The 576,716-nt window shown below is 46.9% G+C and overlaps 7 protein-coding genes across 9 annotated transcripts in view; 4 read left to right on the top strand and 3 right to left on the bottom strand.

The window, feature by feature from the left end:
• Positions 1–3,430, top strand: part of LOC140262379 (1-acyl-sn-glycerol-3-phosphate acyltransferase alpha-like) — a 3,917-nt gene extending 487 nt beyond the window's left edge. The window contains exons 1-6 of the mRNA XM_072356688.1: positions 1–418; positions 1,856–1,989; positions 2,159–2,334; positions 2,447–2,542; positions 2,757–2,829; positions 2,990–3,430. The exon at positions 1–418 is cut by the window's left edge and continues 487 nt beyond it. Coding sequence (XP_072212789.1) covers positions 237–418; positions 1,856–1,989; positions 2,159–2,334; positions 2,447–2,542; positions 2,757–2,829; positions 2,990–3,222 — 894 coding nt within the window. The 5' untranslated portion in view covers positions 1–236 and the 3' untranslated portion in view covers positions 3,223–3,430. The remainder of the gene's footprint in view (positions 419–1,855; positions 1,990–2,158; positions 2,335–2,446; positions 2,543–2,756; positions 2,830–2,989) is intronic.
• A 9,724-nt stretch (positions 3,431–13,154) lies between these two features.
• LOC140262253 (alpha-2-macroglobulin-like protein 1) lies at positions 13,155–23,186 on the top strand. The gene is made up of 36 exons (XM_072356482.1): positions 13,155–13,228; positions 13,665–13,854; positions 14,000–14,159; positions 14,267–14,319; positions 15,078–15,098; positions 15,185–15,338; positions 15,456–15,540; positions 15,617–15,740; positions 15,821–15,935; positions 16,134–16,243; positions 16,330–16,485; positions 16,601–16,825; positions 17,081–17,138; positions 17,214–17,359; positions 17,532–17,681; positions 17,833–18,027; positions 18,167–18,260; positions 18,740–18,914; positions 19,029–19,254; positions 19,323–19,449; positions 19,669–19,790; positions 19,959–20,010; positions 20,210–20,284; positions 20,397–20,573; positions 20,706–20,787; positions 20,904–21,060; positions 21,145–21,219; positions 21,381–21,537; positions 21,648–21,862; positions 21,951–22,166; positions 22,240–22,364; positions 22,449–22,539; positions 22,636–22,704; positions 22,792–22,894; positions 22,990–23,031; positions 23,155–23,186. Exons 1-36 carry the CDS (start codon positions 13,155–13,157, stop codon positions 23,184–23,186), a joined length of 4,428 nt encoding a protein of 1,475 aa, XP_072212583.1.
• Positions 23,187–23,815: 629 nt separating this feature from the next.
• Positions 23,816–30,573, bottom strand: FTSJ3 (FtsJ RNA 2'-O-methyltransferase 3). The gene is made up of 21 exons (XM_072356536.1): positions 30,403–30,573; positions 30,223–30,328; positions 29,783–29,829; positions 29,616–29,695; positions 29,288–29,387; positions 28,968–29,162; positions 28,761–28,876; positions 27,903–28,007; positions 27,638–27,738; positions 27,475–27,555; positions 27,258–27,401; positions 26,849–26,984; positions 26,554–26,759; positions 26,338–26,461; positions 26,166–26,259; positions 25,769–25,919; positions 25,603–25,679; positions 25,355–25,457; positions 24,816–24,999; positions 24,639–24,733; positions 23,816–24,431 (listed from the first exon to the last, which is right to left on the bottom strand). Exons 1-21 carry the CDS (start codon positions 30,467–30,469, stop codon positions 24,245–24,247), a joined length of 2,499 nt encoding a protein of 832 aa, XP_072212637.1. The 5' UTR covers positions 30,470–30,573; the 3' UTR covers positions 23,816–24,244.
• A 359-nt stretch (positions 30,574–30,932) lies between these two features.
• PSMC5 (proteasome 26S subunit, ATPase 5) lies at positions 30,933–34,424 on the top strand. The gene is made up of 12 exons (XM_072356566.1): positions 30,933–31,069; positions 31,294–31,365; positions 31,857–31,926; positions 32,083–32,180; positions 32,440–32,496; positions 32,630–32,860; positions 32,938–33,064; positions 33,218–33,408; positions 33,527–33,625; positions 33,780–33,890; positions 33,979–34,065; positions 34,323–34,424. The coding sequence occupies exons 1-12, from the start codon at positions 31,031–31,033 to the stop codon at positions 34,374–34,376; spliced, it is 1,236 nt and encodes a 411-aa protein (XP_072212667.1). The 5' UTR covers positions 30,933–31,030; the 3' UTR covers positions 34,377–34,424.
• A 722-nt stretch (positions 34,425–35,146) lies between these two features.
• Positions 35,147–46,552, bottom strand: SMARCD2 (SWI/SNF related BAF chromatin remodeling complex subunit D2). The gene is made up of 13 exons (XM_072356565.1): positions 46,246–46,552; positions 40,725–40,909; positions 39,355–39,397; positions 38,828–38,950; positions 38,594–38,713; positions 38,306–38,401; positions 37,488–37,589; positions 37,081–37,242; positions 36,699–36,796; positions 36,321–36,456; positions 36,056–36,178; positions 35,857–35,958; positions 35,147–35,697 (listed from the first exon to the last, which is right to left on the bottom strand). The coding sequence occupies exons 1-13, from the start codon at positions 46,411–46,413 to the stop codon at positions 35,644–35,646; spliced, it is 1,512 nt and encodes a 503-aa protein (XP_072212666.1). The 5' UTR covers positions 46,414–46,552; the 3' UTR covers positions 35,147–35,643.
• A 44,797-nt stretch (positions 46,553–91,349) lies between these two features.
• On the bottom strand, positions 91,350–492,935 carry ASIC2 (acid sensing ion channel subunit 2). Of its 2 annotated transcripts, none has more exons than XM_072356425.1 (11): positions 491,993–492,935; positions 128,100–128,250; positions 106,859–106,986; positions 97,705–97,855; positions 97,198–97,254; positions 96,342–96,495; positions 95,754–95,845; positions 95,044–95,123; positions 92,662–92,730; positions 92,344–92,518; positions 91,350–91,923 (listed from the first exon to the last, which is right to left on the bottom strand). In XM_072356425.1, the coding sequence occupies exons 1-10, from the start codon at positions 492,554–492,556 to the stop codon at positions 92,417–92,419; spliced, it is 1,548 nt and encodes a 515-aa protein (XP_072212526.1). In that variant the 5' UTR covers positions 492,557–492,935; the 3' UTR covers positions 91,350–91,923; positions 92,344–92,416. The 2 variants fall into 2 exon arrangements, with proteins under 2 accessions (XP_072212526.1, XP_072212527.1); XM_072356426.1 differs by lacking the exon at positions 491,993–492,935 and adding an exon at positions 164,635–165,193.
• A 47,184-nt stretch (positions 492,936–540,119) lies between these two features.
• Positions 540,120–565,936, top strand: LOC140262355 (corticotropin-releasing factor receptor 1). Of its 2 annotated transcripts, XM_072356650.1 has the most exons (13): positions 540,120–540,377; positions 546,934–547,018; positions 555,027–555,146; positions 556,339–556,424; positions 557,423–557,529; positions 557,914–558,034; positions 558,291–558,444; positions 558,750–558,810; positions 559,670–559,742; positions 560,828–560,913; positions 561,812–561,947; positions 562,138–562,179; positions 563,566–565,936. In XM_072356650.1, exons 1-13 carry the CDS (start codon positions 540,330–540,332, stop codon positions 563,704–563,706), a joined length of 1,260 nt encoding a protein of 419 aa, XP_072212751.1. In that variant the 5' UTR covers positions 540,120–540,329; the 3' UTR covers positions 563,707–565,936. The 2 variants fall into 2 exon arrangements, with proteins under 2 accessions (XP_072212751.1, XP_072212753.1); XM_072356652.1 differs by lacking the exons at positions 540,120–540,377; positions 546,934–547,018; positions 555,027–555,146; positions 556,339–556,424 and adding an exon at positions 557,134–557,269 and having other exon boundaries at positions 563,566–565,649.
• Positions 565,937–576,716: the final 10,780 nt, after the last annotated feature.

Below are 576,716 nucleotides of genomic sequence, written 5' to 3'. Positions count from 1 at the left end.
CCAGGGTCTCTGGCATTGACTCACCCCTTCTCTCCACCCTCACCTGCTGTGCCTGCCTGCCAGCCCTACAAGCCTCTGTATGGGGCAGCTCCTTCCCTGGACCAGCCCCAAACACCCACACATCACTCTGCTGATCCACCGGCTTCGCCTGCCCTGCTCCCAGCATCTCTACTCTCCACCCCAGCTCTGGGGACGCAGGCTGAGCTCCCCAGCATCCCCACACCCCAAGTGGCACAATGGACGTGGCCCTTCTCCACGGGCTGCTGCTCCTCCTCATCCTCCCCGTGCTGCTTTACCGACACAGTGCCACCTTCCACTACTTCTGCAAAGTGACCTTCTTCAACATCTGGGTCTTGGCTATGGCGACTCTCCTCTCCCCCTTTGCTGCAATTCGAGGACGCTGCGTGGAGAACATGAAGTGAGTATGGCTTAGGGGTTGTGCTTCCAGCATGGAGGCATCTGGGGCTCGGTGGTGATGGGGTTTTGTGGTTGTATCCACAGCCAGGACTGCAGGCTGAGCCCTGGAGCTGCCATGAGTGCTGTGGTCATGTCCATGTGGTGCATCTGCATGCTGTGGTGGGATGTAGTGGTGATGTCCGTGGTTAGCAATGGGCACACCATGGTGGGGCAGCCAGTTGGGTCTGGGCTAGCTGGTCCCCATTGGATCAAGTACCATAAAGGGGAAAACTGACCGCTGCATCATTGGGTACAATGAGGGACTGGAAGGGTTTGCAGCACTCAATAGCAGGATACACGTGCATTCCCACACCTCTGTCAGTGCATTCCACTTTGAGAACAGGCCTCCAGGATTTCCTGATACCATCAGCTCGGCGTCCCAGAGAGGATGCCCCAGTGCTGCCCCATCGCTCAGCCAAGCTGGGGGTGGTGATGGCCATGATAGCATCTCTGAGCAACACGAGTTGCTTCCAGGGCTGACGCAACCCTGGTGCCGAATTCCTGGCTGTGATAGCATAGTGTAGGGATGTAATTGTGTCAGGATGAAAGATGAGCCTGTGGAATTTCCAAGCTCAAGCCATCACATGTCAATGTGTCAATGCAGGCAGATCCGGTGCTCTTGGCGGGATTGCAATCAGAGGTTTGGTGTTATCAGTCCCCTCGTGCAGCCATTCTCCCTCATTTTCTCTGTGCAGGAATGATGCACACACACGTGCATTCCCTCTTGCTTTGAGCCCTGCTGCAAACGCTTCCGGCTCAGTGGAAATCCCTGTCGTGACGCAGCTGTGACTCACAGTGCCTTGTCTCATCCCACCAGCACACCCAGCTCCATCTCCTCCTCCTCAGACTCCAAATCACAACGCCTCCGGCTTGGAGCTGGTTCCTGCCATTAGTCCTGGCTTTGGGGCATGCCACAAACCTCTTCTCTTCCCCATCTGGTGCTGAGCTCTTCCTGACCATCCTTTCCACATTAGGTTTGAAGTATTCACTGCTGGATGTGAGACCCTTGGCATAGGTGCTCTCCATTGCCATGAGTTGGAAAGTGCCCCATTTCAACGTCAAAAGCGTATTTATCTCCCACATGGGTGCTGCAATCCCCGTTGCTCCATCCTCCCTCCATTCCTCTCGTTATTTTCATACTGAGCGTCACCCTTCATCAGCTCTGCTGTCCTGGTGTCACGCTTCCTGTCCAAGCCTTTCTGGATGGTGACACGGCTCTTCCTCGTTCCCCATCCAGCTGATAAAACCTCCATCTCTTGATGAATTTAGGCCAAGTGAAGCAATTCTGAGTTGCTCTGATGAGCAAAGATGAGCTGGTTCTTGCCTCCCCTGCTCTTGTCATGACCCCCTCCCACCTCTCTGTGTCAATCTGCTCCCCACACGTGTCCCTCTGCCCTAGGCTCCTCTGTGCTGCGATCCGGCCCCTCAAGCACTTGTATGGCATCAAGATAGAGGTGTTGGGTGCCGAGCACCTGAATCTCAAGGAGCCCTATGTGATAGTTTGCAACCACCAGGCTTCCCTTGACCTCATGGGTATGTGCAGGGGAGGGGAGGGGTTCATCACCATGTGGGCAGCCTTTGGGGTCGAGCAGAGCTCAGGGCTATGGGTGCACTGCAGGGAAAGGGTTGGGACTCCGTGATGTGGTTGGTGATGAGAATCATGAGGGACGGGCTGATCCTTTCCTTCCCATCCATCCTCCAGGCATGGTGGAGGTCATCCCCAAGCGCTGTGTGCCCATAGCCAAGAAGGAACTCCTGTATATGGGCACTGTGGGCTGGGCCTGCTGGCTCAGTGGCATGATCTTCATCGACCGCCAAAGGACAGGAGATGCCATTGATGTCATCTCCCAGACGGCCGAGACCATACGGCGTGAAAACGTGAGCAGGAGAAACTGGGCTGGGGGTAGACAGGGCTCAGGGAGAACCATAGGTGTCACGGTGGGGAGGTGGTCCTGGGGTCAGTGCTTGCATCTCACCCTGTCCTGTGCAGCTCCGAGTGTGGATTTTCCCAGAAGGCACCAGGAACCAGAGCAGATCCATGCTGCCCTTCAAGCGTGGGGCGTTCCACCTGGCTGTGCAGGCTCAGGTAAGGCATCAAGTTGGGGTGGTTATCTCCCATGGCATCCCCCGCTCGTAGAACGTTCTCCATCATCTGCCCTTGACAAAGAGGATGGGGGGCATTGGAGTCTTCTGAGATCTGCAGGCCCCAGGGAGGTGACAGGGACCTGGGGCATGGCAGGAGCTGGAGTCCTACTGGTGTTAACTGGGGAGGGGTCTGCATGACCCTCCATCTCCTGCAGGTTCCCATTTTCCCCATTGTGATTTCTCCATACTGGGACTTCTTCAGCTCCAAGGAGAAGAAATTCACCTCTGGTAAGTGGAGGACAAGAAACCCCTTTGCAGAGGCGGTGGGGATGGAGCAAGTGAGGGCTGGAGGTCTTTATGAAGGACACTGATGTGCATGGAGGCATCCAGTGGTGGAGGATGCTGGTGGGATGACCTGGCCTCCCTGGCTTCTTCTCTCCATTTCCAGGGACATTCACCATCCGAGTTCTCCCCAGGATAGAAACCCGTGGCTTGAGCCCAAAGGATGTCCCGGAGCTGACAGAAACTGTCCGTAAAATCATGGTTGATGTTTTCTCTGAGATGTCTGCAAATCCCTGCAGGGAATGGCCTGCGGAGCTTCCTTTGCTCCCAAGCACTGGGGCCACCAAGGGGACCGACAACATGTGGCACAACGAGGACGCAACTGGGACCAGTGATTAGGCAGAGCTCAAGGGGACATCAGAGAGGTTGGGTATCTGGTGACAGGTAGAACTTGCTGCACCCTTCTCCATCTCTTGTGGTGTGGTTCACCCATGGGCTCGTTGCACAAGGTCCTACCGATCGTGCTGTCCTCATGCATCCAGCCATGAGGAGGGGTCCGGAATGTGTGGTGAGCCTGTGGAGACTGGAGGGATGTGGGGAGGGGAAAAGTTCCACATTAGAAGAGCTTCCTCAATGCAGAGCGATGAGATGAAGGTGGAAAATAAAAGACTTCACAGCTGGTGTTTGTGCATGGTGCCATGCCTGAGCCTGGGGGGGATGAGGGCAGGTGGGGATGGCCATGCTGCATGTGGAGCAGCTCTGAAGATAATGGGCAAACCATGGGCAAGAAGATGCACGGTGCTTTGGCTCATCATTGCTGTTTGTCAGAAATGCCTGGAAGAAATTCTGCAAAGCAGTGGAAATCGTCTGTCCATGTAGATGGATGATGGACAGTTGCTGGGTAACACTATTAGCAATGGTGAGCTGGAGCTCTCCAGGTCAGGAACCGTCACATGGGGATGGTCGGTGGCAGAGGGCACATGGAGGACCTGATTTTTCAGGGCTGCTGCATGCCTTCTGCCATGGGTTGTGTTTGGCTGCCTGGAGCCTTGAACCCATCGGGGTGTGGACTGGGTGGTTAAACATTGTCCCAGCTGGAGACCTCAGCTGCAGCAGGGAGGCAAGGGTGAACGGGAGAAGAGGAAGACTAAACTGAGGGCTCGGAGTTCACCTTGCCTCTGTGTTCTTCCCTTGAGTATGGGGTCCAGAGCAGCCCTGACCTGCCTGCTTCTCTGTGTCCTGCATCTCATTGCTGGAGCAGCTGAACTGCCGTAAGCTCTGTCCATGTCAGTCTGTCCATCCTGGGTGGGATGGTGGGCGGTCTTAGCTCGCTGCTGGTGCTCAGGGTCATTCCTCATCATAAGGGTGGTTGCTCAGTTGGGGTGGAGGTGCTTGGGGTGCTGTGTTGTCCCTGTGAGGACAGAGGGATCAGTGCCTGTGGCTGCAGGGCACTGGGATTTGGTGGAGGTCCCTGCCCACCTCCACTGTGGAGGTGTCCTCTGCCTAGGAGATTTATGGTGACATTCCCCTACGTGATCTACTACCCGCATGGGGGCAAGGTGCACATCCATCTTGTGGACCTGGATGAGCCAGCGCGTGTCACCCTCAGCCTGAGGAGCAGCCATAGCATCCCTGACGTCACCCTGGAGGAGATGGGTAACAAGAGCCTCCAGTTGGACTGGCCTCTCTTCCCCAACGTGAGTGACCCCAGAAGGAGATGTCCTGTCCACACCTTAGGTCCCTCCATGGGGAGGGGACACAGGCTGTCCTGGGTGGGCAATGACCTGAAAAGCAATGGGACAAGGGTATATACAAAGAGCCTGTGAACTCCCATCATCTTCCAATCATCTTCCCATGCACACCAGTCCCTGATGCAGTGATAATGGTACCCAGTCCCACCATAACATCTTTGTACCCATTTCTTTGATTTCCCTGAGACAGATCACTACCCCAACTGAGGAGGCTGCATATGTGCAGGTCACCATCCAAGCAGGTTCCCTGCAGGTCTCCAGGTCTAGGGAGGTCCTCCTGAAAACCCCAGGTCTGTGGACCACAATACAGACAGACAGGACTGCCTACAAGCCTGGACAAACCGGTAAAGATCAGGAGCTGTTGGAAGAGCTTGTGGACTCTTTGCATGGGATTTCCAGTTGGATTCCCAGGTTGGGTCCCAGCCCCACAGCACTCACTCCTGCTCTGGGATTTGCTCTTTCCAGTGAAGTTTCGAATTCTCCGTTTGGATGAAGACTTCATGCCCAGTGACAGAAAGGTGAGATGGGATGGGGGTGCAGGGGATGTGGAGGCAATAGGATCTCCATGCACTGAACATGTGGGGTCCCAACTGTAGTGTCATCATGATTGTGAAGGGGATGGGTGCAGGGAGATGGGCAGCCATGGGTTGGACTTCTCACGCTTTGGTGCTGAATGACAAAGTCTTCCTTTCTGCTTTTCAGCTTCCCTCAGTGACTGTGCATGTGAGTGAGTCCTCACCCTGTGCCATTCCATGTGTGTGTGCTGCTGGAGACCATGTGCAGGAACAGGAAAGACATCCCTGCTTCAGGGAAGTCACAAGGAGAGGCAAAAAGGGCATGGACTCCCCATTCACACCCCATCACCAGTCCCTCCATGGGCTCACATTGCCTGTCCCTGTGTGCAGGATCCCAGAGGGAACAGCATCGTGCAGTGGCAGGATGTGACCCCACAGCAGGGCATCGTGGACCTGTCCCTCCTTTTGGCCAGGGACGCGGCCCTGGGCATCTACACCATTGAGGCAGAGGAGAAGAATCACACCTTTGAGGTGAAGAGACTCTGTGAGTTGAGGAGGAAAGCTTCTAGGAGCCATCATGGAGGATGGCAAGAAATGGGCATGGTTCCATTCTTGGTCACTCTTTACCAGGGAATCCCCGCTTCAAAGTGCTGCTCCAGCTGCCCTCCTTTGTGATGGAGATGGATGAGAAGATCCCACTGCATGTCTGTGGGAGGTGAGTTGGGGAGCAGCTGAGGGATTGCTTGATCCCATAGAGATACCCTCATCTGTTCCATCCCCACAGGTACTCATCAGGGAAACTTTTCCAGGGCAAAGCTAAGGCCACCCTGTGCCATTTCCACAAGTATTATCTTAGATCCTCGAATGAATCTTCAAGATGTGTGATGCTTGAAGGACAGGTGAGGGCAGCAAGTGGAGACCCCGGGCTGTAGGTTGGGATGGAGGGGAACAGCAGCACCCAAGAGCTCTGTTTTACCTCACTCCCACTGATGACACCCAATGGCCACGGGGAGCTGCTAACAAAGGGCAAACTCTCCTTCAGGTGAAGAGGAATGGATGCTTCTCCACCCAGGTGTCCACAGCTTCGTTCAACCTGACCAGCTCTGACCATGTGAGGCGGCTCTTTGCCAACGCATCTCTGACGGATGAGGACACTGGTAAGCAAAGCTGGGGCGCACCTGGGCTGTCTGTCCTTCTGTCCCTCTTCCTCCACTCCCAATTATGGAGCATTTCTTCAGGTTCTGAAGAAGGATCAGGAGTTTCTTCTCCGTCCAAGTTCCTACTTCAGATCTTCCTCCATCTTTCACTTTCCATTCCCTACTCTGCCTCTCCGAGACAGGTTAGCATCCTTTATCAGTGCCTGGAAAGCTGTTAGGATGATGATCTTTTTCTTAATCAGGTCTTTCTGACTTAGGTCCAGTTGCTATCTGCCTAGGTAGGGTTGTTCTGCACTTCTGATAGGATTGGGTAAAGATCCCAAGTTCATCACAGCACAGATGGCAGAACTGCAGCCCTTCCTATTGGCTTTCAGCCATTAAGAGGGACGTTTTTGGGTAAGGCTGTGTATTTCAGTTGTGCCCAAGTCCTGGCTTTCACTGGTTCTGTTCACACTACGTCTCCTGTCACCCCTCTTGACAATTTCTTGTGCTCGTTACTTAAGAAGTGTGGTTTTGCTCTGCACAGATCTTACCATAGATCTTACCAACATAGAACAATGCAATAGAATCAAAGAATCATAAAGGTTGGAAAAAAACCCTCCAAGATCATCCAGTCCTATTAATATTTTCCCACTACGCCATGTCCCCATCATCTAAATGTTTCTTGACCTCCATGGGCAGACACACAACCGTCTCCCTGGGCAGACCTTTCTATTGCCTGACCACTCTTTTGGAGAAGAAATTTTTCCTAATATCCAAACTGAAACCCTCTGGTGCAACTCGAGGCCATTCCCTCTCATCCTATCACCGTAACCAGGAGCAGAGGACAACCCTCACTCCCCACAAATGAGTACAGAGAGACGATCACCTTCTGCTCCTTCTGGCTGCGCTATTCTTGATAGAAGCCAGGATGCTGTTGGCCTTCTTGGCAGCCTGGACACCCTGCTGGCTCATGTTCAGCTGGGCAACAATCAACATCCCCAGGTCTACTTCCTCCACAGCCTTCCAGCCATTCTGCCCCACACCTGTAGTGCTGTATGGGGTCGTAGTACCAAAGTGTAGGACACCGTGCTTGGTCTTATTGAAGCGTATCCCATTGGCCTCAGTCCAGCCATCCAGGCTGTCCAGATCCCTCTGTTCCTACTCTCAAGCAGATCAATACCTCTTCCCAACTTGGTATCATCTGCAAACTTATTGAGGCTGCGCTCAATCCCCACATCCAGGTCATCAATAAAGATATTTAACACGTCTGTCCCCAGTACTGACCCCTGGGGAACAGCACTCATGACTGGTCACCAACTGGATGTAACTCTACTCACCACCACTCACTGGGTCCAGCCCTCCAGCCAACTCTACTGAGAAAGGAGTGTACCTATCCAAGTCACAGGCTTTCAGCTTCCAGTGTGGAACCTGTGCAGCAGCAAGTTCTGGTTGTACTGGTTAGAGTGGGGACTGGAGAGCAGGCACTGGACCGGCAGTCTGGTCCAGTCTGGAGGGAGTCACCAGGACAAATTGCTGGGTGTCATTTCCAGCCTCCTGCACCTCTCAGTGCGGCTCTTCAGCTGTAGGCGTGAGCATGGAAAGCCATTGGGTCTTTTTATTTAGCTCAGGGTGACCCAGTGGGACCATCTCCATCAGTTCATGAAGGCATCTACTGGAGGACCAACACATCTTTTATTCTACTCATTTCCTTGAGGATGATCACAAAGACACGGGGGGGAGGGCACACATGGGGGAAAGCAGAGATGGAAAACATGTCACCCAGAGCATCTCTTTTCTTTTTGTCCTTCTTTTTTTCTGCAGGGAAAACAAAAAGCATTACTAAAAGCTGTAAGATTTTTCCTGAAATGCCCCTAAATGCCTCCAAGCACACCAATGGATTCAATGAAAGTGGGACGCCCTATGATGGAATGGTAATGGGGGCTCCTCATGCCCCAAAGCCCCACTTTTCCACCCCTGCCCCATGGCTCCAGCTCAGCCTGGGTATCTCACTTTGCTCTTAGTGCAGATGCTGCTGAAGGGAGCCAATGGGATCCCTTCTACCTTCACCATCCCAGAAGAAGACCAAATAGCTCTAGGGTTCTTGTTCCCTTCCTACCTTCTTGCCATCCACTCCATCCCTTTGAGCTTCCTTTCAACCAGCCTATGATGGCACACAGCTCTTTTTTGGGGTCTGGGCAGAGCTGGATCATGTTTCATTCAGGAATGCTCCTGTAGGGATGCTAAGCTGCCTTTACCTTTGAGATCTCTGATTTCCATTCCTTGGGATGAGCTCAAGGATGAGTCTCCGTCCTTGTAGCCCAAAAGCCAAAACGACAATCACATCCCAGATCCCTCCTATCAGAACAGCATAAGTTTCTTGAGGATCCGCAAGATGAAGGTGATTCCGCCCTGCAGCCAGCCCCTGCAGATCCAGGTGGATTACAGCTTCAATGACGAGTTTCTGCAGATCGAGCGTGGAAGTAGCGTGGAAGTGTTCTTCCTGGTGAGTCTTCATCTGAAATAAGAATGTAATCTGAAATGAGAATAAAGCCGCTGGGCTTGCCAGGATGAAGCCATTTCCAGCAAGCCCTTGGGATGCACTGTTGGCTTCAGGGCTTGGGCTTGGTCTTCAACTGTTGAGTCTTGGAGTACCATTTCCATTCATCCTGCAGCACTGGTTAAACCATTCCCACCTCCTCTTTTGCAGATCCTGGTCAAAGAGACCCTTGTGACCATCCTCAGGAAGGAGCTGATTGTGGATGCAGGTGGGTCCCGCAGCAGGATGGGCAGTGCAGGGCTTTGCTGCCCACATCTGGACCTGATTTCCCTCTCTGTCTCAGCACTAAGTGGTTCCTTCTCCATCGAACTGCCCGCTAGCCACAAGTTGGTGCCCACAGCTACAGTGTTGTGCTACACGATTCTACCTGGAGGCCTGTCTTTGGTTGACTGGACTCTGCTGCATGTTGCCATGTGCTTCCCCAACCAGGTGTGTGGGGGCCTGCAACCCATCTCCTGAATTCCACCTCAGCCCTTGCTATTCCCTCTCAGCCAATTTTTGGAGCATGGAGAGAAAGCTCTTGCTGGGAGTCTCTCCCCTTACCCAAGCCTTCTTTCTCCCTAGGTAAAGCTGTCCTTCCCAGAACAAAAGGTTCTGGCAGGCTCTCAGACCCAACTGAAGGTTCAGGCTGCTCCGGGGTCCTTGTGTGCCATCCACATCACAGATGAGCACACGTGGTATGCTGGTCTCAAGGCCACCACCAGATCCAACACAGTGAGTATGGAGCAGCCTCTGTATTGGGCTGATGCATTTCCTTGGGGACTTCACTGGCTGGGGCTGGCAGCATCACTGCCATGCCCAGGGAGGTGCAGGAGCAATGGGACAAGGCAAGAAGCAATGGAGCTGAGCCTTGAGTACTCCATGTATTCCTCAGCTGTAGCTCATGTTCTTTGGTTTAGGTCTCCAGCTTGCACCTATATTCTGAAGACAGCTTTTACTCTGAAGATGAAGGCCGGAAAGTTATTGACTGTCCCTTTGGTAACCGGCCAATGTGTTCTATACCACTTAACCCCTACGACGTGCCTATGGAGTTCTTCACCATTAGACCTAAACCCAAACGCCGTAGGATTAGGGCGGAACCATCATACATTGACTATGGGGGATTTTGTGATCCAGACATGGTACGAGCCCCCAGTCCTGCCTTGTGCTCCTCTTCCTCCCAGGGTGGGTCTGCCCCATACCCATGAACCATCCTCTTACATCCCCCACATGAGATGCACTGAACCCCACTACTTCAGCCTGAGACAGGCACATGAAATGCATCTGTCAGTCCAAGTACTGCAGCATTCGATGAGGATGGGGATAAGATCTGCTCCTCCACCTCAAACCTGGGCTTGGAGCAGATAGAGAGGGGTGGGAAGGACTTTGGGTACCTCTGGGCCTTCAGCGTGGGGTGATTCTCTCTTGTCTATTATCATTCAGTATGCAGCCTTGAAAAGTGTCACCAACACCCATCTGGATTTGTGCTCATCTGAGCTCTTCCAAACACCAGGTGAGCAGAGAGGGTGTGCAGCAGCCTCCATGCTGCCCTGATCTTCCTTTTGGGCAGTGCCTTCATGTTGTGTCCACTAGGAAAGGCAGAGGAGAATGAAAGGGCAGCTGTGGCAGAGCACAGAATCTGGCTGGGTCTAGCACAGCAGATGGAATTTCTGGGGACATGGCTGTGGAAATTGGTCCCTGTGGGGTGAGTATGGAGCCCTTATCACTTTATCTTCCCTGCTGAGTGCAACACCCAGGGCTCTGTTGTCCACGTATCCACTAAGACACATCCAGCCCCTTCCCTCCCACTCCAGCACCAGCCCCACAGACAGCCCATGGCAAAGTCCTCTGGGCAGGAGGTGCCATGGGAGATATGGGACATAACCACCCCCAACCTCACAATGACAGCTGGCCCCAAAGTCCAGCCCAGATGCCACCAGCAGCAGGCCACCCTTGATGGCCTCTGGATGCTCTGTCCCATCACTTGCAGGGAGGAGGGCTCTGCAGAGGTAACGGTGACGGTGCCTGATGCCATCAAGGAGTGGAAGGCTGGGATGTTCTGCACTGCGCCCACAGGCTTGGGGGTGGCCCCCACTGCCACCCTCATGACTTACAAGCCCTTCTTGGTGGAGCTGGCACTGCCCTATGCTGTCACCAGTGGCAAAAGCTTTGCTGTGGCTGCCACCATCTTCAACCACCTGCAGCGCTGCCTATGGGTGAGCAGGGTGGGCTGGGGACCGTGGGTTCAGGGGCTACGACCTGATGGAGGGTTGATATTGTTGGTGTCTGCAGGTTCAGGTGATGCTGGAGGACTCAGAAAATCTGGAGCTGTTGGAGAGGGCAGATGATGCAGATGGTGGCTGTGTGTGTGGGTACGAAGCCAGGACCTTCCAGTGGGATGTGCGAGCCATCAGTCCGAGTATGAGTGCATTTGCTGCTGGGTGCGGGGCTGGGGTCTTGGGGCTGTATCAAAGCTCTGTCCTTGTCTGTACCTGCAGGGAAGGTGAATGTCACCATCAGCGCCCAGGCCCTGCGCACAGAGGAGCTGTGTGGATCTGAGGTGCCCGTGGTGCCAGCACAGAGGGATGTGGACACTGTGACAAAACTGCTGTTTGTGAAGGTGAAGCTGGATGGTGCTCAGTTTGCTCCTCTTGTCACACCATGCATGGGGCTTCTCCAAGGACAGCCCAGCTCTCCCCATGTGGTCCTGAGCTCTCCTGGACAGGGAGACAGTGGGGATGGGGTCCAAGTGGGCTCTGCTTTGGGTCCTGACCTCTCCTGGCACATCAGTGGCTGAGAGGGCAGTGAGGATGTGACCCAGACAGGTTGACTGTGTGTTAGAAGGAGGAGAGTTGTTTCTGGGATGGAGGTCAGGCTCACTCTGATCCTGGCCTCATACCTGCTGTATTTTAGCCTTCAGAGCATTGAAGATTGACGTGAATGGAAACTGCAGCCTCCTGGCCGTTCTGCTCCTGACTGCATCCAGGCAGGTCTCGAGCCTCTGCCCATTCCTGCTGCTTCACCCCCTTTGCCTGACCAGGGCCTTCAACAATGTGGTTGAGATGGGGACTCCAAAAGCCACTTGAAGTCCCAGTTCCTACCTGGCAGTTCCATCACCCTGTGTACATCAGGGACTGATAGGGGACGTCTGTCTGCATTGCTGCCCACCAGGGTCACATGGCTGCCCTTGAGCTGACAGCAGTGTAATTCCTGGAAAAGGGAAAAAAAAAGGGCAAAAAAAAAAAAGCCCTGGGGATCAATGCAAGTTGATATGAGCCAGGAGCAATGGCTGGACATGGGGAGGATGGTCCGGGCTGCTGCTGTATGAGCCAGGCTGGAAAATTAAGACAAATGCAAGAGAAGAAATAGAAGCAGCAAAAGGCTTTTTCCAGCAAGAAAGCTCCTTGTCTTCAGGCTCTTTCTCAGAATCCCTGGCCGCAGCCACCCCCAAGGGCTGCCACTTTGTGCTTTGGGTTGCGGTGTTCCTGTCCCGTTGAACGGTACATTCGAGGGGCTGTGGTTTGTTTGCATTCACTGTCTGCTTTGTTTTGCCAAATAAAAAGCTGGAACTAGAACCGGAAGAGTGTTTGTTGCGTGGGTGGCAACACCTGAATCCCCAGGTGACAAAACCTCCCTGTAATACTTCCCCAGCAGGGACAGATGAGAGAAACAAAGGGTCTCGTATTGATCTCCCCATGACCTTGCTGCCTACAGTCCCCTCCTTTATCCCACCCCCATGTCCCAGACAGCTTATGGGGTGGCCCTGAGCTTGCTGTCAGATCGTGCTGTGCTGGGTGCACCCGGCAGGACACTGACCCACACCCCCATCTGGGGGTGGATGGATGGGCTGGGGGCCAGTTTGCAGCCACACTCCCCCTTTGTTTCTGCAAGGACAGTGGGGAACCCATGGAAAATGGCTCATCTCCATCCTGGCTTCCAGTGCTCCTGCCTGTTTGGATGAGATTGGAGGAAGTTTGGCAGAAAAAGCAGCTCAGATTCTATTGTTTGGGAAAACTGGAAAGATCTGGAAACTAAACCCTTCTGAGAAATTGCCACCTGCTCACACAGTGTCATTTGGGGAACGTGGCTCTGCTCCCTCCTATCATCACTTCCCAGCAAAGCAGTGTAGGAAGGTCCTGCCCCCTGCTTCGGATCCTCTCCAGCCTACGGGGACATCTCAGATTGCAAAAACCCATCATGGCCTTGAACCCAGGATGGCAAACATTGCTTTGGTTATATCTGCAGTTCTACATTGGCTGCTCACCCCAAGCCTTGTTTGCTCGACTGGGAAAAGTGAAGCTCTCATTTCAGAGCCTGCAGCAAAACAGACACGGGTCTACAGCTACTTAACAGCTACAGAAGGCTTCACCCAGCCCAGACATTCATCAGCATGAAGTCGCCAGCAGCCCCGACTTGGCTGCTCCTTCTCATCCTCCACCTCACAACTGGAGCATCTGGATCACTGTAAGCCCTTTTCGTGTCCATCTGTCTGTCTGTACCTGTTGGGAGGGCATTTAGTCTTGGCTCCTTGGCTGTTCAGAGTGGGAATGCTTGGGGCAGCGGGTTGTCCCTGCCCACGAGCATCAAGAACATGACTCCTAGAAGTTTTTGGGGCTGGTGGCTCTGGTTTATTGCTGGTGTCAGCCCATGAGGACTCATTATGTGCTCCTGGCTGCCACACATGGGACATGAGGACATACTTAGGGACGTGGTTTAGTTTAGAGGGCAATATTGGGGGTAGTTGGCAGATGGTTAGACCAGATGATCTAAGATATCACTTCCAACACTGTTGATTCTGGGATTCTATGAGTGGACATGGTGAGGAGGGGTTGGGACTTGATGATCTTAGAGGTTTCTTCCCAACATTAATGATTCTGTGACTCACTCTTCTCCTTTCCAGGTATTACGTGGTGACGTCCCCACCTGTGTTCTACTATCCATACTCAGCAACACTGTGGGTCCATCTCAGAAATGTCCACCAGCCCACCCAGGTGACCATCCAGCTGCAGAGAGCAGATGGGGCTGGAAACATCACCCTGCTGGAGAGGAAGGTTGAGGAGCCTCAGCTGCTTTTGAACGTCACCTTCCCTGTGAGTGTCACCCCAGGATTCCCTGTGCATCCCATTGCCTCCAGCTCCACTGAGGAATGGATGGGAGCTGGGCTGATTCCCTCAGCTTTTGGTAGGGGAAAACATCTGTGCACCTTGACAGTCTTTTGGCATTTCCCCCCATTAGACTCCAGCACCCTCCAAGGGGAAGGAGGAAATTGCTCATCTGCACGTCTCAATCGAAGGAGATTCCTTGAATACCACCAAGAAGAGCGTGATGCTGAGAACCCTGGAGCCTGGGATCTTCATACAGACAGACAAGGCTGTCTACAAGCCCGGACAGCAAGGTGAGGGGTGGGATGGAATCCAGCCCCACTGCAGGGCTCGGGGTGGTTTTCCATCCATCTTCCTTTGGCGATGAATCCACCGCTCACTCCTGCATTGTTCTTTCCAGTGAAATTTCGGGTAGTCTCTTTGGATAAAGACCTCGTTGCCAGTGACAAGAAGGTGAGAGAAGGGGTTGAGGACAGGGGGAGGTGACCTTGTCCTTCTGTCTGTGTGGGGATCAGCCAGTGGGAATCCTGTCCCAGCCAACTGAGCTGCTGAGTACCCTGAGCTAGGAATGTGTTGTGTCATCCATCAAGGCAAGAAGGGAGGAAGCAGAACTGCACACGTGATGTGGCAATGTTCCCAATTTCATTGAGAGATGTAAGAGCAGTGAGTAGGAAGCAGGGAAAGTGCTATTGATATCGATGTGATCACAGGATGCCAGAATTACAGGTTAGTTCAGTCAGGTGCTCCTGAGCAATCAATCATGTCAATGGAAGGGCAAAAGGTTCCCAGATGATATGTCAAAGGCAAAGGCACTGGGAGATGCCACCTCCCCATATTGTGCTGGCAGTGCTCAGCCCATCTCAAGCCATCCACAGGCTCATCATCAACCCCAACACACAGCGTAAGGATGGAATTTTACAGCCTACCAAAAAATAGAAGCATAGAACTTGGAAAAGACCTCTTAGATCTAAGCCAACCTGTCTGCCCACCAGCCGTGTCACTCAGCGCCATGTTTCTTGAGCACCTCCAGGGACAGTGAATCCATAACTTCCTTAGCAGCTTCAATCCCTGACCACACTGTTGGAGAAGAAATCTTTTCTAGTACTGAACCTAAATAGCTCTCACAGTGCTTTGATGTGGCTTCAAAGACGTCCCCATCTTGCTGAGACCCATTAAATTTCCCCTCTAACCATCTCCTCTTTGCCTTCCAGCTGCCCCTCGTCTTCATGAAGGTCAGTGTGGGAGAGCTCCAGGGTGGGCATGGGAAGGGGGCACAGCTGGGAGAGGAGAAAGCTAAACTTTGTGTCACCACGCACAGGATCCCAGAGGGAACCGCATTGCACAGTGGCGAGATGTGAGCCCACGGCAGGGCATCGTGGACCTGTCCCTCCCATTGGCTGCAGAGCCAGCGTTGGGCACATATACCATTCATGTGGAGAGGAAGACTCACTCCTTTGTTGTGGAGGAATATGGTGTGTGGGGAGGGAGGTGCATGGGGGGTGGGAGCCCCATCTTGGTGTGTCCCCATGGCCACCCTCTGTCCTTGTGCTGGGAGTGACAACCCCACTCTCGCTTCTCTTCTCCACCAGTGCTGCCCAAATTTGAGGTGAACATTGATCTTCCCCCCACTGTGTGGGAAAAGGAGGAGATGTTCCAGGTGCAGATCTGTGGACGGTGAGCCCAAGTCATGGGAATGTGGAGGGGATGGATAGAGAGCACTTCAACACCCTCACCGCCCTCTGCCCCATAGATACACCTATGGGAAGCCTGTCCAGGGGAAGGTCCATGCTAGCTTGTGCCAGCCCTGGGCCTTCAGAAGGTACCCAATTGCTCTTGAAGAAAACAAGGATGTCTGCACAGAGGTTGACGGGCAGGTGAGCAAAGCTGGGAGCATGGGTGAGACTGGGACAGCCCATCTCAGTGCTGGTGAATGAGGCTGACTCCTTCCCTCCAGACCAAGAAGAACGGCTGCTTTTCAACAGAGGTTTTGATGTCTTCCTTCGACCCAAACAACTACAGTCTGAGGAGGGAAGTCCAAGTGAAGGCATCGCTGGTGGAGGAGGGGACAGGTAGGGGTGCTGGTGGGAGTGTTTTTGCATTCATCCCTGTGTGTACCCAAATGCACACAGTATGGAGGTATCGGTCTTCCCAGGGAAGCCTGCGAGCAATGCTGTGATTTAGAGGTACAGGTGTGCAGGTATCAGGCTCAGGCTAATCTGTTCCCTGTGTCCCCAAGACACACTCTCCTCCCTGCTCCTTTTCCACAGGGGTGGAGATGAACAACACCAAGTCCTGCAGATTTGTGGCGAGTATCTTCACCGTCACATTTGAAGACGCTGATGAATCCTACAAGCGTGGACTGCCCTACACTGGGACGGTAATGGGGGTTCCTGGCAGCCCCACTCCCCACCCCTGTCCTGCTGCTCCAGCCCAATGAATGCCCTTCACCTTTCCTCTCTGCAGATGCAGCTGAAGAAAGCAGATGGCTCTGCCCCGGCCGGGCAGCAGCTTGTGGTCCTTGTTAACAATAAGGAAAGACACAGCTTCCTGACAGATGAATCTGGGAGAGCCTCCTTTGAGCTGGACACCTCTGATTGGACCAATAGAGTCAACCTGGTTGTAAGCAACTTGGATCACCCTTTGAGGCTTCTCACATGGCTTTTCCCATTTTTACGAGGCTGGGAGCCTTGTCCAAGCCAAGCCCACGGCTTATATCAGTTCCCTCATCACTCAGGGTGAAGTCAACATGTCGACTTACAGCCAGAATGGTTCCTCATCTCTCACCATCAACAGAGCTTATTTGAACCTCAGTCCCTTCTTCTCCAAGAGCCAGAGCTTTCTGCACATCCGCCGGCTGGAGGGCAAGTTGTCTTGCAGCCAGCCCCAGCAGCTCCAGGTGGATTATATCCTCAACAAGGAGGCCCTGGGGAGCGAGCAGAGCCTGGATGTGGTCTTCCTGGTGAGCCTTCACCTGGAGAGAAAAGGGCAGCAGGTGTAAGGGCATGGATTCCTTATCTACACACAAGTGGCTGCATCCCTGAGGGCCAGGCTATGGTTGTTCTCCCCTGGCCAATGTATGTCCACTTGCAAATAGGAGTCTTTGTTGGGGCTAAAGACTGGACAACCTCAAAACCAACCCAACACTCTAGTCCTTAGATCCATCCTCCAACAGGGTCTGGCTCTGACTTGTCCATTCCCACCTCTTCTTTTGCAGGTCCTGGCCAAGGGGACCATCGCCAACATCCTCAGGAAGGAGCTGCCTTTGGATGCAGGTGGGTCCTGCAGATGAATGAGCTGTGTAGGGCTTTGAGGCCTGTGCCTGGAACTGATTTCCCTCTTTGTTCCAGGATTGAAAGGCTCCTTCTCCATGGAGCTGCCCACCAGCCCTGAGCTGGCACCCACGGCCACAGTGCTGTGCTACGCAGTGCTCCCCAATGGCGAGATGCTGGCTGACAGCATCAATCTTGACGTGCTCAACTGCCTCCCCAACAAGGTGAGTTATGAAATCACTCCACGATCCCGTTGCTTCTCCCTAATCACAGTGTCACAGTCTTTCCAACCCACACCCCAACCCCCCAAACCTTCAGCTTGATTTTACCCATGCCATGTTGCTCCAGACCTCCACATCCATAGATCTTTGTCCTTCCTCTGTCCCCCCCCTCCAGGTGAAAATGGCCTTTTCCAAGGAGCGGGCACTGCCTGGCTCAGCACTGAGGATGGAGCTGGAGGCAGCCCCAGGCTCCCTATGTGCCATCCGTGCTGTGGATCGCAGTGTGCTGCTCCTGAAGCCTGAGGCTAAGCTCACCACGGCAGAGGTAGGCAGTCCCAAGGTGACTTTTTCCCCTGTAACAGCACCATGGATGGGGCAGGATGGAAGAGGAGGTGATAATGGAGTAAATCATTCCACCCCCTAGTGGGGTGTGATGGTGGCATGGTTTTGTGCCTAATCTATATCTTTATTCCCAGATCTACAAAGTGCTCCCCAGGTTTGATTACCCTGGAAGCATTCGAGAACCACCACCCTGTACCATGTGGTACCATCGCCACTTCTTCTTCACCGATGTTCTCATGAGAGGTCCTGAAGGTGCTCGCCTTTCAAAGAGATCCATTATAGGACCTTACTGGGGCGATTTAGAGATAAACCCCTATGTGTTATTTGAGGTAAAGCCTTGAGCCTTATGGCTGTGTTTTGTGCAGGGTGCCTGGAAAGCTCAGCAGTGCCCCATGACCATCCATTGCTCAGGTGGGAATCATCATCCCACCGGTTTTGGAGATGGCCAACCTCTTTTCTTTTTCACAGGATGCAGCACTGAAGCTTCTCACCAATGCAAAGACAATGGATGATTGTAAAAAGTTTTACAAGCCTTACTTGCATGGTATGATGGGTCCTGCAGGTCAGCATCCTGCCAGCATGCCTTGAAGACATTCAAAGCCAGGCTGTATGGGGCCCTGGGCAGCCTGATCTGGTGGGGGCTGGTGGGCCTTTGAGTCCCTTCCAACTCAGCCATGCTATGATTCCATGGCTCTATGATATTTAAGATCCCTTCCAATCCAACCATGTCATGATTCCATGGTTCTTATGATGTTTAAGGTTCCTTCCAGCCCAATCACATTGTCATTCTACTTTAAGGTCCCTTCCAACCTAAGCCATCCTATGATTCTATGATCTTCAATAAGCACTTCGTACAGGAGGGGCTGGGCTTGTATCCCCACTCTTGGTGGGATGGGGAATGCTGCCTGACAAGGCTTCCATGCTGGCTCAGTTCTTGGTTGAGGGGATTTTGGCTGCATTTGTCTGTCTTCTGTGGATGTCCAGCCCTGGGCTAGGCAGCAGAAACTCATGGAAACCTCATTTCTGTTCTATTATTTCTAGGCGGAGTCAGGACCCGTGTCTCAGAAGATATAGTGGATATGCCCATGCTGGAAAACAGGGTACAAATAATGCCAGCATTAGCTTCTGCGCCAGCTGCTCCCAGAAATGAGGAAGAGCCACCAGCTCCCCGGACTCATTTCCCAGAGACATGGCTGTGGGACCTGGTGCCTGTGGGGTGAGTGGAAATGGGGAGAGACTCCAGGATGGCTCTGTCTCCTCAACGGAGAGAACCAGCCCAAATACCACCAGTAGGTGACACTTGGCAGCCTCTGGATGCTCTGTCCTGCAGGGAGGAAGGCACTGCGGAGATGGCGATGACGGCGCCCGATGCCATCACAGAATGGAAAGCTGAGATGTTCTGCACAGCACCCGTGGGATTGGGGCTGGCTCCTGCCACCACCCTCACAGTCTTCAAGCCCTTCTTTGTGGACCTGGCGCTGCCCTACGCTGTGATCCGTGGTGAAGCCTTCTCGCTGGTTGCCACCGTCTTCAATTACCTGCGGCAGTGCCTACGGGTGAGTGCGGTGGGCAGGGGGCTGGGGGCTGTGCCCTGGTAGGTGGCTGATGTTGTAGGGGTCTGCAGGTCCAGGTGACGCTGGCGGACTCGGCGGAGCTGGAGGTGTCAGCTGTTGAAGGTGTGATGTACAGCAGCTGCGTCTGCGCGGATGAAGCCAAGACGTTCCGGTGGGATGTGAAGGCTACCAACCTGGGTATGGGTGCATGGATCCCCTGCCCTGCCACCTGACACAGAGGGGTGGACAAGGGAGGGTGACAGCACACATGATGCCATCTGCAGTGCTCTTCTCTGCTCCATTCATCCCTTCTCCGTCACCTCCCATCCCAACCCAGCCAGCCCCATTCAAAGCCCATGGGGCTGCAGTGCAAACTGGGGGGCTCTATGGTGACTGGATGTCCCATTGGCATTGCAGGGGAGGTGAACATCACCGTCAGCACCGAGGCCATAAGCTCTGAGGAGCTCTGTGGCAATGAGCAGCCTGTGGTTCCAGCCCAGGGCCGTGTGGACACTGTGATAAAGCCATTACTGGTGCAGGTCAGACAGATTATGAGGGATGAAAGAGGGATGGGGGCTGAGCAGACCTGGGGGTGCAATGGGAAGATCCCATCCTGTCATGGGAGTGGGATAGCACCAAGTGTCACTGCAGGGATGGCCCTGGGACACATGGAGGTCACAGGATTGACCATGTGTTGCTTCCTACAGCCCGGTGGGATCCTGGTGGAGAAGGCACACAGCTCCCTGCTCTGCCAGGAAGGTAGGAGCATCTGGTACCACTGTGGGGACATGGGGCTGCTGGCCATGATGGCCAGCAAGCTGGAGGAGCCATGGACATGAGACTCCTGGCCCAAGCCTGTGGAGTCCATAGAGGGTTGGAGCATCAAGGGGTGGGTGAGGGTGCTGTGGGGCCATGTCCTCTGCCACCCCCCCATTACCATCAGCCTCCATCCTCACAGCCTCTGAAGAAGTGTCCCTGGAGCTTCCTGCCAACATCTTGGAGGGCTCCCAGCGAGCTCACGTCCTTGTGATGGGTAAGGGATGGAAACGAGGTGCAGAGGTCTCAGCTGGGGGTGGGATGCCCCAACGTTGTTGGGATGGGCTGTGGGGGTGCAGGCTGGTGACGACGATCCTCACCTGGTGCAGGTGACATCATGGGCAACGCGCTGCAGAACGTGGACCGCCTCCTGGCCATGCCTTACGGCTGCGGGGAGCAGAACATGGTGCGCTTCGCCCCCAACATCTACATCCAGCAGTACCTGGAGAAGAGCGGGCAGATGAACCCCGACATCCGCGCCAAGGCGCAGAGCTTCCTGCAGAGCGGTCAGCGTCCTCCTCCTGCCCTCCCTGCAACCCCTGCCTCCCTCCCCATTTCATACCTGCACCCAGGGGTGGGCATCCTCTAGGGTCCCCCCAGAGACAGATGTGACAGTGGCCATCCCCATCCCCATGCAGGTTACCAACGAGAGCTGCTCTACAAACACAACGACGGATCCTACAGTGCTTTTGGGGAGAGCGATGAAAGCGGCAACACCTGGTGAGGGGCCACATGGCACGGGGCAGTGAGATGCCATCCCCATCACCTTCTCTTGTCACTAAATGCACTCCATCCCCATTTGCCCCTCATGCTCCCCCCCCTCTGACGCCTTGCAGGTTGACAGCATTTGTCCTCAAGTCCTTTGGGCAAGCAAGAGCCTTCGTGGCCATCGAGGACCGGCACATCATGGATGCACTGCAGTGGTTGCAGAAGCAGCAGCAGGAGTCAGGATGTTTCCGTAGCGTGGGCAAGCTCTTCAATAATGCCCTGCAGGTGGGGATGGGGTGGGATGGGGTGACATGGGGACAACGTGGCTGGAGGTGGCATGGACAAAGCTGACTTGCTGTCTCTTGGCAGGGTGGTGTATCGGATGAGCTCTCCCTGTCGGCTTACGTCGCAGCTGCGCTGCTGGAGCTGGGGGTGCCCCCAACGGTGAGGATAACCCTGTGGGGTTGGGGACAGGAGATGGGACATAGGATCAGCCCAGCACTGAGGTCTCAATGGAGGAGTCCATGCTGCTGTAACCGGACAGAAGTTCTCCTCTGGGTTATGTCCACATCCCTGACTGCACAGTGTCCCCTTTTCCACTGCAGGACCCAACGGTGATCTCAGCCCTGAAGTGCTTGGAAGCATCAAGCACTGACAACCTCTACACAGAAGCACTGATGGCTTATGTTTATGGGTTGGCAAAGCGTGAGGAGCAGCAGCAAGCCCGGCTGCAGAGCCTGCTGCAGCGTGGTACCAGTACAGGTACTTCTGAACCATCCCATCCCATCTGGGGCCCCCAAACTGGGATCTTGGGGCTGCCCACCTACCCTGAGCTGGGAACTGGGGACTTCTTTTCTCCCCTTTCTTCCCAGAGGGGCTGCTCTTCTGGAAGAGGAAGGACAAAGCTCTATCCGCTGAGTCTCTCTGGGCCGAGGCTGCACCAGCAGAGGTGGAGATGACAGCCTATGTTCTCCTGGCATACCTGACCCAACCCCAAGTGTCCCAAGCTGACATGGCTAGAGCTGCTCAGATCGTCCGCTGGCTCAGCAAACAGCAAAACCCCTACGGAGGCTTTGCTTCCACCCAGGTACCACCGTGGGGTCTCCCAGCATGAGGCTGGGATGCCAACCAAGCTATAACTTGTGGTGACCCCCAACTCGTTGCTTCTTGCCCAGGACACCGTGGTGGCCCTGCAAGCTTTGGCCAAGTATGCCACCCTGACATATAGCAACAATGGGGACTTAGCAGTGACGGTGACAGCCCCGACAGGCTCCAAGCAGGACTTCGTGCTGGATGCCAGCAACCGATTGGTGCTGCAGCAGGCAGCCCTGCATGAGCTACCAGGGCAGTACGGGGTGAAAACCCAGGGGCAGGGCTGTGCTCTGGTGCAGGTGGGTACAGCACAGGGTCCCTATACACACGTATCACCTTCCAGGTTGACCTTAACCCCACATTTCACTCCAGGTGACGCTGCGCTACAACATGCCACCACCTCCCAGTGCAGGGACGTTCAACCTCAGTGTAGAAACAGAGCCCAAAACGTGCACGAGTGATGCCAGCACCCACTTCCGCCTCCTCCTCCGGGCACGGTATGGTTTGGGGTCACCCCCAAGGGGTTTGGTGAGGGCCTGACAGCATCCAGCCTCAACATGAGGCTCTGCTTTTCCTTGCAGGTACACTGGAAAGCGTGCTGCCACCAACATGGTTGTCATCGAGGCCAAGATGCCATCAGGCTACATCCCAGACAAGAGCTCGGTGGTAGAGGTGAGGGGTCCCTGCTGTCCCTCTGCACGCTGGGCCCCAACATGGGGATAGAGGGGCACACACGTGGTGCTGAGCCCTGCGCTCTCTCTTCTGCAGCTGAAGAGGCAGAAACTGGTGAAGAAGGTGGAGGTGCAGAGCGACCAGGTGACCATTTACCTGGACCAGGTGAGATGGGTGACGATAGCTGTGAGCACAGGGATGACATTGGGGTGCTGGGATGTGGCTGTGCCTCACCCTCGGGTCATTCCCCAGCTGACAAAGGAGGAGGAGACCTTCAGCTTTGCAGCCACGCAGGACTTCCCAGTGAGGAACCTCCAACCTGCTACTGTGACCCTGTATGACTACTACGAGACGGGTGAGCTGCCCCAAACCAGATACTGTTTGCACTGACGAGCTTCGTCTCGTTAATGGGAGCAGCTCATTGAGCCCATGTCCTTGTTCCTGCTGCAGGTGACCGCACAGATGCTGCCTACAGCGCTCCTTGTGGCTCAGGTAGGGGCTGAGGGGTCACCCCTTCATTGGGACCCCCAGCATGAGGGGATACAGGGACAGCAGCTGGGAGGATGGGAGCAGAGGGGCTCTCCTTTCACACCAAATCTCTGTTTTGTTTTGAAGATGCTGACAGACAAGCAAAGGAGAATTTCTAGAGAAGCCCCACGTGTAGCAGGTGATCCCCATCTTGATTCCCTCAGCCAAGAACCAGGACAGCCCGAAGTCTCTGCTCCCACCGACCCTACAGGGGGCAGCTCCACCAGCATCACGGCAGCCTCTCCCCCCCCCCAGTCCAGCTCCTGCCTTGCCATTATCCAGCACAGTCACAGCTGAGGCACACTGGGGATGGGGACTCATTGCTCTGCACCCCCCTGCCCCAATTTTATGGGGACAGCGTGGTGCACCTCCCCATGGGAGCAGTACACAGAGCCCCTGGCCCCCTCCTTCCACTAACAGTGCAGGTGCCTGAGGATAACCCCACAACACATCTGAACACTGATCAATGGAGAAGAGAGGCCGCAGTCCCTCCAGCCACTGCCCTGGGTCTAAATAAAGAGAATTAATCTTAAGTGCATCTTTTCTGTCTTTCTTCTCCTAAATGTGCTGCGTTTTCCCCCTGGAGAGGATGATGGGGTTGTATGGGTGAATGGTGTATGGGCTGTATGGTGAATCAGCACAGGTTCAGCCTCTGGCTCAGAGGTTAATTGAGATAAATTGAGATGTACTGAGGTGACAAAAGGAAGGCAGCACCTCTTCAACTTGCCAAAATGCAGAACACAGCCCAGAGCATCCTCAGAACAGTTTATTTCTGTCATAAACAATGAGTTCTCTCTGAAGGCCAAAGACTGCTCAGCATCTACAGCCCCACATAAGCTCTGGGACTTTAGTCATGGCCATTTTGTCACCAGCATGGGGACAGCAAGGGTTGGAAGGTTGCCTGTGCCATCTCTGCAGTGAGCAGCATCCCAACAGAACCAGCACAAGTGACAAACCTGGAGGTGCAGCCTCGCATCACGGGCAGTGGATCAACCTCTCTGTGCCCCACAGCAGGACAGGAGGTGATGTCACATGAAGGCACTAACAGGAGCGTGGTGCTCAGCCCTTCTCCCACCCTGGGGAAGCAGCAGGTTGAGCAGGGAGGTGGAGGTGGGAGGGCAGGAGCCAGCTCTGCCCTGTGCCCCAAACCAGGTCCCTCATTGGAGCCAGTCCCACATCACTTGCGGCGTTTCCTCTGCTCTTTGCGTTTCTGAGCCCTCACGTCCTTCTTCAGGCGGCTGTCGACGACCTTGAACTGCCCCTTGACACCAGGGGGGCGGCGCACCCGGGGTCCTACCCCCTTCTTAGCCACCAGGTAGGTGACCTGCCGTTTCTCCTTGCCCAGCCCGGCCTTCTTGTAGATGCTGCAGGAGGAAGGGAAAAAAATAGGACTGAGATCCTCAGAGGGGGACCTGCTCCAGGAATTGCCTTTGGCACACATCTATGGGCCAGTATCAGGTCCCCAAGATGGGGCTCTCCCACCCCATACCCTGCCCCAGCTGGTTACACATCCCCTGCGGGGATGGAGCTTTGTGACCATGAAGGACCTGGGTCCCAACTTCACCACTCACCGCCGCAGCTGGGCCACTTTCTCCCTCTCCGAGATGTCCACCGTGCTCACCACGGCCTCCGCTCTCTTCTTCATCTGCTCCATTTTCTTTAACATCTGTGGGGACAGCCAAGGGTCAGTGATACCAGGGAGCAGAATGGGGAGCCAAGCACCCAGCCAGGAGCACAGCCCCACTCACCCTCCTCTTCTTTCGAGCTTTGGCTTCTGCCACCTTCTTGATGGGGCGGGCGTTGATTTGACGCCAGCGCTGCCGATATTCCTCCACTGTCTGCTTGTCCAGGGGGATCTGTTTGCACCGGTGTTGTTTCTCCTCCTCTGTGAACCACTCCGGCAGCTCTCCCTCCTCCTCATTGAAGGAATACCTGCAAGAAAAGGGAACCAGATGAACTGTGGGTTCCCATCCAGGTCCCTTGACGCATCTGCCATGCCATAATCATAGAATCATAGCATGGTTTGGGTTGGAAGGGACCCTAAAGATCATGTAGTTCCAACCCCCTGCTGTAGGCAGGTACGCCTTCCTTTACACCAGGTTGCTCACAGCCCCATCCAGCCTGGCCTTGAATGCTTCCAGTAAAGGACATCCATAACCTTAATGGGAAACCTGTTTCAGTGTCCCACCACCCTCACAGTAAAGCATTTCTTCCTACTATGTAGACTAAACCTAGGCTCAGGAGGAGAATGAATTGTTTCCCCTCCAGCATCCACAGCTGCACCGACCTGTTGAAGGAATCATCAATCAAGTCCCGTTTGGCCTTTTTGGAGGTGGCAATGATGGAGCCAAGCGCCAGACCCTCTGCATCCAGGACACGTGCTTTCTTCACTGCAGCACACAGAGAGATTAAAGCTCAGTCAACAGCCCCAAACCCAGAGAGCAACAAGCAGCCCTCCCACCCCACTGAAGGGTCTGACCCTCCTGTCACCCAAGAGATCCACATCACCTGGAAAACACAGCGCTCCCCACTCACCTGGGTCCTCAATGGGCACCACCTCGAAGCCACACGGCTCTACCAGCCCCCGCTTTCTCTGCACTGGTTTTGGTGGCCTGCAAGGAGGACAGAAGAGCAGTCAGTGTCCTCACCTCCCCACCTCTCCATGACTGCGGGGCTGCACCACATCCAGTCTGCCTCTCACCCCTCCTCGTCGCTGCTGCTGTCATCATCGCTGCTCTGCTCAGCCTCTGCTTCAGCAGCGTCAGCTCCTCTGTGTGCTGCAGCCTGGGGCTCAGCCGCAGCATCCTCCTGGGGTACCTTCTTCTTCTTCTGCTCCTTCTTCTTTGTTTTGCCTGGGGAAAAGGAACCAGTGGGTGAAAGAGGCAGGCCCTGCTGCAAGCCTATCTCGTAAGAGCTGCAGCTTGTTCATGCTGCACTAGTTCTAACTCATTCGTTTGCAATGACATAGAAGGGAAAGCAACTTCTGAACACCTCTGTCCTGCTCAGAGCAGTGTCCACATCTCAGTTTGACCCAATGCCCCACAAAGGGACACGGGACTGTTCCTCTGTGTCCCCACAGCAGTGCGGCCCCCACTAACCTGTCTGGGACTCATGCTGTCTTTCAGCCAACATCTGTGACTGCCCCAGCTCCAGGTCCTCATCTGCATCATCCTCAATGCCAGCAAAAGCGTCCTGGGGACGGGGAGCAGTAGGTAAGGGGACACAGGGGGAACTGCCCCAGCATTTCATTTCTGACACGTTGAAACTCACCTTCCCAAACCACAGGCTGGTCTGCCTCTCCTGCAGCACTGACTTCTCCTCCAGGGGCACCAGTAGGGGATTCTCCTCCCCCTCCTCCTCCTCTTCCTCCTCTTCTTCCTCCATAGGCTTCCCCCTGTGACAGCAGCAGAATTAGTACCAAAGGCCAGTCTCTATATTTGCTCTTAAGGGAGCTCCTGCCTCAGGACAGCCCAGCCCAGCTCTCACCTCTTCACACGCTGCTCTCGTCTCTCCCGCTCCAATCGGCGCTGACGGGCCTCTATCTCAACCAGCTCCTCTGGGTCCAGGTCGCTGGCCAAGGAAATGTCATCCTCATCATCTGCATCTGAGACACAGATGTCATCATCCCCAGGTCTCATTTCCAGCAGGGCATCCGCCGACGCCATATCTCCCCGGGTCATCTCATTCAGCAGCTGCAATGCAAGGGATACCGGAGTCAGGAGCTCGAGCTTGTGCCTACATCTGTCCCATTGCTGTGGCTCTGGGAGCCCCAGGCACACACCTGGGTCCTTTGGATGGTCTGAAGGGAGAACATGCTGGTATCGCCATCGTCGGCGATGGAGACGCCAGGGAGGTCCATCTTCAGCTCCACGCGCTCACGCTGCTTCCGCTGTTCCTTCAGGATCTTCTTCTTCTTTCTGGAAGATGAAAAAACAAAAGGCCAAGGAAATCCAATGTCACAACTCACACCTTATCTCTCTGAGGATGGAGAGCACAGCAGGAGTCACTCCACTGTGAGAGAGTCCAAGCTTCATGGCAAAGCGAGCCCATGTCAGCTTGGAGAAGCAGAGGACCCCAAGAACCCCAGACCCAACCCCCTATATGCAGAGAGACAGACCCCGACACCACTGCCCAGAGCCCTCACACTAATACAATGATCCCTCAACTCTCCTTGGCTGAACTGCTTTTACCTTTTTAGCTCTGCCAGCTCCTTGGCCTTCATCTCCGCTAACGCCAGCTCCACCTCCTCTTCCTCTTTCACCATCTCATCAGCTGCAGCTTTTGGTGTCTTCTCCTCCTCCTCCCGACCTTCCTCCTCTTCCCCAGAGCTCAGGCTGCCAAAAGGAAGGAGGTCAGAGAACCTTTCCTGGTGGCAGCTCCTTCCTACACCAGCTCTGTTGCTCTTACTTGATATCCAGCTCCTTTGCCTGTTCTTTCAGCTTTTTGGTCAAGAATCGCCTCAGTTTTGTCCTCCAGTTCAACAAGGCTCTATGCGGGGAAAAAGCCTGTTAGAAACTCCCCAATAGGCCCAGCGTGATGCCTTGTCTCTATCCCAGTCCCCCCCCAGTACCTGAGCTCCTTGCGTCCCAGCACACGGATGTCCTTGCAGCACTGACGCAGCTCCTCCGTGGTGGAACTGTGATTCTCCAGCTCTCCATCCCCCAGCGTGATCTGCATGAAGAGTGATGAGGCCGTGACTTCTGAGACCCAGCTTTCATCCTGCCTCCCATCCACAGGGACAGGGACCCGGGACACCCAGCTGCCCCTCCTGACGCCTCTGTGCTCGTGCAGATCTGTCTCTGGGGCCACCAAAGTCTCTCTCACAGGCAACTCACCTCGTTGGCCTTAGAGAGGAAATCCACAGGGTTGGGAGCCTTGAGGAAGTCCATCAGGGTGAAGCGGTGGTAGAGAGTGGTGTCACCATCTGCATAGCCTTCTGCCTACGGGAGGAAGGCACTGTTTAAGCTACAGCAAGGCACCAGACAGCTTCAGCCATCTCCTAGATGTTAACAATTCAATGTAATCCATGCGTTGTTGCAGCAGCCTACATAAACGTGCCTATGCAATCCAGGAACAAGGACAGCCCTACCTGCCTGCTGAGGATGGGGACAGCACTAGGATGCCTCCTACAGCCTCACCTAACACAGAGGTGATAACATAAGGCTTTGTGAAGCTCCATGTCCAGCTGAGGCTGCTTGGCAGAGTTTTCAGTGTTCTGTGTCCTAAAAGCACCTCAAGGACTCACAAACCTACTGGTCAGCTATTGCAAAAGAGAGTTTTACTGACCCATTCTCAGCCTCGCAACTTCTTTGTCATTTCTCCAGCCCTGCACCACCATCTAAATGCATAAACCCCCCTAACACTGGTTATTCCAGCACTTTATACCCCACACCTTTCTATTACACTCTCTTTAGCCCCAAGCCCTATCTCCTTTCATTTATTTGGCCACAAACATCAGGTTGCCTACCCAGCACTCTGCTACCACCTTCATGCAGCTTTTCACCTGCCAGCAGGCCTGTTATTAACCATCCACCTCTGCTTTCCACAGACTTAGCTGCTAAAACCAAGCTTCTTCACCCACCTATCCCATAAAGATCAGATTGCTTGCCAGGATAAGCAATACTAGGGAAAAACATAGAGCCAGAGGCTGTCTCATGCTTGGCTCTTAGCATGGGGCAGCACTCCCCATATACCTTTGGCTTTTTCTTGCTGATGAGCTCACTAACAGACTTAGCGTGAACCTCCACCTCCTTGAAGGCGTATTTCGGGTCAAAGAACTTGCTGTCAATTTTGTCTGGAGCCTGATAACCTGGAGTGAGAGAAATTAAAAGACCAGTGGGTTTCTCCAAGCCTCCATTCAATACAACGAGAAGCAACAAGAAGTCTGCAAAGCAACTCACCCTGGCACACCACAAAGATCTCAGCGGACTCATTGCGTGAGGCTTGTGGTTTGGTAGCCTGGACTTTGTGGAAGAACTGTTGGAAGATCCAGAGGAGAGGCTGGTAGTCCCGGGAACGAAAAACCTTGGTGATAAACCATCCACCTTTGCAGAGGAACTCACAGGCCAGTTTTAGAGCCATGAGAGTCAGGTTGGCTGCAGCGGAAGAGAAAAGCAGTCAGCAGAGTTACTGCCGTCCCCACCAGCCTGCTCCATGTCTCACACTGCACACTGATATGGAACTTGCACCAAGCCATGCACCAGCTCTGGGTGACCCCCACCTTGAGAATAGGCATCGTGCACCCAGCTGGCCCCCACGTTGGGTGCTCCATCATTCAGCACCACGTCCACCTTCCACGTCTGCAGCTCCTTGCGCAGAGCCTGAAGGGACAGAACTCATGTTAGTTCTGCTCGAGCCAACAAGTTACTCTCTTGTTTTGCATAAGCCAGCAAGCAACTACCCCAGCCTGCATCCATACCTCCCCACCCAGTGATCTGCTCAGCCCTGGTGCTGGTTTCACCCCCCATTGAGTCCCATTCATGCAGAGTGATACCCCCATCCCTTACAGAGCTACAGTGACACTCAGTGCAGGAGATCCCAGTCCTCACCTGGCGGCATTTCTCAGTGGTGATGTCCTCCTGCAGCGTCACAACGTTGGGAATGGGCTTGATAGGAACCAGATCCACCCCTTGACGTAAAGGAGTGAACAACACAGATCAGCACTACGCTCCAACCCATCCCAAGGCACCTCCCAACCCACCGCCTCAATACTCACCAATGACCAAGCTGGAGACTGGCATGAACTTGGAAGCCACCTGCAGCCTGGAAGGAACAGAGAAGCACTGTGAGATCCCAGAAGAGCCTTCAACCCCAATCAGTGCTGCCACAGCAGCAAGCAAAGGGGCTGCTTGGCATTGCTTTGCATTGCTTGGCATTGCTTGGTATTGCTTTGCATTGCTTTGCATTGCTTGGTATTGCTTGGCATTGCTTTGCATTGCTTGGTATTGCTTGGCATTGCTTGGCATTGCTTGGCATTGCTTTGGCATTGCTTGGCATGGCTTTGCATTGCTTGGCATTGCTTTGCATTGCTTTGCATTGCTTTGGCATTGCTTGGCATTGCTTGGCATTGCTTGGTATTGCTTTGCATTGCTTGGCATTGCTTGGCATTGCTTGGCATTGCTTTGCAGGGCAGCAATGCATCCCAATGGCACTCACCACCCCCCAGGGGCAGCACACAGGTCCAGCAGCGCTCGAGCCTTCTGCAAGAACTGGAACTTCCTATTGAGCTGCAGCAGTTTGAAGGCGGATCGGGATCGGAACCCTGCGGGAGGGAGCGATGGGGGTCAGGAGCTGCCATAGCGCTGCCCAGCCGGGCCCGTAGGAAGCGATGCTCACCCGTCTCCTTGGCCAGGTGGTAGAACTTGTCCCTGCGGCTCTTCCCCGCTTTGCTTTTCTTGCCCATGTCGGGCCTTTCTCTCCCTTAATGGCACCGAACCGCGGGCAGCCAAAGAGGGAAACGAGCCCCACTTACCCCTCGTGCTCACACCACCTGTACCGTCGTGCCCCGCGCCGCACGCTTCACTTCCGCTTCCGTTCAGCTCTCGCCGCCATCTTGGGAGTGGAGCCCTGCACTGTTTTACAAGCAGCCGCGGCCAGGAGAGCGAACACAGGTGTGTGAGTAGAGCGGAATGGCGGACTGTGTTCCATAGGAGTTGTTGTGTTCGGCTTTCGGCCCTTCTGAGCACCATGAAATGAAGACTCTAGCACTGACCTTACCAATATGGCGGGCACGCTGACATAGCTGCTTCGTACTGCGCATGCGCATTGTGAACTAGCGCGTTGACCACAGGCATCGCGGGATCAGACTACGCATGCGCAATCTGGTAGGCGTCACAGTACGCATGCGCTGTCTACTCTCTCATGCACAGGAAGTGACGCTATCGCGTCTTGCGCGCGGGGGGGCGGGCGGCGGAAGTGGAGCGGTGGCCATCTTTAGTGCCGGCAATAGCGGCGCCGGGATTCGATGCCGGCGGAGAAGATGGCGGTGGACGGACCCGAGCAGGTACAGCCGGTCTGGCGGTGCTCACGGCCGGCCGGGGGTGCAAGGATTAGGCCCCTCTGGTTATGGCCGCGGAGCTGTGTGGAGATCGGGCCGATCGCGGCCTAGTGGGCGCCGTGACTCGGCGGGGGGGGGGGGGCGGTTATAGGAGGGGATGTGGGGATACGGGACTGAGGGGGGGGGGAGCGGATGGGGCTGAGCCGGCCTGACTGAGCGCTGTTCTGCAGATGGAGATGGACGAAGGGAAGGGCGGCACCGGGCTGCGGCAGTATTACCTGTCCAAGATCGAGGAGCTGCAGGTGAGCCGCAATACGGCTGTATTGGGAGCTTCTGCTATGGGCTGGGTGCCCTTACCGGCTTCTGGCCTTGGGTAGCTCCAGGAATGGGCCGTCTGCTGCCTCATGGCTTTGACTGGGAGGAGATTGTTTCTTCATTACAACTGATCTGAGTTTTCCTCCTTGTAGTTTAAGGTTCTTGTTCCTTGTTGTGTTACTATTAGACACCCCAAAGTCAGCCCATCTCCTGCTTGTGAGCTCCTTCCACACAGTGAAAGGTTCTCCCCACACCAAGGTGTTGTCCAGCTGTTGTCAGTGGGGTTTGGCTGAGCACCTTGTGCTGGGAAGGGCTGTATTTCTTGCTTGTCCCAGCACAATAACTGCCTTTGTTTCTCATGCTGGAGCTGCTCATGGCTGCTGTGTGTGTGTGTGTGTGTGTGTGTGTGTGTGTGCTCTGTTGGATTGAGAGCTCTGTAGGATGCTGAGAACTTATCAGAGCTTCTTTCTTCACGCAGCTCATAGTGAATGAGAAGAGCCAGAACCTGCGGCGCTTGCAAGCGCAAAGAAATGAGTTGAACGCTAAAGGTAAAGCTCACTTCCTCTCAGCATCCTCAACCTGAGGTTCTATGGACAGCCCTGATGTGGGACAGGAGGCTCCTGGCCTGGCTGGGGGTGCTGCCCCCTCAGTTGGGGGGCTTTGGGTGTCCCCATTTGTCTGCTGATGTCCCATTCTCTCCACAGTGCGGCTGTTGCGGGAGGAGCTGCAGCTGCTGCAGGAGCAGGGCTCTTATGTGGGCGAAGTGGTGAGAGCTATGGACAAGAAGAAGGTGCTTGTGAAGGTATGGAACTGAGTTACTCTGGGGCTGGCTGGAGCAGGATAGACTGTCCCTTCGTCCCTGCAATAGCACGAGCTCTGCAGAGGGTTTAGCAAGTAGAAAAACATGAAGTGAGAGGTCTTTCTACTGAGGATAGGGAAGGCTGTCAGGTGTTTTGGGTGGTTGGCTGAGCTTTAGGGCCCCTTTCTGGTGTGAGTGGGATGTGCAGCCAGGATTCTTGAAGGGTAAAGTAAGTTTTGTGGTGTTAATTGCTGTGTTCCAGGTGCACCCAGAAGGGAAATTCGTTGTGGATGTTGACAAGAACATTGACATTAATGATGTGAGTGTTTAGGGGCCGTGGGAGGGGCATCACAGCTCTCTCCACATTGATTTTACCCTTCTCTGGTGTGGGGCCACTTGGAAGGGCCCTGAAGTGGCCCAACACTGAGCTCTCCCCTCTGCTCTCAGCGCAGGTGACCCCAAACTGCCGCGTGGCCCTACGCAACGACAGCTACACGCTGCACAAGATCCTGCCCAACAAAGTGGACCCTCTGGTGTCTCTGATGATGGTGGAGAAGGTCCCGGATTCCACTTATGAGATGATCGGAGGTTTGGACAAGCAGATAAAGGAGATCAAAGAAGTGATTGAGCTGCCAGTCAAGCACCCTGAGCTCTTTGAGGCGCTGGGAATTGCTCAGCCCAAGGTAAGTCCTATCTGGAGTTCCCTGGGTATGGTTGCTTACCCAACAGTGGTGCTGAGCTCACCCCTTGGTGCTTTCAGGGTGTGCTGCTCTACGGACCCCCTGGCACTGGCAAGACCTTGCTGGCCAGAGCTGTGGCCCACCACACCGACTGCACCTTCATCCGCGTGTCAGGCTCCGAGCTGGTGCAGAAATTCATTGGTGAAGGTAAAGCAGAGTGGCATGAAGCTGCTTCTTGTGCCCATCAGGGCTCTGATGGTGCTGGGTGGCCTTGGGACTGGCCTGTAGGGGATGAGAGCCTTCTGCATGGGGTGCTGGGCAGGCTGAGGGTGCACAGTGTTGAGGCTTTGCTTCCTGCAGGTGCCCGCATGGTGCGGGAGCTGTTTGTGATGGCCCGGGAACACGCTCCCTCCATCATCTTCATGGATGAGATCGACTCCATCGGCTCCTCCCGCCTGGAAGGTGGCTCTGGTGGGGACAGCGAGGTGCAGCGCACGATGCTGGAGCTCCTCAACCAGCTCGATGGTTTTGAGGCCACCAAGAACATCAAGGTAGGGGGGCACTGGGGGGTCTGGTTGAAGCCTGAGCTGTCTGGGGATGGGGCAGTGCCCTGCTTGGCCCCATGATGATAGCAGGGTGACTATCGTGGTGACAATGGCTGTTCTGCAGGTGATCATGGCCACCAACCGGATCGACATCCTGGACTCAGCTCTGCTGCGCCCTGGCCGCATCGACAGGAAGATCGAGTTCCCCCCTCCCAATGAGGAGGTTGGTGGGTGGCCCCACAGTTGGCTTGGGGTCTCTTTTGGTCCCCTGCTGTCCTGATCCTCTCCCTAGGGCTACCACATTGTCCCTAGCCCTGTCAGGGTACGATTCCTGCGGCTTCCCCCCTTGTTTCAATGCTGTTGTTTCCCCCCCCCAGGCCCGCTTGGATATCCTCAAAATCCACTCTAGGAAAATGAACCTGACGCGTGGCATCAACCTGCGGAAGATTGCAGAGCTGATGCCAGGGGCTTCGGGTGCAGAAGTGAAGGTGAGCTGGGTCCTGTGGGCCCCACGGTGCTCTTTGTCCTCACTTGTTGGGAGCTCTGGGGTCATCTGAACCACCCCTGTCCTTACAGGGGGTGTGCACAGAAGCTGGCATGTATGCACTGAGGGAGAGGCGGGTGCACGTCACACAGGAGGACTTTGAAATGGCTGTTGCTAAGGTAAGTGCTGCAGAGCAGCTGCTGGCTGCTTCCTCTCAGCTCTAGGAGGCAGAAACTCCTGGGCAGCGTTTGGCAGGATCTGGGGCTAAACAGCAGTGCTATGGGATGCTCTGGGCAGGAGGTTGGGGTGGCCTTGAAGAGCTCTAGAACCTTCCCTATGCAGGGCTGAAGGTTGCTTTAAAGGGCAGTTTGTGGAGTTACTTGAAGGGAAAAAGGAGCTGTGTGTTGGGCACCAACTGTCCCTTGTTTATACCCAGGTGATGCAGAAGGACAGCGAGAAGAACATGTCCATCAAGAAGCTGTGGAAATAAGGGTGAGCCGGGGGTTGTGTTGTCTCTAATAAAGTGCTGCTGTGCCCACGTCTATGCACTGATTTGGGTACAGGGGCTGCAGCACTGCATTGCTGGAAGGAACCCCACCACACACACACACACAGAACTGCTGCTAACTGGTTTTATTAGAAAATAATCCAAAACAGACAAAACGCTTACGCAAGAGGCAGAGCAGGCACCCCTGAGCCATAACACCCTAGGAATATGTAAACACCCCCCCACCCCCCTCTGCCTGCAATAGCCCAGTGGAAGCTGGGCTGCCCTACAAAGAAAACATAGGCATGGGGCCAGCAGGGTAAGGCACTTCAGTGGGGCTGGTGGGTGGTGCACTGTCCCCTCATCCCCAGTGCAGTGGCCCCACACTCCAGCCCCTTGCCCCAAGCATCTCCAGTTCTCAGAGCCCTGGGGGGGAGGGGGGGGAAAGCTGCTGCCTGCAGGCTGCTGGGGACAGAGCTACCCCCCCATACCTCGTCTCAAGCACAGGATAAGTGTGTAAAACAACGGGGGGGGGGGTGGAGTAATCAACTGATTGTCAAGAACCCAACACTAAAAACTCAGTTACATACAAAAAAGAACAGCTTGGGCTGAACGAGCCCACTGACAACACCACGAGTCACTGCATAGTTTTGAGGTGATTGAGTGCAGGAAGAGGAACTCGAATATATTAATCAAATACAAACCCACTGTACAAAAAGTTTTTTTTTTTTTGTTTTTGTTTTTCTTTTTCTGTTTTTCTTTTTTTTTTTCTTATAAAACCTGTTCACAAAAAATAGTGCAAAAAACATCGGGCACCAGCAGCGGGGCTGGCATTTGGAATGACAAACTTTGGTTGAAGAAGGGGGGCAGGGCTGAGCCTGCCCTCACGGTGGTAGGGAGGGCTGGCAGGGCAGGCAGCAATGCCAGGAGGGGCTTTGGCCAGAGGCAGGGCAAGGAGGGAATGGGGGCAGAGAGCGTGCTGGCAGAGGGCTGCATCCATTGCTACAGGGAGAGGCAAACTGCAAGATGCAAAAGCAAGGACGTGTTAATGCAGCAGGACTTGGGGTAGGGAGAATCAGGGACCCTCTGCTGCTCTGCCTGTGGCGAGAGCTTCCTGGCTGAGGGGAGCCCAGGGGTATGAGAGGCTCCAAATCCCTCCAGGCACATAGGGTTTGTGCAAGTGCTGTATTTGATTCCAGTAAGAAGTACCGTCAGGCTCAGGCAGCAGGGAGAGGAAGAGGAGGAGGAGCTCCTGAGCCCTGCTGGCCTCTTAAGTGAGGCGGATCCCAAGCACTTGTTCCAGTTCCTGCCGACGCTGCTGGACCTGGAGGAGGCGAGGGAGGTCAGGCAGGGCTCGGGGCAGGCCCTGTCCCTCACTGAGGACCAGCTCCTTCTGTGCAAGCAGTCCCTGCTCCCTGGTTTCAGCCTCCCTGCTGCCATCTCAGCCCAGAGGAGCACCCCGCCAGCACAGCACGGAACCCACCTTGGCAAAGATGTGTCTGCCCACAGCCTCCTGGGCCCAGGGCTGTTGGTAAAACTCAGCTCGTCGCTCCTCCTCAGGGTTCCCAATCACATCCGTTATGATCTGAGCAAAGCAAAGCATAAGGGAGAAGGTGAGCACTACGGCCAGCCCCTGCTCAGCCTCCCTCCCTCTCGCCCTGCCCTACCCTTGACATTTTTACCTTGAGGTCCCTCCTCTGTGATTTGATCCACTCCTGGATGAAATCCTGCGGGTTGTTGCTGAAGCTCAGCATGAAATCACGCTGTGTCTTCAGCTGGTTGATGGATTCGATGGTCTCATGGATCTGCAGAGATGAAGGTGAGAGGCAGTTGGAACAACTACGTGGGAACTGGAGTTCATGTCAAGCCCCCAAACCAAGACACAGCTGGCACCAAACCCCCCTAGTTCAGATAGGGGGAAGCTCTGGAGGGAGAGGAGCCCCTCACCTTGGCATCCAGTGAGGCGATCTCCTGCTGGTTGGTGGTGGAAGCCAAGAAGTTGCTCATCTGAGCTTTTAGGGGATCATCCACCTCCACATCGATGTCGTAGCAGGCCGTCTTCTTCTGGTCATTGGGGTCCACGCTGGGAGGAGGCAGAGTGTTAAGGAGGAGGAAGATCAACCACTCTCAAAAGCAATACAAGCATCCCAACCACTGCCCCAAGGAGCTTCCCACGTTATTGGGCTGATTCTTCCCAACAACCTGTGCTCACTGCTGTACTGAGCTGGACACCTCGCAGCACCTGCATCCTCATCAAAGAGTTACCCATTGCTCCAGGCAGCCCACCCCCCCCAGGGGTATTGCCCAGCACTCCTCCACCCCTACCTGATGGTGTGGTTGATGATGATGGGATCCGGGTGCTGCAGGAGCCCTGCTAACTTCATGGGGATCTCAGAGAAGCGCATACGGACACAGTTGAAGATCTGGAGGAGTAAAAGCAGAGCGTTTAGCTGCCAATATAAGGGGATCCTTCCACCCACCACAGAAAAGATTAGGCAGGAACAAGGTTTTACTCAGCCTTGCTTTGTGCGTGCCAAGCTGATAGCTGCACAACAGAGCATGGGGAGGGGGACAGTGACCACTCCAAGCCAGGAACAAATGCTTTTCTTGGCTTTGAAGGGTGGGAATGGTGCTCTCCTCCCCAGCAGGGACCCACACAGCCAACAAGGGCAGCCCAGAGGCAGGTGAAGGAGAGCTGTGGACTCACCTGTCGGAAGTAGCGGTTGCAGTTGATGTACTCCTTCTCATGGCTGTCCTGCAGCTTGTTGTGCTTGATGTACAGCCAGAGCGCCTGCATGATGCTGGCACGGGTCTGGGTGTGCACCCCCAGCAGGCGAGCCAGGCGAGGGTCCAGTTTGTATTGTGGTGGCTGCAGGGACATGCAGGATTAAGGGCATGTTTGGCACGTGGCCCTTCAGTGGGCACAGTGTCCTACACAGCCCTCGTGCTGCTGCAGACTGAGGGCCATTCCTAGAGCTCCTCTCCACTGCTTTCTGTATCATAGCACATTACCCAACAGCCTCCCTCATGTAAGACCTTGCCCCAGCCCAGGCTCGTTTCAGCCCACACAGCTGAGCTGTGCTGGAGGGCAGCATGGCACTGGTAACACCTTACCTGGTGATCCAGCATCAGCAGCAGGGTGCACTTCACATTGACATCGCCAGGACGCTTCACTTGGAAGCCATCAGTCTCCTGGGTCGTGGGCAGACGGTGCCACTAGGAGAGTAAAGGGACACTGTTTAACTTGGTCTAACCAACACTGATGAGCTCCAGCCCAGCTGTAGGCAGTTCAGGTGGACTATGGGAGCACTGGATTGGGCTGAATGCTTGATTCCAATTGCAAACAGCTCCCATAGTCTCTGTGGGATCACAGTCCCTGCTTCACCCACTAGAGGGGCTTGATGCCACAGCAGCTCTCACAAACCATTCCACCTAATGGGGATTGACCTCCAACAAGGGGGTATCGCCACAGGAATCAGTATTTGCCATAAGTAGAGTCACAAATTTGAAGGAGCTTGGGGCTGCCCAAGACATCCATCAGAGCCACATCTGTGCTACAGCCTGACGCCTCCCAGCTCCACCCATGGACACGAGGGAGTTAAGAACCAACCCTGGGGCTGTATGGAGCAAGCAGCCTGCTGTTGGGAGCCATCCAGGTGAGAGGGGCCGGGCTGGCCTCATCGGGCTGCCAGCCAGCACCACTGAGCTGCAAACTGCAGCCTAGAAAGTACAGCAACGTGATCCTCAGGGATGGCTCAGCACTGCTTTGCTGAATACAGATGCCTCTCCACCCTGAAGCACCCAGCGAGGGTTGCTGGTGCTGGACTGGGGAGCTGAGCACCTGCAGGGTAAGCAGGGCTACCTCCCATTGCACTGAACAGCTCTCATCCCTCCTGGTGTGCAGCCCTGCAGTGCAGCCAAGCACATCTCACCTCCACCAAATGGTTGTCTGGCCCGTACAGCTCTTTGTCCAGCTCGATGACGAGGCTCTTGAAAAAGGAGGAGAACTTCCTCTTCTGTTTGCTTGGCTGCAAAACATCGCGTGCGAAACTTGGCCTTGATGCTGCCAACACCACGGAGGGCCCCAGCCCAAAACACCACCTCCAGCAGCCAGGGAGAGAAAGACTGCATCTATCCCAGCCAGGCTCTCAGTGCAGAGCACCAGACAAGCAGCACAGCCCTCCTCCCACCGCCACATTTATCCCTGCCCAGATCCTTACGTCCTCCAGCAGTTTGCCTTCCACGCGTAGCTCCCAAGAGGCCACACGCTCACCACCCTCTCCTTCTTCTTTGGCCGGGGTGAAAGTGTTGGAGATGTAAATCCTCAGCTTCCGCTTTTGCTGTGGAATAGGAAAACAAAGAGTGGGGATGTTTGGAATGAGAGGATGGCTGGCAGCACCCATCTCCTACCTCTACCCTCACCCAGCTGCTTGCCCTCCTGGCCAGCTACGCACCGTCAATGGTTTCTTGATGGCCTCTTGAATCTCCATCCTCTTCCGAGCGATGGTTTGGTCCAGCTTGCGCTCAAAGGCCAGGAGGTCCATGTAGGCCTGGGATTCTGGGACAAGCTCCCGGATCTATCAAATGATAACAGTCAGTCCCTCACGTGCTGCAGTGGTGCTGCATCCCACTCCAAGTCCAGCACCTTTACCAGTCCACAAAGCTGCACTGATTGGAGCTTGTCACTGTACCTAACATCCTGCCCCACGTCACAGGCAGGGACCGTAACCCTGCATTGTCAAGAGGAACCCCAAGAGAGAAGCTTGGGAATGACCAGAGGTCTGCATCCCAAGCCACTGCTTGCTCCTTGCTTGCCCAAAGCCTTGCTTGCTTTAACTGTGCACATCCCTCTAACCGAAATGTTCCAGGCCATTTGGGGATGAAGCAGAAACATTCATCATGCAGCACGAGGTTCAATGAGATCGTCCTACCATGGGGAGTTTCATCATCAACTCCTTCCATGCACCAAAGTGACACTCACCCTCTGTGGCAGGACCTTGTCAGCCATCTTCCTCCTCTTCACCCTGCAAGAAGAATGAAGTAAAAGAAATGATCCTGCAGCAATCTCAGGACGCTGCAGATCTTGTTGGCTGCCTGTCTTGGGGGACACAGCATGGTGGCTCTTTTGGCCCCACGCAGGCCATGCATGGGACCAGGCTTTGGGGAGTGCTGTGATGCCATGGGGATGGATCAGTTCAAGCCAGGTTCCAAGATCCTACTGCAGCAAACAGCTTGATCCAAGGGGAAATGCCCCCATCAGCTACAGGACAGACATTTCAGAACCGCAGGAAGGGAATGAAGAAAGGCTGTAAAAGCATCTAATAGCAGAAGCCTTGGAAGCAAGTGGATAAGAAACTGTACCCCAGGAACAGAGAGAAATAACATGGGAAAATGCTCTCTTTCTCACTCAGTTACGTTATAGCCCAGCATGCACAGGAGAGTTCCTTTTCCTGGACAGCAACAGGGCATCAAATGTGGCACTACTGCTGCCATCCTGAGCATTTGGCCACTAAAGGCTGGTGCTGCCCCCCATTCCTCCCTTTCTTCCACAGCCAGCCAGGAGCAGGGAAGCTCAGCAGAGCTCTGTGCACAGCCCTGAGCTCCCCAGCACAGCTGATCCCACGCAGCCACAGCTTTATCCAGCTGCTGACGTCCCTGTTCAGTGGGCGAGGACGTCTCAGCCTCGTGTCCTTAATCCCCAGCTTGCTCTGGAGCACAGAATGGATGCACAGCCCTGGCATAGAGACACTGGTCACTCCCTGCAAAGGGATCATTAAGCCATCAGCCCCACTGTGCAGCAAGGGCAGGGAATGGGACCAGAACATCCATTAGGACTGAGGGACCCTGAGGAATAACCACCAGTAATCTAGAAGCCCTCATGGAAACAGGAACAGGGCAGAGGGATTAACAGCATCATAAACAAGCGAGGAGCTGCTGGCAAAACCACATGGCTCACAGAGACCATCCCAAGTAAACAGCCACAGATCTGGGGAGGATCCCTGCCATGTGCCAGAAGCTTCTGCAGCTCTGCCTGCCTCCTGTCAAGGCTGGGAATTGAGTGTCCATCTATCTCTGTGCCTGCCCAGGCCAGCACTAAGCCCCTGGGAACAGGGAAAGGTTCTGACAAGCTGGTGCTTAAACTAAAGCATACAGCTTTTTGGTTACCACTGGGGAGATCAGAGCATGGGGAAGCTGCAAGCCAAGTGATGTGCCCCAGCCTTATGATGTGCCAACAACGGGGCCATGCTGTAGGTTTTAGTGGAGAAATGCAACCAGAAGGCAGCAATCAGATTCAGAGAGTGAACCCCTCCGCTCCAGACTGGCTGAGGGTGCTCCTGTGTCACCCCTTACCCTCTCCTCTGGGTGGCCATGGGTGGCTGGGACTGGGGAGCCAGCAGACGCTTCCTGAAGGGGTCCATCATGGACTGTGGCAGGCCGGGTCGCAGTGGGGATGCTGCTCCATATGGGGGTGCTCCTGGAGGTCCCACCTGCAGCCCTGCCATGGGCATGCGGCTGCCTGGAGGCATCCCGGGGCGCTGACAGGGGAGAGAGAGAGAAGAGGGGGGTGTTAAACATGGGCCCCCTAAGCAGGGGAAGGACATCAGGAGGGTGGCCTTCATTCCTGGTGGATGTAGTGCTGAATCCTCTCCCTTCCAGGCACCTACACAGGGCATTTACAGCCTCCTCCCCCGTGGGATGTTTAACCACTGTTGCATGAATCCCAGCCTGGAGCATTTCTTGTGGTCTCTATCTCCTGCAGCAGAGCAGTTTGGCCAGCACCAGCAGCTGACACTGGGTCTGCACTATGCACAGCCCTTGGGTGCTCAACACAAGCTCCCAGCACCCCGCTGCTGCTCATCCCTACTTGCTCCAGCACGCTTTGCCTGCACTCTGGGATCCTCTGATCCTCCAGCTCCCCCCTGGCAAGGAACTGGTGAGGCTGGGAAAGCCACCAAGCCAGCAGAACAGCATTTCTTCCCCTTCACAGGTTACCTGACATGCCAAGACAGCTCCTGCAGCTCCCCTCCTGCCTTCTGACCCACATCCTGCAGACAGAGACAGAGCTTTGGTGCACAGGAGCTCGCAAAGCCAACTCATTATCTCAAAGGGGCCAAGAGTCCAGCAAGGAGAGCTCAGCCGCAGGCAATGCTGCAGGCTGACGAGCTTATCTGCATGTAGGCATTAATTCCAGTGCAAATCCCACATAAGATCACCACCAGCAGCAGCCTGCCTGGCCTCAGCAACTTTTAGAGGCAGGCTCAGAGCCACGGTGTGGGTGCTTGGAGCCAAAACCCACTCACCTCCTCATTGGAATAGCCCAAAAGCCTTTAAACGCAAACAACAGAAGAGCTGAGGCTGCTGGACAACATATGAACAGCTCTTGCTCCAGAGCCCATAGCCACGGGCATCCCAACCCAGCAGGAAATCCCCAAAATACACCAGCTTCAGCATGGAGGAGCATTCCACAGCTGGGAAGTCAAAGAGCAGCAGCCCAGGAGGTGGCAGGATGGGGACTGCAGGAGGGATTCATAAAGCACACGCACACGAAGCCCGTTGCACAACCATCTGCTGCTTTCACCTTTGCTTGGCTCGCCTTTGAAGCTGCTCGCCAACCTGCCTGAGCTACGAGGCAAAAAGCTTTTCCTAACAGCCCCCAGATGTTTTGCTCCCTTTGATCAGCCCCGTTTTGGCGATGCCTCGCTGCAAACAGGACTGCACAGGCTTTGTCTGCAGGGTTCTGCTGGCTGCAAGGCACTGCCTGGGGCTGTGCATGGGTACAGCACGGCTACAGGAGGATGGGAGCTCCAGGAACCGTGCTGATTTGCCTGCAAGGGCTAATGGAGAACAAACAGGCAAGAAATGAGGCTGCGACACTTGTGATTAACAGCAAAGAAACATGGAAACCCTCAGAACTCAGTCGTTTCGCAGCCTTTTTTCCCCCTCCCCTAGGAAAAAAGGGAAGGGGGAATCCTCCACGCGCATTTCTTTCTCAGTTTACCCTCAAGATTCGCAATGAGCAGATGGAAAAGTGTCTGAGCAAAGCAAGGCAGCCTTTGCTGTGGCCACGCAGTCCTGCTAAGGGCAAACAGCCCCCTCGCATGAAGGCTGCAGGCTCTGGGCACGCAAACACAGCACAGCCATAAATCCCTAGCTAAGCCATTAAGCAGCATTACAGCCCCAGCGGGGTGAAGCCTCCAGCACCCTCCAGCCCTGCAAATTGAGCAGGATGCAAAGAGGGCTTAAATTCAGGATATTTTATTAGAGCACCTCTAACGGTGACCTTCCTTATATCCTTCCTGCCTAACAGATATCCTCTCCCCTTCATCTAGGGCAGCACCACGGTCCTACCCCTATCACATGCCTCTTCATCCTCCCCTTTCTGCCCCACGGCCTCCTCCTCTTCTTCCTCCTCCCACCACCAGCAGGGCGGACAAAGGGCAAAAATCTCGCTCCAAGGAACGAGCTGGATGGCATCCAGCCCTCCCCACAGAGAAATGAGTAGAGCCATTTGGAAATGGGACAAAAAACAGCTTGTTTCTGTTCCCTGCCAAAGCTGGAAGAACGAATCGGGCTGGCCGAGGAGCAGAGGTTCATCCCAGGTCAGTGCACAGGCCTCTTGCATTTGGGGAGCTCTGTTTAGAGTCAGCTTCAATCGGAGCAAGCGGGGGCTGGAATGCTTCTTGATGGACACTCAGCAGCATGACAGGAGCCTCGTTGCTTGCCAAAGGCCTCTTCTTGAGGAAGGGCAGGCCAGAAAGAAGATGCTGGTAGCAGAAAGGGGGGGGAAAAAAAAGGAGGGGGGAAGCAGCAATAACATTGAAGGCTAGATCTGCAGGAAGGGTACAGATTACACTGGAGGAAAAGCAGTAACTCAGAAATCAGCCTCTCTCCATCTTCTCTCCAGAACCCAGCAGTGAGGGGGTGCTGCACAAACAAAAGGACCCCCCTGCACTGAGCTCACCCCTCCTATTGTGGCAATGCCAGGACCACGAGCAGGGTGTGCACTCCACAGGGCCATGAGCATGCAAGAAGGCTGCAATGCACCGAGCACCAGCAGCTCCGTGCTGACTCCCCAAGCAGAGCCTTAAGGCTCGTAAAACCCCTGATGCAATGCCCCATTTCCACTCAGTTTGCTCTTGTCACCCACTAGATATCTGGGGAATGAAAACCCATCTGTATCCTCACCCAAAAGGTTCCAGGGGGCAGCTCTTCCTGCCAGCCCCCCCCCCATGCATCCCACATCACTTCCTTTTGTAATGTGGGCAAAAGCAAACCCTGCCCAAACAGGAACCCAGCTCTGCACTGGGAGAAGAGACAAAGTGAACATCAGCAGGACAGTGCTGCTGTTGGTGAGGTGTCACCCTTGGCTGCAAGCTCCTGGATGTAGGCAGGCTGCTGCAATGCTCAGGTGAGCTGCAATGCAATGCTTCAGCAGCAGGAGCCTCAGCTAAAAAACCGTCAGTGAGGAAGCAGTAAATTCAAGAGTGGACAGCAAAGCAACAGGCAGCAAAGCCGAGCAGACTTGAGGACACGTGCTGGCAACATGTCAAGCACCAGCTGTGATATCTGGGTTCAGGCAAACTTGCCCACGTGTTGCTTTGCAGCTGCAGATGATCCAGGTCACGGGCTCCAAGCAGTGCAGGCTGCAGTGCTCACACCAGGAGCCACCAGGCATGCTGACACTCGGGGGGGGAAAGGCCACAATAGTGAAGACTTCTAAGCATGCTTCCACACCGCAGGGACTTGGCAAGAGAACAGAAGGGATGCACGAGTTACAGCCTGGGACTTTCACCTCATGCTGATGGCCGTGAAGAGCACAGGATAAGGGGGAGCAACCTGAGGAACAGAGGCTGCAGCAGGCAGAGAAAGGAGAACTCAGGGGGGATTTATGCCCTAAACACAGGTGTTAACACAAGCAGGAACAAGGAAGAAAGGTGCATGAGTCTGCAGGAGAAGCAAAGCGTGCTCTGAGCTCTGCTGCTGCCTGCTTCCCTCCAGCACCAAGAGGAGAGCAATTCTCTGCTTTGTGTCACGGCTTCAATCTGCTGGATGCTCTGATGAAACCTGCCTTGGAAACAGTTCCCCCCTGGGAAGGAAGGGTGGGTCACGCAGCAATGCAAGCCTTTCCTAATGGGATCCAGCAGGTCCGTTTGGGAGCAGAAAGCTCCAAGTCCTTCCTCGGCCACGCACAGCCACGCTTCCTCCCATATCACTTTGTTAGCAGTTGTTTGGCTTGCAACAGCCCTTCCGTCCCACGGAAATGGGATTCCTGCTTGTCAGCAAGTGCCAATGAAATGCTTTGAACGGGGCACTTCATTAACTCCACTTCTACGGGGCAACCTCAAGGCCAGAGCACCGTTCTGCACAACCCCCTCCTCCAACTGCATCACAGAGCCGAGCCCATTCCCTACCACAGCATCAACCTGATTAACTCGGGAAGGATCTCCCAAGCCTGAAACCTGCAATACAACAAACAGAAGGAACTCCTGATGGATTTATGCTAACCTGAGCCTTGGGATGGGGGTGAACACACCAATGTGCAGCTGATCGCCCTGAACACACTCCTGAAACAACCACTCCTTTCTGCTCTGCAAACATCAGTGCCATCAGTTATCCTCCCCACTTTCCTTCTTGAGCTGCTGGTGAATAGCCAGCCAGGCAGGGATGTCAAAGGATTAGCATACATTTAATAATCCACTGATTAAAGAGCCCCCTAAGCACCCGTTGGCATAGATGAGGGCTGCCATGTTCTCTAGCGAGCCTAATGCAGCAGAAGGAGCCTGACTCACTGGTTACCCCCTGAGAAGTCCTTGCGGGCACCGCAGTGTTGACCACTCGGTGGGGAGGAGCTGCTTTTGAACAGGCCTGCAAATTGCAAAACAAAAGACAGACCGGATCGATCGGCCCCAATCCCCTCCCGCTGCAGGGCTGGCTGTGCCAGCAAGCTGCCGGCCAGACACAACGACGACGACGACTTGCATTACCCAAACACTGCAGCACGCTGCCATATGCTCCCAGTCTCACCCTACCCCATCCATACGCTCCCAACACCTGCCACAAGTGCAGCACTGTGGCCATGGATAAGGGAGGGGGGGGTGAAAGCAAGCATATGTGCCCCTGTTTACCCACAACAGAGCGATGCCCGCTGGGTTCTGCAACCTGCTGCCGTGCAGGGAAGGTCGGGATGAAGCCTCCCTATAGCTCTGAGTCACATTACAGCCAATGCAGGGCCGGATTGGCCTAGCTAAAGCCATCTCAGTTTTCACTTTGGGGTTTTTTTCAGCTTCACGGGTTGTTTCTCTTCCTTTTGTCCAGCAAAGTTGGAAACTCCCCCCATCTGGATGGATGGATTGCTTCGGTCGGAACTCAGAATGCATTAGAGAACGAGGCTCCTCCATAAACAACCCCACAACACGTGGGGGGCCGAACCAACAGAAAAGGCAGCAAGAAAGAGAGCAGAGTCCACGGCTTCCAGCACTGCTGCGGGTCACATTTACTCCCCTTATTCCCATTCCTTCCCCTTAACGTTCATCATCACCGTTCCATCTCCGGAGCTGGAGGTGAACAAGGACGGCTGGGATGGACCCTCCCGGGCCCGGCAGCGCCCCACAACACGGCCTGGTGGGGGGAGGACGGGACTCCCCCCCATAGAGCTGAACGCTTCCCCGTTAACTTTTTAATAGGGGGGGAGGAAAGGGGGACCAGGACAGCCGCCCCCACTATGGAGCTCCCTTCCCCCCCGCACCGCCGGGGCCCCACGCTCAGGAAGCAGCACCGCTTCCTCCGGGCCCAAAAGGCCTCTGAACCCCCACGGCCCCTCCGGAGGCCTCTGAGTAACCCCCCCATAGAGCCGCCCCCCGCCCGCCCTCACCTGGTACTGCGCTCCCGTAGGCCCCATCGGACGATACCCCGGAGCGGCAGCGGAGGCCGGAGCCGGGCTGGGGCCTCTCATCATACCGGGTCCGGGTCCAGGAGGTGGAGGAGCTGCGGAGCCGGAAGGAGGCAGAGGGCTGAGAGGGAACGCTCCGCGGGCGGCCATGGCGGAACCGAACCGGGCCGGGCCTAAGGGTGGGGGGGGGGGGGGCGGCCCGGCGCTGTTTACTCGGAAGCGGCGGCGCCCGGAGCTGAGGCAGAGCGCGGCATTAGAAGCCACGCCTCTTCCACTAAGCCACGCCTCCTCCACTAAGCCACGCCCCCTGTCCAAGCCACGCCCATCCACTAAGCCACGCCCCCTTGAGCGGGGCACGCCCCAGAGCAAAGCCACGCCCTTCTAACGTAGCCCCGCCTCCTCTCCGTGGCCACGCCCCCAACACAAACCCCGCCCACCCTTGTGGCCCCGCCCCCTGGGGCACGTATGTGTATAGATGTGCATAGCTTGCACGTGTGTTCATACGTGTGTGTGTGGGTGTAGATGGATCTGCATGTGTACACCTGTGTGCATGTATGTACCTCTGTGTGCATGTATGTATCTCCATGTGCATGTATGTACTCATGTGTATGTGTGCACATGTGTATTCACATGCTTGCATGTGCCTACATGTGCACATGTATGTACACACATGTCCATGTGTTTTGATGTGTACTTGTGTGTGCATGCACGTGCAGCTGTGCACGCACCCATGTGTGCATGCATGTGTGTTTACACAGCTGTGCACGTGTCCATGTGTGTGCACATGCTTGCATATGTGCCCACGTGTGCACATGCATTTGCACGTGTGTCCGCGTGTGCATGCTCGTGTGCACCGTGCACGTGCAGCCATGTTGCTTTGCACTTGGGGTGTGCAAGTGTGTTGTGTTTGCAGCCGTGCAGCTGGGTTGTGCGTGTCCACGCTCACAATGGGGGCAGCTTGTTGCCTCCCAGCCCTGCACTCATTGCTCCCATTGCTCTCATTCCAGCTCCTTGTGATGTTTTGCTGGGGTTCCTCTTCTCCGCTCTCCCATCAGGTGCCACATCGTTTGCACAGGGTCAGAACGCAGAGCATTCTGATTAAAGAACCTTTATGGAGGAAAGATAATGATCTCTTCTCCCTCCCACGTAGCTGATACCTAATTAGGGAGACCCCTATTGGTGAGCATTGCACTGTTTGCACCCAACATGGAAACTTCCTTCCATTGCTTTGCTTCCTTGCATTGCTTTTCTCACCTGCCAGTGGTTCCCCAGCTCCTATTGCATGGAAAGGCCTGAGGTGGGAGTTGCAGCATTTCCTGGCCTGCAGGGATGTTTGCTTGGGGAAGCAGCAAGCTTTGCACAAAGCTCTGGGCAGATCTTTGTTGCTTGGGTGCTGAACAGGTCCCATCCCTCCCAAACCTGACCAAGCAATACAGAGATCCATCCAGCCCATCCCTGTGGGTCGGATTCCACATCTCCCACTCTATAGGTGTGTGCAAGAAGCCAAGTGTGCAATGAGGCTGTAAGTTATCAGCCAGAAACCTTCTTTACCTATGCAAGGAAGGTTTCCCCATTAGCTGTGATGAGGTTTGTTGTCTCATTGCACCATCGCTCGGTTGGTTGTAGGCTTTCAGGTTGGCTCTGGAGCCTCCATCCCTGTGAGAAGGGGTTGTGATGGGCTCAGGATGGGTCGTGCTGCCTGGAGCCTGGGGATGGTCCCCTTCTGTCCTTCCCATCCCCATGGGTTGGGGTGTAAAGGCTGTTGGTACCTCAGGACAGAGCTGGCTTCCAGCACACCTCAGCCAAGATGCTCTGAGAGCATCAGTTTAAGGTGCTGCTTGGTGCTGAGCACCCCGGGTACAGAGAACCTCAGTGGCAAGGTCCCTTGGCCCTCAGCATCCTTTCCAGCCCCATCCCAGGCACTGAGCTGCCCTATGGTGCTCCATAATCACTTGCCTTCCCAGGCACTCGGTATTTAACGGGATTGCGACCCCTCCATAAACCGGCCGTGTTTGGGCACAAGAGGGCACTGGAACACCGCTGTGATGGTTTGTGGCTGCAAAGTCCCTCCGCACCTTTCCTATCCAGAGGACATCCTGCACCCTGCTGCACGCCTTTCCATTATAATCCCACCTCTCTGGGACTCAGCAATTCCTCCTGCACGAGCAGAGCTGCGTTCCTTGCTGCATCCTGGGATGTCCATCCAAGTGAGAGCAACAAAATCCCTCCTGCTGCAAGTCCAACACATGTGAAAGCAAAGAGAACCTTCGTCTGCTGGGGCTGGAGAGGGTGGAAATCACCCCTCTGAGCTCTGCTTAATTGCTATTAATCTAATCAATGCAAATCGTATTAGCTCTCCTGGAAACACTGGGCATTCACCAATAGCAGCGCTGTATACATCAGGTTTAGCAGCCCATAAACATCAGTACATCCCACAGACACAGTCACCCTCATAAAGGCATCAATTGCTGTCTGACTGTATTGGAGGAAATAAATCACAGGAGTTTATCTCCCTGCCACGCTGATGGGTGAAACCACATAAAAGAGGCACTTGGATGGAGCTTTTGAGTCGATTGTTACAGAAGCTGCCTTGAATTGCGTCTCATTAAGGGATCGGAAAGAGATTTGATGAGTAAATGATAACAGTGCCCCTCTGTGAATCCTGGAGCACCTGTGTGAGCAGTTCTGTGCAGGCAAATGGGATCAGACCGACTCCTTCCACACCTGGCAGTGGGAGGGAGGTGCAGGATGGGCTCCTTTACGCTGCTCCTGCAGTGAGGGATGAGCAGGAGAAAGCGTCTGATGGAGGGGAAGAAAGAGACTGTGCTATTCAGCCCCTCAGAAAGAAGGCTGCCAGGTGGTTTGATTGCAGCGTGAGCATCTCTGGAGGAGCAAATCACTCAGGAGATGGGTGAGAAATGAGGCTTTAGACTGTCAGGGTGTGTGGATCTATTAGGGAAGAGATGGGTTTTCCTGGAGCCTCGAGGTGGTGGTACCCAGGCTGCATTAAGGTGCTCTCCTTGGGGACACTGCCTCCCTAATGCTTGCTGCTTTGGAGCCATGCTGGGATGCCCTGTGTCTGTCTGTCTGTCTGTTTGTCCCTTCTGAGCTCCTAGCAGAGCTCTCCCATCCCATCAGCTTTATCTCACCTACCAGTCTATCTGATAGCATGATGCCTGCTCCTAGACAGTAAGGACTAGGATAAGCCTCCTGTTCTCTGCACCTCTCCACCCTTTTTTATGGAGGTCTATGGATAACTCCTGGTCTGTCTCAGGTATGTGGCAGTCTCGTTACCATAGTAATATACCTCACCATCTTCAGTGCTCCTTGCAGAGTGGCACTGCTGGCCCCACAATGCTTACAAGGGAAGAAGGAGAAGGATGGGGGCCACGAAGTGCCTGGGAGCCTCATGAACCTGCTGTGTGCAGCAAGGTGGTGGGCAGGGTCTGTAGGAGACCATCCCTGGTGGCTCAGCTTCACCCTATCTCAGCCCCACAAGCATCATTCTTTGGCTGTCCCTGATGCTCCGACCCTTGTCCCTTCTCTCTGTGCTTGGTGACAAGAAGTGATTAAGGGCTTTAATAATTCGGATTTATTCTTTGCTTCTGTCCAAGGCTGCTCAATGAACAACAGAGAGATGCTAGGTTAGACTAAACAGCTGGGGATGATCTCTTTGGGCAGCTCATCATTTGCTGTGTTAAGTCATTTGCTGTGTTAAGAACTGTGGGGGCTCCTCCTGGGCACATAGAAAGCCTGCACAGCCACTTCCAGAGTATTTGGGACGTGGTTTCCTTTGGGTGAATGCACAGGAGGTTCTTGTGTCTGCCAGCTGTGCTCTGGAGCTGTTGGTGCTCTGCAGGTTGCTTGGTGGCAGGGTGTTTTGTGCAGGAGCCTCCAGCATGGATTCCCCTGGAGCTGCACCCAAACCTGTAGTCAGCCTGTTAAAGCTGGTTCCTCTCTCCAGCTTTCTCCAGGATGAGATAAATCCCCCCCCAACATGCAGCAGAGATGAGTGCTAGAGTCTATGTGCTGTAGCAGTATGCTCCAGGCTCCTGTCTATGTCCAGCAGATACCCCCCCCCAGCTGAGCCCCTCTCCATCACTCAATGGCAATGGGATGCTTCTGGGTTCTTTATCCCATTGCCAGCATCCCCCCAGAGCACCAAGAGCCCCTCCACCTGCTTCAGTCTAGCGCTGTGTAATGACAGCTGGGGTAGCTGGGAACAGACTAAATCCTGCTGCATGTGGGCTTTATGGGCAGATGGGCCCAAGCAGGAGGCAGCCAGCACTGGAAATGTGAGCTGCCCATCAGCTCCCCTTTGCAGACAGGCACTGCTTTTAACATCCTGTCATACCTAATTGACCTACTGCTTGTCTTCACAAATCTCCCTCTTAACGACAGTTGCAACTCCAGCCTGTGCAAACGACCCTGCTAATGACAGATGCACTTTTGCTTATTCATAGAGAGGCAGGAAATCGCTGCAAGCCAAAAGGTTGGGAAGAAGAACAGGATGGGATGCCACTGTCTGCCTGGCAGCTGCTCCAGGAGTCTGTCCCCAGTGTCCCACTGTCACTGTGCCTGCATTGCTGGTGCTCATCCCATTGAGTGGGTCATGATAAGCAACTAATAGCTGCACCAGAGCAGCTTAAAGCCACTCCTTGATGGCATGCCAGTGTTTTGGCAAGCCTTGGGACATCGAGCACGAGGACAGTGGTGTCTCATCTTCAGCTGGTTGAAGTTCAATGGGGAGAAAAGGGATCCCTGTGCTCCCCACTACACCTGGGATGCTCAGGTTGGGAGTTCAAGCACTTGGCTTGCTTTCTGGCTCCAGGATTTATTATTTACTCTGAAGGTTAACAGTTTTACCAGGAGTGACACAATAAGATCCCATGGTTTTGTGCTTGAGGTCTTTGCAAGCAATGGGCTGAAAGCACCAAGGCAGAAGGAGCAGTGAAAACCCATTCCCTCTCATGCTACGGTGGGACCCCTTGGATGGTGTGCAACTTCTCCTCATTAATCCCCATCCAAGTGTAGAGTGGACCAAGGGCTGATGGAGACCCTACAGCTTCTGCAGAGGTTTGCTGGTAGAGAATAGCAACCCAGATTAAAGCCTGATCCAAGGGGAACATGGGCTGCTGTTGGATGTTGGGTGCTGAGGTTGGGATCAGCCCAATGGCCAACGAGAAGGATGGTGATGCCTTCCAGAGGACACAGGGAGGAGCGGATATCACTGCGGGGTGTGCAGATTTAAGGGGCTGAATGCACTAACCCACATCAGGCTGCTGACAACCAGTTCCGGCTCTTTATTTTTCCACTCCCTCGGAAACAAGTCTGGATTTTCTTATCTGCCTAAAATGACAACCGCTTTGAAATGCTGCCTGATGATCTATGATGGCAATGAGTTCCGGAGGCCAAGTGTGTCACGCCAGTCTGAGCTTCTAGGGAGTTTTATGCAGCTGCCTCAATCCCTTGCTCTTGCTATGGAGCTTCAGAAGAGCACGATCCTTTCTATTCTATAGAGAACCAAGAAGAACAGAGATGGGGCTGCCATCTCTGCTTGAGTCCTTCTTCACCCATTGACACGTCTTCAGCCATAGCATTCGAGCATCCATAATTAACGCCTCCTCTAAAGACAAACAGCGTTCGGGAAGATTTATCATTCCTTCTCTTGTAATTACCTGTCAAAATTAAAATAATGGCCTTTTAGATGGAACCGAGAGAGGGGTTTTTTTTGCCTTGTAATTAATTAAGTATGCAGCTTGTCATGCAAAATCAAGGTCACCAAGAGAGAGATGGAGCCGACTGCCCTGCCAGCGCTGCTCTTCTTGCAGTGGGGAAGAGAGCTGAGAACAGTGGGGTGGGATTGCTCAAGCATTTAGCTCCTCCTTAAGCTGCAATATTACTTTCTATACATAGATATGCCCTGTGCTGGAGGCCCATCAGCCTGTGCATGCTAGAGAAGATGCTTGGAGGGCTCTGCCTTGGAGAAGGCTATGCAGACAGACCAAGACAAGGCAAACTACCCCCAAGCTGGTGGATGTGGCATTGAGGGATGAAATCAGTGGGCATGGTGGGGATGGGCTGGAGGTCGGGCTTGATGATCTTAGAGGGAAATAAATAGATACAGCCTTAATGACTCTATGGTGCAATGGTTCTTTAGGTCCTGGTGTCACCACCCAGCAGGCACCCCACAGATGGGGGTCACTGCAGGCAGCCAGGTGGTGTCTGACATTTTAGGCACCCTTGATGCCCCAGGAACAACCAGGTTCAGCTGTCCTAAGCATCCTTCATCCCTGCAGCACGAGGACCAGCTCCCCCTGGATCAGCAAGGCTGGAGCATCCCAAAAGTGTGAAACAATTTCCAGTTGCAGATGCTCCCAGCTGAGCCCAGTGCAGCACGAGGGAAATGGAGAGATGCTGTTAGCACAGGAAGGATGCTGCTTGATGATCAAGACCTCTGGATCCCTGTGCTGCGAGATGCTCTTCTCTGGGGAGGCAGTGAGTGGCTGTGCAGGCTTCCTTCCCTCTGATAACAGACTCTATTAGCGTGAGGTATTGCTTTCAGTGCACTGGTGAGAAATGTTAGCTTTCTTCATGAGTGGTATCTACTGGGTTAGGATTACATTGCCCATAAATAACGGAGACAGGCTCGATTCCAGGTGCTTTCCCAGCTCATAATTGGAACACCATTACAAATTATAAACATCTACTTGGTACGAGGAACGCACCTTTAAATGCAGCTGAGTGGGGAACAGGATGCAGGGGGCTGCCAGGAATCAGTGGAGCAGATTCCCCTGGGACAGGTGAAGGGAAGGGGGACGGCAGGGGATTGTTGGGTCCTGGGGGCAAAATGTGGGGATGGCCACAGCTCTGCCCCATGGATGAGCTCACAGGGCTGCAAGTTTTCTTGGTGGAGAGGTATCCTCGCTCTTATAGCTTAGCCTTGAAGCTTGGCTCTGTGCGTTGCCCATCCATGCCTACCTCATATCTGAACCCACAGCGAGCACCAAGAGAGCAACTAACAGAATATAACCAAGATTTATGGCATTTCTGAACAAAGCAAGGACCTCCTCCTGTAATTTGTTGTCATTTTTGCCTTTTGGTTTTGGCTCTTTTCATCTCCTCTCACAACACGCGGGTCACCCAATATTGACATTAATTAGAACGTATGAAGGAACTAATGGTTTTCATTAACCAGAGCCTTTTGCCCAGCCATGCACTTGGTTAGAAATCAATTTCTAAAGGAACCAATGACCTTCTGCAGCTCCAAAGATGCTCGTGGGGGCTTCCAGGCATGCAGGGATGCTGTGATCTGCATGGTGGTGCAGGAGGAGATGGATGAGCTCAGGGCATGGGATCCCAGCACACAGAGCAGGGCAGTGGCAGAATTAATGAGTTCACAAAGTCCCCTTTTCTTCCTCTTGCGTGTTGCTATTGCTTATTAATTAGATAATATACACGAGTTTATATAAATCTCGTTTCAAATCCCAGCAAATTTGCTGGGCAAATATTAACCGCTATAAACACCAGGAGGATAGAAGTACCACGAGAAGCTCAGGTTTATTAAGAACAAATCACGCCAGACAAACTTAATTACATTTTTGATGGAACCGCTAAATTAGAAGACAAAGAGAAGGCGGCCGACATCCGTATATCTCTGTGCTGCTAAAAGCACAGAGCCTGAACACAGATCCTGCCCCCAGGAGGGAGATTGCTGGGGCTGCGTTGCAGGTTTGCAGTCTGGCCAAGAGTTTATTTCCCTCAAGCTTGCTTTGATGCATGCAGGGGGTGATGCCAGTTGATGCTCATGAGGATGCAGTGCTGTGCTGGCAGCAGGCTTGCTGTTTTGCTTACCCTGTGCATGGGCTGCTTGCTGCAGTTGGGATTGGTGTGTGGCAGAGCTTTGCCATTAGCAGGAGGGACTGGAGCTCAATGCATCCCCTAGGACTGCTATTGCTGCTGTGGGGGATAGTGCTGTAGTGTTAATATCAGTGTAATTCCATGGCAGCTCTATCAGCACAGCTGCTACAAAGAGAATAGGAGATACAACCTTCATGAAGCCCCTAATCCCAGCTCTTTTTCTTTTCTTCCCAGTAATCAGTTCAGATGTCAGTGTGATCAGTCATTGGGCTTCTGCATTGATTTTCTTCCACTCTGAGCTCAGCTCAGCTCAGTGATCCTCAAGCAGGGTTCAGGAAGGGCTCCCTGACTTGGGCTCATATCCAGAGGGTCAGTCCCATTTAGATGGAGCAGCTGCACTGCAGCACCCCCAGCCCTGGATGGCATGGTGCAGCCAGGCGATACACTGGTGGAACAGCAGATGGAGATGAACCACCAAAGCCTGCTCCAGGCACCTGGTGTGAGAGCAGCACCCTTCTGCAGCAGGATGCTTTGGGGGTATTTCCATGCTAGCAAAAGCCTTGCAACGATAGTATTACTTTGCATGGCCTGGACCAGCTAGAAGTGGACAAACTATTTCCCCACATCTGGACCATGCTTTGGAATTTCCAAAGCTGGTCTCTGCTCTCCTCCCATCATCACAAGGATCCTGGGAATGCCCTGGAAATGGGGCAAAATCATCAGCTTTTGGCTCAGTCTTGTATAGATCTCCCTTTCTTGGTTTTATCCATCAACATGAGCCACGTGGTTGTGCCTAAACATCTGCAGCTCAATTGTGCACTTGGATATCTTAGGATATGTGAATTGTTTTGGTTGTATGTTGAGCTGGTAATAGCCCTGAGTGTGAATTGGGTCAGAGCAAAGGGACAGGTCACAGAACCATAGAAACGTGAAGTTATGGAAGCGTGGAACCCTAGGACTGTGGAACCATAGAAGCACAGAACCACAGAACCATAGAGTCATAGAACAACAGAATCATAGATCCATAGATTCATATGATCCATAGATTCTATGATCTATAGATTCATAGATCTATAGATCATAGAACCAGGGAACCATAGAATCATAGAATCCCATAACGATGAAATAATAGACCTGTAGGACCACAGAATCATAGAACCACAGAATGGTAGAACCATAGAATAACAGAACCATAGAACCATAGAACCATGGGTCAACCTAGTCTGAAGCTCTCCCACATGAAGGCAAACAGCATATCCTGCAGAGAGCACACATATCCCCCCAAGGTGTACAGCAGCTCTGTGTGGTCTCAGCCATTCCCAACAGCAGATGCTAAAGGCACAGGGGAAAGCTGATCAGCAAACAGGGGTTTTAGCATCTGAGAGAGGTTGCTTGCGAAATAAATGGGTGTGAAGGGGCCTGGTGACGTGATGAGAGACAGGCAGCTCTGCACCATCTGCCCCTGCAGCAGTCAGGTTTTGCACTGCTGCTCCTTTCTTTGTTGGAGCTGAACGTAACCCAGGTAAAATCAATTCACTGCCTGGAGCTTTGTAACGAAAATGAATGTCGTGCAGAGCTATTGTCTTCAGGGTGCTTGCAAACAAACAGCTCAAAAACTATAGCGTGGTGTAAAATCAGGGTTACGAATGCTTTGGATGCTTTCTTTCTTTCTTCCTCTTTTTTTTTAATTGTCTTGATTTATGAAGTGTTTCTTTACCAAATTTCCCTCATATCCATCATGATCACCGCAGCTTTGCTGAGCATCTGGATGAAGTTCATCCAGGAAAGAGAATATTTAGCTGGTTTTGGCCAGTTTGACCTTGCTTTTGTGGGCACTGAGACACTGTGGGTCAGTGGGGTGGGATCACAGGGTGGGGGGCATAGCTCTGTCTTCTGCTGGTTGCATGTGTGTCCATAGGGGAGGACATTTCTATGCCTATGGACATGAGAAAGAACATTTCTTACACCATGTAAGAGGTGTTGGGTCTACCATCTGATAAAGCAGCAGGTGAGGACCATTCTGTATCTTGAGTAGCATCAACCAAAGCATCACATCTGGCCACATCTGGATACAAAATGTCACAGATATCATCGAGGAAACACCATTTCCACAGGCAGATAGAATGGTGACGGGCCAAAAGCTTGGAGGAGCCATCAGAGATGCTTCTACTGGTAGTTGGGTGCCCTCAGAGCAGCTCAAACAGCGATGGGATGGCACTGAGCACCAACCCAGGAAAGGAGTGTGCCAAGTGTTTTAACACCATTATGGGTTGGCACGTGTCATACGATTGAAGATCAGCTGTTCATCTCCCAAAGGCCTGTGAATGGGTCTCCTAACTGCTGGTTGAGTTGTACAGATCCAACTGGAGAGGTCTGATCTCAGGGGACAGTTTGTGCATGAGATCTCCCCAGTGATTGTGTTCCCATCTGCAATGAACCCTTTTTGATAAAGATGTATATAATAATGAAGCTATCTATGACCAGACTCAACTCTTCTGGGAGATTCGTGCTTCGTGTGAGGATGTGAAGACTCCCATTGGGATGGGAAAGCAATGCAATGTGTGCTGACCTTTAGCACAGAGGGCTGGCTGTGTAGATCATATCAAAAAGGTGATGATTTCTTTCGGAAGATGACAGAAAATGGTTAAACTTCGCATTTACTAAAATACACCTAAATCCCACAGCTTTTTTCACCCCCAGATTTGTGCATCCCAACCCTTGATGGAGCTTCTCCATGACACTAAGGCACCAGCCATGGTTGTGGATGACAAAGTTGGCTGGCATCAAGAGGAAATCCATCTTGAATGTAGGGCTAATGTTATTTTTTCCTTCTTTTTGTGGCCACAAACTCTTGTTCTCCCACTTCCCTTTCTCCTTAATGTCTACTCCCACCTTCCTGCCACTTTTCCCTGTGCTTTTTCTACCTCCCCAGCTATCTGTGACACCACACAGACCACGTCTGAGCCTTCAGCTTCACCATCCCATACTGGGAGAGCCTCAGAACGTCCCTCTCAATGCTGGGCACCTTCTGACTTCCCACAGTCTGCTGTTGTTTATATTTCAGTCCCCCCATGCTCTGTTAGCTCTGCTGTTCCCTCTTGCTGGAAACCATAAACAAGCACATTGTTGTGTGAGAACAATGGTTTTTCTGGCCGAAACATCAGGGGGAATAGAAAGAAATATCTCTGGTTGAATCTCAGCGAGAACGTGCTTGTTTATTGTATTGTATCCTCCCCCCTACTGAGAGGAATTGATTATTTGGGGCATTCTTGGTTTCTAGCTGGGATTTGGGAGGCGTGAGGTCTTTGCGGGAGGTCCGGGCTCTAACACAGTTGCGTTGTGGGATTTGCATGAAGCTTTCCCACCACCTTCGGGCCATACAGCCTTGAGCTCTCAGGCTGCGTAAGGATCAGCGCTGCTCAATTCCATCTGTTTCCAATTAGTCCAATTCCTGCCCAGATCTTTCTGGTCGTTCCCCAAAGAGTGTTCAAGCCTTGAGGCGGCTCCATTTGGGGCTTTGCTGAGTGGCTGCCCAGTATCTGGGTTCACAGCAAAGCGTGGATGACCCCAAACTCTCTTCCTTTTCAGTTCATAAACTATCCCTGGGTCATTCTCTGAGGCTTTTATTTGTCTTTCTGGGATTTCTATCTGTCGGCATATACACATTACTTTTCCTGGCACTATAATCATCTCCCCCAGAAGCTATTTGTAGGTTATGTGGTCTGTTTTTATTGCTACATCTCAAGGCATTCTGGTTTTTATTAAAGAGCCTTGTAAAACCTGTATTCACAGGACTGGCTTGCTTTTAAATCTCTTACAAACTCCTTCTCTGCCTCTCCCTCCATCTGTTCTTCTTTGCAAGTAAAACCTTCTTAGGGAACATAGCTATCCTCAAATCTTCCATTATTTCTTCAGCTCTTTCTCCTACACCAGCAGCTTCCATGTCCACCATGCCCAGCTCTGTCCATACCCTTTGCCCAGCTCTATCCATGCCCGTTGTGCCCAACTCACTCTGTGCCCACTGTGTTGTGCCCAGCTCTGTCCTTACCCACTGTTCCCAGCTTTGTCTGTGCTTATTGTGCCCTTCTCACTCCATACCCTGTGCCCAGCTCTGTCCATGCCCACTGTGCTATGCCAACTCTGTCTGTGCCTATTGTGCCCAGCTCTGTCCATGTCTATTATGCCTAGCTCCCTCCATAACCACTGTGCTGTGCCCAGCTCTGTCCCTACCCACTGTTCCCAGCTTTATCTGTGCCTACTGTGCCCTTCTCACTCCATACCCTTGTGCCCAGCTCCATCCATGACCACTATGCCCACTTCTGTCCACACTCACTGTGCCCAGCTATGTCCATGCCCATAGTGCTGTGCCCAGCTCTGTCCCTACCCACCATACCCAGCTTTGTGCTTTTTTTGCCCATCTCTGCCCATGCTCACTGTACTGTGCCCATCTCTGCCCATGCTCACTGAGCTGTGCTTAGCCCCCTCCATGCCCATTGCTCCCAGCTCTGTCTGTACCCATTGAGCTGAGCCCATCTTTGCAAGGTTGCAGTGCAATCTCTGCACCAACTCCTGGAGGAATTTGCTTTGTGGATGCATTGGAGGAGTCCCTTTGCAGCACTTTGATCATCTGGCCGTGGCAATAGCAGAGAAAGGCACTGAGATGCCAGCGTTGCTTGCCCAGTGCTGCAGCATCTTTGTGCAAAGCAACTGCTTTCTTCTTCCTCGCTGTAAATACAAATCAGAGCATCTAATTAAAAACAGCCCCATTCCATTGGAGTTTCTGCTCAGGGACTTTGCATAGCTCAGCTGCTCAACCCTTGGTATTCACAAAGTGACACGTACTTTTGTCGTGTTAATCTTCCTTTAGCCTTGGACTCATTTATACCAACTGAACCCAAGACAGCTTTGCTGGCTCTTGGGGTTAGCTTGATTAAAAAAGTAGTCAGACAAACGCACAGGCTGAATGTCTTGTTTGGTAACAGCAAAATTAATACAGCTCAGCCGTGTTATTATTACTTTTTCCCCCCCCTCCCAAGGAAATAAAGTGAAGGAAAATAAAGGTGCAGAAAGATTGTGAAAGGAGCCTTTGCTGCAGCCCAGGAGGCACGTCAAGATTCATCAGGAGCTCGGGGTTTTCACCTAATGGCTGCAACAACCTTCCTGGTGGAGGAGGCGGTAATGAAGTGTGTGTTGTTCCAGCATTGCAGATAGAAGTCTCAGAGTGAATCCCTTCCAATAGGAAATATTTAGCTGCCAGCTGAAATCCTCTGAATGAATACGTGGCCAGGCTTCCACCAAACACCCCACTGTGAAAAGCCTCGATTCTCCCTTAGTTTTGCTACCACAAGGGCATGGTGAGCCCTTCCTCCAAAGAGCCAGTGCTATACGCAGCGACTGACTGTTGGTTATGGCAAGGAGATGGTGACGCTGAGCACATCCAGCTGAGCAAGGGTTGGTTTACAGGGCACTTCTTGTAGAGGAAACAAACAAGATCTCAGGTCAGGGCTGTGGGGAGATGCTGGGGAGAGGTTTTGTTAAAAAGCATGGCTTTCTGCACAGGAGATCTTGACATTTCGACTGGAAAAACAGAATGTGAGTCATTGAGACACAGAATGGGTTGGGTTGGAAGGGACCTCAAGGATCACCAAGTTCCATTCCCAGTGCTACATAGCGGGTTGCCAACCAGTAGATGAAACACTAGATCAGATTGCCCCATCAAACTGCCCTTAAACACCCCCAGGGATGAGGTTTCCACAACCCCTTGGGCAATGGGAAAACCTACAAGTGGATAGTCAGGGGAAACCCTACCTGAACTCTCCTGGGCCTCTTAAGAGAATAGAAAGGTGCAAAAACCCAAACAGCATCCCAGGAATGGCTGTCACCCCATGGCCATATGGGGCTGGTGGGCTTTCACCATCCTTATATGGGACCCCAAGCCCATAGCATGGCCCCAGTGGAATATCTAACACTCGTTGCAGCTTGGGCATGGTACTTTGCCTGGGCAGGGGCCAGCAGGCATGGTGCAGATCCTTGAGGAGGATTGGAGCACTGCTGTGAGAGGCACGGACCCAGGGGTGCTTACGGCATCCATCCATAAAAAGATGAGGATTAATCCAAGGCTGGTGTGGTTGCAAGTAAGGGAGGAGGCTTTGTGGTGCCATAATGCAAGGAAGCATTGCAGGTGATATGCACAGCACTGAGCCCTGAGGAGGGTGGGTGTAGAGCTGAAGTCTGCAAGAAGGAGGTGAGGAATGCAACCCAGGATGAGGCATCCTGACCCTTCTTGGTGACCCCAACCCTGACCAAGGGCATTCATTAAGCTTCCCCACGATAGGGGTGTCAGCAAACACAGCATTTGTGCACCAGGTTTGCTTTGTGAACTGGAAAATCTGCCTCAAACTGGGAGACAGACCAGCTTGTGAGCCTGGCTGCTGCTCTGGGTTTTTCCCTTCTTTCCTCCTTGCTATAGCAAAATAAACCCCACAAACAAACCCATTTTCACAGCGCTGCATACTGCTGGCCCAATTTGGGGGGATAAATACCATCCTGCTCACCAGCTCAGCATGCCCTGCATAGCTTGGCTTTGGTCTCTGCGTTTTTGTCACCAGCCCCAGGTGGCCTGTGGCATTGTGTAGTAATTAGGGCTGTTTGCTAATAGCTCTCTGCACATAGCTGTACACCTGGAAGCTCATCAGCAGCCATGTGCTGTGAGATGGGCCCTGCAGAAGGATGGGGCTGAGCCAACCTGTGGGGAATGAATGTGGCTGTAGGGGAATCTCTTCCCCATATGGAAGGGTTGGGGCTGCGATGGTCGGAGCTGGTGGTGCAGAGCGTTGCAATTGGGGAGCCAGGTTGTAACAGTGGGGAGCAAAACTCCACCTCACCTGGAGGTGAGCTGCTGCAGAAACGCCCGCAGCTTCTGCTTGGTTCAAATGGAGACTTTTAATGGAGAAAGTTTTCCCCAAAGGCACTTCTCTGGCACTTTTACTGGCAGCCAATAAGCGAAGGTGAGAGAAGTGGTGGAGGCAGTAAAAAAAAATAAGTGGGAATGGAGCAGTTTAGGCAGATTGAAGCTGGAGATGGGTCTTCGTTTAAGCAAGAAAACGGGTGAAGTGAAATTTAAGCTGTGCTTTATGGCAAAAGCAGTAGCAAATAAACTCTGCAGAGCATCTTATTTCGTTTACTGCTTCCCCTGCCAGCCGTGCTGGCTGCTCATAGGAGTGGGACAGCTGCAGGGCTTTAAAGCTTCAGGGGAAGCTGTGGGGGTCGGTGGGTTTTTGCCCTAAAGAACTGCTCCTCTCCCCTTTGGGACACAGGGAGAGCTCTCGGTGCTCACAGCTCTTTGTAGCATCACCCTGGCTGGCTGGCATAGAGGATACTGCTAATATGCTCAGCTAATTGCCTTCTCCAACAAGAGCCATTGATTTCTGCCCCCACTGGCTTTGGAAGTTAGTGCATTGTGTGGCATGGCTGTGACAAGGGGGCATCACACAGGGAGCTGATGGGGACTGAGGGCAAAACACTGCTCTGCTGCACAGCGGGGGCAAGTTGCATTTCAGTGTGGTGTGTGGGTTAACTTCTAGCTCTAATGCTACAGCTCCTGAGCTGGTTTGAGCAGCACGGCATCCTCCATCACACGTGGGTCCTGATGAGCAAGTGCCATAGCTACAAACTCAACAGCATGCAAATGGAATTGCATGCAAACGCTACGGCGTGCAAATGTCACAACGTGCAAATGCAACTGCATTCAAATGTCATGGTGTGCAAATGCCACAGCGTGCAAATGCCACAGTATGCAAATGTCATGGCATGCAAGTACCACAGTGTGCAAATGCACCTGCAAGTAAATGTATTTGCATGTAATGCCATAGCATGCAAATGCAATGACATGCAAATGTTATGCCGTGCAAATACCATGGTGTGTAAATGCCACAGTGTGCAAATGCATGCAAATGTCACAGTGTGCAAACGCCACAGCGTGCAAATGCACCTGCAAGCAAATGCCATGGTGTGCAAATGCTACAGCACGCAAATGCTACAGTGTTCAAATGCAACCTGCTGTCGTTGCTGGCTGATGGTTTGCCCATTATTGCCTTGTTTTGCATCTCTTCAAACCCAGAGTTATTACGGCTCACAGTGTTGGACTATTTGGGGGCAGGAGATTCAGAGCTGTTTGTGGAGGAAATGAAGCGTTCTGTCCTTAATCAGATTCAAACAGAAGCAAGTAGCAGCTCTTCCCATCGCTTAGGCAGCGTGCGGATGGCTTTGCTTTGCTTTGCAGAAGCACTGCACATGGGATGGATCACAGATCTGCAAAGTGCTGCTGGGCCCACTTGGGTGTGAGACAGCACCTAAATGGGAGAGCACTGCAAGGGCTGATTGCTTGGGGGTGGAGGGGTATAAACATCCGCCATTCTCAGAGAGAAACCCCAAAGATCCTGAGTCATAATGTATGCTGTGGGAATGGGGGTGGGAGGAAGGGGGACATAATCCAAACCTCTATCAGCATCATGCTCCCGTCATTCAGGGAGAAGCGATGGCTCTGCTTGTTGCTTTCCCCCCCACCCCCCTCATTGTGTTCAGTCATTTGTTTTTGGGGAGGAAGGGATCTGACATGTTGCTGGAGCATCACTGCATGGGCTCTGAACTGCTTCTGGGGAGCACAGTTATCTGCTTCTCTCTCATAGCTCCCCCCTCCAAATACCATTTTGTCCCCACATCTGATGTCTTGCATCCCCCTGCAGTCTCCTACTGCGGTGGCCCATCGGGGCAGCTCTGCCCTCTGACTTTGGTCTGGCTTTCCCCTGAGTTTTGGGGATTGCAGCTCATGGGAGCGCATGGCATCGCCCACATGGGCAGCTCAGAGCTGTGTCACCATTCCTGGGCCACTGTCAGCTCCGAATGGGTCAAGTTCAGGCCTTTTAGGTGCTTTTGCAAGCCCTGTCTGGGCAAGCAGAACCATGGAGCAGCATTGGCTCCCACCCGCTGCATGTTGCTGGAGTGATGCTCCATTATTTACTTCCTTTGTTTTCAGCCTTTCCTCCTTCCCGATGAAAAATGCAGACCTCTTCCCAAAGCTGATTCCCTCACATCTGCGGGGATCCAGGAGCTGAAGCATGAAGGGAAACCTCTCTTGCTGCAAAAACCCTTCTGCAATCACGCCAGGGCTGGCTTTGGTTTCCCTCTCTGCCTTCAGTTTCCCTTTTAGCAGAGCAGCCTCCCTCCATCTGCTCATCCCAACAGCCCCGACCCTCTCCATCAGCCCCCTCGTTTCAATGGTGCTCCCATTCTTTTCCTCTCAGCAAATCACCACGTAGCAAATGACCCCATGGGGTATGAAGGAACATCAACATTTTTACATCTTTTTACAGCCAGCAAAGAGTCGTAGATAATTTTTTTCTTGCATTTAAACTTCCCAGCCCATTGGCCCCTCTTCAATAATTCATATTACATCCCCATTTAAGCCTGCATGGCATTGCTTTGAGTTGATTATGGCGTGTCATAAAACTTTGCTGGGGATGGTGATGTTAACACAAGTTATTGGTTTAACAGAGTGACTGCAGAGTTGGTGCTGCCTTGGGGATGTATTATTATCCATTATTATTATCCATATTATATATCCATATATATCCATATTATTATCCATCCCTGGGTTGGGCAAGCAGGGTCTGACCCAGCCATGAGGATCCAGAATGGGCATCTCTAAAATGGGAACTGAGGGAATTTGCAGCATATCTGAGCATGTATCTCCCTAGCAAAGCTTGGGAAGGTTTCTTGGTCCCAGCTGGTGCCACAGCCCAGTCGCAGTAATAGAAGCTGATTGCCCACAAGCTCCTTGTTGCACTGGGTTGGCACTCACATTCATTTTCCTGCACACACCTCCTGAGCTGCCTTCATGTTTAATGGATGAAAGGCTTTTCCCTCCTCTCCTGCCACAGATGGCGAATGGAGAGCTCTGCTCTGGCAGCCAAACCTTCCCAAGGCAGATGGAAATCTTGTCGGAGCCATAAAGTTGTCTTGGTGGTGTCAAGTTGGCCATAGAAAACTAAAATATTGACCCTCTCTTTCCCACAAAACACAACTAATGAGCTACAACAAGTGGCTGGTGCTTCTGTGAGCTTTGAGCACACTGCTGGGAAGGCATTTGCTTCTGTGTATTATCCAGAGGGAAGAGTGGTTTTAGGAAACAGGGGCCAGCAGAGCTGCTTGGGGTTGGATGCCATGACTTGAGTTCTCTTTGGGAACCCACAGCTTGAAGTGCCCCCATCTGAATGGTTTTTTTGCCCAGGTTTTTGAAGTCTTTTGTTGCCATGTAGAGAGATGCAGGATGGCTTTGGTTGTGGTAAGCAGGGCAGGCAGAGCTGAGACTCAAGCCAAGAAAGCTGCTTGGTCCCTCTTCATGTGAGCAGTGATGAAAGCAATGCCTTGCACTCAGCTGGGAATCAGGCTGGTGGGTCCCCAGCTGCTTTCCTCTCTGGATTTAGATTTAGTGCCCCATTTGGAGCCAAATCCTGTTCCAGGATGCCAGACAAGAGATGCATGCAGGGAATGTTTGCCTCTCTGATGCAGTGGGGTTTGTGCAGTGAATGCCCCAAACCATTGCCCTCAGCTCCAGCATGAGTTGCAGCTCCAGCTCTCCTCCTTTAGGGTAGAGGCTGCTGTGAGCTTTCCTATAGCAGTCCCTGCTGGTGCTCCTATTTCCTTGGATGCTGCAGACCGAAGAACATTCCTTCTCCTTTTGTAGCTTCCTGCATAAGTTTGATTAGCAAACAATAATAAGGTTGAAGCTTGATTTTCTTGGTCTTTTTATGCTTTTGAAGTTCCAGGCCAAACAGTCCTTGGGGAGATCCTGTGCCTGGTCTCTGGGAATGGATTTATGGCCATTCCTGTGCCCATGCTGTGTTTCCATTGGCATCCATCACCCTACAGCTGCTGCAGCCTCACTGACCCCAAAAAGGGACTGAAGTGAAAGCAGTGAGGACCGCTGTCAACACTTCCTACCCCAAGTTTCTCTCGGAGGGCTCACCATCTCTTACAGCACAAATCCATACCTCCCACAGGGAGCTGAAGCCTCTTGGTGAGACACGTCTTAAACAAAACACATCTCATTCTGTTTTTGCTAGGTAAATTTCCAGCTTGGGCTTGGGCTCAGCGCTGTTGCAGGGTTGTGACTGTGCTGTTATCCCTGGGATTTCCCATAGGGAAAAAGTGTGTGTGAGCAGCATTGTTCATCCATGCAATGGATGCAGCAACATCCAGCCCAGCAGCTTGCACTGTAGCCCTGCATTGCTGCAGGCTTGGAGCCCCTTGCCCACGAGGGATGGGAGGAGCAGTGCTGATTACAGGACTTAATGAGCTGTGTTTTCCCAGTGAGAACAGATCTCTGCTATCACAGATGATGAGGATGTGCACCCTTCCCATGCTGTGATTTTCTCCTCTTCCTGACTCAGCAGAGACCTGGGCCATTGGTTTGGACATAGAGTCAAGAAATGAGATATACTCCCAGTGATTCCCTTCTGCTCTTGCACCAATCCCAATACACAGAGATGTTTTGTGCCATCCCTGTTGTTGAGCTCATGGCTCAGTGAAGGGACTGCATGGATTTTGGGGTGGTGTGTGTGGGGGTCCGTGTTCTCTTTTGCTCTCCTTTATCAAACATAGCAAGCCCTGTGACTGTGCTTGCACTGAGTCCCATAGCAGAGCTCCAACAGCTCTGTGCTGCAGTGGGCTCAGAGCACCCGGGGGTTGCAGGTGCTGGGTTCGGTCACTAGAGGGAAGGATGCACGCACAGGAGGATTTGCCGGCGGAGCTGGGCGGCCTCACGGGGCGCGTCTTTAGCACGCCAACAACATACTTGGCATCTTTGGCCCCCTATTCCCCCTCCCGGAGCTGCTGTCACCAACTATTGGCCGACAATGAGAGCAAGCAACCCCCTCCTGCTCCACCACCACGGTGCTGAATGCTGAGCTCCAGCACATCCCAACCAGACCCATTTCAAGCCACGACCCTTAAATCACTCAGGGTTACTCCAAATGTCATCGCTAAGCACCACTCCGCCTGCTGGTATTTATTTGCTGATCAATACAATGTGCTCCGGTTGGTTTTAAGAGCAAGCCAAACTTCACATGGAGCTTTAATGGTGTTATTGCTGATTGGGTGCAGCGAGGAGGGATGGAAAAACCCAATTCTGGCTGCTCCCCATAAGAAAAAAAGGGTTTATTACTACTCTTGTTCTTGCAAGGTTTTCCTTATGTTGGGCCTTGCTCATGAAGGAGGGATGCAGTGCAGGCATGGGGGCATCTTTGGGGTGAAGTCTCATCCCAGCAGCCCCCAGGCACCACCAGTGGTCACCCAGGCAGCAGTGTTTCCTTATGCACATCCCTACAGAGATGAAGAATCACTGGGAGAGGTCTGTGGTCCCTTCCTTTCCAGCTGTGGGGCTGTAGCTGTGGGGCTGGCAGCATCCCTTCTTAGTTCCACACTCATCAGCTTTCACATCTCTTGCCCGCTGAGGTTTGTGCCCCTGCATGAAACTCGATTTCTACAAATGTTTGTGTAAAATCTGCAGATAGAAAAAGCCTTTTCCCTTGGGAACCCCCTGCGTTGGGGTGGGGGATGCTGGGGGTCTTGGCAGCCCCAGCCCCAATGTTGCCTTCTGCAGGTGCCCTCTGTGGTGGTTGGGGCAGGGAAATGGGTTTGCATACTGGGGTTGAGATTTAAAGATCCTGAGCTCCTTCACTATGAGCCTATGCTCTGTACAGAGACCTCAGTGCAGCCCCAATGGGATGGAGAGACGCAGGCATGGCCCAAGGGCACAGTGGGTACTGGCAGAGCTGCATGGGGCAGAGCAGGAGCACTGACTGCCCTCTGCTGTGAGTACTCTCAGTCTTTGTGGTGCAAGCAGAGACCTCCTGCCCCCACCCAGCACAAGCAGCTCACCCTCCTTCAGCACGGTGCTCCCTCCAGCAGCAGGCAGTGAAGACTGACCTCCGAGCTTGCTCCGGTGCTGTCGATCACTCGGACCCAGAGCTGCAGCATATGGTGGTAAAGGGGAAAAGTCCTCCCGTTGCTGCTGCAGAAGGCTGGGCAGGGGTCAGCCTGGGGAGCCAATGTGGAATGAGAAGGAGGAGTGCTGGGAGGAGGCAGAGGGCAGAGTTGGGCTCACCGTGTGCTCTCTGCAAGGCTTCCCTCTCCGCTGCCGTCCAAGAAGTTAATTAATTTCCTCTGATCAGCAGCCATTGTGCCAGCAAGCTGAGTCTGATGGAGACAGGAAAGCACTGCTGATTTGCAGCAGCAGCTCCCCAAAGCAACCCCCCCCCCCCCCCCCACCAAGCTACAATGATAGTTACTTTGTCTTAGCAAAAATGAAATGTCAAGAGGAGACAGAGAAAAATATTCTTTTAATGCTGAGCAGTAACTGGGTTTCCAGCTCTGGGTAATGGGGGAAGCTGGGAACGAAGCAGCTGGGACAGCAGAAGATTAATTCAGGCTCCAAATGAGGCTTCACACATGGTGTGTTGCACCATATATCACCGTCACATGGACAGTGGGCCGTAGGGCTCCGAGTTCACTTGTTGGCTCCAGGATGTGCTTCCCCCACACTGGACATGGGGATGGGTTGATCCTCAATGGCTTATTTGCAAGGGCTAACTCAGACAGCCTGGCTGTTATTTTCCCTTCCAAGTCATCAGACAAGCTTTGTAAGTGCCGTACTTTCATTAAAGTTTAATTTCCCTGATGAGTGAAATATTAATGGGAATAGGCTTAATACTGTCAATAGGAAACAGACCCAAACAGATAATTTGCTAATATAATGACTTGGGATTTTATCTCTTTCCAGCTGCACGATTGCTCCTCTGCTATGATCTGGCGCAGGTAATAACTGTTGTCATCTCTGCTCAGTGAGAAAACGTAATGAGTTCAGAGCTCAGTCTTCATTCTGTGACGTACCCACACTTCTCTCCTGTACTCTGCACGCTCCATCTCGCACCCTTGGGTGGGTTATGGAGGGTACCAACCCTGCTCTAATGCAGATGGGAGAGAAGCTGAGGCTGAGATCCAGGACTTTGGGTCAACCGAAGCACCATCCCAAGTGGGTCCCCAAATACCATTCAGGCTCTTCATTGTAGACATTCCCACCTCAGTGCCCTTGCAGACCTCTGGGAACCCAAATCTTCCCCCATTCCCCACCATGTTACGATGCACCAAGGAGCACATCTGCTCCATTGCACTCCACCATTTGCTTTCAACCCAAATACCAAGTTGAAAGAGCTGCATTTCTTCATTCATCTCAACTGGTAAGGAAACCAAAGGCAGTGAATCACCCAGTACAGTTCCTTGGCGGGCAGGACGTGCTGTAACTGAGAGGTGCACAGGAGGTACATGGCAGAGTGGATGGGGAGAGGGGCTGGGATATGTCTGTGGGACAGCCCAAGCTGCTTGGATCACCGCGGGCATCTTCCCAGCACTTTGGGAGGTGTGTAATGATCTTAGAGCAAGCAGTGATGCTTTTCTGATATACTTTCCAGCTTGCAACACAAATGCTTTTCAGGACAAGCCTGTTCTCTTTGCATTTGGATTTGTACAGTGGATATTTTTTTTTTCCCCATGAATTTATCCATCACTTCTTGAGGTTACACATCTTGCAGCACTGGGCACTACAGGCATGGTGTGAACACCTTCCCTTGGTGCAATTGAAGCCATTTCCTCTGGCACTAAGATATTTGCACCCATCTGCAACAAGTTTGTGCATTCAACTCTCTGAAACTTGCCTATGATGGAGATTCTCTGCGTAGCTCACCCAGCTGTCCCCTAGTAAACAAAACACCGTTTGTGGCTTTTGGAAGTGAATGCAGATCGAGCTGCTTGTGGAGCCGGGCATATGGGCTGTGTTTGAGTGCTGGGAATGTGTTTGCTTGTGATTTAATAATACTGTGAGTCATGCCTGTACCTTCTCCCAATTACTGCCCTTGCATCTCTATATTGTTGAGTGCATGTTCTGGAAACTCTGTTTTGCTTGTAAAATCAATTACAATCCAGCCGTTATTATCTGCCAGGTCTCACGCCATCCTTGCTTGCCAAGAAAACCTCCACAGCAGCTGGGGTGTGACTGGTGATGGTGATGCTCCAGCAGCCCGTTCAGCGGCAGGGAACCAGGTTGGTCACCACTCAGCTCAGGCAAGTGCAAATCCCATTGCAGCTGAGCATGGGGCTGTCTGACCCCAGAGCAAAGCCCTTTGCAGAACCTCTTTAGCTCAAGGAAGGAAGGTTTAGATTGGATGTCAGGGAAGTTCATCACAGAGAGGGTGGTGAGGTGCTGGAACAGCTGCCCAGAGAGGCTGTGGATGCCCCATCCTTGGAGGTGTTCAGGACCAGGTTGGATGGGGCCCTGGGCAGCCTGGTCTAGTAGCAGATCTGGAGGTCGGTGGCCCTGCTTGACAATCCTTGGGGTCCCTTCCAACCCGAGTCATTCTATGTTTCTATGGGATGGATGAGGATGAAGGGTCCTCTGGCTCCAGTAGGGCCAGTCAGAGCTGGTGCCCAAGGCCAACTTCAGTTGGGGTTTGAGGATCTCCGAGGAGGAGACCTCAGACATCACTGGAACGAGTGATTGCTGATGTTCAGAGCTTGTGTTCCAGGTTTCACCCATTCCCTTTGGTGCTGGCTCTGGACACCACTATTCCATCCCCCGGGAACTCCCTGCAGGGATTTATGGCCACAGATGGGACCCTTCATCTCCAGGCCAAGCAGCCCCAGCTCTCAGCCTTTCCTGTCCCTGTAGCTCCACATCCCTCTTGTACTGAGGGTTCCAAAGCTGCCCAGACGGTTGGCAGATCACATTCCCAATCCCCACTGATGGATGCTCCATAGCCCTGCACGGCTGTCACCCAAACCACCAGCAAATCCTGGTTGTGTGTATGCCCACATTAAGCATTGATTCTTCACTACAGCAGAACATGATTCTTCCTGAAATGAAGTCAGATCCTCCGAGACTTCGATAAACCTTTAAAGGAGTTTAATTAAAAAAGCATAAAGCTCGGGAGGATCAATGCAGTGCTAATGACCTGCGATGGAGCCACGTGTAGCTTGTTCTCATTGACCTGTGAGGTAGCAAGGAACAAGCATGCAGCCCAGGGGCTCTCAATCAGCATCCCTGGGCTCTCCCAGCCTGCAGGAGGATGGAGGGAGCTGCCTGCTCTTGTTTTCACCCAAATTAAACCTTGTAAAGCACTGGAATACCAATGGCTTTGAGGTCAGCAAGAGGTGCGTGGCTGCCACAGAGAGATATCAGCTGGCTTCACAGCATGATATCTGGGTGGAGAGCTTGGAATAAGCTTATTTCATTCTTTCAATGGAGATGGGGTGGAGAAGGAGATAGCTGCCATCACCCAACAGCACTGCAAAAAGCCGCTGTTTCTTGGGAGGAATGTGTTCAGAAAACAAGGAAGTGGAAAAGAAATGGCTCTTTTATCTCCTTCCAAGCCCAACCCTTTGGTCTTGTGTTAGTAGGAAGCATGGTTTTGTGTCCTGGAAGATGCAAGAGATGTTTGTGGGTATGTTGGAAGAGGAAAACCCCATCCAGCTGGGAAGGGAGCTGGGGCAAACCTGGGCCTTAGGGGTCAGAGGGGGATGTGGGTGAGGGCAGAGCTGCAAAGCACATCCTTCAGTGAGAGAAAAGAGCACATTCTGACCACAGCACCATAAGGGCCAATGGGAATGATGGTCTCGCAGTGCAGTGTGTCAGAGAAGAGCGGATATTTGGGGCCGACGTCTTCATGTCATCAAACCCTTCATTTGTTAATTGAAAATGCAACCTATCACTGCTCAGAAAGTGTATTTTTAAAGCTGTACATTGTGATTTTTTCCATGTTTCTAGGGGTATTTTTACACACCCAGCCTATCCCTTGTTTGCTCTCTAGGAAGGGCAGCACACACAGACTGCTGTATCCTCAGTGATGGCCTTCAGGCTGTGAATGGGTTTTGCATGGCTTTGCATTGCCCTGGGGCACTTTGCACCATGGGGGTATTTTGCTCTGCAGCCTTTGGCTTTCTGCTCTGTTTCATTTAGCAGTTTCCAAGCCTGAGATAAAACACGTCCTTCCTGTCTGTTAAAGGGTAAATTATTGACATTTCTAATAAGCGTAACTTATCATTAACCATAATTCATGCCAGTGACAGCAACACAGCTGTTCCTGGAAAGCAGATTTCTATGGACTGTGCTCCTGCTGCAGCTCTGGAGCAGTGACATGGATGGCACTGCACCTGTCCCTTGCCCTAGCACTGGCCTTGCATGGCACTCAAGAGCAGATAATGCAATTAAATCAGGAGCACTTGCAGAGCTGGCAGGGGCCAGCGTGTCTCCACAGTGCTCAGCTGCAGCCCATGCTGCTCCTGCTATCCATGCCCAAATCCTGGCAGGGCGTCAGCAGCCAGCATGAATTCTTCCTCCTTTAGCTTCTGTCCCACCTTCATTCTGGTCCCTGATGTGATCAGGATAGAGATGTTCTCACAGTCGACATTGCTTGCTTGAAATTTGATACTTAGGAATGAGAAACTTTACAGGGTTAGGGGTGTAGGATGGGGTCTGCCCTCTGGTTTCGCTGCTGTTTGTTTGGTGGAGGGTTCTGAGCTGGTCTCCCATTCTGTGGACAGAAAGGCTGCTTCCAAGTAGGAAGAAGGGAGTTTTCTGGTCCTCACTGAACAAAAAGCTAAGATTGATCTGGACCCACATGAGGGAAGGGTGGGCTGGTAGAACCAACCAATCCTGCTCTTCATAATCCCATGGTCCTGGGATAACAAAGTCTGATTTAAAGGGGCTATGATCTGCCCTAGCTTGGCCATGGCCAGAAGAACCACACCACCCTCAGGGAGTCCTTCCCGTGGCTCTGCAGATGATGCCCTGCAGCAAGATCACACATACTCTGCAGCAGACAGCCCTCAGGCAACCCTGTGCTACCAGGGCAAAATGGTGATGGACCAACATAACCTGGAAATAAGGTCAAGGAGGAGCTGGAAAGTGGGATTTGTCTATGACCGTGGCCTGGGCTGCAGGTCTTCCTCACCAGCAACACAGAACTGTGAGCATCTCTTCTCCAACATCACCTTCTTTTTGGGGGGAGCAAATCAAAGGGCCCCTTCCAGTATCTCCCATCTGTGTGGCTGGTGATGTGCCACTGCTGGAGCTCGGTGAGGGAGTATTAGTCACGCCTTATTGCCTTTAAATCCTACAGTAGCAGAAGCGTCTTCCATTTACTGTTTTAAATAAGAATCAGGCTGATGGAGTGTTCCTTGCAGAGTGTATTGGCTTCCCTGCTACCCAGCTTGCCTTTAAAGGATTAAGCTTTCATCTCACCTCTTTCCCTGCAGTTTGTAACCAGCAGCTCTGCCTCCCTGCATCCCCTGTTTATAGAGCACCGTGTGCATGAAGGCCCCCCTGCAGACAGGTGAATGGTGAGAGCAAGGCTTCCTCCCTCCCCACGTCCCCTCATCCTCCTCTGTGCAGGAGAAAGGCCCCGAGGATGGTGCATGCTTGGTGCTGTGCCCGCAGCTCTTACATCTTCATCCCTTCCCCTGTCAGCTCGGTCGTGTGTGGGCTGGTGATGCGCAGGCAAGGAAGAGAGAGCAAGAAAACACACAATTATAGCCGAGGAGGATGAGCAGATGCAGGTGAGGTCTCGTGTGCAGGAGAAAAGGCTTCAGCCTCTGGGTTTACACCATCCCACACGAACTGGGGTGTCCTCAGTGCATTTCCCCAGCTTGCAGACCCTTCAGCATCCAGGAAACTTTCCTCCGGGGCTCTTCCACATTTTCCAGTATCGTCTTCTGAGCTCTCAGAAGCTGGTGGGGCTTTTGCACGCTTAAATGCACTGCTCTCATTCCTGCTTCCCTACTTAAATTATTGATGGAGATCTACAGCCTCCATTCTAGCTTAACAACTTCTTTTTTTTGCTGCTGTTTATTACCGGGATCAATCAAATCAGACCCTGATGGCTTAAAAATGTTCTTCCTTCTCCTTCTCATTGTTATTTGCTTGTTTATTATTAGGAAAGACAAGTTTTGGCTCCGGGAGTTTTAGCAAGCAGTAAACAATGTCATTAAAAGCAAATCAGAAGATCCCGCTTTGCTCAGAGCCGACCTCTGTGGGGTGATGGGGAGAGTCCTGTCTGTGGATCCCCTGCACGCCACCATCGTGGCTGTCACAGCGTGGGGACGGGTCATGGCTGAGCATGGCCAAAGGCTCTCCTACAACCAATCCTTTCTGGTTTTCCCCACATTTGTGACCCCTGTTCCTGTCCTCACTGCCATAGAGGGGCTTCTCCACCCTGGCTATGGGGTGCTGTGGGGTCAGGAGGTGGGTTGTGGTTTTGGGAGGTGGCCACTGTGTGAGTCTTAGGAGGCTTTGGGGCCATCCTTTCTCCTGCTTGCAGAAGGATTGAGGCTTCTCATGCTCTGTGGATATGAGCTGTCACCTTGAGGCTTGATCCCCTGTCCCACAGCTCAGGAGGAGGTGGAACACCATTCATTTGAGCTTATAGGGGGGATTGTAAGGATACCAGGACTAATGGGGATGGCGGGGTGATCTCTGGAGGTCCCTTCCAACCTGAGCTGCTCTGGGATTCTACCATCCTATGATGAGTTTGTGAAGCACCACCTCTTCACACCTTTTCATAACCACTCTCTCATCCTGCTCCTGTATCCAAGGCACCGGAGAAATGCTTGTGCTCTCCGTAACTGCCCGCTCTGCTTGCAGGGAAGGAATTGAAGAGTGATGGGGAAGATAAATTGCTTGTTGTTTTTTAATGCATGCAGTGAAGGAGTTTATTTTTAAACCCGTCTGTGAGTGATGCCTGGTTTGATCTTCTAAATGAATCTGATTTATTCTATTTGCACTGGGGCTTGGGAGAAGAGGGACAGAGCTGGGTTTAATTTATATATTTAACTTGCCTTGGCAGGACTGTGGCAACAGAGGAAGAATCCAAGCTGAGAAGCTCCCTCCAGTGATCCCAATGATGTAAAATGATTCCCTTGGCTTTATCAAATGATCTCTAGCCACTGGTCCCAGGTTGATATCTGGGGCAGGTCTTGGCATGGTGCTGTGTGCCACCAACTGAGTCAGAACTGGGCAGGTTAATGGGCACCTTCTTCCCCTATCTGACCTTGTGATGCGGTCTCTTCTTCTTCATAGACCTGATTTCCCATCTGACCACACTCACTTTACCCACCTCTGCCTCACAGCACGTCCTTCTACATAGGTCAGGGTAGGACACAAGGACCAGCCCTATGGTTTCACTGGGAAGTCAATGTGTGGAGAGGATTCACGACCTTATGGGGCTTTCCCACATTCCTCTCCCTGTTAGACACAAGAGTTTGTCCCTGAGGCAAACTAAGGAAGACAAATGGCTTCTGCTGTAGATTGACGACCTTCACTGCTCTGTGAGCACCTCAGCTCTTTGTGGGGCAGTTAGGGAAATCCTCATGGCCTCCTAATACACCAGACGCTGCCATAAGCCACGATGAATGGAAGCCATAAAAGCCTGAATTACTCTCCAAAAATTCTCCCTTAAAAATGATGTGAGCATAAAAACGAGTCTTAAAGCAGGCGAAATGATGAAGTCACTGGTGCGGAGGGGAGCAATCATTCAACACCGCTAAGCCGTGCATCACACGGGGTAATTATCAATTATTGTAAACAGAGCAACTCCCCTCCAGATGCTAATGAAATTTCACATGGTGCAGACTCTGAGAGATGGATCACATCGGCCCGGACAAGATTCATCTTCACTAATGTGCTGCTTATTCTTGTTTATGCATCTTAAAGCTTGGAGTGCAAAGTTTTTCTGCCTCTGCAGCCTTTGAGATGGGCTCTGTGGCAGAACAGCTGGTGTGCTCTGGTTCTCTTTCCACATTGCCTTGTCCTCTTCCTCTCTAGGTCCCACTTTCTGAGCATCACTTGCCCTGCAGCCCCTCTGCAGCCCTGCATAGACATCCCTGCCATAAGTGCCATAAGTGCCAATGTTTCACGTCTCACTTAGCTCCAAGCTGGGTGCCATCATGAGATTTTAATGCTTCTTCCAGGTCCCATCACAGCATTTCTAAACTTGAAGGCAAGGTGGAAGGCCAGAAATCCCATCCAGGCGAAAAGGCAGTTATCTTGCTTCTAAATATTTAATCTGTGACCCACGTGACAAAGTCAAATACAGCTATTATGCCTTATTCTCTTATGCATAACTGAATTGCTGGATTGGCAAGCAGAAAACAAACACATAGATTACAGGGATGGCTTCCCCTGGATCCATCCAGGCCCCATAGCTTCTTCTCTCCCCACAGGTGGGTAATGGTGGAGTCCCCATTGAGAAGTCCCCATAGGAGCCATCTGTTGATGCTCCCCACCAGGCTCTGCCCTTCCTGCTCCAATTCCTCTCAGCTTCTGCCTCCCACATCCACTCACCAAGGTCTGGAGCTGCTCTCTTGCTTTTAGTTTTTGCAAATGAAAATGACTGCACTAAGAATAGACCCAGCTCACAGCTCTGTGCCTGAGTTTGCAACCAAGGCAACCCCACTGCCCGTGGCACTTCACTTCTCTGAGCTTCGGGCTGCTGCCCCATCCCCTATCTGTTGTTTCACCATAGAAATGAGATCCAGCACTCCTCCACTCAAGTCTGAAGGACACCTTGGCATCCTCAGTGCATTCTGAGGCCAGTGGTGGCCTTTGAGTTTGCTTCACCTTTTGGCAGCCCAGTCTTTTGTTCATTAATGAGCCAGAGGAGGTGAGCAGGAAGGTGGAAAGCTCCATATCTGCTATCACAGATTTACATGAATCATGACTGAAACAGGCTCTGGGGAGCTTGGGAAGTGCTTTCTCAAGGCAAGTGGATGGAAAAGGAGAAGGGAAATGAAATTCGTGCTTGTCAGGTGAAAATAGAGTGTGTTGGAAGGAATACTTTTAATTACACTCATGAGTTATCAGGGTCTGGGTTGGAAGTACACCATGCTCGGGTGGAGTGCCTGAAGTCTCAGTGCCCTGGGGAGGCTCAGAGGTATATCCCAGGTCTTTGTAGAGGTTTGGAGGAGAGCAATAACCACAGGTGTGCAGAGGTATGTCATTCAGGCACTGTGACAAGGCTGTTAATCACTCTGATGAAAAGAAATCCACCTAGGGGCCCATCAGGGAGGCTCACCAAAGCACAGAGAAGCCTTTGGGTGACCATTGGTGTCCTCCATCTCTGCAGCAGCATCATGGCAATCAACCTGCACCTGCCAAGTCCCAGCCCTGCAAATGGGATAAGACATTGGCCAAGGAGAGAGATCTCCCAGTGCTGGTGTTTGTATGAACCTCTCATGAAAGCACTTTTGCTTTTGCCAATGGGAAGAGTAGAGGAGCCAAGGCTGGCATCCACGTCCCCTTCTCACCACCCCACAGAGCCCAAGCATCAGTTTGTACCCGCTTGCATGCATGTAGCAGCCCAGATTCTTCTTCCATCAGCTCCATCCATCCTGCCTTGTTCATTTGGTAAGTCCAGGTCTTGCAGCACAGCTCTCCCTGGTGTGACACACTCTGTGTCCCTTGCTTTAATGGGCACGGATTGGTGCCTTGCAGTGGGTTTTCTGCCAGCCACGCTGCGTGAGCCCATCACATCTGAGTGCTTCAAACATCCTATTTGACTGATGGTCTGACAGATCCCAGCTGGGGAGATTGCCATGTGGGACTGACCTGCTCTGCTATGCTGGGTGGGTGAGCTTGGGCATGGCAAATGCTGCCCAGGACCAGTTGGCAACCACATGTATTTGCACACTGGTTGTGTTCCAGTTTGCTCTTCTGGGGTGTTTTCCTGGGGGACTTTAGTAGGAGAGAGGCTCCTACAAGACAGAAAGCCTCTCTGCTTTGGTTGTGTTTCTTCTGCTCTTTGCATAGTCCCTGGAGTGACACAGCCACCAGCACTGGGGGTCTCCAGTGTAGGATGTGGACCCTTGATACAGAAGAGCAGAAGCTGAGCAATCCCTGCTGGTGTTTGCAGTGGGAAATCCCATTCCCCCTGCCAGATGGTGATGTGTGGTGCCATGGCTGGGTGTCCCTCTGCTGGCACTTGTGGTCCCACTGGGGTCTGGGGAAGCCCCTGGTCCAGCTGCTCTGGCTGTATTGTGGAAGGCCCAGCAGGGACCGAGCATCTGCAGTGCTTTGGGGACAAAACAGTGTCAAACCACAGCTGCTGTGGTCTCTGGAAGAGCAAAGGAAGAGAAGAAAAGCAGTGTCTTGCCAGAGTTGTTCTTCCCTGTACAGAACCCAGCACCACCGCTTAGCCCACAAAAACCCAGAGGGCTCTTCCCAAACACCACTTTGATGCTATGACCCTTTAGGGACAATCAGATTATGGAGCTGTAGCAATGCTAAAACCTCTCTGCAATGTTTTCAAGTGCAGTGCAGTGGTGCTGACCAGCTTAGGGCCATGGAAAACACGGAGTGTGTGCTCACCACATCTTGGTGGCAACTCACTGCTTCTTGGCTTGGGGAAGAGCAGGAGCATTGCACAGCATCAATATCTATTTGTTTTTTTTTATTGAAGAAGGGTGAGACATATTTCTAAATCTGGAATAATAATGCAGAGGCAGAGAGGCAGGAAAACACAAACACACACAGAGGGGGAGTGGGAAAACAGCAGCTTCTGATAGAGAAAAACCTCAAGTCAAACGTGAAACACATTAATATTCATGCTCAGATCAGCAAAAAGAAGCAACAAGGCTGTTCTCCAGCAATGCTGACAGCCACTGTGGGGAGAAGAAAGCAATGGAACCTTAAAAAAGCCACCAGGCTGCGGGAGAAGCAGCAAAAAAATCATTTCCCATATGGCTGGAATTAGGCATTGGCTCTTTCTGTCCAGCCAAACACAAAAGAAGGACAATCCTTCTGCTAAAAACATCAGTCTAATTGCTTCTAATTGATCTCCTTGCTGGCAGTTGCTGGAGGGAGGTTCATGTTGAATGGACCATGAATGCGTTCTTCATAGTCTGTGATTCTCAGGAGGGATAAAATGTTGGTTCTCAGCTCACTGATGGGGCAGAGGAGCTTTGAGCATGCTGGAAACCCAACCCGTGTAGGGCAGAGGTGGGTTTCTCCCTGTTTTGGGCTTGGGTAGGTGGATGACCTTGGGTGAGTGGCTGTCAAATGGAGGTGACAACAATCCTCCCCGTGGGCTTTGAGAACTGTTCGCCTTGGATGCCAATTCCAACTTTGCTTTCTGAGCCTTTGCCTTGAGGATGGCTTCACTGAGCCCCCAAAAGTGCCAACCCCTATGTCAGACCCATTGAACTTCAGTTGTCCCCAGCTCTTGCATGGGAGTTCCATCTCCCACAACCCTGCTTGCTAAGAGGAGCCTGTCATTCCTGACAAGATCTCAGGTGCCTCAGGAGCCATTGCTTTGCAGAGCTGCTTGGCAGGGTCTCCTCACTTTGCTCTCCCTGGGGCGTCTCCTATGTAGCCTCACAAACTAGAAGAAAAGAATTACACATGCAAGCTTAGCACTGAGCTCGTGAGCAAAGGCTGTCACCTTCTGAAAGCTTCTTTTTGAGTGGAAACTGGACAGGCAGCTCCTCATTTGAAATGTAGAGCACAGAGCCTGCATAATTTATCAAGGACAGCAAGAGACCTGGGACAGCCCTGCAGACAAAATGCTTGCTGCTGTTCCTCTCTATTTCCTCCAGCGTCTCCTTCAGACACAAAATATGGAGGAAGAAAACAAAACCTCGATGCTGACTCACCTGATCTGTCGAAGAAGACCTACATAGAATCAGGGCTATGCAAGACTGTGCTGAAGGGGCTGCAGGAAACTGTGATTAATGCGCCGTTGAAGGATGAGAGTCCACACTCCATCCTTCATTTTGATAGATGGATTCTCATTTTGGATGGAGACATTTGCCATTTCTTGAGTGTGTTGTCTTTGCCACCCAGAAGCTCCCTCACAGGCAGCGTCTCAGTCTGCAGGAGCTGAGGATGAGATTGTTGGGATGAAAGCAGGCTTTTGACCCAAGTTTGATGATGGTACAGAGCTGGGAGGGGTGGCTGACATAGCAGAAGGCTGAGCTGCCATTCAGCCAAACCTGGACAGGCTGAGAGTCAGGCACAGGCTTCTGATGAGGAATCCTTATGAGGTTGAGCAAAGGCAAGTATAGGGTCCTCCACGTGGAGGAGAGATAACCACACACATCTGTATGGACAATGAGCTGACCGGCTGGAAAGCTCAGTAGAGACAGGCCTGGTTGTCCTGGCAGCCAACATGTTGGCTGTGAGACAGCACATTTCTCACTGCTTTCTACTGTGAGAGAACTGATCAGCGTCCAACAGATCCATCCCAGGCATTGCATCTTGATGATGAGCTCAGCTGGGGCAAGAAGGAGATGGCGGATGGAAGAAGCCCATCTGTGTGGCTCATCACTGCTGTTTAGATGGAAGGCTTTGGTTTGGTTGGCACTGCTGCTTACCGGCTTTGATGGGCACTTGTGTCAAGGTGAACTGCTAGGGCATGTTCTTTGGCCAATGGTTTTCCCTTAAGCACTGTACTACAGAAGGTGGAATTGCCTCTGTGGTTTGAGAACTTGGACATGAGCCACAGATGAGGCCTCATTAGACCTAGAGCTGGATGACTGCTGTATTGAGCTCTGTTCAAGGCAGAGCCAGTTGAGTGTGAGGTGGTGGGTCTCCCTATGATGCACTCTCTGTCTTTCATTTGGTTCTGGTTGTTGGCTCAAAAAATAAAAAGAAAAAAGAAAAATAAAAGCAGAGAATTTAATTTTTCTGTCTTCAGGGTAAGCCAAGCCATTCCTAGCAGTAATTACACCTGCTACAAGCCAATAATTTCATTTTTCAGTTCAGGTCTTGCAGAGATGCCATCGCACCTGGCTTATGAAGAGCAGTGCTTCGAATAGTCATTTGGTCCAACTGCTCATTAGTCACCTTGTTAGAAAATGGCACCATCCCTGGAGACAATCAAGGCCAGGTTGGATGGGGCTCTGAGCACCTGATGGAGCTGTGGGTGTCCCTGTTTGCTGCAGGGGAGTTGGACTAGATGGCCTTTAAGGGTCCCTTCCAGTTCCAACTATTCTATGATTCTATTCTATGATTCTACCAATGAATCTTCATAGATATATTTCTGGACCAGATATATTCTGGAAGGAGGATATGGGAACTGATAAGTGTTGGTGGGATAAATGGCCATTTCCAATTCCTGATATCCATCTATTTATTTAATGTGTGGATGAACATGGTGGTTATGGTGGATAACGTGTGTTGGAGCTGCTGCCTTCTGCATTAATGTGCCAGTAACAGCATTTTATGGTAGGAACGTGGCTGTGTAACATTAGCAAAGAGAGCCTGGAGCGAGCTGGGCAGTGCAAACTGCTCACACTGCACTGCAGCAGAGCATCAGGACCTGGCAGGGCCTTGTGTGAGCGTGGGTGAGGTGACCTGGATGGACCTGGGCATGTGCCACCCCCCTGCCTGCTCCACGCCATCTGTGCAAGCACCAACACCAGACGTTGCTCGGAGATCACACTGCCAAATGCCACATGCACAGAGGACAGCAGAGAGATGCTGCCTGTGTGAGCGTCTGCACTGGGATATTTGCTGAGCAGGGTGATGGAGTATGGAGCAGAGTTGTGTGCTGGAGCCACTGCTCCTTAGTCTTTATGCACCAGCCCTTCCATCCTCATGGTGGAACATCATCTGGGCCTCGGGGTCTGGCTGCTACAAGCACACACATCAGCTCCTCCAGGACCCACCAGCAACATTTCCCAGCCCATCCTTTCTCAGGGAGCAAACACAGCACAGCAAAACCTTCACCGGGGAAAACGTCAGATGTGCATTTAGCATCGGGGGCTCCTGAGAAGCTGGCAGCCGCCTGTCAGCCCCCACGCCAAGCAGTGCTTGAAGTTAATGCCTCCCGACGCGAAGACGAGAAGAACTCTGAAAGCACAAATTAATAAAAGCAATGTGCCAGGAGGAAGCGCGAGAGCCACGGTGACAAGGAAGGGGCTTTTTGATGCTATCGAAGCAGAAGGAGTGACAGCAGCAGCAGAGGATATTAAAAAGATGAGAGGAGAGCTGGATTTGACTGGATGGGTCTGATGGGGATCAAAATGAATGAAGACTTTACAACATGAGGAAAAAAAAAAAAAGAAGTTTCAGCAAGTGAAATTAGTGGGAGGAAATCTTGGGCTTCCTGTAGACAAGCTGGTTGTGTGAGATAGGGAGAGAATTCACCCCTCCTGGAAAATCAGTCGCCGTTTTGGCGGGTGCTACAAAAGCATTGCTGACAAGAGGGATGGGATGGGAGCGCCTGCAGGGCTGGCAGTTGGAGGGAGGGAGATAAAATGCTCCCCGAAGGTTTGCTGGAGATAAATGGTGTAGGAAGTGCCTGGTGGGTTCTTCTTGAGACAGAACAGTGTAGTTTCCAGGAAAAAGAGGCAGTTTGAATGATGGATCTTAGCAAATATAGAATCACTGAATCCCAAAGTGGTTTAGGATGAAGACGAACTTAAAGATCACCCAGTTCTGAGCCAATTGCCATGGGGAGGGTTGCCACCCACCAAGTCCTTCTGGATGGTGTCCCTTCCTTCTGCTGGGTCAGCTGCACCACTCAGCGTGGTGCAAACTGCTGACGGTGCTCATGATGCCACCATCTACGTTGTTGATAAAGATGTTGAAGAGCACCGGTGCCAAGATGGATCCCAGGAGGTCATTGAATGTCACCATGGTTTTTCTGGACTTAACTCCTTTGAATGGCCACAAAAGAGGGACTCCAATGCGGAGCCCATTTTGATTTGGTGCATCCAGAACCTCCCAGTGCTGCCGTGAATCAGAGAAGGGAAAACCGACAGGGAACAACAAACCTGAGCACGTTATCACAGCTATCTGGATCTGGGTGCCACCACTATTATTATGCTGAGCTCTGCCTTGTGCACAGACACCGGAGGGAAAGATACGACAGCTGCATGCTTGTGCATGTGCTTTTGAATTTTTCAGGACTTGCCAGCTTTGAAGGGAAGGTTGGGAGATGTAACAGCTTCGTCGTGTTCCTTTATCAAACCCACAGCAGTGAGCCCCTCTTTTAATTACATCAGACAAACAGAGCGTCCCCACCACACGCTGTGTCCCAAGAGGGGCTGGCTCTGCTTCATGCAGTGGAGAAGGCTGCGTGTGAGCAAACAGGCTGGCTGCAGAAGGGACATCCCCTGGGAGGTGTACTGCTGGAAGACGTGCTGGGGATGGCAAAGCTGAGATTTGAAGGTGAGACCCATGGGTGTGCCTTCCTGTGCTGGTGCAGAGGCTTTCTGATGGGCTGCCATCGCATTACAGCAATGGTATGCGTTAGGATGAGCAGCTCAGCACACTAATGACATCCACCTCTTCCTCTTGCTGGAGAGGAAGCCATGCAGGGAGGGTTCTTTTTCATTATTGTTGCAGCACCACGGTTATAAAAGGGAATGGGAAATCCTTCCCCATCCTGGCGCTTTCAGGGTATTTGCAGATCGCAGCTGGGTGCAACTTCACTGCGCCATTCTACGGCTCAATTTATGTCCTCCTCTCTTTGTTTTTCAGCAGTTCTTCATCTCTTGTTCCCTCTCCTCCCACTGTCGTGGGGAGCTGCAGCAGCATCCCCTGCTGCCAGCAAACAGCTGGATCAGGGCATTGCAGGGCGCAGCTCTCAGCCACGAGATCTGCACTTGTTAGTTTTGATCCTGATGGGAAAGGACAGAGGGTTTTTTAAGTTCTTGTTTGCATTCTTGCAAGGACCATGCAAAAAGCAATGCATCCTCTACTAGGGGGCAAATCAGCCCCCCTTATCCCTCCAGCACCATTCAAAAGCCCCAAGAAATGCTATCATAAGAATAGTGCATGATTCCTCTTTTCAGAGCTCTCAGTGCAGCCCCGAAGGTTTCGTGCTGGTTGATCCCATTGGTTTAAGCCTTGTTATCGCTGCTGGTGCACTGCTGTGTGCTGTGCTTTGCACCCTTGTGTCCTTGTGACACGTCCAAACCCAGCAATCCTCAGGCATTCACAACCTGACCTCCCTGGCCATGGGATGAGCCAAGTAGAAAGCAATTTTTGTGTTTGAATTCCTACCCTTAGAGCTTTTCTTCCAGCGATTCCAAGCTCCGGGCATTTCTCAATAACAAATTCCTCCTGGTAAGCACTGAGACTGCCTGCAGCCTGCACACTGTACCTTTGTTTCTGCTGCTGTAAGGCAAGAAGAAAGATCTTTGCTTGCTCTGTGGAAAGCAGCCCTTGTGTGAGCAGCTGGATGCACAAAGCTCAGCCCTGCTGGGCTGCAAACTCTGGTGTCTACCCAGGGTGTTTGCTCTGATTGCCCCAGCTGGGCCATTTGGGGCATTTCCTTCTTATTTTTTCTTCAATTATGGCCTTTTTTTTCCCCTGCATCCTTTCACTCATTGTGGGAATAATGAGGATTTATCATCTCTGCTTTCATAATTCTGCAGAAAGGCACCCAGGAAAGGACTGCACAGGGACTGCAAGAACATCAACTGCCTTGTTGTCTCATAGGGCATGCATCAGGTCCTGACCCTATGGAGCTGTGACCATACAAAAGCCCTAAATCATCTTTTCACTGTCTGATACCATCCAGAAGGAGCTGGGCAAACACTTTTAGGGAAGGTAGCTCTTTTTCGCAGCTCTGGTCACCACCAGGAGTTAAAGTGACTCAGGTTGATAGGATAAATGCTGCCTCCAAACATGGGCTGCACTGAAAGGCAAGCCTTGCATAGAGACACAGCTCTCCTGCACTGCAGAGGTAGCTTGGACCAGGCTTCTGGCAGAAACTGTTCTCTGCACGAAGCATGAAACCTGCCTTCCTAAAAGTTTAATGCCTCCTGGGCCTTCCCTGAGTACTGAACAGGCTAGGATGTTGATAGGGAAAAAAATATCCCATCCAAGTCAAATTAGGAAAGCAGCTCTTCCTTCCTTCCTTCCTTCCTTCCTTCCTTCCTTCCTTCCTTCCTTCCTTCCTTCCTTCCTTCCTTCCTTCCTTCCTTCCTTCCTTCCTTCCTTCCTTCCTTCCTTCCTTCCTTCCTTCCTTCCTTCCTTCCTTCCTTCCTTCCTTCCTTCCTTCCTTCCTTCCTTCCTTCCTTCCTTCCTTCCTTCCTTCCTTCCTTCCTTCCTTCCTTCCTTCCTTCCTTCCTTCCTTCCTTCCTTCCTTCCTTCCTTCCTTCCTTCCTTCCTTCCTTCCTTCCTTCCTTCCTTCCTTCCTTCCTTCCTTCCTTCCTTCCTTCCTTCCTTCCTTCCTTCCTTCCTTCCTTCCTTCCTTCCTTCCTTCCTTCCTTCCTTCCTTCCTTCCTTCCTTCCTTCCTTCCACATTTACTTCTTCATATCTAACTTGGGATGTGGAAATGTCATTGCTCTTCTTTTCTTCAGCCCGTGAGGCCTCATTCTGGTGACTTTGGGAGTGTGTTTTAATTTAGTGTTCTTTGAATTGTGCACTGAAAATCCTGCTCTTTTCCCTTTTTACATGTGATCCTACCACTTACTTTGGGCCCTTGAGGGACCCTTGGCATTTATTCAGATGCTCACAGTGGAGGTGGGAGCTTGGTGAGCCATTCCGAGTCCTCCAGATGCATTTCCAGGTGGTTTTCAAAGCCTTCTTCAGGGCTGATGGAGAACTTTACAAAGTCTACACCCAATCATCTGTGAGACCATTGCATTGTAGGGTGGGTTGTAAGGAGTCTGGGCCTGGTCCAAACTGCCTTTCCATAACCCAGCCTCTCAATGACTTCAGTCTCCTCTCTTCCATGCAAAGCCAACAGGTGAGAAGAGCCCATAGAAAACGGTGCTGATGGAACCAGCTCAGGAAGAAGCAGAGCCAGAAAATGTTACTAAATCCCCACGTTCCTCAAACCAAAACTGGGTCCAGGCAGCGGGAAGCTGGTGCCCACAGACTTTCCCAATGGAGGTTTTTCTACGCTGTAGCAACTATTAATAAATAATCAGGAAAGCTGTTTTTCAGTGAAAGGATAAGACTGCCAAAAAAAAGGCACAGCCACCCAGAATAGAAGTCTGCAGGATTACTGCATGCATGGAGCTGCTGCATGTGTCCAGCACTCCTGGCCCTGCTCTGCAGTCAGCGTGCACATTGTCTTGCACTGCAAGCAGACAGTGGGACCACGTCTTTTACATCCCTTTTCTTTCCTCTTATTGAAATGTGCTCCAAGCCAGCACAGGGATAATTTACAGCAAATCATTTACCAAGTGCTTAGAGCTGCCTGTTCTGCTTGGCAGATCTTCTTGCACTTCCAGCATTGCTGCTGTCGGAGCTGCTGTCTGAGCTTGCTTGTTTCATTCCTTTCCTCAAGTAATCCCCATTGCTTGTCCCATTTTCTAATCACCTGTGAGCCCCATATAATGGGAGATTTGCACTGGCACTGAGACCTCTCCCCTAGTCCTTTCTCCAGGGACATCATTGAACACTCAGCTGGCTCATTGAGCTGATTGTGTGAAGCTGGTCTTCTACTGAGAGATGCTACTTGGTCTCTGGACCCAGGGATAAAGACACTACCAATGTCCTTGTTAAGGGAGGGCTTGGCTTGCTGGTTGCTTTATTCTTCCATTACTCTTTTGAGTCATTTCTAAATGATCAGTGCAGGATAAGGTGGAATGATCTGCTGGTGTAGCAGTGCTTCAAAACTCCCTGCCCCATCTGCATGGAGTTTCACAAAGCTGCTCTCCCCAGCTGTTGAAACCTGCCTCTAGATGGGAAATAACTGCTCCTTGAGCAGCATTAATGAAAGGAACCTGCTATTTTGTAGATCCCTGCCCTCAAGTACCCCTGACCCCCTTTGCCTCTAGCAACACACGACCATCTGCAGTGTCCTACACTGAGCTCTCAGGCATAAGTAAGGGCTGCTTGGAGCCATGTGAACTGTCCTCCAGCCCTGCTGGTTTGCTTGCCTTTATCCCAGCACAGCCTCAAACTTGGTTTCTTCTCCTCTGTTCAATGGCAGCACCTGTGCAATGATCCGAGTTCTTTCTGAGAGCCCACTGCTCAATTCTCTTGGAAGCAGCTCATGAATCTGAGAGCTGCCAGAGGTGATGCACGAGCTCTCACAACTCATCTTTCCTCCAGAGAGAGGGTCAAAGTCCTGATTTTCTATTGCATCTTAATAATAGTGCAGCAATGATTCCCAGTTTCCTCACTCCATCTGGGTGCAGCACATCTGTGTGTGCCATACCTGCTTGCAGAGCTCAGTGGGGATGAGTTAGGGCTAGCGGAGAGCAAGAGCCTAGTTATTGGGTTTAGAGCATCCTCCAGTGGGGATCCCCTCCTGGGTCTTTTGAAGTGATGGGACCATGGTAGCAGCTCCAGTGAGCAGATCCCATGTCTCTCCATCTCCTTGCCATGCAGGTGGTGGGAGCAGATTTGTGTGAGAATCGCAGTTTTCTTTGCACGTTTCCAGGCTTCTTCCTGAGCGTTTGAAGCTGTGAAGCGAATGTCACCTTCCTTGCTTGGGAGGTGGGAGGAACAGGAGGAGCCCAGTATGGAGGGCTATGTCAGAAGGAAAAAGCTGGTGATTGTTAAAGGCAATCTTGTGTTTTTGGGGAAGCTTTTTGCTGGGGTACAGAACAGTGATGAGCATGGAAGAATGCTCTGGTGTTGAGCAGCTGGGGAAAAACCTTGGCTTGGTATGTCTGGGAGTAGGTGGATGATGTGCCAGCATCTCCCTCATGGAAAGCATTATCAAGTTGGGGGGCTGGGCAGGTCAGACCCTACCTGGCACAGCAGCACCCAAAGCAAATCCTGGGGAGGGTATTGGATTCCTTCTGAGAGCTCTCCCATGGAAGTGTTTGAGCTCTCATGGGATGATGCACCTCGTCATGGAGTTCCTCTCCTGTCACTTGATTTGGGATTTCAAAGCCTGCTTAAAGAATCACTGGGAAGCCAGGAGAGGGGACATGGGTGAGAGTGTCAGGATGTCAGGGAGAGCATCAGAAGGGTGAGAGCAACAGGAGGTGATTTACAGATCAAGGAGGTGGTTGGTAGAATTAGGAGGTGGGTGAGAGCATCAGGAGAATGGTGAAAGCATCAGGGTGAAGCTGAGAGCATCATTCTGTGTCCCAGCCTTCTGCAGCAGATGGACCAATGCAATGTCCACTCTGCTGAGGACAAATAGGTATCCTCAGCCACTTGACCTTGCTTGTGGGGCAGGGATGGTGATCTTGGTCCTAAATAGGAATGACTGGTGGAACTGGGAGAGCTAATGGTGGATTTATCACCTGGAGAACAACCAGGGAAGCAGCAGGACACGACTCTACCATCTGCTGAGGAGAATCCAGAGGAACAAACCTGCTCTTGTATTTCCCAATGGCATCAATGTATGACAGACTGGATGTTGTCCCAGGAGAAAAATGACTGTGAAGAGAAAGGAAGAGGATGGGAAGAGCAAAGAGAGGGCAATGAGTACTTCCTGTATGACGCCAGCAGCCAGTCTGAGATTTTAAGGCAGGACTGAAGTTAATTTTCCCTTGGGCTGCACCCAAGTCCCACAGGTCCTGAGTCACCTCCTTCAGCAGCTCCCATTGGAAGCTTCAGCACAGGGGTGGATTCCTGTTTTACAGCTTGGATGAGAGCTGTGGGTGGATGGGCATCACTCACAAACCCCCATGGGATCCTGCAGCAATGCCAGGAGCAGGTCAAGCCAGCACAGCCCTGCTGCCATTGAGATGCCACTGAGCACAGCATCACCTAAAAGCTCAGCTCTTTATTAGTGCTTAATAATACTGTAGAGAGCAGGCAGTTATGTCCTCAGCCACCCCAGGACATGGCAGAACGTTCTCTTTCTTCCAATATGAATTTGGCTTTGCAGCTGATAGATAAGACCGTCGGAGTCAACACAATGTGCATTGCCTTTAATCAATTGACATGCTAGATCCTTGACAGAAAAACACTTTGTACCCAGTGGTATTTATTTGTTCCCCGCCTGTCTTGGAGATCACAGGACTTTCAGTGTGATAAACAGATGAAATATGGGACTTTTTTTTTTTATGAGCTATCTCTCAGTGGATGAAAGTCGAAGCCATCAAACAGCTGTAAGTGGAGGATTGACACTGCTGCAAAGACCTGGCCAAAATCTGGTGTGAATACCCTGGAGGTGAAAAGGGCTTGTAGGTGTAAAGGGTGGGAGAACTGGCTACCAATCCAGCTTGCCAGGAGGGGTGGGGTGACATCAGCAAGGTGTGGGGGTCTTCACATCTAAGTGAGAGTGCTCCATGACTGTTTGCATGGTCTGCTCCATCAGCCAGCCCTGAGTGCTGCAGGGATGGGGCAGTGCTCTGGGAATGTTGTACTGGGAAAGGATTGAAAAAGACTGGAAGGGCTGAGGGAGCATCCTCACTCCCCAGCAGTCACTTATTCGATTGCATTTAGCTTCCCCTCTGCCACGACCTCCTGTTGTGGCTTTGTCTGCCAAATTAAAGAACCTTTTATTAGAAATCTCACTACGGTGGAATTTATGGACTCGAGGGAGCCACCTCTTCACCTTCCCTCTGTTAAATGAAATGACTTGAACTTCTGCGTCCTGGCAGGCGGCTTGCCAAGGCTCAGCCTTCCCCCTGAAGCTCTCAGACCAAGGCTTTGCAATTCACAGACCTTCCTCCCTATGAGCTGCTGCCTGCCCAAGGTTTCTTGTGTAGGATTGCTGCATGCTGCAGGAACCTCACACAGCACGAGGCTCTTCAGTTTGGGATATATATATATTGACCACCAGTGAGATGCTGCGTTTGGACTCCTCCAGACCATCAGCACCACCAATGAAGAAATCTTGGTTGTGGTTTGGGGCAAAGCTCATGATGGGAGATGGGAACTGGGACAACTTATGGGAAACCCATCAGTCCAGCAGTGTTCAGACTGCTGTGGGTTGAGATACAGCCTCAGTAATCAAACACATCTTTTAGGAAATGGCAGAAATAGACAGTTTGTCGACTGGATCCCACTGGCATCATCTCACTCCACCCCCTCTGGGTGCCACTCTGTGAGCTGCCTTTGCATCTGGGGTCCAGATCCTATAATGTTCCCATTTATCCTGTGGGCACCAAACCAAAGCAGGAGATGCCTCTGGTCCTTCAAGCACAGAGACACAGTGCAAAGGGCCACCATGGATATAAGGCCACCATGGTTTTAAGACCACCATGATTCTAAGGCCACCATAGATGTAAGGCCACCAAGGATGTAAGACCACTATGCTTGTATGGCCAACCCTCTTAATTAATGAATTTAAGGGATAGAAAGACCAGTTCATACAAGGATCCCAGACCAGACTGGGCTATAATGGCTGCTTCAACCCTATGTACGTATAAGGGCCTAGAGATGTTGCAATGAGTCTCCTTGACCCAGGGTAGCACAGATTTCCTCCACTGGCCTGGAAGGGACCATAGGGGATTTTGCAACAGGAGATGGAGCTTAGCATCTCTGCAGCTTCACAGCTGTGCTGTTGTTGAGCATTTGTTAGCAGCTAATGGCTGCTGGGCATCCCATGGTTAATGACCATATGGCCTGAGTCCAAGTCTCAGGAGATAATGAAACTGATAAGACCAAATGGGCTCTTCAGCAAACCCCTTGGAGGCTGTGCTCTCTGGGAGCAATCAGCTGCTGTTCCACACCAGCCTGCCCATTCGAGTAGCTTTCCTCTCCAGGGTGTAACAGCAAAACTCTTCAACAGCACCTCTGGGCAGCCTTGTGGTGTCCACCTCATCAAGCTTCAGTAATGATTTCCAATGGCTCTTTACCAGAAACTCTTATAAGAGATTAAATTGCCAAGTGGGGATATTTATATCCATCCAAATGACTCCAGGAGTCACTGTTGCCATTAACCCTTAGGAGGCAATATTTTCTGAATGCTTGCCTGGCAGGCTGGAGGAGAGAGAATTGAAATCTCCAGGTCTGAAAGGACTTTGCCTGCCCCTTTTCACGGTGATGTTTTTAGTGGTGCTGAGGCTCACAAGCTGGATATTTTGTTGGGAGCTGTTTTTTGTGTATGGAAGCAAAATATTGAGGGGACTGGTGCCTACGTTTGGCAAGAGAAGGCGAAGGATAATTCAACCCAAACACGTGCAGGATGTAATTATAAGGGTCCTGGTGTTACCATCTGGTGAGTAGGGTGAGGGGCTGGGCTGCAGTTCTGTCCCTGTTCTCACCCAAGCAAAACTCCTCTTTACCATCCAACTGGCCAAAGCCACACTGAAATCAGGGAGAGGAGTCAAAGTGGTGCCAAGCGTGGTAGGATGTGATGGGGGAATGTGGTTTGGGGTTTGCAGAGTCAGAGCATGGCTATCCTGAGTCATTGCACTGAGGTCAGTGCCACCAGAGGGATTGGGGACCTGGGCTGGGCACCAGCTGCCTTCATTCCCCATCAGCTGTACACTCGTCATAGCAGATTTTAGAGACAACATGGAGGGTTTTGTGTCTCCTGTGGCCTTGCAATGGCAGTCACCATCAGCTAAGAGAGCTGCCCAAGTGTAAGCACAACCCCTGTGTCAGAAGCTCTTCATGTTGGTCCCACAAGGCCAGGAGAGATGATGGGGCTGGAAGAAGGGGGTAATTATCCCCAAAACAGACCCACCTTGAGCACCCTTGGTTGGTTTCTTGCTTGTTTGCAAGGTGGTTGGACCTTAGGAACTATTTCTTCTCTCTAAAAGCGGTGATGCATTGGCACAGGCTGCCCAGGGAGTGGAGGAGTCACCATCCCTGGTGGTATTCATGGAACGTGGAGATGTGGCCCTTGGGAACACAGTCTGTGGGCATGGTGGGATGGGGGCTGAACTTGGGGAACTGACAGGTCCTTTTCAGCCTTTGTGACTCTTCGATAGCTCTGCCCTTTTTCCATGGCAAAGCGATGCTGTCAGTCCCACAGCCAGCTGCAGACCCCAACCACACCTCCAGGCTACGAAACCAGCAGGGTTGGGAGCTCACTGAAATTTGCTTTCTCTCTTTTTTGAGGGGAGAAAGACATTGTTTTGACCCAGTTCCCTTCCACCTCTTGGCCAGCGATACACAAGACTCCAAGAGGCACAGCCAGTGCAGATGGGGATGTAGCATGGAACAAGAGGGCTGTCCCACTGTGCCCACCATGTACTAAGATGGAGAGGGAAGGGGTGAGGGAGCGCCTGCCCCTCATCCAGACTGCACTGGGAGCTTCAGCTTAGGGTGAGGGCAAGGCAGAAATGACACAGCCCGGCCATTTCCACAAGACCAGCTTTAATATCAGTCATGAGAACGAAGAGAAAGCACAGAATCCAGTAACAGAAATGAAACCAAAAGAAAACAAAATTAAAATAATAATAATAATAATAAAAATAAAAATAAAATTAAACACGCACACGCACACAAAAATTTAAAAAAAAAAAAAAAAAAAAATCAAAAAGAAAACTTCAGAAAACCCACCACCCTGTGCCCACCCCTATCTCCCCTCCCCACCCCCCCTCATCCACCATGGACTGTCCAGGCACTGCAGATGGAGGAGCACAACACAGCAGCCGGGTGGGGATGATCCACCGAGAGCCACCCGGTCCGGCCCCTCCGCAGGGATGCTCACCTGGGGGTGTTGGGCAGCGCTGAGGTGGCCCGGCCTCGGTGGACCTGGCTTAGCTTAAGATTCATCACAGACTGACAACGAAGGACAAGAACGTAAGAAGAATCCAAGAGCTGCGACTTTTTGTTTCTTTATTCTAATTCAGCCTACGACGTTAGTAATGGTGATTTCAGGGGATGGCTGGGCCCGCGAGTTCCTTCTTGTAGTGAAAATCAGAGACTGTAAAGAGGAACAGAGCTTATAAAGACAGCTAGGGAGATATCGCCGTAAAAAGAACTGGCATGCAAGTGCTTTGTACATTTGGCAGTATGTGAGGTGGCGGGGCTTCTCTGTGTTTGTGATGCTGGTCTCTGTGTTTTGCACAGTTCAAAAAGGAGCTGCTGCCTTCACAGCTTGGAGACAAACCTCCCCCCCCAAGAGGAAAGGACAACACAACTCAAGTCCAAGGCGCCTTTCGCTTGGTTTTGGCAAGAGTATATATATAATATATATATATATTTATTATTATTTTTTTAATGCATAGCGATTTTCTTCCTGTTTTTTTTTTTTATTTTTTATTTTTAATTTTTATTTTTAAATTTTTATTTTTTAAATTTATTTTTTTATTATTATTATTTTTTTTTTGCCCCCGTTGCAAACCTGAGCTCGGTCCCTGCTTTCCCGTGCAGTTTCCCTTCCTTAGGTGTTGGCACTGTGCAGAGGTCGGGCGGTGTCAGCAGGCGATCTCCTCCAGTGTTCCCAGGGTAGCCTGCAGTGGCACGTTCACAGTGTGGCTGATGGTTTCCGAATGGTTTGGCATGGGGTCACAAGTGCTCTACGATGGAGAAACGGGACGGGGTTAACCCCGGGGGGGCTGCTTTCTCCACCCCACTGCCTCTCCTGGTTGGCACCGCTAATTCCTTTGCTATGGAAGCACGATCAATCCTTGGGAAATAACGCAGTGATGGGGCTCCTTACCACGTTTTCATCATGGCTCCCTTCCTCTTCCTCCTTCCCAAGTAGGTCTAATAATTTCTCCTTGATCAGCTGCAAAAGAGGGAGGGTTGGTTAATCATAGAATTCTGTGATTCTATGATTCTAAGCTGGGCAGGAGGAGGTGAGCATGGTGCCTTCTGACATCGGCAAGGCATGGGATCATAGAATCACCAAGGCTGGAAAAGACCTCCATGACCATCCAGTCCATCCATCCACCCATCACCAACGGACCATGCTCTAAAATACATCTAAACATATCCCGATCACCTCTAGGGGCAGTGACTCCACCTCACTGGGCTGGCCAACCCTCCCTTGAGCTGATCAACCCCTTGTCACCATAGAATCACCACGGTTGGAAAAGACTTCCAAGAACATCCAGTCCAACCATCCACCTACCACCAATATTCCCCCACTAAACCATATTCAGTACAATACCTAAAAGCATGGTGCAAGCTGTGGCCACCTCCAGAGCTGGAAGGGATGCTGGGCTTGGAAGACCCAAACTCAATGGGAAGGAAGGAGAAAATCTCTCAGAGAAAACCAACCCATATGTCAAACCTGAATTTTTTTTTTAGCAAGTGAAACAACAAAATGCTCCCAAACCTCCATTGAGAAATACTTATTTGGGAGCTTATTGAAAATGTCAGCTACGCGAACACAGCTTCCCCTTGCAGCCAATGGCTCCTCAGGAGCTGCTGCTGAAAAGCTGATTTGATTTTCAAGGCAAATCCCACAAAAGATGAGAAGGGAGTGCACTTTTTTTACTGAAGACCTTCCATGGGGAGGGAAAAAAAAACCCAACAACCCAAAGGAGTGAGCTAAAAGTGTGAGCAATTGGGTCAGTTCCTAAGGAAGCATGGCTGATACCAGCAGGAGATGCTTGGTGGGATGCAGGACTGGCTGCACATTCTACCCTGGTCCAGGGCTGAGAAGTGTGACCGATGTGAAAAGTCATTTCTAAGTTCAACATTTCCTTTCAATTTTGGGTAAGCTAATAGAAAACAACAGGCTCATCCGTTTGCTGGCAATCTCAGAGAGTCTGCAAATGCTTTGGTTGAGAATGCAATGAGTTTAAGGTGCTTTGAGCCCTGCCTTGCTGAAGTTGATTAGAGCTATTCAAAGCATTTTATTCCTGCTCTCCCCGCCCAGAGTGGGTCAAAGATCCATCACGACCATGGAGGTGAACTCTCTGTGCAACCCAGCAGGAGATGGGGTACTCTAATAAGCCACTTTTGCCCCCCAGAAAAAGAATGAACGAAGGGAAAAGAAAAACTACAGCATGAGGAATCTATTAGACAAGCCCTATGAGCAGATATCAAACAAAGCAAAGAAAAAGAGAAGAAAAAAAAAAATCCAGACTTGGCAAGGTTTCTTATTACCTTCTTATGAAAGGAGCCCAAGATAGCTGAGAATAGGAGATTTTTAATGAAATACGGTGTGAATTCAAACTGAGATATAAACCAAGGCACCCGGCTCTGTTTGCACACCCAAGCCATTATTAGCTTTATGCTTGTAATTTTCAGTCTATTTGACTGCAGGACAATGCCACCATGTGCTAACAGCCACCCAGAAGGAGCTGTGATGGGGAAGGAATGCCTTAAAATGCAAAGCCAGCATCTAGACCTTAATAAAATTGAAGAGGTTTCTTTAAGGATGTTCCAACAAGACTGAAGCAGCCAACATCCCCGTGCACCCAGCTGGCTCATCACACACTGATGCAACTCCCACAAACAACCTCTAAATACAAAATCCCATAGGATTTAAAATGCCTGGTGCCATCATGACAAGGAGCTGGATGACGGAGGTCCAAGTTATTGCAGATTTGGGTGCAGGGAGGCTAAAAATACAGCATGTAAACCTTGGGATGGGAAGTGACGGATCTGCTGGGAACTGCCTCTCCCCATAGGTGTCACATCCCACTTGTAACTATACCATAAACTCATTCTTTCCTGCTATAAAATGGGGCCTGCATGTTTGGGTTCTTGGGGTCATCTCATTGCAAACAGGGAGCTAAATCCCAGAGGTTTGCTGCAACCACAACCCCTACTGCTGCTCAGTTTCCCCTTTCACAATCAAAAGCCATGAACCTGACCCCCCAACATTAACCCATGGTGAAAAAGAGTGGGAAATGAGATCCTGGAGGAGAGGATGATCCAGGAAGGGTTTGTTTGGCTTGAGGTCAACTGGAGTTGAATTATATGGTGTAATTAGTTTATAATTCATATATTATAGTCACTTATAATTAATTATAGCATTAGTTGAGCACGTTGGGCATGCAGGGTTGTGATCTGCAATGGTCCCAGCTGGCATCAAGGCTTTCAAGCCCACCCCCTGCCAGGAATGAGGCAAAGACAAGGCACTTACCTCGTATATATAATCAAAGAGCTCTAGTATAGTGAGGATACTAGCACCAATAAATAGCCCCATCTGGCCTCCAATGTCACCTAGGAGAGAGAACAACACGCCAATGGTTTTATCAGAGCAGCCTCATCACCAGCCTCTTCCTCAACCCAACACCTCTACTGCCTGCCCAACCTGATGGGTTTCAAGCACTTAAATCTTTAGCCATCACCCACAAACCTTGAACCAATTTGACGCTCAGCCCCTTGACCTTCCCCATTGAGCTGCAGGGCAGCACCCAAAGGCAAAGAGCTTGGGGTACTGGCTGGCTCTGTTGGAGATTAAGATGGATTTGGAACAGGTAAGAGGTGATGGGTATAAGGTTTTAAGAGATGACTTTCTCCATACACTGCCTTCTAGCATGAGGAGCACCACTGAGAGCATCCATTGCTTGCTCAACCCAAATATCAGGGCTCTGGTATCCAGCAAAGACAGAGAAGCTCACATTAACCTCTTATGGGTGATACAGGGATTAGCTGTGGTCCCTCTGATCTTGGCCCCTGGGTCACTCCCCAGCTTGGTGTCAGAAGGAAAAGAAGAGAAGGGGTTGAAAGTGTGGTGGCCAGAAATGTGGTTGGATTTTGCTGGGATTTCACAGGATGCACTCACTTGTGGCATCTGCCTGTCCCATAAATAAACCCAGCTCACGCAGACCTGATAATACACCTCCTTACCAAGTAAGGCTGCCACTTCATAGGCTTTCTTCTGCTCAATCGTCTCATAGTTGAGTGCTTCAAAAAATATGTCCAAGACAAGAATATTTTCTCTGCAGAAAGAGGACAACAGCACCAGCCCATCAGCCACCACAAGGAGACAAGGAAAAGATAAGGGGATTTGGGGGCTTTCCCCCCCCCCATTCTGGTGACCTATAGACACGTGGAGGCCAAGGCCACATTATGGGAGCCTCAGCACAAGCTGGAGAACTTCTCTCCAAGATCTCTGCTCAGGATGTGAGTTCTGGATCTCACTTTTATGGTAAGAGCAGAAGTCTGAATGATGATTAATAAGGAATAAATCTTGCTGTCTCCATATGGACAACAACGTGACCCAGGGCTGGAAGATGACCAAGCTGTCTTGAAAAAGCCCTCCTGGGATGAAAGCCAACCCACACCTCATCTCTTAGAGGGCTCACCCTAATCCCCCATGGAGGACATATGCTCATATTGGCAAGGTCTAAGCGCTGGTGGTTTAAATGGCCAACAGATCTTTACTTTTCATTCCCCCCTTCCAAATGGAGGAGATTTGTTTTCTGCAACACTCACGAGATATATTTTTCTGATTTGTTGAACTTCTTCTCCAGGTACTTGGCCGAAGTCTTGCTGGGGATCTTGACCATAGAGAGCTCTTTGTTGTACCTGGTCAGGTTACAGGGTGTCCTGCAGATGCAGTAATTGCTGTCTTTTTCAGCAAGCAAACCTGGAGAAGGTGACAAAGTTTGATCTCAAGAGTTGGAGACACGCAGCAGATGTGGATCCAGAGGTCACACAGCCCAGAGAAGAGCCAAGCAGTCAGATCTCAAATGAGAAGAGCTGCAAGAAATGCAGTCCTGGCCATTTCTCTTCCATGTTATTACATGGCCATTCGTAGCATTGAAGACAGGCTCTTCGCTGGAGGCCATGCTCTGTTACCAGCATCTGCCTGGGGTTGTAACTCATTTGATGCTGGTAACATGCCAACCCTTTGCATGCATCTGATCCTGCCAACAGCACTCAAACTTGGAGTCTCCTAAATCCCAAACTAGAACGGGTTGCTCCCTCTCAACTTCAAACTCAACTTCAAATCCAAACTCAAACCCAAACCCAAATGCAAATCCAATCCCACACCCAAATCCAAACTCAAATCCAACTCCAAATCCAAGCCCAAACCTAGAGGTGAACCCCTCTTACATATCTTAGGGAACTTGTTATCCTGACTTTTGCTGCCTGGATGGAACCATGTACCCACCATAGGACAGAGGAACCTTTATCCTAGGGAATATCCTGCCCTCCCCAACATTCAGGTCTTATCAAAAGCCATTGCTGAGCTGCAGCTGCTCCTAATGACCCCATCCAGAAGGACACAGGAAGTCCCTTCACCACGAAACACCCGTGACACCCAGAGACATCTGCTGGTACTCACCAAGCGCAGGCTCTGCACATTCCTTGTACTGCTCCGGGGTACAGAAGGGAGCATCCCCTGCAGGGAAAGCACATATCCACCATTGTTGCTAGGGACTGGTGAGATGGAAGTTTTTTAGCCCTGTCCTGTCCCCATTTTCAGTCCCAGAATGAGCTGAGAGCAGTATGGGGATGTGAATGTCACCACTTACTTGACATCTGCAAACAAAGCCAAGGATGGTACGGGCAGTGGAGAGATTGCAGCACCCATCCCCCCATCCCACCTCTGCTGGCTCTGGGGGCCTTTTCTTCCAAATCAGAGAATCACATCAAACATCACCCAAGGGTGCTAACCCAGGGACAAAGAGGTGTTACCAGAACCATGTCCCTCTGCCAGTCCTGCCCCTATTTCAGGGCATTTTGCAACCGTTTGTAGCATCCTCCTCCCTTTAGGACAAGATAATCCCAGCTCCTCTAGTCCCAGGTCCCTTGGCTGGTGTAGGCTGGGTGGAGGGAGGGGAGCACTGACCTGGCATGTGAACCATTTTGCAGTTGCAGTTTTCCACGATATACCGCGTCTCGCAGTCGATCCTGCAAGCTGTGATGCTGTAAACGGGAAAGAAGTCTAAGCCCATGTCTGACGAACGACATTCACCCCACGGCGGAGGCAGGTAGGTCAGCTGCAAGAGAGGGAGGAGGGGGTGTCAGGGGATGCAACATCTCCTCCCCATCACTGATAGGAAGGAAAAGGGCCACGCTGGTTGGGGAAGGGAGCAACTAGTCCAGCCCAACCCCAAAAACTCCAACACGAGTCACTCCCAAATCCAGTTCCCAAGCCTGCTCAGGTGATGCCTAGTGGTCCAACCCTATTATAATCTTGGAAATTACATTAAGCAATTGCACTAAGCCATTTCTTATACCCATCCTCACTCTTTTTACTATAAAACAAGCCCTTGTGCTGCAGAGCTCCCCTTCAGCTCAACAGCAGAGCCCAGCAGAATAGTGCACACCCAGCAGGATAGTGCACAGGGGATGTGCAGCACCAGGCATTCTGCAGGACTAACTTTAAAGGAGCACTGGGTCCTTTCTCTTGCACCGTAGGGAAAATGCTGCTCGTGCAGGGACTGCTGGGGAGGCTGTTACTTGCAAATTGGCTCCAATTTGGTGAGAACAAACACAGGGTAATCAGCACCGGTGTGTGACAGCTCCTGGCTCAGCCTTATGCTGATCTCATGGGGACAATGCAGACAGTGCTGGTGACATTAAGGAGCAGATAAAGAAACAGCAAAATTCCAGCAAAGGAAACGTGGCTGTTGTGGCGTGAGCAAACCTGAGTCTGCACTGCTCCCTTCCTCACATAGGCTCTTCTCCCACTGACTCAAAATGCCCTTGGACAGCAGCACCAGCTTCGAGAAGGGGACAAGTCAGTGGTGCCCTTTCCAAACACCTCTGCAGCAAGATACAGTGACCTCAGCCACCAAATTCCCTTGCACCCATGCTGCAGACGACCCATCTTTGCACATCACCTTGCACGAAGTAACCGGGGCTGCTCAGCAGTAGTGCAGTGCAAACCCTCCTGTTGTTACCACTTTATTTAGCATAAATGCAAAGATAAGAAAAGCAGAATGCCTCAATCCACCACAGAAACCTTAATTGCAAGCCTAGAACATGCTGGAGGAAAAACAGTCACTCTCTGGCCCCCACGGCCAAATCTACCTTGTTTGCCTTCTGTCTGAAGCTTGGCAGGCTTTCCTTTTTATCTTCACTAAATGCTCTGCAAGAGTTTTTTGCTAGAGAGCAGAAAATAGCACTTCCCTAACCCCTCCTTCTCTGTGTTTTAAAGCAGCATCCAAATTGCCATGCTTTGCTTGAAACACTGAACGCATTGTGCTGGCAGAGCACGTTGGCTGAAGAGAAACATTCGTTTAAATATGTAGTAACATTAATCATGCTCTAAAATAAACACGTAAACATATGGTGATGGACTATGAGCCGAGGACCCAGGGGCTGAGTGTGAGGTGCTTCCTTTGGGGTTATCTGGGGGTCTTCTGGAGATGTAGGAGAAAGAGAGAAGAATCACAGAATGGTTTGGGTTGGAAGGGAGCTCAAAGGCCACAGGACTGTGAAATCCTGGCATAGTTGGGTTGGAAGGGATCTTAAAGATGGCAGAATCATGGGATCGTTGAACCCAGAGTGGCTGTATTGGAAGAGACCACAGGATTGCAGAACCATGGAATCATTGCATGGTTGGGTTAGAAGAGATCTTAAAACCCATCTAGTCCCACACTCTGCCATGGGCTGGGTGCCCCCCCACCAGCTCAGGCTGCCCAGGACCCCACTTGTGGCCTTGGGACCTCCAGTTTCAGTCTCTAACCTGCTGCAGGTTTGCAGGACCAGCAGAAACTGTGCTCAAGGTAGCTCTGCAGCACATCCATCTCCCAGTCAAGCCAAGGGTCCCAGCCATGATAAAATGGCAGTTCTAGGTCTTTCTTTGCATGGGACCAAGGAGAGACCCTAGAAAAGCTCAGAATGAAGGTGAAGGGGTTGGTGTAACGGAGAACCCTTTTAGGCTCTGGCTGCCAGGCCAGCACAGAGTCACCAGCTCCCTTCCCCTGCTCCTGTGAGCATTGATGCTGCTATTCAAGTGCTGCTGAAAAAACAAACAACTTTGCAGCATGGGCTCCCCAAATCATCCACCCGAATCCACATTGCTGCTCACTTCAGGGCAACAGCAGTGAGAGCAGCTCAGCACAACAACCCTGCAGGTCCCATCTGAGCCCCCAGACAGCTCCCAGGTGCAAAGGTGCAGCTGGTGAAGGCTGTTCCCATCTGTGGAACCAGCAGAAGAACTGAGAATAAAAGCAGCTCCCAGGCATTGCAGCATCTCCAAGAAGCAAGGCTGGCTCTGAACTGGGTGGTGTTGGAAGTCTGCAAAGCAACAACACCTTTGAATGAAAATACTGAGAAGCGTCTCTGCAACAATAGCAAAGTGTTGTTTGAAGAGGATCTTTTCTCATTTGCTTTACACTTGCAGCATAATAGAGTACCAGATGCCATCATTTAGTCATCCGCGGCGGAGAAAGGGGCCCATATGTTGCACGTTGTATGATAAAGGAGAATAAATAATCACAGGCTCAGATGGAATCAGCTCTCTTCCGAGCACCGCTCTACACAAATCTTTTAAGCCCTTTTAAATTTTACTCTGAAAATGTAGGTGACAGGAGCAGGAGATGATGGAGTCACCAGCAGACACCGAGCTTACACAGCGTTTGCTCAGCCAGCGTTGGATGTGAGCCACGGTGTTTGTGAACCAGCACTGCGTCTGCAGGAGGTGCACGGGCTGAATGCTTAATTAAAGCCAGCTTCATTAACAGAGTTAGGTCTTGTTCCAGAGCCAGGACCACGAGCACTACCCACCCATGACCTGCATTAGCACAGACCCCATGCAGTGAAGCAAAGCCGGCTTGCTTCTCCCTCCAGTCACAGGGTTCCATTTGCTTTGCCCAACAGTTCACTCCTTTCAGGCTTCCCAACACACAGAACCACGTGCCACCATACCTTCAATTTTTTGCTCTCAGTGTTAAGACTCCCCTCCCTTGTGCAAGTCAATGAACTTTTCCCTCTCAGAGGGACTCATCAAAGACTATTAGTGGAGCTTCCATTGTAATTACAGCTTCAGATGCACGTTGCTTCCCTTGTGCTCTGTAATTTGTAATCAGAAGTGAATCCTTGACTGATCAGCACTGCACGTGGGTGTGGGACCTCTCTGGAGGGGGCAGGAGCATCCCTAGGGAACTCAACTCTCTGCTGCTCCCAGGCAGGGTCCATCCTCAGAAATGTTCCCTGTGATCCTTAGAGAGGGGCTCACTCTGCCCCACAGCCATGCTGTGCTTTTGCAAAGGAAGGCTTGGAGCAAGGGGGCAAACACTTGTGCAGCCCACAGCTGGATCCCTGTACCAAAAAGCAATGGAGCAAAAACTGGAGTTTCTCCCATTGCATGGCCCCATCCGTGCTCCCGTGAGCACTGCAAGCCCTGGGGATAGTGCAAACTCTGAGGTTAATGCACTGGTGAATCTGTCTGCAAAAGCATCCTTCCCTGCAAGCCCCTGTAACCCTCTCATTGATGCAATTAGTGCATTCGCAGGGCTGCAAACTCATGCAAAGCCTTCGTATGCACTGGGAGCTGCCCGCGTTGTGTACTGCAGAAACCTGGATCTCCAGCCCATAGAGCTAATGAAGATAATGAGGCCATCACATCACCCTGCCTTCACTGTCTGCCTTGCTTTCCCCTCTTTTTGACAACGCTGATTTTTGCCCCATCTGCAGCAAGCAGTGGGATTTGGTGCTGGATCAGAAGCTGCCCGAGGGTGCTGAGCTGCTCCCCACCACCAGCAATGAGCGACGTCCCCTGGAAGGTGAATGGTAACCATGAATAAAGCAAAGCAGGGACAGTTCCTGCCCTCGGTTCAGTGGCACTGATCCACCAATTGCTCCACTTTCCCAACAGCCGAAGTTCAGCGTCGGCCCCTAATCGAGGCCGACAAACGCGCATCCCCTCGCGTTCACTCTCATTAATACTTAATTAATTAATTAAGTGCTCGTTAAATTGCCTCAATTCCTGCTGTTAGGGGATTACGACAAGCGGATGCAATGTGGGAACGTGGTGAAGCTGCTTCCAGCCCCGTTTGCAGCTCTGCTCTGCCATTCATCTGCTTTGGCTCAGCACCACGCGATGTCACCGCGCTCCAGACACATCCAGAGCCACCAACCCACCACTGGAGCTCACAGCCTCAAGCCAAGGTGCGTCTGCTTTTGCTGCAAATGAAATACTAACCAGAAACCTACGTTCTTTAATGAGACATCAAATGGCATCAACTTAATAGATTTTCAATCCCAGACAGCTTTAGCACTTGTAAAATACTTCTAAAGCTCGGCGTACACGCTGCTTGTGGTTCCTGTCTCCATCTCCCAGTTAATGATGCTGGAATTTCTCTATTTATCGCCTCTCTGCACAGGCGGGGTGTGCTGTGTGCCATGCAGCTGTTCTTTCCCATTTGCACCAATAAAATCGTCTTGACTGACAAGAGCTTAACCCTTCCAGCAGCCTGTGGTGCTTGGCAAGGTTACTCAGCCCTGCGTTTGAATGGTCAGCGGGAGAAAACATTCATTTGGGCACGCTGTGATTTGTGAGCCCCTCCAGGTGCCCTTTTCCCTGGGAATGATTTTGCAAAGCCAAAGTCATTGGTTGGCTGCTCCAAGCGTTTTTCTGCCGTGCTCAATGAGCTGTGCCTTCTGCTTGTGTTTTAAATCACAGTATCATCAAATGGTTTAGTTGGAAGTGACCTTAAAGACCATCAAGACCCAACCCCATGCGGTAGGATGGTTGTCCCCCACCAGGTCAGGCTGCCCAGGATTCCATCCAGCCTTGAAACCCTCCAGGGATGGGATGGCAATTAACTCTTCAATCAAATGGCAGTTAGCTCTGTCTCTTCCCCCTTGGCTACCTCCTCAGCCCCACATTCTGCTGGTCAATGTGGGCTCTACTTGTTGGACCACATTGGCCAACCTCACATAAGTGCCCCAGCTGGGGGGTGTGTTGGGGGTAGCTGAATTTTCTGGAGCTATTCTAACTTCAGAAAGTGACTTTCCAACCTTTAAAATAAAATCCTGTTCTCTCTGTCACAAAGCAAAGAGTTAACAGAACACCCTGACCACTGTCCCATACGAACTCATGATGTGCTCAGAGAGTTTCTCTTACCAACCTCCTTCCCAAAGGAGTCCTTTCCCATCTCTCCCCATCCCCATTGCTCCTCAGTTGGACTCATTCCCATTGCTTACTCCAAGCCCATTTCCCCTTGTATTTTTTTAGGCTGACTCCAAATGCCATTTTTCCAAGCAAAACCACACTGTTGCCCAACAAGACCATCCTTGTAATGGCTTCCATTCATCCCCCTTGAGCCCGTGTGCTGATGTTTTTGCCACCGTTGGCTGCTGGCTGTCTTCTTGCTGCTTAATTAATTAGAGCCCAATGACAGACCGGAGGAAATCAATAGGGAGGGTGTGTGGGATCAAGGGAAACAGAGAGTGAACATTTCCAGGAGGCGGTGTAAGACTGTAGGTAGAAAATGCTCTGAATGAGAGTTGGCAAAGTGGGGAAACGTCACTTAATTGCTCCCGATTTTCAAACGCAGCTGCCTACGCCCTGTTTGAAAATAGGAGTGATCACTGCCAGACCCTGAGCCCCATTTCCCTGGCTCTGTAATTACACCTCGTGGTCTTGCAGTTCTTGGTAGCTGATGCTCTCTGTCCCGTGCAAACGTTACAAGGGGATGAGTCTCCAAGGCGCACTAGAGCCCTATAAAACAATATTGCTCTGTCTTCGAACCTGTTGCTTAATTGAAGCCTCTTAAATTTTTATTGCCAAGTTGGCAGGAATTGCCATTTTAGTGCGCATTTCATCTTCCCTAACGCACGGTGCCGGTGGCGTGGCAGGGAGCAGCAGTTACCCATCCCATCCACCGTGGGTGATGCAGCCGTGATGCCATAAAGCACAGCTGGGAAATTGGGATGAAAAGATGGCGAATCCAGGAGGAATCTGTCTTTTTGAGTGGATGAGCCTTCCAAAATACGGATGCCAATGTGTGCTGCAGCCTCTCCAATGGTACTTCAGATATTATTGGGGGTAGGTGGATGATTGAACCACATGGTATTAGTCTTTTCCAAACTTAATGAATCCTTGATCCTATGGTACGCACAATGCAAGGTTTTTCTGCAGCACCAGGCTCATCCATAAGGGCTGGGAAAGGGCAAAATTGGGGAAGCACCCCCACAAAACCAGCAGCAGAGACTTGGAGGGCACAGCCCTGTGCAGGGTGCTCCTGCCTTGCTCAGGACCAGCCTGCCTCTGCCTGCAGCCAGCTCCTGTGCTGCTGCTCCTCATTTGTCTCATTGATGAGAAAACAAACCTTACTCATTAGGCTCACTGATTGCCATAGAAACGGCTCTCCTGCATGGCCGGAGCATCTCTGCCCCAGCTCTTCCAGCTCCCCTCCTCGTGTAACACTGTGTGAGACCCCCAGAAAACAGCAGTCAGCCTCACGTCTCCATGTGAACAGCTCCAGCTCCCTTCCTAAATCACTCAGAGAGGAATTTTGACGTCCTCCATCAAACCACTCCCATTTTAATTGTGTCTGCACTGCCTCCAGCAGTGCCTGAGCCTTGGGGAGCTCTGTCCCAGCTCCTAAATTCCAACTAATTACAGCAAATTGCTTCAGTCTGTGATGTCCAAAGCAGAAAAACAGCTTTTATGGAGAACCCCCTGCTTGCATTGCTTTTGCTTTTGCTGACTCAGCAAGCACAGCTTGCTTGCAAAGTCCCCATCTGCAGTGCTACCTGGGTGCTTCCGACACTACTACTGCATTAACACCACCAACCTGGCAAATGCTTCTTAAAAGTCACTCTGCTGGAGGGCTCAGCTGCTGCAGAAGGAGGAGAAGAAGTGATTATTTTTGTTGCTTCTTTTGACTGACAGCTCATCTTCAAGCAACGTTTAAGGAGATCGCACCGTCATGGTTTGCTTTCGATCATGGTGATATAAAACATGCAGTTGAGGACCTCAATAATGGGCTGGACTCAGTCCTCTGGGTGATGTTCATGGGGTTTTCCTCCTTATGGATGGAATAGCCCATGCCCACCCCAGCTGTGAGGATGAGGTATTAAGACTCAATCTGGGCCCTGAATCAGAGATATGTATTTGGGGTGGGAGGAGGTGGGTGTGCCCTGTGGGGTAATTACACATGGCAGTAGCATGCCTGTGCTGTAGTGGTTGTAATTAGTGGCCATAATTAGGCTGTAAAGTGACTTTATTGTGTCTCATGGGCCAAGGCTTTGTGGTACAATCTTATACCTGCTCCAGAATGGCTGGTACTGAGCAGCAATGTGCCCTGCCCTCTGCCAGCACTGAAACTGGGGCAAAGCCCACAGAAGGAGAGACATGCTCCAGCAGAGAGCCTCCCAAATTCTGCTTCACTGTCATCTTCCTTCCTGAAGGAGGGATCTGGGGAGGGAGGGTTTTTATTTCATTTCTCTTTCTCAACCAGTTGTCTTCCTAACACAGTCCCTTGCGATTGCTTTTTATAATAGGAAGAATGAAAACTAATTAAGGTTGGCAGTACGAAGGGAAGCATTAGGTTAGATTTAGAGCAAGTCTCAGCATTTATGCTTCTTCCTACCCAAAATAAAGTCCTCGAGGTCCTTGCTGCAGGCTGTGAGTGGGCTCGCCCAACCAACTGGCTGCTGGCTGTAACCCAACGGGTCCTCTGGGGCAGCACAAAGCGGCTGCCAACAGATATATGGAAGGGGATGGGATGAAGAATGCCCCTCAGGGGATTCCAAGGCCACTTCCTGCAATAGCTGATGTACCCAAACCCACCAGCAAGGTGTGCCCAGATCACGCAGCATCTCAAGAGTGAGTCTGGGGAGGTTGAGCAGCACGAGGACAGGGCTTGGCCAGTGGTTGGGACATAGATGGGGCAGGAGCTATTCTGGACTTCAGCAGGTGCTCATTGTGCCCCTGAAGATCCCTTTGCCTTCACTGTCACCGAGGTGTTACAATCCAAGCGAGTGCTAATAGAGCTGCTCATTTTCTCCAGCCCACCAGTGTCTTCTCACAAGACACGTATCGACAACAGCAAAACATTGCTCTGCTTTAATTGAGAAGTCTCCACCTGGCGCCCGCCCACCAGGAACCCACACCCTTCGTTATCTCTGGGATGAGCACACACAAGCACATTGTAATGAATGAGCCTCACTGAAATGCTGCAGCCTCCACGTGTATTTTGGTACCCGGGGCCATGGAGAAATGCCTTGGCTTAAAGATATATTTGGTGGTGACTTTGCTTGAGCTGCTCCGAGCTGAAGTTCTGCAGCCCTGATCTCTGCTGAGGTTTTGATCACAGCAAACCCTCCACCCTCGCTTTCCCCACTTTGATTCATAGGATCCAAGGATGTTGGAAAAGAGCACTGAGATCATCCACCCCAGCCATTGACCCACCACGCTGCATTGAGAGTAGGCACGAGAACAGGGAAGAAAAAGAGAGGCAATGAGGCAGTAAGGTCAGAAGCAAAGGCACCGCGGCCAAAAACAGTGGGGAGAAAATTAATCTGCTCCCCCAGCATTTCCAAATGCCTACCCAGGATTTGGGTCTAATGACGCCGTGTCACATCGCATCCATCTGCACTGTGATGTGTCACTGTTGGGATGCAGGGGTGTGATGCACCCTGGGCCACGAGCTTCCCACCACTGGTCAGCATTAAGTAATGTGACTACTTTGGTGCTACCCTGAAAGGATTCATGCTGTGCTGCTTTATGAAACTCACTCCTCTGGTCTCATTTATTTGCCTTGGAGAGTGAGAGTATCACAGTGGGTTGGGTGGGAATCAGCAGATTTAGAGACTGCCATAGGTGAATCACAATCAGGGATATTACCAGGGACAGAATCCCTTCAGTGACCCAAACTGTGAGGGTAGTGGGTAATATATTGGAAACAACAAAGAGCTGTCCTCTTCCCAACCAATTTGGAACAAAGAGTGGAAAAAAAACCACATCGCTTATCAAGAAGCATCAGTGCATAGATGGGACCCACTGGGGGCACCTCGGTTTGCAAATGAAATGTGGGACTTACCCTTTGCTCTTGGGTGGCCACAAAGGTCTGGAATCCAGGGGCCACCCCAAAGCCCAGCTCCTGGACAAACGGCGGCTCCGACTGGCTGTGGATCTGAACTTTGACTCCTGCCTCGAACGTCGTCTCTTCTGGAAGAAGAAGGCAAGGGGTTAAGCTGAGATTGGTGGGATGGTGTCCATTGGGGACCTCTGTCTGGTCAAAAGGAGACCTGATGAGGGGCTGGGCATGATGGAGGGAAGCCCAGCACCAAGGGATGCTTCACCTTGTTGGGATCAAGAGCATCTGCTGGCTCCTGCTCCTCCACTGCTTTCTATCCCAAAGGCTTGATGTCAGCATATATCAGAGGGCTGTGATTTCTCCATACTTTCAAGACAGAATACAGGAGGAGACATCCATTTTCTGGCTGCTTTGTTGCATAAAGCTTTCATTCGACTAAAACAAATACACTTCTCCTTCCCAAAAAGTCAGTTCTAGTATCTGTACGGTCTCTGATACAAAAAGAATGGGTGCACCCACCTCTGCTGCCCTGCATCCTCATCTCTGACAATGACACACCTGAAGCCTCTTGGAACACGATATGGGCAATGCAGTAATGATACAAGTGTAAAATCCCAGACTTTGGTTGCTCCAAGCACAAAGGTCCTTTGCAACTCACGGGCTCAATCTCATGACCCTGTTATGGGTTTCCTCACTTTGGCTTATGTGACATCCTCACATCTTCAGCTCCTCTTCCACTAAACTGATAAGAGGCTTTTTGAAGCTGAGTTAATGGATCCGAGTCAGACCTGACTTCTATCCCAGCACTTTGGGCTCCTCTATCACACAGACATCTCCCCCCACAGGAGCACAGAACGTTTCTCTCTTCAGCTTTGCTGCTACAGCCTCACATCCAAACCAACTACAGGGAGCATATGGGTTTAAAGGGTGGGGGCTCACTGGCAAAGGAACTCATTAGCTATGCACAGTATGGTCTAAACACATAACAACCCACTAATACGAATCCATGCCTAGGGCCAACAAACGCCGCCTAAACATCTGAAGAACTTCTGTTTGGAGATGAGTCACTCTTCGTTTTCTTTGCTTACTATTTCTCGGTATTTTTCTACTATTTTATTCTGCTTTTCAACATTATTTTTTTTTACCAGCACTGTATTTGATCCAAAACACTGCCAGAAAACCACAAGGAAGGAACGTCAGCCCCAGACCTCTTTGATAGCAGTCTATCCCTCATGGTTTCAGCACTCAGCTACACAAAGCCATGGCCAATTTGACCCAGGAAGCCCCTCCTGTGCCATCGAACCCCCCAACACAAACAAAAACTAAAACACACACTTCATTCACCTTTTGGGAACGATAAGCATCAAAAAGCCCCGCTGTGACCATGAGGTTGCTTTACCCATTGGCCACTTGATACTTCACACTCTGTGCCCACAGCATCCAGTGCTGCTCTCTGGCATTTTATCTCAGCATCCTTTACCGACTGAGCAGCTGGAGCAGGCTATTAGTATTTATTAGCATTTAACCTTTTTAAAGCTCAGCTTTCCTACCTCCAAAACCATTTAGAGATAAATAGGATTTATTCAATCAGTTACCTCCCCAGGTCTCGCATGCTCCTGCTAAACCCAGGTGGTCAGCCTGGCTCCAACCATTTGAAGCTGGACTCTGAACCAGCTGGAGGTTTATTATCTGCACCACTCACTCTTAAACACATGCTCCCATTGATCAACACCTCCAGCACTTGTGCTAATCCTGGCATTGGCTTTGCAATACTCCTTTGCAAGGTAACTGTGTATTGCCATTTCCATGTGACAGTGTCATGACTGGGGCATCGCAGCCATTGCACACTGTGGTGGATGAGCAGGCTGCACTTGTTTCCCATGTAAAATGGCATGTCAGTGCAACAGTGGCATAGAAAGGATGAGTTTGTTTTGGATATTGCTGAACTGGAGTCTCATGGAGCAAGACTGGAAGTAACCAGGATTTTCTCCACTTTTGCTCAAGACACATATCTGAATTGATCTCTGCCATCCTCTTGTGATGGGTGTTGTTTCAAACAACACAACACATTACCAAGACAAGGTAAGGATAGGATGAGAGAGGATAAAGGAGAATGGTTTTAAACTAAAAGGGAGGAGAGTTAGGAGGAAATTCTTTACTCAGAGGGTGCTGATGCCCTGGCACTGCTGCCCAGAGCTGTGGGTGCCCCATCCCTGGAGGTTCCCATGGCCATAGTTGGGACCCTGGGAAGCCTGAGCTGGTGGGAGGCAGCCAGTCCACGTCAGGGGTGAAACTGTGGGGGGCTTTAAGGTCCCTTCCAACCCAACCCAACCCAACCATGCCGTGGTTCTATGAAGCCTATTACCAGGAACCACAATAAAAACCTGTTGTATTTGCCTTTGCCTTGTTTACCCACAATTTGGCTCCTCTCCCTCCAAGAGACACTGGGTGGATGTTGGCATGCGCAGGCTCCCTGTCTGGTCCTCACTGATGATCTCCTTCCCACCACCACCTCCTCAGCAGCAGCTCCTCAAAACAGTGAGATGAAAGCAGCATTCCCACTGAACCTTTGGGAACACCCAGCATCCTCATCCACCCCATCACTGCCAAGACCACAGGGTTCCATCCCCTTCCCATCACCGCCTCCCGCTCCTCCACATCCCATTATTTCCACGTGACGCCCACTCACCCAACCCTCCCCAGCTTTGTCTGGTGTTGATCCCCTTCCAACACTTCCAGGCGATGCCATATGCTTCCTTCACTAATTACCTGACAAGTTGGAGGAGGAAGCTTGTATTTAGCCATGCTTGTTGGGCAACGGGAGCTGTTTTGTCGGAACACTTTCGGTCCAAAATCTTTCTGCCCATTTCTGCATCTGCCTCACATTTACCCTGGGTCAGCCTTGACTTCAGCCCATGCATTTCCCCAAGTGCTCTGCACTGCTCTGTAAACCACTGTGAGTTCGGAACATGAGCAAGCAAACAAGATACGGCCTGCAAGTATCTGCCAAGGACTTATATGTGATGGGCTTTGCAATTTTATATAGAAAATCCTGGCTGGAAACCATGTTCCATCAAGCACGGGGAAGGGAATGGATTTACTACATTGCAGAACAAAGTCTGGTATTAAAACAAACAGTTATTAATTTTGGTCGCTGATAAAAACAAGAAGAGCAAAATAAACAGCGCTGTTTAGAAAGGCTGCTGGAAACAGGGGAGCATTCATAGAATCATAACATCATAACAGCACCAAGGTTGGAAAAGACCTCCAAGATCACCCAAGCTATTCCCTTAGCACCAATATTTCCCCACCAATCCACGTCCCTTCATTGCTCCTTCTGCAGCAAACACGGCTGAGATGAAACTGCTGAAAACCTTTGGCTGGTTCAAGTGCCAGACTGATTTTAAGGATAAATTCAGGGGAATAAGGGTTTGTACCATATCGTTTTCAGACCAATTTCATGGCTTTGGGAAGCCCAAGCACAGACCTCCACTCAGTCTCTGATCCCGCTTTTCACAGACCAGCATGTATACATTTAACTCTTTGTACAGCTCATATGGGGAGTAGAGAAAATCCCCTTAACGGCTGCCTTTTAAAATACATAAATATCCATTACTGTACACAGGGCAGTGCTTCCAAATGAATCCTGAGCTGCTCTTTTTTGCTGAAGCTTCCCCATCTGTAGAATGGATGCAGTGCTGCTACTGAAGTCACAGTGACAGAATCACAGGGGCTGGAAGGGACCTCAAGAGATCACTGAGTCCACCCATCCTGTTATAGTAGGTTCCTTACAATAGGTCACCCCAGGCTGGCATCCAGAGGGGTCTTAACTATCTTCATAGGAGGGGATTCCACCACCTTTCTGTGCAGCCTGTTCCTGTGTTCCATCACCTTTACCATAAAGAAGTTCCTCTGCATGTTAGTATGGAGCTTCCTATGCACAAGTCTGAGGCCATTACTCCTTGTCCTGTCTCTACACACCACCAAGAAGAGCCTGGGCTCATTCATTTGCCTCCCACCTCCCATCAGATATTTATAAACCCATCCTCTTAGACATCTTTTCTCCAGGCTGGCCAGATCCAGGTCACTCAGCCTCTCCCCATACAGATGATGCTCCAGGCCCTTTGCCATCTCTGTCCCTCCATTGGACTCCTAGGAGATCCCTGTCATTTTGGAACTGAAGGAGCCCCAAACTGGACACAGTTCACTCAATGTGGCCTCACCAGGGCAGAGCAGAGGGGAAGGATCACCTCCCTCAACCTCCTGACCACACTCTTTTCAATGCACCCCAGGATCTATTGGCCCTCTTGGCCACCAGGGCATACTGCTGCCTCATGGCAAACCTGTTGTCCACCAGGACCTCCAGAACTCCCTTCTTCAGGTCACCCCCTAAACTGCACTGATGTATGCAGTTATCCCTCCCCAGGTACAAGGCTCTGCACTTGCTTTGGTTAAACCTTTGTCAGACAAGGCTGGGATGGGTCGGAGCAAAGATGCTGATTACTTGTGGAAGCATTGGGTTGTTGTATTTGTGGTTGGGGTGGTGGCACAGTGGTGGCATAAAGGTGAAGTGCCAAATGCATCTGGGAGGCTCAGGGACTCTGGCTGAACATACTGGGCTCATTACACCCATGGAGCAGCTTGTAGAGGTTTTGCTACCACAACCACATTGTGCCTGTGCACAAAGCTCCAGCACATGTGTAATGCTCTCACTACTTCTGCTAGAGAAATAGTGTATTGATTACATGTACTTAAAGTCATGGGAAGGTAAGTACTGGAAAGCTGTACAGCTGAGCTCAACAGGAAAAAATATGGAATTACACCGAGACCCATTTAAGTACAGCAAAAACCCAGCCCTGATCCCTTGTGCATGCTCTCGTTCCTGTAGACGTGTTGTGTTTTGCTGCAGTTAAAGTTGCTTGGTAACAGGATGAAGTGAGGCTGAAAGAAGAGTATTTGCAGTAGAGTTTTTTGGGGGGGGGTTTGGGGAGGGGATATTGATAACATCCGCCTGACAGGCGATGGAGCCAACACAACTTTCCCACTGCAAACAGTCTCTAAACATTTGTCCTGCATGTTTTGCTATCCTGGGCTCTGCTTTGGCTGCTGTCTTGGGAGGAGCTGGGGATGAGTTATTTCCCTGGGGTGACCCAGGGACAAAGGGCCCATTGGGGTTTGTCTAATGGGGCTGGGTGGGAAGGGGGAGATAATGGAGAAGAGAAAAATGTCCCTGTGAGGGCTGGAGGAGGGGGGGGGAACCCAACCACCTTTGTGTGGCCTTAAGGGGAACATGATGGTGTTGCATTCAGTGGGTCCTATAGAGAGGAAGAGCACTATAGATGAAGACCACTCAACCCTTTGGTTATTGCGACAGGTTCCCTAACCTTGTTCCTTCTGCTGGGACAAAGACATCACCTCCAGCTTTACCCCCTGCTCCCTCCCATGCATCTCCTTGAGAAGTGGGGCTCTCTCCTCTGTTTTCTATGCTTGCAGGCATGGCAGGGGGCTGTGCTGCTGCTGCACAGATCAGGGCTCGATTTGTGCCCTGCTGAATCTCCCTCCATTGCAGGAGTGAAGTGACAGCCCCAGTGTGATTCATCCCATCCCAGAGCAATGCCTACAACAGGATGAGTCACGGCCAACGCACTGCAGCTTCCCACAGCCCACTGAGCCAGGCAACTCCTTCATCCCCACCAGAAGCTACGATGCGATCTGATACACACTACAGAAACCCAATGGGAAATTCAGGTGCTCCCTTCCAGAGCTGAGGAACCAACAGGGATACAGCATCTCTATTAAATCATTCCCCCCCCAACTAAGAAATCAAACCTTTGGTGAATATGTTCAGAAATCATCTTGCATCTGGAAGGTTCCTGGGGCTGTGATGGGAGCACAGAGGACTCACTGTCCTCAATGGCTTTGTGGAAGGGACAGGAGCATCGATGCAATCCAGATATTCATCAGCATGAGATGACACCTGGTTGGTGCTGCTCTTGGCTTCAGCAAGCAGGGGTTTGCACAGAGAGAGGCCAAAGTAATCACAGAATCATTGGAAGGGGCCTTTAGATGTGATGGGAAGGGAATGGGAAAATGAAAGAAAAAAGGGAAAGGGAAAAGGGAAAGGGAAATGAAAAGACAAATGAAAAAGGAAGGGGAGGAGAGGGAAGAGGAAGGGGAATGGAAAGGGGAAGGGAAGGGAAAGGGGGAAGGGGAAAGGAAAAAGGGAAGGGGAAAGGGAAAAAGAAAGGGAAAGGGAAAAAGAAAGGGAAGGGAAGGGAAGGGAAGGGAAGGGAAGGGAAGGGAAGGGAAGGGAAGGGAAGGGAAGGGAAGGGAAGGGAAGGGAAGGGAAGGGAAGGGAAGGGAAGGGAAGGGAAGGGAAGGGAAGGGAAGGGAAGGGAAGAGAAGGGAAGGGAAGGGAAGGGAAGGGAAGGGAAGGGAAGGGAAGGGAAGGGAAGGGAAGGGAAGGGAAGGGAAGGGAAGGGAAGGGAAGGGAAGGGAAGGGAAGGGAAGGGAAGGGAAGGGAAGGGAAGGGAAGGGAAGGGAAGGGAAGGGAAGGGAAGGGAAGGGAAGGGAAGGGAAGGGAAGGGAAGGGAAGGGAAGGGAAGGGAAGGGAAGGGAAGGGAAGGGAAGGGAAGGGAAGGGAAGGGAAGGGAAGGGAAGGGAAGGGAAGGGAAGGGAAGGGAAGGGAAGGGAAGGGAAGGGAAGGGAAGGGAAGGGAAGGGAAGGGAAGGGAAGGGAAGGGAAGGGAAGGAGCCCTGTGTCTGTGAGCTGGGTACTGCATCTCATATGAGACTGCTCAAAACCAACACTGTGGTGGGATTTGGTCACTGCATGACTCCTATGTGATAAACTGGGTTAAGAATTCATGCAGGATATATACTCCAAAACGTGAGGTAACGCTCCGGGATATAAGGCAATATTCTATCTTGGTGGGATGCAAAACTTTTCCTACCGTTCCTTACCTTACCCTCCAGTGAACACTTACTGGGGTGAGTTTTGCTCTGTGACTGGTGTCTGTGGTGGGGGGAGGGCAGGAGCTCAGGGCTGGGGGCTGCTCCCTGCTCCCTCCATTACGAGCTCCACACTGCGCAGCCGTGCTCCATTACTCACCAAGTAACAGAAGGTGTTATAATAAACTACATTAAGCACAGCAGCTATTTTTAGTTAAGCATATTGCATTTGCATACTAAATCTGAGGGGCCATATGTCTCAAAGTATATTATTAAAAAGCCTCTTACATAATATAAGGAGCAAGCCGAGACCGGGGATGTTAAAGTGGTTTCAGTGGACGGCGTGGAACCCACAGTGAATATTTCAGTTCCTTGTTTCAAGCCCTGTTAGGTTTAACAAACAAATGAAACATCTCCTAACCTGTATCCTCACTGCAGGGTCACAGCAGGACACAGAGGGTCGGTCCTGATGGGTGACGCTGCCCTTAGGACCATTTTTTGGGGGGAGAAAGGGACAAAAACTCCCTTCCCATCTCCACATTCTATAGGATTGACATGTTACAGGAAGGAGAACTGAAAATGGGATGGGGTCCCCAGGGCTGAAATGCTGCCTGAAAAGTAAAGTGAGGAAGGGAGAACTGCTCCCTCCAGCTGCTGCCTGCATCCCACACAGAGGGGGCTCCTCCAAGGCTTCCCATCTGCCAGCTGCACCTCAGCTATATAACAGTAATAATAATGACAAAGGTCAAATTTTAAAGGCACAGAAGCAATTCTTGCACATCCCCCCTCCCTGGGAGCCTCCACTGCTTCACCCAGAACATCTTGAAATATTAAACAGTCAGAAAGCTGCTGCTAATTTCAGCTCATGGGGAGCCAGATGGAAGCAGATCTCCCAGCGCCCAGGCTGGGTCCTGGCAATGCTGCTGTCCTTGAGCACATGGGGTGGAGATGCCATTCCAGCTGCATTGGGCAGAGCTGTTGCAAGATAGGGTTTAGCACGCTGAAGGTTCTGGGAGGTGCTGGGGAGATCTGCCAGCCTTGAGCATCACTGGTCCATAGGGAACCCCTCTACATCCCAATCGGGGTGGGGACACCTCCCTGAGAGTGTGGTCCCATGGGAGGGTGCAACAAAGAATAAGAAGAAATAGGGAAATGGGGGTGGATGTAAGAATGGGACAACTTCATCTGCAACGAGGATCTACAAGGTGTGTGACAGCATGGATACAGAGGTTGCTGGACCGATGCATAGCATCAATGCTGAATCTTCCATGCCAAGGGATGCTTTAGGTTGGCACCTGAGGCACCCAGCTGGGATTTAATCCCGCTGCTCCTTCATCCTGCAGGGATGTCATTTCCCTCTCAGGCCGAGCATGAACCTCCCCAGCACCTGCCTGATTTTATCACTTTGCAGCCACTCTGATGAGTAATAACTGCTTGCAACTGCTTGTTTTCTACCAGCTCCTCTCAGGGAAGAAACTCCCCACCATCACCCTGCGGCCATATCCCCACTTGGGGGACAGTTCTATTCATTTTATATCCTTTTGGAGAGAAGCAATTTCTCAAGACTGAGCCAGGCTGGATGGGAAGGCTCCAGAATTAGAGAGGAATTCAATAAAACCACCAGTGGAGCAAGGACATTTGAATAAAGGCAGGGGCAGAACGGGTCTCACCACCTGGAGAAACCTTGACTTGGCACACTCTGACATCCCTGGTTATGTCTATTTAATTTGCATTGCCTATAAATGTCAGTGTTTTGAGTGATGTAATTTCCAAGCACTTCAGTGAACCTGGTGACTAAGTAAACACTTCTTTTAATGGAAAAGGATGCACATCAGATGTGTTTTTTGATTATAAAATGCCAGAAAAGAGATACTCTATCAGCCCGAGTGGGGAAAAAATAACCAGAGCAACCACGTATTTAAGGTACATCAGGGAGGGAAATGCTTCTCTTGCTCATGCATTTGTGTGAGTGTTGGCCATGAAGGACCCAAAGTCAATATGATTTTTTCAGAGGTGAGGAAAGGGCAGAAAAATAAGAAAAGAACCCCCAAATCCCTGCTTGAAGACTGGGAGAAAAGCAGGGAAACACAGACCTCACATCTAAAGCAATGCTTCAATTGCAGGACATGCTGGAGAGATTTAGGATTTGGCTTTTCAACCCTACAGCCACTCTCCTTCACACATTCTCACGCTGAGTTCTGGTTCCTCCCCATTTCCTTAGAACATTCCCCACTCATTAATCTTCACCCCAACACTTTGTGGTCCTTCAATCTCAGCTCCCCACTCGCACACATTCCCCACCCCCATCATTGAGACTCCACTGAGCCCTTGCTGTCCAGACAATGATTCTTCCTTACTCCTGCACAGTCCCATCTTGCAGACAAAGCGCTGCTGCTTCCTTTCAACATCAGCACCTCCAGCCCCCAAACTGCCATACCCCTGCTGTCCCCCAGCCCTCTCCTCTCGCACCGCAGCATATGGAGGATGCTATATATAAAAATATTTGCATTGTGTTGCTGCCCACGGTGAGGCCAGCAGGGCACGGACGGATCTCGTATGGCAGCAGGCAAGTCTAATATTTCCTTCTGATAAAAATAACCTGTGAAAATCACATCTAGTGAAGCACTGCTGGGGAAGCGGGGCAGCCCACAGAGCTGCCAGCAATTTTGCTGGAGGGGGTGGAAAAAGAAAATCCAGCACTGCTAACCTGAAGGTTTAAGTTGACATACGGTGGGTTGATGTCAGAGGTTACTTCTGAGCTTTTACAAGGCACGGTGAGGAAGGGGTAGCAGGAGATGTGAATTAGAGAAGCTGGATGGAACATGAAATGTGGCTTGAATCAGATTTGGGGTAGGTGAAGTGGGGTTTGCAAAGAGGCAGAGCAAGGAAGGTGCTTGGCTCTGGTTTTTGGCCATCTCAGAGCTGACCACGGTCACTGGTGTCCATAAAATCATCGAATTACAGCACGGTTGGGTTGGAATGGACCTTAAAGCACAGGGACTTGGCAGGTCTGCATGAAGAATGCAACAGATGACTTCAAAGGCCTTGTCCAACCAAAACAATCTAAGAGAGCTTGGATAGAGAAAGTACATCGGAAATACCATCATGGGCTCTGCCTGCAGTAACTTGATGGATGGGGTGAGGAGACGAGCACACTAAAGAAGCTGGGATGGGCAGAGCCTGGGCTTTGGGAGGAATTCAGCACAGGTTGGGTTGTGCAGTGTCTGGTGAGATGAAGGCTGAACGCAGATTGGAGTCCTCTCTATAAATACACCCAAGGCGAACACCGGAAGGGAGCATTTCCATCAACAGGAAAATGTTTGCAAGAAATTAATAAATAAAAATAAAATAAAATAAAACCCAAGCTAGATAAACTGATGGTGAAGAAGCTCAGTATGGAAATCAAATGGGTCTGGAGGCAACAGGGTTTTGTGGGTCCAGAGGGGCAGCTCCTCATATTCCAAGTCAGGTGGTCGAGAAGACCCAGAAGCTGCCTTCCACATCCCCAAGTCCCTCCTGACCCCAATGATCTGCACCATGACAATGTCTTACAGACCTCAATTCCATCCCCAAGGGAAAATTTTGACCCTGGAAAACTCAGTTCAGGCCCCATACTGGGGTGCAGAAGGAGAATCCCTGCACTCATGTTCACTATTCCTACATCAGTGGCTCACATGGGATCCTGCACATCCACATCCCATTGTGAGGCAGCAAAATAGCCAAACTCAGCCCCCAGCACATTGGTCCCCTCCCTTGGCCTCAATGGGATGGGTTATAGCCAGGAGCCAGAGGTGAGAGGGATCCTGCTTACGAGCTTGTGGCTTTCATAAGTTCATTATGAACTTGTACCGCTGCAATAATGCTTAATTATTGTTTTTACTATTGCAATATTTATGGCAGCTCACAGAACATCCATACTAACAAGCCCATGAGGCCATTGCTATCTACGGAAATAAGTATCTGCACTGGAGGGCATGAGTATGAGACACTGAAGATAAATTGCTGCTGGCTCCTGGGACAGAGTATAACAAACTGCTGTGTATCCTTAAAATGTGTCAATTTTTCCCTTGGGAACATGCTCAGATAAGAGCTCGCAGCATGACAAATGCATCTCCATCAGGGTATCACTGAAATAAACAGCATTTTTTTGCCATCTTCTCTCTTCCAGAATTGGCTCTGATATTGCTCACGCTGGGGCTGCAATGTGGAGCTGGTTTAGTTCTACACCTGAGTTACATCGGAGTAAGACCTATGTGACCTGGATGCCCTGGAGGATGAAAAAGTGATGGAGAGAGATCCCTGGCTTTGAGGAAACTGGAGACTACAGAAAAGCAAGGAGCACTGCACTCAATCTGGAGCCTCTGGGAAGACTCAGAGGGTGGTGACGCACTGGAATAGGTTGCCCAAGGAGGCTGTGGATGCCCCATCCCTGCAGGCATTCAAGGCCAGGCTGGATGTGGCTCTGGGCAGCCTGGGCTTGGTTGGTGACCCTGCCCATAGCAGGGGGCTGGAACTGGATGAGCACTGTGGTCCTTTGCAAACCATTCCATGATTCTATGGTTCTATGACAACCCCTTAGAGTGAACCACAGCAGTGCACGAGGCCAATCCCGGATGAACTGCTGCCTGGCTTTTCTCATGCTGACCTTGCATTGGAAAAGGAAGAGAGGCTTTCCCATTGGTACACACACATCTGACAGAAGGCAATGGCAATCGCTTCCCTTCTCCGCTGTTCACACTCTCCAAAATATTTGAGTAACGACATCATGTAATATCATTTGTCACTCGGCCAAGTTGCGCAGATGGCATTTCCCTTTCTAATCTTTATGAGCTTCCACTTAAATAGTAGTAGTGGAAGTAATAACTACAACAAAAATATTAAATCGGATAAAACAAAACACAGTCGCAGCCCTCTCTCCATAAAGCTCCCCAGTTTTTCAGTGTATTTGGTAGCAAACTATACGTCGCAGTGGCTGCGTGCCAAAAACTGCCCTAAATAGCCCCCAAATGTTTTGTATTTTTGTTTTTTTGGGTTTTTTTTTGTTGTTTTTTTTTTCCCCCCACAGGTAGTGATGGCTCAGCATGTCACACAGCTCTCTCACAGCTCACTTGTATTGCTACACGGCTTCACAATCTCATTCTGCTCTCCACTGAGCAGGAAAGTCACCCAGCCCCATCACAGGTGGGGACATCTCACATGGGAGACCCAAACCCACTCCTGCCCCAGGGTTGCAACAAGCCATTGCCAAACCAGGCAGGACTGTCATCCCCCCTGTCCCTAACTCAACAGTAGAGATGGGTTTGGTTTCCCTCACTCCTTCACAGACACAAGGGACAACAGGAGGAGAAGACATCTAGCAGAAGATCCCACATGGCACAAAGGGGCAATAGCTGTGCCATTGTGAGTGCTGGAGCTCCAACCAAAGCCTCCCAAGACCCATCTGAGTGAATGCAGACCTCACAGCACTCAAGATTTTCTCTCCCCTTCCATCATCCCTCAGCACATTTGACCATTAGGGATCCATGAAAGCAGAGCTACAAATGATGCCCTGCCAGCTGACGAGCAATCAGCTCTGACTCTCTCTGCCCTCCTTTTAACCTCTATAAAAGCTGAATAATTGACCACGCTTTCTTCTTTCACTCTTCTGTTCTGCTCAATCTCTGCCTGCTCTCCAGCCATCCAGCATGGCACGCTGGATGCTCTTTGCCATCCGTGACTCCTCCAGGCACTTTGTATTCATGCAGACAGAGCTGTGCTCTTGGAGATGCTCAGCGTGGACCACTGGCTTTTTTGTCTTGCAAATGAGCACAAAAGGAGCCATCACTTGAAAGCCTATGAGAATTTGGTGATGCTGGACAATGAAAATGTGGTGATGGTGAAATGAAGAGTTCGGTATGGACACCAAAAATGGGAGGAAATCCTTAGAATGAGAGAAATGCTTCTACAGGAGGGGAAAAACCCTCCCACTGTTATCCACCTCCACCATGCAGAGACTGCTAAAATTGCTCTCAGGAAGTGCCTGGGAGGTCTCAAACGTTGACAGAGCTCCTGCTGCTATGGGACAGACAAAGTCAGAGCAAGAGGATGATCCCTGCACCAAAGAGATTAATGAAATAAAATTTAATTAGCACTTGCAAGAGATTTTTATCTTCAAAGTGCTTCATAGCCACAAAATCTCCTGGTGCTTCCATGAGATTGATTAACATGGGCTGAGCTTTTCATCTTCCAAGAGGGAAACAAAGATACTCAGGCAATGCTAAAGCCCAAAGAGGTGGTAATTGCCCAGAGGTAACAACATGGATTACCCTCACCTAAAACCAGTGCACGCCAAGGAGCATCCCCAAACCTCACCAGAGTTGCTGATATCACAGGGCCAGAGCACAGAGAACAATAATAACAATAAAATAGATGCTGGCAGGCACATCTGTGGCTGCTGGGGCTCAGCCTGCATGCAGCAGCCCCTGAACCTCACTGCCTTGGTGGGAACTATGGGCATTGCCCCACAGCGCTGCATGTTCCCAGCCCCTCTCCTGTTTCCTCACCCCCCCCACTAACAAATTCCTGTTATTCTGAGCATCTCTCTGGGCTAAGGACACTTCACACGCCAGCCACAAAGGCTCACATGAGAGCAGCAGCATGAAATGGGTGTTTAATTGTAATGCTGCATGACACTGCTTTGTAACAGAGCTGCAATTCAAGGTGCGTTATCTCTGCTTTGCCAGACTTCCCAAAGCCAGCTTCTAGTCTTTATTCCTCCGGCTTTGACTTAAATGAACACTTCTGGACTTCGGGGTGTTTCCTTGGTTCCTTTTAAGAGAAGCTTTTGAAGGTCCTACAACCTTTGAAGGATTTCCTTATTAAGTCACTGAGACACGTTTACAACCTCCATGATGTGACTGGGGATGCCTGGGTGTGCTCACAGACTCCAGTCTGGCTGAGGACAAACCTTTCTCCTCTTTTTAAGCAGCAGAACAGCAACAGCAGCAGCTTTCCCAACCACATCCGAACCCTGCATGTACACATCTGTATGGGGGATGTGGTGCTGGGTAAGGAAGGGATGCAATACCTGCAGCAAATATGAACTTTTGCCTTGCACTGTGATTTTATATTTGCAATTCTGGGGGGGGTCTCAGGATAACCCCAACTGCCACACCAGCACAAACTGGACCTTGAGAACACTGTGTGATGTGCTGACTGCACTGGGGAGGGCTAAAACCACACTCATGAGCCAGGACTACAGCAACAGGCTCACAGTGAGGACCAGAGGGACAGATGGATGAAGCACAGGGATGCTCCGCATTCTCTGGTGCTGCCCAGTGAGAAAATCCTTTACAAACAGCCCACACATTTCAAGCTCACGCTTGCTCACTGGCAGCCAAAGCAGCTAAGATGTTCTTGACAGGTGCAGAGACTGGTTTTGGCTCCACTGGCTACCCACAAACACTTCTCCCAACTGTCAATCCCAATGAGCATTTGATTTTAACATCAAGTCAAAATCTCTCCTCCCCAAAATAGTTTCCTCTCTCCTCTAGCAATGCTGAATGGCCGGCATCAGACCTTGAGGCAAGCTGAGGTGGATCAACCCCTGGATGACCTGCTGGGAAACAGCAGAACCTGCTCCACTGCATGAGATTAACAAACAGCATTTGCACCAGCTGCGATTGATCTCTCCAGCACCACAATGAGAGGTCCCAAAGAGCAGCTCACAACAAACTGGAGCACGCTGTGGACTCGACAGCTTTAATGACACCATTGGACACGAGAACCCAAGCAACCTTTGAGCTTCCCCTCTCTGCACTATTGATAAGGGTGCTCAGGCAAACGTCATTAATTTTTAGTGGCAGCCTAATTTTGTGGATGCTCTGGTTGTCAGGGGGCTGGCGCAGATGGAAATAACACTGACCTTTTCTCCCTGGGAAACCTGGCTAATTGAATGAATTCTCACTCTCATTAGCAAAAGGTCCCAGGATGCAGCCAAACACAGCACATTTACAACACCCTCCAGGTGACACCAACTGCCTCCTAAAGGTCAAGCTGCCTCTTGATGAGCTGATGTAAGATTGGATGTGAGCTTGTTTCCCACTGCAGCAAGTCCTGGCCCGAAACCTCAGTGTTCTTTACACTAAAGGCTATTCCTACTTATAGGTACCATTTATTTCTTCTGGGAGGTGGGAGTCACCATCTCCAGGGGTGTTCAAAGAACAGTGGAGATGTGGCACTGACAGACATGGTCAGTGGGCATGGTGGGGTGGGTTGGGGTTGGACTTGGGGATCTGAGAGGTCTTTTCCAACCTTCCTCCTTTTATGATTCTATGTTTGAATCCTCAAACAGAGGATGAACCAAACTTGTGCCAATGGGGTTTGGGGTGCTCTTCTATTGCCTTGGCTCTATATTGCTACCTGGTGCAGCCAAACCCGTATCTCAGCAGCAGCATTTAATCGATCACATGAAGCAAGGTGAGATTTGTGTGCTTTAGCTCATGTAGCAGGAAGGCTTGGGAGCAGCTGGGACAACTCAGCTCCTTAAGGATCTGCTGTCACACAACCAATGACCATCCCAGCTCAGGCAGGAGGCGCTCCCTCTCTCTTGTCTTCCCCACTGCTTTTACATCCTTTCACTGCAGGTCGTAATCTGAAGTACTTCTGGCACAGAGACGTGTCTGTTAGGCTCTGAACAGACCTAGCAGGAGCTGTCAATCCCACTTGCTCCATAGGGAGCCGATACACAAGCTTCTCCCTCAGTTATGGGCAGATGTCAACCTTGCAGCTTGTGCCCCATTTGTAGCAGCACCCATCTTTTGAATCTGTGCCTTTCTTGTGCTCAATGCTCTCGCATTAAGAACAAGGCTCTCCTCTCTGCAAGGATGCAGAGGAAAAGCCACAATCAGGAGCAGCAGCACGAGCACCTCGGTGCTGCAATGTGCACTCCTGATGTGCCAGATGCCAGAAGTTCCTATTGCATGTCTCAAACAAAGCTGCCCCAGGGCATGACTGCTCACAGCCCCCTGTGATAGAAAGGAAATTAGGAAGGCTTTGGGAAGTCCCGTGGTCAGCACTAACCACACAGGCTTTGAGGAAGAGCATCCCTGTTTTAAAATACACCAAAGCTTTGGCATGCACGTGCCTACTCGATAGCCCTGTGCAATGCTGCCCATGCAGTACCAGAGCATTCCGTCCTCCCACAGTGCACACCTGCTGCTACCATCACTTCCCCCATTGCTGGGCCGTCTCCTACTCATTCTGTACTTACAGATCTGCTCTCTATTGCTAATAACCACTCCAATTCAAGCTCTGAATGATGCACAAAACCCTTTGCCTCCTCCCTTCCCCCAAACCCTGCGGTGCACGCTGCTGGCTCAGAGCCTGCAGACGATTCCCCACAGTGTAAATCCATGATAATGCAGTCTGTGGCGTGACCTGGGGCTGCATGGGCTGCCTCCTCCTACAGCATGCCTGGCTTCAGACATCTTACAAGCAAAGCAGGCTGAATTTACCAGGAAGCATTGCTGACCATATTAATATGCAGAAGTAAATAACAGTGATTGCTTTGTGCCTCTGCACAGCTGGCAAATGAAGCACTGCAGGGCTCGGGCTCGCTGATGCACCATGCACAGAGTTTGCGTGGTTGGAGGCCGAGCATCAGGGGTTGGAGGCTTTGGGGAAAGGGCAGAGGGACGTCCAATCCTAGAAGTGTGTTGCCAGCTTCCCCTCCTTGCTGCAGGACACCTTGCAGTGCAGCAGCAGCAGCAGCTCTCCACAGGCTTCTCTCTACAGCACGGAGCTGCTGCTTAAATCTGAGGTGCCTGGCAGGAAATCCGGAGGGGCAGAGAAATCAAAGAAACCATGGAAACGCTCTCCAGTTGTGCCAGCTTTGGTGAACTTTGCAAGAGGAATTTTTCAGGGTTGGCAGCAGCGGCCTTCAGAACCCGGGGCTGCCCTCAACCCACCTGCAGCAGGACGATGCATGAAGGATCAGGGCTTCTGTGAGCTGAGAGCGGGGCCAAAAGCATCACTGTGATGCTGCTTGAAAGGAAGAAATGTGAATAATTTCTGCTGGGCATCCCAGTGGGTGGATGCCTGGAGCATCCCAAACCACTGGCAGGTCCTGCATATGCCACAGGAAGGTGGGTGCTGCTGCTTGTCACAGCATGGAATGATTTTCCCATCCTATTTCCCTCACTTTAACAACTCCATGGGGACCACAGCAGCTCTTCTGAGAGCAGCCAGTGGCAGAAAATGTACCCGAGCCACCTCCTAAAGCATCAGGGCTTGCGTGGAGACCTCAGTTCAAAATTACAGCCATGCTACATTAATTTATTGAAATTCAATTGGGAAGCGGAAAAGAGATCTGCTGAATTAAGGTGGTTTTAATGAGCAGCAAAGCAGAAGCATGGAAATTTGATGCCACTGAAATCACCTGCACCTCTGGTTGTCCTGGATGGATCTCAGTGCACTGCACAGAGTGAGCATCCAATACAGTGCTTCCATCCATCCCTGGGTGGAAACTAGGCATCCTCTGGTCCTTAACAGCAATAAAAGACCCCCATTGAGAAGCCAAAAACTGCATTGCAATGCTGTTGGATGTGCAGGGAAACAGGCTTGAGATCTTTCCTCTGCATGACCTAGATGCAAAGTCTCGCCTGTAGCCTGTGTTTTATACTGAATTGAATAACAGCAGCCCATAACACAACGTGTACATCTCCTAAGTGGATTGAAGCCTCAAGCTTTATAGATTTCATGCTTCTTTTTAGTGCAATTTTATAGTGCATTTCTCATCGCTCTTCTTTTTTATTATTTATTCAGCACGTTGCTTGATTAATTGCTATGAAATGTTCGTCGTTATCCGACAATTCCTGAAACACAAATGCAGAACCCTCTGATTGTATTTCTTATTTACAGCCCCGTAGCCCGAGTGATTTCCAATTTACTGCGCCGTTATATTAGGTCAATACATAATACCTTGGGCCACTCCAGAAAGATTAACCACAAGTGGATTCCCTTTCCAATCAAATGGTCCCTGCTGTAAATTACAGTTTCCTTTACTACGTTTGAGTGCATCTCTGCCACTTCTCTCACCAAGTGCAATAAAACAAACAGCCCCTGCATCCCTGACACTCTGCGTTGTGACAAAGATGGGTAACCGCAGAACCTGGGGGACCTGGTGTCATTTTGCTCCCTACAGCTGCCTGAAGGGAGGTTGTGCTGAGGTGGGGGTGGGTCTCTTCACCCAGATAACAGCAAAAGGATGAGAGGGAATGGCCTTAAGTTGCACCAGGGGAGGGTCAGGTTGGATATTAGGTAAGAACTCTATAAAAGAATGGTCAAGCTTTGGCACAGGCTGAAGGAGGTATTCAAGGAGAGTGGAGATGTGGCACTGACATGGTCAATGGTCATGGTGGGACCTGGGGAACTCCTCCATGCCACCTGCAGCCCACGGCTTGCTGTTTCCCCATTGGTTACTGGAATGAGTTTTCTCTGGTTAACATCCTTCCATCTCATGTAGCACAGCCATGCAAGCTGTTCTGTTGTGGGTCTTAATTCCCATGCAGATATTGTGGAACCTGAAACTTTTAAAGCCTTTTGCAAAGCACACGGGTGACGTGAAGGCTTCAGACACGCATTATTTTCCTACTCTTTTCACGATTAAATTAAAATGCTAGAAAATATAAATCCCAGAGGTGAAAAACTCAGAAGACGAGGATTTCCAGCTCTCTTGTTTTTCCAGCTCTTTTTCCTTTCTATTGTCATTTTTTTCCCACCTATACCATGGTTTTGACAGTCCTGACACAGTATTTTGCACCCCCAAAACTGCTTGATGCCATGGCACCCAAGCAGTCAAAATACCCTTTCTTTGCACTGGAAAATCAAGACTGAAGCAGTCTGTGCCTTCACTATTCCAAAATTAGACTGCATATAAATTTAACATGCTCAAATAATGGGCTTGCATACGCACACAGTCGAGCAAAAGGTGTATTATTCCAATGCAAGGAACTTGTTAGGCAGGATATTTCAGCTTCCCAAGATATTAATGGATACTCAGAAAAGGTCTTTTTAGAATGATAATACACTTCAATTTGTTTGCTGAGTTGGTAACAATTAAATCACTTTTTGGATTACAAAGTGCGTGCCAACGTGACATGGCAGCAGCAGCTCCCAGAGCAGCAGTATCTCAAGCTATAAAGCAATGTTTTCCATCTTAATTTCTTATTTGAATTGCAAAGAATGATGGTTATGGGTGTTTTTTTTGGGTTGTTTTTTCTTTTTCTTGGAAAAAACAGAGATTCCAAGGGGCTGTGACAAAGAATGCATTCTTTATGGAGCAAAAACCAGAGGGGCTCCCAGGACCAAATATAGAATGAGACACCACTGTCAGCAGTTGGCTGTGATAGAGATCAGTTCAGCATCCAAGAGAATCCAAACTCTGTATCAATGAGGGTCTGAGGCACCTGAGGTGCATGGGAAAGGTCCTGCAGGGTGCTCTGGCCATGGCTTGGCTGAACTGGGGCTCTTCTGGGTGGCAGTTTTCTATGTGGAAGACAATCACAAGATGCACAAACCAAGGCTACCATGACAGGCAAGACAACCACATCTTTTTCAAGGCAGATATCTCTCTGATGTGATGGAAGATGGTCAACCTTCAGCATTCACAAAGCCCTTCAAGAAATACCAACTCCACAGCTGGGACAAGGAACAGCTCAGGAAGCTACAAGTGCTGTTGGCTCTGGGTTTGAGCAGCTCCACTGAAGGGATTCTGCAGAAGCTGGAGATAAAATGTTGAGCATCTCAGTCTCACAAAAATCAATGCCCAAGAGGCAACAAAAAGAGCAGCTGCTGAACACAGGAGGGGCTATGGGGGAAATGGAGCAACAAAACCAGACTGTGAAGAGTTGAACATAAGGATACAGTAGGAAAGTCTAGGTTATAACAGAGATAATAACTCACTGGGAAGAAGAAACTCAGCTCCTTCAATCCCAGAAGCATCCTCATCCCTACCTATGGATATGGCACTGCAGTGCAAAGATTCCACTCCACGTCCACCCTTATCCCTCTCCTTGGTAAGGGCTGAAGCCCACTGCCATGAGCTGAGTGTCCTTGACAATGCTTCCCACTGGAAAGCCAACCTCGTACGGTCCCAGTGGTAGCAGCTGAAGAGATTTAATTCCAAACACATTTACATTATTATGCAAATATTTGGAAATCATCAACTCTTTCACTTACCTGCTAAGAGCTGAGTTAAGTGTTTCCATGGGAACAGCAACTATTAACCACTAAAGTTAATATTTTTATTCTGGTAGTGTCCAGAGAGCCCAATAAAGATTGAAGACAGCTTGTACAAGGTGCTGTATGAATGCGGAGGATGAAAAAGTCCCTTGTTGCAAGGCAAAGATTATGTTTTAGGAGCTTCAATGACAAGCACCAGCTCTACCTGGACCTGTAACAACTTGGCCAAATGGGTTTGCAACAAGTCCAGCAGCTCCGCCCACATCATTTAATTAAACAAAGAGCCCTATTCCTATTGTTTTGAATCCTACTATCACCTCTCCCAACCTCAGGATGATGGAGATGCTCACAGATTGTGGAAGAATCAGGCTGGAAACAACCCTACCACAACAGGCTCTCTTGTGGGCTTCCCTCATTCCTTTGTCCTTCGGTTTCTTTTACCACTTGTATTTCTCTTTCTTTTCTATACCTTCTGTGTACTAACAGCCTGCTCTACCCAGCTGGGACTAAGCTACCTTTCCCATCTCTGCAGCATTAGGATAGCACAGCAGCTATCAAAAGCAACCCTAACACAAGGACAGGGTTTGTGTCACCTTGCTAACTTCAAAGGGGTCCAAAAACCCAACAAAGCTAAACACAGAGAGCTCGTGGAGTGCTTCTCCAAGCCTGCCACATCCATGAGCTATTAATGCTGTTGTCTCTTGCCCCAAGGCAGTCAGACTGCGAGCAACAAAGTGTCATGAGTGGGAGATGCACTTCATCTTCCCATTTTCTATGAACCTGTTTTGCCTTCAAAAGGACAAGCCTCCACATCACCATCTCCACCTGGAGCAGAGAAAACTGCTCAGGAGGAGACCTGCGAGAGCAGCAGTAACCAACACAAAAGGCAACAAACGTCCTTAAATGTCAAAGAGGAAACCACAAAGAGGTCCACATTGGATGGGGCTGTCCAATAACACCTTTCTAGGCACGAGGGACATCAGTTGAGGAGGAAGGGATGGGATGATCTTTCAAAAAAGAAAACCAAGAAAACATTACATTCATATCTGCAGGAAGAAAAAGGCCTTTCTTACCTGTTTCTCCCCATATTGGTAAATATTCATCCTGCTGGATGTCTAGCATGATTTCCAGTCCATTGCCTGTCCCACCCTTAACTGTGGTAAGAAGAGGCCGTCCTTCTTCTCCTGAGTTAAACATGTAGCATTTCCCATATTTTGTAAACACCTGCGAGGAGAAAAGAGAGAAAGTGCCATGTAACAAATGCTTCTTTGCACCTGAACAGAGGCAGAGTGATGAGAAACACCCATGTTTTGCAGCTCGAAGGGAAACGTCCGCAGATACATCTAATCTGGTTTAATAATTCAGCATACCGTGTTCTCCTTACAGGAAATAAAAGACAGAGAAAAGGGAAGGAAAGGTGTTTCAGAGCAGTGAACAAATGTCTTTAGCAGCTCGTCTGATCCGCTTTCCAAGAAACACAGGTACAGGCTGTACTCGAGCTTGTACTGAAATTCAGTGCAATGCTCTCACTGTGCGTTGGCACTGGAGCTCACTTTAAAGTCATAGAATCATAGAACTTCAGCATGGTTGGGCTGGACGGGATCTTAAAGATTGTAGAACCGTGAAATGACAGCACGTTTGGGTTGGAAAGGACCTTGATATTCATAGAACCATGGAATCACAGCATGGTTGGGTTGGAAGGGACCTCAAAGATAGTAGAACCATACAGTCACAGCGTGGTTGGGTTGGAAGGGATCTTTATGATTGCAGAACCATGGAATCACAGCACAGCTGGGATGGAAGGGAGCTTAATGCTCATCTAGTTCATGAGTTGGATGTCATGGGTTGGATGCCCCCCACCTGCTCAGACTGGCCTATTCACAGCCTTGGGCACCTCTAGGGATGGGGCACAACTTCAAACAGCAAATATCTACCAGGATAGAATCACAAACTCTTGCCTTTCTGGATCTATTCATCTCCAAGAGCTCATTCCTGGCTTGTCTAGAGTTGCAGTGGACATCCCCACTGCTGAGTTGTGCTCTGATTGTGACTTTAAGGTACTTTACAACCCAACCATTCTATGTCTCCATGATTCTGACAGGGAGCACGAAGCGCCTCGAGTCGCTCTTTGTGGTCACAGAGAATCCATCCTGGCAATCATTAAGCAACTGGCAAACAGCACTAATGAATATTCAGAGCGAAGGGAGCAGAAGAGCTGGCTGCAATCCCACCAGCAGCCTCGGCACAAATCGCCAGGCGCTAACACGTTGGCTGAGATCACACGACCCTGAGATGATTCATAAAGCAACACAAAAGCCAGAGTCATCATCAATATATTCCCGTCAAATATTGACATATATTATAAAGCACAGCATCAGGGAACCAGGTGAATACACACATATATATATATGTATGTATGTATGTATATATATATATATATATATATATATATATATATATAAGAACATTCCCAGGCAGGAAATCATATTTGAGTTACGAACCTCCAGTGGGTGCAAAAGGGATGCAGAGCATACAAAGCAATTGCAGGAAAAACCATGTCCTTTTAAAAAAAGATTTTATCCAAGTGAAAATCCCTTTTTAATACTTGACTGACCTATTAAACCATTCAGGCTGGAAAGATAATCTGAACAACAGTAAGCCTGTGTTAGCAGCCAGAGCCCGTAGATGGGTCTTCCAGATAGGCTTTGAAGGGAGAAGTCAAAAATGTCTAATTAGGATAGTTTAAAATGTGGCAAGAAGAGAACCTACATGACTGAAAATCACAGGAAAACGAGTAAGCTTATATATAAAGCAACAGCACTCTGTAAATGCCAAATAAGGATTTAGATGCTGACGCACCCAGTGTAGCCTTTAGCCAAGTAAATCCAGGCAATTTTATAGGGCTTTTTATACTGCCCTTTGCAGCTGTAAAACTTCTTCATGTGTAAAACCTCCACTTAGGACCTTTTTACCCTTTAAACAAGTGACGGGGGTCTGAAGCTCACTTTGAGTGCTCTTCTGGGACCCCCACCACAATAAAGTCGGTGAGCTGCAAAGGGAGGGACCTCCTCTCCACACTCAGCAAGGGAGCACCAAAGGCTGATGGCAATGGCCACCAGTCTGCCTACCGCAGCCTTAGGGGATATTTTCTTGCAGAGCAGATGATGAGAAACAGCAAGCCCAGGGGACAACCTTACCTCCATCAGCTGTGTCTCCCCTGGGACTCTGCAAGGAAACGTTTTCCTGGGAAGCCCCATTATTTTCTGCTGCCAGCAATGAGCATCAAACCTCATGAAGCATCCTGGTGTGCATCTGCCCCCTCACCTCTGCTTATCAGGCAGTTACGTGTGGTTTTGTATAGCCAAAGAGTTCACCAGGGACGTGACTGTAATATGGAGAACCCACCCCAATGAGGAATCACACATCTCTGCTGAAGCCCTAGAATGGAAAAACCTCAGGGTCACCACCAGGATTAGAAGCTAAGCAAAGAACTGGTGCTCAAGAAGACACCAACAGAGAACGGAGAACTGAGAGCCTTCCCTGCAGGTTAAGTCACCCAAAGGGAAAGTCAGCCCAAAGCTGTGGTTGACCAGCCCAAGCACAGGCACTGAGTTGAACCTCAGCTTGAACACATTAGCACTGGTTTCTGAGCAATGAAGGCCTTGAGGCCAACAGCTCTCCTTGGGAGGGAACTGTGGAGAGCAGCATTAAACAGAGCCTCCAAAGGGTTTGTATTTTCCTCTGTGGTACAGCTCTGATTGATGCCCATACCCCACTGCTGGCTCCTGCTTTCCACCACCCGTACCACAAGGCCTTCCATCTTTCCCTAAGCAGCTATAAAACTCTTATTGGTAACAGCGTTTTAAAAAGCATTGCCAAGTTCTAAAACCACGCACATTCATTTCAATTCGCATTCAACGGGGCTGCGCTGATCCCGACCTTCTCACTTCTGCTATGAATGATTGTTCAGGAAGATAAAGCTTTTTTCAGTACATTTCCTCAGTTTCAGGATCTTTTGGGCTCCCTGATAACAGGGCAAAGGTTTGGGAGGAATCAGACTGTGATCAAATCATCAAGATAAAAGGATGGAGCTGTTTGGAAAGGGTAACAGCAGTGCTTACCAGCTGCTTTGGTACATCTGAGGTGGTAAACACGAGGCAAACCATAATGATTTAACCTCAGCTGAATGGAAAGGAAGCTTGGTACAAAACAGGACAGAAACACAGTCCTATGCTTTGAGAACACCGAATTTCCCCTTTATGGATTGCTTTGACTCTTGCCTCAGCACCCATTAAGTGCAAAGGTAAACACATTGAAAAACATACAACACTATCTGAGTGCCATAAGGATCCCTTCCTCGTGCTGACACATCACCAAGGAGAAAAGCTCATCTCTCCTGGACTTAAAAGGCAAAGCATGGACAACTCAAACTCACTCCATGTACAAAAATGAAGACACAATCAAGAGCTCAGAGGCAGAAATGTATATCCTGCTGCGTGTCAAACCAACAGCCTGAATAGGACTCATATCCAAAATGCAAGCAAGCCTGACCGGAGTAATAGAGAAAAAAGTATTTCACAGTTTATAATCAGGACAGACAGGACAAGCACATCTGCTGATAAATTATCCTTTCAATATGGAGCAAAATGATGGTAAAAGCAAGTAATTTGAAGTCTGTAAATTACTTTTCTACATCAGAGACGCAGCCGAAAGCTCAGTGACGAGGCAAGATGTTATTTGTTAGATTAGGGCACTAAGCACTGAAAGGAGGGCAAATTAGCATCCTTCACAACCATTTTCCCCTGCAATTGTGGGACACAAAGATTTAGAGACGTATCTTCTCCAGTCACATTTCACAGCATAACAGAAAACAGAGAGGAAAGAAGAAATCAAGGGACTTTCCATACAGGTCCAAGAGAACAGGAGCATCAAACAGAAAGGGGAGCACAGGGATGGGTTTGGGCAGGAACCTATAGGAGATGGTGGAAAAGATCATGTTTAGGAGGAAAGATGAGTTTATTTCTGGGCTTTTGGTCCATGCACACAGCACATCTCTCCTGTGGCACCTACTGAGCCACATCAGCTTGTCACCGGAGGTGTGAGGAATGGCCTGGACCGGTTGGCTCAGTGAAGGTGCCTTGCAATGCTCCATTTGTTCACACTCTGACAGCAGGCTGCGATACATCATTTAAAATGAACCCATGTGGCCACAAATTGCAAGGAATGCCTCCATTAAACAGGCTTCTGAAGCGTCGCATCCCAAGGGGACCTCCTTCCAAAAGAATGCAGGGATGGCTTGGTATGGAGGTAACTCCCACCTAGTGGACAGAAAAGACTTCATCTCCCTTCCAGACTTAAGTGCAGAAGGACTGAAAGAATCAAATCCTCATCCTGAGCAGAGACAACATTTCTGGTAGGAAAAAAAAACAACACAATATGGACCTTAAAACTGCTCTAAATTTCACTTGGAAGGTGAAAAAATAGCAAGTACTGATAGAAGAAGCACACGGATAGGTGATATGGGCAAATTTGGTCCACTGTGTGCGGATGTCACTCAACAAACAGATGAAAGCCACAGGGATGAGGCAACATCCAGCCTCAGCATCCACCTGGCCCAGTGCCCCTTCCCAGAGCAGGACACACAACCTGTGTGAGTTCTATTGGGTTTCATCCAACTCCCTGCTCATGCAGGGTGACATGGAGCAGGTTGTCCAGGATCATATTCAGGTGGTTTGTGTATCTCTCTAAGGACAGAAACAGGAGGAGAGAACCTCACCATCACAGAGTGGGAAAAGAGAGGTGTTGTGCCTGGCCAAGAGGCCAAAACCCATCTCAGAAAGCATCTTCAGGTTTCAAATGATGAGCTGCATGTACTTTTGGGGAACCATGGGCTCCTCTGTGCTCCATCAACGGGTTGGAAAAGACCACTAAAATCATACAGTCCAATTCCAACCCACCCCACCATGTCCACTAACCATATCCTTCAGTGTCACATCTCTATATTCCTCGACAGTGACCAGGGACAGTGACCCCCCCACCTCCCTGGGCAGCCTGTGCTAATGCATCACCACTGTTTAGAAGATTCTTTTCCTAATATTCAACATGACCCTCGCCTGGCACTGTAAGACGTAATGGTGTTGTCTTGTCCTTGGTAGTGTCACTTCAACTTGGTTCTTCAGGACACTTCAACTTGCATGTCCAAAGCACAGCCCTACAGCTGGGCACAAAAATGGGACACAGCAGGAAGACACAAACTTGCACCATTCCAGCCCCCCAAACAAACTGTGCTTCACAGCAATGTCTCTCACTGCATCTCAGAGACCTGCAGTGAAACCTTCAGCTCCTGAAGATGGGCAGGGGACACAGGAGGCTCATTTCAGCTGGAGACACATTTAAGCACTCTCTTCACTGGGGGCGGGGGGGGAAATGATGCATCTCAGGCTTATAAAAACTCCAGGAGAATACAAAAAAACCCAACATAGAACCATAGAACCCAACACAGAATCAGAATTAGTTGTTCAACCACAAGGTGCAGCTCAAAGATTAACATAAACTCAGAGAGGGAGGGGGGGGGGGTTAATAATTAATTTCTTCCTCTTCTCCTGTTCTAAGAGCAGACGTGGATTTCTCTTTAAATCTGTGTTTGTTTTGTATTATCAGAAAGCTGGCAGGGAAGTATGTCAGACAAGCAAAAAATATCATCCATCCTTCGCGGTGTCAGGTTTAATCTCGCAGCAGCCAAGAGTGATGGGGACGGAGCTCTGGGAAGCAGCACCATAGAAGTTGTCAGAGACGTGTTTACAAGGACAAGGGTTTTCCTTTCGGCCTTCAAGACTGCGACATCCCAGTGGGGCTGTCAAACAGCTCTTGCCAAGGGAGGCAGGGAGATGCGTTGTGGAAATGGGTTCGATGTCTGCCCACACCCCTCTGGGCTCTGTTCCCATCCAGCTGTACAGGAGCAGCAGGGATGTCAGCTCTGCTCTTCAACAAGGCTGCTGTTTTTAAAGAAGAAGTTATTGAAGTCCTAGATACTGCCTGAGGCTACGATGGTCTTGTGTGAGCATTAGTGCTATTCCTTTTACAAACTAGGAGCCGCTAACCCAAATGTAATAGTTGCTGACAAGCCACTATACAATATATAACACTCCTAATGCAAAGATCTCTGCTTTCAAAACCAGCTTTTGCTATTGGGAAGGACCAGTTCCTTTTAAAATTTATTTTATAGGATGGCATGACATGATACCCAGCGGATAGCAGCTCATACCCCCATATTCTACCCTTCAGGAACAGTTAAACAGAGGCATGGCAGGCTGGCATATTGCATTCACTTAGAGATATTGCCATTTCCTTCGTATTTGTGCAATCAGCCTCTCCCCGTAATGGCATATTGGTGCAAGCATTTGTTTGAATGGTGAGTACTTATGGAGGGTCCTTATGGCTGGCATAAATCACCTCCACAGCAATCACTGCAATTTAGCACTAGTTGAGTGGATATTTAAAAAGAAATATAGCGCTGTAATAAACTATAATGGTGAAGCTCCAAATATTTGAGAATTACGCCGGTCCATAAACTGAGGAAACTGTTACCCTCTCTCTGATCCCCATCAAGACCTGATTACTTCCACCCTAACAAACCAAAGCACAATAATACGAGAGGAGCTATGTCCCACCGGACCATAATACGTCAGCACTAGAGAACAACACTTGCTTCCAGAAAGGCTCATCTCCCACATGAGCACCAATCAGACAACAAATCTCTCTTAAATGCCACCTTCTAAGACCCATTTTGCAGCATAATATCCAGAGGTCCTTCCTGCACTGCTCTTCAGCTCTGTTTTAAAAGACCACGGGATTACTCCATTTCTACTTAAAAAAAAAAACACAAATTTTTCACGTCTTATGAAAATCAATGCCCCAGCAGAACCACGGGGCCATCAGTGTGCAGGAATGTGTGGGTGAATCGAGGTCAGCAGCCTGAGACATGCCAGACTGGGATGATGATAGCGTTGGATATGGGTTGAGTGAGGTCAGACAACAGGAAAAACTTGGCCATTGCCCTCGGGAAGCAGCAGATGGTGTAGAAAGAGGAGAAAAGTGGATGCCTCGGTGCGCCCGCTCCTCCTTGGGAGCACCATCTCAGCAGTGCTGTCCATTCCTGCACCAGCAGCTCAGTACTGGGAGCCCCAGGGTCTTTCGGCAGGTGCCAGCAGATGGCTTGAAGGCCAGGATTCATTTGGATAATAATTGCAATCTGTCTTCCTAATTTCTCCCCACTGATTCATTTAATGAATTGTTCTTCATTACCCTTGCTGAACTCCCCTCCTGAGCTGCAGCACAACTCAGTCCTCAGTATGGAAGTAGCTGCAGCTCTAGGATTGAAGTGCAGATATCACTGACAGTAATCACAGAAGCACAGCATGGTTGAGTTGGGAGTGACCTTAAAGATTAGAACCATGGCATAGTTGAGTTGGAAGGGACCTTAAGGATTGCAGGGCCATAGAATCACAGAATGGTTGGGTTGGAAGGGATTTTAAGGATCACAGAACCATGGAACCATGGCATGGTTGAGTTGGAAGGGACCTTAAGGATTGCAAGACCATAGAATCATAGAATGGTTGGGTTAGAAGGGATTTTAAGGATCACAGAACCATGGAATCATGGCATGGTTGGATTGGAAGAGACCTTAATAATAGTAGAACCATGAAATGGTTGGGATGGAAGAGACTTTAAGGATCACAGAACCAAGGAATCAAGGCATGGTTGGGTTGGAAGGGACCACAAAGATCATAGAACTACGGAATCATGGCATGGTTGGGTTGGAAGGGACCTTAATAATAGTAGGACCATGAAATCATGAACTGGTTGGGTTGGAAGGGACTTTAAAGATAATAGAATCATGGAATCATGGCATGGTTGGGTTGGAAGGGACTTTAAGGATCACAGAACCATGGAATCATGGCATGGTTGGGTTGAAAGGGAACTTAAGGATCACCCAGTTATAACTGCTGTCTGCAAACTGCATGGAAGGGAAGCGCCAGCCACATGAAACGGACACAAAGCTTCAAATGCTGCCAGTGGGACTGCTTCATATCATGCTGCTTCTGAAGAAAAAGCAAAAACCACTCCCTCATCCCCAGGCAAAGGAGATAAGCACTAAACACCGGACTGAAAACAGCATTTCTCTGTACCAGTGAAGCTTAAAGCCCCGGGAGGCATCTACCACTTAGAGCCCTGAGTATTTACAACTTCTGCCTGAAGTGAAGTATTTGGGGCATGAGGAAAAGGAAAGTATCCCCATCCTGAGCTGAAACAAGGATAAAAACCTTCCATGGCTGCATGGCTCTATGCCCTACATCACTTGATGCTCACCAGGCACCAAGGGATCTGCACTGCAGTTTTTCCCCTGCCATGCAATCAAGCTGTAATTCAGAACACGACTGTTCAGGATCTCAAATGTCCTCTACAGTCAATTGAGAAAGATGTTTTCGCCATGCAATCTCAAGCACTTCAGTTAGCAATACCCAAAAGTTAGCACAAGTGCTCTTTTTGGTTCCCTTGTGATGGTTGCATTATTCAGAAGAGCAAACTTTGGAGCAGCTGTGTGTGTGGTGTGTGCTTTTTTTCACACACATTGGCTACATGCAGACCTACTGGCAATGCCCTAGTGCTCTCCAGTGCAGATAAACACAGTGAGCAAAGTCATTCTCCATCACTCATGCATGCAAAACTACTCCCTATTACCAACAGCAGCAAAGCAGATCCCATTGCTCACGTATAGTGATGAGAAGGATGGGCAGTCCCTGTTTCTTGCCTCCCATGGGAAAACATAGAATGTGGATTGGTAAAAAAGGGTTATGGGAGTGAAATGAATTGGAACAGTAATTAGGCAAAATGTGATTGCTTCCAAAGTGCAATCAACGCAAGTACAACCTCCATGGCCATCGCCACATCTTCTAAAGCAAATGACACAGGTATCGGTGTAGACAGACATGGGGTGAGATTAAGTTGGTTTCAAGTCTACAGTTGTACAAGGGCAAGATTTATTGTGCCCAAACACCCATTTCATAGAGATGGGTCTGTCCATCTAAACTGCATGGGACACTGCAGAGAAGCACAGCACTGCACAGCCACTTGTTGCTAGAAAGATATACAAAATCCAATGCTTGAAACCCAGAGCAAAAGTCATCGTAAGAAGAAAAATTAGCAACCATTGCTCCTCTTTGCTGTCTGTAAGAAGTCAAATCTTTCTGCTCTTCCTAGAAGAAGTCAAACCTTTCTTCTCTGAGGTTCTAAGGAGGCTGACAGAGTCAACACAACCAATGATGCAACCACGTTTCTGCGTTAGCATCACTGCTTAACAAACTCAACAGCAAATAAATTCTTTGCTATTCTGTATCCTCCACCCTCACCCAACATCCACAGTGCAGGCACTCTGTCAGCATCCTTTGGCACGAGGATTAACCTCATTTAGGCCATTAATTTAAATTACTGCTGAAACAGCTGATTCAGCGAGAGGTTTGATGGCTGCTATTTGTTATTTGCCCAAGCACAGCACTGTGTGGGGCCATGAGATCTCTGGTAAGCACAGCCAAGGGAATCGATCAAATCCCCCATATCATGTGCATGCATATGGGGAATATTAAAGGAAAAAAAAAACACAATAATAATGCCAGTGAAGATGCAAAATGGAAAACAAAACCAAATGAAAACCAAGCAATGTGATGCCTTAGAAGCCAAGGAAAGTGGCTGCAACTGAATTGCAACTGCAGTAATGGAGAATTCAAAAGCACTGTTCCAGAGTCATCCAGCTCCGTCACTGCAGCAAGGCAGGAGGGAGGCAGGGAGACCACTTGATTACAGCCAACACACTGTGTGACAGGGCACAAGGGACCAGGCAACTCTCTCTGCATCCATCCTTAACAACAACACACAGATATTTATGGCACAGCCCTCCAAGGAGTCTATTTACGATCACTTGCTATCAAAATGCTTCGGTGTCCGACAGCTAATTCTTTATGGTTTTACAGCAAATAGAGAGGGACTCAAAGCTCTTTATGGGTACACACTATTTCCCAGTCCAAAGAATGGGAGCAGCAGCACCCAGATACACATCTTCCAGCCCATAGTGCTGGGATGCCCCAAGGATCCCCTGGCTCCATGCTGGTTATCATGCACAACAATTTGTTGTGCTCTGACTTTTCAATTGCAGTTTGGGAGTCCAACATAAATATCCCAGAACAAGCACCTGGGTGGGTTTTGTCCTCAATTACTTCCAAGATGATGGATGGGATCAAACAATCATAGAATTCCCCAAGTTGGAAAAGACCTTTGAGCTGTCCAACTGCAACCAAACCATACTACCCTAATTCTAAGAACCCATCACTGAATTGGACGATCTTTTACATTTAAAAGCAGGGCTTTTATTTCTTTAATTAATGTAAGATCTATTCCAATTATGCCCCACTGACTCTGTGAATCATTTGAGACACAAACCTGACAGCATGAACCAGAGACAGACCGGAACCATAGGAGGTTAAGAACAAATGGGACATAGTGGGCATGGAGTGATGGGTCAGCGGTTGCACTGGGTGGTCTTACAGGTCCTTTCCAGCCTTAATGGCTCCATGATTCTATTTCTAATCTTATTTGATTCGAACTTACCAGTCATTAATTTCATCAAATGCTGCAGTGTTATCCACGGCAAAAACCCACCAGCCCACAGAGCCAGAATACTACAGGAAAACTAGAAGAAGAACAGCCCTCTCAGTGCGCACGACGCCTGGAATTACAGATATCATGACTCCCTTAACAACTTTCCCCTGGTCTTATTTTATGGTTCGCTTCGCAGGAGTGAGCCTACAGTAATCGGGAACAAAATTCAGCTCTAAAAATGTAAAAACCAGCTGTTCTGAAATGTAAAGGCTTTACTTCGCAATTAATTTGACACTAACTACTAAAAGGCCTGAATCTTTAGCACTCATGGGATAAAGATTTTCCTTCTCGCCATTCCAAGGAACTTATCCAAAGCACTTTGCATTCCCAACGGCATCCTGCACATCCAGCACATAAATGCAGGCAGGTCTATTTCCTTAGTGGTATCAATAAGAAAGGCTATTTCACAGCTATTTTCAGTAGGCTTTTGAGGTATTTTTACATCAGACCCACCGAAAAGGGGATCTGGAGCTGAGAAAGCATCGGGCTGATAGCTGCAAGAAGCAATGTGCCACAGGGTTTGCAATACTGTTGCAGGTCAGCACGCTGCAAGGCTTGAATTTGCAGCGTCTTGCACTCCTGGGTTGCAAAGCTGCTGCAGTGAGGGGTTTCTTGCAGAAGGAGGTTCTTCCATCCCAAACCACTTGTTGCTATCACCCCATGTATTCACAGCCACCTGCAGAACTTCACTGCAAGCCAAGACAAGGAGATAAGGATGTGGTGCGTGACCATGCCAAAGGTCTTGCAGACATCCAGTCAGATGACATCAGTTCTTCTTCTTCTACCAATGCTGCTGCTCCATCACAGAAGGCCATCAGATTGGTCAGGCATACTCTGCCCTTGGTGAAGCTGTGCTGGCTGTCTCAGATCACCTCCTCATCTCAGATGTGCCTGAACATCTCTTCCAGGAAGAACTCAGCAGCTTTGTGGGTCTTGGTCAACATGTCAGCAAACCATGATGGTTGGAAAAGGCTCCCAAAATCACCAACCCTAACCCCAACCATTATACCCACCTACTATGTCCCTCAGTGCCACATCTCCATTTCCTTCAACACCTCCAGGGATGGAGACCCCCTCCAACCCACTGAGCCACTGTGCCAATGCATCACCACCCTCTCAGAGAAGAAATTGGTCCTACTCCCTCTGAGCAGGTCCAGCACCAGCCAGGTGCCACTAGGAGGTGAGCTGCCCCAAGTAACACTCAGACACATCAACACACTGCAAACACAACAGGGGGGGCTGAAAGAACAATGAGAAGGGACTGGCTCCAGGGCACAGAGCGTCCTGCTCATCAACAACAGTGTGAGCCAAAAGCGATGCAGGGAAGAGGGATTCTTGGAGATGAAACCAAATGGGAACTCCTCATAGTACTTAAGCATAGAGATATGTCATGTATCTCCAACTCATAGCCAGCTTCAGGGATTGGTAATTATTAGCCAATTAGAAGTAAGGCAGCACGAGCTCAGAGCAACCATAGCCATTCCAAATGCTAAAACAATAAACTTCCCCAGAGAAATAGCTCAGGTCACAATTCCCTCCACACCTTGTAATTCTGTTAGGCATCGCATCGGGTTATTTCCCAGACTGTGTGGCCGCCCTGCAAGGCTGCCTTATTTGCAACGTATTTTATTACCAGCAAAGCAGAGGCTGACAGCTTGAAAGCTTATTGTTGGTAACGTGATAACAGAGCCAGCACTGAAGCAAATTACAAATTGCAGAGGCAGCCAGCCGAGCCCACACGAGTAAACCTGGACTGGAAAGCAAGCAGAGCTGAGCCTCTGCCTGCTGGGACATGTGGTGAATGCAACTCAAGCAGGAGGGTGAAGGATGGGTTTCTCTCATGAAATCAGTGCATGAAGGTGACTATCCAGAGCATAAAGTGAAAATTGACAACGCTGGGAGATGGACGTGATGCACAGCAGCTCCAAACCTGTCCCAATCAAGCAGCTGAACTGACTGATGCTTGGAAGTGAAGCATGCAATTTAAATTAACAAAGGACACGATAATGATGTTTGCTTCTCCTTTATTTCTGTCCTTCTTTTGTTTTCCTACACTGCTTTTTAACTAAGGATGGGGAAATTAACACTAAGACCTCAGCTCAGGAGGACTCAGGCTCCAGTTTCTGCATGATGCAATGCAATCTACACACAAGCAGAGAACAACACACACAGCTCCACATGGAGAGAATCATTCAGACAATGAACAGATCAGAGCAAATGGGGACGGCGAGGGGACATCGGACATCACCCTTTGTGGTGCAACCTGCATAAAACTGCCATATGCTATAAGAGCAATATGATTTCTCAAGCTTTGCTTTCCAAGAGCCTTTTGGGCTGGTTGGGAGCTGTATTTTATCCCTCTGCCTTGTCAGTCTGGGCTGTAGTGATGATTTGATTGGTCCAGAAAACATACATCCCATCCCATTGCTGGGGTTACTGATGGGTTCATCAGTGCTCTGTGACTGTCTGCCTTCCAGAAGGCTGCAGGATGATGGCAACACAGGCTGAGATGTTTCAGCAGCCACAGCAGCTGAGATGGGGCTCACAGGGGCTCCCTGTTGAAGAAATCTCTGCTTTTTTGCATTTATTTTACTTGCTTTTTCAGCGTGGAAATCTCGTGAGACTTCAAGCAAGCGCTCCAAGTGTGAAATCCTGCACCTTCATCTCATGCCAAGTTCTGTGATCAATGCCACTCGGCGCTGCATCATCCCTGAGGAAGAATGCCAAGTTGTAGGGAGAGGAGATATTTCAACATACAACGAGGGAACAGAGGCCTACCAATGCTAATGATGCTATGTTTTTTAAACTTCTCTTCCCCAAATGCTCCATTTCTGTGGTCAGGGATGTGCAAGCCTCCAGCTCCTGTAGCAGTTCCCCTCTCTAAAGCTGGCCAACAGTCCCATTCTTAAACCCACAGCCCTCTGCAGAGATGATCCTATAGGTTGTGTCCTCAACACAACACAGCCATCCCATAGGAAAGGATCCCCCAAACCATGAAAACCCCCTGAAAACCCCAGTTCTCCTGCAGGGTTGGAATCAGACTCCATGAGGTTGATAGAATTTGCAATTGCCTTCAAGGCTTTTTGCTGCCCTTTGTGGATGAAGCAATCCCTTACAACTTGGTGCCCTGCTATTGCATTTCACTTCAATTCTTCCACAGTTGGTTAAAAATAAGCATCTTAATTATCATTCACCTATTGATAACAGTTATAATTACAAATAAGGCTACTATTTAGGAGACCTTCAGTCCAGAAAGTTTGACTTGGTGTTCTCATCTTAGTAATGGGATGCTTGCTGCCAGAGGGTCCCCATGCACTGCTCCTTGTCATTATGACCACACTGCTCATCCTTTGTGACACTGCTGAGCTCAGACAGATCCCATTAGCTAATCAGTGTTAATGACCACTTTATCCGGGTCAGTGGATTTTGAGATAAGCACACTGATGTCTAAGGATCTTTTGATAATCCTCATGTGCATGCACTGGGTAGGTATGGGATAGATTCAATGTATTATTGTATTACAACCAAGAACCACAAACCCTGAGCACTTGTTGCCCTATAGGTCCTCCATGGCCACCACTCTGCCCTCTAGTTGTGGGATACAGACATGAGCATCTTCATCCAGACATGAGCAAGAAAACCATAGAATCATAGAATCATTCACATTGGAGATCTCTAAGATCACCAAGTCCAAACCCAACCCATCCCCACCATACCCATTCTCTGCTTCTATTCCCATTGCCCCTGGTTTGAACAAAGGCCCAACATTGAGACATGGGGTGGAGACCTCAGAGATGGACCCTCTGACAAGGCAATGCCTGGCTTTTATCAGCCAAATTATTTCCAGAAGCACTGGGAATGAGTCAACCTGCTTTAGAACACAACTCTCAGCTACTGTGCTAACCCCACACACCAGTGAGTTAATGCAGAAAGATAACTAAGAGCACTGGCACGCCAGCCTCTTGCTTGTTATTCACTTAGGAAGTGATTTTGCACACTGTGGCCTTGCAAGCACCCCGGCAGCAATTCCTGGGCACGGAGGAAACATCCAGATTACTTTTCCTTCTCAGCACAGGGAGTTTATTGTCCACACAAGCAAAGCTGGGCTGTAACCATGCTCCAAAATTCAGTGTATCTGGGCCTTTCTTTGAGGGGTAGAAAAACTTTGCTTACACCCTAATAAAAACCTAATAAAATATAAATGATATAATACAATTTATAATGTAAAACCCTAAGAAATCTGAAAGCTTTTATAGGGGATACGTGAAGCTTTTTCATTTTATCCACCCCAATGGCACCCCTGGGCTTCTACGTGCCCCATCCCTCTTACCATCATCTATTAATCCACATTTATCCTCATTTTGGATGAGATCTGCTGCAGGAAGGTCTGTGGAACCAAACCACCCAGCCTAAAGCACAGCTGGAGATGGACAGGACCCTAAAAGGGCACCAACACCACTGTCTATGTAGGTCTTGACAGTGACTCAAGTCCAAGAACTGATGTTCCCCTTTGCAGGTGAGCACATGGCTCCTCTCCACGGTTGCTCAGCCTGCTGACAAATCGTCCCTTCAGGCACAGCTGTGATTAATGCTCCAAACCAGTAGCTTTCTTGCTTTTTCCCATTCCTCACCTGAGACTCCTCTAAAAGCAAGGTGACAAGCAGGGCTGCCCATGTTTCATATGCATACTGCTGGGAAACAGTGCCAAAACAAAGCCCCAAAGCTCAGGACCATGGGACACACAGAGCCCTCCTGCTGTCCCACCACCTACATGCCAGCAGGAGCCTCTCAGAAGCTCTCTGGTCTGCTCCTCTGAAGGCAGGTCTCTTAGGGATGCATCATTTTCCTTCCATTATTTTCCTTGCCAAATTTCAGATACTCATTTCAGCCTCTTAAGAGTAGACTCAAGCCCTGATCTTCTTTCCCTATGGACAAAAAGAAGCCGTTTTGCTTCTTTGTGAATTCTTTCCCCTCCTTCAAACGTAGGAGTGAACCTACTGCCAGCTTCCCCTTTGGGGCAGTGGCCAGGCAGAGAGTCCATTCAAAGTAACCTTGGAAGTTGAACCCAACTGACAAAAAGACACCTGATGTCACCCTAATCCACCTGAACACGGGCTTAAAAGACACCAGACTGTCACCTACTTCCATTTCTGCCTCCCCATGACCTCAGCCACGTCACTCATCTCATGTGATCCCATCCCCACAGTGACCTTCTGCTGCAGCTCCTGTCACCCCCATCTGCTGCTGCCCGGGTGCCCACAGAACAAGGCTCCTAATCCCAAATCCCTTTTCAATATATACTAAAAATACAGCAACTGCAATCACTGCCCAAATCTGCTTATACATTTACACCAGTTATGCTCCTGGAAGCACAACTGATGCCCAGTGGTGCAGCCCCTGGGTAGTACTGGGGATGTACCACCACTCAACAGCAAAGCCATCTCTGTAAATAATAATTCCATGATGGAAAGTGGTCTTGTGAGTGTGGGTACAAGCGCTTGGATGGGACCAATGGCTGCCTCCAAGGATGCAGGATCATTGCTGTTCTTCACGTAGGATTTGTAGGGTCTTTAAAGGGTCTTTAAAGGGTTGGTAGGGGAAGAAATGCTGAAGATAAAAGCAGGCCACAACCACAAAATGAGAAGCAACAGAGCTCATGACATTGCCTGGGGTGGTGATTTAGGTTTCAAAGAGACTGTAGGGTGGAGGCAGAACACAGGATACAAGTACAGGATGGCTGAACTCCTCCAAGCAGCTCTTGGTCCCATCCCTATTGCCAGCATCCCACTGCTCCATCATGCACAGCTCCATCAGCCAGCAAAGCAGTGACGGGGATTTAGAGCGAACTGATAAAGTACATTAACCTCAAAGTGAACCATCCCTTCCAGTCCGTCAACGGCCACCCTTGGCTCTGAATTTTAACTAAACAAGGTTAAAGCCTCTAATTCTGGAGAACCGTCTCACTGAGAGCTTTAATGCGCTCTAATGAGCTTCTCTGAATCCTAACATAATTCTCCACTTGCGGCATAAACTCAAACACTGAAATCATAATAATGCATGAAATTGCCCTGTGGATGGGTGAGAATATGGTACAAAAACGAAGCTTATTATTATTATCTTGAGTTGTCAACAGTCCTGGCAAAACACCCGCCAGAAGCAGCCAAAATTCCCACCCCAGGCTGGGCACGCATCAGGTCGGGTCTGCCACATCTCTACATTTAATCTGCAGTTTAAAAGCACGATCTGGGCAAGAGGCAGAGCAAATTCATTTCCCTACATGAGATCCACGAAGTCTGCCGAGATATATTAACACCCCAGCTTTTTTCTTCGGGGTGATTGAAAGCTGCACGGCAAGCCGTGGTGGGAAAACAGGGTGATAGATTTTTGCATGAGTGAAAGATGAGTTTAGGGGGAAAAAAAAGAAAGGAAGAAAAAACAGCACTAAAACTCACTGAGCAAGCAACAGCTTCCCACGGGAGAGGGTGAAGAGGGGAGAAGCAAGAGCGGTGGGGGATAAGCAATTTTCCTCCTGGCATCTGAGCTCCAAGTTGCAGGAGGAGCGCGTTTTGCCCCCAGCTTCAGGACACTGTGGCTGAAGGAAAGCCATATTCCCACCGAGGAACAGGTTGGGATTTATAGGTCTTATAGGACAGGGTGCTGTTCCCTAAAGCAGCAAGTCTGAGAGGTGGGTGAGGGCATTGGGGATTTCTCATTGGTGGTTGCTCTCCAAGGAGAGACCTCAAGGACAGTCTGAGATCAATGGCCCGGTTGTGCCCACAGCCCTGAAGCAGTCTGCATTGGGCTGTGGAACCCCCTGAATGCCAGCAGCTCTCTCATTTCCCTCCTGAAGCCAAACCTTGGGCATGGATGTACTGAGAAATGTCACTTCGACCCAAATCCAGATATCATCACATCTAGCTGTGCTTCACTTCCCACCCTTGCTCTTTGCCGTGCTGCCTTCAAGACCATTTGTCAGTTGGGAGTCCACTGAGAAGGAGTTGAACTCAATGACACTTACAGGACCCTTCCAACTTGGGATGTTCCATGGCTCTATGACAATCCTCTCTCTATACCCTTCCAACTTGGGATGTTCCACGGCTCTATCACAGTCCTCTCTCTATACCTGAGCTGCTTTCCTTCAGCCCCTCAAGCTCTCTGCTTTACAAACCCTTTCCATTCAGCTCCTTCATCTCTCTTAGTGAAGGCAGTATTCCAGTTGACCCCCAAGCCATCACAAACCACTGCACTTCTGCACCTAGTCCCAAAGCCAGCTTTCATTTCCCAACCTGACATTGTCATTGCCCTACAACAGTGGCTCAGCAGCAAATGTGGAACAGGCACGGTTGGTCAAAGCATACAGGTTCCTCCCACTAAGGAAAGTCTGATGCCATCCTGAAAAGAGGCCTTCAGAAGTAAATAGCCCCAATTTTGTGCTACAAACCTGCTCCCCTTCCTCTATTCAGTATTGTAGCTGCCAGTTCCCTCAGCACTGAGTTTAAATCAGAATTCAAAGGAGAACACCAGAGATGATTAAAGTGTCAGTTTCCAAATGCAAACAACCTCTGGCATCTGCAGCTTGCTGCATCCTCCTCTCTAAAGCCTGAAATCTTTCCCAGCATTGCTTGAAAATGAAGGGATTGATTTTACCCAACCAACTCATGCACCTGCAGCACCTGCAGCTGCAGCACCTGCTGGATTCACACTTTCTTGCTGTTAATTTTCTCTCTGTCTTGCAGCATCGCCGACACTTCAGACAGATATTTGGTGCCTCGAACCTCCTGTATGAAAGGGAGCCTCTTACAAACCCCTCACTGGAAATTATCAAGGGTCCAAAGAGGGTTTTTCCTCAAACCTCACATTTATTTCTAATGGCAATGCTGGAGTGTTGTTACAGCCCCAGTTTCTGGACAAAATCCCAAAGAGGTGGTGACTTGGAAAGTAATGAATGAGTGATGCGTGCTTTTTCCTTTTCTTTTTTTGCAGCATGTAATGTAACCGAAAGGTAGTGATGAAGGCAAAATAATAATAATAAAAACAAACTTAACAAGAGTTACTCAGTAAGGTGCAAATTGTTTGAATGGGGTTTTGGAGCCCTGAGCAAACCAGAGTATCTCAGAGCATCCCAGGAGGTGTCTGCTCCGGATTCTTCCAAATGCAAACCCCAAGGTTTGCAATGACCTGGCTTAGGGTTGCAGGATGGTCTAAGGCAGCTGGGCTGCAAATCTGGGAATGAGAGGCCAAAGAAAGGGAAACTTCTCCCAATACAGTGAGATTAAGGCAAATTTCATATTAAAGAAGTTCCTGGGCTCTGTGTGAAGGAAGCATTGCAGGTTCCCAGAGGAGGACATTCCCAGCATTCCCATTAATCACCTTTTAATGGAACCCAGATGAAATTCTCATCTAATGAGGAGGCCAGAATGATGATTCACCCCCAGGGACAGGGGGGTAATCTTGCAAAAGCAACCAGGATGCCCTATAGCTCAATGCTTACTGCTGCTGTCGATGGCACAAAATGAAATGCGGATGCCTTTGTGCTTTGCACTGCAAAGATTCACCCTTGTAACATCAATGCTTGGGGCTTCAGTGGCTGTTCTCATGCACAACAAGATGTCATGCCAGCCAGATTCAGCACAATGAGAAAGAAATGCAATGCAAAGAACTGCACAGATCAAAAGTTTCCCTGCAGCTCCATAAAGCCTTACTCTGCCCCAGACTGAGCACGTGTTATCAAGAACAGACCCACAGGACTGCTCTTCAGCCCCTCTGCAACATGCAAAGCCCTGCAGGGAAAGGATGGCTTTTGGATGGAGCCAGGTCTTTCTGTGCCTTTGCCATACAGGAGAGTCTCCATATTGTTGAACACTACAGCAATTTCTGCAGCAATCCTCCTATAACTCAGGAGAGCATGAGCAGATTCCCATTCCTGTCTTCTATTTGTAACGATGCCTCCCTTTTTGCTTCCTCCCACACTTTGAGGCATTTTTTGCCTGCACCTCCCCATGCAACCACAGCCATCAAACAAGACGCACCCAACTATGCAGCAACTCAGGGTGAGACATTTGTACAGTGCTGGGGTACACCAGAGCCTGCAGTTGGTGGGAACTTCCATATTCCTCTTTTTCCTGTGTGTGTTGCTTCTTTTTAAACACACTTCCAAGCTCTTGCAATGCAAAGAGTGAATTCCACTACCTTGCAGCTCAAAGTTCACTTCTCCATCGCATCCCTGTTTTGAGCATCCCCTTCCAACCCAATTGTTCTATGGTTCTATGATTCTGTGACCACAGAGGCTAACGAGCTCTATCAGCATCCTTAGGACACAAACCTCCTCTATTCAACCCAATCTTCAACAAGTCTCTGTCCGAAAATTGCCTTGAAATAAATGTATTTTTTAATGCAGGTGAAGAAAACCATGTTGGTAAACCACAGCTGGACAGGAACCCCATGATTAATTAGTCACTTAGCCACATCCGTGTCTGTGTTTGCTGTTTTAAGTACTGATGATTATACGATGCACAAGCAAATGAAAATTAATAAGTACACTCTAACCTACACAGATGCTCTGGGAAAAAAAAAAAAAGGCAGAACGGAGCTGCAGCCTTTTGGATGGGACCAAGTTCCTTTAGTATAAAACAGAGCTGTTTTTCAACGTTGTTCAACATGATTTCATTGGAAATCACACCTTTGGTAAAGGTCAATAAGCTCAAAGCAGCGTCATTTGCTCCTTCCGCACTGAAACCTGCAGTGCAGGGCTGGGCTGCTCCTTCTTGCCCATCCCCAACCCTGTGGTGGGATGAGTGTGTTTGCAGAACATCAAATTACCACCGGATGTGATTAATGGGCAATCAGCACCAAGCAGCAGCTCAGCTGCCCTGGTAAGAAATTACGTTGTGAAAGCAAATGCGGCTCAATGTTTGCCACCTGGCCCAGAATACAAAACAACCATCATCGTGTACATGTATTTAGGGCAATGCCCTGAAATCACCTTACATTTAGGATCATGTATGATGGCTCAGAGACCAGCCCAGCATAGAGCTGCTGTCCATGGTCTGATGGAGATGGGAAGACCATACCTGGTGATCCAACCTTTGGTGTCATGCCCATGACATTCCCATGCCCAAACTCCATAAACTCCCATGCCCAAGCAACACCTTTAGCTCAGTCTGTAATTACAAAAGCCTCTCCTAGACTGAAGCCACATTATTTTCCCACTTTGCCCTCTCTCTCTGATATTCTGCTCTGCACAAATGCGAATCCCATCTCCATTAACCCCAGAGATTTGCATCCCATTCTCCTGGTCACTCCCTATTGTTCCAAAGAGAGCTTTTCTGCATCCCTGTGATGATATCTGAAAATGGAAATGACTTTCCAGAAGAGCCAGAAATGATGGGAATCAAATCCTCTGCTCTCGCAGCACGTGGGCTCTGTACGAGTCACAGAGCTCAGTCACCCACCTGGGTTAAACTCAGCCACAGAGCAGGCAGAAAAGAAGCCGAAAAGAAAAAGAGAACAAACAAATGGGAGGAATATCCTCCCTTATCACTGCAGCCTGTTATTAAGGCAGGTTAAGCCATGACACAGTCACAATTTGCAGGAGATTTCTGGCGTCTGCGAGGACTGATAAAGACTGTGTGGTTGTTAGTTTTACTTTTTACAGTAGCCAAAATAATTTAAGCTAAGTGCACAAAGCTCAGACAGCAGCTGAGGTCCGGGATGTTCTTTTGTCCATGGATTCATCTGATGCTCCTGGCAAACCACACCTTGTGGCATATTGATGCTACAGGTACCAGCCATGCGCAGACCCAACAGAAAGGAAATCAATACTCCAGAAAGAGAAAACGTACATCTATTCTGTTACACAAAAAGGGGTAAAGTTTGGACCCTGTCCACATTGGCCCTGCCAGCCCTGACACCTCATCCTGTCTGAGCAGAGAACCACAGAATCATTAAGGTTGAAAAAGACCATTAAGATCCCCAAGTCCCACCCCAAACCATCCTCATTGCGCCCAGATACCACATCCCTTAAGCTGGATCTGGCCCTGACTCCGCATTTCCCTCCGGCCAGCAGGAGCTGGAGGCACAGCCAGCACTACAGCAGACTCAGCTCTGTATTTCTACAGCTCAGATACGTGCTCACTGCTGTGCTTTTTAATCAGCCAAATAAATTGCACTGAGACCTCACAGCAGTTGGAAAGAAGGCATCCAGCTGTGGCTGGTGGCATCAGAGGTGGGCGGGCGATGCTCTGTGTGGCCCCTCACCATGTCCCCAACCCCCAGCATTGCCACCCATCACCTGGAGCTGCCTCCCATTGCTCCCATGCAGCATCTTGCAGAGCTCCTGGTGCTGCCATAAATCCAGCCCGCAGCAGCACCGCAGTGTATGGAGCCAAAAGCAGCTCCGTCCTGGCTGCAAGGGCAAGAGGAAGGCTTTGGGGACTCAAAGCAGCAGCTCTCAGCCTGCTGTTATTAAAAGCCGTGAATTCCCAGCTGCACACAGCACAGGGTGAACTCACAGAGGTATCAAACAACAGCACAGGTGAGCTATTAGCAAACAAGTCAAAACCTCCCTTGCAAATCTATTAGTCTGGCAGCTCGTTGGAGCACCATTACATCTGGGGCTTATCACAAATACACACAGAAATAGGTCAGGAGGAAACATGGCTGAGCAGCACAAACAGGGCTGCAGGCTGAGGGCTGCAGCACAGCTCCGGGCTCTGCGGGGAGGCAGCTTGCACCCTCACACTGCAAAAGACTGAAGTAATGCCACTATTTATAAATGGCCCTTTAAAAATAGAAATGTCACTCTTCCTTGCTAGGAAACTGATTTCTTTCATATTTTTTTTTTTCCTTCTTGTAGACAGGTGAGAGAAGCGAGGGGGAAACAAAAAGTGATGTATTATGTTTATTATACGTGGGAAAGAGCATTTTGATTTGGCTTCTTGCAGCTACATCATCGCCGCATTGTTGTGGGGTGATGAAGTAATGGTGCAACATCCCCAGAGCTGTGTGTGCTCATGGGGCTCTGCACAGCCTGCAGCCCCCTCCCGGCCCCTAGGCTTAAGGGTCCTCCATCAGTGCAGCTCCCAGGTCAGGGCAGGGGGAGAAACAGTGGGGAAAGAGGGTAGGGGTTGTAGGGATAGAGGGGAGGATGGGGAGAGAGGACTGGGATGGTAAGGATGGAGACAGCAAGAGCTGATGGGAATGGGGTCAGTGAAAAGAGGAGGGGGCCAGAAGGGACAGCAGAGAGAGGATGAGGATAATGGGAATGGCAGAGAGGTTGGGGACAGTGGAGAGAAGATGGGGACTATCAGAACAGTAAAGAGAGATAATGGGTGCTGGTGGAGAGAGGATGGGGACAGCAAGGACAGTGGAGAGAGGATGGAGGTGATGGGAATGGTACAGAGAGGACGAGGATAATAGGGACAGCAGAGAGAGGAAGGGGACAGTGGGGAGAAGATGGAGACTACTGGGACACTGGAGAGAGAGTGGTGCCAGTGGAAAGAGGTGGGGGCCTGCAGGAATACTGGAGAGAGGATGAGGATGATGGGAATGACAGAGAGCAGATGAAGACAGCGGGGAGAGCAGAGAGAGGATGGGGACAATGGGGACAGTAAGAGAGGATGGGGACAGTGGAGAAAGCAGAGAGGATGGAGCCAGTCTGTGGCTCTGGCACTCAGCATCAGTGAGAGCTGGTGCACAAGGCGGCACGCGTAGGAGTTTGCTTGGAAAGGCAAATGCTGCACAGCCTTGTGTTAACAGCAAAATAGCGGCCGACCTCAAGGCAACCAGGGAGCAGATGCACAGGTGTTTTGTTTGATTGCTGCTAGATTAAATCCCCACTCACTTTAGCGCGTTGGATAAGGAGTCTGCAAGGCCGGGTTATAACAACATCCCAGCGCTACAGAAAGAGCTATGTAAACCAGAGGGCTTGTTTAAAGGATTGAAGGATGTGAATGTGCAAAGTAGATGTAAGAGCAGATCAAATGACACACTTAAGTGGAAGAACTTGGAGCTGTTTCCCCAGAGACGGTGTTTTCTGTTCCTGTTACTCACCAGGCACAGAGGGGCTGAGAGCTTTTGCTTTGCACAGGCAGCAGCAAGAAAAGCCCCTCATAGACCTTATAAACCCTCAGCTACAAAGAGCCTGCAGGAAAACCCAACCCTGGTCCAAATGCTCTGCTTCTGTGACATGCAGCGAGCACATCTCAGTGGGTTTCCCATTGCACTCTTTTGCATGCAGGCTCAGATGTCAGTACAGCCTCCAGCTTCATTTGGTGCCTATTAGCCACCAAGGAAAGCAAACAGCAATTCCTTGCCTCAAATGGAGATAGTGGCAAAGAAGCCAGACCTGCACGTGTGTGACACATGTCAAATGCAAGTCTGGATGGAGGAAGGATGTGGGAGTGCCCTGTTTGTAGGGCTGCAGATGGGAGCTCACCATCTTCCCCCCCAGCTCTGCAAAGGCAGGGCAGCTAGCAAAAACGAGCTTCCTCTACTCCTCAGTTTGTCCTTTCCTTAGGACATTCATAAAAGCCAATTCCCCCCCCCCCTCCCCTTTTTTTTTTTTTCCAATTATTATTATTATTTTTCACTTGTGGGCTTTCCAAGGATTAATTAGTGTGGAGTATTTGAGTCATTCATTTGGTGGCTTCTGGAAAGGAAGAGGATTGATACACACAGGGGGGGGAGGGAGTGACAGAAACTCTGTGCAAAAGCACAGACCCTTCTCCCAGAGACCCATTTTAGAAGGGCTGCCAGCAACACAGCTCAGCTCCAAAGTGTGCTGTTTGGCCAAGTAATAGGTTATTTAAAAGGTTATTTAAGCACAGATGCCCAAAGTTGCCTGCAGAGAAATTGGGTCTTCCTCAGCTGAATTGTGAGGGTTCAAATCCCACAGCTCTGCTTATTAATCTCTCTAAGTAAAATGGAGCGAGGAGCCCAAGTGCAGGGATGCCAGCACCCACCTGAGAGGCAAAACCATCAAAAACATCAGCAACAACGCAAGGCCAATCTTCTGCAAGCTAGAAAAGGAGATGCATGAACTCCAAGACCCCCCAGATGAGCCCTTCAGCCCATCTGCAGGCTGAGATCCATGAGACGGCAGCCGAAATCTGCAGCCTGAGGCTCCGTTCCCACCCTCTGGGCTGGCAGAGATTCAGGCTCTGAGTCAACGACTGGGAAAAGCTCCGTGCTGCGGGCACCCTCCTGCTCCCACAGGGCTCAGCTGCATCTCTGCCAAAGCCAAAGGCTGCCTTGGACCCTGCACAGCCCACTCTGCCCAGGACATGCTGTGCCATCCACATTTCCTTGCTGGTGAGGGCAGGGATGATTGATAGGAAATGATAAAAAAAAAAGGTTTTAGAGAGAGTTTCTCCCCCTGCTAAGAGAGAAGGGAAAATTCCTATGCTCTAAGTGTTATTTCTTTAATATTATGTATAACAATAATTATCCCTAACTCGGCTAAGTTATCCACAAAGCAACAAGGACAAACTGCGCCAATGCACCCAGCCCTTCAGCCTTGAATCCATTTATCCCAGCCCCCTTTTCCACCCCATTCCTACCTCAAAGCCACTCTCCAGGTGCTGAGCTCATTGCGCTGCCTCTCCACACACGGCAGCCTGCTCCAACAGCAACTAATTGCTAACAAGCTCATTACAAGAAGAAAGCAGCAGGAACGCAAGGCCGGATTTTTTTCTGCCTGTCTGCAAAGCAAACAGCTGGCCACCAAACTTAGAAGACTAATCTAATTAAACAGTAGCAAAATAAAAGCCCTGATATCAATGGTGGAAAACCACCACGCCGATGCAAAGCATTTATCAGAACCTTTGGCCATTCTGAAGGCATCTCCAAGCATTGCACTCAGGGAGGAGTGGGGGATGTAGGATGGGAGCTCAGCTCTGCACTGCACACAAATGAGGTGAGGGCTGGGGGACAGCAGATACCGCCAAGGTAACTATACTGTAAGGACAAGGAGATGGGGTGGGTTGGTGTGAAATGCTGCTTTGGATGAAGGTTGCCAGAAAATATAGGGACTGCACAACGCTAGTTGGTGTTTGAAATACAGCTCCTTCTGTTTGCAAGCCCTCTTGCTCAGTCTTTGCCATTTATACGCTGTTTGCTTTGCTGTGTCGTAATCATAGAATCACAGAATGGCCTGGGTTGAAAGGCCCACAGTGCTCACCCAGTTCCAACCCCCTGCTATGTGCAGGGTCACCAACTACCAGCCCAGGCTGCCCAAAGCCACATCCAGCCTGGCCTTGAATGCCTGCATGAATGGGGCACCCACAGCCTCCTTGGGCAACCTGTTCCAGTGCATCACCACCCTCTGGGTGAAAAACTTCCTCCTAAGATCCAACCTGAACCTCCCCTGTCTCAGTTTAAAGGTCCCTGTGTGCAGAGTGAGGACCCTTCAGTCCTGTCCCACCCCCCCTCCTGCAGCTCATCTCTGTGCTGCAGGATAGATGCACACAGAGTGAGAAGGAGCAGGAAAGCAGCTCCTCCATCTCCAGGTGTGAAAAGCAAATAGGGGCAGAGACAACACAAGAAAACCATGGATGAATCTACAGCTCATCAACCTGAGCAGAGCTGGGCCTCTATGCAACCCCACCACCTGCAGTACCCAAGAGAGAGCTTTGCTGCCTCCCTGATCCCTCATTACAGTTCATGAGCAGCCAAGAATTCGCCTGTTTTATCACAATGCAAGCAATTTGTTTTGCAAAGTTTACGAGCGTTCCTTCCCTCCAGGGCCGGGTTTTACAACGTTTGTTTAACCGGGATTTTGCAGGCTGCAGTGCTGCCAGCTTGCAGCTGGCTTTTGCTCAGCTTCTGTACCCCTCAAACAGCTCCCCACGCCCTTCTCATCCATGCAAAGGGATAACGGAGCACCCTGCTTCACACCAGCGTTGCGTACGAGCTCTCCATCCACCCATTATTCAGTTGCTGTTGCTTTGTACATATGTAAAAGACCAGCAATTAGCGGCAGAGTGACGTGCATAATGCAATCAGCCTGCAGCAGGAGGGCTGCATCCCCCTTGCTCCTGCTCAGCATAGAGCCTGGAGCCTATTTTCCTGACATCTAACATCAAAGAAGGGCATCGCATTCACAAACCTGGAGGAGAGCAAGATGAAAAGCCAGCAAGTGTCAGCTTCATGCTAACAAGCCCCGATGTCTCAGGAACCACTTCTAAAACAAACAGGTTGCCAGATAGCAAGTGTTTGGTCTGTGTTTTGTCTCTCTCTCTCTCCTGTCTAGTTGCTGGGAAACCACCTCTGCGAGGCAGCTCACGCTCCTTACACTTGTTGAGTGCTCCCCAACTGAGGTCGGAGCGCTGGACTCGCATCCCCCCAGCAGTGAGCAGGAGAGAAACCTAAGCACCCCATCGGTGCTTTAAAAGACCCAACGTCGGCGGCCCCACTAATAACCTGCCTGAACACAGGGCTCACGCGTGGTACTGGAGGTTAAATCATCATCTCCTCCAGAGCCCATCTCTAATGAGGCAGGAAAGTAACGGAGGGCAAAAAGGCAGGAAAGGCTTGGAAAAAAGTGCAAGTAAACCCAAACAAAAGGCAAGATGTCCCATGGAAGGAGCTTGCATCAGCTCAGGAAGGCTGATACCTCCACCCTCTGTTGAGGATTTCTGCTTTATTTATTCAGTCTTTCCCCATATCTTCACATGACCCATCTGGTAGCTCCATTCCTGCCCTGGAGCATCCCTTGTGGCAGCACTGCAGCCACTAATAACGGGTTTAAGAGACAGAAGAGCTGTCTTTGAGCTTTTTATTTTACCTCCTCAAAACCCTCCTCCTGAAAATGACATATTAAGTGTTTCGGGTTAGCAGGGCACAAAACCTCCATGCACTTCTATCATACTGATGGAAAACATTTCAGCTCCTTCCCTACCCTTCGCACAACCTATCCAGAGTCACTCCAGGACATGTGCATGTTGCAAAGTTATTCTCTTGCTTTCTCTCTCTCTTTTTTTCCCTTCCCTGTATTCACTCTTTGTCCCCAATCCACCCCTTTTTAACATTGTCCTGGGAGATTCAGCCTGGTGCTGAGCTCTGTCAGCTAGTGGGGATGGAGCACCTCCAAAAGTCAATGCAGATGTCTGCCTTGAACCAGCAGGAGTTTTGATAAAGCAAACATCTGCATTAATCCTATGCAACTATCAGCTCTGCACCCAGTTCCTCATAGGGGGTCATTTTCCATTTCTCCTATATATATATATAATATATATATATATATATAATATATATATATAGGAGAAATGGAAATATATATATATATATATATAAATATATATATATTAGTTGTTATGATGTGTAGGATGCTGGACAGAAAAATCCCTCCCTTCCCCAAGCCTCCTTTCCATTGCTGGATCCAGGAGTGCAGGGACTGGGGCATCATCCCCACAACTCCATCGCCACCCAAAAGTGAGGAAGGCAATGAGGAAACCCCCCAAACCAGCAGTGCCTGTGATGCTATTAGAAAGACAGACTGATGACTCAGGGAAAGGAACACAAAGAGGATGCATCGTGTGCTATATTTAATGCCTGGATAGCACAAGTCCCACCGCCTACGTCTCCATGGGCACCTACCATGAACTCATAGGCATCTGAGTTGGCATCTTTCACTTGGCATCTTTCTGTCTGCCCATCTGCAAACCTCATCAAGTGTTTCCAGAACTGGGAGAGACGTCCCAAAAGATCAAACCATCAGATGATAAGAGAAAGATAAATAGATTGCCTGTAACTTCTTATTAACACCTATACTTCTCATACTCAACCTTGAAATCAGTGGGTTTCCTTAGGTGACCGCATCATTAACAACACATTCAGACATCATAAAATCACCCTGAGCCAAACCCTTGTCCTGTGCCATCTTATGGTACTTGATGTTTAAAGGCAAGCACTAAAGACACCCTACGCAAACCCTAGTTCTGGGTTTCCTTCAATCAGAGTGCTTAATCCTTACGATCACAAAAGCAAGCTTGGGAATCTCATCTCTAGTACTGCCCAAGCCAGAAGGCAAAGCACAAAAACACAGCAAAACTTCAACCCTCTTAAAATGGTATTTTTTCTTTACTAACCTGCAGCCAAGTATTGGGATGCTTTCCTGCTAAACCCTTTGGTGCACTGACATGTGTAGCAATGCCCTCCCCTGTGCTGATGCATAACAACTGCGACTGAATTGCTTCTATGGGATATGCAAGCCTGCACAATACCACCAAACCTGCAATTAAGCGTTTTCATTCAACACAAGCAATAGGGAGTTGCCCATCAATTGAGAAATCAAAGGCAAAGGACACCAATGGAAACAGGAGGAGGGACAGCACCTGCAGCCACGCAGAGCACTGCAGAACCTCCTCCAGCCCTGGGTGTATGTGGGGCTGGGAGCTCAAGAGGGAGCAATAAAGCCAGTGAGCCCTGTGCCCTCCAGCACCCCATGAACACGATTGGAGAGTCAAGATCATACTTCTAATGCTTGGGAATAGCACTTTAATTACTTGATGAAAGGGAAGCAAGCAGAAACCATGGCAGGTAAACGGCTTCCTGCAGCCACAAAGCCACCCCAGAAGGCATGGGGCCATCATCTTATCAAAAGGTCGTGGATGTTTGTCTTCCCAGACCCAGCACTGAGCTGGAAAGAGCAGATGAGAGTAGAGAGGGCAATGGGGAATCAATTCCAACTGCATCTGGAGATCGATAAACCTAGACGGAGGGAGAATATAAGCAAATCTAAGTGAAATCAGTGCAGCGAAGAAGACGCAAAGCTTGCAAAGACAAAAAGTAATTGCATTTTTCAGAAGAGAACCATCAGCTTTGCACACATGGCTCATGCCAGCCCAACCGTCCCTCCTCAGCTGGCTGCAAGCTGTAACCTGCTGCTGGATGCAAGTCTTGGTAAAGCACCCAATCCAGGGTGCAGTAAGTCACCCAAGACCTGTAGGAGGCTTTGACAGAGGGACGGATAGGGATGCAAGCATCAGTAGAAACAGAATGATGGATGTGTCTGATATCACAGTGCGTGCTGATTGCAGGGTGGTTGAGGTATCTGGCACTGTGTGCACGCAACGCCTGGATTTGTCAGAGTACACAGTAAATATTTTAAGTGTTGTTTTGCAGTGAATGCCTCAAGGCAGAGTAATACCTTATGCTGAAAATATATCTTCCTAGAAGGAAGAATGACACATTAAGTTGAACATCAGCCTGTTTAAGCCACCTCAGTGGCTCCTCTGGAACCATCACTGTTCCCAGGACAGGCACAGAGATGAAGACCCAAAACCCACCCCACACGTCCATGCATTGTGCCAATGGATGAAAACAAGATGGGAAAAGCAAATAGGGCACAGATTGCTTCATCCCTTAGAAAAATCCCATTGTGAGTGGTAACTTCTCATTACAGCACAATGAGAACCTGAAAGATCCCAGAGAAGGGGATGAGGGAGCAGCATGGAACTTTGGAGGTCTCAAAGGATGGAACATCTCTGGAAGAGTGCTGGCTGACACAAGAGGAGATGGGGCTCTATTGACTCATCCTTTGACTGGCATCCCCCAGTGAAGTGCAGTTCTGCATTAATCAGCTTCAGGTATTATCTCAGGTATTGCCCAAAGAACCTCTCATTGGTTCTGCTAAGGAAATAAACAGGGTCACAACAGTGTGAGGCACCCGGATTTAGAATAAAAACATCTGTTGTTTCCTCCCCTTTCAAAGCATTGCTTGCACCTCCATGATTTCATCCCTGCCCTCCTGATCAAGATTCATCCTCTGCATAAAGGGATGCTTCCCTCTCAGCACATCAAGAAAGCACCGGTGAGAAACGTCCATTTCTATTTTACTTGATAATTTCATAAGGGATTTCAGCCCTGTTTTTTCTGGTATCGGGGTCACCCCAGGTAGCTCCATCTCTTCCCTTTGCCTTATTGCAGGACAGAAGGAGGGATGGAAGGGTTCTCCCCTCACATGCAGCAAGGAAATTTACAGCCACCTCACCTGAAAACAAAAGATGCAGAACAGTGAGGATGTGTTTGAAGCGTCTCTCATTGACGTTGCCACCTGGATGGAGAAATCTGAAGAATTCTTGTTGGAACAAAAAGACTTGAAAGAGCCAAAACCCCACTCAGAGCCCAGAGAACCTCATGCTGCTCCTGACTTAGGATGAAACCTGAAGCATCCTCCCACCAGAAACACAGCATAGAATTCACTGCCCTGAGCAACACCCATATGAGACCCCAAAACCCAAACCCAGTGCAGATACACAGTACTGCCATGGAGATGCTCCCAGCATGCATCCTCAACCCAACTTCTCCACCGCTCCAAATGCTTGCAAGAAAACATAATTAAACATCAAATTAAAGATCAGTTTTTAGAGAGGTTTGTAGCCATGGGAGTCCAGCTCTACGGTGAAGTTGCTGTTGCTTTTGCCCCTGCCCAGTGCTCAGACAGATTGAGGTCCTTCTGCAAGAGTGGGCTGGGAAGCACTGATGCATTAAGCCTAATAAAGCCACAGGATGAGGTTATTTATTTCTGTCGGGAACATATGTTGGGAGCATATGAAGATTTACATGCCCACAATGAGACACTTTTGCTCATTACATAAATTTATTACAAAATCCATTGTGAGTTCCCTAGAGCAGCTTCTCTATTCCAGCTCCCAAAAGGCAAAAAGGGAACAAAAAAACCCCCCCAAAACATGAAGGTTTGAATCTTTTCCAACTGTATTATGCAATTTCCACACTCCTCCCCCCCCCCCCCCAACATTGGCAACAGTAATTCCTGCTTGTGAATCACAGCTAATTATATTATAATAGGCCATTCTTCTTGATTTAATACCACCATATGAAAATCTGTATGCGAGCGAGTGTGGTCATCAGATTAGTAACAGCTCCAGTTCTTAATTTATGTTTTCATTTTATTAATGAAAAAAAATAATAATAATTAAATCTCAAGGGTTCTGATGGGGACGTTTTTGCTGGAGTTTGTTTGATTTCAGAGGTAAATCACAGCACTGGATGAGAGTGATGGGGAACAAATGGCAAATACCTGCTCCCATTGAAATTACAGCACTCGGGGTGATGGTAAAACATGGGGATGAAATCCCACAGCCGAATGGGAGGAATGAGTGGCAGAGAGAGAAAAACAGGGGGGGGGGGTGGGGAAATAAAGGAAATGAGGGTTAAACAAGTTGTGAAAACTGCAAAGATGAAGCAAAGCAGAAACGCAAGGGGAAATAAAGGACTGCTTTCAAGCAAATGGGCAGAGGAAGGCAAAGCATGCAGAGGTGTTCCACTGCTCACCCCCCCCTCTGTGGTTTTAAGCTATGCAATCCATCACAGGCAGGATTTCCCAGCCCCATGTGCAGCCATGGCAATCTCTGTCCTTGCAATAAGAAAGGAGACCCCTGAATCCCCTCTGCCCTGCAGACAGCATCGGCGTAGAGCCCTGACCTGCTGCCTCTGGGAATGGAAAAGGTGACCTCAGACAGAGCCAAGACCCAAACTCATGGACAGGTGATGATGCTGGTGACAGCCCCACACACAGCCCTATATATATGAATAGGTTATGAATAGGATATATGCAATTTGGCAGTACCTTGCTATAGAGCAGCACTATCCTCCCAGCTCCGGAGCAAGCTTCAGCATCCCTGACTTATTCCCCTCCTGGATTCCCACTGGATTTATCCCACCTCCCCACCCCATTCGGTTCCACGCCTACATAACAACACCAGGATTGTTATTCTTTGCCTTCTGTATACATTAGTAGATGGTTGGAGGATCCTGAAGCAATTTGCAAATATTAATTAAGCCTTTGCAGAATTCCTGAGCGGTAGGTAACCAAAATTATGCCCCTAATTATATTAATTCTGCTGTAGGGCAGCAGGCAATTAGCTGGGATCTGTTACATAAGGAAAACAAACCTATGTTGATGATTATACATCTAGCATGCAACTAACTGGTATTCCATCTCCTTACTGGTGGCCTTGGCATAAGCAAAAAGAGCATCTTGGGGGAGAAAAGAGTGCAAGAAAGCCCTGCCCAAAGCTCTTCTCCATCACAGAATGATCATAGGATCGTTTGAGTTGGAAGGGACCCCTTGAAGGCCGTCCAGTCCAACTTCACAGCAATGAATGGAGATACCTACAGCTCCTCCTGCAGATTCCCCTCTGCACTTGCCCCTCCTCTTGAGGAACCCCACATCTGCACATCCAAAGCACGGAGCATTGGACATGGGATGAAATAAGACCAGGAGAAGCTCAGGAGTCGCATGGTGGTAGTGGGAAGACCTTGGCTGACTCATTGATTTCCCCCCAAGTGCTCATCACGTTAAAACCCGCTGTGTCCCCTTGCCTGGCAATCAGCCCATACAGCCATGCCCAGCAAGGAGCTCCAACACCAGGGATGCCTCCTGTTGTAGGGCTTCTGTTCTCACACCTAAAGAAACAGCAACCCAAATGCAAGCTGACCCCGGAATGACAAACAGCCTCCAGAGACACCATCTATAGTAAGGTCTCATGGGCCAGCACTATGCAGAAAAATCAACAGGGAGGTGATAAAAGCATTAATTATCACCAATTTCTCATTTTTCAATAAATTAACTGTAGAATGGAGTGACTGGGCTGCCCTGAACCCCACATCCTACACTGCCTGAATCTCCTGCAGCACCCAATAAAGCCAAACCAAACCAGGCAACCAAAACACACACACTCCAAACCAATAGTAGTAAAAGGGGCAGGGTTCCTACATTCCAGCCCTGTTTCACAGTCTAAAAATCAAACTTCTGTGATAATGAAAAGCCCTGCAGAGCTGCTGTCTGCCTCTGGAGGAGCTCCACAGCTCCTGATGGATGCTGCCAAAGGAGGGAGCAAGTCCATCTTCACCGCAAGTTTCATTGCTTGTTGTACTCAGGCAGCACCTAGCACAGCCCAAATCTGATGCTAACTAACACACAATTAGTGATATTACTTAATGCCACTGCAGCTTGGCGATGAGAGCATGGGATTTAATGAGTGAGACCGAATCCAGCTGGCTCCGCTCATCGGCCCTTCCATGGCACTCGTACAAACTGGGAACTTTAAATCTTCAGCCCCATATTCAGTATAATGAACCCAACCTGTTCCCCTTCCAAAAGGACAGCAGCAGCAAGCAGATCTACAGTATGATAAAAGAGAAATATATGTATATATATATGCATAGAGCAGAAGAGCAGTCTGAAAGGGGAATGGCAGTACAGAGAGCAAAACCCCATATAGGGATAAAGAAGAAATGATTCAACACAAAACATTAAGCACACAAAAGCACTCAGGGATATGGACAAGGAGACTCCAGAACAGCCCCTAAATCAGAGCCTCCCTCTGCTGCCTCTCCCCACTGCAACAGGCAGGGTTTTATTGGGTTCTTTTAACCACGATGAGGTCACCAGCCCTTAATCCCAGCCCGTGAGGGTGTGTTAAGAACGTTCATGTTAAAATACAAGCATATAAATAAATAGATTTTAGTCCATATGTAGAAGAAAAGGCGACCAAGGCAAATTTGGGAGACAAAGGAAGTCACTGAAATAAATCAACACCCAAACTGAAGTAATGCAGAGCAAAGGGATTGTCTGCTCAATCCTGATGATCACTTACAAAGAGAGGAGCCCCTTTCCTGCAAGGCAGAGCAAACACTGCCTTAAATCACCACACTGCCCAGTTCTGACAGTTCCGTGTTACAGCTCAGAAGGTGCTTCTGAAGGACACCAACTGCTCAACAGCTGCTTCCCTTGGAGCTCTGCATCAGGGCCAGCACAGGCATTGCCATCACTGTGTATTATGGCTGGGCTTCCAAGTCCGGCTCGTGGAAATAGGAGAACTGAACACCCTGACCCCAAGGCATGAGATCCCAGCTCACCTTACACATACTGATGCCTTTAAACACTCCGCATGGGTGACAAAAGCCAACAGGTAGAACAAAAACCAAGCACTCACATACAGCCTCAGCGTGACCAACTAAATGATTTTAACCATCAATAAACTCAATTTGCCCAACTCAACTGTTCTTCTCACCCGTCCCATAGCAGTGAGTTCCACAAATCACTGCAACCCACACCACAGGAGCATATATTGGGGGAAAAAAAGAAGTGCCATCATGGCTACACACAGTGCTTTTGCTGCACTCATCCTCAATGCAATCCTTTCCTTTTAGTGCTGTAGAAGCTCAGTCGCCACAGCACTCCAGCATCACACCAAGTGAGGTTTGAAAGGAGAGGTGGTGACCTCGTGTGTGAGACGTACAGAGCTGGAAAGGAAAGAGAAGCAGCTCTCATGCAGAGCTTGCTTCCTTCTGCTTCGGATCTAAGGGAAGATCTTTTTGTTCCAAACCACCTTGGTTTGGGGCTTTGGGGTTTTTTACCCAGTGAAAGTCACACCTGGAGCTCCCACATCACCCCTTGCTGCATGACTTTTGCAGCAGCATCTGCTAACAGCAGCCCTGTGTCCTCCATCCCAGAGGATTATCTGTCCTCCCTCCACATCTCAGCAGCCTCCAGGTTGTTGGGGCAGCTCCAAAGGGACCTCTTTGATTTGGTGTGCTGTGTCTCACAGAGTGGGAATTCAGCTCCTCTCCTGGGTGAGGAGCAGCAGCAGCAGCTCAGAACTCCTCTCCCTGCTGACAGCAGCCTCACTACCAGCAGCAAGCACAGCACATCTCCCACTCTCCCGTCTATCTACAGAGACAGGAAGAAGAGAATAACCCAGCACTACATTCCAACACAATAAACATCCAGCTGCCACCAACGGAGCTCATTTAAGACTCCACTCTGAGCTCTCATTTAGACCTACTGCAACCCTCCACCTCCTCTAACTGCACTCTATCTAGCAAAGGGTCCAACAGGGGTTATTTAAGCAGGGATACACCGGTGATGGCTTGCAAAGCACACCCTTAACTTCAGGGGCTTGACTCCACAGCAGAGCCCACATGCAGACTCCTGCTACAGCAGCTCATTATTTGCAAAGCAAAGCACACTGTGCAACAGCATGCAGCTGCAGGGTGCAGTTCTGCTGACCCAGAAGGGATTCATTTGGCACCCAGCAGGCAAAGGCTGCTCTGGATGGAGGGGGAACAACCTACCAGCTCTCCTCACATCAGGGAGCTCAACTGATCCTCAGCCTGCAGAGTTCACCTGAGGAAACTCTGCTTTGCAGCTGGGGATGGAAAGAATCGAGATGCCACAATGCTGGAAGCAACAGGGGAAAACATCACAAAGTCCCTCAAATGGCAGCAATGTTGGTTTGTTCGGTTTTTGGTGTCTTATTTTCTTCTTCTTTTTTTTTCCCCCCCAATTAAAAATAGCAGCAGCGAGTGTGAGCCACCACTTCCCACTGCTGATGGCCTGAGGTAGCCTTTAGAACAGAAAGCATCAGTTCTGCTCCGGAGAAGAGAGAGAGAAGCATTGAGGGAAACGGTTGTCATCTGCTGGGGAGAAAACTGAGTGCTCTGCAATGGGAACTTCGTGGCCACCGCTGCCATTTGGCGTTTGAAACGCTGCCCTCCAACACTGAGAACCGCCGTCCCACCCACCCCACTCACAGCTCGTGTCCCACGCTGCTGCAATGCCCGCAAATGGTGTCTGTGACCTCCACGCACCCCCCCCCTCCAAAACGGACCAGCCGCGACGTGCAAAGTACGGGAAAAAAAAACGCACACATCGTGAGGAAAACACGCAGATAGGAGGGAAAACACTCAGATAGGAGGGAAAAAAACACACACAAGGTGTGGGGAAGAGACGCACATCGTGAGAAAAACACGCAAAGCGTGCAGGAAACGCGGATACCGCGGGATAAAGACGCGCACGTGGATGAAGCGCTCCCCATGGAGCGCAGGGATGGGGGCTGAGGGGATGGAGGGGTCCCGGGACTCACTCACCGCGGAGAAGTTGTGGGGCCCGCAGAGCTCGCCGCGGTACTTGCAGGAGAGCAGCATGTCCTCCAGCTGATGGCCCAGGCGGTCCATGAAGTCGGCGCTGATGCCCTCGTAGTGACGGGGCGGCAGGAAGAGACGGAAATCGGCCAGCTTGGCGAACCACCGCAACCGCGCCTCGTCGCCGCGCAGCAGCTCGGTGAGCAACGGCCGGGCGGTTCGGTTGGGCAGCAGCAACCCCAACCAATGCCCCGCGTAGTACAAATCCCCCTTGGAGAGGCGGGGGAAACGCAGCGGGTTGTTGTTACACAGGGTAACGGCGGGGAAAGCCAACTGCCGGCTCCACTCGGTGCGCACCTGCGTGTGCGAAGGGAAGGAGAGCCAGTGCAGCAGGCGGTTGGAGGACCAGGAGAGCAGCAGACCCAGCGCCGTGCAAAAGGCGAGCACCCACAGCGCCCGCCGCGGCAGCGCCGCCCGCCGCGAGCACATGTGCCGCAGCCCGTGCAGCCGCGTGCGCAGCGCCGGCACCCGGCGGCCCCGCGCCATGGGCGCTCCCCGCCGCTCCCCTCCAACGCCGCCGCCGCGGGCTCAATGCGAGCAGCCCCGCGCCATGCCCGGCCCCCGCGCCGCGGCCCGCAGCGGCCCCGAGCGGCGGGGGGAGCCGCAGCGGTCGGCCCGCCGCACCGGCCCCGAGCTCGCGGTGCTCGGGGAGAGCTGCATGCCGGGCCCCGCCGCCGCTGCTGGTGCTGCCGGTGGTGATGCCGCCGCCGCCGCCTCCTCCCCGCCGCGACCGCACCCCCGCGGCTCGGCGAGGCTGCCGCTCGGCCGGGGGAGCCGCTCACACGCGGCGGTGCCGAGCCGGCATGGCCCGCTGCTGGCTGCGCTCCTGCTGCCGCTCCGCCCGCGGGACCTCCGAGCTCCGCGATCAGCTCCGCGATCGGCTCCGCTCTCCGGCACCTCCCAGCTCCGCGTTCCGTGACCGGCCGCGGCTCCGAGCCTCGGGGAGAGCGCTGCCGCTACCGCTCCCTCCGGTCCCGATCCCGGTCCCAGCCCCGCTCCGTGCTCAATGCCGACCCCACGCCGTTCTCATGCCCGTTCTCCCAGGGAAAAGCCGTCCGCGCTCCGCTGGGCGGATGATGAAGAGGGAGGGAGAGAGAGAAAGGCGACGCTTCCCCGCGGTTCGTGTCCCGGCTGCGGTGGCGGCAGCCGCGCCGCTCGGCGCCAGCCGCGCTGGGGAGGCGGAGGGAGGGGGGGGAGGGACGGAGCACCGCTCGGCCCCGCCACCCGCCGGAGCCCCCTCCTCCTCCCCGGCTTTATTCACGGCCGAGCGGGGGGAGCGCGACTCCACCGGCAGCTCTCGGGACCCGCCGGGCTCTGCGCGTGGAGGTGGGATTGCGGGGTACCTCCCTCCCTCCCTCCTCTTTCAACCGGAGTTTGTTTTTCTGGTTTTCAGCTGCCCCGGGGGAAAACACGATCGTACCGACACCGGTACAGCCTTTGGAAGCGCAGGCGAAGCTCGCAGCTTTGTAGCCAAGTGCTGTCTGTTCCACCAATACATGGAAAAACGCAGCCCCAAAGCATCCCCTCCCCATCACCTCCTCGAGCCCCGGTACTCGTTTACAAGAGCTGTGTGGGGGACAGCGGGCTCTTTTCGCACCGCATCTTGCCCGGACACACACGCAAAACCGCTTTCCCCGATACCCTGGGGAGAAAGAAATACTTGTGATACACATTGGCACCTCAGTAGGTTTGCTTAGCTCGGATCTCTGAATAGCAGCTCAGTGTTACCTTCATTTTGATTTAGAATAGTACTAAGAAGCGTTCCTATCATTGTGTCCAATTAAGCTCTAAGTGGCGATAACTGCTTCGAATCCCCTCTGATATTTCTGCTTTCCATTCATTTGCCATGTGCGTTTTGATCTGCTGTGCATTTTTACCCGATAGATGGTGCCGTTAGAGCCTGGCTGCCTCCAGCCTCTCTCGCAGAGTTTCTTCCCTCTGTGGCAAGAGCTGCAAACCCTCTCCTCCCCTTACCCCAAAGAAAACCCGGCTTTCAGCTCTAAGACCATGGAGGGAAACCGTTTTGGGGAGACCCCACGCTGGGGTTGCTGCAGCAAGGATTTGCACAAGTATGCAACCACAGGCTCAGTTTTCCAGCCGGAGTGGTTTGCGGTGCCTCAGTTCACACTGTGCTCCTGTCCACGCTTTACAGTTTTTACCTTCTTATTTTTTTCACTTAACCACTTCCCATCAATCCGAAATCCCTTTCAGACCTGGGAAGGTGGCCGTGACCTTTCTTAAACGAAATGAAACAAGGCCAGCAGTTAGCACGTTTGTAATAACGTGCTATCGAGTGGCTCCCGTTAAGCATCTCAGCCCGCATCTCAGCTTTCCCCCCCACCCCCGCCTGTTGGAATCAGTGGGAGTTCTTCCCCTTGGCTCACTCACAGGGTAATAACGATCCGAATAGCTTTGCTATGAGGCAGCCTGAGATTGTTATTTCCATGATATATTGACACAAACCTAAGGAGAAAGAAAAAAAAAGTGCTGGGTTATAAACATCATCAAATGACCCCTCCTGCTCCAGCATTGCTGTTATCCTGCAGTTGTTCTCCTCGTGAAAACTTTCTCAAGTCAAAACCTGACCACAAAAGGCAAAGCCTCCATCAGCTGCCATGGCACAGCATTCCCTCCTCTTCAATGCCCATCCACTGGAAATCGTTTCCATTTATTTTCCCATTCCCAAGTCACTCCTGTGTGAGTCTTGGCTCTTGACTCCTCCAGAGCGGCTTCAAAAGCCCATTGGGCTCCATGCATGGAAGGAGAGAATCATAGCATCACTAAGGTTAGAAAAGACATCCGCTGGAAACCACAGTTTGGGTGGAAGCAAAATGACATTGAAGGAATTCAAACATCCATTTCAGGTGAATCCCATCATTCTCCCTTGGGACATAAGTTGCGTGTCCTCAGAAGATACACAACAGACGAATAGTCTGACATTTTTTGGAACTGAAAGCATTTCCTTCTTTTGAAACTTCATTTTCATTTCAAACATCAACTCGAGTTAAGACAAAAAAAAGATTAAAGAAAAGCTTGAAGAGCCCCTGAAAAGTAAATCTCAATGCTTTCTTCCACCTGAACTTTCTGAGTGTTGTGATTTCATTTAATCTCATATGGGAGCAAAAGGAAGGAAAGCTCCAGCCCAAATGCTTTGCCCTGGCAAAAGGGAAAACCAACAAAACCATACCCAGAGCCCTGCAGCCCCCAGGGAGAATGAGGCTGGGCACAGCTGGGCACAGCTGGATGGAAGAAGCTGTGCACATCTGGGCACTACTGGGTGGAAGAAGCTGTGCCCAGATATATACAGTGAGATGGAAGACATTGAGCACATCTGGGGATCACTGGATGAAAGAGGCCATGCACAGCTGGGCACAGCTGGGTGGGAGAAGCTGTGCACATCTGGGCACCACTGGATGGGAAAGGCCAAGCACAGCTGCACACATCTGCACACAGCTGGATGGAAGGGGCCGAGCACAGCTGGCCTGATGGATGCAAGAGGCTGGGCACATCTTGGCACAGCTGGATGGAACAGACTGCACACAGCTGGGCACCACTGAGTGTGGAACAGGCCAAGCACAGCTGGGCACCATGGGGCAGGTTTGATGGACCGGCTTGGTGTGTCAAAATAAGATCATGCTCTTATGTTCCTTAAGCACAGAATAATGTGCTGCTTTGCCTAACTGCTGCTGCTGCAGCAAAAAAATTTCCTGCTGAAGCCACCACGTTATGAGAAAGCCATAAAACACTTGGAAATAGGGGTTTCCATGGAAGCTGCCATCTCTGAGTTAATTCTATTACTGCTGCCTCAAATCCCGTAGCATACAACAAACCCAATCCAGTGCTATCTGAGACCAGCACAGCTCTGGGAAGCCACCATCATGGTGCCACCAACCCCAAAACTGTTGTTCTCATTTCCAACTGGTTTCATTTTCTTTGGTATGATGTTTTGTTTTCTTGCTTTGCAAGCAAATCATTGAGCTGCCAGCTATGAGATTCTCTGTATTAATTGAGGATGCTCAGAGCAGAACTAGGTGAAGCCCTAGGTTTGCTGTAGGGGTTCTGGGGGGCTTTGCAGTGTTATGGGTCTGGGCATGGTTTAATCAGGGGGAGGTAAGATATTTGATCCATAATAAAACATCGAAGGCACATAAATAGGACGTCAGTAAGCTCTTTCTTCATCCGCATTATGGCACGAGTAGAGTAGTAAAACTGCTTGAATTTACAACTGCTTTCAGATTCAGAAATATGGAAATACTCTGATATCTCATTTTCTACGCCTTCTGTGCGTACATAATAATAATCTAAAAACCCTAAAAACAAAAAGGCACCAAACTCAAAACCCACGAGAAATGAATTAATTGCCCAAGAGAGCAATGATGCTGCATTTCTTTCAGGGATTATGCTGTCAAAAAAAGTAGATAGAAGTGGGATTTTCTAGATGACGGGAAGCTGCTAAGGATTAATTAGAAAGACTTTAGGAGGTGGCACAGACCTGCTGGCATGGGGACATAACTGGGTCTGCCCTACAGAGGTGTCACATTGGCCTTACAGCAGCTGGTGCAATGGAAGGATGTACTGAGCTCCTTCTGCCCATGTTTTTGGAGGGGATGCTGAGCCCCACAGCTGGCGATGGGCTTCAAATCCATTTGGAAATGCATTTCCAAAGGTCCTGCACAATGCCATGCGTTATAGGGCTGTCCTGTGTTCTCCAAGTTAAATGGGCACTTCCAACACAACTGTTATTCATGGAAGTTAATTCATGTAAGTAGCAGAACAGGAAGAATGTAAACCCTGTGTCTGTGTGTACACGTGCAGATTTCTTCTGCAGGTGGAAAGAAGGAATGATTTTAATCTGTCTAAACTCCTCAGCTGGCATCCTCCCAGCTATCTCACATTCCCCCCCCCCCCCCCCCCCCCCTCTGTTTTCCACTTCACTACTGAAGAAAAGAGGGAGTGAAACAAATGGAAATACCTCTGGCTTCCTTCAGAACTAATTATAACACGAATCCTTCTGAGCAAATCCCATATCCAAGATCTCACAGCCTCTGAACACCAACGGGCTCCTTTTCTTTTTGTTGGCGCTAAGAAAAGTGCCGTCGGCGTTGGGCACTCATCCTGCTGCAGTGCCCTCTGTGCATTTTGGTGGCCCTGTGGTCACTTCCCAGCTGACCAGGGACAAACAGGAGCCTCCCCCTCCACCTCTGGGTTGCAAAGTTTCAGCCCAACCACTGCAAAACACTGAGAAATGGACATGGGCATCCAATGCTTGAGTGTCTGGGATGCTTCCCCACATCCCTGCTGGATGTATTTCGGGGTCCATTCGATGCAACACGAAACACAGAGAGGAGAGAGCAGAAAGCGACGCCTTCACCAGGAAGCCCTGCAGGGCTGCAGGAGGAGGAAGATGCATGAGATGCATTCGGGAGGATGCAAAAGAAAATGGAATATTATCTCCTTTCTGGAAAGAGGGAGCTTGTGTCCCTGAACTTTGAGCCTTGGGGATGCTTTTTCACACAGCAGTGTGTATTTCTGTTGACTTTTCTTTTTCTCCATTCTATTTTATTATTATTATTATTATTATTATTATTTTCTTGGTCTATAAAGGGCTGGAGTTTCCTTGGAGCCGATTTGCTGGGCGAGCTCCTGCTACGGAGCTGCCGTCTTTGTTCCTGATGGGCTGTGAAGCACAGGAGCGTCGCCGTTGCCGCTTTGCTCGGGTGTTTAATCACAGCTTTTCAGTGCTCCATGAGCACCGCCGCAGGAGAGGCTTAATTAAAGAAGAATCGAGGGAGGGGGGGAAGGACAGGAAAAAAAAAACCCAAGCACGAAGCTTGACTTGCTACTGAAATCTGCTTTGGTGTGGAGCTGTGAGTGATGAGAGGATCCGTGTGGATTTCAGCCTTCAGATGTGGCAGAGGGATGTTATAGGGCTGTACATGGGAGGGACATCTCAGCTCCAATGTATTGGGGTGGTAGCCCTGGCCACGAGCCTGGAGTGCCAGAAGTGATTGTGGAGTCCATCCTTGAGGTTCGTCTGCCATCAGCTCCTACCCCAAGCACCTGGAGGAATGCAGCCTGGGGCCTCCAGTGGAAATGGGCTGAACGGAGGCATTGCAGAGCCTGATCCAGGGCAGGGATGGGCTCACTGAAAGATCATGGTGAATATTTCATGTCACCCCTTCAGTCTGGAGAGAAAACCTGCTGCTGCCTTCTCTCCACCCTCTTCCCCCCCCTCCACTGAACCCCTTTTGCTCAGGTTAAATGCACAGGATCTAGCAAACACACAGAGAGCTGCTCTGTGTTTAGATGCTGAAGGGGACTGAAAATTATATCTCTCCCAGGGAGTTTTGCTTCTGTATCAATTCCAGGGAGCAATTTCTTAAGTTAATATTTATTCTTTGTCTTGCTGATGTGTTTGAAGACTCTTCTGGGAGCCAGGCTGGAAGTAGCTCTTCTTCCCCTTAAACCTGTTGATGCTGTTCCAAACCCTAAGCCAAGGCCAAAGGGATGTCAAAGCCTTATGGCATCAGTAAGGGAAGGGGGGAAAAGACATTGCAACAGGAGCAGATCTTCAGAGACCAGCCCCAAGCGTACAGTCACCTCTTGCAAGGAGCAGCACAGCCATTCCTCCTGCTTTGGCATCTGCTCTATTTGCTGCAATTTTCCACTGGAAAACTAAGCAGTTTGATCTTGGACTGGTCACACAGCTGGGATCCGAGTCCCTAAGAGTCTCCAGATCTCTTTGCTTGCCTTGGGGACCAGGAAGGAGTGCTCGTGGCTGGTGCCTGTGTTCTGGGAATGCATGTAAACCCTCCCTGTGTGCTTCTAGCTGAGAGCAGGGGTCACATTGGAAGAAATCAATACAAGCAATTATTACAAAATATGTTGCTCTACCTGAGGGATGCATCTGGAAGCTGCAGAGGGCAAAGCTCCAGCAGCTCAGCTGTGACCTGGCTGTTCCTGAAGCACTGGAGTCAATCCAATCCCAGGGTGCGGCAGCTGGCATGGCAGAAAAGCCACCCGGTGTCAACAGGTATCAGGGGGCATTTCCCCAAGAAAATGACCCCTTTCTATAGGATGAAAAGCTTCCCATTGCTGCACCTGAACACGAAAACTGAATTCCCATTCAGAAACATTTTGATGGCCCTGAAGCTGCTCCAACTCCTTGCAAACTCAGCAGGAATTTCAGTGCAGTGACTCCCCAGAGGAGGAAACCACAGCTGCCTGCAAACTCTCCCGACTGCAAACTGCTGTTCCTGTATTGCTTTTGTACACCTGGGCTCTCAGTTCTTTGCTATGCTTTGGCCATGATGATCCCAACAGTGTCCTCCATCCTTTCCCTGGGGGACAGGTGAGCGCTACCTGCACAGCTCCAGGCAGAAGGGATCCATGCGACGTCTCTCTGGCAGCTAATGGGTGACAGCAGTTGCGTGGGCAGACTAATGGAGAAAAGGTTTGATAAAATAGAAGAGCCATCTCTGAGGTTATTTTATTTTATCTTATTTTATTTCCCCGGTGATGCTTTTTTTGCAGTTATATAATTTTGTGATGACTTTGATTTAAGTGGAAAAAAAAGAAAAGGCACTGCTGGGAAACTTTGAAGTCTGTGTTCACTCTGAAGTTTGAGTTCCCACCCTTGCACTGAGCTGGAGGGATGGGGGTGAATGGGAGATGGGAGCTTCCAACAGCCCTGCTGTGCTCTCAGGGCTCTGAGCATTGAGCTGCACTCCAGCACCCAGTTCTGTGCTGTTCATACCTCCTTCTTTTCTTCTTCAATAGAGTCCCACAGGATGCTAAACCAAAGGGAGCTCTATGACAGGAGAAGCCCCAAAGACATAAAACCACAGCAGAAAGTTCCTCCCGGGGCTGATTCTGCCTTGACATGAAAAGACATTGTCAGAATTCACTTCACATAAAGAAACAGCTTCAGTGCTTTTTCTGGGTCAGTTTTCTTACCCCTCCAAGATGAACCCTTTTTGCTCCAGGAATTCACAAAGGTGAAGATTCCTGGTTTTGGTTTTCCTTTTTTCCCCCCCCTCTGTATGGCAATCTCCTTTAATGTCGCACACATTTGTGTTCCTGAAACTTGTCCTGAAGCCATCAGATGGGGCTGGGCGAGCGTGGTTTGGTGGATCATGGTTTGGATTGGAAAGGAACTTACCAAACACGTCCAGAAGAAAACACAGAGCTGCTGTGTGTCCTCCTCTGGAGCAGTCAGTGAATTCCTCCTGAGCTGCGTGAACTGCTTTAATTTCACCATCCATCTCATAAACAAGACTGTCCTAGGAAGCAATTTCTCTTCTGCCAATGGACCTGGCTTTAAAATCCCAGCCCCCATCTTCCTTTTTCCCTCCTCCAGGATTGACATTTTGGTGCAAGGAAAAGTGATGGCAGCAAAGCAGGAAGAAACTGCTGGAATCTTCCAGCTTACAAAGCAAGATCCAAACCTTCCAGAGGAAGAGCAGGAGGGCTGAATGTCCTCACCATCCCTAAGTGCTGATGCAGCATCCTCACGCATTCCATGTTCAGCCCATGCAGATGGAGATGTGAAGCTCCAAAAGGGATGGGAAGGGATTGAGATGAGACATTTTCATGTGGCTGCTAAGACTCCTCGAGCGTCTTCCTTTGAGTGGTTTCTTTTTTCATGGCAACGGGTTATTTTTTTTGTCAGGTTCATTGACATTGCATTATACAGTGAGTCCCCAGGGCACCGTTCCCAGAATAATTGCGCAAAGCAAATAATCACTATTTCCATTTCATTTTCTTTTTATCCTGCTCTTCTGGATGAAGCTTTGCGGTGCTGCTCTGTGATGATGGCAAACGCCTGATGCTGACCTTTGGAAAAGGCTGATAATACTGAAGTTGGAGCCAACTGAGGGGGAGAATGGGCATCCTGTGCTTGGAGAGCTCAACCTGGGGTGGAGGCAGAGTAACACTGTGCTACTGGGGAAAAATGGTTATTAATATTGAATACCACCTCTGCCTTCAATAGACTGATGGAGATGAGCAGAGTCTTTGGGGAAGCAGTGTTCTGCCCTCCCCCTGTTCTTATCCTTCTCCCTAGGAGCATGTTGTGACTACAGATAGGATATTGGAAAGGGTGAAGCCATCCCACTCCCTGCTTCTGCCCTTACAGAACAACATTACGCTGCTTATCCAAGTGGGGCATCCCTGAGCCAAGCAGCAGCAAAAGCAAACCTGGCTTGGTGGTAATACAGGAAACACAATGCACACTGCACTTCTTTGTACTGCACAGCTTTCCCTGAGGGCTGCTCAGGTTGTGGCACAGCACATATGGACATGCATGAGGGCCCCTTCCAACCCAACTCAATCCATGAAGCTATGATCCTGTGATCCATATGCCACGATGCTATGACTTTATGATTCCATGAGTCCAGGATTCTGTGATGTCACGATCAGTGTGATTTCAGTCACCTCCTAGGAGTGAACACAGCTGTCTCCACGCTCACAATTCATGTTGCACAGTTTGGCAAAGGATTCACAGGCACAACTGCAAATGGAGAGCTTATGAATAACCCAGTATCAGCTACACTGTGCAAGCATTATAAAGACCTGTGTCCTTTAAAGTTGATATTATATAAGGGTACATAGCAATGAATTTCTGGGAAATGCCAAGGAGCTGCTTACTCAGAACTCAGCCAGCATCCAGAGCAATCCCAAAGCTTTCAGCCATATTGAATCTGCTGCAAGCAGAGCAGGTCATGCTGCAGCAGTGCCCACAGGTGACCCCTTAGGGGCCTGCACCCACACTGCTGCAGAAATGCAGCTGAGCACATGGCTTGGAGCTGCTATGGTGAGTAACAGCTTTGTGCATCCAGAAAGGATGGAACCAACTACCAGAATAACTTGGAGCTTCCCTATCCAGGCAGATACATCCTATACCTCCCCAGATCCACCAGGAGCTCTATGTACACACTCTGTGCTTGCTTTTGTAATTGTAATCCCTTGCTATGTCACAAACATTGGTCACCTTAAGGGTGATACCCTGAGCAAATTCCCTTGTTTGTTAAGAAAACAATGCAAGCTCAGGCTGCAATTCACCTACTGCTAAACCAGATAAATCTGCAGCTTTCAAGGGTGTTCTACAGATGCTAAACCAGTCAGATGAGCGATATGAAGAAAGGCTGGGCAAGTCACAATGCATTTTTAATCATTTTCCAGGATGAACCCGAAAGCAGAACCTTGCCAGAAGGAGATGAGGTTGTCTGGGAATTAACAACTTGCTGCCTACCATGCTGTGCTGGATGGCTGAGGCAATCTGGGACAAGAGAGGCTGTGAGGCCTGCAGAGCAATGTGGAAATGCAAGTGCTGAAATCATCCAAAGGGGTTTTTGGTCTCATTTCCAATTGCATGATGCAGGGGGGACCACCTGATTTCTGCTTCTGAGCAGTAGTAGGAATCTAACCCTATTAAAAGTCAGACATCAAATCACAGCTCAACCCAAGCCTAAGCACCCCAAGACCCCAAGGGTGGACTGGACATTCTGCAGCCCAGAGCTCCATCCTCACATTGGGCATCAACAAGAAGTCTGGCACTGCTGAGGGAGGAGGAGAACAGGCAGGGCTGGACAGGAAAGCACTGTTCCATGCTGGAATTACTGTTAGAAACACTTGGCTTTGGGATCAGTGTGTCTGCAGGCACCAATGCAATGGCAGCAGCATTGCTTCGGGCTCTTGTGAGCTGGATGCACTGAGCGCATCCAGGAGCTGTCAGCTGCAGGAGGTGGGAACGAGATGCATGGAAATCAAAGATTTCCTCTGCTTCCAACTCTTTGTCATTTTCTTGTTTGCCTGATGTTTCCTGTGTTTGGTTAGAGTCCCTCAGTGTTTGAAGAAGGGACGACACGTGGTCATAAATAATCATTATCTCCCCAAGTACTTCCTACTTGAAACGTCTTAAATAAATAGATGGAAGTCTCCTAAAACGTGAGCTTTTATATAACTATCGTGTTTGCACGCATGCTGCTTTCAATGAGAAACCCCTGCTGAGAACTGTGACTGGCATGGGCTAGATTGGTACTTCCTGGTCCACAATGGGAAGAGAAGGCAGTGCTGCTACCAGGAAACGAGACAGCAAGATCAAACACTGCAAGGTTCTGTCTGTCTTGAAAGCGAGCTGCTTCCCACCGTGCACTGATTTTGCTGCTGATAAAATTGGCTGCGGACTCGCAGTTGCATCATTTTACATGGGGTTGTGCTGTCAAAGAAAGAAGGGCTGGTTTGGGCAGGGAATGGGGATGGCGTGCAAGGTATTGAGCCTGGGACAGTGGTGAGATGTGGGTTTGCCACGGCATGGCTCAAGTTGGACCTCCTTGCAGCTTTGCTGGTGCTGGTTAAGGGGGAACTGTAGCTCAGAGAGCAGAGTGTTCTGGCCCTGGTTCTGCAGGGAGTGCCCAGAGCAGAGCATGGATCACCAATGGCTTTGAATAATGGCACTGAGCACACTGCTTTCCCAATTACATTGGGGTGAGAAGCTCAGGGATGCTGAAGCCAAGTGGTTTACACCATGCACAAAGCACTGCCTCCACAGCACGGCCAAGCAGGAGCTCAGAGTGACGTCAGAGCAGACCCAATTATCCAAGAAAAGTGCGTGCAATTAGCAGGGCACTGCTGGGTCGTTCTGGTTGAGCTGTTAAACAACCGCAGCAAAGCCCTCTGACAAGGCAGCAAGGTTAAACCTGGCGCAAAAGAAAAGAAGTAAAAAAAAAGGATGCTTGTATGCATGTAGGAAAAGCATCAAGGAACCAAAAAATATGGAAGAATGTGGCTGGTGGTGATGCAATGATGGTGGAGAGCTGGCAGAGAGCAGGCAATGCTCTCAAATGCCACCCATGTCCCCAGAGCTCTTTGCTATCAGCTTCTCCAGGGACTGGCAAAGGGCAGCAGCCAGGGGGATGCTCAGCACGTGTGCCCAAAGCTGTCACGTATCTTAGCAGCTGGAGGGGTAAGATCCAGCTGGGAGTTGTAGAGCAGTGCCTCGTAGCACTTGGTGAAGAGCAGCTTGGGAATTGTAGCAAGAAAAAAAAGCAGTTGCAATAACATGAAGCAAAGTGCTGCCCTGCTGTGATGTGCCCTACAAGGCAAAACCCTCTTTGCTTGGGAAACAAGCCAGTGTCACCGAAAGAAGTGAGGGACAGGCTCAGACAGAGGAGTGTCTCAGGACACTCCATGCTTTATCAACACAACAGAGGCTTTCAGGGGGCATCAGGGAAGCAGCCCTTTCCTTCAGCATCTGAATCTAATGGACTCCCAGAGCAAAGCACTGGGAACGGCCCCAAGAAACTCCACATCAACACAATAAAAACGTCGTGCCCTATAGAAATATGGTGACAAAGCAATCCCTGCAGGAACGGAGCTCAGCCTCTCAGACACTTGGTAAGGGCTCGTTCAATTTAGTGCACTGTGGCTGAATTGAATATTTCTTGGGCTTATTAAAATAAGGATTTACTCCCCATTCTATTATTCATAGGGCTGGGCAATAATTGCCAGCGAGTTGGAGCTTAATTAGCAAGGAATTATTTACAGAGATAAGGAGCTGTTACTAAACCCAAACAGACAGTGTGTCTGTGTTGTCTCAGTGCTGGGATTCAGGGTGGCACGAGCTATGGGCAGCATCCCTGTGCACAGGAGCACATGAGGCATGGGAGCAGTACACAGGAATAGCAAACATGCAAACTGCCAGCGTGATTCACTGAGTAATTGCAGAGTAATACCAGGCGAACTATTAGGAGATAGTAACAATAAGTCAGGATTGACTCGTCTTGTTTAGAACTCCTTGCTGCGTCTAAGTTATTTGTTACCGTTGTGAGCTGCTGCAGAAATGCTTGTGGGTGGTGTAGAGAGGCAGGACTTGGAAAGAAGAAAGCAAAAACTCAATTAATTAATAAATTAATAAAGGAGTGCACAAAGTCTCTCACTGCTTGGCAGATCAGGCCACAACAAGACCCACTACTTGCTTGGGTCTGCCAAGCAAAAAAATAGCAGGCAGTTTAAGGAGATAATCTGGATATGTTGGGTACCACATGGACGCAGTGGGTACCCCATGGACCTGTTGCATCCTTCATGGACATGTGGGGAACTCCTTGGACACACTGGGTACACCATCAGCATTTTGGGTACCCTACAGATGTATTGGGTACCACTTGAGTACACCATGGACCTGCTGGGTACCACATTGAGATGTGGGGTACCCCATGGACACATTGGGTACCCCATGCATACCATGGACATTTTGGGTACCCTATGGATGTGCTGCGTACCACATGGTCGTATTGGGTATACCATGGACCTGTTGGTTACTGCACAGACATGTGGGGTAGTCTCCATGGACACACTGAGTACCCCGTGGACATGTTGGGTATCACATGGACATTCTGGGTACCCCATGAACACATTGGGTACCCCATCAACATGTTGGGTACCACAGTGACACATCAAGTACATCCCCTTAGGTTGGGGCTCTGCCCAGAGAAGCCTTGGGCTGCCACAGGATTCATGAGCAATGTGGCATCACTTTGTTGGAGAACCCAGTGCCAACACTCAATCCATCAGTCACGTTTCTTTATCAGGGCAGGAGAACAAATGAAGGCATAGCTGTGCTCTGCCATCGATCAGAAGGAAGCACAGCAGGAGCAGATGCCCATCATCTTGAAACTCTGTTATTCTGACTGCAGCTCTCCCCCACAAAGCAGTAATCAACTCCTTAGGCACTACATCATGCTTTCACTGGTTATCGTCTTCTGTCCTGCACTCTACTGACAGTTCATTACTTATGCACACCACAAGGCAGATTTTCTTCCCCTCGATGGGACCTGTCGTGCTCCTGATTGATGCCAAACCCTTTTCCGGTGCTAAAGGGCAGCCTATGGTGGCCACAGCATGAGAGAGATGCGGTGCTTTGGGAGCAGAGCAAGAGGAGGCCCTAAGGATGATCAGAGACTGAGGCACCTCCGCTATGGAGACCTGCTGAGAACTTTGAGGTGTTCAGCATGGGGAGCAGAAGGCTCTATGGAGATCTCATTGCGACCTTCGAGTACTCACAGGAAGACTGTAGAAAGGATGGAGAGTGACTTTTTGCTCCGGTGGGGGGCAATCAGCTCACAGCAGTAGCGGAGCTGGGGGCTTTAGTGCACCTTCTTACCCAACCATGCTGTGTTTCTATGGGCAGAGAAGCCACCTGTGGTGCAAAGAGATGGAAAGAAGGTTGCAGCACATCCCTAGGAGATACCCTGCAACTTCTGGTTGTAAAAACCTGTGGGGTTTGAGATCCAGATGTTAAGACTTTGCTCTGCACTTAGCAGCAGTTCTGCTATAGAGAAAAGCTAGAGAAAATGGCCCAATCATTTTTTTTTTCACTCCATAATGAAATTTCCAGGAATATGACTCCAGGCAAGTTTGCTGCTTGTATTCACAGTTGAATTCTTTGGTGGCAATGAGCAATGATTTTTGTTCTCTGGGTTTCAATACTCATAACATTTCCATTTTTATGGCGTTTGATTACGTATTAGACATTTAAGACGTATTTATAATATTAACCTCTCAGAAGAGGCCACTCCTAAAGCAGCTCTGTTTGCCTTGTTAAAATGCAATGCTTGCCGCTGTCTGTACTTCGAGTGGTCTGAGTCGATGAATCAAAGATCTGAAACACTAAAGCAAAATATATATAAATAACAACAAGAAAAAAAACAACAACACGGGAGGGAGGAAGTGGGGATTGACACCTTTCCTAACAAATGACCTGTGCTGAAATGTCAGCCACTTTTAGTCATTTGTCAAAGCGATCAGCGGCACCGAAAGTGGTAATTTGCAAATCTGAATGAGGGGTGATGCTTTGTCATCTGGGGCTGCTGTGGCAGGGGAAAGGAGCAGCTCTCCTTGCTGCTTTCCCCACCTCTCCCATTGCAGTGGGGTCGTGTTGCTGAGAGGGATCCAGGTGATCACACACAGGTCTGGGGAGAGGAAAGGGGTTTGCAAGGGAAGGTGAGCACCAAGCAGGTTTGGTTTCTTTTCCAACTGGAAGGTCTTGAAAGAGGCAAAGGGGGTTTGCTCAAGTTCCTAACTGAGGTTCAACCCAATGCAAAGCCTGGAGCAGCACCAGAGGTTTCTTTCCACCCATGAGACAGTTTGCAGAAACATAGAATGTCTTGGGTTGGAAGGGACCTTAAAGATCATCTAGTTCCAATCCCCTGTCATGGACAGGGTTGCCAACCACTACATCTGGCACAAGGTTGGGCTGCGCAGGCCTCCATCCAACTCAGCCTTTCCTCTGGCCTTTGCTCACACTGACCCCTTCCAGCCCTTCTTGTTTGAGTCATTGCTCCATCTTTGTAAGTGATTTTGTTTGTGCTGCAGATGTAGCTCAGGATCCTCAAGACTGAAGAACACAGATCTCTCCTGACAGGACAGGGATGCAGCAAGCAAGAGGCTGAGACAAACACAAGGGAGGGTGAGCATCCATCACACAACACAACACAACACAGCGCAACACAATGCAACGCAATGCAACGCAACGCAATGCAACACAACACAACGCAACGCAACACAATGCAATGCAACGCAATGCAACGCAACACAACACAATGCAACACAAAACCACCCCCAGAATCAGAAGGTGGCCATCTCAGGTGGCTCCAAACTGCTCTCTGCCTCCAGCTCTTATCTCCTACAGTCCTACAGGGATAATGATGTCACCTCATTGCACACTATGTCCCCATGTTTGTGAAATGCTGGACATGAGGCTGGTGAGAACTGTAAGAACAATTCAGAGGGTTGCAGTCTCTTTCCTGCCCCTCAAGGCGCATCTGAGGGCTGGGGAGCAGCACTGAGCCTAATAGCAGAGCCAAAGCAATAAGTATAATAACTACTCTCCCCTTGGATGAGCTGTGTCCATCCTTGAGCAGTGCAGACAGAAGAACTCCTGAAAGCAGTGTGAAATCATGAAATTAAAGACAGCATCGTCACTCACATGAGAAGTGAAGAGTGGAAATGATGAATGAAGAGTGCTGAGCCAAAGCATATCTTATGTTCCTCATACCCCAAACGCTGTCACTTTGCAGCTTTAATAAAATCCCTCTTTTTTTTTTCTCTCCTTTTTTTTTTCACAGCTTTGTACTATGGATGCACACCACGCTTTGGTTTCTATTTAACAGTACAAGCAGCAACCACGATCAGATGCACAACCATGCAACAGCAGCAGAGCTGCCAGAGGAATCTCGTGCCCTGCTGGTTGCACTGGTACACACGGGCTGGAGGCACTGCAGTTAGCTCAGTACACATGCATTATTTTGCTAGGCAGCGTGGGATCTCAATATATGTACACTATAATTACGTTTAGTCGCTCCCTTCTCTTTTCTTGCAATTTGCTTTTTAATTATCGTTAAAGAATCTTAACTCAGTTGTTCCCATTAATCATAAATTAATTATAAGGTAGTCCGTATTAATTTAACACCGGGGTGTTTTATTTTTTTCTTCTTTTAATTACATGTTTTTGGGCTTGTTGCTAATGTGCTAAAAACACCTGGATTGGAAGAGTAACCCTGTCCCAAAAAGTGATGGTGTAGAAAAGACGGCTGCAATTCAAGGGGCTTTCTGCTTCTATTCCATAAGCTTCCTTGATGCAAGAAACAGGGATTGGCTATGAATTCCTACAGAGTTCCTACAAAGCCCTGAAAGGAGGCTGTGATGAGGTGGGGGTCAGTCTCTTCTCCCATGAAACAGAGATAGGATGAGAGGTGATGGCCGTATGTTGCGCCAGGGGAGGTTCATGTTGGATATTAGAATAGCTTTGTTTTCTTCAAGAGTGGTGATGCATTGGCACAGGTTGCCCAGGTAGGTGGGGGTGTCTGTTCTGTAGGGATGATGTATAAGATGTAGTGTTCTGTTCACTGGGGGACGTGGTTGATGGGCATAGTGGGGTGGGTTGGGGTTGTGCTTGGGGATCTGAGAGGTCTTTTCCAACTTTAATGACCCCGTGATGCCTCCTCTGTTCCACCTCCAGGTGCTGCAGCCCCTTTGGAATCAAGCACTGCTATATGTTTGCTGAAAACATTGGTGACATCAGTAGAGTCCTGTATAAAAGTCTATTCCAAAGCACCTGCAACTGCCTTTGTAACACAGCATTGCCAGACAAATATGGACAAATTCTGCTGTCCCTCATATGATGGCTGTTTTTTAGCACCTGCACCTTAAGCACTTGCTGGGTGCTCCCCAAATACCAAAATCCAGCCAGGGCTGAGCCAAGAATCTCCAGTGAGCATCAGGTAGAAAATAACAACTACTTGCTGTCAGCTGAAGAGAGAAGCTAATAAACAGCAAAGCAGAACTGATCTATATTACATATAAAACCATGGGATGCCCAAGGCTTAAATAATATTGACTTATTTGTAGGCTAAGTGGGAAATAAGAAAGGATTGAGGGGAGGTTGAGGTGCTGGCAGTGGGATTCAATTAAATACTTTCTAAGGCCATGATTAATTTCTTTTTATCTGCTAATATATTTATTATTATTATTATTACTATTATTAACAACTTAATTCTGTTTTACTGACCTATGAACACACTTCCCTGGCACTGCATGTCCATCCCTGACCATACACAGCTTCCCCCCAAGGCCATATGAGGAGCAGAGGGACCACACCATGGCAGCTCCGGTGCAGTTTGTTATGAGGTCTGAACACTTCCCTCTTCAAATCTCCTCCAGCAAAATGTTTTATTATGAAGATCCTCCAGCAACAAATACAGCAGGCAACCGTGTTTCCTCCTCAGTTCTTCTGGGTGATATAAATATCTCAGAGGAAACAACATACACATCATCTGCAGTATTTTTATCCTGTTCTCTGGAGCCCTTAGCATACCCTGCTAAGGGCAAATCCACTATGGCCCTGCACCATTGGGGCCATAAGGGATTTGCTGTAGTCACTGATTTCTCAGTGTCCTCCACTGAAGTGCCCTCTTGTTGGGAAGTTTGCAATGGGACATAGAAGGGTTTGACATAAGCCTGGCTTACAGAAGTATTTGTCTATGCACCTTGGGGACATGGCCTTGCTCCATGCTTCTGTCTGCCTGTAAATGTAGGGATGTTTGCCTTTCTCCTTAGCAGGGCCACCAACTCCTGCTGCACATGCAAAGCATGCACATGGGCTGCAACCCCCAATGGGTTAACAAAACCCAGAGCAGCCCCTAAAATCCTCCCCAGCTGCCAATGCACGGTATGCAAAGCAGTACAAGCACAGGCTGAAGGCTGCCGGTGCCATTCACTGCTGGCTCTGGAAACTCCCAGTCAGCCTCACTGTGAGTTCAGATGCTTAGAAAGATATAAAGGGTAAATAAAATAGATGTCAGCCACTTGCTAAACTGTGCTGATGGGGGAAGGAAAGAGGCAGGGGAGGAGTGAGTTTAGGGAAGGTGATTTCAGAGCCCATTTGAGGACCTTTGCCCCCCATTCACACCACATTCCCAAGCATCACTTCCTTCCAGCCCACCTCCCTTAGAGTCTGCATCCTGCACCAACAAAGATCCAACTCTTTTTGCATCCAAACTTGTTGTGGCATTAGGCAGCAAGTTCTTCAGGGCTATGAGGTTGAGCTTCCCAACCCTAAACCCAGCATTTCATCCCCCGTTTTAGTCCTTGCTCTTCAATCCCACTCTCACCAGTGTACATCTCTCAGCCTCCAAAACCCTGTGCCCACACCTGTTCCCATCCTCATGTTGTGCTGCACTGGGTTTGGCTCAGGAGGTGTCTCTGGGTACTATTCTAAAGCATGTAATAATAAGTCCACATCAAGCTGTGCTAACTGGGGAGCATGGCTGGCAGCAGATTAGACACCCTCATTTCAAGATAGCCCGAGATGAGGGAATTCCACAGCTCACATCTATAATGGAAATCCACCAGGCCAGGAATATGGACTAAAAATAACCACCATAATCAAGAACAGAATGGGAGGCACAAGCTGAGGTATCACAGGCAGATGCATCTCCTTGTAAATACAGTATTTAACCATCCAACAAGCATGCAGAGTATCGCCAAGAAAAGAAGGTCAGTCCTCCTTCCATCAGCCATGCAGAGAAAGAGAATGCATTTGATTTGTTTGATAGATGGCAGATCGTTAATGGGACTTCCTTTTACTTGTACTATTCCTAATAGAGAGGCTGGCTTGGGGGTGCTGGCAGTGAGTCTGCGGACCCCTACATCTTTACCTAGGGACTAGGAAGAAGTGCAGGCTGCATATCCAACAGGTAAATTCTCCTCTCCACCAGGCCAGAGACCTGCAAACACACAACCAGCCTGTGCACAGCAATGGGAGTGCAGCACAAAAGAGTCTGGAAACGATGAGGAGTGAGGTGGGAGAGATCCAAGCAGGGAGACTTCTAGTAAATATTACCCTGAATCTCAGCACTTGGCTCCATTCTCCTGTCCTGCCTTGGTGTACAAGCCTGGGGCACAGCGCCTGTATTGGATGTGTTATCGGCTCCAACTGGAGCTGCTTGCTCGTGTGGGATGCACAACTGGGGAGCACCAGCTGTTGGGAGGGCACAGGGCTGCTTTGCTTTCCAGCATCCTCCCATTTCTCTGCTGACACTCTCAGCTTGGGTTCCCCAGCTCTGCTAAAACTCATTAACAATGAGCTCAGGGTAGATTTGGGTCTCACTGATCTCTGAAGCCAACAGAGTCACACTGCACTGAGCGCTGCTGATCGCAGCCCACTGTGCCCATGGTTACACATCTTCATCAAAGTGACACTTCTTGCTGCTCGTGGGGGGATTGGCCATTATCTCCCTGTCTGCTGCTAATGAACTTCACCGCAGTGAGCGAAGCCCTTTGGTGGGCATGACTGGCACTGCTCGTTCCAATTAAAACTGCACAGTTAACATCTTGTGTTAACCTGTTCTGCTGGCTGTTGGGGGGTGGCCCTTGGGCTGTCACTTGTCCCCACACCTGGCACTTGAGGTAGTTTGGCTCAAGGTAGACATGGCTTCCCAAAAAGCATAGATAGGGATTGTTGGGTGATGCTTCTGAGATGGGACAGCATCACAGATGGGGTCTGAAGTGGACCCTGGATATCCAAAATGACAGCAAGGTCTATAGAATCCCATCCCAGCTGATATAGGAACATAAAAACATCTCAGGAATGATACAGGAGCAGGAAATCTCTGCTAGGTGCACGTTAAGAATTGCTATTTCCTCTTGAGTCTCTCTCATCCAGAACAAAACAAGGATAGGATCCAGCACTGCTCCAGCAGCAGGAGGAGGAGGAAGGCTCTGGACGTGGTTGGATTGCTATTGCTGAAGTCCAAGAACTAAAAAGCTTCTGAGAATCAGACCCAGAACTGCAGACAAATGAATAATGGATCAAGAGATAAAGAGGGGACAGGAGCTGTGATGTGGAGGGAATCAAGAGATAAAGAGGAGAGGGGGGCTGTGACGTGGAGGGAACACGCACCTGTGCAGGGAACAAAGGTTCAGAAATCAGAGTGCTTGAGGAATGTGTTTTCTTTGTAAAACCAGGCATGGGAGACTGCAGCAGCTGTTTCAATCTCTATGTAACCCAATATAAAACGACCTGCTCCATGTCGCCTTAAATACAATCAGATGCAGATGTGTGCGTGTCTGTGTGCCCTGAGAGGCAGAACAGGAACAAGGGATGGGTGGGGAGAAGGCAATGACTTTTCTGCAGATACTCATTCATCTTTTCAGGTGAATTTGCTTTGTCTGGGCAAGGGTCCATTTTGGAGGTACATTCTCTAGCTATTCTAACAAAAGAATTTTAACAGCTCGGCAGCTCTTTATAAGGGAAAGTTTATGTAAAATTCATGGAAGGAATCTGTGATGCATTCAGTTAGTTTGCCTTATAGATAAAATTCAGCAAACATTTCCAGGCAGGGCTGCAGCTACTTAAAACTGCATCCACAGATCCTCCTCCAGCCTGGCTCCATCCTGCAGGCAGGGTCTCTGCAGTCATCCCAGCACATCCCTAACCCAGAGCTAAGCATACAGCCAGTCAGAAGAGAACTCAATTTGCTGTTGCAGTTCTTAACTTGAAACACCCTAGCTGAAATCAGAGGGCTGGAACACTGCTCCTATGAAGAAATGTTGAGGGAACTGGGCTTGTTTAGCTTGGAGAAGAGAAGGCTCTGGGGAGACCTCATTGTGGTCTTCAGTACTTGAAGGGAGCGTATAAACAAGAGGGTGAATGGCTGTTTATGAGAGTGGGCAGTGATAGGACAGGGGGGAATGGTTTTAAACTGAGACAGGGGAGGTTTAGGTTGGATGTTTGGAAGAAGTTTTTCACTCAGAGGGTGGTGATGCACTGGAACAGGTTGGCCAAGGAGGCTGTGGATGCCCCATCCCTGCAGGCATTCAAAGCCAGGCTGGATGTGGCTCTGGGCAGCCTGGGCTGGTGGTTGGTGACCCTGCACATAGCAGGGGGTTGGAACCGGATGAAAATACCCTCTGATTGAATCCGAACAAATTGATCCCAACAGCATTCAGCCTATCTGACTCATACTGGGGCAATGAAACCCTCAAAGTCCCCCAGTTTTTATGCAGAGAAAGTCCTGTGGGTCTGATACACCTCTCTTTTAAAGGCATGTAGAACCATGGAAATCTTTGGAATTGGGAAAAATCTCAACCCAGAGAGCAACTGAATCATGAGGGCTTATGAAGCCCCTTAGGCACAACCCTTGGAGCAGATTCTGCTGCTGGTAGTCATGATGCAGTCAGAGCAAGCCCTGACCCCACATGCAGGTGAAGGGATCACCTTTCCATATCCTCCTAAGAGCCTGAAGATGCAGCTGCAGAGACAATTCTTGTCTGATATATTAAGGCAGACTTTTTGAGCTCAAAGGGAGAAAAAGAAGTGAAAGGAGTATTTCCTTGGGAAATCCTGTATGTTACTACGTGCCATTCCTTGAGGGCTGAAAACACGAAGTAGATCTTCATCAGCAGCGTGCAAGGTCTTCCAAAAGGTGTAAGACCTTCCCTGCTGCTCCTTTTGTTTTCTCACACTGGGCCTCAAGGAATACAGCAAGGTGAGTGAGTGCCACAAGGAAGGAGCTTCCTTCACCCCTCATTTGCACAGGTATACACAGACAGAGCTCTTTCTTCCACCTCTCACAGGCACTCCATGATTTATTCATTCCTAAATACTCATGTGGGATGTTTCAGGGGAAGGTTTAGTTCAGTGCTTCGGCAGCTTTAAGCAGAAAAGTGAATTTCTTCAGGCTGATAAACTGCAACTAAACATTCACCCTGTGCTCCAGGTCCCTTAACACAATTTATGTCTTTAAGGAAATGGTGCTGAGGAAGCCCATAAGGAGAGGTTTCTGAGTAGTGAGTGAAGTTAATTGGCTCAGCATCAGGTAGAGGCTGTGCCAGCAGGATGGGAACACACTGCCCACCCACCTGAGCCCTGTGTGATGTGGGGACAGGCCCCACGATCCTCCCAGGGTGGGATCTCAGGGTGCATTGAGCACGTGATGGTGGATGCCAATGGTCTGTAGCTCTGTGTACATCACCAGACACCTTCAGACAGCAGTGCTATGGATCTCTCTATATCCAAGAAGAGGAATGTATAAAAACACACCAACAGATCTCATTGCTATCATCATGGGAGGTGGAAGGAAATAGAGAAGGGCAGTCACAGGATGTCTCCAAATCACACCCTTATCCTTTCCAAGGGGACAGGATGCTCTTGTCGTTCTTTACTCCTACCAAGAGGTGGCAATAGGCAATTTGTATTTGCCTCAGCAATAAGAAACCTTGAATTTTAACATCCACCAGTCAGTGACACGCATTGTGTCTCCACTGGGTATAGCATGAGTAGAGTTACTGGAATGGAAGAGGGAAAGGGAGGGGTGCTGCAATAGAAGCGAAAAGGGACACTTGCAAAGCAAAAAATGACATTGATTTAAAGAGCAAGAGCAAAACTGCCATTTGCAAAGAACAAAGCATCTCCAGGGAAAAGTGGGGAACATTATCAATAGAGAGATAATTTGGAAGGAGCGCAAAATGAGGAGACTGTTAAATAATGAGGGAAGGAACGCTCAATTAGAAGACTCTTTAAAAGCCTCCCATAAGCAATTGCAGATGATCCATGCATGGCAAAGCCAAACACATGAGTTAGAAGGTGGTGAGTCAGCTCCCTTTGACTTGCGGGTAGTGATACTGGCCAAACGTTACAATGCTATCATCAGATGGGCATATAAATATGCATAAACATTCACTTCTTTTTCATCTGGCTTCTGAGCCTTGGAGGATGCACAGAGGCCACGTCCACACAATCCAGAGGATCAGGAGCTTAATGCAGAAGAAAAGAGGAAAATGAGAGGTCCTGCCCTGTGGCTCCAGAGGCAGGGATGGATAAGCTAACACATTCTGAGAGAGGCGCAATGACACGGAGAAGGGCAAGGAGTGCTGGAGAAGTTCCAGATGCTCTCATTGCATTGCTTGCTCAATCTCTGCCCTTTCCAACCATCTGAGGCTGTTTCTGTGGATCCATGGATTTTATCAAAGCGGATGCTGTACTGCTGTTGTCCCCAGAGCAGCAGCACTCATCTCCTAGCAGAAAACCTACAGGCAGACTGAAAGGGGTGGACTCCATTGGCACATGGGTGCTCAAGGCAAGGTGCTTTTCCTCTGTGCTTGATGTCAGCCTAGAGGGTGCCTCAGAGAAGAGAACTCTTCCCCTCTCCAGTGCTGAGCCTTCACTCTACAGCTTCACGTTTTAGGAAGAGATTCCCAGTCTCCAGGAGGTGATGCCAACACACCAGACAGCTTTATGAAGCCTTTGTGAGGACCAGTTCCCCATCCTGCTGCAGAAAAGCTCCCATGTTGTGGACTCTCCCCAGCTCTCCTGTGCTGCCCTTTATGTCCCATCAGTTCTCCCCAGAGCTCACAGCCACTCCACGTGCACACACTGAAGTGCCTGGAGCTCGAGGGGGAAACATAAAGGCAATTTCTATCTTCCCGTAGCTCCAAGGTGTTATGGAAATAATATGACATGAAATAACATCTCCTCGAGGCCCAACTGCAGCTGAGAGTAACAGAAGGATGGGCCATCCAAAGGGACGGCCACACACAAATGCGGATTAGGAAAGCAAAGGGTATTTGTTGAGCTTCAAGGTGTCCTCAGGGGGCAACTGCATGTTGGAAGTTATTGGAGAGAAATGAGAGAAATGGCTTTGGCTGTTGGTTACAGAATCACAGAATGGTTTGGGTTGGAAAGGACTTTACAGCTGATCCAGTTCCAAACTCTATCTTGCCAGAGACACCTCCCATCACACCAGGTTACCCCAAGGGGTCGTTTTTTGCATACCAGCACCCTAACTGCATAGACATCACCTCTGCTACCGGGCAGCTAAGGTATACAACATTTGTGTTCTAGTACACTGCGTAACGTAAGAAATGACTCTCCCACTTTGCTTTTCATTGCTCTCAGTTATGGGAAGCCACATGCACTGCTAAAAGAGATGTATGCATTTTCCCAATGCATTTCAGCACAGAATCAACAGATTAATTAAATCTCTGCAGATGGTGATCAAAGACAGCCTACTTTATTTTGCACTGACCTCCACAACCTCTATCACCTTTCGCACAGAACATCTTCAAGCTGCATCGTGCCCAGGGAGGAAAATATTAGCATTTTTATACACCTGACCTGTGCTTAAACATCCTTTACCATCCACTGCCAGAGAAGGGATCCAGGTTATCCAGACACACAAAGCTTGCTACAGTTGGACTGAATCTAACTTTTTTACATCTGAACCTAAAGCCAAGAGAGCTACAGCACCACAACAGGGAATGGTGACCCTTTGGTGGTCTCATGCTGAACAACTGTGACGTGTCCTTCCCTCAACCCCACCATGACTCCCTTTTTGCAGCATAGCTTTGCATTACCTGGCAGGAGCCAGTCAAGCAAATACAAACAAACAAGAAAACAAACCATTGCTTGGGGTCAACTTGAAATTCACATCCGTGATATATTTTATTTTGGTCCATCAGAAAACTGGAAAAACATATATATATATAAAGTTGGGGCTAAGTGGAACATTTTGTTTGCCCTGCTATAAAGTGCTTCATTTTGAAGTCAAGAGTTTTCTTAAATCACTCTGCAAATACATGCTATGGAGGTTTTGAACCAAAGAGTTGTCTTTATTACGTTTTGATATATATGTATTTTGATCTTTTGTGTGTTTCTCACGGGCAGTTTTGTAAGGCTGAAAGTCATCTGTGGAACAGCTTGCTTTTGTGAGTCAACAAGATCTGGTAAACCCTTTCACTCAGGTGAAGTCCTCTTGAAAAACCTTTTCTTTTATGTACTTCAATTGCCTTTTACCCCATGGGGTTGGGACACATTCAAATGTTTGTTTTACCTGGGAGCAAAGTAAGTGAAGCCTACCCTGGGCAGGAAGCCAGGGCAGGAGATCTCTGGGGATAAGCTGGGATAAAAGTAATGGGAAACTTCATTTTCCTCTTGTCAGGAAGGCCTTAGAGTGTGATACGGAGATTTTGAGCAGCTTTAGCTTCCCAAATAGAACTCCTGAAGGTCCCAAATTGAATGATTTACCCAACAACACTGTAAAATTGAAGATAATACCCAGTTTCTTATGATCAATTTTGTGCCTGTCACTCAGTTTTTGGGGCAGAAAGAGCAACTTATGCAAGGACCGTGCTGTTATTTGCACACCTTCCCCAAACCTCGGGATGCTGACATACAGCTCTGGTGCTGGCCTCATTGCTCACACAAAGAGCTGCTGATGGAGTTGATAATGGAGCCCATGAGCCCCGACTGGTTATATTTTTCTTAGAAATACAATTTTCCCTTGTTACGGTGATATCTGAACGCAATTACATCAGCCTTTGTTTCTGAGCACTAGATATAAATCTTCTCCATGGGGAAAAATAGCGGAGATTAGAAGCAACAGAAAATTCAGATGTAGGAGAGCAGCTGGCAGTTTCAAATGAACAAAATCCCCATTCTTGCCGTGTTTGTATCAATGCAAACCGAGTCTGTGTAAGCCCTAAATGAGAAGATTCTATCAAAGCATTCAGAGATACCTCACCCTATGCTACGTGAGCAGCAGAGTCACCACCAGCAAACCCCCTTTTGAACTCCGTGTAGCAGCAGCCTGACTAATTGCATCTCAGATTAATGAGCCCTCGACTGAAGTCCTAATGGTGTAATGAGAACCTTATAGTTCACTTTTAACCACTGAACCGTCTCTGAATTAACCAGGCGATGCACACGCTCCTGGTGCAACCTCTAGTTCAGCTCATTTGCATATGATAATTACAAGTGTTTTGCTTGGTAAGTGGCTCCCGGCTTCCTCTTACTGAGCATTTGTTTCTGCTCCAGTGAGTTGTGTTCTTGGGCATACGTATTACGGCTGAGCTGTGAGTGGCAAAAAGGATGTGAGCGTTGATGGGAGCTACCTCTAAGCTAGAGCGCACAGCTCTCATTGTGCTGTAATTGTTCTCTGCCAGCTGTCTGTGTGGGATGAGACCACACTCCCTTCTTGCTTATTTAAAGGCAGCAAGTCCCATTCTCCAGGCTGGAAAGGCTTCTGCTTTACTCTCAGCTCACTGAAGGTTCAATGATCCCACCCAAGGTTGGATCCAGGTTCCTGGAGGAGTTGGTTAAGTACGGGATAAGCGAAACCCATCTCAGTAAGGGATGTATGGCCCCCACCTCACATCATATACATCCTTCATACACTTGTGATAGCTCAGGAAAGAGAGAGCAAGAAGAAGATGATGTGGCACCTCTTGCCTATTCCTGACCATGCCCCAGCCACCACTCCTTCCCATTAATTGGGAAAAGCAGCAAGCGTGAGGTGCTGGTGTTCTGAGCACAGCAAAACAAGCATTTCAGCTCAAAACGTGCGGTTGTTTTTCAAGTCAGTTTGTATTTGCTTTCAGCAGTGAATGATGTATTGACAAAATTCTTGCTATGACAACAGCGCTTTCCTGTGACAACTTGGTTTTTCAAGGTTGGAAAAGCCACGTTTCTAAAGGGGAATATTTCAAGATTTCTGCATTTTGTTGTAACAGTAGACGTTTATGGAGAACATGGCCCAGCTTCTCTACCCTCTAACTCAGACAGCTTGTTACCAATTCCAGGCACTATCTGCCATCCTGCAAAGCGCTGTGCACTGAGATCCACCCTGAGAGCTCAATCTTCTCTCCCACCAGCAACACAGAGACCCATTTCCATGCAACACTGCACTCACTCACTCTTCATTCAATGGAAAGTCCTGATGCAAGACAAGAACCCAAACGTTTTTCTTGGGGTTATGGTTGAGCCTTCATTTCCATAGGCATTACTTGGTTAACAAGAAATCCAAACCACAACATCCCCTTGTGTTCTCCTGAATTCAGCCCAGCTGGCAGCAGAGCACAGTTTCTCTCAGACTTATTCTTCAATATCCAGGCCTTTGCTCCATTCCAGAATAATTATTTTGCTTGTCTCAGCTGCTCCTCTCCCTTGCCTGGTGATTGATTGCTGTTTTTCTCTCGGTCTGAACTCCTGTCTTGTCAATATGGGGGAGTCAATTTATGTCAAAGATGAAGAGCTCAGGTTTGTTCCCTATACTGTTGTCTAGGCTATAGCAGGAAGGGCTCCATGCTTTAAGAAGAAACAAACAAATCATGAATCTTTTTATAGACACTGCAACAACACATGGCCTTGCAGGTACTTCTCTTCCTCCTTTACGCACCAGTCTCTGGTCCTGCTCCTGTAACAGTTTCTCATCTTCTTTCATACCACATTTTCCTGCCTTTGTAGAATTGTTAAGGTTGGGAAAGACCTCTAAGATCACCAATGCAACCATCAACCCATCCTCACCGTGCCCATTGAGCCATGTCCCTCCTCAGAGCTTTCTGTTCCAGGTAGGGAATGAACAGCAGGAGTCCAACGTGTGAGTCCAGCAGATCAGACTCAAGAATTAAGACAGTGATGGGTCTCAATCTGTAGGTAATGGCATGTCTTACTGCTCTGATGCCCATTGCAAAGCAGCACTTCCACCCACAGAATCACAGAACAGAATCATAGAAGTGCTCAGGTTGGAAAACACCTTAAAGATCGTCAAGTCCAATCACAACCAAACCACACTACACTCCCATCAAATAATGTAGAAGTTAACCCTGGAATTAAATGCTGGTTGGTCTTTGTCCATCTGCATTAAAACTCAGGCTGAAGGGGCTCTCTTGAATCAATGTTGCTCCTTCTCTCATTTCCTTTCTCTTCTCACCCTATTGCCAGTCCAGTGTGAGAAGGGACATAGTGTCCTAGGGGCACTGAGCCAACCTAGAGCAGTCCTCATGTCCCTTATCATGTCCTCTCTGTGGTGCAAACCACTCAGACTCCTTTTAGAAAGGGCTATGGGTTTTTGAGGGTACAGTTTTCTCCTGAGATGCTCAGGGACACGTTGTGCCAGCACATAAATGACTGTACCACTCCTAACACACATTATAGCAATGATAAATGATGTTTGAATGCAAGATACTAGAGAAAGGTGGGTTTTATTACTAAGAACTACTGTTGAAGAGTGACATTCCTGGACAATAGCACATTAAACACTGGGAAGCGGCGTATTACAGCCTTCCACATCCATGCTGTATAGACAGGACAAAGACTCTTGTTTGTATTTAGCATAAAGAAATTAGAGTCCATTTCCCATGGCCAGACAGGCATCCAACTGAGCTCCGTTTCTGCTGCTTGGGATTGCAGGAATTCTTTGTTACTCATTAGCATGAAGGGTTTCCTGCAGATCATATGACACAAACAGACACTCATTGATGCTGCTGCTTTGGAGGCTAAACAAACACATATCAAATGCTGCACATAGAATCCCATTTTGGGTATTCAGGTTTTGTTTTGTATTTGGTAATGATGGGCTTTGCCTTACTTAGGAGTCCTTTGTCATCTTCTTTCCTTGACAAAGCAAGGAGTGTGAATAATTTTGCACCCTGTGCATGAAGCCCATAGTCACAGACACAAAACCAGCTGTATTGGACACAGGTTTCTTTCCCCCTCTTCTAATGGTACAGGAGACACATTCCTACTCCAGCTCCTGCCACTGAGGATTAAGACAGATTGCATGGCAGCAAAGACAAAGAAACCTCAACCTGTTCACCGTACTTCCAAATTGGAGTATGGATTTCGTTGTATGTACATTTTTGGATGCCTCTGTTTGTGCATGATCACCACTGTGCGTGCACAGAGAGCTCTCATTAGACCTTACAGCTCAGCCTAATCAAGATGAATCTCTGCACTAAGCAGCAGCCAGTGAGGAAGGAAAAAAAAACAGGAGAGCTGCTCAGGGAAACAGGAGTTTGGAGCAGAGCAAAGCCCTGCAGGGACTTGCTGCTGCCCACACATCCCAAATAGCCTTTTCTTTACCCTGGAGATGTGGCTGATGCTGATGATGACTGGCTTTACTACAGCCACTATGGGTATGAAGAAAGAGTTTCTCATGCCCAGGGTCAAATTGCTCAGCCTCTGGATATAGAATTTGGTAGGCAGGGATCCAAACACAACACTGCAAGCCCTTCTTGTTACCTCTCAATCCAACTGTCTCTTGCTCTGTCCCAAAAGAGGATTTCCACCTCCTCCTACGCAAGCTCCTGCAATACCACAAAGAATAAAGCCTCTCATTTATTCTATACAATCACAGCTTGGTGCTCGTTTCCCATGGAACGTGTATTTGGTTTTGTATAAATGGAGACAAAATTTCAGCGGGTGGAAAATCTGTATTTTGTTTGCTTTGTGAGAACGCCGATCAGAATTGAATGCATCTCCATTCAAGGAGGACGTTACAGCACGACAGCCTCCTGGTGAAGAATGCACTCACCCTGCAGAGAGTAATTGTTATTTACAGACCTCGCAGCCATCAAACAGGGGTGGATTTGCTTTTTATCAGCTCTGTCTGATGTCAAAACTTCCCAGCAGGTTGGGGAAACTGAGTCACGGCACTACAGTAGCCCAGAGGACATCAAAAAGGACAGGATGACCCTGGTGAAGAGCTGGCAATGGGAGTTCCTCCAGCCCAACCACACAGCATCCAACCTTCTTGGAGTCAGTGCTTTCAACCTATCCTCCAGGATTGGCTATTTTGCCTCAAGATCTTTGAATGTGGTTTCTTCATTCTTTTTAGAAGCAAATGTCGAGACAAACTCCTGCTTTTTTTTCACCCAGCCTTACTGCAGATTTTGGGCAGCTTTTGTTACACTTCAAGAAAACCAGCTCAGGGGTGAAAGAATAAAACTCCACTTTCTGCAAGAGTGAGCACAGACTTCTGGGGGACCTTTGCTCTCTCCTATTGACTCTTCCTTCCATAAAGTATGTGCTGCCTTAGGCACAGGAACCCAAGCATCGCACATTGTCTTACACCTCCCACCCTGGATCAGCTCCTGGTTTCTGTTTGGGGACAGTGACATCCCACAGTGGATGCCCCTGACATTGCCACCATGGGAAAGGTTCCCCTGGAAAGACAGAAAAGCTGCTGAGAGGTTGCAAGGAGAATGATGGCATCGAGCCATGTCACATCAACATGGCCTGAGAAATGCTTTGCTTAGCCCTCACCCGAAGCTGGACTTTGGGAACACTGCATGGTGCTGGAAAGCTTTCCAGCTACTGACCCATCTCTTTGTTCCTGTTCAGCCATCTGCATGCACTGGATAAACTTGCAAAGCCTCTGTCTCACAGACCAACCTCTCCTGCACCCTGCAGCATGAAGGCTGCAAGACAAGCAGCTCCCAGCAAGGTATTTCTGTATGTTTATCATTACCAGTGTATATATCTATCCTGCTTGACAGGTACATCAGTAACTTCCCAAACCTCCCAGCCCATGCATGTCTCTTTTGCACCAGCAAAAATTGGGTCAAAGCTGCCTGCACAGCAAGATGAGAATCCCAAACCCATCTCCCATGCACAACCACAACCCGTTACACCGGGCTCTTAAACACGTACTTCTATTCTTGCCCAGCACTACAGCATTCCTTTCATTGCAGATTCTCTGTGCAGTGCTGTCAAAAGTGGATCCGCTTCTCAGAGCGCTTTGTCCCATTGTCACAGCCTCCTCAGGCACTCCTGAAGAGTTGCCTTCAGCCTCACACCGTCCTTCGGATCTCAGGCAAGAGAGTTTGTAAATGCAACAAACATCCCCTAAATTGAATCACGTTGCTTTTTGTCCGCTCTTCACAATTAGAAGCTTTGAATACACGAGCACGTAGCGCTTTGCTTGCTGTGCTTGCTAGGGGGACATTCATTATTCAAAGATATTTGTTAGATAATTGACTGCACAAATGACATTCTAACAAGAGATGGAAGGGTACAAGCATCTTGGGATTCTAAGGACAGCTTTTAAACCAGATGAATTTCCCTGCAAAGGCTGCAACACCCCTGGTTTGCTGCTGCACGTCAACAGTGGTAGTGGAGTTTTACTAAGTGCAGCAGCGAGGAAAACAAACACTTCAGTAATCCCACAATTGTCTTAGAAATCAGCACACCAGCTTGTATCTGGTCTGCTCCCTTGCACTGGGATGAATTGCCAACGGGTGATAGAAATACAGTTTGCTCTTTGCATTGAAGGTGCATCTGTCAAGCATCTCAGAGGAGCACAGACTCAGCAACATGGGATTGCTCAGTGCTGCATCTCACAGTGAGGCTGTGCAAAAAGTTGCAGTGGAATTGGGAAAACAAAAACAAAAGAAACAAACTGGAAAACGTGGCTGTTTCCAGCCTTCTTGGCAGAGAATGTGATACGAGCTTTTCCTTGCAGTTGGAAGATGCTTTAGCAGCAGCTGTTGGAGTTGGAAGCATTGCTTCCAGCAAAATCACTCTTGCTTTTTTAATAGCCACAGGTGATGGCGTTTTAATAGCATATTGGAGTCCTGTCATGGATTGAGATCTCATTGTAGAAGTTACTATGCAAGTGCCAAAAGACAACTGCAAGAAAGATGAAGTCCTGTAATTAATCTGTGCTTAAATCAAGCCATTATTCAGTGCTAAGTGATTAAGTACTTCTTTAAAAAGACTCTCGGGGTTGGGGTTTTTTCCTCCTCACTGGATTTCACAAGGCTTTGGATCAGAGGAGACAGACCAGGATAATCCCTCTAATCCACACATTGATTGGACCTGCAGTGCAAATAGGAAAGAAGTTGAAATCCACCCAATCCCTGCAGCTGTGAGCGTGTGGGGTCTGCACGGGGCTGCAGCTGCATGGATCCTTGCTCTGCTTCAGCTCCATCCCAAAGATGAGATCATAGTATTATTTAGGTTGGAAAAGGCTTCTCAGATCCAAACCTGACCCACCCTAATGTGTCCACTGACCACGTCCCTCAGTGCTATATCTGAACAGTTCATGAACACCTCCATGGACACTGACCCTACCGCTTCTATGGACAGCCCGTGCCAACAGATTGCCACTCTTTCTGGTAAGAAATTTCTTCCTAATATCCAACCAACTGATGCTGATCTAAATGATGGAATGCTGGTGCAAACCCAAGCTGGCTACACACACCCCGGACAGAGGAATGCCTGAATTATCATCTAAGCAAAGCACAGCAGTGTGAGCTGAACCATCTGAGCTCCCCAATGCACATTTCCTAGGGGGAGATTGGTGACCTCTGTGCACAACCTTCCTTCGGCAGAAGACATTTATCCTGGGGGTCAGAGCAGCCAAAGCCTTCACCTGGGTGTAGCCAGGAGTTTGAAATGGCCCAAGAACAAAGAGAGAAAAGGGGCTGCCTGCCAAATTTCATCTTGGGAACAGCGCTCAGGTGTTTGAATTGCTTATCTGCTATTCATGGGGCTTTGTTGGTACCTAGGGCTTCCTTCAGCCCCCTCAGTGCTCCTGGGAGGTCAAAACATGGAGTGGGATGCTTTGGATGTTTGGAGTCTTGCTTGAGAAGTTTTAGCTCAGGTGCCGCAAAAACTCAATGCAAAGCTCCTACAAAACAACACTTGACCAGAAAACAGCCAGCTGGAGAGTGCCCAGCTCTCTAGTAAATAAGAGATAGTAAATAAATCTGCTGCTGGGTCTGTAGCACATCACTCGAAACTCACAGAGATTGATTGCCTGAAAGATCCATGTTTGTGTAACACCGGGAAGCGCAGATTTAAGGTGGAACAAAGCACATGGTGCTACAATCCAGCACTAAGAAACAAACCCTTTGGTACCACTGTGAGTACTCCACAGCTCCTGGGCTGCAATAAAGAACTGAAAACAGTATCACTTCTTTCCCTGCTCACCCACTGCTCCCATATGGTGCTTTCCCTCCTCTGGGCTTCCAGCTCTGTGCTTGGCACCATCTGTCCTGCCAGTGCCTTCCCTATGAGCACCTCCTGCCTGGCACTGGTCCCTCCTCAACAACTTGTGCTACCCTGAGCTCTGTGCTGGTTTTGTGCCTTCCCTGCTCAGCTGGAGATTTGCATCCCATCTCCCCAAAGCTCGGTGCCTTGCAATAATCTCGACAAGGAAAAATAAGATTCAAGTTCTTTCCATTTCCACCGTGTGTTATCAATGTTCCCTTCCTGACCTCTCCCCTCAAAGCAGGTTCTGGGAGTGCTCAAAGCACATCAATGCCATAGCAGCTTTCTGCAGCATTGAGCAGTGGGGGGATAGGAAAGAAGAATCAAATTCTACTATGGAAAAGTGATTGATATATATATATATTTGTATTCACTCACTCTTTCCCTTGATAGGAGCTTCAGCTCACAAAACCAGAGGAAGGCATGGAAACAGGGATCATTTAATCCATCTTTTCATGTGGTCTGTTTCCTCTCCCTCTCTCAGGAAGACCTGGAGTGAAAATCCCAAGGGAAGAAAGGCAGAGCTTGGTGGAGCCTGTTCTTCAGGAAACACTCTGTCCTCTTTGCTAATTAAACTCTTAATGGAGGGAGGAGGCACATGAGGAAGTGAACCGCTGTGATTTGTGCCCCTTGTCCATTGCTGAGCCCTCCACACCACCCCTGTATGCTGTGTGGCCTGGCTGCAGATCGTTAACCCAGGCTGATGGTTTCCATACGGCCAAGCTGCTGTATGATCTTAATCCTGAGCTGTGGGGTGGATGCTGGATGCCATCAAAAGGCAACAGCCCTGCTGGAAATTGGCAGGAACTCCTCTGCACTGGCAAGGAGACACAGTGGGTTTTAATGTGATGGTGCGAGTACCTGGCGGGGGGGGGGGGGGGGGGGAATCACTGGGGACTTATTTCATGCAGGAAGGAAAGAAACATGCTCCATGTGTCAGCCAAGGTCTTCCCACTACCACCAAGCAACTTCTGAGCTTCTCCTGGTCCTATTTCATCCCATGTCCAATGCGCCGTGCTTTGGATGTACAGATGTGGTGCTCCTCAAGAGGTGGGACAAGTGGAGAGGGGAGTCTGCAGGAGAAGCTGTAGGTATCTCCATTCATTGCAGTGGAGTTGGACTGGATGGCCTTCAAGAGTCCCTTCCAACTCAGACAATCCTATGATGAGAGTGCATCGTATGAAAAAATGGCTGGGAGCTGCAGACAACTTTCAACATCCTAAATATTGATGTTTTTGCTTTAGAGGGACTGTTGGTCCAAATGAGACCATGCCATAGGTTGCGTCCCTGAACACACAAAATATCTGCTTTGATAATTTCCTGCCAAGTCACACTCAAAACCAATTTATTTCACGTTGAAAGGAAAAATAAAGGGGAAGTTCTTGCATTTGGCAAATCAACATTTCCCATTACTGCCCCAATCCCAACCCCAGGCAGCACCAGCCAGAGCTGGGGCTGCAGCAATGAGCTCAGCACAGGGCAGTTTGCTCAGCCTCAGCTCATTCTCAGTGAGTCAAGTAATGGAGTTTTTATGGTTTCCCATGAGCAATTAATTTATGGAAATACAGTTCACTGCTAAGCAGTTCTCCCTGGTGCTCTGGGTAGATGCTCCTTTTCTTAACATTACTGCATTATCCCTAGTTAGAGCTGCTGGAATTAGCTTTCCTTTCCCTTCTTGCAGCTCGCATACTTTGCATACTTATTAAAAAATTAGTATTGTAATTTAGTCATAACTGAACATGTCCCTTAAGCATCAGACTCCATTTCTCTGTTTTCTGGTTTGTTGTTTTTTTTTCTCCTTCAAATTAATCAGCACTTACTGTGATTCCTTGGACTGCAAACATTGGGTTACACTGTTATAGCAAACAGTATTCCTGCAGAGATATTTCATGGGTCAGTTCCAATCATTTCTATTACCCTGACATAATACTGTGTAGGCCTGAAGGAATGAGGCTTGCCCAACCTGCTCAGTTTTATGCAGGGGTTAATAGCCACAGGGCACTCCATGGCACCATGAGCACCAGCATCACTTTGGATAGTGATAGGACAAGGGGGAATGGTTTTAAACTGAGACAGGGGAGGTTTAGGTTGGATATTAGGAGGAAGTTTTTCACCCAGAGGGTGGTGATGCACTGGAACAGGTTGCCCAAGGAGGCTGTGGATGCCCCATCCCTGCAGGCATTCAAGGCCAGGCTGGATGTGGCTCTGGGCAGCCTGGTCTGCTGGTTGGTGACCCTGCACATAGCAGGGGGTTGGAACTGGATGAGCACTGAGGGCCTTTGCAACCCAGGCCATTTTATGATTCCATGATTCCATCACCTCCTTTCAGTTCTCATCTCTAGAACTAAACTAAACTAAAACCAGCTGAAACTGCCATTGTGCTTATTGCCATTTAAAAATAATACAAAATAATGTGATGCCAGTACAGCCCTACTTAAAGAAAAGAGTTAATAATGACTATGACTGTGTTTTTTAGGGCTGAAAATATGTCACATTTCAGAACTGATACCCATTTGAACCCTCAGAAACATTGGAAACGCCCTGAGGGGAACCCAGTCTGTTGTGCACATACTATTCAAATGTATTTTTATAAGAGCAGATTGTGGTTTTGTTTATTTAGAGCTTTTTCTCCTTGCATATGCTTTACTATTTTGGGTTAGTCGATGAAATATTACTGCCTGTAGCCTACTGTACCGTTGTTAGTTCCCCTGGATGCTTTGTTTCTGGAGCACTGGGAAATAGCTGCTCATCTGGATCAGGAGGAAGAAGAGCCCTTTATCACATCTTTCAGTGCTGGGATGAGAGGTGATGGCCTCAAGTTGCTCCAAGGGCAGGTTGGGTTGGATATTAGGAAATATTTCTTCTCCAAAATGGCAGTGATGCATTGGGACAGGGGGTGGAGGAGTCACCATCTCTGGAGGTGCTCCAGAACAGTGGAGATGTGGTGCTGAAGGACAAGGTCTGTGGGTGGGCTGGGATTGGATTTGGGAATCTGAGACATCATTTTCAACCTTCATGATTCTATGACTCAGAACCATGTCAGCATATAGGGATGGAGATCAGCATCCGTAGGTCTAATTTCTTATATGTCAGACATAAGTATTTAAGGTCTCTTCCAACCCAACCAGTCAATGATTTTAAGATTCACGTGGACAGTTTTGGGAAGTTCTGTGTGTGACCAAATTCTGTCTAGGTTTACTTGGATGAAAGAAAACTCTGTTGAGTTATGTTGAAGGAAATCAAATGACTGCTACTAACATGGTGATAACCATGCAGTTAGTCTCCAGGGACTCTCTGGAACAAATAATCCCAATAAAACAACAAATGATCTTACAGAAGGAGGGAAGAAAATGAATTAAGGGAAGAAAACAAGCTAAAATATAAACAGGACGTTACTTGGTTTCAAAACTTTGCCAAAGTAGATCCTAATTTAATCCTGATTAAATCCAACACACCCGTATCCAAAACATAACTCTTCCTATTACCCATCTACCTACATAAGAAATAGCGTTATGAAAGTCTGTGCTTGCACAACACTTAAAAAGACTCTGCTGGATTTTGAGAAGTGGTTGAAAGCAAACAACAAAACCATCCCCAGCACATGACGATAATCAGTAACAAAGCCCTTGTCTGAGTGATCAACACGAGCAGCTGCTGCTAACTTGTCTAATTACCACTTCCACAAACCATATCCTATTTTTAATGAGAAAGCAGAAGGTTGGAGGGAAGCTTTCATGTTCAGGGCTGTTTCAACCCAGAGGAGATGATGGTGCTGCCTTAAAGCCAAAATCACCTCCTTCGAAATGACTTCAGAAATCCATGGGACTTAGCATTTGTGCAGCTACTCCCAAAGGTTTCGTAGATGTAGCTGTCACTGAGTTTCATAGAAAGGAAGAAAAATCAGCTTTATTTATTTTCCTTTAATAGAAAATTTGGAGACTTATCCTCGTTCCTTGTGGCTCATGATGGTTCAAAGTCTCTGCTGTCATCTTGGTCAAGGAATCAAGCTCAGTCTGATTAACCTCAGCTCTACAGAAACGTGGGGCTGGGCTCTACCCACACAGCCCTACAGATGAACATGAGCACATGGCCCCAGCCAACAGCTCCCTGAGCTCAGAAGGAAAGAGATTTGCTGCTAAGAGAGGATTAATTTTATGAGTCATCAAAATCTCAATTGAGTTGCAGGGAAAAGAACTGAAGACAGAACATGGCAGTGAAATAGATAAGGAGGGGAATCTATCATCAGCTCCCTCAAAGGTAGGGAGTGCTTTCTTAATTCTTATTTAATGGCACTGTTCCTCATATCAATAGCTCAGTTACAGGGAAATTAGAGGCTCTGTCCATCTGCACGCTGGAAGAGAAGCTGGAAATGCTCTTTTAGAGTAACTCAGAGGCAGAAAGGAACAACCCTATGTTTAATGCAGCTATTTCACTAGAAGAAACCATGCCCTACTCTTTGAAGAACTCTGCGGGTAGCTACTTGCTGTCTGCAAAATAACCCAGCCCAATTTCTCTGGGAAAACCTTCTGAAGCAGACGTGCATTCGGCACAGCACAATATACCTTAGAGGTATGGAAAAGGGCTCAGCCACCATGTCACACCAGGCCTGAATCACAATAAGTGCTTCCATTTTTCAAGTCAGACACTCTTGGAAGCATTGTGTTCCCCAACAAACACAGTTGGGGGTCTCAGCGTGAACTCCAGAACTGCCTGATTTAAGCTTTGTAGGAGCAGACTGCTTGTGAAAGACACTTCATCACCATGTCCCCAAGCTGCCTTCTCAGTGTGCCTACACTGAAGGCTTCACCTGTGTGCACACATGCTTTATCACTTCCCTTCTTCCTCTGCCAGCCCTCCACCACCAGGCTGTGCTTTGAAGTTGAGTCTGACTATGAGCTCTAGGGCATGGAGGGAACCCGAGAAAAAAACATGCTAATTTGGGGTAAGGTCACCTCAAGGTCCTTGCATTACACTTATGAAGTTTTGATACCATTGGGAAAGAACCCAGAACATCCCATCTCACAACAGCAGAGGGAATTTTTGGGCATAAGACAGCAAGAAACTTCAGCAGAGATCTCCAACCCCAAGTAACTACCAAGTGTGGATAAATTCAAGTCCCAGATAAAAAAAATCTATATGTTAGTGATGGAATGGACCCGAATGTCACATTAATTGGTGGAGTTAATCTGATTTCAATCTTCTCTTAAGCCTCCCACACCTTCTGGAGATGCTCTATTCTGGAGGTCATTGCTGCTGGATGGAGGGTATCCCACATGGGGTGCTAAACCTTGATGTCTCCAAGCTGAAACCATGGAATATCTATTGGCCAAGTTGCTGGACACTCAAAAACTCCAAAACCACTTTTTTTTTGACTGGCATTTAAAGTGATCCCAAAGAGGGTGAAAGTCCAGAACAAAGCAGTTGAGTGATCTGTTCTAGAAGCAACTTCAAACCTCTTGGACACTCACAGTCTACCAGGTAATAGAGCCAAACCCATCTCTTAGTGCCTGGGCTGAGCACAGCTAGAGTGTTGGACACACCTGGAGTGGGATGATGACCCAACATGTGACAAAGCCAATGTTTTTGAGGGCAGATATTGGAGTGGAGATGTCATTTCTGCAGCACTCGAGATAAATCCACCCCCAGAACTAAATAAGTGGGAGAACTGGTAGGAAATAGACAAGCTGAGTGTTTATCTGTTGCAAACTGAATTTCACTGAAATGCTTTGGGGAAAGGTATCATTATATACTATCTGTTGGGGTTTTTAGAGAGGAAGGCAGAGCACTTTGATGATGTCGAAACATTATGACAAGATCATAATGGAACATTTCAATTTCTCATTTTGAAATACTCTTATTTTGCTAAGCCATTTTACAAATACATACACTAAAAGAATGATTAACAGTAAATATGAGCAGGCAATTTTTAGGGTTTTTTGTTTGTTTGTTTTTTTTTAATTTATAGAAGAGATCTGTATAGATTAATCCTACTATGGAGCTGTCATCAAAACTGATATTTTCTGAAAATGGCCTTTGTTTTGCAACTGTTCTGAGTTTCAGGGGTTTTTTTCTTGCATGCTTATAGGAAACAAAGCTACCTTGGCTTTGACCTGCACTGAGTGCTTTGATTCATACAGTCCTCCCCCTACCCTAAGACTCCCATTTCTCCACAAGCTTCTGCCCAAGGAGGTGGAGAAGTCAATGGAGATGATCAAGAACCAAAGAGGTGTAGCACTGAGGGATGTGGTCAGTGGGCACAGTGGAGTGGGTTGGACTTCGGGATCTGAAGGACCTTTCTCAGCCTTCATGGTTCTGTGATTCTATATGTAAGTGCAGGCCTTTATTTCTTTGCCATTGGATGGAGAACCTGCGTGGAGCAACCATTTCTCCTCTCACATTCCTGCCCTCAGAGCAGCCCAGGCTTCCTACAAGAAGCTGTTTTCAAGACTGGTTTGTGCCACACATAATTTCTGAGCTGCCATAGGGTCCTCATTTCCAAAACAATCCCGTCATACCTGACTAAAGTGTTCTAAAATACAAGAAACAGCTCAACAAGCAGAGATAACTGGACTACATGCAGCCATTGACGTCACTTCTTCCTGCTGCAAAAACACCAAAATGAATGTTCTGGATACTTGTACTTCTCATGTGCTGCTGCTCTCAGTATTTAATCTGTGCTTGTCACAAGGACTGCCTCTTTTTTCCCTTTGCAGCAGCAGCAGAGTCACTCACGGGCTGTTCTCTGATCTCCACTTGATGGATGGAAAATATAAAAGCAAAAAGTTTCTTAATATGAGAGCCAACTACTCATGCATTTGCACCTTGGGATGAATCTAGACATTTCAGTATTGGGTTTGTCCCAAACGGTGAGATGGGGAATTGAATTTGTAACACTTTATTTTCCCTTCGTGGAACAGAGTACCGAAAAACAATTTCAGTTTGGAAATGTCAAATGTCAGGTGAAATATTTTCCAACTTCCAATGCCAACAAGGAGGGATCTTGTTCTCAACCATCTCCATCTTGTCCTCAGGCTTGTATAATGTATACCACAACTCCTGGAAGGAATTTCAGGTCCCTGTAGCACACAGGATTTCACTGCCCCAGCAACATCCAGCACTAAATCATACCAGACAAAGAAAAGAATTCCATGCTACTGGTGGCCTGGATTTGCAGACTCTGTTTCTGATAATCAGATAAAATAACAGGAGCCCCCAGAGCAGGCTTCTCAGCAATAGGGTTGCCTGGGGGCTGATAGCACCTTTTATGTTCAGGAGCATCTGAATCTCACTCCTGTTATCTAAAAGGGGATTATAATGGCAATGATTATGTCCAACTGAGACCAGGGAAACAAAGTGATTTTGCAGCACTATTAGTAGCAGGATACAGAGGAATTGCTATCCCTTTCTAATGTGTTTTTTCCACCAAAAGCTCTTACAGCTGTTTATACTCATTACATAAGAACACCTCCAAGCCCTCCTGTGAAAAGGAAATTAAACTGTTTTACTTTTTTTTGTACTATAGAAGTGGGCCTGAGAAGAATAGGGATCAGCAACCCTGAGGTCATCACGACATGGAACTCACATAAGGAAATTAGTCCTGAATTTCTCACTCAGACGGTGGGGACTCACTGGAACAGGTTGCCCAAGGAGGCTGTGGATGCCCCATCCCTGCAGGCATTCAAGGCCAGTCTGGATGTGGCTCTGGGCAGCCTGGTCTGCTGGTTGGTGACCCTGCACATAGCAGGGGGTTGGAACTGGATGATCATTTCAATCCTTTTCAACCCAAGCCATTCTATGATCCTATTATTCTCCCTCAACATGTCCAGTCATTTTTAGCAATTGTAACCCCAGTCCTGACTGAGGCTGCTCCTAACATTTTATTCTTCCATGCTATGAGCCCTCCCAGTACAGGAGCACCGGATGAGCACTGAGAATGGAGAACTGGCAAAGAACACCTCTCCCATCTTCTAGAAGGCTGAAAGAAGTACAAGCATGTGAATGGTGATGGGTATCTGCAGAGCACAGGGATGACAGAAGTGTTGCTGTTTGGAAGAGCTGATAATTTTCTAACTATAGAGTAAAATACACCCAAGTACCCCCCAAGTACTCTGTTCTGGGAGGCTATGGTTGCGTGTGGGCATGTGGCTTTGGGATGGCCTATGTGTCAATCACCACAGCAGAGAAAACCCAGAAAGAAAACCAAACAAACCCATCCTCCTGCAGGGCTGTGTGCTCACAGCTGTGCCCATTTCCATGCCAGCTCCAACCCAAACTAAACTCACTTATTTCTGTACTTGCACTGAAAAAAATAATAATGTATCAAGGCAAGACCAAATTCTTCAGGAAACTTTGCAAGTTTCTTCCCACCTTTGTTAAGCTAAATGATTTATGCCTTGTAATAACCACAAATGGTCAAGAATCTTTCTGTCTTATTAGCAATTCTAAGTATACCAGAATTTTTAAATCCTAAGCAAAAGTAACGACCATAAAGTCCGTATTCACCTCCCAAGAGACAGCTGTGTTTCAATATGACAGCTTAATCAAAAACTCAGCAAATTGGCTGCAACCATTTTTAATGAACAGTCTTTGTAGCTAACATATGGGGGAGATGGGTTCAGTGCAGAAGTGGTTGGAGGTCCCCATCCTTTGGTGACCCTGTGGACAAAAGGAACCTGGGGCCAGAAGAACCCTTTTCTGTTTGTTTTCTTAGGGACAGTGACACATCCAGAAGCCTCTCAGTCATCCTCAGTAACGTCAAGTCCCTTCTCAGCATCAGAATGCAGAAGTAAAACATTTGGATTTGAAACCACCTTCTGTTTTCTTTATTTTGAAACAAAATAGCCCTTGGCCACTCAAATGAAATGTTTCATTTCTTCTGAAATGCGACACTTGGTTCAACCCCAAATGACTTTTCTTTACAATCCAAAAAGAGCTGGTGAACCAAAAAATTGGCTATTCCCTCACCTCTCCCTGTTCCCCATCCCTTAAGCCAATGGCCCTTTTACAATCTGATCCAAAAATCACATTCCCATCCCCTTTCCCATGCACTGAGTGTGCACACCCAGGTCACAGTGCATGAGCTGCTTTGTTTTCCATCCCTACCACAGCACCAAACCTTCTGCCAGTCATTTGGCCATTGGATTTTTACCTTCCCTTTGTGTGGGATCACAGGAGGAGATCGGGGAGCTCAGAGATACATCAGGGCTGCTCCTTCCCCATGGCATTAAGGGACTCACTGCAGTCCCAGGGCTCGAGTCCTTTGTCCAGGTCCCAGTTTAAAGCTCCCCAAGCCCAGGGCTGGGGCAGTCCCTGTGCAGCAACACTGTCCTCTCCCCAACACACCAGGGAGGTCAGGAAACCGTGCTAAGGCGCTTTCTGTGAGCCAGCTCCAGCCCATTGCCTTTGATCCATCTCTTCTATCTTCCCTCCCCCTCCCCTTCTGCTCTTTTGAGCAGCCCTCGGATCACAAGTCCTCAAAAAAATGAAAGACAGAACCATTTTCAAATCTCTTTTATAGAAGATGCCACTCTTCCCAAAGCACTGCTGAGAAATCAAACTGGGGTGAATGGCTTCCAAACCTCCTGAACTCTTTACACTCTCCAAAGCTGCAGAAAGCCACTTTTCCATCCATCCCAATTCCATTCAGACTGAAATGTGTGAAGTTTACACATTTTCCACCTGTTTATACCTGAAGAATCAGGAAAACCTGTGGTCACATTGCATATAAATGAACCAGCTGTATTACTCACATCTTTACTCATGGGAGAAGGCACTTGATGGCTCATTCATAGAAGCATCAGTCACCAACAATTAAATTTAAAGCAGGACATCACCCACAGCACTGCAATGCTACTACAAGCCAGAAAACCTATTAATCTCCTATTCAAGCCCAGTGCTATGGAGCAGCATACATTCATGGGGCCACATAGTGAATCCAAGCTACCAGTCACCCCCAGACCTACTGTAGAGCCTCCCATGTAACTTAGGCTGCAGAACGCCTTCCTGTAATGCATCCACCACCAGCGAATATGAAGATGAAGTTTCTTGCAAAAGCTGATTCTCTGGAAAGCAGTTATTCAGCAAAGATTTATGAATTGCAGACAATGCCATCAGGACCAACTTGCAATTGATTTACTAAACAGAAACAGGGCCGAGTTCCTAATGGATGTTACTCCAAACAGCAAGTTTGACTGGCGCTATATATTTCATCTATTGGACATAAAAAGGCATTTTGCTGTAGTACAGGGAAATACAAGCGTTCAAGATACTTTCTCTTTTTCCACAGATGCACTTGTGCTTAAGAATTCTTCTCAGCTGCTGGGACTGAGATTGATAGCAGCCTTGCTGACAGCTTCACTAACACCAATTCAGTGTCGGGCAAATTTGCTTTGGAGTACGCTCGTCTTGAACAAATACAGTTTGGGGCCCATTAGAACTGTTAGCGAATTTGAGTTTGAAGCCTTCAGTCATTTCAGCAACTCCAGAGCTTTTGGAAAGATCGTTTCCAGCATCTGCTGGTTCACAGCTCCTGTGTCACCAACTGCTGGGAGTGGGCAGATAACTGGGAAGAGGATTTCACCCTGCTGGTGACCAGCGCTGGAGACAGGGTGCCAAACCTGCATAGCTGAATCCTACAGCTCTGTTCTTATATTGAAGAGAACAGACTCTGCCTCAAGCATCTCACTACTCAATGCAAGCCCACTCCAAACCCAGTCTACAACAGCCCTATCCCTCCCCAGAGGTTGGCAGGTTCTTTCTTCTTTTCTTATGCCACTCAAATACCCACGTGGGCATATCACAGACTGTCCATTATTGCTGTTTTAAATATTTTGTTGGTGAGATGATGCTTTATTTACAGATGTCTTGTACTCAGCTCTGTGTTTCAGACAGTCTCAGCCTCTTGGGGGAATATGAAAAGGAATGCTGAACCTCTGAAGCTGTGGACATAACTATTATTTATCAACCTTGTACAAACAAAACTGTACCAGGAAAACGATGGGCTGCTTAAATGACACCTGGGATGGCTGTACACTTGCCTGCTCACACCCAGCTGACATTTACTGCCTTGTCATGGAAGGAAATGGCATTTTCAACAGCCATGCACAATATCACATCTCCAGGTTTGGCCCCCAACCTGGAAAGTGAAAAAAAGGAGGCAGTTCTGCATGAGAATGAGACACTAATCAGCTAATCATTTCCAATTGCCAAAGGAAAGTGAATATCACTAGCTGTCATTACATTGAGTTTGAAAGCCCTTCTTTAGTGTATAAAGCACGTTAAAATGACTTCATGATCCATCATGCCATATGGTTTCCATGGCATAAAAGAGGAATTATCGACAATCACGAAGCACACAATGACCATCACTTAGCCCTGTCATTAGCTGCAGCACTTAGCGAAGCAAACTGTGGCTGCAAACAAAGAACAGCTTGCTCTTATTTTCAGTCTCCAGCAGTCGGCCACATCGCCCAGCAACCTCCCATGGCATCTGACAGGAGAACTCAGCTCTGTCCCTGGACACTTCACTGCCTTTCTACCTTGCAAAGTGCCCACAGGCAGACGCACTGCCCACAGCCTGCTGCCCATCTGTATGATACCAGAGCAAACCTAAATGCTTCCCAGTCCCTTCTGCTGGGGTAGAGCCAGCACTCTCCTGCAAGGAAAGAAATCTGAGTCCTTCACTCTGCAGCCTTTCAGTGCTGCTCCTGCCAGACAGCCACACACAAGGCACCCGAGCAGTCTGCATCCGTGCTCATGAAGCAGCTGACAGTGTGCCAAGCTTTGGAGCTTACTGTCTTCAATAACACAGGGCCAAGAACCATCAATGACAGAGTTTCTTTTGGGATTGTGAATACAAAATTACACATACATATATATATATATATATATACACACACACCAGTGCAATGGGCAAGAAACAAAGGATAAACAAGGATAAACAAGAAGGAAAAAAAAAAAAAAAGAAAGGTCAATATTGCCTGCAAAAAGCCTTCAGGCAATGCAGGTCCCCTCTGCTTCCAACACCAGCTGCAAGCTGACATTCAGAAGGGCCAAAGCAGCAGAAGATCCCTTTACAAACAGCAGACAGCTTGAACAAATCACAGCTTCCACAGAACCCCGTGCAAGCAGAGCCAGCGAGCAGCCCCACACCCAGGCACAAAACAGCTGGGAGCTGAGTGCTGCTTTTGCAGCTGAACAAGACAGTAATTCACCTTGTTAACTCAGGTTCTTGGTTCAAAGAGAATTCTTGCTCTCCTTTGCACAAGCACTGGTGGTCAGTGCAGCTGTTGGCTCCTTCAGGTTGGTGAATGATGCTGAGGTCTCAGTAGAAGTAAAGCTACAGTGACCCAGGGGCGATGGACAGGATGGGAACACTGCTCCCATAGGCACAGCTAAGAGGCTAATTTAGTGATAAGCCCTGAAGTGAGAGATAAGCCCTCAGCTTGTGGAACAACCACGGACCAACTTGGCCCACCCTCTCAATAACTTGTGCTGCTGAGAGACCTAGGAGGAGTACTGCAAACATCTCAAGGCCAGCAATGCTCTTCTGCAGCCCTGTTTTTCTTTTACCTCATCTTCTAGCCCTATTAAAACGTACAAGGAGGTATTTACAGAGGAACTAGAGAAATACAAAGTTCTGCCTTTTTCAATTACTGGACCTCTAATGACTCCTGAGGAGTTAGCACCAAGGAAGCTAGTGCACTGATCCTTCACAAAGGAAGCAAACCCAAAGCCATCATTATGCAAATCAAAGAGGAAAAAGAGCAATTTATCTTCCTTAAAGAGAAATCAGCCTTACACAGTATGCCTTGGAGGATGGACAAGGAGCTAGAGAACCTGCACCTTCACAGCCCTATGCTGCTTTGGGTCCCATTAAATAGGGGAGGGCTGCAGCCGGGGTAAGCATGGGGATATTGTTCAGGTGCTGACCCTGGCTGGCAAAGGTAATAACATCTGGTCAGCTCTGCATCATGCTGGCAGGGATGAAACTTCTCTTTTTGGATCTTGCAGTTGCCAAATAAAGGCATGACTGCAGATCAGTTGAAAAGTCTGCATCCAGTTTTCTCTATGTCCTTCTCTGCAAACCTCCAAAGGAAAGTCCCCACATCTCCCAGCTGAAGCACCGTTTTTCTGTGCTAACAATTGATTTAATTAGGCACAGAGCCTGTTGTTACCCCACAAGGGAGGAATTTGCTAATGAGGAATTTGCATGGAATCACAGAATGGTTTGGGCTGGAGGAGACCTATGGAAGTCATCACTTTGTGTCCTGTGAGCGTACGGAACCTATGGGGATGCTGGAAACAGACCCTCTGCTGGCACAGAGTGATTTGTGCTTCCACAGAACCATTAAGGCTGGAAAAGATCACTAAGATCAAGTCCAGCCCCACCCCACCACTGTATTTGCTGCACTCTTCTGAGTGAATGAACTGGAGGGAGGAAGAGGCAGGGGGTAGGGCTGGGCAGCGGAGTGATGCTATTTGAAGGCTGGATCCCAAAGGTAAAACACAACTGTAGGCTCTGCATAGGGCTGCGGTTAGTGGGCATGATGGGGTGGCTTGGGGTTGGACCTGGTGATCTTAGAGGTCTTTTCCAACATTAACTATGTTATGATTCTACGAAATGTCTAGTGAGGAATCATAGAATCAGCAAGGTTGGAAAAGACCAACAGGATCATCCAGTCCAACCATTAAGAAGGAAGAACATGTGTGATCACTGGATGCAGCTGTGTTTTAACAGATTTCTATCAACCACAGTTTTTGCATGGAGCTGACAGATTTGTTTTTGTCAGACACAGGAACAACAAAGCAGGACTGGGAGCAGCCCCAGCTCCAGGCATTGCTGCCCTCTGGATCACACCGCTGACCCCAGGAGCACCTCTGATGTTTCAGCCTCAGTGGTGATGCCTGTGAGGTACAGCAAAACTGCCAATATGGTTTTGCCTTTTCACCAAATAAGAATATCTATATTTCTTCATAATAACTTCAGTTTTCTGTTAGCGTATATGTAACAGGCACCTGCCTGGAAGAGCCTGATATGGGTTCCACTCTTCCTCCTCCTCTCCTCTTCCCAAGATGCAGTTGGATATATTTTGGTTACGACCACTTCAATTTTGCTTCCATTCAAACCAGATGAATACCCATCCCTAGAGGCTACTGGCAAGGGTAGAAATGGGATCTGCTAACAATTACATGGCATTTCTCAGCTAGCGGTTCCCATTTGCAGCACAGCCAACAAGCTCAGTGCTCGGGATGCTGCCTGGGCTGGGCAGTTGCCATCCCAAGCCTGGCTCTTCTCTCTCTTGCAGTGGTTTGTTTGTTTGTTGAATGCTCATTGGATATGAACTCCGGGGATGAGCTCGGGTTTTTGCTTGTTTGTGCTGGGAGGTTGTTTCCTTTCCTTTTCTCTCTTCTTTTTTTTTTTCCCCCAGATTTCATCTCTAGGATTCAGTGTTTTCCCAAATGACAGCTCGCTTGTACATCAAAAGAGATTTCTGATGTAAAAAATCTCCACTCTGCCACTCTGAATTTATATAAATTCAGTCTTTGGACTCAATACACCCAAACCAGTGAGCTCATCCTAAATATCTTTCACCCTTTCCTCTTGCTGAGCATGGGAGAGGGAAAGAGCAATCAAATATTTATTTAGAAACCACTGATCTAACACAGGCTCCTCTGGTTTACCGGGGGCTCTCAAAGCTCTTCTAAATAAACTCCCAGCCATTTTCTTTCTTTCTTCTCTTCCCTTTTGTTTGGGAAAAAAAAACCAACAAAACCACAGCTCTTTTACCACTGGCACTTCCCAGGCTGTTTTTGTCTGTTTACTCCCCCTATAAAGTTCCTCAGCAATGAGGGCATTATAAAGCCTCCCTCCATCACTGCCCCCCACCCCATCTCACCTTCCCTTCACTTGCAGATGCCTCTGAACAAACCATCCATCATGCAGTTAGAGGCTCTGGCTTGTTAAAACCCAGATCTGGGATTAGTGCAGTGGGAACTGAGAGCTTTCAACGCCACTCCAGAACGGGTTTTTATGGGTAATTGATGGGAAACCACAGACGGCTGGTGACAGCGTGGAGAGATTAAGCAGTTTAGTGCAGGGGAAGCCTGGGCCAGTGCATCCACGCTGCTTCAGTGGCCAGTCTCTAAAGGAATAAATGATGCTCACAAACACATCGTTTTTCACCAAATCATTATGCACTTCCTTGCTCCTTTGTGGTCTGCACACAGAGCCTGATCCAACACCCGCAGAACCCATGGGAGTCATTCATGCCAAACTGGAATTTACAGCCAGAATTCCTGATGAGTGTACAGGCCTGGGGAGAAGCTCAGTGACAGGTAGACCTGCAAAAGCAAACCTGCCATTATAAAATGCCAGGTGTTCAGCTCAACCCTCAGTGTGCTTGACCATGTTGTTCGCTGGGCAGCCAAAGTTGTGCCTCAGTGCTCCAGCATTAGCTCAGAGATCACTTCAGCCCTTTCTTAGTAGAGATAGGAAAACAAAGCTGGAGGGACAGCTGTCCTCTTTTTCCAGGGTACCTACAGCTATGAACAGCAGAATCAAACCCAAGACCATTTCAGTGAAATTCCTACTGTATTTCTGACCGTAGATGTTTTCCTACATTCCCTTTTGCTGGAGCAATGCTGTTCTGTAGAAACAGAATACAGTAGAAGGAAGGGATGTCATCCAAAGGACAGGCTTGAAAAGTGGGTCCAACAAGAATGGGTCTGCAATAGAGTCCAACCTAATGAGGTTCCACAAGGACAGGTGCAAGGTGTTGGGTTGGTGAAATCCCATATTCAAGTGTGTAATGGGGGAAGAACTGACTGGTGTTTTGGTGGGTGAAAAGCTTGACATGAGCCTGTCTTATCCATGTGTGGGGCTCCTCGAGGACTTCCAAAAGTTGGGCCCAAAAAGCAGTTTAATAAACAAAGGTGACAAATTCAGTCTCTCCTATCCATTTTTGTCCTCTGATAAGGACAGAAAAAAGGAAGGAAAAATATTGCCCTTGAATTTCATGCTCTGCACTCCACCAGAAAGAAGCTAATGATCCAAGATATAAACATTTTACTGCTCATCTCCAAAGCTTGAACGTAACTTTAACCCTTGCAAATCAAGCTTCAGCAGCTGGCAAGAAAGCTTTTATGGGCTCAAGGGCAAAGTGTTGGCCCCATTAAAGACAATGGAACTTTTGTCATTAGCTTGGGATATCTGGGATATAAGCTCTCCTTGGCCTTGGCCAGAAACCCCAGCTCTCAGTGGAGCCCCACAGGGTTCTGCTCTCACCCCTCCCCAGGCTTTTGAGGATTCTCAGCATGTTGGAGGTCTCAGGAGCTCTCTGTGTGCACATCACATGCTCCACCTGCCATTATGTTATAGGAAAAGTCTGAGAGGGCAGGGGATGAAAAATGAGCAGCCACACACATATTAATTCACTCCCAATCATCATTAATAAAAGAAGGGCTGAGGGAATGCCCTTGTATAATTTAAGCAACTGTTTGCTTAATGTCTCTGGTCATGACATGAAAGCACACAATTGATAATTCTTACTAGGGGCAGGATTATTTTTGACCTGCTTATTTTACAGTCTCTGTTATTGTCCTGCTTATTGTAAAGTCTTTGAAGCACTGTGTCCTCCCCTGCACGTCTTATCTGGGTTCCTTGAAAAGAGGCAGCCCAAGCCATGATTGAACAGCAATTTGTTTTTGTTTACTTGGCCAATTAAGGTCAAGTTAATGAAGCATCGGGTGGAAAATAACAGCTCTTGTTATGTTGCCTCAGCAGCAATTACAGTTCTCTGGAAAGAAGGTTAAGGAATTAATTGCAGTGGTTCTCTAGATATAAAAAATTAGCAGGGGGTCTGTCTGAGCTGGTTTGAGGAACTGAGTGACCCATCTGTTTCTGTGTGCAACGTTTACTGGCAATGCAGAGGAGTTAGCTCACTCTTGATTCATTCAGGCTCTGCAGTGTTTGAGGGTGGATATGTGCTGGGAAAGTAGCAGCCCCAAATAAGACAAATCTAACAGCACTGAAACAGTGATGGATGAGCTTGGGGAGATGTTGGCCCTCAGCTGCCCAAAGCTCAGCAAGACGGATGGTGTGCTGAGTAAGGGACAAGCTGAACCATTTCAGGACCAAACCTGGGACAGTCGTGTCCTTGCCCTTCAGAGATGGTCAACTGCTCAAGTGGAGCAAATGGAGGTAGAGCAACCAGGGAGAGCTTAGCTCTGTCCTTCTCTACCCTCCTTTAAATCTCAGACAGCTGCTGTTGCCTCACAGGAATTGTCACTGCAGGAGCCTGGCATGCAGGGTTGTGATGTCTTGAGGAAGGAGCCCAGTTGTGCCATAGGAGATTCCCTACAACTTACTGCAAGCCCAAGAACGAGTAGTGTGAGGTTGTCCTGGCCCCAGACCCATCCACTCACCTGCTGCTGCGGTGCTTGTGTGTGTGTGGGGGGGTGTTTTGCAACCAGCAACAAAAAATCTTGAGGAGAATCCCCCCAAATGCTGAGTGAGGCAGCGAGAGGATCAAACCACCTCATTTCAAACATTAAAAGCTCATTGCCTAACCTGGACACTTTGCAAAACTCTTTGTAGTGATTGGCACCAGAAAATTTTAGCCTGCAGGTAGCTTAAGAAAGATGAAAAAGCCATGCTGTCAGCCCAAACTGATGGTTTTCTTTTTCCATCAGCGAAGTCCCACGACAGCAGTTTTCCAGGGCCACTTAAAGCAAGCTGGATGCTTTTATTACAGAGAAAACTCGACAAAAAGAGCTTGGTTTGGTTTCAGATTTCTTTGCTCCGGATGAAGTCAGCTGCGGAAAGATAGAAAGGACTTTTCTACATGGAAAGAGCAAAGGATTCTTATGAATCCTACCTTAGGAGTTGTCCTTTTAAATGTAGATGCTCCAAACTGCTAACCTGGTAGCTACATGATAAACCCCAGCATTGTTGCAAAGGCTGAGCTGCAGTCCAAAGAAAGCTCTTTAATGGGCCATGCTACCATCACAGCAATGGATATAAGTGTCCCTTTGTCCTGTGAAGCATCTTCCTAAATACCTTCATACTCTTATAAGGTCCCTCCTCAGGCTCTTCTTCCTGCAGCCCAAATTCCAGTCTGCATTTCTTTCACTCAGCACAATATCCTGTGTTACTATAACAAAACAAATGAAGCAAATGAAGAGCCATTGGGTCCGGTGACTTCATCCGAGGCCCTCTGCACCTATTGCAGCAGACAGTCATTAATTATATCATCATTTGCTATTTTTTCCTCGCATACTCTGACTCAGTGCACAAGATGAGCCCTGGGCAGTGGCGGAGGCTGCTGCCCGCAGGATTCTCTTGCATTAAAAGGAAAAAAAAAAGGAAGAAAAAAAGAAGTAAAAAAGGTACATTTGAAATGGAGGAGATATTTTTGAACAAGTGCAGACAGTGTTCTCCCTTGCTTCCTCTTGCCACTCTGTGCATGATAAATGTGCTTCCTCCGCCAAATGGGTGGTGAAAGCAGAGCGAGTCCTGCTGAAACTAATGGCTGTGTGCTTTACCTTTTGTTTTTCAGACGGAGGCGGAAAGCAATCTATTTTTATATTAAATAGATAAAACGACATCACTGAATTGGGATCAAATGCTGTGAAAAGAAGAGTCGCACAGCATGGCCACCAAGCTGACCCTCGTCATTTCTTACATCCACTCCATTTGGTTTTGATCTGACTTTGAGTGTGTTAAGCATCTCCAGGCATGTCTGCATGGCCGGAGATGTGTCAGTCACCTCCCAGCTTGCAGCCTTCCTCCCCTCTCCACAAGGAATAAATCTCCTCAGTAATTTATTGATCTTGATGAATTTCTTGGGGAGTGTCACATTTCTTAAACCAAATATACGTTTTTTTTGTTCCCGCTGTTCATTTTTCAAGATGAAACTGAAAGAAAATCTTCCTAGGGATGGAATCTCTGAGCTAGCTCCATGTGCAGACATTGCTCATTCAGGTATCGTGGAAGTAGCCCCTAACAACCAGCTCCAAGTCTGATCATAGAATCATAGAACCGTAATAAAATGACTTGGGTTGAAAGGGTCCTTGTCATTGGTATTACCGATGAAAAACCATAAAACCATGACAGTCCTTGAAACCCACCCAGCTCCTGATTGAATCCCTTGGAGACCACGATCTTATCCCATAACCAGTCCACTGCAGAAGATGTGGAGGTGCTGTAGCTCTGCACCAGTGGGGCTCAGGAGCTGGAATCTCACACAGAGGGTTCTGATCCCACCAGGAGCGTGGTAGGAATGACTGAGAAGAGGGGGATGCATGGCAGAGGAATATGAGGAGTCCTAGCATGCAGTTTGAGGCTCCAAGGGAGGAGTAAAGGGATGACTGCATCTCAGATCTGTGTGCAGCTTGCATAAACATACACCTGGGACTTGGATGTGTCAGCTCTCAGTACACATCTCCCAGGCCCCTCTAATAGGATCATGGAACTCCGAGTGCCTGAGCTGTCCTACAGATCTCACCTCTCTCTCACAAGTGAAAGCAGCCTCCTTTTCCCCACTGGAACATACATCCCTGAAAGCACTTGGGGACCAGGAGTCTAGAGGTACCCACAAATAACACAGCCCCAGGTCTATTAGGGACTCAGTGTTCCTGCCATTAGAGGCAGAAATGGCTCTGAGTGCTGCCAAGAAGAGCCCCAGGGTGCACAAATCTACCCAGGGATGCATCATCCCCAAACTTTTGCTGAGCAGGGACTGTGGAGCTGGGTTAAACAAACTGCAGGATGGTAAAAGGCAGAGATGGAAGGAGAAAATTTGAGTACATCTCCCCAGAGCATCTGGAACAGATCAGAATAACACCACAAAGTGCAATTTGCCTTGCAGGAATGACTCCTTGTGCAATCCACAGGAGCATTCTTGTGCCAAAATACCCTGGTGCACAGTTTAGAGCGCCGCTGTTTTTCAGGGCAAGCAGCATCATCTTCCTGAGCTGCAGAGACAGGACCATGACAGCTTTTGACCTTCCAAATAATGATATAATACAGGCAAAACATATTTCTTATGATGGAAGCATTTCTCACTGCCATCCCTTCCCATAAGCCAGGTATTCCCACTGGACGGTGTAGATATCCACTCCGTGTAGGTTTAGTAGAAGTGGTCAATTTACCAGGAAAAAAGAATATTCAATCTTTTCTTTTAAAACAAGTCTGAGAAACCAAAAGATCAGCTGAAAGCACAAGAAAAGGAAACAAAAATGTAGTGGGGCTCGTTCTCTCTCTCTCTCTCTTTTTTTTTTCTAAGAGGAGATGTTAAAATACACAGAATTCTGGGAATGAAATGATTGGCATTTATAGGAACCTGGGTAAAGTCTCCAGAAATACTGTTTTAGCAGAGCTCATACAATAATTAGGGCAAGAATATTATTCAGACAATTGGAAAACACAAATAATTTCCCTCTGAAATGTTTCCTGTTGTTTTTCCTATAGAAAAGTGTTGTCATTTTGTCTCTTTTCCCACTAAATGCTCTCTTGTTGGGCTGGTAACCTCCCTAGGGAGAAATCCCCTTCTGATGAGGTTGCACCCTGTTTTTGCCTCTGCCCTGGGCATGTGGCCCAATGGTCCTGGCAGATGGAGGCAACAGATATCAGGGCTGCAGTGGTGTGGAGTTGGTGAAGAGAATGAGTGTGCTTTCTATTCTACAACAACACTGCTCTGCTCTACCCTACTCCAGTCTACCATACTCCATCCCACCCTACTTTACTCTACCCAAGCCTGCTCTGACCTACCCCTACCCTACCCTACCCTACCCTACCCTACCCTACCCTACCCTACCCTACCCTACCCTACCCTCTTCCACTGTAATCTACTCTACTTTCCCCTACCCAACTATACAGTACTCTACTTTCCCCTACCCAACTATACAGTACTCTACTCTCCCCTACCCTACCCTACTATTCCATTCCAGTCTATCCTATCCTAGAAGTCCTATTCCATTCTACTCTGTTCTACTCCATTGTAGAAGTTCTATTCCATAAGAAAAGGAACAGGAAATTACCCAAATCTAACTTCAGTGTAACACAGCAGTGCACTCAGGTTGCTGAAATTCAGCATTTCAGTTCAGGTTTGGTGTCCCAGGTCTTCCATTGCTGGGGAGAAGTGAGATGGTTTGGCAGGAAACATCCTTCCCTTCCTCCTTCATGCTTGGAGGGTTCCTTTACCTTCTTTCCTTACTGACCTGTCCCTTTCAGGGATGCGGGTCATAGGATTATATAGACACCCTTTCAGCCTCTCTTGGTTTCTTTTTTCCCCTTGCAACCCATTTCCTTTCATTAGGCTGCAGGCAAGAATTTAATACACTGACATTTTCCTGTTTGTTTGAGCTTACTGCTCCAATCTGTTTGCACATCTCATTGTACCTAATGGCGTAGGAGATTAGGAGAGGAGTTGATCAGACTTAGGTCCTCCCAAAATCTGCTGAAATGCTCTGGTGAATTCGGGGCGTTTGAAGTATGGATTTTAAAGGGCCATGCTAAGCAGTCTGCTTCAAATGTGTTTGCAATGCTGAGTTTACTTCAAAGAGAGCACGTCTGGAATTGCTGGATGCACGCAGCAGGGGACATGTGAAACCAGTGGGGAGCTGATGATCAACAGAGCCAGCCACAGCCACGCCTGCAGGCTAGCTGGGCAGGTTCAGATGTCCTCATCAAACACAGAACAGACTTGGGGGTGTAAAAGTGAGCATGGAAGCAGCCAGGATCTGAGAAAGGAGAGAGGTTGTAACATCAGCTCTATGGCGTTACAGGGAGATGTAACACAATACATGATCATAACTCAGAGATTGCATGGGAAAGTAATAAAAGCATCAACATTTCTCACCCTGTAGGTTAGTCCATACCTGAAGAGCACTGACTTCCATGGTCTACTCCAAAATAAGCAGTTTTCACTAGGAGACAGCCTGACACTTGGACGCTTTAATCAAGTGCTTCACGTCACTCCCACACTGCTTAGCTTTCTCTAAAAAAGCTTGTTTGCTTTACAGGCTCCTTCTGCAGACCTTTTTTCTTGGCTTGGAGAAATGTGCTACAACAGTGAGTGGAAAAGCGAGCATTTACAAACTCTTCACGTCTTTGAGCAGAGAGACAGTAGCAGGGGATGGCCAAAAAGCAAGTTTGTAAGAAATTCCTCTCTTTTTTTTTTTCTTCTTTTCTTTTCCACTCTTTTGCTTGTTGATCTTGGTCCAAATTGAACTGAAACCAATGCTATTTTTTTAATATATCACTGAGTAGAAACTCCCACAGTTTTGAAGCCGTTCCTGTGAAGCCGCCGTCCCTGTTGGTAGAAGTGGGGATGGCACTGGAACACAGTGGGAAAGGTCCTACATGCCACTGCCAGCCCCAAATCCCATCTCCACCTGGCTCCAGCTTTCACAGAACCTGGTCTTGGGCTTGGCCAAACCAAACTGAAGCTCAGAAGTGCTAAGTGAGGTAATTAGTGCTGCATGAAGTAGGGATTTTCATAAGGATGCTTGGTTCTGCTGGAGAGTTTTTGACTGGTCCTACTGTGGACAGCTGTGATGAGACTAAACTGGGCTTTGACAAGCTGCTCAAAGCACCTCATTACCAGAAAGATTGGAGCGAGTTCAGAAAAAGAGGAAGGAAAAAAATAATTAAAGTAATGGTGGGAGTGAGTTAGGAGGGAAGATTAAAAGAGTGGAAAATCTATAGCACGCTTAAGCAACACAGCATGGAAAGGTGAGGAAAGAGGAATCTTTGTGTGCATTTGAAGGCTGCATGTACTCAGAGGGAAGATTTATTTGGGTTGGGAGAGGAGGAAAAGGGGTGAATGATGTAAGGGATCCTTGCTGACAACGGGTGCTGTCTGAGTCAAACAACAGCAATCACACAGCGACAGACCACGGTAGTTGTTGCCTCTTGTTAAGGTCTGCAGGATGCACCAGGTCCCAGGGATATGTGGGAGAAAGGATTTGGGGTCAGTTCATCAGCAGCACAGGAGAAAAGAGCCAAAACCTTTCTGCTTCTGTCCGTAGGTGCCAGCACTCATGCAGGAAGCTTCCAGCACTGCTGCGGCTCTCTTGCTCATTAAAGTGCCATAGATTCAAACACAAAGAGAGTGTGAGCATCATTAGCGCTAAATATGTTTTCTTCCTTGGTTTTGTTTTCTAAGGGATATGTTTGTGGGCTTGTATAATGAGGTGCTCGCTGGCAGGGCAGGTAGAGAAAGGCAATGAGGCAAAGAGGCATAAAAAAAGAATGGATCAATGAGCAGCATCCTCGCTGGACAGGAACACAGCAATGTCCCCTCATAACTGTACCCCTAACAGTGACAGTCACAGGAGGTCACACCAATCTGCTACACCTCGAAGGCCCCATTTCTATGATGCCTGAGCATCTCCTGATCCCTAATGAACTCACCAGGGGCCTCGGTGCAATTAACCAGAGCCAAAGTAGAGCTGCAGAACAAAGGTCTGCAGAACAGCGACACATCTTTCCGTCTTAAGCAATGGCAAAAACGTGAATTAAATAAAATGCAAAACTCCTGATGTGGTGTAGGGACACACCACCATTAAAAGGTTTCGACTTCTGCTTTTGCCTTGCCTAAATAAACTGAGATACTGGACCAGAAAGCTTCCAATTAATCACCCAGAGAATCCTCATTTGCGAGATGAAGTGCTTGGAGTACGTCAGTGTTTTTCTCAAGCTAGGTTTCAAGTGATACAAGGATCCAGATCTCCCTGTCTGGGGTGTGCAAGCTGCCATTTGTCAGTGTGGACCAAACAAACAAAGGGAAGTTCACTGAAAATTTCCTGCTGGCCACTGCCCTCATTTCCACATGGCCACTCCATTTCCAGCCCCCGACTACTGAACATCCTGCCATCTAAATGACTAAAGGAATGCTAAACATAGATAAAAATGCCCTTATCCTTCCATTTCCTCCTGATACCCTGCTTCAGGCTATGAGATGCCTTTGGTCATTCACAGCTAGAAGTCCCATTCAGAGAGACTGGAGATGATGCGTGACCACCAGGAGCGATGTCAGCACTTCTGAGAGCCAAGCTCTGCACCAGGTGCAAGTAGAAGTGTGCAGAACAAACAGTGAGAGCAAAAAACTCAGTCGAGGCATCGCACTGTAAAACTTAATCTCCCATATAGAGACTTAGTCTATCATAAAAGAAACAGTGCTGGGGGATGTAAGGAAACACGAGACCCTTGGGATGATTTAATGTCCTAAAGACATAAAGACATAATCCGCAGAGGTGCAGAAATGAGCTCAGTAACACGGAGGCTGTTAGATTTCAATTGGTTATGCGTACTCTACATAAAACACAATCAAAATACTTGTTTTTAAAGGATGTAAATGCCCTTCTCAGGCTGAGCAGGAGCATCATTACAGATCTGGAATCTTAAATATCCTTTTTGGCTTTAAACTTGAGTGATTCTTCTCCATTTGACCAAACTGTCCAGCATTTCCAACACCTCTTGCTGAACGCATTGAGAACTATCACTACAGCACGGAGGGATGTGTCATGAAACAGGAAAAGAAGCTTCTTTTTCCAGAATGGGGAGACTGAATGGGAACAGGGAACACTTGGAAATGGGAATATTCTGAAGTCAAAATGTGGTGTTTAATTTCCAGTTTCCAGACTCAACTCTGGCTTTACCTCATTGTTTTAATGTAGCGCAGAGAAGTGTAATAAGAATTTAAATTTTATAGAATGTGATCAATTTTTTATGGGTTTTTAATATTTATATATTACATTTGCTTTTTTTTTCTTCCTTTTTTTTCCCCCCAAATAATCCTGCTTTACTATGAACGAAATGAAGCACTTCCAGAAGGAGGTTCTGACATTTCCAAAATGAAATTTCCGCTTGGTGAAATATTTCTAACTTCTGCCTTTCATTCAGATGTGAAGGGAAAATGAATTGCAGCACCCTGAGCTTCCCCAAAGACACAAGGATGATTTTCTCTCTTTTTTTTAACTGTCACCTTTCCCTTTCAGGCTGTGCTCTGCATGATCAGGGTGTCACAAACACCTCTGGAAGGCTGAGGCAGAAGGTAGTTAATTTACCCTTTAGACGTCAGGTTTGTATTTCAGCTCCTCTGCTTTCCAATATGAAGAAACTCAGCAATGCTTTGGGGCAACGCTAGCACAGGGCAATGACACGAGGGCTGTGCTGGCCCTATTGGCCCCCAGGGTTCGTGCTGTGTAGCTGCAGGAAGCAGGAAGGTTTGCAGCCCCTCAGCACAGAGCTCTGCCATCCTCTGCTGGGAACCAGGTCACAGCCAGGGTCTGGCCCCCTTGGGCTTTTTGAGCATCCCCCTCTCCCTACAAGCTGCTGTCATTAAGGTGAAACCCTCCCTTTGTGTTGCCTTACCACTGCAGTATGAGTTTGGGATTTGGGGTTGCTTCATGCTACAGCTGCATGGTGGAATCACTGTGTCATTAAGGCTGGGAAAAGACCTCTCAGATCTCCAAGTCCAGCCCCAACTCACCCCCAACATGCCCACTGATAGTGCCCCAAGTGCCACATCTCCACAGCTCTGGAACTACTCCAAAGATGGTGACCCCATCATCCACCTGGGCAGCTGTGCCAATGCCTGACCACTCTCTCTGAGAAGAAATTGATCCTAATATCCAACCTGAAGGCTAATCCCACACCCTGAGCACTGTCCCATAGGCAGCCCAGATGCCCTGGCTTTTGGATCATAGTTCAGGAGGATGTGGATGAAGTGCAACATCCCACCATTGAAAAAGCAGATATGTGAGGCTGCGCATCACAGATGGCACCCAAATACCCTGAACTCTGCCCCACAGCAGCAGCAGCTCCTTCACAGCCCCTGGCCTGGCTGACCCTTCCAGAACTGTAAATCACAGAATCTCAGCATGGTTTAGTTGGAAGAGCCTTCTGTACAACAAACACCTGAATGTGCATTCTTAAGACACCACAAGCTCCAGGGAGGTTGGGATCCTCTCCATGCATGGCCTCAAAGGACTCCCCTAGCAGCTAGCAATAGTAAGTTGATTTATGCAGAAAAATGAATAATGTACAGGAATTAGTTGAATCTGGAGTCCAGCAATGGAGATGTCTGTAACAGAGGATGCTTAGAGATGCTTTACAATTCTTCTTGAAGAAATAGGTTACTTCCATGGCTGGAATTACACATCTGTTTGGAGGCATTGCATGCTCCACTTTGCCATACACATCTCATGGTCTCCGGAAGTAAATGCTCTTTAAAAGTCTTTTATCCCGATTTACATCAGGCAAATATTTGATTTCTTTCTTTTGAGAGGCAACAAAATACATTAGCACATGTGGGAGAAGATAGGGGAGGACCACAATGGAGCAGTAAATCGATGGGCGTGCTCGGAGAATGGGAATGACAAAACTGCATTTAGGAGCTGATACAGATCCCGGTTGTGCTGGAGGAGAGCTCATTTGTGTTTATCTATTTTTTTTGAATGTTTTGTGGTATTTTGAAGAGTTTTATATTCATTGGTTTCCAGGCAAGTGAGAGATATGAATAAAGGGAGGATAACGTCAATCATGAATTTGGGATTTCAGCTTCTCATTTTTCTTAGTGCAGAAAGTAGAAACCAATCCTTCCCTTTTCAAGCCTCAAGACACGCTTTAGGATATTCTCTATGGCTTTTCTTGATAGAAAAGGGATGTTTCAGCATTTCTGGACCAAGGAATCTGCTGCTGAATATAGCCAGCCCAGGGCTTCCCATCTGCCTACAACTAGCCATGATCAACATCAGCTCCTTTCCTGTGCTTTGATTTTCTTTTCTTTTATTATTTCCCCCTAGATGAAAGCAGGAAAATGAATTGGTTGTCTTGTTATTAATCATGTTCATTTTGAGAATGCCTAAGGATCAATCAGGGTTATGCTTTCCTGTTGCACTCAGTGCTATACGAGCACAGAGGTGCAAGAATGGTCGCTGCAGCAATACATCATGCATTCCTAGTAGCCCAAGCTGCATGAAAGAGCTTCAAGGTAGGACAAGAAGCACTTGGCCTTTATTTCTAACAAGAGAGATCTTGGTTAGGCATTGGAGAAAACTGTTTTGCTAATGAGGCCAATTAAATGCCAAAATGAATTGCCTGGAAAGGTGCAGCATTGCCATTGATGGAGATGGGTGGAATGGATTAGACATGCTTCCAGCCTGGATGATCCATCTTTTGGCAAAGCAGTGACCACCTGGAGGCCCTTGCAGCCAAGGCTTTCTAAGAGTTCTGTGACAGGAGCAACCAATGCTTCTGCCCTCATCCTGCACTGACTTCCTGACAATGAGAAGCAGGCAGTCTCAGCAGAGCCATCTCCAGCCTTCTCTGTGGGTCTCCCCATGGAGCAATCCAGCACAAACCTCATAGCTTTGCTGCCTCTGCATTGTATTAAGCAGATCCTGGTACGTACTTTCTTATACCAATGTCCCAGGATAAAAACTCTCCAGCCCTGGCTGCTCACTGGATGTCTGTGGACAAACCCATCAATGTTTAGGGGCAAAGGACCTGGTGGCACAACACACATCTCCACCTGAGCTCCAGTCTGAGCTCCTCTTGTTTGTGTTCCTGTGCTGGGATGCTCTGTTCCTCTCACCACAGCCTTAAGAAAAGTATTAACACTCCAGCATTGCAATAAGCACCAGTGTGGCATTAAAATCCTTTCTCTCTTTTCTTTTTTTCCTGATCTTGAGTCAAAGAAATGAGGTTGTAGAAGAAACTACCAGGTCAGAATTAATGACAGTTAATGGGCCAATGAATTTGCAGGATTGCTGAACATCTGGATTCAGCAAGTGCCTAATGCCAAGCCAATAAAAGTGATCCCTGAGGAGCACGAACCTGCAGACCACGTCAGCCTGTCCATTCAAAGGCACTGACCTTGCGTGTTTCATAGCATGGATGAGAGCAATTTCTGCACCAGCAGCTGTGCAAAATTGCACAGAAAGAAAAGGCAGAGATCCTACCTGCAAACACAGCTGGTGCAATGCTCTGGGCCAGGCAGGTGTGTCCTACAGACATCCGTGGGGCTGTGCTTGCCAGACGGGCTGGGCTGTTTGCATCATGGCTCTGCCAAAGCCTCTGTTCTGCTCCCAAGAGGCTGTTATTGAAATCCAAAAGGAGAAAAATCTGTATTTCAGCCCTGAGATGCAGAATGTGGAGAAGTAAGTGGCCTCCTGTGGCTCAGCTCTCAGAACCTCAGCTCTGCTCTCCTGGCTATAGCAAATGCTGCATTTGTTATTGCAAAGAGTTTAACCTCTCCCTGGCTTCCCTGTGCACAAAGCACATGGAAAAACAGAGAGAACTTGGTCCAAGAGGGAAAAGCTGTCTGTGGGAAGGAGCAGTCATCTTTGCACTGATTCAAACAGCCTCGGATCTTGTATATATAACTGTGGGGATACCCCCAAATCCCAGAACTGCAGCATGACTGGGTAGGGCATGAGCACATGGAGAAACACTTTATGCAGAAGGCCAAAAAGGCCATTTTCAAAGGCATCAAACCAAGTGTAACCATCTATTTTAGGATGAGATGACTTACACGCATAGCACACTGGTAACCTAAGGGACAGCAACAGACCAAGGACGAAAATGCAGAGTAGAAAATAAAGGAAAAAAACAATGAGAGTAGAAACAAAGCATCACCTCCCTCCACACCTTAACCAGAAACAGCCAATTGAGTGTCTTCCCTGCATTCAAACCCTGCTTTATTTAGGTCTTGACTGCACGGCTCTATCAGTAAATCCAAACGCTTCCAGTGACTGCCATGTGTAGAGACATGGGCTCAGTTTGCAGCTGCCCAGCGGAAGCAAAGCCTCTACCACTCATAGGATCATAGGATGGATTGGGTTGGCAGGAACCTCAAGGATCATGAAGCTCCAACACTCCCACTGCATGCTGGGCCTCCAAGCTCCACATTTAATACCAGCCCAGGCTGCCCCCAACCTGACCTTGAACACCTCCAGGGATGGACAGGGCATCCATAGCCTCTCTGGGCAGCTGTTCCATCACCTCACCCCTCTGATAGCAAAGAACTTCCCCCTGACATTCAACCTAAATCTTCCCTCCTTCAACTTAAAACCATTTCCCCTTGTCCTGCTGATACCTACCCTTTCAGAGAGTTGACTCCCCTCCTGTTTATAGGCTCCCTTTAGGTACTGCAAGGCTGCAATGAGGTCACCTGCAGCTTCTCTTCTCCAGGCTGAACAAGCCCAGCTCCCTCAGCCTGTCTTCATAAGGGAGGTGCTCCAGCCCTCTGATCATCTTTGTGGCCTCCTCTGGACCCTCTCCAGCAGCTCCCTGACCTGGTTTCACTGCCCTTTTCTTTTTGGCAAAGCCAGTGTAGTTATGAGGAGTGGCAACATAAGATGATGCATTTCAAAGAGAAAGAAAGAAATGGTTTAAAAGAGCATTTTTGAATGAAAAATCTTTTTTCTTTTATTCCAAAATACTCAGTGCTGTGGGCTCATGAGCCTCTGCAAAGGGTTCTCTTGGATGACAAGCTAGAATGTGGCTTTCTGATGCATTCCCATTGTCTATCCAGGAGAGCAGGCTACAGACCTCACTGAGATCTCCAGACCTAAAAATCCATTGTCTAGATAAATCTATTATCTCTCTTTCTACCTTTTCAGGTAGGGAAATGCATGTGTCCAAACGGCTGCCAGCCATGGAAAATCAACTCTCTACCTCTTGTCTTTTCATACTCCTACTGGGACTTGGTGAGACAGCGCTTCTGCTCCGAACCTTCATTGTCACTTTCTTAAAACAGTTACACCAGAACTACCTTTATTGGTTTGACATTTCTCAGATGTTTGCTGCTCTTCGGGAGAACTTAATCAGCTCTTCTTGAGTTATGTGATCATAAAAAAAGATTATCGACAGCTTTTAACTCTTTGGGGTATCTTTTTTTGTGATCGAGTAGCTAAAAAGTTCTTTGTTTTTGGTAGTGCTGCTGGTAAGATGCTCCCATTCCTGTCCCTTCTTTTCACTGTAGAATTCTGCCTTTCTGTTAAGAGTTATTTGGTTTCTGAATTCTGGGCTTTCTGATGAATACTGAGTGGTGTAAGAGAAGCAGGAAAAATCCCAAATTTGCTTTTGCATTTAAAAAGTTCTGATTTTAATGGGGTTTGGGTATTTTTTTGGTCTATCTTGCTTTTGAACTCAAACTCCCTTTAGACCCTGCTGACATTTCAGCCTATAAATCACTTCTAAATGCCTGTTTCATCCCCATAAACTGAAACAAAGCCTTTCCTTCTCATGCAAAATCAGTCTTCTGTCTGTTGCAGATTGCACAAATGGAATGGTAGCCTGAAAATAGATAAGACTTCCTACAAGAAGGACCATGTGCTGAAGAGTACATTTTCTTGCCCTGTGAACAACAGGGCCACATCACCATGCTGGGATGCTGCTATGGGATGTCAGTCCCATGTCACCTCCACTTGATGTTGCCCAATGGTGTCACGGTAGTGATGGCACCATTGTGGGGATGGGCATGGTTTGGTACCATGAACATTCCCTGGCATGGTGTTATTTACCAATACAGATTTAGTCAAAGAAACTACGTGATTTTCTATAAATTCCCCTAGTTACTATGGCTACACGGATGCTGTAAGTACATCATAGAGAGAGAGATGATATCCTCAACAGAAAACCTACAAGACAATCACTTCAGTTCTTACTGGTTTACAATTAATTAATCTCTTGTAGCACGAGGCCTGCAGGGCAGATCTTAGCAAGCTGAGCCCAAAGCAAGGGGCTCCATGAGCACTCCCATGGGACAGTGCTGGCTTTGGTGGTCTCCTCCAAGCACCATGTGTTGAAACTAAGGAGCTTTGATTTGGTTGCAGCCACTGAGCAGCAGGGAGGATGGGGATGGAGCAGAGCGTGGCTGGGGTTGCTCCACAGCAAAGCCCAGTGTCGGTCATGTGCCAGCCTGATGGATATGAGAAGTGTCTCTCCTTTAAAGAAATGTAAAAAAAAAAAGAGGAGAAAAAAGAAGAAAAAATACCAAGTTCTCCAGTGCTTCATATCCCCCGCCAGAAGCTGTAGAGTAGTCATATGCTGTTTGGGGACTTTCATGATCAAAGAGCTCTTCTCTGCCTCTTTCTTCTGCTATCACAAAGTCATGCCCTCTAAAAAGACTGACAATATGCAGACCTCGAAACTGAGATACAAAAAGATACAGCCAGGATTATGCATTTGATTAATCTTTACATTATAAACATAAAGGGTAGGATATGCTGTTTCTCCCCGCCTGGAAAGCGCTGGCTATCGTGGTTCCTGAAAGCTATAGATTTTTCCACTTGTTCAATCCCCATTAATAACAAAGTACAGTAGACTGCAAACATCTCTGCTTCGTATGCGCTCAGTCTCCCTGTGTGACTGCTTCAATATCCCCTGACTGTGGCAGCGCTACCCAGCGCGCTGCCTGTACCAAATGGAAGACCAAGCTCAGAACAAGAAAGAGATAGTTGGGTTTCTGGCGGCCCTTTTGCTCCGTATCACACATATGCTGGTCATGTAAAATCATCTTCCTGGCAAACAAGAGCAGCATATAAAATAACCCCAGGTTCAGTTTCAGATTTGAAGACTCTTCAGCCCAGAGTCTCCTTGTGTGACAGCTCCAGGTGATGGATGGACTCAGACCAAGCTGAGCAGCACTGAACCAGCTCGGTCTCATTTAGTTACCTCCCATTAGGACAGGCTAAATCCAAGCTTAAAACTAAACTGAAGAAAAGCTTTCAGCGATCTAAGCACAAATTCCACCTCTTGGGCCACTGGTCTCAAATTCAGTAGAATAAACTCTGTTGTTTGTTTTGTTTTGTTTTGTTCTGATTATTTATTTATTTATTTATTTATTTATTTTTGCTGACTTAACAAGAAAGTCCAGTTTGGTTTTAAGAGCGTCTGCAGGGAAATGTTTGAAAAATGAGCCCCCATCTACCTTGCCAGCACCTTTGGAAAGCCATGAGGCCAACCGATGTGAGCAAGCAGAGTTTTATTTCCCCTGTCCTGTCCGAACTCCCATTCAGTTTCCCTCAGGCAATATTCATAAGCACAGTAATACCCTTAAGGAGTGGCTGCATCTCAGGTTCACCAGCTGAGCTCTGTAGAATTTCTGAGTCAGGATCCTCATATCTGAACCCATACAAATGCAGAGTATTAAAGCAGCACTCTTGAATTTTTCAGCCAACAGTTCCGAGCCTTCATCCTAAATCCCATTGATTTCTATTGTTATGGAGGAGCTCAGATTTCTTTAAGAGTCCTCCCCGCTGAACTCTATTAAACCATGGCTCCAACCATGAACATCTATCTGCCTCGAAAAAAGGCAGTGCTGCTCCCACCTCCCCTCTGTTCTCAGGCTTTTTGTTACTGGGTTATTTTTCTGCCCATTCATGGATGTGAGTCAAATACCCAAAGGATAAGCATTTGAGGGAACAGAACCACATCTTTGTGCAGCAACAGGATGGAAGATTTTTTTCAACCTAACTTAGAGAATCTCATTCTTTAGTGCCAGTGTCCCACCCGTATGTTTCCCATTATGAGCCTAACTGTATTGATCTGAAACAATAATTGGGATGGGGAGGATTTGCAGGAAAAAAAACACCCTACAGGATGTTCAATAAAATCTTTGCAAACAACAGTTCTTGCCTTTGCCTCATCTGTCATCTGCCCCTCCCGTGGTTCACTCACTATTCATTATCTTACACTTCTTAAGAGGAGGCAAACAATCAAAAAGAAAAGGCTTTTTCAGTTCTTCTCCAAATCCAACCAAAATTCAGCTGCATTTACTTATATTGATTGTGATGGTATTTACTTCAAGCACTGAACAAATGTTCCTGCAAACATCAGCGTTGGTATCAGACTCATAAATGTCATCTATATTTCATAATGAGAGAAGCAATGACTTTTGGGAATGCTCAGTCCCCTCATTCATTCCATCTTATTTATTTTTTCTTCCCTTCACTGGAAGGAGGCTGCGGGGCTGAGATAAATTTAGTCCCATCCTTTGGAGTTTGCTGCCACGGCTGCTTGTGAATGTAGATTTAACCAGTTGGATCAACCCTGAGCAGAATCCATTTCAGGAAATGGTGATTTAAAAGATATCAATGCAGTTGCACTTGGCATTAGGTGGTAGCCCATGGAGGAGCTGTGAGAGCAGTCCTGACACTGGGTGCTTGCTAAACCTTGGTTTTGGGATGATGCTGGGACATCTTTGCTCCAGTAACTGGAAGCAAGGGGCAAGTAAGATCTTACACATCATTCCAATTCAAATCGAGGCTCTAATATATATATGGCTTTATTTGTGATCAAGAAATTAAGTATGTCCATCACCAGTTTCTCTCCAAGATCCCCTTACTTTTTCTCCAAAATACCCTATTCCTAGGGAATACTTAGGATCACAGATCCGTAGAATCATCGAATCAGCAAGGTTGGAAAAGATTTCCAAGATCCAGTCCATTTACCACCAATATTTCCCCACTAACCTATGTCCCTTTCTACACCTTAATTGTCTTTTGAACGGGGATGGTGACCCAACACCTCCCTTGGCAGTCCATTCCAGTGCCTGACCACTCTTTCAGAGAATACATTTTTCCTGATATCCAGCCTGAATCTCTCCTGGCACAACTTGAGGCCATTCCCTCTCATCCTATCACTGTCACCTGGGAGAAGAGGCTGTTCCTCACCTCACCACAACCTCCTTTCAGGTAGAGCAGAAGCCCTGCCTTAAACCTCACCTTGCTGTGCCAACCAGCATCACTCATCAGTGCTGGAGCTGGGAGGAAGAGCTCCCCTACTCCCCTCAGAAGCTGTCAGTTAGAAATGAAGAAGTTTATCATACCTTTTCTTGGCCACAGAACAATCTTCTAGGCCATGAAAGGAAACAAATATGTTAATTCAAGGGAAAAAATAAAAAAGAGGACACTGGTTTATTTCTTGCACTGCCTCGAGAGAGAAATGCCATCTTTCATCTTCTTTTTCTCTTTCTTTCCTTGACACTTCTTTGCCCTCCTTTCCTCCAACTTTCTGAAGAATTAGGAACAGCCAAGCAAGAACCCACCTAGCTGTGATGTATCCCAAGGGAACAGAGGTGACATGTGGCCACCCACTCCTGGGTTGCAGAGGCCACATCAGGCCATGAGCAGAGGTAATCTGCCCTGGGAGGACATCATAGAACCACACAACCACAGCATGGTTGGGTTGGAAGGGACCTCAAAGATCATTTGGTTTCACCTCCTGTCCTAAGCAATCAGCACCAGCTCCACTTGCAGTCTCCAAGAGATGAGAATGGGGAATTAGAGCAGCTGTCCCCCAGCAGAAGGTCCCACAGAGCTCAGGGCGGCAGGAAGTGCAGCTCCAGTCAGACCATTGCCTTGCAAGGGGAGAAAGTAAAAGATGTGGCTGAGATCATCTCAAGCAGTCACCAATCAGGGTGGGCTGGCAAGGTGCATGTGATGTCTGCAAAGGTCTTTGAAATCCCCAGATGAAAGCGGGTTGGGAATTGCAAAGTATTATTTGGATGCAGTGTTTCAGCAGTGAGCATTAAGCTTGCAAATTGGTCTGGCCATCCTCCAGCAGCACCACATACACACATCTGTACTACAGCTCACACTGAGTTCTTTCTTGGGCACAAGGATGTCTCAGGACTCTGGAATGTTGTGATAGAGAGAGGAAGGCCATGGAAAAAAATGTGGGAAGCCAAGTGCCTCACTTTCCCTACAATAAAATGAAGAGAATACCATCTTCAAGTGTAACCTACTTTAAATTCCAGCCAAGATTTTTTTAAGCCCAGTGATTACATGATTACACCGTCTCATCTCATCACTTCACTCCACTGTATGAGCATACCAGGAAACCTAACTTACTGCATACTCCTCATACAGTGGGAGAATGACAGCATTCTGAGGCTACGCTACAGTCCTTACATTCCTTACACTCCTATAAATTCTTTTTAAAAGGAGCAGATCAAATGATCACCCAACAAAACTCGCTATTATTGAATAGAACTGTACTTGGTATTTGGAAAAGAACTTAATGTTGGCGGAAATGCACCATTTGGGACTTTAGGAGAAGGAGTTTCACAGGGATCTGTCAGTAGTTGCGTTCCTATGAAAGTTTCAAGACCCAAAGGTATGAGATGAGATTCAGCTTTCAGTTCAGTAACCTCCAGAGCTGCTGATAAAAACCAGTGACTGAAAAATAACACTTCCCTTCCAGCTTTAGATACCACAGGATAAGATAAAACATGAGAACCTGGCACATTTTCCATTTAAAAGTCATATGCAACAAGGACAATCTCCAGATTTTTCTTAGGATGCTGCTTGTGAAGAAGTGGAGGTTGTAGTATCTGGCAGGTGGCTTTCCAATGGGTAATTTTGGGCCATACAGGTTTGTCTACCTGTATGTTTGCAGAAACCTGATGGGTTCTCCTTCTCATGCTCCCATCAAGCCTGGATCCTGTCCCTGAATGCAGGCACACATCCACCAGCAGGGTTGGAACTCACTAATCTTTGAGGTCCTTTCCATCCCAAGCCATTCTATGATCCACACGTTTCCACTGCACGAGCAGACAATGGTGGGAGGACAAAGGGACAAACCAGAGTTCCTCTCCCTAGAGAAGAGAGGTGCTCAAGACCAGGTTGGATGGAGCTCTGGGCTATGTGGTCCAGTCCCAGATCTGGAGGTTGGCGGCCCTGCCTGTGGCAGGGGGTTTGGAACTTGATGATCATTAGGGTTCCTTCCAACCCAAGGCATTCTGTGATTCTGTGATCCTAAGGGCGTGCTTTGTCCTGAGCAGGGATGAGCAATGTTCAGCTCCTCACTAATAAAATAAAACAGAATGAAAAACCCAAAGCCCTGCATGTCATTAGGCTGCGATTCAAAACCCAAACACAAATAAAACAATTTCCATGTTAACTGAAGCTTGCAGAACGAGAGTCCTGGAAAGGTTTGTGCACACTGTGACTTCAAACAACAAAGACAAAAGTGAAATCCTCCTTCCAAATGCTTCTGAAGCAATTTTTCTTTGTCATTTCTGTAATTTACATAGCAACAGAAGGTGCAGAGAGGTCAGCATAAACTGCAGTCCAAAGGGCAAGGCTGGTTAATGTCAGGGCACTTCATAGCCCCAAAGGCAGTTTCTTTTAGCCCTGCAAGTCTGCCTGGTTGGACTGTGTGCCCTGTGCAGGGGGACAGCAGGGAGACTGCAGGGAGGATGCTGGAGGGGATGTCACCATGCAGCAGCTGCTGGGCTGGGGGCACCAGGAATGGAGGATGATATTTAGCACTGTTTTGTTCAGGATAACAGCAGTATTTCAAATCTAACCATCCCTCTTATAATTATAACTGCAGAGGTCTAACCTTTCTTTCTAAATAAAATAACAATAATATTAACACCCGATTTCTGTAACTAACAACGGGCCTGGACCTCTGTTAGGGATCTTGTTAGCTTTAAACTAGAAAAAAATGGCAGCCCCCACTTCCAGGACAGAGCTCTCCCTTTGTGAGGAAACTCAGAAAGTATCACTTTTGCAAGGTAAGAAAATTCAGGGTTTTTCAAAGCTCTGCATGGAAGGCTTCGGCAGCTTTGGAACATAACTGGGAGAACTCTGCATCATGCAGGAAAGGTCTGCAAGAACAACCAATCCATCCTGGTTCTGATCCTCTAAGTCATTCTTTGGGTCCTACTGGGAGAAAGAAGTGCTGATCATGCATGGTGTTTCTGTGCAAACATGGGACCTGAAGTACAGCGAGACTTGTACAAACTCCTGGGTGCTGGAAGGCTTTCAGTCAATGCAACAGAGGAGGCGGAGGAGGGAGCTGCCAGATAAATTGTCATTGGGAAGTGGTTGGCGCAGCTCTGCTCCTTGCAGCACGCATTTCTCTCCGTTCCTACTCACACGTGCAGCTTAAAAATAGCAGAGTGTGTCCCTGGCAAAGAGGTGTTCCCTTGGGTGCTAGATTCACCCAACAGCACAGACTCTTCCCAAGGAAAAAGCACTCCTGGTGTGATTTTTGGGTCCAGAATCAGCGTGACAGGATGGATGAAAGATGGAGCACTGGGCTGGAGAGATGCTGGTTCTGTTGCTCTGCTGTTGGCTGAGGATGTGACAGTGTCATGTCAAGGGTGTCATGCAATGAGCAGAGCTTGAAGGAAAGCTTGGCTGGCTCTAAGAGGAGAATCTGATGGGGAGAATGAAAAAAGATATCAGGTTTTAGTGCAGGTTAATTAACCTGTGAGGTCATCAGTACCTCGGCTGAGCGGTTGAAAACAGCTCATTAGGAGGTTTTTGGACAAATTGATTCTTTCTTTCTCCTTTCCTTCCTCTCAGAAAGGAGCCCACAGCTCCTACCCAGGGCAGGGGATGTGCACAGAGGTGTGGGTCTACCCCAAAGGCTAGGCAGATAAGGGCAACCTGCATACAGCAAGCCTGCCTAGCAGCAGCAGCAGTGAAAGGCAGCATTCTGCCCTGATGAAAGGGCTCTTCGTTAGCAGCTCTGCTTCTAGACAAAGGAACTCTGACATTGCACACTGGCAGCCTCTCCTTGTGACTTTTGCAGCATGCCCAAGCTCTCAGGCTGGTTGCATTGGGAGAGCTGGGAGGATGAGCTGGAGCCGATCCCTCCTCACCTCGGGGCTGCACCAAACTTCCTTTGATTTTCTGCCCACCGCTGAAGCTCAGGTTGGCACCATGGTCATCCTCAGCAGGACAGGAGCCCACCTTCAGCCTCTTTGCCCACACTAGTTGGCACAGCCCTGCTTAGATGTCTCAGCAGGCACAACGCCAGCTTCCTTTATGTATCTTTGATGTGCGGCTATGTGATTTTTTTTTCTGCCTTTAATCTCCATAATTAAGGCCCACAGCTGCCACAGCTATAGAAGCAATACAAGTAACAGCATTCCAATAATCCTCCCTAATTCATGCACCACTGCCTTCTCCCCCTGGGGATCTCAGGTGCAGCATTCCACCTGGCTGCTGGCACATAAGAGATGTGGTGGCATGGCCAGGAAAGTCACCCACACGGTGGGGAAACTCACTGAGCTGCGAGAGAGGAGATCTAAAGGCAGAGTCACTTCTTTTCCATTGCTGATGAACTCATTTGTGCCAGGAAATATCCCATCACCAACAGTAAAAATCCTTTCTTTCTCCTATCCTCGTCAACAGCAACACAGTGAGGAAAAGTGAGGAAGAACTGAAATAAGGCTGACACAGGAGGCAGCAATTAATGGAACTGGTTTGTGTGGCTTCAGAGCCCTTCACATTCTGCTGTTCCAAATGAGACCTCTCTCTTCTGTCCTCTTACTTCTCAATGAACTCAGTGTTAATCAGTGCAGTGATGTGCTGGGAACACTGCTCAGGTTCGCTGTTTAGAAGCTATTTAACTTGCAGTAGGGACTGCAAGAGTTGGAGTATGGACCACAGGGACTGGAATAAGCAATGGCCAGCAGCAGAAAATAGTCTAGAGCCTTGAATTTGGATCTGGGAAAGCTGCTAAGGATTCAACCCTTTCCAGGGGGTGTCATGTGAGCAGCTCAAAAGTGGTTTCCACTCAGAGCCATTGCACACCAGGTCAAGTGAGCTCATATCTGTCAGGGAATCTGGGGAAGACCAGTTCTAAATCTGTTCCCATACTGCTGGTGTTTTCAATAGGGACACACAACACACTTGTCTCAGGGCTGTGGGGCATGCTCTTGGAAAGCAGATGGAAGGGTGGAAAGGAAGCCCATGGTGCCCTGCTAGCTGTGCTGTTCCCTTTGTTAGGAAGAAGCTTATCTACAGGAAGAAAATAAGGCAGATTTGATGAAAAACACTGTGAGGGATTTTCAGTGAGACCTGCAAAGTGCTGTCAGTGGGGAACTGGAACATCACAAAGCTTTATGTGCTGCTGATTTGCTCACGGGGAGCTCGAACATCTTCAGGTGGTATTTATGAGCAGAGGAGCTGCAGTGATAGAACAAAATTTGGACTGTTTTCTGCTCAGCTTCCACTTGTCAGAGAGCAAGAGCCTTGTATTCTGCTATAAGGGTCTGTCCCCTTGAACACCATTTTATAGATATCCTGCTAAGATGTTGGGAGATGGCTCAGCATCACCTGCAGCTGAGCCGTTCCTGCTATTATAGCAGCACATAAGGATGGACACAGGTGTGAGAGAGAAACATACCTGGAGATTACACACACACCCCACCCCCCAATTAGCTTTGATTGAGCCTTAAAACTCAAACAGCACAAATATTTCTTCCTCCTGCTCAGCTCCAAACCTCCGTGCTGATGTCTACTCCAATCTGAAGCCCCAGCCACCACCTGAAGAAGCCCTTCCTCTCGTGCCATTTATCATCTCTGCTTATTGTTCTTCTCATCTTTTTATTACAACATATGGCTCTGCAGATTACACGGAGATGTGATAGGAAATGTGGCACAAGGGAGATGAATGTTGCTGCATCCAGGAGCAGCTCAGGCAGCAGGAAAGGGATGATTACGTTTGGCTGCTAGAAGAAACTTCAGTGTTTTTCCTTCCTGGAGAGAAGCATCACTGCAATTATCACGAGGTTTGACATAAATACGCACTGTCACATGTGTGACTGGCTGAAGTCTTGCAGCTTTATTTACAGAAATGATCTTATTTCAAGCTCAGACAGGGTTTCCTTCGGGGGAGAAAAAAAATCAAACAGAAACGTTTCTATTTTTTAGCTACAGCAACCACCAGATAAATAAGTAAACCACCGAGTCTTCATTCCAACCTCTTTATTTTCAGACCTCTCGAAGCATTCCTTAAGTTTGCACTTCATTCAACTCCTATTTCCTTGTGGGCACAGCAATTTCACATTTCTAAATCAGATCATCTTCATAAAAGCAGCAATATTCTCCTCTCTGGTAGTGCCTTTTTATTTAAGTAACATAACTTCCAACTGACTTAATTGAATGTGTAATGAGCAAAATAATGGTGCCAAACTATGCATGCTAGTGATAAACTATACATGCGTCATATGACATTTCCAAATACTTTTCAAGTCCCTTAAAAGCATTATCAGCCACCAGCATTCAAAACGTGTGCTGAGACCTGTCAGGACACAGCTAACAACTTAGGAGTGCTGACTGCATGAAACCAATCAACACATTAACCATGGCCCCAACCATCCCAATACATCAGTGAGCATGGGAAAAGATGGCACTTCGGGTTTGCCTGCAGCCCTGCTGGGGATGGGATGTGGCAGTGGGGCAGGTTGATGGGTCAGTGTCCCAAAAAAGGGACTGAAAACTGCATCACAGTGGCTGCTGGCATGGAATGCTTCCCTGAGCTCCATACGTGGATGGAGACATTTCTTCTCATCTCAGCCCCAACACACGTGGTCTTTTGTTCATATCATCCAATACTGGTTTCTTCCACCAGCCCTTTCTCCCCATTCATCCTCTCTGAACTACTATTTCCACCCCAAACTCCAGACATCCAATAGAGCCTTGCGCTATCCAAATGGAGAAGGAACAAGAGCAGTGTTTCAAACTCCAAACAGGGCATCAAAATGCTTAAAAGGAGCCAGGATAAATGTCAAGAGCATCCAATGCACCCAATGCTCTGGTGCATCAAGTCTCCCAGTTATTTTTCAATACAGGTTTCTGTGAGCTGCAAAGTACTTTATAAATAGGAACGTCTTTACAGCATCAAAAATGAGTGAAATGCTAGGAGGAAAGAAAACCATCACCTCAACAGAGCTTTCTCAGTGCTGTCTTTATGCCTTTAAATCTTATATATCTTAATTCACTGCCACTAAAAGCCTTTTAGGAAATAAAGTCGTTCCAGTCCCTTTGTCTATTTTTGATAATTGTAAGAGTCCATACATTAGCAAAGTTACCAAGAAACCATGCACTTTAAAATTATTTTAATTAAAATGTGATTGCACCATTGTTTAAAGAGATAAAAATAATTCATTCATTTTAATTAGTTTTCATCTTTGCATGCCTGGAGCATCTTCTCCTATGATGGGCCCTTGAAAACTCGTCCAGCTCTTCCTGCCTTTCCCCTTCATGTGGGGCAAGAATGGGACTGGGAGCATGAAGGATATACACAGCACAGAAAGAGGACTTCTGTGCCCCAGAATGGAACTGCTTAGCCTTTCAGCCACATGTACACCACGTGAGGATGGCTGCAGGTCCTGTGCTGCAGCAAAAAGCAGGAGGATGGGTGCTGCATGACTGAATATGGAGAGGTACACTGCTGCCTGTGGGAGCCAAGGAGCTGAGCAACTCCACATCTTTTGTAGGCAAGAACTTAGGGTATGGAAGAGGATGCTTTGTGGGAGCTGCTCTTTTATACACAGCCTTGCCGAGGTTGTGCTTGGGGCTCTCTCTATCCAGAATGGGATGGCTGCAAAGGAGGAGGATGGAGCCTCAGAGTATCAGAGTGTGTCAGAGGGGAACTGACTGTTCAGCTCTTGTGGGGTTTGGAGAACACCCTTGAGAGAGGCTGAGGGCAGTGCCCATTTTGCTCAGGTCTCAAGGCTCCTATCCCTGGGCCAGGAAGTGCAGCCCCATTGGGGCATAAGGAGCTGGACCCTAATAGTGAAGCACTGAGCATCCTCATCCAAAGGCTCCAACCCACTTAGATCCAAGGCAGAACGCACTGCTACAGGCCACAGTCTTTGATTAAAGGCACAGAAGGTGCCAAACATGCACACGCACAAAGCACAGCATCAAGGCTTCATTATGAACAATAACCCCTAACACGTCTTCCTTTCACAGCAGAGTTTTTAAGATAAAAAAGCATTCAGGTTTCAGTCTGTTAGCTGAGATGAGCAATTACTGCTCGTTTTCCTGGACAAAACAAGACAGCTAAGATAGCTGTCAGCTGCTGTCTGCTGTTATTAAAATCCACTGCTGCTTCATAGGAACCATCACAGATCCCCCTGCCAAAGGGGTGCTCCCTGAGCCCCTTTTCCATCAGATCCCCAGTGCACAAAGCAAACTGGACGCAAAGCAGCACAGCTTAATGCCTTGTTCAGCTCTGTCCTCATAGGACCTTTAGAACACAAGAATCCAGGATCACCACTTACAGCATTCAGCACCAAAACCTTATGGGGATAAATTGGGTTTTACAAATAATGTCTTCCCAGTTCCTCTCTATGGTTGGGGATCAAAGACAGACAATCCTGGTCAAATCTGTGGCTCCTGTTTCCTATTCCCAGTGGGAACATTCCAAGCCAACGAAGCAATTGCTTTCTCTCGAGGTGCTTTCCTGATGGCATCAGCAGAACAGCAGAGCAGGGTCCTCCTCCTACTCAGATTTAATTTCTCAAATCATTCTCTCCATTGAAAACATTGTCTGCTTTGTAACAGCTGAGGTTTGAAAACAATGCTGTGTGCATGGAGAGAGCTTCTTTCTCTTGTTTGCTTTTATTCCACCGGAGAAAACAGAACAGATTCATTTATTCATTGCATGTAAATTAACCAACTGTTTGACTCTTCTTTTTTTTAATTATTGTGTCGCAAACAATTCATGGTTTGATTCTTACAAGTTCTCTCATTACTTGTTAACCGGGCCACACGAGCACTACAGCGCTCTTCACTTAATTTCTAATCATTAATCTTCACTGCGATTTGTCATCCATTTCCTCTGGTATTATTCCCGCTTCTCTATTTGATTTCTCCAACTTCAAGAGGAGGACAGATCGTTAGTGGTAAATAATAAGCCATTAAAGATAATTATGCTCATTTTCAAAAGTGACTTTTGTCGGTTCGGCGCAGTCTTTACACCAACAGTGCTCTTCCCTCCATACAAACCCTCCTTTCTGCACTTGGCTCTGCTGGGGTGACTCTCCCATGTCCCCTGTGTTCCCAGCCTCATCCAGGGACCCCTCTGCATACCAGGTGAGTTGTGAGCATCACCTCAGCCTTTTATTGAACTGGGATCCAACAGGAAGCTGCGTTGGAAGACTCAGAGCAGTGAAGGAAATCAGCAGGGACTAAGTGCTGGCCCTGAGCACAGTGTGTCCTCCAGGACCTCCAGTGGGACCAGGAGATGGGCTCTGGAGGCAGCTGAGCACTAACAGCATTTCTTGTCAGTTTCTCCATAGCTCTTGTGCATCAAAAGTGAGTGGGGTCCCTCCTATGGGGTGTGTTGGCAGCAGCCATAGAAGTATTCACTGATCATATAGAAAGGACTTGGGGATCATTGGCCACATAGGCTGCTTAGGAAAGCCAAAAGGCTCCAAGCATGGACCCCATCACAACCCTATCCTTCACAAGGCAGGGAGCAGCACAAGCCTCTTGCACAAGGTAACAGTGTGAGCAAAGAAAACAACTCCTGAGTTGTGCATCCATCCGGTTCATCCAGGGCTACGGGCAATCTCCTCTTCCCTTTCTCATCCCAAAGTTGCTAATGGTCACAGAGAAGAAAAAAGTGCTCTCAGTGAGAAACTCCCACCCTTTCTACAATGCCAGCTCCCTGCTCCTCAGCAGCAAGGAGCATTCAGAACCCCCAGAGCTGCAATTCCCCTGCTGACCCCTCCTTTCAGCTGCCCCATTGCTCATTGTCATCCAGCACAGTTAGCAAAGCCCAGGCACAGGCACTTGAGGCTGCAGGTTTTCATCACAGAGATGAAAGTAGCAAATGATTGGCACGGATGTCACCCTGTGCTGGAGTGATGAGAGAGAAGACAGCCATCACAGGGTGCCTCCCCACTGTGCCACGATCATTAATGGGTCCTTCCTTGCCAGAAAGACCAACTCATCATCCCTCCAACAAAGCACAAATGCATTGCTGTGGCTATTACAGAGATTATTCTGGGTGTTTTGAAGTCCCCATCTCTATGGGAACAATAACTGTGACCAGGTTCACTTCAGACAGAAGCCCTGAAAATCTCCTAGGAGTGCTGCATTAAGCAAAAGGCAAAAGGATGGATGCCCATTAGAGTTTGTAACAAGGAATCAGCTCTGGCATCAGCAGTAGGGTTTGCACAGCACAAAGTTTTAACACATAAGGGTGTTCCTGTTTGATTTCCACTGAGATGGGCTTTGGGGGGAACTGGGAGCCAACCAGTGAAACTGCAGGCAGGGCTAAGAGGTTCCATGAAGTAGGAGCTGGCTGTGCAGCAGATGCCCACATCTGGTCTGGCAAATCCTACCTTGCCACTGAGTCACCCTGGATGTTGCCATTGCACACAGAGGTGACATCAGTGGGGCTGGGAATGAGGAAGCAGTTGGCTGAACAGAGTTCCCAATTCAGACACATAGCAAGGAGGATTCCAGAGGTTACAACCTGCCTGTAAGTACAATGAGTTAGGGCAGCAGCTTGTATGCAAGGTAACACTGAGCTCATCATTGAGCAGGGAAGTTAAGTGATGTTTGAGTTGTGCATCATTTCCTAATGACAGTAATAAAAACATGTTAAGCAAGAACTAGCTGTACACCATGAAGTTAAACGTTGAACCATGGCATGGCTGTGTTGGAAGCTTACAGCCCACCCTGACCCACACCTGCCATGGGCTGTTTGCCCCCCACTGGAGGAAGGTAAATGGGATGTGATTGCTGATCTCCAGTGCACAAAGATACGTTCAGTTTAAAGCTGTGGGTCACTCCCAGGTATGTTCTGGGGGAAAAGAGAGAAGAGCAAGGGCAGAAAGGTAAAACTGAGACAATTCACATCTGCTCTGAGCTTGCATTCCATTTGTGATGATGTCCTACCTCTGGGGTGTGCAGTGAATTCAGTCTGGAAGGTAAAGCACACTGGTAGCATCACCACTGCTCAGCTGGCATCAGAAAAAGGGGGCAGGTTAAGACTTAAGGTCTTATAGAGTGTCACAGCTTGACCCTGAGTGGCTGCAGGGACTTTGAGCACACAGCCAGCCGTGCCCACCCCACACCAATGCTTAGCAGCAGCATTAAACCCAAAGGGTTAACCTCAGCCAAGCATGGCACATTTGGCAGCATCTCCCTGATCCCCCTGGGTTCATTGTGAGCACAGCTGATATCTCTCTTGGAAAGTTGCTTAGCAGGGAAGTAAGGCACACGCCACTCACCTCCCCTGCTGGAACATGTATTGAAATGTTTCTCCAATCTGTCAAATGATTCAGTGCTTGTTAATTAGACATGGTGGAGTTTGCTCTCCATCACATACTCCGGCCACTGAGATGAAAAGAGCGACCCTGTCAGGGTTGGGACTAATGAAGTCTTTAAACCTTGCCTGCCCACATCTTTTGTCAGGAGATAATTCACCTTCATACTTTGACTAATTACAGATGTTCAGAATGGCTGCACTGGCTCAAACCCAGGGCTGCTCCACACAGTCAGTGCTGGGCAGTGACAGGCTTCAGAGAAAGACCCCAGCCCCACAGTGGGGAGGTCCATGGGAGAGAGACCATTTTTGGGGTCACTGCTGTGTCTGACACTGGGCAGAGAGGGCACCTTCCAGGCCGTGTCCAATCAGAACTGAACTAATCACTAAAGCCATAAAGGATGTGTTCATCTTACTCTATTTTTCAGGCTCTCCAACAGTAAGTGCTACTGGGGGATGGGGCTCCTTTCTCCCATTGACTAACACAGGTCCCAGCTGTGAGCTGCAGAGAGCCCCAGCCATGGGACAGGAGCCAGGACAAGGCTCCGTGAGAGCTGTGAGTCCACCAGCTGGTGGTTTCACTGATGTGAGCAGCACTTCATATGTAAAATGTTAGTGAGGGCAGCCAGAGTCTCTGCAGGAAAGTGAACTTGGTTCTGGAACTGCCTTCCCACCTCTTTCTAGGATTTAAGATCTGACAAAGTACGTGTGCACCCCAGTGGTTTTCAACTAAGAATGTGAAAACAAAGAGCAGGCAGCTTGTAAATAAACATTTACCTTTGGTTACGAATCACTTAAGCATAGAAAAACACGGCTTAAATCAAAATCACTATTTTACCCAGCTCAGTAGCCAGCCTATTCATCTTCACTGTCTATATACTCTTGTACAGGAGCTTGCCAGTCACTGGGGAGAAACAATCTCACATTGATTCGAGAGATCGATCAAACCATGGGAACTATAGAGAGATGAGCGGGGAGAACTGGAAGCCACCAGAAAGGAACCAAAAGGAAATGCACAAACTGAAAGGCACAACCTGAAATGCATTGCCATCAGCCACACTTCAAAATAACAGCAGCTCGCGAGCGAGTCGCTGAAAGGAGAAGTCATTTGCTGTGCTCAGAGAAAGTGGCAGAAAGGACTCAATAAGCACTTTGCTTCAACGAGCTCACCTCACTCTCTTAAGGAGAGAAAACAATTTATAGCATCACTTTCCATCCTTGGCCTCCTGCCTGAATGCTGAATACTCCCTCCAGCAGCTAGACTGACCTGGGAGAAGCAGAGCTGTGCTGCTCCATGCTCTGCAGTTGGCCAAGGAGAGCCCCTGCATCTCTGCATGGGACAACCACTGCTGCAAAGCAGCCAGAGGGAAATTCAGCCCCATGTTCTACTCCTTTATGTATAAGATTGTAAGCAAGCAACAAACTGGTATTAACGAGTTACCACTTACAGCTGAACTGCTGGGAGTGCTCACATTCATGTGAGTGGTTTCCTTGCAAAACCTTCATCCAGCCTGAAGGGAGAAAAGCTCCTGGCTGCTGCCTGGCCTGCAAGTTGTCAAGAGTTGTATTCAAGGAATCGGAACCTCCTGTGGTTGAGGTTGGCATTGAACTCATCTCTGTGCATTTTCATTTGTTGAACCTTGCACAAAGTTCAGTATCAGGGAGATGAGCTCCATTCTCCAGCCCATGACCCTGCAGGCTCATAGCAAAGCTGCCAGTTCCAATCAACTGTTTCCCATTTTAAGCACCAGCAAAGGGAGCTGCCCAGCTCAATGGATGCGGTTCGGGAAATGCTGTGATCCAGCTCAGCATCTGGGAGAAGCTAAGAGCAACACGTGCCCTTCTGCTGGCACACTCCTGTTTCCTTGGCAAAGGCTGCTGGGAGGGATTCTGCTGGCTCATGCACGTATTTCACCTCCAACATCCCTGGTAATGTGGGCTTTGATGGGTAGCAATGGGAACACAGGGACCTGTGCCCCCTGAGCCTCACAGGACTTGCAGGAGGAGGAAGGTACTTTCTTTAGTAAGGAGCCATGATAAATGGCCCCGGCTCTGCAGCTCGATTATTGCAGTGACAGTGATTTGTCATCGCAGGGTGCCAGGTGCTGCTTCTGTGCTGGCATACAGAAGTGTGCAAGCCTGATGGGCAGAGCTTGCCCCACATCCCTCACCAGCACGGGCTCCGCCACTACCTAAGGATGTGCACTCTCATGAATGGCGAGGAGACAGCACCTGCTTTTGTGGAAGCAAAAAGCCCTAATAAATCCTCTTGTGGTTGCTGAGGTGGTTCTGCTTCCGGAGAGCCCAGTGAGGAATAGGGCAACCTTGGCATACGACATCAGGGCACCAACAGTGATTCTGGCCCCAATTCCTCATAGATCTTCCAGATTTCCAACACACTGCTCTGTGCCTCAGTTTCCCCACCTGTGAGCCCAGGCTTGGTGCCATTGTTTAACCCATTCCCATTGCTCTTGCTTCACTGACTGGGCCAAAGGGTTCAGTGCTGCTGGAAACCAACAGCGCACTTCAAATCTTTGCAAGCAAATATTCCCTCTGCGAGTGGATAATGTGCACCGCCAGGCACGGATTGGCAATGATACCCTGGGCTTATCAGAGCAATCACAGCTCAGAGGCAAAGCTTGGGTTTTGAATATTGCAGACTGCAAACACGATTCAAACGCAAGGAAGGCATGAACTGGAAGAAATTGTGGTCCGGAGCAAATTTCAGCTACCAGAGAAATCATTGCTGTGAGTTATGCACCATCCCTGGGGCTAACAGATGCACAGAGCCCTGAGTGTTCCGTGCTCGCTGGGGAGAAAGCACTTGAGCAATATTTCCCCACTGCATTCAGTACATTTGGCTCTCCCTTCCTGGTTTTCTTACCTGCCAGCTAAATTACTGCAAAGAAAGGTTTCAGTGCCCCAACTTCAGTTGAGGGTCATGGACCTTTTAGATGACATCTGCGCACTGTGAGCCCCGGAGCGCAGCCAGCTGCAGACCCTCCTTGGCAAACCCTTCTGCTCTTTGTCCCTCAGGCCTGAGAGTTCAGCTGCCACTTCAGTAAGAAACATGTCTTAACAGGACACATGGCTTTGTTGGTTTGTCATATTTTTGACGGAATTAAATAGGAAAACAACAACAAAGAAAAGCAAATATGTTCATATGTTCCCAAATAATGCAGTCCTTCCTCAGACCAGTGGGAATTTCTTCCTGATGGAAAATTGACTTCTCCCATTCACCACTGAAATCATTTATTTTCAATAGCCCAATGCATAACTTGTTTTGGTGTGGGTATTTTTTTTAGCCAGGTGAGGGTAGAGGCTGGATTTCTCAATGCTCAAGGAAATAATGTGAAGCAGGGAGTGGGGAAGGGCTGTGGGGCTCCTATTGCACTACTATTTTGCAATACTTGGGTACACTCAAATCTTCTCTGGTTCCTGAGCTGCTCCCTGATGCAATTCAGAGTGCTGGCATCCACTCAGCACAGAGCACAGGGGATGGGTCTCTGCTCAGCTCTCAGCCACTTGTGCCGTCAACATATTGATTTTCTTGGTTTGACAGCATAGGTGAAATTCTGCACTGAATCAAGGGCTCTGTACTTTACCCACCTATTTAGACTCAGGCAAGTCCCCCTGACAGGCTCAAGATTCACACTCCACAGGGAAATTTTCCCTGAATAAATACCCTGGCTTTGGAGCTTGTAGCACTCTGGAGCATTCATTACCTCTGCAGCTTTGGCTGGGCTGTATGGAACCAATTGGGGATTGTTGTTGGATAGAGACAGCCGCCACGCTGGATTTTGTGCAGGCAATGGGCAGAACAGTGGTAGGACATTTTGCTACATGAGTTTTTCTGGTGCTTTCCTCCAGCAGCTGGGGACTGCTCCCTCCCTCCTGCTCATCCATCTTTGCCCTCCTTGCACACCTTGACCTCTCAGACCCCCAAAGCCAACCCCAACCCATCCCACCATGCCCACCAAACACATCCCCCAGTGCCACATCTCCACTGTTCCCTCCCCAGGGAGTGGTTTCAGGACCAGCCATATCCTCTTAATCTGCAAACAGTACATCTGCACGGACGTTTCCCTGTCTCAATATCAATAGCTCACAATACTCCGATAATGAGATCCAGATGAATAAGCCCAAAGCACGTGCCAGTAATTATCCTATTTTCCCAGCTATACATTGCCTCAACCCTTCTTTGTCTCTGTAAGGGTGACATGCGAGACACCGCACATTGTGTCCTACGAGACGAAAGGCTTGTCAGCCTTAACCTACTGCACTTTAAAAATGGTACTGAATTAATTTCCCGTCGGTCGGCTCGGTGCAGTGCAAGCCTGTCTGGAATGCAAAGCAGCCCCGAGTTTTGTGGAGAACTAAGAAGTCTGGGCAGAAAGTGATGATCAATTGAATTTCCTCCTAAATCAGATTGAAAAAATATTATGCACCGCAGAGTGATCATTAGCTTGAGTGATCAGGGAGAGCGGTGCAAGCAGCCAATTTTCCATGCCCAAGACACACACTGTTATGTTAAGCTTTCCCTAGTGGAAAAAAAAGTGGGTACAGCGAGTACATCAAGAAGGGAAAGAGAGTGAAGTTGAAGACTGCAGCTTGGCTCCTTTTCCAGAGCCCATGCAAACGTGATGGGAATAATTGGACATCCTACTGGATCCTTGAGCTCCTCACCTGCCCTGCTGCTCACTGATGGCCCCAGGAGCACGCAGCCAATTCCCCTTTGCTTTTCCTCAATGGCTATGTGAAATCTTGCCTTCCACAACCTGGGAGGAAGGTCTCTGGTGGCCGTGGTTTGCAATATCTGATTGGCATTATTCAGCCCTGTTTAGCGACATATTTAAGATCCCATTATTGTTATTTATTACTGGATCTTGCAAACACTCCCTGCACGCTGCTGCTGCTTTATGTGCCGAGGATCGGGGGTGAGTACTCACTTTCCAATGGTGCATGCATTCTATGTCCAAATCTTGCAGAATATGAGATATTGGACCTGAACATTGCATTATAATGTGACAGCAACCTTAGATCACTTTTAATTCTCTGCATTCATCACTTCCATTTTCCTCCCTTCTCCACAGACCCTCTGAGTTTTGCTCAGCCCTTGCTTAGCTTGCAGGAAGGTAAAACGTGGTCCTATTAAAAAGAATAACCCCCAAAGTCCCAACAACCCTAAGACAGATGATGGATTTCCTACATTATTTCAAGAAAGTAGGTGATGTAAATAAGAGAGGAGACTGGGATGAGTCTATTACCTCTGCCAGGATTTCAGCGAGCAGCACTGTGGTTGAGGTGCTGCAAGGAGGGATCCCAAAGGGAACAAAGCATCCCAGCATCCCATCAGCACATCCCCACTGCTCCAGGAAGTTGTGGGAAGCCAAAGGGACACTGATCCTTACAGGAGAAGTAGGAATAACCAGAAAGGTAACAGTTAGTGGTTAAAAAGGAGAGATCAGAAGGCCATTTTCCTTTTCCTGCTCTAGAAATCATGCTGAGCAATGGATGAAATGAAGAAATTGGTAACGCTGAACTTAGCAGAGCATCAGCATTCCCTTACAGCTAAACATAGAATGGCGGGTTGGAAATTAGGGGCTTTCACTAAATGCCATGGAAAGCAACTTGCAAGTGTTGACCTGTGGCTTGGAGCATTGCAGCACTGCAATGTAATGCAGATTTCTGTTAAAAAAGAACAAAACCAACACAGGCACAGGAAGAAGTGGTAGCTAAAAGCTGAATGACTGAGCAATATATGAGCATAATTAGCAGCTAGGAACCAGTATGTAGTTTATGAAAACGCAATACTGCCACCAGCTCTGCACCTGGGAAGAAGGAACAGGAGGATTTGATGCTGGGATTTCAACAAGGAATCACCAAAAGCGCTACTTCAAAAAAAAAAAAGAAATTCATTTTCTTCTGTTATGAATAAGTCATTGGCATAATGTGCAACTTAATTTCCCCAGAGAGAAAGGAAAAAGAAGTCTTAGAAACACTTCTGTTCTTTTTAAGCTTTAAAATACGAACTGGATCCTGTTGGAATTGCTCTTCGTTCCATGGCTTCCCATCATAGTCACAAACATCTGTGCAGTCTCCAACCATAGCACTTGTTCCTGCGTGACTTAAACCCTGCCCTTCAGAAAATCACCATCCTCACTACTTGTATTTGCTGTAACTCCTCACTGTACCATTTAAAATCTGATTAACAGGCTTTCTTCCAATGGGATCTATCGAATACTCTAATTAGAAAAGAAATTGCTATCCCAGGAGCTCCCTCTCCATCAATTGCCCTTGGTTATGCTCGTTACTATTGCTCCAACCGAAACAAAAAGAAAGAAAGACCAACAATCTCATTATTGTAAGATAAATAGGGGCAGCTGGGAGATGCAGAAAGTTCAGCTGAACTCTTGTAAGAGCTTTAAAGAGCCAGGAGTGTGTGATGCAGTGAGAGTAATATCCCAGCAGTCCTGATCTGAGAATGGTGCATCTTCCTCTAAAACATCCCTCTGCTCTCAGGGTCTCTCAGCTCTGTGTGGATCTGGGTCTGTGCTCAAGTGTCAGAACACTGATATGCTGACTCACATCATCAAATCATAAGGTCCAGTGTGGGGTTCCCCTGAGCTGCGCTTTAGAACCTAGCCATTAGTCTCCAGTGTCCTTAAAGAGCCCCCACGAAGGAAAGAGCATCCTCAGGGCTGAAAGTTGCCCATGTTGTGTCTGCATGAGCTTGTGGAAGGCTGAAAGCCACAGCCTGAAACAGACCCAGAGTTTAACTGGATGCAACATCCATCCAGGAGAGGCAGACAACAGAATGGCCCAGATGCTTTGACTTACTTGACTAATTTTCCCTTATGAGCCCACACTGGATTCGATCGCAGTGACATTGTGTGGGGGGATCTGCTCTCACCCCATCAATCAAATCCTGTGTTCCTACAGAGGCAAACGAGAGCAGGTCACAGGAGGACGCAGACACAGCTCAGGGCAGGGAGGCTGTGCTGGCGCAGGTCTCAGGTGATGCAGTGGAACCAGGCACTGCCTCGCTTATTAGGATTTTTTTGAAGGGCGTCACGCTTATCTTCCTATAATCCCTTGCAAAGAACTTCTTTGCTTTGGGATTTTTGCTGAAATCTGTTAACTCAAGCTTTCGTGTGCTTTGCTGCAGTCAGGGCTATTTGGAAACACCAGGAGGGGAAGAAAAGGAGGTAGGCTGGGTAACATCAGCATTCAGCAGCCGCACCTGAGAGCATCCTCAGACAGCAGCTGCTCCCACAGTGCATGGGGCTGGGATGAAAACTTCAGTTCTCCTCTAAGAGGTGCAGCTGCACAGGGACTGACACAAAACCTATTACAGCACTGCATCTCAGCTCCCAGCTGTGAGAACCCTCTGACTCCATAGAGTTTCTGCAGAGCACGGGGGTCAGAATTAAGCTGGGATCCCACTCCTCAGCCCCAGTTCCACCACCAGCAGCAGCAGCTCTTTCCATCTGTCCATGACACAGTGTGTTCAAGGCTTTGTGCCTGTTGGGTGAGACTGAGTGCTGATCTTTCTCTTCTGTGGCAGAGTGCAGACATGCCTTTGCATCAGGCTGAGATGCTCACATGTAGATGCTCTCATAGACATGCCATCACCTCCAGTCTGTAAGGCCCTGATTCCTTTTCTTGTGCACTCTCTGACTTCACTGCCGTCGCTGCTGATTTATACCACGGTGAACAGAAACAGACTGGGGCTCAAGACGCAGTAAATATTCATGTCTCTGGAAAGTCTGGAGACCAATTAACTCTTGGAAGCAAAATCACTTTTGGAAATGAACCTAACAGCCTCCAGCCTTGAGAGGAATGGGTTTTTCAAAAGATCTCTCTTTCTTAATTTTTTGCTATAGCATCCAGGGAATCAGAGCTTCCGATAAAACACTCCGCGTTATTCGGCCCTCAATCGATTCGGAATTCACCATTCTAAGCGCTATTTAGACTTAATTAAATTGTGCTGCTTTCTGAAATAAGGGAGAATTGACTCTTCAGCGTGCTTCCCTGATTCATTTCTTTCTAATCAGGCAACAAATACATGGAGTGCTCATCTGTTCCTTCTTCATTAGCGGAGTTACCGGGAATCTCCCCCCACCCTCGTGGGCTGTTTAGCTGGAGCAAACGCAGAGGTTCCTGCACCAGGATGGCTCTGGGAGCAGCCTCCATTCCTCACCAGAGATCATTTATTGAGCAGTTCTCCAGAGAGCTGCTTCTGTACCAATTCCCAGCTCACTGGAAATGGTGCACACTGGGAACGTCTCTGTTCCCACTGGGATCTTCTCTATTATAACCATGCAGTATCTGCTGTCATGGAGAGAGGATGCAGAGCTTTTTACCGAAACCCTTCCTCGTTGAAAAGTTAACAAAAGAAAAGGCTGTGATCCGGACCAAGAATAGAAAAGAGGATTTTCAGAGTCTTTGAGTGCATCTGCAGGGTATGGCTGAGTAAGGCATCTTCTCGAGCTGCCTCTGTCCTTCAACACTGTGTAAAACCCTGGTCAGCATGGTGCTTTATTCTCAGCAGGGAGCACCAACTGCTCCACACCCCCATATTTAGGCAGCCAGGCAGCTGCCAGTTGGGCAGTGCAGGGGGTGGGCAGGAGAACATCAGTTCCATCCACGGCTGCAGAGATGGGGGAGGTTTGAGGGCTGTAAGGAGCAGCTGAAGGCTGTTGAAAGGCATGGAACAGGCTGCCCAGGGCAGTGGGCATGGCCCAGAGCTGCCGGAGCTCAGGGGGCATTGGGATATCGCTCTCAACTGTTGGGTTTGGGTGGTGCTTTTTGGAATTGTGGGTTGGACTTGGTGGTTCTTGTGGGTCCCTTCCAACTCAGGATGCTCCTCAGTTCTATGACCCATCCACCCTTGGGTATCCCTGGCTGCACAACACAGCAGTGCCTGGCAAGGTGGGGACACTCAGGTGGAGAGAGCTCTGCATGGGGAAATGGGAGCAGCTCAAGCGGCCATGTGCAGCCCTGCTGCTAAGCACCCCTGTCTGCAAGCACAACCTGCATCTTCTTTTGATCCTTCCCTGACCTCACGCCAAAATGAAGGTTGCATTCACACCTCTGCTTCCAGCAAAAAGCAAGATCCTGTTAACACGACATGAGCCCTTTGGGAAAACCCATCCTTGTCTTACTCTTTTCTTGTCCTTGGAAACCTTTCTCAGGCCCATGCTGAGATCAAAGCCAATTGTAGATACCTGCTTTTGGTTGTTTGTATTGCTTGTTTAATTGTAAGAGAAGGTCAAGTTCACCCCAAAACGCTGTGTGCTCCATTGTGGGACAGCTTGGATATCAGCAGAGCACAACCCTTCCAGATTTAGGCCAGTGGCGTAGGAAGGATCAAGAATTTTCCACTGGATGGTGTTATGATTGGATAGTGCCCATTTCTGGCAATCAATGTTTTCCATGGATGCTTCTCGGAGGAGGTTTCAAGGAGATGTGACACTGGGGAAAGTTTCTGGAAAACAGGAGAGAATTATTTCTCAGCTGGAAGGAAAAAAAGAAACCAGACAAAAATCCAGGGAATCAAAATGGCTTAATTTTTAATGATCTCCTTCCTCAAGGGCACGTTAATGAATTTGCTTCGTGTGTTACAGAAACATGCTGAGTAAAACTCAACCGTTCAGCCCTGTTTCCGAGACAAAATAAGAGGAAGACACAAGGGCACCTGAAATATCTGATCTGAAAGAAGACAGAATCCAAATGGAGCTGCTTGCTTCCAACAGCAAGACTTCCCTGAAAAGAGGAAACAATTGGACTGGGTTTACTTCCAGGAGCTGTGTAGCTCTGTAAGAGGTGGAATCATCCCCTGGATATCAATTTCCCCTCCTTCAGGTACAACCAGTCTCATCCCCTTGACTGTGTCAGACTTGCACAAGGGCACTAGATAAAATGCTTATCATTTCTCTTCTACACCCAGGTTTTGGTGCGTGGTATTTCTCCATCCTGCTTTCCATTTGCACTTCTTCATTTGCTCATCTTTCCAAACTCAGCAAAAAGCCATTCGAGGCAGAGAGGATCCTCCTGCCTTTTTGTGGGTGGTGGGGGAAGTGAGCATTAGCCACGAGAAAGAAAACAAAACTGACACTGGGCTCATGTTCCTCTGCAAAATGCTTGGTGGTATTTCCAGGCTGCAAATGGACATCAGCTGATGATGGAATATTTTTAACCGTGGACTTAAACACCAAGGAAGTCACTGCTGTGGCTGGGAATCAAGGCTCACAGTAAATTAGACCATGGATTAAATTTAAATCTTGCTTTGGAAGCCGTCGTGATCTTAGCAGCATATTGCAGTTCTATCACATACTCGTTGCAAGCTTGTTATGCAAAGAGTCAGGGGCTGTGAAAATAAACCACACAGAACCTTAAAGGAAAAGCAAAGAAACATGCCTCCCCATTAAAATCCAACAATACAAAAATAAAACCTCACATAAAAAACGGAAGGAAAATGATAAAAATCTCTGCTTGTTAAAAGTTTCCCCTTGTTGAAAAAGTTGTGAATAAAAAAAACAACACAGAAATAAAGGTCCTTTGATGCACAGTGTCTGAGATCTGCCACTTCCACACGTTGAAATTAACACTTGGTACTTTGGATGCCAAACATTAAATAGTGTTTTGAGTTCTAGAAAATGCAACGCTTTGGATCAGAAGCTGTTTGTGTGCCAAACCTTCCTGAATCTGCATTACTTTATAGGGATGCTCTGAACCCCTCCTCGGTTACTTGGAGACTTACATATAAATATGGGTTATAATTTTTGTTTAGACTCGTGCCATGGGGATTTGGGAATGGCAATAGTGAGGATTCAGTCAAAGCAGGAATTAGGGCTGACCTGCTGCAAGGAAGTCACACAGAGATACCAGGATTATCATTGTGAGGTTTTAGAAGCGGAGACATCTCTTATGCCACACTTCTAAAGCCTGCTGCAATGGGAACCAAGCTTGATTAGTGCTTCTTTAGCAGGATGGATTATGACTATTAACTGCATTTCACAGTGATGTTTTCCCTACTATTATGTCACTTACAATATTTACTTTGCTTAGAGAAAATTAATGGCATATGAGATCCTGACAACTAAGTAAGACCAACATATTTCAAGCTGCTTCTTAGTACAGAACGTGTTGTCATCGTCTCTTACTGCAACTCATCTCCCCTCCCAGCAATACAGTCACCTCCTTCCACAAAGGGAGCTCAGACCATTTCCCTCAGACAGCTTCAGCAGTGATTTACAAAATCTAGATTAAATTCTTCTAGCTTTTTTAATGACCAGAAGTAATGGCGGCAGGTGTCCAGACAGAGCTTTGCAACAGCTGCTGAAAATCTCCAGATTCCATCTCAGGGTGCTTTGATAGCATGGGAACAACAGCTTTAGACACACCCTGCATGTTCTTCCTGGTCCAAAGATGCTATTCTGCTAAGATGAAGGGTGAAGACATTGTCTGGATGGGAGAGATCGATTTTACTATGATATAAATTAAATATCGATGTCGCCACATCTCACTACACAGTTTTCACACCACTATTGTTGACATCTCTGGCACCATTTGTATGCTGACATCCCATTTGTGCACGACTCACAGAAGGATGAAATGTTGCTCCTGACAGCATCCAAAGGGCTAAAATGAGGAGTCTTCAACGCAGGGGCAGAAACTTTAGGAACAACATAATGAGAAAGCTGCTGCTCCAATGCAATGTCCTGCAGTCAGCACTGACTCCTGTCTGCTTCTCCCAGCACAAATTCTGCATAACTTGCTGCAGTTCTGCTAGCACCTGCCCTCATTGCTGAGTCCAAGCACTCCTGTCCTGCTGCCTTCAGCAACGCAACCAACATCTGTCTGCAAATGAGCAGACATGTGGCCTTGAAGTGCTCTGTGTTGGTGAATACCAAATACCTCCGTCTCTTACCACTTGGGAACATGGGGAAAAAAGGAGATGAGTTTAACATAAGATCTGTGAAAGACTCTAAAAGCCTGGTGAAGAGCTCTGAAAACTGCAGATCAGAATGTGACCAATGCCCACACTGTGTTTGCTGGGATGAAGCATGCCCAGGAAATCCCACAATCTCCCTTTGCTTTCTTCAAGACAGGAGGCAGTGATGTGTTAAGGGAGAAGTGGGATACAGAGGCAAAGGGATGAATGTGGCACTGTGGCTACAGCAAACTGGCAATCAGCAAAGCTGGCAAGAGGGCAGTTAATGGGCTATTCCCGAAAGGTGGGGTAAACCTGGTCCCTCGATAATTCCCAAAGAAACTTTGCTCATTTTCTCCATCACCTGCAAGCAGCTGGTTGGGAATGTGGGTTTTCTGCTCACACCAGTGGAACTTCCAGCTCCCCTCCAGATTCCCAGACAGCAGCTTTAGAAGAGCCTGACTGCAAGCAGGCTGCTGGCAGCAAACTGCACAGAGAGCTGACTCTCGTGGATCATCAGTGATGGATATGGGGACTGACGGTAGCATCGTCACGAAGGCACAGACTGTGAAATGACAACTGCTGCCCTGCACCATAAATCTCCCCGATGTATTTCACCCAGAGCCAGGCTTGCTTTTGCCATCATAACCAGTTGCAATTTCCCTGATAGACAGCAAGGCCATACAGCGTCTACAAACCTCCCAACAAAGCAACCAGAGCTAATTAACACCTCTTCCCATCGGCTCAGCATCCCAAATCTGGAGGTAACCTTGTGCAAGGAGCACGTTCAGTCCCAGCTGCTCAGCAAAGGTTGCAAAGTGGGGGGAAATGCTGGGATTTATTTCTTTACGTGCACGCCGTGCTGAAACCACACTGCAGAGAGACCTTTAAGCGGGGAGCCAACGTGCTACGGGATGTTTTAGCAAATGTAATTAAGAGAGACTAGCGCTGCAGAAGACGATCTCTGGAAGGCTAATTAAAATATTGCTGGCCCCTGCTTAACTTGCTCAGCTTTCTTGTAAGAGCTAATGAAATGCAAAGTATTGTTCCCTGTTTTCATCCGTAAGAGAGTTCATTACTGCACCTTTTTGCGCTGGATTAAGCCAAGTGTTCAGAGAGAGAATAAATTGAATCTCAGTAACTGAAGGCAAACATTTTTTGGCTGCAATCCGATTTTGGAAATGAAATCCTAAAGAAATGGAAAGATTTGGGGTCCACATGTAAGGAAAATATACTGTGGTTTTAGTTCATGGGGAAAAAAAATAATCTGAGCATTTCTGAGGTGATCCCACATTTCTGTCAAATTCTATCTGAGAAACTAAGGGAACTTTAATGCAAAAAACAATCTTTGGGCCAGTCCTTCATCAGCCACATCGGGTGAAGAAAACCCCTGGAAAAATAAAAGATTTTCTTAGTTATGCTTCACCTTTTATTCCAAAGATATATAATCTCATGCACTGCAGGAGCGGATGCTCACTGAGCAGAACATTAATTCTTATGCTAAAAATACAAGCTATTAATATAAGCAGGTAGTGGTTTCTAGGAAGATGCTACACCCTTCAAGACTTCAGATCTAAAAGCGGGTCTTGCCTTTGATTAGAAAGCAATGAGTTCCTAAAGCAACAGAATAAAGCTTGGTTTTCAAAGGCACTTCTTGTGAGGGCTCTCTGATGTCTTGGAGGAGGTGAGCTTGGGGTATTTTTAACTCTGTGACTGCATGAACAGACCCATCCACTTCAATATTGCTTCCACTAAACCATAGTAGCACTGAGTCCTCAACCACAAGGTCAAAATACCCCAGAACCGGTCAACACAATCAGCAACAACAAGCAGAATGGCCAGGCACACACACACACCTCCATCCTTCTTTGGAAGTCGGGCTGCAAAACCAACCCTACCAAAATCCGGCTTCATCTGAGCGGATGAAAAACTTCCTGAAACTGGCAGAAGATTCCAAAAAAGCTCTCGATATTCAAGCAGCCATCTGTAAAAGCCTAGGTCTTTCATGGTTGGTGGAAGTTGGATGTGTTAATATATGCACAGGCGGTATACATGTCCACGCCTCTGCTGTGCCACTTCTTGGCACAAACAAAGAGATTTTGCTCTTATTAGAAGCATCTTATATCACAATCTGAGCTTCTGTTGCAGTTTGAGGAGCTTTATGTTTTTTCCCCCCTTCATTATTTTCTCTATAAGGCCACAGTCTGCAACTGATAGCACAGATTTTTGCAATGATTCCAATTAATGACAAACAGAACCAGCCAAAGAGCTCCCAGCCAGCTCTGGAGTTTGTGGATTAAGCCTTTTTTCCTAGGGAAAGTGGCCATGAAATGAAACAAATACTAAAATCCCGAAATTCGCAGCTCAAAACTCGTGTTGCTCAACAAATATTTCAGTTTTAGTCTAACTCTTGAACTGGGCACCAAACATTCTCATTATTCACAAGGCAGTACTTCTCCCCATAGTCATCTGCTGTTATTTTTCTCTCTCATTGTGCGGTCTTGCCAGACTTCAGAATACACGGAAATCTGAATGCAATTGCACTAGAGGAACAAATGTGGGAAGTCTGAAAACTGATGGATTTTCAAGGGCAGAAAAAGGTTGTAGAAGGTCTTAAATTTGATTCCCATATATTCAGACTGTTAGCTTTCTTGTAGACCTAAGCACACTCTGAATTTCCTGGAGCAGCGTGTGTTAGCTCCATTCATCCCCTCAGTGTTCTTCCCCAACGCTTTCTGAGTAGGTTATTGCATTTTGCATTCAACCTCGCTTCCAATTCAATAATTTTACTCTTGTTTTGGATGGGGACTTGAAAAGATTTTCAGCCTAATTTTATTTCTAGCTAAAACAAATCTCATTTTGTGATGAAATGAAGCTTGTCTCACAGGCTGTAGGTCACATCCTGCAAAAACCACCAACCAGAAAAAACATCCACCACTGCCAGCGCTTCTGCAAGGCTGAATTAAGAGATCCTGCAGAGGTAGCTCAGCACAACACAGCCTGGGAATCACCGAGGTATTTACAAACCACTTTTCCATTGTGCAGGAAGTGTTAACTGAGATAAATAATGTATATGATCAACATGATGCTCGGGTCATTCCTGCAAGCCAGCCTACCCCACAGCACCTGGCTGCCTTTGGCTTTCCTCACCCACCTACTGAAGTGGGAAACTCTGAGGCAGAGCTCTTAGGAGATTACAACAGGTTGGGGCTGGAGAGTTGGGATGGTATTTGTATCGTTCTGACATGCAAAGCCCTGGGCACACTGCATGTCTGTCCTGCTCCTTTTTGTGCACACCAGTAGCGAGCAATCCTGTACTAAAGAGGCAATGGCATTTGCTGGCACCCTCCAACTTAGAGGGGAGGAAGCATTTTGGAGCTTGGAGGAATCAGGGAGCAAAGGATCCTCTGTCACAGATCTCTGTCCCCATAGCGAGCTGGCACGAGGCAGTGCATTACGAACGAGGGCAATTAGTCAGACAGGCTGCCGTTTGCTCTGCATCCCTGTTCTCTTGTGCACATCTCTCTCTGCCAAGCACAGCCAGGCTCATGAAAGCAAATGAAAGTGAAGATGAGACCAAGTTCCTCTGATGGATTCCTCTCCCTTTCTCTAAATACTACCCAAGTCATTTTTCAGCCATCGGAATGGATCGTGCTGACAACATCTCCTTTAAATCACCAGTACTAATGATTTCTAGCCTGAATGGGAAGCTTGTAATTGCTGGCAAGGGCAGACAAGGGAAGGAACACACTCTGCTGAGCAATGTCCCAGTACAGGTCCTGGAAATGATTTCCATGGAGTGCAGTGGGCATCAAAGCCTCTACATGTTACTTGGTAGTTCAGCTTTCCCTGCCTGCCTGAGCAGGAAATCTCTGCACATTTAAGTGCCTCAGAACCAGCAACAAGGCTCCTGCCTCCCTGCCTTTTTATTGGCATCCAGCATTCACCAAGAGCAGAAGAGGAGCTGTTTCAGTGCCTGACAGTGGTCTTCCGCATACTTGGGATGCTTTAATGCTGGCAAAGGTTTGTTCTTCTCCGCGGGGTATCTGCTGAAGTTCAATTTATTCCTCCAGCCATATGGCGATCAAGCATCTCTCAGCGCCTGCAGTGCTTTCAAGAGCTTGGCTTTATACTGTGACTGGTGCTGGCCAGCTCTGCCTCAACACTTCTGCACGGGTGCCCAGCTGGCTCCTGCAGATGGTGTGACACCTCCTGGCTCATGGAATCACGTCACACAACAGGCTTCCACCCCTGGGACATACACTGGGCTGCCGTAGGCCTCTGAGTCTGTGCTGTCACCATGTCATTGTCCATGCGGTGCTCCCTCCCACTGTGCCAGTGTTACTGCAGAAAGGCACCCATTTGTAAAGCTGAGCCTGACCTTCCCTTGCCTCTAAGGTGCTTCCAAGCTCTGTCTTCAGCTCTGCTGATTCCTCCAGCAGTTGCATTTCCAGAGGCGTTCACTTTTGCTTCTGTCTTTCAACACAGCTGTCACTGCTGTCAGCTCTTCTCCAAGCTCTGGCTTTTCCTTGCAGCAGGAGCAATCCCCTGGAATCACAGAGCCAATGAGGATCTTCTTGCCCCAGGACACCCATCCAGGATTACAGAGCACCAGCCCTGCACCCCAAGATGGGAGCAGAGGGGTCTTCACCTCCTGCCACTGCCTCTCTCTATGTATTTCTGCTGGAGGGATCTGGTCACTTCAGGACAGTGGTCAGAGTCTGTGATCAGTTCTTTATTACAAGAGCAGTGAGAGACTGGCACAGTAAAGTGGTGGAAGCCCCATCCTTGGAGACATCCAAGGTCAGCCTGGATGGGGCTCTGAGCAGTGATGGAGCTGTGGGTATCCCTGTTCATTTTAGGGGAGTTGGACTTAAATGGTCTTTAAGGATCCCTTCCAACTCGAATGATTCTGTTATTGCTCTGATCACATATTCTCCCTGCTCCACCAACAGGGTAAATCCCTGCACTCAGTCTCTGCAATACAGACCCGCTAAATGACCAAACACTGGCAAAGTACAGTAGAAAGAGACGGCTGTAAGAGACGGCTGTAATGCACAACTGGGGTTTGATGGCTCTCAGCATTCTCGTAAAATCATTTTAGAGGTCCATTTATTCATATGTGTGTATATATATATGCACACTTAAGTGTGTTTGGGGGGTGTGAATATGTGTGTACAGTCCAGAAAATGAACAAGTGCATTGAATAATGCATGAGAGAAATGGCAGATTACAATGGTTTTTCTAAAATAACTAATAGCAGCAATAAAGCAAATGCTTGAGAGAGCTGTCATCCCATTTGTCAGCCTTGAGACAGATTTTTCAGACCTGTATCTGAAGCTCCCTCGTTGCATCCCACAAATAAATCAGTGCCTTGCCTTGTCTCCCCACTTCTGCCCATTCTGCTGGTTGAGGGGTATTCTGCACCCTGTAACCCTGTGCTGCATGCACAGAGCAGGGTTTCTGCCCACAGCTTTGCTGTGAATGGGAGGTTTGGACATAGCACTGATTTCTCCTGCATCACTTTGTGCTCTGTGCACCAAACACGCTCTCTTTTTGCAGATCTGCTTACAAGCATGGATCCGCAGCACAAAGCATGGAAATGGCTGGGGGTGGTTGGAAACCAGGGGTGGTGAGCTTAATCACACTGTAAGATGGGAAAGAAAACAGAGAACCAAGAGACAGGCACAACACGGAGAGACCGCAGCAGGCCAGTGTGAAGAGCAGAGCTGGAAAGATCAGGACCTGAGCATGATAAAAGATGAGTTCAATAGATCATAGAATCATTAAGGTCATATGTCCAACTTGAACCCACTCCTGCCATGCCCACTAACCATGTCCCTTAGAGCCACATCCACACATTTCTTGAACACCTCCAGGTGACTCCATAGCTTGAGAGGCAAATGTGGAGCAGAATGGGAAGAGCCAGGGGCTCCAGGTGATACATGCTAATAGGGCAGATCCATAGACAGAAAGATAGATAGGAAATAGCCCAGAGTATAAATTAGGATGCTGCTCACGCATGTTTTGTAATATATATATATATATATAATAATTACTGATTACTGATAAAGCAGCAGTCATATTTTGGGAAATGTCATCACCATTGGGTTAGCGTTCCTGCCGTTCCTCTACAGACTCTTTCACACCGATAACATAGAGCAGTTGTGCTCCATTTCTCTGAAGGAGCTTTTGCACATCTTCTGTGGAGCGCCTGATTAAGGTTTTCAGGTAATCAGGTTTTCCCCTGATTAAGAAAGTGGGCAGGAGAGGTGGAAAACCGGCATGGCTCAGTAAGGACCTGCTGAGAGAACTGAGGGTGAAGAAAGGGGTGTACAAGCTCTGGAAACAAGGCTGTGTCACCCGGGAAGAATACAGGGATGCCGTCCGGATTTGCAGACGTGGGATCAGGAAAGCCAAGGCGCAGGTAGAACTGAACTTGGCGAGGGACGTGAAAAACAATAAGAAAACCTTCTACAGGTACATTGGCCAGAAGAGACAGGCCAAAACGGACATACCTACTTTGGTAAATTTAAAAGGAGAAATGGCTTCAACAGATGAAGAGAAAGCTGAGGTGCTGAATGAGTTCTTCACCTCGGTCTTTACTGGTGGCCAGGATTCTAGTCTTTTTCACGTCCCTAAGTCTTGCACCCCCATACCTCTATGTGGGGACCAAGGAGGTAAATCCCTCCCCACTGTAAGGGTAGAGCAAGTCCGAGATTGCCTCCTTAGACTGAATGAGTATAAGTCTATGGGGCCAGATGGCGTGCATCCCAGAGTCCTGAAGGAGCTGGCTGAGGTGGTTGCTGAGCCGCTCTCCATCATATTTGAGAAGTCGTGGCTGTCAGGTGAGGTCCCGGATGACTGGAGGAAGGGTCACGTCACTCCCATTTACAAGAAGGGGAGCAGGGAGGACCCGGGCAACTACAGGCCGGTGAGTCTCACCTCCGTGCCTGGGAAGATTATGGAACAGATCCTCCTGGACAACATGCTTGATCACATAAAGAACGAGCATGTGATCCTAGACAGCCAGCATGGCTTTACCAGGGGAAGGTCATGCTTAACTAATCTTGTGGCCTTCTATGATGGAGTGACGGCGTCGGTGGACGAAGGGAAGGCGACCGATGTCATTTACCTGGACCTGAGCAAGGCCTTTGACATGGTCCCCCATCACATCCTCATCTCCAAATTGGAGGGAACTGGATTTGATGGGTGGACAACTAGATGGATAAGCAATTGGTTGAAAGGCCGCAGACAGAGGGTGGTGGTCAATGGCTCTATGTCCAGGTGGAGGCCGGTAACGAGCGGTGTCCCTCAAGGGTCTGTCTTGGGACCGGTGCTCTTTAACATCTTTATTAATGACATCGATGAGGGAATGGAGTGCACCCTCAGCAAGTTTGCTGATGACACCAAGCTGAGTGGTGCGGTCGATACGGTGGAGGGAACGGATGCCATTCAGAGGGACCTTGACAGGCTGGAAAGCTGGGCTCGGGTGAACCTAATGAGGTTCAACACGGCAAAGTGCAAGGTTTTGCACTTGGGCCGGAAGAACCCCAGGCACTTGTACAGACTGGGAGGAGTTGTCCTTGAGAGCAGCTCGGCAGAGAAAGACCTAGGGGTCCTAATAGATGAGAAACTTAACATGAGCCAGCAGTGCGCTCTGGCAGCCCGGAAGGCAAATGGGATCCTGGGCTCCATCAGGAGAGGGGTGGTCAGCAGGGATAGGGAGGTGATTGTCCCTCTCTACTCTGCTCTTGTGAGGCCCCATCTGGAGTACTGTGTCCAGGTGTGGAGCCCTCAGTACAAAAAAGATATGGAGATTTTGGAAAGGGTCCAGAGGAGGGCCACGAAGATGATCAGGGGGCTGGAGCACCTCCCCTATGAGGACAGGCTGAGGGAGTTGGGTTTGTTCAGCCTGGAGAAGAGAAGGTTGCGGGGTGACCTCATTGCAGCCTTTCAATACCTGAAGGGAACTTACTCCCAGGAGGGGAGCAAACTCTTCGAAAGGGCTGATAATAGCAGGACTAGGGGAAATGGTTTTAAGTTAAAAGAGGGAAGATTTAGGTTGGATGTTAGGGGGAAGTTCTTTACTAGGAGAGTGGTTAGGTCCTGGAACAGGCTGCCCAGGGAGGTTGTGGATGCCCCGTCCTTGGAGGTGTTCAAGACCAGGTTGGACGGGGCTCTGGGCAACCTGATCTAGTAAAGGCGTATGTTTGGTGGCCCTGCTAGGCAGGGGGGTTGGAACTACATGATCCTTGAGGTCCCTTCCAACCCGGGTCATTCTGTGATTCTGTGATTCTGTGATTCTGTGATATTTTGGAGGAAATGTGTCAGTAATTCATTTGTGTCAACAGATGGAGCCTGGGAAAGTGAGAAGAAGATGTATTCTGGCATGCAGACAGCATTCCTGTGCACATCAGTGCCCAGGTCTGCACTGAGGCGAGGGGAGATGGATGGGAAGCACCAACCGTTGGTGGAAATCAGCAACCTGGCAATGAGAGGTCACCATGTAAATCATAGAATCATAGAATTACTCAGGTTGGAAAAGACCTTGAAGATCATCAAGTCCAACCGCAGCCTAACCAGTAGCCTATCTCTTAAAAAACAACCACAAAACAATACCACAACAACAAACCTCTTCTAAGTCATATCCCTGAGTACCACATCCAAGCGGCTCTTAAACACATCCAGGGATGGCGATTCAACCACCTCCTTGGGGAGCCCATTCCAGTACCTAACCACCCTTTCTGTAAAGAAGTTCTTTCTAATATCCAACCTAAACTTGCCCTGGCGCAACTTGAGGCCATTTCCCCTCGTCCTGTCACAAGTCAGTAGTGAGAATAGACCTGCCCCACTCTCACTGTAAGAACCTTTCAGGTACTGGAAGACAGCAATAAGGTCTCCCCTCAGCCTCCTCTTCCTCAGACTAAACAGCCCCAGCTTCCTTAGTCTCTCCTCATAGGGCTGATTCTCCAAGCCCTTCACGAGCCTCGTTGCCCTTCTCTGGACCTGCTCCAGTACCTCCATGTCCTTCTTGTGCTGAGGTGCCCAAAACTGGACACAGTACTCGAGGTGAGGCCTCACCAATGCTGAGTACAGGGGCAGGATGACTTCCTTAGTCCTGCTCACCACACCATTCCTGATACAAGCCAGGATGCCATTGGCCTTCTTGGCCACCTGGGCACACTGCTGGCTCATATTCAGCCGACTGTCCATCAGCACACCAAGGTCCCTTTCCGTCTGGGAGCTTTCCAGCCACACCTCCCCAAGCCTGTAGGATTGCCTGGGGTTGTTATGACCAAAATGCAGGACCCGACACTTGGCCCTGTTGAAACTCATTCCATTAACCTTGGCCCATCGATCAAGTCTATCCAGGTCTCTCTGTAGTGCCCTTCTCCCCTCAGGCAGATCAACACTCCCTCCCAGCTTAGTGTCGTCTGCGAACTTACTGAGGGTGCACTCAATCCCCTCATCCAAATCATCAATGAAGATGTTAAACAGAAGCGGCCCAAGCACCGAGCCCTGGGGGACGCCACTTGTGACCGGCCGCCAACTGGATTCCACTCCATTGACCACAACTCTCTGGGCCCGGCCATCCAACCAGTTCTTCACCCAGCGGAGCGTGCACCCATCCAAACCACGGGCAGCCAGCTTCTCTACCAGAATGTTATGGGGGACAGTGTCAAAGGCCTTACTGAAGTCCAGGTAGACCACGTCGACAGCCTTTCCCTCATCTACTAAGCGGGTCACCTTGTCATAGAATGAAATCAGGTTAGTCAGGCAGGATCTACCATTCATAAACCCATGCTGACTAGGCCCGATCCCATGGCTGACCTTTAGTTCGTCCATGATGATACCTGAGATTATCCTTTCCATAACCTTCCCAGGCACCGAGGTGAGACTGATGGGCCTGTAGCTGCCAGGATCATCTTTCCGGCCCTTTTTGAAGATAGGCGTCACATTTGCCAGTCTCCAATCCACCGGGACATCCCCAGTCAGCCAAGACTGCTGAAAAATTATGGATAGTGGTTTGGCAACCACATCCGCCAACTCCCTCAGAACTCTAGGGTGCAACCCATCCGGCCCCATGGATTTATAAACATTCAGCTTTCTAAGTAGATCCAGGACCATCTCATCACGGATCACGCAAGGCTCTTTTGGTTCCCCCTTCCCGTCTACCAGTGTAGGGGGCTGCGTTCCCAGGGAGTTACAAGCATAACTATTGAAGACCGAGGCAAAGAAGGTATTAAGTACCTCAGCCTTGTCCCGATCCTCAGTGACCAAGTTGCCCTCAGAATCCAACAAGGGATGGGGATTTTCCTTAGCCTTCCTCTTGGTATTGATGTGTTTATAAAAACATTTACTATTCTCCTTAACCTTAGAAGCCAAGCTCAGTTCTAGCTGCGCCTTGGCCTTCCTAATTTTCTCCCTGCACAGCCTCACTACAAACCTGTAATCCTCATAAGTAGCTCCCCCATTCTTCCAGAGACCGTAAACTCTCTTTTTGTTCTTTAGATCAAGCCAAAGGTCTCTGGTCAGCCAGCCCGGCCTCCTCACCCGTCGGCTCATCTTTCGCGATTTTGGGACAGTCAGCTCCTGCGCCTTTAGGACAATTTCCTTAAAGTATTCCCAACCTTCCTGGGCTCCCACACTCTCCAAAGATACTCCCCAGGGGGCCCTCTCAACCATAGTCCTGAGGAGGTTGAAGTCCGCCCTCCGGAAGTCCAAGGTGGCAGTTCTGCTGACTCCCCTCCGCGGTTCGACAAGGATCGAGAAATCTAGCATTTCATGATCACTTTGTCCCAGACGGCCTCCAACCTTTACATCCCTCACCAGACCATCTCTGTTAACAAACAGCAGGTCCAGAGTTTTGTTTCCCCTCGTCGGCTCCTTCACCAACTGTGTCAGGAAGTTATCTCCCACACACTCTAGGAACCTCCGAGACTGTTCCCTGTCTGCTGTATTGTAATCCCAGCAGATGTCTGGGAAGTTGAAATCCCCCACCAGAACGAGGGGGAGTGACCTTGAGACCTCCCCCAATTGCCTATAAAGCATCTCATCCACCTCATCATCCTGGGTAGGTGGCCTGTAGCAAACTCCCACAATAACATCGGTATTGTTGGCCTTGGTTTTTATTCTGATCCATAAGCTTTCAACCCTGTCATCATCATTATTGATTTCCACGCATTCACAATCTTTTTTAACATAGAGAGCTACACCACCACCTTTCCTACCTAGCCTATTTTTTTTAAAAAGTTGGTAGCCCTCAATCACTGCACTCCATGTGTGGGAGTCATTCCACCACGTTTCAGTGACGGCAACTATATCAAAATTTTCTGAACAAACAATGGCCTCCAGCTCCTCTTGTTTATTACCCATGCTGCGTGCATTAGCATAAAGGCACCTGAGCTTGGCCTCCTTGCGATCAGCAGCAGCCCTAATAGCCTTGTGACTACTATTAGGCGTTTCCACAGCCACCAGCTTAACACCAGCCCTCGTGTTTTTCCTACAAGGAGGCAAGTCATCCTCCTCCTTCACCAAGGGCCAAGACCTTAGGGGTTTAGAAGCATACCCCTCTCCTGCAAGCACAGGGACATTGCATGCAGTTTCCATTTTGGTGACCCCAGCTACTGCCCCACCCCCCTTCATAACTAGTTTAAAGCCTTCTGGATGAACCTACCCAATTCTCTCCTTAAGATCCCTTTTGACCGGTGGAACCCAAGGTCAAAAAACCCAAACCCCTGCCGGGCACACCAAGCTCGGAGCCAGGTATTGATCTGTTGGCCCATTATATTGAATCCCTCATTCTTCCCTGAAGCAGGTGGGATAGAGTTGAACACAACTTGTGCTCCCGAACCCTTTACCTGTCGCCCCAAAGCTCTGAAATCCTTTTTCAGAGTCCTCATGGAAGTTCTGCCTACCTCATCACTACCAACTTGGAACATTAATAGGGGATAGTAGTCAGAGGGGTGGACTAGAGAAGGAAGCTTCATCCTTACATCCTTAACCCGGGCACCCGGGAGGCAGCAGACCTCTCTATGTAGAGGGTCTGGCCGACATATTGGCCCTTCTGCTCCCTTCAGCGCAGAGTCACCAATAACGATGACCCGTCGTTTTTTCTTTGATGGTGATGTTCTAATGGTGGGTGAGGAATGGATGGACTTGGGGGGCACCACCAACTGAGGAGTACTACCATCATCACCATCCGAGGACCTACTCAGCTTAGGGGGTTCCCTTTTAGGTAGTTCCTCCACCCTCTCTCCACTCACCTCCTGATTGATTTCCAGTGCCTGAAACCTATTGCTCAGGGAGAGTGGTGGACACGGGGCAGGCAGGCAGGGGGGATACCCACGACGGCGAGTTGGAATTCTCTGCCAGCCCTCCTCAGTGGTAGGGATTGTCCTCCTGTGGTAGGGCAGGGGGTCCACCACCTTCCTGGTGTTTTTTCCATACTCCTCACCCTGCTTCTTACTCCCACGTTCTCTGGTGGCCCTTAGCCGCTGCACTTCCTCCCTGAGTTCCACCACCAGGCTTAGCAGCTCGTCCACCTGCTCACATCTCACGCAGGTGGGGGCCCTGCCACCCTCCCCAGGCAGCAACAACTCCAGGCACTCCACACAGCCAGAAACCTGAACTGCGGCATTCCTGGCCTGGCCCTCTGTCTGAGTTGCCACAGTTTTGGAGGAGTAGGATCTCTTCCTGGTGGAGACCATGATTATACTGTAATCCCAAGAACAGCAAGAAGAGCGTAGGAAAAACTAAAGGCTAATACTTACAGCCCCTGCTACTTCAGCCACTACCTATAAGCACAGCTTACTATGAGCAGAGATAGTGACTACCACGCTGGTGTAAGCTGTGGGCGGAAGCTAGCTTCCGCCCTCCTTGAGGCTCTTTAAAGCTTGTTGTCAGGTGCTGACGTTAATGACCAGCAACAACAACACGTTTGCAGGCTGTTTACAGGCTGTTTAAACTGCCCGGCAGTGTCAGCTCCACCCCGATGACTCAGGAGCCTGCCTACAGCTGACAGCTCCCCAGCACAGGCAAAGCAAGGCACTGCTACTGCCTTCACAGAAGCCTTAAACAGAGTTTTTCTTGAGGAAGAAGAACTTACTTTTGGTTTTTTCTACTCCAGATCCCTTCTACTCCAGATCCCTTGCCCAGTGCAGTCTTACCTGCTCTGTAGCTAGTCTCCGCAGAAAGTGATCAGTGGCTAGCTTCTGCTCTCCTTGAGGCTCTTTAAAGCTTGTTGTCAGGTGCTGACGTTAATGACCAGCAACAACAACACGTTTGCAGGCTGTTTACAGGCTGTTTAAACTGCCCGGCAGTGTCAGCTCCACCCCGATGACTCAGGAGCCTGCCTACAGCTGACAGCTCCCCAGCACAGGCAAAGCAAGGCACTGCTACTGCCTTCACAGAAGCCTTAAACAGAGTTTTTCTTGAGGAAGAAGAACTTACTTTTGGTTTTTTCTACTCCAGATCCCTTCTACTCCAGATCCCTTGCCCAGTGCAGTCTTACCTGCTCTGTAGCTAGTCTCCGCAGAAAGTGATCAATGGCATTAACCCAGTGCTCCCTGCCCAGATGATGAAGGGTTCATGGCAGAGGCTGTGCTCCCATACCCCTGGGCCACTTGACCTCTCTATGTCTCTGTCTGGTGGATCAGCTACATGAAGTTGTTCCTTCTGCCTTTCTTTCTTACAAAATGGCTCTTCCTCAGACAATTTCACTTTGCCAAAGCCAAAAATATCTGTGAAAAGACTCAGTTTGATGAATCTCCTCCTGAAGGAAAAGCAATTGTTGAAAAACTGCTGAAAGCCCATTTTGCCATTTGTGACAACAGTATTTTTTGTTTGGCATAACTTTTAGCTTATAAATGTAACTTAGTTTATGCTACGAGTGTTTTTTAAAGGTCAGATGGAAATAAACAGCTTGAAGAACCCAATGTTTTGACTGGCTCAAGTTTTTCATTCCTCAGTAAGTGATAAAAGACCTGAGACTTTTGATTCTTGCTTCCAGTTTGAAATGGGAGAACTATATAAAGATTCTCTGAAGATGAAAAGACAGCTCCTATGCAGCCCAAATCCCACCTGAATTTTATTATAGGGCAAAGCAAAGCATAAAGAAAGAAAGATGGTGATCATTCACTGGTGGTCTGCTGAGAAATATGGTGCTGCAGGGTTTTGTGCAAGGGTTGAGTGCTACAACATCACTGGGGATCACATGTGTCTGGGGAATGGCTCTGCTTCCTCTATATCTTCCTGCACATGTACGCATGTATTTCACACACGTAGGCATGTATATTTTCATACATGTTTGAGGGGTTTTTTTACTATCTTCATGTCAGATTTTCCCCCTGGATATTTCCCACAAGCCACAGGGGATGCAGAACTGCAGCTTTGGGGGTCAGGGTCACAGGAATGTTCTGGACCTCAGGGTCAGCATTCTTGTGCTCTGGGCTCCTTTCCTCCAGGTGAGGTGCTGGCTTCTCCCCTCCAAAGAGCATTGCCTGGGAGACATCCCTTTAACAAAGCACAATGCCTTTTTTCCAAGAGCATTGCTAGGGAGACACAGCCTTTCCAGAGGAATATGTCAAACACTGTTTGGAAGACATTATCTCTCCAGTCCACAGGGCTGGTGGAACATTTTCCAAACCCCCTGGAGAGAACAAGGCCTCCTAGAAACTGCAGTTTTCTCTCCTATGAACAGGCATGCACATATCCTGAATGGGAAGCTGGAAGAATGGCAACAAATCACCAACCAAGAGAGAAATGTTTCCTGGGCTCCCAGCTCACTTGACCATGGCACGAGGAACAAAACCACAGCCCCAGACTGAAGCATTCCCTGCCCACATTGCCTGGAGCCCTCAATTAGAGTAATTCTGCTTAACACACTGAGAGCTTCTTAACCAGTATCTTTTATTTCCTTTTTCCCCTTTCAATCAGCCAATTCTTCCACAAGTCTGCCCATGGGGAAATATTTCTGTCCTCGGTATGGGAGAATTCAGCTTGATCTCTGTGAGCATTCCCTTTATGATGGCAAAAAGCTATGCAGAGAAGAAAAGGCACTTTAAATATTCATAACAAGAAAACAAATGGACATTCATTAAATGGTGCCATGGTGAGGTCCTGGCTACAAAGCTCTGCAATAATTAGCCATCAGGAGGTGGAGCTACAGCTGTTTAGGATTTCTCCTAACCACTTGCAGAGCACTTCTCTTCCATGTTCCCAGTGCTGCAGGCCTCGAGCTAAGGACGTGTCTCCTCATCCTTGGTGGGTGACACTGGCCCTGAGTAGATTGTTGAACTGAACACAGCTCAGCCACCTCCACATTCTCTCCCTACTTTGCTATTGCGTTTTTTTTTTTCTTCTCCAGATGATGTCTTGTTAAAGGAAACCCAGGAGGTTTGTGTGGGTTTCCCAGGGGTGGCTGTGTTCCCCCCACAAAGACTCCAATAATTTCCTTCTTGTGTGAAGTTGCTGCTCACTTTCTTCTGCTTCAAGAGGCCCTTTGTACCCACAGCCCCAAGCAGAAGATAATCCAAAGGAGTTTGCTTCCACCCTGCCTGGAATAGAAATGTATTACTGGCATACTGGAATAGGAATGTATTACTGGCATACCATGTTGCTGCATCTTTCCTTTAGGAGAACGAAAATCTTTGCCAGGCAGCCTATAATAGCCAAAGATACAATGGGAAGGAGCCCGCTTCCCTGGAGGGAGTTCAGGAGCTTACTCCATGCTGAGTGGGAACCTGTTGAACGGTTATGTAGTATTCACAAGGGTACTACCAAAGTCCATGTCTTTAAAATGTCATTCTATGTAGTTTTGGTTTTGTTTTGTTTTGTTTTGTTTTGTTTTTTCTATTTAGAAATAGGAGATTTTTGACATTTCAGTGGACAGAAAAAGAAATATCTGAAAAGCAACAGTGGAAAAAGTGCAACAGGAGATAAAACTGCAAAGGTTTTGTTTTAGCTGTTTGAAACCTACACCTCTGTCTGGGTGAGAATGGAGTTTTTTCATCTCAGATTTCAGTGGAAATATTTTCATCTGAAAAGAGCGGCACAGAAAAGTCTGTTTTCTCCTGAAAGGTCTTCACTAGTGGAGAAAAAATGAACTTCACTGTGATGAAAGGCAAACTGTGGGCAAGTATAAAGTAACTACAGACCATGGGCTTACAGCATGAGGTCGGAAAGGGATCCCAAGATCTCCTGTTCTCCACTGCAATGGGATCTGGGCTGAAATTCCCCTTCCAGATTGCTCTAGATTCCAGTCTTGCACCAGTCAGTAGAACTGGGAGGTTGTGGCAGCTGGAAGCAGTTAATTGGCTTCACAGATAGCTGGGGAGAAGGAATTATCTTCCTTACCCTCTTGTCCCTTCCAGAACAAGTCTGAGAGTGGCACCAGCATGTGACTGGGAACTGTGGGTCTGAGCATCACCTCAGGCCTTGGGAGTGCAAAGTAACCACCTTAGGGGTCAGCTATCTCTGACTAATGGAGGCAAGTTTAAGCAGCCAACAAACTGATAGAAACACGAGATGAAAATACAGATTGCTGCATCCACAACAGTTCCAGGACTTTTGTTTTTTAAACAAGCACAAAAGATTCACAGTTTTGTTTGCTTGCTGAAAAACAGCAGAGAAAGATCTTTGCCTCGATGTACTCTATTTGCTGCTAGGCTCTGCTATTTGGATAGAGAATCTAATTCATTTGTTTGCCTGGAGAGAAATTCAATAGAGAAGAGAGGTGGGATCAATACCCAAGCAGCGTCAGACCCACACGCTGCAGACAGGCTGTGCTCAAAAAGAATGAGGCCCAAAGCAGCAGAACTTGAAGCTTTCAGAGAGCCAGAAGGAGCAGCTTTCAGTTGGTACCATAGTTATTACAATTCTTGTTATTTATATGATCAAGGCCTGTGAGCCCCGGGCCGGACTGTGACAGCTGTGGTAGAAACTATAGAATGAAGATAGAGGGATGGAGGCTTTGCAGAGCAGGGATGTCTGAAGAGGAGAGAGGATGGTAAAGATCCCCAGGTGGGTGTCGGAAGCCTGCAAAGCCCAAACAAGTACTGCATGCTTAGGATGGGAGGAGGAGCACATACATGGGAGAGAACAAAGGCCAGGACAGCCTAGACATAAATGAGATGGCAAAACTCATTTTTACTCCAGTATCCATGACAAGAGTTACCTCCCTAACCACAGTACAACATCCTCAGTCCCAGCAGAGTCCATTGTTTCTTCCTCAGCCAAGCACAGATCAGATTGGATTCCATATTTACGGTTTTACAGCAACAAAGCAGCACAGCCCTGGGTTTAATGCTGGTTTTGAGCCCCAGACAGAGCTTTGCCAAGCAAACAGCTCGAGTAGCAAGTGCAGCTGGTGGGAGAGTTTGCTTGAAGAGAAGAGTTAAGCCATGATAACCTCGGTTAGGATGAATAGGCTGAGTAAACCTGCATAGTAGTTTACATCACAGAAACTCAGTGACAAGAAAAGGAGGACTTCTCTCTGTACCCACTTTCCCAGTTGCCTCTCCTGTGCTCACTCTGTTTGCAGATGATTTTATTCATCTAAAGCTGCAAACCTGTGGGCATGTCAGTCTTTCAGTACAAATGTATTAATACATAAATATATCCCCTGGATTTGTTTATTATTTTCTTTTTAATCTGAGAAGATGCTTCTTCCCTCCTTCCCTCCCAAAGCCTTCAAGTACAGGCAAATAAAAAACCCACAAACCCAGCACAAGAAAAAAATCCATACATCCCTTGAAGAAATGACTTTGCTCATACACAGAACAGAAGGTAATAAATACATAAATTCCAGGCAGAGGAACAGATTTTGCAGAAATGCTGGTAACAAAGTCTCCAGGTGGTACCCAGTACTGGTAGCTGTGTGGAGGTGCAGCTGTGAGTAGTGGCAGCCACCTGGGGCACACCAGAGATTTCTGCAAGTGTGTGGCTGATGCAAGGAAATCAAGTTGTGTTTATGGTGGAATCCTCCATTTCCTAAGGTCAGCTCTTAATGACATCTTCAGAAAGGGAAGGAGGGAGAGGATGTGCTCTAAGCCATAGGAAGGTACTGCCTGTTCTGCCTTCTGTATTTACGTGCAGTATAGATGAATGTATCAACTGCTTTCTGCAGCAATTTGAAACTGAAAACAATTTGCACGTGCAGAAACCTTTTCTGATATGAGGAGAGAGTGAGCAGAGCTTGCAAGCAAAGAGCAGAGATGCCCCTGATATTCACATATATGGACATTCCCCTTGGGCTGCAGCTGGTGGCACACACAGGGTGAGCCCAGCTGTGCTGCCCCTCCCCTCCCTCCTCCCCCGTTGATGTTTTGCCATAGTAGCAGACCTGGTGTGGAACAGTAATCAAGCATATCCTGATTCGGTGTTGTGCAGCTCTGTGCTTCTGGGTATGAAACCACAGGCTCATTCACCATCTTTATTTCATGTCTTCTTTTCCTTAAATACCAATCAAGGTGCTGCAGAGAGCTTTGGGCATTATTCCACTGAAAAGAATATTCTCCTTCTCCTTCTTGGTTTCTTCCTCCTGATTGCAGTTCTTCTTGCTAGCTGTATTTGCATGAAAATAAGGTTTTATTGCTTATGTCCCCAGCGTGGTATTGCATTTAGAAGGTACAATTACTACAGGTGAGGAAGATGCTTCCGGAACAGATGTCCATAGTAATTAAAAAATGTGGGAATATTTTTGTCTGTTAAATATAGCGCAACGGACAGCACTGCTTCTAAGCAGAACCTTTCCCCATGAGCAGCTCACAGCCACCACATCCCCTCACAGAGCTGCAGTTTCTCATGGAAGTAAAACCGGCCTGGAAATAGTACTGCAGAGCAGGATCCTCTTATTTCAGATCCCGCTGGTTTCTGTCAGCTTCCCAGGAGCTCGGAAACCGTTTATGAACACACACAGTTGCAGCGCGGGGATGGCTGCGCACGGGGCTCCCATGTTCAGCACCTCAAGCTGCGGACAGCTCCACTTCCGCGCCGCTCCGCCCGTCCCCGCAGCAGCACCGCAGCTCCCTGCTGGCTTTTCCCACCTTCCTCGTGGCACCTTTTTGCTGAGCATCAGCCTGGGAAGGCCTCGTCTGTTAAATCCTAATGCCTGGGATGAAAGGGCTTGTGATCTCACCTGTAAAACACGTAGTCGGGCTGTAAAATGTACATACTTAGCAAGCACCGCGTCCTAATGCACGTGAATGCTGTGACTGGGAAGCACAGAAGGGATTGAGGGAGCCCCGAGGCAGAGCCGTGGTGTGATTAATGGCACTTTCCTCGTTGCCTTTCCCTTCTGGTGATGAGCATATTGGAAATGCCTTGATCAATGTAGATTACGGGATCAAGTCTTCATCTCCTTTCAAATCTAGGCTGTAATGTGTTTCCTTTACTTTTGCTGAGCCTTTAAATGCCTGCCTTTTTCCTTCTGTTTTAATTATTTACTACGCTAACATCATTAGCTCCCAAGCATGATTTGGATGGCATTCATTTGTGTTTCAAAACACGGATCAAACCAGGATTGATTTTGAATGTTTCGTCTTCATTTGGAAGCAACTGAAGGTAAGTTACCCACTGTAAAAGGTACAGGATTTGACTGATTCCTGAACACAGGCATAACTTTTCCATGCTTCTGTACTGGTGGCTTTGCTGGAAGGGGAGCTGCCATATGAAACTTTAGTTCCACTTCTCTACTTGAGGCCCTTCACATGCTCTACTCTGAGACAAAACCAAGAGAAGCATTGGCTGTGGGACCTATTAGCACTAATTGCCTCCCAGGGTAACATCAAGCATCCAGAACACTATAATGTTCCACTCTATTTTCATAATAGCCATTTAGTTCTATGGGCAGAAGTGTGGGGGACTTTTCCAGGGAAAGGTAATACATGTAAGTTGAAAATGTAATGGGATATTGGGACACATTATGCCCAGCAGGTCTGCCAGATGTGATTAAATTCAGTTCCTTTATAAAATGATAACAGGGTTCATTGCAGCTCAGCAAAATAAAATCCTCAGTTCTTCTTACATTGGCATTAACCCAACCCAGTGTGGTGGTAATGTCCAAACCAAAATCAGCTTTGTCTATCTCCTGTTTCTAGAGTGCAAAGATACGATGCTTGTAGTTTCAGACATCAAAGTGGAACGTGATTGCTGAGGGTTTCCAATGATCAGTCCAGACAGAAAGCCTTATTTGTATTTGCTTTTGATTTATTCCAGATATTCGATAACTGTCATCTAAAATCAGCTGCTTACACTGGCTCTAATCACACAGAAAACTTCTGGGCAAGTGCTGGATTGCAGCTAGGCTGGATCCAGACCACCATAATGCTGAGAAATGTTACTGAACCCTATGGAGAGAGAGAGGGTGTGATGGCCCTGAGAGTGGAGGGGGAAGCAACCAAGCACCTTATCCTTCCATCTTTCCCTATTCCCCATAAGCTTAGCCTTATCCAATTTTATGCTGTGGACATGTGTGCTAAATACAGCTGGATTCAGTCCTGCTGATGAAACCAATGTTTCCCACTTAGCTGTGTTTAAACCTTGCTCTAAGCACAACACACAAATAATAAAACCAGGAACATCACTTGAAGACTCTCAGAGCCCCTGTGGACCAATTTCCTCCTGTTTTGTTTCCTTTGCACAGTCTGGTTAGAGCAATCAAACAATCTGGGGCTTGCTAATGACCCAACCTAATTGCTCCTACCAATGCTACAGGCATAAAGTATCACGTTTTGTGATTCAGGCCAAATCTCCTTGGCTTCGTAGCCTTATCCTCTCTCTTCTAGGCTGACTACAAAGCCAGTGGCAGGGAGCTGGGTGTCTCTGGCTCTGGGTAGTCACCCCAGACAAAGAGCACTGTGATGCAGAGACCTTAGGGAAGGTATCAGACTGCTCATTCCATTGGTATTAAGGGAAACAGAAGAGGAAAGGACCATGTTGGTAAGAAGGCAAGAAATATTTGTATTTATAGGAGCACCCCAAACTGGGTACACAGCACCCTGTGGGAATTTAAGGGATATCTTCAAATGCAGATGCTTTGGGAAGGAGAAGGAAGGAGAGGTTTTTTGCCCCAGATTAGGAACAATTTAATAAAGGATTGTAGGGCTATTGCCTCCTGTTTTACATTAAGAGCTTTCATGCTTACAGAATGGGCAAATTTAATTAACAGGTCCTGAGAAGGGCAGTATCTCCAAAGAATTTTCATGCCTCAAACATTAACCACATTTTGCGCTCGGGCCAGGAGAAGTGGCTGCTTAAGGGAACTCTCTATCTAAGCAGCAGTGCTTGCTCTGGAGGTGGTAATCACATGTGAAATTCAGAGCCCTGCAAGGCTCCAGCCCATCTGATAACACATTTCAGGCTGGAAAAGATGAGGGGAGAGAAATCAAGAGCAGGAAGCAAGCATTTCTAGGGATATTTGAACAGTGTGAAGTTTAATTTCTGATGATGAGACAATCCCTTTTAACTGTCTCTTTTTATGGCAGACAGGGAACTAGGGAGCAAAGTCAAATTAAGGCCAAGGTGATACGTGTCTCTTCCAAAATGATCTGTGTGATCTGCAATGTCCACCAGCCTATGAATATAACTAACTAAGAAAACAAACCACAAGAAGGCAACAGATCTGGAGCTTTTAAAACATCAGTTTTCAGTTTCAGCCCAGATTTCCCAAACAGAGATGGCCAAGAAATGAATGGTGGATCACCACAAGATGGCAGCTCATTCTTCACAGTTCATGCAAAAGTGGAGGCAATGACTGGGAGAAAAGCAGTTCTAGGAACACATCGGTCTGGCTTTGAGTATTCCCAAATATCAGGCCAGAAAAATGGAGCAGATGTTGAAAAAGAAAGCCATAGGCACATTTAAAGATGCATTGAAAACCCAGTGCAGCACAGGATGAGACCTCCAGACCTTCTCAGTCCTTGCAGCTTTGAAGTGGAAGCTCCAGCTGGACAGTCACCAGAATAGCTTAATCCTGCAAGATAGGCTGACAACCTCTTCCAGCACAGGCCTAAAGGAAGCACAAGCTGCTCTACAAACACTCTGCTCTTTCCTCATCACTGCAGGATCCCAGCAGCTCTCAGCAGCGCATTAAACAGCGTGCTAACCATTTATCATGTGACATTTTTCCTGTAGCTGGAGGGAGAAGTTGTATCTGCCAGAAAATGCCCTTTCGCTAAGTGGTATTTTTCTTCTCAATATACAGCTACATCTTTTGCAGTTTGAACAGGAGTTGAGAGATCTTACACTCTGGGGGACACCCCATGTGCATCGTGCTCCTGATGATGCTTCCAGCTGTGGCTGACCCTGTGCTTGTAGCTGTAAATGGGGCAACCTACGCTGTTTTCACAGGATGCTTGTAAAAGACACCAGAATATACTGACTGAGCCCATGCTGGGGCTCAACACCCAGCCTGTGTTTCTGAGCATCATTCTTGGGGCTGGGGCTTCACAGCCAGGCTTCCTGGTGTGGTGGAAATAGAAGGATTTGGGGGAAACCTTTCATTTGTTGCTTGCTCAAGGATGACAGCAGGCAGGCAGGCAGGGAGCATGTGTGTTCTGCGCCCTAAAGCTATTGCTTTGTTACTCCAGGCAGAAAAAGAGTTCTCAGGAGAGAAGAATAGCAACCAGAGGCTGAGGCTGACCTTCAGGCTATGTAGGTTTGTCACATCTGTTGTTCTCTTTCCAAAGCAAGACTCCTGGGGAGAGCTAATGCCCTTTATCAGACCAGCAACTCTCTTTTCAGTTGTGGACAATGGGACCAGTGCAGCGCCTGGTGCAGAGCTCTTCCCTCTGCATCCACCTTCTTTCTAAGAGCAAAAACTCTGAATGCAATCAGAATAAAAGTGAAAGGAAACAAGATAAACTGTGTAATCCCACTTCAAAGGCTCCTTGGGTTAGGTGGCTCTGAATGTCCCCTCTTTCCACATGTACCTGCTGTGTGCAGGGCTGGGCAGATGGGGTGTGGGGAGCAGAGGCTGCCACGTGTTCCTGCTTCCAAAGTCCTCTCATGACAGCATTTTGTCTTCTTTTTCTGCCTGCATGCTGCAGATGTAATCTTTAGCTGTCTGCTGAAAGCAACATCCTCAGTCTGGCCCAGAACCTCCAGACTGTTGTTGGTGTGAATATGGAATCATGTGTAATGCCAGAGATGGCAGCCTCCTAGGTGACCACAGCGTCACACACAGGGAGGGTGGGAGACAGGGCAAAGCAAGGGCTGGGGGCTGGAGATGACTCATGTCTGCTATTGACTTCAGCCTCATTTCTCCACGTCTCACTTTCTTTATCTACAAAATGGGAACGGTGTTCCATTTCACTCTGGGAGATATAAGTGAAGAAGGCTAGGCAGGAATTAACAGCTTTTCCAAATACGGTGTTGCTAAAAGCTTTTGAAGAGACATAGAAAAAGATTTATATTTCAGTGTCTGACAAACAGAAGAAAGGATGTGTCTGTTTGATCTGTGCTTCTGCCATGCCTTCATTAAAGATGTGAGACCAATAAATGGTGCTTTCCAAAGACCCCGAAGAAAAAATAGGAGCCAAAGGAGGAGGTTAGGAACAACAAGCTCGGTGGTCAAAGTTTATCCATCAAAATGATTTTTTTTTGCATATAAGCAGAGCTTTTTAGTCGAAGAAAAATGTTCACAAAACACAAGTTCTACCCGAGAAAAGGTTCTGTTGGAAAATGAAAAGTCATTTCTTGGCTAAAAAGTAGTTTCAGAACCAAAGAGGTGTTTACCTCTTGATGATGTATCAACATTTTTGATGAATGAAGCATTCCACCACCACCAAAGCCATCAGATTTTACGATACAGAAACAACTGATAGGGGGAAAATCCAAAGAAAAGGCAAATATCCTCAAATTTGAGATATGTCTTTTCCACAAAGAACTAATTTACCAGAAAGCAGCATTACAAACCAGCATGGAAAAGGCAGCAACACAACGTGTGCTCCCATCCATGCTAACCCAACACCCTCTCTGCTCTCACCTTTTCACCTCTCATCTAGTAAGGTGGCAGCGGGGATGGAAGGCTGGCTCATAGCTTGGTGGCAGGGATTGCCACCAGGAGCTGTTGTCATAGAATGATGGAATATTTTGAGTTGAAAGGGACCTTGAAAGGCCATCTAGTCCAAATCCCCTGCAGTGCTTCAGGTGAGGTCTCATAGATGCAGACCAGAGGGGCAAAATCCCATCCTGTATGTACCCTGCTGTCCATGCTGCTTTGGATGCAGCTCAGGGTACAGTTGGAATTCTCAGCTGAGGGCATATTGTTGGCTGATGTCTAACTTGCCAACCATCAGTACCCCCAAGTTCTTTTCAGCAAGGCTATGTATCCTTTTGTTCTGCATCCTCTTGCATCGCTATCTTAAGCAAAACTGTGCTATGTCTGATGTGTCAGTTTTTCCCCTGTGATGCAAAACTGAAATAGCCTAAAGGAAATTTTGCTGAATATGATGGAAACTAATTCTCCAAGCTTGCTGATCAGGACTGCAGTGACAATCACCAGGAACCACAATACAGCAGGTAAAACACTTACGGAGAAATGGCAGCTAACCAACAGAGAGGCAGCCAAGGTTGCTTGCTATTAATTTTCACTTGTATTGCAGCACCACCTACATGCTCCTGACACAGATCACAGCCCTGTGGCATCAGGCCCCTGAAGGACTACAAAATACATAGGGCATTTGGGGTGTGCTTCTTTTTAAGATTACACCACTGAAATGCAACTGTCTGAATTGCTGAGCTGGGGCACTATTCTGGGTATGATCAGCATCCCTCCCACTCATATTCCTCTTCCCCAGCTCTTAGGGCCCAACTGGCAGCATCATGCAGATGTTTTGGTCTCAAATGGCACTAAAAGGGCAACCCAACCATGTCCTGGGTTTCATTGGGCCCAATGTTAGCTGAGCCACCTCACATGTGGTCAGTGTGCATTTGGGTGTCATCTCCTGAGGGCTGAACCCACTTATTCAACACCAAAGAATTTCTAAAATACACATGAAGAGACCTTCTCATTTAGAACAGCACTGGGGATCATCTGAATGAACGTCAGACACAACGAGGAGTGCATTTCATCTCTTTCTACCTACACTAAGGTAGATGGATCTTGTGCTGATCTCCATTTCATGAATTTTGTGACAATCAGGGAACCCAGGACAACTCAGTTGGAGACAACGCTCAGTTGGAGACACACTGATATTCCCTGAGATGAATTCCATCATTTATGAATTCAGAGAGAGCAAAGGAAAGAATCAAGGCCTAAAGGAAACCACACTGTCAGCTTAGTTCAAGTGGTCCTGGGCATCCATATTTCTTTCCATTATGATTTTCTATCTGCTCCAATGAAGTACTGAGGTTGGGACTTTTTATGCTGTATATATTTATTTATGAGACAGAGCTGAACATATAGATCAACCCAAAAGATCTGGATCAATTCATTAAAACAAGGAGAAAATGAGTCCATTCAGTCAGTTTTCCATAATGTAAAGGAAACTTAGAAAATTAAGTATTATCCTTAATCATGATGTTCTAAGCCTTATGCTGGAAATGCCATTAATTGTAATTCAATTACTCTAGCGTTGGGTGGCAGCCAGTGTTGTAATGGATTGTCAAGACAAAGCAGCTGCTATTCTGTGTAAAGCAATGTTGGTGATGCAAATTGCCCTGACAGCATAATGGCAAACTGGGATGCTGGAAAGCTCAGAGAATGATTTCACCCCTATGGGTTGCATGGGACAGAAGATGCTTCAACTGAGGCAGCTTTGAAAGATACTCATGAGAGAAAGGAGAGAGATAGGAGACTGCTTTGCAGTATGAATACCAAGGCAGAGAAGCAAAGATGCTTCCAAGCACATGGTCTGTTTTTTTGCACAGTCCTCCCAGATTCACCAGTTTTCCCATTCAGGAAGAGCAGTAACACAAGAAACACTCATGGGCAATCTTCTCCAGGTTTCCAAGCATGGGAGGGTCCAAGAACATGCTACAGGTGGAGATGTGCCTGTATGAGGGAGGAGAAACCTGAGTGCATGAGTGGAGATAATATGTTGGTCCCATTCCACTTAAGTAGAAACATATTTTAGGTGGATAAGGCATCTAGTATCGCTTCATAGCAGCCATTCTTTTGTTCTTTGCAAGATAAAGACCTTAAGAGCTGGAGATGGAACACATTGTTCTCAGAAGGCAACTATTATTAAATGTGGGCCACATTGTGGCTCAGAACAGAAGTTTCTATGTCTGGGAAGCACTTGGCTTTAGCCAATGTGCTATTTGCAAAATATGAGAAACAATGGCAAAAATGCAAAAAATGAATGGCCTCAAGCTACAGCCCGTGGTGAGAACTCCTGTATCTGCACTGCCAGACTATAAAAGACAGATTGAAACTTATAAGATCGCTATAAACTCAAAGCATCAGCCTCCAAGTTGGCTCTTCACACAACCTGCCAGTTAAAAGCTTTTTTTTTCCCTTACTTTTCTTTTCTTTTTACGGCTTTTGCTTGATCTGCACCTCAGCTGCGCTCCGAGTTTTTTCATTACTTGGGATTACTTATTAAATTCTTTGTGTGAGCATAATTCTGAGCGGAACTGAATTGTGATTCTCCGACTGCTGGGTGTAGGGTTTGGTAATAAATTGTAAGAGGAGGCACATTGAAGAAATGGCTGCAGTTCGGAAATTCTAAGAATGGGAAGGAGGAACTCAGAGCAAAGCAGACCTATGAGATGTGATAATCTTTTTTCTTTTTCAAGGCTTTTCTAGTATCTCCATGAAGAGAGAATAGAGTTAGGACATGAAAGTCCTAAATCTCTGCTCTGTCCTGGAAAGAACAAGGACTTGAACCAAACTCTGTCATTACAGGCAAAAGGTAAATCACTGAAGTGTTATCTCACTTTCTTAATCACCAGAGAGGTGCTATTCCAAGCAAAAATCCATCGAGACCCATTAACTATGAGACTCCAAGGTCACTGGTCTCAAATATTCTATCACATGCTCCCTTAAAAGCCATGAAGATGCCAATGATGCCAATTCAAAATCTCCCAGACTCCCTACAACTGATTTTACCATCAATTTGACCACGACTTAAGAAGAACACACTGCATTTTTTTAACTGAGTATACAATATACCATAGTGCTATTCCCTCCACACAGTGCAGAGTAGCTGATTCCAGGATAGATGCCTTATTTCCTTTGGGTAAAAGATGTTCATATTCCTGGAGGCGTTTGAGGCCAGTTGGATGGAGCCCTGGGCAATCTGATCTAGTACTTGGTCTAATGGCTGGCAGTCCTTAATGTGGTAGAGGGGTTGGAACTTGGCAATTCTTTACTCCATTCCATCCCAAAGCATTCTATGATTCTGTGATTCTACTGTATTTTTATCACTAGGACCCCAGTAGAATGCAGGTCTTGATGGGTTCTGGAGTGATCAGGGAAATCTTACTTTCTTAGAGAGGACAGCAAAGCAATATAGCTATTTATAAATACATACATATATTTAAATACATATTAACACGTACAGATAGATAGAAATAAAAGAAAACCAAAGCATGCAAATATACAGATTTATCAGACACACAATTTGATCATCTCTGATGATTAGTTTTTTCTCTGGGAGTCAGAGAACTCCTGCTCACCTCAGCAGGGCAAGAGGCAGGGAACTGCTCTTATCCTTACCTGACCCATTTTGTAAGCTACCTGCTGATCTTGATATTTCTGTTAAGCCAGAAGGATTCCAGAAAGAGAAGGGTTTGTTTCCTTTTCCCCGCTGAGAAATAGTTTTGTTGTATTGGGTGGAGAATGGCTTAAAAGCAGCTCTGAGAAGAAGGATTTGGGGGTACTGGTTGATGAAAGATTCAGTGCAAGCTGGGAATGTGTGCTCGCAGCCCAGTAGGCCAACCATGTAGCATGTAGCAACAGGACAAGGGGAAATGGTTTTCAACTGGGATATGGGACATTTAGACTAGATATCAGGAAGAAATTCTTTATTGTGAGGGTGGTGAGACACTGGAACAGGTTGTCCAGTGAGGTTGAGGATGCCCCTCCCTGGAGGTGTTCAAGGCCAGGATGAGCAACCTGGCATAGAGCAACCTGGCATAGAGGGAGGTGTCCCTGCCTATAACAGGAGGTTGGAACTACATGATCTTAAAGGTCCCTTCCAAAGCAAACCATTCTATGATTCTATGATTTATCACCAGTTTGTTTTGGCCCAGAGTCAGCCCAAGAAGACGCGAAGTGGTGGAAGAAGTTGTGAGCTCAGACGTGACTAAAACATCACAGGACAGAGATCTTCACTGCCACAGACAGGCTGGGAGAAGCGAGATGAAATTCTTCCTTAACTTTTATGTGAGTAATCTAAAATTACGTTGCTGAAGAGTCTGATTTATGTGTCTACAAAGGAACATGATCATTATTTTCCAGCACCTTTCAGAAGCACCTGAGATGAAGCACGAACCAAACAACGCTGTTACATCAGAAGAATTAAATTGTCCCTTTATTTTAAGGCATCACAGTAAAATTAGCAGACTTTGAAATTTCACTGCTGCAAAGAGATTCTTTCTTTACATTTCCCCAAGATAATCTGGATAATACATTTTTTAAGGATACAGAGTTGTTGAGTTTCCTTTCCTACTCACTGTGGGAAAAAAATACATTTTTAAATGGAAAATTACCCATTTTAAGTGGAATCTGGGTATAAAGGACAGTTAAGATCCTTTGGAAATAATCAAACCCATATTATTGTCAACTCCCTTAAACAGACACATTTCTACAATAATTTCTAACTGATAACGCTTTATCTCCTTCTCGTTGTGAAGCCTTTCTTTCTATTGCTAAAAACCATGATTTCTGTGAGTTATGATGGCTCTTTGCTGGATGTTTTATGAGATAAACGCACTGTCCTATGGATGCTGCAACATTTCAGTTGAATAATTTCTGTACAGACAGCATATTCAACACCGTGTAATGCCTTTCGAACCAACCTCATACTGACAAAGCTGTCATAAATCATGGTTTCTAAGGCAGTTCAACCACTTCACAAGACACGGAGCCTACAAAGCAGCCTTAACTCTTTTTCTCTGCTTTCAAAGGCACTCCTTTCCCATAGCACTTCATAGTAAAGTGTAGTAGAGACATTTGAGCTGCTCATGGATGTGGCATGATTGAGGAACAAGGCAAGCATAAGGCAATTTTCCAACTCAGAGGAAATTCAGGCTGTGGAGGGTCTAACATCCAGAAAGTTCAATGTGATCCTGAAATCTCAGTCCCACAGCCCAGTAGTAAAAGATAGGATAGGAAGGAAGAGTCCTCCAAAACCATCCTCAACCTCTCCATACTCCCTATAACCCCCACTGGAAAGCTTTTGTTTTCCATGAGCAACTGTATTATGGATAGTGGTAAGTGAAGGTGAACTCACTTGGACAAAATGAGGACAGCTGCCCACTAGTCTGAGCCACATGTTTTCTTCTAGAGTGAAAAATTCTTCATTTTTATTCTTTTATTATTATTATTATTATTGGTATTATTACTGCTGTATCTCTATTAATTCTGCTTGAAAGAGTGGAAATCTGCTGCAAACACAAAGTGCTTCAGAATGATCTGGGAACAGAGAACAGATTTCCTCCTACCACCTTGTTTCCCAGGAGAGCACAAGTACCAAAGTCTTTCTGAGGATGAGGGAGAGATCTCACCCTCCTCATAAGACAGTGCACACCAATACAGAGGAAAAACTGTCTCAATCTGCACATCCCACCAGGGACCTTCATCTACAGCCATGGCAGGAGTGCCAAGGCAACACCTGCTGTCCCTGTGCCACATGGGGACACAAGTGATCTTCCACCTCCACTGAATGCCACTTAGCATGGGATCTGCTGGGCCAAGGAACGGGAAGAAAAAAGGGCAATTTTGCTCCACTTCCTGAATTGACCCAATTACAGCCTGGATCTGAATGCCTTTATTCTGTGTTAAATACACCCTAAGAAACTGCTGGGATGGAGCAATGCCTTCCATAGGACGTACAGCACCTGAATGGGAAATGAACTGAGATGGTTTCTAATCAGTGACCATTACACTACCTTGATTACCCATGGCTAAACCCTGCTCAGTCCCTGCCCACCAACCTGAAAGAAAAGGCAGAGATGACCTTTAAAAGCTGAGCCAAGATTACAGTAATTGGGCAATAATATGAAGCCGCAAATACGAGTCAAAATGATCCCTTTGACTTGGGTGAGAGGAGCAGCTAATGCATCCGGGAGTGGGCTCATTATTTCCACTTGGCATCAAGATTTTAACTACATCTGCTCAACACCTTGAGCTGTTAAGTGGATTGTTCTTTCATCCAAGGGGGTAACATCACCTGTGAAAGAGCGGATCGCTGTGATTGAGGCAACCAGATGTCTGCAGCGCCGTGATTAGAGCTGCATAAATAACTGATATTTCAGTTCACTGAACAAAACTCCCGAAATGGGGAAAAAATGTTCAAATATTTTTTCTTTTTTTTCCTTTCCTTTTCTTTTTTCTTCTTCTTTTTTTCTTCTTTTTTTTGGTGGGATGATAAGTACTTCAACAAGCATTTCTTTGAAGTCGGATTAAATGTTCTGTATTGTCTGCGATGAATTATTTCATTTGGCTTTCAAATTGCAGTTTCATTGCCTGCTTTTTGTTTTCTCATATATGAATGGGAGCATCTTGGACACCACCCACTCAAAACGCTGTTTAGAAAAGGCAGAAATGAAAAGCTTCTACTTTTAATTCTCTTTTCGCTGAGATGGCCATGATAAATTTAACAGCAACCTGCAAATATACTTAATCATTCCAATTCCTGAACAGTTAACATATAAAACCTTTGAGCCTTGCATTCAGCTTTGCTCTCTGCCTTCATTTCCTTCTGATCTCTGCTGAACTTCTGGATTATATATATTTCCAGATGAAGAATTTCACCTCAGGACACACTGCCTGTCTGGAACACAGACCTCTTTCCTTCCTCTCTACCTGTTCTACTGCTTAACCCCACTGAACAGCCTCTGGGTTACACTCTTCCACCACTGACCCAGGCATCCCTTGCCCTTGTGGGGTAGCTGGAACACTCAAAGTACCAACAGGCTGCTCAGGGAGGTGGGGGAGTCACTGCCTTTGGAGGAGTTCCAGAACTATGGAGATGTGGAACTGAAGGACGTCAGTAGTCATGGTAGGATGGGATGGGGCTGGGTTTGGGTATCTCAGTTCCTTCCTGGTGGTTGTTGTGAGATACACAGTTAGCAGCAGTAATAGCTTCAGATCCAGCCTTGGTGAGGAGCATTCAGGATCAGCATGTGAGCCGGACTTCTGTTTCCTTGAAATATTCATAGGCTTCAAACATACTCGATCCTGAAAATTCTTGTCTTTGAATATAGATGGACCCTTTGTTTTGCTTTTTGTACCTTAAACCAACAATGGAGTGTGAGTTCTCAATGCCAATTCAGCTCGTACTATTTCTCTTGGTCATTTAAGGCCACTTATCATTCAAACAAGATTTACAACTGTGGATGTGCAAATATGTAACCTAACCCCATCACCATCTACCTTTAATCTCCAGTAACTTCATTCCTTGGGTTCTGAGCAGATACTGCTACTGAAGGTGTTGCTGAGTTTCTCCTTGTACTGAGCTGATATTGTTCCAGTCAAGGACCGCTGTGTTTTATTACCATGACAGTGCCTGGTTCGTTGGGTGACCTTAAACAAATCATTTAACTTCTTATGTCTTTGTGAGCCCAGCTGGAAAACTTTGCAAAACCATCCAGCAGGCAACTTAGAGCAAGCCACATGCCGTGCCTGTATTTGAGCTTTCCTCGGGGAAATAAAGCGCAAATGAAAATTGCAAACCATCATCAACCCATAATAAATGTTTAAAGCACATGCCGGAGTCAGGAGAAAAAGATTGAAATTTAAGCATGAAGCAAGGCAGATTATCAGTTGTCTTTTTAAATGGTTTTTGTTTTCCTCTGTAATTTAAGCCTGCCTCACTTTTCTCAGCCTCAGTTTCTGCAGGCATGCTCGGTATCCCTTATGTCATGACCATATGGGTTGCATGAACTAATTGATAAGCTGACAGCAACCTGCAATATACTCCCCATCTTAATGAATTTACCTTGATCTGTCACCTTGAAGCTTACCCAACCCCACTCAGCCCTTGCTTTTAAGCCAGCACACACCTTTGTGCTCACTGCCCTGCACTCAGCCCTGGTGCTGCAGGGGGGTAGCGGGTACCTGCTTGGTTTAGCTCAGTGTTTTGGAGACAGCCTGGAATATACAATAGAGACATGAGCATAGGATGGCAAATTTCCTGAAGGATATCCAGTCCTGCCTGACTACACTCAGTCTTTAGTGCTGTGTTGTATGGCAGAACTCAAGACAACACTAGAGCAGGCAACTCAATAGGTTTCACAGAGAGAAGCAAGCCTAAGGTCCACACAAGGGCAGGTAAGGACCACTTGATAGTACTCAAATGCCAAAGAGCTGGGAGTTATCCCATCAGTGGACACCTGACAGTCCTCATCAGCTCCATCAGTAGACATCTGATGTATGTGAGAGCTGTGTGCTGAAGTCTGACGCAGAGGACTTGTAGTCATGGTGCAGTTTAATGAAAGTCTGGGATACAAACAAAGACACAGCAGAAGAAAAAGCTACCTTTATGGTCGGAGATGAAGTTAAGTACTAGGAACAGTCTGCAAACAGATGTTAAAGGATGTCAAGCTGGGGAAAGTGCTCTTAAAGGTAATGAGAAAAACAAGCAGAAATTGAAAACTAATAATGATATGTTCTCTACCTACACCCATCCTGATGAAGAGCTGCATTAGTGGAACTGTATTCAGTGTTCCAGGGATGAGCCCAGAATCAGGGTCGGGTTCAGGGCAGACAGAGAGGTACCATGGAGAAGAATTCATCAGGGAGCTCAGCTTCAAGGGAGGCAGATTATCCTCTGAGGAGGCAACAGAAGAGGAATCAGAGAACAAAAGGTGAGGGGACTTGTTAAAAATCAGGCAGAATGTGATGAATAAAAAAACATCAGCAAAATATATGCTATTCTCATTATGCTGGGGAGGAGAGAAGCCAGTAACCTAGCAGTCATTTTTAATTCAGCAACAGATACCAAATAGTGCTAAAAAATGCATCAGAACTCTTTGAATTTTTACAGCAAAGCCAGAAGCTTGGTGCACAAAGAAAGCAAGCCTAATGTGAAGCAAACAGCTAATGGCCTGCAAGTGCCATATGCAAACAGATATTCCTTTAGATGGGAGAGGTTTGCTTCAATCACATCCGAAGCTTTTCTCTCCATATTACTCCTAGGATTGGGTGGATAGGAGCTCACAGCTCAGAGCAGTGCGTGCCTCAGCCATGAGCTCCATGAGCATCTCCTACAAAGGAAAACTTTCTTCACATATCATAGCGTGGCACACAGATACGTTCCTTCTATCCTTACTGAGGAGCATTAGCAACAATCGCTGCGTGATAGTTTGAACATCTGAGAGTTCGTATGAAACATTTTGGAGGATTTGAGGATATGTCACTCTTTTCTAGAGACAGTCCATCAATCCCCGTTCCCAAAATAAGTGCTGCCGAGGCACAGGCGGTGGGAAGGTTATTGTCTTACTGGAAAGCTGATAAACGAAGAGGTGTGGTTGTTAAACTGCAGGGAGAAAACAGTACTTAAGGCAGCATGAAGGCAGCAGTGAAATGTTTCTTGCAAAGCAGCAACACAAAATAAAGCAGGACACCAGCCTGTGAATAAACCAAATGATACGCTGTGTAGAAACTGGGGCTCTTCTTTCTCCAAACCATCTGAAGGACAAAGAAATGAAGTCCCTAGCCCCTAGCAGCAGGAGGAAACATGATCACACAAGAAATCAAATGGAAATACTGCTTTACAGCAAGCCCGTCCTCATAGTAATGCTTCTGTGTCACCCAGGATGAGCTATGTCCATATTTCTCCCAGGCCATGCTGTCGCCTGTCTTGGCTCTGTACATCCATACCACCTCCCTTCTCTTTTAAGGATGAACTAACTGATACATCTCTAATTAAACTCCCAGCAATCATCCTCTACTTGCATTTAGCTTTCAAATCTGATAGTTCTATTTCAGGCCTGAAGAATGGCAAGCATGCTTGAAAGATTCTCTGCTTTATCCAAGGACTCTCAGTCTAATAAAAGACAATACTTCCACCTGAAAGCCTGTAGAAAATCAGACCCTTCACAAAAAGCATTCTATTTGTCCCGATGGCTTTAGCTAGAATGCTTGTATCTATTAAAAACCATATGGCAATGGGACAGCAGCTTTGACACTGAAGGTATAAGGAGGGGGTGCAGCACCTCTCCATGCACCCAGGTTCACCATGGGTCAGCAACACTCCTGCATCTTCTGTTACACCTGGTGTAATTGCTCTCTCCGTGAAGTTATTTTCCTTGCAATTATACTCCATAAAGTTTCTCCTGTTAGTCTTTCTTGTCTCACTTCAATCAGCGACTCCTCCACCCCTCTGCACTCAGTGTATCACCCTTTGAATATAAGGAATGCCCTGTGAAACATAATGAGATTGTTATTCCCACGCACTCCATAGCAGGGCTATCATCTTCATTCAAACTCTATTAGCCACTTACAATTGCTCTCTGAAGGTTTTCTGTAATGAATTCACCCACCTATTGAGAAAGATTTCTGCAGAACTCAATTTCCTCTCATGTACCTTCCACCAGCCTATGGGTTCCTCTCCCTGTTTCTGCACTGCCTCAGCCCTTTCCACAGGAGAGCATTAGGGAACCCTGCAACAAAGCTGCATGGATCAAAGGATTTGCAGCCTTTCCCTGTGCTCAGCTCATTGGTGAAGGATTGCATGGACTCCACTGAGCCCTGGATCTGCTGCTGCCTGTTCAGCATCATCTTGTGATCTCTGCATCCTGCATGCACAGGGGCTGGACCCAATATCCTTGCCTCAAGCCTTGCAGGCTCTGCTGATTGTATTCATTTCCTTTAAAGCACAGTGATTTCACCTGATATCTTTTAGGGCAAACAATCTGAAGTTTTGTTCCTAATAAGAAGCCAATCACTGTCTGCAGCCTGGGCTCTGGGCTAACAGCGCAATCACATCAGGCACAGCTCATCATTCAGGGCAGGAACACAGCTACAGGAAGGGCCGCTGGGAAGCCAGATATGGTGATGCACCGTTATGGGGTGAAAATGGAGTCAGCACACATAAATCCCAATGTCAGCTCTTTCTGACAGATGAAGAACATACCAAACTGACACAATTCATTCAGTGTGGGTTCACCTCCTTTTTATTTCTTACCCCAATTCAAAACTAATTTGTTTGAATGGATTTGATTACAGGCACAAAGACAAGAGCACAGCTGTAGACAAACAGCTGCTCCAGGGGAATTCTCCCTTCCATGCAAGAAGGGGAACTGGGATCTCACAGGGCCGGGTCCTCCATGGCCCAGCATCTCACATGTCTTTTAACATGTGCTGCTTCTCCCCACTTCTCTGCTCCTGCTGCTTATTCCAAGCTCAATGGGCATCACTGGCTCCTTTTATAGAAGGGGAAGGAGGGACCTGCCTGGGGCAAAGATCATTGATGGACAGCGGACAGAAGCCAGCTCTCCTGGATTTAACTATCGGAAATTGCTTTCTTGTTGCTAACATTTCTGATTAATTGCACGGTGCCACGGAAGATGGAAAGGGGGCCCATCCCAGATGCCTGCAGCAGTTTATGTACTGAAGCATGAGATTTGATTGTCTTTAGCTCAGCTACCAATTCGAATAATGAGAAAATCCAAGGGCTATATTTAACACACCGCCTCTGGTGAAACTTGTCGCAGCTCCCTCCTTTTTTGCTGCATTCCTTTTTGCTTCATTCTTGTGTTCAGCATTATTCTTCGCATTTAGTCTCTCCATTTCCTCCATGCTCTGTGCCTGCCCTCTCCTATGCTGGCTGCAGCCAATGCTGCTCAGCTGTGCTTTTACCCCAAGGGTTCACCTTGCCATCAGATCACCAACAAGTGACCATGAATCACCGCTATCACTCTGAAGTAAATGTTCCCTATGAAAAATGGTGTGCTTGCAGCGAGAGGATGCCTGTGTAATTAAGAAAAAGCAGTTTGCTTAATGTGCTGCGAGGAAAATTCAGAATCTACCTGAACCTTGGGAGCGTTCCAAGGAAATGTTTTATGACAGGTTTTGCATTTTTATAGGGCGAAGGTGTTGGAAGAGCAGGAGTTGCTCTCGGTGAGGTCACATGAATGCTCCTCTTATGCAGCCTTGCTCTGCCAGAGCAGCAGACCCACTTGAGGATGAGGTCTCAGGAGACGAAAGCATCTAGAGTGCATTCAGCTCCTCTTTACGAGCATTGCTCTTTTATGTTTGTTTCCAGATGTTTCCTGATGTATCACCATTAACAACAAAGATGCTTTGGAAAGATCCCTTGTGAGAACACCACATTGCTCTGATGCTGCTTAGCTGCTAAGGGTACCGTGCTGACAGGCACAGCCACCCCAACCCCACAGCAATCAAACAAGCAAACCCCAAGGGCATATGCCATCAGAAAAGCACTCAGGGAGGAAGGAAGGAAGAGCAGCTGTACTTGCATGCATCCCTGTCACTCATCCCAAAGCCACGCCAGCCTCAGAGCTGCTCTCTGGCTGCAAGGAGCAGCATCAGAAGGAGAAGGTTTGGAGGCAGATACGAGTGCATCCCATCCTTGAACAAGCCTTAATCTCACACCTGTAGGCACTGAGAAATGGATTAGTCGTCCCTAAAAATCAGACTACTGTTTGTTCAGAGATGCGAGGAATGGTTCCTCTCCAGCAGCTCACGGTCTCCTCTGTGTTCCACCCCACCTTATTTATTTTGTTAAATCTCTAAGTGAGCCACTAAACCAACCAGAGCTGAACAACCAATTAAAGCAGCTGCTCCAGGCCCCGAGCAGCTTCCCAATTAGTTGTTTGTTCACCCCCCCCCCCTTCCCCTGCCCCTCTGGTATTGTTTTATAACGGATAATTTGTTGCAAACAACCTCCCAGACTTCAAATCCTTAGCAGCAAGTCGGCTGGAAAAGAAGAACGTCCCCCAGCAGCTGCTGCTGCACCTCCAGCACTGCAAGGGCTGCACTGGTGCAGCGTGCTGAGTGTTGCACTCATGGCTCAAGGACATGGGGAGCAGTGGGGCCATCCCTCAATATCTGGTTTTTGCTTTGCTTGTGTTTAATGAGTGTTGTTACAGCCCTATTGCTACTTCATTTTCTGGGTAAGACAGGACCCTTGGTGTTGGGTGGCTGCTGGATAATTTTGGTTGCCATACAGCCCCTGATGGGTCCCATCCAAAGGACTGCGCCCTCAGCACACTGCAGGCAATGGTCATGTCAGCTCACAAAGGTGACATTTCCACACTGGGATGAAGCCAACAGTGTTTATGTTAAGTCTTAACTCAGGAATATATTATGCTTAACATACTGTGACCACAGAACGTAGATTTATCATAGAATCTTAGAATGGCCTGGGTTGCAAAGGACCACAATGCTCATCCAGTTCCAACCCCCTGCTATGTGTAGGGTCGCCAACCACCAGCCCAGGCTGCCCAGAGCCACATCCAGCCTGGCCTTGAATGCCTGCAGGGATGGGGCATCCACAGCCTCCTTGGGCAACCTGTTCCAGTGTGTCACCACCCTCTGGATGAAAAACTTCCTCCTAATATCCAACCTAAATCTCCCTTGTCTCAGTTTAAAACCATTCCCCCTAGTCCTATCACTACCTATCCCCTCCTGTTTATACTCTCCCTTCAAAAACCAGAAGGCTTTGTATATGCTATATTATTTATTTGATTATTTAATTTAATTTGTCAACCTGTTGTGGCCATACAACCATTGCTTTGCAGTCGCAGGAAGCCCAGCGAAGCCAACACAGGGATGCAGAGCACTGCCTGCCTACCACGATCCATCATTTGGGGAATTAGGGGAGGAAGCTGTCTAAGTCTGAAAAACAGTTTAAATTAGCAGCAGTTTAAACGTTACCCTGTTGAGGGCTCACTGGCAGCAAAATGTGATCATGCATTTTGGGTACTCTGATCAATTGGCCGATGCTCCCATTTTTAAATCGTTTGTTCTGTGAAGCTAATTTAGTGCTGACGTTCCCATGAAGAAGGGCTGGCAGGGATGCTCTCCTGTGAGCAAAGCCAAAGGACTCCCAGCTCAGCCTTGGGATCATTCATGTGCTACGATGGCTGCCTTTTTTGTTTCCTTTTCTTGTTTTCTCCCTTCTGACACTTTAATCCATGTGTTCAAACAAAAAGTTTGAACCGGTCCTAGCTGATGAGGTTGGAGATCAGCAGATCAAAGCTCCTTTCTCACAATATCTCAAGATTCTTCCAGTGGTTTGGAGTTGTAACTAGCTAATTACTGCCAGGGACTTTGGCAGGAATGCCCTGTTCAGGTTTCAGGAGCTTCTGTGATTCCATTAATGGCTTTTTTTTTTTTGTATGGGACATTAACTCATTTGGAATATTGTTCAAGGAAAAAGAGAAAAGAGAAGAAGACAAAGAAGCATTTCAAATGCTGCATCACGAGCTGATTGGGTCATTATTTCTTTTTAAAGTTATAGCCCGAGCACTTTGGAAATTACTCATGAAATACCACTTTTCACTTCAACTATTTCTAAATTCTCCCCTGATTTAACCATATGACTTCAAAGCATTTTTACACTAACTGTGAATTTGGCCATGCAAGAAAATGAAGGGAAAAAAAAAAACAACAACCCAACATTCTCTGTTGTGGGCATTTTGCTGTATTATTTACCCTTGGGAATCACATCCCTTGCATACAGCAGGTTGCAAAACTCCACTAGAAAATGTTCCTAGAATCAATTTCTGAAATGCCTTCCCACCTCTCAGAAGCAAAATACAGAAAGTGGAGCAGGACAAACCAAAGTAGAAGGGTGATAACTCACATTTAAGCCACAGTTTTCAATGACAGTTTCCAAATGGAAGGATGCATCAACTGTGTTCTCCCAGCTGCTACTTGCACTTACACCCAGGTCCCTACCCTTGTGTCAGCTGGAGAGGATCCAGAAGAGCACTGCATGAGTTATCGAGACTCTAGAAACCAATCTACAAGATAAAAAAAAAGAAGGAATGAGATTGTCTAATGTAATAAAAAGAGAAGGGCAGAGCTAATAACATTTGACAAATATATAGGGAGCTGCTGCAGAGAGGACAGGAGCAAGCTGCTGTGTGGCCAGCTATCAGGAGGAAGAGCTGCAGCTAGAAATATGAAGTTAAACATGAGGAAAGCATTAAATCATTGCATCAGAAGGCGCTGGAGTAGATTGCCTGGGGAGATGGTTAGTGTCCATAAGCATGGACAATACAAACACGTAATGATTCACCACAGCCAGTCTTGTGTGAGGTAGGAAAAAGAACTACACAACCTCCATGGGTTCCCTGCAAATCTTTGACTGAACAGCCATAATTTTCCATTTTCCTCATGCTGTCTTATCCTCTCAACACTTTCCATGTACCATAAATCTGTTATTTTCATGGGCAGGTATCTAACAGCCTAATATTTTCAGGGGGCTCTGCATAAAAAGCTGGATACAGGCATCTCACATTTAGTTCAGGTAATGAGGGAGTGGGTCAAAACACCTGAAGTGAAATATTTATGCTATGCAAAACACAGGCAAATTAGGCTGCAGCAACAGATTAAGCACATCCACCTTTGAAACACTTCTAAAGACATTAACATGGCAATCAGGAGTCACTTTAAAGACCAGTCAGCAGAGCAAGAGCTGGAGTAAATTAAGCATGTTCCACATCACAGCTGCTTTGAAACTCCCTGTAGCTATGAGTGCAAGAGGAAAACAGGGCACAGAGAGCCCACTGCATGGCTACTCCACCTCAGGATGAAGGGTGTTTTGATCGAGATACATCCTGCAGAGAATTAGGCCATTAACTGAAGTGTATAAATGAGAAGCCTTGTTCAGACTTGGTGCCTGGGCTGTAGCAATAGATGGTAGAGTGAGGTCCTTCAGAAGAGCCACGCTCCTTCCCTGGGTTGTGCGGTGATTTGTGGCTCCTTATCTTCACCAGGCTTCTGCCTGATGGGTTTCAGTTGAGGGCATTCATTGAGGTGTTCAGACCTTTGTGACTCCTCCTTGGCTCAGAGCCTGGAGTTTCGAAGACGATGACATTATTCTAGCACAGTAAAAAATAATAACAAAACCACCTGTTCTAGGGACCATCTGTCTCAGGGGAGCAGTACAAAAGATGATTAATGCAGGACTGGGAAGGACATTCTGGCTGAGTGCCCCCCTGAGAACCATTAATACCATTTATGAGTCTCCCAAAATTCATTTAAAAATGAGACTATTTCTTAAGCCCTACTGCTTTGGTCGGGTCCCACACCTCCCCCTCATTTCCCACTCTATTTGTCTGTCCGTCCATCACTACAGGACTTTTCTGCCCTCCTGGGGCCAGTCCTGAGTTCATCTCATCTTCTTCAGCTGGAAGCAGCTGGCCTCAGCCTTGCTTCTTCCTGCTGTGGGCTTTAAGGCAGAAGAGAGATGCTGGGCAGGTTGGGAGTGTTTATCTCCTTGCGTGGTCTATGGTTGTTGTTAAAGAGCCAAGCAAAGAAAGCAGCACAAAGCCCTGATTTCTCCATGGAGCATTTCTCACCAGGACCAGGTGGCATTTTGCAGCACTGAATCTCTGTCATCCCCATTATTTTGTCTCTACTTAAGGAGCCTCTATTAAATGCAAAAGTCAGGCAGGGTAAGGCCACACCACACTGCAAGTTGTCTCTCTTTTTTTTTTAGCTTGCTCTTTTGCTGACCTGCCATTAATTGATTGCCAGTTAATTTGCAAACCTGGTCATTTCCCGTACAATAGTATCATTGTATAATTGCACACGTTGCCCTGCACGGAGACACAAATGTTCCCTGCTTGGACAAAAAAGTGAGAGGGAGGGCTGTGATCAAACTAACCTCTGTAAACCCATGACTGACCATCTTCAGTTAATTGGTTACAAATTAACTCAAGGCCACAGCCTGGCACCTGCAGTGCCAGCAACAATGTCTTTATTCTCAGCTGCTGGAGGAGAAGGAAGATGAAACATATTGTTGCCATCATTCTATGCACAACCTGGCTGGGCTGGTGTAGGAACAAGCATGGAAATCTCTCCAGGCTGCCACAGAATCCAGCTTCTGGTGTTGCTCTATGTACCCAAAGGGCTGTGCCTTCCTGGGCTGTATCCCACTGCCGTGCTGTGGCTGCTGCAAACTGCAGGTATGAGCACACTTGAAGAAAGCCCAAGGAAACAGATGGGATTCAGAAGTGCCAAAGAAATGTCCAAACTTAAACAATATCTCAGTAAAGCAGTGTGTTCTCTGGCCGATGGGACCCTGGGGTGCATCACAGAGCGTGGCCAAGTTGACAGCAACCAGTGTGCCACGAGTTAAAGAAGTTTCCTTTCCATCACCAACAACATCACAGGTGGAGGGACAAGTAGAGAACAGATTTGTGTGTAACACATTTGGCAAGCAGACGAGACATGCTTTGGCTGAGCTGAACAGCGGCTGCTATTTGACCACTGGTAGGACTGAAAACAACTTCAGCATTACTGTTTGAACAAAAACATCTAAATGGTTCCAATAATGTATCAAAAAGATAGCAGAAAGGGGCCAAGTCTTTTCAGGAGAGACAACAGTGCCTTGTTGAAAATGAAACCAAATAAAATTAGCTGATAACATAATGGGAAATGGGAAAGCTCAGGTTTTCTATTGCTTCGTGCTACTACAAGCCAAGTCCAGAAGCACTGCTGTTCTCCATAAGCCATGCCCATCCCCAGCTGGATGGGAGACAACATGGGTTTAGATGGGTTACAACTGCACGACTTCCAGCTGCACCACCAGTGGCCTTACTGCAAGAGTCAGGGATTCTGCAGGATGACCAATGCCATGGGAAGAAGCAGATCCCCTCCACATCACCCCCAATGACCCCAGGAGCTGCTCTGTGCTCCAATAAGACTTGTAGGGCAAACGGAGGCAACTTGCTGTAATGCACTGTTCAGCCATGCAACTTGTATTAGAGGGCTTTCAGAGGGAGAAAGGAAGCAGGGGAGAATGGCTCAGCAGAAGGGACATAAATCTGCACAACCCTCAGTGGTGTTGTTGATGGTTCCTTCAACAAAGAGCTATTCTTGTAAAGGGATGGCTGAATTTACAGATGCAACCCATTCTGAAGAAGCCATTGGGTCAAGCATTTAAACAAAGCCAGATTAACACCTGCTTTGTTTTGGGTTGTTTTTCTTCCCACAAGAAAAGCAGATGTAAAATTGCTGTATGTGGGTGGGGGACATCATTAACAATTGGAACTTACCTTCCCAAGTTCCTGGCAAAACCAGTATAGAAAAATAAAACACAACAGGAAAAAAAAAGCACAAAAATGAAGCATTCAGTTTCACATCGTCCAAAATGAAATGTTTCATTTCAGGTTTCAGCTTTTCAATATATATATATATTAAAGTCTATTCTGAATAGGAATGGAAAAATTGAAACTTCTTGCTTTTCAAATGTCAACACAAAAATATTGGATCTTCAGTCCTTCCTATTTCATTGTTGGGGTTCTTTTTTTTTTAACTGGGTGATTCATTACTGACTTTTTAGCTGACAGTATTTTTTTTTTACAGTGCTTTACTTAACCTAAAAACGGAGGGAGAAAAAATATATATCTATAAATATCACCCAATTCTAAAAATAAAGCCAGGTCTCATTCTTCCCTCTACTTAACACATCAGCTTCCCAGCATCTGGCTTTGGGTACTGTGCTCCCCACTCTGGGTCCATTGGATACAGCAGGGCCCATTCCAGCAGCTTTGAGATGCTAGAACTTGGCATTTCCAGCCCTGCACAAGGAGCAGTTGTGCTGGTGGGGCACCGGTCACTTCACATTTGGGATTCAAAGAGCAGATGTCCTTGGCTGTCACTGCCAACTCTTCACGCCCAGCAGAACAAAACAAGCAGAATTCATTAAACTGGAAGAGGGTAGACTTAGATAAGATATTAGGAAGGCGTTTTTTACTGTGAGGTTGGTGAGACACTGGAATGGGTTGTCCAGTGAGGCTGTGGATACCCTCCCCTTGAAGCACTCAAGACCAAATAGGATGGGGCTGTGAGCAACCTGGGCTACAGGGATGTGTCCCTGCCTATAGCAGAGGGTTGAACTAGGTGATCTTAAATATCTCTTCCAACCCAAACCACTCTATGATTCTATGATCTGAGCTCACATCCATCTGACCACACGGATGCGACACCTGGAAACCTCGTGGCACCATGCGCTACATGGAGAAGAAGGTCCACAGGCTTTAAGTAAATGGAATAAAAAATTTAAAAATCTTAAAATCTCCATCTCCCACCTCTTCCTCCTTCTCTTTCACATCCTTGACATAATAAATTGCCATCTCCAGAGGATGTGGAGTTAAAGATCTTGGAGAACAGTGATTCTGACATATAGTGAATGTTAATCTGTTCCTTTCCTAACACGCCAGTGTCTGTGAATTTTAAATGAACTGTATTAAATATTGATTTCCTATAGCTCTAATTGAGCCTGAAGGTGGATATGTCCCGAGGTGATTCACAATGTGACAGCATGTTTCTCATACACCTTCCCCACGCTCCTGGTACCATATCCCTACCAAGTGTAGGGCTGAGAGCATGGCACAGCAATGGAAGGGTTCCCTGGGAAATTTGAAGTTCCCAGCCCATAATTGCCACCACTTGAAGCAGTCCATCTCACTCATCTGTTTCACAAATGACTTCCATCTGTACATTGGGATTAGAAATAATCAATTAGACACAGCGCTCCGGTTTGTTGCCGGCCCCACCAGCAAAGGCCAGTTAATATCATTCTTTCATTTCAGCTGTGAGCAGAATGTTTTTTCTAGAATTAACTCCTGAGCAGCCAATATGTAGGAAGGGCATCTATTGCAGGCCATCCTCTGGCACAGCATGCAGCTCAGGTGCCCCACATAGCCCAGGAGGGGGCAGCCCCCCATCTGCTATCCACAGTCACTGCTACATCCTGAGAAGATGGTCTCAAAGTGTATGTAATCTAATGGAAGTGAAAGAAGGATGGAAACCTGTGCTTTATTTATTGACTAATTTCAGCCTTTTTCTGTGATCATTACCTGAACTGTTCCTTCCTTTAAATCAATTGAAATAACTCTCTCATTGTGCCAACAGGAACCAACACAGTTCACTCTTTCTATTCATCTAGTTTTCAAGACCCCAAAAATAAAAGATCTGGGAAGAAATGGTAAGGGATTTATCTGTGCATAAACTGGAGTTGATCTGCCTTTGCTTTAACCCGAGAGTCACTGTGCTGTGTGCAGAGCTGGCAGCTACCTCTGGCTCCTGCAGCAGCTCCTGCAGCAAACAGGCAGCATGCTGTGCATGTAGTTCAATTCCAGCCTTCCAGGGGAAGAGAAGTGCAGCAGGTCTGTGTGCAGAGAGGTCAGGAGAGCTGCTCTGGCTGGAAAGGCACCTCCCACTTGTTCTCTCTTACATGAAAGCTAAAATGGAAAGAAGATACCTTAGGAAGAAGTTCTGCTGCAGGATTCCCAGTCCTGCTGAACTGCTCAGCCAGCTGCTAGGACACGGCCTGAGATCCCTGCCTTGTGTTCATGTTGGTGGCTGAGATCTGTGTGTGACATGAGCAAGGAGCTGCTGCAGTGCACACACGTAGTGTTGTTAGGAAGCTTTACCCAGATTTACAGCAGTGCGTTCTCTGCTTTCCTTGGGTGCTCAGCACGGAGTGCTTTGCACTTTATCATGGGTCAGTGCAGCAACACCTCCACCATGAGAGACAGGAGAAAACATTCCAGCACCTGGATGTATTGAAGTGCAGCAGAACTTCCCACCCCTTCCAGGCATCACCACAGAGCATGGTGCAGCTCCCAATGAACTGCATTCAGAATATACCAAAGTACCAAAGTACTCTCAGCATTCAGGGCAGGCAAGATGTTGTCCATCCTTCTGCATGATGTTAGAAGGCCTGCAAGGCAGGAGTGAGGCTTGTAGCCAGCTGGGCACAGCACTACTTTCTGAATCAAAACACTTCTCCATCCCCCACCCTTCTGGTGTTTCCATCAATTAGCTCAAATTCCCTTACAGATCTGAGAAAAACATTTCCATACGTTATTTGCTGTTAGAACAGGAAAGGCAGAGGCAGAAGGGAAACATCGTGGATTGTTTCTTATTCATTCAGTATAGTATAAATTAGAAAAAAAAAAAAAAATTAATTTCTCCATTTTCTTTACAAACCAACAAGAAAACCCCACATCAGCTAAAGGTAATTATTCTGAATTTTTATTCAAAACTCCTCATTTTAGCTTGCCTCTAAAACAAATCATGTGTTCAATCCTGTCAGGCTGCCAGGGCTAAATTAGCTGATGCATTCAGTGCAATTGCAAGCTAATAGGCAGTCAGGTCTTCTGCTGAACCTATGCAATCTTTTAAATGTTTAATCAAGATCAAACTTAGGATGTAAAAATCCACTGCTTCCAGCATTGTTTTTTCTTCTAAGTAAGGAAAATGTTAAGGACCCCTCTGCCAGGGTTGTACTTTCTGAGATGCTGAAGGCATCTTCCATTGGCCAGCAGGGATATGGTGATGGAGAATCACACAGCAAGACAGAGCGCAAAGGCTGAAAGCCTTGTTCCCAAGGCAGATCTTCATGAGCCTGTGAGATCTGACCTAAATTCCATCCTGGGTATGAAGGACCTCCAGGATCAGAGCTGGATTAACTCCAGAGATGCAAAGCCTGCATGGATGCACTCCCAGCCCCAGGTCCCTGAATGACACAGCCCAAGAAGAGGTTTCTCCATGCATCATTTTCAGTTTTTCCCACTCACACATCACAACAAAAGTCCTGCCTTCTCCAGTAGCAATATAACAAAGCAATAACATAGCTAATATTATACCCTCGGTCCTCCTCCACCTCATTCCAAATATTTGGTGAAGCCCACGGGAAGCTTTGTCTTTTTAGAACACATATTAACTGCATGTAAACCTGGGTACATCCTGAGTGGATTCCTACAGAGAGGCATAAATGCTTCTCAGTCATCTTTCAAACAGAAAACACAGTGCCATCTCCCAGTAAAACCAGAAGCACAGTAACAATTAAATATCCAATAAACTGCATTTGGACCACTGTGGGTAATGTGTGAGGAAGGGTCAGCATGGAGGAAGGCTGCAGGGTCTCCAGCAGTGTTCCTGCTTTGCTGTTAGAGGAGCAGTGTTAGAGCATATGGGCTTGGATGGGAAAGTCGTGTGGATTTTCCCTCTCCAAGACCAGTGTATGGGGTCTTCTGAGTGGGAAGTTCCTGGAGCTCTCACTTGGTACAAAGTTGGTTTTAAAGAAGAAGAGGAAAGTAAACTCTGACAACTGCTTGAATTTTCTGTGATGGCTGAGTTCAAAACAGGATTGAGTTCAAACCAAGTAAAGAAAACTATCCCTTAAAAACTCTGGATTCTTTCACCTTTCCTTACTACTCTGTATGAAGGAGACAACAAAAGAGAATCGCTTTGGTATCCAAAGCTGATTTGATAGGACCTCCTGCCCTGGCTAACAGGACACTGGCAAAGGTGGATCCTCACTGTTATTTTGCTTTTTAAGCTGACAAGTGAAAGGAAATGTGTCAATACAAACCTGCCACGGTTAGCAGTAACAGTGGGATAAAAACCACACACTGTCAATCCAGGGAAATCCTTTTTTATTTTACCAGGGCAGACTCGAGTATTACATGTCATCCCAATAGCATTGCAGAGGTTGTATAATGGCTATAATTCTACAGAAAACACAGCTAATAGTCAAAGGTGTTGTTTCATGCCAGAAGGCAAATAGATTCGCAAAGTCTTCCAGCAATTCTCCACGGTTCTCAGTATCTTGTGTTAGACAGCAATCCTGTCTGAAGCACAAATCATAAAGGCCCTGCATGTCTTTGCTTTATTCAGGTTTCCTCTGGGTTCTCCCAGGCATTGGATATCCCAAGCATTGCAGCTTTCCCAACTAGATGCAATCCTTGTTACATTGCTGATGCAGATAAATCCCTGTTCCTCAAAGCGGAGAGTTGGGTCCCCAGGTCACACAGTGCTGCTATGACACTGGGGCACAGTGGAGGATGGTTGAGAGACAAGCCAGGATGGTAGGGATTTACTCCAGACATCTGAAGACTTAAAGTTCCACCTTGAAGTAAAAAAAAAAACACCTTGAAGCTATGGGTCAAGCATCATGCAAGTCACACCAGGTGGGTTTTTGTAAGAAACTCAAAGTTTCTGAGAGCTTATTCCTGCCTTTTGGGTGATGGCATGCAGACACAAAAAGTGAGATTCACCCCAGTAAACTCTGACATTGTTAAATGTCTGCATCTGTGCCAGCCAGCCCTTCTCCAGACCCCACCTTAGTACGGAGCTGGGAGTCCCAGAGGGCAGCTCATCTCCAGGTGTCTCAGATGTCTGTCTTGTGCCAGGCTGGGCCACCCCTGGGCACACTTGTCTCTCACAACTAACAAGGAGCTGATATTCCTGCCTGAGACATCTTCCCAGCACCTACACTGAGGTAACTCCAGCCTGGAGAGCGCTGCTCCTGGCCTGGTTGGAACCCATGTTTGTGCCATCTGTCTGGCATGCCATGCCCTAAATGGGGCAGCGTTGCTCCTCAGCAGCCAGTGAGGAACCTGTTTGCTGCTGGTCTCTGTGACTCAGCAGAGGGGAAGTGCCAAACCACCTCCAAAGGTCACTGAGTTCCTCTGCCAGGGCTGAAAGCAGCAGCTTGGCCCTTTCATCTGTCAGCTCTGGTTTATATCAGCTGTCAATTGCTGGCATCCTGTCCTAAAATAACTCACTTCACCTCTGCTTGCAGCCTTGCAGCCCATCCGGCTGTTCCTGCCCTGTCACCTCCTATTCCCCTGTGTCACATCATGGGCTCGCTGCAACATGACAGCGCTGAGCCAGGGATGCTGTAATCACGGTGCAACGGAGGGAAAGAGAGAGGATGGGATGGGTCAGAAGTGCAACTCAACAGACAACGTTTGATCAGTTCTCTGTACTCACAATAGATGTTTGGTTTTTTTTTTTCCTTTCAGCCTTGGGCAAATTATTTTACAATATTTTCTCTCTGAACCACGCTAGTTTGTTACAACTCCCATATGCACCTTGTTCTGTTGTTGCATTGATCATTAGAAGTCAGAGAGAACAGATTCCCTCTGCAGGTCCATGCAGAGCTGCCAGGAGCAGGATCTGTGCAGCAGCCCTCTGCTATGTCTGCATCACCAGGGGGACCTCCAAAGTGAATAGAAGTCTTTATACCTTAACGACTTTCTTTGTGCCTGATTAGAATGATGAAGCAGACTGAACACTCCAGTCTCTGGGAGCACTGACGGTGTCCTGAGGCACTGGCTTAACTCCTTCCATAAGAAGAGGAGAGTGGGGCAGAGGTAAAATAGGGGGTGACAGTCTTGAGCTGACCCACCTGGCTCCATTACAGGATGACCAAGAAACCTCAGGTCTGATGCTAAATCCCAGTGCAGACAGAGCCAAAAGGCACCCAGCTCCCTTCCCCCTCCCCCCCCCCCCCTTCCAGAGGCATGCTGCCAGCCTTCACTGCAGGGCGTTAATAATTATTAGTAGCTATGGCAATATCCTCTGTAGGTAGAAGTCCAACAGCTCATAAATTTCAGCTCTGAGCTCCGGAACGGTAGATGAAATTTTTGGATGCAGTTGGACAGTAACATTTACATTGATGCACTGAGCCTGAAAGAGAACTGTCTGTGACTTGCTTTGCAGACCTATTACATGGGCAGGTATAATGTCAATTCTCAGTGCATATGAGGCTGATGCCTCAAAGCCTGGTGATGAGCTGTACATCAGGGTCCAGGTGAAGGATATACTGTGCCCTTCAGCTTCCTGCCCAGCAATAAGCTTTGGTCAGTGTGCAGCTCCCCATCACTATGTGGCACATAAGGGGTTTTCCCATCTCTTCTATTCCAGCTGAAGGTTCACACCATGGGGCCTCTGCCATGGCATTGTGTTCAGCACAGCATGTGTTGCCTCATTTACCCACTGTGATGCAGGACTGACAGCACTGCTCAGCTTCACAGGGCTGCTGTGAGCACAGCACTATGGAGATGAAGGTGATGGAGGCCTTACAGGAACAGCAGGTAGGCAGAGTGCTCTCCTCCAAGCCTCATGTTACTGAAATAGCCAGTCCTGTGCTGTGCAATCTTGTTTCCCTTCTACATGATTAGAGACTGCAGCCAGGACATGTCTGTACCACTTGTCATCTGTCCTTATGGACTTCAGCAGGAAGAGAACATCAATCTGTTTCTTCAGGTTAATGGCTTTGCCTGCCCTACCTTATCAGGTGTCCCCTACCACCTTCTGGAATGGATGATGGATTTCAGGCCAATGCTCACTTGTTAATGAGACCAAAGACTGAAGGGAAGCATTCATGTCCCGCATGCAGCCTCCTGCTCCTGCAGGCAATGTGCCATATCAGCCCATTTATCACACCCAAGCTTCAATATTTGGCTTCCAGACTCGCTCATGCTGTGCCAAGAGCCATACCCTGCAGTCCATCAGCTGCTTGGAGTTGTTTTTGAAGGGCCATTGATTTCAGAGCTGCAGCTGCCCATGAACCACAGCACCCCTGTGCCAAGCCTTGCAGGAGGAAGGCAGCTCATGGAACATGGCTGAGGTCTGCTCTCACTGCCTCAAGGGTTACGGGGAGCACTCAGCAGCCAGGTCTGCTTATGTCTGAGCCTGAGCACTCCTTGCAGGCACACGTCTTTCTATCCACAGCTGCTCTTGGTTTCTGGATGTAAGCAGCATTGCACAGAACAAACCCGGGGTCTGGGTGGCAGGGGGGAGTGGGATGAAGTGGAGTCCAGGCTTACAGAGGTGATGACAAAAGGCACAGAGTTGCTGCGTCCCTGAGCTGGCACCAGGGAAGTGGAATAGATTAAGCTATGCATGAGGTAAGGGATGATGGTGTGAGGAGGGTGCCCAGAGGAATCAAGGGGATTCTGATGGAAAGGAGCAGCTCCAGAGTGCCTCTTACCTCCCCACTGGCTCTTTCATTCAGTGGTTTGGAGCAATCATTGTTATTAGCTAAGTATGGCTTCTAATTTTGGACTCTGCTTCATCTCATAAAAAAATGCTTTAAAAACATCCGAACGGAAGCAATTACCTGAAATAAAAAGCTACTAAATAACAGGGCAGCGTTTAGGAAGGAGAGTTTGATATGCAGAATGCCCATGCCTGCCAGCAGCTGTTTGTGAGCACAGTGCTCCCGTGAGGAGCAGCACCTCAGTGCCAGCACACAGATCTGCTGAGAGCTGAGAAATCCCCCTCCAGCCAACACTGATGTCTGCCCCATCCCTTTCTGAATTCATTAATGCAACACCTGTAGCTGGATGACCACATCTCAGCAGGGTATATAGCAAGGAGCATGCTATGGAGTGTGTCCAATACAGGCGGCACCTTTCAACTATTTAATTTCTTTATGTCAGCTTGAGATAGAGCAAATTCCCCGTCTCCTGCAGGGCAGAGCAGCCAGTTCTGTGTGCTTTTTCTTTGAGAACATTGCTCTGAAGCTCAGAGTCTCACAGCTGTTTCCATACATTCCCTTGGATGCAGTGCAGCAGCAGAACTGAGCTGCCTTGTTGGGACCCCACCACATGTGACGGCTGCACACCAAATGTTTGCTATGTCAAGTAGGAATAAAACACCTCCTTGGACCCGCTGGCAATGCTCTTTGTAATGAAGCCAAGATACTGTTGGTCTTCTTTGCTGCAAGGACACAAACTGGTCCATGTTCACTCATTGCCTTCCAGAGCCCTTTGCACAGAACACCTGGGCAAATGCCCCGTGCCCATGTCTCAGCAATACAACTTCGATGCCACTGCTGCATTTACACTTCAATAAGCACACACTCAGCACAGTACAAAAGGGTGTAATTACCATTTCAGGAAAAAATTAATGTTAATTTGACGTTACCTGTTATGGTTCTGACAGCTCCAAGGCTCTCCTGAAATAAGTGTCAAGGAGACACTGCAAGCAAATACAAAGTGTTTGTTTTTCCTCTTCTTACACCGAATAGAAGGGTAGGGACCGAGCTGAAGCAACGAGTGGGAAAATCTGCTGTTCAAGGAGGGAGCAAAATTCATCACAATGCAGTTTGTGATTTTGAGAGCAGGAAAGTGTGGGAACAGCTTTTGTTTTGCAGGCAAATGGCAGCAAAGCCCACACAGAACAAAAGTGGTCACACCTGCACAGACAAGACACTCCTAAGGACCTTCTAAACCTAAAACCTGAGTTATGTTTGACCATTTCTTACCATAAAAACTCCTATTTGTTTGCTTTTACCCACCCAATCCAACAGTCTGCAGCCCCCAAAAAAACCAAAGTTTGGCATTTTCAGCAAAATGATAAACAGAAAAGTCCATAAATCCCTGGGTTTTCCCAACCATACCTCCCTCCTGGGGAAGAAAGAGCGTGGCATAAAGAGCAAACACATTTGTTTTGCTGCTAAGGGCACTCTGACTTGTGTCTAAACATTTCGGATTGAATCAGTTCCAGTGGGTCCAGTAGCAGACAGAATGGAAAATGAGCCCTGCAACACAAGAGCAAGCAGAAGTGTCAATAAATATTTCAGTTCTGCATTTGGAAAAGAAATCCTGTGATGTATTCATATCCTACACGGGTAATGAAATACTTCGCTTTCCAATGGCCCTAAGCGATGTTTGATTGCACAGAAAGAGTTCAATGTAATTAAAGAGGATGTTAAACAACAGCTACTCAAGTCAAACATTTAAATACCTGCAGCTCCAGATCATCTACATACAGCAGTATTAAGCAAAGCACCTTCGGAACACTCCAGAACTTGCTACAATTGTTGAGAAACTGTATATGCCAGAGATGTGATTCAGCCACAAGACACATTTAAAGCTGAATTTTCAGCCTCCTGAGGGAATGCCCTAATCAGCAGATGCTTGGCTCTCCTGATGTGATGCTGACACAGTCTTTCTGCTTGGTATCACTCTATCTTTTTTTTTCCCCCTCCTCCTTTCTTCATCACCTGAATAGATTTTTAAAGGACTGGGCTATGTCTCAGACAGAACAGATCATTTCATTGGCCGTGCCTTTGCAGCAACTGAGCATCCTCCAGGGATGAGCCGAGGATGCTGAGAACAGGGGCTCAATGAACAAGAGTGGGAGGAAACCTGCAAAGCAGCCTGGGCTGAGCTGTTCCTTCCCACCTCACACCAGGGGGATGCTGGAAGGGCACAACACACCCACATCCAGCCGCTGAGAACACCAAGGACAGATTGTTTCTGGAGGAAGGCATGTCCAGATGGAGAAGCACTACAACCCCACTACCTCAGCATTGCCTTTGCCAGCCTAGCCTAGGGAAAGCGAGGTCTCTTCCTCAACACCACAGCAACACTTGGCTCATCCAGATTTCCTCCAGGTTAATGAATGTCTTGACTCTGCTCCAGTTCTGCACTCGCAGCTGACCCAGAACACATCCATTTCAGCACTTACAGCTAAATGCTGAGGTTTCTGCCAAAAGCCATTAGGAACCTGAAGTGCCAGCATGTACTCCCTTTTCAACAATAACTCCACTTCTAAGAACATGTTTCCAGGAGAAAACTGACGATTTCTACCAGCCCCAGTGGTCACAAAGCCTAATTCACAAATATCCAGAGACGTTCTAGTGCTCTCACTCTGCTCAAGGGCTCACTGGGCTGTCGTGCTGCTCCTGTGTCCTTCCCCACACTCTGCCACATACCTCCAGGCTCCCCACCATCCCATCCCACCTCTCCCATGTCCTCCCAACCTCTCCTTATCTGCTGCATTGAATCTTTTCTTGTTTGGCTATCAGTATATTCAAATAATCTCATACCTTTGCTCAATTCAGGCCCTGAGTGAGTGATTTATTAAACAACAGAGAGACAGTTCAGGTGACCTAGATAAACTTCATTAACACAGCACAAATAATTGAAGATTTCTAACAGAAGAAGGAAGTCTTGGACACACCTGATTCTTTAAGGCACAGATTGCTTGGATAGAATACAGACAGAAGATAGACAGCTCATGCCCAGCATGAAGGACTCATGACAGATAAGGTTCCAACCAAGGGATAAAGAACGAGGGAGCCCATGTGTTACAGATGGATGCTGGCACCAATGGGTGAGCCCATGATGACAGAAGGACTTTGGTCCTTCAACAGTGCTCACAGCTGATTGATAAGTAATTGGAATGATTCAGTGAATTCACTACAGAGCAACTGATAAAATGAATTAAAAAATAAATGCACAAATCCCATAGGACAGTTTAACCCTTGTTGGCTCCCGCACTCCCAACCTGCTTGCTTTTTCAAGTCTCTGTAGCATCTCATAAGAACTTCTCCACTGCAGCTGTGAATACAGACAGCACCTCCAGCACTGAGATACCATGAAAGCTTGACAGAAGCATTTCTTCCAGTCCTCATTCAGAGAATTATTTAAGATGAGATGATCATTCCTCTGTACTCAGCTCTGGTGAGGCTGCACCTCAGTGCTGTGTTCAGCTCTGGGCCCCTCTCTACAAGAAAGACACTGAGGCCCTGGAGTGTGTGCAAGAAGGGGAGTGGAGCTGCACGGGATGTGAGCACAAATCTTATGGGGAGCAGATAAGGGAACTGGGATTGTTCAGCCTGGAGGAGGCTCAGGGGAGACCTCCAACAAAGGAGGTTGTGTTGAGATGGGGTCAGCCTCTTCTCCCAGATAACAGTGATAGGATGAGAGGGAATGGCTTCTTGTTGAGCCAGGGGAAGTTCAGGTTGGATACCAGGACAAACTTGTTCAAAAGAGTGGTCAAGCACTGGAATGGGCTGTCCATGGAGATGGTGGAGTCACTGCCCCTGGGGGTGTTCAAGAAATATGCAGATGTGGTACTAATGGACATGGCTAGTGGGCAGTATTGGTGGTAGATGAACGGTTGGACTAATGATCTTAGGGGTCTTTTCCAATCTAAATCATTCGGTGAGTCGGTGATTCTATAACCAAGGATCTTGAAAAGCTCCGTTTCACTTCTGAGCACTCTGAAAGCTTTTGCCTATTTATGCACGTCAAAGCAAAAAATATATTGTTTGAATGGAAAATGTGAATTTTGTTTTTAAGAACATTATAGGGCATTTTTTTTCCCCCCACTTTACTTTCTCACAAAAGAGAGAGAAAATAAAAGATATTTTTTTCCTTTGGAAAGCATTAATTGTGAACCACTTTTATTGTCAGCGCACAGAGTCCTAACAGAGAAACTTCAGGGCACACTGACTACATCTGCCTTGTTAATTTGTTCCATCTAGGTTAATATGCCTGACTTTTAGAAACGTGTGACTTTATTCTGTTAGGACTCTGACTCTAAGTAAGCTAATGAGGATATCACACACCAAATTGCATGAGGGAAAGGTGATGTTCTCTGACACCAAATCCAGCACGTGTAACACATTCTCTTTTCCACTGACCTAGAAGGTCAGAAATGCAAAAGACTGAAAAAATGGAAACACTGGAAATGGCCAGGAACAGCTGCTGGAAGAAATGTGCTGTGTGTAGACTGGGATAGGATGATAGGTGTTGTAGTAATGACTATCTGAATATCTCCTCTGATCTGCAGTGGTACTCAATGGCTTCCAAAGCTCCATCTGAGCCTCATTAATGTATCTCATTAGCTCTTTTCTCTGGTTTCAAACAGCTGTCCAGCAGCAGCACATCTGGTCTGGCTTGCTGTAAAACAGGACTTCTGCAGTTTGTTTTTCCCCCAGAGACAAACTTCAATGCATATTTGAAACAATGATCTTTAAACATTTATTTTGAACATTTTCCATTCTCTTTGCAGGCAAAACCTCTGTTTTAATTCTCTTTATTGTGAGGTTTTGTCTGTGCTGCTGAAGGAGGAATATGTAACCTTATGGTACTTTGGAAACCTAATTTAAGCTTCCAAAGTGAGTCAGATGATTGTCTTTACTGCCTCTTTGTCCATCTCTCTCTACTTCCCAAAGGCAGCTATACTCATAAATACTCCTGCAATTCAGAGCTACAGAAGCAGGTTCCAAGTGTTACTTCTATTAGACTCACGTTAATGATTCACTGAGCTTTATATCCACCGGCATTAGGTAAGTATTTTTGATCCACTTTAAAAATAGATCTTTTTGAGAAGCCATTATGTAGAAACCAAACTTCCATTGGCTTTTATTTTTTTTCTTAGAAAAAACTTTCTCGAGCTCCATATGGAATTCTTGGTTGAAATTCTTAGAAGGAGCAGCACTGAGCAGACAATAAGAAATCTCAGTCTGTTCTCACTGGGGACGAGTCTGTCCATGGTAGACTTGTGTTAATTTACTCTTAACATTCTCCTGGAGATGTGAGCTTTTTAGGAGTGAGATCCATCTGACCTGGTGCTATGGCGGTTCATGATGCTGCCCCAGAGCTGGCTGTCTATGTAACACCTTCTACTATTCCAGCAACCTTGGGTCTCTCTCATGTCACAGAAGCCCTTTGGCTGAACATTTGCAGATCACTGCCTCGATGCAGCTCTACAATCCAACAAGGCCAGCTAGAGCTGTCTGTACCATCCGCCAACAGAGGACCAGGAGCCTCTCTTTGTTTCCCTGCACTCTGCATGCAGCATAACTATTCCTTGGGGAAGAAAGTGCAACTTTAGTCAGGATGCAAAAGCCACTTCTCACCTGATGGCTGCAATTCTTTCTCCATGGTTCACCCCAGGTGACTGAGGACACCCGGTGACAGCTCACATCAGCCAGAAAGGTGAAGGTCTCTTCCTCTGAAAGGATTCTGTCTCAGATGCAGATCGTTGTCTTTAAACTCAAGCAAAAATTAGGTAACGTGTAAACCGCACAAATTAATTCAATAATTCCCCCTAACATTTCCCTTTGGAGGAAGGTTGGAATATAATCAGAAATATGTTAATGTGCCATTTGCTAATTTCTCTCTTATTCCATCTGGGGACAGTAAGATCTTCTCTTCTGATATATTTTCAATGTACTTGTCAGAATTATTAGATCTTGAAGAAGAAACAAAGTTTCCTGCAAGTAGTTCTTCATTCTTGTCCCTAAGTCCTCACATGAGGCAAATCAAGATAAACTGCTTTTCCCCAAGTAAGCCAAGCCTGTTCCAGCTGCTCTTCATGCTCTATCTTCTCCAGATATCAGGAGTGAATTCTCATTGTTTTTTTTCTTTCAAGATCTTTTTCTTCATCATAATTGAATTCTAAAATTAGCCTGAGAAAGGGACAAATTCAGTTCGAGGACTTTATAGATTGCTCTTTCCAGCCATAGGTTGCCCAATGGCTGCTCACAGAACAGTGTCAAACCATTATCCTACAAGCAAAGAAAGATCCTGATCTCTCTCTGCTCAGTCCCTTCTACTGCTCAGACAAAGAGAAGCAAATGCTTCCAGGATAGATTCAGGGCTTGCATCCTGCCAGGTCTATACAACACAAAGCCCTTAACCAGAAAAGAAACCCCCTGTCTCCTGCAGAGCTGGCACTGGTCCTGGCGGAGCACAGCAGCCCAGCTGCCAATGGAAGCAAGTGGTTTTTCCCCCATTCCTTCCATGGTCACTTAATGGAGAGAGGCTCATGGTGCAGGACAGGCTGCTTCTCCTGGGCTGCATATAAAGGCAGTGAGTGAAGTCAGCTGGCAAAGCTTCCACAGCCTCCCACGCTGCTTCACTATCAGCTACTATTCAACTGGTGCTCACCATCAGAGATTGTCAAAGTCCCCAAATTTGGGCTGTGTGTCTGTCACAATGTTTGCAGGGATTTGCATATGCCTCTGGCTCCTGTCCTCCAGGCAAGAAAATTACTTTGATACATTTGCATGTATTAAACCACAGCCCAGGCCAGGCTTCCCTTTGCAAACAACACAGAGTAGCTAATTAATTGCTCTAAATCACTGGAGATCTCCTTGGCTTCAGACAGAGATGACTGAGAGGTGCTTTTTACTATGAATTTTCCCTTTTTCTCTGACAGTTAGACACGTGGAGGGTTGTCCCCATTTCTAACCTGCTCCTGTTTGTAAATGAAGCATGCAGGACCTGTTGTATGGGACAGTGGATGGAGACTCAGCTGTCAGTGCAACCACTGACACTGGGAAAAATCAAGCCCATTTCTGGTCCCCATCTTTAAACCAGGGCTGGTGCTATCATTCTCCATTTAAAGCACCTGGCAGCTGTGGAAGTGACATTTTCTTCTTATTTGTATACTTCAGGATATGTTTATTTTCCTATTTTTGCTCTGTTCACACTATATTTTCAAGCTCGCTATCAGCAGAGATATACAGGCTTAGATTTCAGAGGGAATTGATAGTGATGGGAGCCCTGTTACGATTTGTTAGGTTTTATGTTCCACTTAATATATATATATATAAATTGATTGATGTGTTCCAAATTGGTGGAGTTATTTTTTGAAGGCTTAGAGCTTAAATTATGCTTTGGCCTTGTTCTACTCAGGAACGGATTTCACCTGGGGTGAAACAGAATGCCCTGGTTAGGGAGGATATAGATTTCAAATAGTAACTCCTACTGTTTAATGATCACTTAAACTTGTGCTATCATAATACATAATGGCTATTTCCCTTGGAGGTTTCCAACACGGGATTCAGCTCACCAATTGCATGACTGGGAAGGAACACAGGCACTGCGAGTGTTTAAAGGTAGAAAGGATATTGGCACACCCCCCCTGCCACATTCAGGTATATGGGGAGCACATCCAAGCGTGAGCCGCTGCTGTGCAGATTGCTGCCCCAACAGAAGGGCTAATTAGAGCCACAAGCATCGCTCTGTCCGATGTCATTCTTCTCTGTAGACAAAGGAGATTTCTCTTATCCCACAGTCTTACAGAATTAGAATGGGCCGGGAGGAACAGGCTGCTGCTTCAAAGGGAGTGAGGCTGGCCCTCCCTTTTCTCTCCAAATTGCAACAATCTCAATATCAAACTTCCTAATGGACTAAAAAATGATTGCTTTCCTATCCATTAAACTCCCTGTTCTTTTACATCTTTATTTGATCCGCTGCGTTAAGAGAAGGGAGGAAGGGAGGGAGGGGCACAAATAGATCAATAAAACCAGAATAAAGAGAACAGCTTTGTGTGTTGCCAAAAATCAAAACATTATTTTTCGTTCCGATGACCAAATCAATAACCACGAGCAATGTGAAATTGCTTCAAAGAAACTTTTAGCTGGCAGACGGGTCTTGCCCACGTGCATTCCTGGAAGGGAGCCTTGCAAGGCAGATCTCAGCCTTTCTGTCCTTCCTGTCACTTTCGTCACCATCAAATTTAAGGGAGTAACTCCCTCTTGCAGCTATCAGTTCCCCTGGGTGACTGCAGAGAGCCAGGACAGCCCATGTATGCTCAAGCAAAGCCCATTCAGGGCTCAGTTCAGGCTGTAAGCAGACCTCAGTGCTAACAGCGATAATCAATCACGCTCCTCTACAGGAGGCTTCAGGCAGGGAGCCAAAGAGAATCACACCAGTTTGCTTTGGAGAAGGGAGGATATGGGGCTGAACAAGGAGGAGGTGGGAAGCAGCAGTACAGAACTCAGGGCTGTTTGTACACAGTACATGGGGATGGAGCAGTCCCACAGAGCTGCTGAGCTGAAGTAGGGAATTCTGATTCCTACTGGTTGAAATCATGAAGGATGTGTATTTGGGGACTAGGAAATTCTCTCTTTTCCTTTTAAGGCAGTTCTATTTTTTTTCCCAACTTATTTTTGGGTGTGCCTGGAAATATTTACTTAGAAGTGCTTAAAAGAAAATCTTTGCAAAGTGTGTCTGCTTCCCACATGAAATTTTGCTGTCTTTCTTTCTCCTGCCCTTTGCTGCCAAAAAGCAGTTCTCAGCACAGCTATGTACTCTCCGAAATAATCTGAGAATGAAATGGAATCCTCCTAATGAAAATGCATGGCTTTGCTATAGGGAAGGTGCACCTTCTGCATGAGGTTATGTCCACCCTCCTGCTGTGTGCCCCCCTTCCCACTCAGCATGGCAGGAGTTGGCCGGTTGTTTCCATGGATAACCAACCCTGCTGTCCAAATAGCTCCAGCAGTTTGAGCAGTGTGACCCAGAACTGCCTGCTCACAGCAGCCCACCCCGGACGGGACATTGAAACCACCAGTGACTTTGTCCGGTGTCTTGATTCTCAGCATTATTTTCTGCAGTGTATTTTAAGTTTGGCATTTGTTGGTTAAACTCCTCTCATTCCAATCAATACAAATACATCCTAAGACTCAGACAACCTGCTGGGACTCGGGGGCAAAGCCATTGTGATGGGAGGAATTGAACAATTTCTGTGTCCTGTGTGTCTCTGCAAAGTGTCTTGATGGCCACTAGAGAAGGCGAGGAAAAACATACTTCAAGTGCTGCTTCGTTCTCCTCCGGGATTGAAAGGATCAATAAAAAGCACTGAGGACAAAAGAATTAAAGAGGGGAAGGAAGCCGAGATGAAAAGGTAAGAGGCTCGTTTTGATTCCTTAACAGAATAAATAGCCCACGTGTCTGCTGCTCCCAAATGCTTCAAACAAAATGCTCCACGGTTCTTACCCAGAATACAAAGAATGGTTTAAATGAAACTCTCTTCTATTAAATCATTATTTACTTTGAATTTCAGCCTCAGAATGAGGGCACACCGACGGCAGAGACACGAGCTCTGTGCTCCATGCTCCTGTCTTGGCAAGATGTACCATCCTGTGATTGTGAGGCTGCCCCTTGAGAATACTGCTGTCAGCACTGCTGTTTGCTTGGTTATTGTGCCTCTTAAGGGAAGGAACATCGCCTGAGACCTTTTCTTCTTCTCATTCTTGCTCCTTTGTCCTTCCTGCCAATGCTTGAGTTAAACTACACAGCTAATTTTTGGCTATTATTTGAGATAATTGAAAAATCTCTAGGAAAAGCTAAATTTGCAGACAAGAGGAATTCAAAATGCTTCAATATGAAAACAGCAAAACAAAACAATTTCAGCTTCTCAAAAAGAAGCTGTATTCCTGTACATTCTTCCAGCGGTCAGAAATATTTCTCAGCCTGGAGGTGCACTCTTCATTGATTCCTGAGCAATACACAGATGTGTTTGCTTACAAATGGCAAACCTGGCAGGTGAGAGGAGAAAAAGACATAGGGATTAATCATGAATAATCATCCTCTCCCTGCACTAAATCAAATCGATACTCTATACCCTGACCGTGACCTTTCACAAGCGAAGCCACCTCTTGAGAGGGAAAAGAGCAATGAGATGAGCAGGAATTTGTGCAAGAAGTGAGAAACCACAGCCCACACGACCCACAGTGTCCCACTCCTATCTCAGCCCTGCACTTGAGTTTATCATATCTTTAAACTACAGGATGCCATAACACTCCTGGCTCAGAGCACACTCAGCTGGCAATGATATTTACTTAGCTGGTATGAAAGTTTATTTTACTTCTTTTGCCTGTAACAGATTGATGCTCAGATATGATAACATAGAAGCCTTTAAGTGCAGGTAGACATACAGGAAAAAAAACAACCCAGGATGAGATAGACTGAGAGATGTTCAGTTATAAAATAAAACAAGATGTAGATTCCTATTAACCCGGAGAAGAAATAAAAGCAGGCTCTTCCCTTGTCAGCAGCAGTGAGCCTCCGACAAGGAGCTGCAAGGTCAAATCTGCTGATAGATGAGCAGCGGAGGAAGATGGAGATAAAAGAAGCAAAGCTTGCTCAGATCATCAGCTCGAGCTCTTGGGAGTGCTGGTGGCTAAAAAAAGCCCCAGGTTGCATGCAGCCAGATGTCACCTTCTCTTTGCAGGAGTGGCTGTGGCTGACCCACTGCTGTTGCTGATGAATGCCCATAGGAAAGAAGTGAGGCCACTTATTTTGATGTATTTTCTCCCTATTAAAAAATCCTGCTTAGGTAATAAGCTCCAGAAAGGGGAAAAATGTCCCATTAATGAGGAGCCAAAGCACCTGACAGAGCTAAGGCTATAAATTCTCTGAATTAACTTGAGTAGAGTTATGGATGCAAATAAGAACACGGCCAGTAACGAATTAGAAGAATTCAGCCTCAAATTCATCAGCATCCCAGTTCATATTATAGCTTCTCAGTGGTCCAGAAACGATGAGGGAGGGAACAGAGCTGACCTGGTAACAAGGCTGCTGAATGCTCTTTGTGAGCCCTGCTGGCAAGAAGCTCTGGTAGATGTGCAATAGCTTAGAGTGCTCTACCTGAGCACCAGCAGTCGCTGCAAGCTGTGTCTGTCTGTCCTACCCAGTGTGTTGCTCCTCACCACCCTGTGGGCTCTGCTGAATGATGCTGAGCAAAAGCAGGTCCGGGGCTACTCTGTGTAGAGCCCAGGGGATGGGTATGAGAGGCAAGGACAACGTGGCAGACTGCTGGAGAAGCTGTGTTTGAGTGTTTGTTTTTATCCATGGGAGAACAGGAGGATGGCTGTAAAACAATAACAGAGACATTTCAGAAAGGGCTATTTACAGGAAAGGAAAACATTCTGCAGTAAAGGTTCAAGGCTTTTTGCTTACAGCCCAAGCAAGTTAATTATCCCAGCGCAGAAGTGCTTGACTCTATTAGTGAAGTAATGCTTCAGCCAGGTGGACTGAAATCTTTCACTTCCATTTTCCTTCATGATAAAAGATCCTCCACGATTGTGACTTACATTTATTTTAAATGCAAGCCCATGGTAACGCACCCAGGTTTTAACAGTGTTTTAACCAGTCTTTGTTAAAAATGCAAGGCATATTTTCTGTACTTATTCACATATGAAAAAAAATCCAGATTAGGGACATTCCTTACGGGTCAGTGTCATAAGAATTCCTTGTTGTGGTGAACCAAAAATGTAAATGCTCTCTTCTGAACTAATTATCTCTGCTCCCCTGAAAGAGACGAGCAGCTCTAAAGCATGATTTACTCCACACATTCAGACAGTGACCCCAAGAGAGGAAAGCAGACGTGTCTATTTCTCCCTTTCAGCTTTCAACTAAGTCCAGACAATTGCTTCAGACTCAACTCCCACACTATAGATATCTAAACTTAGATTCAATGACTCCCCTCTCTTGAGACTGTAGCTGATCTTTGCAGGTTACAGGGCTCCAGGTACAGAAAGGGGGAAAAAAAGAAAGCAAACTCATTGCTTTTTATTCACACAAATGTTCTCAGCTCTGGCACTGGACAAGTCAAGCAGCCCTAATGAACACCTGCCTGTTTGTCTCAGAGACAGCATGCTGAGGTGTAATATGCAGCTCTGTAATTCATTCCGAGCATTTGAAAGAAAATAATTCCCCTTCTTTTTTTTCTTCCCCAAGTGTTAATAAGAGGCTCATCTACTTTCAAAGCACACCTGAAATTAAGGGTAGCAGGTGTGGAGGTGGAAGGGAGAAATCAGCTCCTGCCCTTACTTTTGTTACAAAGAAGTTGCTATCTTAATTAAAGCTGTGGCTGAGCAGTGTCCCAGTGACAATTCTGCTCATGTCTGAGTGATTCATGGATGCAGTGAGGGATTCATCCATCCCCAGTGCTGCATCCACCCCCTGGTAGCAGAGGTCAGAAGGTACCGAGGAGTATCCACATGCTCCAAGATGCTTTGCTCTTTGGGCCTGGGATGGCTTCCAAGTATTCATCCGTGCTACCAATGCTGACGTTTTACAGGCAGAGATCAGTTCTGAAGAGCTTAAATAGCTGTTGATGATACCAATTTCTTTTCCAAGCTGCGTTTCACCCAGCATGCAGAACTAGAGCCACAGTAAACACACCCTGACTGTCAATAACAGGCTGAGGTACCAAGAAGGGGACTTTGGTTCTGCCTGAACAAGTCCAAATAGCACAGTGGGGAGCCACTTGCCATCAGCATTTGCCAAAGGCTGGCTGTGCTGTCATTTGTTCCCCCCTGTATGCCACTTCACATCTCATTTCCATCAATACAGAATTCTTGGTGCCTTTCCATGTGATTGAAAGCAAGCTGCTGTTGGTGGGGATGCAGGCAGAGCACCCATGGCTCATCATCTTTGCTTTCTAGTGGCTGTGAAGGCAGTCTGGGCTTCTGCATGGATGCTTCAGACAGCAGATATATGGTGAGATGGACCCTACACCTCTATCTCCCAGGTTCTTTGCTTAGCAGAATGGGTTTGGATGCTACAGACACTGTATCAGATGACACTGTGCACTGCTAAAGGAGAAGTCCTGATATAGGAAGGGGATACTTGCTGTGGGTTCAGATTAGCACTGGGAGATCCAGGCTCTGCTGTATGCTGGGACCCATGCAAGTTTCCAGAGCACGCAACTCTGTTTTCCTGTGCATCACCCATATAACTGCATACAAACAGCTCTCCACTCTTTCCCACAGACCATCCCTTAGTTTCCGGTCATGTATCATTTTCTTCTTCTCTTTGGTTTCCCATTCTAATCAGTGATGACTCCCTGATAGGTCTAGCAGCAAAACAATAAGGTGATGCTGATGTCAGTAATGATGTATAATGTTGGCTCTTCTGCTCTAAGATCCAGCTTTATCTACCTGCTTCTCCACTCCAAAGAATTATCTACCTAACATCCTCAAATATGTTTTGTTTTCTGTCTGCTCTTGATAATGCTGACAATGACAGACAACGCAATTTGCTTCTGCAGGCTTCAAACACAGACTCACCAGAGCTGGCACCCGGCAGCTGTCCAAGCAGATGACTTGTCAGAGCTTCGCTGCAGGAGCAACAAATTGTTTCTCATTGATTTCAGTTCCTTGCCCAGCTGGGGATTTGAAATTGGAGGAGGCTAGAGCTAGGAAACATGTTCCTCAGCCTCCAAAGGACAATTACCACTTGGTGGCCGGATCCTGAGGAGCAAATACACACTCTGAGACTTCAGAGGTAAATAAGAGATAAGTACCCTGGCACACAGATTAGATTATACCAGAAAATGCTGTTGTGGATGGGTCTGTTTAAGAACTACCACTGTCAAGCATAAATACATGGAATAAAACACCAGGCAAGCTCTTCCCCAGCAACCAGGATATTTCCAGAAAAAAAAATCATGTGGATTTTGGGGATATTTAATAACACGTCTGGGGCTCCACTTATTTGCTGTCTGCTTTCTGGCCATTTAGAGGATGTGTATTTCACCATGTCAAAGCTTTTTTCCACTACCATATAGAAATGTATGGATGGGAAGAGTCTCCCAGCATGCTTCAGCTCATTGAGATGACCTTCTCTCGCACACACAGGCACTGGGTGTCTCACAGATGGCTTTTTCTATCCCTTCTTTTTTTCTCTCCACGAGTGCCTCAAAGCTGAGGGGATGTCAAGGGCCATAGAAACTTATCTGAAACCCTGCCTGTTTCTCCTGTAATCCTGTCTCTGTGACCTCCTTGTTCACAGCATCAAGAGGAATGCTTCCAGCTCACTCTTCTAAGTGTTCATTTCATAATAATCTCAAACAAAGGATCCAAGAAGGAGAATCCCAGACAGACTGAAAAGCACAACAGACAGGATAAAACTGCCACAGTACAGTTCTCCATCCTGCACCGAATCCCTGAAAGAAAAGGAAAATAAATGCTTTGTATTCTTTTTGGTTTGGTTTGGTTTGGTTTGTTTTTTTTTTGCACTAAGCATCTTCTTGGTGATTGATGTTGCTGGCAGTCCTGGGGACAAGAGCTCCTTCATCTGCAGCACAAACAAGAAGGTGATGTACTTCATTGGATCTTCTGTGACTGGAATAAAGGAGGAGTGGACAGCCCAGGCAAGAAAGCATCTTTCCCTGAGCATCTCCCTCCAGCTCCAAATCTGCAGAGGTCTGTGGCCCTGAAGGAGCTCAAGGTGCCACCCTGCTATGTGGCTTTCTTGGTGCTAACAGCAGAGACACAAGAGACTCTTGGCACAGACCCTGAGGTTTCAAGGGGAGCAGTAATTCCCTAGAACTGTTTGGAAAATGGAGACTAGTAAGTGACAGAGAAACCCTCCGTCCCTCATCCTCTGGAAGACAAGGAGGGACAAAATAAGCTGGAGATGCAGTAGTATTCTACACTGAATGAAGTGGATTTGCTTTGTGTAGGGATGAGGGGAGCGAGGGACACCGGTAACTGCACACCTGTTTTTCAACACCAGCACCTGCTGAACAGATCCTGCTGCTACTCTCCTCTCCATTTCCAAACCAAAACATGCATACATACATTCAAGTTTATGTATATTAATGCCAGATAGGGCCGCAGCTCTGCTAACAAAAGCACAATCTATGCATTCCTGATTCACAACAAGCAGTCACAAGGCAATACTGAAAAGAGCCACTTCCCCACCTCTCAACCTCTCCCACTGGATCACCCCTCCTCCAGCATCCAGAGCATCAATGATGGCCCTGCTGTGCAGTGAGCTGGGACTGCTCCTATTGCTGCTGAAGTGTGACATTTTTGCCTGTGTCCATTTTACACGCTGTCCCACATCACCTCTGTGCTTGGCCTGTTCCTCTTGTTTAATTAACACCGTGTCTCTCAGCTTGCTCTCTAAACACCAAAACTCCAGCTTCGCTCTAGGAACAGGCTTTGGGATGCCTGGCAAAGGAGAAGAAGATTGAGAGATGGCCTGCTTTTCTCCTTCAGCAGCCCTGTAGGATGTGCACTTGAACCTCAGAAAAATTGCTGAGGCACAGGGAAGTCCTGACAGCAAAGTGCTGAGATGTGTTAAACCTGAACGTGGCTCTCCTTCAGGCTGAATTGTCCAGGCAGCACAAAGCTGAAATTGAAGCCTTGAACTGAGAAATTCTTAACTGCTCCTTGAATTAATGGCCATGAGAATTCCTTCCTGGTTCCATCTGTGGATCCAGCTGCAGGACTATGGGAAATGTTCCTTTAGACCATGTAACAAATGACAAAAGAAAAACAAGATAAATTTTCCTGGATGTCTAAATTCTAGGAGATGGAAGGTTTACCCAACCAAGAGATCAGCCTGAAAGCACCTTTGGACCTACTGCCCTCCTTTAGGTATGTCCCTGAGAGCAGAACTGAGCCAGGCTCTAGTTCTGCCCTCAGGCTGCCCTGTGACTGCTGCATGACAGGCTGCAAGACTCTAACTCCCCAAGGTTATTTCCCTTCTAAACTAAAGGTACGTTACAAGAGCCTTCAGACAGAGGCCATCGGGGGAAGATGAGGAGGGACAGAGGGTATGAAAGGTTTTTATACAAGGAGAATGTTCCAGTACACTGTAGGATCACCATGGACCAGGATCCTGTGGATGCTCATCCACACCAACAGAGCTTGGAGGTCCTGGCAGAAGAGGAGGAAGGGAAGATAGGAGGGAAGATGGGGCCTCTGCTATTTCTCAAGACTTGAGGCATTTCTCCCAGCCAAAATGAAGGTGATCATTACCCTGGGGAAGTGGGACACAATCTGCTGCCTAGCAGCAATAATGGGGCATTTTCCAGCACAGGAGCCAGCTGGGTGTCTGGCCAGGAGTCCAGAAGGAGCCACAGGTGACAGAACAGCTAATCACTAGATGGCCAAGCCCGTGGAAGAGGCTATAAATTCCTGTCTTCAGAAGCAATTTGCACTCATCATCAGGTACTGAATTCAGCACACAGATGTCCTGTGCCTTTGACACAAGGTACAAAGCAGCATCTTATCTCCACCGTGGGAACTAGCACTGGCAACGTTTTCAGTGGAAAGAAATGGAATTATCACACCTCTTATTTCCTTTCTCTATTTTAGTATTTTACACTTCTTTTCTTCATATTCTTTCTTTCTAGCTGTCTCTCCTTCATCTCATATTTCCACTTCCTCTATTTTTCATAAGGAAAAAGAATAAGTGATAAGTAATAGGAGAGATGAGAGTTAATCCCATCCCACACCTTTACTATGGGGATCAGAAGTCGTCATTTCTTTTTGTTTTTCCTCACTTATTTTCCTCTTTTCTGGTTCTGCCCCCAGAGTGCAATTCAAAGGCTGCTTGCTAATGTGGCATAAAGATATGTGTGCCAAGGAGCTGACAGTGTTGGTGTTCACAGAAGCCTTGGCTCCTAGTTTGGCCATGGGAATTTAAAGAGCATACAACTGATCTTGCAAGGGTCTTAAAATTGAGGGTAAAACTCAAACTTGCACTGAGATCACCCTCTGGAAATGGACACTCTTTGAGTCCATCAAACACTCTCTCATTAAATAATGGTGAGCCTTGGATGAACACATCAAGCTCAGTTAGCATCTTGACTTCCATGGGGCCAACACAAACTTATTTCTTAGCTCCTTAGGTATCATATAGACATTTCAGGGCTTGGGGGGTGGAGGGTAGCTGTGAATTCCCTTTCCATTTATGAAGTTAATTTTCTTTCAGTCTCCTTATACCATCTAGTGGGAGATCTGGGTAAGACAAGATGAGTGTCTAAAAACACCTGGTAGTGTTAGAGCTCAGGAATGCTTGTACACATCTAATTAAATGCAATGGTGATTAAGGTGAAAAGTAAAAATCTCTCAGGTCATACATCAGATAATCACCTTCATCTGGAGGTGAAAACTGAGAGGGTTTATTCTTGAACTGCAATAGGAAATGCAGAAACAGAATGTAAAATGAACTGGAGGCTGGAAACAAAATACAAGGATGGAAGCAATTTTGGAAGCATGGTCTGGAAATCATGTGAACTGTTACAAAAAGGGAGTTTGAGCCCTGAGATAAAACTGCATTTTCACTCCCTACGCAGACTGGAATCTCATTTAAAGAGCAATGTAAGTACCCTGTGAGAGACCACATGCTTCTTCAGAAATCACAGAATCACAGAATCACAGAATGACCCGGGTTGGAAGGGACCTCAAGGATCATGTAGTTCCAACCCCCCTGCCTAGCAGGGCCACCAAACATACGCCTTTACTAGATCAGGTTGCCCAGAGCCCTGTCCAACCTGGTCTTGAACACCTCCAAGGACGGGGCATCCACAACCTCCCTGGGCAGCCTGTTCCAGGACCTAACCACTCTCCTAGTAAAGAACTTCCCCCTAACATCCAACCTAAATCTTCCCTCTTTTAACTTAAAACCATTTCCCCTAGTCCTTCTATTATCAACCCTTTCGAAGAGTTTACTCCCCTCCTGGGAGTAAGTTCCCTTCAGGTATTGAAAGGCTGCAATGAGGTCAAATCCTCACCATAGACAGAGAGGAAATGAACAGTTCTATCTTAAAGGCAGGAATGAAAGTTGAGGCACAACAGAAAGTGCCAGAAAGCTCCAATTCATGTAGAAATCCATACTAAGTTGGAACGTGGAACTTCTGAGTGCTACTTTCACCACCAACTTCCACTGCCTGTTTATTTCCTGCCCATCTAGTAGCTTGAAAAGCAATCCAATCATGGCTTTGCGTGGCCATATAAAAAACCCCATGCAAGACTTCCCAAAGAGTCAGATCCATTCTGAGGTTTTACAAGCTTGTGTTTTGGTGGTTTGAGTGCTGCTCTCCATAGAGGGCTGCTTAGCTATGAACAACACAGGGAAAGCAGTAGATATGATGGAAATCTTTTGACAAGTTTACACGACAAAACATACAATATTGTCAAAACGGCTATTGCCTATGAGAAAACTCTAAGCTAGAGCTTCTGAATCAACGTTTTGCAATTTCAATCTGTCGAAAATGACATTTCTCGTAAACTTGGTATCTGTTTTGCTCAAAACAGACAACATTTCTCAGGTTGATGTTTCCAAACCAACATTTTCCTGAATGTTTAATGCTGCTGAAATGGTGGTATGTTGGTTTTTCATCCAGGCAGCAGACAAAAATGAATGTGGAAAGAAAGGAACTCCTGGTTAGATACTGAAGGAGCTGCCAGCCTGAGGACCAATTTCCATGGTGGTGGCCAAAGCTCTGAGGAAGGTCCTACAGCAACTGGGTTGCAGATGTAAAACAAAATGAAACACAAATGCCAAAGGCCATAGATGGAAGCAAGCTCAGCTCCATCTTGATGTGTTATATGAGCAGAGAACTGGATGCTTCCTTTCTCCGTGCTTGCAGACTCAATGGAGAGACTGGGAGCTTCCAGTGTAGCCACTATATTAGTACACACAAGGATTGCAGCCAAAGACCTCCAGAGAGAAATGTGTCCAGAGCAGATGTGGCAACTTGATTTTTGAAGCCCCATTACTGTTTTCAGGTCTATGAGAACTTTATAAAAGCAGCCCTTGGCTTCACTTCCACCCTACACAGCAGGAACCCTGTTTGGCCCACCAGAGCTGCTCAATACGTTGCCACCACAACTTTCCTCCAGCTGCACAAAGCCATGTTTACCAGCCCAAGGGAAGCATCCCCAGGAGTCCCTCATTGGCCCCATGGCTCCAGATGTCATGAGTGCTCAGGGAGGCTGAGCTGGGTCCCTGAATCCAGCTGTGCAGTGACTGCAGTATGTGGCTGATGAGCTCCTACAGTTCTACTGTATCTCCCATCTCAGAGCAGAGCTTCCACCAGGAGTATGTCTGTCCACTACAGGCCTTGCTGTTCTTAGCCCGATGTATTCACTTAAACTGCTGAAGAAAGGGAGTTCATGCAAATATTTCAGACAGTTAAAGCAGTGTCATTCCTGCCAGCTCTGTGATGAAGATAAGAGCACAGTGATCTTTGCCTTGGATGTGCAACATACAGTGGTGGAAAGAAAGATCTCAGCTGATCACTTTGAAGATGCCAATCAGCAACATGCATCCTGAAACCATTACAGGAGAAACACAAGAGTCTAATCCACCCTGCAAATGAAGCTTGGACTGCTCAGTCAGTGCTGAGGCTGTTACTCCCAACCCTAAACCCTTCAGACATTACAAGGTAAACCTGGCATAAGGGCAAGCACCAGTCAGCATGGGAACAGGAACAAAGCACAGCCATTGAGCTTCATTCAGTCTGGAGCAGTGAGGTACAAGCCAGTCGTATGCCAACCCACTACTCTGGTGATAGAGGAAGTTGTCTGAAAATAAATTGCATCTCAATGACCCCTTTCGAAGAGGAACCAAAAATCAAGAGCAATCACAGTTCTATAAAACAGTTTTTACAAGTGTCTCTTAAAAGTCCTTTTTAAATCTTAACTCACCTAGCTCACACAGGCATGCTAGAGGCCTTGCAGTGCTGAGAACAGCAGAAATTCTCTTTATAAGAAAGAAACCTTTATTGCAAAGTCTGTTACTAAAATGTTCTCTGGGGCCCTTCCTCAGATCTAAACAGGACCAGAATTTCCAGGCAAAATCTTCCTCTATGTTGCCATAACGGAGTTATTTCAGCAAGATCAAAGATGATTTTGCTCTTTACTACAATTTATTCACTTGAGCCAGGTTGCCCACTGCCTCCCAAGATCATAGAATCTTAGAATCATAGAATTACTCTGGTTGGAAAAGACCTCAAAGATCATCAAGTCCAACCACAGCCTAACCATAGTAAGTAGTAACTCTAACAACCCTCTGCTAAATCATATCTCCAAGCACTGCATCCAAATAGCTCTTAAACACATCTAGGGATGGTGACTCAACCATGTCCCTGGGGAGACCATTCCAGTGTTTAACTACCCTTTCTGTAAAGAACTGTTTCCTAATGTCCAACCTAAACTTACCTTGGTGCAACTTGAGGCCATTTCACCTCATCCTGTTACCAGTGAGAAGAAACCAGCCCTGCTCTCATTGTAAGCACCCTTCAGATACTGGAAGAGAGCAGCAAGGTCTCCCCTCGGCCTCCTTTTCCCTAGACTGAACAGCCCCAGCTCCCTCAGCCTCTCCTCATAGGGCTGATTTTCCAAGCCCTTTACAAACCTCATTGCCCTTCTCTGGATCTGCTCCATTACCTCCATGTCCTTTTTGTACTGAGGTGCCCCAAACTGAACACAGCACTTGAGGTGAGGCCTCAGCAGTGCTGAATACAGAAGGATGACTTCCCTTGTCCTGCTCACCACACTATTCCTGATACAAGCCAGGATGCCATTGGCCTTCTTGGTCACCTTGGGCACACTGCTGACTCATATTCAGCCGACTGTCCATCAGCACACCAAGGTCCCTTTCCATCAGATCTCACTTGTTCACTCCCCAGCCACCTGTTGTGCCCATGTTGCTTTGTTGAGGCAGTTCCCTTTCCAGAACAAAGCTATATGGGAGGCATCAGCTGTGATTTCAGAAGGGAGGAATGCCACCAATCCATCCCTACTAGAAACAAGGTGGTTCAGCCTGTCTTGGCCCTCCAACCCCTCCTGCACAAAGCATCCAGCCAAAGATAAGTTCAGCTCCCAGCAGCCCTTGACAGCACTGAAGAAGTTTGGCACCTAAATGCTTTTAAAGGCACTTTCCTACCTGCATGTGCACTTAAGAAGACTTCTGTAGAAAGATGGTGGTTAAAAGCAACATTAACGAGAGCTGATCAAAGCGAGGGATGAACATGTGGCACTTTAAGGTCTCTGGGAGCATCACTGGCTTTGAGATGCGGAATCACTTCTGTTCATTGGTTTCTCAAATGCATCTTGACATTTATTTATGGTGTTGTGGAAATGAATGGGATTTATTCAGTGCCTTCAGAAGCGCTATATAGAGACTGAATTCTAACAGGGCTTTGTACATTACAAGCACACAGCTCCTGAACCACCATTCGGCCCTCCTGCATTCCAGGCTGGGAGAAGAAAGTGTGTTTTTCAATTTAGTAAGTGCAAGTGACTGTTCTGGCTCATAGCAGGAAACACAGGACACTGGGGGCTTGGAGTCACTGCAGAGAGCATCATTCACTGCACTGAGAGACACACTTAATTTGTATCTGTAGGGTACCAGAGTAAAGCACTTACATAGCAGCAGGTCATGTAGATACATACATCTTGCTGCAAAGCAGCCAGCTCATTAATGCTATACACGAATGCGTTTGCTGACAGGAATGTCTGTGCTCAGGCAGTGTTGTAGAACAAAGTGGGACAGAAAATTCCCATACAAACTGGTTTTTATTAGGAATCCCAGTTTTTAACTGAAGAAATCTTCCAGCCAAAAGTTCCGGTGCTTTTTAGGAAATTAAAACCAAAATAACTATGCTATTTAACATACATGTTCAAAGACTCCCATCTGATCACAAGGATGTGTTCCTCTTTTGCATCTTTATTCTTCTTATAGCCTGTTTAGAAATTATGTGGTTCAGTCGAGGGGGAATATTTACTCATCTTGAGGATAACACAAGGGGATGCAGAGCCATGCATAACTTTGAGCACGAGCACTACTTATACTTGCTTAAAGAGATGGGTAAATGAGCCTCTGAGCGTACCATCTCTCCATGAAAACACAGACAGCCACTTCTTAAGACGTCTGCATCACAGCAGATCCCTCAGGAAGCATTACACAGGGATTCTTTTCCTGACTGCAAGGCACAAAGAAGATAAACACAGCAATGCGAAGGAGCTCCATTCCCCATATTCAATTCTTTACTGCTAGGAAAATTAAAGGCAGACTGGGAAGTCGGCCCAGATGAGCCAGGTCCCTGCAGGGAGCTCTGCAGAAGTGAATGGAAAGGAGCCCTGCCGGCCCCTGGATGGTGCTATTGTTTAGCAGCTGGGTTTACTGCTAGGTAAGCACTTCAGGCTTTGTACTCGGGTGTGAAACAAAACAAAACAAAACAAAACAAAACAAAACTGAAAAGAGCTGGGAAAGCATCAGAAGAGGTGAGGCTGGAAGACAGCAAACTGTCCGGGTGCTGAGATTTATGGGTCAGGCAGCTCAGCACCTGATTTCTCACTGTGGGGGTTTTGTCTTACTAGAAATAGGAATTGCTGGGTCACTGGGCAGGATGAGCTGAGAGCTGAGGACTTCCAGTGCCATACTGTCTGTCAGGAAGGAGTTATCCAAGAGAAAGGCTTGAGGGCCTGCCAGGAGGTCTTTTCTCACTTCTATAAGAAAGGAGCAGTAAGTGGAGCTGGGCAAGAAGCACAGCAATTGAGTGGGCAGTAAGCAGAGCTGGAGTTCTCACCCCAGGAAAAGATATAAAGATCAAAACAAAATCCTTCCAGAAAACTCGATTGTACACCTGAGCAAAGCAGACTTGGAAATACTTTCCTGCAAAAGGAAAGAAAAGCCAGCAAACAGAAAACAGCAGTTTGGTAAACACAAATCTGCTCCGTTTCAGTTTTGCATTCAAAGTACCGTGCAGCCAAGAGAAAAGACAGGGCCCTATATTCAGTTCGGAGTGTCTTTCTACGTGGTGCACTGCAGCACTGATCCCGTATTCCCCACCGCATTGCACTCCCTGCCACCTTCAGTTCTCCTTTCCAGGACAAAAAGCATTGCCTGCACCCCGGGTTCCCCCTTTGGCCATGGATCCCCAGGCAGAGGCAGTGGTTGAGCCTGCAACATCCATGACATTTAGCTAAGGCAGATGCATAGAAACTGTCTGCAAAGGCTCCCATTTCCCCCCCCCCCCCCCCCCCCATTTTTCACACAAAAGAAAAGAGACATAGGATAAGGATAATTATAAACTCATCCCATTGCTTGGCTATAGTCTGTCAGTTCTACCTGGCCTGAGGTTTGCAGCACTTTGAGGAACGGATGTTTTGATGCAAATTATGCAATAAAGTAATTTTTCCTGCTGCAAATCACCTCCATTAGAATCTGCCTTTAAAGGAAATCAACAAGTTACGAATCAAAGACTCCTGCTGATGAGAGAAACCTGGTGTACACGGAGTAGCAGATGGAGTGGGACTGTTCTTTGCTCTGCATAGTGGCTGCTCTGCCCCAGGCCACTTCACCTCTCTCCAAAGTTCAAGCAGTTCTGCAAAGCCAAGAAGTAAGAGGCAAGTTAAGCTCATTTCATGGAAGAAACAGCATATCCATGAAAGGCTGCCAAGCTCACGTACTACCAGCTAGCAAATAGGGGTATTTACTGCATGGTCTGGAGCATCTCAGGACAGACCTGGGCCCCACTTTCACACCTCACATTACAGAACTCCTCTGAGGGCACCTTATGCTGGGACATGCATGATGGGCAGAGCAACCTGGGAGGACAATCACATCAAGAGGCAGGGATTCCTGGCATAAAAAGCCTGCATTTTAGCTCCAAAGAGGATGCAGTCAGAAACAATATCCTTTCATGGTAGCTTGACAAAGACATATGTGCAACACAGAGTGATTTCCATTATCCACAAAGTCTTTTAATCTGCTGCTCTGTATTAAAGGTCATGCACCTGCTGCACGGTAACAGATCAATTCCCAGACCCCCAAGGGCTGCAGGAAGAGCAAACACCAATCAGACAGCATCACACTGAGGAGGTGCCAGGCAGCACTGCTTGCTGGAACTGATGGGTCATCTTGTGCAAAACAGATTGTTGGGCCCTGCAGTCCAGTGGGAGAAGCAGTGTCAAATTCAGGAGCATCTCAGTTTATTTTGAGCTCGGAGACTGTGGCTTTTCCTGGTTATTTATTACCAAAATGCAGAGAACAGCCTTTGCTAGGGCTATAACAATGTTACAGAGATTGCAACTGTCCTTGACCAAGGGACAGGTGGTTAGACCTATTCATTTGCTTTTCTACTTCTGTTCAATGCTGACTTTGAACCCCAAATCCACTGATATTTGTACACTTTCCATCACAAAAATGCCAGTTTTCCAAGCAGATCAGAATTTCCTTGGCAAGAACAAAAATGTCCTGCATCACCACAGCCTGGTTTCCCCTGCTTTGTGGTTCTTTGAGTTCTTCATCAAACAATGGAGAGCTGCAATCAGTGCTTTCTCTTCCATGTTCCCTGTACCAAATAGGGGTTAGATTCCATGTTCTCATAGGAAACAAACAGAGTGGTTCTTCCCAAAGCTACAACAAGTACAAGGTCTCTGCCTCTTGCTCAGCCACTCATTTCCCCAGCTGCAGCAATATAATTACCTTTACACCTCTCTTCTGCAGTAGTATTCACCTGAGATGGCCCATTTGCTGCAAAGATGGCAGTGAGAGCAGAAAGGAAAGCAAAAAAAGAGACAAATATCCCCAAAACACAACCCTGTCTGTACATCTCCATCCAACTGCTGAACAGATCAGTCCACGTGTGCTCTGGGATCCCCATAGCTCCCAGTGTGCTCACTTACTGCAGCCCTTCTGCAATTTGTGTCCGCATGACAGATGCTCATCACTTGCCAGCAGTCCTGCACAGTGGGAGAGACAGAAAGCTCAGGGCGTGCTGTTAAGCTTACTAAACTCTTAGATCACAGCTAATGAACTTGGTGGATGTGTGTTGGGGTTGGGGGAAGGGTGTTCTTCTTTCTGATACAATGAATAATTTGTACACGATTGAAAAGAAAGAATGAAGACCCAATCTGCTCATTGCAAAGAACCGGCTGTGGGGTTCTTTAGCTTAGCACTGCTCCTGTGTGTTCAGCAGCTGAGCACAGGAAAGAAATCTGGGTGCTTTCTCTCCATCCATCTATGCACATCCTGCTTCTCTTAGCCCTTCCATCAAGGCTGGGAGTCCCATACTTGTCATAGAGGAGCATCTCCAAGCTGAGCCCATCCCAAGAGATGTGTTTAAAAATGATTTCAAGAGCTCTGCAAGAAATGTGCCACTGCTTTGCTCTTCTATGGTCTTTTGACAGGAAACTGCAAAATGGAGTTAACATCGATTCAGGTTAATGATCCTTTTAGCACATCCAAGGACAAACATGGCCTATTTATTTGCCTCTGCTCTTTTTAACCAGGCAGCTGCTTCACTGGTTTGGAGTTTATTTTCCTGGCCTTCTGGTCCATTGCCCTCCTGTATAGAATCATAGAATGGTTTGGGTTCGAAGGTACCTTTAAGATCATTTATTTCCAATCCTTTCTATAGGCAGGGACTGCTCACACCAGACCAGGTTTCTCACAGCCCCATTCAGCCTGGCCTTGAGTGCTTCCAGGGAGCTTTGTTAGGAAATTCACATAGCAGGAATTTGGCTCTACCAGATTCAGCTCCCTCCCTCATACTACCAATACCACTTGTAGAAAACAATCTGCAGTAGGAAAGCAAGAAGATGAGCACTGGATTAATCTCACATGATTTGATCAGAGAGACCCAAGCACTGCAGGTATTGAGAATCAGCCGAAGTTTCATCTCAGAGGCAATGGAGGGAGACAAGACAGACAAATTGCTTAATTCAGACAATTTGGAATGGAGAAAACTTGCTATAAAAATACCCATTTCTCTCTGTTGCCCATGTAAATAGACACTGAAAGGCTCCATCACTCCTTTTCCTCTCTAATAAAAGAAATATTTTCATTCTACACCAAGCTCTGAAGCAGGGAGGACAAAGTTCAGCCGGGACAGGGATCTCAGGAGAACATCCTCACACCTCAACTTACCAGGAAAGTGACCCCTCAATGAGGATCAGCTCACCAAAGTGATGCTTTGCCACCACTTCTGAGATGGTGAAAGGCTTCCCAAGTTGGAAATCCAATATATTTCTGGTTAGGTTGTGGACTACAGGAAGCAGATTAAATCCTTGCTTTAACAAATGTTTAATCAGTTCCACGTGCAAGTGAAAAAGCAGCTGTCAATCCCAGAGCCGGTACTCTTCCCCAGGGACATGGGGGGACACAGCCCTAACCAAGATAGCAACAGGGCCCTAAAAGGTGCAGATTGTACAGCTACTAAGAGTTACACAAAGCTCTTGGAAAGGAAGAAAAGAAAGAAAAAGGAAAAAAGCAGGTGGAAGTGATGTCTCACTTTGTGTCTGAACCCTCTCCTACAGAGTTCAGCTCTGTGACCTCAGTGCACTTGGGACCGCTGGACTCCCGTTTCCCTCTGGCTCAAAGCAGGGAAGGATGGGATGTGTCTGGGAGAGTCGGTGGCTGCCAGCTCAGCTTAGATCAGTTCCCATCAACCTTGCCTGAGGACGAGACAGCCTGCCAGAATGACAGGAGATGCTCCAACGGGAGTCTGCTGATTAATCAAAAAATCTCATTCCAACATAAGCACCAGCCAGGAAGCTTTCTCACCAAGCACCGACAGATTCAGTCCCTGCCTCTTGCTGCAGTATGTAAGGGAAGGAGTAATGAGGCATACGCAAGGAAGGAGGGCCAAACTGAATGTACTCTCAGCAAGATGCTTGGTACTCTATCACATGTCTGGCAGTGCACGAGGGCTTTGCTGATATGGGTAGACCAGTGCCTTGGAAGGAGTGCATTGGATTAGAAAGACTAAAGGAGAACATGCAGAGGCAAATAAGGCAGTGCTGCACAGGTGAGCACTGGTGAAATCATTACAGAGAGCCCGAATAGCACTGTAATACTCTGGTTCCCAATTTGCCCTGAGGTTATTGCATTCAGAGCTGCTTGTCCTTGAATCTCCAGATGCAACTGACTGCATTAAGCTCCTCCAGTCTCCACTTTTCACCAAAAAGATTTCTTGTATCCTTTTCTCTCCTCCAAAATGAGCAGTGGAGGAGTAGAGCTCTGCAGTTCTCTTGCTAGCCCTAGATGGTGCAATTCAGTTAGAAAGCCTCAAAAGGCAAAGAAACCCAGATTATTAGAATTACAAAGGCTTACTTGCAAGTCAGGTGGGACTTGTGAGGAGGTGACAGCAAAAATAAAGTGGACAGCCCACATCAGGTGCAAGAAGTCACAGAATAATCAATACATTTGCCAGTATGTCCAACTGCTTTACACTGCCTTACACTGGCTGTGCCTGCTCTTCCTCTTGAGTCCATGTCAGATGTGGAGGTTCAGCTGCACTGTGGGCAGCAACTGAGGCTCTGACCCTCCATGCTGGAGGAAGGTCTGCACAGGTCAGCTTCTCAGCCCAGATTTGTGTTATGGGTTGGAAATCCCCATGCTGGTTAAGGTCTAAACCTACAGTTTTGAACAGAAAAGGGTCCAAAAGAAATTGCTCATTAGGAGTCAGTGTTGTGCCAGTGGGAATTCTTAAACAAAAACAAACAAAAGAACTTCCGCCAAAGTTAGTGCACACCGAGCATGGCAAGAATAGCAAAGTGAAATAAGAGTATGAGCATTACAAGAAGCTGAAATCACCTGTCTAAGAATCTTTCTGTCCTACTCAGTGTCTCCAAAGCCCTTGCTCTGTGACCTCTCCTGTGTTTACTGTGTTTCTGACTAGGAAACACAAAGAGGTGCAGGCAAAATGAATTCATTCCTTTTCCCGGTGGAAACATTGTTCCAGAGGTCAAATTGTTCCTCTAGTTTGCATTGTGAGGGATCCCTGGGGGTATGTTCACAGCCTGTCAGCAGGGAACCGGTGCTATAGACACCATCTGACTGTTAACACAGACAACCACTGCATCCCATCTAAGGTCATTTCAATAACTAAATATCAATTATTATCCTTAATTGCTTCAATAAATCCTCACAGGGGAAGCATGCATGCTTATCTTTCACCTTTATCCACCTCCAGTACAGCAGGAGAATGGTGCTGAAGGGTTGTGGATCCAGTAATGCTGCTCCCTGCAAGCAGGACCCTCCTCCTGTGTCAGCTGTCTACAGGACCTGAATTCCTCAAAGAGGCAAAGCAGAGCTCTGCAAAGGTTTAGCAGAATCTCTGGTGCTCCCTTCCCAAGTGTTAGCAAAGACTGGTCTGACATAAGGAGGTTTAGCTTCAACTGAATTAAACTTTGGATCCAGTGCTAAGGATAGGGCAGCACCAGCATATGACTCTGGGAGAATTTAACCATATAGACATGCTTTGGGTAAAAATGATTTGAATTTAGAGCAGAATGGATTAATTGACTTCCTGAGATCTCTTCCAGGTCTGTCTTCTTGCAAGTTTTAGATGAGTGACAACAACGAAACACTATCAGAGTTTAATTCATTGGTCTAAGCTTGCTTTGGATCTACCAAAGAAACAACCTGATGGAAAGTTTGGGAAATGCCACCATTTCTAGGTTTTCCTTAAATGAAAACACCCTCACACCTCATAGCCCAGACAACTGCATGGAAAGGTGAGGATCTGTGGCCACAATTAATGGTCACCATAACCAAGGCCAACAAATGCTAACAAGAAGCCATGGAGAGTTGTGAGCAGCCAGCACAGAACACACAGCTCTTTGTCTCTAACACATTCCTAGTGCAGCCACCATCTACAATGAAGAATAACCACAGGAATAGCATCAGACACTCAGATGTAAAAGCATTTAATGCTTCCAATAACATACCGCAGTAAATAATTTAATAATAATAAATAGTTAATTACAAGAGCTATTTAAAATCACTTTTCCTAAGATGAGATATGACATCTTATATAGACAGGAATACATCATTTTAAATGCTTATTCAAAGCCTATTTCAAGATACTTGTAAAACGGAGAGCATAACATTAATTTTATGGATTTCTATAAATATTTTGCCTTTTTTTCCCAGTCATTCATACACTCAAATTACTGCCGTATCCAAGTCATTAAAATTAACATCAAAATAAAACATAACTCCACATTATTATTAGCATAATTGCTCCACTATACAAACAACAGACCCTCTTAGCATGAATGGCTGTTTCAAAAATAGATGGAAACAAGTAACAAAAGTAGTCTCCAGCAGAGAGAGCAGTGTATGTTTACAACTTCTGACAGCCTGTGCTGAACTGGAAGCCAGCTGCCTGTCTGCAGAGAGGCATTAAGGACAAAACCAATTCACCGTTCTTATGATGAGAAAATTCGTCAAGTAATCCATTTCAGCACATCACCACTCCTAGCATTAGAAAGATTTCACTCCTGTTTAAGCTGAATGTTGCTGCAATTTTGTTTCATTACAGTTTATCCAGGGGCACGGAGAAGAGATTTGTTTCATGTGAAGACCACACGAAGGCTATAGAAATCTTTTTGCATTAGTTAGGCTGGAATACACACCAAAAATTATACATAAGGGATGTAAAATAAGGAAGGTGATTTATGCAAGCAGATGTTTGAAGCTGAACTTCTGACACAGAGCAGTTTGATCTCCATTAACAACAAGACATGCAATTAGGTGGCTAGAAGGCAATAAAACTGGAGCCTGGGCAGGCACTGCAGCTGATGTATCGCTTGCTAAACTGGCATTTCTGCAGCTGCAATCAGCAGTCAAATGCCATTAGTCTCTGCCTAGAGATGCTGTCGCTCTGACAGCTTCTCTTGGTACTGGGATCTCTCCCAAGGTGAAGGAACACCCTGGATTTCTTGTACTTAAGACACAGTGCTGGGTTAACATACAGCCCCAACCCCCTTTCCATCCCCTGTATGTGTGTGTGTAATGAGTGCTGGCTATTTTGCTTGACTGTATGTTTGTATTCTAATGAAAATAATCCCCAACACTCTTTCAAAATCATAGTGTTCCTCCCAGCTTTCTGAAAATGTAATAAATGCATCTGCTGAGGCATGCTTTGGATGCTTAATGGAAGCACTGGGATGAACTGGACACAGGACAATCCCTAATGAAACCTGACTCATTTAGTTCTTCCAAGCTCCCCTGGCCCTACCCTGCTGTACTTTCATCTAGACTAGATGTCTCTAACATGCTTATGGAAATGTCATATTTCTTGCACTTTAGTACATTGCTTTCCATGACATATGCTTTTCTACTACCCAAAAGGTCTTTCTGTGTTTTAGGAGTAAATTCAATTTATTTGACATGATTTATGCTTCACTAATCCAGACCGGCTGCAACTCATCCTCTTGCTCCCTCTGTTATGCTACACAAACATTGAGGGCTGCTTAGTATTTTCCAGATATTGAAGTCAAGTCGAAACCCCACAACTCCTCTTTCCAAATGAAAGTCTTTTAGAAGAAAAGTACCTTTGGTTCAGCTAACTTCTCCTGACAGCTTACTTCTGAATCTCCTTTTCCCCACTATATATCTGGGATTGCCCTGGCCCAAGTGCAGCTGCCTGCGCTTGGCCTTGTTGAACCTCATTTGATTTTCATGGGCCCACTTCTCCAGCTTATCCAGGTCCCTCTATATGGTTTCTCTTCCCTCCAATATATGACTGCACTGCTCAGCTTAGTGTCATCTGTAAACCTGCTGAGAGTGCACTCAGTTCCATCATCTATGTCACATAGATGTTGAAGAGCAGCAGTCCCAAGACCCAGTCTTGGGCCCGTGACCCTCCACACACTGACCATCCTTAAAGCTCAGCTTTTCTGATCCAACTTGCTTTCCATTTTCTGCACACGCAACGAGGAAACAAGAAATCAATGGAAGAGCTTACATCTTGTCAAGCCGACTCTAATTGAATTTTCCATTCTTCCTCTAAATTGAGATGATTTGTGCTCACAGCTCTGTTATCAAATTAAAAGCTCCAACCTCTCCTTACTTTCCTTCCTCATGTATCTGCCTCCCATAAATCTCATCTGCCGCTTCTGAGTTACAGACAGCTACCATTATTCTACTATTATTCCTTCTTCCCTGTATAAGAAATGTGGTCATTCTGTCCCCTGTCTTCACTCTCACCAGTTCTTTAGTCTATTGGTAAGAATCCACTTTCCTCCTGGTTTGCTTCTTCTTCCCTGTCCCACACAGCATCTCCACTAGGAAACTGGTCTTGCATCAGTTTTCTGCTCTTTTTCTTTCCTAAATGTTTCTGTAGCTAAAATCTCACTTCTGTCCCAATTATCGACCTTCTCTTTCCATTGGGGGAAAGCAAGAGGGGAAACCAGAAGGCAGGAGTGACCTCTGTGGTCCTCATGGCACTGCCATGAATCAAAGATTTCCATGCACCAGGATGAGGACTGAAGGTTGCTGCCATGTGAGCAACGCACAAAGCAGCCTGTTCAGTGCCATGCTCGACTCACATGGTTCAGAGGACAGTGAGTGCACATTCATTTTTCAAGCTAACCCAAATATTTCAAGTAAGTGATGCTTCCACTCTTTATTTTCACTCAGTACCTGTGGTTTAAGCAGACGCTTTCAAAGAATAAAAAGTAGCAGGAGCAGCAGGAAAACAAACAAACAAACAACAGAAATCAGCATACAAACAGGATTCAACACGAGGGTCCTAAACTACAGGCGGGTCAGCAAAGAGAGAAGCAACCTCTGGTTCTTCCCAGTGGCACACGGGCTCCATGCAAGCTGCCAAAGGGCTGCTCACAAAGTCTTTAGGTTTTTATACACACAATGCTTGGTATTTTCCAGCTATGAGTTTAAATATGGCCTAGCAAACAGCACTCCAACATATCAATGCAATCTATAATCTAATCTTTTAATTAAACTATTCAGTAAGAAGCGCTTAATGGGGTTCTTTCACCCCAGGCAAAAGATTTATTCCTATTCTTGAGGACTAGTTAAAAACGTACCCACTTTCCAGTCCTGTTTTGGAGCTTAAAACTTGCATAAAGTCAGGAAAGAAATATTTGCTTCTTGTTCTCTTATCTGAAAGAAAACCAGGGTTTCTTTGGCATGGATAAGGAAGAAATTGAAATGCTTTACGTTTCTCAAAAGTGAATTGTTTAGAAAAAGTATGATTTATGTCAACTTTTTCACTGGAAATGTAGTTTTTGTCAGGTTATCAAGACTGCCTTTTCAGTATTTGGGGTCGGGTCTTCCAATCAGATGTCTTTTTATATTCAGAAGAAGCATCGACTTGAGTCCACTTCACGACTGCATTTGCATTCCTTGGGAAATTCTGACCTTTATAATAATTTAATTCCAGGTAAAAAACAGCAACCGAAATTTATCAGTTTCACAGAATGAACTTTCCCAAACAGACAGACATCTGTATATTCCTTGATAAAGTGAAGTGTTTTCATTTTGGAGAAATAACGTATTAAAACTGATAGCTTGAGTTCCCCAGACAGGAAACTTACTATCAAAACATGCCATGTCAGTCATATCTATATTTCCAGGCTCTGAAAAACACTGAGACACATCTTGTTGTGCCATAAAATATATCTGCTGTGATTTGCAAGGCGTTATAAAGCCAATGACATTTTTTCATGCTATAGGATGGAGTAATAAAGCTATTTCAATTTACTTTCTAAGAAGAAGGATAAATCTGAAGAAGGAAACATCCATACTGAAGGATATTTCTGTATTGAAGTGAATCATTCTCAGGCAAATTAACACTGTTTTGTGTGCACTCTTGCCAACAAAGAGAAGTCAATGCAACCATATAATGTCATCTCCCTTAAGTAATGGAGAGGGAGGGAAGGTTGTCCTACAGAAGTGCACTCATTATCTATTTGCATGCAGCCGTATTCACATAACTTCCAGATATAACTGGAGTGGAGTGGCCAGGAGGCGAAAAAAGGAACAGTAAAAGAAGATGTTGTTCAAGTGGTACAGTGCTGCTAAGAGAGCTCCTTCAGGACTTCCTCCATTGAAAAGGCTGAGAGGAATTCTTAACGAGGACCTGGGAGAGACTGCAGGTAGGTTATACCCAAAGTTCACAGTATTTCTGTTTCCTAGAAATGGAGAATATAACCCTCAGTTTTGCTGGAAGAAATACTATATTTAATTTTGTTTTCTAAGAGACTCCAAAGTCTGGTGTTCTTGGTTGGCAGCAGTAACAAACTGCTTTACCTGCAGTGCTTGGCTTAGGTGCACTGCCCCAGCATGCTGGCACCACTCCTATTTTTGGGATAGGATGAGGACTAATTCAAGCATAGATGTTTCTGCACGGACATAGCCTGAAAGCATTGGTACCAAACATACAAAAAAGGGACTTAGCATTGAAGCTCTACATTTGAATTGATGCAAATGGTCTGGGGTAGATAAAACAATGAGTTAAAATGCAAGATCTTTCATTATCAATCCCCAGTTTACTCTGTAACTGTGATCCCAGAGGCTGCCCAGGAGAACCACCACACAAACAAGAGTATGCCAACTTCTGAAGAAGAAGGTAAATTAATCACTTGAACAAGCTAATGCAGTCTGGCTTGCAGTCGAAGTGAAATCTATGGGGTCACTCCCTCTGGTTCAACAGATAAGCAGGAGTAATTCAATCATTTGCCATTGTATATCGGTATTTAAGAGTCTGATTAAAAGCCCCAGACCAGGTGTTGAAACCAAAATGTCTTCTGATAGGACTGTGTGCACAATTTGTATTTATGTAGCTACAAGGTCATGGCAAGCAGGGAACGAGGCTTACACTTATCTTGTGCATTTCATCCCAAAGATGCACAAGGCACGTTCCATCCAGGGCATTGCTGCTGCAGCCATCATGTACAACTGCTGCTGGGGTGTAAGAAGCAGCCATGGCTTGGCAGTGCACAGCCAGAAAGAGAATGTTCAGCTACACTCATATGCAGACCCCCACGCTCTGCCTGCTGTGTATATGGCTGGGCTGAATGACTGTGAGGACTGGTTGTTTCATAGGCCTCTTAGGAAAAATGGATGATTCTTCTCAGCAAAGGATTTCTTCCCTTTTTTGAGGCCAAGATCCTTCATTTCACACTGGCTTGGAATAATGAAGTTCACTACTACTACCAGCAATGAAAAATGAAATAGCATGGCCCTCTGCTACCATTCTAAAGCCAGCACCTTGAGCAACAGTCCCATGAGCAGACACAACCAAGCCAAGCAGAAAGCATTCACAATGCCTCTTTTAAAACAGCATGCTCAGCTCTTGAGAATGTGTCCCTATACTGGAGGATCCAGTGTAAAGAATAACTGGCCTAGAGTCTGTGACCTACAGCAGCAAAACCATACGCTGATGCCTCTTGAGTTGAAAGGTGTGTTATTACCATCTAATGGGAACACAGTCATTCACATAAACACAGTACAGCATAGGGAAAAACACATTAGCTTTATCTAGATACACTTTGGCAGTGCTTCTGTGATGCTCTGCTGCTCTCTTCCCTTTCTGTCACTGAGTGACAGGTTTGGTTCTGGCTGGACCACACATCTGAACTGCATGAAGGAGCATCTTGCTGCCCTGCTGCTGGAGGAAAGATGTTGATATTGGTGCAGCCACCCCAAATAGCTAGGAGAGAAGCGGAGACACTCATGGGTACCCAACAGCCTCTGCAACATCTGTGCAAAAGGAGCAGCTATTTCCTCATGCCACTCCTAGCAGACACTGGAGTAAGTGGGGATGAGACCCAACTCACCCAGCAGCACAGTCAAGCCCATCACACTGTAAAAAGGAGACCCATCTCTGCCTCACTCTCACCCACAAGGTTCTATGTCTGTATTTTGAATCACTAGACTACACTGATATTGTGGAGTGGATACAACCCTGGGATTTTTTAGTCTGGAGAAAAAGAGACTCAGGGGAGACTTTATTGCTCTCTACAACTCCCTGAAAGAAGAATGTGGCAAGGTGGGAATTGGCCTCTTCTCCAAGGTGACACTGATAGGATGTGAGGCAATGGCTTCAAGTTGCACCAGGGGACATACAGGTTGGACATTAAAAACATGCCTGAAGGCGTTCAAGAACTGTAGAGATGTGACCCGGAGGGGAATGGTTAGTGGGCATGGAGGGGATGGGTCAGGGTTGGACTGAGGGATCTTAGAGGTCTCTTCCAACCTTACTAATCCTGTAATACATCTGTCTAGAAAGCATCACATTCAATCCCGTTGTTTAGGGTTTATCCACTGAAAATGGAAACAGAGCAGCTTCTTCAGGTGAATTTTTATCCCACCCCAAAATATCAACCTATATCTGGTGAAATTTTCTCCCCTTGATAGTGCTGCTCTCTCCCATTACCTTTAGGTGACTACAGCTAAAAGAGATGAATTCCACCCAAAGTAACAGATATTTCTCCCACTGAAAGCAAGATTCATACTCATAACAGAAAAGAGGAATTGAGCTTAAGGATACATGACTGCAATGTGATGGGAGAGAAAGGAAGAAAATGAGAGATCAAATACAAATAACCCCTAAAATCAGTGCTCTAAATTATTCAAGCTTCTCTCAGCTAAAACCCAAGCAGAGACAAAACGAGCTTTGCAGTAAAGCCACTGAAATGAATAATTGCTCAGTGTGTTAAACCTCTCAAGGAAAACACCTTCCCTTCCCTCAGTGCAGCCATAGGAAGGGATATTTGCTGTATGCACCAGCTCTGTGCCAAGGAGCTGCTTTCTGCACAGGCTGCAGTGGCTGGGTATTAAGAGGCATGAGGGTTTGGCAGGCTGTGTTAGAGGGACCTGATGGTATTAAAGCTGACAGCCATGACACAGGGCAGCATGGCATGCTGAGCTCCTGTGGGCCCAGGCAGTGTTTGCAGCTCAGGTGTAGCAGCAGGTCAGCAACTCCACACTGAGCTCTCCCTGCACTGCCCTGTGTTTAAGCAGCAGACCCCCAGGCAGTGCCCAGGCACAGGCTTATGGGGAAAATGAAGTGGGTGGAACAAGGGCTCACACTGTAGAGCTCACACCGAGGGCATCCATGCATCCAGCCTTTCCCAGAAACATCCTCTTTCCTCAGCTGGAAACTTTATGCAAGTGGATTCTGCAGGTGTTGTTGTGCATTTGGGTGATATGGAAAAGGTTGATTTTCTCAGCAGGCTCCAGGGGTTGTGACAGAAGGAAACAACAAAGCAGCCAAGAGTGCTGTGATGATGGAGAAAGCTTGGCAGTCTGTGGGCTGGAGCCACTGAGATGGAAGTGAAGCATAACGCATGCTGTGGTTCTTGCACCTGATGGACATCACCGGTGACATGATGTGACATGCAAACTAGCATAAAACTATATATAATTTCCTTGAAATTAAAGGAATGTGCACATCCCAGGCCATCTATGCATTGCTAAGTTGATTATTTGTTGCTCTTCAATATTTAGATCTACCTTGTTAATCGCTCCCAATGGTTTGCCTGATGCAGTTTCAGGTAGGTTAGCTCAGCGCTGGCTGAACTACACACTGCTTGTGATGGCTACCCTAAAAAGAGTAAAGCTGAAGATCTCCAGAGTTGAAAATGTGTACAACTTGCATAAAAAGACTGAAAGCCACATGTCTGCAGTTACTAACTGATATCCTTGTGGGTTGTCTTGTAGCGCAGACATGTTGGAAGGAGCTGTGAGCCCCACCACAAGCTGGTTGCACAGACAACTAGAAGTGATGCTATTCTATTCTTAGGCACCATAAGTCTCCTGACAGGTTTTCATGGTGGGTTGCAGAGATTTTCAGAGCTTGGTAAATCCCCAGGAGTTTTACTTTGTTGGTATCCTAAATCTTGCCCCATAATCATGCAGAGAAATCCTTCATCCCTCTGTTCTGGTACACATCCACTGAATAACAGGTCCTCACAGATGCAGGTTTGCTGCTCTGCCTGGAGCAACAGAAAGTGTTCAGACAGGAGAAAGAACTCAGCTTGCCTCTTCTGCAACCTGCAGGCTGCCTCTGGGCTACTGGCTGACAGGGTTGTTTGTGGAAAAGAAACAGCCAGGGCTCAAACTGTAGGGAATCAGTTATTGTCACAACATAAAAGTCAGAGACCTTGTCAACACGAGGACAGGGAGCAGAGAAACACTGGGCTTACAGCTCCTCCCTGTAGATTCTCATTCCGGCTTGGCTAACACAGTCTCTCCTGCTTTCTGTTCTCACTAAAGGCTTTTCTCTGCTCGACCTCACCGAGTAGCTCAGTAAACCATTCCTTTATGTACAGATGAAGAGCTCATATCAGGACAGAGCAGTGAAAGAAAGCAATTTTGGTTCATTAACCGTGTCTAAAATGGATGGACAGAGAGATGGAGAGGGTGAGGAGAAAGCTGTTTTAATTCTGCTTAAACTCAAAAGAAGAATTTTGGGTTTTGTTTATGTTTTTGTTGCAAATTGGAAATCAAAATTCTTTTCAGGTTCAACCAAAAGTTTGCATTCACTTGGAAATGCTTTTAGCTTATTATTTCTCAATTAAACTGGCATCATGTTTAGAGTGAAAAGCTCTCTTGAACTGAAATAATGAAAACTACCAGCTCATGAATATCTAAAGAAAATTTCCTTTTGTTTCAGCATTGTTCAGTCTCATTTAACCCATCTCACTCACTGACCTCCCTCTCATAGAGATGGGCTGCAAAAGACCTACGTGTTTTCTGTTTGGATGCTATAGGAGTGGGCTTACCTCCAGCAGTTCATCTCCACTAAAACATCTCTGATCCTACTGAGGACAGAACAGATCCCATCTATCAGAGCACAGTGGGTTTGACAGCTTTCAGTGCACAAGGCAGGTCCCTGTGTGGGTAGTTTCTCTGCACAGCCCTCTTTGACTCCACCAGCCCAGACCTGGGTCAACTGAATTACTGCCACGTGAGCAGCTGGGCAGAGATGCTGGATGTCTCTGCTCTCTAACCCTGCCTCTATAAATTACAAGTTTTCCTCTTAGCTCCAAATCCTTCAAGCAAAACAGCTGGGAAACTATTCACTTACCTCCATTAAAATGTAATTTCCTCCATTTTCCCCCACCCTTGTTTCTTGTCCCAATTAAAAATTCAAATAGCATGTGGCTACAAACCCACTGCTAAATCCCTAAGAGCACATTATAATAATTACCTTAAACAGTATTTCTCACTCTCAACATCACATATCCATATTAAAACGATATCAGGGGAGTACTTAAGCTGAGTGGTATGAGCACACAGGTAGCAGTCTGGCCCAGCCAGATGAGCTTTGTTTTGGCCAACGTAAATTCTTTGCTACGCTTATGCAGTCTATGGAATTACAGTTCCTGGAAAGAGCCTAAAAATCATGATTAGAGTGTGTATGTGGGTAAGCTTTTCTCTTCTTCTGTTCCAGACGCACCAAAGAGCTGTTAGAGATGCAATGATTTGCTCTGCTATTTATACTTATGAGCAATTGGAAGGGAGAAAAAGTGATGAATAGAAGAAATAAACAATGTTATCTCATTTTGGTAGCATCTAGATACTGCCTATTTAATAACTATTATTTACACCAAGCATTTAATCTTGCTGTAATTACAGAGCGTGTCCTTCAAGCCACAGAATGCTTCGGTTAATGAGATTAAAGACGGATGTACAACTAAGCTCTGTCTTTTCATTCTCTCCCATGGGCTGTGCCTCAGGTTTTCACAGTAAACATCAGCTTTTATTGTGGGGGAAGCTCTGAAATAAACTCCACACCCCCCCAAAATCACAATCACTGACAAAAAGACAAAGTTCCATGCTTGCCATCAAGCACTGCAACTCATCTTCTGCTCCCTCTTGGGGAAAGGCAAAAAAAGAGCTGTTCAAGGCAAAACTGTGGCCTCAGTTTCAGGCACTCACAGCACACACGTCAGCAAGTTTCTCATCCTGGAGCATTTATTGCCAGGGCTGGGGCAGGAGAAGCAGCACAGCTTGATTCATTAGCTAACATTTGCTCAGTGCTCTGAAGGCTCCAAAGTCCCATATAAGGACTAAGAGTTACTATCATTGTTTTTCTGATCTCAGGATGAGTTTTCCTTGCTGGTGGTCAGAAACACTTTGTTGTGTAATTGAACAAATCCAAATGGGAATAGCAAAGATGCTCAGAGAAGGGACATGCTGGCACGCTCTCATATGCTTACATTCCCAAGCCTGCAGGCAATTAAGAAACCTGCCTGTGAGCAATTAATTTCTCCCTCCCCAGATCTGCGCTGAACCAGAGCTCCCTTTATTCTCTGCACATTCCTGGCCTTTTCGTGCCACTGTCCGACACAGGAGTACAAATACAGGTGCCCACTCCTTACACAAATGCCTGCAGCAAAAGAACCTATCAAAGCCCTCCCCAGGGACAATTTGGTGTAGCTGCAGCTTCCCCAAGCTGTCAGTCAGTTTGATACCTGGTGGCTGAACTGACAAGTTGATGCTTCTCATTTGTTGTATCATACAGCCCAGTACAGAAAAATTGCCAAGGTCCCTCCTAGAGGACACATCCCTGTGCAGAATCATACTCCAATAACCCAGCGATGGGTCTAAATCTAACAAAGAGCAAATGAAGCATCAGTGAGCAAGCACTGGTACCCCACCAAAGAAGTGTGGCATCACTATGAGCTGCTGCGCCCTGAGGTCCTGCAGCAGCACACACACAGCCTGCAGGTGGCAAACAGACTGAGGAGGGGAAAGGTCTCTGTCCCCCGCTTACCAGCCCTGATGACTCACAAGCCCATTGTCCAAAAGATCAAACAGAACTGGAAAAACCTGGTAGCAGGATCACAACATAAGGTAGCAGGATCACAACATAAGTAGCTGTGGCTCAAACGCACACAGAGCTCAGAGCCTGCGTGTTGCTCTGACTTCCCAGGGCTGGTAGCAAACATGGGCAGTGTCACCAATCACATCCATCTCCTTCAATCTTTGCCCTGCCTGCAGAGTTCAGAGGCAGGTCTGTGCACCCCTAATGCCTGCGGGGACCCGGATTGCCTTTTCTTCTCACAAAGCTCTCACCTAAGTCCCAGAATGAGGCTGTGAATCTCAGAGGCAGCTGCTTTTGCTGGTTAATGGTAAATCTAGACTTTCCTTTTCTAGCTTTCTTGATGCTCATTTGGCCAAATCATGATTCGGTGCTTGAATTGATGTACAATTTAAATGAGCAGAGCCCAACACACTCGTGTGCTAAAATGCTTCAAGTTAATTTGATCAGACTTCTGGGTACAGAGTCCCAGCAGACCAGCACAGATAGACCGGGGCTCATTTATATTCATGTACTTCAGATGGAAACAAAACGAAAATAGCACTTAGGTCCAGCAGAAGGTGCTTTTGAGATCTCTTTGCTGGAGCCAACAAAGCTGGAATATCTGAAACGTTTCCACATCTTCACAGCAGCCTGCTGAGCCCCTTGCCTGGCTGTAGTGGGGCTGCTGAACTAGGAAGCTGCTACACAAAGTCAGAAGGCTGCAGCCCTCACATAGCTGTTAATCATTTACCTTCTACAACAAACTGACTTCTGCCAGCTGAGAAGGCTGAGAAAGCCTTCATGGATGTTGGCAGGAATTTTCCTTTGTTCAAGGGATACTAATCTCCAGCTTTAACATACTCAGCCAATTTGTCCATCCCACCAGTGCCACTTCACTATTTCACACTGCTGGGAGATGCTAACATGGATGGGTCCATGTAAACCTGAGCAAGGCTTTGCACTTGGGTCAGAGTAATCCCAGGTACATATACCAACTGGGAGAAGATAATCCTTGAGAATAGCCCTGCAGAGAAGGCCTGAGGGTCCTGATGGATGACAAACTGACCATGACCAGCAGTGTGCTCCTGCAGCTCAGAAAGCAAATGGTATCTTGGGCTCCATCAGAAGGGCGGCAGCCAGCATGAACAGGGAGGGGATTGAATTGTCCCTCCCTACTCTGCCCTCATGAAGCCCCATTTGGAATACAGCATCCAGGTCTGGGGCTCCCAATACAGGAAGGATGTGGAGCTGTTGGAGAGGGTCCAGAGGAGAGCCACTAAGAGGAGAACCTCCCCTACAAAGACAGGCTGAGGGAGCTGGGCTTGTTCCACGTGGTTAAGATGTCAGGGGGAAGAGCTTCACGGAGAGAGTGGGGAGGAGCTGGAACAGCTGTGGATGCGCCATCCTTGGAGGTGTTCAGGACCAGGTTGGATGGAGCCCTGAGCATCCTGGTCTAGTAGCAGATGTGGAGGTTGGTGTCCCTGCCTGTGTCAGGAGGGTTGGAACTGGATCACTCTTGCAGTCCCATCCAACCCAAGCCATTCTATGATCCTACACTAATAAGCTAGCACAGATATTTTTACCTGGATTTGCTCTCCAGTGATTTAGGGACAGATACGCTGTCAAATGTTGCAGAAGCCTTTAACATCATTCACATTTCAGACAGAGTTTGTCAGTTTGACAGGGAACATTTGAGCTGCCGGTCTTTGTGACAGTCAGAGTTTCAGTTCCACAAATGATCTTCTCTACCCCCTCACACCAGCAGCCCATAAGCACGATGGAGCCAATTTCTGCAGAGACGCAACCTGCTCATCCTGGCCACTACGAATCAGCTGTGACACTGGTCATTATTCTCACAGCAAATAGGAAAGGGAAGACAAAATGTAGTTGGTTTGCCTTGAGTTGCCACAAAAAATTTTGAAGTTTTCTTGGCAGGATTTCTGGTGTTAAGAGGCGTACATGAAACATTTGGTTTTCAGGAGCTCTGGCTTACAATAAGAAAAGGGTTGTGTGGGTATTTTTTTGCTGTTGTGTTGTTTTTTTGGGGTGTTTTTTTGTGGAAAGCAGACATTTTTTCCTCAAAGGCATCTGCTCAGCCACAAATCCAGCACGGTGTCAAAAAGCCATTTCACTGAAGTAGTTTCAGCTAGTGCTCCTTACTCACCTATTCCAGTAATTGATTGCACACCTCTGCAGAGCAGCTTCTTTTCTTATTCTACAAGCATTTATATTTTTCCTGTCAGCGCCCACAACTCAGACTCTATTTACATTTCTCTCCAGATCACCACTCTGCTTCTGCAGTTTGCTCTTTGCCTTTCTTTCCTGCCTGCTGCAAGTCATCTGTCACTTCTGATCTTCTCAGGTTTAGGTGCTGTTTATTTCCCTGCTCTTTGTTGCAGCAGCTACTAACAGCATGGCCACAATCCACCTTTCTGCCTATACCGCTGCTCTTCACCTAACATTGACAGTTCTAAAGGGAGTCTGTACATGCATCTCATTTTCAATAGCTGGGATCAACAGCTTCCAGAGAGCACCAGGAGAGCCCGTGTAGCTGGAGAGAGGACCAGCGCTCACTGAAGGATTCAAGTGCCCAAACAGAAACCTCTTCACAATGCCTGAACTGTTATTATCTCAGAAAAGCTCATCCTAGTGTTAAGTTCACACACAGCCCAGCTACATACTAGCCTGTGATTTCCACGTTGTGTCATGTAGCAAATGCTGAATTCCCAAATATTAGGTCTTCTTACAATTTGTTTTTGTTTTTATTCCTGAAGCATCTGATATTTTACTGAGCACTCTGTTCTCCTTCTCATGATTTTCTCAGACCATTCTCCAGCACTGCTGTCTCTGCTCGGGCCTTGCCTTCCCCTGTACTCCCATTCTTGCATCCTGCCCTGTTACCACATCTTCACTTCTCTCTGCAGTTGCCATAAAGGATAAGTTTTCAGTGCCACAGAATCTTTCTTACCATCCCACCACTTCACACCGACACAAAACTCCCTTCCAATGGGTCCAGCTCAAGAACATTCAGAATGAGCCAATACACCCATCCATCACCAACACGCTTTGATACAGACCTCAGAGGACTTTCTCCATGCACTGATAGGATTAAAAATGCCACAACAGCATTGTAACGTGGTCATCCCTGCTTAGCCCTAACACGGCTGAGAAATAGCAAAGAAACAGCCAAGAACGTATGTGCATAAGACACAGCCCATGTGAAAATGGGCTCTGCTTGAAGAAACGGGACTCTTTCTCAGAAATGGAATTCGATGTTCCAAAATTTCATATTCTGTAGCTTAGCAACAATTTCATTATTTTTAATCAGACAAGGAGCTGTTTTCAAATACGTTCTGAAATGCACAAGTCCTTAAATTTTGAGCAGTTTTGTTTTTGCATGGGAGTTTTTGCATGGGAGGACAGATACATCACCACTATAGATTATGACGTCTTCCATAAAGACTGAATAGAGATCAATTACTTCCAAGCCACTTTGCCTTTTCCCGAGTGCCACTGTTGCTTAATCGATGGTCTGTGTGTAATGAGGTAGAAAAACATCACATAGAACAGGAAAGGCTTTCTTCAATAGATAAATGTTTCACACTGAGCAGTGCCCGAGAGGGGAGGAGACTGATCTGTGCCAGAGTTAAGGCTATGAAAGTCCTCAGACTGTACAGTAGCAGAGGTGGACCCAGGCTGTCCTGTAAATGTAAGGCAGGACAAAGTGTAAAAGAGCTCTCACTCTAGATGGAGAAGGTATCTCGGAGGTAAAAAAGTCACTTGTCACATTTCACAGAGTATCTTCATCACAGAGCAGCCTGAATGGCACAACAGGAGAAAGGATTTCTGGCTGTGGGTCCAACCAGGACCTCTCTCCACTCTCACTCATTACCTGTCTAGAAGTTGTGCCTCTTTAGTGAAGCTCCATCTCCTCCTGCCCAGCCCACACTGGGCACCTTCTCCATAAGTGAGAGGTGTGTGGGCAGTGGGGTGCCAGGAGTTTGGAGTGCTGCTGGTGGGCACATCACTGTGAGGAAGGGGCCACCATAGAGGACAAGGAAACACCTGAGAGATGTAGATCTTACAGCACAACAGAGAGGGTGTGAAGGGATTATAAGGGCCTGGGAGTCCCTCTGCATGAGATATACAGGACCTAACTTACCCTATTTCTCCTTCTCAGAGAGGGACTTGGCATCCCTCTCATTGCTTTCTTCTCTCAATTTCCAGCAAGGAACTCAGGACTCGTCATGTTGAATTTGAAGGAAGGACTTGATGGAGAGAACAAACTTGAACATTTTCTCTGTGCACCTCTTCTCCTCCTCTTGAATTCTCCACATACATCTACTTGCAATGCTGAGTCCTGTTGTGGACTGGACTAGTAATTCATGTATGAATCTCAGGCAAACAACTGCTGTAGAATTCTTGTATATGATTACATCCCCAAAGGCAGCAGCTGATAATAACAGGTAGTAATTTATGATATGATAAAATAACACAACTTATGCAAGATAGACATGATGCTGGAGAAGTTTTCCTTACTAGACAAAGGGATAAGATAATGAATTAATTTATCAGTGGGTTCCAATCGACTGCAGTGGATTCCTCATCACCTACGTTCTTAAAATAAGGCTGGGAAGTTTCTCTACCAAACCTTAAGCTTAAGCCTGAACAAGATAAACTACAAGAATTGTGCTACCTGGGCCAATCCTGGTTCCAGCTGGTAAGTCACAAGCTGTAGCTTAGCAGTTACCATTGCTTCCAGTAAATAGACAGAAATAGCAATCAGCTGGTATTTATTTGAACCACAATTACCTTCTCATTAGCCCTAAATAGAATTCTTATGATGGAGCTCCTTTTGATCACCGGCACACGTTTCCCCAGGAGGCTTTGTTTCATTTTGGATGAGATGGAAGAGGAGGAGGAGGGGGACAGATGAATCAGAGTTTGTGCTGATAGATATAACCTCTGGAAGTGCCCAGGTGCCCTGACTATGCCTATGTTAGCAGCATCAATATGAGATATATTTTGAATACTTCCACAGAACATGTTTTGTGTGCCATCAGCAGAAACATCTAAAGTATGCCTGTATCTACCAGGCCTTTGTTTCATGAAATGCCATAGGGGAGTTGTTTTGATTTGTTTTTATTACTGCTGTTGTGATGTGGTTGTTCCAACCGTTCCATCCCTAGAAAGGAGAAGCCAAGGGGATTTGAATTAAACCCAATACACTGAATTGTTTCTCCTTCACCGAAGATATTACTAATTGGTGTCAGTCAACTGACAATTTAGCCACTGGCTTTTCTTTTGTTTTCTTTTCTTTTCCTTAAATTTCCATCACAGAAATTATTTTACGTTTGTAAATTACATTTTTCCCCCCTTTCTTTTTCCCTCTGTAGCAAAAATGAAACCAGAAGCCTTCATAAATCACAGAGGATGGTAAGAAATCCAACATCTGTCTACAGAACTACAAGCAATTTGGGGGAAAAATAAAGCATATTCAAGGCAATATGAAAGAACCACAAATAAATGCCACCACTACTTGTTTGGAGTAGGTTCATTCTAGTAGAGAAGACAGGATATGGTTGCAAAATAACTAGGATAAGGGTTCTTAAAATACTCCAGACCTCCAAAACATCCAGACCTCCAAGAAACATGCTGTATTTTGGGATCGGTGAACATCTGGAAATGAACTATGCTGTCCTGGTTACCAATGGTTTGGGGAGGTCTGGATGCAACTGAGATCACAATGTTCCATCTGCAAGTTGTGTATATCTCTAGCCCCATGAGATACGTGGTCTCCATCCTACAGCATATCCATGTCAAATTGTCAACTGCCTGATTCTGTATCCAAGACAGAGAGAAAATGCATTTACATGCAAGCAGAAACACAGTTAAGTGCACTTGGATGTTTTGTCTGTATTACAGTTTCCTTATGGATTTTGGTCCCCAAAGCACCCTCTGAAGATATTTCTGAGGTTTAATAGTCCAGATGTTTGGAAAGCTTGATCTCAGTACCTTTACGTTAACTATGGCACAAACACAATCAAGCCAGCTCCCTGTCTCATTGGTAAACACTTCTGAGTTGATGAGCTTTCATTAAAGTGGGTACACTTCTGAGAAATGTTTATCTTTGACAATTCAGGATCTCACTAAAAAGCTCCAAGCTTCTCTGGAGCTGAGACCTGAATGAAATTCCTTCTGTTAAGAATCCAAGCTTGTATTTTTCTGGTTCTGGAGATACTAAATTAAATGAAGTCTCATAAATTCAGTTTTAAATACTTAATTCTTAGACATGATGTTTTTAAAAGAAATACAGCTCTTCCACCAAAGTGGAAGTTCAACTATTTGCCTTTAAAAATGTATCTTGATTGTTGGGTCTACATCTTGAACGGCAGAGGAGTGCAAAACCATGATTACTGAACAAGTCTCAACTCAAAATGCCACCATTCCTGAGACAATGCAAAAGCTGCAAGTAGTTATTTTGGAAGCTGTTCTATAAAGAACAAAGGCCCCAGTTCAGCACTTTGCAGATGGTTATGTCTAGATGAAAAGACGTGTAGCAAATTCCCTGGAAATCACTGGAACTACTCACATGCTAAGAATGAAGCACAAACTTGGGTATCTTGTTGAGCTGATGCCTTAGGATCATGATAAGCTTTATAAGCATTCATCCTAAACACTGCAAAAATATAAGCTGTGAAATTCTCATCAAAAATAAGGAGCCTCAAGACATAAAGAGATGAATCATGAAAAACAAATTAGCAAGCTTCTTATTAAAGCAAGAGAAAACACAGCATCATGCTATCAGAGCAATAAAGAAGCTCCAGCTCTACATCAGCTGGAAAAATCAAATCAAAGCAACATAGAAGTATATATACACAAAATAATGGCAGGCAATCAAAAGCAGAAGAGTTCAGCACCTAACGAATCCTGCTTGGAATAGCGTGTATCACACGTAGTATGGATATAAATTCTGCCCCAGCTCATCAGAAAAAATTAAGCCTGCTCACCATAATCCATGAATGAGAACACAGGAAAGAGCTGTACTCATCTTAAAACCACACTGGGCACTGTGGTGGCCCTCCCCAGCAGGACAGGGCTCTGCACCCACCAAGAGCAAACCTTTCAGACTTTGGTCAAGAACATGCAAGAACAAGAGGGCTGCGTGTCTCTGATTCAGCCACAGCATGCAAAAGTTCCATGAGTAAAATCAATTATCCAAAGGCTTCTAAGTTGTGTTCCTGGGCTGCAGTATTACTAAGAGGAGGTTGCTCTTTTCTGATGGAGTCAATAAATAATTTGAATAACAACAAAGAAATGTGTCAATTTTGCCACTATACGCTTTACTGAGCAGTTTAAAGTAAGAAAACATATTATTTTCTTAGAAAAGAAGCTGTTGGCAGGAAAAGTGCTCGTTCTGTAGCTGTGCCTGAAGTTAGAGATATGGAGACCAAGAGTTAAACTCCAACATGAAAGAAAAAGCGATTGGTAATTCAGCAATGCAGGAATAAAAGTAGAATGCCTTGGCTAGGAAGGGCAGGCAGCAGCAGCACAGTCAGTGTCACTTCACGAAAGGCAATCTATCTGCTTAGCATTTCTTTGCACGATCTAGCAGGGAGGTTCAGCAGCTCCTATAATACAATTACTTTCTCTAAAAGACCAATTCAGAAAGCAATTACACATCATTAGCGTTGTATTTCGAAGGCCTAAGCTGATCCAAGACATTAGACCCCACAGCTTGACTAAGCTACTGCACTGGGGCCACTCGTTTACATCTTTTGCTCCAAGCCAGGTAGGTACTACTGAGAACCCATCACTGGTGATTTTGGGGCAGGAGAGTTCAGAAGACCATAGAAAATGCATTAAAACTGAAAGAGACTGAACAGGGGAACCTCATCATTTCATCACTCAGAGACCACTGTAAGGTCATTTTTAGTTTACCTCCACAAGAAGCATTAGTTTCATTTATTAAGCACCATTTCTAAATGGAAACAAAAGGTTGTTTTGTTTTTTGATTTGTTTTGTTTGTTTGCTTTTAAAGAGGCCAGTAAGGGAGCTCACATACAGCTTGTCCAAATTAGCTAACCAAAAAATGGCTTTACCTGTAGACAAGCCTCTTGAAGCTAGAAGTATGAGTACAGCTAGCTAAATTCAGATTAGATTCCATCTGATGCCTTGGCTACTCCTGCCTATGCAGGCGCAGCTTCAAGGTTTTCATTATGGACTGCATCATTTTCTTTGCAAACACAAGGATCCTGAAGCAAGCTTATGCTGTCCACATGGGAGGCTCTGATTACTTTGTGTTAGGATTTTCTCCTTCCGCACATGATAGCTGGGTCCCTCTGTCATTCAGTTGCTTCTCTTGAGGCCACTTAGTTCTACCCACAGCAATGGTTTGTACCTCCAGTTCAGGTTCACCAGCAAATCTAGGTGCCAAGAAATCTCTTCTTGACAGAATGGTTTTCCTGTCTCTAACTACTCTGCTTGTACTCCCAGAGTATGGGAATTTATATACACATCAGCAAACGCTATCTGCTGGCTGGGAACATCACAGTATTTCTCATATATCTTCCTCTAGTGGCGCTATCTACCCTGCATTACAGTATCACTAGAGGAACTCACTCTAAAGATTAACACAATAAACATCTTGGAAAATGCAGCCTGCTTTCATTAACATCTCACGAGGACATGAGATGCCAACCCGTTGCTATCACCCACATTACACATAAATCAGCTCACAAAGAAATGAGCTATAAAGGCAAGTGCTTTGTTAGCAAGAACAACCCGATCTCTGCCACAGCAAACTGCTACAGGTTTACTGCATTTCTCTACCCAGAGTTCTAAATTCTCTTGCTTCTTTTGCAGAATTTACACAAACTGCTAAGGAGGGATCTACAATTTTTTCCTCTTTCTATGCCCACTACAACAAAGCATAAGCTATCTTGCTGTCCTTAGCAAAGTGCTGCAAAACGGTAACCTTGCAATGATATTTATGCTCTAGTTTATGAGTTCTTCCTGCATTATTCCCAGCCTTCACCTTCTCCCACGTCACTTTCCTGATTCCTGTAGCAACCTTTTGTTTCATGAAAATGAGACTCTCAAAACCCCCAGATTATCTCACTGTCCATTCAATCCATAAAGGAATAAAAAGCCCAAGTGGCAGAACATTAAGGAACTGGGTTTTCAAACCTTAACAAGGTATACCTTGGAATATGATCCCAGCCCACCCGTGCAGCTGTCAGAGCAGTACTAAAATGCTTTGCTTACACACTGGCAGAAGGAAGAAAAATATGGTTTAGGTGCAAAAATGCTGTAATCAACCTTCTAAACAGCTTGTGTTTCCCAGATGAGTGTATTGCACCAAGAAGTAGATCAGACAGAGAGGGGTGAAATTATAACCCCATCACCTCCTCTTGAAGAGAGGCTGATACTTCAATTATTTACACAGGGTTTAAATATTTAGCTTGGCACTTACACCCTTAAGGAAACTATAGTTACCACTTCATCATTACACGGAGCCTATCATTTATTTATTCATAGAATCAATAGGAACACAAAGCAACAGTAATGCTTCATTCCTATGCATGCATCACAAGGGGTCAAGGCATAGAGATTGTGATGATCTTCTAGAGGAAGCAGCCTGATTTGTTGGTCAACACAGCTGCCCATCAAACAGGTAGGTTCAAGACAACATCTCTGAAACTAAAAAGTTAAGCCTAGGAAGTGGGCATCAATCCATACAAGAGGCTCAATGCCACTGAAGATTTCTGGTGGATTACTGTCCTGGTTGGTGATGACAGAGACACAGACTGAGACTTTGAGTGGCAGGCACTGAACCTGGGACCCTTTAACCTGAAACTGGAAATATTTGTGGCTTCCCAACGTACCTTGTTTTTAGCAAAGCCTGAAGTAGAGCATTGTGTAGCTGAGACACTTCTAATGACAATAATGCCATGTATTATTTCAACATTGCTTTGCCCTGGGTGACCTCATTTCATAGTAGGGTAGGAACATCTCATTTTCTTCAGCATCCACTGCAGAAGTTACCAAGAGGCAGATGCTGCCTGCTTTTGAGAAGGCATTCTTTTAAAAGTAGAAATTAATAATAATAATAATAATAGTAATAATAAATATAAAACCAATTCAGGGAAGCTGGCATGCTAACTCATTTTCATTTAACTGTAATATCATAAAATCAGACCAGGAAGCATCCTTCGAAAGCATGATAATACAATACAGTGTTAACCCAATGTTATTATCTTTAAAATCCCCTTATGTCTCTTAAATTTCCTTTATAAACAATAGATGAGCTCAGCAGAGAATGGCTTAAATGCAGTCAATCTCATTTCAAGTTTAACTGAATGGAGAACAGCTGAGCAAAAATGTAGACTCATCTTTTTATATGCTCCATAACTGAATCAGAAGCCCTACATACTCCTTTTCTCCTAAGAAACCTACATGTTAGCCTACAGACGTACCTACAAAAAAGCTTATTCTAACTTACTATTAGATTGAGACAGTGTACAGGTTATTCCATCCCTGACACACAAATAGTTGTTCCTGAGCTGCACTGCCTAAGATCTCTGGTTCTCCTTCCCTCCTCTAGCTCCAGCACTTGCAGGATTTGCAGTTCCTTGGTTCCTGGTCCACTTACCTTAAAGATCACAGACAATAATTCTGTTGCCAACTTTTTAGCGCCTTTCCTTCCTACTATCATTCATCATTGTCTCTTCTTCTGGCAGGCATTGAAATAGAGCCTGACATGCTGTAACATCTGCATTGCATTTAATTCCTTTCATTTTATTTTGAAACATTACCTGCACCACGACTCAGAATGTTCTATGGCCCATTATGAACTAGACAGAAACATAATGAAAACTAATCTTACTTAGAACGGATGTCAGCAGATGTTAGGACTACCAATGGAGCTCTTATGGAAAGTAGTGCCCTTACAACAAGAAAGGGCAGCTGGATTCATAACATGAATAATACTTGTATTAATATTTGTCGTACCATCAGCACCGAGAAGCACAGCTGGCCTAGACCTCACTCAATCACCAGCCATGGCTTTGGTCTCACTCTTGTCAAGCAAATGTACAGTTATTTTTCCCTTTGCTTAGACTAAAGGTCTGTCAGGGCAGTGTAACAAAGGTAATACAGCTATATTGCTATAAAGGTAGTTGATCAGAAATTACATCTACTGATCAATGGCATAACAAACCCAGTATGCTGCACAAGGCATTGAAGTGTTTGGGGTGTAAGAAGGCAAAATCCAGCTGGTTTATAATTCTCCCTTGTATCCCATAACTCTTCACACCCTGGTTTTGTCAAACATTAGTCAGTAACTCTACCATTGCCTCAGAGGCAAATCATAATCATTGCTAATTTGGCAAAAACACAGCAGCCCATGAAGTGGTAAATATTGACGGCTCTAAGTTTCCAATATAGGGCAACCTGGAACAGATGGTGAATAAGGACTAACTCAACTTCATCTTAAAGAAAAAACAGAGGTTGTATTAAAAGATAGAGACAGCGATATATACCTACTTTCTGTTGAAACCATCAAGAACTGTGGTTGTTATTGAGCTGAGTCTTTATAAACTGAGACCAAATTCTCAGGAGAGGAAAAAGCAATTATGGTCATGAAGTATTTAAGCTTTAGATCTGTGCAAATTCTGGATATACAAGCTGGACATTTGGTGGCATGGGGACTGTTTTCCAGCTTTTCTTGCTGGCTTGTTGCTATATATCCATACAGCAGAAAACAGTAAGAAAATTCCACCAGGAAGTGGGAAAATTCAAAGAAATGAACCTGAAAGCAGCTGTAAACTGAGCAACAAAAATGCCTTCCTGTGGAAAGAACAGCGGTATTTTAACATGTTTTAAATGCAAAAAAACCCTGCCATGACGAGAAGCTGGGGATGCTGGTGCTTAGCCTAGCAGCTTTGTTGTCTCCTTCTGTCCCTTTGCCAAACACAACAGCAGAGCTGCCCATGTTCCATAATAGCTCACCATGCTTTTGGTGACTAAATTGCATCATGGATGCAACCATTGCATCTCATGTTCATAATGCAGGAGAATGTTTTTGGCAAGAATGTGGAGGCATAACAAAAAGTCCCACAACTCCAATGCACTACTGAGACAATTCTGGTCCAGACTGATGCTGAGATCACCACAGTGCAATCTGCTGAATGGTTTTCTAACAGCAACAACAGCAAAAAAAAAAAAAATAATAAGAAAGAAAATGAAAGCTGTATTGGGTTTTCAGTTTGGGCTGTATTGTTTTCTTCCCAGTTTTTGTTGTTTTCCAAACATTCATTTTGCAAGAACAAACTCTCCTATACAGAGCCAGACTGAGCAGAGGAGCACCCTTCAGCCCCACCACACAGCTGACTCCACAGTGCTGTATGCAGGGCCCTAACAACCCCCCATGCCAAATAGGGCAAGGGGCTCATTAAAACAGAACACAGAGGAAGGGGGAATTAGGCCGCTCCATTGCTTTCCACTTGAGCTTTTTCCTTTTGCTCAGAGAAGATCCAGGAATTAAATTCCTCAAATCCTGGTCTTTGAAGTACTTCCCTGAGAGCTTAGTTCATTCCTCCACATTTCTTTCTCAAATTTGAACCTGTCATCAAAAGGAAAACTAAAGGAACACGATTGCCAGCAGGCAGCATATTAAAACAAGAGTTATAGAAATAGCAGTGGCTCTGAGAGCCAACTACATCTTTCCTTTCCTCTAAAGGAAATGTCTGCTTGCTCTGTGTTAGGGCCGTATTCTTGCAAGGAGATCATTACATCAATATTCCTTAGTAAGAATAGCATGCTGTCTCTGTAAATTTGACATAGATTAATATTAAACTGGATTTAAGATGCTGGTTTTTTACATAATGTGCTTGTAATTACCTGGCTAATAGCAATCACTGTGATACAGCAGTATAGTTAGTTACTCAGGGAAAATTAAAATCAAATCCCAATTTGACATTCACTAAGAGCCCATCTAGGAAATTTAGCCAGGTTAAATGGAAGGATTTGCTTTCTATTGCCACTGAAAGCATGAACAGTCCTGGTCCTTGGCTTCTATTCTGCAATTAATTGGGGTTGTCAGACATTACAGTTATAGGACCAGAGATAAAAAGTTGAGAAAAGCATTAGATACATGGAAGAAATTATTCAATATGATAGCAGTGAGGATGCCCAGAGAGCTGGGAGTACAACCATCTGCAGAGGTGCCCAAAACCAGACATGGGCAGCCTGGTGTACTGGGGAATGAGATCCCTACTCATGGCAGGAGTTGGAATTGGATGGTCTTTAAGGTCTCTTTAAACATTCATGGCTATAGTCAGAAATACCATATAGGGCTCAGATTGTTACAGTGTTTCACAGGCCATTGGCATCTTTTTACAGCTATGGTTTGCATTCAGAAAACTGTAACACATGCAAAATAAATGCCCTTTGCATTGAAGCCCTGCATCCACCAGCTCCTCCAAATTTAGCTTGCAGTATCACCACTGCCACTGTTTACTTCTTTAACATGTCACAAGTAACTTTCTATACTCAACCATCAAATTATCCCTTCACACACAAAAAAGAACAGAGAATTACAGTTATCAGCGGAGCATACAAATAGAAAGGTTGGTTGCAATTCAAATAAGAGTTTCAGGTATTGGAACTCATTAATGCTCCTTTCTAGAACCTCCAAGAAAAGTTCACTGACTTCCTGTTACGGTGACAGCAAAGCCAGCTGGGGCAGCATCTGAGATGCTGGTTTATTGCTAACCCATCTTGCTTCAGGTACACGACCCATTCTAACTAGTCTGTCCCACAGCCAGCAATGACCAGCTGCTGACTGTCAGTAGTCATTGGCCTGAACAGATATCAATGAATGTGTTCAGAGCACGTTTTTATACCCTAGGCCCACAAAACACAGGTCAGCCAAAGGACCACATGCACTTCTATGTCAGGCCACTTTTTTACTGAGTAAATAAAGATCAAGATGCAGCGTTATGTGGTCAAGGGCAACCTCCTCTCCAATGTCAAGTCATACAAACACTGATGCAAGGCTAGTGGCCTTTCATAGCACCAGCATGTAGCATCAGAAGGACTTTTCTTAAAGATTATGCTTCAAAGAATACAGCCAGAATGCATTCTTGCACAAAGCAGAACTGTAAGAACCAGCCATAAGTAGAGCGATTCATTCTTTCAGAAATGGCCTATGATATTCATAAAGGCTTGGATATTCATACAGATCTTAATTGTGATGTAATGGCTTGCACTGTAAGCAGCCTCCAGGGAAAAGCGCTTTCAATTAACCAACATAAACATTACATGTTCTGCTCAATTTCATGACTAAGAGCTGGGAGTCATAGCATAGGGCCAGAACCCACAGCACAGAGAAGAAGCATAGCTGTGACCTGAAATTATTCTTCTCCCTGTGTGTTTTGTGCTTGGTGTAATGAAATAGGGAGTACAGCAATGACAGCAGAACGGCAAGGTCCAAAGGCTGCAGCAAGTGAGGATTTGCCCAAACACAACAACTTCAGGCATAGAAATAAAGGAAAGAGGCTGCTTATGTTCAGATGGCCTCATGTACAGAGGGATCTCCAGCAAAACACCTTTGCCTCTGCTGCCAACCCTTAAATGAGGTCTGGGAAGGGATGGATCCTGGCTCCAGCCCTTCCAGTCACTCAGGTGCACTGCATGAAACTGAGCTCCCCTGGGTTGGCACTGCCTTCCACCAGGTGCTCAATCACTGGTTCAGGACATGACTTAGCATTTCCACTACACTTGGGGTATGTGAGAAGACTACCAGGACCATGACACACAGAAAAGAAAGCAATGAAGTCTTTCTATCTCTATTTATCCTCATTAGCTGACAGAGTAGAATATTGAAGAAAGGTCTCTTACCCCCAGTGCCAAGTTAGTACATATGGCATCATTTTTCCTAGAAGAAATCAAAACCACAGTGAACATCCAGCAGGTGTGAGCTGCTTCTGAAATTTAACCTGAGGCCAAGGGAATCTGAATTGGAGCTAATGACTTCAGCAGTCCTGGCTGGGGAAGCAGGAGCCCTGCAGTGCCTGAGAGCTGCTGTAAGATGGAGATTTCCAGCACTCACTGCTTCACTTCTCACCTGAACTGCATTGATTCAGCACTTTTGAGAACTGTTTTTTCAGCATATAACACAGGCAGCTTAGAAGGGACCAAGGAGCTGGAAGAGCTGTCTGAGGACTGAGTTAATGGGCAGGGATGTAACAGATACTTTCAGCATGCATATAAATGATTTTACCTGAAAAAGGAGAGGCAAGATATGCTCTTTAAGCAATGGGTTTAACTCGTTGGGATTTTGCTTTTGGTCTCTTCCAAGCTCTTCCTTTTTATATGGTTTAGTTTAGGAGCTGAGAAGGGTTTGGGGGATGGTCTTCCTCATGTTCTCCTTGCACCTCCTTCACTCCCAGGACAGATCCAGATCTTATACTCAGGATGCCCAGGACTGAGTTTTGGAAAGGCCAGTTCTGTGACATCTTCTCCAGGCAATTCCTTTCTACTACTGCAACTAAACTGAAAAGTTGGACTTAACAGATTCCTGGAGCAATATGAAAGCATAACATATTCCAGCTGGGATTCTAAAGTACCTTTCTCCAAGATATTCAGCAACAGGTACAATTTGTACACAGCAATAACAGCCTGAAGTCTGAATAAATTGCTGATTTTGAAATGGTGAATGACATGCTAGCAACAGTGCACATGGAACAATGTGTGAGAATAAAAGGATGGGTTTCATAGCGTTTTATCCTCTCATCATAGATATTTGTGTGGGAATTCTTGCTGCCAGGAAGCCAGCATGTCTAAAAGCATCTTGAAGAGTCTTTGACAAGCAGTTCCAGTTTATAAATGGAAAGTTTTCATCGCTTTCCTTTTTTTTTTACCCCTTCATCATTTCCACAAAATAGGGAAGTTATATTTTCTACATTTTTAAGCTTGATTTCCTACCCATCTTTGATTTCTCCCCTCTAGCAAAAGCAGTTGTTAAAGAAAGGAGTAAAAAAAAGACTAAAGAACAGTGAGTGTTCAGCATCATATGCGGTACGAGTGTTTTCAGGAACTGGTGGGTTGGTTTGTGGTTTTGTTTTTGTTTTGTTTGTTGGGTTTTGTGAAGTTGTTAAAAGCAAACAAAAATCTCATAAACTCTACACCTCAGTAAGGAAAAACTTCCATGTGGGGGGGAAAAAAAAAGGCTTTATTCTTTATTATTGGATTCAGCTTATGCCACATCACGGTGATGGTTTTGAAATGGCTTTGCTCAAAGCAGACTGACAAGCCCAAGGAAATTTTCAGCCATTACAAGAAATTTCCAATACTACAATGCTTCTTCAAATAACTTTTCTCCTAAAGAATGGGAAGCTACTTAGAATTGGAAGCTCATATATATCCATTTGCTCTGCAACCGCTTCCTATTTCTTCGCTTTATTTCACTTTGAACGTGGAGTATTTAATAAGGATGAAGTTAATGCTGGGCTTCCTTTCATGAAACTCAAGGTAGTGCCTCCTTCAAAAATCCTCTGTTGTGCCAAGTAGAAGTCAGCTGCCCTTGTCACCAGGCCCTGCAGTGCAGATGGGTAGATCACTGTTGGCAGCAGCAAACTGTTTTGCTCTGACTTGATTTAAAAACAGACATTTATCTTCAGATCAAAAGAAAACAAACTCCCTTTCCCCAAAACAAGAATTCCCCATTGCAAACATTTCTTTCTCCCCCTCATCCTTTATCCTCCTCTTTTGTCGTCTTGTATTCATATAAAGCAATTCTCTAGTTTAAAGACTTTTAACTAGAAAAAGAAATTACTTTCAACCCCAATAGTGAGTAATATTCTGACCTTTAGAATTCATTTTCAATGATGAAGATCAGAATAAGCAGCTTATTCTTGTCTGTCTTGCTCCCTTGACACTAAGTAAACAACTGCAATCTTCGAATATTTTCTTTCAGCAGAAATGAAGACAACAACATGTTCCTGGGTTCACCATCCCCCAGTACTCTCAATATGCCAAGGCCAATTTAGGTTGAGCTATAAACTATCTGTAGCAAGAGTTTAAAGGATTGAATCTGTCGCTCTCTACGCAGCATTGTAAGAGTAGATATTTGCAATAAGAACTCAGTGACTTATTTATACTCGAACCAAAGTACTGAGTTTTACTTCTCATGGCAGCTTTGTAAGCTTAAAATAACCCGGGCTACTGAATGAATTATCCCCAAAGTTATTTTCAAATATCAGATGACAAAGTGCAGACAGTAAAGTGAAGACAATACTCTCAAAGGAACTCCTTGACATGACAAAGATAAAGGGGAAGACCAGCATCTCCAGTTAAACAGCTTAAAGATCAGAGCTAGCTCTGATTTTCATTCAGAAGCCAACCTCATCACATATGAAGTTTCAAAAGGCTTCGCTGACTATTTTTGGCAAGGGTGGTATGTGCTTCTGAAGCCCTTCCTACAACACACACATATCTATGCAAGACAGCCCCCTCCCAAAACTGCAGGGCCATCTGCCACTAACAAGCAGTCACAACGAAGTGAGTAAAACAGTGCACATTCTCCAGCTATGATTTACATCCTTTTTGTGACAGGGTTTCATTGCTTCAAGTCAGACTCCTCCCAGCAGGTATTAGTTGGCCCGGTCTGACTGTTCATTCATCTTTGGATTTCAGACATGTTCCCAAAAGCTTTCATTTGCTGGGCACACTTTGAAAACATCGCCATTCAAAGCAGCAATCCTAATGCCTTTGTTTCAAAGGAAGCAAATGGCCCTGTTGGAGAAATCAACTAGTCAATTGCAGTGAAGCATCCAACCACCTATTTTTCATTTCTTTCAATTGTCCATACTCGACAGTTTGGTTTCAGTATCATTGCAATCCCCCAGACCTATTTGATCCCAGTGACAGACAATGGAACACGTTCTTTGTTCCCCATCCTTGCCTGATCCCTCTGACCTGCTCCTTGAATTTGTCTCCCTGCACAGAGGATGGGAAATTCATTTCCCAGATTTGTGATCAGTTTGAAGTGTGCAGTGGCAGATCCAGCCGTATCACTAACGGGCCATCTGCTAAGTGGCATTATCAAAGGATTTACGTTTCCTAGTCATGTTCTGCTTCTGCTGAATACAGAGACCACAAGAGACAGGCCCTTTCCAGTCCCCTTTCAGCAGACATATGAACCTACACACTTGGTATGAAGCATTACATTCTTGTTTGAATTCCTAGAATGTGTTCTTTCATTTTATTACCTAGTAACCTATTCTGCTCAGGCTCTGCCTTCATTTCATTTCTCCTCGAGCCAAGTAAAGTTCTGGCACTTAAAACAATAATAAATATTTTCTACTCATTTTGGTATTTTCATAGCAGACACAAATCAATTGCCTGGCATCCACCAGCAGCAAAGATACCACAAAAATAAAGCACAGCTGACCTCAGGAGTTAACTTTGCGCACCAAGGAGGAATGAATGGACAACAATTTGTTTCAGCAGTTTATAAAACACAACCTAAGTTCCTGCCCATTAACATGATAAAAATAGTCCTTCAGGAAGCAAAACCTTCCTAAACAAGGCATCTGCTTTTGCTGAACTCTTGTCTTTAGAGTAACTCTAGCACCAGCTGAGCAGTTAGAAACCCAAACTGCTCTGTGTAGAAATAACCTGAGAAGCACATGGCAGAATCCCTGCTGATATAATTCACATGCATGTTTTCAAGTGAGCACAGATTTCATTTACTTTTGGAAGTAAGAGTAAGACATAGAACCAGCGTGAGTTTTTTGTTAAAACTTATAACTTCTTCACTGGTTTATTCATGTTTAGGTGCTTCCCTTGGAGCAAGGGAAAAAAAGCAATGCATGACCTCAGTAACAGCACAAGATGCCCATCTAGAAAGAAGCTGATTAGGAAGCTTGTATGGATACAAGGAATTACATCTCAGAAGATGTAGTAGAAGTGGAAGCTTTATATCATTAAGCAGAAGAAGACGTCAAATTAATAACACACATCATCTGTACTGAGCTGCTGGAACTCCATTACACATCTTTCCAGTAGGCATGGGGAGACAGTTTTCTGGGTGATGATTTCAGCCTGCTTTCTGGTTGCAAATAAACCAGTCTATGAGCAACCCTCCTCTGAGTTTCAAAGGATCGCTTACGCTTCTCAACAAGAGACAGACTGACAAGAGTCTTGAAATGAAGCTGGGTATGTTAAGCTTATGACCAGAGATCACAGATCTCTTTCCCCTTTGTCTGCTCACCATTAGGCATAAGTATGAGATGAGAGCATGAGGTAAGAAACAAACTCTGCTGTTCAAGAATAAGGAAGAATTATGAAGCGAACTGCCAATTCCCTCAGTCACAACCAAAGGTCCCTTTGAGCCCATTAAGAGGAACCACATGCCCATAAATGCTATGTATGCTGCCTCCCTTTACACTTTTCAAACATAATCTCTCCTTCAGCCACCCAGAGTACAGAATCCTGTTTAGGACATGACCACTGATCTGGGAATATTTGTTATCTGAAAGAGAATATTTTTTCCATTTTTATTCCATATTTATTCCATATTTATTCCCCAGGCAGTCAGCATCGTTAATATAGTGAGGTGAAGTGAAGGAACCAATAAAGAAAAAGGAGGGTAATGGAATATCTGTTCTCAGAATTCTTCACTTCTCTATGGAAGTGTAGAAAGACTGATATCTTCCTTCCATGGAATTTCATTCAGGACTGTTCCATTTAACCTGGCAATCCTCTAACCACCACCCAAGCAAGATTCTGGTCTTGAACAAGTGCACTGTAATTCTGATATCTATGTCTATTACTTTTTATTTCCATTGTTTGCATCTCCCTCTTGAAAAGCAGAGGGAATCTGAGTCCCAATGGATGAGATTTTCCACATGTTGTTTCTAATGATATCAGCAGAGTCACTCAGCAGTGAGCAGAATTAGAGCCATGATTACAAATTGCTCCTGGGGATGGGAGAGAACATGCAAGATGTCAGGTAGTGATTGCTTGCTACCCTTAGGGCAGGGGTGATCTCACTCTATTTTATACATCCACAATGATCCTTAGTGAAGGGAAACATACTTGTGAGCAGCTTATGCTGCACTGGGGCAGATGAGCTGCAAACTGCATCATCTACCATACCTAGTTCTTCTACTGCAATTAAGATATTCTTAGAGTATTTGAAAGGAGATGTTCCCATGACAACTCAGACACCTAAACCTGGGGGAATTTCTTTCCTATTTGTGTCCAGCAAAGAAGATAAAGACCTTGTGTAAATGTGCCAGTTCTCAGTCTCCTTGGGCATTAAGCCCAGCATGGCAGAAAATACAGAAGCACAGCACCAGTGCTTAGATTTGATTTGTCAATCCTAATGCTACCAGAGTTTGAAATCCCTAATGGCCAATAAATATATGGAAATCCACCTACCATGCACAGAGATATGGGCCATCCCTGCTCTCCATTGGATGATGTGCCAGGGATTTGAGTATTTAGAGAAGAGCCAGATGCTAAGGCCTTGCAGCACTAGAAGCACCAGCAGGCAGCAGAAGGGCACAGCTGGTGCAAGGATGCTAAGCATTGCTACTGTTCTCCAAAGATGACTCTATTCAGATTCTCCCCATACAGTGGGTACTTTCCTGTCAAGTCTGCACTTGCTGGAAAAAATACTCAGGATATTTTGCCCAGAAACTGCACTGTTCCAACAGAGCCTCAGTGGGGAGAGAAAACAATTGACAGTCTACCTAGTGGGTTTTAAAAGAACGGTCCTGCCTGTTAGCATGAGGAAGACAGCTTGTTGGCAGTCTTCAACCAACTATTGTAGCTGGGGACTAGGTCTGCCAAGCAAGCACACTACACAGTACACACAGAGAGCACAGCAGAAGCTACAGCATCTCTTGGAACCAAGTAATCTTGAACTGGGCAGACAAGTCTGGAGGAGCATCTCTCTCCTGTTCCCTGTCACTCATGAGCATCACAAACCTGTGTCTTTGTGGAACTCCAAGGCTGGCTGTTGGACCAAGCCAGGTCCTGCCTCATCTTGAACTTAACACAAGTCTTAACAGGCACAGCAGGTCAGATTCCTGTTTCAAAGTCAGCCATACAGATCTAGGTATAAGCTAGTCACAGAAGCCTTACATTCAGTCAAAGAAGGGAAACAGGCAGTCCGGAGGTGTCTGAAGCTCTCTCCACATAGGCTATTTCTCTTCATCACCCACAGGATGGTGCATCATCCTCAGACATCCAGTAATTTCATCACCAAAACTGGGAGGAAGATGAGAAGGCAGTGAGCTGCCTTCACACCTCTGCAGCAGCCCCAGCCCCTCAATGCTGCCAAATCTGTTCCTGTTTGTAAGGCAACGTCAGAAGGATTAAATAACCAATTTCATATTAATACCAAATGTATGGCACTTATCTAAAGCTTTACATCATCTGAACAAACAGCAGGAGATTCCCCTTGGTATAATGAGGATTACAGGCCAAGTAAGTGACTTACCCACTGTCAGACCAGAGGTATTGCACAGGCTGAGCCCAGCCTTCCAAACTTCATTTGCAAACAGCTTGACCCCCTTCCTCTTCCACTGCTGCAGTTTTTCATCTCCAAACCTCTGAATAACTGAGACAGAACTCTGGCACCTTAATTAAGGCCAGCACTTAGCCAGGAAATCTCCTCTTTTAGCTCCACAGCTTTTGTGGATACGCTGTATAAGAGGCACATGGAGTGCTGGAATTAAGAGGATGTAAAAATAATCCATACAGAACAGCACAGCAAGGAACAGCCTGAGAATATACCAGCATGAAACGCATCTGCATACCTTCTGCACAGATAGCAAAGGAAGATGGAATTTGACAGAGCAATACTTAAAATTCAGTTTTCATCCTTACAGCAAAGCACTTAACAAATTAATTGAGCTTAACATCCATGTTGAGAGCTCAGCGCTGTTATAGTCATCAAAGGAGAAAGTCGACTTTATGACTGGTTGAGGGAAGCACAACGAGTCCTTAACAGACTAATCACTACCCCTCAGAAACCTGCAAGATAGAAAAATGGCAGCCCTTGAAATTTTTCTACAAAAGGACAGAGTTTCTTTGTTTTCTAATACATAGTTTGAACCCAGCGCTGCTCAGTTCTGACCCCAGGAAACAACACGTATCATCTAGAAATGTGATACAGTCTCTGCTATTGCTGCAGTTTTCTGGTTTGCTCAACGAAATACCATTTCCTGGGTACCACAGACCTTTTAAAAGGATTGGCTTTTATTTGTTTCTAGCTATACTAATAATTCATCTCACTTGGCTGCCACAAGCTCCAAGAAGTTCACTTGCTCTCCTAACCTCCCCTACAGACGACCTGACTCTTCTTTTTTCCTCCTCTGTCAGGTGCCATTGGGAATTAGACAGAAATCCCCCATCCACACATTCCTGGAATTAATGTAACTCAGAGTAGAATGGAGCAATAGATTCTGCTCCAGTGAACAAAGAGATTTATCGTCTCTTTCAGGACATACTGACTTTGCCTTTGGTGTGTCAATAAATTGTTAGTAGTCACCCACAACCCCAGCTACAACATGCCAGTCTGACACTTACCTTCCTACATCCAATCCTATATGAACATGTAGTGATATTTTAAGCAATTATTCCACCTCACGTTTACAGTCGCATCATGCATCTGTGCAAAGATTATTTTTGATGTGTTCTGCAAAGCATCCAGCATACTACAAGAATAATTCCATACTAGCCAGTACGCCAAGGGACCATTAATATTTCAAAACAGAACACCGAGAGTTGAGAAATGCTAGCAGTAAGGTCACTGTGGTCGCCCTTTTTCTCCAGCTACCTAAATGATACATTTTCCCTCTGCCTCATTCTCAGAAATGACTGAAACTGTTGAAAACAGCTTAGATGGAAATAGGCACATACACAGTTTTAACCCAAAAGCACTAGGCAGGGTGATAAATGAAACACTAAGAAGTGTAAATCGTGTCATCTTGTAGTACAAATTTTGTCTTGAATATCCACCAGTTCCAGCTACTGAAGGTAATTACTACAGAGGTCACTGACTCTCCCATTGGTAAACCAAAGTACAGAGTATTTAAGTAATTTTCCTATTGTAACACAGAAGGCAAAAGGAAAGTACAGTAATTCTGATTCTAAATCCTTCACAAAACACTGAGCCCACCTTCCTTTTGTGCAGGTCTTAGAAAGGCAAGCTCCTAAAATAAGAAAGGGAACTCTATGGAGCAACTTGAAAAAGAATGGATAGAAACATCAGCTATTAGAAAAAGGCCACGGCAATAGGCTTCATTTCCTAATGGAAAATTCCAAGAGAATGCTTAACATCTCCCTAAATCCAAGGAATAACAAACCAGCAGAATAAGCAGCTGGGCAGGGACGTCACCTCCAAACCTGCATCAGTTTTCTCTTGCATTCCATAGGGGACAGCTGTGGCCAACCTGAGGAGGAAAGGCAGGTTTGACATAGGGCCACTGCTGTAAAGTGCAGCCATGGTATTCAAGTGCTGCTTTCACAGCAGGAGTAGGGTAGTTCACCTCAGGCCAAGCTGTCAATGACAAGGTGGTCTTCCTCTCTGCTTCCTGAAGCCAGCAAGGCCACAGTTTATTTTCTCATTACCCCTCACACACAGGATGTGTAGCTGTATGTTTTCCACATCACTGCAGAAGCCAACCGTGTACGGGTGATAACAAGCAGAGTTTGGGAGACATCTGTAGATGTTTATCATAAATACCATGAACTTCTATTTTACAGAAGACAGCAGCTCATCTTTGAGCCACGATTTCAGATAGTTGCAATATATTCAGAAAGAATTATTCAGCAGACACGTAATCTCCGATGATAAGAAGTGCCAACTATCTTGAGCAGCGTTTCTCTGTGTAACCTGAAATCAGTTGATTTAAACTTATGTCACAAAACCATAGATGCATCAGTTCCATTTTTTCCAGGCTAAGCAGGCAGCATCCATTGAGAACAGAGCCTTTGAACAGTGCCTTTTGCCTCAGAAGCTGCTTTTAAAACAATAGCAACAATAAGATGATCTATTCTTCACACTCCTCAATCCAGACTGCTTTGCTGCAAGAACTGTGCTTGCTTTCATTAGATAACTAATTTGTGAGCAATAGTAGTTGCTTTATATCCATGATTTCGCCTCTTGAGACAGTTTTTATTTCCTCCCCTCCCCCCTAGTTTTAACACCAATTTTCCCTCTCCAGCCTAAGGGAATAAAAGCCAAATGGTTTTCATATGGAGTTTGGAAAGCTGGTTGGCTTTCATTATGGCCTCAGTCACTTTTAATCAGCTGCCTTAAAAAACAACTGGAAATAATTAACTGAGCTTCTCCTGGGCTTTCAGGTTCAATAGAGAGGTGAGCAAGTGAAGACAGACAAAAGGACAATACTCTTATTAAAATCTGTGCACTTTCTGGGAAGCCAAGGATGTAATGCTATGTTTCAAGATGTCTGCTCATACCAGCTATGAACCTAGGCAAAAAGTCTTGCAAGAGTTTTATGTAATTTAATGTATGCTGCTGGAATCTCTGATGTTATTTCTCTAATCATATGAGGTGAGTAAAGTCAGGCCAATGCTTTTGCATAAAGGCACGACCTAGTTTTCCAATCACCCCAGTGCCCATAGCAATCATTTACCTGTGCTGCAGGAAACTGATAGTCAAGAGCTGGGGTGAAACAGACAGTGCAGTACAATGCTGCTGTTCTGCACAGAACAGCATGCAGAAGAGATAGAGGAGAAGAGATCCAGAAGTAGCAGAACAGTCAGTTTCTAAGAACAGCAGGGAAAAACACAGCATTGCAGTACTTAGCTTAAAAGCTTTGAAAATCTCAGCTTCACCAGATGGGGACTGAGCTGATCTAACGGCTCCTAACAACAGTACTACTTCTCCATCTCCCTTTGCTCCTAGCTCTCTCCCTTATCTCAAGCCAACTCCAAACCTGGTACAGTCCTTCCCTGAGCAGGCTCAGCTCATTAACCCAGCAATAAGAAGCTTCTCTTCAGTTGGCTGAACTGACCCATCAGACAATTAATGAGCACCACCAAAGGATGTTCTTGGAGAGCTCCTGATTGGCAGTAAGGAAACATGAGCTCAGCCCAGATGATTGTGAAGCACACTCCTGTTGTGCAAGGGGCACAGGCAGGGAGGAGTTGAGGAGTGCACAATGAAAGGCAGCTGAGAGACAGTTCACCCATGGAAGGCACGAAGCATTCAACGTCAGCAGTTATTACTGCTCAAAACTTCTGTTTTCTGTTTACTGAAGACAGGTCGTAATCATCACCTCCAGTATCTATCTCTGTATTGCACATAATCGGTTGCCAATAAACCTTTTGCTATTCAGAAGCAAGATCTTTGTGGCTGGACTGTGAGAAAGGCAGAGCCCAGCAGGACTGCCGTTACCCAAGGGAAACAACAGTGTCTTGCTACAGAGACAGTCAGGAGGGAAACAGCCATACAAATATGAAGCAGTCCTACCACATGTTTGTATGGTGTCATTATCTGATTGGAACTGCTCTCTAACTGCAAAGTCCTATAAAATAGCCTTCACAAATGGGGGAATGTGGTCAAAGTTAATGAGATCCCTCTGCAGAGCCAGGTTTGGACTCAAATCACCCAAGGTTCTTCCCTTCACCCACCCACCGTTAGACAGCCTTTGATCACCAGTGTAAATTTGCTCATGGAATTTATTCACAACAAAAACAGATGCTGAAAAGAATCTCCATTCCCTTTTAATTTCTGCCTCTTTCACCATTAAAATCATTTACTACAGCAAAAGAAAAATTACTCCAAAGCCTTTGGCTGTTGCAGGGCAAGAACAAGAAGGTCCAGAGGCAAATGGGATACTGGGGGCATGCACTGTCAAGCAGAATTGCCTCCCCAGAGCATCACGATAACTGGGGGGGAACAGCTCTGCTCCAGCTGCCTGCTGCCCTCCCAACAGGGGGGTTACACACACACAGAAAATCCTATCTGGAAAGGCTGTGAGCCTGGCTTCCCAGCAATTAAACTGCAGATCAAAGGAAACATAAATGTGAACGTTGCTTTGCTTATTAGTATCAGCCCTGTCCTTGATTGCCTGAAGGCCTTTCCAACAATGTTGACTTTAATTACTTTAATGAGAGAGAAAATGATCTGAGGAGTGTCAGCTCAATGGGATAAGGTCCCGATAAAAATGCTAGGTCTAGGATCATTAGTTTAGCAGTTAATAGTACATTATCTTATGTTATTGGAGCTAAATGTAAACAGCCACAGAAGCCCAACTGCTGTCAAGATCGAAGCTGAGGAAACAAATTAGATGGAGCTTTGAAATAAAGTTCTGTTACCCACTCTCAACAGATTGCTCTTTGCTGATCCATTACAAAACAAATTCTTTTAGAGAGTGAAGCAAAGCAAATTGAATACACTGTGGGTTTTTCTTCAACACAACACTTGCAACAGTTATTAAAAATGAACTTTCTGAAGTTATTCAGTTTATCCAGAGCAAATTAAAATAAAGCAAATCAAGGCCACTTCAATTCTTTAGCCCAAGCTGCTAAGCAAGAGACCCTTTGTCTGCTCAGTGCTGTTGGAGTCCTCCATGACTCCACTCAAGCCATAGGAAAGGCAAGATCAAGATGAAAAAATCTACCTTCATTTGCAATGAAAAGGGATTAAATTGAGTCTCATGACCTGGTATCTGCTGCAGGAGCTACCTATTAATTCTGAATGGTGTGATGTGATGATGATTCCGAGCCATGAGTATTTGATGAAAGCATATAAGATGTTAAATAAATCCCATTCAAATTTTCACCAGATGCAGCAGTGCCTGCACTTGTAAAGAAGTACAGTTTCTCCTTGTATTACCAGCATGGAGGATTAGAGTTGCTGGTTGCTTTAGCTTGGAGTTTGAAAGAGAATTGCATGAAAATAGTTACATTTTATTTCCCAAGAAAAAATAATTCCTTCCTGAACTTTCATCTGATGGCACAGCCTGGTATGCATGAGCCATGCACAGCAGGCATCAGAAGTAATAGCAACCATCCTTGGAGATTCCAACTGATTCCTATTTCAGGCTACGGTTTTTTTCCTGTCTTAGGAGCAATTCTGCTTTTGCCAGCAAGTTCTTTGAACAACACTGCTGGTTTGTGGCTTGTGGAAGCAAGCTGCATCTTTTAAGCAACCTTGGAGTCCTCGTCTATTGTGAAAGCCCCCTCAGAGAGCAGTCTTCAAACATGTAAGTGATGCCTGAGAAGCATAGCCAAGTGGTCATTATGGGGGATAAAGACTCTTCTACAGGTAAATGGCTGCATAGAGGCCAAACTAGAGTACTCATTCTCAAAACAGGAGAGTTCAGTTTTTAAGGATGGATGTGACAGGCTAAGCTCTGAGTCCTTCATTCCATTCTTTGCTTTCAACAGGGATTGTATTTATCCTGTGAGGCAACTGAACCCAGTTACATTGGTCACTTGGGCATGGCTATGGTATTAGGACATACATTACCTAACAGCATCACAGTAAGCTCCATGTTGATGCTAAAAGAAATCATATATGCTTCCAGTGAGTTTAATGGGAAAATAACATACAGCTGTAGAAAAATACTCTGAGAAGAACACGGGGATGCTTCTGGTGATTTCTGAGCTTGAGAGAAGGAAAGAAAGGAGTAAGAAACTGCAGAGCCAAGCCTGAAGGATACTTCTCTGTGAAGCCAGGGTAGCAGCAGCGGAAACCAGAACCTGACTGTGATGTGTTTTAATACCTAACCTCAAGTTTGACTGTGATTCCAGCTAGCTTGACCTATCTTTGTTCCAGCCTGGCTCCAATCCATAAACCCTAGGAATGCTTTAAGACCTCTCTGTGCTGCAGTCACCACGGCATGTTGCCACAGAAATTTCTGCATCCAAGCGAAAGAAGTAAGAAACAAAACCACGTTCTACCCCTCCCTTACCTGTCACTGGGAATAGCAAAAATCAAAGTGGAGCAAGGGAACAGGCAGGCACAGCACAGGCTGTAGCTTGGTGGTTTGGTAAAAGACAATTTTACTTAAGAAAGAAGCTCAGACACTTTCCCTTTAATGGACACTCTCCCTTTAAGACCCTGTCTGCCAAGGGAAGAACAAACATATTGCTAGGAGAAACAACAGACACTGAAACCCTATGATCTGAAACTCGACCCCGATTCAACAGCCAGGAAATCCTCGGAAACCTCCAGAGGCAGCATAAAATCCCTCGCCTGGAGATGAGGAGAATTCAACAGTCAACATTTTTATGCAGTCTCAGAAGGGATCAGCCATTTAAAGAAAACAGTCAGAGCATGTGCTATGGCACAGGTCAGGTTAGTAATTATTAGGGTTTTCATGCTCCAAGGCGTAAGCTGATCAGCAGATGGCATCCAAAGGAGATCTCCCTTCTGGTGGCACACAGCAGAACTGGCCAGGGCATGGAAAGTCTCTCACATAAGCCTGTCAGTCAGAACAACCCAAGCAACATTTTCTAATGCTGAAAACCTGACTGCAAGATGTACAAATGCAATCATGCCTGAATGGAGAGCAGCAAGGGACTGATGCCCCAGCCATTTACTGCTGCCTGTGTGGACTGGAAAAAAACAATCAAATAATAAACGCACTGGACTGCAGTTCGCTTCCAAGCAATCTGCTTTACCCATAGCAAACTGGAAGTTCACGAGTAGACAGCCCCAGGAAGAGCTGTACCAGGAAGCTAAGATAGGAGAAATCACAGGGCTTATTGACAGAAGCAGGACAATAGAGACCAGCCAGTTTTGGAGAGGATGAAAGGATTAGGTACAGTGTTGCCCATTTCAATGGGATGAAAAATGTGGGTAATTTTTTCTTCTCTAAATGATTACATAGATCTGAACACCTACTATTGAGATTTTTCCTTCTGGCTCCTTTGTCATTATCTGTAACTGTGCCAGCTCTCCACCAACCAAACCAACATGCAGTTTTTGTTAAGATGGTTCAATTTTATGCCCATCATTTTAGTTTTGTCTATCATTTATCAACTACATTTAGTAGTCTTGAATTGCATGGAAGCAAACGCTCAGGCTCCTCCATGCCTGGACTCCTACACTGTGCTCCAGGGCAAGCAGAACAACCTTGATCAAAATTGTTCTCTTGTATTTATGCCTTGGGTATTGTCTGGTTCAGCAATAACTGCAGCTTCTGTCCTTTTATTACTGAAGAACTTTTGTTGCACTTAATCTGGGATGTGATCCATGGGGATTGCTCATCTCAGGAGTTTAATTACCTCTTTGATTAAAGTAAATGTTACATCAAGTGGATGGAAGGGGGTCATGGTCGGAATGGTCTCCTCGTTAATAGATTAGAAGCACAATCTTCTTTATCTGCCATTGACTTCTAATGAGGAATTTCAGAGTCACCAGCTTAAAAATAATCTCATAAATACAGATGACCAGTACCAGTGAAGGAGATTCCACTTTTCTGTTGCTCAGAATTTTGCTTCCATGCACCTTTTTTCTCCACTTCTTTAGCTGTTCTAATTTGTCTCTATTCCTCGTGCTCTGGAAACCCCACATCAGAGACTTTGGGAGTAGCAGCTCGATGCTGAAAGGGATTAAAACAAGCCAAAGGACTTGGTTTCTCTGTGCTGGGGTTTGGATAAGACAAATAAATTTGGCACAGCTTCACAGAGGGAGGGTTATTACCAGCTCCACGGAGGAGAAACATCTTTGTTGACATTACTTATTTAGTGTGCCAGCCCCACAGCCCTGCTATGTTTTTAGCACCAAATCCAGCCGTACCTGAGCACGTGGTGGATGCAGTGAGAAAACAGCAAGAAATGCTGCCAATAAATAAATAAATAAATAACCAAAGGGAAGAAATGCGGCTTCAGAAATTCACTGAACCCAGAAAGTTTCATTACAAACATCTGGTAGTCTTGTCAGATCAGCCCAAGGGCTGGAGATTAGGAAAACAAGGCCTTATTCCACTAGCTGCTGTGCCCAAATGTGAAGCTTTAGAAGATGCAGCTTAATCAGCCCTGGGGACAGACATCCTGGAAGATCGCTGTCTTGAGCTCCAGAGTAAGTGCAAATTCATGTTGAGCACTGTGCCAGCTTACAAAGTTCCCTCCAAGAATATGCATCTTAAAAAGAAACTGAGGAAGGATTGTTCAATGCAACTTGTGCTTTGCTTCTCATCTTTAAACTTGACTTCAACAGCGTCCTTCAGAGTAATAAAATTGATTGCAGAAAAATCAACCCAAGGCTGTGAACCTGATAACTGAAGGCATTTTTAATAGTGCTCCAAAGTAGGAATTTAATAACTTAAGTCTGGTTTTGATCGTAACTCTGGTGCGTAGTATTCTGACAATCAAACTGTTCAATAAGAGACGTCCTGGAGGGTGGTGGATTTCTTTTTCATCAAGCATTTAATGAACCAGAATGCCCCTGGAAAAATACCTACATTTCCTTCCCTTCCTGACACGTTGCTGCAAGTTTTCACCTCTGATGCATTAGTCCCTCTCAAAAGTAAAAAGTTAAGCCCACTGACCTTTCAGGAGGGATTCAGTTTTCAGGTGGTGTTTTTTCCTATATCCAGTCCCTCCCTTATGTTTTTTTTTTTTTGTCAGTCCAATCTTTTTGAGCAGAAAAGCACAGCTGAATGAAAGCACTTCAACCCAGCCTTTTAATGTCCTCCACTGAGACTCTTTTAGCTGTAAAGCCACTGCACTTCACTGTGCCACTGAGTACACCCTTTCCATTCTCCATGTTACTCTGTATGAACAGAGCCAGAGTAATCCCTTCTGCCCCAAGAAGGTAAACAGAAGGGACAAATGATGCATGAGGACGAATTATTGCAGAGCAGGCTGTGATGACAGAGCTGTAAACCCAGCAGAGAGCAGGCCTGAATTCTCCTGGATTGCTTTTTGTATCCCATCAGCCTCCTCTCCTTTCAAACACATCTCCCCAGCGGTCTTCCTGAAGGAGGATGTCAGCTGATGCTTAACACATCTGCTTACCTCCATGCCATGTTTGCTTGCTCCACACACTGACATACATTGGGCACTGTGGCTGCCATCGCATACTCTGTTCTGGGTTCAGCTAAGGTACGTTAAGAGCTTACCAGCCTCTGACATCAGCTGGCATAATTGATCGTAGAGTTGCTGCCTAACCTGTTTCTGTCAAAACGGGTTTAAAAATTCAACAAACAAAAAACTACTATTAGCAATGTTTTAAGCTAATCCAGATCATTTTGATAGAACTGGGCTAGTGAACAATTCTAGCTGTCAGATCGGCTAGATGTGCTAACCTCTGGCAAGTGACACAGCAGTGAACAGGTGGAGAAGGGCAGAGATCTCCAACTTCTCACTCAAATATGAAGCAGCCTTAGGCTGCTGACTATGCTGCTCTGACAGTCCGTTTCCATACCCTAGGCTGCCCAGTTTACTGCAAACTGTATTCCACAGAGAGGGTAGAAAATGTAAATTAAGCATAGAATGACTCCATCCATATATGACAAGTCACTACAGGTCACACACCTTGCTTTGCCCCTCAGACCTGTGCTCAGTCATCTTCAGCCAGCCAGGAATCTCAGCTGCTCCACAGATGTGCCCTGGGTGATCCAGGAGCAAGCATAAAGAGATGAATGTGTGGTTGTGACACGGTAGTGAACAACGCCATAGACGTTATTCTAATGTAGGGTTTATAAGATATTATCAGGGTGACAGCAGCACTCTGGTTATGATTCACCCTTGGTCCATGAGGCTGAATAATTCAATATATCAGTGATACCCACAGAGGTGTCTAAGCTTATCAATTCATACTCCCCAGGACTGGAACAGTGGACTCAGCTCCCCAGCCTTGCTGTGGGACCTCCAACTGAGTGCTACTGCACAGGAAGCCAAGCCTCTTTCACCACCATGATTAATACTAGTTTGGCTATATTACAAAACATCCTTGACCCAATTAACGATCTATGTAGGAGAAAATGTGGTGGAGATATTTTCCTATTCGCAGATGGGGCACTGAAGCACACAGACTTTAAGGAACAGATTTCTGGCTGTGCATAACCAGAAGCGAGGACAGATTATTATTTTTTTAAGTGACAATTTTCCAGCAGCTGCACTTACAATCAGTTATGGACAGATTTCCAGCCCGTTACTACTTGGCACATCAGTGTAGGACTCTTATCTGCATATCCTCAAGTGACTCTTAACTAATAGCAGTCGCCATTCAGGCTGGCTGCTGAACATGCTCAGTTAGTGTGATCTCAGTGCACAGCAGAGTCCTTGCTGTGATACTGCCAGACTTGGATAAAATCCTTTTGGCTTTGACTTGAGAGTGTTTGTGCCAGTGCAGACACAACCCTCACAGCAAGCTGCAGCTGAGCACAGGCAGTATCTGTGTTCCATAAGATGCCTCCTTCAGCACTCTCCTTACACTGACCTCATTCTAGTCCAGTGCTAATCTCACCAGGAGTAACAAGACTTCTAAAGGGATGTTTTGCTTTGAAGCTGAGCTCCATGGACAGCAGAAGATCTCTGCTGTTGCCTGGCAATAGCAAATATGTTCCCAAAACTTCCTACCCTGAAAGCTACTTCAGCATTTTCAAAGATTGGGGTGGGGATCTTTACTCAAGACCCTTCACAGTCTCCCTACATGCAAAAAGGCCTCCTCTCTTTTGTTTATTACTTACAAACCAGACACGTCCAGCAAAAACTGGCCATCTTGACTATGGTAACTAATATGATGTCATAGGCAACTGTCAGACTCCGTGGTATCACCTGCCATGTTCGCATGATTGTAATCTGCAAGACATTCAACATCACCTCCCTGTTTAAAATAATCCTTTCCACCAAACAAAGTCTTTAACATATGCACAGTACATCTGAAGGAAAGGAGGAATATCTAATGTCTATTTACCATTATCCACAGCAATACATTATTCATGCTTCCCTCTGCTAGCAAAATCTTTCCTTCCCTAGTATTAAAATGGTACATATTGAAGTAGAATGGCAGACCCTCTGGGATTCCAGATGCCTTTGCATTGGTCTCATTAGCATAGGCTCTCAGATTAATTAGTAAATTCATTATATAGAAATTTCACTACAAGGGCTTCTTTGGTAACATGTGCCATGCTGTTTCACCTGGAGTGAGAGCATAGCACCAGCAGCATCTCTCATGACAACTACAAAATGAACTGGCACCATATGCCACTGATTCAGACAACCAAGATGGTGAGACACCAATTTGCATTTGGAATGCTCAGACGCTTGGCACTTCAGGGAGGGCTGATTCCAACTCAAATCAGATCCTCCCCGGTGCCTTCACCTTGGCCTTTCATCCAAAGACAGTGGGTAAAAAAAAATGCTATTCGTTAGCATTGTAATACTGAAGTCTCATAGCAATGCTGCCTGTGATAAACTTAGGGTATCAGAGTGAAAAGTTTTGCAGGGAGAGGTAATACTTTTTTATCTGAATTGATTTTGAGAGGGAGAGGATATCAGACAAGTATTCAGGAATACAGACCTTCAAGGATTTGTTTCCTTCCAGCTGTATCAGTTGAAGTAATAAAAGATATTCTCTCTCCCACAAACTTCAAGGGCTGCGAGTCTGAAAGCGAGCAAGCTTTTTTTTTTTTTTTGGTATTTATCAGTTACTCTCACTGCAAACCTCACCTCTTACAGCTTTGATTTGCACCTTCCCTCCAGACTTCTCAGGTCTATGGTGAAACATCATTATTTCCATTTAGCAGACAGGAAAACATATGCCTACAGCAGTGATATGACTCACAGCAAGGGCAGGAATATGTTGTACATCCCAGGGAATGCCTTACTCATGGCAATATGCTATTGCAAGCCTGAATTTGGGGACTGAAGTTGCCTCTCTTTGTCATAGCTTTGAGGTTGTTCCATGGGTGTGTACATTGTTTTTGACCACAATACCCATTTTTCTGACCCAATACCCACTCATTTCTCAATGGATGGTTCTATGGTAGTTTAGTTTTGTAATGTAATCTACCGATCAACAGTACAGTTCAGAGTGCAGCAATATCCCTTACTCATCCACACCCCACAACATGCCCTCATTTTGTAACTGATGACTTAACTAATATCGGAGTAACTATGAGCCTTGTCTCCCCACTTTATAGCGTTTCAGTTCTATGAGATAGTTTCCATCGATGCTGGTTCCTTCCTCGTTTTCAACTAAAGGAGTAAATTCACAAGGCTATAACATTTAGATTTAAAATCCTATAGTGGATTTTAAGTATTACTGCATGACAGTGTGAATGTCTCCTCAAAGACCACTGTCTGGAACACAGTTCATAGCAAACATAATGTTAGCTTTGATAGGAAACAGCAAATGTCTTTCAGACAGTATTTACCTGTCTTGTAGAAGAAGCCAAACAGAAGAAAACATTTATTTTTGAATAATTTATTTTAAAAGTGATGGAAAAGCTTTGATCTCCATCTTCACGTATTACCCAAACAACTCCTGAGCAATTAGATATGAATTCTTGCCATTTCGTGACCTCCTCCTCTTCACATGTGCAGAGAAATGATACAGTACTGATAGCGAGCAGCCTAAGCTATCTACAAAGGATTTTGTTATCAGTTAATCCACCCATAAAAAAATGCAGTCACCTCCAGGAAATGTGAAGTTCTCCTTTATTTCATCCACTTTCTTTTTAGTTCCTCTAGAGCACGTGTTTTTATAGACAAGGTGTCTTAAAATTGGTTTCGGTAGCAATGTTTTTAATAACACAACAAGGTCTTCACCTCTGTCTCTCAACTTGTGCAAAACCAGCTCTGAGTAAAAATGCTAGCAAGGTGAGGGGAAGGTGTGTGTGCTTGGTGAACCAGCACAAGCCTCCCATAGACTTCTACAACTGTATCATAGAATGGCTATAGAATATTTTATCACCTCGCTTCCCCCACCTTTTAGATCCTTATGTCACACTCGCTGTCCAGTGTGAAGGCTGTTAGATCTTTGAAAAAGAGCAAAGTGTTGCGAGACCACATGCACAAAGATATAGCACTGGGTTGGGATGCAGTCATGTCTGAAGACTCGCTGTGTCAAAATGAAAGCCTGACAAGTTGAAAGGTGAAAGATAACCCATGTATAAATAACAAACAGAAATGTTCAGCAAAAGTGGCACATCCGTGTTACTGTGATGCGCCCATATAAGAGGGAATGAGCTTCCCAGTTGAGACATTGCAGCCCAACACCCATTCCCCAAGGAGGCAGGTGGATTTCCAGTTTCCATTTTGCAGGAACCAGATGGGGCTATAAGGGATTATGGAGCATGGAGAGCTCCAACACAGCCTTCAAGCCTCTTCTAAATACCACGCTTCAGTGACTTCTTTATAAAATCTTAAATAGATTCTTCATAAAACAGAAGGTCAAGGACTTAAAGTCTAACAACTGTGACCTTTCATAACCAAACAAAGAGGAAAACTTTCACCACCTTCTGGATCCTACAAGATTTCTGGGCTTACAGCCTTGTACCTTGGAATAAGTTACAGTGTCTTTTGTTTCTTCTTCCTCTTCACGTATATTCCTTCCAAGAGCAAAGACAGTTGTTTTCAATATGACGAAAAATCAACCATCTTTAAGCAATTTCCAGAGCAGGTTTAGAAGACAGTGTTCAGACAGAATGACCGAAGCAGCAGCGATAAAGGCTGGCACCTCCAGCTGCTGCAACGCTGAGATCACAAATCTATATCCAGGAAAATCAGAAAGTAAGGAAAGTGCAAATTGCTCTTATCCCTCCCACCAAGCTCACTTACCTGCTTCTAAGGCAAGTACAAAGGAAGAAATGCATAAGGTTTCAAAGCAGTCTAGCACACAGGACAGGGACTTCTTCAGATGTGAGTGATAGAGGTGAAGCAGAATTGCACCCAGTAGGAAAACAGTGCATACACCCCACCTGGCCCATTTCTGACTCCATTCTGTCACTGGAAAATTTCTGATCTTATAATGAAATGGATAAAACTTGTAATCTTGAAAGCTTCTATCTATTTAAGGAAAAACTAAACTTTCTGCTAAAGTCAGTTAGGAATGTCTGCCAAATATAAGTACTATACAAAGAGATGGAGGGAGAGAAAGCACCATGTTCCTAAACATTCACTTTGTTCTAAACCAAAGTCCTGTTGGACTGTACTGAAAACCTCAATCTAGGTTGCTTCATATTTCACCTTGTAAACACATTGTTCCGTAAAGCTCTGTTAAATACAATCTAGTATTCCTGCCCAACTCTGCAAACCTTCTAGGGGTTGCAAGTTGCAAATGATATGGGAGCTATTAGTAATAGGTGAATGGTTGGACTTTTGGATGATCTTTTAGGTCTTTTCCAACCTTGGCGATTCTATGATTCTATATCTTACTGATTTTTTCCTAGATGCAATTGGGTTTCTTTGGTTGATTTGTTTTGGGGTTTTTTTGAGCAAAACATGTACTAGTGAGTTAAAGCCTTGCTGGAGAGCAGGCTCACTTCACCACAATTTAAATGACAATAACTCCAGCAGTAACTGTTTAATTGTTTTGAATTATTGTTGTGAATTGTAATTGTGTCTCTCATTTGCTGAAAGGCAATGATTAACTATTTAACTTGCTCTGTAGCTAATTGGCGGCATTTATGATTACTGTGAGTTTCAAGTTACTTTGACCATTTGCAAACTGATTCTCACTTGATTGTCTTGCTGGACATCACAGGAGGAGGTAGTGGTGAAGCTGCCATTGGGGGAAAGCAGAAGGACATCCAATGAACAACACTGAGAGAGTAACTGAGCAATACTGAGAGAAAACTCATCGCAATTAAGAATACGTGAGCTGATGATGGCACAGGAAAGGAGGACAAATTGTTAGCTGTGGTGCATGTGTGGAGGTAAAGTTTAGTCCTTTATACTGCTATTACATTTGGGTGTGGAGATACTTTTTGCCATTCATATTTAGACTTCTGTGCATCTGAACTGGAACATTCCCATAATCCAAGCGAAAGGGTTTGGCCCAGTTTTGAGCAGTTCGAGCATTACTGGAAGTGGAGATGTGGTATGTAGGAGGTTTGAAATCCAGACCAACAGGATGGAACGAGGCCAAATCTACCCTGCGAGGAAATCGGCACTAGAATCACTTTGAAGAAAAAAAAGACATCTGTCCTTTTTTAGAAGATCCTTGCATTTCCCCTCTGCTAACAGCAGCTGCTGCCTCCATGTGTTAAAATACCTGATCAAGAATTCTCTGTGCTTGCTCCTGTCATATAAAGCATGAGTCAGCTGTGTAGCCTAAGCCAGTGCAAGGCCCTGAGGTTGCACTCAGCACTGCCTGCAGAGCTGCTCTGTGCATCCCATGTGCCCCACCAGTTTATACCACAGCACTCAGTTCACAGAAGATAGAAGACTAAAAGGGTCTCTGGGTGAATGCTATATATATATATATATGTATATATATGTTTTAAACCCTTCCCTTCACATCCAGTACTGCAATGCAAAAGATTGGCTTTTATGGCAACCAGGATTCAACATCATTTGAATACTGAAACAGTGGGCAAAGAAAAAGAAGCACAGCAAATACTAACTCCTAAATCATCACCAGGTAGGATGGGGAGTACAGAGGCACTGTGCTTAGCCCTTCACTGATGTTGCAGTGGAAATTCTTTTTCAGAGAAGACAAGCTAGCTGCCTTTGCAGCCTGATCTTTCAAACCTCATTTTTCATCTATAGGGATAGCACTGTTCTTACGAGCTGGCAATATCTCAGCTTTATTCTGCCCTAAAGGTGTTGGACTTGTTTGTCAATTAAAGACAGGAAACAGTTTTCGGTGGGTGGGAGGGAGGAAGAGAAAGTGAAGGAGCATTAGGAAGGTAAAGGGAAATAAAAGGTTGCTGAAAGCCTTTGCCAGGTTAAAAACATCATCTTGCCAGGATGCTTAGCCCAAACAATTTAAAGATCCGCAAGAAGCAGGGATAAGGTAGTTGAAATGACTGAGGCATGTATGGCTACTTTGGAAGCAGATGTAAACAAGGTTGTTAAAAGGACAAGTCTGAGAAATGTCCCCAGGATAAGACCTCTGACATACAGAGTCGTATTTAATAAAGCTTCTATGTGACTTGTCTTCAATTGTACTTGCATCATTACATACTGAGAGTCTCTGTATTCTCCAGCACCCCCAAAGACATGCAGATGTTAAAACAGAAGAAAGCAGTCTTCTCTCCAAATATCAGTTGTTTTAAAATTCACTACCTAGTGCTACTGTGTTTAAGCTTCATCTCAGATGATTATGAAAAAAGAAGTCACAGAAAGAAAGGCCAAATATATAACAGCAGAAGTCCTCGGGGTCATATTATTTGGAACAGGAGTTGCCTGGCTCTTATCACTGAAGAATCTCTTATGGGAAAGAAAACATAATCACTGCAGTATTGAATTTCACTGAAAGATTTATAATCTAATTTAAAAGCATAGGGATTTTTTTTTGTTTGTTTGTTAATTATAATAAACAGCAAGTTCATTACACTCCTGCTTCCAAAGAAATAGCATATTGTAGACAGGGCGATAAAGAAGATAAAGCATTGGTTTCATTCACTCACAGGGCAGAAGTTAACCAGAGAGATGCCATAAACTGAGAACGCTGTCCTTCTGCCAACAAACTGTCCTTCGGTGTGAGCAAAACACACATGAAAAGAGGCACTTCCATTGAGTAAAAGAAAACCCTGTATCCTAGATGGCACTCTGCCATCTTGAAGCACCATGCAAAGAATGTAGCTGTCTTTTTATGGTGTAATGAACAAAGGTTGGGCTAAAATCTGGATCCTCTGAGTTTACACCCAGAGTCTGAGATACCAGACCATGATAATCAGCCCACAGTCCACTGACTGAACAGACCAAAGAGGTATTCAGGTTACCTGTAAGGAAGGGCTAGCTCTAAGTCTGAGCGCTCCAAGCAATGCTATGTGTGTGAATAAGACCAAACTTTTGTTAGGAAACAGATCCATTTCAATGCCTTATCTTTCAAGAAGTCTCCCACATTAACTTGGGCACCTCAGCATTGCATCCTGCCTCTGCCTTTGTATGCAAGCAAGCTGCTTCAGGTGTGTTCATGTATGCAAACTTTGGCTCTTCCTTGCAATGCAGTTAGCCTTCTAGATTAATCATCTTTATTTACTTACTTCTATTCACTTACATCCTGATGTTGCCTGTTAACAGAACATTTATCTCTGACCATGAATATTCAATGGAAAATGGCATTGGCTTCTAACTTCAGTCTGAATGCAAAGATTTACAAGCTGTTTCATTCAAGAGCTTGCATGCTCCAGCATCTGGATGCTTGGCAATGATTCACTATTAAGGGAACCAGCAATTTGTCATGGACTTTTGTTGTTGACTTGTGCAATTTGCTGATTATATCTGCAAATCACAATTTAAAGTTGGATCTGATCAAGGGGATGTGCTCCATACGACATGCTCTGGTGAAAATCAAGGAAGCCTTTGAAGTAATTCAGTGAAACAATAAGGAAAAATAAAAGATACCAATGGGGTGTTAATATATATATATATATATATATATATAAACTCTCTTAAAAGTTGAAATTCTGCTTATCAAAACTGATTCAGTTCCCTCAGGAAACAGCTGAGCGTTGTGCCTAGAACCCAGGTAGTCAGAATTATTGCTGGTTTGAAGACTGAGGGTATTATTCTTTTCTCTCTGAAGTTCTTACAGGGAAATTATCATCCGCATTTTCCCACTGGGAAACAGTATCCCACTTGAAATGTCAAATCAGAAAAGCACAGAGAAAGCATATACTCATCTGCATATTTTTGTTGCCAGCTGAAACACAGCACTAAATGCTGATAAGGGGTTGCTTAACTTGCTTTCAGGCCACCCACTTCCAGCTGGGTTTCCACTGGATGACACCTGGAGCAAGAGAGAAGTGTTCATTTTTACCTACCTGCAGCTCACAGGTGGGGTTTCGCCAGCACTAACACTATTCCCAGCACCATGAACTGTACCAGTTGTGTGATGCAAGTACAAGAGATGGGATGAGTGATAAGGGCAGAAGCTTTCCCTTTTTCTGAAGGGGGAAGGATTCATTTCTCCTTCTCCTCGTTACTTACATCAAGCCTGCATTTGCCCTGAGCTGGAAAACACTAAGCAGCAGTTCTAAGTGTTATTTCTCACACTTTAATTACTGAATACCAGTAAGAATTTGCAGATTAGGGAGTGAAAGTATTGTTTCTTAAAAAGGAAATCAACATCCTACATCTCCTTCAGAAATAATGCTAACTTAACTCTCCAAAGACATTCAGGTGAAACATGACATCTTCTTTCTTTGGGAGATAAAATCACTGTCTTTCTTCCCAGTGTTTTTACCCGATGTCAGAATTTTGCACAAAACACTTTCTCAATATTTTTATTCTGTTTTCAGTTAAAAAAAAAAAAAAACAAAAAAAAACCCTCTACTTTTCAATTAGGGTAAATCCACTGTAACAGAAATGGGGTCCCACCAGTGAAAATGAAGGGTGGATCTACAGCATAGACAGATGTCTGAAAACAGAAGCAAACTAATCTGATATGACCATTCTTTAAAGTACCATTTTTCTTGGCCAACCTTACAACTTAAGCAGATACCTGAGTAGATGGAGGGAGGCTTTATGCTGAACATTCAGGTATTCTTCAGTTCTGCACAAAGTTTATAACAGGCATCCACAGGAAGACCACAGAGCATACAATGCAGTCCAAGCTTTGCTTTAAAAGCCAGCTTTTACAGAGGTGTACACAATGATCCTTAGGGCTCTGTGCGCCTCTCCCTCACTTCTGCTTCTCTATAGGAAACTGCTTTGACTGTGTTAGTGTGCTACATGTCTCACAAGTACAAAGAAGTCAGGCAATACTAGCGATGGATTAAACTTCTGCCTTGCAAGATCCATTTTACCAACACATTTTCTGCCTTTATTCAAAGCATTTTCAGTTCTTTGAAAGTATATTAAATAGGACCAAGTTGGATGTGGCTGTACTTGGGATGAGGTCATTCTGGCTGCCACAGAATGGATTTACAAGCCTGTGGAAGCAGATATTCTCTTTTTCTGAATCAATGCTGGATCAACACTTTGACATGGAGTTAGAAGGTGCTGTGCTATTACAGATGTTGCTGTTCAGACAATACATAAAAGCAAGGTCTGCTTTGTTTTCATTTGTTATGGCCTGTGGCATCACCTGCACGAACTCTGGGACTGAACCTGCTCAAGTTCTGTCATAGCTAATCAGATTATGTTTATTAATCTGTCCAAAACAACAGAGAAAAAATAGGATGTAATTGTATAATAATAGAAGCTGGGGGTTACTGAGGCTCCTGGGCTGAGACATATCCTCAGCCTTAGCAGCTGAGTGGAAACCTCAGATCAGAATTTCTTTATCAGAAAAAAGCCCTTTGCTGTAATTGTGAACTGATGAGAAAGCTTGAATATCTGAATTCAGGATAAAGGCATTTAATTCTTGAGTAGATTTCATGCCATTAAGTCACAAAGAAAACAGGACATGTCCTTTGTTTAATTCTGGGCAATGAAATAGACTTCTTTATACACAAAGTATACTTTACTTGGACTTATGCAAAGCATCTGACACTGTCCTACACATCATCTCTAAGTCAGAGAGGCATGGAGGCAATGGATGGACCACTCAGTGGATAATGAATTGGCTGAATGCTTGCACTCAGAGTTGTGGTCAATAGCCCAATGCAGGTGGAGACCAGAGACAAGTGAAGATCCATAGAGGTGAATATTAGGACATCACTGCTTAACATTTTGTCAATTATATGGACAGCAGAATTGAGTGCAACCTCAGGTTTGTCAGCAATGGGCTTTTGAGCAATCTGGTCTAATAAAAAATGACCCTGCCCATGGCAGAGATTTGAAACTAGATGATGACTGAGGTCCCCTCCAACCCAAACCATACTATGATTCTAAGTATGATAGTCTATTTCCCAGCATTTCCCACTGTCTCAGCTCTTGCTTTCAGTGTTTTTCATGGTTTCCTGCTTGTAACAACAGCCATGAAGAAAGAAATAGACAGAAGTCAGGCCTGTCCTGAAAATTTATCATACACAGGTTCATGCAGAGAGAAACAATGAAACCTTCTATGCTACTTTTAAGATTTCTTAGAAATAAGAAACTTCACCAGAGGGGCTTCAAGGAAGTCATTCTGCAGAAAAAAAGTCATGAAAAATCACTGCCTTGGAACCATATACTTTTTCTGTCATGAAAAACACCGAATTACAGTTGAGAATATCCACAAATCATTCAGCATCAGGAGGTGGGTAGAACCAGTGGGTATAGAAACTTTGGAAAGAGCCGTGTGCTTATTCCCAGACTTAATATTTCCTGACAAATAGACTTAATATTCTTAAGCCCCTCAGCATCTGAACAAAGGCACGACACGTATGGAACCAGGAGGTTTGGCTAGCCAGAGGCTTCAGTTGATTCAGATGAGATTGTTTTGTTTTCAAAGGGAAACTGTAAAAGAAATAAGCATCTCTTCCTTCTCTCAGAGCTATCATTGTATTACACCTGCAGATGATGTGGATTTTGCTCTTTAAGAATAGAGAACAACAGGCAAGAAAGGACACTGTGAAGGATAGTGAAGTTTGCCTGTTTCAGACAGGTGCTGATCGGATCACAAATTGGTTACCTTTTTCTCTGAACAGCTGGTTAAAATGAACTGCAGTTCTCCAGCTAACAACACCGAGCTTGGCCTATAGTTTTAATTGCACACTCCAAATTAATGTGTTCAAGGGTTAATGGCCCCTTTGTTATTCATGCGTTCAGGGGTTAATGGCCCCTTTGCTCCTTCTTCACTTGGGCTGATCTGTGTCTTGTCTTCCTCCTCAACAGCTGGTCTCTGCCCAGCACCCTGCTTCTCACATCTCTGCACTTGAGTCAACCAGCAGATCTTGACTGGACAAAGCTCTTAGAACTATCATCTAATAGCTGCTGAGGTATACTGGCAGAAAAAGTCTCCATCAACACCTGGATGCTGGGATACCACAGACCCTAGATGTGCACGAGGCTGGCGCTTTACATGGTCTCATCATCAGCCTCCAAGCTTTCACATCACAATTGAAAACTCAGTTGAGATTTCTTTAATTTCAGCTCTTCTTGATCATTTCAAAAGACACAAAAATCGACAATCATTCTGAGGTATCACTGGCTTTTTAAACCTTAACCTCTTTTTCTTGCCTTTACTCTATCACTCCTTTTTTTTTACTTCCCCACTTTTAAGCAGCACTGCATTAGCATATCTTAAAATGTCTAAAGATGTTTTTCTGGGTTAAGCTGTCTGGTAACTGCTTGTATTTTAGCCAGCTCAGGTGAGAAACAGAAGAAAAACAAAAACACTTTTCATATTTACAGTCTCTTTCACCTTAGTAAGCTCAGGCTCTTAACAGAGCTTCCTTTTACCCAGTTTTCATAGAAGCAAATGAGTCTTTACATATTTCATACATACCTTGAGTATCAGAAAATCACTAATTTTTCAAGTCTTAATGCTTTGATTAGCAAATCTATACAAAACCAAAGAGAAATACATCATTTTACACAGGGGACCCCAACCCTTCCAGTGCTTACTTATTTTTTAATATATATATATATATGTATTTTCTTAATGGTCAGAAAAACAAAACCTTCTGTTTAAGTGTAAATTAATTGGCAGGACTCCTTTCAACACTCATCAGCTCTTTGTGTCGCTCTCAGCTGGTAAAGTACAGTCTACATCCTTCAGTCTTCTGTACTGCCTTTCATCTGAAAACCTCAAAGCTCTTTGCAAAAGACTAATTAATAAGTTTCGGCACAGCTCTCAGTGAGGCAGGTAAACTTGACAAGTAAAAGTGTTAACATTCTTGCAGAAGCCAACAGAGATAAATCCCCCAGACATCTCAGGCAACTGTTAGACCCATAAGAGTTTTTGTACTCTTTGGTTTAATGCTGTGTGTTTGACCTTCCTCTGCAGAATGCAGAGCAAGGGTAACCTATCTCGACACTCTGGTCTTTGCAGTTGTTTTTGTCTCTGCTTGAAACATCTGCCCTGAATGATTCCCAAGGAGCCAGACACCGACTGAGCAAACACACAAAATATGTGATTCTCTCAAGCCAAACGAAAATCTTCCAGTTATCTGAAAAAGACCAGAATAGGTTTTCTGACTTCTGCAGAACTTCCAACTAAATGCTCCACTTGCTTTCTTTGCTATTGCAGCATATTTCCTGTACAACACATTGTCTTACCTCACATAACGCTGCACATAGGAAACTCAAAACAGCAAATTAATTAATTAATAAAAGAATAATTATCATGCTTTGCTCAAAGACTATCAACAATTGAGTTTGATCGATATGGTGGGATCCAACAAACAGGGTTGTCTGATGTGACTCACTGAATGCAAAGATCTACTCAATGTGAAAATGATTCTTAGAGCTGCCCTGACTAACAAGCATTCCACAGGCAAGCAAATATCTTAAATCTGCACATTAAAAATGCCTATTTATATGGGACTTTTCTCTCTTCTCATTATCCACTTGACAGCTGCTGGGATGTTAATCTATACCTTGTAGTTACCATTCCAGCTGTGATACAAGCCCACATCCTTGGGTTGCATTCTCAGAAGGTTTAAGAAGAAAATGTTTATTACCCAACCTTTTCTTTATGGAAATGTTATCCAGAAGTAAATCTGCCCAAAGCTCAGACATTGGACCCAACAGATTAAGATACAAAGACTGCATCTCCCATCACAAGGATGCATGTTCCCTGTTCCACAAACCAAACACAAGAGATGGACCACCTTTATGTAACTCAGATTCCTTCTTACATGACTGTGCCAAGCCCATCTTTTCCCCCAAAATGCCAAGTTTAAGTTCACACCTGAAAACCTTCTTGAATATAACACAGACATTGTATGAATCTGGGCATGTGGTCTCAGAAGTCCATCTAACTGGTTACCACCTTATAGCAGGAGGCCCCATATTACTGCTGCTGACATCCATTAGAACATCCACTATAGTGAGAATATAGTTTGTGGCTGCTAACAGCCTGTAGTCAGAGATGAATCAGAGCACAACAATCTCTTGGTAGACCTTCACCAGCAGGACTTTAGCATCCCAATACTGTAGCTCCACAGCTCCAAGTGAGTCTGTCTCATGACGCAGAAGTTCACTCTGGGTTTGGCTTACAAGCTTCATTCAGTCCCTTCCCACCTCCACAGTGTTTTCAGATTCAAACCTCACTTCCATTGTGCCTTTTGCACTAGTTGCAGTTTGTGTGTTCTCACTGAAATCAGTTCATCAGAGCCCTCTCTGGTTTAATCCAAATGGGGAGTGACAGCTCAGAGTCTGTTGAGGAAGCGGGGTTGTCATCTCTGAGCAGTTTGGCTTGCTGACAATGCCATGGGCTAGAAGACGCTCCTGTCGCTTTGAATGATCATCATCCATGCTCCACGGATGCAGAAGCTATTCATAAGAGATGACCCTTAAAGCCTCGCTGTGGCAGGAGACATTTCTCCAGTTGTTGAATGCATGAGGTCACTTTTGAGAAGCAACATGGCAAAGTGCTTCACACATGCATGCATGTGCTCCCACCCACTCCCAGCATCTCAGATGTGAAGAGGCACTGCAGCTATGCGTGCTTTGAACAGCTGCCTGCCTTTCTGCTTGCTGCCTCCCCTTTAAAGGATGCAGATCCTTGCCCTGAAGGTTAGTTATAAATCACACTAATGTCTTGTTCCTGGAGGGACTGCAGATGAAAAAAATGCATGCTAATATCCATCATTTAAAGAATAGCTGTTCTGTTTGCGGGTTGATCCAATGCTCAGATATATGCCTTGACATCCACGCTTGCAGTGGATAGAGATCTATAGCATTGCATTGTGTAATTCATTCCTGACTGTCTTCGTCCACTATTGGAGAGGAACCAGAGTCTGTTTCCTTGGATTCTATAGCCAGAATGGAAGAGCTGTGGTTTAGAAGTAAACCTCTTGAAAAGGTGGGATTTTTTTTCCCTGAGATTTAAAGCTTTTCCACATTCAATCCAATCCCAGTGCAGGAGACGTTCTCTGCAAATGTTCTAAATTATGCATGCTTTGTTTCTTCCTATACAGAGAATGCAGACACTGGATGACGGAGCCAAAAGATGTTCTCATGATTTCCCAAAGAACCTGACAAATGTCAACATTGTGCCATAAAACACAGATATGGTGTTTTCTCTTACAGAAAATTGCCCCAGTGGAATATTCTTTTGCACATCTTTTTACAAACCCCTGTTTCTGCGAGGCAACCTGAGGAAAACGAAGCTTACCATCTCCAGAGCTACAGCGTCTCTCCCCTGAATGAGCAGATGGAAGCCAAGAGAACTCTTAGTACAAACAAGAGCTTGCCAGGACTGGGTGTAGTGTTTTTTATTGGGGGAAAAAGATATTAAACTTCTCCTTATTTTTGTCTGTAGGCTTCAGAAAAACCAAGTGGCACGTTAGGCTTTAGATCTGAAGATGCGTTTGGGATCCAGGAGTTACTTTAGCTGAGATGTGCTGGAAAATGGCACCGTTGGTATCTTGAAACTGCAAACAAGGAATGGGTCATTCTGGATATACCAGGACATTTCTTTTTTCATTAAAAAACCTTTCATAAGTTGTGCCAAGACCTGAACATTTACTTCTTGATTCTCTCACCTCCTCCTTAATTATACATCCAGAACTTATTTGAAGGATTGTTGGATCTGGAAGTGCCTGTTTCCATATCTTTTTGAGGTAGATGCTCTACTAATGGAATCTCAGGTAAGATAAGGTGAATTCCTTCCCCACATTTAAATTCCAGCAGAAAAACATTTCACAAGTGAATGAACAAGGTAAACCTCACTCCCTATAGATATGCATCCTTCAAGTGGAGCTTTCTGGTGATCACAAAGCATACCCAGACTCAAGCTTTTTCCCCTTTAGCATCTTCTTATGTCTAATTAGAAATGAATTTACACCTATGCTACTTCCCCAGTGGAGAGACACATTAGGAATCTCCTGTCTTCATCTGGCTTCTGATTTTCACCTTTATCACCTCTGAGATCTCTAATTTCATACCAAATTCACCTGAACATTATTAATGGGTTCAAAACACACTGATGGAAAGAAACAGGCATATGAACAGGCAGCCCCACCACATCAACCTCATTTTCTTTGAGAACCAGGCTAGCAAATTTACAGCGTTATGAAGTGAAGAATCCGTATTTCACCAGAAAATAACATCTGACATTTTCTTTTCAAGATATAATACTTCATTAAACTGCATTTTTATAGAATATCGTCCTTCTAAAAATATCCCCCAGTTTCAAAATAGCAACTATGCTCCAGCTTTTCTTATCATTTCCTCATTATTTCATGAACCACAGTGCTTCAACTGGCAGAGATAATATGACATCATATAAGAGTTAATGTAGTCTGGTGGTCCGCAGCTGGGCCAATTACCGAAATAACACCAAGAGGGTGAGTGGTAAAATGGCGATTTCTTAAAGCAAACACACACTTATATAACCTACGCCCTTCGTGTACGCCTCTCTTGTACGCGTCATCGATCCTTCCAGAAATTAGGGAGGGCCTGTCGCGTGACAGCCCGAAATCCCCGTATTTCGCCTAATACAACATCTCCCCCTCCCCATGCTAAGAGAACTTAACCCGTTACAATACGCAACACTACAGATTCCTAACAAACCCTTAACTAAACCTTAACAAACTCTCTATAATATAATTAGTAGCATAAGGCACAACCATGTTATGAAAACACCACCACAACTGTGTGGAGCAAGTGACTGAATAGTCCTCTTCTTGTCAGGAACCTTTCGAGAAGCAATTCTCGTCCGCGATGTTTTCCATCCCTCTTCATTCTTCTTACGCCTGATGTATCTTCTCTGTATGGTGAACATCCGTCAAAGTCTTTCTGTCCATATCCTCGATAGCGTCCATCAGCTCATCAGCACACAGCAACATGCACCTTCGTTGCATTAACGCGTACTCGATATGTAGTGACTAGGTAACTAGAATCTCAACCTATAGGATAAGAAGATCACACCTTAAGAGATAAGTGAAGTTGCAACCACAGATTATGTGAATCTACTGTTGGCTGAGACCCAACAATTCCAGACTGAATCCCAAAGGTCCCTGCACTTGTTGTTCGAGCGATACCTATCACTGAGACCAACAGGAGCAGAACAACCTCAGGTACCAGATTCCCCATTGACTGCTCCTGTAAAGAAAGAACTCTTATCCCACTTCCCATAGTCAGTAAAGCGAGAAATGAAGCAGGACCCATTGTGAGTCCTAACGTGGCTGGGCAAACCAACCACAGCAACAGCGATTGTCCAATGGTATTGGACTGCAGTCGAGCCAGACCTGACATGCTGAGTGGCCATAATGACAATAGAGGAGGTACTCACAGCAATAACCCACCATTGGCAGGGAGACAAGCAAGGCTCCCAGGTGACATCCATTTGCCAGATCTGCAGCAATCCAAGGCCAATGACAGGTGTGCTGGTAACTTTATCTGCTGTTGCGTTACCTGTGGCAAAAAGGCTTGGCACCCCAGAGTGATCACACACACGTAAGGGTGCAACAGGAGCTGTGCGGAAGACCAAGGCCTCTTCCAGAGTTCCAGCAGCCTCTGTACTTGAGAGATCCTCCTGGCCCATCCGGGCCAACTGCTTGACTGCAAAGATGGAATCTGCAACAATGTTAGAGGGTATCATTCGCCAGAGGTGCACTGCAGCTGTTACAGCCATCACCTCAAGCATCTGCACGCTGACCTTTCTGTTTGTGAAGACAGCAGCCTGCCAACTACTGTTGGAATCCTGCCAAACCATCGCCCTGAGACTAAGAGTCTCATGCTGCACAAGCGATCCTTCCATGCAGCTCTGTATGATCTTTTGCCAAACTGCAGGCCTTTCGTTAGACCGATTTTTGGGCTCTTCTGCATCGGATCCCTTTAGCTGACCATACAAGGGTTTCCTCAATCCTGAAGGCATTCCCAAAGCACTCCGAACCCACTGGAGGGTTCCTACCATATTCTGCACATCCCATAGTGTCTTTACATGTGGTTGAATATCAAGACCCACCAGCTGCATTATCTCAGGACTAAACTTATATCCCAAGCACTCTGCTCTAATCCTCCCCTGCATGTCTATACCATGCACAGGGTGAAAGGAATCATCCTGCTCAGCTGCCAACACTCTCCCAAGCTCTGTCATCCACCCTTCTTTCCAGAGTGTGTATTGCACCCACTTGAGAATCACGCATGCGAGGCTTTCAGTGTCATGAGAGAGCACAGGGCCATGCACCGTTAAAGTTTCCGCTGTGTTTAAAGCTAGAGGCAAACGAAACTCTCGGCAGCAGCCAGCAGCCCGATGCCGGAAGGCGGAGCGGCTCCGCGCCGGCGAATCGAGCCCCGGTCCCCTGCATGACAGGCAGGCAGCAGGAGCCACAGCGAGCGAACAACTTGCAGCTGCGGGCCCTGTCGGTCCCCTTTGGACCTGGCTACTCCCCCCCCCGGGATAGCACCACGTTTGCGCTCCCCCCGGGTCTGGAACACGCCTACTTCTCCAACCACTTGAATTAACCGCGCGCCCGCACTCCCCGCCCCCCAATGACAAAGGAGAGGGGTCGAGAGGGGATGCGGTCGACTGGAATTCGCCATCTCCCTGTGGGGGTGCAGCCAGCGCCCTTAAAGCAACAGCTGACTGCAACTTTTTTCCCTCTCCGGGAGGTGCAGCTAGCACTGGAGCAGCGACTGGCTGTAATACTTGCTCTCCCTGATCCAATCTCTCAGCTGCTTTTCCCGGCTGGTCCCGGTCAAGTACAAGCCCAAGCGACAAACACGCTTCAACAAGCTTCCCCTCCATCGTGGAGGCTTTAAGAGAACCCAAAATCAGACCCCAGGTCGCAAAACTCTCACTAGTCAGTGGGGTGCTTTTCTGATGGTCTAACACATACTTAATAATTTGCCCTGGGGTAGTCAAAGTCCCAGGCGCCGCTCTAATTATCTGTTGAATCTCCGGAAGCGATCTCTGCTTGAGGCAATCTATCACGACCAAGGACTGAACGTCCTCGGGCAGGTCAGACCCCTCAACAGCACGAAGCAAACGATTTGCAAAATCAGAGAATGACTCAGAGGGCTCCTGTTTGATGTCAGTCCATGGGAGCACAGGCTTTGCGACCTTAGCCACTGTCCGCAGGGCTGTGAGGGCTGCAGTTGTAAGCGCAGCCAGCTCCCCTGCTCTAAGCGTCCTTGCCTGGCCATCAGGAGATCCCACCATACCATCTGCTAAACCCAGAAGGCGAGGGAGAGTGGTCCGGGTGACTCTAGCCCCTCGGCCCTCACCTTCACGTTCATTGGCTGGGTGGTCAGCATTGCGATTCGCCTCTGCCACCACAACCTGAAGCAATCTATTCCATTCATCATACCACAGAGTATACTGCACGGGTTCAAGAATGACCCGCATCAGGTTGGTCACATCATACGGTAAAAGACTTGAGGCCATAAGAGCCTCAGCAGCCGACATAGTCACCGGAGAACGCAGACCCTTGTTCTTAACTAATTCAGCAAGGCGAGTAATCGCCTTGGTATCCAGAGGGGTCCACGCTGAACCCTCCTGCTTTACAACTATCGGAAGGGCAAACGTTGTTGTTGCCGGGTCGGCTGCCTGGAGATCTTCTGTCGCCCGAGCCCAATCAGTGAGTGTGGGCGGGCTCACGAGGGGGGGTGCTGTGGGGCCACATTCCCCCTGGGCGGGCTCTTGGGCTGCCCGCATCAGATCACCACACCCACAGCCACGCTCACTATCTTGTGGGGCGGAGTGATCCGCCCCCTTTTGGGAGGGAACACTTTGGCAGGCAGAACCTGACGGTGGGGAGGTACCGCCCACCCCCCGCATGCTGTTATCAGCTCCGTTACTGACATCACCACATTCCTCAGGGGGCCGCCCTCCCCCTTCGTCCCTAAAAGGTTTCAAGGAAGGATATAGGTTCCGAGCAGGATAAGGAGGTGGGGGCTGGGTGTCATCCTGGTCAGAGCGGTCTTGCGCAACTTCCTTCTGGATTGTTCTCGAAGGTGAAGCATTGGGTGGAGACGAGGAGGTCGGCGCCATCTTGGCCCCTTCCGAACCTGCAGAAGAGACAAGATTCCCCCCCGCCTCCAACCCCAATAGCTCCCTAACGCGCTGGTTTGCAAGTTTCTCCTCCCGAGCCGCTTTCAACGCCTCTAAGATAAATCTCCAGACCTTGAATTCCGACACCCTACGGATGGCTAGCGTTCGCTGAGATAACGCGGTCGTAATTCTATCCCAGTTGTCAGGGTTGTATAAATCAGAGGGGGATACTAATAGTCCTTCTTTCTCCAGCAGCAAGAGGACTGCTGTAACCTCCTTCTTAGAAGGAGTTTGTTTTCCACAGTGAAGTTTACAGGCATGAAGAATTACCTTAATAACGGCTTCCATGTCGCCCCGGCCCACGTCTCCGGCCGCCCCCGGGCGCTTCCCAGACAGATCCTGGGGATTCTGAGCGCTCTCTGTCTCTCCCCCGACGAAGAATCTTGGCCACGATCTCTCCGTCCCGGGCTTCTACCACCCGCGGCAAAGGGAAATGAACCGCCGCCCGTGGTAGGATCCTTGCCGTTATGCTAACAGCTGCCCCCGTCTCTTCTAGGTCTTCTAAGTCTCCTTATCAGTCTGCACTGTTGTAAATCGCAGCTTATCACGTCGGTGGGTCACCATTTGTAGACTTTAAGACCCTAGAAGTCCGCAGCTGGGCCAATTACCGAAATAACACCAAGAGGGTGAGTGGTAAAATGGCGATTTCTTAAAGCAAACACACACTTATATAACCTACGCCCTTCGTGTACGCCTCTCTTGTACGCGTCATCGATCCTTCCAGAAATTAGGGAGGGCCTGTCGCGTGACAGCCCGAAATCCCCGTATTTCGCCTAATACAACAGTGTTGGTCTTTTTTAGCTTTTTCACATCATTAAGTGCTGCTTCTATTCAGCACTGATTGAAATGTCTCATTCCTTTCTAGATGAAAATGGCTGCAGCTTGGTGTAATCAAACAGTTTGACACTTTACAAACAGGAGATATTTGGATGTAGGAGAGATTTTCAATCAGCCCTAAGTAACTGCTGTACTTATCATCTCAAGTGCTATACACTTTTTAATAGTTATATTACATATTCATTAACGGTAGCATCTGTTAGGAACTACTATTGATAAACAATGAAATGAAAAATATCATAAACAAAAGAAATGTACCATATAAATTCCAGAAAAGTGAAACTGTCAATGTTTATATAAACCTATATATTCATAAAATATTCTTCTCATAGGACTTTTTCCTCCAGGTCAGAATGAGCTTATTATATTGGGAGAAAGCACTCAGCTAGCTACTGCTGCATGAAACACAGCATTATGCTCTAAACTGGGAAGGTGGATGAGAGAAACTACTCAGGTAGGTGACCTCAGCCCTTCCTGCACTCATGGGAAACCCCAAGAACCATCTGGAGTGTGGGCTTCACTGACTGGAGTGGTGGAAGCTGACAGGAACAAAAGATCAAGGAAATAATTAAATCAGACATCTAAAAGAGGAATGTCCCCCAAAGACTTTAAGCGTCAGCATAACACCTCAAACTCAGTACCAGGTCATTAGTCAATATATGTTCAGCTATGATATAGCTATATGGCTACACCTATTTGATAAATTCATTTGCGCCCAATGAATGTAAGCAGCCTTACAAGGAAACCTACAAAGAGTCTGCAGACATATGAGCTGTGTGAATAACCACAGGTTCAGCTAGGCCTGTTCTGAGAGGTCCCAAAGCTGTCAGAGCTGGCCCAATGCAAAACCCTTCTGCTGGTGAGTAACTGGTTGAGATCCCAGAATACATCAGCAACCAGACGTCTCTTCAAGCTCTGTCTCACTGCACATCTTGGTAATGCTTCCCTCAAACACCCTTTACCTTCTCTATTTCATGGACCATGAAGTCAGCATAGCTAACAGAGGTGAAATCAACTGCTTCTGTTGATTTATTTTCCCCTCACACTGAAGAAAAGCTTTTCCTGAAAACCACATCTCTGTTAAGATGCTGCATCTAGAGCTCATAGCAGTCAAGAACCTGGGGTCATGAAACACAGGCCAACATGGGAGGGAGGTATCTTTAAAAGCAAGCAAGAAGCGTTTACAAAGACACCTTAATCTCCTGCAGCAGGAAGGACAGTACAAAGGCAGCTCTGGGTCACTCCCAAAGGCAATAGTAACTGTTGGAAGGGAACTGCTGATCACCCAAATGGGACAAAAGCATCTCTGCACACATAGCTGTAAAAGAAACCATGTGTGCATAGAAGTAACCTCCTTCCAGGGCCGGGAAATCTCTTTAATGAAAAGAGATTGTCATTTATCATTGTTAGTAAAATCAGCATCTCTGCCTGAAGTGATTCACATTCATGAGTTAGTAGTTTCTGGTTGAAGTATTCAACCCACTCAACACATAGTCTGCACAGAACCTGGAAAGCTGTTTTGCAATGAGCCTCTGAATTGCTTTTTAAAGGCTGAAGAGCAACATACACTCTGCCTGTGGATTTACAAGTAGTCTGTTTAAATGTACCTCAGTGAGAGAGCACATTATCCATGATGAATATGGAAGAATCAGGAACACTTGACAGAAGAGAGGCTTCTTTAGGGATGCAAAGTTCAGCATCCATTTGCTTTGCCAATAATGTACCTACTGTGTATATAATTGGACTAAGAGGGTTAATGTGTTTTCTGACTGGTATATTACACGTTTCATAAAAGTAAATGCAAGCTGAACTCTGGTAATGGCAGGTTCAAGATGGCACAGAGTATTTAACCAAAAACCTGCTATTATGGACCATGTGTTGCATTACAGAGCAAAATCCTCGTCGGTGATGAGTTAATCAAGGTAAAAGAACTGCTCCTTGACTCTTATAACAAGCCAAAGACTTACAGATTCTCACTTTTGAGTTTGTAAGAATACTGACATCATTCAAAAAATCAAACTAATAGAAAAACAAGGCAGAGTTTTTGTCTGAAAATGCTGTTACAGGAGAGCTTATTTTGCCATAAAGTAAAATAAGAGCATTTACTCAGTCAAAAACTCAGATGTCTTAAGACTTGTTTTAATCCCAGAATTGGAGTTCAGCCCTATTCTGTGACTGTGTGTCTGTATTCTATCCACATAATAAAAAAGCCATTTCAGGCTTGTCTGCCTCACATGCCATGCTCTGAATGAGCCGAGCAGTGATCTGTGCTATCTTCCTGAAAGCCTTGTCGCTTATGGGACGCTGTTCAAAAGCAAGATGCCTTGATTTTTTTTCTCACTGGTCTAAAGTCTTTAAATGCACAGAATTCATAATAAACTGCAAGATGCCCTTTCAAAAGAAAGTCCATACAAAACCCAGTTTCTATAGAGAACCAACAAGGTGATTCACACTAAAAATCTCACAGGTAACAGCTGGCAGGGAAACACATTTTAAGTTGTGTCAAAGCAAGTCACGGACATTAAGGAAAATGAATCATAATGAACATCAGATCTGATTTTCTGTATAATACAACTCATTGGATATGCCTGAATTGGTTTGTATCTGAACTGCAAAATATCTTAATGGGAGAAAAAGTCCTTTTTAACTTAAAAATTGCTAGTGATTGAGAATACAAAGCTACCCTCAGTGAACCATTTCAAAGCCTGAACTTTTATTCTCCAAACACTTAAATATAAACAAGCATTTGAAGTGTCTGAGTATTACAGTCCTGGCTCCTCCTTTTCCTTTCTTTGTGAGAATGAGGACTGATCTCCAAGGCTTTTAACATTTCATTCTGCAAGAGGGATTTTCTTTTCTCTCCCTCCTACCCTTTAGCAGACCTGTTAATCCAATTGTTGGAGGTATTTAGAGCACACTCTTTGTAATAAACACTCCTTCTCCCAGGATCAGATTCCTCTACTACAAACAATCACTATCCTTAATTAAGTAATGTTATTGAAAATGGCAATGCAACAGATTAAAGTCCAAACCTTCACCTCCCCACAACAACTGAAGGCTGTTTCCTCATGTTCCATCACTTGTCATTTGAGAGTCAGTCTCTGCCTTTAGAAGTTAAAAACCCAAGATAAGGAGTCTTATAAAAAAAAAGAAAAAAACTATAAAGTTTAAATATTCGCTTGGAAATATACAGTTATAGCTTATAAAATGTTAACGTCAGCTACATTTGTGAACAATTAGCTATGATTAAGAGGCATTAAGTTGTCTGTAGGAGGTTCATGCAAAAAATCTTGTTGCTGTACAGAAGCTCCGTCCTTGTATCTCAGAAGGATGCTTTGAAAATGCATCCTTGTAAGTGTCTCAAAGGCTGCTTCTGATTTAACAAGAACCTAATTGCCTGATTATTGATTATCTCTTTGAAGTACAGTAATCACGATATTGCAGCAAATTTGCCATCTGCCTGTCTCGTTAACAACCCGTCTATTTTCACCATGAGCTGTCTTACCAATTGAAAACACATATGCTTTCATTGCAGCGCTTGTCCTTAAAAGAGTTGCAAACACAGATGGCTTTGGGGGTGACAGCTCAAGTTTGCTACTCTCCTGAGACTGCTGGGATCAGCAGTGGGACTCTGTCCTCCCCTTGTGGTGCCTGGAAAGCCTATGAAGGCTGCTAAATTACCACGTATAGTCACCAAGAATAGAGGCCATGTGGTTTCAATCTAATTGCCATAGATCACATATAAATATCCAGAGACCCCTTCTAATCCAAGCGATTGCTTTATGACAATCAGGCCTACCACTTATTTCAAACCACTCCAATTGAGCTTCCTATGGTACTTAAATTACCATCAAAAGAGCCATGATTTACCTTGGACTGGTATTTGGCATGGGAGCTATTGCCTAGTTTGTTTGTCAGTTTTCTCATATGTCCAGCTCAGGTTTCTCTCTATGAAACTTACCACAGAATCACTATATTGCAGAGGTTGGAAAGGGACCTTTGGAGATCAGTCCAGCCCCCTGCTAAAACAAGTTCTTTAAGGTAGGTTGCACAGGAAAGCATTAAGCCAACAACCTGCTGTGATGTGAGCACTTGGTATAAGAAGCAAGCCTGACGTACAGATTGCCATTTAATCTTCACCTAAAACATTCATCCTCCTATTAGCAAGAACTATTTCAAGCCACTATTTTCATTCTAGGTCCATTCGAAAGTTTACTGAGATCTGCTCAAGATACCTTTTTCACTTATTGTGCTCCTATAGCTTTCCCCTGTTCTGAGAAGGATGTCTTTGGAAAGATTAGTTCCACCACCAGCTTACTGCTCAGAAGGAAACGTGTGTAAGAGAGATTAAGTTTGCTCTGGGACTGAGCACTGTAACGGAAGATTCAAGTTGCTGCCCCCAGCTTTGTGTGTGTACAGGAACAAGCAAAAGGTGACAAAATAAGGATTCTTCTTTTATTACAAATTTATCCAAATTCCAGATGAAATGTTTCAACTTAACAGCCCTGAAATGTGAATTGACTGGAAAGCAGACAGGTGAGGTTAGCAGGGCTCATTACAGCCACCTGCAGAATGTCAACTAAACGATCATCCATCAGGAATTTTTCTCCATAAACCAGAGCATAACATTAAGGAGAAACATTACCCCAAAACATCAAATTTATGGGCAAGAAGATCATGCAATTGCGATGCTCTTTTCATGGAAGTCCTAAAAATTCACAGCTAAGCATCGAGCTGTGCCCCTCCTAGATATAATTTCTACCCATAGATACATTTTTCTCTAAGCCAATTAAATCAGCCCAAGACCATTTCAGTTCTTTTTTTTCCCCCATTGTCTGTAAGTTCAAAGCAAAAAGGTAGCCTTGTACTTTATAGAGCCTCACTTATATTCTCACTCTACCAGCAGCAACAGGAATTTGGACCTATAGTATTTTCGAGAGGCTGCATCACTTGAACTGTGTGCTTCTGGAAACCTTGCTTCAATTGACATCCAAAGGTCAAAGTCCAAGGCATGGCATTAAATCCAAGCACCAGCAATTACTGATGGTACAAGAGGGCATTTACTCCGCTATTTTCTCATCATAAGGTGAACAAAGTTGAGTTTTCATAGAACAAAGTTTATTGCATCTGCTGCCAGGACAGTTTGGAATGACTACAAAAATCATCTGCAGAAAGATGGGGCTGCGTGGATAATATTGCTTTGGCTTTCTATCTGTGTTGCAGTTTTGCAGTACGTCTTCTTTCTGATTGAAGAATTTGCCTTTGTTACACCTCCTTGCAATATACAAGTCTTACACCACCGAAAGCTATTATGAGACATACAGAAACTCCATCCCCCTCAGTGCCTCCCAACCCAGCCTGAATTGGCCATAGGTCTAGTTTCAGTCTTATATTTATTTACTATTTCAAATAGCCAGCATCAATACTCTTTCTGCAGGTAGCACAAAGCTTTGTCATTGTACAGCCCTGTGGATAACATTTCTAAATTAAATATTGAAGCTTTGCAGCTGGGACTTAGAATATGTGTCATTTAATTTCTGTCACTTTATTTCAAATAAAAAACAACAACAATAATAATAATAATAAAGAGCTGAGAAAATATTAGAGATTTTATTTATTTATTTATTTATTTTTTAATTGAATGTTAGAGAACATCTGCTGCAGAAATTTCTGAAGGAAAGAGGGTGAAATACAAACCCAGGCTTAGTCAAGAGAGGTCTCCCTTATCTGCTTTCAGAATAGGGCTAGAAAAGCTGCAGCATATCTATAACTTATGACTCGAGTACCCCTCCAAATCCATCCTGAATCAATAAGAGCTACTTAATCATCAGCCAGCCAAGATCTCATTCTTTTTAAGCTCACTTCTGTAGCCAGAAAAGCCCAACCTTCCTGCTCTGAGAAACAATTGCAGTTACAGGCACTGTGATAGTGACAGAGTTTGCAATATTATGGACACCAACCCATTTCCTTCATTTCTTTCACAAATATTTCATCGCTTCCCTTTGCTTGCCCTCCTCCTCCATCCTGCATATGCTTCTTTCACACCTAGACTGAACCTTTGTCATCCAGGCGAAGCCTCAGTGTGACTCTGCACCCAGAAGCTCTATGAACAGTGGTGGGAGCTGAAAAACCCCCTCATCTTGGCAGAAGGACAACAGAAGTTACACTCCTTGTGCAGGCACTGCCAAGTTCAGCATTCATAGCAGCATGTCCTAGTTGAGCTCCTAGGGATCAACTGCTCATCTTATGTGATTCAGACAAACAGGAGCAAGCACAGAATGCAATCAGCTGAGAAGTACAAGAGACAAAGACTCGCATATCCTCAGGTGAACTGCCCAGAATCTGAAGCCATGACACTGATGCTTCAGGTTCTAGATCACGGTGAAGTTTTTGGTAAACAGAAAGAATCAGCTAAAAGGCCACACTTTGTGATACATCTCTGCAGACACAAACAAAATATTTCAAGGCTTTCAAGCATTAAAGCTTTAAGATGCTGGAGTCTGGAAAATGCAATGTAAGGTTCTGGAGCTAGAACTGAAATAGCACCACTGCAAGCTCTTTTCTTCAGCCACGAGCAACAGAGAACATCTGAATCTACAACATCCAAGCACTGAGGCACCACACCATGTCACTACTTAACACCCTGTATGGCGGAAAAGCTCTTGGAGGTGCTCTCATTATTGTCTACAACAATAACATGTTGCTCTTGGCCACATCAGAAGGGATTAGACCCCTTCCTAGCACATGTACTTTTCCAACTGCATTTTGGAAGCTTCACACCCTCTCCACTGTGTATGTGCTCCTCCCATACAGTTTCAGCTGTTTGGGCAGAACTAATTTGGCAGATAACCAACACCTGGGATCCCGAGTCATTTACCAAAGCTCACACACACTTGTCACATTGCAATCCAATCACAAGCCCATCAGTGCCTTAATCTCTGTTAAGGCTGTTCTCCTTCAGACAAGCCTTCTGCCTACCCCTCAGTTACTTTGCTCATCTGGCACTTTCTACCATTACTTAATGGTTATTGGGGAAAATGAAGCTGTCAGACTTTGAATGGACTTTCATTGCCTGAATGAATTTCACTAAGTGGCTGTGCTGTTTGGAAAGCTCTCAGACATTTAGCATAATAGCGTCTTTGAATAACAATTTCTCAAGCCCCAAAGTGAACTTCCAACATGCACTGGAAAAACTCAAATGAATGCATAAATTCAAAAAGCACAATTCCCCAACACCAATGCTTGCAAACTATACACTAGGGAAAGGTTTACATCAGAAGAGCTCTACACACAAGACTGTTCTTTCCCTCCATCCTTCTACTCCATGCCCAGAATACTAACCAGCAATCCAGCCATCCTGTGTCAGCTCCACATCCTTGCACCAACAGCCAGTGGCTGGATGAACAGAGGTTACAGCCTGCAGCTTTAACTGCTCCTGAGGCTCCTTCTGCAGATGACAACCTTCAGAACAAGGTTTCCTGCTCTTTGCATGAGATGATGAGCTCTGGATCAGACTTAAAACACCAGCACATTACTCCATTTAGCCTTCAGAGATGTGTCAAGTAATTGCTGCCCTCTTAAATCATTGCTGAGCACTTTAAATATACAGGAGATTAGCTTACACGTTTTAGACACGGGTTTTAGATGTTGTGAAAAATGCCCATTTTCCTTGTTCAGCACAAACTGTTCTTCATGCAAATGAATCCGAAGACCCCGACAGTTGAAGAGGCAGCATGGAGAATGCAGCCCAAGTGTCCCCAGTTCCAGCTTTGCACCTTCAGATAAATCTCTGTGGGAGGAAGCTTGTTTTTCCCATAGAGTTCTACGTATCCACAGTCCATCTCCAGTGCAGAATGCAGTGGGGATACCCCAGCTTATTTTTTATTTGATTACTGTAATTTTGCACCATTTCAGGCTTCTCTGGGGATTTTCTTTGCATTTGCATTCAGCATGGAGGCTGCTCCTTACTAAACCTCCAGCCTGGAGCTTGCCCCTTCTAGCTGTAGCTGGCCTGCTCTCAATCTGCAAGGCATCCTCATTAAAACCATGCCATACATTGCTGCAGCACTAAGTTTCCAGCATGGTTATACAGCCCACTTCAAAGAAAGAAACCATCAGGCTGAGACCTTCAAACACACTCTGATCTGAACACATCATACCTCAGGTTCCCCATGTCTTCTAGATGAAGTGCCAGTAGTGATAAATTAAGCATCTCGGAAAGCAACTCAAACCAAACTTCATTACACCTTCTAATTAGCTCTGGGAGAGAGCCAAAACCAAAGATTTTGATTTGAAGAAGTAATCACACAAAATAGTCAGTTCATGTATCCTTAAAAGCATAGCCACCAAATTGTTGTACGAGTAATAATTGCTTGCAACACCGTAGTAGCCTTTAGATGTTATAATTGTGACGTAACACTGTGATATAGATAATTGTGATGCATCCATGCTAGTGGGCTGGCTGTCCTTTTTCACCCAGAGGGTGGTGACACACTGGAACAGGTTACCCAAGGAGGCTGTGGATGCCCCATCCCTGCAGGCATTCAAGGCCAGGCTGGATGTGGCTCTGGGCAGCCTGGGCTGCTGGTTGGTGACCCTGCACATAGCAGGGGTTGGAACTGGATGAGCGTTGTGGTCCTTCATGAGACATCATTTGGTGGTAGGGAGGTGATGCACGAATATCCTTCTGGTGATGCTGCAGAGGTGGAAAAAAACCTCCAAGGACAGCAGGAGCACCACGCAGGCACCTGGCAATGCTGTTTGTTCACTGGTGTCCTACGTTGCCTCACAAAACACTCACTGGTCATTGAGAGGCACTGAAGTTCTGACAGCAAACTCAGCCTGGACTTGCACTTCCACTCAACAACAGAAAAAGAGCTCAGAGAAGAGCTGAAATCGAAGGGTTCTACACAAGCTTCCCATCACAGGCGTTCCCACAGCTCCACCTAAAGTGGTGGTACCTCTCAGCACCACGAGCATGACTGTTAACTGGCAGAGCTGTGCATCTCTCAGCGCGTGCTGCAGAGCTGGACCTGTGCTCAGTTCTTCTCCTGGGTTCTGTGCTCAGATCGGTCCTGAGTTCTTTTAGAAACCTTTCTTCATGCCTGTCACCTCTGCTGAAGCGAGTGACCAGCAATAGGATCTGAAGGAATGGCACAGTGCTATGGAAGGGGAGGTTGGGTGAGGGTATTGGAAGGCTCTGCCCCAGAAGGTGATAGGCATGGAGCAGGTTGCCCAGGGCAGTGGGCACAGTCCCAAGCTGCTGGAGTTGTGGGAGTGTTGGGATGCTGCTCTGTCATTGGGTTTGGGTGGTGCTTTGTGGATCCAGGGTTGAGCTCAAGGAAGCAGCACCTCTGGAAAGGATCTGGGGTAGGGAGTTTCCAGTGAGTACAATATGTCAAATAAAATGTAAAGAAAAGCCTTAAAACAGCGTACAATATAAGCATGTCACTGATAAAAGTGCTCGCAGGAGAGGTGCTTCACACGTTCTGTGTTACCTGAAAACCCCCTAAAGGAGCCAGCATGGTCACTGCAAGAGAGGAGTGAGATGTGAATGTAGTGGCTGCTGAGCTCTGCACCACTGGCACTACCTGGTAAGAACCTGAGAACAGCAGTTCTCCCTCACACACACCAGTTACGACACATCTGAGATGAGTGGTGTGGTTTGTATTGAAGAGTGGGGGCTGTCCATGCTATTCAGCTGCATAAAAGATTCCATGTAATTAGTGTAGTTGCATGGAAAATCATGTATTTATGGAGCTCCTGAGCTGTTATCCCTGTCCTTAACATGGCTGCAGAATTAAGTCAGTATTATTGCAGGTTGCAGGTTAATTGTCAGCGTCCCTGCACTAAGAGTCATTACTGAGTAACTGATGGGACATTTAATTGCTTAAGCAATTAATAACTGGGCAGAAATGGAAGGCTGTATATTCCCGTGGGTGACTCCCTGCAAGCATTAGCAGATATGGCAGCTAACTGCAAAATGAATCATAAATGTGAGCAGTCACCATCAGTTATTACGCATTGATACTGAGCGGGGCGTTTGCAGGAGATCTCAGATAGATCTAGCAGCAGTTACAATGCAGATAAAGTCCTTTCTAAGGCCTCCTCAAGGAGGACAGACTCCTGCTTGCTACTCTCCTACCTTCTGCAGCTTGTACTGGAGGGGCTGAAGCTGATGGTACCAGCTCTAATAATCACAGAACACAAAGAAGACCTTTTAAAGAGAGTGTCATAAATGTTGCCTGCTGGTGGGAATGCTGGCTCCATATATCCTCCAGAAACCAATTTGCCAGAAATCACAGACAACCTTGACATTTTTTCATTTAATCCTGAGTGAACACAAGTGCAACGTGTCACTGCACAGCCTGGAAATGTTAAGTTATGGGGCAGGGCACTCATGCCCTCTGTCATGACTGTGCTGCTTTAGACAGACACCACTTCTATGGGTAGACTTTCAGAGGCTGAAATTCATTATGGTCTTGCTGCTCCAGCAGCAGCATAGGGAGCCCACGGCCAAATTCTACATAGCCTCAGAGCATGCTGTGCTAAAGCTGGATAATCTACTCATGGGGAACACATTGTGTGGCTGTAAATAGTAGAAAAAGCTGGAAGATCAGAACAGACCGGGGAAGTAGCTTAGTGGCTCATGTATAACAGATACTCTCCGGCGTAACCACACTGTCAGTCTCTTCTCATGTAGCATGGCTGTTGCCAGCTTCATTATACAGTGCTCCTAAATGCCACGAGTTGAGCTGACAAAAGTGGTCTGTTGCCTGTATAGCAACGTCCATGTAAGCAGATTTGCAGTGTTGTTTTCTAGCACCTTAACCATACTCTACTTACACAAGGAGGAAGGAAAACTCTTATAAAACTCAACCCAACTCCATCAATTGTTTTATCTTTCTTGGCCATCTGAAAATAAAGACTGAACAATATGATTTCTGAAGTTTTTTATCCAGGTCATTTATTTTTTTTATGCTGCGCTTTAAAACAAAAACAACACCACAAACATAACAGCAAAACCATTAAGAAAGCCCAGGTGTTGTATTTTACTTTAGTGGGAAGGGAAAATGGAGGACAGCTTGTGAATGTAATTAAATCAGCTAGCAAAAGGCATGTGTGAAAAGAATTCGAAACAGTGAGCGTGGCTCTATATTTAGTGGAAAGTTTTCTTTCTCCTCTGCAGCTTTTGCATAGAGCCCAAAGGCACTAAGAGAATAGATCTGTCTAGAGCAATCTGTAGCCCAAAGTGCCAGAAATCAACAGTAAATATGTAATGCCACCAGAGGAGGTTTTTAAAAGATGAATGCCCCAAAGGCTCTGATTTAAAAGAAATGAAGTTATTGTAATGCACAATACCACATCTGTACAACTCAGGGTAACGTTACCTAAAATAAAGCTGTGTACATGACTCACCAACTCCCTCCTACTTAGACTAATAGGTTACCCATGCACACACTGCATGAGCTCCAGCTCCGTAGATAATCAAATACTCCAGGAGAACACAGTAGAAACTCAGATTTGGAAGAATACCGTTGCCTTAATCCTGGGTTATTTCTTCTGTTGTTTGAGAACACAGCCCTGAGACTACTGTAACATTCTTTGTAGTTGGTTATTGTAAGAGTTTTCAAACAGGATTGTGTTCAATGGCTTTCTGTAGAAACAGCACTGTAAGATTGTCTATTTTAAGCATTGTATCTGGTTAGCTTATTGTCTGGTCAAAAATAATTGGCTTATGGGTTAATGATATGTTGTATAAACAGGAATTTGAGACAAATAGGAAATCAGTTTACTACAAAGTGTCCAGGATTCTTGATAAAAGGCTGTCAAATACAGGCAGTGCTCTATTTGTCTGAGAAATCCTAACTGCTCAGGCAGCAGTTACTCAGTGTTTTGTGTATCCTTTCAACCTTGCAGCAGAGCAATGCTATTACCCACACCTTAGTAGGAGATAATCATAAGGAGAAGTGCTATGATGGTGCCTAACACTAATATAGAATGTCAATGATCTTGTTTGATTCTAGCCTTCTGAAACCTAGGAATCCAGTTTAGTCTAAGCTAGCTAGCTATATTGCTTTGGAGAGAAACCCAGAGGGTATTTCATCACATGTCTAACAAGTGGGATGTGTAAAGCTGGAAACAGGGAAGGCTTATGTACTGCCTTGCTGCTACCAGAATGTTCTAAGCACTTCTGAGCCACTGAGAAGGATGGCATGGCTGTATTTACTGCCCATGGAGAGCCAAACCTAAGGCCTCTTCTTGCACCCCCATCTTCTAGAACCTCCTTTAAGATTAGTTGTGGCGGTGACTGTGGATCTGTCACCCTGTAAGGTGCAATGTGATGGTGGTGCAGTGCCCCATGGATATTTATACAGTAATCAGGGCCAAACTCAAAGTCTACACCAGGACTGCCCTTCTTTGCGCTCCCAAGCACGAAGGCAGTAAGGGAATGTTGCATCTGTGCACACAAGGCAAGTGCTGTCATGGGCATTTTTCAAGAACTCTGAGTGGTGTTGAGGCACTAAAGGGGACTGGCCTGATCACAGCAATACTCCTGAAAACCATCCAGATTCCTCCCTGAAAGAAAAGCTCTTTGAGCACGTACCTCTGGGAATAGACTGCCATTCCGCTTCTCATTCTGCAGCTTTAAATGCCTCTGGCCTGCCCTGAAAGTTTTGCTCTATAGCCAGTCTCACACCTCAGATCTGACAAGACTTCGGGAAGCTGTGAGCACCATCAGTGACTACCAGACATTGCAGGGTATCATTTAAAATGCAATTAACAGGCTCTGCAACTCTCCATAGAGAGAAGAAAGGCTGCCTTTGCTGGTGACCTGTGCAGTAAAGAAGTTGTGAAGAAGTTGAGTGCTGGTAGAAAAACTTATTTCAGCTGAACTTCCCCCAGCTGGAGAACAAGGAAGAATAGCAGAACAATTTAATGAAATCCTGTTCTTTCAATGAGAAACTCACAAGAAAAATCTCTTTGGTAAAAGTGAGATTGATCCTTGGTGAAGGAAACAAAGAGTTTCTTGAAAAGGAGAGTATGGAAAGATGGTGGGATCAATGTGACAAGGCACAAACCTTCCTTCCAGAGGCAAAATAAAACTGGCAAGGCTTTATAATAAACTTTTTACCACCTTAGCTATCCCACTCATTGGAAGATTACCTTTATTACCTATCTCTATCAAATTAGCTCTTTTCATTGGTGGAGGAGCAGGGAGAGCAAACTTAAAGCAACAACAACAAAGCTACACACTGGATCCTATACTTGCTGGGCAATCTGCAGTCTCAATATCTTACTGTTTATTAACTGTAAGAATGACATAAGCTATGGCCACCACTCAGACTTCTTGCTGCCTGCTGATGTATTTATTCACGCAGCTCACAGAAGGCACCAGTTCAATAAGTACCAAAAAAGGAAAAGAAAAATATTTGGAAAGAATGATCCTTGTCTCCTTATCAGTTCCTGTTTCACTCCAAGTGTTCTTCTTTTATTTCTTGAATTCAGACCCATGTTTGTAACATGGATGATATTTCCTTGGTCACAGTCCCAAATTGCTACAGCAATTGCATAATTAAATAAGCAATAAAAGCCAATGCACTGAGCAGTGTTTATGTCAGCAGGCTGCTGCCACTTCAAAAGCAGCTTGAGAAGCACAATAGGAATTGGACAAAGTGGAGGAGACAGGAAGGGGACTTGGGCAGAAAGAAAAGGAGCTGGAGGATGTGAAAAGGATCCAGAAGGGAAGTCAAGCCTTCAGATTCCAGAGACTCTGGGGTTGAGCCCTCCCAACAGAAGCCTCCACACAGCTGGCCATTGGCACATCCAGGGCTGTGGTAGGGAGCCTGGGTTGACAGGCACAGCAGTTACACGAGCAGAGAGGGAGATGGGCAGCCCAACAGGATGAGCAAGTGGATTAGGAAAACAAACAGGAGCTCATCTCTCAATTCCAACACCCTTGCTGGAAGGGGAATGTGTTGTTTGCACATATCTGTCAGCAGAGCTGCTCTGGTGCCATCTCTGACTGCCTGCAGAAAATGTTTATTGTCATTTTATAGAAGCTGAAAAACACCTTAATGCTCCCATCACCTTGAATACCCGCAGTAGGAGTTTGGTACCTTGCTCTGTTCATCCTCTGTGCTCTGATTTGTGGTCACTTGTCATTTTCAGCCCGGCAGCATAAAAGCCCCCTGCCTGAAGGAGCCCTACTTGGAGATTTAAAGGATTAAATATCACTAGGGAGAGGAGCATAGTTTGGCACTACACCTGCTGCACTTCTACTGTTTGCTAGACTGGGAGTCTCCCAAGAGCAACTATTTCAGAAAGCTAAGCAGCTATAAAAAAGACATGAGAATGGGCTAACAACAAAATAATTCTGCAGCAAAATTAATCTAAGGTTAAAGTAATTATATACAGGGTAAAAGTCAAACAAAAGAAACCGTGTGAAGCATGTGGCAATTTTACTGTGTTTCAACTAAACACTTTTATGCTGTAATATCAAGAAGAAATAGTGGAATAATTTGTACCCGTTTTTTCTTCTGACAAATGGTTATCAAAAAATAATGTGTTACCATGAAATGCTTTGAGTTCAGTGAATCTATTTTTTCTAGCAAAACAGTTTTGTCTGTGTTTCCAACACCTCCGACATCAATAATTAATGCAGAGGGTTGAAGAGAGAGGGACCTTATGACTGCAAATGGAATAAATGGCAAAAGTTGATAGAATAAAGAGATGCAGCATCTTTGTATTCCTTCCACTTGCACTGCGCGAAGACAGTGTGTGATCAGCACAAACTTACAGTCATTATTTGCTGCTCCTGTAAACTATTTTATTGCAGCCCATCCACGGGGCAAGTAGAAACAATGGCAAATCCTAACCTGCTGCAAAATCACAGCAGTGAAGCTGCTCTTGCTGCCACCCAACATCCTGCTTGAAAAGACAGGGCCAGGTCTCCAAAATTCAACGCTGAGTTCTGTTTCAACTTGAAATCAGTCTGCTACGGTGGTGCTACCAGATACTCACAGGGGCAAATGAACGTCCTCAAAAGGGCTGAACTCTGTATTTAAAACTACTTTTGCTAAATCCTTGGTACTATTGGTCAGATGGTGTAGATTGGAGCTCGTTTTCAAAGTGCTACAAGTTTTATTCATGGTGAATAAGGGCAAAATCAAACACGACCATAGATATAAATGCAATTGTTGGATTAGATATAACAATACTGTTCACTGCACCTGAGAAATGGTTTGTTCACTGTCACAGTGCAGAAAGGTGCTTTCAATCTCTGTAAGGAAGATTTGTCAGGCCAACAGGGGATTGTAGCAGAAACATGAACCTTGTATGACTTCATAAAGTCAACTCATGTTCCTCTTTCTGCCTCTTGTAGCTCTCTGTGCAACACAGCAGATGATCTCTTGATGTGTTTCCCTGTTCCCTGTGCTTTATACAGTGCTGGAATTTATACTCCAAAGGTACCTGTGCTGTGCTGTTGGTCACTTGCATTTTCTGGCCAGGCTTGAGTTTGGCTGCAACATCTGGAAGTGCCTCCAGGCTTCCTGCATTGCACAGTACAAAAACCTGCACCCTGCACTGACCATGCTGAAACAACAGCTTGTCAGATACTGATAGCTGAGACCTCACTCTGTTCTCATCAGCAATATGCTTGCTTAGGAAACCACAGAATTTCCCCTTAATACCCTCCCCAGCTGAGAGATCAGGTTTGATCTCATTCCACACCAAAAGACAGCTTGGGAAGGGAAGGATGGTGTAACTGAAGCTCAAAGGGTTGCTGTAATGCTACTGAACTGAGGGGAGTTCCAGTTACACATTATCATCTTATTGCTCCCAAGGAAGAACACCATCCCACATTTGACTATTCCCTTCATCTGAGAGAAAGAGAGAACAGTATTTTCAGCAGTGCAGTAAGCTGGGCTGTAATTAAACCCCCTTGAAATGTACCGCAATACAAGAACACGAGTGGGGTTGCTTTCCTTTGGGCTATGGAATGAGAATTCACATCACTGCAGAGACCGTGCCAATATTTTCACTGAATTAAACCACACTGGTCTGCATTTTTTGCCTAGCCTTGACATCTGAATCCATTAGGAGTTAGCAAATCTGATGTGAAACAGCCACACTAATTGTGTTTTTTTTTTTAATTGGCTGCACTATTGATTTTACAAGATACGTGATGCTCTTCTACCTGTGCGTGAGGCTCCTGCTGGGAGATGCTAATGGAAAAAAACACTTCAATTAGCAAGAATTCCCTCTGAAATCCTCAAAAATCCAATATTGCTGATTAGTTCGTTAAAAAAAAATCTTATTAAGAAATGCTCAGTGACTTCCCTATAATATCAAGAGGCAGATCCTTGTGCTGGGCTCCTTCACTAATCTCTCCCTCCTCCCTTTTTCTCCCATGCCTCCAGCAAGGTTCAGAATCTGCAGCATGCAGGAATTAATTTCCCAGCCCCTCCCAAGTGAGCCATGGAAGAGGAGGAGAACCGTGCTTCCTTTTTTAGCCCCACGCGGGAAATGTAGCTGTATAAAGAAATTAATGATGTTAATCCAGATTCAAGGAGAGTAGTGGAAAGCAAGAGGAAAAAAAATCCCTCTCATCCCTTTAGCACTTCATCAGGCAAATTAGTTAAATTAGCTGTATCCCTTGCTTATCACTTTCCTATTTCAGCCCTGAATTCATATTAGCTTAGCTGGATATCTCCTCCTGAATGGAAAAGATCTGTTTCTTTCTGCATCTTTTTGTACCCAATCTTCTTAACAGAAGATGTTACTGAATTCAGAAATAGAAAGACAGTTTGTGTTTGGGACACAAGCAGGTGTTCACTGAAAGCTGCTAATGATGTCTCTCCCCCAGGTAGAAGTCTGGCTTCCTTTGCTTTCACTTGTGCCCATGAAAGAAGATAACAAACAAATTAATACAATGCAGAATTAAGGGAATATATGCATCTGCACAGAGTTTAGCCTCCTCCTATTATTTCAGGTAATCATTTCAATTTCTGTGAGCAAAACAGCCTTTTAACTTACTTACAAAAAGATTTTTTTTCCCCATTTGTGTTTATTTTGTCCATGTTAGCATGAGGGAGATGAACGTGGAGAAGATGTAGGAGGAAACACTACTGGTGCCTTCCCACTTGACTGCATATGGAGCTCTGCAAGAGAGGTTTGCCTTCAGGATGGTGCTCCCTGTAGCTCCGTAATGTGCTTTGAAGAAGTCTGTGTTGAGACTGGAGTCTCTTCTTGAGAGGAGATAGAGAACAGCTCTATCTCCAGAAGCATTGCTAACTGGGGGAGAACTCAAGATGGGATTATTTTATAGAGGAGCAAACTGTTGCAGGGACCAAGATGGTTCTTGCTAATGTCATCACCCTGGAAAAAGTACTGAAACTGGACAAAATTGTTCCTATGGTGGAGTGACTGCTCTGCAGAGGGCAGATAGGAGCAGCCACAGTAATGAGACTATTTATTTCTTCAGACTTTCTTTTCCCTTCTCCTTCTGAGCCTCCGGACTGCATCTAGGGCTGTCCAGCACTCTCATTCAGCAGATGCTAATTTTGACATTTTCATAATGTCTGCTTGTCATCACCAACCCTTAATTTAACCTCACTGCAGAAATGCCGCCTGCATCTCAACCAGACAGGCAGGAGTTTAATTACACAGCCAGGCAGCTGGACTGTGTTGCATCATATCCAGCCAGTCTCTGATTTCATGTGTATAATTGCTGAAATACTTCATTTTCCACTCTCCTCTTCACCCCCACCCAAACTACTTTCTCATTTAGCAACCAGAGTCCCTTGAAAATATTTTGCTAACAAAACAAAATTGCTGCCAAGTTAAAGCAGTGGGTTTTTTTTCCCCACTGGATTTGTGTGTCATGCTGCTGAAGTCACTGAGTTAATGAAGCCCAGAATCCTGTTTTTCTTTATGCCCAGCTGATGCCATGCCTCAGCACTGGGCGCTCTTAGTCTCTTGCATCTCTATTACACTTTGACACAGCACCAAGCAGTAGTGAATTTCTCCTTTTGAGATGTGAAGGAACTTATCCTTCCACAGTCTCTGTAAATTTTGCAGCCTCCTCTGCTTCTTGAAAGCTGAATCTTCCTTTGAATCTCCAATTCAGGGTGACTCAAAGATGCACCATCAGCCTGCAGAAGTGGGCAGCCCCATGATGACAGGCTGCCCAACAGCCAGAACGAGCCACAGACTTCAGGGCTCACAGAGAAATTCAATCACATCAAACCCTTCTGTGTGATACATTTTCATTTTGCCACATTAGGAAGTCCCAAAAAACCCAGCCCTGCTCTAGGAAAAACAAACCTTACTGCCTTTACCCAGTGACACATCAGCAAAACAGACATCTTACTGTATACTGAAAGGCAGTAGGAGGCAAGGTGGTCTCTTGACCCTTTCATAATCCCATAATCTCATAATCCCAGACACCTAAACCTTTATCTTTTGTTAGACAACAAAAGGATGGGACCCTGGGCAGCCTGGTCTGGTATTAAATGTGGAGGCTGGTGGCCCTGCATGAAGCAGGGGGGTTGGAGCTTCACCATCCTTGAGGTCCCTTCCAACCCATGCCATTCTATGACTCTATGACAACGTCCATTCATAATGCTGGCTCCCAACTCATAGCTGGTCTCTCTAAAACATGAACGAAAAGTTACCTTAGTACTGTGATGAATGTTGTAATGTTCAGTGTCTATCTCACAAAATCAACTGCCCTTGCAACAAGGGTAGAAATTCCCAAGGGAAGCGAAGGGCTAAATTGACAACAGGGTCATATTCCTCTTAATTCATGCATCAAGACCCATACCAAGGACCTATTAAATTCTTAGTGAGGCTCTTAGACCTGATCCTCTTACCCACTTGTGCACCAAAGTCGCTGCTATTACAAAGCATGGAGAGAACACATCAGCAGTGCTTGAAAGTTATAGGACAAGGACACAGTGAAATGTACTGTACACTGTCAGCTGTGTCCAACTGACCTGGTGCATGGAAGTAATTATTCCTGTCCGTTCCATATTAGATCAACTCTGTGGGACTTAATACAACCAGCTACAACTACCAGGAGGCTGTAACAAAGTGAAGGCAATGAACAGGCTTATCTGTTGTAAGTAGGAGATTTGAATATTATTATTCCAATCAGCTACTGCCATTCGTTTGATCTACTCTGCTAAACAATGCTAATGTCATTAAGGCACATTCAGGCTCCTTAGGATCCATAGCTAAAAGTACTAACAGCTCTGAGTGGCAGCTGGAATCAAACTTCTTAGGCAAAGAGGAGGGTAAATGGAAATTTACCTTCAAAGAGGCAAAGATGGTAAATGGAAAAATGCAATTTTCCAAGTGAGCTGTACCATTGAAACACCTGACTTCCCACTGCTTTGCCAGGCAGCAGAGAGGAACTGAAAGGAGAATTAAGCTGTCTCCTGTCATAATCTTAACTTGTGCTTTTGCATAATAAACTGGACTAAGTATGTCTCTACTTTAACATTTTACAGTCTTTAATCCCAGACTTTGACTCATTTCCTCACACTGCCCGGGATGAACAAGAATGCCCCTTAGTGATGCAATTGCTTTGAATTTACTTTAAAGATGTCAGGAGTATCCTGTGAACCTGCGGCCACCTCCAAAGAGAGTGACTGAAACATTAAGGACAGCAAGCCTTAAGGCAGGAAGGGTTAAGTTTGCTGTCTGGGGATTCCTTCTGCTATGTGAACCAACAGGCTTTTTTTCCATGATAGAGCAATTCCTTGAAATAGTTCCTGTTTTAATTAGAGCACGGATCTGCAGAGCCAGCACCAACCAGTTGCTCTTGATCTCACAGCTTGTTACCGTATGAGGTTCTGACATCAAGTTCAAGTGTCTTTGTAAAAGCTCTTTGGCCTAGAAGAGGAGCCACAGATTGGCATTTGCTGTTATTCACTATTCCTCTGATATTCTTTGCTGGCTTTAAATTATTTAATTCTCTTAACCCGATTCACTTTACTCTGCACTGTTAGGAAGTCCATATAGAAAAGATGGCTTTGCTCCAAGCACTCGACACCTTTTATTACCGAGATGTCTGCTTTCACTTTGCTCAGTAAAATCCATGAGTCTTCAGCAAGGATGCCCGTTCCAGACAGAAATGATACTGCTTGTAATTGTTCTGCAGAATCCTGGAAAACGTCTTATTTCTATTTTCCTTGGCGAGTATTAAATTTTAATGCAGGAGTGTCCATTGATATTCATTATTCATCTGCCCTTGAATTTTTAAGCAACGTGTGCTAGAGATTATTTCAGATATTCTGTATTTATAGAGAGCTGGGAGCGAACAGCTATTCAGCCAGGCTGATAACTGCTGTCACACTTCAGTATCCATTTGCAACAAAAATAGGTGGCTGATAATCATAATCAGGAAAAAAGAAAGAAAGAAATTGTTCAATTGCACAGACAAAAAGGACGCCAGGATTCATCTGCTCAGTGAGAGGGAAACCCATCTTTTATGGGGATCTGATTCAGGAGCTGCGTGATCACTGACACCCTACCCCCACCATAAGGATGCTGTGACACATTGGCCTTCTTCTGGCTCTCAGCACGCTGATGAGTGTTGCTGAGGGCCAAGTTCCAGGATTTGCTACAGAGAATTTGCTTTTTTTCTCTCAAATATAACTTTTTTTTTTTCCTCATTTTCCCTCAGGCTTAATCCGAAGTGCAAACTTCGCCTTTCTCTCCAAGCATTTTGATTTCAGTTTCTTTTTCTCCTTTCTTCCTTTTTCTTTTCGCTCTATAAATAGTTGCTAAATCAGTATTCAGATTTCACTTGTGTTGACTCGATGTCTCTAACACTCTTCACTTATTTAAATAAGATTCACAATGCCTAAAGCTGGATGGGTCCTTTTTTTTTTCCCAGCCACAGCTCTTAGAATCACATAACTGTGAGAATCTCAGTTTACACTTAGAAGGGTATTTGTAGCTTTGTATTGCAAAGGAAGAAGGAAAAATATCACAGAAATGTGCTGAGAAGGACTGACAACTGGCAAGAAAATAGAAGAACTTGACAATTATTCTCCAAAGAAATTCTGTTCTCCTTTTTATTTTTATAGGAGAGGGAAATAAAGAACATGTTTCTCCTGAAGGTACCTGAGATAGGAGGGATTCGTTTTCTTCTGGAGCTGCCTGTTGCTTTCCCCTGGCTATGCAAAACTGCTCAGCATTTGGGTGGGAGTCAGCCCACAGAGCCTCAAGCACTAGTCCAGCTATGAGGCAGGCATCTAGCAGGAAAAATCCTTACTGAAGTGCAGAATCAGGGTTGGGATTATAATAAAGAACATTAGGAAATATCAATATCGTTACCAGGAGAGCACACAAGAGATAAAGAGCATTAGTAAACATGGAACAAATTTGTTCCAGAGAGCATTCCATGAGTTTAGTAACAATTAGTCTTATTCCTGTGAGTCTCTTGAATGTATCAGTATGGATACAGCCTTTCTCCCTTTCCATCTCCCTGGCTTTCAGAATTCCATGTTAAACAAGACAGATACAATGTCTTCCTGAGCCCGAAAGAAACATGCATTTGACAGCAGGGAACACAGATCATAGACTCATAGCATCATAGAACGGCTTGGGTTGGAAGGGAACCCAAGGATCAAGTTCCAATGCCCCTGCCACAGCATCAACTTCCAGACCTGCTATTAGATCAGGCTGCCCAGGGCCCCATCCAACCTGTCCTGAACACCTTCAGGGATGGGGCATCCACAGCCTCTCTGGGCAGCTGTTCCAGCCCCTCACCACTCTCTCCCTGATGAACTTCCCCTGACATCCAATCTAAACCTTCCCTCCTCGAGCTTAAAACCATCCCCCCTTCTCCTATCACTACCTACTCATGTAAGAAGGTTGCGTTTTTCAGCAGCTCGCAGCTACTTCAAACACGAAGTGCTTTTCCTTAGCCCAGCAAAATTAACTTCCTTGATGCTTGAATAAATACCAAGATCCTTTTGCAAAGCTGTCTGAGATCTCCAGGAAGAGTCAGAAAAGTGGACGTTAGAAAGATCCGTATCTTGGATTTCTGCTGATCTTTGGAGAGATTTATCACCTCCACAACTGATTATAAGCATGCAAAGTCAGCCTTTAGAAAGACTCTATCCTAACTGTCAAATATTGTATGACATGCATCTCTTGTATGTACTCCTGTCTGAGTACTCTGTTCCTAATCATGTTGTTTTTTTTGGCACGGTCCAAACAAACATCAACACATTTTTAATGCATTATTTTCTGAGCTTGGCTAAATAAGCAAAGATAAATCTACTAGTAATGCAATTAAGTCATAATTATACAGGAGTATATATGCAATTACTTTCCCATCCTCATTAAAGTTGAATGAATGCTTAGGGTTTAACTACCTTTTAACTACAGAGCAAAAAAAAAAGTTAATTAGGTGGTTGCAAAATTTTACATATTAAGTTTTCCTCGTAGATGTGTGACAATGTGGATGGAAAAAAAAAAGCACGACTCGTTCACGAGAAGCTAAAATTGTGCAAAGGCATTAAAAATGCAAGCAAAGTGTATAATAAAAATTCAATTACACACTTCTTTCATGTGCAGTTTTCAACTAATTGCACTGCAGCAAGGTTTTTGTCTTGGGTAGGCACTACGTTTCCACCGGAATGAAACAGCTCAAGGTTGACATTTAATGAAGGTTTGGTGAAAGAGTGCAACAAAGGGGATAAGACCTTTTTAAGGGCATACCAGATGTGGAGCTTCTGAGTGTCTTGTGGGAAAGGACCCTGAAGATCAGCAGTGTATATATATACAGAAGTGAGTGATTCTTGAGTTAAATTCCCCCATGCAGACACAGGCAAGTGTCCAGAAGCATGGAAGGAAAGCATTGCCTGTTGCCAGGCAATGGGGATGAAGGTAAATTCTGGTAATAGCCACAAATGACATGCTGAAGTTTGGGTTTTCTCTTGATCTGCTTAATATCTCCACATGGTTATCACTACATTTCTAAGCTGGTGTCTTTGTGGTGCCCATCCTCTGGATTCCGGTTGTAGATGGTTGGAATGAAAGATGCAATGTGTTCACAGTACAGACAGGCAGATACAGGACACCCACTCCAGCACCTGCTTCACACTGAGGATCAGATTCAGCATTGCACAGGGATTAAGTGAAGTCCTCTTGAATCCCATGTTATAAAGGCAGGAGCTGTGGGGGACTGCAGCAGGGAAGGTGGGACTTCTTGATTCACTTCTGTTCTTTGGGAAGTCAAATTGCTGAGCTAAAAACAAGAAAAATTAGCAGTGAACCCAAGTGCAAGGGCTCTTTAAAATCTGAAAACGCTGAACTTGGTGTGAGAGACACCACTCACTTTGTGGGAGAGCCAATTAAATGCCTGATATAGACTGGTGTGATGGACAAGGCAAGGAAGAAAGTAATTGAAGCACTTGAGAAGGCTCCACTGCAGGAGCCTTCCCCAGAGGGAAGGCTCTAATTAACATCTCATAGAGACATGGTTTATCATGGGATTGTCATTTTTTCAGGCACAAAAATGCAATGCCTTATTGTTCTTTCACCCCTCCCCAGCTGGTTAGTTGACTAGTCAAATTACATGATTGGTATGTCATATAAAGATAGATCAGATGTCCAGCTAGATGAACTCTAGTTTGCTTGCCATTACATTTAGTATCTTAGGGGTAATGCACTCAGCATAAGTCCTTGCTTATGTTTAAAAACAAAATGCAAAAGGAACAGTATTGCCTTCACTTTCTGCCAGTTACCATCCTGTGCAGTGGTGAGGACACAGCTCACCCCCAAGCCCACCTTCTCTCCTTCTTTCTGAATTGTGAGCAGTTTTGCTCACTGGATGTGCATTGCCAGCATTAGGCTGTTGGCAGAGCAGCAGTTCTCAGCCCACTTGATTTGCTGTCTGAGAAATGTACTGCACATCATTTGGAACTGAAGAAACTGCTGTAGATTTGTACTGGTACAGCACTGGGATAAGTGTCCGGCCCTTGAGTCCTTTTCTTTCTCTACTCCTCTGCCAAGTTCTCAGCCATCATTTCAGTGATCCAAGCTTTGCTTTAGCAGTTGCTTGTCTTGCCAGTGTGTTTGTTTTGCCATGTCCTTTCTCAGGGGAAGATAATATCCAAGTAAAGCCAGAGGAGCGAGGAAAAAAAGATAGAAAGAAAAAGAAAAAGCTCTTTGGTAAATCTCTGCTGGGAGAAGCAGCAACCAATTTGGGAGATCCCTGTGTTAAGTGACCTTCTGTGCCTTGATCTGGAGACTGTGTCTGCACACAGGCATGAGCTGTCAAGCCGTTTTACTGGGATGACAGATGAGTCAGCCAAGCAGAGATGTATGTTCCCTTATGGCATCTGAAGTGCGAGATTTCCCAGACCAAAGAAACAAGGCAACCTCTTTTCTTCCCTGCAAAATTCGCCAGCTAAAAGGTATGAGGAAACCCATCTCAGCAAGCCTAGTGTCGGTAAACAGCCTGCTGAGCTATTCAAGGTTGCAGCAGGAGGCAGCTGTAAGGGTGACATGCAGCAGACAGGCTTAAACTGGTAGAGCATCCTAATCTCCAGTTCTTCTCGCCCCCAAGTGTCTTGGGTTTATCCTCAGAAGAAAAAAATCACCATTGACCAAAACCACCAATCACTTTTGGTGACAATGAAAGTAAGCCCAGAGGTTTCCATGCTGCACTGTAGGGTCTAATCCTTAATTTAAGAAACAGAGAAGGGGGGAAGACGTTGAGTTACCACTAGAGTAAGGACAGCAGCAGGCTACTGTGAGACCATCTGTCCTCAGGGCACTCCAATACCGTGAGATGTGAGCTGTTCCCTGGTCAGAAATGCAGGAAAAAGAGTAAAATATTTGCTCTGGCATCTTACTCTACCTGAAAGCACAAAAAAAAATACATAGGCTGGTCCAAAAGCAATGCATCCTATTTCTTTCTACGGTAATGATAACAGATACAAAGAGCACAATAACACTATTTGATAAAGTAAACTCTCAGCTACAAAACAGTATTTTGCGACACAATATTAGCTATTCACAACCTCCAGCAATGAACAGGAGCCTGCATGGAGCACTCATCAAAATCAGCACCAGCAGAGTGCTGATTTTGCAACTGCTGCTGTTGCCACTGCTGAAATACACCACCCACCCCTCTCTGTACCCACATCCACCATTTGGCCTCCACAAACATTCAGGAAGCATCGATGAATTTCAATGGGTGAAAGACTTTCTGCGTGGAGGAATTCAGTTCCACCCTTTTGCTTCATCTGTGCTTCCATGTCTGGCTCTATTTTGATTCTGATGGCCCCTCTGCTGCCCTCCGTTGTTGCACAGCAACAAAATGTAACAAAATATTGTTGGGAAGATTCAACCTCTGCTGCTCAACATCCACCTCTGCTGTTACGAACCAACACAGGATCATAGAATCACAGAATCACAGAATGGCCTGGGTTGAAAAGGACCACAGTGCTCATCCAGTTCCAACCCCCTGCTATGTGCAGGGTCACCAACCAGCAGCCCAGGCTGCCCAGAGCTGCATCCATCCTGGCCTTGAATGCCTGCAGGGATGGGGCACCCACAGCCTCCTTGGGCAACCTGTTCCAGTGTGTCACCACCCTCTGGTTGAAAAACTTCCTCCTAAGATCCAACCTAAACCTCCCCTGTCTCAGTTTAAAACCATTCCTCCTTGTCCTATCACTGTCCACCCTCACAAACAGCCATTCCCCCTTCTGTTTAGATGCTCCTTTCAAATACTGGAAGGCCACAATGAGGTCTCCCTGGATCTTTCTCTGCTCCAAGCTGAACAAGTCCATATCCCTCAACCTTTCCTCATAGGAAAGGTGCTCCAGCCCTCTGAACATCTTAGTGGCCCTCCTTATAGAATCACAGAATCATAGAATGCCTTGGGTTGGAAGGGACCTCAAGGACTTGAATCTCCAACCCTCCTGCCACAGGCAGGGCCACCAACCTCCACATTTAATACTAGACCAGGCTGCCCAGGAACCCATCAAATCTGGCCTTGAACACCTCCAGGGACAGGACAACCACAGGAGGTGTTACTTTTGGAGCAGCCTTCATAAATAGGAGCAGCTCTTCTAATTTCTTTACACGGGCATTATTTCATGCACTCCTTTATTTTGTTGTCTTCCAATGCTCACAATTTCAGCCTTTCAGCCTTTCATCTTTCTTACTGCCAGCCCTCAGCTGCACTTATTGACCTTGGTTCAGAACAGCCTGGCAGAGAGACGTTTGTCTTTTGTTGGAGACAAAGAGCTAAACTGATCTGAGGAAAGGTAGATGACAGAAGCTAGTTCAGGAGATATTTCTCTTCATTTTCTGTGGGAGTAGCTTACGTGTTTTGATGGGTAGTGGTGAAAGTCCTCTATGACAGATATTTTCATGTGCATTTCATTAGTTTCTTACATTACTGAAAGCCATGATATTGCTATTAAAAACACGAGTAAAAGCAAACAGAGAGAGTAACTACCTACTCTTCTCCACTCCCTCATCCTCTGGCAAATAGTCTTGCCTTTCAGGAGGTTTTCTGAGGCCAGGCACAGTCAATTCAGAGGCTAAGAACAAACAATCTGCTGCACAACGGATAGATTACAGTCATATGAACTGTGAAACCATCAGCCTTGCTACAAACTACACAAATGGAGGAAAAAAAATAGCGTTACAGACTGCCAAAAGCCAGCTCCTATTTGTTCTCCTTTTCACATGCAAGTACATATTTATTAGCAGCGATGGTGAGTTTCAGTGGCCCACTCCAAATTGGCTCACTCTGCTACTAGAGCTGTTTTATCCTCATAAAATAACACATTCCTGTGCTGCTGGTGTTGTTTTATCAGCAGTTACCTGCTCCCAGTAGCTTGGTATTGGCTCTTACTGGTGCTGCTGCCATGACACGTACAACAAAGCAGTTAAGGAGTGGTCTTGTGGACAGACAAGTTCATTCTACATCATTTCAGTCCAATAATGTAAGCCTTTAAAAGGAGCACTAGGGGTTGGTGTGCCTGTCTTCATTCAAGCTGTAAACCTCACCATGGACACCCCCAAATTGGTATTATCTGGCATCTTCTTGCCAGCACACCCAGCTAGAGAGTTTGCACATCTATAGCCTTGCTGAGAGACTTCTGTTACAGCCAGTGTGGAAGGAGTCTGTCACCATTGATTGGCCTGGGGTGATATGGAGGAATTATTTCCTCTTTTGTGACCACTAATGCTCTGCTTAAAACCAGAGGGACTCTGTTTTCCAGAGCTTCCAGACCACTACTTAGAAATGGATGGGGATTGTGTGTCAAAATAGATTTGCATTGTAGGAAGGAAAAAAAAAATCCTGTCTGAAAATGTGGTTTTGCTCCATTTTCATGTTTCAACTTCTTTTTTTTCTAGGGGAAATGCTGCATTTCTCATTTTTGTCTGGGGAAACTGAAGGAAACCAGCATAGAGATGGGGCTCTTGGGCTGATGCTCACAAATTTCAGCATGGACACCATGTGCTCTGTTCTCTGTACCATGGCAGTACAGGACTGATGCATCAGCTTAAAGAAAATCATGAGTTCAGTGCACGAATGCGTGGCAATAAGGTGCAGAATATCAAGTCTAGAAGAAAGCACATCAAAATCAAACCAGTTAGTAAGTAAAATACTGTCCAAAAGGCTTTTTAAATTCAAGTCCTTTACGAGGGCCAAAGTATTGATGCTTCCAGGGAAAGGAAGATCCCAGCTCTCAGTCAGCTGCTCCTGCTGCCTTTGAGGCATGCTCTGAGACTCCTGGGTTGCTTCTTTCCCTTGCAGAGCGAACAAGGGATGATGTGCTTTGATCTCTCGCGTTCTAAAGGATTCATCTCTTGCCTTTATCTGAACTGTAAGGAATAATTTGAATTACAGTTAACAAATCTAAGTGCAGAGTCAGCACCTGGCAAAAAGAAAACAGTACTAGAAAGGGATGCTGAGGTGAGATATGAGGGAGCTGTTATGAGAAGGGGAGCAGCTGGGTGCTATGCTTGCTTCCCATACATCAAAACAACATGCCATGTGAATGACTGAGATCAGAGCTGTAAATGCTGCATCAGTACCCACAGATAACACCATGTTTTTAATGAAGTTGGTCAGTTTGTCCATCTCCTTATCTACTCATTGTGGTCCAGTCACTCCTGGGTGTCTATCAATGTGAGCTAAGTTCATTTCTGGGACAACTTGAAGAGGATGCATTGGATTTCACAAAGCTGCTGCATATTCATTACTCTCATGGCTTCTGAACAGCCCATGTAGCAGCTCTGGCAGCTGCCTGTAAAACCAGCTGTCATTTATTCCTCCCTTCAACAGCCTGAAGCTGTGATGAACAGAGTTAGCCCAGTGAATGACCCTGCCGTCAGATGAGCAAGAAGGAATGACAGCAAGGCATGCTTCTCAGTCAGAGATCCTCTTTCCATCCCTTTTCATCCCTCTGCTTTGAATCTAGGGACTTTCCCTGGGGATTCTGAAGGGAATCCTCGTTGGGCAGTGATGTCTGCAGAAATATACCACAATCACTGTCCTTTTGAATACTGCCACCAAGAAAGCCAGGCCAATAATATGCCCAGGCACACACAGCTACTATCAAGTGAGATGCTTTGAGATCAGGTCTGTTCTTAATGTTGCCAGAGACCTCGAGGCTTGGAGGGTGAGGAAGGGACAACAGAGATATGGAGAGAAGAAGAAATCCTTCCAGATATTGCCTTGTGGAAAGCAATGCAGCAGGCAGAACTTTTGTCCATGACGGAAACAACTGTGAAGCACATTAAGCACATAAAGCATTAGCCACTGGATAAATGTGTGGGTGTCTGAAGAGCATCCCTCCACTCACCAGTTTACCTGGAGTTGTTGTTCCCCATTAAGTATTTGGTATCTGTGTAGGACAAAGCTATAACAGCCTGTGCAATTGGAGGAACTCCTTCCCTGGAGATGCCTGAGATCAGGGTCTGTCTTTTGTAACACTCTAAACACGAGCTAAATTTCCTTCAAAGTCACATTTTCAAGCAAATGGAAAAGGAAGCAACAGTGACAACAATGTTCTTTTCCTTATGGCACTCTCCATACAACACAATGATACCATTTTTCACTTAGAGGGTGGTGATGCACTGGAACAGGTTGCCCAAGGAGGCTGTGGATGCCCCATCCCTGCAGGCATTCAAGGCCAGGCTGGATGTGGCTCTGGGCAGCCTGGGCTGCTGGTTGGTGACCCTGCACATAGCAGGGGGTTGAAATGAGATGATCATTGTTGTCCTTTTGAACCCAGGCCATTCTATGATCTTATGATTCCCAAGAAAGCAATCTCCACAAACACCCCACATAAATCTCTCATTCAGAGCAACTCCTGAAGCTGTGAATGAGCTCCGAAATGACTGCGCCATTCCCTGGCACAATCAGATTCTCCAACACAGGGTTGAATCAGAAACTCCGTTTATTTTCTTGCAAGATTATGGCTTCAGCCTTAAATTCTGGGTCTGTTGCACAACAAAGAAGTCACTGAATGAAGCAAAGAAAATTAATTCTGTCATTATTCGGGTATATGATTTCACACATAAGCACTCAGAAAAGGTTACTGCAAGTGTTCGATTCAATTCAGTGTGCTGCAAAAGATGTGTGTGTATGATTGCCTAATTATAATTATAACCACAGAGTTGCTTTCTTTAAGAAGTCTTTATTTTAAGAACATAATTGTCTTTGTTAATTGCTAAGAAGCTGCAGATCTTTCTCTTAGCTGTGACCTCAGTGGTTGTCTCTGGGTTTTAAAGAGGGCATCGTACTCTGGGTGCTTTGTTTAAATGATGGAGGCTTTGTACAGCATTCTTAATACATTTCACAGGGACTTCACATGAAGAAAGATATAGATGTCAAGATTAGCAAGCATGCAAAATATTAGCAGCACTGTGAGTTTCCTGTGTGCCAGTGCCTTGCCTGAGGAGAGGTGCAGTTTGGAAGCTAAACTCCTCATTTCCCCATAAGCCAAATGGGATATTCCTCTGTGATCTTGGGTAAGCTCCCTGAGCAGCAGAGTGTATCATTAATGGCACAGTTCTAATGGCAACAAGTATTTTCTCTAATAAGCAGATGTGACAGTAGGCCAGTTCCTCAGTGCAGGAACACGAACTCACACATCTGAGCAATGGCATAAAGCTACCCATACACAACCTCCAAACACAAATAAGATCCTATCCAGCCTTGATAGTTCTGTGCAATACGAATGTGCACCTGAGGATTCTTGTCATCTAAATCCTAAGGGCAGAAGATGTTTAGGAAGGAGTTCAACCCAATTTTGTTAAAAAAGAAAGTCCTCTTCACAGAAATGGAGGGTAAACCTGGTATGTCCTGTCCATGCAGAAAACCTTCACTTCACAGCAGCATTTAACACAAAACTATGCCAAAGGCAACCCGAGGATGCTCTGTCAGATCTCATTTATGTTCTGACGCTGCAATAAAAAGACAGAATTCCTTGTCAGTACAGCGATCCTTGTTTTTCAAAGGCTAAACCGAAATCATGGAGGAGCTGAAGTCGCTGGGGAAGGCGTTAGGTGAAATATCCTTCCTTCAGTCCCTGTGGAAAATGCTTTTCTTCAGAGAGCAGAAAAGTAGTGAAATAAATTACCAGCTATTACTACTGATATTGATGGCTTTCTTGCCATAAGAAATGGCGAGCTTGCTGATTTGCTTTCCCTTAGAAAGGTAGGGGGCCACAGGCTCACAAATAATGACAGATGAGGTTCAGCCTACAGCTGCTTGTCCTCACTGCACACTTAGAATGCTCTCAGCACTGCAGGGGCAGCAGAGTTGTGCAGAGAACTGCTCCAGGACCTCCACTTTACAGCCCATGATATTAACCTGATGCAAGGAGGGGAAGCTGTGAGCTACAGGAGCTCTGAGATCTGTTGATTAGCAGATCAGCCACCCCTGGAGGGGAAATTTGACTGCCCAGAGGTGGTTGGTAAATCACTATCCTGAGAAGGAATGTACCATTCGCCATGGCCATGCTGCTGCCCCGTTGCCCATCACTGCATGTAAGTAATTTCTTCTTGTACTTGAGGCAAATTGGGCTACTTGTCTCTAAATGATATTTCAGCAGAAAAGGCCGAGCTCCTGCCCACCACATTCCCCTCACACCACTGGCCAAGATTGGGCTGAAGAAGTGAACAGGTTGAATAAGTGGCAATGCAGATGCTAAGCTGAACCAAATTGCACTGTGTTTGTATAGCTGGGGGCACCTGCCCTGGCTGTTAGATGGAACAATTATTATTACTCCTTTAGGAAATATTTTGTATTGAAAATTATCCAAATGCTGCTGTGTAATCCAGCAGCAATAAGTCTGTACCAACAGTGTAGATTTCTCCTACATCCCAAGTCCTGCTGGTTGATATGTCAAGAAAACCCTGGTAGGTACATTAAGCTGCCAAGAGTACTTGTTGTAAAGGAGCAAAGCGGGGTTAGTGTTTCCTTGTTCTGTCTCTACATGCCCTTCTAAAAAGCCCCTCCCCAGCTTTCCTGTAGGCCCCCATCATGTACTGGAAGTTCCCATAAGGTCAATCTGGAGCATTCCATTCTCCAGGCTGAACAGCCCCAGCTCTCTCAGGCTGTCCTCATAGGGGCTCTGTTCATCTTCGTGACCCTCCTTGGAACCTGCTCCAACGGCTCCATATCCTTCTTGTTTTGGGGCCCTCAGAACTGGATGCAGAACTCTATGGAGTCCCAGGAGAGCAGAGCAGAAGAACAGAATCACCTCCCTTGCCCTGCTGGTCATGCTTCTCTTAATGCAACCCAGGATACAATTGGCTTGCTGGGCTGCAAGCACTCATTAATGGCTCATATTGAGTTTTTCATCAACCAACAACCCCAAATCCCTCTCCTCAGGGCTGCTCTCAAGCCATTCTCTACCCAACATGTATCCGCACTTGGGATTGTCTCAGCCCAGATGCAGAACATTGCACTTCACCTTATTGAACTTCATGAGGTTGGCACGGACACAACTCTCAAGTCTAAGTCCCTCTGGACATTTAATCCTGGCCTTTAACGTAAATTCAATAACTAGCAATCTGGATATGGAAATTTGTCCTTTAATGTCTCATCAGCTGCTTAACTTCTGCCTGTGTGCAGAGTTGGACTGAGGTGGGTTTGAGCCTTCTCTAACTGGGCTTAGCACATGAATGCTTCCAGTATCCTCAGCTCCTATCTCAATTCCTCACCTCTAATGGTGTCAAAATTAGGTTTGCATGATGTCATGGCTAAAAAGGACATCCAGAAATCCCACTAGACTGCAATCAGAACATCCTGATTACCGTCAGATGTATTCTGCATTAATTATATTCTAGTGGCAACTAACTTCCTACTCACTGCTTTAATTCTTTCTAATAAATAATCTTCATAACATGCAGCAATAATAATGCAACAGTCCTAAAGCAGTTCAAGGGTTATTTCAGAGTCTGTCTGGTAGGCAGAATGATTACTATTGTTTTAAACATACACTATAAATTTGAGGAACAGATCTGAAAATCTCCCCAAATTAAAGTCAGTGGGGGAAAAAACTTTATCGACGTGATTAAATGTCCAACTTTTCTGCATGAGAATTGGAGCTAAAGTCATTAATGGCTTGAAATCCTAGCACGAGTGTCTAACCATAAATAGCCATCGTGACTGCCACACTTTGTTAATAGTGTGGTAATGAGTGACAGCAAGTTACTGAAACAGTGTTGTAAGAGGAATAAAATGCTTTGGGTTTGCTCTGCCTAGTGAGCCAGTCAGGTCACAAACTGACCACCACAGTGGCCAGTTATCTCAGAGGCTGCTGGCAAACTGATGGCTCACATTCCCTTGCCAAGGTAAGGCCTTTAAACCCACCAGATCCCATCTCCATTCAGTTACAGCTCGTGTCCCAGGAAACCCAATTCGGAGACACTTGGTAGTTTAAGAGACAATGTGACAATGTATGTTCTGAAAAAATTAAGACCGTTTAAATATTCTGAGAGGAGCAGAAACACATTAAAGTGTGTTTGCAAAGTAGCTATTTATGCCTGGCATACATACAATCTAAAATTGCATTAGCTGCTGAATTACTGGCATTCCTTTTCTCTTAATACAGTTTCTCTAAGCAGTAAACTCGAGTCTATTGAAGTCATCCTTTCCATTTGACAACTGCTTCAGTAGTCTGACTAATGTAATCAGATATACTCAGAGAACTACGGAATGCAAAGGCACTGCCATTACAGCCAAGCCTGTGGATATATTTTTGCAAATGATGTAGCAAAACGAAGCAGTAAATCAGTGTCTGATTAGCTCTGGGATTTGAGGAAGTTCTGATTTGAAAACTGATGAGAAAATTGCCCTCTGGAATGATAAATGGGCTGAGGTCCTCGTTGCTTTTTGGGAAAGCAGGCTGTCTTATGTTCCCAAAACTACAGTGATCAAAGCTGTCCCATGGCAGTGATCAGGGGCAGGAAGATCTTGTCAAGTGTTTTAACTTCCAGTCAGCAGAGGTGAAATATTTCCCTTGCATTAAGTGCTGCAATCGTGGACTAGATGAGGCAGGACCTAAAACTGCAACCTTCTTTTGTTGCATCAAACCAGGCACTGCTCAGAGGGGTCTGGGGATGTGCCCTAACCCAAGATTTGGTTGGCATGGAATGTATTAAAGCTTGGCACTTCCAATGTCCAATTGGTTCCAATTACAATTGTTTCCAGATGTCCTGAATTTCAGCTCTGCCTTTTCAGCTCACCCAGCTTCTGTCTGGCACTCAGTCAGCAAACTGGTGAGACCCGATGCCTTCTTTGTTTTGTGTTTACCCACCATCTGAACACAGTGGGATGCTGCCCCAGTACTGTAACACTGCTATTAATAACAAGAAAGATGCAAATTACCCTGTGGATTTCCCCAGAGCCAAAGCTTCCCTGCAGTCAGGGATCACCTCACTGATCACAAATAAGAGATGATTCACTGTTCTCCCTTAAAGATCACATCCCAGCCTAGATTTCAGTCACTGACATTTTACCCTATCGATATTTTCTGATGAGTCCTCACTGTTTTGGTGTCCATGGCGACAAGTGCTTTTCTTCTGCAGCCAGCATCCCAGTGCCAGCGTGGGAGTGCTGATGAGGTCCCTTGGCTTGGCACTCACTCATAGGAACTAACAGGGGCTGCTCTTCCCCATCACTCAGCACCTGGGGAACCACGCCAGATCAGGGGAACAAGGAGGAGGCAGCCCCCAGCTAGCAAGGCTTATTCATTTATCAAGCCAAGTTGAGCATTAACACTTCAGAGCACATCCGAAAGCCTCGAGCATGTTTTGGAAAAGCAGCAGAGACAAACAGTGTGCATTCACTCTTACCTGCTGTCTGCTGTTAAATAGTTGATGGGAAGGAAAGAAGAAGAAATCAAATATGTGCGTTTTATGGAGCCTGCTTTAGTTAATTCAACTGACAAGCTTTCCACTTACACTGGACCTTAATTAATGACAGTGGGCCAGTTAATATATCTTTGCAACCATCTTTTCTGTATTTTATTATCTCCCTCTCAGAAAACAAGCAAAAAGCTGTTAGAAAAAGCCAACAACTCATGCAATGAGAAAATAATTAAGCATTGATTTGGTCAGCTTTGTAGGATCTTAGCCAGACAGACAATAAAGAAAACCATCTATATGCCTTCTTGCTGTACAGGACTTCATAACCAAAGTATCCTATTGTCTTGTTGGGAATGCATTAATGTTCAGATGGGTAAACTGAGGCATCAAGAAACTGAAAATGGAGTAAGTGAAGAACCCAAAAGGTGCAGTTCTCTGTCTCATTCTGTTGCCTCTGAGCACTTTCCTATGGAGCCAGGCATTCTTAAGGGATTTCTGAGATGTCAAGTGTACAGCAGTTCACATATTAACAGAGAAGATTTAATGCTTGTCTACAGTAAAGCCAGTGATTACAAAATGCTGTTCTGTACACGTGTTCTATGAGCATGAGATCTGACTGTAGCAAATGCGTGACCATTTTACAAAGGCTTGTTAGAATGTCAGTAGACATGAAATGGAAATAACCTGATAGAAGGAACAGGAGCCATACACAAGTCACTGTCAGCCTCCCGTTCAGGCATTCTTCCTGGAATTCCCTACAGATAGCAAAAGAAAGCAGGCAGTTCCATTTGTAAGGCATTAGCACTTGCCTTGATACCTGGAACAGCCAGCAATGTTTTGAGTGTCTCAAAAGAATTGCTGCTATGCATTCAAGGAGAATGAAAATATAAGGAGACATTTGTAAGAACAGAGAGAATGGGAGCAAATAGCATCTTTCTCCCCTCTAACATGCCCTTCAATTGCATTTTTTATTTCAGCACTGAGTTTACAATTGCAACAGACAGCAGCTAGACTGGGGCCCCACTCCATTGCAGAGACTGGTGATACTGGTGGTTTCCCATCCCCAGTCCCTGAACAGAAGTGCACAAAGCATGGGGAGTGTGCAGGAAGGACTAGATGTTGGTGCCAAGTCTCAGAGCTAGATACAGCCTCACTGGCATCACAAGGAGGGGTTGCACAGAAGGAAGGATGGACTGCGTGGTTACACCTCCCTTCATCCACCTGATCAATCTGTCCCAGGTGATCGCCTTCCTTCATGTCACTCAGTTTAATGGTAAGCACCTTATCAGCTCAAAGCAGTGCTCTCCCTCCCTCTCTTTGTCTGTTGCTCCTTCTCTCAAATATGAAACAGAAGGAACAGAAATCCCTTACATCTAATCAGACCAAGGCAACCAGGGGAACAGCACGATGTTCAAGCAGAGCAATTCTGTCACCATTCTCCTGTGCAAAACACAGGACCTCACCTTGGAATCAATACCAAGTTGGAAAGAATGAGAATGACCCAAAATCCAAAGAGAGGAACCAGCAAGGAAAAGACCAGTGAGAACAACAGGGCAAATAAGTTGCATTGAAATCTTTTGTGAATTAGGGTCCCTGCCTCCTGCTCTTGCTCTTGACATTATAATACATGATGTCATTTTCAGGTTGATTTGATTTACCAGAGCACGTATAATGCTTCATAGCCCTCCAAGTGCTTTAATTCCACAGCAAAGGCTATGAGTGCTATAATCACTCATCTGACTAGGTAATTATATTTACAGGAGATAAAACAACAGTTTTTATACCTATATGTCACGCCCAACACAACCAAAGACCTTGATTGGCTTCCAAATCCTCATCCGTTACTGAACCGCAGACTTTTGCGCACTTGTTTCAGTCTTCAAAGAGCCAAATGAGACAATCAATTAACTGAGTCCTGCCCATTGCAGAGTCCTCCTATGCCCTGCTGTGCATATGAAGAGAGTAATGGTGCTGCTGGAAATCTGAACAGCCAACAGTCGCCCAGGTGTGGATAGCAGCAGGAACTAACATGAAATGAACAAATGGGAAATCCAGTAAAAGCAGCACGAGAAGGCACAGAAAAGTTTGTTTTTTAGGGGAAGATGACAAGAATGGCCAGAAACAATGGTATTTTCGGAGTTAATTAATATTTGTTCCAATTTGGGGTGAAAACGAGCTTTGAAAAGTCAGTTTTTCTCATTTCCCATAGAAACAGTTGCTTCTTTTCAAACTTTTTTTTTTTTGCATAGGAAAGCCTTCTGGTGACATTTACATACTACAATATGGCCTGCATTGTTAATGCTCATGATGACTGCACTGCATTCACCATCAGCAGCAACAGGCCTCAATAGAATGCCATTCTAGCAAAATAAGAATGAAGCCTTGTAGATGATCGCAACCAAACAGCAGCAATAGGAAACCAAAAGGTCAGAGTGCACATTTCAGTACGCCACAAAGGGACAGAACTGAAACGCCCAAACCTGTTGTTATTATTGCAATAATTCTCCTGGAAATCGATTGGACAGATTTGAGAAGGAAAGCAAAACAAAGCAAAACAAATCAGTGTGGCTTCCTATTAGAAACAGCAGACTCCTGGTGTGCTGAAATTATCCCAAGCCTTCCAGAACTTGTCTGAACCTGTGAGTACAAGGCAGCTGATAACTCTCAGTATCCCAGACAGATATAAGGAACCCAATGAAATGCAACTCTTCTCCAGGTCCATTATTTTCTATAGCTGGCGTATTTTGGTGCAGTCAGTCCCTACTTCATGCCAGGTCTTGCAAACCTCTGCTTTTCTATGCGTGGAATCACTACTGATGTAAGAGAATTGTTAAGTCAGGTTGAAAGGCAGCACCAAAAGTTCCCCCAGTGCCATCTCTGTCCACAACAGCAGCAACATTAGGAAGTGGCCAAGAGCAATAAATAAACATTGATGCCAACCCATCACATACTGCTATTATGACTAATTCAGTCCTTTGATGTTTATATTGTTGCTGAAATTAACGTAATGAGTGCTCACTTCATTAGAGGCGGAATCAGATATTAGCAGCTGAATGGGATGAAATCTCCACGGTGGCTCACCACAGAGAAAGAAATGGGTCTGAAAGCAGGAAGGATCAGATGAAGAGCAGCAGGTAGGAGAGATGACTGAGGCAGTGGGGAGCTCTGTTAGCTGGAACAGGAAGCTTCTCTCCAAGGATGCATTTTGCTGCTTGTCTGAGGAATGGAGATGAAGGCAGTGGGATTTCTTCTCTCCCTTGGCTGCCCAATGGATCTGATGCTCCCCTGCTCACCTCTTGCTGGCAAACACGGTTGCCAAACCTGATTCCTCCCTTTGCTTCTGTTTCCAACTTGTGCTGCTGCTTTTCTGAAGCTCAGCTGCAAAGAAGGTGGAAACTTCTGCTTCATCTGGAATAATTTCTTTCCATTATTTCTTTCCTACTGAGAATAAAACATGATCTGCTGAAGGCAATGTGGTTTAAAACCAAACAGAGGGAGAGAAAAACTAATTAAATAAGCAAAGATGCATCTCAACTTTTGCTGAAAGGGCAGAGTGTGGAAAAAATACAGGGCTATTTACTGTCTGTGCAGGTTAAATAGAGGTTCTTCCTCTTGCAGTACAGAAATTCAACCATATAAAAATGGGATGCTCAATCTGAGCATTCCTTCATCATCTGGGAATGAAATAACTGTGGTGTACCAGCATCCTTGTGTTTCTTGGTAACCATGGAGCCAGGCTAATGGCATTTAATTTATCTCATTAGACAAAGACCACAGCTGGATTAGTAACACATGGAAACTTTTCAATTCCCATGGGGATATTTTGTCCGGCCATGTAGTAGTGGCAAATATGGAAGAATCTCTTTGCTCTTGGAACAGGTTTTTAAGTAGACATGCATGTGAATCCTTCATAAATCAGGATGGATAAATAGAGATCAAAAATCATGTCCAACTGAGGATGGAGATCTCCCCTTATTTAGAAAGCCACATCTGCAGCCCTTCAGGAACAAGGTTGCAAAAGCCATGAGGCTGTACAAGTTTGGGAATGTATCCTTAAGCATCCTTAAGCATCCACCAGGAACTAGGCAGGCAGGACCTATCCAGAAGGAGCATCACACAGTTGGATCAGAAGCACAGTCTTTGAGTATGAGAATAGGAGACATACAGATCCAATGGAAGCAAGAAGCAAATCCCTCATAGGAAAAGATTAATGACTAACTCAAAGTATTTGGCGTGACTGGAAAAGATCAATTGTGAAACTCCTGGAGATTTGCACATTTGTTTTCATTTCACATCAGAACAGTCAGTCTTTTATAAAGTTTCATTAAGAACAGTAAATGATCCATCCATCCTTGAATGACAAAAAGACTGAGTCCCAGCTCACTCAGCTGGGGAATGGGAAACTCCAGACCCTTGTTCTGGATACCTTGAGAAGGGTCCTTGGACCATCCCTTCTCATCTTCAAGCCCTAAAAGCTGAAATATTTCTTGGACAGACATGGGAACCTTTCATCATTTTAACCAAAAACGAATTCCAAGAACAGTTTTAGTGAAAAAATAAACATTTCAAAGAATTCTTTCATTTCAATCAATGGAACTTTCTCTAGAGCTCATGCAAGATCCAGGCTTTTAGTTAATTTATCTCTTTTCAGCTTATCTCTGCCTTTGTATCCAACTCCACACAGTCATCTATTTGCTTGCTGCAAAGAAATATCAATTTTCTGATCCTTATATAAATGTGAAACCTGTGTTAAACTAAGGCTTTTTTCTTCCTTAAGACACTCTTATAAAGGTTTTCCATGTCACAAGATCTTTACAATATCTGGATTTTTATCTGATTTTTCGCCTTTATACAGATAATGGCAGAGAAGTTAGAGATAACCTTATGCTGCATTGGAGAATCTACATTACAGGAGTAAATGAGGCTTTGAATTTTCCCACTGACCTGTGGCAGAAAATGGAAAGCTACATAAATAGCATGAAAGGAATAAATCTGAACTGAGCATTTCAGGCCAGAGTTTGTCTGCACAGGCAAGATATTGCAGCCACCAGCATCCCCAAACACCAGCTTTAAGGCAGGGCTGGATCTAACTGTAGGCAAGGTAGGCAGCTGCCTGAAGGAGCCCAATGGTGTCCCAAACCTTCAGTCTTTGTCTTTCATAAGGTTATTAAATGCAGAAGCAGAACACTTCATGGACATCCAGGCTTCTCAAGCCTTAAAGTTATCCTGAGATCCTCGTCTAGCTGTGCTTACCTCTCCTCTCTGTCCTGTTAGCATCCTGATGGTGCTCCAAGGAGCTGATGATGCTCCAAGGAGCCTCTGGATATATGAGGTGGGCAAGGAATGGCTCTACCAGCTAAATAACTTGCTTGTGAACTCCTTTCAAGTACTTGAGGGCCACAATGAGGTATCCTCAGAGCATTCTCTTTTCTAGGCTAAACAAGCCCAACTCACTCAGTCTTTATTCATAGGAGAGATATCGCAGCCCTTTAATCATCCTCGTGGCCCTTCTCTGGACCTGCTCCAACAGCTCCACATCCTTCCTGCACTGGAAGCCCCATGGACTCCCTCCCTCTGCTGGAGCAGTGATGTTATTTATTTTATCATTGATTATTGAAATCTTGGGGAGTTTTATCATGGTTATCAATGAAACGTGGATTGTTAGCTCTTTGGTTCGGGTAGAAGAACCTTCATCAAGAGAATGTTGTAGCTCCTGCTTTGTGTCCTACTTTCTGCAGGAGGTTAGATCCGAAATGGCCTTGAATAGTGATATCCTTCCAACCTAAATCTTTCTCTAAATTCATTGCAGGTAGAAAAACAACAGATGGCACTCTAGAGTATCTCAGAACGCTTGTGTGTTTTTAGCAGGCAGACCTGTACAATCCTTTGCTATTACTTTTTAGCAAGGCTTCAGCCAAAAGAGCTCTTACAGACTGCCAGTGGAGCAAGCTCAAGGGTAATACAAACTATCCAGGGCATCAGTCTAGTATTCAGCCTCACCAAAACACACAATGAGAGAAAAACAAGCCAACAAAAACAGGTGAAAATAGAGACCATGTTTGCTTCACCCATTGTGGCTACAAGTGATGCTCAACTGCGGCTGAGGGCTACTATCTTTCATAACAGCCTAGAATTATTCAGTTATTTAACTCATTAAACCTTTAAGCATTTTTATAACAAGTGTCAGACTGCCTGTTTCTAATTCCTTACTACATGGAGATTGCTATTTAGGGAACAGCCAACTTCAACTCCCTCTGTACCAGTGGTCTGTCCTCCCTCATCCTAGCAGTGTAGTTGGGGGCTTATTTCTTTCTGATGCACGTCTGGAGATACAGATGCCTAAAGAGACTGATCTGTCGGCTGCTAAATTGTTCCAATGGGACATTAGAGTCAAGCAAGGCAGTGGATCTTGGTGTTACTGTTGCTGGAACTTAGGAAAACGCAGTCATCAAGTTTTGAAGGACCTGCCTCAGATGATGTTTCTTCCCTTAAGCATCAATATTGCAGAGCAGAGCTGGACAAACTGCTGCTGGATGTTGGTATGTGGGCTCTGCAACTGCATGAGGCACTTCAGTTAGATCCCACCCTGAGTCATCTGTAAAATATGTATTGACACCTCAGCTAGCCACATTGACTCCTTTTATAACCAAAGGATAGATTAGTCATCCATTGTTTCTGCCATCTGAGGATGAGCTGTTTTTGTTGAGGAAGAAAAAAAGCCTTGATGCCCGGCTCAGCTATTCACATCCACACTCTGGACACTTAGAATGTGATGAGACAAATCTCACCTCTTAGGCATTCTGGACTGATATATTTTGCCCAAATGTATACGCTCTCAGTGTTGACATTTCTATCTGAACAAGCAATCTGGAATCCCTTAATAGTTAATGGAGAAAAATCAGCGCCCACAGGACACAATTCATCACAATACAAGGGAAATGTGCAAAAATGAGTTAGACAATCAGGCAGGAAATGTTCGCCTCTCACCATAGAGCATAGAGAGTGGGAACATCTCTTTCAAACAGTGACATCGTCATCACAGATCCCTGAAGTTAATGGAGATGAATTCACTCTGTGCCTTGGTTTCTGATCTATTAAAATGAGGATGGACCTGGTGTTTATATAGGAGATAAAGACAAGGTAGGAGCCAAACCTTGCTGTTGAAGGTGTTCTACATGGTGGAAGGACTGAAGGAAGAGGGCTGGATTTACAGAAGAACTTAGCAGTGGTATGAGCCACAGACATGGAGTTTGATGGTCCACTTGTGTAAGAAATGAGATGTTCTTCTCAATTACAGCAGCTTCCACGGACATACAAAGATTCTTCCTACTGCTCTGGTTGACTAATCTTTGGATGTACAAAAAGAAGGGGTATAGTCCTTTACAAGCTCACTTCTCATTCCCTGTTGGTTTGGTCTCAGTCTTCAGGAGGTGCTGGGGACATAGAATAAATGACCAAAGTCCCATTGCAGTTAGTAGCGTCGTTTTTTTTCAGCAATGTTCCTGCCAGAATATGTTTCTCTGGGAGTTGAATGAAGATCAATTTTGCACAAAGAAAGGATTCTTCCAAAGTTTTAAAAACTTGAGTGGGAGGCAATCAAAGGGTCTGCTGACAGCAAAGGCTGCTGGAAATGGAAATGAAAATGTCAGTGAGGTTTATATAGTGGCACTTGGCCAGAGCTGGACTGAATTAACTGAGCCAGGACAACACTAAACACGATGTACTAATAGGCTCTCAGAGTATATTTCAGACAGATGAAAGCAATTGTCCCTTGACCTTCTGCACCACAATTCACCTATGGCATTTGCAATAGCTCGCTAATAAATGTTTGGGAGAAAGATTATTGCTACCCTACTTCACTCTGTCCGGAGCTTTTACAAACTCAACAACAGTTGACTTCTCTTGATAAAGCCCAGGTAACGCTTCTTTATGCTGAAGAAATCACTCTCCACGTGAGCCATCTAAACAACAGACACCCTGCTAATTCAATAGGCTATTGCAACAGCCTGTGGGGGAAAATCAGATGAATTCGGAACCTCTGTCTGGTCTGTCCCCTGAAGGTTAACTGCTGGACACAACACAAAGAAGATGCAAGCAGTCAAGAGAGAAATCTGGGATAGATATCTGTGCAAATCCCAGACCTAACCTTCAAGGCCTGCAGCAAGTAACGTGTTTCTGCTGATGTTTTATTGACTGCTCACAGCTCAGTGCCATTTCTCCATTGCTCCCTAGGGAACTGTCAGTGATTTCCAGGTCTTCACTGGTGATGGAAGCCCTCTTCAGAATCACTTATGGGAATCTGAGGCATAACTTCTTTTAAGGACACATGACCCAACAGTCTGCATTTACTGCTTCTTTTGATGCTTGTTAGTTTGATGTCATCTGTTGGAGCATCTTTGTACTTAATATTAACAGAGTGTATTTGGAGTGAATTCAAAAATAGCAATGGGCATGATATATTCTTATAGTGAGGATGTCAAGAAACTCAAAGACAGCCTGTAAGAACTGCATGTTTGAAAAAGATGTTGTCCTTATTTATCCTAATCTACTGTCTATCTATTATCCTTATCTACACAGCTCTTGTGAGGCTCCATCTGCAGTACTGTGTCCAGGCCTGGAGCTCCCAGCACAAGAAGGGCATGGAGCTCTTGGAGGGGGGTGCAGAGGAGGTGACTAAGATGATAAGAGAGCTGGAGCACCTCTCCTAAGAGGAAAGGTTGAGGGAACCGGGCTTGTTAAGCTTGGAGAAGAGAAGGCTCCAGAGGGACCTCATTGAGGCCTTCCAGTACTTGAAGGGAGTGTAGGAGGGGAAACGGCTGTTTGTGAGGGTGGACAGTGATAGGACAAGGGGGAATGATTTTAAACTGAGACAGGAGAGGTTTAGGTTGGATATTAGGAAGAAGTTTTCCATGCAGAGGGTGGTGACGCACTGGAACAGGTTGCCCAAGGAGGCTGTGGATGCCCCATCCCTGCAGGCATTCAAGGCCAGGCTGGATGTGGCTCTGGGCAACCTGGGCTGCTGGATGGTGACCCTGCACATAGCAGGGGGTTGGAACCGAGTGATCATTGTGGTCCTTTTCAACCCAGGCCATCCTGTGACTCTGTGATTCTATGATAATGATGAAGCTGCCATCACTCAGACAGCTGCACATTTAGCCCCACTTACAATGACAGGACTTTACTCGTGGGACACACTGTGAGCTCCAGAACCACTCTGACCAGTTCACAGGGCTGTGTGTCTTTCTCAGCACATTGTCTCCCTGGCTTTTAACCCTCGGCATCTCCATTAACATTTAGCAGTTTGTCTTTAAAGTAGGATTGGTGTGACGCTGCAGGCAACTGGGCTCTTGCATTGCTTGATCTGTAATTCTGTGACAGCACAAGGCTGCTGTATTTCCCACGAAGTCTCTTAAATGTATCATTGGTCTCTGTACGTTTGGTATTTCCTTGAATAATATTGTACCATGCGAGTCTCATTGAGAAAATAAGCCCAGAGGGGTATAATGGCAGTTGGCATTTCTCATCAGCTCCCGCTGACCTTGAAATTGATTTCATGATGGCAAAATTGAGAATAAAAATAATAGCTCTAATAATCAGGTACTCTGTAAAACCTCTTTTGTTCAATGGACCTGTATAGCTGACATACTTCAGCAGCAGAAAAAATATGACATAATTGTAGACATGTTACAAAAGCAGCCAGGGGCTTCCTGCTTCAGACATTGCTTACACTGGTCTTGCAAATGGCTCAGGAATTATTTCAATTCCAGGGTCCAGAAAATCTAGGCAAGTGTACCCAAATGCCTGTGAGAAATGGTATGTTAGAGTTCCCATAGTAATGCATTAAGTGGGCATCTCATGCCTGCAGAGCGTGTTGAGATGTTTCTCTACCATGGGAGAACTCAGCATAACCTGTATAGTATTTAGCATCTCTCTGCATCCCATACGTAGCAAGGAACAGATGCACACCCTGCTTTGAATATGCAGGAGATGTGCCCTGCGCTAGGTGGGCTTCAAGTATTCTGCAGAGACAAAGTCTGCTGACTGCACAGAACAGCAGATGAAGAAGCTCGTGCATATGTATTTCACAAGGAGATCTTTACCTGGCTGTGTCTTCTGATGGTTTGCATCCTGGGACCAGGGACCTAACAGACTCCCAGCCTAATCTATACCTGAACAAAGACAGAAATTTTCATATAACACATTTCTTGTACTTCCTGGGAAGTTATAGAGGAGCATAGCACTTATCTCAGTTTCACAGATGGAGCAATAAAGGCATCAGTTCAAGCCATCGAGTTCAGCACATGGCAGATTTAGGAACAGAAGCCACTTCAGTGGCTGCTCGCCCTGTCTCACTTCATGCAGCAGCAGATGACAAACTCACACGAAGCAATTACTCAGCAGAAGGGAAGCTCAGAGAAAAACAACTTTCTGTGCTGCTCCAGCAAGATGACCCACGCACATTCTGGCTCCATCGAGTGGCCCTCACCCTGCACTGCTCCATGGCTACATGGCAATAGCAAAGCCATCACATCCCAGCCCATGGTCTCACACTGAAGCCAGGTGACAGGCAGCAGCCCAGGTCACTAAAACATGACTTTTGCTCTTTGCAACATAGTAAGGTTTGTTCCTTCAGCTGCACCAGGCATTTCTGTGAGAAAACCCCACTGGAACTGGTCCAAAAGTAAGCCAGAGATCAGTCCAAACCTGCCTACCACTGGCTACGTTGGAGTCCTTTTGCCCAGGATAGTTTCTTGTAACTCCATAGCTTAGATGCTGGAATAGAAAGAAGTGCAGGAAAGCCCTCCTGTGGGTAAACCAAGCAGGAGCCCTCCCTGCCAGCCTGACCCCTGTCTGTGCTGGCAGGATGATGATGAACGAGGAATTTACAACCCAGAATGATTTTGCATCCTTGCACGTGGGAGGAGTTTATTATTCTGATCCTTTGACATTTTCATCCTCCTCCTTTTCCTGCCTTCTCTCTCCCGGGTCTCGCAGCATTGCTCATTGCAGTCAGGGTTGCAATGCAGTTAATTATCTGAGTGTTTGTTTGTTTGCTTTTGGGAGGACACGGAAGGTGAGAGGCTGGAGTTCAGTGCCTTTGCAGTCAGTGCTGGCTCTGTCTGCTCAGCAGCTCCCACGCTGAGGGCAGCTCAAGGCTAAAGTACCAATTAAATTCCACTTAATCCCTCTAATAATAATAAGGGGAAAAAAAAGAAAAAAGAACAACAACAACAACAAAAAAATCCTGAGCAGTGCCACTCTTGCACTGTGCGCCTTGCTGGGGGGATTCAAGCCCTGTCCTTCATGCTCTGCAGCCATCCATCACTTTTAGCCTCCCACAGCCACTTCCCAGCCTCTGCACAAAAGCCAACTTCACCTCTGCATGTGTCCAGCCTCACCAATTAAGAAATGATGGACCTGGAGCAGCTACTCTGCCATGCTGGTGGCTCAGGTTGAGCCCAGCTTGTCCTGCCCAGCAGACAAGCCTGATCTCATGTTCAGAGTGCTGATAGCTATAGAGCGTTTTCCCTCTCTGACAGCAGGAAAATAAGTTACAGAATGGGGAAAAAAATTATAAAGAGGCATGAGACAGAGCAAAATGAGTGGAGAGCTGGCACACGTACATGGTCTGTACAGCACCTGCTACCACCCACAGCTGCAGATTAATTGTTGTGTGTGCACCACTTGAATTACCATCATGGTGTGGTCTTATGTTCACAGTGCAAATGGACTCTGAAACAAGTGTAGAGCCAAAGGCATAAAGGGGCAAAACCAGATCTCACTGTCTATGTAAAGACATACAAACCTGCACACATCCAAATATTTAAGCTTTATATTTATGTCGGATTGCTTTAGTACATGGACTCAGTCTGAACACTTTAAGTTTTCCCTACAAAGCCTGAATCATGACATAAAATGTCCTTCATGTCCTGGAGCTCCATCAGAAGAGGGATGCCCAGCATGGACAGGGAGGGGATTGTCCCTCCCTACTCTGCCTTCATGAAACGTCATCCAGGGTACTGCATCCACATCTGGGGCCCCCAGTACAGGAAGGATGTGGAGCTGTTGGAGAGGGTCCAGAGGAGGCCACTAAGATGAGCAGAGGGCTGGAGAACCTTCCCTACAAATACAGGCTTCTCTTATCCACCTGGATAAGAGAAGGTTGTGAGAAGACCTCATTGCACCTTCCAGTATTTAAAAGGGGATTATAAACAGGACGGGAATCAACTTTTTACAAGGGTAGATAATGATAGGACAAGGGGTTTTAAGCTCAAGAAGGGGAAGCTTAGATTGGATGTCAGGGAGAAGAGCTTCCTGGAGAGACTGAGGAGGAGCTGGAACGGCTGCCCAGAGAGGCTGTGGATGCTCCATCCCTGGAGGTGTTCAGGACCAGGTTGGATGGAGCCCTGGGCAGCCTGGTCTAGAAGCAGATGTGGAGGTTGGTGGCCCTGCCTGTGACAGAGGGGTTGGCACTTGATGACCTGTGGGTTCCCTTCCAACCCAAGCCATCCTGTGATTCTATGATTCTTTGTCACTCTGAATCTGCCCAGGTCATCAGGCAGTGGGTTCATGCATGCCTCATGATATTCACGTTAAACAAAGCATGCTGCTTCTGCTACTGAAAAAATATAGTCATGGGAAGGCAGGTGGACCTCAGCTCAAGCCCTCCCTGCCAGATGCAATGTGCATGAAACTGCTGAACATGGGAACGCTTTGACCTTCCCCAGTAGTTCTGGCAAGTCAAGCCCTGGCACTTGGATCACTTGGGAAATAAACAACAAAGCAAACAACAACAAAAAAGGCCAAACTGCTGTCTTTCCCCTGCAGAGAGCAGGGAGAATATTTCCCGGCTGAGTTTCCTCCCAACAAGACTTACTGCCCATATGTTTGATTTGTGGGGGTGATTAAGGAGGTTGGGATTCTCTCCTCATGCTTTTCCCATTTTCAGGCTCAAGTGCTGACTTTAGTACATGCAGCTTATTCATTCTTGCAGGTGATGCCATTTATAATGCTAAGTAAGAAATAATTTCTTAGCACGTAGATTCAGTGGCCCATAAGCTATGTGTTTATTTCCACAGCTGCATTTTTTTAAGGCCAGAAGGAAATATAGCTCCCACCTAGCCTGACCTCCAGCATAACACAGGATGTAGAAATCTACCCAGCAAACACCGTGCTGCTCCTTCAGCTAGAGACATGAAGAAACATCCATCCTTCCCTTCATTTTCTGCAGTAAGCATCTACCGTGCTACTAAGCAAGGTAATTCAGCCGCTGTGCTCTTGAATTTGATTGGCATGTGTGAGTATATTTATCTTAGATATATTACTTCAAACTTTCTTTGACATCCATGGTGCATTTCTTTGACTAATGAGGTCTCGGTATAGTATTTTCTCAAGCAAACTCATTACTCTTGGAACAACTGAGTTAGAGCTGGTCTGAAAACAGTTGCATTTGTTTTGTAGGCATGACGTCTTGTTCTGCTGCTTGTAACAAAGCAAGTCTTTGCTCATGAGATCGAGTTCAACATTTCTCATTCCTCCTGCTGGAACTTTCCAATCAATATGAAATGAGAAATTTTATGTGACGAGGATTTTTCTTCCGTCGTGACATTTTGATTTGCAATTGCCAACATTTGAACGTGATTATTCTTACCTTTAAGACAGTGTATGAAGTTGAAGAAGTATACAGCAACAAGAGGCGTTCCCTTCTCAGCTGAATGGGTCTCATGGAGCCCAGCATTGATGCGCTTTGCAACAGCTGCATTTCTGGCAAAAAGTGGCTGCTTCAAATATAAGGAAGTACAGAAGGCTGCAGATGGCAATATGCTGATATACAAAAGATTGAAGTTTGGTGGGATTATTTTCGCAGGCAGTGTTTTAATGATGGTGTATTTAAAACTGCTCGAGTTAAAATAGGATCCATAATGCTCTTTAAAGGCCTTTTCCTGCCATCTCACATTCGACTGGATTTCTCAGGTGCTTTTAAAAAATCAAAAATCAAGACAATTTGATTGTGTAAACTTAATGAATCCAGCATAGCCGTATGAGCAGCACTGTGGGATCTGGGTCCATTGCATCTCAGCTGCAGAGCAAGACGCAGTTAGATAGAAACATCCAGTTAAAACACTGCTGTACAAAGCATTTTACAGCTCTTACATGGATTCCAATTCATCTCAGCCTGAAAAGCTCTCGAGTCTGTATCAGGGGTGAACAAGGGAGCTTTTTAAATTAACAGCCATTTAAGGCTGGAAGTCAGTGAGAGGACATGTGATGTGCCAGGATAGAGAAGATCTCGGTCATAATACTGTATCCAGTTCATAGAAGGCTGCTGAGGCACCCTCGTGTAATCCTTTTCTAGTAAATAAATTGAGTGGGATCATCTTGGGTATTTTTCCACCGCCAGCGACTGTGAGCATCCAGTCTTTTGATCTCTGATGCCTTTATTTCAGCTCAGCATCTGTGTTAGGGAAGTGCAAGCACATTCCCTAGCACACCAAGACTTTAGTTCAGGTGGCTTTGAGCATGGACGCCTCCCGCAGCACTGAGACTTACAGGAGGTTGCAATGCAAGAATATGGAGACATCACATAGCAAGAGAAGGCACAATGCATGTGTCTTGAAGGTTATGCTTTCCCCGCTGGCTGCCAGCATGAATGAGACACTCAATAACCTTTGCCACAAGTCACCATGCGGGCAAGAGCAATTCTCATGAACAGAAGCAGCAAGAGAAAAGCCTCCAATCTCCTTCAGATCTTCATAGACTTAGTGCTATCAGCACAGAGAAGCATGAACAGCCTTAGAGGACTCCTGAGCCTTTATTTAGCACCAAGGCACAGAAGGAAACCTAACCAAACTTCACTTAGCCAAGTATATAAACAACAGTCTCCAACAGCTTCTCAATCAGGAGAATGCAATCCACAATCTCAGTTATTCCTATCCTTCCCTCTCTGGTATATGCTGTGGAGCATGAAACCCCCTGTAGTGCTGCTCTGTGGCTCCAAGCCTTTACATGAATACAGAGACAGGAGCCCATGCATGCTCCAGCTCCAGGCACTCCCAATGTCACCCTTGGATGGCCTAGGGATGTCATGAAGTCACCACACCTGGAAGTGTTGAAGAAGCATTCAGATGTTGTACTGAGGGACATGGTGTAATGGGAAATATTGGTGATAGGTGGGTGGTTGGACTGGATGATCTTAAAGGTCTTTTCTAGCCTTGGTCATTCTATGAAAGAGCCTTAAACCTGACAAGAACATGTTGCAGACAGTCACAGCTTTTCCTACAGCAGAATGGTGCCTCTGGAACTTGTCTTATGGCTTTTATTCTTTACTGTTTTGGGGGGAAAAAAATGGAGGATGTTTTAACTGCTGCTGCAATGGCACTTGTAACAGTGATGTGCCACTTTCAGATTCTCTGGTCAAAGCCACACTAGCTGACACCAGCAATTTCTTGTGCAGTAAAAAAGCATCTAAAACAAACTTCTAATTATGTGCAGATTTTGGTGTTGATTATAATTCCCAGTCCTGCAGAGCAGGGTGTAATTATTATTTTCTCATCTGTTGACAGAGGAATAAACTATTACAAATGTTGAATACATCCTTGTTTATCAGAAAGGAGAAATGGAGCGGCTCCTCAGTGCAAACAACGTGAGTCCATGGCTGTGGTTGTGGGGTATGGAGATTTGCAAAGGTAGACCTCATTTAAGCCAGTACTTCCAAATTTCCTGTTACAGGATTAGCCCCATTCACAGCTCCCACTGTGACTCCCAAATGGATCAGTGGAAATCTTCCATCAGGAAATGGGAACGTCAGCCACGGCTGAGCTGAAAGGGACCCTGGAGAATCCAACCTACACGGAAGGTTGTAAAGAGGAATGGAAATAACAAAAGCAGCAAACTCGTTTTCATTAAAAGCTTTTTAGTTCCCTGCCAGAACTTTCTGGTGTCTCGTGAAAGGAAGTTTGTGGCTTTGAGGATTTTTATTTGTCTGGAGAAAATAACACAACAATAAACGTCGGCGACGTTTCATGAGCATCTCTGGCTCATTAAAACCCTTGGTTTTCTCTGGAGGTATATCATTCTGTTTTGAGTAGTGCTGATTTAAAACACCTCTTAAAACCAGGTCTCCATCTCACAACGTCAATCAGCTTTCACCACAACTTTTAACGCAGCGCCATTCAGAACCTGGGAGTGGATCAATCTAACCAAAATGAAGGCCTTTCTTAGCTCTGGCTCTTCAAAACCCAAGGATTTTCTCCCCTAGCCAAATAAAATCACAATATCCAGAGATCTTTGCATTATTCATTGTTTTTCATCTTCAGGCTGCAGCCACTTATCTCTGCTATTCTAACAAGTATTAGAGAGCCCTCATCCACTGGAGTAGGAAGCTGAAATACTAAGCTATGCATGAAGACAATCGATTGCCTTAACATATCTAACAAGGTTATCAGGTTTAGATTTCACTCCTCTTTCTTTCTTATTCTTATTCTTTTTTTATTATTATTTTCACCTCAAAGAAAAAATTAAGACAGGTTATTATTTCTGAAGGCAGCAATCTGGGCCGCTGCGGATGTCATCAAGGAAGCATTATAGTCAAATATCCACTATTAAGCTGCCAGATGGAATTATTTAGGATAACTTTTGAACTGGACCTCTGGGAATTCAGCAAGTACATTTTCAGCCCCTTTTACTCAGTGTCATGAATATGTTTGGATATTTTTGGTTAATTGTGGGGGCTCTGACTGAGCCAAGCAACAGCATCTAGGTCTGAGTGACCATCATTGTAGTTAGCAGAGAGGAGGGCAGCCCAGAAGGACAAGAGATGCCTCTCTTGGGAAGTGGATGGAGGATAGACAGGGCAGATGAATTACTCATCAGGAGCATCTCTTTCCTCATTAACTCCAAAATGAGCCCAGAATGACTCATTCAGTCTCACACATCTGCATCTAGATGAGATGAATCCTGTACTCAAGAAGGGGTCTGTTGGAGTCAGAGCAAAGCAAGATCAAAGCAGAAAGGCAACAGCACCCCTGGATAGCCCACTTCAATACCACTGTTGACACTGAGCTGCTGCAGGAGCAGAAAGCATGGGCACAGGGGGTATTTCTGTGTGGTGCATGCCAGCCTTGCCTCTTGGAAGTGCTTTTTTGTTAGGCTGAAAGTGAAGTTCTCCCTCAGCAAAGAGTGTATAGATTGGAGAGACAAAACCTGAGCAGTTATCAGCTTTGAAGCTCCTCCAGGCACAAACAAGCTTTGTTTGAGATGGGGAGGAGACCTGCAGAATCCAGGGCAGCAAAGGAGCTCTAGCTCTAGGAATAAATAGAGCATGGAGTCAGGAGGAAAGGGGGATTTGTAGTGAATCTGCAGAAAAACCAACAACAGCAACAGCAAAGTAACAAGAATTCTAGCTTGTAGGCAGTTTTAAATCAGTCATTTCTCTTACCAATAGGAACTATACGTACATATATATATATATAAAAGAACAAGAGGTATAGCCTGCTTTCCTACCCATTTTTCTCCTGGGCTGGAGACATTAACATGTACTATGGGCAGCTGATACCTACTTTTTGGTCAGCTGGCAGACAGAATAGACAACCATTAAATTTATTCCAAAGCTTTTTTGTTGTGTGTTTTTTCCAGCAGAGAAATCGTCCCTGAATGGGGAACTACACAGGAGAGACAGGTAGAAAGAGAATATCACAAAAGAGAACATTGCAAAAGACTTCTTTTGAAGTCACCCTTGCCAAAAGGTAAAAAGGGATGGAGCTTGCCCCCAGGGTAGAAAGAGTCATCAGAATGAAATTGTGCTTGACACCGTAGGAATAGAAAAATAGGTCTGGTCTTTGTAAATGAGGAGGCTGAGGGATAGTAAGTTAAATGGACAGAGGGTTGACTTACAGGCAGAGCCAATGGGACAGATCCTTAGCTCTCATGACATTTATTACTATCCACGGCTGCAAGTGATGATGACACTAATTGGAAAAAGACGGAGCTGTAGTGGGGGAAGGTGTCACCTGTCAACCCAAAGGCACCTTTTGTCAGGCTCAGTGTGACAGTCAATGACACCTTCAAGCAAACAATCTACCACAGCACTTTCACAAACTTTGCAGTCACTGAAAGGGGGTATCAAACCTGAAGGAGAGCTTTTGCAAGGAGCAGATTGAGCACATCTTTCAGTTTCATTATGCCCCGCCAGCCCTCAGCTGTGCTTCACTCCCAAGAAATTCCCTTACAAGAGCTATTTTTTAACGTTTAATCTTCAGATGGTTCGGAAATCTTTTCTGATAACAAAAACCTCCAATTGTAGCTTTTATCCCCAAGAATAGAGACTTAGCCTCCAGGTGCCTTCATTGTCTTGACAAAGTTCCCATCATAAAAATCTCTCATGCAACTTGGGCACTGATGGATTGGAAGCCATAAATCTTGCTGTTATTAGAGCTGCAGTTCTCCACGCTCGTTGCAACAAGTACTCGCCAGCCATAAATCCTTGTCTTCTTTTCCATAAGAGCCCATTTCAGATGCTTCGGTGAGATCTGGATTATTCTTTAGCTATTCAGGTGCTTCTTAGAAAAGACATCAGAGGTATTCTCAGAAAGAAAATGAGTCTCCCCAGTGAAGCTTTCAGAGGAATACGAACGTTAACATAAATGCTGTTCCTGAAGACACAAGAAAAGCATGTAAAGAATCTTCTTTATTAAAATCCCCATTGTTTTCACTAAGCAAAACTGGAGACCAGGCGCTGCTTATTTTCAGATGGAGACATCAAGGAATGATCGATAAATGAACACAGTTTGACCAGGTGCAGAGTGAAGCATAGGAGTAGAAATGAGCAGGTGAGATTGCCTTCAGATCAGGGTAGAAAGAGACAAACGAAGGAACTCTGAAACCTGAAATCATTCTTTGAAAAAGAAACAAAACTACAACACTCAGATCTTTGTCAAATCAGGCTTCAACAAAACCCAGAAGCACTCTGCTGAGATAGATGGTGATGGGGACTTCCATCTTCTCTGTGTGTTCATGCGGTTGGGAATGCATGAACGTGAACATGTGTATTCACACATAGGTTCTCATGGGTGTATTCACACTGTGAAGTCTGAAACAGTGTCAGAAACCTCAGAGCCAGAGACCTAGATTCAAGTTCATGATGGACTTCTCAATTGAAAAGTGATTCTTCAGGCCCAAACCAAGGCAAGAGAAGAGTAAGAGTCCATTCTATGGAGGAAACAAGGATCTAGTCCTAAGTTAAAGCAAGCTTTTAGATGACTCAGCTGACAAATACTGATGTCTTTGCAGCTGAAGGCACTGTCAACACATTGCTGTGTTAGATGAGGACCAAGAACATATGCCAGCTCCTGGATGTGAGTCCTGGTGAAGTAATTCTGGTATCACAGCTCTGATAGGCACACATCCATATTGCAGATGCAAGCATGGCCATCTTGAACATCTTCAGTAAGAGACTCACTGCAGACACCAGCAGTGTCATACTATGTCCCAGCAAGTCGGGGCTGGTGTATGGTGATAAATATGGTCAGGAGAATGGCAGAAATCAGGGAACTACTTTACATCTGCCACAAGGGCACAGTTACAGGGAAGGAAACCACCCAACAACTCACCCTGATAATTTCAAGTGTAATTTAATTGGAAGCATTACAGTCTCTAAGCTCAAAGTTATTTCAGAAAAAAAACAGACACATACCCCTAAAATAACCATTACAAGTATTTTCCTCCTACTCAGCAAGAAAAGGCACTAGGGATAATTTAATGACTCGAGTCATTAGTTGCATATTGACGGCAGGGGTATGACGCCAAGTCCTGCAACTTGGCAAGGAGACCATGTTATAGTTTATATTACTCCTACAAGATCGGAATGTGAAAGCTCCTTGCTATGAGAGAGGTTTCTTTTTTTCCACAGTAAAAGCTCTTCAGTTAGCATATTCCATTTTTCCAGGGTGGAATGCAAGGATCAGAATGTGTGCGACCTCCTGGTGCAAGTCTCAGAGCCTCTTGTACTGTGCAAGAGCAACTCAGCTCCTGCCCTTCTGCCCCATGTGCACTCAGAGCATCTTTTCCTCATTCTCAAGGCTCTAGACCACAGCACCAAGAGACAGAGAGTGGACCTGCAGTAAGCAACAGTCGTGTCCACAGAATGCAATACCGTTGGATGAGTTTTGGTTTCTCTTACTTGTTTGCTGGTACTTGAACTTTCAGGTCATTCTTGTGTGTCAGTTTCAGGCTTCCCCTAGTAACCAAGACAGTGGAAAACTCACTGCTGGGAAAATAAAAATAAAAATAAAAATAAATAAAAATAAAATAAAAATAAAACAGTGTTTCTCATTGATTCACAAAAACATCCAGAAAATCACCAACTATCAGCTGTCAATAAAACATGAGAGCCCACAAGGGGTGGATTGCCACAGGATCACCTGGAAGACACGGCTGGATACTCTTTTCAATGACCATGAGTTTCCTCGTGTATCAAAAGCAAGCCCCTCACCCAAGCAAGTTTCCTCGTGTATCAAAAGCAAGCCCCATATCAAATTGATGCCTGAGAAACAAACACAGCCCTCATCCATTGGTAAACACAGATAACCAAGCAGGTGGTAACTGCTGAAGAACATTCTCTGTTGGTAGCATATGTGGAATTGCCTTCGACCCCAGCCATGTCGAGAAGAAAGCAGATTTTCTCTCCAGATGGCAAGCTTTACTCATTCTAATTACAGATATATTCCCAAACACCTGAATGCTCTCCACAAACACATTGAGACACCACTTTACAGGCTGATGACTTGAAGTAAAATTTACTTAGTCCTTCAACAATATTTTTTTCAATCAAAATTTCAGCTCGGTTCTCTTGGCTGCCTGCTGCCTTTTTCCAAGCTGCCTTTTGCAGTCAGCTCGTTGTGTGGGTCTCCTTGGCTGCAGCACAGGGCAGCTCTGGCATAAGAACTTTTCGAAGGAGGAAAACAAGCTTTAAAATTAATCTTGGGATTAATTAGGAGGGAGATAGAAGCGTAGAGTTTCAAACTGCCTTACTTCTTAATTAAGCACTGCTCACTTCACAGCTTCGTGATCCCGAAGCACTAAAGAAGATGGGGCCAGGTATTTAGTGGTACGGGTCAATATATCCCCATTGACTTTGCAAAGTCAATTTATGCCTCTTCTACCCAAGATGACATACTCAGAAATCGGTAATGAGCCTCTCTGTGACTTCCATGGAACTGTGGTTCAGGCCAATAAAAATGATCCATGCTTACTAATTTTTAGGCTTTTGGACTGGTCATTAGGAGGTTTCCCTCTCATCCCTCCGTCTTCCCTGTTCAAAGTCCACTGAGACAAATCCTACATTTCCTCAGCATTGTAATTTCAGAACAATGCTTCGTTTTAATTTATTCCACAGTTTGACAGGATGAACAAATATAAAGCTTTGCTTCTCTGACAAATAACTGCTTTACTCAATTCACAGGAAGAGACCAAAGTGTTGTGAAAGGCCAGCAATCATCTCAAGCCACATGGTATCCAATAGAGACGTATAGAAGAGAGTATCTTCCCCATTCAAAAGGATGCTGGTGATGTCATGGATACTTTTCCTCCCTTTTATAATATGGCAACTTATCTTTGGAATCTTAACAATTGTGTTTCGAATCCAGTCACCCCAGTCACCACCCAGGACGCTCAGCCTCAGGCTGTGAATTCAAAGCTATGAGTTTTGCATCAGTTATTGGCTGTGGGTTTCAACCGAGGTGATTTTTACTTTTTATCAGGACGGTGATGATTTCATTACATCTCTAACGGCTCTTTGTTGCCTTTTCCAGAGGTGGTGACAAGTGCAGTTCATCAGCCACAGCTCCCAACCGTGCTGACAGCTCTGAAGATGGCAGACACAAAAAGACAATACCCAAAGTGTATCCAAATGAGACAGGGAAAAAAAAATCAAGGATTTTTGTCACATCCCTGTACACGCACATACCCCTCCGCATGTCTAATGCCAGGCATTGTGGTGACTTGAAATCCAGCAGCAACTCTTTTTCTTGACTGAACATATGCCAGAAGATCATTTTGCAAACGTCAATGGAAGACAAAATGAAAAATTCATCTAGGGAAAGAGACAAATGAGCTTAACTCGTTTCTTCTCCCCGAGTTAACAAGTGTTTAAAGGGTTTATTCACTACTGCCAATGTTAAATCTCTGCAGTGGGCTGCAATGCAAACATGCCTTCCCTGTAAAGTCATTTTACAATGATGGGACCTGTCTGGGAGTATAGTGAAATGCTTGGCCTGTGTGTGGTCAAGCACAGAACTCAAAACAATGTTCATGCACGAAGCGGTTGCGGTGAAAACAAAGTGGGAGTGTGGGAACTACTGAAAGAGAGCATTTGCAACATCCCTTTTAAACCCAAATATTTCATTTTGGACTTAAAAGGACTTCTCTGTGAAGCATTTTGGAAATATTATTTCAGTCTGAGATCGAAGTGCTTTGGAATATGAACCAAATCCTTCCATATCTCTCTTCATTTCAGCTTGAAATCGAAAGCTTCACAGTGATTTAAATAAAGCAGCTTTGTCGTGGATGAGGAGAAATTTCCTCTTGTGAGGAGTGTTGACTTCCACATTTTCTGGTCTGCTCTGAGTGAGAAAAAATAACTCAAAATAGCTAAAAAAATACTGACAAGAAACTGTTTCTATCTCCAGCAAGGATCTTGGGTGCAACACATTTATGCTCACTAACTGATCACAGAGGGCCAATGGGTTTTGCCTTTTTAGGGCAGTTCTACTTTATGTGTTTGGCCTCCCAGACCAATGATAGCTTGACAATAATGTCTTTTTTCCCCTCAGTATATGACTCCTGTGCTTCATTAAAGGAGAAAACTGCATTATTAGGGTCAAGTACAGCACAGTGAATTATCCATCCCTGCCCTGCTATTGCCTTCCTGATGCTGAAGAGTGACAGCAAAAATGGATTGGGCTCGCAATGAATTCAAAGCAATAAAGATGTTGCTGATTTTAGGGCTGATGGTATTTTCCATTACAGCCTGAACGGATTGCCTGGCCTTCTTGAAAAGCAACACTATTAGCTATGGCCCACGAACATCACAAGTGTGAAAAATGCTCCATGCGATTCTAGAAGAAATAAGAATTTTCTGCACTATCCCCATCAAGGTTTGCCTGCAGGCGACTTATTTACATCTGAGCTTCAGCTGAAGCATTTCAGGGAACTTGGGAACTACCTAACCTTGACAAATACTGTCAGTCCAATCGCTCATCACTGATCTTGCCACATTATCTGTTCTTAAGGCGTCATAGAGCACTGTGCACATCTGTTCATGGATTGTCTGCCTTTGATTTTCAGAAAGACCCCTTGTTATGGTGGTTTGACTAAGGGAGAGTAGAAGCTCTGGTCTTAAAATCATTGGTTAGCTAATGGACGGGTTAGCTAATGGAAGGGTTTTGAGGCACCCAGGTTTGCTATCTATGAGCTCCCTGGAGTTAATGAAGACAGAAAGACTCCCAAAAGCACAAGGATAGTCTGTGGTACCCTCATCTTTCTAATGCAAGAGAAATACAAAAGTCTACAGGCTCTTGGCAACCTTCAATTTATTGTTCTGGCAACACAGAGGCAAATATTTCTCCAATTTTATCAATAACAAGTTTTTTTTTCCATCGGGAAAGATGTATTTGTGTTTATAATCAACACTTTCCTGGGAAGTTTGTCAGTCTGGGTATGTCCTGTTGTGTTGCATGGGGAAATGACAAGCAGCAAATTCTCATTGAATGTTTCAATGAATGAAAAGAAGAAAAAGAAGAAAAATACATGGAATAATGTACTTCCAGAGCAGCTTCATAATTTCTGTAATATTGTTGGACACTGAGATTTTTAACCTTGGAACGATGAGGTAGCTGAAACTTCCTCCAATTCCATTCCCCAAAAGCAGCTTGAAAAAGCTGTGCCTGGAGAGCACAGAAGTGATGGGCAAAGACCTCAGAGCAATTATTGGTGAGTACCATCTGGATCTCCCTCACTTGGCAGCTGAAGTTTATGACCCATCCCTCTGTGCTCTGTCCCATCTCCCTCCATCTCGGATAACGAAGCGACTCAGATGTGTTTGGAGGTCAGCTCCCCTCCATGCAGCTGGGGTTGCTGCAAAGCACAGAGCTTCCCTCTCTGTAATTACAGGCTCTCAGCCTGCCTGAGCAAATGCTTTGATTCGTATTCCTGGATGTGCTCTGCATCAAATTCTTCTGGTAATTACAGCTTCAAATGCTTAGAACTGGAGATGAAAGTAGAGAATGCTCTCTGGCAAAGGGACAGTGAGTCCTGGAAAGGTTGTGGATGTGTGCATTGAAGCCTTGGGCGGCGCAGAGGAATGTGGAGGTGAGGTTCAGAACATTCCTGGTTGGAATTGTCTGGTGATAGCTGCAGTGTAAAACTGGGGCAGGCAGGTGGTGGGCCAGGGGGTGAGTCTATGCCCACCTCCTCCTTGTGCTCTACCCCAAAAAGCCCATTGCTTGCAGCTGGTGACCTAATAAGACTCGGGTAACTGGGTGATGACACCATTAGGATCACAATAGGACTCTGTTTCACCAGGCACAGCAAAGCATTTGGGGGTTATTTGTTTTTGGGAATGGGACAGCAAAAGTCATCTAAAACAATCAAACACATGCACAGTAACTTGAATTCAGCAGCAAGAGGGTAAATAAGATGAAATCAACAACCCACCCCAGCTCAGCTGTGGTTTGGGGATTTTGCATCACCTGCAGCATTGAACTTCTTAGCAGCTGTTTGGATGGAATACAATCGCACCCTTCCCCCATGTGATTACAGGACCCTTTCCTGGGGTTTCTATGGAAACCCAGCTGCTTTTAAAAATATCTGCTCCTCCCTTCAGCAGAAGAGACTTAAACAATCAGTTGCCTCCTGACCAGCTCTCCTCTTTGGATGGGCTGTTTACTTGTTTCCCTACTGGCTCCAGGGCTCTCCCTAACTTCAGCTTGGTATTTGCTTTGCAATAGGTTTAACCAACAGCTGAATTCAAGCAGCCATCTCAGGACATGTGCACTGGAAGCTTGCACCAGGAAAAGGCCCCTGCTCCCAGCAGGTGAAATTCAGGAGTCAATTCCATAGCTCTCTATTGCTGGAGATCCCCTCCCCAAGCCAGTCCCATACTTGCGTGGCAGCTCAGCTTCACTCTGTCCCATCACTGGGCAAAACCTAAAGAACTTTGGGGATTTCATCTGAGTGCATCTCTGCACTTTGGCACAACAGCCTGCAAAATACCCTTATGTGCTATCTTTGTAACCAGACTGGGATGGCAGCATCCCTGCCCACGCACTGCCTCTCTCAGAACACACAGACTCTGACCCTGCTGAATCTGCCACTGGAAAGGGACCCCCCCAAATGCCTCCGGTTCCCAACACTCATTGCTTTTGACAGCCCCTCTGGCTGCCCATGTTTGCCATAACAACGGTTTCCAGGCACGCACGCATCCTGGAAGCACAAGTCCTGGTGCTTTAAATCAATCTAAATAGTTTCACAGACAAAACATCTTGTCAGCATCTACACAATCTCTCCTGATTGAACCAGTGATGGATGTGACACATCAAAAACACAGCGCTTAAACATTTTTGCTGCTTGCTAAAGCTCACTTGGAGGGGATGGGGAAGCAGCTTAGGGAAGCGTAGGGCAGGAGAGCCTCGCTTTGCTGACATATAAGGCACGTTCAGATGACATGCAGTGATTACTAGCCTGCATTAAAGCACAAATTGTTACTTATCCTCCTATCTTCTCATGCAGCCCTCACAGTTTCTCTAAATAGTGTCACAGATGATTTAGAGGGGGCTGCAGTGCTTTGGCAGAGGTTGGGGGTAGTGGGTTTTGTAGCTGTTTGCATTTTATTCTGCTAAACGCTCACTCTGTCTGGTTCTCCAAGTTTCTGGTACAGAGTGAAAAAGTGAGGCTTGAGCATCCACATCTCTAGGGATGACTGTTGGCTTTTGCATCATAAAGATTAGGGTCCCACAAGCATTGCAGTGTGGCTTCTGTTGGGGGAACAGATCTCAGCAAGCAGCTTGTGAGGAGCAGAACAGCAGGAAGCTTGAGATGCAGCAGAGGATCTGATGTGTTCTGAGGGTTTTGTGGTCAAGCAGCCTGGTAGCCCTAACCTTCTCCTGCTAATAGCTTTTACATTTGTAGGTGCATATGAGCAAATTATGTCTGTGTGTATCTGGGTAGATACTGAGCTCACTGCCCCTTTGGAAGCCCTGTTCTAACCAAGGTAGCTAGTTAGCCACAAAATAATGAGGTTTTGCTTTAGACTACATGAGTACCTTTCATTTACCAGCTGGCTTTTCAGCCTTTTCAGTCGCATTTGTAACCTTTTCTCTCCAACTCAGAGCCCAAAGCCACGCTTTGCAATGACATCAGAGCTCGAGTTCACGTCTTATCAGAGGAGCAGAAGCTTTAAGAAAAGCATTAAGTTTTGCAAGATTCATAATAAAACCACTGGAGCTGACAGCCATATAATCTGAAGTGCAAATTTCCAGCCCTTTTTGCTAGCAAAGACAGCTGTCATGCCGATATCTCACCACCAAAGCTAAAGTTTGTCCAGATTATTTAGTAAATACACACGAGTACTCCAGGAGAGAATCCACAAACAAGTCACTAATCCAAAATAAGCTGAAATAGGAGAATGACTGCAAGTTTGCTATTCCTGGCATGCTTAGGGCATGTAAATATGAGTAAGGCTGGCGGTAGGATTAAACAGAACTCATGCTTTCAATCATGCATTAGAAAGCGTGTTAGACTTCTACCAACCCCATGTAGCACAGCACACTGGGAACACCCAAACAGGGGAGAAAAAAGCCATTTCCATCACAGGACAAGATACTGTCATAAATAACTTCTGAGTCACAGGGGAGCACTCTGAGTGTAGCCAAAGCATCACACCTGTTGCAAGACCCATCATATGTTGCTTCAATACATCATTAATCTGCACCTGTCCAAGGCATTCCTGCATCTTCTCATGGAAGATTAAAGAGAAGCCAATTTCTGCCTCATGTTTTGCTGAAGGATGTGGAGCTCTTGGAATAGATCCAAAGAAGGCCACTAAGATGACCAGAGAGCTGGAACACCTCTCCTATGAAGAAAGTTAGAGGGAACTGGGCTTGTTTAGCTTGGAGAAGAGAAGGATGTGGGGAGATCTCATTGTGGCCTTCCAGTGCTTGAAGGGAGTTTGTGAACAGGACAGGGAACAGCTCTTTAAGGGGATTAATAGCAACAGGATGAGGAGGAATGGTTTTAAACTGAGACAGGGGAGGCTTAGGCTGGATATTAGGAGGAAGTTTTTCACCCAGAGGGAACAGGTTGCCCAAGGAGGCTGTGGATGCCCCATCCCTGCAGGCATTCAAGGCCAGACTGGTTGTGGCTCTGGGCAGCCTGGTCTAGATGAGCATTGTAGTCCCTTTCAACCTAGGCTATTCTATGATTCTATAACTGCCCATTCACTCACTGGACATCCTGGGGATGAGGTTTATTTCCTACTGAAGCCTTTCTGTCCACTTTTCTAGATGTTCCCTCTCCACACCTCCCCAGGTGGGATATTTAGGGTGGATAATCCTCCTTCAGTCTGCTGACACAGCACCAACCCTCCCCATTGTAGCTCTTGGTGAGGCTGCCAAGGACCAGGGAAGAAGCTCTTCCCACCCCAAAGAGACAAAAGCCGTGGGAGGGGAATGCTACAGCCAGGGAATGATAAGGACTTGCTGAGGGGATGTAGAATGCAGAGCAACTCTTTTGACAACACACTTTTTTGGCCATTAAAAATATGTCACATTGCCAACCACAGGTTTTATTTCACATCACAATGGTAGCGTCTGATGCACATGGGAGGCTTTATTTCAAATTGAAAACCATTTTTTGTTCAAGCTCTGTAAACAAACAAACAACAACAAGAAAGAAAACATCTCCTTTTCTCATCTTGAATCAAAGTGACTTTATTCAGCTGAAGTGAGTGATTACATCAAAGATGCAATAATGATGCCTGCAATCTCAATCCAGCCGACTCAGTGTACTAACTTCTGCAGTGAGCTTTCCTGCCTGTACCCCAGGACAAGCTGTCCTTGCAACCTCATGCTCAGGACAAAGATCAGTCTTTCCTGTTGCAATGCTCAGTTGAAATTAAGTCCCCAGATAAGGAGGCTTTTGCAATGCCTTTCTGCAATGAGTCCTGAGCAGGGGATGCTTCCCTTCAACCACCAGAGCCCTGCCTCACTATGTGGAGCCCTAGGGAGGAATCCTTATCTCCAGTGAGCACCATTCCCTGACAAGTGAGATGGATAAAATCAATAGGAGATTTGCTGGCTCTGAAGTGCTAAGGAGATAGGAACCCATGGTGCATGATTTGATGTGCTGATTTTTATCAAAGGGATTCCCTTAGCGGTTCCTCTACCCCTCATCCATCCTTCTCTGCCAGCATTTTCCTCAGGTCAGGTTCCCCATTTCTACACAGCCCTGAGCTCTGGGACCTGAGCATGGGGATGTGTGTGCATTTTCAGACATCAAAGCAGAACAGGAGGGACGAGTGCTCCTTTTTTTCTCCTGTTTTGTGCTCATACCCTGGATGCCACCTTGTACTGCAGATTTTCTGCCTATGTCAAAACTCAGGAATAAAAGCAAACTGAACTCATCTGCTCTAAATTGTTTAGGACTCTTGATCCTTGCTGTTTGGGATGCTCAGCTGAGTTTCACCCTACTCCAGCTGCAGCTGCTTCCCAGACATAGCATTTCATGCTTCCCTGATTAGAGATGACAAAGATGCTGCAATTGAGAGCTGTAATGCAGCATAGATTTCCCTTGCAGGGCAGAATGGGCTTTTCTAGTGAATAAAGCAATGGCAATAAGTGACTGCAGCATGGAGCTCCAGCTCTGGCTGATGGAAGTAGCTCACTGCTTCCTAAGTGGAAGTTATTAGCAAATGTGCACACTCATTAGCATATGCAGACATTCATTTGCATATGTAAACACTATCTCTATATGGACTCTGCACTCAGTTGGATGCAAAGTGGGCTGGTTTTCAATAGCTACAAATCTGAGTCAGATACCTGGAATGGTATGATCCACTCCTGGAAATATTGCAGTCAGATTTGAGGGAGTTTTATCATTTTTCCCAGCCAGGAAAAGCCCCCCAGAGCTGTGAAGGAGAACACATCTTCCAGTCTGGAGTCGCTTCTTGTTTTAACTCACCCCAAGATAACGCTTGATGAGAAAGAGCACAGCAAACCATGTCAGCCATCCAGCTGGGTTCTCCCCTTGGATGTTTCACGGACTCACGGCACAGCCCTGCAGCCTGTCCAAGCTCCCATTCTGTACCCATCCCCCTCCTGCAGCTCTTGGCAGGTAGCAGTTAATCAGTCCTCATCCTTTCTTTGCCTCCTCTCCTTTGCCAGGATGGTGCTGGGCAAGAGATTGCCGTGGTCTGTATTTAGTATAGCTGTGCTCTGCCCTTCAGCAGGGCTTCACAGCACTTTAATGCAGATATCAGGGAACCTATAATTAGATCTGCAATCAATCCTAATAGTGTCTCGTCAAGGCTGTTTTGTGCTGCCATCACTTTTGTTGCAGTGCTTTAGCAGCTGACTAAAAGCAATGGGTGCAGCAGACAGCAAAGCATTTCCCTGCCAGTCAGAGGTGAGAAAGGAAAGCAAAACAGATGAATTCTGCTTTTATTTCCCCTACAATCCACCTACTCTTAAATATTACTATGAGCAGCTACCATTTGAGTACATTATTACATCACCTCTGTCTGTATGGTGTTTACAGGTGCAGACCAGCAAAGTATGACATACAATTTCCTCTAAAGAGCTTCAACACTTGCAAGCTCAGTCATATCCATGCAAGACTTGGTGCCTATCAAAATAGGCAGTTGCTTTCATGCACTTACTTGCACAGAGCCCCAAAGCCACTGGCCAGGACTGAGAGCAACCTTTGGAGCAAGCAGGAGGTTCATTGCAGAGGGAACAGAAAGCACACAGCTCAGCTGAGCTGTAAATCCTGGCTCTGCTTTTCAGATGCCGGGAAGTGATTTGTTATTTTTCATTCTAGAATGGCAGAAGAGTGTTATGTGTCTCAACACAGATAACCACAACTATTACCTTAAACAGAGATAGCTTGCTCGGGAAAATCTGCAGTTCGTTCTAAGGAAGAGCTGAGATATCAGCATCCATAACTGGGCTCAGAAGCACAAGAGGCAGAGCAGAAAAATCAGAACCTGCAGCTGAAATCCTGAGCCCCAGCAGGTAACCTGTCCTGCCAGCATCCTCCCTGCAGGACCTCAGCCCCAAACCCATCAGGTATCTCAAATCAATGAAACTTACCCCTGTCTGAACCTTATATTCCCAGGGAGTGCCTTGCCAGAAAAGTAGGCAGAGCTAAGAGGTCTCAATGAAAGCTTAATTTCATAAAGGAAGTTCCTAGGATCAGCAGCAGCGTTTTTACCTACCGAATAGCTTTTCTTTTTCAATTACAAGGAATACATCTTCCTGCTCAGATAAGGTGCTTGGCAGTGGGATGCTCATTAACCTAGATGTATTTGCTTTGTTGGACTGGGCTGATAATTAAAGTCTTTCCTTTTTCTTCCCTTGGGAATAAAAGGGTTTTAATGTCTCTGCATTGCTCAGACACGGATACTTTTTCAGACAACAGGCTGGTCTGGGGGTGCAGGCCTATAACACAGCAACAAGCACAGCAGCCTGAGCTGAGACCTGTCCTAAATACAGAGCAGGGCTGAAAGTTGGAGGAGAGGTCCTGGCTCTGCATGCTCTGCACACACACACACACACACACGCACACACACGCACACACACGCACACACACACACGCGCACACACACACACGCATGCGCACACGCACACACACGTACTTACAGCCTTCTCCTACAAGAACTGCATGGCAGTTGTTGCTTTATAGGGGCTCCAAAGGACTCCAGCCCTTGTTATGATGATGGAGCTACAAGGCAGCTGAGGGCACAGGGTTTTGCTGCTGCATCTGGCCCTTGCTCAGACACAGTTCTCTGTTATTGTGCAGTTAATGCAGTGCTGAGAGCTACAGCTGGGTTTGGCTTTGCTGCAGCAGCTCAGCACTTCCTTACCATGGCCAAGTTCACGTAACAAGCCTGGCCTAGCAGCATCCTGTGCAAGGCTGGAGCATAGCTGTACAAATTAGAATGGCTGGGGGTGGTTACGTTATTTGTGCAATGGTTAACAAAGCTTAAAAATGGACCTAAGGTGGGAACGAGGCCCTTTAAATTCTGTTAAGCTCTGTCGGGTCTGATTACCCCCACTGTAAATGGGGGGGAGGTGTTAATGGGATTCAGCCCATTAAAGGCTGTAGAGGGTGTTGGATCCGGCTTTAATAACAAAGAGGGATGTAGGGAGAGCCTGAGGGTGGGATCAGAGGCTGTTCCCCTTCCTCCATTCCTGGTGGTCCTTGCCTGTTCAGCTTTCCTGCTAAGCCTCACGAAGGTGATGTTCTCTAGGTGGCTCTTTACCTGGCTGCTGCTATCTGACCAAGACTGAGCAATTCTGTTCTATAAGATCGAGACACCACATTTCCCATTTCCCAGGATAATGTTTTCTCCTTTAAGGCGTTCCAAAACCACCACCTCAGGGAGCCCAGCACTACCTCTGCCTTCCCCTCACTGCAGTGAGAAGCAGAGATCAAACCCTCAGAGATTTTCAGTGTATTTGCTCAAAACTGGCACTTCTGTCTGTGAGTTGCTTTCCAGATCAAGGACTAATGCTGAGAAAGGAACTTGGAGTATCAAAGTTACCTAAAGAGCTTTTGTGCCAAATTTGTGACTTATGTACGAGATTAACCCTTACTTCCCAAATCTTTTCATGTCAAGGAGGGAGAGAAATGTTCTGCCAGTGTCCAATAAATGATCCCCGAGACAAGCTTCCACTGGAAGGAAACAGAAACAAAATGCAGCAGCCCAGGATTTAAGTATCAAGCACTTAACTCCCTCAGAGCTGGGCTGCTCAGCAACCAGCCAAAGGCATTTCTTCTGTGGGGATGTGTTAGAACCCAGATGGGGTTATGTTCATGAGCAAGCAGAGCAGCTGGGTGCTGCTGCAGGACTCTGCTGTGTGCAACTCTGGCTCAAATCATACATGAAAGCTTGGCTTGCTGGATGTCTTTGTGCAGCTACCTGCATGCTGCAGCCTCTGCAGCGCAGTGGGTTAACCCTTCCTTTCCTTCCTTTGTTCCTTAGGAGCTGTTGGAAAGATCTTTTTACTTTGGGTTTTAACCTATTCCTCCTCCAAAGCTAGGGAAAAGTCTAATAGCCAACCACATGCTTGCTTGAGCCTCTGCCCTGGGCTGATCCCAGGGTGGCATGGGAAGCTCAGCCCTCCAGCATTGCCATAACACTGCTGGTCTGGTTAGGGAGCACTGCTCTGTGCTTCCCTGCTGTGCCTCAGTTCCTCTATCTGCATTGCTGAGCAGCCAGCATCTCTTTGGTCAGGTCAGTGAGCTCTGCATGCATGGCTGTGCTGATCCCAGCTTCTGGGCTGCTGCACTTCTCAGTCACCTGCTATTTCAGAAGGGGTTTAATGTCAGAATCTCCAGGAATTCAGAAGAACACAGATTGCAAAAGCCTTGAAAAGTTGATCTCCAGGCAAGCACAAGCTCAGGGTGATGGGGCATCGTCACACCAACACCAGCTGCCATTCCACACCCAGACCACAAGTACATTTTATTAAGGACCGACATGTGCCAAGCTCTGTGTTCCAATGGGATTTTCTGGCTGAGGTCTCTTGAAGAAATCACAGGGTTGCATGGAGGTGGAGCTAGCACTTCTCTGCCAGCTCAACCATAAAAATGCATTAAAGATCACCCACAAAGGAGACCCCCCCACTCCCCTCTTCTTCCTAGATGGTTGTTCCCTGTGGTGACACTAACTCTGCCCTGTCCTCAGCTGGGTTTTGTTTGGTTCCCCCCTCTTGCTCTGCTTTTGACACAACTCCTTCAGGGCAGAGCCCAGGAGATACCTGAGCTCATCCAGGCAATCTTCACTCCTACAGCAACTCTCCTCAAAACCACTTCTGATATACATCTAATGCTCTTAAAAACCAGGCAACCTATTACAGGGCTTCATCCTCCTTTCTATTAGGAAGCCTTCCTTAATGTCTAACCTAAATCTTTCTTCCTATGACTTAAAGCTATTATTTCTCATCTTATCCCCCATGGACAAGGAGAATACTTTACTACCTTCCTCTTTGCAATTCTCTTGCGTGTTTGAAGGCTGCATCTATCTTTACAACATCACTGGAATATAGAGCATCGCCACTATCTCCAGCGAACAGATGGGAGCAGAGGCACTGTGATTGGGGTGTGTAGTGGCAATGCTAAGTCATGGCTTGAAACAGTGATTGAGCACCTTGTGGGAAGGCAGGACCAACACAGGGCTTGCTCAGGTGAGTGCAGTGCAATGCAATGCAATGCAACGCAATGCAATGCAATGCAGTGCAATGCAATGCAATGCAATGCAATACAGTGCAATGCAATGCAATGCAATGCAATACAGTGCAATACAATGCACCTGAGTGACTGGAAGGGCTGAAGCCAGGATCCATCCCTTCCCAGCCCTCATGTAAAGGTTAGCAGTGGAGGTAAGGGGGTCTTTCTGAAGATTCCTCTGTAACTGAGGCCTTCTGAAGGAGCTTCTTTGCTTATGGGCCTCTGGCTGTTGCATTTGATGTAAATCCTCACTTTTTATAGCCTAGGGCTTTGTTGCTCTGCTGTTATTGCTGCCTTTTCCATACATAACATGGTTTCTTGCTTAATTTTCAATGCTTTGCTTAATTTTAGGTGCCTGAAAGTCAGAAGTCCAAACAAGGAGTGTGATGTTTGCTTCTGCATCTAGCCTGGCTTCCACCAGCTGATATTCCTCAATCCCCTGCTTTGATGCTGTGGTCTCTTGCTCTTCCACCACAGTGGTTTTGTTTTAGGGTAGGATGAGGAGAATTCAGAGTTCTGCTTTCCTAAATGTGTACTTGCACATTACTCATCACAGCTCATAAGGGTGCTGAAGAGGCTCTGCTGAGGGCTGCCCATGCAGAGGTGCAATAGCAGTGAGCACCAATATGCTGCACAGCATCCAGGAGGGATGACCTTGGGTGAAAGATCTGTTTTTGATGCTTCTTGGGAAGAAATGTTACTTTCAAGTTTACTTATAACGTTGTCTTTCATGTGCAAAGCTGCTGCCTTGTTTAATCAGAGAAAACAGCATGTATTGGTTGCTCCTTCCTTTCAATTACCATTTAGCAGTAAGTTTGTGTTATGTCTGAGTTTTGGCAGGAACATAAAACTGTAAGAAGCAGGAAATAAAGCTCGATTCATTTGGAGAAGGGGAGATGTAATATTATTTATTTTCCAATTGGAAAGGTAAAAAAGAATAGCTTGGTGCTACTGCATGTCATGGGCTCAAGCTGTGAGTTGGAAAATAAGATCATCAACATTTCAGTCTTTAGTTTCTGTGTCAATCTGGCACTTTGAGGAGAAGCAAGTGTTCAATGTGGGTGTGGGATGGACTGTGCTGCAAAGAGGGGTTCAGCCCCTGGAGGAGGGGAGCAGGATAGGGCTCGCTGCTACCTGAGCTTGCAGAGCTGCTGTTTGGGCTGATACAGCCTTACAGTCATCCCCCAAATCCCAGCATGTCATCTGATTGCTGGATTTGAACGAAGTAAAACCAAACCCTAATTACAAAAATAAATAAAAGGAGGAGGAGGAGAGAGTTCTGAGACGGAATATCGTGCTTTAAGATGCTTTATTTTGAGTACAACTTGGCCCAACATATTTTTTACTAGAGGAAAAAAAAGGCTGTTTAGTATCAAGGTAAACCAAACCTACCAAGGCTGTGCTTTGCCAATGGCAGATAGGCTCTCCCTACCCAGCAGAGACTTATTTTCTAAAGGCACCTTTTCTCAAACAGCAACACATGGCATTTTAGCCCAAAGTTCTGATAAAACAAACAACAATTAATTGAGTTGGAAAACTAAGCCAGCTATGCCTGTGAGCTGGAGGACCCTGCCAGTGAAAGCAGGATGACAGCTCTGAAACCCAAGTAGCTCATCTTGTTCCCTCTACTGGCACATGGTAATCTCCTCTGAATTGTGGGGCCACTTGGCTTTCACTGTATGACTTTAATATGGTGTCCCCCAGAGCCTTGCTGGGCTGTCTGGCCTGTGCTGTCCCTGCAGGGCAGAGATGGGCTGTAGGATGTTGGTTGGTGCCCTGGGATGTTAACACTCACCTCCATCTGCTAACATAACCCTTTGCTTCCCTCCAAGGCTCCTGTTTGTTGCATACAAAGCTGTGCAGTGCTTTGAGTACCAAACAAATCTGGCTTGCAAGCCTACTTATTGGGTTCTTGTTACTCAGCCCACCTGCCTTACTGGAAAGATTGCCATGGAACTGGGATCAAGGTAACATACTTCAGTCACTGAGTGACAGCTCAACATCCCACCAAGCACAACAGTCTGTGATGATCCCATCTCCTGGCTGCAGGTACTGAAGACATGAAAGTTGGTAGTAAGAGCTTATTGGCTCTTTTTTGGTCACTTCCCAGGTCAAGTCCAGTTAACATGGAGGCTGTGAAGGGATCTCTTCTGATGTGAGTTCCTTGCAGATAATGAAACAATTAGGATGTAAAACAGAGCAGTCTCTTTTCCAGAATCAGGTGCAGAATGTTGGGATGATGCTTTCAGCTCTCTGAGAACATAAGATCTCTTCAACACCTCTTAGCAAGTGTCGTCCTTTGCCTGGGTTCTTGCAGAGGCTGGCAATGGTGATGACAAATATCCTCAGTTTTCCCTATCCTGCTATCAAAGATGCATTCTCCTTTGGTTGTGTGGTTGGCAGCTGGAGGAAGGTTCCAGAAGACCATGAAGGATGGACGTTACACATCCAAAGAAGCACCACACTCCCCATTTTCTAGTATGGCTGAAAATGGCAGTGCACTGTGGGAACCAATTCATTGCACTCAAGGAAGAAAGCAGCTTATATGTAGTGGGTTGAAATGCAAGCATCATCCAGGAGAGAGAATTTAGTGAAGTCCTTTCTAGCTATCATCAGTGTTCATTCAGCTTTATAGATAGATAAATACTCTCTACTTTCAGCCTGTTTTGTGCTGAAGCAAAGGAAAGTGGATTGATCCAGTTTAACACATACCACAGGTGTCTGAGCAGAAATGAAAAGCAGATTGCATCCTAACATGTCTGAGGAGGATTCTCAGCCACCTTTATTAGGTAATTTGTCAGGCTGTAAGCTCAACCCAGATGGAAACGTGCTATGGAGTAAGAGGATGCCCTGCACTGGAAAACCCAAATAAGAACCATGTATTCCTGCAACCATCAGTCATGCCTTGCAGTCATCAGTCAATCATCACAACCTTGGAGCAAAATGGGATATATATATTAGGAGATCCTGATATACATTTTTTCCCTACATACTTCACCTGAAGCACATTGCTATGACCCAACCAACACCATGCACTGTAGCCATGCAAGAGATCCTATTACAACCACTGAAATAAGGAACAGAGGGATGCGCTCGGGAGTATGTGGGCCAGAAACATGGAGGTGTGTTTGTCTGCCTGCTTGTCTAACAGGTAGGGAAGCTGAGGACTTATGTCTGTTGTGCAGCTATCAGTTCTTCTGGAAGAAGTTGGAGAAAGTCTTGATTTGACACTGTGCTTTTTAGGAACTATTTAATACTAAGATGGAAACTATCATAGGAAAATATGGGAAGGTGACATCTGAAGGCTGTTTGAAATCCAAAACAAGATCTAAAGTTCTCTCTTTCACAAGACCATGAGGCATTCAGTGGTGTGGGTGTTCTCCTCCTCACGCAGTCACTCCTGAACCACTGTCTTCTTCTTATGGGCAATAACTGAGAAGGTGGCACCTCCGGGGCATTGCCTATGGTATGGGTATTGACATCCCTCTTTGGGATGGCTGGTCCAAGCTTGGGATGGTGACAAGTATCAGGTTCAAAGCTTCTCCTTCTCCCTGCATGGCCACACCAAATAGCTGTGGTGTTTGGTGATTCATGTTACTCCCATCCAGTGGCAGCTGTGGAGAAAGGAAACATATGACACTGATGTGATCCTTTGTCCTCCCATGCCAACATCCCATTCTGCCTGGCTTGGGGTGGGGATTTCCACAGATAAAGAGTCAGGATCTCCTTTCTTTTCAGAAAAAAGAACTTTAGCACTTTTCCCTTCCATCTCTTCTACCTCACCACCCCCTTTCCCTCTGGAGGAAATGGTGTTTAAAAGATTTGGGCTGATCTTATTAGTGACTTGACACTAGCACAACTTTCTGGGCTAACACACCAAGACCAGACTTTAACCATGCCCCTGAGATGCTCCACTGAGAAAGCATCAAGCAAAACAAGGCTTCACTCCTCCTAGGATATACATTACCGCACACACTGCCTTTCACCTCCTCAGTGGGCGTCAGGACCTCACTTATGGAACTCAAGCTGCAGAATAGCTGAACCTTCAGAAGGAAGTGGAGAGGTGGGCTGCCTACTGGATCTAGTATTTGCTGAGGGGGTGTTAGGCTGTTCCTGCCAGAAGCAAAAGATGCTCTGCATGGACCTGTTAAAAAAGAGTAAGTCTGGCTGTAAATAGGCATTTCACCATGATTGCACTGCTTACAAATGTCATTGAGAAGTGGTGACTTCTCACCAACATGCATGCAGAATAGAGTCTCCTCATACAACCCAAATATGGACAAAACTTACTCCCAACCAATTATTTGTCCCAAGTGAACACGACAAGGTAATGAAGCTGTAGCCTTATGTGCTATATAGAGGACAGTCCCCCTTGAAGGGCTTCCATCATCTATCTTTGCAGTCCCTATGGCACAAAAGGGGAGGAGAGCAATGAGAACTCCCTTGGAGCAGGATCTGTGGCCAACTGACACAAGGTTGGAGGGGACTTGTGCTTTTTCTATAGCTTGTTATCTCCAGGAGTGAGGAAGCTGCTTTCCTGCTCTTCCCGATTGGTTGCTGATGCCATCCAGTTTGTTGTTATTCAGCAGAGGTCCCAAAGAGTGTGAAAGGCTCCAAAACATGTGCAGAACCCTAAAGCATTCTCTTCTCTGCTGGAGATCAAGTGATCCAGATGTTGACACGGCCATTGGTAGTGAGATGGAGGAAGTAGGAGGGCAGTCAAGATGCCAGTAGCTATCACTGCCAAGCAGGTAGTCTTGTCTCAAGAACATTACAGCCCATCTATCACCTCACCTGAAGACAGGATTCTAGGCCAAAGAGTTAGAAATGGGTGATTTGACCCTGCTGAATGGAGCGCTTATGAAATAGATGGCAGAAGTTGGCATTAGTATTAGCTGCTTCTCTACACAAATCCAGATGGGTAGGAATCCCTTTGCCCTCTCCAGGATACCTCTCTTCAGGGAGGCTTGTCGTATACTTACCTTAAAATGAAATCTGCCCTTTCCTGAGTTTGGTCATAGCAAGTGGTTTGGGTGAGTGGTATCTTCTGATGCTCACTCTGTAGACAACAGACTTTATGGCTGGCCACCAGCACTCAGACAAGATAGCTGTGACCCACCCAGCTGGAGTCACCATGGAGCTTCCTGGTATGTGACACTGCAAAGGACCCTGCCCAAGGTTTTAACTGGAATCAAAGCCACGTGACAAAGAGGCCACATGCTTCCTGTCTGACCCTATGCTCTGAGGTTCAGCTTGCCCTCTCAGATCTTGCATGTGATATCCCTAGGCTCTGTGCCGACACTGTTCTTCATTCTGCTCCAAGGCAGTTGATGCTGCTCATCACTTTAGTTGTTGATACTGGTTGGTCATGTACAACTTGAGATTTCATGTACAATATGAGATTTCTCCATGAAATATCCTAATGTCCTTGCTCACAGGCCTCGTATTCTTCCTGTGTGCCAGCTATAAGAGACACACTTCTATTTTTAGCTTGGAGGTGTTGGCAAGCAATGCAGTGTATGCATCCACATTACAAACAAGGAGCAGCACAGCACCTAATCCTGGGCTTCCTTTTCATCCTGCCTATATCAAGGATGGCAAAACTTGGTGCTTAATCAAGTGCCCCTAATCACCTGTCAGTCACTCTCCCAAATGCAAATAATGTGAAACAATATGCAAGCTTTCTCATAAGGACCTGCACCAGCGGCTGAGAAAGCTTTACACAAGCTGAATTCAATAATGTCTGTGTTTAAAGTCTGGAGTGCTTGTTCTATCAATTTTCTCCTTTCTCCCCTTCTGAATTTTATTTTCAAACAGGGAGAAATCTTTTCCAAGGTCGTGGAGAGGTTATGTTTTAAGATGTTTGCAGTGCATTGCTTCAGGCTAAGTTAAAATTCCCTTAATGATCATAGTCCTGTCTTGGCTGGGATTCATTTCTTCTGTTATCTTTATCTATACCTTTCCGAATCCTATTAGAGCTATGATGCTGTTAACGTGGCACGACACCAAGGACAGAAGACGCTTTTCTCCCTTTTTTTTCTTTTAACCTATGCTAGTGGTTTGTTGTCTCTTTTCATCCTCCTCTCTCTGCTTTCTCATGGCTTCTAGTTGACAGAAATGAGATGCCAAGCTCTTCTCTTTCTACTGGCAAAAATGCAGCAGTTCTTTTTGTTCTACAGAAAGCTAGGTACGTTGTCTCTCTATTTCCTTTTTCCATTGCAATGGATACCTTTGCACTGATTTAATAGGTTCCACATGTACTATTCTTAAAGTTTTAACCCTAGCAAGGGGCTGGAGCCTCACCTCGTGCCCTTTGTGAACAACAAACCCAAACGCTTTCCAATATTCAGCAGCTGTGGACCTGTAGCACTGCGCTGTGGAAGAGGATTAGCTGTAAATGGGGAACAGACACACTGAGCCTTCATCCTGCAGCTTCATCTCCCATCACAAAATGCTTTGATTGCAGACCCGCGGTCTGTCTGGCTGGTGAAATGCCTTTGAAGTGGAGAAAGCCTCTGTGAACTGATAGATAATGATGAGTGATGGGTGTACCTGGGGCCTCACAAGGAGGCAGAGCTACAAATTCCTTGAACAGGTGCAATTTGCATCCCCAGAGCCAAGTACACACAACAGCCTACAACAGAATTAATTACTGCTAAAAGGCCAGGGTATGATTTGGCTTCTCTCTGGATTTAAGGCCTTGGTTGAAGAGACCCTGTCTCCACTTTCATGCTTATAACAGGGGTTGATGACCCTCTATTTACAGGAGCAGTATATAGCAAAGATAAATTGCCTCTATATCAGCTAAGGCCTTGAAGCAAAATCACTGGGTGATAGGTTGTCACAACCATTTATTGCATGGGACAGCTGCCAGGGCCCTGCTTGATGTCCCTCGAGCAGTCACTTCAGAATCTGGGACCTGCATTAACTGCCATCCATCAGTCAAGCTCCCACCCATCAAGAATGGTCAGAGATGTTTCCTGAGCACTGCTGGGTTCTCTCCAGACAAGCTCAAGGACTCTCCTGACATTCCTGTTTTCCATCCCATCCAAACTTTGGCCAGTTTGCCATGCAGCACTGTTTCCCAACACAGGAACAGTCTCAGTCTACCTTGTTCCTGTGATGATTTCTATCACTGCTGCTATGGACTACGTACCATCCCTTTCCTCTCTCCAGGGGCCTCCTGATGTATTTTTAGACCTCTCTCCTCTCAATGTTATGTTCTCTGGACTAAGGAAGGTCAAGGGAAATCCACTGCTTCTGTGTTTTCTTGTTCACATTACCAGAACTTCTCCACGTAGGAGCGCATTAATATTCTCCTATTCCTGCTTGAAATGCTTTACCTTGCTCTGCCTTTGCCCTTATCCTGGTTCAATCACAAGCAGCATCCTACTCTTGTCTCCAGGCCAATGATAGCTCCTGTTTCTTCTTTTCTAACCAGTGTTTTCTCATCACATAGTGGAAATAACATTAACGTAAGCACGGTCATAAAATACAAATGAAGAGGATAATGCAATCTCTAAATTCAGCAACAGTCATCAGGTCTATACTGGTAATATGGTGCTCTATATCTCAGTTGTTATGTAGCTACTATTACCACTGGTGTGGAATATTAACCTACACCTGTACTACAGAGGGAATTTATACCTAGACCTACACTATCATATCAATTTACACTGTGTACATAGCCTGCCCTTTCAGTTATTTGCATTCTGCATCTCTAGTAAACACTGAATAAAAACTAGAGGAGAACCTAGGAACGTGATTACTTTAAGTGATGCTGCACTTCAAAGTACAGCAGAAAGTAACCACGTTAATCTTAATTTTCTGGGAACAAAGTGCAATACCTCTAATGTTTTCTGCCCCAGGAGCAAAAATAAAATCATGACAACAGATTCCTTGTTCTTTGATATGCAAACAGTCCCACTGTGCTCCTTGTGCCTTGCTGAGACCAGAAGCAAGACTGTAGCCAGCTCATGTTGTGTTGGTGATACCAGCAGCACCAGCAAGGGAGTGTGAAGGCAGAGCCAGCATCAGTACCTTTTGGAATGGGATGCCACGCATTGCCTGCAGGAGCTGTAATTTCCTAGGGCCAAAGAAGGACTGTATCTGCACTGCAAAACAGGCCTATATAACCTGTTAGCTGTAGGACAGTGTTCAAGTTATGTCACAACAATATCAGCCAGCTAAATGCCAGGATCAGCTGAGACTGTGTGAGGATGCAGGAAGAGCTAAACAATAAATCCAACTGCTTAAAGCAGAGTTAACAATTACAGAGCTATAGTACCAATGAGACTTGCATATGTTTTTATAAAAGCACTGTGTAGGCAACTCAGTCACTGACTGTGCCTGTCTTCAATATTAAGCAGGAAATGGATGTTGAATGCTGAGGGTCTTCTGCTGCACAGTGTTCTTCAAGGCAGTCTGTGCCATGGTGCAGAAATGGCCTCAAAGAATGGCAGTCCCAGCAAAATGGGGCTTCATTCTCCAGGTTTCCCAGCTTTGAGAGCAGTGAACTGGATCAAGATTGAGACAGACACACAGGAATGTGTCCTCTGAGCCCCTTCCATGGGTGCCCAAGGGGAGGCTTATATGGAAACTAGAGGCTTATATGGAAAAGGAAAAACCAGACTAATCTGTGCAAAAATAAATTGAGAAACAATTACATGGCACGGGGGAAAAATTAGAGTAGTAGCCAGTAAAGAGGACTTATCTTAATCATCCCATATTAGCTCAGTGAATTGGAAAATTGTGGTGAGTCTGCCAAAGAATATACTGCCCAGACCTCGTATCAGCTGCACCTCTACATAATATTTAGCTGCTTGGACATAAAATGCATTGCTTCCCATAAATCATGCCTCCCTGAGAATTACAACCTCATATTTGCCATGGAAGGTGGGTGTGTGTGGGGAGAGGGGTGGAAATAAATGCTACAAACGCTCTCTATTGTGAGCAGGGAGACAGTTAATCTCTTCAGCCCAAAACATAAACCCACAGCTGTGAGTGGAAAGGTTATTTATGGTGTATATTCCTCGATGAGCTCCTCCTAGGAGAGATGGGAAAGGTGTTCTTCACCTCAAGTCCGAGCCTTGGCTTATGTGGATACAGGGAGAATGAAAAGCATGGAGTCCTTGAAAGGTGAGGAAGAAGTGTGTTTTCCTATGGGATGTTTTCCCAGGGCTGTGCTGACAGATCTCCAGTGCTTTCTTTTCTTAGGGGCCTCTGAGCCCTTAATGAATCATAGAGTGGCTTGGGTTGGAAGGGACCCTTTGGATCATCAAATTCCAACCCCAGATCACTTGCAGAGCCCTGAGAAATCTCTCTGTCGTGCTTTCCTCACCAATAATAAAGAATAATCCCACCCCAGGGGAGGAGGAAGGTCTGTGGTCCACTGATTAAGAACTCACAATCACATTAATTCTCCCTTAGCAGCTGCAATAAATATTTGGAGTCTCACTGGGAGAGCTTCAGATTTAACGTGGAGCTCAACTCAGTCTCTCCCTTGAAGTACTCTCCCATTCACTGGCTCCAAATTGCCTGGTCTGTCTGCTCTCTCTAGCCTGGATTTCCTAATGCTTTATTGCCTGTGATCAGTAGACAAATCCGATGTGGAAAATGGGTCTGTGGGCAGCATGGAGTGTTGCTGGTGTAGAAGAAAAAGGAAGCTCTCAGCACTTGCTTTTGCTTTTGCACGTGTTCCTGCTTGGGTTTTCTGCCTGGGCACCTTCCCCTGTGTTCACAGTTCCTCCTCTCACTGTGTGCATGTGTGATTTCAGGGAGGGCCACCACCCAACTGATTGAAGGATGAGAGATCCCAGGTGCTCAAAGGGCCTCTCACTGCTACTACATCCTTCCCAGCTCCATAGAACGCCTTCCATGCAGGAGCAGCCTCACCCAACCCATGTGCACGCACAGCTGGGATTGGGATCCATTCAGCCAAAAACTCTTCAGAACAAACAAAAAAAGCCCATTTCTAGCACAAGGATGTGACCCTAAAGAGAATCACTAATGCCATGAGGTCCATGTGTGTATATGAGTATTTCATGGCATGGTTGGTGGTGGCTGTGCATGGGGAGGCTCAGGCAGCCACCAGCTAGTACAGCACCAGTCAGGATCCACAGGGATCCCTGCTGTACACAGATGAGCCCTGGAGAATTTCACATCAAAATGTCCAATTGATGCTTCAGGACAGAGATCTGAATGAGTCACGTGGACTTTTCTTGTTTAGTTTCAGCAGTGCTGAGATGTTTCATTTTAGGGAGGTAAAACAGATCGCTTAAACGCAGAGCTTTAATCCCTTTCCTTTTTAACAATACTGAAATATTGATGGCACTCTATAATTACAGAAACATCGGATGTGTACTAAATATCCACTTAATTAATGGGCATAGGGAACCTATTTAATATCATATTTAACATAAACTTTTAATAATGTATGAAGCCTAGCATGACACAATACAAAAACCTAATGCTGGAATACAGATTCATATTTCATGCTAATACAGAAGTAAAGCTCAAATAAACCCACAGCAGAGTATGAAGTGTGTGTTCCAGTTACCACTTTCATATTACTCTGATTTTTGTTTCTGTTCTCTTTGATTGGGAACCAGGAAGAGGCAGATGCAGATCTGCCTGGAGAGATTCTGTTTGTCCATCCCAAACCTTGCAGAGACTTTGCCTGGACCATTGCTCAGCTTCTTCCATTTGCTGATGAACAGGAAGGAGTGCCCAGACCCATGTGGGAGTGAGTGAAGCAGGTATCATTGGCCTAATGATGTGGCTTGCACAAGAAATGGTTTGCATCAAGTAGACAAAAAAAACCAAACCATGAATTGGGCTTGGCACACTTTGACAACCAGGTCTGATTGGGCTGTGGTCCAGCAGAACAGGAGCCCATCAAGGAGCAGCACCATTTCCAAGGGAAACCATCCAGCAAAGCTACGAATCCAACCTCCCCAGCTGGAATATCTCGGCTTAGAAGCACCATTTTCAAAGCCTGTCTAGACAGAGAGGATGCAGATCTAATTGCTGCCCAGCCCAGCACTGCTTTTCTGCCTCTAATTGAGCTGATGAGGGTACCAGCAGCACACCCTGCCTGGGTGAGATGTGCTCTGCAGCCTCCTGGGACCGCATCCCACCAACAGGCGCTCTGACAAATGCTTTTGGCTGCTCTCACCTGGGGAAATGAAGCGAAAGCAGTGATGCCTTTGTGTCCTACAGTCTCAGCTCAGTGGAGAAAAGAGGGATTTGGGTTAAACGTGGCTGTCGGTTAAAAGCATCTCTCTGAACAAGAAAACTTGCTCATCCAGGGATAGCAAACAGCACAGAGGGCCATAAATAATGCAGAGATCCCTCACATGGAGCTTGCCTCTGACGTGCATTCATCAGAGAGTCAGTAAATATTATTTTTCTGTTCTCTTTTGTGTTTCTGTTGAATGGTAAGAGGCTCTGGGAGAAGGGGAAGTAGCTCGGAGGTGCTGTGCAGAGCTGTTGCTCCTTTCTTTCTCCTCTCACCCCTCCTTGCTGCCATCCACAAAAGTCTGCTCTGCGGGCTCAGCAGGGCTTCCAAGCCCTCCCAGAGGGCTGTAGTTGCAGCTGGCTTTGGGAAGCAGATTGGCTTAATGCGCTAAACAAAATGATTTCAGAGCATGTCACAAACTGCAGCTCAGTGGCCACAATGCCTGGGACTGCCACCTCCCAGGAAAATGAAGCAGAAGCATTTGGCTGCTGGGGAATGGCAGGAGACAAAATGTGATTTTCTCTCTGGGCTAATGGAAATGCTTCACGGGAAACAGGTTTGAAACTCCCTATGGCTGCTAACAGGATTCTAAACTCACAGGTGCTGAGCAAGTGCCTGAAATGGTGATTCACTGGTGCAGCTTTGCTGGTTCCCAAAATGCTAATGAGCAGTTCTGTCTCTAAACCACTAAATCAGTGTGTGAGACCTAAAAGGAGCGGCCGGGATGCTTTCCCACTGCTAAAATAGTTTAGATGGAATCGCTGATAGATTGCTCCCCAAAAACCTGAGATTGCTTCACAAGACACTTCAATATGAGTGGACAAGTCAGATTTTGAGACCCCTAATCTGTTCAAAAGGTGCTTGGTACCCTGGTGCTTCCATTTGTTTGGAAGTACCTTGAGATGCTGGGCTTCTGCTCACATGTTTCTCCTGCACTGTCCTCATCTCTGCTCTAATCCATCCCTTCAGGTAGCATTTGTGACCCACGTGTCCCAGCTGGATACAGCATTTCTTTCGTGTTACACCCCCTGTCTAAATCATGTGGATCAGTAAATGGAGAGCAGCTCCTCTAAAAGCTGCTGCATGGAGCAGTGTCACACTTACCTGTACTCCTTCCTCTCTGGAGCAACCCAAGATGACTTCAGTTCTAGAGCATCTTACCTACTTAAAGTCCAAGCTGATTTTGTCCAACCAGGGCATCTGAGGGCAAAGAGATGGAAGTAAAAGTTTTTGCAGTCTGAGCCCAGTGTCCTGGCCATGGACTTGTATCTCAGAAGGATTCAGAGCCACCTGGGGCTGTCATCTACTCCTCTATCTACCTCCCTAGCTTTCCTGCCATGTCCTTCCCATGCACATGCTGCAGATTTGGCTTTCACAGCATGGAAAGGAAAACAGTCTCACTTAGTCATTGCATCAATTGGGAGAAGTACTTAACTTGAACATATTTGTCTCCAGTAGTTATGGATTTGCCTTGCTCTGCGTCAACGAAGTCTTTGATAGATTCACCTAGCTAACGAGCAGCTTTTTATCCATGAGTTTTGGATCTTTAAAAGCATAACAATCAATCCCAACTCTGTCTTCATCCTTTCTCTTTCTCAGTACTTTCCAAAGCTCTGGGAATCCTGGGACATTTTGGATAACAACCTTGTGGTGTTTCAGTGCAGTGATGGCTGATGTTATGTTTGGTTTTTCAGGTGACTCAGCTGGCCATGCTTCTCTCTGGGATTTTCCACTGCATCAGCCAGAAGAATTTAACCCATGTGGCTGTTGGGACTTCCTTGCAAGACTCTCATTCACAGAATCCCCTTCTAAAACCATAGGGGTCGCATAATATATTCTTGATATGTTTCTGAGCTTAATTCCTCACCTTGGATTGTGTTGGAGGCTGCTGGGATGTGGGTTGACTCTGCACACCAACAGACTCCCCAGAAAATGCTCCAGTGAACAAATGTTCATTAAAAAGAACAGCAAATGTGAATTGCAGCTGACTGCGTAGAGGTGCCGGTGAACTGACAACATACGCACACAATGAAAACAAATGATCTGGAACACAGCAGAGAGAGATGGAAACTCTTTCACATCCCAGTACTGGGGGTGATGCTGAACTGCTGGCTGGGGCAGATCCTTCACACTTCCCTCCTGCTGCATATTCACTGGCATGAACCCGTTACTGCTGACCACGAGAGCTGATTTAAACCTTGCAGAAAGCTCCAGCAAAGCCACTTCCACCCACATGAATAGTTTCATTGGACTTTGTACTGAGCAACAGGCAGGGATTTACTTTTCAGTCTCTCGTTATTGGATGCATTGATTAAGCAGCACATCCCTCCTTTTGCAGCAGCACCAGGTGAGATCTAGTTGGTCTGATCTACAGCATCCCTTTTATGTCTTGCAAAGCACCAAAGGGTTTCAATCCCACAAGGTCAGGCTGTAGGATCAAGGGGCAGAGTCTCCCACCTTGTGTGGAGCTTTTGAGCACAACATTTAGGATTCCAAAGGGGATAAAATGGACTTGGTACAAAATTGCAGCGCTGACATTAAAATCAAGAAGAAAGGAGGTTGAGCTGCACCTTTGGCACACCTGGATCTGTTAGATAACACCCCCCAAGTCACTAGAAAATGAGTCTTAATTAGTGCCCACTTGGAACTAGGTTTGTCTTAAACATATTCACATGGCATTTGATGCCAGAGCTTCACTCGCCCACACCCTTCAGGCATCTCAGTGCCCTTTTTAGGGGAGCTGATTTGCAATTTGAGCCTGTAACACAGCCCCAAGAAGCACATCTGATGCGGCTCCAGGTTTGCCCGTGAATGTTTCCATACAGCTCTAATTAACAGCAACAACAATCACTTTTTTAGCCGTGGGTGGGGAGCCCTGGTGGGCAGAGCGAGAATTTCACTAACTGCTACTACTGCCTTCTCTCTCTCTAGGAAACCTTAGGGCAAATATCCAAATCTCATTCCTCTACTGCAGCATATTCCGGTACACGCAGCAGCCCTGCAGGGGAGCCATGCTTTGTAATGAAAACACTATGCATTTACTCTCTCTTATTTATGGGATAATAGACCAGGTGCTTTGTTTCACAAGATGATAATCAGAGTTCCCAGGTGGATAAAGTCAAGACCAACTAACTCGTTTCTGCTGATGGACTGTGTTACTGTCTTTTCAAACAAGGTTTACATTTCTCTATTCTCCTTGCATTATGAGCTGTGGAAAGCTATAGGGGTCAGGATCAATCTGCCCACTGTTTTCTCCCATTTTCCCCCCCATGCTGCTCAGAGATCCCTTAAATCAGAAAAAAACATTACAATGTTTTAAGCTATAAAGAGGAGAGTCCATCATTCCAATCTGTTTTTATACAAAACCTAATACAACGATACTCACAGCTGCCATTTCAATACAACTGTCCTCACCTTGGCATTAGAATGTAAGCGAGCAAGGCTCACTGAACCCAGATCAGAGAACAACCATGATGCAGGAGCACAACCAATCCATCCCTTTTCAGGAAGGAAGATGTTTGCTGTGCACTGAACTGGCCCATGAGTTCATCCTCCCATCGCCAGCAACCGCATCGTATAATCCTGTCTGCAAGTGATGATCCTGTTTGAAAACCTGCTAGGCTTTTTCCCCCCATTATTCCTACTGAGCAGTTACTTCAGGATTTTATTCCTTCAAGCATTAAGAAGAAGAAAAAAAACAACCCACCAACAATCTCCTCTAACTTCTAGCATGACCAATATATACCATTTGCTCCAAAGCCAGTATCACCATTTAGCTGAAATAGCTCCATTTCCCTCTCAGTGCTTATCCCCTTGACATATTTTCTACAGGGTAATTGCATCCCTCTGCACAGCCTTTGCCTTGCTAGCTTAAACAAGCTAAATTCTCATAATCTTCCCTCCTAGAACAGGTGCTTTTCTTTAATCCTTCCTGTAGTGCCTTTTTACACCTGATCTAGTCTGGGTTCAGCTGCTTTTTAACATCTGGGACTCTTCACCCCATGCTAGCAGCTTTCTCCAATGGCATTAATATCTCCTGATGGCTACATGATACAGCTTTGTACAAAGCCTTGGCAAGCTGCACAAAGTTAAAGTAGGACTTAATATATAGTCAGAACTTCAGCATTACGATCTTGCACTAAATCTGCACAAAATTATGGACCACTCTGAGCTGCTGAATGTCCTTGTGGGACCAATGGGAGCAACGTGGGTAGGCAAGAATGGAGCAGGAAGGTCTTTCCTCAGTGATATTTGAGCTCTGTAACACTTCCAGGCCTTCATTATTAGGCTTCTCCATCACTGTGCAGCCTCTCCTTGCATTGCAGAGTGCACCAAGGGTTTACTCAACCCTTCCCTCCTCAGAGAGACCTTTGGCAGCACAAGGTGCAGACAGGGATGGCACTGCAGGACGGGTCTGCAAACATCTATTGCTAACCAAATCCCTTTGCCTTGATCCTGGCAACTCATTCCTTCCTGTAATATATTACAAGTTCTTGCAACATTCTCCTTGTGCCAGTGATGGTTAAATTGCTTTCTAGAGGTGGTATCTACAAGCATGTTGGGTGACTTTGCAGCCTGGGAGTTTCATATGCTGGAGGAGGCCACACGAATGTCCTGGTTTGGCAGCTGTTCCCTGACACTGTAAAGCTAGGTGTGAAAGAATTGAGACAAGGTGAAAATTGCTTGGTTGATATCGGTACTCGATGTGGAAATTGGAGCTGCAATCCCATTGGGAGGGAGACTGGAGGAAATGTGAATAGAATTAACAATACAGAAGTGTAGTTGGGGCTCCTTGGAGCCACCAGTTGGCTTAGAGACAGGCAATGTGAAAGCACCATGTGCTGCCATGGAGGTATGTACCTCCATAACCAACAGCTGAGCCTGAGCCACATGTGTCTCATGTAGCAAAGCACGGTTTATGCAGAAGAAACCTTTTGCTATGCACTCTGAGGTCTTAAATGTTGTTGTTCCCCATAGAATGTGGGTTAAGGGGAAAAAAATATTGTACTTCTCTTTGACTCTTGCATCTCTCATAAAGACATATAGAAACAATAGTGAACCACTCCAGCACTTTAAGCAGGCAGGCAGTGAAGCCCAATAACACTTCATACTTCGCCAAGAGCACTCTGGATTATGCTTGAACCTGTTTTAACCTCAGCACTTAACCTCCTTTCCCGCAACTTTCCCATTGCATGGCAACATCCGTGATGGAGCTCAAAGTGAAAAGGCAAAGAGATGGTTTCCTCAGAGGGAAGGAATATTTGCTTCCACGTTGGGGCAGGGTTTTGAAGAAGCATAAATAAATTATCTACTTGCTATACCCCAGTATTTTCAAGAAGCAGGAAGAGAATTGTGTATTCTTAATGAGGGATCACACAGCCAGGAGAGCAGCAGCTGGCCTCAGCTTTGGGAGAATATAACACTGAAAGCTGTTACTATCAGGCATGCTCCTGCTGTTGCTTTTCTATGGCTACCTGTGCTGCACAATGCAGTTTGCACAGACCCTAAAGCGAGCTGGCACAGAAGGACCTGGAATCCCAAAGCAGTCTAGGTGCATTCATGTGGTGCTGCATGTGGGGTGATGTCATTGTGTGCCAGGAACATGTGATAGCTGAAGAAAAGGCTTGATACAGATGCTGCTGCACTAAGTCTTGTTTTTATTAAGTGGAGAGGAGGAATCCACATTTTCTATTTGGGTTCAGCCCAGGACCTGCACATTGAGTCCCTTCATGTGAATTTACCTGTGCTTTAACCCCCTGCAAAGGTGAACCATTACAGATTGCTTAAAAACACAGGAGGAAAACATGCAGCAAGTAATTGTACCAACAAACAGCCAACAGCACATGAAATGGAGGCATAATTTTAGGCTCAGAAATACCCCTCCACATTTAACAGTGTTCCAAAATGGAAGGGAGACGGCGTTTTACTTAGGGATGCTGTTTAGCCTGCAGGCGCTTGCAGAAGCTATCTGGGGTTTGCAGAGCTGGGAATAGCAGTGGATGCTCAGGTACGCTGCGTACCTGACTTGCAAATATAGCAAGCCAGGCTTTCAAAATGGGTTTTGAGTGATGACATTTGGAGAAAAAAATACGTTTGGTTTTTAATACCTTCCAAATGGGAGCAATAGATATCCTACTGTCTCTGCACAAAATCACAACCCACGCCATTCTCTGAGGCAAGTTAAAACAAATCCCCCCCCATATTTAAATTTTAATCAATATTAGAAATAAATGCTTAATAACAAACATAAACCAGGAAGACAGTCCTTGCCCCAAGGAGCTGACAAATGTTATTGTCAATTTGAACATTGTGCTGATGCCAAATTACAGAGGCTTAGAGTTGGGCTGGTCCTATGCATCCTGCCTATGGTGATGCTCTGGTCTCTGGGAGAAACCATGCAGGACATCTTCCATCCATCCCATCTGTGTGTGCTGTAGGGCACTACATCAGTATCTGTGTTTTGTACCCTTAAATGCTAGCACACTTCAGGTTGGAGCCCAAGATTGCATGGATGCAATGAGACCATGTGGGTAAGCAGGGTGTCAAAGAATATTTCTGCTTGCAGACTCCTATGCATAGGGTGGAAAAGAAGCCATGACAAACTAGGCTGGTGGGCTCTGAGCAGGGATTTTTGCCTTTTCCCATCTCTTTGGGAGAGCCATGAGTGACAAAGTGCAAAAGAAGTCATATCAGAATGGTGAGGAACTAATGAGAATTGCAGAGCCCTGCAAGAAAAGGTATTAAAATGGTTTAAATGCACACCCTCCTTGTCTTTTCCCAAGCTCAAGAAGGAGAAATCAGATCCGTGCCATTTGTCTGGACCTTAACTTAAAAATAAAGGAATATTTCCACTCTAGCAGGTTGTGAGCATTTCTTGCACAAAGCTCCCAAAGCTAAGAGGCTCTGATCTACCCCCAATTGTCCTATATAGCTAATATTATATACATAGCACTATAAGTCATGCAATGCCATACTACAATAACAAACCAATACAAGTTTAGCTGACTTTCTGGACAACATGAGGGTTAAAAATGAAGATGCAGGACTGGTGCTTCCAGCAGGAACTACAGCAGCAGCCCTGCTAGTCAATCCATGCATGTACAGGTAGATACACGTGTGTATGTTCAATTACACATCAGCAGAAGAGCATCTCAACAAGCATGCAGCTGTTGGTGTATCTGCCTTTGTAGCACACTCAGGGCTTTGTGCAGAAACACATCCTGAAGCCACTTATTCTCATCAATGTTGTGCTAGCATGAGAAGCTGGGATGCTCCAAGGATGTTGGCCTCTGCAAATCTTCTTGTAAATCCCAGGGAGAGATGAATTCTTTACGTAACTTGTGGGAAAAAAAACCAATCCAAATCCATTGTCTTTGAATCAGAGGAATTAATGAAGCTTGTTTTCCAAAGGATGCTGGCACTTCATTTTCTAACTTCTCCCTCCTCTGCCCCTGTGGACCAAGAATATCAGAGTAATCCAGGAGCAGCTAACATCCTCATCCATGTACCAACCTTCACACATCTACCCCTGGGTTGTTTCTCTGTGTCCCATGGGTAGCACAGACCTATGTATACTAATTCTTTATTTTGTTACCCTGTCTGTACTGTCAGAGAAGTGCAAGCTGTCTTGTCATTACCAGGCTGCCTTTGGAGAAAGTGGGGCACATATGCTTGTTGGACAGCTGGTTGCTGTCAGATGAAATGCATAATGTCATTGGTGGCCCTGATTTTCCTCAGTGGATTTGAGTTTGGGTCTCTCTCAGCTGCCAGTTTTCATGAAGCACGTGGAAATATAATGTCTATGAGAATTCTCATAGTCTTTCAAACAGATGCAAAAGTAGCCAATTTTCAATCTTTTAGAGGCTTCTCCTACCAGGAAATAAGGCTGCAGGTGATCCATGTCCAGAAAGCTCAGTCTATCCTGCTTTGAAACCTGCCCCTTGAAATAGGGAGTTCATTTGAGCATAGTATATGAAATCCTCTCCTTTGGGGAAAGGCAGATGTAAACCTCTGCTAATACCAGGTGATACCAGGTTTTCCCCAAACCTAATGTAAAATAGACCCTGGTTTGCCTCAGGTCTATAAAGGTAAAATGAGGAGACTCCAAGAGGTGACAAACTCCCACGGAGGGGGACTTTTTCCATCAAATAATTCAGAACCACCTGAAAATGAGAGCGTCGTTTTAATGAAGCATCCCAGGCTTTCGAGATTTGGGTTTGCTCTGAGATATAAGTTTTACATTATTTGCATGGAAAACAGAAATGCATTATGATAAATGCTTTCATTTTTCTCCTGGGAAATCTCATTCCAGTCAGTGCAACTTCAGCTAAGAAGGATTTCTTTGCTTTGCTTTCAGAGAGCATTTTCTAATGAAAAGTTTGCTAGGACATAACCTAACCAACTCCAGGCTTGCTCAAAACCCTGTGCTTGTTTCTGTTCTGAATTTGGTTTTCGTTGCACCAACCTCACTCTTGCTAATATCCTTAGGAAGCAAACTCCTCTCGGTTTCAATGGAAGTTGGGTTGGTTTGATATTATAGCTGTCCATGCTGCTTCATCTTCACACTGATGACATCCCTCTGCATCACATCGTGTGTGTCCCTGTAATTACATGCACCCTACAAGGAACTCACTGCAGTTGGTGCAGAGCAGCAACCAGCACTCATGTTAATTCAGCTGCAATCCGTTGTCATTGCCTTGACAGGAATGAATTCATTTGTTATTCATGTGGATGTCACATGTATTCCAGGAGGTGCTCCATCATAATTTAGCATTAGTTAATGGCCACTTAGAGTGCTCCTGAAGCAGCTGTAGAAGGGATGGTGGCAATGGGATTCATTACCAGGGTGGAGTACCAAAAAAAAATGTTTTTCAATCAACAAGTGTGAAGTTGAACAGCTGGCACAACAACTCCTTCTCCTAACGAGGATGTGCTATCCACACCCTTTCTGGCCATGCTGCTAATGAAAACTGGCTCCATGTCTCACATGAAGATTGGTTTTGATGGGAATATTGCTGGAGAAACAAGCTCAGTAGCAGCTTTTACAGAAAGCTTTGCTGGAAACGTTTGGTACCTTTTCAGTATAAAAAGGAAAAAAATCCCCAAGCATAAAATGCTTCAAAGAAAACAGATGAATACATCAGAACTGTACAACTGTTGTAACCAGACATCAGCTCCCTAGCAGAGAGGACACTGTGTTATCTTCTGGGATATACAGTCCATCCAGTATGTCTAAGGGACATGTGTGGATGATGAGCTGGAACTGCAGATCTCAGCAAACTTTACTATAACATTTCTGTTTCATATTTCCATAGAAAAGAAGAAGAAGAAGAAACTCAATAGCAAAATTCTGTTCTAATCCAAGACTTTCTCAAGTAAGCATCACTTCCCAGATGGTCTAGAGTCCCTCCCACCTCCCCAAACATAATGCTCTCCCCCATTTGAGGTCAAACTGAAGCCAGATATGCTTGTTCAGCTGTCGGTTTCTCCATCACTGGAAAACTGCTGATGAGCTCACAGTGCTGCAAACACTGCTATTTCATGCATGCTAAGCAAAGATGGATCGCACATGCTGCTCTCCCAAAGCATAGCAGGTGGCAGCAGAAGAGATACAGAGGCTTAATGGTTCTGCTCTACATTTCCCACCCATTTTTGGTGCTAGAGAACAGTAGAGCATCATCTTGAAAAATTCAGTGACTTAAGGGCTAAGCTACCATTAATTCCTCTCATTTATCATTAGTTCTCTTCTGCAGTCAACTGAGTTTAGCCCTTACTGCCAAGCCATGACATACTGTAAAGATGTTTTCTTGCCTACCATTGAGTTATTCCAATGATTGACAATTATTTGCTCCTGTGCTGTACCAGAGTTTCAGCTCATCTTCATCTGCTTGAGCTGGGAAAGTAAGACACTCTTTACCCCGGCTGAAACTGGAGCCCTTAAATTATGCTGCTCACAGTACGTGCAGCTAAATCACCAGAGTGCATTTGCTTGAGTTTATTTATTCTCATCTCCTGGACCAAGATTAGTTTCCCTTAAATGTTCAGGCTTACAAACAGTTTGGGTTTCTTCTGTGGAATTCAGCTGGTGATGTCACGACTGCCCTCCACCATGGCAGTGGGGTTTGAGAAAGTCTGCAGCGAGCAACAGGTTGAAACATGAAAAAAGACAATGCCTGAATTTTGGCTTTTTTTCCCCCCAATAATTTCAAAAGCTTTGAAAAAGTGAACACATTTTTAATTGATTTCATGCCTATCTTCCTATTACTTTCATTAATATATCTCCAAGTTCCAAATACCTTTGAAACAACATTATGTAGAGATAAATCTTCTGAAAAACAACTACAACTTCATCCCACTAAAGTTTCTGACCTTCAAACTGCTTGTTTTTGTATTTTTTTCTTCCCAGATGTGCTATATGGACAGACTCAGACCATCAGACTCCCTCAGGACAAACTCTGTCTCTTAACAGAGCCTGGAAGTGGAATCTGAGCACCTCTTGGTTGCCTGGTGGGTAAGCCCAAGGGCTGGCCATGAGCTTACTCTGCCTGGAGTCTTCTTGTGCTCAGAACCAACTGATCTGTAGAAGAACCTGGTGAGTAGGTTGAGTTTGACTCAGCCTTTTTCAGTTCTGATCTTTTCAGTCTGAGCTGCTGTGGAGGAGGAAGGAAATCTCTGTGCAGAACTGGCTTGTGTGATGGGAGCAGTAAATGAGCAACTTCTGTTGTAGGTGAAAACACTCCTATGGGCCAAGTCTCTGCACACTGGGCTCCTCTCTGGATATGTAACTTTCTTTCTCTTTCACCTCCTAGGAGCAATCTTTCTTTCTGCTGCTGGTCTCACTGATTGCTCCCTGGCAGTTGGAGGCAGCTCTATCCACCTCATCCATCTCATTTCCCATCCAGGTTGTTGGGTTTGTGAGCCTTTCAGTGTTTCCTCACCTCTATTTGCAAGTATAAAAATCCCAAAGAGCTTCTAGAAGACTTTCCATGTTATTCTCACCCCTCAGTACAGGGAATACATTTAGAGTTGTGTGGTTTTTTAACCTCTCAGCAGATGCAGGTGGCAAAATACCTGCTGATTTTTGCAACCTGAAAATATATCCACAATTCATGTTTTCCTCCCTCTGAAGCTGGGGGATACCTGCATACCCACTGCCAGCTCTCTCAGAGCTGTGCTTGTTTTCAGCAAGAAAGCTTTTCATAGATGTGTTTTCCCAAAGAGCCTTTCTTAAGGAAAGCCACGTAAGGTATCATATCAATCCTAAAAGAGAGATGAATGGGATTAGGAAAACACACTTGATATTTCTATTGAACACTGCATGTAGTTGAAAGCGTTACTGAAATACATTACATATTATATATGTAAGTATATGTGTGCAATAATTCAGGTTGTCAGGTACTGCAAGAAGCCACCCAGCCCCGTGCTGAAGTCAGACCTGTCTTCTATTCAAGTTTCACCTTCTCCTGACTCCTTTCATGACCACCAGTTTCAATTTGTGCCCACTGCCTTCAATGGGGATTGCAGGCACTGAACTGTACCCACCAGCACCTTGCTAGGAGCATTCTGAATAAGCACGCAGCATGGTTTCACAGCACCACATCATGCTTTTTAGCACGGCATCACTGCTCTCGGTCAAATAAGCAAAAAGACTCTGTAAAAGGGGATATCAGAGAAATTACTTATTTTTTCTGCTCAGTTTGGATATTAAGGAACATTTCTGCTCTGAAAGAGTGGTGGTGTGTTGGCACAGGCTGCCCAGAGGGGTGATGGAGTCATTGTCCCTGGAGGTGTTCAAGGAAACTGGAGTTGTGTTGCACTGAGGAACACAGTTAATGGACATGGTGGGATGGGTTGGGGTTGGACTTGAGGATCTCAGAGGTCATTACCAAGTTTAATGATTCCATGATTCTGTTTGTCACGAAGTCCTGAAGGAAGACTTCCATGAGGTGTACGAAAGTAGGTCAAGACATGCCATAGCAGCCAGCATCATGATTATTACTTTTTGTTTTGTACGGAGGAAAGTTGAAGTTGTATAATAAGGGATGAGAATGGACTAATCAGTCTAAGAAGCAAAAGCTATTTACTAAACAGGGGCCCCTCGGGTGCACTAGAACAAATGGCAGAAAATGTATGCATGGGTGAAGACAAATAGATTGACAGAAACTTGCATCTCAAAATAGAAATATTCACATGAGATGCTCTCCGTTATGTGGACACTATCAGCAAAAATGTGTATTGAAAACAAATGAGTTATATCCTTTGATTGTCACAGCCACTGAAAATACAGAAATAGACACCCAGCAATGAAAGCAGAGCAGGCACAAGCTAAGTTATTGTGTTACCTGAGAAAATGAACTGGTGATGAGGGGAAGCACACACAACACATCCCATTGAACAAATGACGGGACAGAAGGATGTGCTCCTACACCAGCATGTGCACCCACTGCCACCCCTTCAATCTGTCAGCCAAGTCTTGGCTGCTGGGGTTACTTTTCTCAGCAAGGTGGGACTCTAATATCCCTTTCTATATACCTATATATTATAGGTATCTACACCCACATCACCCATCAGTCATTCTCCATTTTTCGGATGACTTGTCTTCCTGTTACTTCATGCACTTGCTGTGCCACACACAAAAACCTCCTGCAAGGCTCCTTACCACTGCTCTGTTCCTTTATTCTGGAGCAGCCAAGGACCATGAGCCATGGCTTCAGGCTTGGGGAAGAGCTTTGCCCCCAGCACACCCGTAGAGATACCCAGAAAACTACAGCAGTGTATTTAGGGCTGACAAACAACAGCTTTTCCATGCTGAGCAGCCATAGGATGGGAAGACCTTACTGTCATGTTGAGCAGCAGGAGAGCAGCTCCTCCAGAAAGATGCCATCTGTGAGGTCGTTTTCAACTGAGACCTCCTGGGAGGAGTGATGCACAAAAGAGGAGAGGATTTCCTCAGCTGCTGTTATCAGGTTTCCCTCCTCCAAATACTCTAAAGGAATGGGTTTGCTAAAACATGTTCTGCCAATTTTCTATTCTTCATTACCTCGCCTACAGCGGAGGTCGGCATTATCTTATCTGCTGCTCAGTGCATTGCAAGGCCAGCAGAGGAATCAGCACATGTTTGCTGCTCCCTTTGGATGTGTTCCTGCAGAAAAGCTTAGGGACCATAATACAGGGACATTATCCCAGGGAGAAGGAACACAGAGTGCAAGGAAGCACAGCTCAAATCCTGTGAATAAAGCAGCAATGGAGAAGTGGAGGAGGAGTAGGAGGGAAGGTATAGTCAAGTGTTCAATGTGTCAGGACGCTGCTTTCCCACATGGTGCTTTCCCACATGGTGCAAGCAGCTTTATTCAGGGGGTGCACTGCACACAATACACACATTGCCCTCAGGGGACAGCTGCACAACCTTCTTCAGCATCTTATCACATCGAACAGCACTGATGCAGCCTCCTGGTGCAAAACTGTTCCCAGATGCATGAAAGTGAGGAATACAGAGAGAACTGGAATTCTTCAGCAGGATGACGCATTACAGAACTGCTCTGGGATTTACACCTCTGCTTCCCGAGAGGAAAGAAATCAATTTTCAATGATGACGCTTCTCTTTTTTTTTCCAGCTGGTAATGCAGCAGAATGGATGGGCTGTCACTGAGCCTGTGTGCAAAGTTGCAACAGGTCGCTGATGATTAAACACAACATTCCTCCAGAACTGCAGGTTCTGATTCTGCCCAGAGGCAGCTCACAGACCTTTTCAGCATGATCCCTGTGGAAAGACTTACTCAGCATTTAAGCAAGCAATTTCTGCTACCTTTTGTCTCCAGAGGTAAAGTCTGGAAGGAAAACGAAGCTTCTGAGTCCCTTTTGAGTTCTGCTGCCCAGATTTCCATATCACGAGGGATTGCCTGGAGCTGGTGACACCAACACACCTGCCTGTGCCTCCAGTACTTCCTCTGATGCATTTCTATGTGTCAGGCGCAGAAGGCAACACTGGGAAGATGTTGTCTCCTGGATCGCCTGCATCTGCTTTGCATAACTGACTGTAGTGTTTCACTGCCCCATTTCTGAATCTCTATAGTGTTTGCCAAAGAGAATTGCTATCAGCTTGTAGTACCCCCATCAGTTTCTAGCTGGCCCCAATCTGATGTAGCAGAACCAGGATTTATTTAGCAATCAGGGAAAGTTTTGTCTTTCTAGAAACTACATAGAAAAAGATGCCATGGAGAGGACAGCCCTGTGTCCCAGGGATGCTGCCCAGAGCTCCCCTCTCACCTGATAAGAGCCACTGTTTTGACTCCCCACAGGTGTTTTGAACATGCTAGTTTGGCTTTGAGGCTTTTGCTTTTGACTGGTGTTTACTGCATTATTGGCAAGCACATCTTTGCTTTCCCTCTGGATTTTAGCGTCTTTTTCTCCCTTTCTATCCCATTCTCCATACTTCCTCACACATGGTTTTGCTTTAGTTATCTCTTCCCCTAGCGACTTTTTTGATATGTTCCTAAAACTTACAGCAGCCTTTGCTCAGGTCTGCCCACAGAGCAGAAAGAAAGGAGCAGTCTTCCTGGTATCCAGACCAAAACAGGCATAGGCAACAACTGACATGAAATGCAACCTTCCTGCTTAGGCATCTAAGGAGAGCACAGTCGAGGTGTTGGAAATGGCTATGGAACATGAATCAGTTGGACCCACTTTCTGGGAGACCCACAAGCAGCAGAGGCACAAAATACTCTCTAAAAACAGATCCAAATCCTGCTGGCAAACCAAACCATCACAAAGTCTGCTTCAGCCCCAACCTATCTGCAGAGCAAGCAGCACTGCTCTCAGACAGACAGCTGCCTGGGAGCTGTCAGCGTGGCTGACTGCAGGGATGCTGAGGCCCCAGCCAGGGCAGACTGGTGGCAGATTGGTGGGAAGGGATGATCCAGAATGGCCTGAGAGCAAAGTGCAGCTTAGCCCTGTGCCAACCCACGTGCCCACAGCTCTGCCCAGGCAGCATTCCAGTCACCAGCCCCTTTGCAGCCTCTCGTCACCCAGCAGTGCATGGTTGTCATCTCCTCTTCCAACAATCTACTTTTTGATTCTATTTAACTCTGACGCTGTCTGCCAGCCGAGCTTCCAATGGGGTGGCAGCCAGGAGCCATGAGCTGAGCAGCGTCTGTTCCTGCAAGATCCTCAGGCTGCCCAGCTCGCTCCTGTTCCCTGCCAACATCAGAACACAGCCTGATTTCTTGCCTCCTTCTATATATATATTTTTTCCTTTCCTCTAACAACAACACTACAAAGACACCCAGCTGCTGACCACGCTGCACAGCTAACTAGGGTTTATGATCCACAGCCATCAGGAACGAGCAGAAAAATTTCCCTTCTGTTTGATCAGAAGCCACAATTTCATCAAGGCTACAAACACCCGGGGAGATACAACTGACTGATGGACACTGCTCAGATGATCCCCAAATGCATGCCTTTGTGCTGGCCTTTATCCAGCCCTCTCTTATTCCTTCAGCTGGCTAAAATTCACTGACCATAGCAAGAGATCCCCCAGGTCCCCTCTGTTGCTCAACTTGGTCTGATGGCAAACGCCCTCCAAGAGCCTCATGCAGGATGGGTGCTGGACCTGCTGCCAGCCCCTTGCTCAGTCCCCACACCATGCAGGGAAGTAGCATAGGAAAGGCTCAAGCAAGCAGACTTATACTCAACAGGCTGCCTGCTCCTCCTCAGCCGTTCCACAACCCGTGCTCGTCACACTGTGCCCACGCAACACAGCCAGTGACATCCAGGGCTGTCCTGGTCCTGCACCACTACCATCCACAAGCCCAGAGTGGAGAAAAGCAGAGCACCTGCTCATACTCACAGTTTTGAAGTCCTCATGGTTGCATTCTTGGCCTTTGAATTTGCAATACAGCATCATATCCTTCAGGTCATGGCCAACCCGTGCCAGGAACTCCTGCATGTTGAAAACTTTAGGTTTATACTGCTTAAAGTTGGCCTTCTCTTGGAGGATGGCTAAGACAGCCGGGTCAGCCAGGTGAGGGTTGGGGATCTGCAGGTTGACATCGAGCAAAGCCAGCAGCTCCCCAGCATGGTACAGATCATTGGTGGTCAGCCGGGAAAAGCGGAACTCATTGAGGTTACAGATGGTGACAGCAGGGAACACCAGGCTGTTTGCCACCACCTCGTCCACTTTGGTGACATGCTGGTAGGAGAAGTAGAAAGCCACCCGGTCCGAGCTCTCCACCAGGAGGAGCCCCAGAGAGCCCACAAAGGCCAAGGTCCAAAGCAGACGCCGGATGGTCACTGGCCCATAGACGAAGACATGACGGATCCCATGGAGCGTGGAGGTGTTGGCAAAAATCTGGATGCTGGAAGGCTGCAGGCTCCCCATGCTGCCCTCGCTGGTGCTGTCCTTCAGATCCATTGGGAGTAGCTGGTGAAATCCTTGCACTGTTTTTTGGGTCAGGCTGCAGCCGGAACTGGGATCCTTCCCCTCCCCTCTGGAAAGTAATTAGAGCCTTTTAGAGGAGAGAGAGCGAAGACAGTCTCAGACCAGCTACTATGAGCTTATCCCACCAACTCAGCAATAGCTTCGTAGGGGTAAATATTTATACAAACATCCATTCAAACTCCAGCTCTTGATTTCCTCGGTGTGATAAGAAGGGCTGGTTTTATTTAGGGAGACACCAAGGTGATGTGGAAGAGATGTGGGTGGGAAGCGAAAGCCGAGCCAATGGAAATAAAGTCCTCCCCCTACACACACACACACATGCACACACACACACACACAGAGCGAGATGAGATTAAGCAAGAGGGAGAGCTTAAAACAAGCAGAGCAGCTCGCAGCCTGTTAACTGGTGCGTGAAGCCAAGGATGCTGCTACCCAGAGCTGATGGCTGGCGGCGGGGCTTCCAGACTCATCCTTCCTGTGCTCCGAAGGTGCTGCTGGATTTGGACATCTCTTCTCCTCCCCACCCTGCTGTTTTGGGCAGGGCTTTAGGAAATAGCCCCCTCCCCAAAACCCCACCGGTGTTATTTTGCAAGAGTTTCTCTCAGGGAAAGCCGGGCAGCTAATTCAGCAGGAAAATGCAAGAGAAGTAAGGGAGGAAAAAGGGGAAGGAGGGAAAAGGATTAAAATAAAAACACAAAAAGGGGGGGAAAAAAGCTTCTCGGCTCCATGCATGCACATAGCAATAAAAAGCAATAGCATGAAACCTCTCTGCCATGCAGCAGCTCCGGAGCAAAAAATAAATAGGCAGAAAAGGATGGAGTGGGAGAGGTAGAGGGGGAGAGGGGCTGCTGTGTCTCTCCTTCCTTCTCTCTGTCTCAGCCTCCCTGCACTTCAGGACTCCGGCAGGCAAAGCACTGAGAGCTGTGAGTCACTCATCGATCTGAGCCCCGCCGGCGGCTGAGAGCAGCACTGCCAGATGTTCGGTGCCGCTGGAAGGCAGCTGCGATGGATGCGTGCTGGGAAGGTGCTCCCAGCTGTGCCTTCAGACAGGAGGTTTGGAGGGGTGGGGATGTTGGGGAGGTAAAGTGGGAAAGGTTTCCTAGCCAAGAGATGCTGCAAAATCCTGCACACTGAAGCCTCCAGATGTGACAGCATCCTTAGTGCATGCTGCAGGAGGTGGGAAGGAGCAGGGTGTAGCCCTGGGTCTGAGAAGGGTCAGGAGTAGCTCCTCTCCATGCTGACTCTGTGCACAGCAGTGTTTTTATCTGTTTTATCTCAGATGCAGAAGCAAAAAAATACTTTCAGTCTCCATACAGCACTATGGCAGGTGAGGGTCCCTGGGGCCATGGTGGCACAATGGATGTGACAGTCAGCTGAGAGCAGAGGCTCAAGGAACAGCCACAGGCTGTCACAGTCTGTGGTGTGATGCCTCTTGGGAAGGTACCTCCAGAACAGACCCAAAGATTATCTTGGGCAAAATAAGCCTGATTTTTGTCTTGTGCTGTTATCCAGCCATGCCATCTCCCAGCCTGCAACATCCTATGTGAATATCTCTCAGGCTGAACTACTCAACCCAGCACTGCTGTATGGCTATGCAGTGTTGCTCTATCCCTTCTACACCAGGGAAACTGAGGCAAAGAGAAGACAAAGGACATATATAAGCAGACACCGAAAATGTCTGCACTGCAGCCATGTGCTGAAGACACCACTTGGTCTGTGGGTTGCTGGAACTCTGGCACCTTAGAAGCCTCCTGCACCAAGTCCTGTGCTTTCCAGATGGGATGGACAGCAGTGAAGAGCCAAGCAAGGTGTGAACCAGAATGAAAGCAGCTCAGGACAGGGATTGAAGCTCCAGTGCTGCCTCCCCTTTCACTCAGCATCTCTCCAGAGCAAAGACCATTTCCCTCCCCCATTATTCCCCTTACTCCCACCCCAAAAATGCCTGGCAGGAATAGGCTCCCTTTCCCACCCATCACCATCCCAGCTTCAAATCTGTCTCCTCTTCCACCGCCTGTGCTGTTTGGCCTGATGCATTAATGCTTTCATTTATTCACCATGCACACTGCCTTTACAATGCTGTTTTCTGTAATTCATACTATATACCATCTGCTGCCTTTTATTAGTTAACTGTGTACAGCGCTGCGGGTGCAGTCTGAAGAAAGAAGCACCATCCCCAGCAGTGCTGCATGGCACCAGCAATGCTCTTGGCTTTCTGCAGTGGAGCTGGAGATGGACCATGGAGACACATGCTGCCCAGTAGTGCCATGCGGGCAGCCTGCAGACTGGTTGTCACCACGGTGGCCAGAGTGTCCCCGGGGCTGGGAAAGGCAGTTCTGATCCCACTTGGGGCTGTGTATGGAGGTGACAGCAGCAGGGTTGGGGACACAGGTTGGGAGGGATGGCAGGGGGAGTCGGGACCGCAGAGATGTGGTGATGGAGGGGGCACTAGGGACAGGGTGACAAGGGATGCAGGGAACAGAGCCTGACCCTGTCTCATTGCGCAGCCTGTGCCTGCCCTCTTGTGTCTCAAGCACATGCTGCAGTGCACAGAGCCCCGAAACAGTTGGGAAATGGGTTTACTGGGGAAGAGGCAAAGGAGGGGGGTCCCAGCCTATGGGAGCCTCTCTGCTTTCCCGACCCTGCTGGGAAGCGTGTCCCAAGTTAGCCATTTGCATTGGCAAAGCCTGAACTGCTCTGGGCCCAAAATGACATGTGGAACAAGGGCGTTGCTGAAGGTGATTGTGGTCCTATAAGTCTCACTCTGTTCCTCAGCCTTTCCCCGGAATTTTGGACCCCCTTATCACCTAACAGCATATTGCCAATAGCTCCAAGCTACTGGAAACACACAGCTCCACTTAGCTGAGAGACCTTGGCTAGTTGAAATAGCCTTCCTTTCCAAACGGGAACATAATGTGGAATGCTGGTATTTCCCCTGAAATTAAATCTGATCCCTTCCAAGGTAGCTTTGGCTGGGCTAAAAGGCTTTTTAATACGTATCGAAAATTAAAAAAACATGATTGGATTTTGATGTATTTAATATGATGCTTGGATTTTTTAATAGGTTATAAAATGAAAGCCATTAAAGAGTATAAAAACTCACCCTGAAAGAAAACATGAAATATTCAAATGGCCACATGGTAGTGGCTGGAAAGCTGCATGAAGGATAAGGATCTGGGGATGTGGGTCGATGCTTGGCTGCACACGATCCAGCAGTGTGTCCAGGTGACTAAGAAGGCCAACAGCATCCTGGTTGTGTCAGTAATAGTGCAGCCAGCAGAGCAGGAGGTGATCGTCCCTCTGTACGCAGCTCCCACCTTGATGCTGTGTTTTCTGGGCCCTTCATGACAAGAAAGACATTGAGGTCCTGGAGTGTGTGCAAAGAAGGGCAACAGAGCTGTGAGTGGCCTGGTGCAGAGGCAGGAGACCTTCCCTGATGGGAAGCAGCAGGGCTGCAGCCTTCTATCTTTGTGTAGCAACTTCCTAGTCCAGCAGCCCCACTACAGCCAGGCAAGGGGCTCAGCAGGCTGCTGTGAAGATGTGGAAACGTTTCAGATATTCCAGCTTTGTTGGCCCCAGCAAAGAGATCTCAAAAGCACCTTCTGCTGGACCTAAGTGCTATTTTCGTTTTGTTTCCATCTGAAGTACATGAATATAAATGAGCCCTGGTCTATCTGTGCTGGTCTGCTGGGACTCTGTACCCAGAAGTCTGATCAAATTAACTTGAAGCATTTTAGCACACGAGTGTGTTGGGCTCTGCTCATTTAAATTGTACATCAATTCAAGCACCGAATCATGATTTGGCCAAATGAGCATCAAGAAAGCTAGAAAAGGAAAGTCTAGATTTGCCATTAACAAGCAAAAGCAGCTGCCTCTGAGATTCACAGCCTCATTCTGGGACTTAGGTGAGAGCTTTGTGAGAAGAAAAGGCAATCCGGGTCCCCGCAGGCATTAGGGGTGCACAGACCTGCCTCTGAACTCTGCAGGCAGGGCAAAGATTGAAGGAGATGGATGTGATTGGTGACACTGCCCATGTTTGCTACCAGCCCTGGGAAGTCAGAGCAACACGCAGGCTCTGAGCTCTGTGTGCGTTTGAGCCACAGCTACTTATGTTTTGTGCTACCAGGTTTTTCCAGTTCTGTTTGATCTTTTGGACAATGGGCTTGTGAGTCATCAGGGCCGGTAAGCGGGGGACAGAGACCTTTCCCCTCCTCAGTCTGTTTGCCACCTGCAGGCTGTGTGTGTGCTGCTGCAGGACCTCAGGGCACAGCAGCTCATAGTGATGCCACACTGCTTTGGTGGGGTACCAGTGCTTGCTCGCTGATGCTTCATTTGCTCTTTGTTAGATTTAGACCCATCACTGGGTTATTGGAGTATGATTCTGTACAGGGATGTGTCCTCTAGGAAGGACCTTGGCAATTTTTCTGTACCGGGCTGTATGATACAACAAATGAGAAGCATCAACTTGTCAGTTCAGCCACCAGGTATCAAACTGACTGACAGCTTGGGGAAGCTGCAGCTACACCAAATTGTCCCTGGGGAGGGCTTTGATAGGTTCTTTTGCTGCAGGCATTTGTGTAAGGAGTGGGCACCTACATTTGTACTCCTGTGTCGGACAGTGGCACGAAAAGGCCAGGAATGTGCAGAGAATAAAGGGAGCTCTGGTTCAGTGCAGATCTGGGGAGGGAGAAATTAATTGCTCACAGGCAGGTTTCTTAATTGCCTGCAGGCTTGGGAATGTAAGCATATGAGAGCGTGCCAGCATGTCCCTTCTCTGAGCATCTTTGCTATTCCCACTTGGATTTGTTCAATTACACAACAAAGGGTTTCTGACCACCAGCAAGGAAAACTCATCCTGAGATCAGAAAAACAATGATAGTAACTCTTAGTCCTTATATGGGACTTTGGAGCCTTCAGAGCACTGAGCAAATGTTAGCTAATGAATCAAGCTGTGCTGCTTCTCCTGCCCCAGCCCTGGCAATAAATGCTCCAGGATGAGAAACTTGCTGACACGTGTGCTGTGAGTGCCTGAGGCTGAGAGCACGGTTGCTCCTGAGTTGCTGCCTTGATGGTGCTGACGGGTAAAAAGGGATCATGTTGTCAGCAGATATGGTTGGGATATGTGCAGGGCTTGTCCTTCAAAGGAAAATATTTCATTATATTCCATTTTGCATCCTGGTATAAATGGAAATGTTGTTGTTTCTAAGGAAGTTTTAATTCAGCTTTAATTTTCTGGTACACATAGGTTGGTCTTCATCAGAGTGGCTCTGATGAAGCCACTGTGGGACAGCTGCTCTTGGGACACTGATAGGGAAATGGCAACAATTTACTTAGTTATTTGGGTGCTGCGATGTGGGTTTGAATTATGACACAGCTGGTCGGCAGGTAATGTTTAATATTTGTTTAATGTTTTGGCAGCAGAATGCATGTGAAAGATGTGTAAGAGTTGAACTCCACGGCTGTATTAATTGCTGTCAAAGCCACTCTTCACTGTCCATCTGCCTTCCTTTGTAAGGTGACTGGGGAAACCACCTTCTGTCCAGCCAACAGGTGCAGGAAGGACTCCATGAAACCCTATGGGCAGCAGGAAACACTAGAGTGTTACTGTCCCATTGGGAAGTGATGTTTGGCCTTCGTGTGTGCACTGATTCAGCAAGTGCTGCTGAAAGGTCCTGCTTGACGGCCGTTCCTCCAACAGATGCTTTACTTTCTATTTTCCTGGTCCTTTTGCCCCACTTGTTTGCTTTTCTGCAATATAACACGCAGCATTCCTTGCCTCCAATGTCCGGCTGGTCATCTTATTCCTTTGCCAGGATATACAACAGGGCTAAATCTTCAGCATGGAACAAATCAGACCAGCTTCATGTTCTGTGTTGATCTGGTTTCATTACTTTCTTAAAACAGTGGCAACAAACGCAGCACCATCACCAAAGATTACATCCTTTCTGCAGATAAGTTAATTATCTGTGGCCTGGAGCTGGCAGTATGAGAGGATGCCGATGAGTGGATTATTGTTATTAGAACATAAGGTCCATCTTGTCTGTGATGGCGCCCATGCTTGTTTTATTGCCACTGTCATGACTAGCTGTTTTCTCCCAGCCCCTGAGCCATGTTCTGGCTGGTGGTATGATGCCAACCTAGCGCTGCCGTTGGTGCCGTCTCTTGTGGGGTGGGAGTGAGTCCTGGGGGCTGCTGCTGGCCTTCCTCTTCTTGGGCCATCGGGGTCCCCCAGGAGAGCAGTCCCTGCACTGGGCAGAGGGTCCTGATGCCATTGCCTGCCCCACTTCCTCCTCTGAGGGCACAGCATTGGTAGTGGGGTGACCAGGATCCCCCCGAAGGTCAACAGGGAGCTCCTCAGCACTGGGGGCTGCAGGGCTGGCAGAGCGGCCTGAGCCAGAGGCAGGAGGTTGCTGGTGGGAAGCAGCAGGGCTGGAGGTGGCTGCAGGTCTGTCTTGCTGCCCAGCAGCAGCATGGCTGTCCTGGTGGTGCTGCTGCCGGCGGAGCTGCGGGCCATACATGGCTGCAGTGATGGTAATGAGCCTCCTTACAAAGCTCTCCGTGAGGTTCCTCAGGGATGGCTGCAGCTCCTGCAGCAGGACTTCCTCATCCAGCCCATACATGCAGAGACAGAGCAGGACGATGCTCTGCCTGGAGTGCACCACCCACCACATGCTCCTGGAGATGGTCCGGAGCTCCCGATCGAGCCATCGGAGCAGGGGTCTGATATCAGGCTGCTGTTGGAAAAAGGCAGCCCAGACCTCAGGAGGGAAGTTATTCTCCGGAGCAATGAATGCTGGCTCTGCAGGCCCCTGCTCACCCTGCAGACCAGAACCTGAGCTTGCTGCATGCTGCGGGACAGCACACTCGAGATAATCCTCATCTGACCTCACAGAGTACCGGATGGTCCTGATCTTCTGCCCGCATACAGCACAGCTCGCTTTCTTGTTGGCCCACCAGAATGCACAGCCATAGCAGAGCTGATGGAGACAGGGGGTCACGTAGGCCATATTGTCCTGGCCGAGCCCGCAGATGGGGCAGGTCCAGGATGATGGCACCTCCATGGCCCTGGGCTGTGCGGTGGGCTGGGAGAGCCAAAGTCAGGAGGCTGCTCCCCTGACAGGCACTGCAGCAAGCAGAAGGTGTCACAAACTGCAAAAGAGAGAGAGAGGCTGCAGTCACTCCCTGTCCCCGGGGCAGACAGCAGTGATGCCAGGTCCCTGGGCAGCAAACCCACCCCAGGGTTGTGTCCCTGCATCGCTTACCTCTGCTGCTGCAAGTGCACTTGGTGAAGCTCCGGCTGCCTGAGCCAGGCAAAGCCAGGGAAACACTGGTGATGCTGTGGGCTGGGCAGCCAGAAGTGTTGCCGGCAGCCACACAGCACAACCCAACAAAGTCTTCACACGGTGCTCCAAGGCTCACAAACAAGCTCCAGACACGAGTCCAGTGCTCCAAGTGATGCACAAGCATCAGGGAGGTCACAGTCATCTCTGTGATGTCACAACATCTTCCTTGGTCGGTGACCTCACAGTTCATGGCTGCAGTTATCTGAGCACCAGCCTGGGCCTTCATATGGGGAAATAAATATTTACTATCACACATTTACTATCTCCACAACAATCTATCCTCTGTACTCTCTTGATAGTTCCTGAAACTTAGAGAGACACTTTTTTCCTGTTCATTTTTGGATGCAGTACAAGTTTGTGGCAATCTGTACCATCAGGCTTGCTTTTTATACCAAGCACTCGTATCACAGTAGGTTGTTTGCTCACACTTTCCTGTGCAACCTACCCTACAGGGCTTCTTTCAACAGAAGGCTGGACTAGATGACCTACAGAGGTCCCTTCCAACCCCTGTGACTGCATGATTCTGAGTGATTCTGTAATAACCCTGCCCCAGATAAGGTGCCAATAAAAACATTGCATGCACAGAGATGCCACTGAATGGACATTTTGAAACACTACTCTGAGAGGCAGATTTCTTCTGTAGCCATGCCTGGCATAGACTCATAGAACCCTTGGGGTTTGGAAGGGACCTTTAAAGATCATCTATTCCAACTCCCCTGCAATGAACAGTGACATCCACAGCTAGATCAGGTTGCCCAGGGCCTGATCCAGCCTCACTTTGAAGGTGTCCCGCAGCAATCGGACCTTCTGGGCTACCTTCCTCCCATTCATTGTCCTCCTCCTCCCCTGTGCTGGTAGATTCCATCTTCCAGACCTCTCTGGTAAAAGAGTCTTCCCCAGAGCACAGACATCACTTCTAGCCCAAACCAGCCCTGAGCCTGCAGACCAACTGAGTTACATGCACAGATTTTATTACAGAAAGGGAATATTGGATTTGCAGTAGTGTTTTTCTGCAATCAAACCTGTCCCACTTGCTCTGACATTCCCAGCATCTCTGCAGTAACTCACATTTATCTGCCCTCTCTCCAGGGCTGTGTTTATCAGCTGATAGTTGAAGATGTTCCCATTATGGATGCTCCAAGAGGGTACAGAATGAGTTGGGGGTTGCAGGGCCTCCATCTCCAACTCTGAGTAATCCACCACTTTTCTTCATTACATGTCAAACACAAGCGATGCTGCTTCTATCATATCTCTTGGATTTAGAGATTTGGGAATGAAAAATGCAATAGAAGAAGAGCTTTCTCCTCTGGCACCTCCCTTTTTAAACAGGATCTGAAAGCAAACTTGTTCCCCGTTAAACATAACACAATTGTAATTTGGTTTGTGTGTGTCAGTTCTTGCTTGATACTCTTGGTTATTGGAAAGCCTAGGGAAGTACCTTAAATGATTCATAAATAATTGAAGTTTAGGGCCCATTCCAGGCCCTTCTCTTTGGGTAACATCTGTCACTACTCCTGCCAGCACATAAAGCAGACTGGGCTATATCTTTTAATTCTCTATCCAACAATGTCTTCATCATCTCTTCCCAGCTTTTAACTTCCCCTTCAGTACTGCTGTGGATCCCGAATCAAACTCTCCCAAGAAGGCAGTTTTCACAGGGATATAATTCCATGAACAATTAAGACAAAGAATCCGACAAATGAAGAAGCCAGCTTTTCATTGCTATGGCAACCCTGACTGTCTTTCCTCAAGTGGCTGAACTTAGAAGATAAGAAAAACAATCTAAAAACTAATTGCTGTCCTGCTATCAAGGGAGCAGAGCTGGGATGTGAGTTGGGATGGCCCATCCTTAGGTGCTCCATGGAGTGACACCTCTCTGTGCCATTCCCACTTCACCTCAGCACCTTAAGAAGTGTTCTTCTAGCTCCCATGAGCAGGGGTTATAAACCACTGGTGCACAAGGCTGGCTTGCACACATAGGTTGAAAAGATGTTGGGAATGCAATGCAGATACATCAGCTTGAGCACTGCATTGCACCAAGTGTGAAGCTCCCAGCCAGTCTGGGGGTCCTCAGTGCCAACAGATACCACAAAGGCACCTGCTTTGGGATGAGCTGCTTTGTTCTCTGGGCTTCTGTGTCTAGTTCAACCAAATCCCCAATGGCTGCAGAGGGATCAGAGACACCCAATACACCTCCCCTGTGCTGATGTACCATTTGCAGTGATGCTCAGTCCCAGTGGATGCAAAGCCAGGAGCTGAGCCAAGGCTATATTATGAGTTTTGTTTGGCCTTTGCCTCTGCTGAGGGTTCTGGAGCCTGATTTAGGTGCACTGGTCATGCACTTGAGGACAGTATGAACCTGAGATCATGTCTCTGTGCAGGGACAGATTTGCACACCCAGGCTTCACTGCAGTAATTAATGCAGTGGGATTAGGAAGAGGCAAAGTCTGCTCAAGGCGGCTGGTTCCCAGCTCTGCTGCTGCTGCTGCTTGCACATATGCCATTTAATTTGCTTCTGGTCCCCAGTGTGCTGAATTGGCCTAAACCTTCCTCTTCCTGGGGGTGTTGGTTAGTTAGTGTTTACTCAATGGTCTGACAGGGGACAGGAGCTATACCAGATAATGGAATGTACTTTTCAGCAGGATGATTTCCACTCTGTAGAAAAGCTGTTCCTGCACCAACAGAACAAGTCTCATCCTAAATCCTCACCCTTTCTGAGAGGGAAGAACACGTGAAATTTCCTTATTCCTTCTGAATATAATTTAAGATAGCGCAAAGTGACGCAGCGATAACTGCAGAGAGCAGTTTCCCTTTGCAGAACTGAGCAGCACAGGCTTTATTGCTCTGCGGGGCTGCCCAGACTCCCTTCAGGTATGCAACGTGTGACAGAAAAGGGCCTTACATTGAGCCATTTGCTCTTTTGGAGACCAGTCACTGCAGTGCACTGATTTCTGCATAGTCCTTGAAGAAATCCTCACACGTGTGATATTACTTGGGATCTCAACATCTGGTGCTAGCAAACCAAAGGACAAGCTGACCAAAGTGTTGAGCACTGTAAATCATCTTGAGCTTTCACCAAATGGGGCTACAACTCCTCGCCATGGAAGCTGCATTCACCCAGTGATTACCATGGCCTCCATTTGGGATGAGCAAAGGGAGAGACCCTTCTGGACTGCATGAGAGTGTATGGGCATTCAGGACATGGGAAAATCTGATGGCATGAAGACCTGCTTAGGGATATTGAATGCCCAGAATTCACCCCAGGAAGTTTCTAAGCTGAGAAGCTGTGGTTGGCTGGGGAGGGGAGAAGAGTCATATGCACTTGCACTGCTCATCACCTATAGGCATCATCACACATCATTATTGGAGTGGGCTGCATGGACACTGATGGATCACATCATGGCCATTGATGTGGTGGCCTCTGGGACTGAGGAGGTGTCATGGAGTGACCTGGAGGTCTCCAGCACTTGCTCTGCTTTTTTTTTGTCCAGTGATAGAGAAGGAGAAGGCAAGGAGGTTCCCTGAAGTGCTGTGTAATATTGGGTGCAAAGAAGGGCTCAGAAAAGATGTGGGAGAGAGCTGTTTTCAGTGGGAAAACTATTGTAGACCGGTCTCAATAAATATATATTTTTTCCAAGCTCATCTTTATCTTGTTAAATACTTTATCCAAATTTACAAGATAAATAAAGAAATAAAGCTACAAAGCAAAACCAGAAGGTGAAAGATCCAGGACCTAAACTAACTCACTCTATTCTATCTGCAGTTAAACCTTCCAATATGATTTTTCAGTCATCCCAAAGAAGTGAAAAAAGACTCCCTCTGGCGTCAGTTATTAAGAAATCCATTTGTTCAATCTCAGCTCATGACCCAGCAGCAGAAGGCTTTGCCAGTTTACTCTGACCCAAGCAGACAGCACTGCTCATAAGCTCACCTCAATGAGCCCATTGCTGGCTTTGCATCCCAACTATTTGCTCAGCTGATTATTCTCATTTCTCTACCCTCTGGCTCCAACCCCGGTATCTTTGCTGGTCTTCTGTCATAGGAGGGACAGAAAGTTCATTCCAGAAGATGGAAGAGGAGTTGTTTTTCTCTGGTTAGTGGCGTCATGGACAAAATAAAAGCTGCCAAGACCTCTGTGTGATGTGAGTTTGCTGGCCTGGCTGGTGAGCAGGCTGTTCCCAGGTCTGCAGACAGGAGTGAGTCACTGCTCTCACTTGGCAGAGCATTTAAGATGAATGATCTGATCAGTGGAAACGCGTTTTCAGGTCAACCAGAGTTATTTGTAGTGATGTTGGTGAGTGATATCCAGGCAAAAACGTCTGCCAGAAGACTCAAATAAAAGAAAAGAGCATAAATAAACATCAGGCATAAACCTGGTGTGGTAGCAGCGCAATGTCCAAACAAAAGCAAAACATCAGGATTATTATTCTGGGGACAAATAGCAAGAATTGCATCAGTCTGAATGTAACACAAGATTAAAATCCCATTTTCCCCATCATCTTCTCTGCCCTTCTTCCAGCCATGTCCCAGCTAGAGCAACATTTCTGGGTTAGAGTTTTATGGATAGAGAAAGCCCATCTGGATGAATGTTTCTGTAATAACAGCATAGTTGTCTACAAAGTCCATCACTTGATTTACAGACAGCACAACAAGGCAAAAGCACAACCCAATTGCCTGCCAACTGCCTTCTCTGCAGAGTAAATGGCAGCAGAGCCCCTAAGGAGAGGAGTCTCTGAGTCCTTTTCCTAGAGGATCCTGTTTATTCTAACATTGCAGCTGCACACAACAGGCTCAGAAAACTCCAGCTGCATCCAAGGTTAAAGACAAAAGAAGCCAATTCCCTGCTTTCATTTGAGAAGGTAGCAGAGATGGCTCAGCATGCAATCTGATTTAGAGTTTTAATAACATCGAGGAAGAAACAAAGTCCAACCCTTGCTTTCTTGGTTATTCACATTTTAATACAGCAACAAATCAACTTTTAATGGAACGGCAAAGCAGACACAGACAATTTCACTGTCATGGCTCCGGCTGTCTGGGATCTGGTTTGGATAAGAGGTGAAGGGATTTTTGCTGCTGGCCAGGAATGCGATGGGACTCAGATCCCTTAAGCAGGAGTCAAGGTAGTGGGGAAGAGCCCCAAGCACTGGGGCCTGGGAGCAAGTCAACAAGATGAGTGCATCTTCAGCATGATGTAAGAACTGCATCTCCTCCTTTTGGTCCACAGGAGCACTTTTCCTGTAGTAAATTTCCTACTTGTCTTAATGGGAAGGAAATTCTGTTTGTGCGCTCAGTGAATGAACCAAAAGCCATCGGTGTGGGGAATGACTTTCAAAGCAGTCCCGGTATGAACTGAACACAGGGCTTTAGTTCTTTCTTGAAAGGAGAACTGATAAAAGAAATCAGCTCCTTTCTGAAATCCCCATCATTTGTTTTTTGTAGACTTGCCCAAATGGATTTGCTGAGTTCAGCTCAATATCAAATGGGGACAAAGGTTTTGGAAAAAGTTGAAACTGTTCATCTTGACACATATAAAATTAAACGTCTTGCTCTCCCATGGCAAGGCTTTCATCTCCAAGACTGACACGATGCAATACTGCAGGGAAACACAAAACAAAACAAATGAAAATGACAAAGAAAACCCCACAATCCACAAGATTTGAAGGGCCTTCAAGTTCAACAGAAATATTGCATTTTATTGAAGGTGAGTTTCTGTTGGACTCACCGTTACTGCGATGGGGTTAAGAGCTTTAATCATAAATTCTACAGAAACAGCAGCTTTGCTTCACCCTTCAGGACAAAAATAATACATTCAAAGGAAAAACAAAGCAAAGCAGCAATTCTTGAGCTCAGATCAGAAAGAAATGAACGTTTTACTGTTTCCATATGATTATTTTCCAGTGTGCTTTCAGGAGGAGGAAACAGCTTTATTGTCACTTACAGGCAAAGGGTTAAAGTCAGATAATTCAGTTGCTGATGTAGAGCTGAAGTATTTAAAACCTTTTGTGTTCACTCCCTCCCTCGTGCCATTTCTTCCCAGGTTTTGAGAATAGATGGCTTCTAATTAAATCTGGCAGAAACCAATACATTTTTGTTGAAGCTGCAGAAAGACGATACATTTTTCATGAAATCAGCTCTGCCTGGAATAATGTCATTTTATTTCCACTCTTTGAGACTTCAGCTGTGAGCTGCCACCAGGGATGAAAGGCCACCCCAGGCAGGTGGCTTGTCCCAGAAAAAGGCTTTGACCCAATGGAAGGTGCCCATCTGATGCTCTTGAGATTCTTGAGAAGTGTCCATGCTCTTGACTCGCTTGGGGAGCTGTTTACCCATAAGCTTCTCGAGGTGATGGCTTTCCCTTCCCTTGCTCAGTGGATTCTATCTGGGCCATGTTGCCCTGCTGCTCCAGAAGCCAGAATAGTCCCCTCCTTCCAGGAAAGCCAACACCATCACTTTGCACATTCCCCTTTAGAGGCTGAATCCAGCTGGGAGATTCCCATTGCTATGGCTATAGGAACCATGCCCAGTCTGAGAGCAGCTTGCAATGATTAAGAAGGATAAATAGCTCTATGAAGTGGGGACTTTATTAAGCACTAATTACTCCACTAGCACCAATGATTGAGTGCAATAGCAGAATAAAATCAAACATGAAGTTCCAGTGTGCTGCACTAGATGGTGGTGCATACAAAGCAAAAACCTTAGAGGTGCTCTCTGGGATGCTCAGCACCGACCAGCACATCTTTGCACTTCCAAATCCCTGCCCCAAATTTAAACTAAGGTGGGGAAAAGAGGTACATTCCTGCAGTGAGCAAGGGGATGGGGTTCTGCTCCTTCTAGTCCTGCACTGCTATAGAGACATTTGTTAGCATTCTGAAAGCAAAAAGCACTGTGAATATAGGGAGAAGGCAAAAGAAACATGGCAAAATATTTCCCCTACCCCCAGCAAAGCAATGAGCAAATACAGAATAACCATTCCTAGATGAAAGTATGCACTTTTCAGCAGAACACCTACAGGGTCTTCAGAAGGCATTCAGGAGCATCAGCTGTGTTGCATGAATGGGGAAGGAAGGTGTGGGAGGAACCTTCCCATGGGATGTGATTGCGCTGCTGCTGTCATTCTTGGAGGACAGGGAGATCAATAAACAGGCTCTCCAAGCTCCTTCCATTTTGCAAGGTGCTGCTAATGGAAGAAGAGCAGGTGGTGAGAGGCAAAGCAGGTGATGCAATGACAGGCAGGGCAGCTGGGATAGGATGCAAGTTGTGATGTAGGGCTCTAGTGAGCAAAGGTTTCTACAGTTTCACAGTATTAAGACATGTGCCTCCTTTATATTCTTTGGCCTCTCTCTGCCTGCTGGTTTACCAGCTCTGTGCTTTGGCTGCATTGTGGTGGGAAGGGAGGAGAGTTGGAAGGCTGCTTTGCAGAGGACCAAATCCTCTGGCACCTTCACCAGGAGACTCTGTTGGAAGCAAGTCCTCTGGGCATCTGCTGGAGGTGAAAATCCATCCTGTGTGTTCTCTGGAGATCTGTGCAGCCTCTTGCCAGTCTTGATGCATTTAGAAAGTCCTCTGGATTGCCTTGGGAATGCTCTGCTTGATGACTGTGATGCAGAAGGAAGTTTTTCCCGATCCTGGCAGACTTAGAAGAATGAAATGCAGAGCTTTGAAATGGGAGGAATAGTAAGTGTTGTATAGGGTAATGCTTGAAACTGTATCTAGGGCTGCACTGTCTCTCCTTTGGGTCCTCATGGAGCTAGTGCAGGAATTTGGGATTTTCTGGATGGAAAGAGTTATTTCTGCTTGTGAGAAAGGGCTCAAATAGAGCTGTGGGTGAAAAATTGCAGCTGGTGTTGGCCAGTGGCAGCCCCTGGGCTGTGCTGGCGTTTACTCCAAAAACAATTACAGACAACTCAGATACAGGCATCCATTCCCTGCTGAAGGTGCATCACACAGAGCAGCATGAACCGTTGTTTCTCATAAAGGAAGAGTGTAGATGGACTCTGGCAGCTCAGGCTGAGTTTTTTGGACGTGGGAGCTGATGAAAGGAGAAATTATCTTGTAAATTGTGAGCTAGATTGCTCTGGAGTCACTGTCCAACAGCAGATATTGCTGCCTGTCAGCCCAAGCCCTCCTGTCTGAAAGCTGTGGCGTGGGGGGATAGAAGCATCAGGCTTGCATCAGCAAAGTTGAATTCCCAGGGAAATATCCCCTCCTACATCAACATTAATAATTCACTTGGAAAAGAGTATTTTATTGTCTGCTTTCCCTCCAAAGGGATCCCAATCACCCTGCATTACCATATATTTAGTTTTCTGTGAATGCTGAAACTCAGTTTCAGAAGTTTCTGCTTCTCAGCTCCCTGTCATCAGCTTTAGCTCTGAGGCCTCCAGTGAGGACAGCAATGAATAATATTGCCAAACATGAACAGTTTTTCATAGAAAGGGGATATTTTACCCTGATGTGCTGCCCCACAGAGGAGTGGAGGGAGTGTTGGTCTGTGCCTGGTATCCTTCCTGGCCCCCAGCAAAGGATCAGGGTTGAAATCCCAAAAACAAGTATCTGGGAAGACCTGGAAAAGACCAGAGCTTGTATTGGGCTGGAGTTTTCCTGAGCAATAAATGGGTGTTAACATGCTGTCATGGTTTTGTGCTGTCAATATTCTACATCATGACATCATGTGCGGTATGAACTGTTTTGGTGGTATAAGAAAGTGTAACAGAGGGTATGTGGAAGTGTAACAGAGGGTATGTGGAAGTGTAACAGAGGGTATGTGGAAGTGTAACAGAGGGTATGTGGAAGTGTAATAGAGGGTATGTGGAAGTGTAACAGAGGGTATGTGGAAGTGTAACAGAGGGTATGCGGAAGTGTGGAAGGTTCATGCTCCAGATCTGTGGAATGGCAGCATCCCGAGTACTCAGCCCTTGGAGGAAACTACATATCCCAGGGGACAACGCGGCCAGAGATGAATCACCAGAGGAGGAGGACACACATATAATCTCGCTCCCAGGCTGGAACGTCCCTCTTTTCGCCCTGTCTTTCGCTTTGGAGCGCTCCATCCCTGCCGTCTCGCTCTATCAGCAACGTTCCAGCCTGTCGCCTAGAGATTGCAGTAGGCCCCCGGTTCTCCGGGACTCTTTTTCTCTCTTTCTTCTTCTCTGCCTTGTTTGATATAGTAGTTGTAGTTATATTGTATCATATTGTGTCTCGTATTTAGTAAAATAATTTCTTTCCTTAGATTGCTGCCGTTGTTTTTGTTCATTTCTCCCCTTCTAGGGGCAGCAGCCTCTATCACGGATAAATCTAGAAAACCCGATTACACATGCCTCAGGGTCTGAGCATCCCATGACAACACAGTTGATGCCTTGACCCAGCTTGCTTCTTTTCTCTTTATGAAAATGACCCAAAAGCAATTGCTGAGATACAGGGAGAATGCAAACAATGGGAAGAAATGGGGGAAAGTGTCACGTTTGCATGTGAACAGACCTGCAAGGTGATCTACCAAAAAAACCCTTATAACACTGTGGTCAGTTTTGTGGTCACATTCATTAGAGATTCCTTCCAGAACAGAAGTCTCAAATCTCTGCCCTGAGTTTTTCACTCCAAACTGAAATTACATTCCTTCAATTCTAAAATTCCTGGCATTTACCTCAGCAATATTGCATTGTTTTGTTTTAATAATATCTAAAGGTAAAGGTTTAAGCAAAGAAAGAGGGGGGGGGGGTGGGAAAAGCTTTCAGCTCTCTCAAATATCTGAGTATATTAAAACGCGCTTCGGTGCCTCCTACAAAATGTACCTAAAATACCAACATCAATAAAACAGTGCAAAGATGTAAACGGAACATAGAGGGCAAGGATTTTCTTCTGTGGGAGAAAGTCTATACAATTATTTTTCAGCTCCTTCCCCCGTTGTCCAACCCGGCGTGTTACTATAAAATGTTTCCAACAGATTCACGCTTGCTGATGGGGGCAATTACGGTTATATTTTCTATATAGAACCTTGCATTTGTGTAACATCCACTGGGCAAAGTCTGGGGAAGCAAAGTCATGTATTTTATTAGATCAGCTAGAGCAGACAGAACGAGGAAAGAAAAGTATTTGGGAACAGCAACGCAGCTGTCAGTGAAGCAATGACATTGCTCTCTTGCTTGGTTTTATATGATTGAAGCACTGAGTTCACGTCTTCCCTTCCTCTGCAGGAGTCTGTTTTTCATATTCAACTCCTACTCAAGGCTAGTTCATTGTGACTTCTCATCTGCTGTGAACTAAACAGTGGAACTGCTCAAAAAAGAATTAGTTTTTTTTTTTCATTCCTGAGAAGTTCAACGTGTGAAAAACAACCTACTCAGGCTTCTCCAAAACTTGAGGCTTTCAGACCAACGCACTGCTGTCGCAGGCGTGAATGATCCAAAACAGAGCTGTCCCCAGAGAAAATGATTTGATGGTCCCCTAGGTGGCAAATGGGGCTGGGGAGGCATGTAGGTCTTGGGGTTTTACATAGAGACAGAAAGCATGGCATTGACAACCTCATTTTACACCAGTTCTGGTGGGAATTTTCCAGGTCCAGGTAGAGACAACTGTGCTGCTCTATGAAATCCAGGACTGTTGGGGTCTTAAGTCCTTTAGATGTGCCCTCTAGCTCTGTTCTTTCTCCCAGAGGGTGAAAGCATTGCTTGTTGCTTTGCTGGATGGTGGTGGCTTGACATTTGTTTCTCCCCCTTGCCTTTATATGGCTGTGAAGGCCTGTTCTTCCATTTTCTAACTACATCTGTCGGCCCAATAAAAGATATTACCCCTTTCAACACACTCCACCTTTGTCACAGTGTTTGTGGTCCCACCATGAAGGATTGCCTGTCCCATATCATCAGGCAAGAGCACTGCCCAGGAACTGCTCCACAGAGACACAATTCTCAGTGATGCAAAGGCAATCTTACACAGCTCCTGCCTGGAAGCTAATACAAATTTGCACCCTCTTCAATTCACCCTGCCTAACAAATAATATAAAGCTAAGTCGTTGACAACAGGGCTACAGGTTAACTAAACCCCTGACCATGAAATAAGCTCTGTGATTAGAGATTTGTTGGGCCACAGGAAATGGAACTGAGCAGCTTGTGAGTGGAGCCACCAGGAGAGACATTGGGATGGCTTGGACTGTCACCAAGCTTTGCCTTTTTGTGCCATCAGATCTGCTGCAGCTCTTCCATGCAGCATGAGTTTGCAATGGGCTCCAGTGATTTTTCTTTGTACTTTTCCTGCTCCAGTTGGAGGTGAATTGTCAAAACAACGTTCTACACCAACAAAGAACCTGCAAAAAATCTTGGAACTCTGAGTGCTACCAAGTAGCATTATAGTTTTTTAACACTCGTTTTATGTGAATTCATGGATTGAAGTGAATGTTGAACCAGAACAGAAGTTATTATTTCGATAATATAAAAGCAAATAGTAACTCCAGAAACTTTTTTTTTTCCCCAGCTTTTATTACGAATTGCCAGTTCATCACAACTGACCTTTCCCCACTGGTATCTTTAAAACCATAGAGCTGGCATTTGGGGAAAAGCCATCAATAAAGTCCAGAGCAGCAAGGAGCCTCACCACATTGTTTCCTGCTGCCCCTTCAGCTCTGCATAGCACAGCAAGCCCCATTTCTTGCATTAATCCAACAGCTTTTCCAATCAGCTGTGGTCCACCACAAGTTCCTGTAGCATTACACTGAACATCAGGTTAGTGCACTAGGGCTGAGACCTCGTCAACCAAAAGTACAAGCCAAGCCAAGACATGAATCCTTATTTTATTCCTGTACATGGCCATCTCTGGTGCTTTTTTTCTCCTTTTTTTAGTAGCAAAGCTGCGATTTCAAGAGCAAAGGTTGAAGGGATTTATTACAAGCAGAACAAAGAGTAGCAAAGGGAAGATTAACAGCAGTCTGCTTGCTGAGTCCTGCTGTCAGGGACCCTATAATTTACTGGTTTTGCCCAGCTTCATGCCTTTGTGGGGTATGCTGAAGCAGCACAACGCAGGTTTAGAGCGATAGTAATAAATGGGCTTGCTGCAAAGAAGTATTGCAGAAATCAGCTAGTGGAGGTGGGAAGGTGCAAAGCTTTCTCCACTGACCCTGAAGTTGGTACTGCTGGTATCGTAATGCATTTCAGGTGGTCCTCGATGTGCCCATGAGCTTCTCCTTGAAGTTTGGATGTTCTGCAAAGTTGGACAAGATGACCTTTAAAGGTCCTTTCCCGCGCCAACCATTCTATGATGCTATGAAATCATGCCTTCTCTCTATAGAGCCCTTGGGGAGGCTGTCCTGGAGCAGATTTCAGTAAGGACTGAGGGACTGTGTTACACATCAGACTGCTCCCCATGCATTTACATCACCCAGTTGAAGAGCCTGGAGTGTGGTACATTGGTGGGCTGGCTGCAGCCAGAGAGGTTTTCCAGCCAAGTCAAAAAGATCTTTGCTGAGTGCAGACTCCTGGGATTTCTTGAGAATGAAACCAACCTAAATTGGCTGGAGCAGCCTGCCCTTTCCCAGTCCCAGCTTTATCTTTTATTCAGCAGGCTAAACGATTTTGCCTTCGGTGCCTCTCATGTTGCAAGGTTCACTTGGCTGCTCTGCGCCTCATCAGCCCTTATGATAAATAAATAAATAAACACATGAGCAAACTAGCCTTCCCTCCAGTCTCCAGGCTATTTGCTATCCTGATTCAGCAGTTTGTTTGGGTTTAATTGCAATTACGTTCTTCTGTTTTTAATTAACCCCCATGCTTTTGTTGCTGCTGCAAGGCTAACAGCAACACCAAGACAGTGCAGAACCAAACAGCTTCCTGGGGAGATGCTTGGAAGCAGAGCACACAGGCTTTGCAGGACAGGCAGCAGAAGAGGTCCTTGCTGCTGGCACAGTCTCACTGTGCACTGTCCCATGGCATTGGAACCTCCATCAGTTTCGAGCACACAGCTATACCCTCCAGAGTAGATGGACATTACTCTTCTCACAAAGAGTAGTGATGCATCAGCACAGGTTGTCCAGGGAGGTGGTGGAGTCACCGTCCCTAAAAGGATGTTGAGATGTGGCACTTGTGAACATGGACACTGGGCATGGTGGGGGTGGGTTGGGGTTGAACTTGGTGATCTTAAAGGGCTTTTCTAGCTTTAATGATGCTAAGACAGGGGTATGAGTAAATGGATGCGAGGATAAGGGAAGACAAACTATGAATGCACGTGGGATAAGAAAAGGATGGACCTCATCATCTGGGGGGGACCTCAGGGCACATCCAGGACACAGCTCAGTTCATTCAGATTCTGGCCACTACTTTATCTGGTGCTCTCCAGCTCACACCTCCTGTAACACATCCTGTAATCTTCCAGAGCTGAGGACAAGTGGAAATTTCTCTCTAAATGAAGCCTTTGGGAAATGTCACAAGTATTGACAAACCTTCAAATGCTTCACTTCAATGTGGTCAGCTGGGTCCATTCCAGCAGCAGCTATTCGGCTCTCCACATGAATTTTATATAATCAGAAGGAAAGGCTTCAATTCCCACTTCAATATTTTTCTTGACAAAATCAGTCAATTCCGGGACACATTTTAGTTTCTTTAAATCCTTATTTTCAGCTAGAAAACCAGTGGGGGCCTTTAGCCAGCAGCGTAAATTAAGAAGGAATTCCTTTGCTTACCTGGCAGATTGTCTTGCCAGATAAATATCTTGCACAACTAAACCGGGCAGGTTCATAGTTCTCCATCTGGTTCACAGTGATGCTCAGGTGCAACATTTGTGTACGTTGTCCCATATTTTCCCAAGAACAATGACGTTCAGTTTTCCCACAACCATCTTTGGATGTCATCCATGGACAGTAAAATGTCATGTCTTCTTATTTTTCTTCTTTTCCCTTTTTTAGATCTCCAAGTTTTGGCCTTCGATACTTTTATTCCCAGTGCTCATGCTTGCATCTGGCTTCTTGAAATGCATGCGTTTGGCTTCTTGAAATGGGGCTCTTGAAACACCTTCCCCCAAAAACCAGCACGATGCAACCACTGAATGTGCATGTAGTGTTTCCATCCCGTTGTGTAGATGCTAATAGAAATGTGTCCCACACCTCCAGAGTCGGGCTTTAAATCAATTCAAAGAAAGAAATAATGAATGGCTGTCAGACTGATAATGATGTGTGGTGCCCATGGAAGTCAATGACAGGGAGCAAGAGCCCTCTAGATAGCATTGCTAGCTTTAACTCAGAAATAATCAGCTAGCAAGAAGGGACTGGCTTTTTGATTGAAGCTGTAGCAGAGCTGTATTGGAAACTTTATAGCATGGAAGCGTGGGCATCACCTGCTGGGTTTGTTTTCCAAAGGCATTGGGAGGGAAAAAAAGGCTATTTCCTGCAACTGAGATATTGTGACCACCAATACATTGACATTTATTGGCATGCAGATCAGAGAACACTTCACAATGTAGAAAAGCCTTTTAATTATGCTTAATATTCAAATTGGGGCTTAACATGGCTTTCTCTAGCTGTACTTACAATAATTGCTGTGCAAATAATGGATCTTTTCAGGGATCAAATGAGAAAGTTGAGGAAGGAGGAAATTATCTCCAGACAGGTCCTGTGCCAAATCCTCCTTCAGTTCACAACAAACAAAACAATCCAGTTACTTTATGTTGGTTAAAGCATTTTCCTCAAGCTGATGGCGCAACGTTTTCTCCTCATTTCCAGGCTCACCTTGTCTTAATTTATCCAGAGAAAAAGGATAAATTGATTTCTGAGTCAACATTCTGTTCCAAAAATAACAAAACTAAACGTTCCAACTGTTTCCATGCAGATCCAACCAGAGGCTGCACACACATCCTGCCCTCCTCCTTCGCTGTTAACAAGAGTCATTTAGTCACAGCTAGGGTTGCTGTGACTTTCCCATGCTGACTGCAGTATTTACCTGTTGTACCTTCCTAATGAGCCAGAGTCGTAATTACTGTTTGTACTGATAACGTAGATCTTCTATATGAGGAAAACACAAGAAGAAAATGAATCTTCTGCTGTTCTGCCCTTCCCTCCTCTGCTTTTCCCCTATGGTTATTGCCATATTTTTTCTCTCCCTCTTCTCCTGCAACACTCTTTGGCATAATTAGTAGCATTCAAATAGCTGTAAATGCTTTTAACTTGCTTTCTTTTATCTCCTCTCATTAAGTCAATGATCTTATTACAATCATAGACTGCGAAGTGAAGAACCGTTCTCCTCTGCCTTTTTGCACAAAGCACAAGGTCAGGTCAAGCAGTGACTTTCAAGACTCATTAACTCCAGCAAACTGCTGTCTAGCAGGATGGAGTGGGAACCTTACAAATGAGATGGAGAAGATGCCTGCGAAGAAAGTCTTTCCTCCCCACCCCCCAATTAGAGACCAATATTCCAGCTAAAAACGAGTTTTCTTTGGAACATTCTTATTTTATCAGAAATAACTGGGGTAAAGACTGGAAGAGAGGCCAGAAGAATTGTCTGAGCTGAGGTCCGAGAAACACTTCTCCAGGCCAAAGTAAAATCTCATTAGACTCCAAGTCAACAAGTAGGCTTGAATTAATCCCTCTAGATTAAACATAAATAAATACAATGACAGTGGTGTCACCACTGCCACTCAAATGAAGCTGCTGGTTTGGACCCAGCTCTGTTCTTGCCCCACTACCAGCAGCCCTGTGCTGGTTTCATCCCTATAAGTGATCTTCTTCCCCTGTAGCTCTTGCTTGCCCTGCTCTGCTGCTGTCTCTTCCCTGCTTTGGAAAGCTGAAGGGGGGATGTTTCCCATTGGGAATGTTCCCTATTGGGATGAGGCTATCAGTGCCCCATGGGATGGATGCGTGACTAAAGCTTGTCTTTCCCAGCCTTCACTGGGTCCCTTAAAGAAAATACATCCTCATCGCATCGCTGTTGTCTCAGCCTGACATTCTGATGACTAAATTTCATTGAGTTTAATTCCATTTCAGTGACTTAGACTACAAGAGAGTCGTGTACTTTTAAAGCATGAATAATTTCCTACAAAATACTTTAAAATCAGGCACTTTGCAAATCCCAGGCCCTCGATATTTAGGGGATAGCAGACTTCAGAGTTCATTAAATATTAATCTGCTCAACTCATGCATATCCATCCCAATACCATCTCTCATTATACCACCACACTGTATTTTTTCCACAGTCTCTGCCTGGGATTGCTATTCCCAAAGAACAGCCCTGAAAGACATTAGGTCTGCCAAGAAGCTGCTCATGATATTTCATTTTCATGCAAAATGTATTGTAATGCTGCTTCCTAATCCAGTCCTTTAAATCTGTCTTCATAATAACATGGCTTGTTTTACAGAAAATAAATCTCGTTGTGCCCTTAATAATAATGACAGGGAAAAAAAAATAATAATAATAATCCTGGGAGACAGGAGAAAAAAGCTTCAGCAGCAGTTTTGTCAGTTAGCTCGGGTAAATAGAACATGGTGGGGAATGGAAGAAATGCAGTGTGCACTCGCCTGCTCCACAAAGAGCTTTCCTAAGTGCTTCTCTGATAGAGAGAGCAGCCTGGATGTGCTTTGTGCTTTCCCCCCATCCTACTCTCTGCAAAGCTCTGTTTTGATGATAGTAATTGAGGAAGGGGAAGGGTAGGAATCAGACTCTCAGGGTTCTTTGGTAAAGCGTGCAAACTGAATCTGTCTCCCCAAGAAGCACATTGCAGAAAGCCTTAGTAACACAGTGTAATGCTTGCATTTTTGGTTTGTGTTGTGGTTTGAAAGCAATAACAACAAAAGAAAACAGTGCAGTTTGGTTTTAGCTTGAAGTGCCTTTGTTCTTGAAGGCCTTCTTGGGGAGTTGTATCTTTGTTCCTTGAGCTGGCTGTGGTTTGTAAGGCCTCCCCAGTTTTAGGTCTAGCATCCATCTGTATGCATAGTGCTGGAGCAGGTGGTAAGAAGCATCCCCAAGGCCACACAGCAGAACCAGAGGTGCCAACCCATTTTCTGGTGGGAAGCATCACCTATTCAGCATAGATCTCAGCAGGGAACTCAGCCCTGTCTGTCTCCACTTTGCCTGGCCTCAGTTCAATGCCACACAGGGCTGAAAGCCTTAGAGACATGTAGCTCCTGTGCAAGGGTTTGGATTCTGCTCAGCAGCAGCCCCATGGGATCAGGGGTCTCTTGGACCCCTGGCATTGTGCTATGGGCTGTACCCAGCAATCTGGAACCCCTCCCCCCCCCCCAGGCAGGCATCAATAGCTCCCCTCCTACAAGCAGCTCTGAGCTCCACGGCCACATCCCTTTTCCAGCATAACTCAAATACAAAGAGAAAAAGCAAGCAAGAATGAAGCTGGATAATTGGGTATCCCCTCCACAGCTATCAGAAAAGACTCAGGCATTTTCCAAGTAGGTGAGAAGGAGTTAACCTGCCTTCACCACAGAGGGTTGTGGGGAGCAGGAGACAAAACTTTCCAGTCTCAGGCAAAGAAATTCATTTCAAGATGCTCTCTCTCAAGAATTCAATTCACAGGTGCCAAACCGCTTCCTCCATAACCCAGGCTGGAGATAATTAGAGAGCATTTAAAGCAGTGCCTCCACCACTCCTGAGCTCACATGGTGCTCTCAGCCTGGACAGCCTTGGGAGAGTTCTACAGTTTCCGTAGGCAGATATTTGCTTGGGTACTAACGAAGTCCGAGCAGCATTATTGAAACCACAGGGCATTAGTTACAGGGCTAAGGAAACAAATCTCACGGCGTAATCCTGAGGCACCTTTCATCTAATTAAACCTATATATAGCAGCTGCGGGCAGGAGAAATCGCATGAAAAGTTTCTCATCTGCTGAGTATTTTTCCATCCATCCCAACTGCCCCCGTCTCCCTTAACCTGGAGAGGGGCTGAAAAAGATCTCTTGCGTTGATTTGGAAGGAGAAAAGAGAGAGAAATGCCAAGCAGATAGAAATCAGCAGCATTTCCATTCCCTGAACTCTGCCTGCAAGGCACAGAGCTGCTGACACTCCCCGATAAGTCCACTTTTGCAGTGATAACCAAAGGCAGCCCAAGCTGCTCACACGGGGTCAAGCACTGCATTGTAAGCACCAGATTTTTCTTTCTTTAATTGCAAAGCTGAGCTGGAGATAGGACAATAAACCCAAGGACCTGGGGAAATCACAAAGGCTGTCCAGGAGAATTAGTGTTCAGCAAAGGATGAGAGCGGATGGGATGAACTTCTCTGCCTTGCATTCCAGGCAGGGTCACAGGAGACAGATGAGGAAGGAGGGCAGAAGCCTGCTGTATATTTTGGTTCTAGGTAGAGTCATTGCAGTGATGGATGATGAGTTTGGAGACAGGAGGCACCAGCAGAATTCATCTCCCTGGAACAAAGAGGTCACAAGTTTACAAGAGGCAATGAGCACAACTGGTGTACAGGAGCTTTTGTCTGAGCACCAGGAGGCACTTCTAAGCTGTGCACATGGCTGAGCCCTGGAGCAGAGCATCCAGAGAGACTGTGAGTCTCCTCCTTAGAGATGTTTAAAAGCAATGTGGGAGAGGTCTTATGTACATGGTGATCCTGCTTGAGCAGGGGTTGGACCAGGTGGATGCAAAGGTGCCTTCATCCTCAATTACTCAGCGATTCTTCAAGTGTGTCACACTGGGATCCTGGTGTTCACAAATGGAGCAGGAGTTGGACATCACCAGGGGCTTGTGGAGGGAGCATGGTGCATGGTGAGGTTGCATCCATCCCCATCCGAAGTAGGGGTGGCCAGGGCTACTTAATGGTGCAAATCCTGAAGAAGAGAACCACAGCATTGGCTGAAACCTCTTCTGTGAAGCTTATGCTGATGACATCAAGATTCCAGAGACTAGAGACTAGTTTTGCCCCAAGGAAAACGCATGGACGAAATGTATCTGCCTTAGCAAAGCTGTCACTGCTCATCACCTGGTCTAGGGTCCAGTCTGCCATGGGGACACTGGGTTGTCCATGCTTTGGTAGATGCAATGGAGAGATCCTGTTCCATCACACCAGGGCTGCCTGGGACATCATATTCTTTCCTTTTATTCCTCTTTGCAGGGCCCACCTCAGAGCTAATGCCAGGGATATCATTACCCACAAAGCAGTAAGCAAAAGGCGGATGAGAAGGCAGACAGAGCTGTTCATTACCATCCTCTCCATGTTAAAGGAGCCCCTCCCACAGCAGAGATTATACTATAATTAGCTTAGAGAATAAAGAACTTTTAATTAAGGACTGAAATTCAGCAGGCCATCTGCCTGGTTGTATCTGCAAGCAATAGGCATCTTCTGCTGGCAACAGCATTGTTCCTGGTTCCTCTCTCTAACTCTCCAAGGCTCTTGCTTGGGCTCATACCAGGCTGAGCGCATGGGCTGGTGCCAGGACTCCACATCCACACTGCCCAAGACACTGCATTGTAATTTGTTGGTTATTGCATTGCAGATCTCTCAGAGACAGGCACGGCAGCAGGGAGAGCAGCTCAATTTCCTTTCAGACATGAGAGCATCTGCTGCAAGAAACTCACCCAGAAAATCTTTCAGTGGCAAACGCTCTTGCCATTGGTTCCTGGGTGAGCCCCTTAGGCTCCACTGTAAACACCCAATGAGCTTCAGAAGGGTCAGAGTCACAATTCCTGAAAGCTGTCTGTCTTCCGTGGTTGTGAGAGGTAGAACAAGTTGGAAAGCTGTGATCTGGAGGCCACTGTGATCAATCTGTGCAAAGATGCAGGAGCAAAGGGTTCCTACAATTACACAGCTCCTTTAAACCTGCATTGCATTCCCCCATTATCATCCACAGGATTTCAGAATCCCATGGAAGGAGCCATTTCTTTTTAATATCCTTTCTAGACCCGTCATCTCATAGTTCTTGCTCCTCTGAGCTGAGGTGAAACAACACTTCATGGTCTTCCAATGAACACAGAAGAGATGTTTCCATTCTGACACCGCTCAGATCTATTGTGTCACTCAAAACACACTAAAATATTTTGACATCCCCAAAATTACTGTTGTTTTCTGTCCCCCGGGTTTTCCCTTTATTGTGCTTGTATATATATATATATATATATACATGTTATATATATATATGTTGTATTCAGTGTGGCTCTGCAGGAAAGAGGACAGAGAGATGCTGGAGGATATCCTTAGTTTGAGGGTTGGATCCCACAACAGCACTCACTGGCATCTCATGGCCAGGAATGGCCTCTTTAATGTGTTTCTCTGGTCCTGTTCTATCCATCTCTATACATCTCAATAGCTAACTCCCACCACTCCCCATGACATCACTCTGCCTTTAGGTAGTAGCCATGAAGAGGAGTTGAAGGGGCCAGTTCTATTTCTCATCTGGGCTTGTTAAGAGGGGATAAATAGTTAATTTCTGTGTCTTAATAAAAGGAGGAAAGCTGCTAATTTATCTAACTGAGTCTACAGTTATTCCCAGAATGAAAACCAGCTCATTTTGTATCATATTGGATAAAGTCCACAGGACACAAACTGTTAACCAGGGCATCCAAGACATCTCTGATACTCACTCATCCTTTTCATGTAGATTTATCCAGCTCCATTCAATAGCTGCAGTCACAGACAAGAAATCAACACTCCTCCTCTTTGCTCTTCTCAGTTTGTATTCAAAATCTGCCACTCCGGGCTTGAAGTGAAGCACCCCAAATCAGAACCATCTCAGGCAGAACATCTATTGCTTGGACTTAGAGGCATCAAGCAGCTTTCAGAGCCAAAAGGTAAAACCAAGGATCAGTTCGCTATTGGCTCCTAAATGTGTTTACCCAAATGCAGATGGGTAAGTGATGCACAGGAAAATGCTCTACCATTGTGTTTAAACAGAGAGATGGAGCAAACCTGACAAATTACCTCTACAAACGATGTTACCAGCTCACAGAACACCTGTCTTACCAGGCAGGCTTTCAGACAAGCACTGATACATTCAAAACTGAGTGTTTTGGTAGCGCAGCAGCTGGTTTTATTCATTTATTTATTTTCAGTTAAGAAGGAGGACAAATTAATTTCTGAATACCCATTATTAGCTTTCAGTGCCTAATCCTCAGGTTGGAAACTGCTTCAAGAGTAATATGAGGGAGGAATTATGAAGCATACAATAATAAGAAAATCAGAGAGTCGGAGATTTGGGCTTAAGACTAACGATCCCCTTCTCTGAATTGAAGCAGAGGTACCGAAAAGACATTGAAAGTATGAAAATAAAAATTAAACATCAAATTAAAAGGCAGCTGAAAGATTTCTCTGTGGAGAAGGGTGTTTGCAGAGTACTTTTGTAGTCTATCAAAGTGACAGCTGGGAGAATCGATAGGAGAAAGGAGAAAATAACATATCAAGGTATTTTTGGAAACTAGTGAAGGCTTACAGGGAAATTCCTATGGCATAAAAAAAAAACAAACCCAACCAACCAAGTAAATATTCATTGTCCTTGTTTTAGTTCTTTTTCTTCTCACCGAATAGGCCAAACAGAGTTTTGTTCATACTTAAGTCTACAGGCGTACATCTGTGGGCAGGAGCTCAGCCCTATGGCAGTTGCTCCTTGAGTTTCTTGATGAAGTGCAAACCTGAGCACCACCTCGATACAGAGATGTATCTTCCCTTGGTCTCTCCGTGCTTGAAATGTTTCTGGTTTTCTCTCGTTGCTCTCTGGGGGGAGGTGGATGGGGCAGGAAGGGGTAAATATTTATCTATCGGAATTGCAGTCAGCATGTGGGACTTTGCATTAGGAGGACAAGTATGTCTGATAAAAAAATGCACTGGTTTGATAAGCAGGAGTTATTTTCCATTTCTTTCTCTTGCAGATGCCTGATTTAGGGGAAAAGATGCAGCAAAAGGAGTTTTCTTGCACAGAGAAAAGCACTACCCAGTGTTGGTAGTGCATCAAATGGAAAGCTCTATCTGTCCTCCAAGCTCTTTGCTCCAGACTCAACTTCAGGCACAATTCTACCAGAACAACCTTTTTCTCACTCACACCTTGCTAATTTGCACCATTTCTGGCACCTCCTCCAGCTGTCAGACCACTGTCACCGCCACAGCTTAAAGAATACACTGGTGGCAAGAGGTACCTCTGTCCCAATTAGACTCACAAAGAGCTGTGACAGACCTAATGAGGAGCTGCTATTGAAGTCCTATTTACTCCACCTCAAAACCCACCCTTGCTTTCATGGCACACCCAGCAGCTTCCAGCAGGAGTGCTCTGCAACATTCAGACCCACCTCCACAGACCAGAATAAATACAAGCCGTGTGCTCGGGAAGAGGACCTCCATCCCATCGTGTTTTGCTGCACTTGCTCATGTCACAAATTCAAGCACTTGAAAACCTGAGTCATCCTCCTCCTCTTGGCTGCCAAACTCACGCCGAGGGATTTTGTCCAGTGATCTCATGGTGATATTTATACCTCTGGCAACCTACTGCAGAAGGCGTGTTTGCTGCAGACCCAACACCAATTGCTGGCACAAGATGCTTGTGTTCACACGTGGGGTTGGTGCCTTCAGCAGCAGGAAGGCAGAAAGTGAATGGAGTAAAAGGAGTGAGTCAGCTCACCAGCCACTGCAGCTTGTGGTTGCCTAAATGATGGTGTCTAGCCCCACAGGAGATGCAATAGTTTGTCAGCCTTGAGCTGTCTCTTTTGAAGGGTGTAATGTTCACCATCCCTGGAGGTATTCAAGAACCTTGGAGGTGTGGTACCAAAGGTGCATGGCTAGTGGGTATGGTGGGGTGGGTTAGAGTTGGACTTGGGGATCTCAGAGGTCCTTCCAGCCTGCAGTTCTGTGACTGTGTCTTGTTTTCCAGTGTCAGAGATCTCTAAGGTAGCTTGGAGCATCTCAGCTTTAGACACCTGTGTTTGAGCAGCTGAAAGGAACTCAAGGTGTCTATTTTAGGCAACCTCTAGTGAAGCCTTTTGTCACCAGGACAGCATTCTGTACCCAAAACAACTGGAGCTTTTGCTGAACTACTTCGATTTTCTTTCAGATACTCTAATTCTACAACTGGAGCCCTCCCAGCTTCAAAAAGTGGTGTTGCAAAACCTACTGCCCTGGCTCTGGGTGCATATCCCTTATCTCCAATGATGCCCAGCTATCCCTTGGGTGAGGTGCCAGCAAAGTGACCACGGCTCTTTTGGTTTGTGCTACTTCTGAGCTGCCAAACGTGGTGGTTGTCATGCGAGCAACATCCTCACACTCAGTGGCTGGTAGGCAGCTGTCTGGATGCGGAGTGGAAAGTTGTTTGTGGAATATGTAATAAGGGTTATGTATGGATGCAGTTTACCCAGAGATTGGCTGAGCTCTGCGTCTCACAAAGATGCATCCTCCTTCTTGTCTCATTTTGGTTTCCTTAAACACAGGAGAGCCCTTCCCCCACCCAGATGAGAAATTGGGATTTGTCCTTCCCTTCTCCACCTGCTCTGTCAAATTAAGGTGACTGATTTAAGTCACAACATTTGGAAATGGTAATCAAGTCTGGGTGTCTTTTCATGCTACTTGCTGAGCCTGGAAAAGCAGAGATATCAAACCAAACCACAAGCACAAATCCTAGACCCCTCTTTTAAAATGCAACTGGATTTTCAACACCACCCCAGATTGTTTTTTGATAGGACCACCACAGAGTGTGAATAGAAGTGACATAGATATGATTTTGTAGCCTGTTCCCAGCACCGTGTGTGAGAAGCCTGGGAGAAAGCTGGCAAAGACAGAGCAGGACATGAGGCTTGGGGGTCCCTGCTGCAGACCTGCAGGGTCAGAGCATGTCTGTGCCCATCACCCAGGGTTTCTAAAGAGCTTCTCTCTTCCCATGACTGCAATTGCAGGTCACTGATAGGGTTTTTTGCACAAATGTGAAGCCAAAGCTTACAGAACTGGAAAGGAACCCCTGAGACATCCTGCCACTAAATGTCACACTGCACTTTTTTGGGGTGACAAACTTCCATTTTGTTTTGGAGCTGTTTTATTCCAGTGTGTGTATGTATTTTAGGAAGGGCCACAGTCTCTACCCTCCCTCTCTGTGCAGCAGAACCTACTCTCTGTGCAAGGTGCCTCTGTGTTCCACCTTCCACCTTGCTATGCACATCCAGCATCCCTCCTCCACTAACTGGGCCCTAAGGTGCATGCTTGTTGCAGGAGCACTGCTCAGGGTGAAGAAGTGAGTGGAAGAGAAGGGTATGGGGCTGGGATGTCAGCAGGGTGATGGAAGGGAGAAAAAGGCAACAAAGGGGCAAGGGAGGTGGGATGAGTTCATACTCTTTCCTTCAGATCTCACCCTCAGCCCTTCAGTCTGACCCAAAGGAAAGCTCAGAGGTGCATGGGGCAGCTCAGGTTCCTATTTCAAACAGCATTTTTGACTGAGAAATGTTTCAGGGAGGAAGTGAGAGCCACGGTCCCAAAGCACAGGGATTATTCTAGCAGCCTTGGATGTGAGGAATGCTCACCCCATCCACCAGCCCTGCTGGAGGGCATCTGAGAGGTACCATGTCCCTGAGATCTGGTGGGACTCCATCACTTCTGTTCCCTTCTCCCTTTGGGTTTTGCTTTTCCTGGATGTTTTAGATTCTCACATCATCCACTACAAAAGATCACTCGATACTTTAATGTGCTCTGTGTAATTGTATTATCTCCAAAGCAGGAGTCACAGGTTGCCTTTGACTCTTTCTTTTGAAGTCTTTTAAGAAATAGCTTCCTCCTTTACAAAACCAGTGGTCATTCTTTTTCCCCCTAAGAACATTAGCAAAGTTATTTCCAGGCTTGTCCCCTGATGAGGTTTCATTCTACTGTACATCTCTGATGAACGGACACTGGCCACCCTGAAAGATCTCCAATATTTGTTTTCCATATTTGTGAAGGAGCAGAAAAATAACTTTGGCCACATGACCTGAGAGAAATAAAAGACTTTTCAGTCCGTTAGCAACTAAGGAGACTGTTGAGCAGTCTACGATACGCACAAAACTATGCTTATATAAGTTCAAGTAGGTGATCCTGGATGATTTTTGTTTAGGATTCTTCCAAAAGCTGGCCAAGGGACTCTCAAGCATCCTGATATTAAATGTTAATGAATGATAAGTCCTTCTCCTTATGGAGGAAATTGCAGAAGTTAATGAAGCATTGTGCAGAGAGAGCAAGTAGGATGTTTTAGGGCACAACACATTCACAATCACAGTCAAAATAATGGGGAAATTGATCATGGGATCCAGTTAATTGGGATAAACCTGTTTCAAACCATGCATCTGTAGACCTTCATTCCCTTCAGCTCTTCCCAGAAGCAAAGCCCAGTATTGTAGGTCAAAGCAGGCTCACCCATTGGGGTTTGTATCCTGGAATTTGGGAGAAAATGAACTGGGAGACACAAGTACTAATTGCTAGGCTGGCTGCAAACACTGCAGGCAGTGCAAACCTGTGTTATTGCCAGAAATGGTTGACAAATAAATGTGTGCTACCCCCGTTCTGCCAGAGTGCCTGCATAGGCAGCTCAGGTGTTGCTGCATTTCCTTCCCATTGAGAAGGTGAAAAATCAGGAGAGACCAAGAACAAAGATCAGGTGTGATTGGAGACTTCAGGAAAATATGATATCATGGGAGATTTAAAGAGCTCAGTCTGGATAGCCAATCAGAAATGGAGAAAAAGAAACAGATTGAGAGGTGATTTGATCACAGGGAATAAGTGTTTCCCTGCAGAGAAAATAGAAGGTACTCAAGTGCTCTTGAATATAGAGGAGAAGGAATCAGCAGTGAGGATCGGAACCCAGGCAGCTTTGCATTGGAAATGAGACACAAGTTTTATTTGCAACGACCATGACTAATCCATGCAACAACCATCCTTCTGTTATTCCCAGAGAGGGGCTGGATGCCTTTCCAGCACATCGGCTGCATCCAGTGGAAATGATCGGATTCATGAGATGAAAATCAAGTGGTGTACTTGGTATATAACAGGTCCTTCAGAAGCAGGAGAGCTGGAAATCATGGGCTCTGCTATGGGGATGAGCCCATGGAGCAGTGCAGAGCTGGAGTTTGTCCACCAGAAAGGCAAGACCTCAGTACATATCCTTTGTCCAAACATGGGCTTTCTGCAGCAAATTGAAAACACTGAAAAACTAAAAGGTTGGTTTATGGTGATTTTTTTTCCTCCAGGTGTGATACATTTGACTGCCTGATCTGCAAATGGCCCAGGCTTGGGGAAACAGATACGCACACCTACTTCAAAACAACCTACTTCCTTGCAGAGAGAAGAAGGAGAATTAGTTTTGTCTCATCTGAAGCCCAACTTTATTCCCAGATTTCCCCTCAAATAATGCACACACCACGTTAACTCCTGCTGAGTGAGTGCCATCTTGGAGGGGAATGCAGCGCCTTGCCGTGACTCAGCCTGAGTGGGAGAACGTGCTGAGTGCGTGGCATGGGGAAATGACTCACAGTGCAGGAACAGGGGGTTTGGGTCCAAAGGCAGAGAGGAATGTGAAGCCCCTGGAGCTGATGATATGAATCAGGCACGACTTTACACCTTTCTCAGCTGTACGTGAAAAGTGGGCTAGATTGGAAGTAGCAGGAATGGAAGCCTTCCTCTGGCAGGGTTGGCTTCACTTCATTGCATGCTGCACCTGTGGTGATGGAGAGATTCCTGCAGCCTCTGCCCAGGGCAGCCCCCTTGCAGCACCTTGTCTGTGGTTCTGGGAAACCAGCAGGAGCCACCCAAACACCTCTCCTAGTGCTGAGCATTCCCCAGAAAGCCCAGTGCCCCTCCTGTGCCGAATGCAAGTTCACCAGGTGTGTGCTAGGAACAGCAAAAAACCTTCATAAAGGAGCTAATAGACCCCCTTCTGGAGTGCCGTGGAGTTTAAATGAAAGCTTGCCAACTAATTAAAATCCCTTCATCCATCTCATAAACATCCTGGAATCGTTTTTCTCCCTGACTGAATTATTTAAGAGTCGGTTCCCTCGGGATTCAAAATGATTGTTTTGGTGTTGCATTACTGCAAGTTCAGTGTAGTGAGAAACCCTTTGGCCACAGAGGATCTTTGTTTGCGTAATAGAACTATAAAGAGATGCTGTTGCTCTGCATTCAGACAACTTCCTTCGGTCAAACCTGTCCCCGGTGAAGGAATGATGTGAGAGAACACATTTCTCTGCACTTGTGCTGGCAGAAGGTTGGCCCCAGTGTGTCAGTGGTAAGGAATGATGCCAGCAAATGACTTAAGTAATGTGGAGAAGGGGCAGAAGAAGGCACTCCCATGAGCAACATCGCTTGGCCTGCCCCACATTGCTCGTCGTAGTAGATCAAATACAATTGAATCTCTATAACAGCCTCTCAAGGAAAGCTCATGGCTTCTTCCCCACCTGCCTCCATGCTCCCCATGCATTCTTGCTCCCACACATCCAGCACACACAGAGCAGAAGTGCCAGTATATTTACACTTGCAAAAGCTTTGTGCTGTCATTACCTCTCCTCCACGCATATAGAGCCTAATGAGAAAGTGGGAACATTATTAACGAAACATAGCTTATAATGTTACGATTTAATAGATTCCCATGGGAGGAAGACTTCAGTTTGACACTTGGGAGGAACCAGAAAGAGGAACTTTCTTTTATTTGACTGACACTCTGCTTGGAAAGCTGCAGAAAATTGTATTGATTGCACTGAGGCTGTAGAATCATTACTGAGGATCTGGCTGGAACATGTAATAGATACCTATCTATTCTGCAAACGACATCTGCAAGCCTTTGTATGTCTGATAGGAGCTGAGAAACTCAACCACCCTCACCACTGAGAGGCACCATTGGGGCTGAGGCTGCGGTCAGTGGCAATAAGATGTGCTTTCTTCTTGGCTGGCTCACTTCTCCTTCAACCCAACCCTGACACTTGCATACACATATATTAGTGAGTTTTATAATTAATTGCTACGCTTAGACCAGTGGAGCATTGATGGTGCTGGGGCTGCCCCTAGCACTTTAATTTTTTCCATTATTATTATATTATTTTACAGCTCCTTCTGCTTGCTCTACAAAACTCAGTTCAGAAGAAGACCAAAAAAAAGAAAAGCATGTAAAGTGCAGAAGACAAAAGCAGCAATTATAACCCAACACACATTCATTAGAGCACGAGAGATCAGAGCAGCCCTGCAAAGAACAAACCATAGCAGCGCCTTTGCAAGGGCCAAGAGACCCCAGCAGCTTCCACGCTATGTCACATCCCGGGTTATCTTCATTTCTGTTCCCTTCCCACACACTGCAGTTGATTCTTGATTTGGAAGATGCTATTTGAAAGAATAATAAATTGGAAGTTCTCAGCAAGGTTTTGCACTCAGGGTGAGATTTTAGGATCACAGAATCGTGAAGGTTGGACATGACCACTGAGATCCCCAACTCCAACCCCAACCCATCCCTCCATGCTCACTCACCACATCCCTCAGTGCCACATCTCCATGGTTCTTGAACACACAGACTTCACCTGCAGCTGTTGGAGAGGAGGCACAGAAGCACGCTGCTTTCTCTCTGCCTCCTATATCAATGACTTTTTTTCCCCCTGGTTGTTCCCTTTCTCTCTATTCCCCCTTTCCAAAACACCTTCTTCCCTTCTTCTTCCCCCAGAACACATGCTCCCAACTTTCAGGACTTGGCCCTAACCAGTTGCAGCCCTTTGGCACATCTCCCTGAATAGAAAACCTGTTTTATTTCATCTCCAAATACTTCTGAAACTGCAGCGAAGCCAGGAATCTGCCTTCGACTGAATGAGCTTTTCAGTAACGTGTCTGAAGCGGAAGCCTGAGCCTCACCGGAGCTCTGTACCCGCACAAGTGAAAATGGAAGTTGTCAGAGGACAATGAGATTAGATCTTCACGAAGTGTGAACAGCAAATGGCCGGACTGCCACGAAAAAGAGAGGGCTGGAGATATAAAATGCTTCTAAATACGATTTCTAAAGGTTTTGAAGATGAAATGTAATGTGATAAGGAAAGAAAAGAAATAGAAATTCAAAGGCAATGGGAGAAGCGTTGACCTTTTGGATGGAAGAGACTGCCAGAGGCAAAGGTCCAGCAAGACCATCTCCAGCTGGGGACCAGGCAGCTGCAGGTGGCTTTTCCACAGGGGATATTGGGGTCACCTCCTCACTCAGCTCCTGGTGGCATGGTGTGCACTGAGTTGGTGAACCCAAGCCCAGCTCTGTCTGGGCTGAGTTGGGGCAGAGTGGATGTCCTCTTGGTCTAAGCTGTTCCTTTGTCTCAGGCTCTAGACCTAGGACAAGATGAGACGTGTCCTAGAAGTCTCTGAAAGATTCATTCTGGCTTAAACTATTCTGTGATACCCCTAACTTAATGCTTGCAGCCACATTCTTACAGGAGTGCCTTTCTTATTATTTAGCTGAGTGTTATGCCAGCTCACTAATGCCCAGAAGTGAGTGTACTGGTGCTGCAGGAAGACTTGTCTATGAATAAATCCTGACCTTTTAGATCATAGGATAGGGGTCTGCTCTGAATTAAAGCAAAGCTTTCCGCTCCTCCTATAATGAGAGTTGGGTTATGAACCTGCTGCATTGGTTTCCACTGCATTCAGCAGAGAGCATCTTAAATCAGAGTGTTGATGTTGAGCAGTCCATGGATGGAGGTGCCTTAGTGCTGGCACTGTGCTAACCCACACATCCTTTTCAAAAAGCCAAAGGAATAGAGCATGTGTGAATGGACTGACCATGCATACGCTGCCATTAGGAATTACTCAGCTGGAAATGCAGCCGGCAGTGAAGATGTGTGGGGCAGCTCAGCTGCAGGGCAGGGGTGATGGCATTCACTCTGCTACACCTGGGATTCTCACATCCTCTGGCACTGCGCGTCTTTGTCAAAGCAATTAGGTGCTGCATTGCTCCGCTTTCTGATCCAACCAAGGTCCCCGCAGGCAGTTCCCTGTGGAGCAGAGCACTTATCAGAGCCACAGGCAGGCAGGGCTCTGCAGACCTGGACCGGGCACTCTGCCTGCAGCCTGGCACCGCTCAGGGTTTTCAAGCTGATCCTTTAGATCCGCTCTTTGCCTCTGGCAATTCCCTCTGCACGGCGGCTGTGCTGTCAGCTCGGCTGAGATGAGCGAGCTTCGCACTGCTTGCAAGGCAGCCGCAGCTGAATCATATCATAGAACCATAGAATGGCTTGGTTGGAAGGGACCCCAAGGATTGTCAAGTTCCAACCCTCCCACCACAGAAAGGGCCACCAACCTCCAGATCTGCTACTAGACCAGGCTGCCCAGAGTCCCATCCACCCTGGCCTTGAATGCTTCCAGGGATGGGGCATCCACAGCCTCTCTGGGCAGCCTAATGTCTCATTGCTCTCTCTGTGAAGAACTTCCCCCTGACATCCAATCTAAACCTTCCCTCCTTGAGCTTAAAACCATTCCTCCTTCTCCTATCACTGAGTAAAAAGATGATTCTCAGTTGAATCAGTTGAATGGAAAGGTCCCTCCAGCTCCAGTCTTCCTGGGGGCAGCGGGATGTCCCATCATCATTGGAGAAGTTTGTCATCACCAGCTGCATGCAGAGTAAAAGTGGGATCCAGCCCTTGGAAATCCCACATGCTACTTTAGATGCTAAAAACAGTGATGAGCACCTGCCCTGTCCTCATCCGCTACACCAGCCTTGTCCAGCTTTGTTCTCAGAGGTGGAGTGGATTCTGCCTTGTGTGTAATCACTGTCACGAGTGGAGCTGCCTTCAGTCCTTCACTCCTTGGGCTCTCTAACCCATTCCCCGTGTCTCATTTCATCTGAGTCCAGACAGCCCAGATGGCTTGAACTCCCCAGTCAGGAGCAGCTGACCCAAAGTATTCACCTGCATGGCCAGGCTGTCTCCTGCCCTGGGCCTGGCCTGTGTCTCTGCTTGTTTTATTCCTTCTCTGAGGTTTGTTGGTGTCACAGATGAACACAGGGATCCTTTCTCTGGCTTTCACTCATTTACACTCTCTCTGTGCCACTGCATTTAAGTGTAGACCTAATGCACTACAGCAGGGAGCTTGTCACAACACATTAGCAGGGTATCTCTGGATTATACCCTTCCATTGGCTGAACTACATCTCACTTTCTGGGAATATTTTAAGAACTTTTGCTATGTGTTGTACAAGGCACAGGAAATAGCTCCAACTTGCTTTGCAGAGCTGTGACACAGCCAGGCTGGTCCCTCACTGGGTGATTTTGATGCATGTCTTGAGCTGAAATCTTCCTGTATCTGATGACTTTCTTCCCTCTTTGAGCTTTATCTTGCTGAAGGCTCAATTCACCCGACCTAATGCCGATGCCTCGTGTGGGTGGGAAGAAGAGAGCTTAAGGTGAGCGTCCCCACCAAGTCGAATAAAAGCTAAAATGAGATGAACAGAAAGAACAAAGGTGAAAAAAAAAAAAAATGGTTTTACTTTACAGAATATTTCAGTGCCTTAAAGCATCTCCAAGGTCCAAAACCAGGAGGATGCCCTTAGGTCTTTTTCCACCAGTGTTTCCCAGCCCAACTGCCGACTCATTTTGCATTAAGTAATCCCAGTGGCCATCGCAGGGCCAGTGAAATGGCAGGCAGACACCCATAGATCAGCCTGCCTCATCCCACAGCGTGGTGATTACAGGGAAGATGTATGGGCTGGGTAATATCCGCAGCGCTGCCATTAAGCTGACTGGGGGTTTATCCAGGTCCTTTGGCTAGAATAACGAGGTTAATCACACAAACTTGTTTCACAGTGATTACTTTCGCAGCTCAAGCTCCCCACACACCTTCATCACAGCAGTACGAAATGGCTGGGATGGCATTAAGGAGCAGAAATCACCTGAAATCCACCACTAGCTTCCTGGGTTTGGGGGTGAATCTGCTTCCCCCTTTACACCCCAGTGAAATGCAGGCTCTGGGCTCATCCTGCTATTGGGAAACAAGACCAAAAGAGACTGGGGATGATCTCAGCTTCCATTTAAGGATGGAAATGTGGCTGAGACATCACCAGAGGCCTGGAATTCCATGGTCAAACCCTGCTGCACATCAGTGAGATTTCCCTGATGGGAACTGCAGCCCTATAAAGGTCACATTAGTATAAAACCGAGGGCACAACCAGACTCTCACAAGATGAGATTAAAGCAGTTTGCAGGGATCAGCATCTGATTGGGTCACAAGGAAGAAGGGCTGATCCGTAACTCAGGTTCCTTCTTCCCACCAAGCCAGACCAAAGGAGCACACTAAATGCTGACAGCAGAGAACAGGAAAAAAAGGGCATTAAAGGCTGGCATTAAAAAACAGGACAGCACGTCCAAACCTCTCTGGTTCAGGCACTCCTTTACAACTCAGGAAGCATTTGTACATTTTAACATTTTTCTGTGAATTTCGAGGTCAAAACAGAGGTTCTTTGGGGCCTATTTGCTCCCTGGTCTCTTTGCCCTCCTTCAGTGCAGCAAGACAACCCCATAGCAGCACCGTGCAACCAGCCCAGATGAAACCCTCCCAGCAGCATTCTGAGCTGAAGTAGGGCTCATCAAAAGATGCGCGGAGCAGCAAATAACTCTCCTCCAGCAGCCAGGCACTGATCGATGGCAGGGGAAGGACATTGATTGCTTCTGCCCCTTCTACTTTGAGCCAGATGTGATATTTATTTATTAATTTTTTTCCCCCAATTCTCATGCAAACAAGAAGGCAGAGGAGTGAGGTCTTGTGTGTGTCCCCTAGGTGGCATCTACAGACTGTGCCATGATGGTCCCCAGTGTTTCCTTGGGGTGATGCTTTTCCATATCCCATACAACTCTTCCCTCTGGGTTTGGAGTCAGTTTTGCAGTGAAGGCTCTGAGAAGCCATCAGACCTTCCCGGCCACATCTTTTGGATTACCAACACTTCCAGCAGCTCCAGCTGGACATTACCCCTCCCTTGGTACTTGCATCTCCTGGTGGAGACACCCTGTGAATTGAATTGCTGCATGAATATCATATTGAGACCCTGTTTAATAATTCACTCTGTTAAAAGCATTCCTATGCTCTGCTTTGACTCTCTGACATCCTTTACAAACTGAGGGTTAAACTCTGTTTGCAGTATGGGTGAGGTAGTCAGTGAAAGGGGAACACGGAGTTACACAAAGGTGTAAATCCAAGGAGACTGATAGCAGAAGAATGAAAAATACAGGAAAATGCTCTGGTTTCCCAATGGCCTCTGATCTTCAGCAGATGTGGAGAAAGTTACATAGGGTCCAGGTCCCTCTCATCATACAGAGATTGGCCTTTGGACCACTCACAGGCAAACTCAGACCCTTCAAGCAAACATCTACAGCTTTAAATACACCAATGTCACATTGCATGACCCTAGGAATAGTTGTGGGCTTCATCATCACTGCTCTGAGGGTCGTGAGAAGAACTCTGGGGCTCCAGTTTGGTAACAGCAGCCATTGTGATCCTGTGCATGAATATCAGGGAGCAGACAACAACGGGATGGCTCAGCTCATCTCTGCCCTGTCAGAAGGATGGAGGTGCCTCAGAGAATCTGTGACCTACATTGCCTTGCTGGAAAGCAGAAGGTTGTCCTGGATGTCCTGCCCTCAGAGCACACGTGCAGATTTGCTGGGGATGCAGAGGAAAGGATGGGGTGCAGTGCCGGCTCAGCGGTTTGCAGCGTGGCATAAATCACCAGCACTGCTTCCCCTGCAGGGAGTGAGGGATGGACAGTCCCTCTGGGTGCACCGCATGGGATAATGAACGTCTGAGTGCTGCCAGGAGGCAGTGACAAATTAGCAATGCCTTCAGCTCTGACCTCTTGCTGGGGATGCAGAAGCCATATATCGGTCAAGGACAAGGATACTTCTCTGCTCTTTAAGAAATTTTATCTTGCTTAGGCATTTCTTGATCCTTTTTGTCTGGATAACAAAGACTTGGAGCATCTCTATGAGGCTGGAGCATGCTCCCATCCTCTCACAGAGCCTCTGCTGTGGATGCCCAGCCACTCTTTCAGCTGGTTCCTGTGACCATGGCATGGTCTGTAGGAGCAAAAGGAGTCAGTGGAGGACACCCTGACCTGTGGTGCTTGTAACTCAGGAGCCCACTTCTTAATAAACCAATGAAACTGCAATGGGATGGAGGAGATAGGGCACCTTTAGGCTGGGAGTAGATATTAAGAGAGAGAAATCAGAGCTAAGGACCCCAGGAATGGAGCAAAACCACCCAGCAGGAACAGGGGAGCAGCCCCAGCAGATGCTGCAACCCCAGACTGACCTGCTCCCCTCTCTGCTGCTTCTCTGCTCATTTGAGATTGAAGGGATTACATTGGCTGCTGAGCCTGCAGAACACTCCAAGCCCAAATTTCCAGGTGCTTTATTAGAAAAGAACCACTTTGTGGCTTCAACCCTTCTAGGTTTGGTGCTTTGGGGTCTGCATTTTTAGCCATCATTTCCCAGTTCCTCTGTTTGAACAGGAGGTGACCATTCCTGCAGGTTGAGGAGCTGGAGACTGAACACAGACCAATAAAACCTTTCTAGAAGGAATTGGGGCTGGGATTCATGAAGACCACAATGAGTTTCTGATTGGAAGCAAAGCTTTTGAAGCACAGAGTGCTACCAAAGGCAGCAGCACGCTCAGTCTTAAACACAGCAAAAATTGCATCCTTGTGTACTACTGGACACCAGCAGCAGATAGATCTGAGCACACTGGTGCTCTAAGGTGCTAAGCTGGAGCCAAAACTTGCAAAATGAATTCAATTTGGCCAAATATGCAAAAGTTAATGAGAATACAGAGTTTTGGGTTGAGCCATCCCAAGATGCAACAAAACCACAGGTAAAAGACCCATGGGAGCAAGCATCCCTGCTTGCTCGAGGTCCAAATCTGCCCATGCAGAAGCCTGGATGTGAAGAATGACTCTGGCTTCATACATGGCCCCATCCCAGACAGTCTGGGATGAGCACGGGAGAGGTAGAAGAATCAGGTTATGAGCAACAGAAATCCTCTGCAAGTGGTGCCTGCTGCTTTGCAGAGGGGTGGGGAAGGAGGAAAAGTGAAGCATGTGATTCTATTCTATTCTATTCTATTCTATTCTATTCTATTCTATTCTATTCTATTCTATTCTATTCCATTCCATTCCATTCCATTCCATTCCATTCCATTCCATTCCATTCCATTCCATTCCATTCCATTTTTCTTTCCTCCTTCATACAGAAAATGGCACTGCACTGCTCTGAAGGCAGCTTTGCCCTGTTATTAACTGCTCCTCAGCAGCAATTGCTGCAGTTGCCACAGCAATGCTCTGTGTGCATGGAGGAGGAGTGGGCTGTCAAGCAAAACTTTCCCATTCACACAACATGTCCACCATGATGACATCCTAGAGCAGATGCCAGAGAAAGAAATACAGCACCTGTCCAAACTGCATCCCTTTCTGCAGACCTCCTTTGTCATTTCTTTCCCCCTAAATAAATAGCAGTCCTTTGGTTGACCCTCTTTCAGCAGTTAATTTTACTTGATGAAGACAAATTCCTGGTTGAGCAATGATGGAGAAGAACATTCATGAGGAGTGAAATTAACAGGTTGCTAAGACCTTAAGCTCTATGAATGGAGCATTAGAGGTATATCAGTACTCTCCATGCTCCTGAGGGACTACCATACTTTATAAAACAGATCAGAGGAAATACCCAGTAAATGGCTGGCCTTGTATTTCCCCGATGGGAACCTACAGGATCACAGTTATCGTGTTCCAAGAGAAAAATTAAGTTAGAAAAGAAGATGATTTTTACCTATGTGGCCACATTATTGTATTGCCATAGCGGATAGGTGAGTGGGCTCTCCCACCACCTTCCAGACTGACCACCTCATCTGTCCATGGGCCATGGCTGGTGAGCCACAGATGGTGGAACTCTTGAGAGCCCATTGAATATCAGGAGATTGCCTGTGAGGTTATTGAAAGGAAAAGATGTACCACCATTCCCACAGACACAGAAAAACGGATGGAGAGGGAACAGAGCTGATCAACACTTCATAATTCAAAGAAATCCCATTGAGATCCTAAGATCTACCCAAGCAATCACTGGATATGGGTCCTTCCCATACCCTTCTGGCATGGCCTTGCTCAGCCTCCCAGGGCCATCTGCCCCAAGGGCACTTTGCAATCCTTCATGCCACCACGATGATGCCTTTTATTGAATTTTCCATGCTGTTTAGATTTTCATTTTATTTCTGTTTTGCTGCTTTTTTGCTCTCTGCATAGAGGCCCTGTGCGTCATTCCTTCTGGGTTTTATTTGATTGCCTTTTGGAGAGGAGAAGATTAATATTTCATCAAATGTAAAGGGAATAAATAACCGGATTTGAAAGACATGACTTGAGTGGCATTTATGGGGCTGGAGAAGAGGGAGGGATTTTTGCCACGGGGAAACCATAGTGCTCTCTGTGATCTCTACAGGACGTTTCCATCACCAGTGGCACATCCATGCCTATGATGTCATGTCCCTTAGGAACACAGGCATGTCCCTGTGTCTGCAGAGCATCTCCAGCATCACGTGCACCTGTGCAACCCTACCACTTCCATCAGTGCTGCACAACTTTGCTAACAGCAGTGCAGCCACAGCTTACATAGGCAGAACTCTTCGGTCTGCTGGGTTGATGGGATCAGACTCTGAAATAAAACAGGGGATATTATCATGATCTCAAACGGTGGCATTTTGTCTAATGGGAAATGCCAACACGGCAATTGGCAAATTTGGGTTGACTTCACTAAAAGCGTTTTGATTGAGGAAAATAATAATTACGACTATTACTGTGATTAGTTTAGAGCTCTGCCTTGAGGTTTAATTAGCTGTAAAACAAAAGCTTTTCTGTTCCTGTTCTATTCAAAACTGACACTTCCTCCCGAAAGCAATTTGAAAAATATGACAAGCTATTTTAAGAAACTCAGAAATCAAATGAGATGTTCAGTCAGATCCCAGATCTTTGTGAGTTTCCCAGCTTCTTCCAGTTTGCTTGCTTTAATTTGCAGATGCTCTTTCAAGGGTCCTGGTTAACGTGGTGTACTGAGAGAGGGAAAAGAAAGCATGGGAGGAAATAATCTGTGTGCTGAAAGGGTCAATCTCCTGCTGCACAGAGCAGTGAGAACAGCATGTGTGCTGTTTGGGTTCCTTCTCCCAGTAGGATGCTGGTTTCTCTCCCTCCATGACTGTATGGACAACTCTTCCAGACAGATGGGATGAGCAGGGTCTGAAGTGCCTGGAGGTCACCTGAGGCTTTATTGAGGTCTTCGGGACAATAACAAACAAACCCTTCTGCCATCACTGCTTTAAGGCAATAACTGATAAAGGATGGTGTTGGCTAAGCAACAAGCCATTGACCTCCCTTCCTGCAACATATTTTGCAGGTCTGTGGGTTAAGCTTTGACGTTCTTCTTTGCAGAGCAGCCATAAGGCTTGCAGGAACAAAACACGCTACCCAAAACAAGGCTACCCAAATCTGTGGCATAACTACACAACGTGCTGATTTGGGGGAGGAACACGTGGTGCCAGCAACCACTCTTTTTTTTGGACAGAGGGAATGTGAGAACATCTTCTTGCCCTCACGGCAGCTCAAGAAGAAGGAAAATGGGTCAAAAACCGGAGACAGAGCCTGCAATTGGATTTTAAAGCAGCTCTGTACTCTGACAGCCCTTCCTCCCCTGAGCACCGCGCTAAAAACTATCCTGTTTTGCTTGATTGACACAGGAAAAACACAGCCCCAGCTCACCAGAAGGGAAACAGAGGCATATTGCCAATCTTGGCTCTGTGTGCAACCAAGAAACCAGACTTCACTATTCTACCAGCTCAACCTGTATCTCTGTGGCAGTGGGGACTGTTGTGTCCCATTTGGAAGCAAAGCTTTGTGGCCATCACTGCAACCAATGTCCCATGAGTGAATGGGGGACATGTGTGCCATGTTCTCAAGGATCAGCTCTGGTCTCATCCCTGTTAGCCGTGCCGTGCAGGATGGACACACAGAGCAACTCCAAGCAGGGCAAGGGGTGGCTGCAAGGTGACAAAGGAGCTCTGCAGTGATGTAACTCACACAAAACAGTCCCAAAAAACAGCTCAGAGATGCTTGGAAACAGAAGCGTCAAACTGTGTGCAGTTACATAAAATAATAACATCCCAAAGGCAGATAAAGAGAGCCTAAATCGCTCCTCTTCCTCCTTCCCAGAGAGCCGATATTTCTCTTCATCTTCCCATCCCTAATATCCATCTCCCACGTTTGTCTTTGCGTCTCACCGAGGAGTTTGAGATTAACCATGACGAATGGACTGATTTCCTTGTCTCAGGGACTGCTTTATTTTTCCTTCGCCGCATCTGACAAGTTGCATTTTACTATAAATCCCCTCAATTAGGCCTCTAAAACAGCACCGCAGTCATCTCCCTGAAATATGGGGAAGGAATTACCTTCACATCCCCGGCAACCAATTCCTTAACTAAAAATAGTTGTTCCTTTTGGCTTTCGCTCTATGCTTTGAGCACCTGAGAACACAGTGAATATTGCACATGTCCAGGCACTGGGCAAGATGAGATGGCCAAGGAATGGCCCAGGGCTAGAAGAGGCTGAAAGTGGTGCTTTCTCCTCAGCTGAGCTGACTTGGGGCATAGTATAGAAATGGTGTCTTGTGCTCCTGGCAGCAAAGTGTGCCCTGTGCCTCACAAAGCCCCAAAGAGACCTCAAAAGCAGAGTGTGGAGCTGTACCCCAGTCTTACAGTGCTCTCAGTGAAGGGCTGAGCACTGTGAATGCCCCAGCTCAAAACCTGCATTGCTCCCACAGACTCGTGGCTCTGCCTCTCCCCCACCACATCAAGGGATGTTTCTCAAGCCCCTTCTAGAAAGCACTGAAGGGAAAGGTAATGCAGAGGTGGCCCTGGAGTTTGTCTCCTTCTGTCACTGTCAGGGGTAAGACCAAGGAGATAAAAGAGTTTCCTCCGTTTATCAGAGCTTTACATATTTTCAAACATCTTTGGCAAAGCAGTGACACACTTGATTAAATCCAGCTAATACCAGAAGACGTATGCATGTGTTGTTTATTCCCGTTAATGACTGGGCTGGAAGGATTCACCCTTTGGGGTCCAGGGTGCAGCTCTGGCTGGATGCTCGCTGTGGTCTGGTGGGACCTTGTTTGCCTCCTCACTTTCTCCCATGATTCAGTGACAGAAAGCGGCTCAGAGAAGACAGATGGAGGTTTCGACGGTGAATCTATCAGAGGACACTGCCCTCCTATTGATCTGTCTGTAATGATCTGGGGGGTGGATGCTGTGGCTGGGAGGAAGAGGGGAGCATGGTCCTGCTGCTGGCAGATGCACTGATGTCAGGAATGGTAAATGTCTCTAGTCCCCCCAGGATGGACACCCCAATGGTGACATCTCCTGTTGTCCTTTTCCCAGCAGCACACCATTATTCCCTCAAGGAAAGAAGAAACCATAGCTTGCTGCCTGGCTTTCTGCTTCCAGGTCCCAAAGTATTACATCAACCACAGCTGCCCCAAGCCCCAGATGGTTGCAGAAGGGATGCCCAGAATCTGCCTCAGCTTCACCCAGACAGAGATTGATCCAGCTCAGAGGTGAACCCAAGAGATGGGGACTTATTGTACATCACTGCAGAAACTCAGGCTGGAAGCTGCCAGGGGATGGCACAAGACAGAGACCCCTTCACACTGAGGCTTATGCTAAAGGGTGTTGTTAGACCCATGAACACTGTCCAGGCTCCCTCATATTGCCACACTGCTTCCCCACTCCCTAAGATGTGTCCCTTAAATCAGTGTACCTTTGCTGGCTGTTCAAGCCCCACAGCTCCTGCCCCATTGCCTCTGCCCCTTCCACCACCCACCCTATGCAGAATACTGCCCTCAGGAGGCACTCTCCCCCCGTGACTCAGTTTCTCTTGTTGCAGTCAAATGTCCCCAGCACAACTCTACAGCATCTCCACCACAAGGAGGGTCTGAAGCCCATTCCCCACATCCCTATGGGAAAGGGGCTGATTCACCAGCCAGTTTGCACAGGGACTGCAGGCTGTGGCAGTGACAGAAGGCAAAGCCTCCCTTTTCCCTACCAACGTGCCAGAACGAAATCCTACGAATGCAGCAGCCCTTCTGCAATCTGCAGCCCGAATCTCTTTGCACGGAGCCACGGGTGCCCGCAGCTTCTGCAGGAGAGCCCGAAGCAGCAGCACCGAATTCTGGCTTCGGTGGGGAGAGAAAGGGGTGACCGTGGTCCTGGGGGGTGATGTAGGGAGGTGGAGGAAGAAAAAGGGGAGGAGGAAGAGGAGGGGGAGGGAAAGGGGAGTGGGAGGCAGTGGGGAGGGGTGCAGCCCATCGGCGAGCGAGCTGCGGGGTGGGCTGGCAGCCGGAGCGGCTCGCAAGGAGGTTATAAAAGGCAGTGAGAGGGGCACGGAGGAGGCACCTGAGCCTGAGGATTTAGAGCCCCGACGGAAGTAGGAGCGGAGCCGGCCATGCCCCGGGTAGCTGGGTGCGGAGGGAGCTAAGGATGGTGTCCGGCCAGCGTCCTGCCCTCCTCCTCCTCTTTCTCCTGCAGGTAAGGTGCTCGCCAGACCTTTACCCCAGGAGGATTCTTCTGCCTTCCTCCCCTCGCACCCTGACCCGCTCCGTGTCTCCGACTTTTCCCTTTCTTTGAAGGAAAGGAAAAGTCAAAGGGGAAAATGCACTTTAACGACCCCCGGAGGACCCCCAACTCAGTGTGGGCTCTCGTCAGGAGCTCACAGCTGGGGGGCGGGGGGGTTGGAGTCAGGGATTCACCACCAGGTCCCCCTTCCTCACTGGATGCTCCCGGTGCTACCAGTTTCCCTTTAGCTGTGGGAGGGGGTAGCTGCACTGGGGGTGTGATGGATGGGAACAGCACAAGTGCAAAGCTTCATTCTTCCCCCTCTTTTATTGATTTCCTAAGGAAACCTTTCCTTTCTCCCCAACCCCCCACCTGCAAAGCAGAAGACTTTCCTCTTTGAATTGCTTGCTGTGGAACTGGAGCCACTGCTAATTTTGCAGCTCTGCACAAAATGCAAATGCTTTGTCAGAAGCAATATTCTTCCCTCCCTGAGGGCTCATCTGTTAAGCAAACACTCCCAGCCCAAAGCATGGGGTAGACCCCAGACTATGGGGAAAATGAGGAATGGGAAAGATTTCCAATCGTATCCTGAGCGGGCAGCTAAACACAGTGACCACAATGATGGTTAAACCTCTGTGTCAAGTGGGTTAAAAAACCGAATAAATGTGCCTTGCTCTCTGCAAAATGCTGTCTCAGTGGCCCAGTTGTGACTGCAGAGTTAAAAGGACAGCAAACACAGAGAGTCAGCTCACCCTGTTAGCACCGTTGCGGTTCGTACCCGCAAATTGGGTTCCCGCTGTGTAAATTTGGCTGCACCTTTGGGATAAGAAGTTCTCACCTGGGTGAGAGGAACTGATCTGTGCCTGCTGAGCACCCTGCCAAGCTGCTGCTGTGTTGCAAAGCTCCTCACCCCTTTAAGTGCACAGCCCCAGTCCTGGCTCTTTCTGCAGTTGTGTTGCCAGATGCAGGTTTTGCTTGCTTCTAATATGAAAAATGGAAGTGGGAGAGAGTGAGAGCTCTTCCCCCACACCCCAGGATCCCCCTGTTATCACAAGGACAACATTGGCAAAGCCACTACCTTGCTTTGACAGGGGAAGGGTCTGAGATGGGGGAGTATGAAGCAAAGATGGGTCACAAAACCAGCCCAGAGGCACTGGGATGAGGGCTCCTTTGCCTTCCTAGATTACCCCAGGCTTAAAAGCTTCTCTAGCTGCTCCTGTGTGTTCCCCAAGCACGGCAGCATTGTGAGGGTGGGACTGAGTCCTCCAAACCCTTCCAGAGTTTGAGATCACAAAAAGCAGCCTGGAGAAGAGAAGGCTGTGGGGAGACCTCATTGTGGCCTTTGAGTATTGAAAGGGAATTTATAAGCATGAGGAAAACCAACTTTTTATATGGGCAGGTGGTGATAGGACAGGGGGGAATGGTTTTAAACTAAAGAAGGGAAGAGATTGAAATTAAATATCAGGGGAGGTTTTTTTCTCGGTGAGGGTGGTGAGGTGCTGGAATGGGTTGCTCAGAGGGGTTGTGGATGTCACGTCCTTGGAGGTATTCAGGGCTGGGATGGATGGGGATCTTGGAAGTCTGGTCTACTACTAAATCTAGCAGCTGGCAACCCTGAATGTAACCAAGAGGTTTGGAACCTCAGGTCCCTTCCAACCCAAACCATCCTATGATTGGTTGGTCTGTCCATCTTGTTGTGCAAGGGTGATGGACAGATAGGACAGGCAGCCAAAATTGCGTCAGAAAACTCTCTGGCATCTTGTACATCATTTAAACAAACCAAACGAGTGGCTGAAAAAAGAACTGAGTTCGCCTGCAGTGGTGTCAGGAACAGATGGGCACTACTGGGGCTGATAATACTGGAAAGCCAAGGTGTGATGGCAGGGGGAGGCTTCCCCTCTTTCTTGACCCTCCTTAGCATCAATAAACCCAAAGCCAGCTTCCCACTCTTTGCTATGTAGGATGTGCTGCCAACCCCAGGGTTCTCCTCTGGACCTTGCTTTCTTTAAATGCTGGAGTTGATGCAGTGTGTGTGAGCTCACCCCTGTGGTTTCACATCTTCAATGGAAAACCGAATGGAGATTGCACACCTTGTTCCCAGAATAGCTGCTCTATTGCCATAGAATGAATATATAGAAATTCAGGGAGCATAGCCTACAGAGAAGGCTTGACCCTGCCCTAAAATACAGCCCTGCTCACCAGATAGCCCACACGGGGCTGGCTCAGAAGTTTGTCAAATGTTTTGGTGTGATTGGGGTTTCCCCAGCTGTGAATAGAGATAAACATGGAAAATTAGAGGGGAGTTAAATGGCAGATGCTCAGCCCAGGGCATGGCCCTCAAAACATGAGGGAGGACCATGGGGCACATGGGGGCAAGAAGTCTCCAACCTCCAAAGTGAAGATATTTGAATTCTCAGAGTTCCCATATTTAAAGTCTATAGGGGAGTTTAATACAAACACTTCAGCAAAGCAGTTCTGTGCGTGTCCCCATCTCCTTGAGCAGCCTTTGCTCTGGCCCATTCAGATGCTTTAGGAGCTGCTCTGATTCCCAGTGTCCCCTACACCAGCTTGCTTGCCATTTTAGCTTCTAACATCTGAACGGTATCATTCATCTTTTCACCCATCCCCCCCCAAAATCCGTGTCCACTGTGATAGATAACCCAAATTGGAATTATTTACATGAAGCAAAAGATTGGAGTGTGATCCAGGAAACACTTTAATTTCCCATAAATCAGGTTTTACGGGCATTCTCTTAACCCTGATTGATATCCTTTTGTTATGTTCTGCATCCAGCGTGCTCAGGGAGGCTCCAAACGTAATAAATACTCCCATCGAAGCTTCTGTCTGCATGGTGACAGGGGCTGGCCCTCTAGCATGGCTGAACTCATCAATTCACATGTTTTAATTCCAGGTGGAAGTGTTAGCACAGTAACATCAGCAATAGGAAAACCCCTCCTGGGGTTCTTGCTTTGAGCCCGTCTGTCTGTACATAGAGATTCCTCCAGGAGGAATTTTCTTCTTCCACTCTCATTGAAGAATGAGTGTGAGTTGTTGCTGCAGCCTGGCAGGGAGCCCAGCAGGGCTGGGGGAGCAGCACCAGGAGGGTGGAAAGGGTTCCTACAGCAGGAACACCCTGCAGGGATGCTGCTGCTGTGCTCGTGCCATGGTGAGCAACCATGGGCGCATCCTCCCGGGGAAAGCAGCCTGCAGTCATCTTGAAACCAAGTTTTGGAGGCACCTGACTGGGAGAAAAAGACCATAAAAATGGTCTCCAGAGGGGTGTCCCACCAGCCCAGCTCCTGGCACCAAATGGTACCACAGGAGGATGTGATGCCCTTCTGTCCATCTGCCTTCATCTAGAGGGTTTTTCTGCACTGACCAAGCCAATCCTTCTTCCTTCTGCTTACAAAACCCCCCTCCTGCCCTTTTGAGGGGTCTCAGAGGCCATCATCACCCATCCATCAGTCCCACTGACCTCTCTGTGCAAAGCCACTGGCTCACATCCCGCTAATCACTCTGCTCTCCAATTACAGCTCTGTCAGCTGTGGAAAACCCAAACCCCCGTCTTAGATTGCTAATTAGGCTCCGAACCATCTCTCTCTCTGCTCCGAGCTGTCTGTCAGCCCTTCTGCCATGCAGATCCAATCTTGTTTAAGGCAATGAGATCTCGAGGGGGAACAAGCCCGTCCCTGGGTAGTATGGGACGAGGGGGGGATGTTTGACTCAGATGTTAACATATTAATTAATACGTGTGGATTGCTTTGGAGAGAGAAAGCACTGCAGGGGAACATTAATTCCTAATTGTTGTTAATTGAATTTTGCTGCTAGGTCAGAGGCAGGTCAGAGAGACAGATGCCCTGTGCATATGCCCATGTGTGTGTCAGAGCTTGCTCCTCACACCCATAGAAGCAATGAGCATCCTCAGGCCAAGGTTCCCCAAAAACATGCCCAGCTCAGCTGGTGGAATGTGATGCAAACAAGCTGCCCCATGCAGTGTAGCAAAGCATGAACAATCCTAGGCAAGTTCTTCCATGTGCCTCAGTTTCCTTTCTGACCCAATTTGGATACATTGGGGGTGACACACTGACCACAGAGAGTGTTTGCGATGCATAACGAACATAAATGATGGAGCAGTGTCACCTTTTGGTGCCTCAGCTGTGTCCTGCATGCTCCAGGCTTAACCAAGTATCCTCAGCATCAGCTGTGATGCCTCCAGGTGTGTGAAACAGAAACATTAGTGTAGGCTGGGGGGAGAAGTGCTGAAGCCATGGTTGGCTGCAGGTGAAGGAGGAGCTGCTCCAACTCAGAGCCATGCAACTCCTGGCAGATCATCGTGCTTACAGGAGCACGCGCTGGCAGAGCAGGACCTCTGTGCAGAGCAACTGCTTCTGCAAAAGCAGATTGCTTACCTTTCCCTGCACAGCTGAATGCTCAGCTGAAGCACTCTGTGATTTTTGGCAGCCTAAGGGAGATCACAAAGGTTTTTCTTTGTTGTAGAGCGGGATTGGCTGTACTCTGTGTCAAAGCAAGAGCATGAGGGCCAAGGGAAGGGGACGCTGGGGTGTGTGTGGCTCCAGCTTGGCCAGGCTGGGACCTGCTGGGTGCCATGTGGCAGCTGACAGTGGGGATGCAAGGACAGAGCTTTGACCTCTTCCTTCTGTAAAGCCTGCAGAGGGGTTAAAGCAACCTGCAGGGGACAAAGTACATGTAGGAGCCTGACCAGCAGGGTGCCGGGATGCTGTTGGCTTGTGCAAATGCATCTGGAGTCCCCATCTTAACCCTGCTAGCAGCATCGCTGAGGGGATCAGGTAGAAAAAAGAAAATAAGCCTTTTGTTTGTTTTGTTTGATTTGGAGGATTTTATTTTATTTTTTTTATTATTTATTTTATTTTGCCATTTTAGCCCATTTTCAAAGCCTGTCCAGAGCTGATACCTGTGCTCCATTGCTCCATCCTCACCCCTCGAGCTGTAGCTCAGCCCATGCTGCAGTCCAGTGCCAAGACCTCTCCCTGTGTCTGGAAGGAGGATGGGTACTGCCAGGCTGGGCAGGCTGCAATCAGCACCATCACATCCAATTAACACTTGCAGATCTGCTCAGTTGAACAAACCATCCCAGCCCCTTCTGGGAAGAAACCTTGAGTCCCAGCTGCCTATGCAGTGAGCCATAGGTCTGGCAGGCACCAAAGTAGAGGGGACGGACCCCTGCAGCCCAATTACCCTATCTCTGGATCTTGGGAGCTCTCGTGTTTGGGGTCGTGCTTCACCAGTGCTGATCCCAGAGCCCAGCCTCATGAAGAGCATCACTGGGTGTGGTGGGATCCTGCAGGACTGGAGGAAGTGCTTCAGTCCCTTGCAGTGCATGCATTTGGGGCAGGGTTATGCTGCTGGATCCATTGTGCCATCTGGAGCAGTCATAACAAGGGAGCTATTCTCAGCTCTGTTTGTACGTCTGCCTGACATCTCGCTTGCTGTCAAAACCAGCTTCCCAAGGCAGTAAATAGTTGTTTGGAAAAGAGCAAGTGGGTGCGGAGCTTGTCTCCCTGTCTGAACACATCCTGCTGATGCTTCAGGAGGGGGTAGGGGATCTCTGGGTGTGCTAACACTAAGACATGGGGAGGAATGTGTCTTCCCTAGCCAGCATGATTTTGAAGGTAAATGGCACACAGGAAGGGAGATGGGGCGCTGGAGAGCAGCCTGACTGTGGGGAAGGAGTCTCCTTATCTTCACTGACTGCTGGTGGCCATCCTCTGAGCGCAGAGACTGGCCCCTGCCATCCCTCATTCATCCCATCCATTCATTGCAGATGGAATCACTTCATTGCTCCTGCCACGCAGGACTGAAGAGGTCACTGCAATCTCTGCCAGAAACAATCCTTCAGCATCAGCTTATCCAAAATAGCTCCCCGGGCAGATGGACTCTGTGGTTCTCACTTCCAAAGCAGCTGCAGAGCCACCCAGGAGATGTTCTGGAGAAGCTCTTGCCAATAGGATTGTTTGTGGTCAGTGCTTCCCCATGCAAGAGGAACGGCAATGCTTGCAGACAAGCCCTTCTCCTAGAGAAGGCTTCATCCTGACCCTGTGGATGAGATCCCTTTAATGATGCATTTTCCTGCTGACAGCTTACAAGGCTGTGATTTTAATAAGGTATCACAAATCTGAACGTGGTGTCAGGCTCATCATGTTTCCTCTGCCTGCTCTTGGGATGCAAAGATGCTAAAAGTGGTGATTAAAATGCTAAACAGGAGAAACTGAAGCTCAGCAGGGGCTGTGCAGGGCTGCAACGTGGGTCACTGGGGGAATATTTGGGGAAGAAGAACAATGGGTGGGAAAAAGAGCAGATAATAGGAGTCCCCAAGAGTGGAAAAGCAGTCCTGTAAATGGGTGCATGCAGATTTGGGGAGGATACCCATTAAGGTGTGGGGAAGCTCAGATCAGACCCACCTGCTGCCACATCCAGGAGGGAACAGAGGTGTGAGGAAGCTGCATGTTGTGTGCGTAAAGCTGTTCCCATCTTCTCTCTTTCCATGCAGGTGTTTCTCCTTCGGGACAGCCTCGTTGCAGCTTCCATCCAAGAGCAGTACTGTGAAAGCCTGCTGCCCACCACCAACCACACAGGTGAGTGTCCTGTATCCTCAGATCATGCTCAGGGCACCTGGTGGCAAGGGTGGCCAGGTGAGGGTGAGACCCTTTCTTGGGGTGGGAATGTGCTGAGGCTGCATTGCAGCCCTGTGGTGAACACTGCATCAGCAGTTTGCAGTGTCAGTTGAGGCAGGTGGAAGATGCAGAGCTCAGGAGAGCTAAAAATAGGAAGAATAAATGTGCTTGGGGCTGGAGGAGAGGTGGGCAAAGAGACACCAGCTCTTCTCCTGCTTCCGTGCTGCCACTTCCCTACTGCACCCAAGGACATCAGGAGCCAAAGTGGTCCTCGGTATCAACTGCCCTCTGCTAACCAGGAGCCACTGTCCCCTGTGTCTGCACCCCTTCACCACCCCCATGCCCAAAGGTGACAACATGAAGCTGTGGCTTTTTGCAGACACCACGTCACCAAAGGAGCACATCCATGATATGTTCAGGGCTCAGCTGTCCTCTGTCTCCAGTGCTCCCAGAGTTGTGCCACTGAGCACTGCTGGGGACATGGAAGCAGCTCTTAGGAACATGGCTGGGGCTGGCTCAGTCAAGCTGGGTGACACCAGCAGGGTCATGGGCACCTCCCTTGCAAGGGTTTGTACCCATCTAGGTCAGGCCCACAAAGCATTGTGTTTTGTCCTACATTAAAGATATGATTTAGATGTCACCTCAGCAGTGACGGCTCTGGGTTGGCGATAGATCTGGGGGGAGGAACAGTGGCTGAGGGAGAGGAGCTTCAAGGCAGCAGGAGGAAGATCCGCCCTGGTCCAGGGTTGCTTCAGAACTCATTTTTTCTGTAACTGACAGAGGACAGAGAATGCATCAAACAGTTGCCCAGCTTGACCCAGTCCCTGCTCAGTAGAGCATCTTTCCATCAGGTTGATGGATGACTCCCTGCCACGCTGCTCCCATTAGCAACAACATTAAAAAGTCCTTTTACAGGCTGATTCAGTGCCTGTATGTTTGGCAGAGCCCAGGGCACTGTGGCGAGGAGCATCCCCAACCTGAAGCATGGAGGTAGAAAGCCAAGGGTAAAGCATGGCTGGTGATAGAAATGGAAGTGCCTGCATGTCCTGGGGGCTATGCAGAGAAGCCTGGCCATCACTCATGGGCTTTGCTCCCTGAAGGTTTCATTACTTCACAAGGTGTTTGTCCTTGGCCAAGTTAAGCAGTGATAAATGGTATTGGTTTTCTTCTTGCTTGCCTTTCTTGGTGTAATGTGTCTCTGGCTCTGACCCATGAATTGTGGGGAGCACCTCCAGACCTTCCTGTGATGGAGGAGCTGACCCATGGCACAAGGCATGGAGCCTCCTTGTGCTCAGCTCATGGCCCCTGTCACCTGTGCTGTCATTTCCTGAACCCAGGGTAGAGAGCAGGGAGCATTTCCAAGCAGCAGGCAATGCTTTTTGCAAGCACCAGACTTCCTTCCATTGGGATTTAGCAGTGCAAAGCTATTCAGGAGCAAGTGCACCTCAGTATCCATCACTCTGGGATGGGGAGCACAGCAGGCCAGGCTTTAAATCTGCAAAATCTGCTCCATCCTACCTACCACGCATGGGTAACTCGATGGAGATGGGGATGGTGCATGTGAGAGTTGCTCCCAGCTCAGGATGGGGGCTTAGCTGAAACTAATTGTCCTATGACTGTTGTTTGGTAAGTGAAGCTCAGCGTCAGCCCTCATCCTTGGGATCTGTTTAAGCCCTGCCTGATTTAGGCAGCATTTCTGAGGAAGAGATGTTCACAAAACTGGCAACTTTGTTTTGAGGCTATTTGAAGCGGGGACTTGTTAAGATGATGCTAATGGGAATTGCAGTAAGACTACAAGACTTAATTTGTTAATGTCTGCATAACTCTTGGGAAATGGCACATGCTGGCAACACGAGCCCAAGGATCCTCCAGCACGCAGCACGTTGGGCATCAGCTGGATGCACAGACAGGCTCTGCTATGGAGTTATTCCTCCAAAAATCATCCCAGCCCAGGTTCTCACCCTTCTCACACTGCCAGTCCCTTCCTTACTAAATTTTACACTTCTTAATGAGGATGCAAGGCTGGGTGGTTCTATTGCTGGTGCTCTGAGGTGCATGCACTGAGCTGGAAAGTTCTCTGCTTAGAACAGAGTGGTGCGGAGAGATGCAGGTGATGCTCACCAGCTGCATAGGCATGATGGTCCAAACTACTATTGTAGGCATCCACGGTGCCTTTCAGTGGGTATCCATGCACTCAGATTGGCTGCTCTACTGCAAAGGCTGTTCTTCTATTTGCTCCTCCAAGTCGAAACCATGTTAAGCTGGACTTGAGACCAAGAAGATGCGTTAGAAGCTGGGTCAGCTTGCACCTCCAAACACCTGGAAGCCAAGAAATGTAGCTTAATTAAACTTATCAAAGAGAAACAATGAAGATCAACCTTGTTCAGGGTTGAAAGGTCCCTGTCCCAAGGGCTCCCAGCCTTCAGATTGCTGCAGACAGCAAATTACCTTCCTGATTTCAGTTCCCTGGGGTCTGTATGCAGCTGCTTCCCCCCGTTGCCACAAAGCTTTTGCAGAGGGATGAGGTCATTTTGCCCATGAGGACGAAGCATCCCACTGTCAAAAGAATGCTTCTCATTGCAGCCTTTTCACTGGGAAGGAAAGGGGAGTCGGAGTAGATGGGAAAACCTAACTAATAGGTGAGGCTTTCCCAGAGCAGCCCAGCAAAAAGCAGTCAAGCAGAGCGAGTGCTTGAGGGGTTATTTTGCCTTTCATAGCATTCAGGCTTGGATCAGCCCAAGGAGTTGGCACCCAATTGCTAATAGCTCCGGTACTTCTGGCTGCACGATTCACTTCTTCAAGCTGTTAAATTGTTATCACAATAAATTGTTATCCTTAATCCCCTGTGTGTGCCCAGAAGAGAGCAAGAAGCACAGCTGACTCCTTCCAGGAAAGAAGTGATTCGGACCACTGCACATTCACCTAAAGCAAAAGGAAGTGACACCAAAGCCAGGCAGAGCTGAATAAAAATGTGTGTTTGTTTGCATTTAAAATACTTGAGCTATCTTCAGGGGAAGAAGGGAGCATAGCTTTGCATTCAAATAAAACAAATTGAGCTGGGGGGGAAGCTACAGCAAAAGCCTGGGGATGAGGAGCAGAGAAGAGCAGTGAGCAATGTGAACATTTCATTGTGTGTGCTTTGTGGGACAGGTGTGGGGGCAAGTTTTGCAGAGGGTGACAATGTGACCAGGAGCATTCCATGCTCTCCAGTTCCACACCAGCAGCACTGCGACAGCCATCCCTGCCCTGCTGCAGCTCTTCTATTCACTTGCTGCCTCCCCAGGGGAAGAGACTGGATTTTAAATTCATAAAGGTCAAATTAACAACATCAATGCCTCTTCTCCCTTCAGCCTGGTTGGCATCTCTCCTACCGATGCAGAAATACTAATAAAAAGGGCTAAAGAGGCAGCAGTGAATCCTGGCAGGGACTCAGCGCTGATGGAGAGCAGCGATACTGTGGCTGATAAATTCGTACTCACCTATATGGAAAAATCACAGTGTTTTAAGCGTATGCGGGTATTGATGAAGCCATTCAGCTCCATCATCTGGGAAATGGGAATGTCGATAGAAACTTGCTTTTATTCACATGTTTGTCATCGGGGAAGAGGGAAGATGGTGACAGTTTGAGGTTTTCTGGTAGGAAGCAACGCGTTAGCACATCTCAGTGCCATTAAACTGCACTTTGGACTGGATGCTGTAACATCCCTGCCAACTGCTTCGCTCTGTTTTAGCCACATTACAGAGGAAATCTCTGCCAGTGAGGGGTTGTGCTTCCTTGCTCACCCAGCACAAAGCCCAAGGATAACCAAGGAATAAAGCACTGGCTGCTACCCATGGAAATAACACAGCATCAACCACATCGTGTGTCATATGGCCCAAACCAACCCACTCCATTACATCTTTCATACACAGATATGATCCAACACACTGTGTACCAAAGACATATATATTCTCCATAAGTTTAACTGGGAGCCATCTCAGGTGCTGACATAGCACGGATGCATCCCATCAATAGCTTGGCGTGATGCCTCCTGTTTATCCTCCAGAATAACAGCCCAAGGGGATGGTCAGCAAGCATGAATAGCATCAAGCTGAAAATGTATTACAAAGATACTTCACTATCATAACACTTAATTAGCCCGCTTAATAATTTTTTCATTGAGGATCGTGGAACTCGAATGTTTGGGAGGATTACTGGGGATTTTTTTGAGGACTGGACACTTATAGAAGTAAATAGAAACATCCAACACCACCCAAGTCAGTGCTGGAGGTAGGAATTGAGCAAGGATCAGGTTATTTTGAGACAATTTCAGTGGCCCCAGCCTGGTTAAGTATTCATCCTCAACTCAAAGGGAAGGCAAATAACTCCACTCCCCCCAATTTCAGCCCTATGTTAAAGTTGCCCACCAGCGCTGTTTCACTCACTGCCTCCAGCATTTGGCACCTACCCATCATGGACATGTCAGAGCCTTTAAAGAGGAGCATTCTCATCAAGGCTCTTGGTTTGGGGGCAGTGAGGTGTGGAATTGCTCCTCCTGTTTCACCAGTGCAGTGGAGCTGCCTGGAAGGGGTGGTGGGTACCCCTAGATACTGGCTGCAGTGATTGAGTTCTGGTTAGATGTAGACATGGAGCCCTGGTTGCTAAATACAAGTGCTGCAGAAGGAACATCCCTTAGGAGCTCAGTGCTTTGGCCTGCATGAGAAACAGCCACTGAGGCCATCAGGAATGGACAGAGATAGTTGTTGTTGAGTAACATTTCCAGACTGGTAGAGATATGAGCTAACACATCTCAGCTCTTAGTCAGCCTCCTGAGATACCTTAGATAGATAACTGCATCACTCGACATAAGGACAAGTGTGTGATTCAGCTTCCCATCGTCTTTCCTGCCCCTTTGGCACTGCATGAACTGAAAAAGGCTTCATCTGCAGAGCAGCTGTAGCATTGCTGGGGATGTAGCAGCCAGCTGAGGCACTGCATGGCTGCAAAGTTTTACTGGGGTGTCAGATGGGGATGTGTTCCCCAACACAACTCTATCAGCACAATCTTTGCTTGAGCAAAGCAGTGATCTGATGATACAAACCTGTTCCAAACCTCCTGGCACTGGCTTGTAGCACTGCAGCCACACGTCTGGTGGTGCTGGCGCAGGGTAAGATGTGCTTTGCCCTCTTTATATTTGTTCCAAATCTTTTGACAGATTAGCTGCCAGGCTTCATATGCCTGCATTGCTTTATCGTGGAGCTGTCTCAGGCTTCTGTGAGCAAGGCAGGCAGTGATATTGCTATGTTCTACAGAAACAGCAAGGATATTGCTATAGTTATCCTGATGCAGTTATTGGGAAGTAGTCATCTCAGTGTAAGTCCCTGGACAAGCACTTCTTTCTTCAGAAATGCTTTACATTGCTTCAAAGCAGCAAAACCCTTAAGGAAACAGGATGAGAAAGGATTTGAACAGCTTCCCCAGTGCCACATTCTCTGTCTTAAAGCAGGACCAGCTCTCTCCCACCCTAGATGCTGTGTTTCTACACACAGTAAGGGAGTAAAATTGGGGGAAATGGATGCAAATAGGATATTTATTGACCTTGTTTTTGCTGCAAAGACCACAGCCAACAATGCTGAGGAAGCTGGAGCAGGCGGCTGCAGAACCTGAGAAAATAATCCCCTGCAAATAGGACGAGCTGCAAAGGAGATCTGAATGCTTTTAGCAGTGATGCATATCATTTCCATGCTAAACAGAGCTCTAAATGCTGGGAGCTGTGTGCTGCTGGGGAACATCTGGAGCAGACAGTGTGATGGGCAAAGGGGACAGCATAGCCCCCATGGCACCTTCCTTACTGCTTTACTTAACCCTTCCCCACACTGAGAGTTTTTCTTCCCTACATGCTGGAGAGAACAGCATTTCTGAGTTGCAGAAAGCAGGAGAGATACTGTAGCCTTCCACTTAAAGTGGAGTGCCAAACAATATTGAATCCAGCGCTTGGGAGAGAAAAGTGAAGGCATTACATCCAAACTTGAGCAGAACTGTAACTAACCAGTGCCACTTTTGTCTGACCATGTAATTTCCATGTCACGGGTTTTGTTATTGATGGTCCTGCAGTGGTTTTACTTTACTAAGTGGAATACCTTGCTGCCAGCCTCTGGCTCTGCTGACTTGTAGTTGCTGAGCCTTGTTTGGCTCTGTGAGCACAGCACAGCCACTGGGATGCAGGAAGGGAAGCTGAGGCACAAGAGATTAAGAGAAAATAGCACTTGTGCTCAGCCCTGCTGATCCTAGAGAGAGTTTTTTGCCATTAGCACTGTGCAAGTTCCATTCTCCCATGCTGGGTTATCCCAAATGAATCTTTTGTGCTCCAGGTATTCATGTGACTTCTCACCTGGGTGAATTCCCAGGTGACTAATAGGGAGAGCACTCACAATTTAACTTGGTCCTCAGTGGAAGCAATTACCAGTTCTCTTTTCTCTATCTGGACGTGGATTATCATAAAATTTTAAACAGGGATTTCATTGCCTGTGACCTTCTATTTCTCTACCAAGTTTGGGTCAAAACACCTAAAGAGCACAACAGTTCCTAATGGATGCAGATGAGACAGACACGCACTCTACGCGTGTGATTAAACACTTCTCTTTTTGCCTAAGAAAAGCTACATTAAAACAGTTAACATAAAGTAAAGGTTGCTACAGCAACCGTACACATGAAGAAAGCTAAAAGCAAAGGTCAGTGTTAAAATTAATTTCTCACTACCCGCTATGGAAGGCAGAAGGCAGCGCTCACCACGCTCGGATGCTTTGCAGCTCACACATTAGGAGGAGATTTCTTTCTCTTAACAAAGAGGAATGAAGACAACCCTCTTTTCCTTCACACTGCAATTTAGCACTGAGGATATCCCAAGAAGCCACAGAAGCCAATTCTCCATATAAGCAATGGAAGAAAATATTCCCCCTTTAAAAATACTTTTATCACAATCATAATGCAATGCTTTGCTGTTTTGTTTGGTTGCTCTTCAGCCAGCTCTACCCATCCTTGGGAAAGGCTTCCAAACAACAGCCTGCACTGTGTCAAGTCCTGGTCAGGGGGAAAATGTGTTCTTACACCCAATGAGCTTCTAATTGTAGGAGGTTGCCTTAGGGAATGGTGATGTCTGGCTCTACACTGGCAGCACAAACAGCTCTGATTCCCAGGAGTGGTTTGGACTGGCCTCTGCCCTGCCAAGGTCTGCTGCCCATCACCCACCTGCTGTCTGATGGGGGTGGCATTGTGTTGATATTGCAGTCGCTGTACTTCCTACCTCGCTTTGAGATGGAGCTAGGACATATTTAGCTACAGTACATGTTGTTCTAAATATATACAAATTACACATAAAAGAGCCTGCAATCTGGCCTACCTAATGTCTACGTTAGCATACTTGTGTAGCTGAGAAAAGCACACAAGTCCTGCTTGAAATCTGGAGTTTTCTTTCTGGTAAAAGGCTGGAACAGACCAACGGGGATGGCAAGGAAGGAGATGTTGGAGCCTGAAGGTTGGGGGAGCTTGGAAGTGCTCTGGGGAGCATCCTGTCAGCTCTGGAAATGGGAAAATATGGCTGTTTTGGGGTCAAATGCCAAAGTCCTGGCTGAGGAAAGGACTCCTCCTCCCCCACCCTCTCCAAAATGTGGGATAAGAGATACTTCCCTTTTTGGAGGACCAGAACAGGGGATCCCAGACTCAGGTGGAGGGCTGGGTCAGGAAACCAGGCTCATGTTTTAACCACGCTTAATCTGAGTGTGCAGGGCAATGATCTCAAATAGGATGGATCAACCAGCTCTTTGGAGAGCCTCAGTGCAGAAAATGTTTGGTATCTGCCACGAAGCTAATGTGGGAGCAGTGCTCACAGCAACTCAACCACTCCACTGGGACCACAAACCCTCAAGGTCCTGGAGAAGGCCCTTGGTGGCCCAGAGACCCCCACTAAACCTCTACCCTTCTCTCCACCAGGGCCTCAGTGCAATGCCTCGGTGGACCTGATTGGCACATGCTGGCCCCGCAGTGCAGTGGGACAACTGGTGGCTCGTCCCTGCCCCGAGTATTTCTATGGCGTGAGGTACAACACCACAAGTAAGTTGAGCAGCACCAAGGGGGATGGGATGGATAGTGGATGGGGGACAAGTGACAGAACATCAGTGGGTATGGATCTTGTTTGGGTGCCCTTTGGGGCATGTTATCTAAATAGGAAATAATCCATCATCTCGCATTTTGGAGAAGATGGTTGCATAAATAGGTGCTCCTGGACAAACACTTGGGAAGAAAAAGGGAGCCAATGTCCCCATTTGGGGTCTGAGGTGTGAAGAAGGAACTATCCTGCTGCTGGAGGTGGCATTCTGGTCTATAGCCCTCAACTGAGCAGGGACCTCACTATTATCTCCTTCCAGCACAGTATCACTGTAGATACACATGGATCCTGCTTCGTGGTGCTTACCTTGCAGGAGTCTGTTTGCATTAATTCCCACTCATGCCTGCCCAAGAGCCATCCCATCCCCGTCTCATCCTATTGCCCTGATGAGGCTTGTGGTCTCTCCTGTTAATATCAGAAGCCCAGCACTGCCCTGTGCTGATGCTAATTGTAGGCTGCTCCAAGGCTGGCATAGCCATGCCTTCCTGATTAGCCTTGCCCCTCTCCATCCCTGCTGAGAGGCAAAGAGTGCTCCTAATGCAGCCAACTCCACAGTGCATTTGCAGGTGATTGCTGGAGCAGGTGGAGGAGTTGGACTCATGCTACTTGGTGGGCACTAAGGGACAGCACTGGTGGAGATTCAAAGCCCTTGAGCAGGTCTGAATCATTCATTCCCATGTAGTTTTAAGCTGTTTACCTCTGATTTCCAGATACCTAAAATGAGGAGAAAGGAGCTCTTTCTAAAGCAGTTCAGCCCAGGTCTGAGGAAGCTCAAGGATGGGCTTCTAAACCTTCCCATATCACATTTTGTGCCTATGAGTGCTTTGGGAGGCTTGCGACAGCATCTCAAGGGACAGATCATCTTGAAAGCATTTCCCAAAGCCTTGATGCTTTCTGGAAAAGACTTCCTTTTCTCACTGTAAAGCTTTGCAGAGCAGGAGTGGCACCCCAGGAATCTGATCCTTTGTTGTCTATCAAATGAAGAAATATCTGAGGCAACTTCACAGAGAAAGATGCCACTGGCTTGATAGCAGAGACCCCTGTTTTACTGACATATTCAGGTCAAATCTGTCACATCCATGGGCTTGTGCCCATCTCCAGGCACTGTTAACCCCTGGATGTACACCTCTCTTTCAGACAATGGCTACAGGGAGTGCCTCGCTAATGGGAGCTGGGCAGCACGAGTCAACTACTCCCAATGCCAGGAGATCCTCAGTGAGGAGGTAAGGCATTGGTAGTGCCTTGGGTTCCAGGCAGAAGGGTGAGGAATGGATGATGGAATTTTGAAGGGCAATGGTATCTAGGTTCAGGAATGGCCCAAAGGAGCAATGGGGCTGGGCACGCACCAGCATCCATATCTATATAAGGGTGACTCTATCGTTGATGTACACTTTCATTTCCTTTGCAAAAATAAAATGATTTCTGATTCCTTCCATGTTAAAAGGCCAAGAGGGTTTGTAATGTGAGTTCTCTTGGTGCCAGGCTGCATGGTACAGGTCAGCACATCCTCCACATCTATTACCCTCTTCTGCTTCTGCAGCTCCTTATGATGAAAACAGAACAACCCAAACTCCATATCTCCCTCCTGGCAATGAAATAAAGGAGATATTTAGGAAGCTGAATGGAATGGATACAAAAAATTACAAGCCCCTGCGTAGGTCGAGCCACCCCTCAGAGCAAAGGAGAAGAGATACAGGCTGCTCATTTACAGCTGATAACCACCTCTGGTATTTAGGATGCTGATATCTCTTGCCAGGAATAGTTTTCTCACTCAGTTAATTGCTAATTCACAGGTTGGATGATTGCCTAACAGCAGGAGCAATCAATTAATTTAATTATCACTCATGCCTTCCTGTGATCCCCTGTTCTCTTTGCCCAAATTCATCCCAGCCTCTCAGCTGCCCCAGGGCTAAAGGGAATGAACAGAGACATCAAGCATCGTGCTGCCAGTGAGCTTGGCTGAGTTACAGCAGGGTTTCCCCCAGATGATGCGTCAGGGATGTCCTAGTGCTGAGCAGGGCTGATGTAGGAGCAAGATACGAAGTACCCAAGCCCATTGCCTGTGCAGGTTTGTATATTTCCTGCCTAAATTAGCTCCATCTGCAGTTCCCAGCAGCTTCTTCACAAGGTGGACTCCAATGGGTTTCTGCAGAGCAGCTCTGGGAGGTGGAGGAGGAGGGTTTGGGATCCCACTGACCCCTCTCTGTCTTCTTCTCCACAGAAGAAGAGCAAGTTGCACTACCACATTGCTGTCATCATCAACTACCTGGGGCACTGCGTCTCACTGGGGGCCCTCCTTGTGGCCTTCGTCCTCTTCATGCGCCTACGGTGAGAGACTCAACCTGCTGTTGGGGGATAGTGCTGCCTATAGAGGTCCCTTCAGGTGGGGGCAGACCTGGAGACCTGGTGTTCTGCTGTGTCCCTTCCATGGCCATTGATCTCAAGCCACTCTCCAGTCTGAATGCCTGCCTCAGAGTTATTTTATTCCCTCTGCTTTTTAAAGCAATGACTTATAGAGGCAGAGGGTCCTACTTGGTGCCCTCCATCACCTGGCCACATCACCCAGGGCACAGTCCTAGCGTCTCATCACTGGGCTTTGGGTTCCTTTGAAAACAGTCGGCCCCACAAAGAGCCTTGTCTTCCCCTTCAGCCCACCTGGGGTCTGTCCTCAGGCAGCCATTGTGCTCTCTGATTTGTCCCCCCATTCTGCAGGAGCATCCGGTGTCTGAGGAATATCATCCACTGGAACCTGATCACGGCCTTCATCCTACGCAATGCCACGTGGTTTGTGGTGCAGCTCACAATGAACCCAGAGGTGCACGAGAGCAATGTGGTAGGTGGGAAGCTCAAGGATCTTAGAGACGAGGCCACAAAAGCTAACTTGAGAGGTCAAATAGTGCTGCTTGGCGGCTGAAAAGCAACCAAGGCTTAAGGGAAGCCTGGGCTCAGTTGCTCTGCTGGGGTCTGTGTCATGCTATGGCTCAGTTTCCTCACTGTAGCACAGAGCATCAAGAAGCGGCCATGGTGATTTGTTTATTGTCTCTTTGAGGTAGTTCTGTTCTTCACTGCATCTCCTAAACTCTTGGCAGGTCTGGTGCCGCTTGGTCACTGCTGCCTACAATTACTTCCACGTCACCAACTTCTTCTGGATGTTCGGTGAGGGCTGCTACCTGCACACAGCCATCGTCCTCACCTATTCCACTGACAAGCTCCGCAAGTGGATGTTCATCTGTATTGGCTGGTGTAAGTACAAGGGCACTTCCCTATGTGCAATGAGTGATACTCACCCCTATCCTCTGCTCCTGCTCTTGTTTCACCTCATGGTACTTAAGGATGTGCTTTAGTGGGCATGGAGGGGGATGGGCTGATAGTAGGACTAGATGATCCTGGAGGTCTTTTCCAACCCAAGTGATTCTGTGATTTGAAACAGCTCCCTTCAGGAACATGAGAACAGTGCATGCCCATATCAGTTTGCCCTGTGCAAGAAGACCATCATCATTTGGCTGCAGTATTGCACTCCTGAGACCTGTCTGTGTGTTCATCTGCAGGTATCCCCTTGCCCATCATTGTCGCCTGGGCCATCGGGAAGCTCTACTATGACAACGAGAAGTGAGCCTCTCTGCTCTCCTTCCCCCTTCCCTATTGCAATTCCCTGGTCATGCAAGGAGCTGGCACATAGCAGGCATGGATGTGCCTGCGGGGGGATCACATGGGATGGGGCACAGGGAAAGGGTGCAAGGAAAAATGATATTCTCCCATTCTTTCTTTTATCCCGCCTTTAGGCTCACTGCAGCACACACCCTTCCTGCTGCTGCATTTTTCCTTTCAAACTGCAAATGAGATTTTTAAGAAGGGAAAAGGCTAGATTAAGCCACAGCTCTCACAGAGTGTTTGCTAAGTGGAGCTGGGATTTAATCTACCGGTAGAGATATAAACTACCACCACCTGAGCCATTTTCACAGAGACTTGTTAATGGAGGACTTAACAGGAACCTGATGAGTTCATCGTGGGGATGGTGGAATTGAAAAGAGCCTGCTCCAGCGAATGCAGCTCGCCTTGTTTTGCAGCACTAGTTTTGCCTCATGACTTGAGCATCCTTATTGCACGCAGGAGAAGGAATCGTTAACCAAAATTCAACCAGGTGCTCTCAGGACACTGATACCATTAGCTCCTATGGGATTTGCTGGGGACACAGCCAACCCTTTGTAAGGTTGTCCTTCCCTACCCCACAGTAACCAGGTCCCACACTCATACAGGACCAGTATAAACCTCCCTATGTAGTCTGGTGTGTGGGAGTAGCTGTTCCATAGCAGCTGCTCCCAGCTACAGCAGCCTAAGTCTTACTGCCTTCATGCTATGACAGTGACCTACAGACATTATGTAAGGGTCAAAGTCAACCGAGTCACTTGTTCTGCAGGCTTGTCCCTGACACCACATGTTCCCAACACTGTCTGCCTTTGCCTTGCAGGTGCTGGTTTGGGAAGCGAGCAGGAGTTTATACTGACTACATCTATCAAGGTCCCATGATCCTGGTGCTTCTGGTAAGGGCAAAGTGACCTTGCTTGCTACATATCAGGTCCTTCCTATCTGTATGTGGACCTGGGTCTTGCTGCTGTGCTGTCCCATGGCTGCAGTGCCCTGCAAGTCAGGCTCCCTCCACTCACACAGCACCCAGCTATGATGAGAAGCATCATGTGTGGATCCTGAGAACTTGAGGTGGGCTAGAAAGGGGTTCTGATAGGGATACCTCCATTACCAGAATCCTACAAGCACTGATCAGTCTCCACATTGCTGCTGAGGCATTGTTTGGGTGCAGGTGTGTGTTCTGCCAAACATCAGGAGTTGCCTTAGCCTCACTCTTTGCTCTGCAGCAGTTTGCTACTGGCTACTGGCTGGGCAGCAACACTTGATCCAGAGGTCAAACAATCTACTGGGACTTCACTTTCTCAGGAAGGGGCAAATAGGAGCAGAGCTGGCAGGTCACAAGCATCAGTGCTAGTATCAGGTCAGCATTTGCAGGACAAAAGCTGTGCACAAGGTCCCCTTCAGCTTCTCCTCCTTCCACTCTCAATGCTAGGAAAACCCAAGGGGGCATTAATCACTGGTACCAAGCAGCCTTCCCATCACCTCGCTGGATAATTGAGCTGCTTTCATTTTCCAGCCCATCAGGTAGCCTGGCCACTTCTAATCTGTGTCAATTGTGCTCAGCCCTAGCACCGCCCCCCAGTTTCATTAGCAGTTGGCAGCCAGGAGGGCAGGCAACCAGTCTCCCCGCATCCCTTTGTTTGCTTTACAATCCTCCTCTCCATCTACTTTTTGCTCACACCCCTTCTATACTCATCTTCTGGTGTGCTCTTCAGCCCTCAGTTCTGCAAATAAGCTCCTATATCTTATTGCTTATATATATACATAGATGCCCTCTCCCAGTGCAAGGAAGGCAGTGTGGATCCTCATGAGAAACAGGGTCCATGCATACTGCATCCACTGCTTCTTAGTTTTGAGGCTCACCCCAGGCTTGCTTTGTGTTCATGAGGTGTTCCCATTTCCCTCAGCACATTTCCTCTGCTGTGGGAATAGAGGAGAACACGGGGGAGCAGACATTTACCAGCTGCCCTCTGCTTTCCAGATCAACTTCATCTTTCTGTTCAACATTGTTCGGATTCTCATGACCAAGCTCCGAGCATCCACCACATCGGAGACAATCCAGTACAGGTAAGAGCAGACCTAGGAACCACCTTAGCATGATGGAGGAGGGACAGAAATAGCCCCACCAGATGAGCAACAAGGGGATGGGAGCGTGGAGACACCTAAGAGAACCTCAAATGCTTTTTGAAGACACGCAGACATTACATCTGTGGTTGTTAAAAGAGGAAGGAAGCAGCACTGGTAAAAGGGAACAGGTTCTCCACTGCTATGGCTGCTGCCCTGGGGAAGCTAAAACTGAGCAGGTTGTGTCCTTCAGCTTTCATCTCCAATTTGTGGTTACTTGTTGTATTCCAGTTTATCTGCTGAAGCCCTGCATGCTCAGCTATTGTCAGTTCACCCATGGCATCTACCAACTTGCACTAGTGACTGGGGCTCTCCTGTAGAACCCAGCCCAGACCAACCAGGGATGGCTTTTTTGGCATTAAGTTACTAGTGGAGTCTGTCAGCTTGGCACTGTGCTCATTCCCTAATCAAAACGAATGAGATAGTGAGCCCCTATCCTTCCCATGCTCTCTCTTGCATCAGCACAATCGCTTCTCACAAACTGCGCTTGTAATCTCATCAAGAACAGATATCAAATTAATTAGCTGAGATAAGTTTTTCATAAACCCATCTCGATGGGTGTAAATTATCTTACCTTCCTTAATTCCTTTTTAACGAAGACCTCGCTCAGCCAAGCAGCTCAGCTCAGCAGCTCAGCTCAGCAGCTCAAGGTCAGATCTTTGCTATCCAGCACCCGTTCTGGCTGAGAAGCCAAACAAGGTGCTCAAAACCAGCTCAATTATTTGGGGATTGCTTTAGGAAACAGACCAACTCTGTTCATGTTGGTGCTGAGAGTGGGATGGGGACAGCCCCCATGCTCAGTGCTGCATGGTGGCAGCTCATCTCCATGGTTTCTCCCCAGAAAAGCAGTCAAGGCCACACTGGTGCTGCTGCCCTTGCTGGGAATCACCTACATGCTGTTCTTCGTCAATCCAGGAGAGGATGAGATCTCCAGGATAGTCTTCATCTACTTCAACTCCTTCCTGGAGTCTTTCCAGGTATGGCTCTCAGCTCCAGCTGCCATCCCAGGGCCCACACCAAGGGATGTGGAGGAGCACATGGTGTGGCTGATGTCTCATTTCATTCCTCCCCATCCCAAAAAATCAACCTTCCCAAGCCTTGGTATTGCTTCAGAGATGCTCAGCCTTGGGGTAACTCCACTGTGACTCTGCACTTGTCTCCTTCCAGGGCTTCTTCGTCTCCGTCTTCTACTGCTTCCTGAACAGTGAGGTGAGCACTGGGGCTGAGGGTGCTTGGGAGGGTCTGTGCCTGTTCTTGAGAGGGGGATGCAAGATCAGTTACCCTCGGCTGCAGGCACATCCACAACCTCACATCGTACCCATACAGGGGAATAGGTTATTGCTTTGTCCTACTGAGGGAGGATCTGACAGAGAATGGGAATTGTTTCTCCCAGGGAATAGAAAATGCAGCTTCAGTTCCTTCTGGTTTTGTTTGCTGTGGTTCTGTGGGTTTGTTCTGTTTGTTTTTGGTGAGAATTGCCCATGAGCACCCCATGCAAATCAAATACAGCTGACAGCTTCCAGGGCTTTGCTGTTTGGAAGACTGTCTCCAGCCTTTACTAATTCTTCCTCCCAGGCTTTGCATTTGTTGTGGCTTGTTTGGACACTGTGCTGGATTTAACAGAGATGCTCAGCCTCCAAAAATGTGAGAAACTGAGAATTTTTGCTTCCTATCTCACATGCAGCAAGCGAGGCAAGGCTTTGGGGAGGAATCTCAGCCAAAACAGAACATCTCATAGGAAATATCAGTTACTCGCTATTTCTTCTTATTTGGGGAAGGAAAATACACCATTGAGAATGGATGCTTTAGGGGTGCATGCATGTGATTTGGTGCAGCAGGAGAGCCCAGGACCCCATTCCCATGTGAATGTGAAAATGGGCACCTCTCAGTGCCCAACCTAAAACTCAGAGAGCAGCAAGGAAAGGAGACAAGACCAGGAGTTGATCCTTTCCTTCTCCTCCTCTTAAATGTTCTCACACCTTCACTGGGCTGTGATGCACAAAAGCAACCAGCAAAGCCCCAGGGAACAGCAGCATAAGTATTTTAAAGCACCAAAGAAGACACGGACCCCTCTCTGGGTTATTTCTCAAACTGCTTTTCAGCAACACAAGACAGCTGGCAGCATCCTGACATAACAGGCTCAGATGTGCTAAGTAACTCACTGATGCTGCTATTTTTGATGGAAGAGGAAAAGGGACTGGATGAGGACTTGCTGGTGAGCATCTTGTGTTATGCAGCGTGTGGTCCTGCTATGGTTTCCATCCCATGAGATGGAAGCTGGGGGCCAGACAAGTCACAGAAGTCCCCAGCTGTCACTCTCCTCCATCCCAGCCCCTCACACCTTCCACCAGCTTATCTTTGTGCCTTCGAAGAGCTTTCAGAGCCCCATCTGGTGCCAGACCCTCAATAGCAGGACCAGGAAAAAGAATCAGGAAGTCTCCATTTCTCCTTTGGAAAAATTACACAACCCCCCCACTTGCCTCTTGCAAGCAGAGCTCAGATAATCCCTCTGCAGCGTGCATAGCTCAGTGCTGGCTGGCTAGATGGGTATTAATGTTACTTAATAATGATTCCCTTCCTCTGTGTCACCCCCAGGTGCGTTCAGCTGTGCGGAAGCGGTGGCACCGATGGCAGGACAAGCACTCCATCCGTGCACGGGTGGCTCGAGCCATGTCCATCCCCACCTCTCCAACCCGGGTCAGCTTCCATAGCATCAAGCAGTCCTCAGCAGTGTGAGGCAGGAGGAGGCTGCTGCCTGATGGGACCCTGCTGTGTTGGTACAGGAGCAGGGTGTGCTGCTCGCAGAGGATGCACGAACTTGTAGTGGGCAATGAGAAACTCTGCAGAAGCTCCTGTACAGACAGGACAGACCTGTAGGATGTGGGACATCTGAGATGCGTTGTTGCCTGCTTGGCCTGGTGTGACCTGCTGGGGTGGCAGGAGGAATCCGGAGAGGTTGCAGCAGCTGTTCTGTCTGCATCCATCCCAGTACAATGCCCCATGTCCCAACTCTCCCTGTGTTTGTCACTTGTCTGAGGTGACACCAAGACAGGGATGCCCCAGGGATTAATCCCTCGGCTGGGAATGCTGCTCAGGGTGGGCAAAAGCCTCCGAGTTGATGAAGGTGGCGGTGAGTCCGAGGCTGATTGTGGACTTTGCTTTACACCACTTGTTTTTAAAGCACTGGGGTTATTGGAGCCCCATCTGTCGTCTGATTTCTCCATATGAGACAGAGGGCAGGGAGGCAGGGCACAGTCAGAGCCCCAGGACTCAACCTGGCCCCCTGGCCCTGCTCGGGGAAAGGTGAGGATGAACAGCCCCATGGAGATGTGTGTGGCTCTGTCCCTCCCTGCCCTGCTCCCACCAAGCTCAGTGCCAAAGCTGCTCCCTGCCCTTGTGTAGAGACCGGGGCCGAATCCCTCCCATGCTGGGATTAAGTGCCTTGGAGGAGTGGCAGCCTCCATCCTCACACCAGCTTCTGGGCTCTGCCATGTCCCTGGTCTGCCCTCAGCATCCCATTTCATGTGGTCACAGAATGCAGCTCTGTGTGCAGTGAAGGATCCGGCCCTGACCTGAGAGCCAAGCTTTACCCCCAGTGGGATGCTCATGCAGAGGGGCTGTGAGCTGAGGCTACTCTCTGCATCCCAGGGCTTTGCTTCAGAGGCCCCACAGGCTTTGCTAGGAGTCACTTCACACTTCTGTGCCTCAGTTCCACCCCCTGTAAAGCACAGCTCTAAGTATTTCTCATCCTGGGAAGGTTTAAGCATTGTAGAATTTGTAGGGTGTGATTTTCCTCAGGGTGCACCACCAGAAAGGAACAAAATCTCTTTTACTTTAAAGAAAAGAAAGAGGAAAAAAATATATATATATATATTAAAAAGATTCAGGCTAAAACCTCCAGGATCTTTCCTTAAACATTTACAAAGTTCATCAGTTTGAAGCAAATCCTTTCTGTTTCTCTTTCTCCCTTGGAGATTTCCCACTTGCTTTTCTACTGTGCAGCCCAACCCAGAAATACCCCTAGTGCCATGGTAGGAGTAACTCCTAGCATCACCCAGTGACCACCACTGGGACAATTCCTTTTATGTGGGGCAGGCAAAGTTCACCCATCACCAGCAGAAAATGCCCTTCATCCCAAGAGTGGATAACCCTGGAGTTATACAAGAGGAAAACCAGATGGCCCCACCTTTATTCCCATGTGGGCAGATGTGTAACAATGGTGCAAACCCTGAGGAAAGCACTGCTTATAGCACAGCCAGAGCCCATCCCATGCCCCTGCTTGGTGACATCCTGCAGGAATGGACTCCCTATGGGTTGCTCTGTGTTGTGTTGGGCACTTGGGTAGGTGCTGTCTCAGAGCTGCTGGTGATATAAAGAAGGGAGAACCCCCCCCTCCCCTCAAAGAAGTGTGTTTTCATCATACAAAAGGTGTTCCAACCAGCGATGCGCTCTGTGTTCCCTTGGGTTTGTTTGATTTTTTCAAAGCTGTCGTTTCTGGTTGGGAAAGAAGCTGCAAAGTGAAAAGAGCAAAGAGAGAAACCCAAATGCGTGTGTCTGCTTTTGCATCGCTGCTTTTCCTTTCTCTCGATGGTTTGCTCTGACCGATGCTTTCCGTATGGAGAGGTGTGTGTGTGTGTGTTCTCAGCCTTCTTTGATTAAAATGACTTTGATTCCTCTCTAAAGGACTTTGGGGGCGTATTTATGGTGTGGAGAAAGCACCCCCAGCACAACCACTCCTCACTTACCATTTGGGGGCTTTGTGTGTCCCCAGGACCATCCCATAGGGCAGAGAAGGGATACAGCTTTCCATCTGCACCATCCCATTAAAGAAGGTGAGACCCCCCACTATGGGTCTCCCACACTCATACCACCATCCTTAGCAAAACCAAACACACCTCCAACTTTTCCACGCAGCATCCTACGCTCCCTCTCACAGCTGAGCTGAGAATAAAGGTAATGTGCAATTAAACCCCGAGTTCATTTCATACATCAGTGTTTACTAGTGAGATTCAGATGCAAACACCTCTTTCTGGTCAAGCTCTTCTGCTGCAGAATTAATTTGCTCATCGCACTGAGCCTTGGAGGGTGCTGTAATTTGGTAAGCACCGTGCACATAAATAATAATTACACGCTCCTGCTGATTACATGATTATATTTGAAGTTATCAAGTAATTCCAAGATGAATGACCTGTCAATCGCTGTCTCCTGTGTTCTTGACAAGGTTGCAGCCTCTACAAATAAACTTGCATTAATTCTTGGCGTTAGCCTGGGAGAAATTGGGCAAATTGAGGCACAGATTATGTCACAAAACCAGATGCTGGGCTCTGCTGAGTGCCGTCCCACAGAAAGCTCTGCTGCATTGCTCCTGCATCCAGCCCTGCTTCAGGAGCAGGCAAAGAGTCATCAGTGTAATGGGGTTTGGTGCCCTACTTGGCATCCTACAGCATCCTTCTGCCTGGTGGAAGCAATGAGAAATGCCCATCCTGACCCAACCAATGATTCCCCAAACACAGGCCTTTTCTGCCCCAACAGGAGCAACTTTTTCCAGCCACTTGCTGCTACAATGAGGGGAAGACCCCAGTTTAGGTTTGCCAGGGGAAGGGTCTAAGCACCATGCCCATGGGCTCCACTGCCCACATGGCTTCCCCTAAGCAGTGACTGGTACAAGCCAGGAAAAAGCATTGTGACCTCATCTACCAGATAGAAAGGAAAATAAATTGAGATATACAGGACAAGTGTTGTGTGATAGGCTGGAATGATGATGTCCAGGTTGAAGTTTGACCAGTAATGCATCATTAAGGCAAAGGCATGGTAATAGAAATGCTTATGAGTCTGATGAAAATGATCTGAGCGGCTAATGGGAGCTATATTTTAATGCATTAATGCAGTTAAAGAAGTTCTCAGAGACCACAGACAGGATCAGCAGATAGGAAATGGCCCTTCTTTGCTCCAGGTAGCTCTGTGTTCTGCAGGGCTGTGTGTGCAGGGATGCTTCTGGCCTCCCCCTTTGTGCAAGGAGATGCTCAGGGAAACTCATCCCATCCCCAGCAACAAAACCTGTCAAGCCAACACTGAGCAGAGCCTGTAACAATGAGACAAAGTGGCCCAGCACCAAATCACCAAACACCTGCACAGCAGGGTTTCAGCATCTGATTTCTGTGCTTTTCTATTTCTTTTCTTTTTTCCCCAGCATGATGTATGACAGCATGGAGCAAAGCATGGCTCCATCCACAGGGATTTTCTGTTTTCAGAGCTGCATCTCGGCTGTGTTGTGCCAAAACTGCATGGAGGGATTACAAGATCCCAGAGCATCACACATCCCAGCCTGCAAAACAACACAGGAGTCAAGCACTGCAGACTTACTGGAGAGGATGAAGTGCAGACAGTGCTGTGGCAATTCAGGGAAATCTATGCAGCAATTAAATGAGGATCAACTGGGTTGCAAGAGGAGAAAATTGCTTCTTTCAAACCCTCTTGATTATAGAGCTGCATCAGCCCAGATCTCCCGTGGCTTATCGCTGCTGTGAGCAGATGAAGGGGCTGTTAATCAAGATTGTCAGAAGCTTTCCCCGAGCCAAACACCCTCAGTGGGGCCAGTCTCAGTGTGAACCCTCGTTCTGCTCTGCTGTTAACCACTGACACAGACTGAAGGTGAGCGGCTTGTCTGTGTACCCAAAGGGTAGCGGGACACGTGGGAAGAGCGTTCATCTCCACCAGGTTGGGATGCAGCAAAGCATCCATCCCTCCCCATCCTCACAGCCCTTCTCCATCCCTGACATTCTGAAAGGCCAACTGTGTCTGTGCCGCGGTGCTTGTCAGATCTTCGTGTCTGAAAACTGCCAGGAGGGGCCGGGTGCCAGGAATGGCTCGGGGGGGGATGGAGGTGTTATTTCTTCTCCCCATCACTCCTCACTCCACAGAATGGCAGCCAGATGGACCAGCGCCTCTGACGTCTGCATCGTCCCAGGGAGGGCAGGAGTGAACTGCAGTGATTTCAGGACAGGTCCTGCAGCCTGCCAAGGTCAGATCTGACCCTCTAAAAGGACCCTCTAACCATCCTTGCAGAAACCACACAGTAGATGCCATGCCATGCTCAGCAGCTGAGCTGCAGCTACCTTCTGTGCCAATTACATACTTAAGCTAATGCCACAGCGTTAATTGCATTAATAGGAGACTAATTGCACACCTAACGGATATAAATGGGAGCTAATTACCTGACACAACACTGGGCTCAGCACACAGCTGTCTGTCTTAGCAAGGTTTGGGGAGCACCATACTGGCAGCCCTGCATTGAATCATTGCATGGCACTGAGGGACAGAGATTCCCCCAGCAGGAATCACTCCCTGAGTCTTCCTGGGGTAAGTTAACCCTGTGGCATTAGCTAGGAGATGTGTTTAGCTGTCCTCACACACCTGGAAACACCAACATGGGGACATCTCTGACCATATGTCCAAGACTCATAATGAAGAGTGATGCTTGCATGCAGTAGCAGGAGCACCCTGAGAATATCCAAAGGTAGTGATATCACCCTGAATACATCTGGTATGCCCCATGAAAGGGCAGGGAATGGGTTATTCCTGCCTGGAAGTAGCACCGAGTATTGGGGGAAAGCACTAACTCTGCTCAGAGGATGCTGAAGAGCCACAGAACCATCCCAACACCAAGTTTTGCTCTGTGTTTCCTTTCCTGACGTCTGGCCCCACACTTCACAGCACCTTGTTAATACCTGACCCTCAGCTCCTCCAGCTCCAGTGCATGAAAACTGAGCTGGAAACGTCATACGGCCCCAACAACGCATCCTCTTTCCAGCAGCATCGCAGCCCGGTGTTAAGCAGGCAGCAAGCAGGGCAGTCACGCAGGCTCCTTCCCAAGGGCTCTGTGCCTACTCACTGGAAGGTAATTAGTGCCTCTCGACTTGATGATGTTGACAAACCAGCAGCAATAGCGGTGGGAAAGAGGAGGGCTGGGTGATTGGATGCCAGGTGTCAAATCTAGCCTTGAGAAAATGAGCTGTCCTTTTAGGAATGAAGTGAGTCGGAGCATGCTCAGCTTCCTGCAGCACCCTGAAAGTGAAAGGCAGGTTGGTCAGGAAATGGTTAGATGCAGCTATTAGTCAACAGAAACAACACAGATACCCTTAACTCTGTCCCTTTGATGCCATGCTGGAAGCAAAGTATTAGGGAAAGTGAAATGCACTTGGGCTGGAGAGGAAAAATTCACCCAAATCCCAAAGATAAGTACAATTTGGGCTTCTCTCCTCTGCTTTCTTACTTCCAGCCCCAAGCAGCCATTTTCCAACAGGTTCACCCTGAGCAGAGCAGCCACAGTTCTCTCTCTGCCAAACATCATTCATTTTCCCTCTGGATCACAACCTTTGCGGCCATGCCATGCTTACACCTCTTCAAAGAAGGGGCTGCATTTCATCACCCAGGGCAGGGCACGCTGCTTGCAAAGGAAAATCAATAGCTGTCATCCTTATTTATGTACAAGCTTATATTAATGGGAATTTTGGAGCTGGGCTGATGTTCTCCGTGTCTGTCCCTAATACACACAACTCCATGTGCTCTTCCCCCCTCCAGTCAATAGTCATTCCTGTTTCCAAAGAGATGCACTTTAAAAACCTCTGCACCGCTCACTTCACCCAGAGGAATGGGTTGTTTTTTTTCCAGCAGCTCAATAATATTCATGTACAATATAAATGCACACAATATCCTTTGATGCCCTGACCAGGCTGAGAGCCTTTCTCTCTTTTCTCCACCATTTCCTCCCTACAGCAAAGGCTCACGAAATCCTCAGTCCAAAATGTTGTTATTATTGTTGTTTTCTTGAGAAGCATTTGCGGATTGATTGCTGTTTTCTTCCTTAATAAAGTACCTATTTCTTTCTTGTTTTTCTCTCCCACTGGAAGATAAAAACCCCAAATGTTGTTTTATTGGCAAAGCTTTCCGCTTGCTGTTGCCGAAAACCTAAGATACTTTGGCCTGGAACCAAAATCATGGAAGCCTTTCCAAGAAACACTTTTAAAACCTCAGAACTGCTCGTGGTTGTGTAGGTTTTCAGCTGAAATTTACCACGTTGAAGTCCAATTTTTAACAACCACTGGGACAAATGGAATCCGGAATGTGTTTCACATCTGCCACCTCTGTATTCAGGTTGCATCCTCTTCCGTGCTCATGGCCACAGTAGGACTGGGGCTGAGAACCCCAGCAGTGCCCTCCTGACCCTGATTCCTTCTGCACAATCCCTTCTGGAGGCAATTTGGTGTCTCTTTGCCCTAGCAGAGAGCACAGGGTTGGGGGATATTGGCATGGCACCGTATTGGCTAGCAGCAATGCACTGGAGGACGTGGCTTTCAACTCGAGCATCTCTCTGCAACATCAGTGAAAAACAGTCCCCAAAGAATAAAATGGGAAGAGAGATGTACAGAGAGCTGAGGGTCTTCTGCCTTTCCCCTGGCTACTGAGGATGCTTCAAAGTCTTGGACCTTGTGGTCACATCTGAATCCTCTCTCTTTCTTCACCTCATTCACTCCTGAGAATGAATGCAACCTGCAGAGCTGCTCATTTCCCTTTGAAGAAAGATTCAGTTTAAACACTTTCTCCCCCATACCCCCACCTTTCCAGTCTTCCTTCTTGTAGGGACTAAAAGAAGGGTGAGGGAAGACCATTCGACCCCAAGTATCCGCAGCTGGGCCAAATACCAAGACAGCAACAAAAGAGTGTGTGGCAAAATGGCAATTTATTAAAGCAAACACACCCTTATATAACCTCTGTCCTTCGTGTACGCCCACATGTACACGACATGGAATGTTCCAGTAAGGAGGTGGGACCTCTCGCGTCACAACCCGCAGCCCCGCATTTCGCCTAATACACTACATCTCCCCCTCCTTATGCTAAAAAAGCTTTACGAATAACAAAGACAGGCATATTCCAATTACTAAGCGAGGGTTCAATATGACCTGCTGCCAGCTCCCGTTGACACAAGCTGTTTGAGCGCTGCTAATTTCTCAAAGGGGAGGGGACACTGATCCACCCAAACAGGAGAGGCGTCAGCCTTCCAGCAAAGTGGGATCGCATACTGCAGCGCTAAATGATGGACGGTGGCCCTTAGCATAAATTTGTCAATTGAAACCCAAACCTCTGGAGGACATCCCTCCCCAAAATAGAACCACTAATCGGGGCAATAGTAGGGGTAATAGTTTTCTCAATAGATCCATCCCTCGCCACAAGTGAGAGTTCCACAGCAAATTCTGACTTGCAGGTGGGAACCTCTGAGCCCCCAACCCCTGTTATTACCTTCCACTTAAAGGTCTTTGGCCATTCCCGCGGCCAGTCTCCATCTGCAATGACGGAGATATCGGCGCCCGAATCAAGCAAGGCAGTGAAGAGCACCGTCCTCGGTCCCAAAATTGGGATTGCAGGGTCCACAGACATCATAACCCTGGCAAGGGGGCGCTCAGACAAATCCTCAGTTAATGCCACAAGAGAAAGGGGGTCTGCAGCCCAGTGCTCTGTATCGGGAAGGTCCCCTGGGCTGCAGGCATCCTCCCTCTACCGTTTCCCTGCAGCATAACCCTAAGCTTACGACACTGGCGAACCTCATGGCCTGCCCCTCCACACAGCTGACACTTTTTCTGCGGAGCGTTCTTCTTAGGACACTGTGCTTTAAAGTGACCCTTCTGGCCACATTTGAAGCAAGGACCTTTGCCTGTCTCCGGCCCAGACTGAACTGCCGCCATTACAGCAGTCTTAACTGCGGAACCAACGGATACAACCATATCCTGCATGGCTGCCGTTAATAGGGCATTTTTCTGATGAACAAGCACATACTTAATAACTTCACCTGGAGTGTTCAAGGTCCCTGGAGCTGCCCTAATAATCTGTTGAATATCTGGGAGCGATCTATTTTTGAGACAATCGGTCAGCACGAGAGGCTGAACGTCCCTTGGTAGGTCAGACCCTTCTATAGCAGGAATCAACCGATTCGCGAAATCAGAAAAAGACTCAGAGGGCTCCTGCTTAATGTCCATCCACGGAATTACAGGCTCAGCATCCTTAGCCACCACCCTCAAAGCCTGAAGGGCCGCAGTAGTGAGCGCAGCCCGTTCTCCTGCCCCTAGCTCCCTTGCTTGACCTTCTGGGGAGCCAACCATACCGTCCGCCAGACCCCGGAGACGGGCAAGAGTAGTTCGATCAGCGCCGGTGAGCCCACGGTTAGCCGGGTGGCCTGGGTCGCGTGTTGCCTCTGCGACGACAGCCTGAAGTTGCCGATACCACTCATCCCGCCACAAAGTATACTGCGAAGGCTCAAGGATGAAACACATCAAGCGAACCACATCACATGGCAGAAGACTAGAAGACATAAGAGCTTCAGCATCAGACATAGTAAACGGCGAACGGAAAACCTTATCGTTAGATGGGTTAGCTGCCCGGAGCTCCTCCCACACCTTGGCCCAATCTGTAAACCTGGGCGGGTTGCACTGTGTGGAGTCAGCCCCATTTTGGACGGGGTTTGATACAGCCTGCTGGGCGGGCTCTTGGGCAGCCCGCTGCGAGTCACTATACCCACAGGCAGGGCCGGGCAATGAAGAAGTAGCACCCTTGCAAGATTGCAACACACATCCTTCCCCTTTTTGTTCAGCCACCCAGCAGTCCTCCACACTCCCTCCACCCCCTGTGTCTTTCATGGAAGGATATGGGCTCTGGGCAGAGTAAGGAGGAGGTGGTCGGTCGTCATCCAGACCCGAACGATCTTCCACAACAGCTTGCACAACTTCCATCTTCTGGCCGTTTCTCGAAGGGGAAGTACGAGGTGGGACCGAAGGAGCCGGCACCATCTTCTCCTCTCCAGAACCTACAGGGAAGACAGGACCTCCCCCCCACGGCTCCAACCCCAAAAGAACAGCAACCTTCTCATCCCGAGCAGCCTTCAACACCCCCAAAACCAAACTCCAAGTTTTAAACTCTGATGTTTTCTGTGTAGCAAGAACATGCTGAGCCAGCGCAGAAGTAATCCCACCCCAGTTGTCGGGGTCGTAAACATCAGAGGGAGACGCCAACAACCCCTCCTTATCGAGCAGCGAAAGAAGCGCCGCAATTTCCTTTTTAGAAGGAGCCTGTTTATGAAAGAGAGATTTACAGACAGAGAGAAGGACCTTAATCACGGCTTCCATCTCGCCCCGAACCGAATCCCGGCCGTAACTTGGTGAAGCCCCAAAAGCACCTGGGGCACTTTGTAGGCAGGGAGCGAAACTTTCGGGATGTGACGCAGCAGTGACCCCCTCCCCCTCTTCCGCCCCTCACCTTGTGATGTGCCTTGGGCGCGCATTTCAAACGTGCTCCCTAGGGGGCGTAGACGAAGTAATTAAGGTATATAAGGTGCTGGTTACTCCTAACAAACGCTATTTTGCCACGTTTCTTGCTGAGTCGCGGTGGGCTTCTTGGCCCTAGCGGGGGTTGCGCTAGAACCTAGGCAAGGCAAATTGCCGCTGTGCTTTCCTGTCTCGAGCAGGAGGAGGAACCTCGATATCGTAAATGGAATTCTTTTACTACTGCTTTGGCACGGCACGTAATGAATGCCGGGTTTGATTCTAAAAGCTCTTAAGGCGGCTAGGGAGGAAGGGAAATTTATTGAGGACGCGCGCGTGTTACTTGGGTTTAGTCCTGATCCGGGACGGGAAGGGGAGAGAGACTCTGTTTCCAGGTGCCCAGAAGATTGGCAATCCCAGCCAGCCGCCGCTCCGGCTGTGCCGGCTGCACCCCCAACCCCAGTAAGGATAAGCCCCAAGAAGACGCTCCACCCCCATATCCCGCTACACCACCTCGGCAGTCATTGTATCCTTTGTTATCAAAGGAATGCGCAAAGAATCCAGCCTTGGAGGGCGGAGAACTCTATCGTGATACCGCCCCGGTGGGCGAGGAATGGAACCGCGGCACCGCCCAGAGGGGCGGAGGGTTCCAGCTCGACACCGCCTTGGGAGGAGGGGAATGTAGGCAGGACACCGCCCGGAGGTGCGTCCTTGATTCAAACGGTGATGGATTTAAGCGCACTCCCGATGTCTCGGGGTGATGGGAGGCGTAGGCGTAGTGCTATCCTGGGTGGTGGCGGTTCGAATGGGGTGGGTCCTGTCTTAAATGCTGGCGATTATAAACGTGGTCAAGTTGGGCGAAGATTAGAGAGATGGCAGAAGATAAGGGTTTGTCGGAGACTTTGGAGGCGTATCCAGGGGGGTCCGGTGTGGATTCCTCTTGATCCAAAAGGGGTTGCTCGCCTTCTTGGGGCAGTTGAGAAAAAGGGGTTAAGATCGCCCCTAACCTTAAATGCACTGGAGGCTTTAACCTATGCTCCTTATGCTTCCTTATGATATTGAGATATTGAGGGCCCTATGCTTCCTTATGATATTGAGAATCTCATGCGTATGATTTTGAAGTCAGATCAGTGTACACTTGGGAAGGAGGAGTGGATGGTTGAGCTTAAAAGGGTTATGGCAATTGCAGAAGGGGACCTTTTTCACCCTCTGCATGGTTCAAGTGTACAGAGACTCACTGGTTCAGCAGAAGGAATGAATAACCCTCACGCTCAGCTCACCCAGTTGATCCCACCAGAATTGTTGGCAACTACAGATACAGCATTGGCAGCATTCAGGAGATTTGCTCGCCCTGCTGAGCCACCCACTCCTTGGTCAGATATTAACTTAAGGTCCAGCAGAATCTATTCGGGAGTTTGCTGACAGATTGATTAAGGCAGTAGAAGGATCCGAATTACCTAAAGCTGTTCATGATCCTGTTATTGTGGATTGTTTAAAGCTCATGAAGATGTTAAGACTTTGTTGCGTGCAGCTCCGGGTAAAATCACTCCACACACAACCCTGAGAGACTGAATGCATCCAAACTGAAAACTAATGACACCATCAGTGCTCCTTTGCTGGAGTTTTTCTGCTCATTGAGTGAAAACTTGAGTTGGGTTTGTTCAGCCTGGAGAAGAGAAGGTTGCGGGGTGACCTCATTGCAGCCTTTCAATACCTGAAGGGAACTTACTCCCAGGAGGGGAGCAAACTCTTCGAAAGGGCTGATAATAGCAGGACTAGGGGAAATGGTTTTAAGTTAAAAGAGGGAAGATTTAGGTTGGATGTTAGGGGGAAGTTCTTTACTAGGAGAGTGGTTAGGTCCTGGAACAGGCTGCCCAGGGAGGTTGTGGATGCCCCGTCCTTGGAGGTGTTCAAGACCAGGTTGGACGGGGCTCTGGGCAACCTGATCTAGTAAAGGCGTATGTTTAGTGGCCCTGCTAGGCAGGGGGGTTGGAACTACATGATCCTTGAGGTCCCTTCCCACCCGGGTCATTCTGTGTGATTCTGTGTGAAAACGAAAGGAGAGGAGGGGTGAGATTTGCTTACATGGCCCTTGTTGAACTTGGAGTGCAAGGGACTTCCAAGAGCATTGCTCTCCATAAAGGAGTACTCTGTTGTAGGGTGGTGCAGATCTGACCCCATTCCTTTTTCAGTTTCTTTGTTTTTTTTTTTCTATTAAATTCCAATAAGATATTTTCTTCTTATTCCACCTCCCCTTCCTACATGCTTGTTAATAATTCCCCTGGAGATCTCCCTACCTCTTCATTCCACTGCAGACAAAGAGCCAGGTGCCCTCTGGGTGTCAGAACCCCACAGAGGCTCAAAGTGACAGCAGAGAGACTGAGTGGCTGCACATGGACAGCTGGGCTCCTGCCAGCACAGTGAGACCAGCTTGATTCTTCCAAGCACTGCAAAGATCACCACATCTCAGTGAGTTCAGGCCTCTCCCTGTGGTTTGGGGTGAGAAGAGCAGCGTTACAGTGGGCTGATGGCTTTCCTTGCACTGCAATCCCATCCCACTGTAAGGATGGAGGAGACAGAAAGGAGATCTGCAGGGAGCTGGAGGTGGCATCAGATGGAAATTCCCACTAGTATTGTGACCAGCCATGTTTTTTTTTTTCCTGGTAGCTCATTAACTCCGTGTGGAATAATCAGGTTTTCTAGTTTCATTAACATGCAAAGTCAATCTCTATGAACTCTCTCCTGCTCTGCAGCAGGCTCCTCAGGGAATCTGTGCTTGCACACCTGCTAGATTAAAGGCATGGTGTTAATTTAGCATCCCGAGTGCTGGGGGACGTGGATGCTTCCATCTGTGAGCAGCCTAGCACAGTGTAAAATCCTCCACGTAGCACAGCAGCATCAAAGCAGGCAATGGGGGGTTCTCTCACTGCTGGCCCTTGGAGGGCACCACAGACTCCAAGAACCCTGGCATTACCTTAAGAAGGATGGGATGGGGGCACAATTGGGACACCACCACCCCAGGCATGGTTGTCGTATGCAAATATATTGAAGTTACTCCAGCCTGTCTTTTCCCCCACGATTAGCAGGGCTTTGGCAGGCAGGATTCTACACCCTGCAAGCTGAAGCTGCTGCATTGCATCCCCAAGCTGTTGGACAAGCCCTGCAGTGCTCCCTCCTAGCTGAGATTAGCCATGAGGGCTGGATTCCAAGCACTGAGTGTGATTTGCATCTTCCAAGCCAGGGAGCTGCTACATGTGGCAGTACCAAAACCAGAATCATGTGCAGAGCCATCCATATCCCCCTGCAATGCCAGGGTGCTGGGGATGCTCTGGGTTGCAGGGCTGGAAGCAGTGAGAAGGAGAGAGAGATTGCCTTGTCATTCCATCAGTGATGGGTGCAGCAGGGGAATGGTGACAACTTTGCTGACAGCCTGGAGAC

Source organism: Excalfactoria chinensis, chromosome 24 (assembly GCF_039878825.1).
Source record: "Excalfactoria chinensis isolate bCotChi1 chromosome 24, bCotChi1.hap2, whole genome shotgun sequence".
Lineage (NCBI taxonomy): Eukaryota > Metazoa > Chordata > Aves > Galliformes > Phasianidae > Excalfactoria > Excalfactoria chinensis.
Note: the sequence above shows the minus strand (reverse complement) of the source record. Positions and strands in the feature narration are given on the sequence as shown.

Coding starts and splice junctions, on each gene's coding strand:
- ASIC2 (XM_072356425.1), bottom strand. CDS start 492,556: ATGGATCTGAAGGACAGCACCAGCGAGGGCAGCATGGGGAGCCTGCAG. Junction 128,251..491,992: donor ACCATGAGGACTTCAAAACT/GTGAGTATGAGC, acceptor TTCTCCTCGCAG/GTGTTTACAAAATATGGGAA. Junction 95,124..95,753: donor TGAAGTGGCAGCCTTACTTG/GTAAGGAGGTGT, acceptor TCTCTCTCCTAG/GTGACATTGGAGGCCAGATG.
- PSMC5 (XM_072356566.1), top strand. CDS start 31,031: ATGCCGGCGGAGAAGATGGCGGTGGACGGACCCGAGCAG. Junction 31,070..31,293: donor CGGTGGACGGACCCGAGCAG/GTACAGCCGGTC, acceptor GCTGTTCTGCAG/ATGGAGATGGACGAAGGGAA. Junction 31,927..32,082: donor AAATGAGTTGAACGCTAAAG/GTAAAGCTCACT, acceptor TTCTCTCCACAG/TGCGGCTGTTGCGGGAGGAG.
- LOC140262253 (XM_072356482.1), top strand. CDS start 13,155: ATGAAGTCGCCAGCAGCCCCGACTTGGCTGCTCCTTCTCATCCTCCAC. Junction 22,705..22,791: donor TGACCATTTACCTGGACCAG/GTGAGATGGGTG, acceptor GTCATTCCCCAG/CTGACAAAGGAGGAGGAGAC. Junction 22,895..22,989: donor GTATGACTACTACGAGACGG/GTGAGCTGCCCC, acceptor TTCCTGCTGCAG/GTGACCGCACAGATGCTGCC.
- SMARCD2 (XM_072356565.1), bottom strand. CDS start 46,413: ATGGCCGCCCGCGGAGCGTTCCCTCTCAGCCCTCTGCCTCCTTCCGGC. Junction 39,398..40,724: donor ATGGCCACCCAGAGGAGAGG/GTAAGGGGTGAC, acceptor TTCTTCTTGCAG/GGTGAAGAGGAGGAAGATGG. Junction 38,714..38,827: donor CCATCAAGAAACCATTGACG/GTGCGTAGCTGG, acceptor CCTATTCCACAG/CAAAAGCGGAAGCTGAGGAT.
- FTSJ3 (XM_072356536.1), bottom strand. CDS start 30,469: ATGGGCAAGAAAAGCAAAGCGGGGAAGAGCCGCAGGGACAAGTTCTAC. Junction 29,163..29,287: donor GCACGATGCCTATTCTCAAG/GTGGGGGTCACC, acceptor CTTCCGCTGCAG/CCAACCTGACTCTCATGGCT. Junction 26,462..26,553: donor CGAGAGCAGCGTGTGAAGAG/GTGAGAGCTGGG, acceptor CTGCTGTCACAG/GGGGAAGCCTATGGAGGAAG.
- LOC140262355 (XM_072356650.1), top strand. CDS start 540,330: ATGGTGTCCGGCCAGCGTCCTGCCCTCCTCCTCCTCTTTCTCCTGCAG. Junction 558,035..558,290: donor AGGTGCACGAGAGCAATGTG/GTAGGTGGGAAG, acceptor AACTCTTGGCAG/GTCTGGTGCCGCTTGGTCAC. Junction 560,914..561,811: donor TCGGAGACAATCCAGTACAG/GTAAGAGCAGAC, acceptor GTTTCTCCCCAG/AAAAGCAGTCAAGGCCACAC.